This window comes from Phasianus colchicus, chromosome 1 (genome assembly GCF_987193195.1).
Source record: "Phasianus colchicus chromosome 1, bPhaCol1.hap1.1, whole genome shotgun sequence".
NCBI classification, from domain to species: domain Eukaryota; kingdom Metazoa; phylum Chordata; class Aves; order Galliformes; family Phasianidae; genus Phasianus; species Phasianus colchicus.
The window spans coordinates 156,622,710-157,199,425 of record NC_143436.1 but is presented as its reverse complement, the minus strand read 5'-3'; the positions used below and the strand labels follow the sequence as shown (position 1 = coordinate 157,199,425).

General features: G+C 41.1%; 2 protein-coding genes, 4 long non-coding RNA genes and 2 pseudogenes across 16 annotated transcripts; 3 read left to right on the top strand and 5 right to left on the bottom strand.

The window, feature by feature from the left end:
- Positions 1–119,539: 119,539 nt before the first annotated feature.
- KLF12 (KLF transcription factor 12) lies at positions 119,540–395,781 on the bottom strand. Of its 9 annotated transcripts, XM_090130815.1 has the most exons (9): positions 395,562–395,774; positions 339,238–339,332; positions 320,486–320,549; positions 291,082–291,171; positions 222,964–223,507; positions 201,374–201,509; positions 189,065–189,124; positions 147,665–147,822; positions 121,436–130,885 (listed from the first exon to the last, which is right to left on the bottom strand). In XM_090130815.1, the coding sequence occupies exons 3-9, from the start codon at positions 320,504–320,506 to the stop codon at positions 130,704–130,706; spliced, it is 1,191 nt and encodes a 396-aa protein (XP_089986941.1). In that variant the 5' UTR covers positions 320,507–320,549; positions 339,238–339,332; positions 395,562–395,774; the 3' UTR covers positions 121,436–130,703. The 9 variants fall into 9 exon arrangements, with proteins under 9 accessions (XP_089986973.1, XP_089986965.1, XP_089986956.1 ...); XM_090130847.1 differs by lacking the exons at positions 121,436–130,885; positions 339,238–339,332 and adding an exon at positions 119,540–120,739 and having other exon boundaries at positions 395,562–395,780; XM_031607033.2 differs by lacking the exon at positions 339,238–339,332.
- On the bottom strand, positions 339,350–391,578 carry LOC149920185 (E3 ubiquitin-protein ligase TRAIP pseudogene; annotated as a pseudogene).
- Positions 394,958–404,792, top strand: LOC149920184 (uncharacterized). The gene is made up of 3 exons (XR_016461503.1): positions 394,958–395,360; positions 401,754–401,895; positions 402,266–404,792. It is a non-coding gene; the product is annotated as an uncharacterized LOC149920184 (long non-coding RNA).
- Positions 404,793–423,948: 19,156 nt separating this feature from the next.
- On the bottom strand, positions 423,949–426,634 carry LOC149920183 (uncharacterized). The gene has a single exon (XM_090130788.1). It carries the CDS (start codon positions 426,623–426,625, stop codon positions 425,180–425,182), a length of 1,446 nt encoding a protein of 481 aa, XP_089986914.1. The 5' UTR covers positions 426,626–426,634; the 3' UTR covers positions 423,949–425,179.
- Positions 426,635–450,120: 23,486 nt separating this feature from the next.
- Positions 450,121–459,654, top strand: LOC149920182 (uncharacterized). 2 transcript variants are annotated; one of them, XR_016461491.1, is made up of 4 exons: positions 450,121–450,937; positions 454,972–455,040; positions 458,438–458,522; positions 458,747–459,654. It is a non-coding gene; the product is annotated as an uncharacterized LOC149920182 (long non-coding RNA). The 2 variants fall into 2 exon arrangements; XR_016461490.1 differs by having other exon boundaries at positions 458,685–459,654.
- Positions 459,655–460,796: 1,142 nt separating this feature from the next.
- Positions 460,797–469,731, top strand: LOC149920181 (uncharacterized). Its single transcript, XR_016461488.1, has 3 exons — positions 460,797–461,081; positions 465,941–465,992; positions 467,383–469,731. It is a non-coding gene; the product is annotated as an uncharacterized LOC149920181 (long non-coding RNA).
- A 21,853-nt stretch (positions 469,732–491,584) lies between these two features.
- On the bottom strand, positions 491,585–552,472 carry LOC149920179 (uncharacterized). Of its 2 annotated transcripts, XR_016461485.1 has the most exons (4): positions 552,294–552,472; positions 495,095–495,144; positions 493,959–494,112; positions 491,585–492,093 (listed from the first exon to the last, which is right to left on the bottom strand). It is a non-coding gene; the product is annotated as an uncharacterized LOC149920179 (long non-coding RNA). The 2 variants fall into 2 exon arrangements; XR_016461486.1 differs by lacking the exon at positions 491,585–492,093 and having other exon boundaries at positions 493,672–494,112.
- Positions 500,176–501,157, bottom strand: LOC149920180 (uncharacterized; annotated as a pseudogene).
- Positions 552,473–576,716: the final 24,244 nt, after the last annotated feature.

Sequence of the window (576,716 nt, the reverse complement as noted above, 5' to 3'; positions counted from 1 at the left end):
TCATCTTGATATGTCAAAAGGCTCTACTTTGTTCCTTCTGCTTATTCAGGTTATTAGCCACTGATGGAAAAAGTAATTAGGATCAAATAAACTCAGAAAGATGCTTGTTGAGTTCAGAGTTAATATCATGCCCTTTCTTTTGCTTCTCTATTTCCACCTCTCCTAACGTGGATGTCGCGCTCTGTGGGACATGGCGCCTGTGAAGAACCTGAATCCTTCCAGCAAATGGTGACAGCACTCAGTGAGCAAGAAGAAATCTCAGACCCTACTAGGAGGCTGGAAAGTAAGTAGCCAAGAGAACAATGCTGCTTCTTCAGCTGCTGCCACCATCGAAGTGGTGGTAGGTTTGCAGCTATCTCAGCAGCACTGGCTAAAAAGAGTGTTTAAAGGGATCAGAGGGAGAGCTACATATGATGAACATATCTGATGGTGGGGAGGGGTGTGTGTGTAGAATGAGTGGGAAGATACAGCATGCACTGTAGGAAAGGAATAAATCTATTCTTTCATAATTACATGTGACTAGACGATCAGGGTGGGATTCATTTGACAAAAAGTAGGTGTCCCCATCTGAGCTACTCATACTCTGTACCCTTTACAGGCAGTGGAAAGAGATAAGCATTTTTGAAAATATTAGTTTGGGTTTTTGTGGCTTTATTGCTTAAGAAAGAAGAGTTAGTTTTCTACAGCATGCAAAGCTTTTGTCTAATCCCTGAAGAAAGGATTTATTACTACTTTGGCAGGGAGCTGTGCTGGAAACTCTTCCCAATGCAGTTCCCTGGACAATGTCCTCCCCTGTAATATTGTTTAACTTTTCTGAACAGTCTTGCATTGCAAATTCACACACAGCAATATTGACATCTGGTTTTAGCATATGGGATACAGATAGTCCTTGATTGCTGAACAGCTGTGCTGCTTTGAAAAGAAACAATTGCATTTGAAGAATATGGGACATAGAGTAGGCCTTGTCCTATCCCACACATCTTGCTGACATTTCTTTTCTAAATTACTAGTCTGTTTATTAAATTTCCACAGTATAAAAACACCAGAATTTATAAACGGCTGAAGTAGATGGTAATATTGTCAGATATGCCAGCAAACAATCCATTGACAACACATGTTAGGAATCAGTCCATTACAATTAGTCAAGAACAATGCCAGAGGATGATGAGACTGAGTAAGAACAAACAAACAAGAACAAAAGAAGGGACAAGGGAAATACTGAAGGCTCAGAAAATGTTCCCATCCATTTTATATGTAAAAAAATGCTTTGATGAAGAAACCAAGATTTTTTGCAACAACCTCAGCCAACTGTAAGATAAGTTCATTTACAGAGTAACAAAGGTACCAACTGAACATCAGTTGTTAGTTGATCAGAAAATGATCTTCCATAGCAAAAAAAAACCCCAAACTATTATAGAGAAGGAAAGCAAATTTTTGGAACTCATATTTATCTCATGAAAGGCAACTGTGATCGATCTGCCTATCCTGTTGTGAATTATACGCTACATGGAACACTGCATATTGGTCACTCAAACTTTGCTTCGTTTTGCAATCCACTAGTATATGTTTCAGCAATATACTCATTTTCCTGATTTTTCACTGCAGGGCTGTATAGCACATTGATATACATGTAATAGACTTTTCACTTAGTAGAAGTTTTTATAGCCAGACTAATAGTTGATGCTTTCCCTCAGCCCTGTACCTTATACCATGGGTGCATAGATATAAAGGTCACCAATGCCGTTATGTCATTAAAGGAATACCTGGGGAACTACAGGCTGGTGAGCCTTACCTCTGTGAGGTCTGGGAAGATCATGGAGCAGATCCTCCTAGAAGCTGTGTCAAGGCCCACGCAACACAAGGAGGTAATCCGAGACAGCCAGCTTGGCATCACCAATCTGCTTGCCTGACCAATCTGGTGGCCTTCTATGATGGAATGACAGCTTCAGTGGATGGGGGAAGGACACAGATGTCATCTTCCCAGACATGGTCCCTTACCACATCCTTCTCTCCAAATTGGAGAGATACGAATTTGAAAGAGGGACTGTTTGGTGACTTAAGAATTGGTTGGCTGTACACAACCAAAGGGTTGTGATCAATGGTTCTATGTCAGGGTGGAGGCTGGTCACAAGTGGGGTCCCTCAGAGGTCTGTCTTGGGACCAGTGCTCTTCAATATCTTCATCAATGACACAGACAATGGCATTGAGTCCACCATCAGCAGGTTTGCAGACGCCACCAAGCTGATCAGTGCAGTTGATACACTGGAGGGAAGGGAAACCATCCAGAGGGACCTGGACAGGCTGGAGAAGTGGGCCCATGTGAACCTAGTGAGGTTCAATAAGGCCAAGTGCAAGTGCTGCACCTGGGTTGGGGCAATACCAGGTATTTATACAGATTGGGTGAAGAACCCCTTGAAAGCAGCCCTGCGGAGAAGGACTTGGGGGTCCTGGTTGACAGAAGCTGGACATGAGCCAGCAGTGTACGCTTGCAGCCCAGAAAGCCAACTGTGTTCTGGGCTGCATTAAAAAGGGGTGGCCAGCAGGGAGAAGGAGGTGATTGTCCCCCTCTACTCAGCTCTTGTGAGGCCCCATCTGGAGTACTGCGTCTAGGCCTGGGGCCCCCAGTAAAAGGAAAATTCAGAGCTCATGGAATGGGTCCAGAGGAAGGCCATTAAGATGGCCTCTCCTATGAAGAAAGGTTGAGGGAACTGGGCTTGTTTGCGTTGGAGAGGAGAAGGCTCTGGGGGGACCTTGTGGCCTTCCAGTACTTGAAGGGAGCTTATAAACAGGAGGGGGAATGGCTGTTTGCAAGGGTGGATAGTGATAGGACAAAAGGCAATGGTTTTAAACAAAGACAGAGGAGGTTTAGATTAGATATAAAGTAGAAGTTTTTCACTCATAGGGTGGTGATGCACTGGAACAGGTTGCCCAAGGAGGTTGTGGATGCCCCATCCTATGATTATGAACCTCAAATCGGCCCAGCATTTACCAGTTTCACCAGTAAATTTTCTGTATGTATCTGTATGAAAGTTAACTCATTTTCAAAAGTAAACATTCAGTACTGATTTAAAGAAATATGGATCTGAATTAATCCCTGTTAAGGTACCTGTGTCTGAGCTGTCATTCAAGGCTTTCTCAGGACTCAGTAAAGTGAGAATATGCAGCATTGGGGTGCATCAACATGAATTTATGTCTTGAAGGTGCGTATAACATATTCAGGAAGCCTCAAGTTGTTAATTTTCTATGTCAGTTATAAGCTTGAATGTTGGATGGGACAAATCAAGAATTAACTGGACCAAAATTATTGTAGGCAAAGTTATAGCAAAAAGAAAATCAAGTGAAATGTTGCAGAATAATACGCTGGCTATACAACAAAATCTCCTGCCAGTATAACGCTATGATTCACCAGAATAACTAAAAATGTCTTGCAGTACAGGAAAGTAAGGGGACTTAAAATAGGGGAATAATAGTGATTTTTTCAAAATAAAGAAAATGATTGATATTTGTTCAGTTCAGGATAATGTGTAAGACTGCATCTGTACAACTGTAGCAAGTCAGTTCATGATAGGAGCCTTTTAATGGAACAGATCCCTTCACAGAATTTATTTGTATTAAAAAAGCTAATGTGCTGAAACCTCTAATACCAAGTAGCCAAACAAGCCAAAGACATAATTCCAAAGATTTTTATATTCTATATTCCCTTCCTCAGTGATTACCAATTTTCTCTTACCTCTACCATGTTCATATGAGCAGCATTCTTTTATTTCATCATCACTTGTTACTAAAATCACCTGAAGTTTCAGGTTGCTTTGACAATAATGCCTCCTATTTATTTACATGGAAACTACAACAGATACAAAAAAGACAATGACAATAACACTATTTGATGCATTTTCACCAGAGATGAAGAACAGGTGTGTGTTGTGCTTGTAAAAATCTGTGCCAGTAGAGGTTACCCACTGCTGCTGTCATCAGTGTTGAAACTCATCACCCACCCACTGCCTCTCTGTGCTCATCTCCATTATTTGGTCTCCATAAATGTTCAGCAAGCATCAGTGGATGTCAATGGATGCCACTTTTTCCATGGAAAAATTCAGTGACATGCCTTTGTTCCATACGTACTTCCATATCAGATGCCATTTTGTCAGACTGCCCTTCTGCCACCATCTGTCACAAAACAGCAATATGTAACATAATGTAGGTGAAAAGGTTCAGCCTCTGCTTCCATAACATCAACATCCACCTCTGACATTGTGTGTCAACATAATAAATGGGAGGCACTATTTTTGGAGCAGCCCTTGTATATACTTTGCAGGTATGGAACACACCTTTTTCAATTCTCTCCCTGCTCCAGGCAGTGAGGCAGAAAGTCTGCAGCGAAGACATAAAATGTCTCTTTCATATCATCTCCTGGGAAGAAATGCCACCAATAGCTCAGCCTACACAAAGGGTCTTTCATTGATGGGCCAGATAACTCCTCAGGAATGCCAGTTCTAATTGTTGCCAGAATTGGTGTCGTGAAATTTTAAAATCTTCTGTGCATTCTTCCAAATTCAGTACTGCACTATGGTACAGTAAACAATTGTTGCCCAAAATGCATTGCAGATTTTTACAGATTGGAAATCTGTAAAACAAACAAACAAGTGATATTATCTAGCCCAGACTCCAGTTTTCAGAGTGTTGGCGTACTTTTTACTCAAAAACCTATTTAAAGCCCAAATACAAATGTGTACAGAAGCTGTTTATGTTCAAGCCAAATCAGGAATCTCAAATTTGGGTATCTTGGGCCTAATCCTCTAAACATGCCAAAGTACAGCAAAATACATAGCCAAGTATGCTTTTGTAGTGAACACTAAAAATGAAACAATTCTACAAGGTGAGAGTTATACAAATTCTCATCTGTGTAGTGCAGAGTTTGGACCCAAGTCACCCCCATGCCTAGCTAAAATTCCTTTCCTGCTGAGTTCATCTGTTTCAGCTCCTCTTACCAGAGCTAGAAAAAATACTTTATTTGGTATGAAAGTATTTTGAAATAGGAAATTTGTACCTGCGAGCCTCATCTTACTGAATCCTCTCATCACTGGCCTTCCAGTACTTGAAGGGAGCACATCAACAGGAGGGGGAATGACTGTATACAAGGGTGAGTATTGATAAGTCAAGGGGGAATGCTTTAAACTGAGACAGGGAAGGTTTAGGTTAGATATTAGGAGGAATTTTTCCACTCATAGGGTGGTGACACACTGGAACAGGTTGCCAAGGAGGTTGTGGATGCCCCATCCCTGGAGGCATTCAAGGCCAGGCTGGATGTGGCTCTGGGCAGCCTGGTCTGGTGGTTGGCAATCCTGCACACAGCAGGGGGGTTGAAACTAGATGATCATTGTGGTCCTTTTCAATGCAGGCCGTTCTATGATTCTATGATCAGTTGCTTGGAAAACAAGTTTCAGTTATAGTCTTCAGCAGGCAGTAAAACTTCAAATTGCTTCCAGAATCTCTGTCTCTCAGCTGACAAGAGAACTACGCTAGCCCTATTCTTTATTATGGAATGACAGGGAAAAAACAGATCCCAGAAACATGCGTACCTCTCTATTTCCCCAGGCTGGCTTTTTTTTGACACTTCTGGAATCAGTGAATGCATATTTAGTGATCTTCTTGGTAGGAACTGGCATTAATGAGGCATACAGCAATTTATTTCCAATACATTCTGGTTTCAACGGATGCCGCCTGCTACTTCACTTGGGACATCTTCAAAGTTTGGATTCTATTTTTGTCACTGAAGTAGACAACATTTTAGAGGATATTTAAGGAAGGCATTAGGGTTAATTTATTATAACATTGTCTATTTTGCAAGGTCAAAGCATAAGTTATTAAAAATAGGAATTTTATTTAAGGAGTGAATGGCATATATTTTTAAGTGATAAGCCCATAGGATGCTAAATATGTCCTCCTGGAAATTTAAAAAATTTAAACTATCATTACTCTGATCTGTTCTGCGGTTGCAAGCAGTGGTGCCAGAATTTTTTGTGCCTGTGGTAACAAAATCTCTCTCCCTCTCCCTTTGCCCTTAGCCAGTCTTCCCAGGCCAAGAGCTACAACTGATTTTAGGAGGAGGCCTTTTCCACTTGGTGTATACACACATGAATACACATACATTAATCCACCTACAGCAAAGATTAGATTAACTCAGTGAGCTTGGTCTTTAAGGTCTTGTCTTTAGAGAATTCTCTTACAAAATAATGTCCTCCATGAAAAGATGACTTTTTAAAAATCTTCACGCTTGGCAGTTTGAGGAGAATTTGGATTATACCTATTTGAAGCGAGCTATTTCTGCTCTATGCAGTACTTCTGCATGCATTCTATGCAACAAAATGTCATTGTCATCAAGAAAAACACCATATGAGGAATGCATCTGGTAAATGTTTCACATATGTAGGTTTTATTGCTATATTTTAACCATATAAAATTTCAAAACCCTGTTTCAGTGCTGACTAGCCAATGGAAGGAGAGTTGCATACCTTAGTGGGCTTTAGATCAAGATATACTGTTGAGAAATGGATGTAATAAAGCCCATTAACACAAAACTGGTTTTTTGGTCTTAGGATTTTTAAATCCCTTCTTCTTTGTTTTTTGAGCTACATAGTCCTTCCTCAGTAATAAAAAAAAAAGACGTTATACTGTTGTACGTGATGTAACAGGGCCAACAACTTAAGTTGCACTATAACTAAATCGCAACCTTTGGACAAGTCACAAGGAAAATGTATTTGTTTTATTGATTTTTACTCACGTCTGTACTGATTGATCATTTACTCTAAATGCAAAGGCTGAAGCAAGGATCTAAAAATGTATAGTTTTTTAGTCTGACTAATTGTCATGAAGCAAAATGATCTTTTGTGAATTTATGCAATAAATGATTTAATTTATTCTTTCGTTATCAATTTTGGCAAATATTTCAAAATAGAAGAAATCTGTATAGTTTATGTATTTACTATGGCAACAGACAAGGCCATGCTCTCAGTTTTGTGATTTTTTTTTTCCTAACAAACATATCCTGTATATTTAGTAGAAGCCAGAAGTCTGAGCCATATTCAGCAAAAAGATTACTGACTTATTAGAAAAGGGGCACTTGTCCTGATAGCATTGTAGTCTGAATTAGGACAATTGCATTGACTGTGTCTTTGTTCTTTTTTTCCATACAAAATTATTCTCTAATTTTATTGAGATTAAACATATGGTGCTGTTTCTGATGTTTTATTAAATGCAACGTTTTTGAAGAAAAGTGAAATCAAAGAGATTTCAAATTAGCTGTGAAAATGCTTGCCCTGCAATTCTTTAATAAATATTTGAAAAACTTTTATAAGGAATTTGAAGGAAATGATATCATGTGTTTCTTTAGGCACCGTCATCAGTCCAAAACAATTATCTTAGGAAAATCTGTAGGATCATAGATTGTTCTTTAACATCAGAGTCTAACTCCACAGCAGAGAGAGTTAATTACACAAGGAAAGACATTTTAGCTTTGGAGCACTTCCTACTAATAGGGCCATAAAGCTTTCAGGCAGAGCTGGTATGTGCTCACCCTTCTCATGGTATGGGCTTTTGCACGTGTCCATATAAGCATGCACATGTGTACCAAATGTGGCACATTTTCTGAGAAGAATTGCTAGTCAGCTTGGATTGGAAGTTGTTCTACATTCTGCTCTTATGTCCAACCCCACCATTAGGAGATCACATAAATAGATGATTTAGAGAAAAGTTGAAGTCAGATGATAAGTTGCACGAAGGAGCTCAGGCACGGTATTTTTTTGAACCCATAACTCACCTATCTTCTGTGGTGTAGTTAAAGCATCCATTAAAAACAAAAACAAAAACAAAATGAACAAAGAAACCAAAACCAAAACAAACAACAACAAAAGAGCAGAGCTTAAGCTTCTCTGTGCACTGATACTCTCATGCACTCTTTGCCCATTGTAATCATAAAATGTAGAGAGACTGTTTTTCTGATATCAGGTTTACAATTCTGTCTGGTAGCAGTTTATTCAAATGCGTGATCCTCATGTCAAAAGTGGTGCATTTTGGGCCCATGTGAACTTGGGCAAGAACATCAGAGACATCAGAGGGAAAAAATGCATTACTCTCATCTTCCCAGCATATCACTGTGTGAAAACCCTCTTCGTTATTCCTCTGTCTTCTCTTATTAACCAAGACAAATATTTGGATGTTCTGTTTCCTTCAGGAAATTATACATATCTCCTGTTGAAGGGAAAAACAAATGCAAGTAATAAGACTACAAATCAACAGTGGACTGGATTTTGAGGGTATGGTTAAAAACGGTTTGGAAAAAAGAAGTTTAAGGCATTGGAATGACACTGTAGTTTAGGAAAGAAAAGCAGAAAGAGAAAAAAGATGTGGTAAATATGTCAGAAATTGAGGACAAGTGTTTTTGTGGACGTTTTTGTGGGCATTTCGTGGACATGAAGTTCACACAGTAATTCACAACCACAGCTTTTGTTTCATTTGGAAATTCTGACAGTCACCTGCCTTGTGAGTGTATGGTATTTGAGACAACAGTTTCTATGGATAAAAAATTATGGATTTTGATATATATAGCACAAGAGATTCTAGCCAATTCTCATTTGCATGTTATAACTATTTCTCCGTATATGAAAAAGCTTATATTATTATTTTTATCTTATTACGAAGAGAACTTTTCAAACTAAGCAGGCAGCTTAGCCCTTTCCGTATTGACTCATGCATGAACTTCCCCTCTTTCTCTTCAGAACTATCATAATCTGTAAACGAGAAGAAAAGAAAAAAACAGGGAGTGGTGGAAAACTTTAATTTCAGATTCCGTGTTGTTCATGAACTGTTTGTTTAACTCTGTTTGTATTGGTTGGGCTGATATCTGTGTCACATGATAACTTTTTTCTTCATCATTGGAAGTTAAAGCTGAATCACAAAACTATTACAATTGACTAAATCCCTCTCTTTTCTGTTATCAAGTCACAATAGCAGTTGAGAAACTTTTTAGTCCCAAATATTTTCAGAATAACCTGGTGATTGTCAACATTTTCAGGCAAAGGAATGTGATTGAGAATGACCTAAAAGCTGCCCAAGTCCATTCACACGTGCAGATAGTCACGGTTTCGTAGGCCTGCCTCAGCAATATTCAAGTGATAGCTTTCCTGCTTTGCCTCTTTCACCCCCAGTAACTTAACAGTACAACTTGATGATGTTAGTATCTAGAGAAGTGACGTAATTTATAGGTGCAAATCCTGTTTGTACAAGCAAATCCTCCAGGAAACAATCTACACTAATGACAGAATGCCTATGCTTTTGAAAGGGGAAACCCTGGGAAGCTGGTCCTGAATGATTTTCTGTTAATTACCTGTTAATTAACCTTTCTACCTACAGTCACTCAGTGATTATAGTTTCTCTCTAGTAAACATTCCAATAGAAGCTCTTAATGAGTACCTAAAGATGCCGTGTCCAGGAAAGAAATCATAACCAGGGTGAGCGAGAGCCTCTGCTCTGCAGGCAGGATAGATCTTTAGGAAAGCTGTTTAAAATTTGATTGTCAGCAGTGTAAGCTGCATTTTTTTAAATATATATTTGTGGCTCTGTCCTCACAAATCTATGATTCATGACAGGAATGCAGCTTGGATCTCCTGCAATGTAAGCAGCTGCAGATACTTCAAATACTTGGGTACATGTGATCCAGCAGCTTGCTATAAATTTGTCCCTAAAAATAAAGTAACAAGTGATTGAACAGTGATAGGAATTAAACGTGGCAGTGAGTGAATGGCATGCACAAGTCCTTACCTCAGAACATTTTATTAAGGCAATTGCTATAATTATAACTCAAATTAAAAAAGAAACACTCTAGAATAGTATCTTTGAACAAATATGCTGCAAAATTCCTTTAAAGGTTATTTATACTGTTGGACACTGAAAAAAGGTATTTGCTGGTATGCAATGTCACAGAGCGTGATATTTATGTTGTTACATCATCTGAGAGTCAATTGCATTTCCACTTTCCACAACTTACTGAATTAGTTTAGTTTCCAATCTCCCCTAAGTTTTTACAATGTGTAGAAAATAGTCAAGAAACAGACATAAGCTTTTGAAACTGAAACAATATTTTGCTATATGATTAGTTTGGAGACTGACAGAAAGATCACAGGGTAAACAGAATTCCTACAGAGAACAAGTGGCTTTGGATCTGTTTCTTACGACTGAAAGTCCTAATTTTTTTGGCCTCTTATATCTGTTTGTTTGTTTGTTTGTTTCTGAAGATGTAGAAAATATCAGAAGAGAAATGTCATGGTCAGATAATGTAACTCACTTCCATTAGCAAATCTCATAATTGCTAACTGAAGACTTGTTGGGAATTTCAACCTGGAGGACAAAGAGAAAATGAGAATTGGATTTAGCTACACTCTGAGTCCTATTTCTGAAAGCAATATTTTCATGAAGAGAATAATCATAGAAGTATCCTGCCTATATACTTCCTCTTCTCCAGACCTTTTGCTTCTGTTGTTGTCAGGTTCAAGTCTTACCCAAGCAGAGCAAGAAGAAACATGAAGAATTGGACATATTAGACCCACACTTTTCAATTACATCCAAATGCCTCTCTCTGTAGTGTTAGTTAGAAGTAGAACTTATGTTCTTTGTTTAAAGGCTGGGCATTTGCTCTGAGCTGGTCTCCCAGCCTCCCCCCCATCAACAGAAAGTTGAGGGCATCTGCAGAAGGTGCACTAGAATAGTAGATGTTGAATCAGGGAGAAATGTCAAAGGAAAAACCAATTGAATGTTTAAAAGCAGTCCTAAATCCTGAAATCTTTTTAGAATTAACACTTTTGCTTACAAAACTAATTCTGGGGTTGGTTTGTTTAAAAACATATTATCTGCCTTGATATTGCACATCCAATTTTGTGATTTTTCCCTGAAGCTTTTCTTTTATCTCAGTATAATCTATGTATTACAGTACAGTAGCACTATTGCTAATGTCATTTTAGACTGTTCTTGTGTCTCCATCAAGTATGCTTTGCATCTTCCTCTTTAAATATAAAAGGACAGAGGAAAAATAGCAGTGTTTATTTTGCTCTTGAATTCTGCACTAACTGTTTAGTAAGTTTCTTATGAATTACCATTATGAAAGGATTCCACGTTTAAAAGGAAGCTTATGAGGATATAGGTAAGTGTGAGTGTGGTCTTTTTAGAAGAATGTTTGATTGAACACCTGTTTTTGGACAGAAGGTAAGGAGAAAGATCACTTAACCTCTCTTGAATAAGTGGAGATTAAAGGTTAAAAGCTTTAAAGCTTTAAAATGCATTAGCAAAAGAACAGTAAATACAGTCCTTGGAGACATGGAGGAATTAGCAAACCAAATGTTAAACTAAGAAATGCACTCTAAGATTCACTGGAATCTCCACGCTAAGTCTGATTGCCGAGCACATTTAAATGTTTCACTGGTTGTTTTTAAATTGTCTTTGTATTCCTTATATTAGCTCTAATGGAGATGATACTAAACCCTGCCATGAATTATGCAAGCAAGATTTATGTAGATCTTTCCATGTTTTAGCCTCCCTGGAGTTTTGCTGTTTTAAAAGGTGATTTTTATGATATGCCTCACTTAACCTATTGCACATTGGTTGGAGTTGTACTGCTGATGGTTCAATAATGTAGTCATCATTCAGTTCAAAAAATTCCTGTACAGTACTAGGTGAAACAAAGTTACCATCATTGGTGATGCAATCTTACTATATTGTAGGCATAATATCGTTTTATGAGTACAACATCTGTTTAATACCAGTATTTGATGTTGATATCTGTATTTTAAGTTGTATCATGGATACCCTCAACAAACAGATTGTGGAAATCAATAAACTGATTCTTGCAGCTCAGGAAAACCCACAACATGCTGAACACTGTGAAGGAAGAGGAGTGATCCTAGGCAGAGCATACTGCACCTGTCTAATTTTAAAATAAGGAAGCCATGTATCAACAGGAAGCATCTACTTGAGAGAAGGCCAAACAAAATTTTAAAATGGAGTGGTTAACTATTTCACTACTGAAATATACTGAAGCACCTGAAGTTCTAGCAGGACTCCCAAACCAAAACGCAGCCCAAACCCAAACCCAAACCATGGCAACCAAAATCAGTGCCTATATTAGATCTATTGCACACTGGATAAAATCTTACTGAAAGGGGAGGATGGATGCCTTAGCTGTGGCCAAAGTCTTTTGCTTGTAGATGCAACAGATTTAACATTGTCCACATAGTGGATGAAATACTATCCCCACAGAAGTCAATCGTGAAATTTTTATCTGCCTCTTTCAAGTGTAAACACTGCATATAGATGAGAACACAGAGATGAGGACACTCAAAGTTTTAAAAACAGATTATATTCAATATCCTGTGAGAGTAATTCTAACACACAATATTAAAATGTGTGGGATATTAGCAATATGTGGTAAATTTTTCCTAGTATGAACAACACCTTTCAAAGATTTGGCTTTCCAGTTAATGTATAACAAATTACTCTCATTGCAGAAAGTTCAGATATGAGAGCTTCTTAAGAGTGACTGAACTCATTTTGAACTTTTATTTTCATTTAAAATCTCGATTAAGGAATTTGGGAGGGTGAGCAGAGGAGAAAGGCATTTGTTTAGATTCTGCTTTTAATAAAGTTTTAACACTTTGATATCAGTCTGTGATTAGATTCTGCATCCCACATTCCAAAGTGAAAAGAGGCTATTTTCTCCTCCTCTTCTCTGTCCAGTGTTTGTGTTTTTTTTTATGCAGAGCCTCCAAATCAGCCTAATTATTGTCATTAACAGCAGAGTTTTCTGTGGAACAATATTCCTAGGTTTGGCTTTCCTTCTTCACTCAATAGTGGATTATCCTAAAAACCAGTCTAATAATCCAAATTCTAGTTTTAAGGAGGTGGGGAGGGCTACCATATTCCCTGCATCCTCCATAAGACCATCGCATGTTAGAGGCCTACCTGAAAAGAATGGATTCTCCTGGTATTTATCAAGTTACTTTGTAAAATGCCTAAGGACAGGATTCATCTGCAATGTAGATTTCTCCATTTAAGCAAGTTCTGGTTCCTTTTATAGTCAACAGATGTCAATAGATACTTTGAGTGTGTGATTCATCCCATCTCAAGATAGACGTCTAAATTAGGTCAGGTGACTCACTCTCTGGAAGTATTTATTGACTATAAAGGGAATCTGAATGACTAACTCAAAGATTTTTGAAGAGATTTTTGAAGGTGAGACAAAACTTACTCTTCACGCTTCGTATCTTCTGACACATAGTCATGATCTTTCTGCTCCTTTAACAGCTACTCTCACTGTATTTACACACAGATACTTCACAGAGCTTACTACCATTTTTGCATGTCTCTCTACCGTGAAACCCAGACTCCAGTTTTCATTTCAGTTTTTCCCATGTAGGAGGATAGCCCTCAAACCTCACTGATCTTTCCTCTGAACACCTTAGTAACTACACTGTCCTTCCTTACTTGTCTATTATCATGCAGGACTTCAGCCTTGGTGACAAATTTTATTTCATCTTTTCATGCTCTCTCCTAGAGGCATGTTCTTCATAAATTATCTTCAATTCAGACATAGAAAACTGGGCACGAACTTCTGGCTCTTCACGTAATATTTTGAAATGTTATAGAAATTAAAAGTTCTATGAAATCAAAACATAATTAATAACTAATACGAGTTTTAATTAATAACTAATATGAGCCCTGCTCACGGCTGTTCCACACATATGTGGCTGTCTAGCTCTGTTAATTTGATCCTACCTCCCTCTCTGGCTATGCTGTTATTCATCAGGGAAATCCCAATGGAATTTGTATTTGTGTTTTCAAAAATAAATAATAGGTTTGAATTTTGGCCAAAGTCTTCTTCCAGTAGTGAGTGAGAGAGTTGCTGACTGAGATTCTCTATCTCTCATGTGGTCACATAAATTAGAGTCCTGATCAAAGATGACAAGCATTCTGCTAGCTATACAAACATTAATCTGGTTAACTCCCCTTCTTCCCACTCCTTCCTGACACAGAGGAAGAAGTGCCTTTGGAGAAAATTTGAGTTGTGTAGGTTGATCTTGTTGTACCTATCCCACGGCAAAGAGGCTCCAAACACCTCTGGGAGTTCATGGAATTAAGAAGCAGAAAACAAACAACCTACATAAAGTATAAAAGGCTACCTTTCTTTCTTTCTTTCTTTTACAAGAGACAACTAATAAATTTTACTGTTTATGATCTCTTGCAAAAATGTTTTTCACATGGTCACACAAATATTTAAAACTCTGAGATTCTTGTTTGCTGTTCAGTGAAACTACCATTAAAATGATTTTGGCTTCACCTATATGAATAAAATGAGCAACAGTGTCAGGTCTGCACTGATAGCACCATGTTGTTTTCAGGTCCTGATCTAGCACTGCCTCTGAGTGCTCCGCTGTGTCGTTGGACATACATGCTCCTCTTTGTGCTGTTTACCACCTTGCAGATCAATGTACCACATCCCAGAGTTTTAATGCAAAATCCACCTGGAAGGAATTGGTCTTCAGAAAAGGAGCTTGTTTTATCTTCATGATCCAAACCACTAAAATCCCAAAGAATCTTTTTTTTTTTCTTCTGTAGAAAATAAACTTATTTGAGTAACAAATTTAATTGTCAAATTTAGGATTAGATTCCTACCCTTTTGTTTGTATTGGTAGCTCTTTGCTCAGCTACTTAGCTGATGTTATTCAGGATGCATTTCTCATGCTAAATTGTTTGTTGCAGCTTACAAGGCAGAGATCACCTGGAGATGAAGACTCCTGAAGTCCTTTATTAGTCAAGCACGAGTTTTTATTGCTTCACTCCCTCTAAGGGTCCCATGAAATCTTTATCAGGGTCTCCATATAGCAGCTGTTTTCACTGCCCATTTAAATCGTGAAGTGATGCCGGTGCTTTGTAAAAGACTGAAACTCAAACGGTTGTATTCTGCATCCTACCCTATTTGTCACATAGTTCTATTTGACCTGAATTTATACGTACCTTTTAACTGAGGAGAAATTTTAGATTAGATTTTATTTTTTTTATGGTAAGGGAATGTTTTGAAGATTCCGTATACAGTTGACTTCAGAAATGAAAAACTATTGTTTTTGATCTGGAAAGAGTTTATATAAGGGATAAGGAAGAGAAAATATTCTTAAAAACACAACCCCCTCCTCAAAGTTGTGTATCTTGGACCAGAGGAAACACAATCAGAATTGTCTGTTTTGATTAACCAAAAAAATAAAAGCAAGACAAAGCTCGAAGGAGTTGTCTAATTTTCATAACTCATTAGAGATGTTATGCAAAACTGAGAGATGCCAACAAATACTGTTTTTACGCAGAAATTTTATAGGCATTATATTTTTAAGATGTAAGGTATAATGCTTTTTACATTTCAAAGTGATTTAGGTTTCAATTAGGTTGTGCAAAGTAAAAACAAAACAACAAACTCCAAACTCACAGCTTTCCATTCTTTCACTCAGAAATATTGCTGTGATTAACTATATTTTCTTTGTTCCATTTTACACATCCCTTTACAGGGCTTGGAAGGGACCTCAAGAGATCATCAACTCCAACCCCCCTGCCAAAGCAGGTTCTCTACAACAGGTCACACAGGTAGGTGTCCAGACAGGTAGTGAATATCTCCACAGAAGGAAACTCCACAACTTCTATGGGAAGCCTGTTCCAGTGCTCCATTATCTTCCATAAAGAAGTTCTTCTGCATCATCACATTCTTATAAAAATGAGTAACTGCACTACCAACATCACTGCTGCCACTAGCTGCTCTCTTGTCTCAATAGGAAGTGGTATCTTTTTATTTCAACCCTGAAAATTGCTATCTAAAAGCCCACACTCATTATCTTCTCATTTACAAGTGTAACAAAACTTCACAGATCCCTTTTGTGAGGATCTGCAGATTTCTGCTTCAAAGTTCTGCTGTTATTTTGAAACCAGGAAAGTGCTTCAGTGCTGATGGAATAGAGAAGCTTGCTGTGTTGTTCATTCAGGTTTCAGTCACATATCAGTCACATACACATCTTCAGGTATGTTGGGTGGTATAATGTTCCTTTATGGATACTATATGGTTTGCTGCTTTCTTCTCCATCCTTAATAGAGAAGACAGATGCTACTCTACGGCCGATTCCTCACCTCTTCCTATTTTTTGGAGAGATGTAAAATAGTAGGATAATTTTGGCAGGATGTGATAGCTGGATGCCCTCTTGTCCAATACACTGCTCAAAACAGAACTGGCTTTGAATTTATACTATAGTGCTCAGGGACTTGTTCAGTCAGTGACAATAGATCACTTGTAAATTCTCCTACCAGGGCATCCTTTACCTCCTTCCCCATATTCAGAATTAATTTCCACTTAATTTTATCCTAATATATGTATATTTCCATTGTTGTCTCTTTATCAGTAATCAAATAAGAGGTCCTTGCAGTCTTTTATTTTATGTAGAATTCTTATTACTTCAATTTCTTTTAAGTAATGAACATACACTTTTAATCTTCATTTATCAAATGAAATTGCTGTCAATTTCTGATATATATTGGGCTCCAAAGTATGTTTGTTATTAGATGGTAAACACAATTAACTTATTTATATTAATAGATAGGATGAGTTATTTAGAAAGCTCAACTTTCAAAATTGACTATCACTTACTTTAATATAAAAGTAAATAAATCAGTTTTACCAGCACCATGGACTGTCATACCCAGTTTGTCACTTTCATACTTGTGACATACAACTTTACTTGGAAAAAAGTGTATGAAGAATCTGTGTGTCTCTCCTAAGAACATACTATAAGGACAGCCAAACTACATGTGAACATAGGTCCTTCTATCACATTAACCTATCACAGACAATTGCCAATTAAAAAAAAAATGCTGGAGGAAAACTGTAAAGAGCAGATAGTCATTCATGTTGACAGACAGCAGAAAGATCTCTTGGAAAGTGCTGGAAAGTACCACAGTTTTTCATTTGGTAAGTACAGACATTGTGAAATTTATTGGGTAAGAAGGCAGCAAAATATAAGCAGAGAAGAAGTGAAAAGAAAGAATACTTTATTCATTTTGCAATTGGGAATGGCCACGTTTGTCATAACAGGGCAAAACCAAGTCAGAGGATAGACTGCTCTGGTAAGTCCCACCCTCCTTCTGAAAAACACCTCCCTCATTTAAGCCCTTCCCCACTTAGTATATAGTGTCCTCTACTGCTGCATAATGCTCAGCTTATTTCTTGTGTAGAAGGTACGTTTTCTGAGTTGTTTTTTAATTTGGCTGTTGTTTTTTCTTTCTTTCTTTCTTTTTTTTCATCTCTCCTCAAGGACCTACATCAGTTACTGATAAAGTCAATGAGATACACTGTTCCAGAAATACTAATAACTAAAATTTTTTCACAGTCATTCAAAATGCTTCAAGAGTGACTGAAGTGCACACTTTTTTCTCAGTGACATTTTAATTGGCCCTTGCTTTATTTATTATTTAAATAGTTTATGATTATATGCTAAAACAAATGCATTTTTCCTGTTCCATGGAATCAATGTCTACTTCAAAAAGCAAGCCAACTAAAATGTCTACCTGCAGCTTTCTATGCCACAAGTGTACTTGTTTATGAGGTAAAATTCTAAATGCCATTGGTATACCATTAGGTTAATGGTAAGTAAGTACTACTTTGTTTAGAAAAAAACTATTTTGAACTATTTCGAATTCTTAATTAGAGAAAGAATCCAGCTTTTGTATTTCTTCTGACATTTGCTTTTCATGGATTCTTTCCCAGTAGCTTGGTTATAATTTATGGGATACTTAATGTCTTTGCTTTACATTCCAGAAACAGAAACTTGATATAAACCAGATTAAGTTATCAAAAATTTTTTTTTCTACTTTTTTGCATAAACACAAATAGTCAAGAATTGAGCATAAATTGCAAATGATTGCAGTAGATTTTTAGAGTATTTTTTTTAATTGCTTTGAAGTCTAGAGATTTATAAATGATACCTAGATTGAGCCAGAGACTCTATCACTGAACTCCAATAAATTCACATTTATTAAGCTAACCCTCACTGACATTATTTAGTATGAGAGTTCTTTTCAACTCAGGATAATTCTAAGGAATTGAGCTTTTTAATGTAAGGGACAGCTGAAACAGCAAGACTGTTAAGCCAAAATAAGGCCATTACCAAGTCACTAGCATATGCTGGAAGGCTTGGCTGTGCTCTCAGTGTGTCTGCAGAGCACAACAAGCTGTGCAGTATAGATACCAAGTCTTAAGCATTGTAGCCATGCTAACATCCTGCTGCTGCTCGTAGCAGCTCAGAGTGAGCATGGATATTGCTTGCTTTTGCTGTCTTGTATCATGAAGATATGTCTATGAGGCAGAGGGACTACAGTAATATGTCTGTATATGACAGTGTGAGAAATACCTCAAGGAGAAAAACGAGATAGAGAAAACCATAAAAATTGCCAGAAGTGTGGGCCTGCACTGAACTTCCCAGGAAATGGCAAAAGTGGCTTAGAATGGAAGGGGTACAAACACTGTCTTTTCCAAGTGTAGGAAACATCAGCCTGTGCATTTGCCGAAAAAAATGGAGTGAAGCAGGCGGCTGTGCCAATCACCAATTCCTCATCAAATACAACAAAGTGACAAAATTTCCAAAATTGCCAAATCAAATATTTGGAAACAGAAATGAGAGGGTGCCATCGAAGAGAAGCTAGTCTGTTAGTTCAGCTTATTATACATCATGCTAGCTGCATTTGGGAGAATTTTGACAAAGAAAATGTTTCCACCTACTCCTCACTGGACTACTTATATTATTTAATTTTTTAGCTAGTAATCACAGTGGAGCTACCCTTTTCACATCCATTTTGACAGCTGTGTTATAAGGAATTCATTCAGTGGAGGATAGTAGAATAAAACATGCACACTGTGCTGATTAGACCAGAACTCAGCCCTGGTCAGTGATCTCTGAATTCCTTGGCTACCTGTGCAAAGAACCATCTACACCAAATGCTCACTCACCTACACACAAGTTGCTTCCAATCAGCATCAGTTGGCAGTTCAAATGGTGCAGGAGCACACTTTGCATATGGGACCAAACGTACACATTAATAAACTATTGATAATTACTGTATGTTTCCTTCCCACACAATCCAGCTTTTATACTGTCCAGAAGAGCAGTGTCTCACATAGAAACTGCTTTTGGGAACAGATCTGTGATGCCTATGAGTTAGCAACATTGTAGAACTTACTGTTACGTCTTTTAAAAAGAAAAGGCAAATCCTTTGAAAAGCCACTTTTTGCTATTAAAAACAGAAGGTAGTGATGGCATGGGAAATCTGAATCTTTCTTCCAAATTATGGCAGAGAGGGAAGCCTTTCATTTCCTTCCCTCCAGACTCGATTCAGTTTAAGGAAGTGATATTTAGCCTCCAAGTCCTTTATTGCCTCATTCCTTCTGCTGCCCTCACAGAGAGAGATTTGTCTCTTCCTCCATGGGAGGCAGGTCTCAATAACCATTAATCACCTAAAAATTAAAAACAAAATATAAATAATTTATTTTGGTTCTCTGCAGTCGATGGAAAGAATGAGATTTCTATAGAGGGCAGCTCACGCTACCTATCATAGACAATTATAGTAGAATAAGATGAATTGTCACTTCCCTATTGACTTCCCCAGAGAGAAATAAGGTGACAAGTTTATCTAAGACAGTTCTCTTTAAGATGACACAAGTAAGGAGAGGAATCTTACCTCACCAAAATGTCTCTTCACTGCCAGTGACATTATTTGTTTCTTTTCCTCATGCAAGTCAAATACTTTCAGAATCACTGGTATCCCTAACTGTATGCTACTTCAGTAGTGCAGGATGAACATTCATTGGAATTTCATGATCAGCATCCAGGACTGTCTTCATATTAATATATTTTTAGTATGACTTTATTGTCTTCTGTGTATAATGCTATTTAGCAATTTAGAAATACAGGCTTTGAACATCTCTTTTATGCCCAGTATTTCCCTCACAGATCTGTTATAACTCAAGTGTGCATGTGCCTATATATGTGTGTATAAAAATATACGTGTATGAAAGTATAGATGATACGTGAATGATTGCCTTCCGCAAATGCCTTCCTATGTTCCCAGTAGGAGAGATCACTGCCTCATCTTGCGCAAGCAGTAATATAAGCTGAAACTATAAAGGTTAATGATTTCTTGCCATAAAAAGTTCAGGTAGTAAAAGCTGCTTTTCTTGCAGCAATATATATTAGTAAGAACTGGCACAATTCTTGAGAATGGAATAGAAATTGTACTGATAGATAAGGAACTGTTTTGTTTCTGAGTAGTCAGAAATATAGGCAGGCAGAGGAAAAGCTATTGCATGGAAAATGCTGGCTTGGTTTTCTGATGTTAAAATTGCCAGTAATTCCCCATTTCAAGATTTGCAGTGTCAAAAGGGAAGAGCTTCCTAGAAGTGAATATCTAACAGCACAGCTAATAAACATTGCTTTGCTCTTTGTGATGTCTGCCAGGTTTTCAACAGTACTTGAGAGGCCAAGCAGGTTTTTTAGATTAAGCAGGGCCAATATAAGGTTTGGAAATTCCATCATTTTCTTCAAATGCCTTTTTTTTTTTTTAATTAAATCTGCCTAAGTAGATAAGTTGAGTCTAGTGTACTTTTCTAGCATGAGATTTTCTTAGAGGCAACCACATGCAATTGGGATTTGAGAAGCTTTCATGAACATTACAGCAAAAGATAGATCGGAGAGAAATTCCCTCTGCTATTTCCCTGGGCAGCACATGATATATGATTGGATGACTTGTGCTTTCTAAACAGGATTATGGTTAATTGTAATTAATCAGCTTCCATCACCTTTGGGTAAGAGCTCTGTAAGTTTGCAGAACCGTATCTTGTGAATATGCATTCAGGGACATTTCAAATGCTTGTTATTGATCCAGGGGCCGTTAAGAGCTAATCTTTACATATTTTGACACAATAATGGCTTGTGATGTAATCCACACTCAGGAATTTTTGCATGATGGCTTGTGTTGTCCAGAAACTCCTCACAGTATGGATTTTTATAATATATTTTAAAAGCTAACTTACAGTTATTTCCATTTCAGTGAACACACATGCCATAGGTTACATTTCTGGGGAAGGAAAACAAAGAGAATACACATCTTTTCCATAAGAGACCGAGAGGTCAGTGACTCATCTTGGAATATTCTGCAGTTGAATTAAAATTCCTCTCCTTTAAAATACGTAAAACAGCATCTCCTTCCAGTTACATAGCTATGCACAGAATAGATTGGTTTTCTTGTTTCAACTGCCAAATGTTGCACAGCACAGCATAGCAGCATTCTCCATTACTAATAAACAGAATTTAATCTACACACTGTAGGAACTCTGGGAGATATCCTATATTTAGGCTGTATACCACTTTCCATTATAAAAAAGTCTTGTGACCTTTTTATGAGAAGTTATAATGCCTCCTTTGTATATAGTAGACTTTGACTTTTGGCAAGGAAAAGAAACGCCTTTTCTGGGGAACCGTACATGCTACTGACATTTCTCACTTTTCAACCAGTTGAGCTCCTCAGGAATATACTGTCTGCCTGGCAAAACAATAACAACCTGAATAGCTGACCTAAAGCTGGGATGATGCCACCAGTGATGCAGCATCAGCCGGAGCTGCACTGAGAATGCCTGGGAGCTGCTATTGGGAAGGGAGCCAGGCTGCAGCCCTACCAGCTAAGCACAGCACACTTACCCTTCCCATAGCCTGTCCTCCTTCCAGGAATCCCACACAGGCAGGCATGCCTGCAGCCCCGAAATGGGAGAAGGGATATACCGAACACTCCAGGTTATTCATTTCCATGATTTTTTCCCTGGTTTAGAACATTGTGTAATTGCCGATGGCAGTGATTAAAACCCAACCTAACAAAAATTCAGAAGTCAAATTCTCAAATGTGTAAAACCACAGCCACTGATTTATATGAAGGAGTAAATGACCCAAGTTATTTAAAGATATTCAGGCAGGCTTTGTCACTTGACTGAGCAATTCAGTAACTCCAGAAAGAACATTATTAAGACTAATGCCACAATAATCCTCAATTAGTTCACTTGTTACATAATGAACCAATAAAATTATATGATTGCGTGTGTATTTATATGTCTAAGTTCTCTGCAGGTAGAGTCAAAAATAACTGTACCATTTACCTTACAGCTTCCCAATCAACAATCTCACGGTCCTTTATGTGTCAGAATTGGAGGAATCTAACAGTAGCCCTGGGATGTAGGCCAGCTTTGTTATCCTAAAATTACAGGTGAGAAAACAGAAGCACCAACAGTTCAAGTGACTTACACAGGGTCCAAGCCAGGAATGGGAGCCAGGAAGCAAATGTACCATTGATTTAAGGTGGGTGTGCCTCCAACAGATTACAATTCCTGTTGCACCTGCCTACGCCTGGGGTGCTTGGCTCCATGTTTTCTGATCCTGATTCTGTGGGGCTAAACCACAAGATCATTCTTCAACATTTGAATGATAAAGAACAGCAAGAGGAAGGATTTTCTGGTGGTTAGGGCACTAGCCAAAGTCTTTACAAGACCTGAGTCCAACACTTTTTTGCAACATGATTCCTGGCAGAAATCCTTAAGAGGATGTTGGTGCCTCAGCTGGGAGTGGGCCTATGTGGCAAGCTTGCACTGAGCCCTAGGTACCTAAACAGCATGGAAAATGATGCTAGAAAAACCTTCTATGTAAATGCCTGTGGCTGGTTATTTTTCAGTACGTTCCAGAGTCACTAGAGAGAGGATCTGCTTTCCCCCTTCTCTTGGGTTCCCCTGTCCCTCTGGATGTTGTGGCTCCTGTGTCACTCGTGTCTGTCAGTGCATGGAATATATGTTCAGTATGGGCACTATGTAATTCCAGACGTTGCATGGCTTGAATGACAGGCAGCAATTTGCTAGAAGGCAAAGATGTGTATGTGGAAGAAAAAGGGAGGAGACATTCCATTTACTCTCATTATTTTTTTAGTTGCTGAGGAAAGTGTTATTAGCTAATTAGCAGCACAGTTCTGTGCTGTATTTCACAACATCCCTGTATTTACTTTCATGATAACTTTCTTGAATCACATCCTACTTTACTACACACTAACAAAATACTGTGGTTCTGTTCTGTGCTTCCCCTTAGTAAAACAGATGAGGGGAAAAAAAAGACAGAACACTATTCTCAAATCCATATGAGATAGATTAGTTTCTTAATCCAACAATTATGTTGAAGTTACAAGCTTAGGCATCACGGAAAAGCTAATGAGAATTTTGGCTGTATTCACTGTTCCAATGAGACTTGATCTCCTTCTGAATGGGAGCTTGGCTTTTGATCCCAGTTTGGTTATGGAATCCACTGAAGTTCCTGCAAATTTCAAATAAACACAGATTTGAATCTCTGAGTTTGACCCACCCTGAGCAGTGAAACTAATTTCATGCGTCAGGTGTCCTTTCAATTCAGTATAGAAAAATGGAATGTTTGTGACTTACAAAGAGAAAATTGTGATATCAAAGGGCACTTAAATTTTTAAATTTTTAAATTTAAATTTTTTTAAATTTTTAAATTTTTAAAAGAACAGTCACGGATGTAAATGTTCAAAAATGCATTCTCACACAGAAATGAGCCATTGTGAAAATGTGTTCTTTACTGTTTGTAGCACCTTGATCTCCTTTGGCACAAAGAGATAAATTACTGGTTTATTTTCTCTTTTGAAAAATAAAACAAAAAAAAAAATGTGCTTGTGCTTTGGTTTGAGAGTCTGTGTGTTTGAGAATTTGTTGTAAACATTTATGTTTATTCAGATCTGAACATACTAAGATTCTTATGACTTATTTTGACTAACAATCATTTAAGAGCATTGGTATCGTACAGTAGAGGCAAATCTCCTTTGGCTCTGTGTGGGGTGAAATGTGTGGTGGAGTCTGGCTATACTGTGTGTAATGTCTCTGGTGTACAGAGTAACCAAATGGTAACTGGAGATGATTATTATATTGGATTTATGTAAATATGTAATACATAAATGCACCAGAACAGAGTTCTTCCAAAATAGGTGCTGAAGTAATGGAAGTAGATCCCGAATGTACTTTGCTGCAGGATGAATATAAATAGATCAAAACATCCGTGCAATGAAATTCTTTGGAAAGGGTGAACTGCATATTCAAGGTGCTATAAGATGCTGAAATATGACTGTTTCTGCATGCATGTATATTTGCAGTATAAATCCATGAAGGACATAAGAAGTGCCAGGTTTTTTTTAAGACTTCAAAACATTTTATATAACGTGTTTACACTGTAATTTCAGCAAACTCATAGTCAGAAAAATGACATCATGAACTTTACACATAAATCATATTTCAAATGCACTTATTTGATAAGCTGTACATGTATGGAAGTTTCACAGAGCTGCAATTGTTTGTGCTTGCCTCCCAGCCCAATGAGTGAGTACTTTGCTATCCCACTTTTATCTCTTTGTGCTGATTATCACACTGTTACAGCACAGAAGGGGAAAGACATACTGATACCACGACTTTTACTGAGGAAGTATAGTGCTGTGGAAAAGTATTTCTTGAGAAGGCCTAGGATTCTTCACAGATGTGCACTTTGAGGTGCATGCCCTGACAAACAGTGTTGGCGATGCTCCCTGCCACGTAGCAGTGGGGGAAGCATGCCAAGCAGCCCTTGGTTTGGGTAACAATGGCTGGTTGGTGCACATGGGCATGTATATGGAGAGTGAGAGGGCTGAACTGTTGGGCTTTGCAGGGGCAATTTAGGAAACTCTAAGTGAGTCCTGAGCCCCCTCAACAATATATGATATAAATGATTAAAAAGTACACTGTTTGTTATATTTAACTTCTCATCTTTATGGGATGGAACTAGTTGACCTTTAAAGTTCAGTCTAGCCTGGAAGAAAAAATAGTGGTATGTGATCTCAAATACAGAAAGCGTAGCATCATAGAATCAGTAGGGCTGGAAAACACCTCCAAGATCATCTAGTCCAACTGTCCACCTATCACCAATATTTCCCACTAAACCATGTCCCTCAGTACAACATCTAAATGTTTCTTGAACACCTCCAGGAACAGTGACTCCACCACTTCCCTGAGCAGCCCGTCCCAGCGCCTGACCTCTCTTTTGGAGAAGTTGTTCTTCCTAACATTCAAACTGAACCTCCTCCGGCCAATCCCTCCAATCCTAGTGCTAGGAGAAGACCCCTACCTCATCACAACGTCCCTTCAGGCAGTTGTAGAGAGCGATAAGGTCACTCCTGAGCCTCCTCTTCTCCAGACTAAACAATCACAGCTCCCTCAGCCCCTCCCCATTGGACTTGTATTCCAGATCCCTCACCAGCTTTGCTGACGTTCTCTGGACATGCTCCAAAGGGTGCAGATTTAAGACATGAAGAACAACTGAAAATAGCTTGTATTTAGCTGATCACAAAATTTTGGAAGATTTCTTTTCCCTAAATATTTAATGTACTCTGAGAAATTCCAAGTTGTGTTTTAGTGTAATACTAACAACATAATTTTTGTTAATGAGCTGCTGCATATAATTCCTTCATGGAGTTTACATTTATTTTATATGCCAGATTATGACTAAAGAATACTTGTTTTATTTCTCTGTCATATAGGTCTGATGGAAGCCATATATACCCTATAGTTCATACAGCTAGGGAATATTTAAGATAGTCTGTGGCACTTTTTATTTATCTGAAACAATTTTACAACTCAACATATCTCAGTAATATAGATTAATTCTTAAAAAATCTGAAGACCTTCTTCTGGAGACCCTGAAACTGAGATAGATGATAGGAGAACAAATTAAATAAATGAGAGGAAAATGACTAGATCCTTCTCTAGAAGTGGCTGATGTTCAATGGTCAAAGTTTGACCCAGATGTGTAGACCTTCTCTATAATGACAATTTTGTTACTATTTAAATGGGAAAAAAAGCTATAACAATTACATTTGACATTGTGGCTGGCAAAAGATTAGAAAGTTTGTGTTCCACACTCCTCTATGTGTCTAACTGATGTTCTGACTCAGAGGAGTATTTATAGAGTGATAAAGAGGTAGACAGCAGAGAAAAAAACTAAAGTGAAAATCATCTGTAGTAACTAGTAGAACTCCTAATGCCTTCTGTCTGTCCCCTTGCTTGGGAATCTTCCTTTGGAAAGCTGCTGCATCAGGTCGTGCACATGTCCAGCTATTTTTAGTTTCGCAACAGGCTGTTTACTGGGGATTTGAAGTCTGGCAGTCCAGATACTCTAGACACAGTTGGAATGCCATTGCTCACACACTCATGCTTCCCTGCAGGCTACACTTGGAATTGAAACTGCGATGTGGCTCTGTCATTCAAACTTTACTGTGTCTGGCATTGGATATAAAAAAAATCGTGATGAAATAGAGCACTATGGTTTTAATTTAAACTAGTTAATACCAGGAATATTCATGGACAACTTATTGGTCAATGGGCAAGCAAAAAGTTTTAGTTCAGACTGGAATCAAGATTTTTCTTTTTTTTTCTTTCTGATTTTATAACATCTCTTCCTTTTAAAATAATATTTCAGCCATCTATATTCCATATTTAGCAAACTCTTCATGAAAGCTGGTATTCCCTCCCTCCTCACATGGATTTCAGTGAATTTCTCATCCTCCATTACATGTAATGTTATACTCATCTGCATGATCTGTACATATGAACTGACAAGATCGGCATAACAAGACATTCTAAGTTCAGAGGTACTTATCACCATTATAGCTTTACTACCTTAAAAAAATAATTATATCAAATTATTCCAAAATTCCTTTAAAAATAAAGTGCAAGGCATTTGTAACATTAAATATATGAAACTTGTTCACAGCATTTTTACTTTTTAGTTTTATAAATAAATTCTATTTATTGTGTACTTTTTCAAGTTATCAAAATAGATGTTTTTAAAGACTTTTTCTTTCCTTCCTTCCTTCCTTGCTTCTTTCCTCCCTCCCTCTTTCTTTCTTCTTTTCTTTCTTTCTTTCTTTCTTTCTTTCTTTCTTTCTTTCTTTCTTTCTTTCTTTCTTTCTTTCTTTCTTTCTTTCTTTCTTTCTTTCTTTCTTCTTTCTTTCTTTCTTTTTCTTTCTTTCTTTCTTTCTTTCTTTCTTTCTTTCTTTCTTTCTTTCTTTCTTTCTTTCTTTCTTTCTTTCTTTCCTTCCTTCCTTCCTTCCTTCCTTCCTTCCTTCCTTCCTTCCTTCCTTCCTTCCTTCCTTTCTTCCTTCCTTCCTTCCTTCCTTCTTTCTTTCCTTCTTTCTTTCTTTCTTCCTTCCTTCCTTCCTTCCTTCCTTCCTTCCTTCCTTCCTTCCTTCCTTCCTTCCTTCCTTCCTTCCTTCCTTCTTTCCTTCCTTCCTTCTTTCTTTCTTTCTTTCCTTCTTTCTTTCTTTCTTTCTTTCTTTCTTTCTTTCTTTCTTTCTTTCTTTCTTTCTTTCTTTCTTTCTTTCTTTCTTTCTTTCTTTCCTTCTTTCTTTCCTTCTTTCCTTCTTTCTTTCTTTCTTTCTTTCTTTCCTTCTTTCTTTCTTTCTTTCTTTCTTTCTTTCTTTCTTTCTTTCTTTCTTTCTTTCTTTCTTTCTTTCTTTCTTTCTTTCTTTCTTTCTTTCTTTCTTTCTTTCTTTCTTTCTTTCTTTCTTTCTTTCTTTCTTAAAACTTTTCTACATTTCCCTGGCATGGAAGTGTGATTTCTAGAGCATCCTGAATCCAATGTATGGAGGAAAGCAATTAATCTCACTCAATTAGAAACTACATAGAAAAGCAGGTATAGACAAACACTTTTTTTCATTCTCTATCTATATATAGGTATTCTGTATCTATTTCTATCAGTGTGTTACTATAAATTCATTTCCAAACTAAATTTGCTTCCAAAGTGCATTCTATATACAGCTTTAACATTTGTAAGTGTGATTTGGTTCAGCAAAAACTACAGTGAAGGAAAAATATTTTATTCTCTTAGTTCCTTTTGGATTTTCACCCAGAAATGCAAAGCAATTGCAATTTATTATTATTACCTGTCAAATACTCTGCCTTAAATTCTGTCATCACTGTGTAATATAAGCTGGAAGCAAAAGGAAGGTTAATCTTGGTTTTAGAGAGACTTGAGGAGCATACTGGTGTACCTGGTTCCAAAACACAGAAATTTTAAACCTGAAACCTTACAGAGAGGTCAATGGGAATTTAGCTTCTGAATATCTTTGAGTATCTGGGCTTTGGGGAAGTAAAAATGGAGCTCTTTATCTCAAAGTTAGGCCTGAGGCCACTCTTGATTCGCAGATAGCCGTCACCTAATGCCAGTCTCTTAACAGGGCCTGTGACTCCTCACCAGTTCTGATATTAAAAATAATTCTACCCTGTGGATGCCTGAATATAAGCTTAAGGTCCAATTGCCCTTACTGCTGCCCAAAAATTTTGGTATTTTTTCTGTTTCTGCACTATCATCTCTGCCAGAGACAATGGGCAGGATGGGATCACATGTACTTTGGTTTGTTTCCCCTCCAACTTGAACTCTGTGTTATGAAACACAATCAGCCTGGCCATGGTCTACACAGCTGAGCTTTCCTTCGATGCAGGAGCATTCCTCTGAAAGCAGTAAGCATTTAAGATGATGTAAAGGGGTTTCTGACCCTCTGTGGGTAACACTGGCTGACAAAATGAGGACTGAGAAGAACCTTACCATTTCTGACCTTCCACAAAGCCAAGAGAAAAAAATATGCAGGAGAAAAGTCTACTAGGTGGACACAAATAGATTTAGCATGCTAGCACTTGCACAATATTGCTATCTCTTAGATACTCATTTGCTGAGTATAGAGGATCTCTATGCGTACAGTGTAAAGGTGAAGTATCACTTTGTCGTAATGGAATTTCTTCTCCTCACCACACATCTCACACTGGAAACCCATTGCCTTGTGTTACTTCATCCAATGACTTCAGCTTGTTCACTTTCAATCTGTGCCTCCTTCCCCACGTACTGATAGCAACCATGACCTTATAGCACATTGCACAGCATGAGCTAACTACCCAAGTATTTTGTCGTATTTTTGATCAGCACCTTGCCCCAAGTTCTCTGTCGTCACTACTACACTGATACCTTGCCTGAGGAAATGAGCAGCTCTGGTATGTTTACCTAAGCTTTAGCCCCCAACAGATACCTTCTGTGCGTTCCCCAGTGCTTCCTTCCTCACTTCATGTGTATCATGCAGAGTCCCTGGCAGGCAGGCAGCTCAGCAAGGTGGTGATAGAAAGAGGAAGAGTGACAATTCTCTCTGTTCTATGGTGATGGGACTACACCTGTTATAAACATCTACCCTGTAAAATTATTCTGGCCTGTACTGGTTCCTGGTTTGTTTCCCAGTGTGGACTTCAGGAGGACAGTCTCAGTCCCAGTCATCTGCTTTTGTAGATAAAGCAGAGCAGGTGTCTCACTCAGTGCTCTGCACCAGTGCTGGAGGGGTGATGAACCTCATTTGAATAAATTAGCCTATCTGTGTAGTGCTTTTACAACCCCCATGCAACAAGTCCTATCTAGATACCGTCAGAGCTTTTCCAGGAGTAGTCCTTTACTATACACTGTTGCTCTTGACAGTCTCATTATGTGTGCTCAGAAGGAGTGAACACAGCTTGGACATGAAAGTGTGTTCTTATCAATTAATCCTTTAACAATTTCAAATGGCTACACAAACAGAGCTATGGCTATCATATATCTAAATGAGGGAAGGTACTATCTCAACATGACAGGGCCCATAGGATCTTACATGTGCATAGACTAGTGAGTATAGGGATGCTTGAAATACCAGTGAGATACTCCACACACGACTGTAAATGCCACTGCAATTGCCACAACACCTGTTTCAAATTTTTCTGGGGAAAGGATGTATACTGTCCACAGCAGACAGGAGCAACAACTAAATTGTGTCCCACAGAAAGGCTAAAACTATCAACCTGGATATGTGTAAGTGTGATCCTGCTGCTGTACCTGCCACACTATGCTGGCCATCATGATTTCATGTGCCAGATATCCAGAGAGGAAAAGGGGAGCAGCCAAGGCAAAAAGGAAAGACTTAGAGTTTTAGTAGTGCTTTCTTCCAGGCACAGTTGAGCTGCACCAGGGCTGTTCAACTGCTACAGATATAAGAGGCCCTTGTAAATATATGTGGGCCAGAAAGAAACTCTGTTAGCAAGCAGTTGGAAATCCCTAGCTGCACAAAAGAGGATTGCACATTGTTCCTGGGAAAGAGCAGGAGCAGAGACTAAGTGCTGTATAGATCCTACCAGAAGGCTCTGTATATATATAAGGAGAATATATATACATATATATATAAGGAGAATATAAGGAGAATACCAGCTGTTCTCCTCAGGCATTAACAATGTATGGGATCCATATTATTTTGCTTGTCACATTCTGTGTTCTGCATTCAACGTTGCACTGGAGTTTCTGAGTCCAGTGGTGGCTTGATAATTCTACTGTTTCATTGTAACATGATATATCTATCTATCATTTAATTATAACAGGATTTAACTACCCTATACAGATCCTTAAAAGCGCAGTCCAGTTCACATTAACATCAAAGTATTAACCTTTATCCTCTAGGTATCCAATCAAATTCATTCCATCTCCATGCTATGCCAACAGTGTCTTCTCTTCTGGGAGTATTATTTCAGCTGCAGCAGCACAGAGCAGGGAAAGAGGTAATTCTCCAGGTAAACGCTTGTCAAGCCTTTTAGGAGTGTGTAGGTCAGAAACAACACTGTCAGGCTGAAACAAGGAAGTTGTGATCACAGGTCTATATGGAGGAAATGCCAGAATTAATAAGCTGTCTGCTCCACCTTCTAAAAATCACCACGCTTGGTTCTGGGAGGTCATAGGAGCAGTTGTTTCAAGTTGTACAAGGCTTCTGTGAGGAATGTGCTGCTGTCTCTTTCTTGCCTTGAGGACACAGAGCAATGGTGATTCTCATAATTAGCCAGAGAAGGACAAGAACTTGAGATAACTTTTACATCTTTGGAAAGTCACTGATTCCTATAGAAGATACTCAGGGAATTCTGATCAATGTGTATAAATACCTGAAGGGAGAATACAAAGAGGACAGAGCCAGATTTTTTTCAGTGTCTCCCAGTGCCAGGATAAGAGGTGGTTGGCACAAACGGGAACACAGGAGGTTCCCCTTGAACACTTCTGTGCTGGAGCAGTGGCACAGGCTGCCTGGAGAGAAAGTGGAGCCTCCTTGGAGATCTTCAGAAGCCATCTGGACCTGGCCCTGGGCACCCTGCTCTGGGTGGCTCTGCTGGAGCAGCTGTTTGACAAGACAACATGGCTTCCAGAGACCCCTTTCAAGCTCAACCATTCTATGCTTCTGCCATTCTTCCCCGCATCTATGGGAATGAAAGTTGCATAAATATAGGATTCAGGACCTGTATGTCCCATGTTAATCCAAAACAGGTACACTCTTGGCTGGGTAAGGAACTGACTGGAGGGCCAAACCCAGAGAGTGGTGGTGAATGGATTAAAATCCAGCTGGCGACCAGTCACAAGTGGTGTTCTCTAGGGGTCAGTGCTGAGGCCTGTCCTCTTCAATATCTTTACTGATGACCTGGAAGAGGGCACTGAGTGCACCCTTACTAAGTTTGTCAATAACACCAAGTTGGCAGGAAATGTTGATCAGCCTAGGGGTAGCGAGGCCCTACAGAGGGATCTGGACAGGCTGGATCACTGGGCTGAAGCCAATGGGATGACGTTCAGCAAGACCAAGTGTTGGGTCCTGCATTTGGCCACAACAACCCCGGGCAATGTTAAAGGCTTGGGGCAGAGTGGCTGGAAGACTGCATAGAGGAAATGGACCTGGGGATGTTGGTTGATGCTCGGCTGAACATGAGCCAGCAGTGTGCCTGGTGGCCAAGAAAGCCAATGGCATCTTGGCTTGCATCAGAAACAGTGCTGCCAGCAGGGAAGTGATTGTCCCACTGCACTCAGCATTGGTGAGGCTGCACCTCAAGTATTGTGTGCAGTTTTGGGCCCCTCAGTGCAAGAAAGACATTGAGGCCCTCGAGCATGTTCAGAGAAGGGCAACAAAGCTGGTGAGGGGTCTGGAGCACAAATCTTATGAGGAGCAGCTGAGGAAGCTGGGATTGTTCAGTCCGGAGAAGAGGAGGCTCAGAGGAGACCTTATTGTTCTCTATAATTACCTGAAGGGAGGTTGTTGTGAGCCTGGGGTCGGCCTCTTCTCTTGTGTATCTAGTAATAGGACTAGAGGGAGTGGCTTCCAGCTGTGCCATGGGAAATTCAGGCTGGACGTTAAGATACTACTTTTCTGAAAGAGTGGTCAAGCATTGGAATGGGCTGCCCAGGGAGGTGGTGGAGACACCAAGCCTGGAGGTGTTCAAGGAATGTTTGGACGTTGTACGGAGGGACATGGTCTAGTGAGAACTATTGGTGATAGGTTGGACTGGGTGATCTTTTGGGTCTTTTCCAACCTTGGTGATTCTATGATTCTGTGATGTGTGAAACCACAATGCTCCCTAGAGCTGAGAGGGAAGTTACATGCCTTTGTTTCTTGCAAAATGTAATCTATGTACTCCTATATGTCATCAAGTAATGTTCACTCTGAACAGCATCCCGCTGCAGGTGCTAACGAGCTGTTCCACTTGTCCGTTGTGCTTTTCCAGCCAGCCAGGACCACGTCAGAGCTATTCAGGATAAAAAGTGCCTTTTTCTGTCTGAGTAACTCAGACTCATCAACACATGTTCTGAATGTGCTGAATAAACACTGCCCAGACCTTAGTAAATAGGCTCTGGCCTTTCTGAGTTATTATAAGCTGGTAGAAAGAAAGTCAGAGTGTTGTTAATGAGTACTATTAATATCTTCTTTTGTGAGAACATGTCATCTAATACCCTGAAGCTAAAGGCAGATAGGTTCTTGCTAGAGAGACCATATCATCTTATTATCATTTTCATCTGGCAAGTGAATACAAAGGGATAGAATGAAAATGGTGAATTAATTATACATTTTCATTGCAGAACTTAATCTCATTAAAACTTTTGCAGATGGGACTGAACTATATGGCAACCTCAGTTATTTGTTTCTCATTAACAGAGATCAGCCCTTTGAATCCAAAACTCTCTGAAGGGTGGCACAGGATGACTAAGGGTGCCCAGGCTGCTGTGCAAGGGATGCTGCTCACAGGAGAAGGTGATCATGGTCATGCAGCCACTGTGGATCTGTTCCACCTCCTGGTCTTGTTTTGGGTTTGGTGAACTGCTGTCTAAGTCTCCTGTATTTATCCCACAACAACAATGTTTTGTGAGCAAAATCTGGTTGTGACAATTTGCGAAAAATGACTAAATGGATGGCAGGAGTTTGCTGTTCTTAAAGAAGCTTCTTAAACAACAAGTTTTGAAAGAGTGGAATCTGCATGCTTTTATGTAGCTTAAGGTTTCTTTTCCTTGTTTTTTAGCCTTGATTTGAATATGTTGCATATGTAGTAGTCCCATGAGCTTCACAAGCAAGATTTCCCAGTATTAATTATAACAGCTTCATTATTTCCCAGATATTAATGTTAAATTCTTAAAATGTCATCTGGATGCCAAACACTTAAAATTCAAGATGTAGTCAATTTAAGAAAGAGCTCTCTTATCTTGCATTACAGAATTCGTGCCTTTTCTCTAAGGCAAGGAGTTATCACTGTAGTCATTTACAAGTCATTTTTTTTTCAGCTGCCTTAATCAAGCTTTTTAATATACATGCAAATTGTGGCAGTAAAACATTTGGATACACAAGGGCAAGAATAAGTGTAAGTACCGTATTTCTTCAGATACTGAGTGAGCACACAGAGAAAGATTTTGTAAATACAAACATGAATACACAGAAAAAACCAAACACATTCAGAGCAATTAAAAACTTTGCTAAGCTTTAAAACCTCTTTCAAAGACAAGGTAAAAGTGAAGACTAAAACCACTGAAGAATGGGGCATTGAACAGTGGTATTAAACATCTATAAAGAAAGGACATTCTGTAATTTCTTGTTTTGAATCTTACTGTGGGTGTAATCCTGGCTCTGCTGCAGTCAATGGGAATTTTGGCATTGACTTCAATAGGCCTGTGTTTCATCCTGTATTTTTAGGATAATTCTTCAAGGGATTTATGAGATATAATTTTAAATCATAACAGAAAACACCCACTAAGGAAGCTACTAAATATTTTTTCGGGAACAACAAATAGTTTTAAGATTGGAGAAATTTCAAATACTCTTCCAACTAATTCTCAATTGTTCTTCTTGTTTAATGCTGCCTAAGTTTTATACCACGATGGGACAAAAAAGCCACGTGACTGTGCATAATACAGTATTTGCCCTTGTGAGACTTCTAGAAAACTTGTAGCATCTAATTTTTTTGTGTTATACTCAATGAACCTTAATGAACTTGGTATCCTTGTCTAGTAGATAAGAACCACATTACATCTCATCATTAGTCAGTCAGATAATTAATGGTTGAAACTGCAGTAATAAAAACCTGATATTAATCAAACCTGCCATGGTCTGCTTATTATTGTGAAGCAACTCCTGTATGGCAGGTTGACAGCAAAATATGGAAGAAACAGAAAAGCTATTCATGCACATTGTTTGTTTCGGTGAGTGACATTCTGCATTGGTTAACACCACCTGACACAAGGCAGGTAGCCTTATGTTTTCAAAGGCCTGCTTCAACATCTATGGCAGACAAATAAGAGCCTTTATGTTGACTTCCGTGTGCTTTGAAGTCACTAATGAGTATGTTTTTGAATAACATATAGTGGTGAAGTCTCAGCTGATCATTAGCATTAGCATTTTCCATTCTTCCTCCTTCCCTCTACTTCATATTTTTGTGGTTTTCTAGTGTTACGTCTTGTCTGTGATTACAGTATCAACTTTTTGAGGCAGGAATACTGCTTATGTATACCCCTATGTATGTTTGTCTGTGTGCCTGTATTTCTGTACATAATGTCTTCCCTATTCTGTGCCCTTTGCATACTTCTGTGCAAGAGTTTCTTGAAGCACAACTATGATGCTGTCTTACAATTCCTCCATTATAAAAACACATTTTTTCTTATTGCTCATGGATGATATTTTGGTTTAATGGCAGTTGTGTTAAGATGTGAATTCTGTGCGCGAGCTAAGATCATGATAATTTTCAAGAAAGAATTTGCTTAAGGGCTACAGAATGTACCAGTAGATTAATGCAATGAAGAGTTCAAATCATCCTCTTTGACTATTTAATAATACTTTGGCTTTTGCCAGAGAGGTCTGCTCATTGAGGTAAACATTTTCAACCTAAGAATTAGATTCTTCAGTCTATATTTATGTACCTAAATATAAACAGTTTCTTTTCAAAGGTGCAGATTACTCCTGGATGGTGCTGACAGCATCTATTCCCATCTTCCCTGGTAGAATTATTAAGAGACACGTTCATGTTGTGCTGTGCCAAGCAGGGATTCCTGACATGCAAGCACAAGTAAATATCATGAGTGCCATCTGCAAGCGTAAAAGGACCAGGATGAGGAAAGTTATATGGACTCACTTCAGGGAGACTGAGTGAGCACAGAAGTTGGGAAGATCAGAGAGAAGACTGATTGTTAGACTTGATTTTTTTTATGGCACTGAAGGTCTGGTTAGACTACAAGTAAAAATGAGTCAAACAAAATGTTGAATAATGAGGTACATAATTACTGAAGCATCTTTTTAAGGAAACGTTTGTTCATGTCAGAGAGAGCTGCAAAATGCAGTAGAGTCTGTTGACTTCAGCCTAGGACACATCTTAATACGGAAGACCAAAGACATGACTGTGTGTGTCGAATTTTATTGATGCAATTGCATAAGGATGCTTACAAAACACTTGATCTCATCAGAACTACTATTCTTTTCCTTCTGACCTGTGGGTTGGTGATACCTTGAGAACAAGCTATCAAAAATAGTGTGTAAAAAGGCCACTGAAGGTAGAGAAAGCACCTGATAAGCTAAATATTCTCACTGATTTTAAAAAGAATAAACAACATTTATGCTGCTCATCACGAGACACCATAAATATATGTGTCACTATATCCATAGCACTGCCAGGGTTTTCTGTTCACGTACACAGTAACCATCAACAAACAACTTAAGTAATACATGAATTCTCAGAAGTTGGAAAAGTCAGGTAAAAACACTTCAAGCTTCAGACTTCTGTACCTTAATATTAGTGCTCAGATTCCCAGGTATTTGTTACCAGGCATCTTTGTATCATGGTAGGTCTCCCTTTTTCTGCCACCACCTAGTTTACGTTGCTTTGTAAAGGCAGACTATTATGTTATTTTTTCTACTTCTCTATTATTAAAAAAGGAGTGCACATTAATATTTCAGATGAGAAGTTGTTACCCAAAAAATGCTAGAGGTCTTGTAATCTTTGAGGGTATTTGGAACAAACCATTGCTGTTTGCAGGTTAATTGTTTGGTGAGAATAAGGCAAGCTACCTTAATGACAGCTTGTGAAATAACAATCTGTGATATAGTACTTGGATGTAGCAACAACTGTGTTTCAAGCCAAGTAAAAAAACTGTCAGTATCTTGTGCGTGAGAAGCTTGTAGATACCCTGAGGTGACTTCATATAATTCTAAACCAGCAGGTAGCTTCTTGCATAGCTAATCATAGCATCAGTGCCTGGAGCAAGTGGAGGTGGTTGACAATGTACTTTAGTTTTAGATGAATTCAGCTCCTTTTGAATATCATTTTAATTCACTGTTCCAATTTCTGAAGTAGGTATTTACATGTTTAATTTTTGCAAAATACAGAAGGTAACCTTGGGAAGGGGAAAACGTGGTGTGTTTAAAAAACAAAACAAAACAAAACAAAAAAATCTCAGATGTTGGGAACTCTAATTACACTTTTGTTTAGAGCTGGAAGAGCTACTCCTAGAAAACAGGCCAAAAAATATCTTCTCTCTCTGTGAAAGATATCTAAAATATTTCTGAGAAAGCTTCTGTAAGTCTTTTGAGCATATAGGCCATCCATGGACTACTTAAACTGTACACACTCCAAAGTATTGGCTAGAAACTGTTTGTGGAGTTTGACTGGTTCTGTGGTACAGTCATAGTTACCTCATAAAATAACTGACATTTTTATAAAACAAGAGAAGTAAAAGTGATTTCAAAAGAACCATACAAAACTCTTTCTTTAAAAACAGGGGGTCAGATTTTTGAACATCATTGAAGAAATGGTAGGAACAAATAGCTTTTATTGGGATTAAAGATGGGTAAGAACTTGTATGGTTAAGTAATTAAACAGTTACTTTTGAAAAATCCATTAAGGTCTTCTAACACCTTAACATCTAGGTCCTATTTATGCACTGGCTTGAGATTTTTGTTTATTGGCAATATCCTTTTTAGTCCAAATGACAACAAATCAATACTACTTGCCACTTCATAGTAAGAATTAAGAGAAAATAATTCTTTGTTTTCATGTCTGTGAGAAATAGTTTAAAACATGGATCAAAGTGAATGCTTTACTTTCATTTGGTGAATGCTGGTGGATATTTTCCTTTCTTCTGTCTCAATTCTCATGTTCTCTTTATCTAGGCTATGTCTCAATCTAAAGTCTAAAATGGTGTGTATGTATCATAGATTACACACCTATATAAAAATCTGCAGCTTGCTAAAAATGTGTTTCAGCACTTGATCTGACACTGTTGAGCTACTTGGTTGGTGTCCTGCTGCTCCACATCATGCCAGAGGAGAAAATACTGAAAAGGATCATTTTATGGTCACATAATATCTGTATGAATGTCAGTCTCACAAGACAAATTGTGCAGTTGAGTTGTTCACCAACACTATATGACTTTCCTTACTGCAGAAATGTAAAAAATTCTCCACTATTCTTGCAGAGTTTTCCAGAGCTCTACTTTCTTTTCAATTAGACTAGCTTTACATCTACTGAGAGCTATTTTTTTCTCATCTGTCCACTCGGAGCAGAGCCTACTATGCAAAGGTTATCTGCTTTTAAACTTGCTCTGCAGACAGACCCATAGGGTGGTTTGTGACAAAGAGCAGCTCATCATTCGTACTCATTACACTGGCACGTAAATCTGTCCATGGTGACCAGAGAAGTCAGGGCCCAGATGAAGCTTTCAGAAACTTTCCAGAGGCCTACATGATCTCCTATGTCTCTGTGTCCTTAATGATTTCTGATACAATGTCACTGAAGTAAATAAGTGTTTGGAACAAGGAGTGGGTGGGAAGGGATCTTTCCTTATAAATATAGTGAAAATTGCATACATGAAATGCTTAGGAAATCTGATGAGAGCAAAACTTTTATATCATGGAAGCAAATTTATCTTGCTTGGAAGCTGTCTGTGCTCGTGAAATAAGCCTTTTTTAAAGCAGAGGAGTCTTGTGCTATCCATCCCAGGTGCTGTGAAGAAATACAAACCTATTTTAAAAGACTGAAATGCTAATTACAATTTATTGCCATTTTTCTTAAGGAAAGGCCAATTTTATATTAAAAATATAAAAAAAGAAAAAAAAAAGAAAAAGAAAAACTGTGAAAAAATTAGTTTAATCAAATGTTTTATTTTCTGAGGATGGCAAAACTAAAAACATAACTATGTCCTTCAGTAATGAGATTTCACTCATTTTTTCTCTTGCCCTTTGTTTTCTTCCACTGAAAAAATGGGTTGTGTGAGGAGTAAGGGACTATACACATGAAAGCTGTTCTTGTACTAAGACTTTCTAATATTTAGAAAAATTTAGAGGATTAAAAAGTTGAGAAATAGGTTTTCCAATCATTGAAAAAAAAAGTGCTGATTTTTTCAGCTGAAGAATAACAACAAAAAGTACCCCCAAACAACACAGAGACAGAAACATTAAGCTGCAGAAAATTCTAAGTAAAGCAGAAGTAAATCATTTCTTCCCGTCAGAAAAGAAACCCAATTTTAGAATTAAATTAAAACTGTTTAACTGGTTTTGGAAGCATAACAGTTTAATCAGAAATACTAAGAAATTGAGTCATTTGGCTCACTACATCACAATCAGTCATCATTGTGAAGGAGAAGAATGGTCTGAGAAACAGTCAGGGAGTCACAGAGGATGGATCATCTGCAGATAATCTACAGGTCATGGCTGAGGTCATTTAGCACAGAACAACGACTATTTTTGCTGGTATTATGAGATCAACTATTATAATGTGCTTTCTACTTGGGCATAAGTGTGCACTTGTATGTTTGTATGTGTCAAAATGAATGGTTCAGAACTTGTGTGATCAGAAAATTGTTATGTCTATAAGAAAAAAATATGAAGCCGATTGTGCACAAATATCTTCCTCATAAATAAATAAACAAAAATTAAGTAGGCAAAACAACAGCTTTTAGGATCAGGTGTAATGTTATGTCATAAGAGTAAGAAAGCGTGGGGTATATATTCCATCTGTAGATATCTACACGCGTTCTATAGAATAGGTGTTTACTTCTGAGACCTCCTTAATAGGCACTGGAGAGAAAAATATCTTTTCATGTGTGATGCGCCTCTACCATAATAGAAACATCTAAGCCAGTTCAGACAAAATGTACCCTGCATGCTGATTTCTTTCATCAACAGAAACTAGCAAGACTAGATCAGATGTAGATGTCTGCATGGTACAAGTGCAAAATAAGATGAGAAGACTCCTCCAAAATGCTTGCTAGATCTTTAGCCAACTCTGTGAAATTTGCTTAGGTGCTGTAATGAAAGAGTTAGCTGAGTATTGCAACTTGTCTGAGAAATCAGGTCTTTTACTCTCTTTGTATTTTTGTAAAATTTCCTAATAGTAGTAATGTTTATCTCTCCTTCTGAGGGAGAAAATAACAGTGTAAAGGCCACTGGTCTGATTATTCATGAATTACTAGGGATAAAATCTATGGACTCCATAGCTCAGTGTTAATCTGACCTGTGCCTAAATTCCAGGGTTCAGTGTGCCTGTGAATGGTTGAAAAGGTCAGTCATTTATAATGTGTTTCTGAGCTAATTCCAGCATTCATATTGGAATGATTGCTGCCTCTTCATTCTCTATTAGGATGTGTTCTTCTACCTCTGCTTTTCTAATGTTAATGTAGCCAAATAGCTTAATCCTCTCATTATTTTTTACAAACCAAAACCAACTCTTGATACTGTGCCTCTGATTCTGCAATATGATATTGAATGAGACTAATCTTTAGCATTCAGCTTTGTTTACTATCACTGAAATGAGAGTGAAATGTCCGCTTCTGGCTGTACTCATCTTTAATTTGTAGAAAGTTAACTTCTTCTGTTTTCTTCAAGATGTAACAATTTCTATTTACGTATTGATACAAAGCACTGATTAAAGTTGATCTCCATCTATGACCTCATCCACTACTATCTCCCTTTTCCTTTTCTGCACTGCTCATATAGGTACACATTAAATTTTCTTTATTATCTTCCTTGGTATTCTCAGGGACGATGATATCCAGTACGGTGGAGAAGGAAGAGACAGGCATGAAAGGTCATACCTAAACAGCAAAAGTTGATGGGAAACATGCAGGCTTCTATTGGAGATGTGTGTTACCAGAGAATTCTTGTGCGGTAGGAGGATTCTGCTAGGAAAGGATGTACCAGCTTTGGAGTTGCAGTTCACTGACTGTTAACAGCAGCCAGCTATTGAGTGTTTCCAAGCCCTTGTCTGAAGTAAAAGGAAGGTCAAATCGAAAGATGTCTACTGTGTTTTCTAAGCAAACAAATAATCCCTCAAACAGAAAATCCAATCATCCTTTAGAAATGTAATTTAAAAAGATAATTCAAAGATAGTTTAAAATTACCGTGTCAGCTGATAGAGACAAGCCCACTGTGCTCAATAAATCAAATATAGCTGAAACACTCTGTGGGTTTGGCTCCCTTGCCTCACATGAAGCAATTCTCAATTAAATGTGAGTTTTCTTCTTTAAACAATTTCCATGGTTTGATTTTCTTTTTTGTGGTTATTTGTTCCCTTGGAAGGTGTGCTAGTCATGTTGCTTTTGAACTAAACTTCAGCATACCATATACTTTTTATTGGCATCAATGCAATTGCTTCTCTTTGGCCTCCAGAAGCCTCAGACCTCCAGACTAGAACTGGTGTAGAGTGCTGCAGGCACCTTTTCACAAGTACAAAGAAGTGCAGACACATCACCCCCACACTGAAGCAACTGTAAAAGTTTCTTCATGATTTCAAGATCTAAACAGCTCTCCTTATTTTATGGACTTTTCAGGCACTTGCTCCAACCTATTGTTCCTCATATACTTTGGGCTAGATTCACTTTTGGCAACACAAAGAGGCTGGCAAATTGCCTAAATTGTGCAGCTGACCACTCTCCTAGCTGGAAGGGTTGTGACTAGAGCGAGCTGTTTTCCAGTGATCTCTGCTGTGTAATTCCCATTTGATAAAGGCTACTATCCAGAACATTATTTTTTAAGCAGCCACAAGATTAAGCAGCTCCAACTATGCAGAAGTTGGGATATTAAGGAGCTAAAAGCCTCTTTCCTCACCCAGAACAACAATAGGTGATGCACTAAGCGATTCTTCATAGGAAGGGATCACCTTCACATCAATTCTCAAAAGTGTAATCAGAACACTCTTAGAACTTTCAAGTCTTCCTAATAATACCGCTGTTTTTTTTTCCAAAGATTGTTCTGCAGCCTTCCAGATAATCCATTGACAGCAGTGATACTTGTTTTGTTCCCTTGGCTCCTACCACCTACATGTTTCTATTTCTATAATTCAGCATTACGGACTCTTAAGACGTTATGACAAGTCTCATAATACATAGATCACTCCAAAAGTAATGCCTTCCATTTATTTCCATGGACATTACAACAGACTCAAAGAGTACAATAACACTATTTGACAGAGAAAATTCTCAGCTGCAAAGGACCATTTTCAACACAGTCAGCACCATTATCTCTGCATTTTCACCAGTGATGAACGAGAAGCTGCATGCCACGCTTGCAACAATCTGCATTGCTGTCCAGAATGTGGCTTGTCTTTCACATTGCTGTTGCCACTGCTGAAACACACCATCCACCATCCCAGTGCTCTTGTCCACTCTTTAGTCTCCATAAACGTTCAGCAAGTATCAATAAATGTCAAGGGATGCCATTTTGTCTCCATGGAGGAATTCAGTGACACACCTTTGCTCCATATGTGCTTCCATGTCAGATGCCACGTTGTCAGACTGCTCCTCTGCTGCTATCTGTCACACAGCAACAAGATGTAATGAAATATTGGTGGGAAGGTTCAGACTCTGCTGTCAAATCACCAACAACCACCTCTGACATCGTGTGCCAACATAATAAAATGGGAGGTAATACTTTCGGAGCAGCCCTCATAAATACTAGAAAATTTTATAGCAGAATGTCATGTATTCTACATATTCTGAGTATGTAAGAGCAGAATCTTTTAAATATTTCTAACCAGAGGACATTGAAAAATGTTAGCAGAGATCAGAGGGGAGATGCAATCTTTTGCTATAAATATATTAGGAAGGTAAATACAGGGAGGTTGAAAAGCTATTAAAAATAAAGGATAAGGCTGGCACAAGAACAAATGGTATAAACTCACCATGAATAAATTGGAGCTAGAAATTAGAAGGAGGTTTGTAACCATCAATGAGGGAGTGTTGCCTGTTATGTTACGTAGCCTTGAAAAGCCACATGCCCTATTTACCATGAATCCTACCTTTCATGGGTCAAGAAAAATCATAAAAAACCTTCACAAATCTCTATTCCTAAACATAAAAGTGTTACAATTCTGAGGGTTAATATTTATTGTAGGACCTTTTCAGCTCTTGCTTCTAGCACTGCAGGACTGAATGTTTTTTTAAAAAACAGTTATTGAACACATATTTTGCATAAGCTACCTTTTAAATCCACCCCCCAGTATGTCTGAATATCACTTATTCTGAACCCCATTTTTGGTCTGCCATCACTTTGAGGGGAAATTCCAGTATGAAGGAAAAGAGGCGATGTTTTCCACTTTCTTTACATGGAGACTGCTATGCTTTTAGATTAGTGAAATTCAAAAGTCAAAAACATACATTTGCTACTTTATGGAGGAAAATCTGTCCTGAACTATACGTGAGGTCAAGAAGACAAAGAATACCATAAATCTAACATAAATATCAAGAAGAATGACATAAATTGAAGTGTGGTTAAAAAACAAAATGAAATTAGAAACTTCTCAATACAAACAAGAATTGCAGTTTTGATATAGGAGACATGGCCTGATCCTATTTTTAATAAGTTACATGAAAACAACATGGAGTTTGAGCAGCAAAGCAATAACTTTGGGATGATGCTTACCAACTTTTATGAACCAACCCAAACCTACCTCACTTCACTAAACTAGTCAGTTCAAGCCTTGCATCTGTAAGATCAGCATAATTCGCAGCATTTCACAGGTTGCTTCTTGAAAATAATATTTATATATAATTTGTGTCACATAGCTGTGAAATTAGTCTGCACTTAAATAATTCTCAGAATAAATGATTTCAAAGGTTATTTCTTACTATGTGGTTTGTTTGCTTTATTTGTACGTTGTTTCATCCCTGACCTAAATTAACTCTTCTGCCTGTTTGGAGGCGCTGGTGGAATTTGTATTTCTGTGTTACAAAGCTGCCTTAATTCCACCTTAAAATTAACTTGCTTTTGTCTTTCTCACCTTAATTTTTGCAGCCACATAACAGTGACTGCTGTTGCACCTGAGTGTGCCTAATTACCTCTGGAAAGCAATGTAAGTAACAAGCATTACTATGAAACTCTTTCTTGTTTTCTTGCTGACTCCTTTGTTCACATTGTATTCATTTGCTAGTTCTGAAAATTCGTGTTCAGACTTAGCCTCACATGCAACCCACCTTGTTTTTATTTATCACCTACCTAGCAACATTTTCTTCATACAGGATCCACAAGGACTGTGTCATTCAAACATGTTGCGCTGTGCTAGTATGTGTAAATACGCAACAGTCTCTTCTTTTTCAGGAGCTGTTCATCTCACAGGACTCAATATGAAAAACAGGATCTGATTTTTAATCTTTTAAGAGAAGCCACTTAATACTGAAGAACACAGCGATTTTGTTTGGAATAGTGCTTCAGTGCAATGAGCCTGCACACACTTCCGGACAGACAACTGTGTCCAGCAACAACAGACAGCACTGAGATAGCCCCCATTTTACCAGCTCTGCCTGAATGGTATATCCACCTAAAACATAAGGAAGAAAACAAAGTCCACAGAAGTCCACTTGTCACATTAAAATATCATTTCTCCATCTTTTTGATGTATAGATACTCAAGCGTAAGTGGTTTTGATAATACAGTTTTTACTCCTTTTAAGTCTAGAAGGAAAAACAAGAAAAAACTCCTGCAACAGGCATTATATTTTTGTAGAAAATACCTCTCCAATTCTTACATTGTAAACAAATAATTACTTTTAATTCTCTTACTTCTAACAAAGGTAAGAGGAATATTAAAGCTCCACATTCCAGAGTCATTGGGTTACATGAGACTTTTAGCCTTCATTCTAAGGGAGAGCTTAAATATGTGACCAAACTGTGCCTTGAAGGTTGAACTTCCCCCCACAACATAGAAGGTAAATAAAAAAGTCTAAAATACTTTTCATCTCTAAATATCTTTGATATTAGGGCCAAGTTCATAATTATTAGCAGGTATGAAAGAAGAGATTTGTGCATTTATGGTAGTGGCACAAAGACATCCTAATCCAGAAGTAAATATTTTGTTTACATCTAACTTCAAACATCTATAATGTAGACATCTGCATTGCTCTAAACTGCCTTTATTGTCTGGGTAAAGAAACAAACACTTACAGGGAACCTGTTAATCTTGCCTCTTTCATGTACGCACTGCAATGAGATGAGTAACTTCCTGCCTTCTGCTTATTCTACTGCACTGAGCATAAGGAAATTTCTAGTGAGCATATGTATGTGACATTTTGTAAAATTATCTTCCCTGTCTTTACGGGGATGGTATATTTGCGGAAACAATGGCACAAGGATGGCAGGACTTCAGAATTCAAATATTTTTCTCCTAAGATCAAATCTTCTGTTGTTGCTGTTTTTTGTTTTTTTTTTTGTTTTGTTTTGTTTTGTTTTTCATAATCATAGAATCATGGAACCTTTTGAGTTGAAAGAGACCCTCAAAGGTCATGTAGTCCAACTCCTCTGCAATGAACAGGGATACCTACAGCTATATCAGGCTGCTCAGAGCCTTGTCCAGCCTCACCTTGAATGTCTCCAGGGATGGAACATCTACTACCTCTCTGGACAGTCTGTTCCAGTGATTCACTACCCATCCTCTTGGCTGTTAAAGCTCTTTGAGGAGCAAAAGAGACCCATCCTTTCTTTTTGGTTGTTTTATATATAGTAGAGTCAGTGCACAAATGCATATCTTTACACGTTGACTTACAAAACCAATTAGAGGAAGCAAGCAGGGACACGGAGAGCATATAACTTTCAGTAGAAAAAACTAAGACAAAATAAGAATGCACTTTCATTTTTGAACCATTTACATATTTTCTCTGCTTAGTCTCATGATTTGTGTCCTAAAACTTGAAGATGTCACCAGTATTGAGGCCCAGTGATCTGCACAATCACTTCAGATTTTCAGCATAAAGAAGGAGATGAAAAAGAGTCCCTCAGACACAGAGGGGTAAATATTTTTTTAGGGGAGAGGAAAAAAATGGAAGTAAAAATAGATTGTTTAACTCTTCAGAGACAAGAGGATGGGAGGGTCTTCTTGTCATCAGGCTCATTTTGTCTGGCAAGGAGCAGGACTTGGCAGCAGCTATAGCTACTCCACCAAAGAGCTCTGTTCCCATCACTCTACACCAGGGAGTATGTCACACTCACTCTTAGCTTCATGTATAGAAACACTACCTTAGTGAGCTACAGCACTGCCTTCAAATGGAGCTATGGGAGCAGCTTAAGTGAGAGCCAGAGCCATGCATTTTATACAGTGGACTCTCTTTGGTCTACATAGGACAAGCATTTTGCATTTTGTGGGGTCAAGGACTGCAAATCTTGAATTCTGCAGTGTAGATGGAAATGCCATTGTCACATTAGTCTAATTTTATTGTACTGTTTTCCAGAGTTGATACCAGTCTCAGAGCAGGCGTTGGGCTCTTTGCATCTCCTTTCACATTGGTTGTAAGCATGTCCTTGGTCGTGGTCAGCCGTATGCCCTATAAATATTTCATTGATTCACACAGGGATTCCACTGCTACTCAGTATAAATAAAGCTAACAAACTCCAGCCCAAATTAAATAAGTGTGCAGAGAGCTTCTATGCTCCAGCCTTGGCAACATAGCTGCATTAACACTCAGCCAAACTGAAAACTGTTTATGTTTGCATTACAGCATGTTATGGTGATTTTTATAAAACCTTTTACAAACTTGTTTTCCATGTACCTGTATGCATTACGCTAACGCCCTGTCTAGGCTTGGGGACTAGATGTTATTTCAATATAAAACAAAAACACTATAACAATCATATATGAAGCACTGTTGCTAGTAAATCTAAGGGGTCTGAGTTTTCCAAGATGCAGAGAGCCTTCTAATTCCATCAAACTGGATGAAATAGATGGTACCATTTTAAAAATCATAATTTTAAGGTATATTGTGTATGCCTAAAAATAATGATTGTTCAGTTTACAAGCATCCTTTAACAAAGTCATCGATTGCACATAATAGTAAGCACTTCTAACTACATATTAGAACACAGAGACATTGTGTCACTGGCATTTTTAAATTGAGAAGAGTTTTTTGACCACAATAAGAGTTTTTAGAGCACAGCTGTTCTGACTGACATTTCATATTCTCTTTCTTTTCTTTTTAATAGGAAATGAACAAACTAAAGCTTTTCCTAGTGACCTTCAAGGACTTTCAAAAGAAAACAAGCTATTTTTTTTCTTAATTTTTTTTGAAAATATTTTTCAACAGCAGTGTTCCTTGAAGAAAGAAATAAATGAAAAATAAATGAAAAATAAATTAAAATATTGAAGAGAAAAAAAAAAAAAGCTCAGAAATCAGGGTTTTCTAGTGCTCTCCAGTGTTCCACACTTTGAAATGAACCCGGTTCCTGGTTCCAGTACACATGTAAATTTAGTATTCTAGCCAATTACTAAACATCCATTCTCAAGAGTTTTCTAGTGCAACATATGAAAGCACAGGTCTAGATTTAGCTTACCTAAATTTAAGCAATTAGCCATTGAGGGAGCTCAGAGTCCAGCTGCCCAGTAGTCTCCATTTAGTGGAGAGAGAGGTCTCTCTAGAGGGCAATTCAGATATTAGGTGGGTGCAGTATTTGCTTCTTTCATCCCCTGTCGAGGGGTTATGGAATCTGTGGTGCATCTGACTTCTTAAGAATTTCAGTTAAGTATCTAAATTTAGAAGAGTTGTTGCATGTGTAGCTCTTATAGTGTGGCTGAAAAGTCACCAAACCCAGGAGAAGATAACAGCTTTTGCAGTGGTCAGACCAATGTTCTTCTCTCCATGTCTTGTTTCCACCAGCGGCCCGCAGTGCTGAAGGACTGATCCTACCCGCCACATACCAGAGGATGTGTTTCCTGTGCCAGAGATGATGGCATTGTGCTTAATTGCCCCCAGTATTTTTTTCTATATCATGTAGTTGGTCAATCTTGTGTGAACAAATTAAACATCCCACATCTGCAGCATCTTGTGGAAAGAACATCCACAACTTAATTGCAGTGTTGTTCAACTGAAAGAAATGGAAGGGAGTCTCCTGACCTGCTAGAAAACTGAAGGAAGATGGGAAATATGATATAAATTATGGTAGCTCAGAAAGCAGTGCAATTAAGCAACGAGTACTCCAATGAACCACGTATGTCTCTATAAACATATAGTACAGAAAAGATATATGCGTCTTCTTTTTTCCTACATTGATTCTTGGCAACAAATCAATTCTTAAATCATTACAAAGCATGTGCAGTACATAATCCCAGGAAGTATGCAACTCATTTAATTCTTTTGCTTGTTTCTCTATCTGTAAACTAGTTTGATGTCAGTGTAGTCTGCCAAGTTTGGGCTGGGGAGGGGGAGAAATTGTTCAGGTTCTTTATTAAGACCTTTTCATGTAGTATTACTCCCGGACACAGGCTGTGGTTACTCTTTCTATTGTTATGAAATATCTTCCACAGACAATGAAGCTTAGGAGGATCAGAGTCTGTGCAGAACACGTTATGTCCTTTCTCTATTGGAACGTCATTCTTCCTTGTAGAGAAATGTATTTTTATATTGTATCCATGGGAACAACCATCAACAAGGGTGGATGTCCAAACAGACAGTTCAGCTCTACCCCTACTTTCTCCCCCTTCCTCTGAATGAATTCCTATCTAAATAATTCCTGTCTCTACAGGTATTGAGAAAAGCAGTTCTCACAGGGAAAAAAAAAAAAAAAAGAAAAAAGAAAAAAAAAGGAAGCAAAATAATGACAAACGAGTTTACCTCGTTACCACCTGGAAACACTACCTTCAACCTCCATCTGACCATAAAAGGAAATACATGTTTACTCCTTTAATAGCAAGGTTAAGGCAAATATACAATAACTGAACATTTAGGTCCATTCATCATCACCGAGTACTGAGATTTAGAATATGCTTGTGCTTGAATATCTTAGCCATAGAAACTTCAGAAATGCCTGATAAAGTGCAAAACCTCTTTCCTCAGTATGCGCAGGCATAACATACCTAATCCTTTATCTCTGGCAAAGCTGTTGGCTTTTTGCCAGGGGCATGCTTGGTGGTGTGTGGAATCTGGAGCTGCTGCCTGACATTGCTAGTGAAGGTGCACAGATACCATGGTGATGGAAAAGATATAGGTGCCTCGAGAGATGGATGGATGGCCGAATGGATGGATGGATGTTTTCTTTACCCACTTGCCAGCTCTTAGATTCAACCTGTCTAACTTGATTTTCCAGGTTATTTAAGTAAGGAGGCCCAAATCCTATTTTAGAAATGCTGGCAAGCAATCAAGCCCCCTGAAATTCTCCCTCTATGCCATCTCAAAATTAAAGGTAAACACTAAGCAACTCTCATTTAAATATAAAGCATCTGATACAGCCTTGATTTTTCTTTCTCTTTTTTTTTTTCTTTCTTTTCTCTCCTTTTCAGTTGCTGGAGAATAAAAACAACAGTTGAAGGAACTGCAGTCAGTAAAAAGGTTTCTCTGGTGAGGATGCCAAACTAAATAATGACACCCAAAGCAAAAACATGCTTCACTGAAACTAAACTTTAGTCAATTCACTATCCGAAACAAAGGATTTTTTGTAATTTCAAAAGTGAACATTGTACTTTACTCTGGCAGCCATTTGTATGTTTTTCAATGATCTGATTATGTATAAATCCCAATTTAGCATGCCTTTCAGCACCTAAATCCTATGAGTGATTTAAAAACATTAATGAACTCTTCTATAGACTACAGCTGACCTTCTCTTCCTCCTAACTTTTTGACAGGCAAGCTTTAGTGACAGTGTTTAGATGTACCTCATTTGTTGATGTGTATGTTCTTTCCTTTTGATTTTTTTTTCTTTCTAATCACTTTGTAAATATTTATAAATGATACAGGATCTGTTTCATATTCTTAAAGCAAGTCAATGCTTTTTCTTCATTCCTGCCCTCAGTAGTTGCTGTGCTTTCATGTGCTCTCTGTCAGTTTGATGGGACATGTACTCCTTAGAAATGCAGCCATCAATATAATCTGAAGTTTAGCATAAGATCAATTCAAAGGTTGCTCACAGGGATGAAGTCTCAGCTCCTGCTCAGAGGCTGAATAATCAAGTCGTTTGCAAGACTGGATAGATTTCACTCCTGGCTTTGCTCTGTGTCTTTGTCTCCACATCTTTACAATTTGTAAAACATCTCCAGTCTCTGTTTGCAGCATTGTATATCCCCTTCACACTGGCCTGAAGGGATACTGTAAATCTGTCCCTCTCAGAATGATTTAAAATGCTGCAGGTGGGACTCCCTCTCTTCTGCTTTCTCCCAAGCTCTTGGTGGGGACACTGAGAGGTAAAGGCAAAACCTTTAGCGGTAACATCTCAGGACTATATCTCACAGTTTGGGATATCTGCACTTTTCATGTGTTGTGTGCTTCCCATTGTCAGCCAAGCTTTTTGTGGGGCAAAAGGGCCCTGTTGGCACTTCTGGTGCTCCAAAAGTCTCTCAGAACATGTGTCTATATCTGGATAAAAATTCAGAAAGCAGTACACGTGGTTAGCAAGACACACACAATTGTATTCAGTTCTTAACCAATGTCCTATAGAGCATCTGTCTTCTGGAAATTGTTGAGAATTCATTTTTTTTCTTCTTTTATGGAGAAATTTAAACTTACCTTTCCTATCAATTCAAATGCCATTAGCAACAGAAAACAAATTTTGGAAATAATTCCTAAAAGAATGTAGGTAGAAAAAAAACCCCACAACTGTGAGATCTAAATCTTTCCCTTGAAAAACCTCTTGACTGAATCATTACTTTCTGCTGAAAGTCTGAATTGATGAAAATTCCTACACTGCTCTATCCCTATGGAGTCTTTTCCTGTAGGAGGAAAACCAAAACCTGACTTACTGGGAATTATTTTCCTAAAAGTTGTGTTTTCTTTTACTCAACTGAGAAAGCAATTGAAATGCACCAAGTCCTCTTATTTCTTCAAAATAATCCCAAACTGTAGACACATGAAGTAGTGTAACCACATTCCAACAGCCGTATTTATTAAAAGTTCAGTGTCCCATGTATTTTAAGCAGAAGATGTTTTGGTTTAAGAAATTGTGGAAAAATGTTAAAATAAATATTGTTCCAATCATTGCCCAACCAGTGCACTTAATTAATTTTACAACCAGGTGGTGAAAATGAACTCACGTCTAATTTTAGGGTTATTTGGCCCTGCTGTATTAGGGCACAGTTTGATCAGTACTACTGTGATCAAGTCCTACTGCTCTGGCGCACCACGGCACGAGACAAATCCAGCTCAAATGATGGACATTTTCAGCCTAACTGCAACTTAGTGACTTATATTAAATGCCCCTAATTTTCTGCCTGCTGACCGCAGATATTTGAAAAGCAGCATATGCATTTTTTTGCTACCACAGGTAAGCACGTCATTCTCTTTTATCTGAGCTATAAATACATAGGCCATTTTTCACTAATGATCTCTTTATGATGCCCTGGTAGCCTACAGCAAATTGCTTATGGTTGTTTTAGCCTCTCTTCCAGACATAAGTCATCATTCTATACTCACAGATAAAATAGTATAAACTTGGGGAAATTCCATATTAAAATCCAGATTGAATTCCTGGATTCAAAAGAATTAACTTGGAGGAGTCATTTCAGAATAGCACCAGTGCAATTGACATGCAAATGTGGCATTAATAAATGATTAATTAATAATCAACATAACCAATTTATGTGTAGTTAGACATAAACTTACAAATAAATAAATTACAGTGTAAATGCCCTCTTTCTGACTGAGATTTCCTCAGGGTTACTCTTCTGTTGGTGATAAATATTTTTATTATTCTTCATTTGTGGGTTACTGAGTTTGAAAACACTTTCCAGAGACGCATACAAATGTCATGTGATTTAAGAGGATATTTACACAAGTGCTACAAAGGAGAGTAAGTGCATGTTATCTGTCATCCCAACAGTAAAAAGCAAGCAGGGCTCAGTGGCCTACACTGACACAGTTTGATGCAAGGGACAAACCAGTGCTGTGCTTCTTTAAGGACTTTCTTGCATCACTCGTGCATTGCCTATGCCCATCAGTGACTCAAAGGCAGAGTACTCTGACTGAACAGATTTGATTAAACCTTTCTGGGTGTAGATCTATCAGAATCCTGCTTCTTCATGTTGCGTGATAACATCCAGCCTCAGGCAGGTTTTTGATTAAAAGTTCTCCTGAAGATTTGTGGAGAAATTCTGTTTATTCCCACAACTCTAAGAGCACTGAAGTTACGTGCCCACATTTTGAAGTGCAAATTACATAAATTGCAATTTGGCAAAGATGTTTCAGGAGCTGGGAAACTGACTGGGGAGGCCCATAGAAGTTTTGCATTGGTCTATGGTCAGGAAAAAAAAAGCCCATTTTTAATTTTTTTTTTTTTTTTTTTTTTTTTTTTTTGAGCGTAGCCCACATGATCTTTAAAACTGGAAGTGATGAATAAAGAGAAGGATAGAGCTTGGAGTGCACGATGGGAGCTGGAAAAACTTTAGAGAAACCTTTTTCAAAGGAGAACCACACACTGAGGTCACAACAGACCTCTATAATGTGATTTATTTTCTATTCAGCATTTGCTGTATTCTTGCCCCCTTTTTTTCTACCTTTGTTTTAGAGACAGAAAAGGAGTAAACATTTTTTCCTTGACTTTGGAAAGCTTGTTGCTTAGTTTTAGAAGAGTTTGGAAAATATTAGCCAAGTCAGTTTTAAAGTACACACCAGAAAATTCCTTATTTATTATGCTTCTCGCTGTTGTAAATACAACTCACTTTGGCCTAGTTGTGATGCAAAAGCAGCTTGATTGTACAAGTTCAAATTCCTTTTCACTGGCTTCTTCCAACCAGTTTAGGTATGGAATGAGGAGACCTGGCCAATGAGAAATAAGAAAAGAATTTGGGCTGATAGCTCCTAAGAAGTTAAGCACCAGAAGCACAGACTGAAACATTTAATTGATGATTTGACAGCTAACACTGCAAAGGCTGACTCAGGACTTCTTGTTTGCTCTTAGCTCAGACTGAACTAGGATGATTTTTATCAAATTGAGGAGTTAATACAAAATGCTGACTGTATCCCTTTGATGTCAGTGTCAGGCTTGATTTGGAGTTTCTCTGAATCTGGTATCCGGTGGAAAGTACTTGAAACAACTCAGAAAAATCTAGGTCACTGTGGTGTGATTTTCTGTGGTGTGATTTTCAGTGGGATTTTCTAATCCTATATGGGTAGCGCACCACAGGGCCATTAAAGATCAGTCTGGGTGCGAGGCATTGTGCAGACTTGCTGGAATACTGAGAGTTCCTGATGCCAGCATCATGGTAAAGCAATAATATCCTCATTAATACAGACTTGCCGCTGAACATGGTGATTCCAAAGTGATGTGTGAATTTCAGAAGTTTCTGCCCTCAAACCATCTGGAAATTCCTCTAAATTGAAAAACTTTTGCTGTACATAGAGCAGCACCAAGCAGCAGTCCAGGACAGAAGGAGGAAGGACAGAGCTTTCCATCACTGAAATCAGTGAATGCAAGCGAGTGGCATGTGATTACACAACTTTTAATTTTTCCTGCAGTTCACAAAATCTTGGCATTCAGAATACCTCCGTGTGCTGTGCTCTGGGAATAGAGCAGAGCTGACTGTTCCCATTATAGGTCATTTGATTCACCAGGCTTTACAGATCAGGGATTATTTTTTATCAGTTGCAAAAGCAAAAGAGATAAAGACACAGAGATAAGGGAAGAACATTTCTACTCCCATATTCCTGGGTAATTTGCCTATCCCCACAACTCACTTAGGATAAAAGAGATCAATAATAGTACACCAGTATGAGCAGGAATTGTTATAAGCATCTTCATTCACATAATTATAAAACTGTCTATTCCAGGTATATATTTCAACTTTCATCTTAAATATAAAACTATATTTAGATATGCTGTGTTCACTATCTGTAGTATTTTGAATGTGTGATTCTTATCTATGTGTAGCGATTAAGCAGATGAATACATAGTAGTCTTGCAATTATTTCCTTTTAAATATCTTTCTCAGAAAAACTTTGGGAAAAGGTGTCAGAGAACAATTTCCAGTTAAACAATATCCTAGAAACTCTGAAACAAATGGACCATTTCTAATAACTTGGGCACTGAACTAATGAAAAAACATGGAACCACTTCAATGCAACAATTCTGTAAGTAAACAGTAGAAAACAAACATTTATGGGATACAGACCATGCTCTTGTATTGAAAATAAAGAAATAAAGATAACATATCTCATGTGGAAATAAACTGAAGTTGGCTGAAACTTGTTCTAATGGAGTTACTAAAAAAACTAGTGAACTTATGCATCCAGATGAAGATGCTTTACTCTACTGGAACAATTTACAAGATCTTAACAATTCCAAAACAGCACTTAAAGTCTTCAAAATCATGAGTTGAAAGAAAGAACAATCCAACAATTTTAACTACTAAAACCAGTATTAAAAAAGAATAATATATATATTTTTAAATTGCTTTTTACTACCATTTTCTTATTTGAAAATGCATTTCAACTGATCAGATCCTTCTGAAATATTATCAGTGTTTTATAAGGAGAAATAACAAAATATTTATTCTTTTTAGCAGTTGACAGAAAAACAGGTGTTTCACTACATTTTTTATTTTAACAATAAAAAATGGATGTTTTAAAAACAGTTAATTTCAGTATACTAAATTATGTAAAACAGCTCAATTTGTGAGGTGCACTTATTGTAAAATCTCTTTTGAAAAAAAAAATCCAAGTATGGTCTCCTGTCTTGAAATCCAGGAATTGTATTTTGCAGTGTTAGATCAATAATTTTTTTCTTACGATTAAATCAGTATTAGACTAAATGTCTGCAGATATTTCCTTGATTTTTTCACGCTGTGAAATAAACACAGGATAACTGGGTCATAGGATAACACAGGTGGGAGGACCTCTCTGGCACAAGCTTCTCAAAAGCCAGACTCAGGTTTCTCAGGACGTGTCTGGTCAGATCTTGAAAACCTCCAAGCACAAACTCTCTGGACGGGCTGCACTACTGTCTGGTTGTCCTCATGGGGGAAAAGGCTTTCAATCAATAGCTTGCGCATGTGGGAAAGTGTGTATATATCAGTTGTTGTTGTTGTTTTCAATTTCTTGATAAATGTTTCATGAGCCATCTGCCAGTGACTGCAGAATGAGTAACGCTGGTCTAGAGCATATGGGAAAGATTTCTCAAAATGCTCTCTTGGTCATTTTGCTGCATAATATTAAACTTGGATTTTTTCAAAGGATTCTAAAATATTAAAAAGAAATTACAATTAATACAGAGATGTATACAGACAAAGTAGTAATTAAAACACATTAAATTATCCAAAAAAGAAAAAAGAAGGGGGGAAGGTGGCTTTCAGGTATCTCTCTTCACTAGAGTGGTTAAAATTTCCAGGTGGAAGCAGCACGCAAAAGCGCGATGTTGCAATGACCATTCACTGTCTGAATTAGACTAACAATCTGTAACTGGTAACTGAAGGGTGGATGGGAAGGCTTGATAGGTATTTTGCTAAAGAACCTGAAGCATAAATCCCTTTTGTTGGAATATCCATCTTCGACAGAGAATGGATGCATAATAAATTGTTATTTATTATACTTCTCTGGAATGTAAATACAAGTGTACAGAATAATAATAAGACAGGAGAAGTCAGCCAGGGCCAAGGAGCAAGTTTGAGCACTGAAGGTTCACACAGTTTAATTGCTGCCAGTCTCTGCTTGGGATGCTCCAACTGCATCTGCCTGAGGGAAATTTACTCTAGAGGGAGCAAATCCAAAGCAGTGGTGAGAGGCAATTAGCATCACTTGCCCTGGGACCAGGCCTCAGACCTCTATTTGCTGTAGAGACCATGTAGCCAAGGCCCCCATGGGCCTCCATGGGAAAGCTGATTGAGGGAATGCAGTCTGGCCTGTTCTGTGCTTTTCTGCCAGAGATCATGTAGGCCCGAATTCCTCCCCTAACACTTTAACTGAAGCGTGCAAGCCAGAAAATTCATTCCTCTGGGCCCCTGAGGAGTCAACAGGGAAAGAAAGACACGTTTGGAAAGTGATTCAGCACCCTCAGAAGTGACTAGTTTTCTCTATTGATTATTAAAGCATTTAGATCACCTGCACATCTAAAATAGTAATCTTAGATATTTTTAAATTACTCAGATTTAGTCTGTGCTATAATCAGTCAAAGAACATTGAGAAGGACATCTTATGATAACTTCAACTGAGAATTCACTGGTCTACTTGAAAGATATTGGTTGGACACCTGGGTGCCAAAAACGCAACTACAGTTTCAGGATGTGAACAAGAAACACAGTTTGTCATAGCTACTAAACTATGCATAGTGTGCATCCAAAACTAGTGTAATGTGCATGCTGAACCCAGCATTTCTGGTTTACATTAAATGAATAACTGAATGAAACTATGCTGAATGTTTATACACAAAACAGTGCATGCTATTCATTTATGTAAGTGAGCTGTATAAGACATTCATTGCCTTCTGTTGCTCCCAGGTTCAATAGGTTAGCTAATTATGCAGTGCTCATCTTCCCAGAAGTTATTTCTTATGATGGAGCAATTGAGCTTGGTTTCAAGCTTCCAAATGTGCACCTAAACAGAAATGCTAGACCTTTTTTCCTATTCATATTTGGATAATTTTACAGTCTGATGATTACAAGTTTGTTTCATATTATTTATTTATTTAGGTATTCATTGGGGATATCTCATAGTGTGCACATACTGAAGAAATTGTGAACTGAAATCTGGAAACAGTGGATTGAATTGTACTAAATCATTCAAACCATACACTTTCTGCATATAATAACTAGTGAGCTATCTACTAATACTGAGCATCTAAACAATCTTCTACCACACGTCTGTCCAAAAAGCCATTATTCACTCCGTTTTCCCACTCTTCTGCTCATTCAAAGCCTGGGAAAGCAGGTGCGTCTTCCAGTTAACACTAAAGTCATATATCTTAGCTATGAAAAGCAAGAAACATAGAAGTCATTTGTGAAGTCTGATGATAGTCCATTCATCTTTAAAACTGCCAGGGACATTACTGTCATAAACATGGCTTACAATTAGTATCTATTGTCATGTATAAAGAGCCATAAACTGAAGTGAAAGAATAAAGGTCTGTTATGCATGTTGTAAAACTTGGTGCTATGAAGGAAACCTGCTGTGACCATTTGAACCCCTAGGCAAAACATGCCTGGAAATTGCAGATATTTCTTTGTCATTGGTTTCACATTTTTTCAGGAAGATAGACGCATGGTGGAATTTCTATCACCTGTGGCTATTCCTAGTGCAAAGGTCAGGGCAGATAAAGAAATTCAATTTCTTGGGAGATATCTTTCTAGTTTTCCTCATGTAGTCATCACATCTTCCCAGTACTTTACAGCAATTCTGCCACTATTGCTCAAGGTTTGCTGCAGGTAAGTAAAAAATTCTCTCTTCTCTGAGGGAATACCCTCAGATAACTTCTCACAGGTATGCCTATACTGGCTTTTGAAGACAGGCACTGAGTGGGCTCTGCCCAGTCTCTGAGAAAACCAAAAGCCACGTGCATCCCATTGGCACAACTGGCCTTATTACTCAGGTTCTCAAACACTGCCTTCAGATGGCTTCCAGAAGTCTGTAAATCGGACATTTAAATCTGAGCTAGTCAACCAAGGGTTCTTTTATAGTCAGTACAGGAGAACATAAACATCACCAGAGGCAATTCGTATGACCTATCCTAGATACCTATCTTGGGATGAGATGAATCACTTTCTAAAGGTGACTCTTCCTCTACATCTACTATGTATGCAGAGGCCAACATATCTCACTTAGACTTAAATTCCCATTAAAAAAAAAAAAAAAAAAAACACAACAAAAAACACCTGAGATTTATAGATAAATGCTTGTCTTGTGAACTTGGACTTCAGCAAAAAATGAAATAATGTGAGACTTGCCTTGTAAAATATTACACTGTCATCCTAGCATTAGGTCTATGAACCCTGGTTTCAAAGTCAACAGCTTCTTCTAAGAATCTTCTTTATATTTGTTTACAACAAGGTGTCTGTTCTCATACAGTCATCCTGAAAGTCAGATAGAAATGAAGCAGCATCTTGAGGCTTGTAGCAGCCTTGACCTCTTAGATCTACCAGGGAAAATATGTTTCCCTATGCCCAGAATGTTGACTTCACTTCTTCCCTCTCACCCTGGCTCCTCCACATTAGGAAATCAGGCAGGGCCTGTTCAGTCAGTCCTTGAGGGAACAATATAAATGGAATGATCTCAAATCCTGGCTTTAAAAAATTCCTTTTAATTACTAAATAGACTTACCACTACTGCTTTCTTTGAGTTGGCTCTATCAGAAATTTTGACTTCTTCATTAAATGTTTCATTCTGAATTCTTTTATGGTTTTGAAGAATTTAGCCTATTTACCTCTCCTTCTGTGTTAACTACCTGAAGTACTTGGATTTGTTGATGGTCTAAGAGCTTAGTCTAAATGAACTACAAAGTTTGTTCAGAAAGTCTGGATAATAGAGCAGTAAAAAATCAAAGAGATACTGGAGTAGGTATTTATTAATTTAAACATTTGAGACTATGAATTGCACTCTCTTCAGAATCATAGATCATGTCCCATTCACAATTTGCACGTTATGTCAATAAACCTAGGTCTTCCATGTCACTAGATTTTCATAGAGGCTAATAAAAGTGGCAAGAACTGCCATTTCATTCTCGGTACATGTATTTTTATAACCTGTGTAATTCAAATCATGAGTTCCATTTTTCTTGGTAGTTATACTTTCCGAAGCAAATAAGATTCATCACGTACATTTGCATTTTGTACCTGTACACACATGTGTACATACTGTGTATAGAGAGCAACAAAGAAACGTAAACACAGATCACTTGAGCCAAAGGTAACCATTAAGAAGAGTTTGTCAAAAGCATGCAACAACACAGAAGCTCCAGACTGGAAAGGCTGGTTTCTTACTACTTAAGTTAGGCGCCTGTTCACCATAGCTTCCCTCCTTGTCAAAGAAGACATATCTCCGGAGGGTGATTTGGATCACCCAAGATTTGAGCTGTGCTCTGTCATTGTCTTTTCACTGAAGACAGGCCTAGATATTTAAAGCTTTACATATTCATAAACAACAACAAGAAGACAAAGAAATCTTATACGGTTAGAATGATTGACGTTTTGGTTTCAGTCAATATTGAAGTTAAATTACTTAATCACTCAGAAAGACTTAGGTTCAGGTCTCCCCACTGACATTTAATTCACTTTGACCTCCCAAAAGAGTATCTTAGTGCTTAGCTGATTTTCTGACAGAACAGTTAGAATTATAGCATCATAGCTCTTCCATTATTTTCCATTTAGGTTGTTTCTCTGAAATAATTAACTAATGGCATATAGGAAAATGTTTTGCCTTGGTCTGACAATAGCACCTTGAAAATGGTAGGGCACAAGTCAGCAGAGCTGGTTGCTATACTGTGCCGATCAGTCAGAACTAGGACAATGACAGAACTCTATGAACATCCGGGCTCCAGCTGATTTCTAAACAATGCATTATTCTCAGAACAAACTCCTATTGATTTCAGTAATTATTTTCTGCTGGCTGCTCAATGTTTTAAAAACCAAAGTTCCCTGATGACTGTATCTAAATAATTAACTGTCTAGCTAGTTTTAAAAATCTGTCTCTTTGAATTACAAGCATTGGGATCCTAAGTCACTTAGAAATCTTCATGATTTCTTTTCCTTGACAAAAATTGGAACATGACAGGATGAAGTCTGGATACTTGTTTGTTCTTCCTTGTTTTCTACTTCTCTTCTCCTCCGTCCTCTGCTGTGATTGAATTTGTTAATTCCTTGATTCCAATGAGAAAAAATAAATGCATTAGAGTATTATTGGAGTATTTTTAGCCAGTGCACAGTAAAATTACTTCAGAAGATTCATCATAAAATATTGAGTAATAATAGTGGTAAGGGTGTAGAGATATATGAGATAGTTGGATATGGAAGTACATGAAAGCTAAGTAATATAACAACTAAGAGTAGCCTTTTTGAAAGCAGGGCTTTCTCATTTTTTTGTATATTAACAGTGAAAGTCTTCTGTTTTATTCCTATATAAAATTAGTGCACTTTCTTAAATCTTTCTTAAATCTTTATTTTTTGCAGTCATCAGAGCTTAGCCACAAAAGACAGACTGCTGTGTGAAGCTCTTTCACAAAACCTTTGCATCCTATCTACATGACAAGAATGTCAAAACCACGCTGTATTTTATTTTTTCACCAGCAAACAAAACATGGATGAAAGCAGACTCACACACACGTGATCTCCTTCCTCCCTGCTCCAAAACACTTAATATAGGTACTCTTGTTTTATGGCAGACAAACATTTAATACCTCTTAGGCTTCTTTGTATTATCTGCTACATGGAGTCTCTGGCCAAGACTCTATTCATTATAACATGATGGTTGGGGTTCCCCTATCTCTCAGCTGGTAATAATAGAGTAGAGTTTTATATGTACTTCCTTAGATCCAGCATATTTCTCTATCTCTTTACATGTCAGAGTAGTTCTGTTGTACTTTAAAGTTAGTTTTACAATGGTAATTATGGATGCAGAGTTCACATAGTGCTGTTCTTGATGTTAACAAGCAGATAAATATATAATTGCTCAGTATTATGAAAAGTTCTGACTGAAGGACCAAAAGACACTGTCACTTTACTCCACCCTTTATGAGTCAGTAAAATGGATTGAATTATAGATCAGAACCAGCACTTTTCTGTGATGAAACTCATTTAAAAAAAAAAAAAAACAAACAGAAAATGTCACTACATGTTGGCAGTTTATAAAAGATTAACTAGTTTATCCATTGGTATTAACATGTCTTTAATGCTGGTAGCATTCTTTGTAAATTAAATAGCTATTAATCAAAAAGCCTGTCCAGATGTGCTTATGTGGCGACGTGAAACAAAAGTATCTACCTACATTATTTAAAAGATCTGTAGAGAAATACCTAAGCTCATTTCTGTTTTCATCAGGTAGCACATAGAATTTAAGACGATACACTTTCCCTCTATTATTTCATAACACATTTAGATAGCTGCTGTCCACCAATCATAGATTTCATGACAGTGGATTATCTTTATCCCTTTAGGAAGGATTCCAGAGAGCTTTTTACGTCTACTACACATTCTTATGCATGAAGGAAGGACACTGCATTGGAAATAAGTAGGATACACTGCTCTGCATAGCTGCAAGAACAATTTGGAATGCAAAACAGTCAACAAATCTTCAAAAGATGAATTGTGTATTTGCATACACTGGATAGTCACAGCCCCTGTTTATGACTTTTGTAGCACCACTGAAAAGTTTTAGAGGTCAAAATATATCTGGCTGAAGCTGGAGTGCCTGGTGTTAGTCTAAAGCACAATGGAATCTAGATGAGCTCTTCCTCTATTTCTGCTTTCTATTTCAGATGAAACTTAAAGAAAAGGTAAGAAAGGCTTCAAATCTGTAGGAGGAAACAAAACTTAAAAAGACTGTACAGTGTGAATCAAAGAGTCTCAAGATGTGGATCCTAGATATTTACTGTCTCTGCACTGTTTATTTCCTGATGGGTCCCAGTACCCACTATCTCTAAAATCCAAAGTGACAGCTGATGTCCAGTAGAATAGTTGTGTTACCATTCTCTCTTTGTTTTTGATAAAAGAAGATAAGAACTTGTTTAAATTATGTCATGTTTTTAACCTTAGATGGATTTTGACAGGATTAAAGAGAATGGTTTAAGAACTTATCTTTTTTAAGAGGTACAGACCAAAGCTCATGAAATCGCTATCTTAAATCAAGGCTTTGTCTCTGCATCTCCTGGTACATTGGACAGTCTTATAATACCATATTATGAATTGATAGGTCTAGCAAAACAGATAGGCTGGCAAGCCTTTTCTTAACTTATTCAGAGCTCTTGATTTACTGAATTTAAACTGACAGGCTTTAAACTCCCGAGAACTAAAAAACAGCTGCTCCACACCCATTCAGATTGTGCCTAAAAGTCAGTACCACAAAGTAATAAAAGAAAACTATTTGTTTTGCATTCTTCAATCTACACAGAAGGAAGCTCTCACAATGTGGATTCCCAGTGTCTTTTTTTTTTCCTTTGCAAACATACACCAAGACAGTTTTATGCTAAGATTGTGTGTTCTTTTGAAAGTATCCTTCTTTCATCCATTGACTAGCTGAAAATAAATTAAATATTTGACAAAAACTTCATACATCATCAACCTTATGACATAGCAGAAAATCAGAAATCAATAATCCTTGTTGATACTGATAATATCTGAGATACAAAATCTTATCAATTTGTTCCCTAAATTGTGACTTCCAACTGAATCTTAAGTTTTAAATTATTGTCACTTACCCCAATAACATGTTTTATTGCTTTTATCTTTTTGGATATTTAAAGATTCTACACACATTCTGCTATCTGTAGGTCTCATGTAAGTCATTACCTCACCTATGTTCTTTTGCACCATCCTCACTGTCCCTTGTCAATATACAAAGGAATATGAGAGAATTAGCCACTTCCTTCTCACTATATCCAACATTAGGAATGCCTGAACTTCCTGCTGAAGGGGCCTGTTATTGTTTGTTGGTTCAGGAGAGGTACTTGGCTTGGCTAATTTTGTTTACATGTGAGATAGATGCGAGATTCTCTTTACTGTCAATGGTAACGCAGGATTTGATTTGCATGTCTTCACTGAGATGCTGAGGAGACATTTTAGATGCCTGTGTTATCTGTTTGCGTGTACAAGACAGCCAAGACCACCAGTTCTGGCAGCTAGATATTAGTCAGAGTATCCTAGAACAGCTTGTGTGGAACTAAATTTCTACATTTAATCAGCTAACCTACTCTTATAAGAGCCATTATAATCTAGAGAGATGTTCAACTCTCTCCACATTAGACAACTTCATTTGGTCAGTTCAAGACTTCCATACTCCAAAAACTGTATTAATTAGCCTTCAAATTAAATTCATTGCTTAGAAACTTTGTTGACATGTAAACACCTCTATGCTGATACATAAAACTCACTCCAAAAGATGAGTTAAACACCTGGAAATTCAAGCCAGCTGTCTAAATATAGGCATATAATGTTTCTTATAATATCTTTCGTGGTATAAAAAAAATCTCAGTGGGGATGATATTGGATATTAGACAAGATCCAAAGATGTTGTATCCATCTGGAGAGATAGTAGAAAACATTGCAAAGTAACATAGGGAATCTAAGATGTTGGTAGTCTTGTATACTGAGCTTGAGCACCTGAAAGCAGGTGAGATGAACACGGACATTAAAAAAAAAAATAAAAAATCTTAGATAACTACTGAGGGATTCATTCCATTTTCAGTGATACTTGCATTTACTTTGACCCAATTAAACCAATGCGATCTCTACTGATCCATGTCATTGCTACCTGGACATTCATAGATATTAAATGGATCTTTGTGATGTAGAGAAATTATTTTCTACTTAATTACCCATCTTCTTAATGGGCACACTGAAAAAAAAAACAAACATACTAATTTAATTTGCTAGTAACTTAAGCTCTTAAATTTGGTATCTGTGTGCTCATGAATGTTTAGCTCACTGAAACAAACTATTTCACCAGAACACCTAATGTAATTGCCACTATCACCTGTTGACTGATACATTTCTGGTAACTATAGAAAATTTGCCCATGGGGATGTTTGACTGGAATGTTGCTATGTAACCAAACTCCAAAAAAGTGTCTTTTAAACAGTGATGAATGAGTGAAATGCACAAATAGTTTTTTTTTTTTTTTTTTGGTCAGAAATGTAATACTTACACAGAGCCTTTTAATTGCATCAGTAGCTGAACTGACAAGCAAATAAATCTGACGAAGAATGTGAAAAACTTGATATATCTTACACTGATGGGTGGAGAGGATTTCAGGGAGGCTTTAACTAGTTATTATAGTTAACATTATATTTGCTCTTACAATTATGATTTCATGGAGTTTCAAATTTGGGATGACAGTAGTCTTCATATTTTTTGCAAAAGGTTAAATATATCCTCCCAATAACCTATAGAAATATGACTGAGACTGAAATATAAATATTTAGGAGAAGGTGAAAGATTTACTACTGTAATAGATTAACAAATGATTATTGAGAATACCTTGTCTGTATGAAACCAAACTTTTCTAATAAGAAAATACTTCCTTTTTTATATCACTTTTGGTCTATTTTATTTTTGTACACTTTTTTCTTAATGCATTGATGCTCTTGCAACATGAAATTTATGCCTGTGAAAATTCTGCTTTTTGTATGAATACATTGAAATTTCTTTTTTCTTATTCAATTGAAATAGTGCAGTGCTATTAAAATAATGAGACATTAATGGTGTTAGCCCAGAATAAAATTTTGCATATTTGGATTTGATGATTTTAAAATTTTAGATTTTATGTATGTTGCTCTGAAAATAATGACTCTTATTTATTTCCACTGAAACTATAACGGATATAAAGAACACAATAACACAATTTGATAGAGCAAATTCTCAGTTACAAAACACTATTTTTCAACAGTAACCACAATTAGTTATGCATTTTCATCAGCAATGAACAAGAGCCTGCATGTTGTGCTCACAGATTTCTGCACCAGTTGAACAACTGTTGCTGTCGCCAATGCTGAAACACACCACCCACTGCCTCACTATGCTCATATCCACTATTTGGTCACCATAAACATTCATCAGGTGTCAGTGAATGTCAATGGGTGCCATTTTTTCGACATGCAGGAAGGAATTCAGTGACATATCTTTGCTTCATATGCACTTTCATGTGCTTCACAGCATGCATTCCATATGCAGACCGCTGCCATTTTGTCAGACTGCCCCTCTGCTGCCATGTGTTGCACAGCAACAAAATGGAACTGAATGTTGGTGGGAAGGTTCTACCTCTACTGCCATACCTTCAACATCCATCTCTGAAGTTATAGGCCAATGTAATAGAACAGGAGGCATTACTTTCAGAGCAACTCTCATAGATATCAATATTCCAGCATATCCCACAATAATCTTCAGCCATTTTGATAAGTTTCAGGGATGACTCTACCAGACATATCAATCTATATTTACTATTTCAGGTCTGAACTTCTGTTAAATGCACAGAGATTCCAGCATAATTCATGCCTAGTTAGAATCATAGAATCATAGAATCACAAGGTTGGAAACGACCTAGAAGATCATCTAGTCCAACCATCTTCACATTACCACTGCTACCACAAACTACTAAATCATATCTCGTAGCTTCTCATCTAGACCCCTCTTGAACACTGCCAGGGATGGCGACTCCACCACCTCCCTGGGCAGGCCATTCCAGTGTCTGACCACTCTGAGAGAAAAAGTTCTTCCTTAAGTCTAACCTAAACCTCCTCTGGTACAACTTGTGGCCATTTCCCCAGGTCCTGTTTGTTGCCTGGGAGAAGAGGCCAAGCCCCTCTTCACCACAACCTCCCTTCAGGAAGTTGTAGAGTGTGATGAGGTCTCCTCTGAGCCTCCTCTTCTCCAGACTGAACAATCCCAGCTTCCTCAGCCGCTCCTCGTAAGATTTGTGCTCCAGACCCCTCACTGGTTTCGTTGCCCTTTTCTGGACACCCTCCAGGGCCTCAATGTCTTTCCTGTAGTGGGGGCCCAAAACTGAACACAGTACTCGAGGTGCAGCCTCACCAGTGCTGAGTACAGGGGGATGATCACCTCCCTGCTCCTGCTGGCCACACTATTTCTAATGCAGGCCAGGATGCCATTGGCCCTCTTGGCCACCTGGGCACACTGCTGACTCATGTTCAGCCAAGCATCAACCAACACCCCCAGGTCCCTTTCCTCTTCACAATCATCCAACCACTCATCCCCAAGCCTATAGCGCTGCATGGGGTTTTTGTGGCCAAAGTGTAGGACCTGGCACTTGGCCTTGTTGAATCTCATTCCATTCACCCCAGCCCAGCGATCCAGCTTATCTAAGTCCCTCTGAAGGGCCTCCCTACCCTCAGGCAGATCAACACCACCTCCCAACTTGGTGTCATCTGCAAACTTACTGAGGGTACACTCAATCCCCTCGTCTAGGTCATCAATAAAGATATTAAACAAAATAGGCCGCAGTACTGGCCCCTGGGGGACACCACTTGGAACAGGTCGCCAGCTGGACTTCACTCCATTAACCACCACCTGTTGAGCACGGCCCTCTAGCCAGTTTCTTACACAAAGGAGTGTGTATCTGTCCAGGCCACGGGCAGCCAGTTTCTGCAGAAGGATGCTGTGAGAGACCATGTCAAAGGCTTTGGTGAAGTCTAGATAGACTACATCAACAGCCTTTCCCTCATCTACCAGTCTGGTCATCTAGCTTGTGTATTAAACTAGGAACATAAGTCTCCAGAGGCAACAGATCAGTAGTATGCTATTCTTAGGACACCTCAGACGAGATATTTAAGTAGAAAAAATACAGAAGTACAAATATAATGGTAGAGACCATGGCTAGAATCTCAGACATTTTCTTCTCTCTGGCGTTTCCTATGGAGTTAGTTCAGGTGTCGACATATTGGTTCTTGTGAGTGAATTCTATTCACAAGAACTGGGCTGTACCAAATCCTTGTATGAAAAGTTTAAATATATTATTTGGGCTTCTAATTCCCACTCTTGAGTCCAAAACCCAAAAATGTGTGTAATTTCACTGCATTAAGTCCCCTGCTGTGGTCTTTGATTCCTTCATTAGCCAAATTGAAGTCTGCTGGTCTTTCTTTAAATTGAGGAGGTAAACATAAGAAAGTAAAAGAATTATTCTAAGTTAAAGTATTGTGTTGAATAGATTAAATAGTTAAAAACTAGCAACTAATACTGTTCAGGATAGAAAATAAAAGAAGGATTCTAAAAAGTAAAATAGTGAATATTAGAATAGTAATGAACGGAATAAACCTAGACATTTTCAAATGGCTTTAATCACTGTATGAAAGGTATTCTACAGTCCAATTGCCTATTAATAAAGGAACTGCATGTGATGTTGTGTTCTGCTTCTCATATGATCTTCATACATAGTAATGCCAATATATAACAGAGACTTTGAAGTCACATGAATCTGTTAATCTTCTATCTTAATTTAAGGTATTTATCGTGATTTATGATAATGAGACTGAGTACCTCTCATTTTCTGTGTGGATTTTACCTAATAAAATTCCAAATCCACTTTGAGTACCCTTATCTTCCTGAACTGAAACTGAAGAAGCTGAGAATATTCAGTAGTTCTTCAAATGTTTTCCTTACTTTACAAAAGCAAATCTGTTTAAGTAAGTCAGGTAAACATACATGTGAATAATAAGTATAATACAGTGAAAAATAAGACAGTCTAACATGACAGTTGTAAACACCATGGGTATGAAAACTAACTAGCAAGTTGCAAAATGCAGCTAGCAAGGATATACAAGAAGAACTCATGATGGATCCAAGACCATGTCCAGGTGTCTTTTGAAGATCTCCAAAGAGGAGACTCCACAGCCTCTCTGGGCAAAGTATCTATCACAGGAGGTTGCTTTCATTATGAATCAGGATGATTCCTAATTTAAAGGATAGTCCAACATTTTCCTGAAGTCTTTACCATAAATATCACCATTGCAAACAGTGGGAATAATGTGTCTGAATTTCAATGCCTGCACTCTGTTGGTACCTGCTTCTGAGATAATTACCCTTGGTTATAATCAGTGAAGACAATAAACATTCCTATCATGCAGTTTATGGTTGCTTGAGGAAGATCTCTGAAAAGGATCAAATGTAGATATTTACATTGCAGATATTTAACCACAAGTCACATTAATTCCATTAATAGGGATTGTGTCTGTCTAGTTCAGGAATCTAAGTTTTAGGAATCTAGGGAAGCATTACCATGAGCAACAAAATCCTTTGTGCTGTTAACTGAGAAAAATCGATGCCTAACTTAGATACCCTAAACATAATGGGTATTAATTCTGTATGGATGCCTTTGAAAGCACCTTCCATTCTTCTTTGGATAAGCATCTGTGTATAGAATGAGTTAACTCGGAACCTAAAATTAGAAGGAAGTTAGATATGTGAGCTAGACAAGCTGGACCATTTTTTACATTGACATCTGTTTTTGATGGTGATACACAATAGCTTTGTGTCATTGGTGATGACACAGTAGAAGAAAAGAGTGACTGGAGATAACGCATCTTGGAGAAAATTAATCATATACTGATTTCTGCATGCATGTCCATATACTACAGTAAGACTTGTTCTAGACACAAGTTGGTAAATATGCAGTAGGCAGAGAAAGAAAGGAGAGAAGATGATAGACATGATACCAGGCACCAAACACTCCAAAAATATGTAGATGAGAACAAAGTGAAAAGTTCTAAATAATTATTTAAAAAAATGTATTGAAATCTTTTTTCATTGTGTCTATGAATAGAGTGGAATAGAACACAAAATATCAATAAAAGTTTTCTGACTCCAGAAAGCAAATACAATCTCAGAATGGAATCTCTAGATGGATAAAACAATTATTCACATCCAGTACATGCTTCCTAATGGTCCTTAATATGACAGCAGTCTCCAAAGCAATACAATTGGACCTGCATGATAATCTGGAGCATTGGAGCTATGGCAGAGACGTTCTGCAATTGGACTGCTTCCTCTGTGCTTCTACATCAATGTTCCCTCAACTACTTTCTGCTTTCTCAGTGATATAAAGTGTGTTGATTGTCTTACGACCTGTTTAAGATCTTTGACACGGTCCTCTGTAACATTTTTCTCTCCAAACTGGAAAGATACGGATTTGATAGATTTTCAATGGACGAGGAACCAGTTGCAAGATCATACCAGAAAGTGATGGTCAGTAGCTCCTATGTCTGGAGATTGGTGACGAGTGATGTCTCTCAGGGGTCAGTACTGGGACTGGTGCTCTTTAACATCTTCATCAAGGATACTGACAGCGTGATCGAGTGTACGCTCAGCAAGTTTGCAGATGACATCAAATTGTGTGGTGGGTTGACATGCTCAAGGGACAGGATGTCATCCAGAGAGACCTAGACAGGCTTGAAGAGTGAGTACAGGGAACCTCATGTGGTTCATTAAATTCAAGTGCAAGATCTTGCACCTGGGTTGTGGCAGCCTCCACTATCAGTACAAGCTGAGAGATGTAATGATAGAGCACAGCCCTGCTGAAAAGGATTTAGGAGTATTGGTGGATTGAAAGCTGGACATGAGCCAGCAATGTGCCCTTGCAGCCCAGAAAGCCAACTATATTCTGGGCTGTATCAAAAGAAGAGTGGCCAGCAGGTCGAGGGAGGTGCTGGCCCTCTACTCTGAGGTGAGGCCTCAGCTGGAGTACTGCATCCAGATGTGGAGTCTTCAGTACAGCAGAGACATAGACCTGCTGGATTGTGTCCAGAGGAGGGCCACAAAAATGACCTAAGGGATGGAACACCTTCCCTGTGAGAACAGGCTCTGGGGCTGTTCAGCCTGGAGAAGAGACGGTTCCAGGGAGACCTTATGGGGCCTTTTGGTATCTAAAAGGGGGCTAAAAGGGGAAATAAGGGGACAGACACTTTAGCAAAGTCTGTTGTGAAATGACAAGGAGAAATGGTTTCAAATTAAATGAGAGGAGATTTAGGTTGGATATAAAGAAAAAGGTTTTTACAATAAGGGTGCTGAGACACTGGAACAGGTTGCCCAGACAGGTGGTAGATGCCCAGTTCCTAGTGAGATTCAAGGTCAGGATGGATTGCACTCCAAGCAACCTGATCTAGCTACAGATGTTCCTGTTCACTGCAGAGGAGCTGGACTAGATGACCTTTAATGGTCCCTTCCAACTAAAACAATTCTATGATTTTATGAATCTGTTTGCTTAAAATGGCGTTTCTGCCTCAGCTGAGTATGGCTGTCAAAGAGACAATACCTAACAAGGCTATTTCTTTTGGAGGAACTTTTCTCCTTGTCACAGACTACATTAGCAATATCACACAGTACTGTAATTCCTGACTTGCATCTTTATATCAACAGTGCATTACCTTCAGGGTGTATATTTGAAGACAAAATATAAAGCTGTATTTATAGATAGGTAGTTCAGAATTAAATTTTGTACTTCTAAGTAGATTTACAGCAGTAACCTCAGGTTTCAGAAATATCATTAGTGTTACTCATCCAATTAAGTGATAACAATGCAGGAGGAATGTGGGAAATTTGTGTTTTCAAAATTTACTTGATTAAGTGAATGATTTCCATTTGCTAGGAGATGCAACCAACTAATGATAGACAGCCTAATGGTAAGAGATCTGCCTCCAAAGTTAATTCATCTTTACCTAATCTCTAGTGGAAAAAAAAGAAATTATACTCAGAAGCAAAGCATGCAATTTTTAAAAATGCAAATGTGCCAGCTTTAAAACCATATGTTTAAGCATTTTTCTTTGCAAATTTCACTACCAGGCACTTTCAATATGCTTAATTTGTTAAAGTATACAAGTATGCTTTTTAAAAAGTAGCACTCATATGTTATTGTGCTTACTTGCACTATAAAAATAGAACTCCCAGCATTCAGATAAAGAGAGTTTTGAAAATAAGTATTTTAATTGGTGCCATAGACACCTCCAAATCTGCCTTGCACTTGGAGAAGTCTGTTTGTGGAAAGGAGAGCGCTTGCTATTGTGAGAAGTTGGTTTTATGGAACTTGGCTTTTTTTCAGTGCAATTAGAGCCTAATGGTCTTAAAAAAAAAAAAAAATGTAGTCTCACATATTAATTATATCTCAATGGGTGTAGCTCCTGTATTCTACATTTTTTCTTTCACACTCAGGGTAAGAAAGAGGGCATTTTTTGAAATCATCCTGTTATCTTTTCTTATTGATTTTTTTTCCCCTACTGTGACCTCAGCAGACCTGCATAGGTGCAACAGAAAGCAGCAAATGGGCTCTTAGTTCTCTTTTTCCAAAGCCATGACTTAGCCAGGCAGGTGCAGGCAGACCTGAGCTCATTTTACCTCTCTACAGAGCTAGCTGACTGAGCAGCAGTGTGGACATGAGGAAGTCAGGGCTGTCTGTACACACCCGTGCAGGCATGCTATGTAAATCATTAGTCACAACCATAGGATTAACTTCCCTAACACCATCTGTGTTAAAGCTGGATGCGGAAGGCATGCAAAGTTGAAGAGATTTCTCTGTAAGTCATGGAAAGGTAGGCAGCTCAAGCAGCAATTTGTTGTACCAGAACATAGGTCAAAGAACCTCCTTTTGGAAGTACACATTCTTTTCATTCTCTCAGGGACTGCAGCAATTACCTTCAACCTCTGTCTAACTGTGAGAAGTTGGAATTATGTAAGAGGGATCTCATCTCCAAGGGCTGGATTGTGAGCGAGCTTCCACTGAGCGAGCACAACAGAGGGGTGCCAGCCGACATGACTGCAGCTGCCTGGGTCAGATGTCTCAGACAGGAAAAGCCAAAGGGTTAATGACTTTGTTTTCAAAGTTTTGAGAACTGGAGCACGTAAAACTGGAGCTTGGAAAACGTGATGTCCTGATACAATTTTAAATTGTTGGCAGGTCTAAACAGATTTATGTAGCAGTCATGGGCATTTACAATTAGAAATCACAGTCTATTTAAATCCTAATAAATATCTTCTGCTGAACTGTGTCAAAACAAAGTGCAAGATACCTTCGCTGGATTTCTTAAACAAATAATATTAAACTTACTTAAATAATGCCCTCCAGGTATTATACTGAAACACCTGTTTTCTTGAGCAACATTTACTCCCATGGGAAATAAGTTCAAAGCCAGTATAGTAGCATACAAAATGTTTTTGCCAGATACAAATGCTGCCTACGTTCAGTATTGCAAATGGAATTTTTTTTTTTTTCCCATTTGCAGTCATCCTTCTTTAATAACCCAAGGTAATTTATACAACATGACTATTTTCTTCTGTATGAAAGAGATTATTATTGGAAACGTTAAACTGCAATTCTGTTTTTGAAAGACTTTGTTGAGTTTATATGAAAGAAAAAGTAAGTCTTTTACCCACATAAGGTTTAAATATTCATTCAGAAAGTGGGAGAAAGTTTTGTGCTTGAGCAACAGTTTTCTTCCAGTCCTCAACAAGAATCTGAAGTGAAACCCATCCATGTGAATGAAAAGATCCCGGTTTTCTTAAGTTTTCATTATAGCTAACTCCTGTTCTCACTGATTTCAGCAGAACTTTCAGAATATCTAATTGAGTTGAAATGACTCAATTCTTATCTCTCTATATATCATGAATAATTGCACAAAATCAATAGTAAATATAAAGTGAGATGATAATCAGGCCTTGCTAATGCTGAATTATTATTTAGAGTTAAAATTTAATTTGTAATGCACATTAGTTTTGGGAAAAAATGACAGTTAGTAGAGAAGAATAAATGGAAAAAAGTAAAGCCTATACGGTCATGATCATTTCTGCCTTTTTGTTGATACTCTGGTTTTGTTATAGTCGAAGGCAAATATGTCACTGATTTCAGACAGGACAGGATTTTATCTGTACTTCTTGTCTGAATTTCGTTTAAGAATCATAGGAGTTAAGACCTCTGAGAAAGTAGAGGATACATTTGATCATATTTAGAGACTTTTCCACTACTCAGATTTTTCCATTTACTTCAGTAGTTTGACTGAGACCTTTGCAAACACTGAAATCCACTGAGGACCGGGCATGAGCATTTCCAGAATTAATGGCAAATGAGCATTTTCAAAACTAATGTTCTAGCTAAAACAATTTCCTAGTAAATTGCTCACAAGCAGCAATTTTCCTTCAGTTCTCAACTATGCAAAGCAATTTAATCATAAATTAAAGACAACTGGAAAAAAGTTGTCTAATTTTCAGCCTCTCCTAGAAACACAGCCTTAAACATTTCCAGTGATGTTTCCTAATTCCTATTGGAATGAACTTTTATTCTGGTACCTATCAGTTCAGTTTGCATTCTCTGGAAATCATCTTCAATTAGATGATTACTCTAGAGCAATTAAACAGAAATTAAGAAATAAACACAACCAAATCAATAGAGACATGTGAGATATGAAGTTCAGAGGAAATGCAGCTTAGACCCTCCTCCTGTTCTAGGAAGACACATACTGAAGCCAGACCTCACCTCACAAGGCACTGTGATAACATATTTCTTTCTGGAAGTGGGAGACATTAGGAAAGACCTACAATCCTCCAGGTAACCAGCATTATCACAGGATCAGCTGGTGTGTTAGCACAGCAAGCTGCCTTGTCTAACTCACAAGATAATATAAATCTGATTATTGGATGCATTTTTGCAAAGTAAAAATATATACACATAAATCTTGCAAGCTCAACTATATTCATCTGCTTAAGCTCAACTATATTATTACTCAACCGTAGTCTTACATCTGTTCGTAGCTTAACATGATGAGTGTGTTTTTCACAAGTCCAAGGAAAGGCTGAAAATTTGATATCATCCAGATTCAAAAGAAAATGATGGAAAAAGAATATCTCATTGGTGAAAATGAGGGCTCAGCCAGCCCTACAGCAGTTTGACCTGAAGATAGCCTCCAGCAGCCACCAATGCAGCTGTCAGTAGAGTTTTCAATAGCCAGATGTTTTTACTGGAAAATACATTCCACAATTCATTGGAGCTACTTATAGTCCTGACCTTGTTTGACCATGGCAGCTGATTCTGTAGCTAAAAAAAGGTACTGCAGATTAAGTTGAACGTGAAGCTTCAGCTATAGAATTATACAGTATTTTACTTGCAAAACTTCAATGACTAGAACATGTGCCTCTTAACTGTGCCAATACATCAATTTCTGAAAAAAAATTAACTATTTCTATGTATCTCATGAGATCAGCTTATTGTTCAAGAAATGGGTGAAGGTGGTGTATTTTCTTGCCTTCTGAGTACTTGGTTGATTTACCTTCAGGTCCCTTTAAAATTTCTCTTGTCCTGTTGTAGCTTTGTTGTTCTGCAGGGTAAATACTGTGAGATAACTGGGAAAAAAAAAGTTTTTGTGAAAAAATATGCTCTCTTTTTGCAAAACAAGAAGGATTTTCAAGGTCCTGGAATGTGCTTCTTCCTCAGCCACCCACAGAATGCGTGGCAAAATTAAATACATCTGACATGTACAGTACATCATGTCATGTCTCCTGATGTGATCCAATAGACTTCTAAGCATTACTCAATGCAAAGCTTATAGAAATAAAAAGGAGATACTGATTGCTTAATGTTTACTTACAGTTTGCGAAACAGGAGGAATAATTATACCTTCATTTCAGAGGCAATTTTTCTAATTCCCATATGGAAAAAAAATTCAATTAGACAGACTTATTTTCCCTAACATCATGTAATGTTTGCTAAAACATGTGGTTGGGGGCTTGAATTTATAATGAGTTGTCCCTCTTCAACAGTGAGACAGTAGAGGGAGTGGAGTAGTGGTTATTCAAAACTAGACCCTGTAAAGGAGGACTATTTAGATTCTTTTACATGGTTCTGAATCTGCACCTGAAATGCCATTGGAGTTGCTGTGCTACCATTGTCTGCATGAGCTGTAGGATGAGCAACTTCTATGAATCTGCAGTTCATTTTAAAACTTACAATGTTAATGTCAAGTTGCCAAATTTCAATACTATATAGAAAAATAACTGCTTGGTTTCAAGAGGATGAGAAAGAGTACTTATCATTTCCAGATTTCACCAACTGGATAGGTGTCCTGTGATATTAAAGTTTCATCATACCCACATTAGGCATGCCCTGTGGGTTCAGATAAAAGCATTGTTAAGCTTTAACCTCCTTTCTTTTTCACCTTATCCATTAAGCAGAAGGCAGATGGCAGCAGTCACTCCTATCACAGCCTCACTTTTCCAGGTCTCTTATTTTCTATTTTAAAAGTGCCACTTCAGCTGTGGGTTCTTTTAGTACAGAGTATACTTTTGGCTTGCTCCATTTTTTTGCAATTGCAAAGCAGAGAAGAAATAATTTCTGAGATAACCTCATTTTGGTCTGCTTATGGGGCCTATCAAAAGTGATCAGATCCTCATCAGTACTGCAATTCTTGTGCTACTGCAGGCAGTCTTGTACATGTTATAGTATATATATTGCTTCTTCCTTTATCACATTCTGTAAATAATCCAGAATTTTTGACATATGTTTCGTCAACCTTGCAGTTTTCTCCAGAATTTGCAGTCGTTTTTTTCTTCTCTGAGCTGTATGGGAGGATGACTCAAATATGGTACCCAAAGACCTCTAACATTTCTGATCTTCTGGGATGCATGAGGTGTCTGTACTATTTTGCTTCTCTAATACACACAGGTTCTTAGATCCACTCTGACAATTTTTAGATTTCTTATCAAATATATCTGTATCATTTATCACTCTGTATCATGTTCAAGTTTGTTAATACTTGTATACATGAGTGTTACATTTAAGAAGACAAAGAACATGAGCTTATATAGCTATGACTAGGAATGTATATCTTAGGGCAGATACTAAATGGAACTGTTGAGAAAAATAAGAAAAATGTGAAAGTTAGAGATAATTGTCTTATATACTGGATTTTTTTCCTCTTTCATTGCATAAAGACTCTCAATCCAAGAACCATCTTTTTTGGCAGACTGTACCTAGTTACTATTAGCAGTAAACATTTCATCAGTTGTTCACAGAAAAGAAAAAGAAAAAAGAAAGAAATAAAGGAAGAAAGAAAGAAACCAACAAATCAACGAATCATCAAAACTAAGGTAAATTTTGAACCAACTCTGGAGTTAACCCAAGATCAAAATCCCTTTGAATATCAGTGACAATTTTTACTCTTTTATATTTATAAATGATAAAGCATTTGAACATTTGAAACACTTCAGAATCTAACATTATTGTGAAAGGAAGATTTTTGGCAATATCACGGTAAAAAACAAACAACAACCACAAAACAAAAAAAGAGCATTAAAAGTTTGTCCTTTTCTTTTTAATGTGTGTGGGTTTTTTTTTTTTTTTTTTTTAATTTCCTTCATTTTTTTTTAATAGATACTGCTTACCTCACAAATTCCTAAGTGAAAATTAGAGGCTGGGTTTACAGAATTACCAGCTCTACCATTGTCAGATCTTCTTTACGTATTTCATCTGGAAAAATTAGAGAGTGGACATTATGCTTTATAGAAACCCGCAATTACAGAGGAACAAACATGTTCAGAACCATTAGAGATTCATTTGAAGATAAATCTGTGAAAAAATGTTTATTACTGAATGGAAAAGCAATTGTGGAATTGCAAAGCAGTGGAAGATTTTATTCTGCAGAGTTCCAATCATTGGGAAGATCATTTGGTGAACATAGCATATTGGTCTGTCTGGGGTACACAGACGTTGATGCCATCTAGACTAAATGACTATTACACAAATAAGTCTCTATGGAACTGAGTTTTTATGGCACATCTATGCAGCTGAAACAAGAAGCTCAGGGACAGAGTTCTAGCATGGGGCTCTTGATGACTCAGCCCCTTATGAGAGTAGGTTATTCCCTAGTTTTGCTCCAGCCAGCTCCTCTTAAGTGCTCTTGAGAGCCAACGCTAAGCAGCACACAGAGGATCTAAGCTATGACACACAACCAGAGTTTGTCTAGGGACTTCTATTTATAAGTGTAGGCACAGCCCCACAGATTTACACCTTGGTACCCCGTTCCTGAGATGTGCTCAGCCTCACTATTGGCAGGACCTGAAGGAACAACAAGGAGACAACACTTGGCAGGCATGTATCTGCAGATTAGTGACTGCTCCTGTAGAAGTATAATGGGACTGTAGCAGCACTGAGGAACTACACACTTACATTGGTGGGAAGAGAGAAAATTAGAAACAAAAGGATAATCAAGGAAAAAATTTAAGAACACATGGACAGTACAACTGAGAGGGAAGCCATGAAGCCAAGAACATTAAGGAAGAAGAAAAAGGTAGGTGTGAAATTCATATCTCACTTTGGAAGCACACTGAAGTCACAGCTTGCTCCTCCTTTCTCTTTCCTCTTTCTTTCAGTATCACTGACACAGACTTTTCAGGATTTTTTTTTGAATGGAGTGTCTCTAGACTATATCAATGGACAGAAGCAACAGAAATAATTTAGCATCTCTAGAGAACAGCCCATCCAATCTTCTAACTGCCTATTTTAGGATGAAAATAAAACAGAAATGGAAATTTAAAAAAGACTTGCATGTACAGAGAGAACAAAAACATGCAGAGGAGAATTATTCTTTCTCTGAGTTAATGTACATTTCTAGGATGGTAACTTAACGTGATGTTATGTATCTTTAAGTAGGAGTTCATGCCTGCCCTCATCTTGGCTTTCCCTCATCTTCACAGCCTAGAGTTTGCAGCCCTCCTGCATGTGTCCATTTTCTTGTTTTTAATCAAGTATTAAAATATATGGGAAATAGACCCCAGGAACAACCAATTATTAGTGTGGTCTGGAAGAACTTCCAGTAGAGATGAAATTTCTTCTCTTTCTCACATGGATGACTTGATCTGTTTCTCTTCTCTTGTCAGCCTGTGATGACAGAACTAGAAGCAATACCTATTTTAAAATGTAGAGTATTTTTGGTTTGCTCTTGTTATTGTTTCCAATTTCCTCTTAAAAGCAAAGCTTCATTTTATTCCAGTATCAATATCAGCTTTTTTTTTTTTCTAAATGGAAAAATCTCAGCCATAGCATATCGTTCACACTGACACTACAGAATAGAGTGGACAAAAAACTTGATATCTCAAGTTAAATGATATGAAATGAAATATCTCATTAAGAGTAAAAACCATATCTATGGGGATGTTATTCTCAAAATCTGTGCAAGATTTATATGTGATGTTAATATACTATCAGTCTTCTGAAAGGAGATGAAACGAGTAACTGTCTTTGACTATCAAGTAACTTTGAAAAATAAATTCCTGGTTTAAATTTTCAAATACAAATAGGGAATTTTAACTATTTCAGGTTATTTGAATTGCTACCATAAAAGATCTTGGTGTTAAAAGCACTCCTTGAAAACCACAATCCTTTTAAGTTGTCTCTGATTGAGTGCTGAGAAATGAGGAGGGCAGAAGTCAAGCTTGTCACAATTTTCTGCAGTAACACTTTATTTAGAATTCTGAAGCATGTCAGCAGCTCCTACTAAACACTTGCACCTCTCGTCTTTTTTCTCAAGACAGCTTGTACAACGTGACATATATGTCAAAAAATGCAAAGACATTTACATATGTATTTAATACACGTGGAGTAAATCCGAGGGTATGTATTAGACCAAATTATGAGTCCTTTTGAGCTGGCTGAAACATTTTCCCACTGTCAAACAGCACTGTTACTCAGGCTCCAGGTTGACACAGGAAGGACCCTCCCAGGTCTGGTGATGTGGAAATGTGACAATCTAAATTAAAGGCTTTCTATACTTTTGGAGGAAGAGGAAAAATTTTATTTGGATGAACCACATTACAATGAAAAGTGTTAGCTAAAGTTAGATGCTATGGTCATTGCCTCCTGCCGTAGCTGCATAGCTTGTAGGAAGAGGAGCTCAAAGACCAAGACAGAGCCTACAAGAGCTCATGGTTCTTGTCTGGGCCGTGGGCATGCAGACTTCAAGTCTCTGATCTGCAGTGCCTTACAGCTTAACTTCAACAGAAGATGCCCTCACTGTGCTGCCAGCAGTCTCTGACAGTTTTGCTTATTGTTTGTTTCCTCCTACACAAAAAATACACCAGAGGTCTCATTTTTGTTCTCCATCAGAACTAAGCCTCAGAGTGTCAAAAGCTCTTTGAAGTGCAGGCATCACCTTCTGGCCACTGTTGAGGTGCAGGACTGCCCTTGGCACTTGGCTTGTTCCCCACAACACATCCGTTGTTTTGGCGTAACTCCACCCTCTCCCTTTGCTACTATTTGCATACTCTCCAAACGGAGCCTTCCTGGCAAGATGTCTGAGCAGTGAATAAATAGAGGAATAAATAAGAGTGTTCAGGGAGCTGCCGCTTCCTTTGTCTTTCCAATTTGATCCTGCTTTGGCCTTAAATATTCTTTCTTTTAACTTCACTTACATTTTTTTACAAATGTAAAAAAAAAAAAATTTTTCAGAAATAATAACAATGGAAGAAAGTCATCCCATTTAAATTATAAAATGAAGTAATGTAGGTATGGCTGCATTAGGAAGAAAGAAAATAATTCAGAGTAATTGAAAAGTGGCAATGAAAGTGCTACCTAACAGCTGGGGAAAGAAACAAAAAACAGTTGACATAATGTAGAGAAATGGAAATTGTTGTAAAGACCATTGAGAGATTAAATTTCAGTAATGTAAGAAAGCAATCCAGGCAATCTGGAATTCTGTAGGACTCTTTGAAGGAAGTCTTACAATGCTTTCAAAAATAAATGCATGTTATTATTTGTGACAGTGTTAAAATATTATAACAATATGATGCTCTAATGCTTCTATGCATGTTAAGCAATTCCAAAGACAGCTGAAAGCAATGTGGGATAAGAAGAACCTTTTCTGCACATCAGAAAGTGGCAGGAATCAGGCTGTTTATCCTAGATGTTTTAACCAGACAGACCCTGGATCTTTTACTAAGTCTTTAATGCTTTGTTATGAAAGGCATCTATCAACTGAAAAACTCCAGGCCTATTGCCCACCTTCCTGCTACCAGGATCTGCCATCAGTTAGGATCCAGTATTTAAAAAACAAAAAGTCCAATATTTAGAACAGAAATTCCCTAGAACCCTTGGAGAAGCTTTCCCTTCCCTATTTTATTGTGTCATTTTTAGCCGCTTTTGCTGCAAATGTTGCTGGGAGCTGCCACCCACCACAAAGATAACACTGAAGTGATGAGTTGCCCAGTCAGGAGACTAGCTGGTGCTGGTTTTACAGATATGGGATATGGTTCAGAGAGGTTGTGGATTTTACCAGAGGGCATGTTGAAGAAGCAGCACAGAAATAGGCAGTGAACATCCTCCCCTGAGAGAACCAACAGCCTATCTGGGGACTGTAGGGGAAACCCAAAAGGAGCAGTTTCATCTGGCAGACATTGAGGCCTCGTGTGTGTACCACCCAGAGCGTCCATAGCTACAGACAGATTCAGCTGAGGTTGCAGGTCAAGGCTGCCATCCCAAAAGTGACTGGGCTAGGTTTGTGTTTGTATGAACAAAATCTCCATGTGAGATCTCATGTCTGCAATCTGCCAGAGATGTGTGCGCTTTTTATATTATGATATGCACAAAACAACATCTCAAAATATCTACCTGGATATCTACTGAATTCTGGAGGTGAAAACCTTGTTAGCCTAGATCACTTGGAACACCATCATGTAGAGCAAGCTTAATAAAACAGAACCATTTGCCAAAGCCTTCAATACAATGACAAACTGTGTCAATTATAGTACTGCATCCCTGTTCCATGTGCACTAGTTAGCTTGCCAGAAGTTGAATCTCTGATGGCAAAGAGTAGCTGCTGTTTCACCTTTCTCAGGCTAGAAGAGCACCTCTCACCTTTTTCTTCTTTCCCTTCTGAGAACTATCTGTACTCTTCAAAAAAATGATGAGCAACCCCATGCACTGAAAATTCTCTTATAATGTTGAAATGCTAAACAAGAGAAGTGTTTTTTTTTTTTCCTCAGCAAATATAAACACATTCCACTTGAAGGTACAGTTATAAAATAACAGAGATATGATTAAAGAATTCCATGTGGATTCATTACAAGCTTTCATTTCTGGTAAACTAATAAAGCTTTCCAGCTCATTTAAAAAAAATAATCTCCCAACATTACACAGGAAGAAAAAATTATTACTCTTTGGGTCTCTGATAGGATATTAGCAGAAAAGCAAAATATTATCTATGCCAGATACACAAGCCAATATCGCAGAAAAACTCATAAAGTATATCAAGTCCAGGCAAAAACATAACAAGCAAAAAGCAGAAAATCACTTGAACTGCAGCAAACTGACGGTAGACCCATAAATATAACTACTATGTTTCTAGCCAAAGCGAAAACCTCGGAAACACATTTTCAGAGGTATACAATTAAGAAACTGGGGAAAAAAAGAGAGAGAAAGAAAATTAACAAAAAGACCAAATGCTTTTTACTGAACTCTAATGAAGAAGGAAAATAATACAAGGTACAATAATAAGCCAGATGAGGTAATAAAATATATATTTTTAAAAACTTTCAAGAGCACTGCCAAGATTCCTAGTGGTGTTATTTCTGTGTGTACAGATACTCTTCCACAAATGCATCCGAGTAGGCACATGATGCAGGACATTAAGTACAGCACACAAGTCTTGCTTCCATTCATGGCACTTGAATTGCTTTGATATTGCCTTTCAGAATGTGACTGGATGTGAAAGATATTGCTCCCTCCTGATGATATTCCATAATGACTTAGAGGAGGAAAAAAAAAAAAAACAAACCAGCCATACTGCAAGAATGTTAATGAACACCTCAGTGTAGGTTTTACGTACCGGTAGCCCAATACATAGATTAACAAAATCTTAAACAACAAAAAACAATAAAACAGACAAAAAAAACCCCACCCACAACAGTGTGTTCTTCAGTGTACACAATTAACTGACATATTTTGCAAGAGACTAGTAAGTTGAGTTTGAAACATATGTCTGAGAGACTATTCTCAAATCAGATTTAAAATTTCATGTAGATCTTATTTTTCTGGCCCTAGTATTGCTTACAATGCAGATCTATCCAGAAGGGACACCTTTTGATTGTATTTTAAAGAAAAGAAAATCAGAAGGTGGAACTGTAACAGGAGATGCTAAACAGGTTGTTCCCATACATTCGTGGCCAAATAAGAGGAGCATAAAGAGCTCACTGGAGAGCTGCAGCTACAGTTGTCATTGTGTCGTGATCTGCTGTGCTGCCTTTTGTTTTATAGACCTCAGAGGCAAATTATGCAAGGTTCTCCAGGGGGGAACACACACTCATCCAGCTGCAGATTCAATCCACCTTGCTCCAGGTCCCTAAGCAGAAGCCTATGGTAGGAGCAGACCTCTCATGCCCTTCCTGTATAGCCAACAGAGAGGAAGGGATTTCCAGAAGATGACACAAAGCAGGGTCTGAATCTTGCTTAGAAGGGTTTTATGTGTCTCACATAATATGTTCCTAGAAGAGCTCCTGGAGCACTGATGAAAAGCTGTTTTCATTCTTTTTTTCTATTGTTAAGTTTGTTTGACTTACAAAACTTTTGAAGGGCACTATGCTAGATGTTCTTAATTTATATTGGAAAAAAAATATCAACTTTCATGCTTTCCTTCGTGCTATTGTCCTTGTTCCCTTCCTTCTGATTCCTCCCAAGTCTTTCTTGCTTCCTACAGTGGAGCATAAAGGAAGAAGCTCCACTTCATGAGATGCTGAATTATAAAATGTGAAGAAACACATTCATTCTGTGGGGGAGCTACTGGGGATAAGACACTTAATGCTAGCAGCACTGAAAGACTCAACCTTGGAAAAGGGAGTTTGCAGGCTTTGTAATCTCTGAGCACCATGTTGTCAGCCCTCTGAAGCTTTCTGCTGTCCCGTTCCTTCATGACTGATTTTTGCTTTGTTGATTTTTCCTGCAGAGATAGAGAGGCAGTACATTCTGGTATGCTCTGCCACTACTGCAGATAATGCTTGTGTTGTTTTAAAATCCCATTTAATCCACAGCTCCATCTGAGTTGTAGTGTGTTTCATTTCGTTCCCTCAAGTGCCTCCTTCCTGCTCCAGAACATGTGCTAAAGCAAAGCTCATTCGCTGCGTTACACAACCCCAAATTACTCTAGGAATTAGGGCATTTCTGATCCCCGTGCTAATACCGGTGTTACACAATTGAGGCTCCCTCCAGATCTGCTCCTTCCTAAGAGAGGATAATAGGGGCTGCTTAGAGCGACTGGCACACTGTGGGGCCTGGGCCTGCCTTCTTCAGCTGCTGGGGCCTGATGCTGAGGTTTGCTGCTAAAGGCCATCCTCTGGAGCAGCCTGCTGCATAGGAACCAGTGCTCATAATTGATGTTCTTTAACCCAGCATCTAGCACACAGACACACAGGCTTGGAGCAATGCTGATTAACTTCAGACCTCAGAGTCTGGAGGCTTTTATGCTGATGAATAAGCAATGAAGGTGTTGGCAGCACACTATTCATGGGCACCTGCACGTGTTCACATAACAAAAATGTAAAAGAGGCCATCACTGTATTTCAACAATATCTTATTTGTGTATTGGAAAGCAAAATAGACTTCAGCATTTGTATTCTTTAAGCTAATTTCAGGGTTAAATCTTAATTTACTCATACCTCAGGAATTAAGAAACAAACACTCCATACACTGCAGATTATACAACACATACTTATGGCCATCTGGAAAAGCATACTGATTGATTAAAGTTCAATCTATCTACTTTAAGACCAGCTCACAGTAACTGCAATGATTGCAATTCCAGCTATGAACTTCTTCTTCTTAAAACATTCCTCACTCTTATCAGACCAATCACTCAACAGAACTCTCACTTATTTCACTTATTTCTGTGCCAGGGATCTGATAGTCTGGAGCACAGTTATGCAGAACATAGAAGATGTGCTTGATGACTCAGAATTTCTAAAGAATACAAAAGATCAGGCTCAATGATGTAAATAGATACACTTGCATATTCCACAATCCTTACAACAGCTGAGAACATGATTCTAAAGAGTGAGCAGAGTTCAATTAACTACTGATATGTTCTGTCCAAGTTTATAAATATGCTGTTAATAATTTAATGATTAGACAATTACCTCTAATAATCAGGCAATTAGAGAAAAAAACAGCAAAAACAGCATATCAACATCTAAAACTTTTGCAAAAATTCCACCTGCCTATGTCAAAATACCAGTAAGTGCTTTGAGTGCAGAAAGAGCATAAAATAATGTATTTTTAGAATTTAATTAAAAAAATATGAAATCCAGATTTATTTGTGGACTTTTTTTTAAAATTATTTTTATTTTTTGGCTCGATAATCAACAATGAGAAATTTATTCTGTCTTTATTGTTAAGGGAAATTTACCAACTAACCAATTGTTTTTTACATACTTTGTATGATATAACCATTTGTTTTTTTACATACTTTGTGATGAGATGCATACACCTTGTTTAGAAAGCTTCACGTGGGTAAACGTTTCCCTGCAATTTGCAGTTATCTTCTCAATCATGTGTGAAATACTTTTGATGAAATCATGTAATTTTAAATTTTCTAATGGCTCAGAGATAGTTTGAAAAGGGAAGCATGAAACACAAGCTCACTGAATATTATTCATTGTGCTTTCTCCAATTATTCCTGCAGTGCAGTTGGTTTATAATAGCAAATTTGCTATAATAATTTTTTCTATCAGCTCTCTTTTATATATTCACCTTGCCACTACCATATCTGAGCTCCTCCCATCTGGATTCTTTTGCTGCTGGCAGGATGCAAATGTTTCTCTGTTGCCTTCTCAGAATTTGCTTCATATAATGCCTACCCTTTTTTATTCAGTCTGCTAATGACCCGGTCAAAGTACTTCCAAGGCCCTATTCATGTAATATAGATATTGCATAAAAAGCAACTCACTCATACCATGGACCTGATGTGTATAGGAAAACCTGATAACAGATGGTAACTACAACTATGACTCATTAAAATTCTGATATTGAACTGAATTGTGCCCTGTTCAAAAGGAAATCCAGAGCTCAGGCAGGTGAACCACCCTGAAAAGTTCTCACCTTTCTTTTCACAATGAGGTGAACTCTTTTTTTGTTACAGTTAAAAAAAAAAACAAAAACAAAACAATCCTAATGCCTTGCAAGAGACAAGGGACAGAGGGATTTAAGATGTGACAGTATAAGGGATAAAAAAAGAAAACAGACTTTGAACTGCTGTGTGGAAGATCCACTGTAACAGCAGGTTATCAGTATCTGGTTTTAGTAAAGGATGGGGGAAATTTTTAAAAAATGTAAATAAGTGCATGTACAATGAGTAACAAACAAGTAAATCACAAGAGGTACAGGAAGACTCTGGTCTGTCCTTACATTAATGTCTGTTTAATTTGTTTTAATTTCTTGTCCTTTGATTTGCTTGCAAGTTTTCTTTTAGATCACAATGATGCCTAAAGACCAATGATTTAGAAATATAAAACTCTTATCAATATGTTTATATGGGTTTTTATCTGGACCAGGGATCTTTCCCTGCAAACTTTTCAATCTCTGTTGAGTCTCATTGCAAGGCAGTTGAGGGGAAGGCAAAACTGAAATCCAAAGGAAATTAAGCCAGAAGCATTTTGACTACAAATCATAGAATCGTAGAATTACCAAGGTTGGGAAAGACCTCCAAGATCATCCAGTCCAACCATCCACCTATCACCAATATTTCCCACTAAACAATGTCTAGATGTTCCTTGAACACCTCCAGGGACAGTGACTTCACCACCTCCCTGAGCAGCCCATTTCTAGCACCTGACCCTGACCAGTCCCTCAAAGAGGAATTATTTCCTAACATTCAATCTGAATCTTCCCTGATGCAACTTCAGGCCTTTCCCTCTTGTCTTATTGTTTGTTATGTGGAAGAAGAGGCCGACCCCCACCTCACCACACCTCCCTTCAGGAAGTTGTAGAGTTCAATGAGGTCTCCCCTGAGCCTCCTCTTCTCCAGACTGAACAATCCCAGCTCCCTCAGTGGCTCCCCATAAGACCTGTGCTCCAGACCCCTCACCAGCTTTGTTGCCCTTCTCCAAACACGCTCCAGGGCCTCGATGTCTTTCTTGCACTGAGGCACTGCCATGGCTTTATGATTTTTTGTTACTGGTGTTCCACATCATAACATCATGTAAAGCACTGAGAGTTAAAGAGTTAATGCTCTGGTTCCGTGGACTGCCAATTTTCCAGGTACCTTGTTCTCAGAAGAGAAGAACTACATATGCCAGAGGACTTTGTGTTCAGAGGAAAAGTTAAAACTGCTCATGAGTTGTGAGACTGTTTTTTTGCTCTTCACCTGGAAATGCATGTTTCCCTGCTGTTTCACCTTCAACTTCAGAGTAAGGCCTTTGGTTTTGGACACTCTCTCTCTCTTTTATTTGATTTATCAGCCTCAATTCCAATTACATTGTATTATATTGTGTTAACTTGCATTCCAGTATCATATTTAGTAAATTAACTTTCCTCCTCAGATCATTGCCTCTGCTCTGTTTTTAGACCTATCGCCTACCTCCCTACCCTTCCCTCTTTTCCCATTTCTCCTTTCCTGGGGCGTGGGTCTGTGGGACCACTGCGCCAGAAGTCACAGAACTGGGCTGAACCGGCCCATGAACTGCTGACAGCCTTCCCACCCTGCTTTTCAGTGGCCTGTGTGCCTGCTGTCATGGATACAGATCTAGAGATCACTCCATGACAGGGACCCAAAACACAGTATTTGAGGTGCAGCCTCACCAGTGCTGAGTATAGAGGAATCATTACTTCCTGCTCCTGCTGACAACACTATTTCTGATGCAAGCCTTGGCCACCTGGGCACACTACTGGCTCATGTTCAGCTTATTGTCAACCAATACCTTCAGGTCTGTTTCCTCTACATAGCCTTCAGCCACCCTGCCCCAAGCCCATAGCGTTGCCTGGGGTTATTGTGGCCCAATGTAGGACCCAGCACTTGGTCTTGTTGAACCTTATCCTATTGGCCTCATCCCAGCAATGCAGACTGTCCAGTTCCCTCTGTAGGGCCTTCCTACCCCAGACAGTTGGCACATCCTGCCACCTTGGTGTCATTGGCATACTTACCAAGGGTGCACTCAATGCCTTCATCCAGGTCATCAATAAAGATACTGAATTGGACAAGTCCCAGTACTGACCCCTGGGGAACACCACTCATGACTGGTTGACAACTGGATTGGACCCCGTTTACCACCAATGTCTGGGCCTGTGCATCCAGACAGTTCTTTACACAGCAAAGAGCATACCTGTCCAAGCCATGGGGTGCCAGCTACTTCAAGATAATACTGTAGGAGACAGTGTTGAAGGCTTTGCTGAACACTAGGTAGACTACGTCAATAGCCTCACCTTCATTCACGAAGCGGGTCACTCATTCATAGAAGGAGATGAGGCTGGTCAAGCAGGACCTGCCTTTCATGAAACTGTGCTGGCTGGGCCTGACTCCCTGGTTATCCTGCACATGCTGTGTGATCTCCGCCATGGGGACATAAAGGTTGAAACCAACAGCCAGCCCTTTAAAAGGCTTTGAACCAGCAGGGGGGATGTTTAGTCCACAGCACAAGGCTTAAGCATGCAAAATTGTAAGGTCCTTACTGTGAAGCACTGACCTGATCCTGTTGGAGTGAATTACTTGCTAGCATAAACCTAGTCTCACATATCCTCAATGAAATTTGGACAAGATTTAATGCTATTACTTTTAGTTGTGAAAACTTGTGCATCTCATCCAAGTTAGGTGGCCACTATTCTCTCTGTAATCACAAAGTCAGGGCTTTAAATTCATTGCATTTAAAGATTGAGATTGGATATATGATGATGACCTCTGGGATCTTCTCCTTCTCAGTGCACTATCAAGGTAGGTATATTATACTATCTAACTTACTTTTAGACAGTTAAAATCAATGATCAATCACTGTTTGAAATACAAGATAGAGTTTTGTGAACAAAGTGTAATAAAACAACTGATAGGATCTTCAATAGTGAGATGCAAATTGATGTTGGGGACATTTAAATTCAAGCTCATGCTTAAGGAAATATACTTTAAAAAGCAAAACCACCTATCCGCCACCCATATAGCTGTCTGTATTTAAAACTCAAAGAATGTTAATTTGTTTTATGCCTTTGATTTCTGTATGAAAATAACTATCGTTATATATGCTTATCTACTAGTCGATTTCATGTTCTGGCAGTGAACATCTTCTGAGCATATTTGGGTAGAAATTTATAGTTACATTGGAAAAAAAACACAGGGACAATATCACTTCCCAAAATATGCCATAACACTTTCATTCAAAACACTTCAAAGAAATGTACATAAAAAAAAGGAAAAGAGAAAAAAGAAAATTACCCCAAAGAAGTCAGCTAAAGGCTTTTCAACTGTGAGACTCTGCAAGTTAAGATTTTTACAGTCTGTTTTTATATGGCTTTGAGGACCTGGTAATTCTTCTTGCTGTCAAAATTCCAGAGTTGGGGCATGCTCCAAACAAAGATCTTCCACAAATGGCTCCCTCCTATGTGAAGCTGCAAGTTTCTGCCTGTCCTTTTGCTCTTTAAGTTGTGGTTTATATTTTTAACACAGTATGTAACAGCAGTAAGAACATCAATCTGAAGATTATCTCAAATGTGATTTTGTAAAAATTGCACCATCAGCTCCTCGTTATCTGGGCTACTGAGGATGAAAGCACTTGGAAAATCCAGTGCCTGAGTTACTGAATACACAGTGCTAACATCATCCCCATTCAGTCAACTTGGTTTCATCAGGATATTCAAGCATTGGCCAAAGTGCTATCTCAACTCAAAGTGGCTCCTGGAGAATCTCTCTTGTGCCTGTGTATCCACATTTTCCATCCTCCAGAGGGCCAGGAGAGGTTTTAAACTGGATAGAGAATAATGTGAATATACAGAAGTAGCTCAGATCAAACAAGAGTAATAAACCCTGTTGGTTTTGAGCTGGTTCTGTATCATGTGCCATATTTCATGTCTCCTTGGATCCCAAGAATATGAACAAGGGGCAGCTGAGCTGGTTCTATCCTGAATTACTACATGTTTAGCAGGGTTTGGTAGCTTGAACTGCAGGACATGCTGAAGTAGGTATGATGCTTCTGAATATGAGTTCTTCCTAAGAAACAGCATATTCATGCTCAGGGACTGTTGTTTCTGAGGTATTAAATCAGACCCAGCCTTGAAGCAGTTTATATGACCCCGCAGTTCTGATCCATATAATCCTCTATCTGAATATAAGTGCAGGTAACTGAGAGTTGCCTGAAATTTATTACTCAAACTTGAATATTCAGAGCATCTTGCCTTCTTTATTGACTTCAAAGTCTTGCTGCTGTGATTTCTTCCTAAAGCTTGAGGAAGAAAGACGTTATCAGCAGCAGCAGCACAATGATGTCATGACCAGTGGTGAATCCAGGTATCCCTGGACAGGGTGCTTGTGCTGTACAGTGGCTCTTTGCATCTGGAAGAAACACATGTTCTTCAGAGCTGGAGATTCACACCAAGTCCCTTGGATGAGTGTGTTAGTTGCATAAGACACTGGATGAAGAATAAAGTCTTGTTTGGAAAGGAACAAGAACCAGAAACAAGAAAAACTTCCAGGAGCTTCAGCTGAGGAACTGTGTTCCCTAATCCTGAAGTAGGCTCTAGTTTAACTATTTATACAGCTCCAAGACTCTTTTTTTTTTTTTTTTTTTGCATTGGCCTGGATTTAATGCAGAGTTGAAAAAACCAGCAAGGATATCTGATTGCAAGCTTAGGGAACTTAGTCAGTAAACATAAATGCTATTTAAAGTTTAAAAATGTAATGTCTCCGTTCTTGGAAAGAATGGGAAAAAGGTCTTGGAAAAAGGTGAATCTACCTGACTGTTATAGAAAACAGTGAATGAATGTTTCTAGTGATACTGCAATCTTTACCATATGTCTGTTTACCTAAACAATTCCTAAACCAGGAACAGATGCTCCCACACGTGGGTGACTAAACCTAAATGCCTGGGTTCTTTCACATTAATTAGGGAAGAATCTAGCAAATTTCGGTCATGCCACATCTATCAGCAGATATTGACAATCCACTTGAAAGTGAAGCAAAGAATCTATTTATCTGTGCTAGCAATGGCAGGGCATGAAGGAACTGTCAAGGCTGGGTGTATGGATGGAGTGGCTGGAGGAAAAATGCCACTGACAATCTGATGAGAAACAGGTAGGGTCTGTAAAAGATAAGGAAAAAAAGTGAAGTTTCAGGTACTACAAAAATGATCAAGATAGCAAGATAGTCCAGTCTGATAGCACCCCATGCAGGGCCTGAGGAGGGGAAGTGGGAAATGAGATTTTTTGATGACAGCCTTGGATGAAGAAGGAGTGAAATAAAAATTGTCATTGTTCTAAAAGAAAAAATAAAAGAAAACACTGAAACCCAATGAAAACTAGAATTCCATGTCAGGATGATGGTATGGTCATTCTGTAACCTCTTCAGTCAAAGTTTTTACTAATCTGTATATTGTCATTATATTTGAGAGCTATAGCAAAGGGAACATTTGGGAAGAAATGAGTACAAGCTCCGTTTTGACTATGGGAAATATGAAGAGGTGTGCTTCCAGGTGGATGCAGACAAAACAGTTGTACTCTGAGCTAAACTGGTAAGAAACAGCTTCCATGTTCCTACATTATAGGAGCCATATTAGCACTCTGCTGGCTCATAGCTGATATAAGCTTATAATATGATGCCCAGAGCTATGCTGAGAGGTCTGTAGATCTTCTGGATTGGCTCAGAGTCATATCTGGTCATTAGCAGAATGACTATATTTAACGGCCCCTCAAGCAGATACACTCCAAGATGCCAGTTTTCTGATGTCCTGTTCACTGCACTCTATTCATGCTACTGAATATTTCTGGAGAACTACCAAAACCTTAATTACTAGTACAAACAAGAGAGAATAATAGTGTCTCTGGTGAGCCCAAAAGGCAAAGAAATTCAGTGATTCATCCTAGTAATATTTCTGAAAATGTTTTGAAAGGAAATATATTCAACACTTCAGAAATAAGTATATTGTATGCTTTTTCATTTTTAAGCTGCCATGGAATGTTAATGGTGATAAAATATTTGTGTTATATGGCCAGTATATGAACATAAATATTTTGTTACTGAATTTTTACAGTATTATAGTGTTTGAGTAAAATAATTTTACATGTAAGTCTGAGCATCAGAAATTGCAGTAAAAACTGTTTTCTGCAAAGGGCAAAAAATCAGAGCAGACTACTTCTAGTAGATCATCGAGTTATTAAAAGATTCCTGAAGAAGTATGATTGGTTATGATAAAAAATGGAAGCATGATAAGGCAAGGTGTAGCCTCATTCACGTGTTTAATTCCATACAGTTAATGGGAGCAAGCATGTTGATGCAGTTGATTGCACATGCAGCTGTTGTCAGGACCAGGTTCTAAGCAGAAACTCAAGAATTTGCATAGCAGAAAATGACTGGGAACTGGGACCTTGACTGGGTGAGAACATGCTAATCACCACATCCTGAATTAGTCTTTATAGTACCTGTTCTGCCTGCTCACCTGCAAAACATTCTGAATATCTCATCCAGATGTGATAAAGCACCTTGGTCTGTATTTTCCTGCAAAATTATCCATGATTTATACAGATGGCAGCTGCTTGCACCTCAAAGGAACATTGCTTACCCAAATGGAGCAAGAACCAAAGAAACTGTAGTCTGTCCAAGTAAAACTGCAGGTGATAATTTATTTCATAAACATAATTAGTGGGAATGGAATCTGTCCAGAAGCCTCAGGTAAACGTTCCTTTTAAAAATAGGAATTGAATATTATTCTAATGAGCTTTTAAAACTAGTCTTAGGTATATACTTTCTCAATGCTTGTTCTGTTTTGTATACAATAAAGTGCAGGCATGATGCTGAGCACACCAATAATGCCTGGTGCAAAAGAGAGCTTGGGGTGACCTCAAAGCTTTCCAGAAAGGTGAAATTTCAGTGTCATTAGTCACACTCATCATGGCTGGGGCAAGCCAAATGAAAAGTACAGTACTGGCTCATCTGCAAGTACAAATGTAATAATCAGAGTGGCAAGAATCGACAGGTGGGTTATCCCCCCCCCCCACTGGATGTGAAAACCAATGTGAAATCATTAGTGACTTTCTTTAGACAATTTTTTTCCCCAAAAAAGTTCATGTTCTACACAGTCCAGAAGTTTTCTCATGGTCAGTTCTTCCTATCCCTAAGGACATCTTTTTTAAAATGATAGGTTTGAATTTACCGCCCAAAATGGATAATAGTTGTAGAAGTTCATGCTAGTATTTTAAACAGAAAATAAGCACTCCTTTTGCAGGTGTTTTTGAAAGATTTGCAAGTCTCAAGCAATTTCACATGTCACTAACATCCTTGCATGATTATATAGCAGCCATGGAAAATGACTACTTCCTGGGCTTTTGGGGATTTGCAGTCCCATCTGTTACATTTCACAGTTCATCACTAAGAGTATGAGTTATATGATAAGTTGTGGAAAGTAATTATGAAAATACATAGTAAAGTCCTCTGACAGAAGTAAATGGAGTAAGGATGAGGGTCAGGTGGGGGATATGACAGCTTCAGTAAGAGTCTGTCAGAAAGGTCTTCTGGAAAAAGTCTTGCCCATCTGCCAAACATATGAGATAATTGACATCTTGGATGTTCTTGCCAGCTGTCTCAACAGTTCAGGATTGAACAGGGGCAATTCACAGTCATTGGGAAGCAGAAATGCACGTCATAATGCGGGAACTGGAAAACATGACAGGTGACATTTGCTAATGACTGGTAATGATACACAAGAGAAGTTAATTATTGTAGCTATAACCCAGCTATTCTGGAAGACTGAAGTTGAAATACAAATTAATTTTAACACCTTCTAAAGAAACCCTGAGATGATCTGCCATTGCCCCAGTGTATTCTTGGAGCATCCTCACTCTTCTAACATCTAATGCTGACATGTTATCTTCTGAAATGTTGATATCCCCACATTTTAGGCAACCACTGAGATTTACACAGAATAAACATAATGGGGAAGTAAATTTTAAGACTTCAGGCTTTCTAGTAGGTCTAGTGGAACTATAGACTTCTTGTTAGAAGTCTTGTTAGAATGTCTTACTTATCTACAGTGCAAAAGAAACCCCAACCAGAATAAGTCATTAATTCTTCTTCTTCCATTTATCATCATACCATGCTTGGGTTTCCTACCACATTAGTAATTAGGAAAGATAAGAAATGTTATTTCTTAATTTAAAGGAGTAGATCCCTTGAACAATAAAATAGAAAAATGAAAAGTTGAGGAGCAATCTGAAATACCTGTTGCATTTTAACAGCAACATAAATAGCAACACCCTTCCCCCCCAACCCAAGCATTTTGCCAATAGTTCAAAAAGGTAACTGAAATGACTTGGATAATTACAGATATGTCATCATGATGTCAATACTAGGCAAAATAATCCAGCAAGTGACATGAATCAGTGAGCAAATAATTACAGAAAGCAAATCTAATTGAAAGGGGTTGATACAGTTTATGAAAAATAACAAATTACCTTTAGAAAAAGACGTTTCACACTTGTGGAACATATTCACTTTACAGTAAAATCTGTACCAGTTATACTTTCATGCTCAGAGCACCTCTCAGCTGAGGGACTTGTTACCTGAGCAGCAACCAGTGGTTCCCAGAAGGACTATCGTCCTTTGGCCAGCTTCCCCCAAGACACAGCCTGCAAGAGCTCAGCTGGTTTCAGCAGAGCTGTGCTCTTTCACATCACCAAAGTTTGCTATCCTTCCTAATAATTCCTACCTTTTGTCCTTCTGAAAGTCATACTGGATCCATCCTAAGCCGAAATTTTCACCAAAAACAAAAAACAAAAGCAACCAACCTCCCTCACCCTCCCCATCCCCCCCAAGAGTAATTTAATCCCGAGTGCATCAGATTGGTTAATGTTGAATTAACGTTCAGCTATAGACTGCAGGCAATGTAAGATGATGAATTAAGTGCTATCCCTTATCACAACTATTAACGAGTAACCACTACACAGTGCATTACCTCACAAAACACTTGTGAGCCAAAAATCACTCATAATGACATTACATGTTTACTAAACTGACATTCAGAAGATTCAAACAGTACATTGAAGACTTTCCCTCTAAAACAAGACATGAATTAATTCAGCACTCACCCACTGGTCCTTATTCAGTTTTGCATGAATGAGACAGTATAACAGTCCTGTATCAGAGTTCAAGTGCAGCTGTGTATTTTCTGGAGACTTCCAGTTTGACATCATTTGTTGACTATGAATATACTTAAATAGAAAGAGATGGCAGAAAAAATGGCAAATGACTGTAGAATTGTGGTATTAATTTCTTGTATTTTTGTTCAAGTCGTTCCTATTAAAGATCCTAGCCTTCATTCCCTTTCAGATGAGGGGAAAATACCAGTTGTAGTATCACCACAGAATGGCTTGAGTTAGAAAGGAGATTAAAGATCACTGAACTCCAATCCCCTGCTGCCACCTGTCAGCTCAGGTTGCCCAGGCCCTAGACAATCTGGCCTTAAAGTCTCCAGGGATGTGCTAGGGCTAGACCAAAAAGGGACATAAATGTCACAAGCACAGAACAATAAAGCTCTGCTGGTGACTGCACTGAATTTTTTGGTAATCAGTAGACTCCTGAGCATGCTAGCATGCTAAATTGATATCCACTTCCCTTGAGAACATTGCTGTGATGGCCTTCATCCAGTTGAGACAAGTCTGAAATGGCTGGGAGGTAGGAAAAAGGAAATAAGTAAACATATGTATCTGGAAAAAATAAAGATGCGGAAATCTTCTTCAGCAACTTACTGGAGATGTGAAGTATGAGAAACATTACAAATCTATGACAAAATGTAGATGGTATAAGTGTGTTGAGCTACATGCCTACTCTCCTGTTTTCACTGTGGCTCATAAAGGAGAGAGATAAAAAACATAGTTTGTGGTTCTGCTGGCTCCCGGGCCTAAAAAAGTTACCAGAGTAATCCTCATACTTGAATCCAGTTTCTGGTTTAGAGTGTCAAACTTCTATTTCTTTATGTAAGAGACTGTAAAACCACTACCATCCTAGTTATGTGTTTCTAGTGCTTAACCATCCTTACCACTAGGAAAATGCATCTGACTTCACGGCCAAGTTGTTTAAGTCAAATTTCAAGCCATTAGCTCTTTTTTAGCTTCTGCAGTCAAGAATGGAAAACATGCCACTATCAGGTCTTATCATACACACTAGAATATGGGATGAATGACCTCTCTTATTCTCTTCAGTGAGTTTAGAAAGTTGTATATCTTAATCCTTAAAAAAGTTTTGCCTCCCAAACCTTAGGTCCCATTTATAGTTGAACTGGTCTTTCCACATTCTTTTGAACTGTGCACATAAGAGTGGGCTTAGTACTCCATTAAAGTCTAGTCAAAGCTGTGTAGACATGGTATTTCTTAGTGTCAGTGAAATGTTTTCTTTCTTATAGGCCAGGATCACACTATTCTGAGTTCAAAATTTTGAAGATAATGAATAAATTTTTATTTCAGCCACTTTTTCCATTGGAATGTTTAAGATAATCTCATCTAACTTTAGACCCTCAAACACAACTCCTGATGACATCTAATTTGATAGTATAATACTAAAAAGTTAAATAAAATTTTATAGATGGCTTATAATCAAAGAGTTAATGAACACTGGTCAGAGCACATCTTGATTCTGTTTGAAAGACCGTCAGGAGCTGCATATCTCTCCCCAGTGATCGTGGAAAGTATCCATGACAGTAAAACTCTGGTAAGAGTCTAACACAAGCCAGAGCAAATCCAGGGCACAGCTCACTTTTCTATGGAAAGAAATGTTTCTTGCATCTTTATTTCTAGAGATATTGTCTTCTATTGACACACATTTTATAGGACTGTGTGTGACTGTTTAAGGAGGCAATTATATCAATGCTGCCTGTATTGTGTTTCCTTCTCTTTTAACTCCACATATTTTGTGTTGACTAAATATCTTACTGGAAAACACTTCTGTATGTTCATCTTTGTTGTTAGTGAAAATGCTGAACAATGTCTGCTTAATATTTAGTGCTGGATACAGATGTACTTCTTACCACTTTCTTTGTAGCAACTGCTTGAGATCTGTCCAGGACCTACTTTATGACAGTCTCACTATGTGTTGTGCTGTGTTAATTTTATATAATTCATGTTTCTTAGTAAAAAAGTTATGGATAAAAAGTCAAATGCCTTGGAAAAATCCAAACATGTGACATCAGTGTAGTAACCACTGCCTGCCAGCTTCTGAACAAAAGAAAGCAAACAAAACCTACCTTCTGATCAAAATACTTGCAGCTTCTAATTCTTTGCTCTGTAGTCCAAAACCCATGGTCCTGTAATTTTTTTACCCAGTTCTACCAGTATAATAATCTGGTAGCTATCTCTGTCATTCCTTCCATTTTCAAACACCAGACCACTATCAAGATATTGTCAGTCCTCTCGAAGGACTTCAGTTTTTCACTTTTCCATGCTTTGACAAAAATTTACCATGGGCCTTCAAAGACCTCAGTTAAGTTCCTTAAGATGTTTAGATGCAAGTTATCTGGCAGATGTTGCATTCCTTCTTCTTCAGATACAGACACTATCTTCTCTATTCAGTCCTATTACTTCTCCCATGTCACATCTGGTAAGTATCTATCCACAGTCAAAAGATCTAAAGTGTACTTACCAGAGCTCTACAAAGCAAGTTGCACTGCCGCTAGAATGGGGCATCACGTACCTACTACAATATTTATGGCAGTCCTTCCTGCCCTCTTATCAAATTGCCAGCTGAGAAATCTAGGATCATTTGCATGGTTTCAAAATGGCATTCTTTTGTCCTTAACTCAGCGTAACAAGACTCCAGTCAGAAAACCTGTATCAGAGGAAACTTCAATAACGCTTCTGCATTTGTCCATACATGATATGATGAAGAAAAAAAAAAATAGAGTAAATGAAATCCAAGCTTCCCACTAGCTTTATTTATTTATTTATTTACTTCAATTTTGAGTCTGCAGAATTTTTCCAACAATTGGAAATTGAAGTGAGATATGATTAAAATTCAGTATGTTGAAAACAAAGAAACTGAACCTTCTGCGTAGCACATACTCTGCATTATGAGAAGATGTCAAATTTTGAAATAAATTGGACTTGCAATTCGTGTGCTGTTTCCCATTCAAATCATTGCAGAACTTTGGGATTGAGTCTTGAGCAATTTCTCACCAAGTTTAAAATAGGAACTGCTGGAAATTTCAAGGAGGAACTGCAAAATACACTGCAGCAAAAAGTATTTATTGAAATATGCAATTATTGTAATTAATAATACTCCGATTAACAAAACTCAATTCTCTGCCAAAGCTTGAGGCACTTTTTGGGTCATTAGATGAAATCACAATAATTACCAAAGAAAATACATGGCCTAGCAGAACTTTGAGACTGAAAATAGTTATTACATCACCTAATTCATTCCTTCATTGCCAGTGGAGGATTGTAATATTAAGTACAAACTCATTTTCGGTATTTGGGAGCAGGTTTCCAGCTTTTTTGGTAAAGCAGCAACTCTTTCAGCATAACAGTAATGAAACCTTGGCACTCTAGCCCTCAAGCTTGAGAATTTTTTTGAGAGCCAAAGCTTGTCCAGACTTTTCTATGTGTTTGCAGAGATAAACATAGTTAAATTGAACTGTTTTGATTGCTGTTTTTCCTGTTGCATTTGTTCCCCAGCCAAAAGACCTATATAAGAAAGTGTTTTGCGTTCAGTGTTGCAAAATGGGACTTGTCCATTGAGCCCAGCTAGCTCATTTTAATAGAAAGTTAGTCTTGACATTTTCCTTTTTTGATTTGCTTGCAGCTGATTAAATAAAGTGCCAGTACAAAAGTCACCTAAAACTGACATTTTCTATATGCACATTCCTATTGTAAATATAATACCTTACAAATTTACAGTGACACAACAGGACAGAGCCAGCTGGGCTTATACTTTTAAAGTGTAGCTCTTGAATGCCTCAGTTATAGGCACCAGCATCTAGAATTCGTTCCAGCAGCTGTGCAAATGCTCATCTAGGGTGTGTGAAAGTGAGTGCCTTCTCTCTGCAGTCCCAACCTGAGATGCATACACGGCAGTGCCCTGTGAAACTTCAGGATCAGATCATTCTGCTCCATCAACCTCTGAGTCTCAGCACACTATAGACTAAGCCCCAGAAGTGCTCAGATCAGTGTTCTGAGGCATGCTCAGGCATGTGGGCACCAAGACAACTCTCAGGTCAAACAGTAAATAAGTTCAACAGGTGTAATCAGCTCAGCACAGGCAGAAAAAGTGTGGGTTTTTTGTTTGTTTGCTGGATCACATGCACCTGAAGTTCACCTCTGTCCTGTTTCAGACTCCTCATCCTTTTCATCCTTTTTGTTTACGACTGTGTGTGTGTATGTGTGTGTGTGTGTGTGGATCAAAGTCTTTTATATGAATAGGATGTTAAATTGATCCTGGGAGAACCTGGTCTTTCAGTTAAATACCCTTAATATTCAGGAACATGCCAAATAATGGGACAAAGGGGAGGCAGACACTGAAACATCTTTCAGACGGTTCCATTTTTTCCTATTGGCTTGCTCCTTACACTGGCAAGCAACACCTATTTTAGGAAAGCAGGTCTGGGTTGTCACAACCAGATCCCTGCTGCTTAGATAGATAATTCTTATAGGAACTTAATTATTCCTTGATTGCAATTATGAGTCACTTCCAGTTTGCTCAGTCAGGGAAAGCCCACTCTGCAGGTGGAAACAAGTCACAGATTCATTTAATCAGGTCTTATTTTTTGTTGTCCCGTCAAAAAAATATACATTGCAAATCTCTTACTGAAAGTAATACTGGAGGGAAGAGCATACATGTCAATTACAACTGGCATTAAGCTTTTACCTGCCAATCCCTTAAAATCTTTTCTCCATTCCAGTACCTGTACAGACACGCGATGTCCTTCCTCAAAGATAACAAAAAGAGAGAAGGAAAGAAGGAAGGAAAGAAAAAAAAGGAGGAAGAAAGGAAGGAAGGAAGGGAGGAAGGAAGGATAATAGGATTCAAATAAAATGGAGAAGTAGATATTGACCTTAGCTGGCTACAGAGGATAGTAATTAAGAGTGATTACTGCTCCTATGATGCACTTTTGAGCATCAGCAGAACACATTCTCTACCTTGTTTACTCTGCTATGCTCAAATAAATAAAATCCAGCTTTTAAAATTATTTAGCTCCCTCTTTCATTTAGCAGAGCCCTCTGGGATTACCTTGTGTATGTACGTGGGACTTATTTATTTCTTTAGCTTTTCCTCTTACTTATGAGCTTGAATTACGAGTGAATTGAATTCAAGACCAGTGATGAAGTGCACTACTAATTATCGGTCACTTCCTATTCTAACTGTTTACAGAGGGAAAACAAAGACATATCTGAAGGTCTTTTGTGTTTGCTATACAGCATGACACAATTATTTAATTTGGTTTAGGGTGAGCTGGTGTAATGCTGATCTTACAGATGTCAGTGGTAGAAATTCCATCTGGCTCTAATAAAAGGACTTTGAGCATTGGTGAGAACTGCTGGAAATGTCACCTTCAATTGCTGGAGCAGCAGCTTTAATGAGAGGAAAGGTTTCCCCTCCTTGAGCATTTGCCATCTCCACAACCTCTCAGAGAAGTTTGTCACAAGGACCGCAGGAATTTCCCCATAACATTTCAGTGATTCTGAATGCTCAGGCACTCTGCTCCAGGAAATCCTTGCCCCAGGCACTGCTGTGCTTCCTTGTCACCAGCTCATTCTTGTGCAGAAGAGTCTGTGCACTTGGAATTGACTATGGGCTGACAGACCCCTAAATTAATTTTAGATAGCGGTTTAGGGAAAGTAGTAAGAAATCTTAGCTGAGGCTTTTAAATTTGGAGGGAAATATCACTGTGTGCACAATCTATCCACCTTCTCTTCTGTAGCCACAGCTAAAAAGAAAACTGCTGATGGCCATGAGGGTTGTTCAGGATGGCCATACCTGGTTCTTCACCGAGTTGTTTATAAATCTGTTTACTTTCCAGCCTTTTTGCAAGACAGTGTCATTGCTCTTCCCTTTAAAGAACTTCCAAATGTTCAATTGCACCATTAGCAAATAATACTATGGGACTTCTAAAGCTACTGCTGAACCATACTGGCATGTTTCCACAGCACATTACTGCTTTGGTTATGCTTGTGACGAAATGATTTGTTAGACTCCTTCACTGTAATTTGTCTGTCCTAAGATATGCATCCAACATACAGGTAGACATCTTTCCCAGTTAGATGCTTGCACTGAGCAACAGTACTGCAGGAGGCTGTAATTCTTCTGTACACCCACAATGAACCACCTAGATGTCAAAGTCTTCATCCCCATCAGTTTTCCGAGTCAGGACAGCAGACTTTCCAACTATTCTACATAAAGACTCCTACCTACACAGACAAGCTAATATGTAGAGTCAACAGGCTACAGGCTTGGGTCAGAGTAGTGGGAAGGCTGTGTGGAGGGTGTTGGTCAGCACTTGCCTGAACATGAGCCAGCAGTGTGCCCAGGTGGCCAAGAAGGCCAGTGGCATCCTGGCTTTATCAGAAACAGTGCAGCCAGCAGGAGCAGGGAGGTGATCATCCCTCTGTACTCAGCTCTGGCGAAGCTGCATCTTCAGTACTGTGTTCATTTTTGGGCCCCTCACTACAACAAAGGCATGGAGGCCCTGAAGCGTGTCTGGAGAAGGGCAGCAAAGCTGATGAGGGGCCTGGACCACAGGTCTTATGAGGAGCAGCTGAGGGAGCTGGGATTCTTCTGGAGACCTTATCACTTTTTACAACTACTTGAAGGGAGACTGTGGCAAAGTGAGGTTTGGCCTCTTTTCCCATATAACTGGTGACAGGACAAGTGGGAATGGCCTGAAGCTGTCCCAGGGGAGGATCAGGTTGGATATTAGGAAGAATTTCTTCTCAGAAAGATTGGTCAGGCATTGGTTGCCTAGGGAAGTGATGGAGTCGCCGTTCCTGGAAGTGTTTAAGGAAAATGTAGAAGTTATACTGATGGACATGGTTTAGTAGAGCAATATTGATGGTAGGTGGACAGTTGGACTAGATGATCTTGGAGGTCTTTTCCAACCTTAATTATTCAATTATTCTATGACTCTGTGACAGCTGTTAAGCCCAGCTTCCTGGTGATCCTTGTCCTTGTGCAGAGGCAGCTGAAGCATGGGAGGTTACTCTAGGATGTCTCTAATTATGGTATATACACACGTGCAGAAAAACAAATGGAGTCCTAAGCAACTCTCCTACCCACAGCCCCTTGCTTACAAGATGTGCCTCACTCAGCCTGCATATAGCTGTGAACATCTCTCTGTTCACTAAAGGTAGCTAATGAGTTTTATTCTGAACTGCACAGGAAAAGAAAGCAAAACTGCTCCACTCCTGTGGTCTCCTTTTAAAACTGTATTAGGACTTTCATACATGTCTTAATATGTCCAAAATCACTGACTACACGGCCTGTAGCCTTCAATAAAGTAGGATAAGCCAGAAGGTGTTTGAAGTTCTTAAGAAACGTGTCAGCAATTCAGATGTTGAAGACTGCAGCCACCAAGCAGCAAGAACAGAAATGCTGCTCTACTACCTAATGGCTGGTACATTAAAAAAACAAAACAAAACAAACAAACAAACAAAAAAACCTCAAATCAACAACCTGAAATCATTTTCTGGCACTGATGCCAGCTGGCATGGATCACATAATGTCTACAATCTTCAGTTCTCAGTCTCTGAAATAGGATAGCAGCATCCAGTTACCTTTTGGGAATGGCACCTGGGCCACGCTGGCTCCTGAATGATGCTTAGGTGTTGTCTGGAAGCATGCTAATTCAGACCAGAGGCCACTCTAACAATATGATAGTAGAGGCAGCTGCACAGCAGTGTTCATGAATGCTTCCCACCACTGCACCATCTACAGGTATGACTGTAGTCACAGTAGCCTTCCCTGCTTAATGCTCAGGTTTATATCTCTGTGAAGATTCAGTAAGCCAAACTGCTGCACTGCCCGGCCATAATGCTGAAAGTCAGATTTCTTGCTGTGCAGTGGTCAGCTCTCTTGACCAAAAAAGAGGCATAGGCAATACTTGACAGCTTTCAGTAGTGCTCTCACACACCAAGGGTTTACTGGGGAAGTAGGTATCTATTGTCTTTCCTGAGGAGGTGTTTAGACCCTTCATTTCTGCTCAGGAGAAACAGTGTCCCAAGCCAAATGAGGGTTCTGAGCAGGCAGAAGAGTTTCCTCCAATGGTGACTTGGTCAATGTTACTGTTGGGCACACAGTAAACAGAATATATCCATTTTTCATATAAGTATTCACACCACACTTCTGTTGTGTGGTGTGAATTCCATTTTCTGTCTTAGTAAATCCTACGTTTTTAAAATTAATACAATGTGATCTGTGTGTGGTCACTTGTCCTCCCCTTAGAGATCAACCATGTTTGAGTAACGATGTGGTTGAAAACAGTTTACCACATTCATAGTACCTAGGGACACTTCTGGCACTGGGAGCTGCAGCCATCCTACTTTCCTACGCAGTTTACTGGAGCTCACTTTTCTTCTGCTTTTCCAAGTCCCTTGAGCCTCCATGAAGCCTTTTCTTAACTACCACCCCCACAATGGCTGCTGTTTGTCATGCTCCTTAGAGGTAGGGGAGTAGGCAGGGCATTGTTTCATCTCTCTCCAGGGTGTACTGAAATGCACTGCCAGTCCAGAAGTGGTATCTCACTGACAGGATTTTAATGAAGGTTGAGTCTATTACCGTGGAAATAATCATGCTATTTCTGAAAATGGATTTAAGCATGCTTTGAAGGAGATCTGGAAGATAAGCATTAGCTTCTGCTGGAAAAGTACAAAACCAAAAAACAACGGATAATTTTGAAATAGAGTCCAATGTACATGGCAGTAGTCGAGATCTAACCAAGCATTAGGTGAGATATATATACCCAAAGAGCAGTAGGGTCTGTGTTACAGCATTAGTGGAAAGACATCTGTCCTTCACAATTTACTCATCCTGGCTGTGGCTTTGAAAACTGTGTTTCACCAGACATTTGCACTGAGCTAAAGCTACAACTACCCTTATTTCCAATAATCATAGAATCATAGAAACATTTAGTTTGGAGAAGGCTTCTAAGATAGTTCCTCCTGGCTTGTCTGTACTCATGAAACCTCAAGGATCTATAAAAAGGTCCCTGTTCTCAATGGAAATAATATCTCACTCCTATCTAGCAACCTAAGGGTCAGGGACACTGTGTATGGCCATGATGCTTTTCTGACTTTCTTGCTGCTTTTGTTTCAGGCTGCCCATGATACCTTGTTTGCCCACAAATAATGTAATGGCTTTCCACTAGTAACAGGTTTTACCTTGGTTTAGAGACATACATAGTTATAGATATGTGTGCTGCAATTGCTGCCATGGATGTATGAGTATCTCAGAGCACCTGAATTTAGTCACTTACTAGACACAAATCCAGGAGAGTTGATGGCAGTGTTAGGATTAGATAATCTAGCACCAAACATTTGGGTGCCTGAAGTAGCCCAGCTACCTGAAGTACGGCAGGTGGACCCCACTCTAATGCAGCACCTCCTCATAAAGAGATGCTGCACAGCAGTGGAACAGTATGATAGTATGTTAGATATGCAGTGGCAGAAGAATTAAGTTGCTTTTTGAATAAAAGAAATATGTAATTATTGCCAACATTTCACATTATTTTTGTTTATCACTGTATTCTCACTTTTATAGTGACAAAAAGGTAGCTATCCCTTCTCCTTTATTGTGGTTATCTTTCATCTTTCCTCCTCTCTACTTAAAGTTCACCTCTTCACATCAATAATCCCACAAACTCAATTATTTTTTTGAAGAAACAACATGACAACAAGCACTGGTAGCATCTTATAATGTATTTCTTATAGCGATTTCCTCTTGAGTTCACATTCCAGTTTGCCATGACACTATTATTCAAGACTGTATGGAAATCAATATATATAAAATGTAAATAAATAAATAAAGTTCTTGACTGTCAACTGCTTTTGCTATTTCAGTTTGGGTAATCTTTTTGAAAAGTACTTGTGAATAACTCGCTTTCTGGATTTCTTCCTGGAACGTTTCTCATTTCTATTTTACTGCATTCTTAAGAGCATCTTCTTTCTCACACACGGTCCCTGTCAACAGCACAATCTCTAATTTAGCAGTTCCTGTGTCAGTGAAGAGTATTGCTTTAACACATGCTTCTATTTGTGGAGAAAAGAGCCAGTTGCAAGCAACTGTCTTAATGATTTTACACTTAACTTCTACTAAAATCTGCATAATTCTCTAAAGGTTAATCAGCATCAATTAATTTTCTAGTTAACAAGTGGCAGTTGTTTTTAAGAGCAGTGAATAAAAGGGTCTTTAGAACGATGTACTTAGGCATAGATAAGGGCAATCTGGATTTTATTTACATCCCTAAAACTTGTGTCAGCTTTTGGGCTTTCCTGTGTCTCCAGAGACATGGGGCACAATAAGCACAGGAACTTTAGGTCAGGTGTTCACTATCTGATCCCGTACTTCAGCATCTGGCTGTAACACTGCTCAGTGCTTCTTACGTCATTTAGTTACTTGTCAGTAAGTGATTTACTTGAGGACTTTTTTTTGCATGGTTGTTTGGTTGGTTTTGTCTTGATGTTTTCTGCTGCCCATTGCTATACATCAGAGTATAGTACACCCAAAGTCCCCCATATGCAGCCCAATATACACTTTTTTTCTGAGCATTTAAATGAGACTGTGGGTGATGGTAGCAGAATTAGGACTTCACTGATAAGATCTCAAGTTTTAATCTGGACTTACTTCAAGTCTTTCTACTTCTGAAAGCTGATTCCACTCAGCACAACTTAAATGCCTATGTGGTTATGTGAGCTGAGATATGACCTAGATCTGATGCTAAACATATTATTCCCTTTTGTTCTGCTGGCTACAGAAGCATTGTATCTTAACCAGTCTAGGTGCAGAACTACTTTATCTTCGTCTTTGAACAGGTACTTGGTCTTGGATAACCATGTGTTAGGGTTGATTCAGATAACACTGACTTTGGAGGTGTTGCAAGCAGCTACTGTCATTGCCCTCTGCCCAGCTTTCAGTCAAATACTGGTTGGGTAAAAGACTTCCTATGGAAGAAAATGCTATTATGTTGTTCTTGACCAGATTTTTGATAAGACTGCTTTATAGCTTTGGGAAAACTGTTATTCTAGAAAATAAAACTGCAGATTGTCCATCACTGATTTCATATAAAAAGGAAGATCACTTTTGTGGTCAATTTCATACTACTGAGTAGGGAGCAACTAACAGGCACTTACGAGTAAGGTGGTATCAGCTATTTTAGCATGAAAAAAAGGGAAAAAAAAAAAAACAAAACAACTGTACTATAATATATACAGCAATGCAGAAAGCTTTATAGTTAAAACTTTGAAATCATGAGTATTTAGGCCTTGATGTTCTCATAAAATTCCCCACACTAATTTCATCACAAACACATCTACTCTTTCATAACTTTACATTAAATCATGTACAAAGACCATCAAATAGAAGTGAAGAGTCTTCTGGCAAAAGAAATCCTCAAAATGTTTAACTAGTCATAACTAATAGCTTTTGATTGTTTCTTAGTAAGCTTGGAACCCATTATAAAAAGTGCAATTAAGAGTCTTGACATTTACTGTTTGTTCCAGTTCAAATTTACTAATGGGTACAATTCCATTCCTTTTTGCATGACACAATGCCACGAATTCAGTTCAGAGTAATGCAGACTTCCAGGGGTGAGCTGGGAATAATTACACAGAAGGTCAAAAGCCTCTTGCTCTGCAGTAAGTACCATTTCTGACAGCCTTGCTAGTTTGTTTAAATAGAATGTTATAATCAAGCAGATATTGGAAACGATCTCAAGGAGATTACTTTCAAACAATACAGAGCCTCCCTTATAAAGAAAGATATACCTCATTTTCAGTTATGCAGAGGTTACCAATAAGGAAGGACCTTTTAATATTAAAGAGCAACTAGAGTTCTGCTCATTGTGAGCTGCAATTCCTTATTCAAAGTAGACTTTTACTGTCAAACTTGAAACTGAAAGTAGGCCGAACATCTGGCTCTGTGCAAAGAGACTGCATAACTGTCTTTAAAGTGACCTCTCCGTGTGAAAGAAATGATACTTTTGTGAATGAAATTGGACACTGAAGTATTAGAAATTCAAATACTCCTCTGGTCATTTTGGAGAGAAGGACTGGAGGAGGAAGAATGGAGTAAATGCTGACTACAACATGCTGTCTACATTAACCAAATATGTGGAGGTGTGGGAACATGCATATAAACCTTTCTCCAGAGTTTGTTGTTTTATTAAGATGAAGGAAATTTTAAAAAGTTGTTCTTTCTCTCCATATAACAATTCTTGCTGTTCAGTGCTAGTCCTGAGGAGACATGTTTGTCACCATTTCCACTGTGAAGTTATTGTAAGCAAATTACACAACTAATTTGCATTTGGGAATGAAGACTTGCAAACTCTGCTCCACGGTGTTACAGAAGCTCTTTGGGTTCTTTAGGGAAACCCTTAGAGTTGCCTAGACTTGCTGTGGGATATGGCTGAACTGAAAGAGGCATAGGAGCAGGCAACAGGCAGACACTACTGAGTCCAGAGTATTAGTGGTGTTTCTCACCATGATGAGTGTCCTTACGCTGTCTTCTTTTATTTATTTTTGTTTATTCCAAGAATCTGAGGTACTCAGAAATTTTCAAGTAAAAAGGAACGCCATCCCCTGATTTGAGAAACAAATGCCTTGTGAACAGCTGAAGTACTTCAGCTTTGAAAGAAGAACAAGTAGAAACTTCTGCCAGTTTGCTGCACAACTGCCAAGAACTCCACATTTGCCATTAGTTATTTTTATCAGAGAGGGAAGTTGGCTGCAGGCTTAAGCAAAGAGGTGGGCCTTCAGTCCCTCGCTGAACACGGGAAAGCTCAGGTTTAGATGTGTCTCAAAGAGAAAGAAAAGCTAAGATAGTAATTGCCTGTCCTCCACAACACCACACCCAGATCTCCTTCTACCGGTCTCCAAGGCTCACTGAAAGAGTGTTGATAACAGAGAACAGACAGTCTTGATCAGCTGGTCTCTGGCTCATGTGGTGATCATCACCTTGTAAGTCCATTCGGATATCGAGTTTCAGACTTTCTCATCACCCTGCTTTACTCAACAGACTTGCTGTTCCCTTGACTCATGGCCCTAAACAGAGTGTACAGCCCTTCTAGTCCATATAGGACTAGGAAGAGATCTATATGGAGACAAAGCAGCCCATCTGCTCAGTGATCATGAGATCATAGCTGTTCTGCTGCAGTAATCTCTCTGTGCAGCATGTGTCATGACTCTGAACCGTTTGGCCTGTATATCAACAGGTTTGATCTTGCCTCTGGATGATTCCTGAACAGATTGCTGAAAAGCTCTCCAAAGCACCTCCACCTTTTACATGGACTCCACCCTCTTTATTCACAGTGGGTTATGAGGAAGTTGCTGCCTTTTTTGTTTGTTGCTTCAACTGACCTGCTATAGACCGCAACTGTATTTTATGCACTACATAAATTGTGAGGCTTCTTGCAAATCTCATAACAGAAGAGTGCTTTAGGCTTGAATGCATTATCTTTGAAACATGGGAAAGGGAGTAGATTGGATTCAAAATGTGCACACAAATAAGATGACTCAGTTAGATTTAGCCATGTTGATGGATGGTCCTTCAGAAATTGTACTTCCAACTGCAGTAATCATCCCTTACATTTCTGACCACATCTGAACCAAATCCAAATAACAGGCTCTTGACAGTTTTGGATCCAAGACAGTCTTAACAATGGGTTGATTGACACAAGCCAGATTTTTGGGGAAGGTTATTTGTAAGCACATTTTCACACAGTAGGTTAAATGAGTAACAAGTCACGCTCAGCACTAGCCTGCAAATTTAAATAAAAGTGCCATGCTTTTTTTTTTTTTTTTAGTCATAGGTATGTGCTCAGCATTCTTTGGCCAAGGGATGCTGTTGATGCATCTGTAGCTACAATCCCATCTCCCGCCCACCTGGGCTCCCTCTATGCAACCTGCCAGAAGTCTGTCCAGGTATGCTTGGCCCGACCTCCCTCCACCCTGACCTCCTAATGATATATCTATAGCATACGAACCTGCTGGACATACCTGAACTCATAAAGCACTAAAATTCTCTGAAGAGAAGTCTTCACTTGCTCAAGCATTTGTTTGACGGCCTTCCAGCCCATCAGTACGAGATTTGGCTGTAGGATGGTCTCAGGTAACCCTTGGGATACAGTGCAGATATACCATACTTCACCTGCACCAGTACACCTACATGTTCTCACCATGCAGAATTATATCTTGGCCTGTGCAATGGAAATTAGAATGAGGTGTGCCAACATGTATCAGTAGAGAAATGCACCCTTAATCCATGAATGTTTGCTTTATGAAGACTGAAGTACTGTAAAAGCCATTCCTTTATGCAACACAGCCTATAGATTATAAAACTCAAGAGACAAAGCATGGATTAAGTGCATTACCGCACAATGGACACATGTCAGTTTGGTTTTTATCACTGTCAAACAAGAACTGGTAAAGAGTCATAAGAAAAATATTTATAGTAATAAATCCCTGTAGCAACATCTTAACATGATAACATTCAGCCTGAGCACTAAAAGAACTGGAAGTATGCAGAGTACAAAGTGACTCAGGTATTCCAGATAACACATGACATGTTGTAGAGTAATTGTGCTAATATTTCTGGCTGGCTAATAGAAGTTGCAGAAGAAAATGCACTTCACAAGTTTTGGATAAGAAACTAAAAGCGTCTGGACTGGCTACACATTACCTTTAATGCAGTAAATATAGATAGCTTTTCTTACCACTTACGGCATGATCTATGCCAGTAAACATCTTCCATAAGGTAAGGATAATAACAAATATAGCTGCTTTCAAAAGTCACACAACAAGGTGTGCACTGTTCCTCAGTCTCACATAATCATGGAAATGTCATCATGCCAGTAGTCTGCCTCTCTCTGGATTTTTCCCCTTTATGTGCTTACATTGACAGTTTGCTTTGCTTTACTTTCCTCACTAATGTGGTTAAGATTTGTAACCCTCTTGATGAGTGCCACGGTTACAGAGCACATCTCTTTCAACAGGTTCCTTTTTCCTGGCGGCAATACAATGTCTCTGATTCATGGGCTGCATGACAGTGGTGGTGAAATCACTGGAGCTCACTGTCCTTTGGCATTACCAGAGAGCTGCTCTAAGCAGAGGAATTACCTTTGAGTGGAGAATGCCATCACTGACTTTGGCTTTTGCGGTTTAGTTTCTTTGCCACTATTTTCCTCTTTTAGTACATTTCAGAAACTAAAAGGAATGCAAGCGTTTCCATATCACACTGTATAATTTAACAGAAGACTAATATTTTTTCTGGCAGCCTTTGTAGCTTGTATAGATGATTTCTTACATCAAACTTCTCCATCCCTTCTCTCCTTCCTTTCCCCTTTCCTCTAAGTGTGTGATTTTTTGAAAAGCAAGGCTGTTTGACTGCAGAGTTCCTTCTGTCGTTTAGTAAATGAGGGATGGGTTAATGTGGCAAATGTCTTTGGTTAATGTTCCTTCTCCATAGTTTTCTTTGCAAACATTCAATTTATCAAAAACACATTCATTTGAATTGACTGGAAACATTCCACTGAGACTGACTTTTAGTGATAAGTGGTTTTGATCGTTTGTTCGCTTGTTCATTTTAAAGGAGGTTTTCAGGGCAGAGACCAGAGAAAGAGGGGAAAAGCCTTTTGGCGGGCTGGAGATTTTGGTGAAGTAACAGGTACTTCAAAATATTCAGTATACCAAATGACTGCTTCTGTATTTCTGTAATTCTCCTCTGCAGGCCAGGTGCGTTATGTGAAATACATTTCCTGTCATTCGCAGCAGCCACCAGGTCCATGAAACAGTTTGGCAGAAAGGAAACAGAGGTGTGTGAGTGACATTCTCCACCATGTTCAGCTCACAGAAACACTCCAGTAACAGATGCCACAAGGTGCCTTGACACTTTTCCATACAGAAAATGATAATTTCCGGGTAAATAAATTGCATTGTTGAAACAAAAAACTGCTTTTGCAAACATACTCATAACAGCAGTGATGATAATTATGATATTTTCATGGGAAAAGAAATCCCATTTTCTGGATAGTTTCAGTACTTGCGTTTTTGCAGATCATCTATCACTGAGAAAAGCTTAAAGGAAAAGCAAGTCTGATGCGAGCAGTGTAGAATCTGGAAATCTGCAGTGGGGGCCTGTTTGTACCTCTTCCTTTAACATTGATTTTGTTTATCTTCCTTCTGGTATAAAATTAGGCTTCTGAAAGATCCTCTTAATATCTTTTTCTTGGGCATATTCAGTAAAATTTGCATTAAAAGTGTGGAATGATTGCAACTTGCTGCCTGTACACTTTTTTCCTGCCCTACAGTACTGCCATTCTTTTGGTTATTACATTAAATTCAAATAATGATGCTGTGCTCCCCTTGACTGACTGAAATGTAAATATTGATTAAAGCTTCAACCAGCTTAAAATATCAGAAACTGAAAATGGTGCTGCCAAAAAGATGGATATTTAATATACTGCTGAGTACTTCCCAGCTTTTCTCCTTTGTGTTTATCAGAGTGTTAATTTTTCCTTGTCGCACCGGTATATTTTTATTATTTAAGCAAATCATTGTGGCTGAGGTAATAAAATTATTCTTTGTTAGCTGGCGCATGGCCATCCCTTTCATGTGTACAAGAGTCATCCATGAATTATAAGGATGTAATGTCCCTGATGGAGTTAGTGTTGACACCATAAATCCTTGCTCTGATGAAGACGCTGATACGTGTTGTTGCCAGTAGTTTGCTGACACCACCGGTAGAAAGGGCACAAATAAAGACGTCTTTCTTGGCACAGTACCATGAAAGTCAAAGCTACTCTGAAAGGAAATAGCAGCCAGGTGAATTTCAACTCCTTTGAAAATTCATCACTTAAACAGGGAACCATACAGCTACCTACCTAATTATGTTCTTCTGTGCAAATAATGTGCTTTGAAGAGTGTGGTCAGTTGAGTGTAAAACAAACTGAAAAAAACCTGTGTATCTGATGCATTCAGTAATAGTTAATTGTTTCAGAATAGCTAAAGCAGTCCTAGAGCAGTGGGACACCATGGTATAAGCGTATGACTGCAATGGACCTAGCAGAAGGAACAACCCAGACCCAGCTGCCTGTATTAGCCTGCTACCCGTTCTCCAAAAAGGACACATACACGGCCTCCTCTGGTCTCAGGCCCTGATTTGGTACTGCTGCCACACTCTGTAGCTGCATCCAGGTGAGGTCAGCATGTTCATGTGGATTTTGGGAGCTAATGTTAGCACTCCCATGTGAAATGGTGACTGATATTCCTACTAAACCAACAGCAGCAGTCATGGAATGTAGTGGTGCTTGGCTGAGGTGAGTTTCTGAATATCAAGAAATTCAAGTCGCATCACAGCACACATCCGTAAGACACTGATTGGTCTCTAAACAAAAACAGGGTCCTCTGTGCTGCCTTCCACACCACCATTGCTATGTAGACCTATGTTCTATGACTTTAAAATGTGGAGCATTAACTCTTTAACTCCCAGTGCACTATGTGATGTTATGATGTGGAATACTGATAACTAAAAATCATAAAACCATGACAATCTTTTAATCTCTTATTAGGTAGTTTAACAGGTCTCACTGCTAAGTTTCTCCTCATCTATTTCTGGCACCCAGCTCTTTCTTTTCTCTAATAAAATTCCATCACGATTCCTTAAAGTTGCACATATGGAATCTCATACCACACCACCAGTGCAAAGCTGAAGATTCCAGATTCTGCTTCAGAAAAACTACATGTAGCTCCTGGATAGTGACATGAAAATCTTTTCTGTAACAGAGTACGTTATGATATCAATTATCAGCTTGGTCCAAAATGTCAGGTATCATTATCAAAATGATTCTAAAAATCTTCATGTTAGTGTTCCAACTTCAGACTTGGCTTAAAAATAACAATATTGTAAAAATGTGTTCCTTCTCTTTGCTTTCTCCCTTCTTGGACAATTCCAACTTTAAATTTTCTCTGCTGCTCTGAGAACGATAAGCCCTTTCCTCTGTTTAAGACTGAGTCTCGCAGTGTCGTGTGACTGGCAGCTGTGGCTTTGAAAGAAGGCCAAAATATTTGCCTTTTTAACGTGCAAAAAGTAGATGTTATTCAGGCGCCACATACAAAATACACTGCCTGTTATCTTGACAATGAATATGTGTATTCCATCTGCAGTGCTTGGCTTCCTTATGCCGATGGTGTAGTTTTATTAATAGCACTGGATTTCATATCATTTACCTGAAAGCTTTCAAACCTCCTGCTTGTGTAAAGTACCTGACATGCCAACCTACAGCTCAAACCAGATCGTACCTGTTTTAAGCACTCTGCATGGATTTCTATCCAACTTATACCTATTTGAGGCTTGCTGGGACCTGTCAGCATTTTCACTTTGTTCTTAGCTGGCAAAGTATTGATATGACATTTGTAAACGTTGCCAGATGAATTGGTGGCAAGGGTTTGGTACATAATTCAAGAACTTCAGGTTTTCAAATGCTCTGAAGCAGCAGCCAGCCTTGGAGCCAAGATTTAATATCATTAGTGTATTAATATATGTCAGTGGTTGAGTCCATTTTTTGTACCACATTTCACAGAAAATCTCCTACCAATGGCAAATGATCAAAGATGACAAGCTCTCTTTTGGCTATTGCCTGTAATACAGGCTACTTAACTCCTCTTTTTCTCCCCAGAATGGAAACTGTGGCTTTTGGTGAAATAATGAAGCTTCTGTTTCTCCACTTCTGTCAGAAATGGAAATTCAGCACAGTCTTTTCATCAGCTTGAAATGCCACATCAGATTAAAAGCCCTGATGCCAAGCAGAGGGCATCTGATACGTTGCTTTGAGCTGTGGTTCTTAATGCTCTTCAGTCCACCACTTTGTAAAAGCACCTCAACCTTCCTGTTTCTCCCCTCATTAGAGCAGTGCAAACGTGAACAAATTAACAGAGGTTAAGATCTTCTGGAAATAGCTCTGCTTGAGCAATCTCAAGTCTGCTATAGGGCTGCCAGTGCAAAAGGGTCACCTCAAGGAGGGAAGCACTCCAGCGGGGATGTAAACTGGAACTCGTTGGTGCATGCAGCCTGCTCCATGGCCTCATATATCAGACACTGAGACCTCTCTGTGGGAGAGTGAGCAGTGTTCAGTTTGTTTCCTGCTTCCCTTGGTTGCCAGAGTTGGGCATTTGAGTGGAGGGGAGTGTCATACCAGATATATTTGGTGTACCAGCCCAGCTAATTAACACTAGCATTGCTCTCCACAAGCTGTAGAAGCAGCCAGGAAGCACCAGAGAGTAGTGCATATGAATCACTGATCTCTTGATCTTAGACTTCTCAAAAGTTGCAGCAACAAAGCTGGGTGTGAATAACATGCCCATTGTGGCCAGCAGTCCAAGGGAGCCATTGCCATCCTGCTTAGACATCATCTCATTACAAAATCTTTACATTTCACGCACATGTGGAGTGCCTGCTATGAAGTGAGCTGTCGTAATGAAATAATGGAGAATCAGATGGAAAAATGTGTGTTTGAGCACTGAAAGCTAGACTTGTAGACCACAGAACAGACTTCACAAGTAGAGGTCAAGGTGGTACTAATTAGGACAAGATTATATTTAATGGAGAGTCACCTGGATTGAATTAAGTGTATTTTCTTGGACCTAGCAGGCTGGAATCGGGATAAACAAACTGCTCCAGAATTCCTAGGTGACCTTCCAATAATTATGACCAAATTTGAGTTTGTAGTCTTCTCAGCCCCCAAATTATCTTTTACATAAGAATGCACATTGCTACTCGGGAGGTCTGTTTGTTGTGATTAACACAGCATGAAACAAATCTCTCACACACAATACTGCAGGTGGAGGCTGCAAAGCAGTTTCTCCAACCAAAAGAGCTAATGGGCCTCCAGTGTAAAACACATTTTTCTAACTCCTTTTCTTCGGACTTTCTTTTTTGTTGTGAGAAACGCAATGCCAAAAGAACTTAATCGCTCTGTTTTCCAGTCCGTAAACTGCTGACATTTCACTGGTGTTGTGGTTAAGCACACAGGTCCACCAAGTAAAAGCTCATGCTACAATCAAGTGCTGGGGCCACTGCTTTTACTTTTGTCACAAATTCTATTGTTGCATATCTGAAATATGAAACTGTACCTCTTCATGGGAATACAGAATAAAATGTGATGCAGATACTGCTCAGTCTTGCAGGTTCAATCTGTGGTATCTTTGCCCCTTCTGTAGAGAGAATGTCTATGAGAGGAAGAGGTCATACAGTTAGGTTGAACCTAATCCCACTTTTTTGCACGTCTTGCACTGTATAAGCTACTCATTCACATTAAGAGGAACATTGGTCAACAGGTTTTCACCACAAAAGAGAGTTTCTCTTGAAGAATACATTTGTGGAATGAGCTCTGCTTATCCATCCAGGACATTTCAATGCATAATTAATAAACCCGTGAACATTTTCAGATCCCAAATGAGTCTGCATCAGTTATTTGGACCCTATGAATTTTCACAGCTTCTTAATGAATACACACATGTCAACTTCCTCCATTTCTGCTGGCAGTGAAAACAAAAAAAGCTTGGTATTTTTAGTCAGATGCACAGTGGCTTTCCTTGAAGTTGACTTGAACTATCTGAGATGTATGGTCTGACTTAAAACCAGACTGGCACATAGTCACCTCTGCTCCCTCAATAAAAAATAACAAATGAATAACCAGATTAGAACAAATCCAATCAACCAAATAAAAAAAACTACCACACCTTTCTTTGTTGACTTTTAAGTCATTTCATACAGGCTTTTCAAGAGTTAGCCAAACTCCCAAATTCTAGAGAAACTTAAAACACCTGTTACAAACAGGAATGAGTATCACTACCAGGATTTCTTTCACGTTTACTTGAACCTTCAAGCCTGTGACTCATGATCTTGCCTGCCAAAATTAAAAACACTGCTTTTACATTACAAAAGAATGGGAAGACCTAGATATCCACATGGGATGCAAAACACTTGCTTTTTCTGTAACAAAGTTAGATATAAACTTGCTACAGTTGACGCTTCAGATAAAATTACACAGTTTTTTAGATTTGTCTCTCAGCATTTCTTTAATTTCAATCATGGGGCCAGAAAACCACATTTCAGAAGAGGAAAAATATATCAGAATCAATAATTCCTACAAAGCTTGCAAAGGTATTCCTGTAAACCTTTATGTAGCACATACAAATGAAGGTGTGAAGAAGCACAGATGTCTACATTTGGCATCATCTGATTCAGTGGTTCACAACCTAATTAATTATATTTGCATCTCAGCACTGCCATGATCCTCTTTCCTCTAACCCTGACTCATAGGATTGCTATCTAATCATACTTCACTCTCATCGCAGCTTCAGGGTTATTGATACTGCTTTATATCCCTTCAGCCCTTTTCCTGTCATCCTGTCTCCCTCCTATCTTAGTTCTTGCTTCATGCTACAAATGCTTTACCAATTCTCCATTCTGCTGTTACCTCTTTCTTCTTCCCCAGATGCTTATTCTCCTGTCCCACCCTGCGCCAGGTGGGACCTAAAGGTGACAACCCCAAATAGACCCACCAGAATCTGTCACATTGTGCTTCACAAGGGCTGGAGCATTTGTCAGCTAGGCTAACAGGCAGTGGGAGCCTTGCTTCCTCAGGCAGGAACTGGTGACTTGCATTATCCGGTTGTGCTGTTTGTGGTTGTGAGTAATGCAGCTGTTTGCAAAATGATGCTGAGAAACCCTGAGTTCTGCATCCTGTGCTCCTCCTATGTGTAAAAGCACCAAGCAGTATATTATTATCGTCACAACTAAATATATTACATGACAATGATTAAGTACTTCCCATTCAGGTCCTTTGTGAACTAAGGTGTCGGTGCGTCATGCAGAAGCCCCTGGAGTTAGCATGGTATGTGTACTACTAAGACATGTGGCATAGGTTACGCTGGAGTAACAAGGTACATTTGGTGGCCTTTGGCTCTGACATGAAGTCAGACAAACAACTCTAAATCCAGTATGTTAAGTCATTGGATGTTGAGGAAAAATAAATAAATAAAATAAAACTCCAAATTAGATTTGGGGCAAGGGTATGCCTTCAGTCACCACTGACAAGAGAGTCCCTAGAGACATCAGAAACATTTATTTTCTGTGCAAGTGGCAGAGCACCAGCACAAGTTGTCCAGAGAGGCTGTGGTGTCTCTTCCTTGGAGAACTTCAAGAACTGCCTGGACATGGGGCTGGGCACCCTGATCTGGGTGGCCCTGCTGAAGCACATGCAGGACTAGGTGAACCCAGAGGTCTCTTCCAACTTCAGCCATGCTGTGATTTGCAATTGTGTGTTAAGTCTGATTGCAGAAGTCAGGAAGAAGGGTTAGCTCCCTCTCTTGTCTGCTCCAGACTTCCCCAGTGGGCTGTCTTTCCAGGAAGGCATGATCCTGGCCCTGGGAGAGCCCTTCCAGCTGAGATGGCTCATGCAAAGAAGCACTTCTGGTAGAACATGGAGCTTGGCTCTTTCATCACCCACCCATGCTATTCCTACAGGCTCTGCACCCTCAGACACCCCTCATGTCCTGGTGCCACACCTCAGAGCATACACAGCCTTCCTTCCCCTGCAGCTGGAAATCCAGGACCCCAACAGCCCACAGCATAACTCCGCCTCTGTCCCAGACCCCCTGAGAACAGGAAAACACGCAGAAAATAATCATTACCTCTTTGACTATGACAGTACTGCATAGCAAGTGGGGCTCTTCTGGATCCCAGATGAGTGCACTCCTGCTTCAGTCTGCTCTAATGGGGGCTGGCACCAAGCATATGAATATGAGTCAACCTTCCTGTCATGCCTTTGAGAACAGGGATGGCACCCCAGTCCTGCTGCGCTGAAGGTGCAGTCTTTCAATCTACAAGCAGCAGCCTATGTAAGAAATGGAATACAAAATATTTTGAGCCCCAAAGCCTCCATTAAGTTTATGGGTACATGGCTATCAAAGTGAATCAGACTAAAGCTGATGGTCTCAAAGGGCCACATTAGTTTTTCCCACATAAAGAAACCCATGAATGTAGCACTTCTGTCCCACACTTGGCAAGTTACTCATTTATTTTAATTTGCAGTAACCAAGACTGAGTTACATTCATCTTCCCAGCTGCTGTTAGTGATGAAAGCCTGAGGAATAAGCCTTTTCTGGTGTTGATGTACTGTGTGCCAAACCTCGTCTTGAGCCCCTGGCTCCCGCTGTACTTTTCTTGTGTCTGTACTGCTGCTTTGTGATAAACGAAACTTGCAGAAGCACACGTACTGTGGTACAGGAACAAGCATCTTGTCTGGGAGTGGTCAGTGCCGGAGGCTAAAAACTCGTGTTGTGTGTTCATCTGCAAAGCCTCATGTAATAACCAAAGCAAAGTTATTATAACTGAAGCAAGGGTGCTGAGGCTTTGATTATAGATGTCAAACAAAATGGGAAACAAAGCAGCTCCAAGGAAGGAGAACGGCATGGGCTCTGTGTTCTCCTCCCTCTGCTTGTCACGATGAATTGCTTTTCTTTCTGTTTTATTTGCTCTAAAGCCTCTACAGCATTCCCTTCTTGGCATGCCTGTAGCATCCGAGAAAGCTCAGTTTACTCTCAGTTAAGCTGAAAAGCTCCAGCTGGTACAAATGATCCCTTGTAAGTAAATAAATATACCAAAAAGCCTTGCAGAAATGCTGACTTTTTCCCAATTTCTGGGGGAACACACCTCATAAACAGATTGTATACTTCACTATCTGACTCAAACAGCCATGTTGCCAGTTCGCATGTGTGGAGATCAATTTCACATTGGATAATTACAGGTTTGATGTTACCATGATAGCTGAAGCTCCTAACCCCTCTCTGGTGGGAGAAACCTCTGCTTCGTGCCCCTGCTGACCCCCAGGGCTGTGTCTCCCTCATCCACTTCCACTCATAGCATGTGTGATGGTGGCAGCATGGTGTGGATAACACTAGGTTGTCCCGGTGGCCTGGGGACCCTCCTCAGGTGGCCAGGCAGTCCTGTCAGAAGGATTTTGTAGTCCAGGCTCAGGCTGGGCTCATGGTGACTGCATGGAAAATAACAACAGGTCAGGTATGGAAAGTGCCTTCAGGGCATCCCTTGAAAAATCAGCTCAGCTGTGGCATTAGGCATAAGAAGAGGCTGGGCATTCATGTCCTTCTCTGGGCCTTTTGGATCTAGTATCTTAAAGATCTCCAAAATGGCTCTGTGGGTTTGACTTCGATGTGATCAGCTAACTCCAAAGATACTGTCATTAGTTCTCCTTGTTCTTTGAGATATTTGCTCAGTGAGGTGACTAAATCACTCAGTGCCTATATGCTTGGGCATGACTGTATGCTTGTGCATGTATGTGTGAACCTATGTACAAATATTTATACTTGCATGCTTGTATGTGCTACCAGCCAGACCTCTGATGTCAGTGTGGGCACAGCCTGTACTTAAGAACAAATGGGAATTACAGGAGCTCTGTGTGCTGGAGAAAGCTGTGGAGCAGTAGCAGATAGTGTCCTGCAGCAGATGGCCCTTCCATTGGGTGGTTCTGACATACTTCTACTAGACTTTTGGAGGCAGAAGCTGCATCCCATGACATCTGTTGCTGTTCCTGCCTCAGCCACACAGAGACTGGCTCCGTCCCATCGCATCAATGGAGAAGTTTTGGAGCACTCTTCTCCCAAGCTTGCTGGTTTCTCAGACACGGCAATGCATGGTTGTATCTATCAACAAAGGCTGGATTCATCTCTGTTAAAATGAAATCATATGGCATGGAAGAGTGACCACGCCAGTGCTGGTGGAAAGGGTTATGGAGCTGCTAGAGCTGCTAATTCCCTTGCTCTCACTCGGTATTCAGAGCAGGGAGCGATGTCAGAGTTCCCCATTTGTGGTGCTGCCTATCTTACACTGTGCATGTCACATTTACGATCCCATTGGTCAGTTGGTCACAGGAGGGGGAAATTTAGCAACTCCTTATAGACTGCATACCAGCATTCCTTGACGACACGGCATGAGTAAGAAACACAGAGGGGAGCCCATAATAAATGTTACAAGGGGAAATACCTTCGGCTGATAAGGAGTTGAGTGGATGACAAATCACAAAAGCCTCCAGTGAACCCCACAGGAGCAGATAACCTTGAGACGTACCTGTATATAAAGATTAAACAGCAACCTGATCTTGCTGGAGATTTATAGAGCTTTGCGAATGTCTTGGTTTCAGTGTTTGCTTTTGCAGTCATTTCTGGGCTTTATTGTTAGTTTCTGTCTGTTGATATTCTGTACGGCCCCAAAAATACATGCGTAGAGAAGTCACCCCAGAAAAAAAAAAAATCACTGGAGATATTTTACAAGGAGATTTTATAGATCAATATCCCCAATGAATGAGAAAGATAACCAGGAAAGGGCACAGTGCATCTGTGAGAGAGGTTGTGCAAAGATATAAACAAAAACACGAGGGATAAAATATATTGACATATTTGAGCTTACTGGCTAAATCTGGTTATTCATTCCTCCCTAAGTGGCAGCCCCAGTTATTATGGGCTATATATTTTTGCTAAGACAAATATGTGAGGCAGTAAATGCCTTCGTTAGTATGCTCCAACAGGAAGGGTAGTGGCTACTGCTGCTATTCAGGGCCTCTCAGAGAAAATACCCCTGAATGAAAAAAAAAATGTGGCCAGTTACAGTCTGGGTCAAAACCTCAGTGAGGAAAAAAAGTTCTGCCTAATGGCTGAAGCAGGCAGGTAGAGATGTGAAGTGGTTAGTACTGTCCTGAACATCAGGAAGCACTTCTGTGCTGTGCAGAGGGCTAAGCACTGGCACATGCTGCCCTGAGAGGTTGTCAGTTCTCCTCCTTGGTGATCTTCTGCCTGCACACAGAGATGGGCACACCGCTTGAGGTGGTTCTGCTGGAGCTGGGCTGGGCCAGGTGGGCCCAGAGGTCCTTTCCATCCTCAGCCATTCTGCAGTTCTGTGGTTCTGTTGTTTCTCACCCAACTACTGAGTCGCGCCAGCTTTGTTGATCACCTTTAGGTCTTTGCGTGTAGAAAGGTTGCAACTTTGTCCAGTTTGCAAGGAGGGGAGGGTTAACAAGGGGCATGATTCCACAGCATGCACCACAACCATTGCACTGAAGAGACTGTTTTTGTCCAAGAGCAGTCTGACCCCCAAGGGCGGCTCTTTGGAAAAGGCAAAATTCCCACCGACCACCAAAATTTGGCTCCCATAGCCTCACCCTTTCAACTTGCAGCCAAAACCTAATGCTTCGGTCACAGTGCAGCAGACTGGAGTACAGCAAACAGGTTTTTGAGCCAAATCTCCTACATTGGTGTGCTTCCTGACTGCAGGTTGGCAAGGTGGAATGGCATCATATGTGTAGGTGAAAGTCTGCATTGTCAGAGCTCGGTTCAGGAGGCGGGCGGGTTCCCAAGGTTCAAGGATGCTGCTGTTGTGATTGTTTCCACACATAGAGAGAAATCCCTACTTATCTGAGCAGCAGCTCAACGTGCAAAGCTGAAGGTGGTTACCAGCAGCCACTCTTCATCATGCACACAGAGGGCTGAGTATGCTGCATAATGGTGAATAAAAACACAGACACCGACTTTTCACTCCAAATGGACCATTCAATAGCAAAAAAAAAGGGGGGAGGATGGATTAGCTGACAACTGAGTTGTTGCTTGTGCAAGTGGAAGAAATAACTTTTCAGGAACAGACCACGGGTCAGGGCAGTGGACGGTGTGGGCGTTCATTGGAGACGTCAGACTAAACAGGCAGTGATTTGCTTTACACTTATGGCACTGTGGGGAGAAAAATGATATTAAGCACAGTCAGGACACCAAGGAATAACAAACAACGCATTGTGTGGAGAGCAGAAGTACCTTGGAAGGACTAGCAGGACGAGCTGATGTTCATATTCAGACGTCCAAGATCTGTTCTAGCACGGTTTTGGTTTAGACACATCTCGTTAAGGCTCAGAGGTTTCCAAATCTGTTTGTTTACTTGTTTTTCTGCCTATAACCATGCAGAGACTTTTATTAGATAAATTATCATACTGCTTAAAAGCAAATAACTGGTGTTGCAAGGAGAACCCCATTTAAGAACACCTAAGGAGAAGTTTCACCATTAAGGGTGAAGCGTAGCTCACAGCCTCTGGCTTGATATCCACAGTTGTCCTAAATTCTGGCTCAAAAAAAAAAGGAAACTTTGTGGAAAAGACATGAGGGAGCAGCCCATGGATCTCAAATGTCCCTAGAAGCAATCACAAATGCCACTGAACTTTATCTAAGTACAAAACTGAATGCTCCAGCTCACCAAAGCCCACCTCCAACAGCTATTCCTTCACTTGACATGCACACAATAAGCAAATCCTCTCTCAGCATTGTGGGCATCTTAAGACCATTATAAGTTAATTGCATCCCTACAAATGGGGGATGAAGAGGGAAAAAAAGAAAATAGGCAGATGCAGAATTCCATTTTAAAATATGTAACGAAGTCAGATTATATAGTAATGCAAAATATTTTTATATCATCTCAGGACATTTTTGTTTATACTGCTGAGTGCTATTTTATTTGTTCCAGCCTTGCCACAGATGCACAAACACTGAGAAAGGAGAAAGAATGTGCACTCTATACGATGGCTTTTAAAAAATCAGAAAAGCAAGTAAAATCCATTTCTTAAGAAAACATTCCATTTAAAAAATCACTATATGTTTATAGAAAAGATTTTTTTTTAACAAAGGTTTAATTTAAAAAGTTAATAACTGGGTATTCCAGAAAGGCTTGAGTCATTCACAGTAATAATTAGGGGGTTTGTTCCATACAAAATGCTTTATTTAACCTTCATGCCTCCATTCAGATAATTATACAAATGCATACATTTAAAGGTTTAAACTCTATTTCAATTCACAGCTCAATTCATAGGAAAGTTGAATACAGAAAAGCAATGCACCAACAAAATATGTCTGAGACACCATTAAAAACGATAACACTTGTTCATTTAAATCTTTGAGAATAGACTGGAATAATCATCCTCTGACAGAATTTCATTAGGGGATTCCCTTTACATTATTATAGGGCAAAAAAATCACCATCTTACAGGAAGAGGAAAAAAAGCTCTGAGTATATTTACAATACATACACTATACATAAATACAAGAACAACACTTACATAATATTAATAAACTTATAACATAGGTGTTGCCTAAACACTACATACTATATAAATGCAGAGGAAACTATTGGGAAATTAGATCTTCAGATAATTACTTTTATTATTTTTGAAGAAATTTTTGCATTTAAAATCTTTTGAAAAGAAGGCGAAAGAAAAGACTTAAGAAACTATGATGTTTGCTTGCTAGCACTGCTGTTCTTATTCCTTTGAAGTATAGGACTGACACTATTATCTCTATGGGGTTACTGATAATGACCCTCCTTTTTGCATCTTATCGTAGGAAAAAAGAGTGAGGTGCTGAACACACTAATTCCATTGTTGTGAAGCTTCGGTCCCAAATTAATCACTTTAAAAACTAAGGGATGTTTTTGTATTTTTACACAGGAGGATCAAATGAACACTCACTGGAATATACAACTTTAGCAATCTGATTAATAAGGAAGAGTTTGGGGCCAAATGCAACTCCATTCTTAGGATTTCATTCAACTAACGCCATAGGGGAATTTGCTTCATCCATAAATGTCTTGGCCAAGAATGGTATTTTTTCATTATTCTGCCGTTTCTTCCTAAACACAGCTGAAAGAACTTTCCAAATTAATGATATTTTTGACCCCACATGTTGATAGCAGTGTCCAAATCTCCCTTTCATTTGAAGCGTATGCATGTGTGTGTCTGTGTGTGTGGGTTGAAGGGTTTAAGGCTGGCGGTGCGTGAAGCTTAAGTCATTCATTCCTATCTCTGTGTATGTTCTATTGTAAGTGCAAATGGGATATTGTAACTTCTTAGCGACAGAGAGCAGGTCAAGGGAGCACACTGTGTAGGTGTAAAATGAAGATCTTATATTGCAAAGGAGGCAATATATAGGACTATAGGGAAAAATAAACTTTTTTTTTTTTCTTTTTTTGTTTCATGACAAAATAAGATATAAATCTAGCAGTGAAAAATACTGAAATCAGAAAACCAGAGACAAGAACATCAAATCTGAATTTTGAAAAAGTTTAGTTCTCCTGCAAAGATTATGGGTCAAACTGCCTTTCCAAAGAAGCTCTTTACATCTAGAAAGATGGGAACAAGGAGAAAGGCAGCATCCAAACCACCAATGTTTGCATTTTATGGTTCATGTTTATAACAATCCATCAAAGCCATCAGCTACTTGAGCGTGTCTCCTGGCAGACAATGATTTTTCCAAATGCAGCCAGGTGCATGAACTACATTTAGGAAGTCAAAGTATGAACCTCCATTTACATTCTCTTTTATAAATAGTGAGAGCACCCTGAAAATGAGCTGGGGAAAGGTGACTTGTAAGTCACACAGACAGCCAAGAGGATCCCAAATAACTTGTACTGTTCTTATTTTCATAACAGTTAAAACTTGCATTCAGTTTTGCTAGTCCAAAGGACTGAATGGTTGTTTACTGGATAGTCTACAAATTGCTTCAAAAGCACCTCATTAATTTCATCATTTGAAATCAGTAAGCACAAGGTGCTGGCAAGTCAATAAGAAAAAAATAAATCTCGTTTTTCAAAAAGACACGAAAAAAGCCCAACTCATTTCATGGTGTAGAAGCCTTCATGCCCTTTCCTATGCAAGAACCAACACATGCAGAGCTGGAGTTGACTGAACACTGGGTTTCTATAGGTGCCTCCTTGGGGCACCGCTGCTTCAGAGCAGTGAACTGAGACCTCCTCTCTAACAGCGGCTCAGATATAAGAAACTCACATTTCCTTTCTCCTAACACATTCCCTGGTGCTCTCTTAACATCTCCAGCATGAAATGAGATCTTTTATTTGCTTAATATTTGGAAATTCAGTTCAGGATGGGAAAATAAGCGTATGCATGTTGTGATGGGACTATCTCCACTGATGCCCAACAGGTATAAGTTGTTACTAAACCAGTGGTCATCACGTGATTAACCTACATGCATTGGTGTCATAGTTTTCACAAGCAGGTTCACATGCTTTGCACCTCCACTTTCTTCTGCATTGAGTGTCTTTGTGCACACACAGTTCCTTCCTTGGTGAATAAAAACCTGTTCTCTCAAACAGCAACCCACTGATGGGAGCACAGCTCTGCATGGATAAATGCTGGATACAAGCTTAGGGAATGGAAAGCAATTTTTCTTGGCATTAGGAAAACCAGTTACATTATGATCTCCAATAAATTCATTTTTAGAAGCACACGTATGAGGGATGGCATTACACTGCTATTTTAATAATCCATTAGCAACAGTAATTTTTTTTTTCTTTTTGACAGAAACCTGCCAGATTAAAAATAATTGAAAAACAGAGTGGAAGAAACACAGCCGGTCATTTTCTAGTGAGATCCACCAGCCTACTGATGCAATTGTTTAGGCCACTTAATATTAAAAAAAAAAAAATCCTTTCTCCATTCTAAGAATATCAGCTTCTTGTTTGTAACTCAAAGAGTCTCTAATCTCCACTTCTTTTTTTTCATTTATTTAAAAAGGGATATATTTCGACCTCTCCAATTTGAAGACGGTATTAAACATTAGTATTACAAAAAAGAATGGAAAAGAGAAATATGGTGAACTCCACAATTCAATGCAGTGGATTTTTCAAGAGAATATGCTCTGGTGTGTAACCTGAAGAAACTCCATTGCTGGTTTTGTGGTTATTTTACTACAGAACACCATGGACACATGGGCAAATCAGACATAAATTAGGAAGCAATGCCACAAAACACAGTGATCTCCACTTGCACCTACTTGGAATCCATATGGATATTAGGAATTTGTAAACGAGGATCCATTTTCATCTTACATATCTGACAGACGTTATCTGAGAAACTAACTAAAACTCTTAACAAAATACGTCAACATGAAAATACAAATGGCACTTTGTGTTTGCTTCTGTGCTGCATTATTGTTCTCAGAGTTTAATTTTATTTTCATCTTATTGTTGACAGAATCCCGTAAGTTATTTATTGCTGTGTAAAAGTATAGGAACATCCCATCAGTTCTCATAACAGGCACTTTCAGTTTCTGTTTCATCTTAAACGGATTTTAGACTACCGTGCTGGAGTGTATGAGCATTCTAAATGTCGCAACTGCCCCGCTACCATTGGATTGTTGACATACTACTGTACCTCGAAGACTGAACACCCCTGGAGTCAGCAAAGAACAGCTGCCTATTTCAGCTCTGCAACCTGTTTTTTGAGACGCAATGTAGTCAGGGAAATACAAGCACAAATAAAATCAAATAAAATCAGAGAGCTTGCTGTTACTGTACTTGCAGTTCACTGTAAATTGCCAGAAGGAAAACAAAACAAAACAAAACCTTTTCATATGGTTTTCATTTTCATTGGTTTTTTTTTTTTGTTTTTCCTCTATTCGGTCAAAGGCATTCTGAATGTTGACTTATTTGATGCTAAAGGACTCAATATGATTTCATTATATCACACGCTATCTGCAAAACAGCAAAGAAGTGGCGACTCCATTTTGCAGAGAAAACGTTTCTGCCAAAACAGAATAATTTACTTCTCAGCATTTTCTGTGTAAGCTTTGCAAGGCATTATTTAACAATTTTTTCTTTATGAAAGCGGAAGGATTTTTAAAAATGTACTTCATTTAACCTATTTACACCCCATGAAAAACCGTGAGTTTGAAAATACTTTTTCACTATCACATATATTACAGAATATTTAAACTGTTACAAGTATAGTAAAATACTTTCAATGCATTTTGATTTCTAAAGATGCAGTATCCTTATAGCTACTTGTTTTTTCTACTAAAACCTGCTTTGCTGCTGCAGTTGATCAGAAATCAAGCATTTTTAAGGTACCAACGGATATGACTTTGTAAGCATATTACACAGCAACTATAATGCTATCATGAAAATGTGAAAATATAACAATTATCTTTAAATCTGTGTGCTTCTCCAGTTATAAATCACAGGCAAAAGCATAATACAGTAATATGAGCTGGTTTCTTAAGAAGGTAGCACTTCCTTTTATTTCCAATTTATTTTCAATTCTTCATCTTCTGCTTTGTTTTTACAAACGTGTTTGTTTTTATCTGCTGATGGGAGGAGGGATGGGGAAGTGCTGGCATTTATATGCATGGGTGTTTGGGTGAGCATGTAGCAGGGCAGATTTACTTTAGACGCATTTGCTGCAGAAAATGTGGTTCCTCACACTGACCTTTCCAAACCAATGTTCAAGCTAAAAAATAAGCAGGGTATTAACAGTGAATCTTACTCTGACTTGAGGTACCCAACTTCAATAAAGGAGAAAGAGATTTTTTCCATTAAACATCATTTATTATCAGAAGATAAATTTATAAATGGTAACTAGAATACATTTTCAGTGTAGCTAATGGAAAACGAGATTTATGATCACTGCTATTCCATTATTAAAGGGGAGAAAGGTTGTCCAACTATTTGTCCATGCTCTGCACTGTAAGTTTATCCCAAACATCAACATCACTGATGTCATTTTTAACACTGTTAATTTTGTTATACATTACTCCAGCAAATAATCATATATACAAATCAGTCTAAATCTATTTCATTAATTGAAAGCACGATAGAGAATAAGGAATACTGCATCTTCATCCCCAGTAAAAACTGCTGTTGCAATGAGCCAATTTTACAGTGCTGAATAAAACAGATGCTCAAAAAATAATGGCAATTTAAAATTTAAAAAGTTCTGTATCAAAGTTGTTTGCTCATTATGTTTTCATGTAATGCTGACTACTGAGATTTCCTGACAAATCCACTGAATCTTTTTGAAAACACCTGAAATCTGACACTTCATGGCAGAGATCACTGTGTAAGCCATAATGCTCACAGTGGGTATTACCCATCCTCTATTCACACTGAAAAGCATAAATCTGTCTGTCTGAAAGGATGGGGACACTGTATATTTGTATTTCTCAACTGCTCAGTTAATTAAGACGGACTTACTGTGCTGTGCCAAGACAAGATCTGGTATTTCTGCATGCCGCATGTGATGTCAGCCTTCACCACGGTTATGCAATGCGACGGCACTGCAGTGAGTTACTGTGATTTTTGAGGAAACCATTCTGGGGCAGCTGCCCTTGGTCTCTGCACAAGCACAGGAACTTGGTGGAACACAGGTGGAAGAGCACCCTGAGATCTGGGGGACATCCACTCCATGTCCCAACACCCTCCTTCCACAAAGTAACCTCTCTTAAAATGCTCCCAAAGAGGAAAGCAAAATAAAAAATATTCTCACAGAATATTTGGGGCCAAAGCCTGACGGCTCTGAACAAATGAGAAATTTGCCAAGGATTGTACTGCCTATTTGAGACCCCATGGTAGATGACTGCTGGTTGTGTAAGCAGTCCAGAGGTAACAGCAGCATAAAAAGCTCTTAAGTGTCTGCTGGAAAGGCTGAGCATACATTTCCTGCTGCTAATTAAGAAAATTTAGGGTACACCTCTCAATCTTTTGGCTTCATTCTATTCTCACTGACACATTCTGTGACTGTTTCCCTTGATGTGAGTGCTGCCCTTTATCACTCTGGGGTTCTTTGAATAAAACCAGACCTTCTTTCCACTACAGAGTTTCACATGTATAAAGTAGCTAGCTGAAAGACAAGGGGTTCACAAAGAGTGATTTCTGCCCTGGGAAATGAGCTTCCTACGGGATCTCTGTGCAGTCAGCACAGGACAGTTCAAAGCTGCGTACTGAAATTTAAAGCTCTCAATTGCTCTTGGAGATTTTTAATTCCCATTCACTACACAGAAGCCTGAAGAAGACATTGGTCCCTCTGAGTTATATTAAGCCCTTGTGAAAGCATCAGAGAAGATCTCTTATTGTTTCTCTTGAATGCTAACAGAATGTCTTTATTTGTTGCTGGTCAAATAAATTTCATTTTCTATGGGGGAAAAATAAAATCACAGATTCTGCTGCTATTTAGGTAATTAATTGGTAAAACATTCTTGGGCAGCAAAATAATTTTATAAATTGCCTTCTACCTGACCTGACTTCTTTCCCAAAACACTGATGTTGTCTGATCCGTTTAAAGGGGATGACCTTAAAGTACATAAAAGATAGACCTCAGATGCAATCCAAGAACCACCTCAGGTACTGCACTGACTACTGTTTTTGAAAATGAAAGAAGTAATGCTGTTGGCAGAAACCCAGTTCTGTTGCTCCACAATGGCTTATGGGCTATCAAGAAGCCTTGATCTGTTTCAGTCGCTTTAAACTGCATCAACACTTGGCAGTGCTGCTTAATGCCCAGTTCTAAGTTGGATGCTTAAATGCTACAAAATTTCACAGAAGTTGATCACCAGTGCAGACAGTGGGAATGGAGAGACATTTTTTTTCACTATCACAGAATCAGAGAATCTTTACACTTGGAAGGGTCTTCTGAAGGCCATCTAGTCCAACTCCCCTACGATGAACAGGGACACCACAGTTAGATCAGGTTGCCCAGGGCCTTATATAGCCTTGCCTTGAAAATCTTTAGGGACGGGGCATCAACCTATGGCTGCTAATAATTTGTCTGCAGTTTCTATGTTGACCACTCACCAGAGGGAATATTGAATAGTAACAGTACTTCTTTTAGGGGTCTGACAGACTGTCCGGTATCGGGGAACATGAACAATGTATTTAAAGACAATCAAACTCTGGAGCCTCTAAGTGCTGTTATGATGTATTATCCCAGTCTTATTAATCCTCAATTAACTGCAATTACTTTCAGTGTGTGTAAGGGTTCTCTGTTCTGCTTCTTCTTACAGATTATCTTGACTTCAGAACCTGTTCCCAACATTACAGCTAATACTTCAGGAATCAGAACTGACTTCAGGCTGATCTAACCTTTAAAAATGAACAAGTGGCATCACAAGTTTAATCTGTGCAATTCCTGGAACCAAATATTTGTAATTAAATGCACTGCAAAAGACCTTTATGTATACATCTTTTATCTCTAAGCTATAAAAATCTCAACACTTAAAAAATCTTGCCAAGCCTTCTCTTTGTCTCATTTAGCTGAATAGGCAGATCCTTGTGAAGAAGGAAAACAGAAAAACACTATTCTGTTTTCATGAACAACTGATGACTAAGAGTTTCTCTCTCTCCTACATAATTTAATTAATACAAATTGATTCACAATTACAGGGCTGTATGGGAATGATCAAGAATTTCCTTTTATTTAATCTGAAAAGGCTTGGATTGAAAATCCCAGCAGAGGCAGCCACTGATACCCATATAAAGGAGCACTTGTATCATAATAGACAGCTGGCAATGTCTTGTTATTCTCTAACTCCCAGGGAGAAACCTAATGTCTTGCAGAGCACCACTGCACAACTGTTTCTTCTTTCCTACTTACAGTTCATCCACTGACTCCTCAACACTCAGCTCTTTCCTTTATATGTTTTGCTTTCCCGACACAAGAAAGCATTATGTTTAAGGAAATGAAAGTACTTAATTGTGGTAACTAACAGGTCAGTGAAACCATCAGGAAGATTAACTTAAATTATCTTACGTGCAATTTCTGCATACCTCCCTTCTGTTGGTGTGGAGTAAATTATTGTCTCGAGAGCCATTTTACTCATTATTGCTTTTTCTCTGCAAAGAGACGCAGCTGTTTCATCTCTATTTTGCACTGTTGGTACATTCAATTCCATGTCATGGATGGCTACACCACTAACCTTCGTAGTAGAAAGTATAAGATCTGACTATTTCCTCATTTTCAAACACTGTCATGGGGAAGAGGATACCTGCATGAAAGAAAACTGCACTTTGAGAATGGGGTAGTAGTTTTTGGATTGGCTTTCTCTATACTAATCAGAAAATGGTTCTAAGTAAGTCCATGGTAAAATACAGATAATTGATGCTGTACTTCCAGCAGAAATGCTGCTGCCTCTTTTTTTTTTATTTTACAGACTTCAAGAACAACAACAAAAGAAAAGAAAGGAAAGAAAAGGATAAAAGAAAAGAGTTAAATGGCTGGTCTTCTAGGGCATAATGACAACTTGTGATACAACATTAAAATGCCACCATTGTTATTGCGAAAGTCAGCTCAAGCAACCCTTCAACTCTGACGGTGGAACCTCTCCAGCAGGATGTTCTCGCCTACTCCTATGCAGCTTGTTTGTAGTACTGCTCAGGCGTGATGCTGACACTGGCCAGGTAGTATTCAAAACAAAGGGAAAAGAAGGGATAATAAAGGTCTACCGTTCTTGCTCTCATCATCATCATCATCGGTTTGTGGCATCTAATCCTCCAATCAGCAGTGATTTTTCAGGAACAAAATGTCCAACAGCTGAAAAAACATACAAGCTATAAACATTTTTTTCTCAAAGGATGCAGCATGTAAAATAATGCCCATTCCTGTAGCATTTTGACTGCTATTTCCCAGGTGACTGTGATGACACTTTTGGGGTAACCATGCTGAGGGGCAGATGGGGTTAGCTTCAGATGGCGAGGAGAAGAGTGGCACTTCTTTTCCTGCTTTTTTTTTTTTTTGTTATTATTTTTTCTTACAGACAGCAGAGACAGCCCTGCCTGCTAACACTGTAGAAGGGGATTCAGCCCTGCTGAATTCACTCCGGGTAGTTAAGAGACCCAGCTCTTAAGCTTGGCTGGAATAGGTAGCGTTTCTCAAACCAGCATGTGCCTGCGGCGGTGGAGCGCCAAGTGATCTGAGCGGGAAAAGCTGCGGTCACAGTCTGCACACTTGAATGGCTTCACTCCTGTGTGCTTGCGGTAATGCCTCGTCAGTTCGTCGGAGCGAGCAAACTTCCAGGTGCAGCCTTCCCAGGTACATTTGTAGGGTTTTTCTCCTGGGAGAGACAAAAGAAAGAGAGAGGGGGGTGGGAAACAGGTGGTGACTTTTCCCTCATTACTCTTAATCCTCACAACCTCCTCTGTAGGCTTCCCATGAACACCCACTGCCTAGGGGTTTCTTTAGGCCAAATTACACAATTACTATGTACCGAATCTGCTGAATATAAGGAAAGGGCCTTGTGATTTATCATTCCTGTGGCATTCACATGACTAAGAAAATCAACAGGATTAAGGCTCCGGTATAGATCCTACCTTGCAGGAGTGATGCGGGGATTAGCATAAGGACAAAGGGCTGTGTAATTATTCTCATGATTACTGTACAACTTTGCTAACCTCATTCCATCAGGCTACACCTTCTCCCAAAACAGACAGCCTGCCCTGTTTTTCAGCAAGTTATCAAAGGGTGCCACAGACTTCCAACTATTTTTAGGAAGTTTATGAAGGTTTCTAATTATTTGGATAAACAACACTGCAGGCCATTTCTTAGCAAGCTGATAAAAATGACTGATCATTTCCCAAGGAAACATAAAAATTCAATCAGCAAAGTGTTCTCTTTATTTACTGCTCTCACTCACTTTCAGTAAAATTAATTCCATGTGCAAGATGTTACCAGGAATGGCGTATCATTTTTAAAAGTACTCAGTCACAGGACTTGCACAAAGTTGTTGATAAAATCCAATTTACTTCAATGACATCAGACTTGGGCTAAGAACAGATTTTTGGAAAATCCCACCCTGTGCTTTTTATTTGAAGTTAAGCATCATGTTCTGCCTCAGCTTCTGTGTTGCACAATGCCACAGCAGAAGATTAATGTGGCTGATCCAGACCTTGTGTTTTGATGAAGAAACTGTTATAAAATCCCATTTTTGTCTTCTTTGAAGGCCCTTCTTGTTTGGGATTTTTATCACTGCTCATTAGCGTCTACAAGCTAAACGCTCTTGGGAATTACCTTTGTCCCACAGTTGAGCATGCTTCAAAACTGAGGAGGAGAAACTGTGTGAGGTCCACATGTGTGTTCCCTTGTTGTGTCAAAAGTGATTTCTTACCTCCCCTTCCTACACCAGCTAACCACAAGCAGGACAACATAAGAGCATCCCTGCAACAACTGTTTCCTTCGTCAGTTATTTATTATCGTTTATGAATCATAAGCAGCTTGCAAGATGCTATTTCAATTTTACAAACCAGTGATGCAACACTTGCTGTGTCGTAGGCAGCACCTCCCTCCAAGTATTTCTGAAAGTCAATAAATGTTTTGCTGAGAGCCCAAAGTTTCAAAATCACTGCAAAGTTCAAACAGGTCTGAGAAGCCCAGCTGAAATGGATGTTGCTGCTTTTGTCAGGAAGTCAGATGCTGTACAGGCCTTGGCCACCCGTACAGTTGTCAGCAGCACTTGAGCTCACTGGGGTGGTACCTTCTGGGTTCCATCTGGGCTGCACTGCAGTTTTGGTATTGAATAGGGTAAGAAACTGTTGCTGTGAGGAGAAACCAGTGATCCAGGCTTCAAGGTGACAGAATCACAGAATATGCAGGGCTGGAAGAATCAAGTCCAATTCCTGGCACCACACAGGACGACCTAAAACCCAAACCCTGTGTCTGAGAGTGCTATCCAAACACTCTTTGGTCTCTTGCAGATCAGTGCCAGACCACAGGCCCTGGGAAGCCTGTTCAGTGCTTGACCACCTGGTGAAGAACCTTTTCTTGACACTCACCCTGGCCTTCCCTGACACAGCTCCATGCCATTCTGCAGGCTGCCATGAGGCTCCCCTCAGCTCCTCTGCTCTGGGCTGAACAAATCAAGGGACTTCAGCTGCTTCTCACTCATCTTCCCCTCCAGACCCTTCACCATCTTCATTGCCGCCACTGGACACTCTCTAATAGTTTTATGTCCTTCTTTACACTGTGGCACCCAGCCCTGCTCCCAGTGCTGGAGGTGCACTGCACAGACCAGAGTGGGACAGCCCCTCCCCTCACCCAGTGGCAGCACTGGGCCAGGATACGGTCGGCCCTTTGGGCTTCCAGGGCACACTGCTGGCTCACATTCAGCTTGTTGTCAACCCAAACTCCCAGACCTCTTTCCATAGGCCTGCTTTTCACTCTCTAATCCCCTAGTATCTAAGTATACTCAATGCTGGCTGGATTTGCAAAACCCACAATGCATAGTCAGAGTGGTCTGCCAGCAGTCATGTCACCGACCTGACCTTAAGGGTCTCAACAGAGCACAAAGCACAGAAAAGCATTCACTGTCCTCCTGTGAGTAGGACAGGCAGGAGCTGTGTGGCAGACAGCAGATCACACACTCTTGCCAGTGACAAAGTGCTATAACATGTGCCCCAATCTGCCACTGAACTATCTTGCATATGTGTCCTTGCCACAAACAGTTGGTGCGAAGCGCTGTGCAATATAAGTCTCCCTATGTGACCTGGCAAGTCTACCCAAATAGCCTCGTCACACCGCATGAACAATTTATAAGTGCTTGCTGCTTCCAGCTTTACTGTAAACATTCTTCTCTTGAAACTGTGATCTTGCTTCCCATTGGTTTCTTTGACTACAGAAGCTTCCAGAACAAAGTAGGGAGGTATTTCCTATGCTCTGGATCCTCACTGAAAAAGATCTGAAAATCTGTCTCTCTGTTGATCCCAAGACCCTTCACTGCAATAGCCACTTTGGTAGAATTAGTCCCAAATTGTTTTCTATGGTAGAAAAGCAGTGGGAAAACCTGATGCGGGAAGGGATGGAAGATGACAGAAAAATGCCAGAACTAGTTTGTTTGTCCTTTAAAAGGGTATCTCTGCGGATAGGAAATGAAAGCCAGCCAATAGGAAGATGTGAGCATGGGTCACCCAGCTGAAGTTCCCAGGTGCTGCTTTAAGCCCTTCTCCTCAATGAGTCTGGTGTACCCAGCCCTACAGAGCTACGTGCAAGAGACAGGACTAACTGCATTCTTCTCACGCTATTTACACCACTGACAGAAAATATCTCTTACAAGTTCAACCCAAGGAGACCTTTCATTATTTTCAATTAAATATAGATGTATAGTGTAAGGAAGAAAAAAACAAGACAATGCAGTGTTATCCTAAAGACATTCAGTAATATACACCTTAAAAAAGCCACTGTCAAAGAAACTTTGAAATTCAGATACATTTTTCCCTAAAGAACAACATTTTACACAAACCTAATTTTTAAGGGAAAAATTATACCGTTACTTTTCTATTAAACTCCTACATTATCTGTGGACGGTTATGCGCTAGAAAAAAGAAGTTCCTATTCATAGGCAATACTACATTAACTGTGAACCATCTGCTTGGTAACATCCCAAGTCAAAGTCAAATACTCAACCATTTCAACTCAGGCATTTCTGCCTTGTGTGAGCACTTTAGTTGAAATATCTAAGACACTCTCAGGTTCAATATACCTCTTGTTCTTGGGCTCCTTCAATAGCTCAGGAGATGGCAGAGCATGGGCCTCAGAGTTACTGCCATGCACCGAGGCACCCAAATGCTCATTCAGCTTTGAGGAGCAAAGGCAGGCTCCTTGCCCGAAGTTGTGGAAACATGGGAATGGAGAAGACAAAATAGTGGACAAGTTCTGGAAAACAGCAGGAAAGATAGCGTGGAAAGAAACTAAGAACCTGCAGTAATTAGGGACAAAACGAAAACTGGAAAAAGAAAAAACACCATTAGCTAGTTTAATCTTCTGAATCTGTAAGGTTTTAGACTCGTAGAAGGAGCCTGTTTAAAAATAAAAGCCTGAAGCTGTGATCATTTTCATGGGAGCTAGCCTTCTACTTCTCCACCAGCCTTTGCAAACTCTATTACTTGGACCTGAAACCTGACAAAATGATCCTGAAACATAGAGAAATCACATTCTGGTGGTACCCTACAGCTTTGCAACAAATGGACAGCAAACAGTATATCCTAACAGTCATTTACACAAATAAAGTGAGACTGAGGAGCATGAGAAGATTCTTCTAGATTGTTTGCTGTAGAAAATGAATGTTTTCTATTGTCTGGAGGGGAAAAGTTAATTAGAAAGTTTTAAACATATGACTCAATGCCCTGGATGGAACTACTCATTTTTTAATCTTCTATAAACAAAATATCTGTTTCTGAGAGCCCTCCAAAACATTGCCTTTTCTAATCCAGATGCCACAATTCAAATTAGTTTAATTAGTACTACTATATTAATTTTCCTATGCTACCATGACGCCTCTCACTTAAGCACATAAGAACACAGTTACAATAGTCATTCACACAATCTCTCTAAACTCAGGCAAATAATGAATTAATAATGCTGAATAATGACCATTTTTTAGTCAATCCTTCAAAAATTTTCTGCCCTCCCTACAGCATTCACGTACTCTTAACTTCTAGAAGATCATTCATCCAAGGAAATAAAATCTCCCCCAAACTTCTACTTTACCATTCAATGACATTCACACACTCCAAAGAAAAGGTGCCATACGTTGATACCAGCAAGACATCAATCACATCGTGTAACAGATGAAGGAACCACAACTTGCTCTCCACGAGAATTTCCCACGTAGTACACTCCTCAACAATTTTCTTCTGCCCACCAACTAGCTGCAATCACAGTATTTGAGGCTGATCAGAAAAAAAGGAAGGTGCAACAAAAGTCCTATGTAAAGAGTAATGGGGTGTGCTGCCAGCATGGAAACTGCTCAGGAACTCCATAGAACAGAGCTGGGCTTGCATTCTCTGAAAATGTATTGACTGAAACTGCAGATACTCTATTGAACACCTGTAGTCCCTTTTGTTTGTGTATTTTTAAGCTTCATTTATTCATCTGTTTGGCAGGCTTTTGGCAATTATGCTGTTGAGTAACGATGAGGTAATTGTCTACTACCAGGACAGAAAACATCCCAGTGATCTAGAAGTGACCAATTTTTCTCTGACATAAACTCCTTTCTTTCTCTGTTATTACAGGTGATGTCATGACCCTTCCCAACTATGTCCCATCTATCTGCTTTCTCTCCATGTAACTCTCAGCATGAATCTGAGTTCTTACTTCTCCTCTCTATGGCCCCTTCTGCAATGGTATTCATCATTTTGAAACAGTGATAACATTTTTACATCGAGTAAGATTCACCAACAAAGTATACTCAGGGGAATGTTGAGGATTACAGGCTTAGCCATCTAGTCAGATTTGTCTGCATTTAAGCTTTCATTATCTTGTGAAAGAGCCACGTGTTAAAATTCAATTTTTATTTAGAAGGAAAAAGTTTGCAAAACACTTGAAATGAAACTCTGTTTACAGTTTTGGGCAGTGTTTCCAAACAAGGAGCGTGGGAGTGTAAGGGAGATACTGTCCCTCACTCCATTCACAAAGCACAATGGCTTAAGCCAAACTTGCATGGTTTAATGGGTGGCTCCTGCCCAGCTCTGCAACTTACAGCCACATCTTTATACATTCCTTATTCAGTTTCTGTTGTCATTAGTCTTGGAGGAGTATTCCCCACAAAACAAAACAAAACACAACAGAATGAGGTCCTAAAGAGTTAGCCCATAACAAGTTGAAAGAGAACAAATAAGCAACCATGCCTCTCTGTCTATGTCTGATGATATTACATATTCTAGTTGAAGTCAACAGGTCTGCAATTCTGCAGGGTCAGGACATCTCAGAGCTATTCCTGGTTTGGTTTCTGCTACGGAAGTACTATGCAATATATGTGGAGCACTATATATGTAAGTATATGACCTGCAGTTCAAAGCACTTTTGTGGAGGTGGAAAAAGTAATCAAATACCAGGTGAATCTGGAGCTGCCATTCTTCACCCCTGTGCACCCTCTTTCCCCCTCTGCACCCTCTTTCCCCCTGCACAAAATATATAGTGCAAAATATATAGCATGTAGTATTTATGTCAACTGGGTTTCAGCTCTCACGTAAACACCAGAACCATTCTAAAACACAAACTGTGAGACTGCGAGAGGGAAAATCAGAAACTGAAAACCACAAATAATGGGTAATTAGATTTTGCATTTCTACTAAAAGTAAGTGATTTCAGGCAGAAATCTTTTTACAGCAAAAGCACCATCTTATAAAGAGCATCCTCAGGCACTCCTGGCAGGAAGAGGGCAGCTCAGCTTTTAGACACAAGGAAAAGGGAAAAATGACAACCCTTATGTTTTGTGTGACATTTTTATTAGTATAATTTTTTAATGAAAAAACATTTGAGCACTTACAAAGCACTTTCCAACTTCAAAGTGCTTTGCGAAGATATCTTTTTACAAAAGTATATTAATACTTAATATAAGTCTAGCTTCATAATAGCACCATGTAACAAACACTGTGTCTTCTGCAGGTAGGAAAACCAATGCAGTGAGCATAAGCAGACTTCCCAAAACTGCACAGAAAGTAAATAGCAGTGTATTAGGAACAACTTTCTTTCTGTACGAAGACCATTAGATCTCAGTTCCACCCCTCTGAATGTTTGAAATATTTTGAATCATCTTGATTCAAAAGCCTAATTCAATTATTCTGATGTCTTTCAAAAGGTGATTTTGGATCTCTGTTTCCAAATTATCTTTTCAGTGAATTTGAATTTTGTTTCAGTATTGTTGAAATATGCAAATTAAAGATCTTTCTGGGAAGAGATTAAAGTTTTGTATCAGTTTAGCAAGTCTGGGAAAATAATTTATACGAGCAGAACAGGATGTACAGTGCTAATTGTGACATGTCTTGAAATTCAGGTTTTTTACTCCTTGTTCTCAGGCAAAGCAAAGGGACATGGTTACTTCAGATGAACAAAATGACTTCTTCAATTCAAAAGCACAGTGACAATCTGCACTCTTAAACAACAGACAGAACTTCAACTCATTTTTGACAGTTTTAAAAGCAATTATGTTGAAGCTCTGATTCTGATAATTCAGATCCAAGTCATTTTCTCACATCACAACACACAAGTATCTTTCATTTCACTGTATTGTTGACTATGAGTGCTATTTGTCACCCTTGTCACTCCCTCTGCAAGACCAGTACTAGTTCAGGACCATTATCTATTTCCTTCTCTTGCATATTGTTCAAACATTCCTTTAGGTTCAGCTTCAGTTTATCGCTATTCTATACAAATAAGAAAAATTCTTTGTTTCTAGACTCACAAGAACTAGATTCTCCATAACTCCATCTCTCCAAATTCATCTCATCAGTCTCAGCCCTGTTCTGTCACTGTACACTCAGAAGAGAAACAGTTCACACATAAAGCCTCTCTTCCGCATTTTCTCTCCTTATGGTTATGCAGAGACTTTGTCCTTTGACTGAACATACCTAGCACTATGTGAGAAACAAATGAATTAACACTCTGTGACAAGGATTGGTTATTTACCTTACCAAAGATGTATCTGAAATAAAATGATAAACACAATGCTTATTACAACAGTAAAAATAACATTTTTGGAATTGTAAAAGGCCTCTTCCCATGCACCTGAATTCAGGAGTCAGATCAAACCCCAACAACAGATGTCGAACAGCATTTATTACACTTCCTGATTATTTTTTCCCCTGTGTCACGGCGCATGTATGTATACATGCACACTAAGGTATATGTACATGCTTACATATATATGTATATCCACTTGGAATAGAAGAGGGAATGGAAATTTCCTTCTGCTCTCCAGCCACAATATGGGACCATCAAAACTTCAGTTCCCTGGTAACGATGAGATTTTTCTTTTTATGGCAACATCCACTCACAAAGAAATTTGGGAAAGGTGATGCAGCAGGCCTCTGCTTACATCAGCAGCCAACTGCACAAAGGGTGACAGCACACACTCTCTTTTTCTAGGGTGCTGCTGATCTGGGGTTTAGTCTGGATTCATCAAATAAAACATCATTTTTTATTTGTGGGCAATAACTGCAAGGGAGATGCCAATTAAGTGAGACTTCCTTTTCCATCTACAAGAACTGTGCCTTTGATTCTGCTCCTGCCACTCCTCCTGGATGCTCCAGGACTCGCTTCACCATGTTCAGCAAGAGCAATACTGATGTTTCATGGAATGAAAACTAAAACCAAAACAACAACAAACAAACAAACAAAGTCCCATAGAAATAATAATAATAATAATAAACCAACAACCAAAGGCTCCAGAGGATGAGCTTTGCTTCATTCAAAGGGCAGGACCCTGGTGTGCCACTCTGTTCACAGAATCAAAGCATTAAAAAACCCTAAAAACTTTGCTAGATAAAAAAATGAATTGTGAATAGCACTGAGCTTTTCAAATGTAGAGATACCAATTTTATCACCATAAAATATAGAATAAGCACATACAATACAAAAGCAAAATATTAATCGACAAAATACACAAGATGAGGGAAGAGTCTGGGAGATCATTAGAGTTAATGTAACCAAGATACCACAAAACTTCATATCCTGAGTAGAGAAAATACTGAAGTATAGAAAAAACCACCTGTCCTACACATCTGATCTCTCCCTTTTCACAGGAAAGGAGAAGTTTTGCAGAATTTTCCCAATTTTCTGCTTACTCATTTACAAAAAATGAAGATTGAAAACACTAGCTTTCAGGCTGTGCTTTCTTTTTTTCCTTCTAGGCATGGGAAAAAGCAAAGAAGAAAACAAGAAATAACAACAAAAAAGGAAATTTGAGTAAAATATTAAAGCAAAGGCTTTTGTGAAACTTACTTGTAGTTACTCTCAAGGACTTTGTTTCTGATTGACAGGCTGCCCTGCAAAGGATGGGCACGAGCAACTCCGCACACGCTTTGCAAAGGACATGTGGGGATCACCAGTAATGGATGTTTCAGCAGCAAGTTGCTATCCTGTTCTCTGCCTGGGATTGGAAGTGCTGGCTGCAAGAGTTAACGTCTCTGGAAGCTCTGTGATGTGTATTTACTTCTCTAGGTCTGGGTGCATCTGGGTGCAACATCTGGGAAAGCACTTTGGAGGGAATGGGATGAGAGAGGTCTTTCTTGCCTTCATGCCACTGCAGGGTTACATAGAAATGGTAGACCACAATCATGCCTGAGACCTCAGATGAACTACAGTTCTTTGGAGGTAGAATATTAAGAACTAAATGGTTCACTTAGAGAAAATTCTATTCTGCATAATGAAATCATCATTATTCCCTTGTGCCACACACAGACAAAACACATATGCACCCCATATTTACAAAGTCAGGGGGCATGGTTGCAAATATTTTTCATAACCTGGAGACTGAAAGCAATCACAGACACAATTAGACTTGCTTTCCCATCAAAGTGCCTTGGAATAACCATGTGGGCACCCTTCCATATCGGCACAGCATCAGACCTACAATGCAGAGAAACGACTCCCTGTGTGTAAGGTGAGTTCAGAGTTTGCAAAATGCGCCAGAAATGAAATCATCTAACTTTCCACAGAGCAGCTTTTGGAAGAGAACTGGATGTACAAGCTCCCTGTGGTATGGACACCTGCCCGTAAGTAGCTGGATTCGGACAACTATCTCAGTACATTCAGGCAGCTAGTTGAGGTTTGTATTTCTGAACATCACCTTACCAGGATATGGTGGCATGGGTGAGTCTGCCTTTATACCCCCGTACATAGTCAACCAGCAGAATAATTTGTGTTTCTTCTAAATAGAAACTGCATGAAGAGAAAAAAACTAGACGTGAAGACTTCCATTAAATAGACTGGTTTCCACATTGGAAAGCTCTACTGTTTATTGAATCTGGCAGTAAATTTTAAACACTACAAGAAAATTGTTTCTTAAAAAATAAAAGCGTTACCCAATACAAATAGAACCTCCTATCTTACTTAAAGCAAATTGCTTTTAAAATTGGCTTTGTTTGTTTGAATTCCTAAGTTCTGGAACAGCACAGGAACCTGCTGCTGCAGCTTTGTTCACCCACCAGGTTTACGTGCAGGAGGAAGAATTCTGGGAAAAGAGCCTATGGAGCATGTAGGACATGAGAAAGGAAAGCTGGGCTTTTGAAGAGAGAGTCTGGAGGGCAGGTGACAAAGAGACGTTAATTTTAAAGGAGGCCAAAAATCTACACTGTTCAAATCAAATCCAAGAGGATTATTTTAGAAATGTTGCTTCCTCCCAGTACTTGTCTAAGAAAGGATTACAAACCTGTAAATATCTCCCTGGAACATATAGCTAGCAAAGGGCATTAAACAGACCTTAAGAAAACAACAGGTAATGAATGGAGTTTTAAAACCTAAAGTGCAAAAATAACTTTTTTGGTGCCTCCGACTTCTTAAGTCTGCTCTGAAATTGCTGAAAGGAAAAAGTGAACAAAGACTAATGACAGGGGCCCTTTCATATTAAAATAATATATGGAGCAACAGTGAGCGAGAGGAATGCAATGTTTGAAAAAGCACAGACTAAATAAAACACCCATGTACTCACTAGCCCTCTCTCCTCTAGGGTGGTGTCTCAACCCAGTGAAAAAGGAACTTCTTGGGGAGGAAATGTCATTTTCTCAGGTACAAAATCACATTTCTGAGATGCTTAGTGTCTCCATGTAATGCTGGGGAGAACACCTTGACACTGACAAGTAGGTTTCATTACGTCTGCTGCAAAGGTATTTGCTCTCATATCTCAGGAATGATATAGGCGTTGATCAAGGACAAAACTCTGAACACTGAAAAAAATTATTTGGCCCAGGGGCTGCATTCAGCATGATTCTGCGAGTGCAGCCCCAACTTCTGCAGCAGGGGCACCAAGAAGGGTGATTCAGACTCAGTGTTGGTTGGGGCTCATGGATGAAAAGCAGCAGTCAGCCCTGTGTCTCACAGGAGGTGCTTCAGACAGGGAGGAAACTTCCATGCCTTCCACAACCCCTCAGAGGCAGGAGCAAAGCCACAGTTGTGCCTATAAGACTCCCACCCTGCCCTACAGTCATGGATTGAATCCATTCTCACTTCTCGCCTACTGAAACATCCCAGGCCATTGACCCCAGGAAGTAACTCTGCCACATTCCTCTAGGAATCAGTAACTAATGATTGAAAATACAGTTTCAAGGAAAAAGAAATTGCCAATTACTCCTACAATGCTGGCTATAAGAAAAACACCACAGAAATGAGAAGACAGAAAACAATCTCTTCTATCAGATCACAATCTCATTCTATCAGATGTTGAAAAATCACGTTCCATGTAACCTTAAAGCAGGCATCCTATTTCTTTATTCAATTCTTCAGGATGATTCACACATTTTAAACTCCTTGGGCATTTTCATATGGTAAAAGGGTGGCCACATGAAGCTAGAAATGGATTTAGCTGTGAGCAAGTTTAGATGTGAAATCCAACATAAATCAAAATCCCTTTAAATAACTATGTAGTTAGTGGGTTAGATTTCTCAGGTCATACTGCCTGTGCTCGGCACCACTTTGGCTGTGACGCATTCACACCACACTGTACTCCACACACTTAGAAGAAAGGGAAGAGCTTTAAATATACTCCACATGTACTACCCATTATACATTTCAAATCTGTGATCTTTAACAAGCCCCCTAGCAGACAGGATAATTTGCCTCTTCAATTTACATAACATGGCTCAAATTTACATGTTCTCTTCATTTACGAGGTGACAGATAATGTCTATGAAAACAGGGTCACAATATGCAAAGGTTAGTTTTGGTACCAATTGGCCTGTCATTCAGGTTGAAGTAGGACTAGGATTTGTAGATCAGATAGCCTCTGGATCAGGAGAGAAGATGTGGCCAGTGCGACAGCTTGCCCCTGTTGTGTGGAAGAACTTAGGAGTGCACACAGTGCATGCTCTGGGAAATCACCGACAGCCAGCAGTATGGAGATGGGCTTCCTCCAGTATCTCTGCAGGAAGCTAGAAACTGTCATTTTTTTATATTCACACTTTCTATTATTTAGTGCATTTTACACCAAGACAACTGAAATCACTACACATAGAAATGGCTCTGTGTGTTTTTCTTGTGATAACTGTCATCTGTCCAAAAGGTATTTTCACTTTTTCAGGCCTCGTTTGTAATGTTGTGGCAATTAGCCTAGGGGGTCCTGGGTGTCTGTTCTTGAACTCCTCTTTCTTAAAGCTCACTTCCTTGATCGCTCATCTTTCCATATACAACTTTTATCCAACACTACTATGCTGACTGAAACTATTATAGCAATATGAGAGCTGTTCTGACAGTAACACCTCCTATTTTACTCTGAGGTTGGCTCACAATCTCAGAGGCAGATGTTGGTGGTATGGCAGCAAAGGTTGAACCTTTCCACCAGCATTCCGTTACGTGCTGTTGCTGTGTGACAGATGGCAGCAGAGGGTCAGTCTGACAACATGGCATCTTCCATAGAAGTGCATCTGAAGCAATGGTGTGTCACTGAATTCCTCTGTGTGGAAAAAAATGCACTCACTGATATTCCTTGAGGCTTGCTGAACTTTTGTGTAGACCAAACAGTGTATGTGAGCACAGTGAGGTGGTGGGCAGTACATTTCAGCAGTAGAGACAGTGATGTAAAAGACAAATTACATTCCAAATGGCCATGCAGATTTTTATAAGTCTATCACACAGACTCTTATTCATCACTGGCAAAAATGCACAGCTAATGGTGGTGACTATGTTGCAAAATGGTTTTTTGTAGCTGAGAGTTTTCTCTATCAAATAATGTAATTGTGCTCTTCGTATCTGTTGTAGTTTCCACGGAAATAAATAGAAAGTGTTATTTTCCAAGTGACCTGCATATACACTTGAGATGTATTATGTCACCTGAGATGTTACTGCCTTGTACTAACCTAACTGGATGGCTTTGTCCATCCACCTTCACCATCTCCAGCTCACTTAGTTTCATTATAGTTACAGATAATTAAAAAATAATCATACATGAAATATTGCAGGGAAACTGCAAATATTTTTGAGCACTTTGCAACTTTTCATTGCCATTTCAGAAATCTGCAGCCAATTAGAGAGAAGGTTGAGATACGTCTTTGAATTTATGGCATGAAAATATCTGCATACTTTTTGCCAAAATAATGAAATCTTTGACAGTTACTGCCAATTTTACAGCTGCAAAGTCCCATGATTTCCAGTTGCATCAACATCACAGATCAGATATTAAAATCTAGTTTTTATAACCCATATCAGTTTCTCAATAGAAGGTACGATTTGCCTCTTCAATTTATATAAAACATAGCAGATTTTCATAACCTCTGTTTGAAAGGAAGAGAGTCAGTAGATCTTTCACAAACTAGATCTAGTAGAAAAGGAAATATCATTTCTTTAAGATAAATATAAATGTTTTTAGAAGTAAATTTTGATGGTTCAAAACCAAAACAAACCAAACAAAAAGTAAATACAGTGGTAAGAATGAGTATTGCTTTTGTCTGAAATGTTCAGCTGCCCTACTAGAACCATCAACAGCAATTTTAATACCTCCTAAATGACCTGAAATAGCAGTTACATATCATAAAATAATGCTATAGTTTTTTTCCCTGTTTGTCTTCAAAGCAAAAGATGTGAACTAAAGAAGATGAGTTACAAGTCAGTACACAGGGCTGTATTGAGCTTGCAGGGAATGGAAGTTTTAGCTCTCCACCACCATTAACTCCCTGGGCTGACAGGAATGTCTGTGTTGAACAGCACGGACACACACAGACCAGGAATGCAACCCAAGGCTGCTAACTTTCTGATTTTTCACATTATTCCTTTATAGAAACACATTAATATTTTTCTTTATGATCACTGAAGAAGAAACCAACTCAACACAACCTCGATAAGCCATTTTCTCACCTTTTTCTCTTTGCAGAAAGAGTTGATATATCTGAGCTACAAGATTGACGGCGAGCCCAGGCGGCTCTCCATCACACCCGATACCTCCTGATAGCTTTATCTGATGATTTGGCAAAGCAACACCAAGAACCTGATACTAGAAAGAGAAATTTAATAGCAAGTGTTTGTGATTTATGAAACGCTCCAACGATTCCAAGTTTCACTTGCACGTTTCCGAGTTTCAGAGCTGATGCACAATTCAAGGCCGCCCCCCAGTGGATTCCGTGCCCACACACTGCACTAAGCTTGGAGAAGAAGTTGAGAAGTACTCGAAGCCACATGATAGCATCCTGAAAATGAAGGGAGACTCCAAGAGAACTGAATGCAACGGGTACTGCATATAACATTTTGCTTCCATTTTTAATTACATTCAAAAGAAATTTACTTTCCAATCAATAATACTGTCCTGTCAAAAAAAAAATCACATATTTTTTCTTCTGATATCCAAACGAATGCTACTGTGAGTGAATTTACTATGCACATATAGTAAATGAAAATTAGTTTTCAAACACATTCTGCATAGTTAAAAAGTTGTTAGCACAACCAGCCTGTATAAAAAAAAAGTCAAGATTATGCAATGCTGAGTTTCTGTGATCCTTCTTCTGAAAGTTTCCTATTCAAACGTGCTCACCCTTGCGTGCCTAGCTGTCATAATTCATTTATACCTATCCAAAACTGCACACTAATTACTGTGGGTCATACGTGAATAATTAACTTATTTTGCCTGAAGCAACAGTGCAAGCCAAGATAAAAAATGTAAGATGAGATTACTACATAGAGTATGTTCATGGCCAATGCTATATGTGAAGTCAAAATACATCAGCTTCTTACCATGACCAGAGAAGTATCTGAAAACAAATTTATCAGCAGAATATAGATTTTCTCACTGGATCTCTGGCAAAGTTCAGTGCTCACCCTCTCTATAGACTACAGTTTACTTCTTATATTGCAGCATGCGTTAATAGATGATAAAACAGTTAACAGCTAATCAACCATTTAATGAAGGTTTTTGATTTGATGTTATTTTTCCTAATGTTTTCTCCTTGAAGGAATGAACCAATATCCAAAATACTTCAGGCAGTTGCCTTTTGGGATGGGTACTCAGTTCAGCCAGCTAACAGGCAAGTATCTGAGCTTCCTCTGCACTCAACAGTGAACGAGAAGTACCTTCAAATGCCAATTCATGGGTCAACCTGAAGAGGGAATAATGTGCCCCAGAGGTACCAATCCCTCTTTTATGACTACCTAGAGATTCCAGACAGATAGCATAGCCTAGACATCCAACTGCTGATGAGCCAAAGCTGGATAGATGAATTCTGTGATTACTTTTGGTACAGAAACTCTCTTCATGCTACTGCATAGTTATAGCTGCAGAAGTTGGAATTATCAACTACATTTTAGCTTTCGGTGCCTAGTTTTGAGCACTCAGTGCATTCAGTAGTGCAGAATACCTGACACTGATTTTGGGTGCTTTATATGCAAGACTTATCAGCCAGGAGATCATTAATGAAGCACAGAATCATTAGAGAATAGGGAAACAGTTTAGGAAACAAGAGAATGAAAAAGAAGAGAGAGGAATAGAGCTATAGTGGGATGAAAAAGTAAAGCAAAGGACAGAGTGCAAGGCAAAGGACAGGGGTACATAAAACACATTAGAAGACAAAATATACAGGAAAAAAATAAGGAAGAAGAAAAAAGAATTAAGACAAAACATATGACATTAAGATAGAATGCACAAACATTAATGGGAAGACATGAAGAAATCAGAATAATTGGCCTGGAGGGGAACCTAATGAAATACCCAGAACATTCCTGCTGTTATAGGAAAGGATTTTCTATTTACAGGAATGAGATAAGTGATAAATATCAAGACAAAATCTTGCTCAATATTCCTCTCAGTGAAAGCCCTTCTAATCAAAAGATGTACTGAGAAGAGTGATGAAGAAGTGGCTTCATTTGAAATGGAGAAGCCATCACTTGTTTTTTAAAGTAGTATCTCATAACATTTAAATTATGCAACAACACAGAAAATACCAGCAGGTTCTCAACAAAAACCAACACTGCGCTAGATTCTGGACAAACACCATCTTGTCTCCAAGGAGTTACAAGAATGTTGAAGTACATTAAGAACAGATTAATCAATACATTTAATTTAAGATCAGCAACATTCTGTTCACTGCCTTTTTAGCCATTTCAGCAGTAACCTTTTAAATTATTCTAGATGACCTCAAAGAGTTGTTCTTGAGTTTATCCAAAATAAAATCACAATGATTACACATCAGTGCTTCAGCTACTCTCACATGCCTGTCATGCAGAGTAGTAGCAAGCAGCCCTTAAGGTCAATAAGAAAAGCAGGTATCGATTACGTATTGTATCACTGAATGGCATCCAGCTCACGCAAACGCATCTCTCTTGCTTCTAAGTCAGAGGATCCAGTGCAATCTATTCTCATAAAATGACTGACTTCCATTTGCAGTAGGTGGTAGGTGCATGAGAAAGCATCCAGAAAGAAATTCTGAGTTCTTGCAATTACAATTCAATTGTATTTAGCAACACATCACCAAAAGGCTTCATTTGCAAAAGCAAATAATAGCACAATAGGAGCATGGCTGCTGAGTGAAAAAGTTGGTGCTGAAGATTTATGTCCAGACTTCTTGAGGTTTTTTTATTTTGAATAGGTTTGGTTGGTCCAAAACAATGATCATCCATTGTTGGTTGAAACACATTAGATGTATCCATGCAGGCTACTTTTCTGTTACCTTTCAACTGAAAAGAGTCCAGTTTTTGCTAAGAGAGCTTGTACTGAGCAGCAAAACATGGGAAGTGAGAATGATAGGGAAGTTCAATTCCAAAGCAAGCTTTTGATCTGCACCACTATGCCAAAGCAGATGCACCTGCAGACATCCCTATTATTTATATTCAGACTTCTGTCTCCTGGCGTAGGATGGCAAATTCAATAGGTCCTAAATTAGGCAGAAAGGCTTCACAGAACCACGCAATGCCAGTGCCAGCAAAGCCTTACCTGTGTGCGTCCTCCGGTGAGCTTTCAGGTGGGAGCTTTTTGTGTATACTTTGTTGCATCCCTCGAAGTCACACCGATGGATGCGTCGCTTCCTGGAGTCTGGAGACTCAGACCTTCTCTGACGTCTTGTGCTCTCAATACTGAATGGCGAAATTGAACTAAAGAACAAAATAGAGGGAAAAAGGAAAAATGAAGCAAGCGCACAACATATATCTTGGACCTGATGAATAGTAGCAAAGATGAATAGTAGCAAAGCACTGTGCCAAAGGCAACCTGATCTTAAATGTTAAATATTTCCTTTTCAGCATAATAGTCAGCAGCACCTCTTTGAAACTATTTATGTTTGAATGAGAGTATATTTTGCAGTACTACATAATTCAAGTCTTGATTTAGAAGTGCTTATTGCCAGAGAAAACATCTTGAAATAATGCCTCAATAACAAACCAGCCTGACTTTATCTGAGTTTTATTTCTATTTTACATGTCCAGTTCCAAGTACAGCGAACCTTGATTTCTAAACAATCTTCTAGAAAGACTCAGTAATTTCTCCTTGATATGTTTAAATTGGTAAAAATTCTGACAACTTTTATCCAGAAGTGTTTCTAGTACCCAGATCTTGGCTACGAATCCTCACGTTTGGCCAAATATCTATTGTGTCCTCATATACAGATTGCCAAGAGATTCTCATCACCTGGCAGCAGTCATTTTTCAATTTCCTTATATAACAGTTCTCAATCACCTGAAAGAAATAGAAGCTCAGAATGGTTTGGGTTGGAAGGGACCTTTAAGATCACCTAGTTCCAACCCCCCTGCTATTGGTAGGGACACCTCTCTCTAGACTAAGCTGCTCAAAGCCCCAATGAATTCCTTTCAGACCACTGAATTTAGCAGTAGCACAGGGCCACAAACCATCCACAAAAAAATGCATATGCTCACAGAAGATTTACTCCATTCATTCCAATGTTCTATCAGTTATCTCAATTTTAAGCAACTAAAATGTTGTATTAAAAGTCACATTATTTTAGTTTATAAATGAAGTACACATTGAGTCAAATTCTTGAAGAAATTCTGCTACAATGCACTTGCCTTGAGCTAGACAAACTGGTGCCAAAAATATTATCAAGTTGGTACATGAACCAAACCCTTATTGATCTCTGTTAACTATATTACCTGCCTATAAATCATTATCCATTGATTTCCTTATCAGCTCCATTACAGTTATACTGCACAGCAGCTGTGCTCACCTACAGTTATAGTAGCTTGCTCAGCTATTTTGAGTGTGTGAACAACATTAGCCTTCCTCAACTTTCTGGGATTTCCACCACATTCCCAGGTTTATTGACATCAGCGAGCTCTTTTAAACTCTCAAGATGAAAGTTCTCAGCTCCTGAAATAACTTGTGACTGTCAAATGAAAATGAATCATAGGGAAGGAAATGGAATGTGCTCCCAAAAAGAAGCATGAACCTCCAGGGAAGCTAAGATACTAAGAATGGCACTGGAAATACTGGTACTGATGTATTCACTGAGAAACTCCCATGTCAACACCAAGATTCAATCCGTGACAATAGCCACTGTTGTTGCAGCTATAGCTGATCTGGCATAAACTTCACTTCTAGGGATTTATGAAGTTTGCTGATGATTGTTTTGGGTTAAAATTTTAGGCATCTCATGCAACTAGCATGTGATTACACTGATGTTTCAATTTACTGCATTTCAAATCTTTAAGTCTCAAACTGTGGCAGTCCAAATTGCGTTTTCTTTCTTTTTGTCTGAATGTTTTTACAATACAATCCCAACTTAAAGCACTACTGAAAAAAGAAGAATTCTCTGACAACTTTATTTTTCTCTTAACACCTGATATACAGTTATACTTCACCTTCAGGCAAAGAGATTTTTCAGATTAATTATTATTGCCTGAAGTACAATATGTGTAAATGGGCATACAGGGGATTTCTGAAGTAGAGGATGAAATGGGCAGAGGGCCGTAATATCAACATTAACTAGCAAAAAGGAGTCCCCTAGAGAGTGAGACACATCAGCACTTTAACTATGTGACAAGAATACAGATATGTTTAGCTGCTGCAGAAATGGCTAAGGAATTGTACTGAAGCATCTGCATCTCAGGGCAAATAAAAGTCTTGAGTTAGATGAATCACTGAGATCAGTCAGACTACTCCAGATTCTCTTTTTAACATCCCACCAGCTAAAATAAAAGGCAAATGTGTAAATCAAATCTTAAAGCTCAGCGCTGAAGGTACACAGTGCAGCACACAAGACCAGAAAATCTTTAACTTCAAAAATAAATATTTGTGCATCATTTTTTTTTGCTGCATGATTTATGAGCTGTCTTAAGAGCCTGTTTTGTAACTGAGTGTTCAGATCCTGAATAATACAGCTTGTTCAAATGGGAGGAGGATCGAGCTTTACAATGCTGCCAGCACTGAGAAAAAAAACGAACCTTGAGAACAGTCGGCACCTCATAAAAAGCTACTTGTCACGTACAGAAGGTGACCTCACTGCATGCTGCTCTCACTTTCCCGGGGATTTATACAGGAGAGGGTGGAATACAGTGGTGCCACACAATCCATGCTGCCATTTCTCAGTTTTCTTTCTCTCTCTTTCTAAAAAGCGAAGCATCAGGGCTACCTGGTTACAGGTGAGAGGGGAATAGCCAAATAAGGCACAGAAAGTGTTGAGCATTACCATTGTCCATCATGAGCTCCACAGCCTTGACGAGCTGTGCACACAAGGAAAAAGGTTACTGCCAGCAAGGAACAGCAAACATAAACTCATGCCTTCCTTCAGCACTGCAGGCTAAGTGACACCCTGGTCAGCAGAAGGCACAAAGGAGACAGCTGAGCGCATACCACAAGGGGATCTCCTCCAGCCTCTTTGCTGCAGGGGCATCCTATAGTGCAGGTCCCACAGGTGGAGAAAGAACCAGGTCCTACCTGACACTGCCAGCTCTGCTAGAGCCCTGCACGTACCCTATGACTGCGCAACTGCAGATACTACAGGAAGCCTTAAAAAGAACATAACGATGGGTTCCTGATGGGTTGAGCTTCCTGAGGTTTGTGACTCTCACAGTGACTTTCAGTTCAGTCCTTCTTGTTGGTCATGGAGAAGTAAAGGGAAATCACAGAATCACAGAATAGCCTAGGTTGAAAAGAACCACAAAGATGATCCAGTTTCAACCCCCCTGCTGTGTGCAGGGTCGCCAACCACCAGACCAGGCTGCCCAGAGCCACATCCAGCCTGGCCTTGAATGCCTCCAGGGATGGGGCATCCACAACCTCCTTGGGCAACTTGTTCCAGTGCATTACCACCCTCTGAAATGCTCCACTTTCTTGAGTATTTTCTACAAAATAACTTAACTGATTGCACAGACAGAAAAAAACCCTGAATTCCTCAAAACCAAGTTCTGTGCCTGCTGAAGGCCACTGAGCTTGGCCAGGTGGCTCTGGACATCACAGAGCTTCAGAATTACTGTTCAGTGGCATCACAAAGAATGAACACTTTGAGAATGAAAATGATTGGGAACTCAAAGATATTTGCTTTTTGTAATGATTCTTTTCTTTTTTTTCTGTTTACAATATGCTGAAGGCAATGTAAAAATTTTTGAAAATGTCTTTAAAGAAAAAAACATCTTTAGCAGTAGCCTCTCTTTACTGCAGACATCTCTTGCAGTCTGCTCAGAAGGAAGACCTGGAAGAGCATCAGCAGCTGTGAGCTGCCAGGGTGCCCTGAGGAGCTGTCAGCTCTCCTGCTGACATCGAAGATCTCAGGAAGCCTTCAAAGCTCAAGGTGGGGTTTAGCAATAGAATCAACATGATGTGTAACATCTCAGGGAAATTGCACGTAATATCCAATTACTGCTGATACATCAAGTTTGAAAGGTAAAATAACAAAGAAGAAAATTGTGTTCTGGCTCTGGCTCATCAGTTTGACATTTATTTATTTGCAACTCATCATTACCAAAAACAGTGTAATTTCTATATTGTTATTTAAAGTATTGCACTAACATAAATCCTGAGAGATAGCTGGTTGCTTCCAAAAGCAGCTGCAACACCGATTGTCATTACTGTTCATAGGGTGGAATGAATGAAATCAGACATTTTTGGATGGGAGCATTTAAGGTAATTTATAAAACTTGTTATTTCCAGCTAGAAGTGAAAACGTGTTTTTACAATTCAAGTACATGCAAGTGCTTTTCTCTGACACAAAAGTCTGCATGCTAAAACAAAGACTCAGGTTTCACCAGTAGATGGCCATCGAGATCTCCATTCTTATCTTTTCTGCATTCAGTGGGAATTAGAACAAGCCTGGTAATGCTAAATTATTTTCCCTTTTTATGAATGCTGCCTTAGGTGTTTTGCCTTTGCTCCTCATACAGACTGCAGTAATGCTGCTAAAAGCACACAGTGCTTCTACACTAACCCTGTGTTTTCTGAGCAATACGCAGAGCAGAGCTGCTCAGTGACAGTGGTATGTCTACTACTGAGGCCTTGAACTGTGTTCAGTGATACAATAAAATGTGCCACATGGTGACAAGTGCTTTACAGAAACTGCCTGCTCAACGTTGCAAATGCAGTGTTATCTTCTGCCACCAAACCATGTGGCCTTGCCAGTGTCCCAGCAACCTGGACAAGAGCTTGGACAAACTGTACCATATAGCATCCTTCGCAGTGTTATGGCTGCTTTACCCTCTCCTCTAGTTGGTCCTATAGCTGATGTGAGACTTACCACTGCTTTACAAGTTGGTCTGTGGCTGCGAAAAACATGCTGACTTCACTCTGGGACAAAACACTGGCATTTATCAACACTGCCCCCTCTGCTCTTCTGTGAGGAGCACCAGAGAAGCTGGCACCTCACAGCTGCTGAGTCTGGATAACAGACTTGGCAAGCCAGAGCATGCTCTGCAAAGTAGACATAATGCAAGCTGTGGTCCTCATGTGTTTTTCAAGCTGTTGAAGGATGTGATTTGGTTAAGCTGACATAACAGGACAGTCCTGCTCCAGTTGCTTCCTCTTTGCCAGCACAGGCACTTGTCTGATCCTGCAGTGAGCCAGCTTAGGGACACACGATGACGAAAAGTAAATTCTGAAAGAAACAAACTGAGCAGCTTGTTTGCTTTTGTTCGTTTAGTTTCCTAAATAGTGGAGTCTGTCAAGTGCCTGCCCTGATACAATGGAGAAGATAGCCAAGGATAAGAGGAGTGTAACCCCCCTCCACACTGACAATCAGCTGTTACACCATAAATGTAGCAATGTGAATCCTTCATTTATGATACACGCATAACTTCTCGGCCAGCCTTTCATTCACAGTAACTAGAAGTGCAGTCACATGAAATAAAAGCAGAAAATTCAGTATTATATATCTGCAGATGGTAATTCAGTGAGCAGTTGAAGAACATCTTCAGGTCTCTAGCATTAGCTTGCAATTCAGAGGGTACTGGGCTGCAGAAACATGGTGAGTTCCAGCTCCTTTTAGCATTTACAGAATCAGAGCTCTTAAATGAATAACTCTGGATTTCAGGCAGCTCACTGCAAAAGACTATGCCAAGGCTCACAGAGCTGACAGACAGACAAACAGAGACAAAAGTGATCCCAACACATTTGCTTTGATTCCTTCAGGACATTTAAGTTAACCCACGCACAGCAGCACGCAGCTCAATCAGGGAGCTAATCTCTCTGAAGACTAAGTGCCCTTTTCTCAGTTTAAGACCTTCAAGTTTCAGATGTTAACAGGCAAGATCTGGGTAGTCTGTGTGTATTTGAAAGAGGGAACTGAAATACATTCCCTAGTTTCCAGCTCTCAATTCCTAGCAGCTTTTCACATCATGTAATCTCATTTTCTGATAGCTCTCACAATGTAATGCTACTGCTCAGGATATCAGTGAAAATAACTTCACAAACACTGTGTATTTGACCATGATGAAATGTAATACGCATTATTTTTCATTACAGTTTATATTACCGTCTCTACTATAGCTAAAGTCATCCCCTCAAATATTTGCTTGCCTTTCTTTTTTTTTAATACAAAGTTTCTATTGTGTCCTGTTCACAGGCAAACAGATGCACATGCATAAATACATATGTATTTTTTTTTCCCTGTTTCAAACCCTAATTAATGTTTCATGAATGGTAAGCATCTGCCTTAGGAATGTTTGACATTAAAACATATCAAGCAGTACTTAAGATGATCATTAAAGGGGAACATATACTATTCTTTTCATCAGTGCTAGCTACCTCTATCAGTGTATTGCAAAGGTGATTTTATACTAGAAATTACACTTTTTGTCAAGAAAGAAAAGACAAATTTGGCAGCATACACAAACAGTTACACATATTACATAGGCAAATCACATGGATAAGCGAGACAAAGATAAGAGGCAATCTGAATAACCAGCAGAGTCCAGGCAAGAAGATCCTATGATCTGGCCCCATACGGCCATTCCTGTGCTCCTAAATTGGACTTGATGATTGTTATAGTTCCCTATCAACTTGGGATATTCTATGATTCTAAGCTCCTGTCCAGAGTGGTCACAAAACAAAACATCCCCGTATCTTTGACCACAACTTCATCCATAGCATTTATTTCCACTGAGATCAGCTGAAGCCACTTGAACTGTTGAGCTGCCTTGCAGCACTACAGGATGTTACATCCCTCCAGCTGCAGTGGAACTGAAAGTCTGTAAGTGGAACAAACTTCTGCAAGTGGGAAAGAGCCTGGGGGCCTACTGGGAAAAGTGCCAATGTCAACTGTAGCATGTCTTACCAGAAAGATCCATTAGCAGCTGTGCTAAACTGAGACATGAGAATGAGATGGCTGCTTGATCCTCCTGAGCTGTGGTGATGCTGTGGGAGTGCTTTCCAGCTCCCATAGCAGTGCTGTATTCCAGCTCCATGCTAAGCACACACATTTCACCCTGTTCCTTTGTGATGGATTATTGAGGAAAGGGAGCTAGGCCAGAAAACGTGTGACATGTTCCAGCATCTCCCCCAGATCTGATTGGAGGACCAGGACTGCAAAACACACTGACTGCGAGATAGAGAAATGCTATAAATCAAGCTTGTGATGAACTTTGAAATGACATGCCAAAAAAGCCTCCACCAGAGCCTCCCATTTATTTTATGCTGTTTAATAGCTAACAAAGTGGTACCCCAGAGACTTACTGTGTAAAAGAGCACAGGACTTACACGTTAACTAACTTGTACTTAGGCACTGTGTGCATTATTTAAACATTTACTTCCAGTTTCGGAAACAGAAAGTTCACTCCAGTATGACAACTTGTTCTACCTGCAGATCCCACTGTAAAAATCAGAATCTGGGCAAGCTCATACAAAGAAATAAAATGATTCCTGCAAAACTACATTCAGCCACAGTCAAGCATAGGCAACTTCAGCTCCTGAAACTCCTTCTAAACTGCAGAAAATTGGGTAACCGAGCACTTCCAACTCAGCTTTGACAGCACAGGGTTCTGCTTTTTACCCTTCCTGTTCCTTTCTGATCCATACATATCTTTCATGTTGGAGACACGAGCTGAGCTGAAATTTTCAGTGTGGAAATTAGATGAGAATGTACATGCTCATGTCTGTCACTTTTGTTCTGGTTGCTTGCAGGACTAGTGCTGTTTCTCCACTTTTTAGTGCAGCACTCCCTGCACGTTTTAACTTGCTCACCATTTTTTCTCTTTATTCTTGTACCTCTGATTCTGATTTCTTGTACCTGTGTAGCACAGCAGTCATTCCCAATGTCTGTACAATGATGACTCTTGCCTATGTATACACCTCTTCTTAATGCTCACACCAAGAAATGTGGAACCAATCACCTTACTGATAATTAAAAACTCTCTTGTATATCCTTAGCGGACAAAACTGTCACATAATATCTCACCCAGTCAGTGACATTAAATTAGGACACCACATCCACTGGGACTGGAGCTCACGTGAGTGACCTTTTCTTCTTTCCTTCCTGCTCAGAAGGCTCATTATCAATATGTTAAAGATTTTATTACCCTGGATACCTCTGTATAATGCAATTCAGGGTGGTCAACTGTAACACTGCCATCAACCAGATTCTGGTAACTACTAAATAGTTGACTCCGTTGACATGTACACTTCAGCTATAATATGAAAAGATAAACTGCTACACTCAAGAGAACGTTATCTCAAAAAACAATTTCATATGCTCCATAGCCCTTCACAATGCTCCTGTCTCTGAGAGTATCTACAGCAAAGAATGCATCTATTGCAGAGATAAAGTGTCATACCTATTTAATCTGTATAAGAAAAAGAGATGAAGTAATTTAATTATTTGGGGACAAAAAAATTATTGAATGCAAGGTCATACTTCAGCGAGTACAATTTTTTCTTCTAAAACTCCCATCTAAACAATAAAGCCTGAGATTTTCATTTTTCTTCCACAGCTCCCTCTCTTAATGCAAGTAAGTTTTTTTAAAAGAATATGATGAAATACTGTAGAAATCAAAATAGTTACTACACCCCAGAGGCCATACAAACTGTGCCACTATACATTTTCATTAACAATGAGGAATACTGGTGTATTTATGAAGTACAAGATGCTAAGTATATCCAAAATGCTAACATGAACCTGGATTTATAGTCACGCATATCTGTACAGATCTTCATTTAGATTACAATCTACTTGCTACATCTTTTTCACTATTTTACTTGTGCAAATAAGTACAGTGGGGCTCAAATCCATGAGGGATGTAAAAACACATTACTTCAGCATGAAGAAACTCCAATATCTCTCCTTGCATTTCATTTGTGGTTTACTCCTATGGAAAAAGAAAGACCACATCAAGGTTCTGGGCATCACGGCCACCTCCTTTGTATGGGCTAAATTTTGTCCCCCATGAAAATATTTACATGGCAGATTACTCACATATTCACAGTTTCATTATTTCTGCTAGAATTGGAAAGATTTCTAGTGGTTTCAACTACATGCTCGGATAGAAGGCAACCCTCAAAATTGTAGAAATCTCTCTGCCATAGAATTCCTGAGAAGGAAAAATCCATGACCACCATCTACATGCTGGAATACTTACAGTATTCTTTTACTGTCCTTGTATGGATTGGTTGCACAATGAGGGTAGCCATTCCTTTTCTTCTCTGCATCACTGAAATATACCTAATTTCTACCCAATAAATTCTCACACTGCACTTTGAGTTCATAGAATCATAGAATCATAAGGTTGGAAATGATCGACAAGATCATCTAGTCAAGCCGTCCTCCCATCACCACTGATACCACAGAATCACAGAATCACAGAATTGGCAGGGTTGGAAGGGACCTCAAGGATCATGAATCTCCAACCCCCCTGCCACATGCTGCTAAACCGTATCTCGTAGCTCCTCATCAGGACTGCACTTGAACACTGCCAGGGACAGTGAGTCCACCACCTCCCTGGGCAGGGCATTCCAGTGCCTGACCACTCTCTGAGAGAAAAAGTTTCTCCTTATGTCTAACCTAAATCTCCTCTGGTACAACTTGCGGCCATTTCCTTGGGTCTTGTTTGTTGCCTGGGAGAAGAGGCCAAACTCCTCATCATTACAACCTCCCTTCAGGAAGTTGTAGAGTGCAATAAGATCTCCCCTGAGCCTCCTCTTCTCCAGACTGAACAATCCCAGCTCCCTCAGCCACTCCCCATAAGACCTGGCTCCAAACCCCTCACCAGTTTCATTGCCCTTCTCTGGACACCTTCCAGGGCCTCAATGTCTTTCTTGTAGTGAGGGGCCCAAAACTGAACACAATACTCGAGGTGTGGCCTCACAGTGCTGACTACAGGGGGATGATTACCTCCCTGCTCCTGCTGGCCACACTATTTCTAATGCAGGCCAGGATGCCATTGGCCCTCTTGGCCACCTGGGTACACTGCTGACTCATGTTCAGCCGAGCATCAACCAACACCCCCAGGTCCCTTTCCTCTTCACAGTCATCCAGCCACTCAGCCCCAAGCCTATAATGCTGCATGGGGTTGTTGTGGCCAAAGTGCAGGACCCGGCACTTGGCCTTGTTGAACCTCATCCCATTCACCTCAGCCCAGCAATCCAGCTTATCCAGATCCCTCTGAAGGGCCTCCCTACCCTCAGGAAGATCGAAACTACCTCCCAACTTGGTGTCATCTGCAAACTTACTGAGGGTAAAGATATTAAACAAGATGGGCCCCAGTACTGACCCCTAGGGGACACCACTTGTAACGGGTCACCAGCTCCATTAACTACCACCTGCTGGGCACAGCCCTCTAGTCAGTTCCTTACCCAAAGAAAGGTATCCCTGTCCAGGCCACGGGCAGCCAGTTTCCCCAGGAGAATACTGTGAGAGAATGTGTCAAAGGCTTTGGTGAAGTCTAGGTAGACTACATCAACAGCCTTTCCCTCGTCTACCAGTCTGGTCACCCAGTCATAGAAGGAGATGAGGTTGGTCAAACATGACCTGCCTTTCATGAACCCTTACTGGCACATGCCGTGTGATCTCAACACAAGATGATTTGCTCCATAACTTTCTCTGGTACTGTGGTCAGGCTGACAGGCCTGTAGTTCCCTGGATCCTCCTTACAGCCCTTCTTGTAGATGGGAGTCACATCAGCAAGCCTCCAATCCTCTGGGACCTCTCCAGACAACCAGGAATGCAGGTAGATGGCAGAGAGGGGCTCAGCAATCACTCCCACCAGCTCCCTCTGCTCCTGAGGGTGGAGCCTGTCCGATCCCACGGTCCTGTGACAGTCCAGATGGAGGACGAGCTCTCTGCCTCCACCTGACTCACTGGGGATGTATTCTGCATAGCATCCCAGACTTCCAGATCAGATGTAAAGAAGGCATTGAGGACCTCAGTCTTCTCCTTATCCTCTGTCCTCACATTCCCCACTGCATCAAGTAAAGGATGGAAATTCTCCTTGGTTCTTCTCTTACCACTGATATTTTGTAAAAGGATTTCTTGTTCTCTTGTCCTGCAGTGGCCAATCTGAGTTCAAGTTGGGCTTTTGCCTTCCTTCCTGCACACCTTAGCAACTTCCTTTTAATCTTCCCAAGTGGCCTGTCCCTTCGTCCAGAGGACATAGACTCTCTTTTTCTTCCGGAGTCTCGACAATAGTTCCTGGTTCATCCACATCGGTCTTCTTCCCCTACCGCTCACCATACGGCACTCAGGAACAGCCTGTTCTGTGGACATCTCCATCTTGAGGAGCTTCCAGGCTTCCTGGACCTCTTTACCCTTAAGGAGCGACTCCCAAGGGACTTCTTCACTGTTAGTGAAGAGCAGGTCTAGCAGGGCATCACCCCTGGTAGACTCTCATACCAGCTGTGTAAGGAAGCTTTCTTCCACGCACTTTAGAAACCTCTTGGACTGCTTTGTGTGCACTGTATTATATTTCCAACTTGTATCAGTGAAGTTGAAGTCCGCCATGAGAACGAGTGCTGGTGATCATGCAACTTCTGCAAGCTGCTCATAGAATGCCTTGTCCTTCTCTTCATCCTGATTAGGTGGTCTATAACAGACCCTCACCAAGATGTCTCCCCTACAGGCCTTCACCCTGATCCTTATCCATTGACACTCAACTTTATCACTCCCAACCCCAAGCTCTTCAACATCAAAACACTCTTTAATATAAAGAGCCAAACCACCACGCTTCCTTCCTTGTCTATCCCTTCTGGAGAGCTTGTAGCCATCTATCATAGCACTCCAGTCATGAGAGTGGTCCCACCATATTTCGGTAATAGCAGCTGGGTCATAGCCTGGCGCACAATCGCTTCCAGCTCCTCCTGCTTGTTGCCCATGATGTGTGCACTGGTTTAGATGCACTTCAGCTGAGACATCTGCCTCACTCCCAGCTCAAGCATCGTTCCCCTAGGTTCATGTCTGGTGAGCCCTGTTTTGTCCCCTTCCCCCATCGTAGCTAGTTTAAAGCTCTTTTGATAAGCCCTGCTAGCTCCTGCACTAGGATTTGTTTCCCCTTTTGAGATAGGTGGGTTCCATTCATGGACAACAAGCCAGGGGCTGCGTAAACTGCTCTATGATCAATGAACCCAAAGTTTCTGCCTCAACACCAGCCTCCGAGCCAATTACTCATTACTTGTGCTTTCAAAGCCCGTTCTGTGTACTTCGCTGGCCCTGACGGTATAGAACAAAAGATCACTTGCGCTCCCCTCCTTGAACTAAACGCCCTAAACCCCTTAAATCTCTTTTCATAGTTTGTAGGCTTCTCTGAGCGATTTCATCACTGCCCACCTTAACTATAAGCAATGCAAAGTAATCAGTGGACCTAAACAGCTCTGGGAATTTTCTAGTTATGTCCCTGACCCAGGCCCCAGGTCGCCCACCACGATCACCGTTCTTTTGTTCCTGATGGAGGCAGTTTCAAGGCACGGGGGTGACTGCCTTGCCTTAGGCTCCCTCCTAGACAGATCCTTCACTGCTCCCCACTCACCTCCCCTTCAATTTCTAGTGTCTCAAAGCTGTTGCTTAGTGGGAGCTGGGGAAGTGGGGTAGGCAGGCACTGGGGGCTCCCGTGACGCTGAGTCGGGACTCTCTTCACAGTTAACTGTGAGTAGGCAGTCTTTGCACTTGTAATTAATTAGGCTACACTTACCAACCATTCAAATGTACCAAAAAGGTGAATTTCAACAATTCCTTGGTTATCACTACATCAGTTCAAAAATGAAAAAGAAATCTTGTTTGGATGCAGGCCCACAGAAAGTCTGGCAAAACTGCCAGTGTCTTCAGTGGAGTCAAACACATACTCTCCCAGCAGGAAGAGGAAACTTCAGGTTCCATGAATTGGTTTTTTTAATGCTTTCTTACAAGGCAGCACTGCTTTAACTATCTGAAGAGATAACGGGAAGCACAAGGTTTGATTGAGAGCAAAATTACATTGGTAGACAATCTGCATAATGCCATATGGTACATTTTGTACTAAGAAATATAAAGAAATATATCTTCTCCAGATCTTTTTGCAGCTTTAGAAATTGTTCAACTTGCACTCAGAGACAGATTATAAAATCTCTGTTCTCCACACAAATTATCCACAACCCTTTTTGAAAAGCATGGATCAGGCTGGTAGCCAAGCAGCTCCACTCCTCTGGGCTTCCGTGAGTCCAGCTGGCTGCATGGGCTGCATGTTCTCATGCTCCTGCACTCAGACAACTGTGTGGATAGGGATCAGGATAGCTAGTCCCTGGCTGGGAAAAACTACAGAAGCCTTTAGGATGGGAACAGACCTCTATAAAAAGGCAAGAACAAAATCCTGATGACATTTCACTGTCAAAAGACAGGGTCAAGATTTCACTTTATGCGTGCTTCAGCTCTGCCAAAGTAAAATTTGAGCAAGGGCTTGGCTGGTTATATTAACTATGCCTTCCCAACTATGACTTTGTATGTGGGTTTACAAGATAGTTCTCATGCAAAGATTTAAACTGGGTAAGATTTACATGATGTTGCCTCTTCAGTTTTTTTGAAATGTAACACAATGCGCTTGCCTGATAAGAAATGTTCTCCCACTGGCTGAAGGGCGTGTGTCTCCCTCTGGGACATCAAGTATTCAATTACTTGAGGGGAATTATTCTGCTGTTTCCAACAGGCATTGAATGTTTTGTTCAGAAAAGAACAAAAGTATGTAAAGTTGAACATGCCTTGCAAATGAAAGATTTTTGACCCAGCCCTTCCTTAAGCACTAGCAAACAGAAAGAACTGCACACTTGCAGCTTTATGAAATTTTATTTAGTTATTCCACAAGTATTATTTATAATATATATAATTATAATATACTGTAAATATTGAGAAAAAATGCTGCTGAAACAGAGAGAGAACTGGTAATCTTTGAATACTACTGTAGTCAAATGAGCCCTGTTTGACGAGAGATTGAATAGTCACCATTTTCAGACACCACATTTTTTTCTTTAATTTGTAACTGTCTCAAGGAAGAAGGTAGGAACTCACTTCCCGTATGATTAGAAGCATCATCCAGTCACCAACTGAATTGCTTGCACGGATTTCTTGCAGATGACTTAGAAACACGTATCAGACCTCTTTCATCCACAAGACACTACTTGTCCTATTTAGTGCTAAAGCATATTTCTACAGCCTTGTTATCACTTGCTGTATTTATTTTTGACACGACTATCACCATCATTTATTTTCACACTTTGAAGCACAAGCAGTTACAAAGGGAAACTCGCACAGAAGCGAAGCGCATCTGTCTGGCTGCTGCTGTCTCTGAAGTGGGCACATCAGCCCCTCCCGCATCTCCTACAATGGTGAAAATCAAGGGACTGTAATAATGGGCCACTCCGTTAACCTTGCTAATTTATGCATGTTGCTCATTAGTGCTCTGCCAACTGCAGTTTTCAAGTCCCAAAGGTAGGTCAACAGATCTGAGCATCTAGAAGAGTGTGTTCTGAATTTCAAGTATCTTGTGGTCAGAAGCACCGGTCTAGGATCCAGCAGCCTCTTGTTTTGCTACAAGTTTCCTGTGCATTAATCTAGACTCAAAACCAGTTGTGCTGACACAGCATGCAGTTCAATGGTCTCTGGAATTTCTGTTGCTCCCCTGAAAGCACCAATCTCCTACACCTTCAGTAACATGATCTTTGGTTTAAGAGCTTCAACTCTTTATCAATAACCACCATTTCTTGCCCTCATATAAGATACAACTACAGATGTTTCCAGTGGAAAACAAAGTGAGAAAACACAATAAAATGAATGACAACAGAGCTTCCCTGAAGAGGTTTTACTGATAAATTTGCTCTGCAGAAGAAACAGTGAGTGAACCTCAACAGAATTAACATTTGATTAAAAAAAAAGCTTTAAAAACACATTGTGACTACTTTAAAGTAGAACTAAATAGAATTTTTTTAGAATATCCTCTTAAAATCAATCAGTCAATCAATCCCCACCACCACTTCTGGATATCTTCCCACCTCTTATCTATTAAAGTCTCTGCTTGCTTACCAGTTGAGATCTTACAAACAGTTTCACTTATCAGATAAAGCACCAACTATTACTGTCAGTTTAGTAATTAAGAACAACCAATGTGCACACAATCAAGCATTTACTAGAGAAATCAGAGTCTGTTAAAATCTAGCAAAACTCAACCCTGAACATATGTTGTTTTGTTTTGTTTTGTTTTGTTTTGTTAAATGGGATGGAACGTACCAGAACTTTCATGATCAAAAACCTCCATAATTTCCTAGAACATTTGCAGCCTTAGCTTGCAGTAAGAAGGGATCATTATCAAAGCATTTTGCAGTTTCAATTGTTCATTTTGGATGAGGCACATATAGAAGAAAAAGAAGAAAAATGAAACTCCCTCTCAGCATGTCAGAATGATATTGCTGTAACTACGGTGAGACAGAGTGTTGGGCAGGTAGAGAAATCAGACAGGTATTCAGCTTAAGGTCAAACAAGATGACTGCAATTATTAAGAGTGATGGTGTGAATGAGACATGCTACACATCTGACCCTGTAGACTGGAAATGGGGTCCCTGCTGACACTGGCTGGAACCCTGAGGTATGGGCAGTTGTTCAAAATACTTCATGACACCCACACAGTAAGCAGAAAACACATTTCAGGGGGAATAGAGAGGTAGGCTCACCCTTCCCATTGCAGCTTTTGTTTCTTTGCTCTTGTATTCCTTTACATCATGTGGGATGGACAGAGTGGAGGACTATTATCATATGAACTGGGGGCCACAGCTATGAGTTGCTCAGAGATGGCTCACTAGGAAAATTCATGATCAGTTTGAATCTAGGTAACAGAACTACATCATAGATAGGTTTGGCTTGGAAGTGATCATCCATCACAATCCCCAGCCATAGGCTAGGATACCTTCCACTAGGTCAGGCTGCTCAAAGCCCCATCTAACCCAACTCTCGAGTATTCACAATGATGAGGCTACCACAACTTTTCTGGGCAACCTGATCCAGTGTCACATTGGATACATACACCTAAATTTGTGTTTGCACACATTTTTCTTTTTTTTCTTCCCAGAAATACTGCTGTAGGAAATCCGTCTACTTCAATTACGCTCCTTAATCCTCTCTGGACATTCCCATTTCCAAGACCACATTTTCCTTCTTTGCTTGAATAAATGGATGTCCATTTGGAATTCTTTTTATTCGCTGTAACATCAGCCATAAAAACCCACTTCTCGCTGAAGTCTCATACTGTGCTACTGAAATGCAACCCAGCCCATTATACAAATGGAGGCAATACTGACAGCATGGATTTTTTTAAAAAGCAAAAATATGAATGAAATACATTGTAGAAGTACCTGTGCCAAAGGAAGTCCTCTCCTGCCATATAGAGGGCAGGTACACAGAGCACAAGGACAGGAACATGCAGCCCAGAATAAAGCTGCAAAGCTTCTGCCAATGCGTTACTTATCAGCATTATGAGGCTGTGCTCGCTGGCCTACAAAATTGAGATGTCAGGATTTCAATGTGTTTTGTGTTCAACAAATTATAGTCATTTTCAGAACATCTTTAACCTTTTCAGTGGCCCGTGGTCAGGCTGGCAGACCACTCATGGCTCTTCATATTAGAAGTCTGACAGACATCTAGAAAGTCAGGGCAGGCAGGGAATTGGTATGTAAAATTACAGAGTATCAGCCAAACTGCTACTGCATGCTGCACTATTCTGAATTTAACACTGGGATGCTAAATTCTACTATCTCATTTTTGTGACAAAGAATTGAGCAACAACAAAAAATACCCACTATTGATCTGTGTTTGTGACATGCTGTTTTCAGTTCTGTCACTGGAGTTTAGAGGAGAGATGTGGTTTAGATACATGTGCTGTGGGTGAGGGTTTTCTTCCTGAAGTGTTGAAGCCTAACTACCCATCTAAAACCACTGTATTTAAAACCTCTATGAAGCACATCACTACTACAAAGTCTACATTATTTCAGCGTCTGTATTACTCAACAGTGTCATTCAAATTAAATGAATTCAAATTAAACACACAGCCTCTCATTAAAGAAATGTGTTACACTGTAACAGCAGAGATGATCAAGAGGACAACACAGGACTCCATGCTGCAACTTATCTCTTGGATAACCTCAGTTCTGTCCCTTATTCATTCTGTGTTATTTCTCAGTTTGAAAATATTGGGGACGCTACCATATATAATTCCTCCTTCCTTCTTCCTCATCTCACCACCTTAGACTTATCATTTTGGGTAGTGGCTGAATCTAACCACACGCTTGTACAACCACAGTAACAAGGGTCTCCAACTTACCTATGATTTTCAGGTAGAACAGCAAATACTAGTACTAAATAGAATTAATACAATATCAAAGCATACAGTACAAAAAATTCAAAACATAATATCCTCTGATGTCTGACTCTGCTAGCAGTCAGTGAATGCTACTTACTGTCTGCAATGATGTTTAGAGTTCCTTAGTCTAGATGCATGCTTGGGGTGAACATGGTAAGGAACAGGTTATGTTGCATCACGGTTAATCCTACAGTCCTAAAGCATTACACACACATTACTGGACAAAACACCAAATGGTACGTAATTTATAAAAGATTTGTTAGAAAATGTTAAATTTTCTTTTCCTAAAGTCACGATTAAAAAATCCTTGAGTAAAACAGCTTGCTATCAGACTGTTTCTCCTCTGCTGGCAAACTGCAAGAGAGTCATTATTGGCCAAAGCCTAACAGGAGCGCAAAGCCTCCCCTTCATATCCTGGCAAATGTCCCTGTGAAAGGTGGTGCGGTGATTTATGTGCCATTCAATGTTGTTTTCAAGACATTCACTGAACTGAAGAAGCCCCATTATAATACGTCAAGCTCACGTCAAAACCCATCTAAATCAACGGAGGCTGAAAATACATCAAGTGCTTGACATACAATAATTGACATGTCATATTATATTTGACATTTCAAGGACAGTAGTGCCTATTTAAATGGAGACATAGTAATATAAATATTTATTTGCTCGAGCTAATAGGGCATCTAATAGGGCATCTTGGTGAAGAGCTGTTCAGTAAATATCTGAAGAGAACTTTTTGAACTTTTAAAAGAAGAAAATTTCTAATGGCTCAAGTCACGAAATGCAGAAGAGCCAACTTCTTGAATGAAAGTAGCTCTACTAACAGATTGCTATCTCAAGGGCTAATTCTGGGTCACATCAGATAGGTAGCTGCTACTGATTTGCAATGAGATGTAATTTCACCCAACTCTCCCTATTTCCTTTGCAGTTCTGAACAGGTTTAGGCCTCCAAATAACACTGTGCAGATTATCAGTGTGACAACTGATATAGAAATATAGACTAACAGGATCACAAGGAGGCATGAGCACAGCATGGGTCACACTTTTTTGGCCTTCACAGACAAGAGAAATTGCAATGTAGCAGAATTTTGAATACACTCCACCTGACACCTCATCTTCTTTCCTGGAGGCAACTGTAAGCAGACTTTGTCAGTGGTAACAAAGGTCCTATAGAACATGACGACAGGAGAAAGGAGGAGGTAGTATAAATCATCCAAAAAAGGAAAAGACAACTCACTGCATTTGGATTAGGAGATCCCCAAAACTTACACCCAAAAAACTGAGTACTCATAATGTACCTTTTTAAAATTATTTTTCTTTCATTTAGATACCAGAAAGGTGGTGGTGGTTTTTTTTTTTCTTTTCTTTTTTTTTTTCCCACCACATGTTGTGATACAAACTAAAACTGCTGGCAGAAATTTTTTAAAATGAAGGAGATGAAATTCATCTGCTGCTGCCACTTTTACCTAATACATTCCTGTAGTCTTTAATGACTCCTTTTTGTTCCATCTTCTCACCTCTGCATTTCTGAGACATGATGCTACACACTCCCGACTGTTATTTAGCCAAGCAGTACGTATTCAACTCTTTTACTCTGTCCTCTTAGCTATCCCCTCCAGCAATCTAAGCAGTTTGTTACTCCTCTCAGGTCTTGTTCAGATCTGTAAATGTACTGAATGCAGCACAGTTCCCTGAAATAACATTATGCTCTCAGCCAAGAAGCATGGCAATGGCATAACATAACGACATTACACTGTATGGATATCATACACAAAAAACCATTGTATGTGAGGGTTGGTAAATCCACCATCATAAAGAATGAAGAAAGCATCCAGAAATCTAAAAACAAAGCAAAATCTCCTGTGCAGAATATTCTTCCACCCTGTGTTTTCTTTCATTTAAAATCATACCTAAAGAATGCAATGCATTTATTAATGAATAAATGATAATTCTATAAATCTGTCAGAGAATACAAGCAAACTGCTTATAAATTCTGAGATGCATGTGCCCAAATACAAAAATAAACAGAACCATTGTGTTGATTTAAAACTCTATTAGCATATAAGAGAGAAAAAAGAGATTAGAGCAGTAATCATGTTAGACCAATAAGCAAAGAATTTTAATCCAGAAGAATCCTTAAAACCAACCTACAAACCCCAGATCCTCAGAAAGTTTTTGGTGAATCTTCTTAATTGCAGCAACTATAAAGCAAAATACTATGAGTAAGCTGTCTTAAGTCTCATTCTCCTTTTAGAACTGTGGAAAATAGAGCAAGGTAGAAAGAAAGATACAGTGCCAGGGTTTCATTTTAGCCCTGAGAATTAAACACGGAGATGAAGAAGTTCAAAGGAGGTGAATATAAAAAGAGTTCAAGTATTTTGTGAATTTAAGTTCTTCTTAATGTTTCCGTCTAGGCTGCAATAACAAGACAAAAGCATACCGGGGAAAAACTGATAAAGACAAAACTACTAAAGAGTGTGCAGTTATTTTCAAGACTCAGAACAGGAAAATTCAAAGAACTGAGGAAAAGAAAACTATAAAGCACTTTCTGACAGCCTTCTTTTTAAAAAGTGGCTGAGCAGATTTATCAAAGGGCGTGAAATGTTTGATCCTAAACTGAACTTCCACGAAAACAGAATCAGATTCCTTTCTTTTCTGAGGTCAGAGAAACACAGACAGAGCCCAAGAAAAGGAAGAGCACTTTTTGATTTTAAATTAGGTAGTGCTGCATGTGTAGACACAAATGTCAATATATACATAGCTAAATGGCAGTTCCTTAATAGAAAGCATTTTTACGTATTTAATTCAGTAAAAGACAAAAATTGGAATAGCTGAGAATTAAGAGTAGCAAATGACACGAGTGAAAGGGAGGCTAATTAAAACACTGACTTTTATACAGAGAAGGGAAATATGTAAACTAATTCACTGTTTTTGCTAATTAACAAGCAGGTGTGCCTCAAAGCTCTGGAAGTACAGTGCACCAGGGATGTAAAGACAGCACAGTACTGCAGTGACGAACGGTACCTATCCTAACAGTATTCAGCACCAAACAATACAGCACAACTTGAGCTGCAGCCCCATGCCCTTGTGTGCCAGCTGGGAGCTGAACACAGCCCTGCTCTGTGCCAGCTCTGGGCTGTCCTCCTTCCCTTGCCACATCCAGCACCCCTGCACTGAGATGGTGTGACCCACTGAGAGGAATGAGGCCGTTCCACCACTCCGCAAACTATGTTAGGAATGGGACATTCATAATTGAGATGGGAAGAGTCTGTTATCCTATAGGCATCAAATGCCACATCTCGTATCTCAGGTGGCACACTGCCATGCTGGGACTGAGGGGAGCGGCCTTCTGCACAAGAGAATCTCATCCCCGAAGGACTCACTGCCAACTCTTCTCTTGGGGCTGTGAAACTGGGCAGCCAGAGGGAGCAGCAGTGGGGACAAGGAGAGTGAGGGCACTGCATGTGACATAGGACAAACAGTGTCTGCTGCTGCCCCACTGTAAGGTGCAATAAACCTCCATGTTGTCCAGATTAAGGTAATCCATTTTGATTTCTAATTGTAATTAGAAAGAAAAAGACTGTAATAAGCAAACAAACAGTTCCTGTGATTCATAAGCCTTACTCCAAACAACTCTGCACTGTATCTTCTTTACCTGCTGCCCTTCTCCCAGTCCCATCCAGTATGCTACCACCTGGGGTGCATTCTAACTTCCCAGTGCTGTTACACATGGGCTGAGGGGCTGGAGCTGTAGGAACATCTGAGGAAGGAGACAAAGGAGATGACCAAAATCCTGCAGCACCACAGAGGGAACAGGCCCTCTGCATATACCCTCAGAACACACATATACTCCCAGAACACTCTGTAAACACTTGCAAAGTAGAATGAAATCACCTTGCAAAAAAAAAAAACAACAAAAAACAACAAAACAAAAACAAAACACAACAACTGGGCAGACTTTTTAGCTCAAGCAAAACCAAACATGAGGATGGCTGTCAGTGAATGACTCCTAACAAAGACCACAAGTCTAAGTATCTTTGCATATATATATATATATTAAATTCAATTTGATTTCAGTGTTTGCAGGAATATAGTCCTCAGTAGAGAAGGGTTTAAAATTCAGGTCAAATTTTAAGTTGGTCAGAAAGGACAGGACATGTTACTCAATTAGCTGTTTATTGTTTCTCCAAGGTTTGAACTCAGGAAAACTGAGCAATCTGCTTTCTCTTTCTCTATGGAGGAAAGGCCTAGCTTCTAACCAGCTTGGTTTGCTTTTAAACACGCATTTCTTCAGATTAATCTTCATGCAATTTGACCACCAGGTGAAATTTGGGACTTAACGACACTATGATAACATTTACAGATTCTAAAAGAAAGTAAAGCCTACATGGTGGTGTTTAAAATTACAGCAAATCCTAGAAGTATCATAAATACAAACAGAAATTGTATCTTTATTGACTGAGGTATTGAAGGAAATGCTTTCCGTCTTAGTGATCAGTATTCAGCTTGGCTGCAAGTGTTTGTTGCTGCAACTCCTGTGCACATTTACTTATTTGTAAGTCATCATTTTCCTGGCCATGCACCATCCATGGCATTTCTAAATTTTTACATGCAATTAGAAAATCTGAATCAGAATTAATATACCTGGACTATCTGTACACTAAAAAGCACACAAAAAGGTTTCAAAATATGTTTATAAGCTCCAACTATTCTCAATGAAAGGCAAAGAAAGCAATTCTATTGCTCTGACAGGTTTTTCTCTACATTTGTTAGACAAATGCAATAATTGAATGCTACTCTTGAAAACATACTTCTTGAAAACATGAAGTCTCAACTCTAGATGGCAGTAGCCTCCTTTAATTCTTAAGTTTTCTTCTTCCTCAGTCTCCAGGTCTTTGTTCCTTAACTCTCCACAATTCTATACTTCCTTCTCTTCCCTCAAAATAAAGACTTCAGTGCTCCAAGCAGTTTGGGGAAGATCACTGCAAGGCATTTTTATGAAAGAAATCAGGCCATTCCTGCAGTTAAGCTACATGGTTCTTCAAAGCATATAGAACAATTGAGCCCTGAAGTGGGGGAGAAAAGAAAGGAAGATTTTTTCCCCTCCTCCTTTCTTTATCAGTCACCTGGAGAAGTGCTTCTTTTCTTCTAATGACAGCCCCTCAAATAAAAAGGGAGGGAGCAAAGGACAGAGAAAAATAAAGAAACACAGAAAAAGAAACGGAACAAAAAGATGCCTTTTCATAATGACTTTGAACAAGGAAAAAAGTCTACCTAAAGAATATGGCTTTAAAGCACCAAACGATTTTACAAATCTATTTGGGCATAGTACACTAACACTACACTGGTAGAGTTTATCAAATAAGCCAAGGCCGCTTTAAGTGTTTTAAAAACTAACACATAAGGAAACCTATCATTGAAGCTAGAACTCATTTGATCTCATTTTCCTTCCCCCAGTACTGGCATTTAATTTTGCCAATCAAACACCATTCTTGGTATTCTATGCTGAACGCTCTTCCTTGTAATGGGCATTTGGTAGAGAGCTATACCTCCTCCAGCTCCACATGCTCTTGGACATAATCATTTCTCCGTCATCCACGTGAATCAAATGGAAACAGAAATATCTTAAACAGACTTCTAGAAGTCTGTGCTTACTTAATTCCTTAACATCTGTCAACTGTCACAATTAGAGTCGATTCTGTGAACCTTCAAGCACTTAAGCAATTTCATTGAGATGAACTATTCCAGTACATCTTTATCAGTCCCCTCTGTGCAGTTTTCTACATATGTGTTTTCAAAACCAAGCTATAACACTTCTGAATTCATATTTACTGTCAGCATTCTGGGGATTCCTGCACACATGTTCTGATATTTTGTTCTACTGGTAAGGAAATGGAGGGACAGAAAAGAGAAGGGAAAGGAAGGAAAGGGAAGGGGAAGTGGAAAGGAGGGGAGGAGATGTGAGGGCAGGGGAGGTGAGGGTAAGGAGAGGAGAGGAGAGGAGAGGAGAGGAGAGGAGAGGAGAGGAGAGGAGAGGAGAGGAGAGGAGAGGAGAGGAGAGGAGAGGAGAGGAGAGGAGAGGAGAGGAGAGGAGAGGAGAGGAGAGGAGAGGAGAGGAGAGGAGAGGAGAGGAGAGGAGAGGAGAAGGGAGAGAAGACAAATTTCAGCCCCCTAGATGCTATTTTCAGACCTCAGAAATTGTAAGACTGGTAAAATTAAGGTTTAGAAGGATCAACCTTGCTGTGATACATAACACAACATCTTCTGGACTTAGGAAGCCTACAGAAAAATGGAAAACTATATTTTCATCTTCCACTCCTTGCAGTCATTGAATACGCTCTTCTATGAGGAGTATTTTCCAAGAGACAAGAATTTAAGAGTAAAAGACCAACATAAAGTACTCTAAGAAATACAAAAACACTGAAGAAAATAAAAGTTTTAACTTCTGAATTCATCTCTGAGTTGCTCTACAGCAAGATCAGATAACTTTATTGTGTCTGAATAAAGAGTAGGTCTGTTCCTAAACTCTGCTTGATTCCCAATACTAATTACCTGGTCGTTACATAACATGTTTCACAGCATGGGATTTTTTTGTTTTTTTATTTTTTTTTGATATAGCAGAAATGAGCCAACTTTGTAATTAAGTCAGTATTATGCTTTTTTCCCCCTCCACCCCATGCCATACATGTCTGACCTGCTAGCATTCCTCTAACCCTAGACAGAGGCAGGTTAGGGAGCTAACGTGTGCTACTGCCATCTCCATGTGTTTTACCAACAGTAGGCTGAACACCGGTACCCACTGAAGAGAAGAGACCAAAATCCATGGCCAGACTGCCCTTTAGATCTGCCCATTCACCTGTGTAATTATGGCATACCTGCTACTTTTTGAAAAGTAATCAATGTCACCCACTTGCTAAAGAACTCAAGTATGAATGCTTAAAATAAAAGAAATTTAAGAGTGTATGTAGGTGAAAATCCTTTTCACATTACAAGTGAAGCAACCCAGATGTAACACCACACCAGTACTACCTCAACATCCACACAGGACCTCAGTGAAGTTAAAGATGTTCCCTTGAGGTACAAAGAGGAGCTTATATGAATGCACTTGCAGTTCCTGGATAAAAATATTTGGTTTTGGGCCTAACACAAAACTCAGAAATCACATGTGAAGTATGGCCACTTTAAAGGCTGTATTTCAAAGATCCAACACAATTCATGACAACATTAGAAATCACCCATGGTCTCACCCTCTCACCCTTAGGACTACAGTCATGAACAATTCATTTTGGCGTTAGTAGAGGGAGCAAAAAGAGAGCAAACAAAGTAGTAAAACTTCCTACTCTCATTCTTCACAACTATCAGGTTCATCTATAATTCACATCTATGATTCACTATGAGAATCAACATAACTGAATTGAGTTTAGATTTCTGAGTTGATTCTCTCAATATCCAAATGAGGTTGATGGACAATGTTATTAACATTTCTCAGACAAAGGAATGGTGTGACTGAGTAATTATCTGTGTTTTGTTTTTTTTTTTAATTTAAATTATTATTTTTTACAAGAGGTATGATCTACTGTGGAAAATAAGAGATCCTTAAAAGATTTTATATTTGTTTCATAGCATTTAAGATTAGAACTCACATACTAATTTTCCAAAGAGGATGTTTTTCTCCAGAATGGTATTTTTACTTCACATTTCCTCTACATTTGTTATGTCATCTTCAAAACTTTCACTCTACCTTCGTAGTTTGCCTAGATTCCTTTGATGGCCAATGGACAGAGAGATAGAAGGGACTGGCATTACTTGGGATAATTCACCTCATGTTTCTCACACATACGTTTCTTAAAATGGGATGGAGATGTCCATGTCACTCCATTAAAGGCAGAAAAACTCTGCATTCCTTCTCAACAAGCCAAAGGAGTCATACTGAGAGAAACATTGAATATTTATTGATGGTAATGTCTGAGGCTGTTATACTGAAAGCACTGAAGACAAAAGCTGACACTGAGAAATCAAGGCAACTATTTCCACGTGGCTGATAAACCAGGTGGTGGTGTGGGAAATGTATTTGAGAAGGAAAAAGAAAGAAAAAACTCATTTCTTTAACAAGCTGTTTGCTAACTCAACAAATCGCTTAGTTGTTTGTCTTCTCACATTTGCCACACATAGCACATTTATCAAAATGCAGTCTGAGTGAGGGGCCACAGAGGGTGTCTGGAGGCAACACAGGTCATGCTGATACACCCTTGACTTCAACGCATTGGGCTTGTAATGAGGGACTAATTTGGTTCTAAGCACTAGCTTGGCAGAAACAAAATACTTGAAGACTATTAATAGAGAAACTTTTCACAGAAGCTGTGACCTTTATGACTTAGCATGGTTTACAGCCTTCCCTCCGCTACAATTAAGCAAATCCCTGCTGCAAAGCAACATGTTTGTGTTTTCTTCTGCCTATTACAAGGGGCAGACTGCTATGCAGAGCAATGCTTCATTACGTATACTGATGTAAATCTCTTTTGCAGGACAGTTGTACTACTGAAACCAGAGAGGGAAACACAGGGTCTACAGTTCACTCAGCAATAGCATCGTCTCATGTCCTACAAAAATCTGTCCTCAGTATTGACAACCACTCAGCTGATGGCCTATGTACCTTTGAAGACAGTGATCTCTGTTGAGACAATAAACTAACAGGAGAAAACATTATCAAAAGCATAGGTGTTGTGGAATTTAGGGGAAAAAGAAGAGTGTACCAAAGCGGTTACTTCTCTCCCTTCAAAGCTGGACAAAAGCGGTTGAAAAATGTGTTCTGAATATACTGAGTATAATTATACAGCTAAAAACAGTATTGCAAATGCCTGGTGGAAAACAGTTATGAAAAAGACCAAAGAAAAAATCATAGAACCATAGAATCATAGAATGGCCTGGGTTAAAAAGGACCTCAAAAATCATCTAGTTTCATGCTCCCTGCTATGCGCAGGGTCGCCAACCACCAGACCAGGCTGCCCAGAGCCACATCCAGCCTGGCCTTCAATGCCTTCAGGGATGGGGCATCCACAACCTCCTTGGGCAATCTGTTCCAGTGTGTCACCACCCTCAAATATTCATTTACTATGTCAGCACTTATTTGCCAAACCGTGTGCCAACGAAAATTCTAGCTGTTAAGGTCACTGAGACTAGAAGGGACAGAGAAATAACAATATTGGGCTCATTTTTTAACACAAGCAGCTAAAGTCTGTAATTCAGGAACTGAAATTAAAACCTGCAAAATACATACTTGCATTTATAGACACAGTAAAACAACTTTTAAAAATTATTATTATAAAAAATACTTTGTCTGACTCCATCTGCTCACTGCTGTAACTCACTGCAACAGAGAACATTAGAGGAAGGGTATGTAGTGTGAAAGCACAGGTGTATGGGATTAAACCAAAGAAGACATAAAACAATATACAAACATAACAAATTAATTCCAGAGACACGGGCTACAAACAGAAATTTAGAATTAATTAGAGCAACTGGTACTGTAACCCTAGATCTTCCTGGCATTGCAAAAATTACTTCTACAGGGATATACCTCTATCTCAAGCAGCAACACATATCATTTTATCATACTTAAAAAATAAAGGGCTGGACAAGTTACTGACTCATTGCAAGCAAATGGTGAGAGCAGCTAAACAACTCTCACTGCAGCAGTTTCATGCTTGGCAACTATTTGTGCCACAAGAAATGATTTGTAGTGATGCTCTGAACACACAAAGTGATAGAAAACTCTGTGTGAATAATGGGAAGCATGTTTCCCTAATTTATCCTATTCTTAGTAACAGGTTGAAACGCTGTCAGATCTAGGATTAGTTTGCTCTCGTGGAGGAGTGCAGAGTGAAAACTCCCCGTGAAAATTCTTTCAGCCACATCTTTGACAGCTGGCCCACAACCACGCCAAATCTGTGAGATAACTGAGGAGAGATCACAAAGCAGTGACTATTCAATATTTTTTCTAAGAACTGGTGGCTTGAACTGAACAGAGGGAAGAACTTTTTTTCACATGCAACACATACTTGGAACTCATTGCCTCTGCACACTGTTGAGGCCAAAAGAATAAATGGGTTTGAGGAAGGATCATAAAGGGTGGGATCACCTATAAATACTAGACACTAAGGCCCACAAACAGCCTAAGAATCTGAAGCTGCATAAAATACTGATTCTTTTAAGATGTGAAGTGGAAGACGGACGGGTGGAAGAAAAGTAGGTAATACAGAGAAAGAATCACATACCACGCTTGCTCTGCTCTTTCATTACACACTAAATAGGCTACCAGCTTTGCTTGGGTTGACTTGGTATGAAGGATTTTAAGTTTACACAGAATCATAGAATCCTTAGAGTTGGTAAGGACCTCTAAAGGTCAGCTAGTCCAAATCCCTGCATCGAGCATGCACATACATAGGTAGATCAGGTTGTCCAGGGCCTTATCCAGCCTCACCTTGAAAGTCTCCAGGGATGGGGCATCTACCACATTACCGGGCTATCTGTTCCAGTGCCTCAACACTGACCATTTCTTTCTACACACAGTCATGAAACACACACTTTTGAAACCAAATGCCAATTTTAGTAAGTGCCCCCTTGCCATATCTCATACTGCTGGAGGTACTTATTAATATATGTCATATGCAACAAAGGACAGCTTTAAAAATGATAAATCCTCAGAAAGGAAAAAGTTCAGTTTCACAGAATCATAGAATTCCTCACTTTGAAAAAGACCTTAAAGATCATCAAGTCCAACTACAACCTAACCATACTGCCCTAACTCTAACAACCTTCCGCTAAATCATGTGCCTGAGCACCACATCCAAACATCCAGGGATGGTGACTCAACCACCTCCCTGGGGAGCTTATTCCAGTGCTTCACAACCCCTTCTGCAAATAAGTGTTTCCAGATATCCAACCTAAACTTACTCTGGCACAACTTGAGGCCATTTCTCCTCATCCTGTCACCTGTCACCAGTGGGAAGAGATGAGCTCTCACTGTAAGCACCTTTCAGATACTGGAAGAGAGCAATAAGGTCTCCCCTCAGCCTCCTTTCCTCCAGACTAAACAGCCACAGTTCCTTCAGTCTCTCCTCATAGGGCATATTCTCCAAGCCCTTCACAAGCCTTGTTGCCCTTCTTTGCCCAAAACCTAACACAGTACTCGAGGTGAGGCCTCTCCAATGTCGAGTACAGAGGTAGGATGACCTCCCTAGTCCTGCTCACCACACCATTCCTGATAGAAGCCAGGATGCCACTGGCCTTGGCCATATGGGCACACTGCTGGCTCATATTCAGCCAACTGTCCATCAGTACACCAAGTTCCCTTTTCCATCAGGCAGCTTTCCAGCCACTCTTCCCCAAACTTGTAGGGTTGCCTGGGGTTGCTGTGACCAAAATGCAGGACCTGACACTTGGCTCTATTAAAACTCGTACAGTTTGCCTTGGCTCATTAATTCAGTCTATGCAGGTCCCTCTGTAGTGCCTTTCTTTCCTCTGTCAGATCAACAGCCTCTTCCACCTTGTTTGCAACATCTTGACTATCCATCTGTCCAACAAGGCAGGCTTCTTGCTGCACTTCGTCCACTCATTTGCTCAGGCCTAATCCAAGCCAGAGACTGAGGAGCATAGTACCATTTCTTATGTATGAATATTTTATAGTTCCATAAGGACATGCCATCTTTTCAAGTATCATCTTGCCTACGAAGCAACTGTAGGGAGCAGCAAGAAATTGCTAAGAGCTTGGAAGGGTGGTGGGTAGGTTGCCAATGGTTTACGGGCTGGTTCGGCCCGGTTCCGTGAGCAGCGGGGCGGAGGGATTTCGCAAAATCTGCGCCTCCAGAAAAAGGAAACAGGGAACCCCAAAATAATTAAAAACAGCAGCAACGATCTGAGAAGAAACAAAACTAATTTACTAGATATCGTAATGGAATGCAAGATAACACACTATAATACAATATAATTAGAATTAAAGCTAATAAATCAAATATAATGAGAGAGATTATGTCCAAAACTTGGAAAGGCCTCACTATAATAGTGAGGTGAGATGTGCAGTCCGGTTGAGCAGCAGGGAGGAGCCTGACGAAGAAGAGCACATCAGGTGACCTTGCCAGCAGCTATATCTCCTCTCTGACCGCAAAGCCCCCTGGCGTATGTAGTTCTTCTTCTCATCCGGGCAGGTGCCTGGAACTTGAGCATTAACACTTTAAGTCCCAGTGCACTACATGATGTTATCATGTGGAATACTGATAACCAAAAATCATAAAACCATGACAGTAGGCTTCTTGATTTCAATGCAAGATGCTGGAACAGAGACACTGCCAAGGTATGCGAGTTTAGGCTTGAGAAAGGAGCAACAGCAAAAATCAATAGAACATGCACACTACAAAGGTGACTGAAGCAGTAATGGGCAATCTGAAAAGTTGAGAAGAAGCAGAGATTTCATCAGCTGACTGTAATGAATGAGTCTCCTTCACCTTGGTGTTGAGACCATTTTCCCTAAGAACATTTCCACTTGAAGAGAGTACGATGTCTTAGCAGCTTCTACTCAGCAGTTCTGGTGGTAGAAGTGACAATACCATGGAAACTACTTTAATTTTCTCCACTGAAATTACTGTATGGCTTAGCGCTCGCACCAAGATTATGCACAACAGTACTTAATGATCTCTTACCATGACACAGTGATGAAGAAGGGGGCTGGAAAGGGGAATTTAAAAAAACAAATAAATAAACACCAGCACCAACAAAAACCCTTCTGTGAAATGGCCATACCAGTCATTTTTGTGAAATGAAAAGTAATTTACACAGCAGTTTTACAGAGAAGAGAATTATGCAGTTAATCAGTGCTGCTGGATAATTACACTGTACACGAGGCCTTGCTTTTAGGAGAAAATACAAGCTAATAAAGAGAGCCAGGAGATCAGTAATGGCAGGGCTTTGGGGAGACACTGGAGACACTAAGCTAAATAATTTAAAGTGAACAAGTATAATGACTATGAAACTAAATTATTTTAAGCTTACATTAATTCTCCACCCAATTACATATCTAATGTTAAGTGCAAAAGCTAGAGAATTCCCGTCTGCTGCCTCGGCTGCAAGCACACACGGTGAAAACAAGGAAGCCAAGGGAATGTGATCTGAACATGAGCAGACTCTGAACGCTTTCTGTGAACTACTATGGATGTCTTTAATATTCAGAGGTCTGCTGGAGAATTCAGTTACTTTTCACCTCCCTCTGGTTACTTCTGGTTCAAGTGAGGTCTCTCGCTAATACAGCCAATGCAGTCAATTGATTTCCTTGGCCGTGCCCTTTTGTGCTTTTCAAGAACCAGTGGCAGCTGTCTGCTGCCACAGTTGTCATGGAGGAAGCAGTGAGAAGCTGAACAATGTGGGATTAAGAATGAAAATGATGACTGGTGTAATGAGATCATTGCATTACCTTTGTGTTGGAAGCAATTTAACCTTGATGATTACCAACCCTTGGTGATGCTGCAGCTGAGTAAAATGCGCTGTCCTAGAAAAGTGTGGGTACACTGGAAGGCAGACAGAGTTTCTGGGGGAAACCATAAATAAACTAGACTTTTTCCCTTCCTGCGTTAGAGGTTATCTAGCAGCTGAGTTACCACCATTCAGCAGTTACCCTTCATTTGTACAACAAACAATGCAGGAAAAACCTGACACAGTGCACCTAGCAAATTATTATTACTTCTATGGCACTCAAAAAAGCACTTGCTACTTCATGAAGTAGTTAAAAAGACTAACTGTGAGCACAGTGATCTAATATTTGGTGAAACAGTGAAACTGCAGGAGGGGAAAGTATGTGAAGAGGTGGTGGAACAGGTGAGTTACAGGAACAACACCGAACAGTTACTGAAGGATCAAACAGATATCACCAATAATAACACCAAACTGATCTGTAATACACCAGGTTCAATGAACATCGCCAATTCTTACTCCTTGTGTTCAGAAGAATCCCTATGAGAAAATGTTTGGTGAACTTCCCTAGTCCACATTTTCTTCCAAAAGCATGCTAATCCAGAATAAAATATACGTATCTTATGCTGGTTAGTTTCTGCGGTCCCAGAATAGATCTACTTGAAAGTCTTGTCAGTTCCAATGTAAATATGACCATGAAGGATTTTCAGTTTAGCAAACAGCAGCCCCATATTTTGAAGCTTTCATCGATTTCACAGTGATGGCATGATAATGCCTGTGACTCTGTGCCAAGTCACACCATGCCAAACACACAGGAGCAGCTTACAACCCTGCACACAACATAACGCACTGACAAATCACACAGCAGGACTCTGCACACTTGCAGACAAAGCCACAAGAGCTTGTCACAGATGTATTTTTCTAACCAATTCTTCATTTAACTTTTAGGACTCACTGTTTTGGTACTGGACAGCCTGTTGGTGTAGCTGATGAAGCTGAAGCAATATGATGCTACATAAACATGCTGCTCCCACACTTCTGCAGCCTGACAGCACTTCCCTGTCCTCTGCTGGAGGCACTGCAACATGCTTTGTCTGCTGAGGGCACTGAGAACCGCCCAGGGAGGAGGCAAAACAGAGGAAGGTGAATTAAAAAGAATGAGCAGGAAGAACAAGAGTGCTCATTTCCAAATATATCTACCAGTAAATAAACAACTGTCATACAGCTCCCTGCTCTTTCGGCAACTGCATACCACTCAGAACAAAGCATTCTGCTGGTGCCTCCAAATTATTAATAGTAAGGTATGAGCTGCAGAAGGAGGGAGAACTGAGAGGGGTGGTGCTCCACAAGGCTGGCATAAGGGATGGATCTGCTCCGGGCTGCCTGCCAAATCCATTGGAAAACTTGATTTTTCCAGGGGCTCCCAAGGATGCTTTTCTCCAGACCACAGTATTTCTGTGAGAACCTATGTCTGGACTGGGCTACACGGAGACAAATGCAGGCTCTGAGCTCGTGACCCTGCCTGCCCCAGCTGTATCAGTTTCTACTCCACACCCAGGGGTGTATGAAGAGGTCACAAGCCAGCAAGTGAATGTCTGATAAAGAAAGTATTCCAACTAGCCCCTTAACTCAAAGGGATGCAAGAGTGATGGCAGAGCCTGCTGCAGGGACTATTCAGGTTTGTTCACAACCAACTGCAAACAAAAAGAATAGAATATCTCACCAGATGCAGAGAACAGAAAAAATCAGTGTGTTCTGATGGAAACAGCTCAGTTCCTGCTATCAGACTCCTGAGATTTCAGAAAGGCACAAAGGCAGTGAACTGAGAAAAGCAGCAGAGAGAGGGGCAAAAAAATTAAGATGCTGGTATTCATCAGTGCTCATTTTAGCAGGGAGGAAACATGTCTGGGGGAAGTAAGAAGTATATTCATGAACAAACCACTGCATTCACAGTCTTGGATCGCCTTCAGGTTTCCACACTCACAAACTACCCCTGGGATACAATGCGTCCCTGCTAGGGCCCTTCTCACTTCAGATGCTTGACAAAGGGCAGAGAAATGCACCCTCCTCATAGAATGAAATCCTAGATTCCTGGCTTTGTTAAAAGGCTTGCAGACAACTAGGTCCTGGAAGCATTACTAAATATGTTGATGTTTCACTCCTGAGCTTGCTCTCACTACTGGCTGTGTTTCTGGTTTCTGTACTGCCAGAAGAGTAGGGCACTGTGAAGGCTTGCTGCTGTGCAGAGCTAAAGCAATGCCTCACCTTCAATGGCAGAGTGATGAAGGCTTCCCAGCTTGTTTCTCCCAGCAGCCTTCCCCTGCTGATGAGATGCACTGAAAGAGCCTAGCTCTTTGCAAATGTGCAGACAGAAAATGATACGTCATCTATACACAGCCTTCAGCTTTCAAACTACTAACACTGAATCCACAGGTGGGAGAGGCAATTTAGTTTCTGTGTGCACAGAGCAGAAAGAATATGAGATATCATCTTTTTGCAGAGGATTAAGGCTACCAAACGTCTACCTTAAGACATCAGCCTGCCTCACAAATACAAACATGCAGTTCGACTATCCAGGGATGTTATCTCACATGATGGGATAGGCCAAGGGGTTACCTAAGCCTCAGAGATAATGTTTTACTGTGGGTTTTGTTATGGTACCGTCATCTCTCAAATACAATTTTGTTACTATTCTTCAAAAAAAATCTCCCAAAATCTTTTGGGAGTTTCCTCCAATAAATAAACAATTAAAGATCTCTGAGATTTATCTTGAGCATTCCTGGAAGTTTCTTTTTCCATGTACCAGAAAGGGCTCTTTGAAGCTCCAGCCCAGAGATGGCAGAGCCTGCGCTGCTACTGCCCATAGCTCTCTGCCTGGGGATGGCCCCTCCCAACTACAGCCTCCTTCCCTGCCCAAATAATTTCCATGTGACGTCACAAGCTGCTGCTTTTAGAAAAAAAAACCCTCAATATAATTAGTAGCTCACTCCAAACTGGCTGCACACAAATAAGAAAGCCTGTGAGCGCTGCACTCCCCAGCAGGGAGGTCCAGCCGCAGCCTCTCCTCAAAGCTTAGCTCACCTCTGCCCTTGCAGAGCCGCTATTCTTCCAGCGCACTTTATTAACATTTTCCCTGCAATGGCTGCAGCAGCTGAGCTGCTCTGCACAGATTTTCTGCTGGGTATAAGGAGGGCGGGAGAGGAGGGGCGTTAATTATACAGCAAGATGGAGCGGGGCCAGACACCCCCTCCAGTGAGCAGCCTCCTCCGTGCGGGCTCCTTCCTGCTGCTTCTGCAGCTCCGAGGATCACCTGTTGGCCCTGGCACCCGCCCAAGCTGGGGCCTAACGGAAATGACAGAATCAGCGAGAAATGAGAGCCAGCTCGTATTCCTGCTACTCAAATGAGGGAAATACAAAAACAGATGATGGCAACGTGACCTGGCTGCTGCAGGCAGGAGCTGGGAGAAGGTGGGGGGATGGAAGGAGGAGGAATATGTGTGGAGAAAAGAAAGAAAAAACAACAAACACAACACAACACAAAAAAGCAGCTAAAAAAACACTTTTTTTTTCTTTTTTTTTTCCTGCTGTGTCTTTCTGCTTTCTCTTTCCACGTTCAACATAGCAAGAACATGAAGAGTAGTTCTCCCTCCACACAGGCACCTGTCCGTGTGGAGAACCACCTACTTTGCTGCTGCGCCTGCTGAGGAGGTCACATCCTTCTACCTCCTAAAGGAGAGATTTCGAATGGACGTTCAGATAGGCAGCAGAAACAACCTCTCTGTCCTATGTAGTGACACACAGATGCGTCACAGATCGCTGGCAGCTTTGTGTCTGGGTTTCTCCCCTCCCATAAAAACGGTGTTCAGCAATATATTGTAACTGATAGGGTTTGCATAAACTGCAACATCACACAGCAGGAGAAAGCGCCACTTGCCTCCCATTCCACACTCCCAAACAAAAAAACAGCTAAGAATCCAAAGAGAAGCTAACTCTTAAAAACAATTCCAAAGGTTTGCTTCTTGACTGACAAAAATTGATTACTGATTACACACCTAAAACTCAGATACTGCTAGCTTAATACAAATCCTTGGAAACCACATTTACTCCAAGCAGAAACCATCCTGATGCCTGAAATTTCGAGTGAAATTTCTCCAGACCTCCAAGTTCAGACACATTTTGACATAAGAAATGCATAGTCTATCAAACAGCGTAACAGGCTTTAAACAGGCTTCTAAGAGATTATTTTTTCTCCCAACAATAATTCTTAGCAACAGTTACAATGAAAGTAGGAAAAACTTTATTCTTTAAATGAAACTCTCCTCCAGAAGTGATGGAATGGATACTTAGAGCTCATTGCTTCGTAAGGAAACCTTTCATGAATAATGAATAGTGCAGATTCCAGCCCCCCAACAAGCACCAACCATTCAAACACCCCCAGCACAGAGCTGTTTCTGCAACTTTGGCCCTTAAACTGCAGCACCTTTTCCCTCTCCAGTTTCACCAGCACCCTCTATTTCTGTTCTTTCTAGCAACTAGGTAGGTAAGCAGAAGAAAAATTTAAGCAGTGAGAGCAAGCCGGAGCTAATGTGCACATTATGAATTATTCAGACGCTCCTGATTCCTGCACCTGCAGAGGCAGGAAGTTCCAAGGAACAGTCAATACTTTTCTCTTGGGTTTGCACAAGTTCAGTTACTGCTCAGACACTTTGTTCTGTAACTAAGGATTTCAGGACCCATAGTAAGCAGTGGAAGTGAAGAAGAAAATAAATCTCACATTGTCAACCCCCCGCCCCCTCCCTGCTGCCCTGAACCCTGGATAATCATGCTACCCCTTCTAGAACAAACGGCAGTTTGTATCATAGTGCTGAATTCATCTCACATATGCTAATTCAGACCAGAGCATCAGCAGAGAAAAAACAATGTGCACGAACTGGCCCTGCCAGATATTTACTCAGCTGTATAAGTCTTTGTTTGAACTTTTCTCTAGCTCAGGGCATCAAGTATTTCACGTGCTAACTTGATTGTTAAGGCATCCTTCTCCACAGATGATACAGCAGAAATGCATTTTCTCCTTGGCTTTCTGGCAAGCACCATGGAAACCGACAATTTAATACTGCTGGAAGAGTCAATACTATGCTTTCAGCAGGATGGATTTAATGAGCACATAGGTCTTTTCCATCTTCGTCTACCATTATTTTGGTAAACAAAATGTCATACACCTAACTGCAAGTCCAGATATGAGCCATGAAACTAGACCATTAAGCACATTTGCAGAGAGCAGATGAAAACCAAATACCACTACAAATATTTCAAGATAACTATGAGACAGTTGTGAGTTAATATGCTAGGGCAAAGAGATGTAGAGGTATTACACACATTCAAGGTAGCAAATCCTGTTCTCGTCCTTACTGTATCTCATGTCCATAGTTGCAGTGAATATCCTTAGGTCTTGTCCTTTATTAAGATGCCATCACCAACAAGTCCTCAAGTTAAAAGTTTGTCTCATTAATCACAGCTAAACATCATGCTTGGATTGATAAAAGAGATCTGCAGCAACCAATAATGAAACCTTTTTAATGCCCTGTTTCAAAACAACAAGTCAAACACAAGCACTCAGAAAGGTACGGTAAATCCTTATCGCATCTTCATTCTTCTCTTTATGCCCAAAGAAGTTAATTCAGCTTCCCTTCAATGCTGAATGCATGAATGGTCCTGCTCCTATCTCATTCCTACCCAAAAAAAGTTTCTCTGGTTCTTCTTTAAGGTATTTTAATCAGGCATGTAAACACATTTTATTCTTTGATGCTCTTTCATTCAGCATCATTAATCCCCAGCATTAAATCAATAGACTTACAACATTTAATCACGTCAAAATGGAACATACAAATCCACAAATGGCTTAAGCTCATCACACAGAGAATAGCTTGCAAGAAGCTGTGCCTTCTTTTTGCCTTGGGATTCAGCAAACCCTATATAAGCCTTTCATAGAAGTAAACAGGTTCTCTCTCCAAGCATCAGCCACTAAGCAAAAAAAAAAACGTTGTTGATAAACAAAACATGGAATTTTGTTTCTGCTCTGTCATCATTTTTGTCCCTTGTGGTCACTTTGGCCTTAAGAGAAATAGTTCTACTTGTTTTACAATGTTTTACAGCAACCTCTTGGCAGCATGAATATTTTAAAGTTTTTTTTAAGAATTGTTGGATTACAAGCTGTACAAGAAGTGCAAGGCAGAGAAAACCATCTCTGCAGCTGTTTATTTTCTTTTTTTTAATGATTAGCATACATTGTTTTTCCACTTGACAAGAATGTATATGGAGTTATTAACCTGTATCATTTTGGCTTTTTGTTGTTGTTGTTGTTGTTGTTGTTGTGTGTGTTGTTTTTTTAAAAAAGAATTTGCTCTACCTTATATATTATTTCCAAAGTGATTTAGATATGTAGAATGACAAGAATCTCTTTAATAGGGTGGTGCCTCTTTTCCTGAACTTTGCGTGCGTTTTGTGAAGAACCCCCATTCAGCTCCAAGCAGGAAATGGTGGAAGCTCTGTCTCACTATCCAGTTTCTGTTCTAATGCTGCTTCAGGGAACTAAACCCATAGCTACTGTCCTGTCTATATTCAGCTAGGATTCAGGCTCTGCTTACTCACTCTCCATCTCATCCAGCGCTCTTGTCTATACAGTGCTCTATATTCAGTAAGAAGGGAGATAAGACCTGTGCTTAAGATCCTAATGATTAAAATGTATCTGTGATGCTTGTGCTGAGAATCTAAAATTCAGGCCTCATTAGACAAGCTGTTAACAAACTTCTGCAAAAGGTGGATGTACTGCCATTGCTGCTACCAGCTTTCTCTCAAAAGAACCACCTCTTCTCTGTTATCATCCAGAAAAAAGGCTGTAACGATCTTCTGTAAGAGGAAAAGATGCTCTTAGTTCCTGCCAGTCCCCTCTGAAGTCCCTAACAACTCACCCAATGTAACACGGCTGTACTCTGAAGCACTTAAGTTCTGTAGACAGTCACGAAAGATAAGTATACAACTAAATCAGATGGAGAGGATCTGCCCTTTCTTTGGTCACTCCTGAGGTGTGAGTCTGTAATGACTATAATGAGGAATTCTGGTGCTTTGCTTCCAAGGTCAGATCATTCTCCAGAAATTATAAGCAATGAAGAGAAAGTTTGTATGTAAGCTAGGCACAAGTGCTTTTTACTATACGGTTAACAAGTTTTATCAGTGTGAAACAGAGGTACTGCTGCCTCCAGTGTGGCTCAACATGTTCTCAGTACAGCTGAGAGAAGGAATGAAAATTTTATATTAAGTCTGACTAATCCATACTTTACTGCGTGTATCTGGAATCTCAGTGACCTCCTGATTTTGAAGTTTTTCCCACTGAAAGCGATGTTTATGCACTGAGCTGCATGGAGGGAAAGATATAGTGATATATTAGGGAATTACTTCAAATGCTGTGGCTATCCTAGATGCATTAATTTTTCATTACCTCATTAAAAAAAAAACACCAACAAAATGACAACAAAAACATCTAAGGTAAAATTGAAGTATGTAATGAGGACATTCCAAATCAGGCAAAGAGAAGAGCAAGCATCTTCTTCTTCAGCTATATTTTATTTATTATCAACTTTATTTTTTATTCTTTTTCCTTAAAAATGATGCAGATTGTCTCCCAAATACGCCGTTTTTTTCCATTCAACAGAGGCAACATTCACTCATGGCTGAAAGCAATCAAAGTTTAGACACAAACATTTATTTTTTTTAAATCCTGTGCTCTGCAGTTAATATTTGGTGTGGGAGATAAATTGCAAATACCGGACTGGATTTTAAATTGCTACTGACTTAATGGGAATCCCAACAAGTGAAACAGTGTACTTTGCCATGCTTACTTTCTTTTTAAACTGGTGACAAATGAGATCTACTTTGAATTAGTCTCACAAATGGCAGCAATAAAACACAACAGTAGAAACGTTTGTCTTTTAATAGCGGAGACTCAAAGCAAACTAAGGTGAAACTAAAGCAGGGTGATTCAGATCAGGAAAGTCATCCAACTCCATAGCAGCTTGACCCTAACATAGCCCCAGAGGCAGTGCTGCAGCTGCCAGCTAGACAGCTAGCCAAGAAGCTAGCTGAGGTACAAGCCAAGAAGCCAGCAACAAATCTATGTGCCAATGCAAGGAAACTGTATTCCAGAATTTGGCATCTGGGTCCTCCAGCTGCCAAACATCTTCCATCTGGCCAAATCTGTGGAATGAGGTGCTAAAAAGTAGAATGGGGTGAATTGCAAGGATCAAAATCAGAACTGTCTGCAAGACACCAAGGGTGAAGAGGCATGTTGTGCATACCAGTATCTGAGATTCACATATAGAATCACTTTGTGAATGGTGAAATGGTGGATGGGGCAACTTCTACATCAGGAGAGAAAATACAGACAAAATGCCCAGCAAATTACAGGAAAAGAGCAGTTGGTATCTCTGAACTGGAACAACAGCCTCAGCCTGCAGCCATCCATGGAGGTCAGCAGATGCTGAATGTGGGAGGGATCAGTTCTGAGTAAAACAGATTTGGTGAGCACAATAAAGAGTGGAAATCAACCTATAAAAATGTTATTTCAGGATTTGATGATGCACTCCACTCTCCAGTTGCCATGAAGAAAACATTTGCAAATATTTTAGTACTTTCATAACTAAAATACCATAATTGTGTTATTTTGTGGAAAAAATAGCTTTTTTGAAATTTGGTGGAAAAATATAATTAAATAGGAAGAAATGAAAAAAGAACAGAGCTAAGGATGCATACAATTTCACTCAAATGAAACACATATCCTCAGATAGCTGTCTTTAGTTGCAACAGAGCTCATTTCTGACATGTAATTACTATTCCTAAAAGGTAATAGCTCCATACTCCAAGAAGCAAGACCAGCTGTGAGAAATACTCCCAGCAATACAAGAAATTTTAAGTGGGCCGTAGGATTTCATAATTTCAAGTGATACACTGACTTAAATATTCATCTCATTGGCCTCACTTCTCCCATATCACTCTGCAGATAGTCCACATGGTCTAAATGAGGTTTGACAGATGTGACCTTCTTGAACAATTTGCTCCATTATTTAAAAAAGACAGAGAAGTCCCTGTATTTCTCTTCCAAGTTTATGGCTTTATTTGCCTCACAAAAATATTGAATTTCAGACTCATCTCATGCCTGTCAAGCCAACAAATCTGCAGTGGCAGAGATGGTATATGAGATGTTTCACACCATCTCCATCTACTAACTAAGCATCCTGTTCAGGGGACTTATTATTAGGATCTCATTAGGATCTCATGTTCTCTGTTATGGTATGTGTAAATTCACAACTGTTTGAGCAAATTATTGACAAATAACAGACTTGGACAAAAAATAAATTAAAAAAAAAGGGTAAAACTTCCTGTGAAATAGCAACTAACAGAAAAGCTTAGACCTCTGTACTGGACTTCACAAAGAAATACTTTGAAAATGTTTGAGTAATAAGATCTTGCATTTTTTTAATATAAATATACAAGTTGTAATGCAATTAACTGCAAATTGGTGACATGAGTAGATTTGAGGAACGATTTCTGTATTTTACTACTCATTAGCAATTTGAAAGCGTAATTGCTCTTAAACATGCCATCTTCTTAATTTTCTTATGAAGATTAGATCTACTTGTAAATGTGAAGAATCACTTTTCTGCTGCAACTTACTTGCCTACAGTGAATGAACGAAGTTGTTTCTCCTTTGGTAGTCCACAGATAGGTGGTCTATGGATTTATATTAAGAGTAACTAAAGCAGTGAGTTGATGGGTTTATACTTGTCACACAATAAATACAACTCCAAAGAAATCTTTTCAGAGGCCCATAAAACAAAAGGGAGAAGGACAAGCAAACAAACAAGCACACTATTTTAGAACTCAATAAAGCCAGAGCAATGAAACCAACAAAACCAATAACCCTATCAGCATTCATATCCTTGTTCTGCCATATTTGTGCAGGTAAGGTGAACATGAGACATTTTGTAGTGTGAAAAAGTGTTACAGACTTGCTGGAACCTCCCACTAGATTAGGTTCTCTTCACCAGGGTATCTACTGGACATATCACATAATAAAGTTTTACATTTTTGGCATCCTCAAAAAAAACAAACAACAAACAACAACAACAAAAACCACCAAACAAACAAGAGGTTGTTTCCAAATACCTCCTCTTGCATTTTACAGCTTTGCTTGTCTACTATTTTGTGGCAACTGACAATGATCCATTAGAACCTAAGTTATCTAGATCCACACTGACCATCTATAAAGCAAGGTATTACTCAGTTTCAGTAAGCTATTTTGGACATTTTCAGCTGCATTACCAAACCTGAGGTAGGATTCTTTTTAGCTATTCCCGTTTGTTTTATTTACTAGGATAAGGAAAAAAAACCCTGCAGTTTCTCACAGTGCACAGCACCATCCTCCCAGCCCCAAAGAATAAAAACCAAAACCAAAGATCAACTTTGGACCTTGCCCAACCCCACATATTCCCCAGCCATGGCATAAAGAGGGAAATAAAGTTGAAAAGTACTGCTACTAGACTTTTGTCAATACAACAGAACATTATATAATACACAATAAAATGCTTCATACCTGGAGTTGAAAAAACGAAAAGGGTTAGCAGCTGACCTGGCACAGCCCCACATGCTCTCTCTGGAAATTGAACACAGACAATTAGGAATTTTAAGTTATCCCAAACAATTGCAGGGAACTTAGACAAACTTGGGGAACACTTACTGCAAAGTAAGCAAAGAGCCTCACCACAGATGGGACTCAGGATTTTCCCACTGAAAACTCCTCCTTAAACTAAAATTGCTCTGTAGAGGTCCCAGCTCATACCTAAGCAAGTCATTAAGAGCTCTGCCATTAATTTGCATGGGAGCAGAGTTAAGGCTTAAGGGCCCAGGTGTCATTTGGTCGTCATTCCAGATCACGGTGAAACACGTTTTCTCATTAAAAAATAATCAGTGACCAAGAAGAAAATGCTAATGAGAATTTAGAGCAGGCAGATATTATATGAAGAGGAAATAGAGGCTGGAACAAGCATCCTCTCTAAAAATCTGCTGCTTCATTATTCCCAAGGTATCATAGAAAAGAACTAGCCAGAAATGCTCTTTACCTAAAACTGAGACAGATAATGTGCTAAAATACTATCTGGAATACTGAACAATACAAATATACTACATAATAGCTATGTAAGCCCTTACACTGTGATTTGGACACAAGCAGTCCTTTTTTCCTACAAATTCTGATCTATTGTATATGCTCAAACAAGAAGCATCAGACAGCTGGCTTTCTGAAACAGTTTCATAATATTAGGGAGAAAAAAGAGACCCGCATAAAGCCAAATCCATGAATAACCACCTTCAATCCTTTCCTCTGTAGTTTAGATCTCAAATGTACTGTGAGGCCAACACCCAAGAAGCCAACTAAAATATCAGAATAATAACCTAAACTATAAAAAATGTTTCAGCACACTAGCAGTTGAATGCGTGTGCACTGCAAATATTTTGGATCCTTTACAGCAATCACTTAGAATGGCCAGGTTGGCATAGCAGTTGTTGAGAGTGAAAAGAAAACTTTCAAAGTGACTTCTGCTGACTTATGCCCTTTCCTGTGGTCTAACCTGACATCTCCATGTTTAGAAAGAATCTATTTTCCCCCAAGATTTTGCACTGCATCTTTCAAACCTCTTATGCTTCCATGTTTTGAAGTGTACAGTAAATATCTGTCTTCTCTACTGTTTGATTTTGCAATTTCTTAAACAATTCACTGCTGATAATGACAGAAATCTGCTACTGAAATGACAAAATGATGCGAAGAATCTTCACAGCATAATCAGCTCTATCACAGTGTGACATTTTTCCCCACTCTTTTTCCAACCACAGTTTCTGCATTCTTCAGAAGCATATCTGAGGTACGTGTCCCATCAAATCACCAGGTACAGATTTTACTTTACAATTGCACCAGTTCACAATCAAAGTCACCAGACAATATCTTTCCCACTCCATTAGCCTTCAACTGAAATGAATATGTACTGGAGAAATGGTAACTGGAAGCTATGATGTTGACCATTCTTTCCCATGTCAATTTATAATAATCTTTCAGTTCTCTTCAGGTCTTAGTGGAAAAATACCTATTCCCACAGCTAATACACACAGCAATACGTTACCCAGAATCATGATTCAATTTTGCACAATTCTTTTCATAACACTCCATTTTTAACACATAAGCAACAGGGTAAACAAAATTACTGCTGATGAGGATGAGAAGTATTTGCATGCTGAATTTCTGGCAATGGGAAATTCTGGTAAGAACAACCAGAAAAATCTATCTTCCCAACAACCAAACCCTCATGTTCCTCTTTGTTTGGCCTCAAAGCCAAGTGGCTCACAAGTGAGCACAACTCACTCTGAGATGGCAAATGAGTTTCCTGCCCCAGCTGTTTATCATACACTCACTCCACCAATATCTGAATGGGACAAACAGTGATTGTAAGTCAATTCTTCAGAGTAAACTGTACCTTAAAATAACATTTAGAAAATTGTGGAGGAGTTTGGTAGGGCAAAGACCAACATTAAACTGCTTGCCTGTGCAGGGAAGCATCCTGTGTGGGAAGCTGAGTACTCACCTCCCACTGCTCTGACCCTGAAGAAATGCCCAACTCTTAATTCTGGGGCTTGAAGCTTTTCTTTGCTTTGTAAATGACTAAAACAGACTTGACAACATGGAATCAGCATAAAACAGAATCTGTAATAGTCACTTTCCAATCCAAAATACCAGTGTAGGAGGAAAAAGAAGAGGAAAAGGATGTTGTGAAGCCACTCCTATATAATTTTCATATCCTAGCTTTGCATTCGTTAATTCACTTCCTAAGTTAGTGTGCTAACTGCTATGACTGTATGCCAGATGTGTGTGCTCACCACCACAGCCACTGGCCATCACAGTACTAAAATGAATGGATCCCTTCTTGGGAGATATAGGATGGGTTTTAAAACAAGTAGAAGCAGATCAGCTCTGAACAAAACGCTTGGTCTCTCATGGGAAGATGGCACTGTAGACCTTTCTTCTCCAAACTGTGCCTTAATGAACAGCTATGGGTCAAAAGCTCAATGGAGAGTAGAGATGACAATAGCCACATACCTAGCAAAGAACTAGAGCATTTAATACTTCACTGATGATGTTAAGAGAGTGCTGATGCATTTGTGTAGATGCTCTAAAACACTCCTGGAGCCAAAAATCTATTTTATAACTTTACAATGCCTTCACCAAGCCCCCTTAAAGCAGATAAAGCACATCTAATCTCAAATGCCTGTGCTGTTATGGCTCATCCTACTTCTGAGTATCTGAGTACATGCAGTGTTTCATGCATGTTGCAGGCATACAGGACTAGTAGTACCTCTATGCCACACAGTATATTAACAAGCATGCTCCCATTATAGAGCTGTACTTGGTAGTGTTCCCTACTTGGTGGGGAAAGCTATGAAGATTCAAATACATTCTCAAGCAAGAGGAAGAACATTTAGTTTGACTTTACCTTACTAATGGCTAAGAAACTCAGAAATGATGTGATGATACCAAGTCAGGAAGGGGAAGTGCTGAGTGCAAAGGGAATCAAACTCTTCAGCTGAGTAAATCATCATTAACAAACGAATTACTAAGAAACATTATCCTACTCCTCTGCTTTTGAAACCTTTTTGATTGAGGTTTGTGTAAATTCAGTCATTATTCTAGTTCCTCCTGTGAACTTACTGTGTGAAGCAATTTACCTGACAGCATTCTGGCTTATGTTGCAGTATCCCAATCCTATGCTAAACATTGAATCTTTGACACAAATACTTGAGAAAAATATTTTGAAAAGATTGAAATTCCTACTAACTTTTAACAAGGGAATAAATGCAACCATTTCTTTTTGTGCCTGCTGGCAGGTCCTATTCCTATCCAGTTTATTTCATTTTTAGGCTCTGTTTGCAACACTGAAAGTTTCCACGTGCAGCAGATTGTGTAGACAAGCCTCAGGACGAGCATTTTTCAGGTCTGCCTCTGATCTCAGTGCCTGCCAGCCCACTCCACTCTGCTTGAGTTTAGATACAGACTAAGCAAGAGTGGTTTTGTCACTTCATTCTTGATGCATCTTTTGTTTGCCATGGTTGTAACAAAGAAGGTGCCCACCTCGACCCTGTCATTTGTGATTACTGCTACTTCTGACACACTTCAGGACCAGATGTTACCTCAGCCGTGGGTTTGCTTCACTTCTTATTTCAGCCTTCAGTTCCTTTCATTTTGGGTAGAACAACTCCATATGCTTAGTGGCATGAAGCTCCAATTAGCCCTGCCTTGAAGTGCCCAAAACAGTAATGGTCATGTCCTCAGCCACATGCACATGAAGAATGACACTTCTTAGGCACAGGGGCTCAGCACAAAAATTTCTTCCATATCCATTATCCAGGAATCTCCTTTCACTCCTCTTTACCTGAAGCCTAAAAACAATTTGCTGTGAGAAATGAGGTGGTGGTGGAGTCAATCTTAGAAAAACAGGACTAATAAAGGGGAAAACTTGGACATTGTGAAGAAGGAAAACAGCAGAAAAAAAATGCATGGTACTTCTTTAGGATTCCTGTACTTACACACCTACTCAGTCATGCCTGGCTAAACAGTGTTCCCCTCTTAAGAGTGCCCTCTTTGCTAGCAGTTCATATACCTGGGATCCACACACCTTTCATGTTTTTGCACGTATTGATCTCAACACTCAGGAAACATTTTTCCATACATCAGCACTGCTATTTCAAATTAATTGCACACCATGTTTGTCTGTCACAAAATCACAGGAACAGGATCACGAAATAGGAAAGATAAAAAGTTATCTGATCTAGATAATGAAAAAGAAGTGATTTTGGCTCAAATGACAGCAGAGGACAATGCTCTTTCTTTTTCTTATCAGTATAGCAGTTCACTGAAGTAGTTTCATTGAGGCTTCTGCTGGCAGAATTGTGCTGTCTAACCCACACTGATGAATATTTGCTGCAGCTCTAAACTTCTTAATACACACAGCTCTGCCTCCACTTTCGGTGTTGATTTAGAAGGAAAATACAGAAAAAGCTGAATAATGAATCACTGAGGAAACTCCTGTCAAATAGGTGCATAAACTGCTAACTGCATAGCAGTAATACATATTGTTATTTATAATTCATATTCAGTGTCACGCTCTTGAAGCAATTACACAATGCCTGCCTCTATCAATACAATGCATTTCACATCTCTAACCACTAATGACTTCAGCTTCACTCTGAAGCAATAGTAGTGGATTCAGCACAAGACTAGAAGGCACATGCTTCTGATCTCAGCTCACCCTTTGCTTTGCTGTGTGGCCTTGAGCAAGTCACTAACCTGAGGATAAATTATAATATCTGAACACACAAGGGAACCTTACAATTTAATTAGTTAATATTTGCAAAACTCTCAAAAGATAAAAAAACACTGTTTGAATTATAATTGTACTACATTGTTTTGAGGCATTTTATTACAAGGCACACTTGTGTAAACATGCTTATCAAAGTAAAATCCTAACAATGGAAAAGTTTGAAAACTACCTTTAAATGACTGGCACTTCTTGGACAAAAATTAATCACAGAATCAGAGAATGGGTTGAAAAGGGCCACAACGATCATGTAGTTTCAACTCCCCTGCTATGTGCAGGGTCACCAACCACCAGACCAGGCTGCCCAGAGCCACATCCAACCTGGCCTGGAATGCCTCCAGGGATGGGGCATCCACAGCCTCCTTGGGCAACCTGTTCCAGTGTGTCATCACCCAGATTAACAAATTAATTAATTAATTTACAAATCAAATCTATTTTTTTAGATGACAATTATATGAAACAATCAAATATAGATACTGAACTAAAGCTAGAAAACAAGATCTTTGAAAGTTTGTTTGCGATGAATAATGATAAAGACTTACAGAAAGGTATCTATGAACCCACACGTTACAAATAAGTGTCCTGCTGCACCAGTCTGGTCCCCAAACACCCTAAGTGCCACTTTCTTCCTTTTTAGCAATCCAGACCTCTGTTATGGTTTCAAGATTAATCATTAGATGCAACACAGTTAATGATAAAACTCCTTTGAGATTTAACAGAGACAGGATTCCTTGGTTCTTCCAGCTTATTATGCACTTAATTTAAATCTTCCTCTTAAAAAGAAAATATTAGTCCTAGTAATTATATAGTAAAATATCTAGAGAAGCTCAATCCCTGGCACTTCAAAGTGATTCAAAAGAGAGGACAGATTTCCTAATGGCAATGTTTCCTTGCTCTAGATTCATCTGTGCAACAGTCACTTGTAATTCACTGTTAGAGAGTGGGCAGGAAGAAACCGATATTGTGTAGATCAAGCTAGAAGCATTTTTATTTTTAAACAAGCTTTCTTCAGAAAATAAATATTCCCACCTCCTAATACACTGTCATTTAAGGAATACCATCCCTCCAAAGCAGGCGGCTATGGTAATTTCTTTGTAGAAACTGCTTTTGATTTACAGTTGCTGTCCACCTGGCACTTGTTCCTAATGATCGCTGGCTGATGGGAAATCTGTTTTCTTGGCAAAAGGCTCTGAGACATGCACAAGTAGATTTCCACACCAAGAATCCCAGTGCTTCTATGCATGCACGTTATGGTATCCTCTGGTTTTATTGTCCAACCCATCAAGTTATTAACCTTTTTTTTTTTTTTTTTTTTTGTAGGATGTTGCATATGCAAAAAGAAACAAAACACCTTTTTAGATTAATATAGATCTAGTGATACTTTTGTAAAGTGCAGAATAAATACAATGCAGAAGAAATCAGCACTTCTTTAGTGAGTTATACAAACTGCATGTAAGAAGAGATCATATCCTGTAGTAGTGGCATAGGCCCAAAGTTTAGATGTGCTGGTTCAGTTTCTTCATAACTCACAAACTTTTGTCGTGACCTTAGACAGTCCCATGGAACAGGATTCCTCACATAACTGCAGCAGTCTTAAGGTTAATTGTTCTCTCTAAGCCATTTCCGCAGGCTTTCGATAACCATTGGTGAAGTCAGGCATCTCCAAAAGGCAAGTGATCACAACTGATGAGATGAGCGGACCTACAAGTATGCACATCTCCACTCCGAGAAAATCCAAAACACTCAAGCATAATTTTTAGGTAGTTTAACCCAGCAGACATGAATCTTAAGTACAAACTGCACAGTCCAGTACTGCTCAGAGGTTCCCTGGTCCAGCTGAGACACAGCATTCTTCTGCCAGCACCATTTCATTGAAGCACAATCCCTTTCTTTTCTGCCACAGTATACACATGTGAGACTGCTGACAAAAAGTAAAACTAGAACAGAAAACATCCTTGAAATAACACAAAGTGAGGGCATCAACCATAATATATGCCCAATATGAGATGATTGGGCTCTACATCACCAGTGCATCCCATTTATGTCAATATCTGTGCAGTCAGTTCAGTACAGTGACTTGAGGGCTGAGGAGAAGCCCTATGAGGAGATGGGGGATCCTTTGGGGCACCTGACACTCCTCTGTGATCTTCTGCTCTACGGTCTTACTGAGATGGAAAAAATTTACTGCAATGGACAAATGCATTCCAGACTTGGGAAATCTTCATGAGAAGTCAAACTGAAGCTGATATATTCCCACAGTATTACTTTAGACAAACTAGCATTTTCTAGTGAAAAAAAAACACCACCTTTATTGAGAAATTCTGGAGCAGCACTACTCAATTCTTCATGTGCAAAATCACCTCTCAGCTGTGTGCCAGTTTTAATTTGAGCATTTGTTCACAGAGGGTGGATGTACCAGAGTAGAGAGAAACAAGGTTCACACAAGTACTGCCAAAACACCCTTACTTAGGTTTCCTGGGAGACTCAGGATAAAGTATCTTGTTTGTAACTAGAGGAAAAAACTGAGGTGAAAGTTCCCTATAATGAATAGCGCAACAGTAGTAATGATTGCAGCTGAAACAGGAAAACAGACATTATCAGTCTAGAAAATGAATGGTTGATGGGAACAGCACTTATAAAACCTGTGAGAGATAAAAAAAAATCAACCACAGGACTGTGGGAAGAAGAAATATGAGGAGAAACAAATCAGAAGTGAAAACTACATACCATCTTAAGAGTACACTGGTACCATGGCTGTGCTATCTACCTGCTGGGGACTTAGCTTTTCACTACTGCAGTATCCAAAACTATCTTCCAACAGGATTTAAAAATAAAGATGATCACATAAGCATTAATATATCAATCTCATAACATAGCCAAAGAGAAGGGGCAGCAGGACCAAAGCCCCCAGTCTCATTTTCAAACAAGCACTTAGCAGCATCCAGCAGCACAAAAAGAGTTCACATGGTCACATCCAGATAACAAATAACATTCCTATGAGGTAACTGCAGCTATAACTACCAGTATTCAGGACTTCCTTTCTGAATTTTCTGTCTCTCAGTCACTCTAGAGAAACAGGAAGCTACCTTAAGCAGCAACATCAGTTTACATGCACAGTACATTTTCTCTCTGATATTATCTAAAGGAACAAAAAAAAGGTTTTATCCACCTACATCTCACAGTGAGGAAAGAAAGTAAATAGAGACAGAAAGGAATGTCTAGATTTTTTTTTGTTTTTAACCAATACACTTATCGTAAGTTCACATTACAACTCGCCCTCTGTCCCTCCAACTCCTGCCCTTGGTCTCTGCATGCAGGGGGAGATGATTTGGCACGTGTTTTTTGCAGGGAGAGAGCTGCATGTTTTAAGATACTGGAGTTATGTGGTGCAAGCATGCAGGACAAGAAAGAGATGAAAGCCCTGATCAAGTTTAGCACTGCTATGCGCCACGGGGTGGCTCCTGAGACCCACTGCATCACAGCTACCCAGGGGTGGGAGGGCTCCTGGGCTGAGGTAACAACCTCTAAGGTGCACCTTACAACAATTTACTGGTCTTCTAGGGCTTGACTAATGCTTTCTCTTTCCTTGCCTTCATAAAGATTTCTGGAGTGTGTCTGAGATTTGACCCTGAATATACGATGCTGCTGCTGTGTAATAAGCACCCAGTGGTGTCAGGCATATAGAAGCAAATCTGCCCTTTGTTAGAGAGCTACATATCAGAATGAGTTTGTAAAACATGCTAGAAAAAGGATGAAACGCTGCTTACAGTGGAAAGCTCACTGAAATCTACATATTGAGGCAATATTTATTACCAGACAGAACAGATTATCTAAGATTAATAAATTATTCTTAATCTAAGATATGGTAAGGCACAGGAACTGCCATGAAGCAGCACTCTCACATAAAGAAATTTCACCCAAGTGCTTTGCTTGAAATAATGACTTTGTTTCTCTGTAACTTTACATTATTGATTGGGTTTGCTGAGCTGAAGTAGGATACAAAGTCATTCCAAACCAACTAATGAGAAGCCTGCAAGCTCTGCCAATACAATGCTAGCAGCAAGAGGGCAATTTCCCTGAGAAAAAATAGTCATACTTGGTTATTTTATAAATATGCAACCAAATTACATTTCTGTTTAAGTAAATAAGAACACGTGGTTCTTAGCATCTAACTGTCAGAATTTTTCTGGTAATAAATTTTTCCTACTTAGACTATAATGGACCTGAAACAAAGCAGAAACACAGGAGGATGCCTTCAGTTTTACATTATATGAAAAGCAAAGCTGTCATACAGGCATTCCAAGCTATCCTGTGAACTACCCACATAAGGGGAATTTCCAAGGCAACAAGCTTAAAAATGGTTATATTAATATCATTCCTCCTCAGACACAGACTGATTTTCTCCAGCTCATGGCTAATCCTTGGTGTTACTCATCCAACTTAGCTGGTTTAGACCCAAGGGAAGATGTTGATACACGCAGCACCAACTCCCACTTGGTGGCATACTGACCCTCAGGTCCAGCCATGGGTTGACTTACCCTCACCTGGTATGGAGTCCTGCAGGGCCAATGTGCACGCTCTAGACAGCTGTGTGTATGGCCTCCCTAAATTACATGGTTCTCTTTCTCCCTAAATTAGACAACTAGCATTGGTCAAAAGAATTACCAGCTGGGCACATCTCCTGCTATCTGCTCCATATGCTGGGAGGCCAGATAATGAGCCTGGATGCAGATGTCTGTGTTGCAGATGTCTAATTAGGCAATTGGAGGATAAGGGCCAACAGGCAAACATATATTACATAGACGTGTATTTATAATCCTTATGAAGGATAATTTAAAAAATGTATGAAACCCAATCAGAAAAAGGTCAAATGCTGTCTGGCACCTGCCACTAGCATACACAAACTAGGCTTGGCATTTTGTTAAACAAGGACAACAGCAACCAATGCTGAAGAACAGGATACTGACATCCCTTTGGAGGCAGCCATGCTGCATTTGCCAGTATCGTCCATGAAGAGAATACTCTCACCAGTAAATTATTTGTTGTCAGCCATATAACTATTCACAAGAAAGCATTTAAATACACCTTAAGTTCGCTTGCTATAGGAGAATCTTCTAGACTCTGAGGTGAATCTACTACAACTCAACACTTAGCTTAGATTCACCTGAAACACTCGTTTTTTGCATGCACCTACGCTGCCCAGTTACTCAGGGGACAGGAGGTGCCTGTCCACGTCTTCAGAGGAAATTCCTGTCTGCTAAGTTTAGATACTAAATTGAGTGCAGAGGATCTCCCTTTGAAAGGCTTCAAAGGCACTTTCCTCTCTGCAACAATGGGACACAGAATGCAGGCTTTTAATTTCAGTGAATTGCTTTGCTAGACATCTAAAATTAAGGTACAGGCTAGATGACAAAATTACAGAATAGAGCCTGCCCGTGAGGCAATGTATTATAGACCCAGGAAGAAATGAATGGAATGTAGTCAGTATAATGTGCTAACATCTTTTTCTTCAGCTTAGCAGCTGTATGTATAGTGTCTGCAACTGAGAATGAAGTAAAAAATAAGATAAATTGCAGATCACAGTCAAATTAAATTTTCCTAATGGAGCTTTTGAAATAAACTAACAGATTATTGTTTAAATAAAACCTGGAACAAGGATGAGTTGATGTTGTATTATTAAATTTCTTAATTTAATTCTTAAGCTCCAGAGCCAGCCAAGTAATATTCAACACATTTTCCTTCATAAATTGTGGAATGAATTATTCTAAAAAAGCTTTTCATGGTTTGACCGATTCTCTAAGTGTTCCAGCAATATCAAGCACATAAAACAGCATCTTCCTGCCACTCATATATTAAAAGTATTCACTAGCTCTCCATGCCTTCTTCTCTTTTCTTTAATTAGGCAAAACTATTTAAAGCAAAATCATGATGGGTCATATTATTTTTCTGGCTTATTATGTGTGCTATAAACTGAGAAAAAAAATACTTGGCACTTCAGGATTGGGTGCTGTAACTAGCAAATTTAAAATATGTGTGAGGCCTGTCAGTCAACCAGCAGCAGCACTTGTGAAGAACCGTTTCCTTCCCTTATCACTGTCATGCTAATTACAGTGAGAGCCAGCACCCTGCCTTGGCCAGAACATACACCCTGCCTGCTCAGGGGGAATACAGATTTGAGGATCACAATTTCAGTGCTTGACCCAAAGATGAGTTAGCAGGTGTCTGATCAAAGTCTTCCCAAGTCGGGACAGGTAGACTGTTTCTGAGAGGCAGCATGGCTGGATGCTCTTACAAGCTCCCAGTACCTGCTAAGTCTGCACTGGAGAATCATTACTGCCAGCCCTCTCCTGCACAACACATCTTCCTTCCTGCACCTCAGCGCGGAATGTTGAGTTACGGTGGGAAGGGGGTGATGTAAGGAACACCTCAGGAAGAAAATTCATGTCCCAACTGCCTTAACAGTGCAAAAAAAGCAGTCCTCCCCCAAACACAACAGTTTTCTCTCAGCATATAGATTACTACTTTGGGAACATCAGCATTTTTGGCTACTGATAGCCAGGAAAGAAAAGAGAATGCAAGTACTTTTATATATTAACACATTTAAAATATATTTATAATTAATTATATAACAGCAATGTCTCGCAGCCTTTATTATATCCCTTCCTATTTAATAATGTCCAGAATGCCCATAGTTTGAACCTCTTGGATGGAGTAACATGTTGTGTAGGGCCAGCACAAGGCTTCAGTGCCTGGAGGCTCTAGTTCTATTTCCAGCTCTGCTTCAGACTTACAGGGTGACCTTTACACATAGCCTCATTTTCCTCACCTATAAAATGGGGATATTAATACTTATTTACCTCACAGTTGGTTCCCTTCCAGCTGCTACAGTGACTGAGCAAGCTTATGTGCCTGCAGAATCACTAATGCTTGTGATAAACTTTCTCTTTTTTTTGAAAAAGCAATAAAGAAATTAAATTGGGAATATATTTTGTCCATCCAGAAAGTAAAAGTACAAAGAAAAAGAGCAGTTGCAGAAAAAATGTTCAAAGCCCATCACTAATTTCCTTTCAATTATTCCATTCTTCATGAGAAATGTGGGTGATTTCTGTTTGACAGCAACTAGAAGAAACTTCCTGATGCTGCTTTCAATCAGTAAAAACTGTCTTTTTTTTTCAATGGAAGTCTAAACTGCTATCCCTTTGGAGTAAATATAAATACAAGTTCTGTAAGCAAATAATGGAGAATAATCTTGATCTGAAACTTTACCTAGTAATTAGGGAGGAAAGAAATGAAAATGAATCAGAAAGAGCAGAGAGAGGTAGCTATCTCTTCCTACAGGGAATGAAGCTAAACAGCAAAGCTGCTAGCAGGTAGGCCGGTTCAAAGCTGAGGGACACCTCCGCAGGGCTGCTGATGACCGGTGCCTCCATCAGCCAGGGCACACCTTGGCAATACTTGTCTCACTCTGAGAAGGTGATACTTACTCTTGTACTGCTCTGGCTATGGAGAGCGCTGTAGATCCAGTTTCATTAACGCTATCTAAGGTCACATTTGGCAGGTCGTCATCATCACTGTCACTTTTAATTTGTCTGGGAGATAGGCCTCGGGGGTCCATTTGTGCTGGAAAGAGACATATAATGGATTAATATGAGCATGCTGAAATTAATCTTGTCCCAGAACAACATTAGGGTGTACAACACATCCATCCACTTAGGCTGCATGGCACATTTTGCTTGAAGCTTCACAAATCAGATGACAAATTTGCAAAATAATCCAGCAGTACTACAGATAAACACAAACGTTTCCGATGGCATGCAAATGTCTGAACGCATACAAGCTATAGGAATGCATTCTGTGGACCTGATCCACTGAAAACAGATGATTATACATACACAGTGTTTGTCAAAAACTCAGTTCATCCTCAGTTCTGGATGTCTTCAAAAAGTGAAGAGAACGCAGCGCATTTGTTTGTGCTCTGTACATCACACATGAGAGCAAACTTCACAGCTAAATTTCAAGAGTTATCCTTTGTTTTTGACTGCCTGTTCTGAGACACCGGGTGGAGATCCGTGTCACTCCAGTCAGTTCACAGCTAGGCATCTAAAATAGGCCAGGCATCCTGTTTTCTGACTTGATTCAATGCCAGTGTCAACTTCTGAAGGTGCCTTCCCTACATGTAATGTGTCAAAGCATCTACAAATAACCTTGCACAGACGACTAACTTTCAGGTGACTAATGCTGGGTAACTGAGCTTCTTCCTTCCAGTAAGACTTTTTGGAAAGGTCATGTGCTCTCAAGTCTTAAGAACATCCAAACACTCACTGCAGGACTATTTTGTCCATCCACAGTTTACAGCATTCATACTGTATGGTAATGCAGTAATGCAGTGGGTGTTAAGGTGCAGGCAGTGAGGAGCTGTGTTTGTGAGGCAAGACCAGGGCTGCCCCATGCTGGCCTCACTGCAGCACGCGGTTGAGCCTGGCAGCCAAGATGGTGGTGCCTCAGGGCAAGGCTATTTGTGAAAGGGAAAAACACAGCACAGGCAGTGAAGAATAAAGCGAGTAACAGCCCTGTGAACATCAGAGCCAGGCAAGAAGGAAGGGAAGGAGGTGCTCCACATGTCAGAGTGGAGATTCCCCTGCAGCCTGTGGGAAGAACCCCTGTGGAGCAGATACCCATACTGCAGTCTGTGGAGGGAGTATTTCCTAAATGGAGAAGCTCAGGAAGAGCCTATGCTGGAGCAAGCTCTTATGACAAGAACTACAAGCCACATTAAGCAGGCTCATCCTAAAGGACTGCAGCCCAAGGAAGAGGCATGCCGGAGCCAGAGGAAAGTGTGAGTCAGAAGGAGCAGCACAGACAAACTGCTGTGTTCTGATCATAAGCTTCATTCCTCATCCTCCTGCGTGGCTGTGGAGAAAGAGGTGGAGGGGCTGGAAATGAAGAAGTGAAGCAAAGCCTGGGGCAAGGGAGCGCTCATCCATTTAACTGAAAATAAATGACATGACTTTCCCAAGTCTGGTTTGTGCATGACAGTAATTGGTAAGCAATCTCCCTGTCTTTATCTCGATCCATGAGCTCTTCCATCTTATTTTCTCACTACATTTTCAAGGTCAGGCTGGACGAGGCTCTGAGCAACCTGATCTAGCTGTCAGTGTCCCTGTTCATTGCAGAGGAGATGGACTAGATGACCTCTAAGTGTCCCTTTCAACTCGAGAGATTCTGTGATTCCAAGTTCTGTTGAAGCAGGGAAGAGTGGCTGGATGGAGTCTGGCAGACAGTCAAGAGTCAGCCCTCCAGAGATACCTTCTGTAAAAACAGAGACAGCAAAGGAGACCAAAACCGTAGGCTATATGTGTCCTCTCTTCATTCTTGCTACTGCCCTCTAAAGGGAAGCATGGACAACAATATGCTGAGAGAGGAAACCAAGAGATCGATTGAGAGGAAACTTGGGGCACAATCACAGAATCACAGAATGGCCTGGGTTGGAAGGGACCTCAAGGATCATGAATCTCCAACCCCCCTGCCACAGACAGAGCCACCAACCTCCTCATTTAATTCTAGACCAGGCTGCCCAGGGCCTCATCCAATCTGGCCTTGAACACCTCTAGGGATAGGGCATCCACAGCCTCTCTGGGCAGCCTGTTCCAGCACCTCACCACTCTCATAGTAAAGAACTTTCCCCTGACATCCAACCTAAATCTTCCCTCCCTCAACTTAAAACCATTTCTCCTTGTCCTGCAGTTATCTACCCTTTCAAAGAGTTGATTCCCCTCCTGCTTGTAGGCTCCCTTTAGGTACTGAAAGGCTGCAATGAGGTCACCCCACAGCCTTCTTTCCTCCAGGTTGAACAAGCTCAGCTCCCTCAGCCTGTCTTCACAGGGGAAGTGCTCCAGTCCCCTACAGTCTCCCACAAGTGTGAACTGGGATACTGACAAGAAATACTGGAGTTGCTTGCATCAAGGGACAGATGCAGAGATAAACTTCAGAGGTGATGTAAACAAACACTCCTTGTCACCTGTGAATTACCATGCACAATCATTAAGCTCTGAGAGATACCGAAAGCATGTGGAGCAGAGAGCAAAACCAGAGAGATGCTTGATACTGCAAGGGAGGAGCAGGAGGGGAAGGCAGGCAAGAAATTTGTTTATAAATGTACATATTTTGTTTGGCCAGGTGAAACAGAAGAAAAGACAACTTATTTAATGAGCTTATTGTTCCAGTTTGCTAGCTTGTACTCTCCTGTAACACACTGTGAGAAAGAGGATGCTTTCTGGGTCTTGCTTACATGTGTTTCAAGAAAGACAGCTTTTATCCTCCCTCAAGCTCTGGCTAAGGAGAGCCATACAAAGCAGGTTTCCTTTACAGATCACAAACAGTTCATAAGGTGTCTCATAAGATGTTCATGAGGTGTCTGTGGCTACACAACAACTTTGAAAATCACGGTTAAATTTCCGTTTCACCACATTTCTTCAGTTGCTGTGTTCACATGACTCTAGAAAAGACAGAGTTACACTGAAGAATTGGAGGGATATAATACTCCAAGAGCTGTGAGGCCATAAAAGTAGCACTGATGGATAGCTGGGCTGTTGAAAAGAAAGCACTTCCTAAATGAGTGATGACTCTAGGGAAAGTTGGTCTTAAATTTTAATTTATATCCTGGCGGCGAACCACTTCTGAATGAAAGAACAGTGACTGATTATAAGTACCCTTCAGCTGCATTTATATTTATGTTAAAGAACTTCACAAAGAAATTGTTATTAAAATATGTTCAGTAAGCCAATGTAGCAATCCCCTCCTGAAGCACAGCCCATTGTGCAGATGTACAGGATTACTTCTATTAGCACAGTTAAAGTGCCTCAGTACTACTGGCTGCATTCTGCTTGCTTGTCATTTCTGCATGTAGACCCAAGAAAGCAGCTTATCAAATCAAAGACTGTTGACAATGAAAAATAACTTGCACTGAGACAAGCACGCAGCATCTCAAAAATTATTCAACATGTAATTATTTTGGGTAGAAAAATCACCATTCTGACCATGCTTCTGAAAATTATAACTTATTCATGATAATATTCAATGTGTTTCCGATCATCAAGGATAATTTAGTATTTAAGAGTGACAGAACACTCCAATCAGCTGATTTGGCCCCAGAAAACTATTTGGAAAGAAGGTGCTACTTCTGAGCTTACTTATTCAGTAACAAGGCTACTTTGTTAAATGTAACTTTAAGATGATTATTACTTACTCCATTACTTTTCCAATTTTTATTAAAGTGAATCTCATTGCAGGAAGTTATGCTTTTATATACACCCAGTTTTAAATGTTTTATAGGTGATGAATTTGTAAAATAAAATTAAGTAAAAAAAATGTGTTTGTTACTTTGCATTTTTTACTGTGGCTTAACCCAACTTGCACTATGGAAAACACTTCAAGAAGCTAACTCAGAAACTTTCTTGATGTTTACATCTAGGCTTAACCTAAAATTACAGAAGTTATTTAGTAATTTAGTCCACAATATAGTTATTATACAACAATTTTGAACACTTTACTATGAATACACCTACAGGGTTGATATAAATGCATACAATAAATATCTTACATACCTGTGTTCCCTGTAAGACATACTGTTTCATTATTATTATTATAGATTGCCTGCTCTTAAGATATTATTGGGATTTCTACATCTTTTGCGGTTGTTTTTAAATAACCTGAGGAATGTGTTAAGGTGAAAATTCAATTATACTAAATTAATACCTTCTGTTTGTGTGTGCTCAATGAGGTACACAGTACTCCATATACTCCTCATGTACCCATGAAGCTGCCAGTGGAACTGTGCTTTTGCAGCTAAGGATAATACAGCCCCACGGACACTATTTCCTTCACCAGCAGCCAACATCTGAGAACATCACAAGGTGTTGTGACACATCAGTATGGTGAGAGTGAAATGCTAGGAATGGAAATGTATTACTTGGCAAATTCAAGGATATTTTTGTTATATTTTCACAGTAAACCTAATTCAAAATGAACATTAAGTTAGAGAACGATGCAGGGATTATTCCCTTATTTTTTAATGTCAGCCATATACATACACACTTTTTTTTCCTCCCACTTTCCATTTGTGACCTTTTCTCCTGCTTAGTCTCCCCACAGCCCTCTCATTGTTTGCTCTCCTTCTCCTGGAAGGCCAGTGGTATCCTAGGCTCCGTAAGAGAAGGAGTGACCAGTAGGCTGAGGGAGGTGATTGCCACCCTCTGTTCTGCCCTCATGAGGCTCCATCTTGAGTACTGCATAAAAGTCTGGGGCCACAATACAGGAAAGATGTGGAGGTTGTGGAGAGGGTCCAGGGGAGGGCCACAAAGATGATCCAAGGGCTAGAGCACCACTCCTATGATGACAGGCTGAAGGAACTGGACTTGATCAGCCTGAGGTTGTGGATGCCTCATCCCTAGAGGTGTTTACGGCTAGATTGGATGGGCAATCTGATCTAATATATGATCTAGCAGCTGGCAACCTTGCCTGTGGCATGGGAGTTGGGACGTGATGGTCCCTTCCAGCCCAAGCCATTCTCTGATTCTATTATTCAATTTATGTCTATTAGATTCTTTGATAGCACTGGGGAAGAGCAAGTGTTGAAAGCCCTACAGGTGTTCCTTGCCCCAAAGACTCTCCACGGAGGACCAGTGGAACAAAAAGCAAAATAGGTTCAACTTCCTTCCTTCTCCTGCTTCATATCTGTACAGCCATGATGCTGATGAGCCAAGGTGACTATCCAGGAGGTTGAGCTTTGCCTCAGACACGTGGGGCAAACTGCCCTGTTTTCTCCACAGCATGGCTGCAGCTCCTGTAAGGAGAAGCAGCTTTTAAAGCTGTTTTCCTCCCTCAAAAGAGTCATGTGAAAAACCAACTTGCTGAAAGCCTAACAGATCTCTCCTCACTACTCACTGCAGTGCATGAACAGATTTTTATACATACATAGTTCACAATTCCTACTTACGTCAACACCTTTCACTTTCTCTTGGACATCTAAGAACAACTGTTGAATGGCTGGTATCAATGTTTATAAATACAAGAAGCAGTTCATAAATGCTGAATTAAGAGCAAATATAGGCCTAATGAACATCAAACTGGAAAGAAGGAAAAGATGCAGGCAAGAGATAATTTAGCAAAATTAGATGAAAAAGGTGGAGGACAAGTGAGTAATGGAAAACAACTAGCAAGCAAGAGAGTCCACAAGACATGCCAGTGCATTTTAACCTTCCCTTTCTATGAGGACCAAGATTTTTCTTGAACTTAGTACCATGGGTCTTAAAGAAATCTGGCTGCACCACTCAATCAAGTCTTCCCTAGTACAGGCAGACATATTTAATCAATAAAGCTTAGGCTCTGAAAATGATCTAGTTTTCTTCCCCTTACTATTCCTCTCAAAAGGCAAGATTGGTCCAGCACAGCTATCCAGTGATTCTTAGAAGTGTGAAGGAGGCTAAGGTGAGGCAAGCAGAAAGAAACAAGTTAGAAATAGGTTGCATGAGACAAAGGTATCATTGAAAGACTGCACAGGAGCTCCAGAAGCAAGCTTTTAGCACAACACACTGGCAAGACTGGCAAGCCTGGCGACTTATTTAAGAATGTCTTTAGACATAAATGGCTGCAAGCAGTCATATCGCTTTCTTCCCCTGTTAGCTTCAAGAAACAATGATATTTTCTACTAAAAACAATGCAGAGAATTGCTTTTGACACAAACATATCTGCAGCCTCTCCTTGATGTCCACATTGTCAAACTGTACCAAAAAGGGGTTTCCTTCTAGGCAATACAAATGAACTCATACTGAACTTGTTTTAAGGTAGAATCTGCAAACGCATCTGACAAAAGATGCATGCCAACCTGTAAATACTACTGAGCTTGGTCTACCACCATTAATACGGAATCTGCCAACTGCTAGCTGCCAGCAGGAGAAAGTCTGATCTGGATCAGATATAACAGCATTTCTATTTCTGTCAAACTAAACACAGTTTCTGGCAGTAAAATTTATGTTGGTTTTTGAGGCCAGACAATAGAATCATAGAATCACAGAATCACAAGGTTGGAAAAAACCTACAAGATCATCTAGTCCAACCACCCTCCCATCACCATTGCTACCACAAGCTACTAAACCGTATCTTCATCCAAACACCTCTTGAACACTGCTAGGGACAGCGATTCCACCACCTCCCTGGGCAGGCCATTCCAGTGCCTGACCACTCTCTGAGAGAAGCAGCTTTTCCTTATGTCTAATCTAAACGTCCTCTGGTACAACTTGTGGTCATTTCCTCGGGTCCTGTTTGTTGTCTGGGAGAAGAGGCCAATCTTCCTCACCACAGCCTCCCTTCAGGAAACTGTAGAGTGCAATGAGGTCTCCCCTGAGCCTCCTCTTCTCCAAACTCAACAATCCCAGCTCCCTCAGCCGCTCTCGATAAGACCTGTGCTCCAAGGCAAGAAGGCTTCACAGTGACTGAGAATAAGAGGGGTGAAAGGGAATGGTCAGATATAGTTTATAGAAGCAAGAACATAGAGCTTGTTAGAAAAATAAGGGATGACAGACACTGGGTCTGGGATAGAGAGGGAATGAAGGCCATAAAGATAAGGGTTTGAGAACCCTATTTTTCTCCTTCCCCACTCTCTAAACTTACACTGCATTGGAGCACTTCCTAGGAAGAGGAAATTATGAATTTCACTTTCCAGGCTGACAAGAGCCCAGCACACCACTTCACAGAATCAATGAATCACAAAATCACAGAATTAAAGAATCACAGAATGGCCAGGGTTGGAAGGGACTGCAAGGATCACGAATCTCCAACCCCCCTGCCACATGCAGGGCCACCAACCTCCACATTTAATACTAGACCAGGCTGCCCAGGCCCCCATCCAACCTGGCCTTGAACACCTCTAGGGATAGGGCATCCAGAACCTCTCTGGGCAGCCTGTTTCAGCACCTCACCACTCTCATAGTGAAGAACTTCCCCCTGAAATCCACACTGCTCGTTATCAGCCTCCACCTGGACATAGAGCCATTAATTTCCACCCTCTGTCTGCAGCCCTTCAACCAATTCCTTATCCGTTGGGTGGTGCACCCATCAAACCCACATCCCTCCAATTTGGAGATAAGGATGTGGTGGGGAACCATGTCAAAGGCTTTGCTCAAGTCCAGGTAAATGACTTTGGTCACCTTCCCTTTGTCCACCAATGCTGTCACTCCATCATAGAAGGCCACCAGATTGGTCAAGCATGACTTTCCCCTGGTGAAACTGTGCTGGCTGTCACCGATCACACGCTCATTCATCATGTGATCAAGCATGTCATCCAGGATGATCTATCTGTTCAATGATCTTCCCAGGAACAGAAGTGAGACTCACCGGCCTGTAGTTCCTGGGGTCCTCCTTGCTCCCTTTCTTGTAAATGGAAGTGATGTGACCCTTCCTCCAGGCATCTGGGACCTCACCTGACAGCCACAACTTTTCAAATATGATGGAGAACGGCTCAGCAGCCACCTCAGCAAGCTCCTTCAGAACCCTGGGATGCACACCATCCAGCCCCATAGACTTGTACACATTCACTCTTATGAGATGGTCTCGGTCTTGCCCTGCATTTACAGTGGGGGGGGATTTACTGCCATGGTCCCCTCCCAGAGGTTTAGGGGTGCAGGGCTCAGGGATGGGAGAAATATTAGAATCCTGTCCGCCAGTGAAGACCAAGGCAAAGAACTCATTCAGTACTTCAGCCTTCTCTTCGTCCATTGAAGCCAGTTCTCCTTTTACAATTACCAAAGGTGGTACACTCATTTTGGCCTGTCTCTTCTGGCCAATGTACTTGTTGAATGTCTTCATATTGTTTTTCACATCCCACAGCCAAGTTCAGTTCTGCCTGCATCCTGGCTTTCCAGATCCCACGTCTGCAAGTCTGGACGGCATCCCTGTACTGGGATTTGCACTTGCAAACACTCAGCCTAATAGGCTGCTGGCTAAAGAGCATCCCTGTTTCCTCTGAGGAAAACTTTGTGTTCTCATCACAAATTGACACGCACACTACACATGAAATTTTGATTTGAATCACTCCAGCCACTCTTGGGCATCTTTTGTTTCCCATCAGCTACTCCAACTTTTGGGGGCAATGAACAGACCTGAGCTCCCTCAAGAGAGAATAAAGAAGTTTATTCCACCCTAACATGTCCCGCCCCATCACCTGACTTCTTCCCAGAAATTATTTAGAGACACACAGCCCAAGTGCTCTGACATAGTTGGGAAGGCCATGCACCATCAAAAATCCTGGGTCTGGATGCCTGTAGGAGGTGCTATGAATCTGTCCCCTCTCAGGAGTGAAACAGGACATACACAAACATACTTCTGCAACTGCTGACAGATTTCAGTGACCACAACTGGATTTGACTTCCTCAAATGAAATCTCCTGCAAATGAAAGGATTCATCCCATCAGTAGGCCTGCTAAGATCTACTAGATAATTTCACATCTACACACCATCTTTAATTTAAAAGATGACACATTATTAGATGATGCTTGCTGGTGTGAAAATAGAGAAAATTTCAGCATCCAGAAACACTGAAGCCTCTGGCTCATTTTATTTTAATACCTCAGTTTTCTGAAATAAGTTAACTTTTCTGCTAATAGCTTTGTAAACATATGTATGTGTAGGCATGGTGACATACTACAGCAAAATATAAACTGCATCATGCTTAGTTTCCCTCTTAAAATAATTAAAAATCTGTTTCTGCTTTGTGAATTGATTTCCAAATTCAGACCTAGCTTGTTTTTGCTTCAAACACTGAACTTCTCACTGTGCTTTCTCTGAAGAACGCCTAGTATCCAACATTCTGATCAAAGTGATTGCTCATGATGGGATTCCTAAGTGACCTGACATCCCATCATGAGATCTGCAGAAATTAAATTCTGCAGAAATGAGTAGTCCTGAGGTATCTCAAATATACCTGCAAAAGTCGTGTTTTCTATTTTCTTAGAAACTTTTCTGTTCCATTTGCTTCCAGTGCCTGATGGCATAGAGTAGCTAAGAGATCGTAACTAGTTTTAAGTGACAGTCACTTTGCACTAACTTCCACTAAGAATGAAAAATGCACTACTCAGTGCTGCAAAATTCATATTTACAAGAACCTCATCAGTATGATTGAGACACATGTGCACGCTTGTATGGGCACATAGAGGGAAGGAGTGAGGTAAGAAGGAATTCACGACTGGAATGTAGAAATAGACAGGTATAAACTCTATTGGAAAGACAGGCAGGGAAGGAGGAGAGGGGGTGTTGCACTCTACAACTATGATGAGCGGAGTCCATGGAGCTCCACTTGGGGATAGATGAAGAGCTGACAGAGAGCTTATGAGTTAGGGTTAAAGGGAATGCAGGGGAAAGAAACGCTGTAGTGAGAGTCTGTTAAAGGGTGCCTGATTGAGAAGACAGAGTGGATGAGGCCCTCTATAAACAGATTGGAGCAGCACATTCACAAAATATGGTCCTCATGGGAGACTTTAACCGCTCTGATATCTGTTGGAGGGACAACACAGCAGGGCATCAGAAACTGAAGAGGTTCCTGGAATGTGCTGATAACTTCCTGTTCCATACAGTACAGGAACCCATGAGAAAAGGGGCTATGCTGGACCTTGTCCTCACCAACAAGAGGGGCTGCTGAGTAATGTAAAGCTCAAGGACGGCCTTGGCTGCAGTGACCACAGAATGGTGGAGTTCAAGATTCTTAGGGCATCAAAGAGGGTGCACATCAGGGTTGCTAGTCTGGACTTCAGGAGAGCAGACTTCAAACTCTTCAGGGAACTGCTTGACAGGGTGACATGGAAGAAAACCCTGGAGGGAAGAGGGGCCCAAGAAAGCCGATCAGTATTCAAGGACCATCTCCTCCAAGCCCAGAAGCAGTGCATCCCGAGAAAAAAGGAAGGCAGGCAGAATGCTGGGAGGCCTCCAAGGATCAACAAGGAGCTCCTGGACTTACTTAAGCTCAAAAAGAAAATCGATAGGAAGTGGAAGCAGGAAAAGGATACTTGAGAGGACTACAAAGAAGTCATCTGAGCAGTCAGGGATCAGGTTAGGAAAGCTGAAACTCAGATAGTATTAAGTCTAGCCAGGGAGTAAAGGGGAACAAGAAGAAATTGATATATCAGTAATAAAAGGAAGACCAGGGAAGATGCATGCTCCCCCCATAAGGAAACTGGAGACCTGGTCACGAGGGATATGGAAAAAGCTGAGGTGCTCAATGGCTTAATTGCCTCAGCCTTCACTGGCAAGTGCTCCACCCTCACCACCCAAGCTGCAGAAGGCAAAGGTAAGAACTTGGAGGAGGAGGATCTACCTGTAAGTGAAGATCAGGTTCGAGACCATTTAAGAACCTGAAGGAGCACAGGTCTGGGTGGGGACCCGGCAAGATCCATCCATGGGTTCGGAGGAAACTGGCAGACAAAGCTGCCAAGCCACTATCCATCATATTAGAAAAATCATGGCAGTCTGCTGAAGTTCCCACTGAATGGAAAAGGGGAAACATAACCCAAATTTTCAAGAAGAGAAAAAAAGAGGATCCTGGGATCTACAGGCCAGTCATTCTCACCTCTGTGCCGATCATGGAGAAGATCCTCCTGAAGGCCCTACTAAGGCACACAGAAAATAAAGATGAGGTGATTGATGGCAGCCAATATGGCTTCACCAAGGACAAGTCATGCCTGATGAACTTGGTGGCATTTTATGATGGGGTTACAGCGTCAGTGGATAAAGGAAGAGCAACTGATGTCATCTACCTGGACCTGTACGAAGTGTTTGACACTGTTCCACATGACATCCTGGTCACCAAATTGGAGAAAAGGATTTGGTTGATGAACCATTCCCTGGAAAAGGAATTGGCTAGATGGTTGTACTAAGAGAAATGTGATCAACAGCTCAGTGTCCAAGTGGAGACTGGTGATGAGTGGTGTTCCTCAGTGATCAGTGCTGGGACCAATGCTTAACATCTTTGTAGGAGACATGGACAGTGGGATTGAGGCACCCTTAGCAAGTCTGCCAACACCACAAAGCTGAGCGGTACAGCTGACATGCTAAAGGGAAGGAAGAGAATCCAGAGAGACCTGTCCAGAGTTCAGAGATGGGTACGTGCCAATCTCATGAACTCAACAAGGACAAGTACAAGGTCCTGCACCTGGGCTGGGGCAATCCCAAGTACAGATACAGGCTGGACAGAGAATGGGTTAAGAGCAGCTCTGAGGAGTAGAACTTGGGAGTTTTAGTTGATGAAAGACTCAATATGAGCCAGCAATGTGCGCCTGCAGCACAGAAGCCCAACTGTATCCTAGGTTGCATCAACATAAGTGGGACCAGCAGGGAGAGGGAGGTGATTCTGCTCCTCTACTCTGCTCTTGTAAAACCTCACTTGAAGTACGGCATCCAGTTCTGGGGCCCCCAACATATGAACACGGAGTTCTTGGAGCGGGTCCAGAGAAGGGCCACAAAGATTATCAGAGGGATGAAGCACCTCCCCTACAAGGACAGGCTGAGAGAGCTGGGGCTCTTCAGCTTGCAGAAGGGAAGGCTCTGAGGAGACCTTACAGCAGCCTTCCGGTACCTGAAGGGGGCCTGTAGGAAAGCTGGGGAGGGGTTTTTTATAAGGGCAGGTAGTGACAGGACAAGGGAAAATGATTTTAAAAAGGAAGAGGGTAGATTTAGACTAGGTATCAGAAAGACATTCTTTACTGTGAGGATTGTAAGACACTGGAAGAGGTTGCCCAGTGAGGTTGTGGATGCCTCCTCCCCTCCCTGGAAGCATTCAAAGGTGGGCTGGATGGGACTTTGAGCAACTTGGTCCAGAGGAAGGTGTCTCTGCTTATAGCAGGGGGTTGGAACTAGAAGAGCTTAAAGGTCCCTTCCAACCCAAACCATTCTATGATTCTGTGATCCTGAGAAGGTGACATTTCCTGCCAGAAGGAAAATAGAGGTAATACAATTACAGCTCCACTCCTTGATGGGAAGAGGAAAGGAGCCTTCAACAAGTCTTAGTATCCTCAGAAAAGAGCAAAACTTTCTGAGGCATCTCACTAAGTTCCTAAAGATGGGACAATGACAAGAGTATTGCTCCCTCTCTCTCCCTCTTTTGACCACTGATGCCAAAATGATGTCTTGGTCACCAGCAGCAACACTGAAGAAAACCATTTTTGGCCACGTGGCCCCAACAGACAAATGTGGAGAATGAGTAATTCACAGGGGGCCACAGTAATCGTCATTAAAACCAATCATCTGCCAAGGGTTATGAATACTGTAGTGTCTCAAACGTAACTTTGCTCTCTGCATTTGGCATGTGGCACAGTTCAGTACCTGAAATAACTGCCTGTGCAACTCTGCAGCCAGCGAGTCCCAATCATTTCTGAAAATCCTCCTTCCTGGCAAGCTTCCACAGAGCAGGAGCCCAATGCCAAGTCCTCCCGCAGAAAAACACTGAAGGAGAACATCACAGAGGCTGCATTTTGTTTTGAGCGGCAGAAACAGCACTTTCAGATACAGATGTACATGAGATTTGAAACAAAGTCTTCTGAAATTAGGTGTTATACTCAGGTTTACTTAGCGTCTTTCAGACAGGTGCCATAGAAAACCAAATCCTGGCTCTCGAGACCTAGCAAATGCACTCACAGTGGGAATGAAGGCATTTACGATTTTCTCCTCATAATCTGGTACGTACTATATGAAGCACATATAGAGCGTTTTTCTTCCTATTTAAAGTTCATTATAAACACTTTATGTGCTGAGAAATGCTCTGAGCACACCTATCAGATTTTCAGTCAAAACAGCTTGGTGTCTGGTAGGGGCTGTAGAACTGGTCGATTTATTTCATAAAATTTTATGTGTAAAGCAGCAGTATCCATGAACTTAATGGTCAGAATATAGAGTCTACAGGGGTAATTTTTATTACAATTTATAGCAAGATTACCCATACTCCACAGTTTTCAGATTTTATTGAGATTTTATGGGACTATATGGCTAGAACAGTTAACTGCACCCAGCATAGCTATGGTTCACAGAGAATGGGAATTGGCACTGAACACAGTGTAACTAATCTACCATAGAATATTAATTGCTATGATCCCATCAAAGGTAATATTTGAAATCATTTCACCAATCACATAATTTGCCATAAACCTGTGAAAGAATGGTTGTATGTAGAAATGTGAAGGTGAGAACGATTGCATGAATGGAATTCATGCACATATTTAAGAATCTCTGTCATTGGGTTGTATACAGAAACATACAACACCATTTTATTTAAACAAAGGACTTTTCTTATTTCAAGCTATTTGAATGTTGTGATTCTTATCTACAGAAACACCAAACTACTGAAACTACTGAGAATTAAATCGCAGCATAAAATACACAAATACTGTATCACTAAAAGTTAACAAGGAAGATGAACTAAAATATCACAAAGCCCCAGCAAAAATAGTAGCAGATCACAACTAATGCATTTCAACAGTCTCAAGATATTTTAGACACCAGAAAGTTTCCAGTAGGTTGGTCCAAGTCACAATAAAACCCAAGGCAGGGATAAAATAAATGAGAAGTTTTATGCATGTTTCAGCTGGATCCAAATTTGTGGGATAAAAGCAATTAGATCAAAGCTCAATGCCGGTGAGACCACAAAACTGAAGGACCAGAGGCATTCCTGGCGCTGAAGGCAAAGAATTAACAGCTTCTAATAGGTGTAAGGACTCAGGACATGTTGAAATGGCCTTCCTAATCCTCCTTATGCTTGGCTTCACAAACAAAGCTGGAATACATACCTACCTTGCTCCCTTCCCCAAACCTGCTGCTAACAAGAAACACATGAGGCTAAGTCCATTGCTGATAAATGTTAGAAGAGTGTGCTTCCGTGGTGAAAACATCTATACATGAAGCTAGTGAGTCAATAGATCTGACCTTCTGTAGAAGACTGTCACTCAACCTACTCTGTCTAAAGCTTCTTTCTCAATTTAAACAGCAAAGTATATCTCGCAACCTGTATTTTAACTCTCTGTTCTGGTGAGAATTACTGTTTACTCTAGTTCTTAAATATACACACCATCTCCAGTGACACGGACTCCACCCTGAAGCCAAGCCTGTTTCTCTCCCAGCCTAGCCTCTGCCAACCGGCTTCTCCTTTCCAAGAACAACTAATATTTCTTCCAGACAAACTGCAGGAACAGAAGGAGAGATTCAAGCTGCAAACATTTTGGGGGGTAGGAAGGCGGGGGCAGACAGGTTGGAATACATACAGACCCAAAATATTTTCGTGTCCAACAACAAAAAATTACAGCTCAACTAGGTCCACCCTGATGCAACTCAAATCCAAAATCCACTGAAATGCAAAAAGAATTGTTTCCCATGAAACAAAAAAAAGGCAGTGTTACCAGTTTTAATCAGGAGTCTTTTTCACAGCAAAAATGATACAAGCAGACCATATAATCTGATCTGTAAACATATGGATGGTTCTCAAATTCCTAGTGCTGTACTACAAGTTGCATTTAATTTTGTGGAATAGACTTTAAAGTGGGTGGAAATATAGCATGTATATTTATATAAATAGAGTAGATGGTACTTTAAAAAACAGGTTGTAGACAACATACTCCAGTTTTAAGCCACAGCAAAATCTGTAGCAACATGTACTGCATTTCCTACTTATAAGTTAGGAATATGGTATATGTAAGCTGTGAAGATATGCAATCCAGGTATTCCTCCAGGTCTATACGCAAATGTAATAACATACAAACAGGTCATGCCAATGTCATTATGGATGCGTAAGCACGAGAGGTTGAAGTGGAAAATTAAAGTTTATAATATTTTGAATGCTGGATTTTGTAATTGGTTCTGTCTTTTGGCAAACTTACAGTTCGTAAGAGTGAAAAAACACCTGAATCTGAAAAAAACGAAACACCAAAGTTGTGCAGGTCCTTGGTGCACCACCACCAGGAGGAGATTCTGAAATGCCCTTCAGTGAATGGAGTAACTTTTCTAAACTATGGAGAACAATTTTTAGGGATACTATCTTTCACAAAATCTGCCACTAGAGGGACATGATTTGCTGGTAGTACTCATGGATATCATCTGAAAGGAAAGCAGTGGAAAGACTCAGAATAATGGGACTATAGTTTGCAAGGGAATGTGTTGCTACCTGGCCAGGCTATGTTGCTCTTCTCTGAGTCTCTCCTTGTTCCCTTTCACACTACAAATTCTGCCTGGATCCCATTGCTACCCTCCTTATGCTTTTGTCTCCTTCCTCTGTCTCTCATATACTATCCTACTTTTCCTCTTGAACATATTCACACATCCATAGTCATCTCACCACCACTCCTTTTCTCCCTTGTTCCCTTTCATCCTGTGTTTTATCCATCCTTTCCAGCTTCCTAGTAAAGTTTCTCCTTGCCTTTCCTCAAGCATTCTTTTTTCTTGCTTTACCCCTTAAGGAGACTCTGATTTATTTTTTTTTCAGAGCTCTGAATCTGGCTCGCTCTCTGCAAATGCTTATGAATACTAAAGAATGGTCAACAGTCCAAACCAAACTTGAGGCTCATGGCTCAATACCACAGATGTTCTAGAGTTTTGCACAAAAAAAAAAAAAAAAAAAAAAAAAAGAATAAATTTTTCAACATAGAAAATGCTATGTTTTTTCCCTGCTCTCAGTCTCAGAAAGAACAGACTAGTTTTCTTGAAATCAAAGAAATAAAAAGAAGGAAAAAAAGGAATGGCCTGAGGCAAGAATATGGCATGAAAAATGTGAGCTTAAATGGTTAACATATAGACAAACTTCACACAGATGAAGACAAGGCTTTAATGGGAACTCTCAGGTAACCTTATCCATAGGTGTTGCTACCTGCTGTGCCTCTAATTACACATTTTAGCAATACACACTATTGCTGAACAGGGAAAAAAAGAAGGTGAGAAAAGAATTTCTCCTGGGATTTTAACAAGCTGGAATACTTTAGTATGTAATAATACCTAGTGGTCATCACGCACAAAAAAATCTTGAAATCTTTTCCAAAATTTTTGATGACAGAGAATAATAGTGACCACCGAAGGAAGAAATCTTCATCCCGTCATCACATTATAGGGACTGAGGGACTTGGGGCGCCCAGGAACAACTGCATAGCTTCCATCCCCCCTGTGTCCTGACGGCCTTAACATATTGCCTCACTTTGTGTATATGCAATAACCTAAGGATTGGGTTGTGGGTGAGCTGGCAGTGCAGGGGCAGCATGTAGGGATGTCTGCAGCAGTGAGAGTATCAGGAGAGGAAGTCTCAAAGATGGTAGGAAAGTGTGCATCTATCTGCGTGTGCGTGTGACTAGAGTGTTTTGGGATCACATAGAGGTGTTAGAAATGTGTAGGTATTTATGGAGACTTCACACATGCCTGCTGTTACATTTCCAGCATATATCCTGAACGCATAATCCCTCATTACCTTTTTACTATATATTTTTAATAAATTCCCAAAATACAGATTCTGATTTTGGTTTAAACCAGGTGAACTGAGAGGCTTTTATCCTGAAACAAGAATCAGTCTGACAGAAGGGTGATTTTGTAGCAAAGCCAGGGTTCCTGTTGCTCCTCCTGAAACACAGTATGTGACACAGTACCTGACGGGACACTCATTTCTGTGCCTGGTCACCTAATGGAGTAGATCCTCCTCGAAAACATGTTATGGCATGTGGAAGACAAGGAAGTGATTAGGGACAAAGAATGAACAACTGACATATCCACCTGGACTCTGATATGTTCTCAAACAACATCCTTTCCTCTAAACTGGAGAGACGTAGATTTGATGGACTGTTCAGTGTGATAAGGAATTGTCTAGATGTCTATTTCCAAAGAGCAGCAGTCAATGCCTCTATGTCCAGGCAATGAACAGTGACAAGAGGTGTCCCGCAGGGGACCCCTGCTGTTTAGTATCTTCACTGGTGAGACGGACAGTGGGAATATAGTGCATACTCAGCAAACTTCCAGATGACAGTAAGCTGAGCAGTACAGATGACACTTTGTAGGGATGGGATGCCAAGCAGAGAGATCTTGATGGCCTTGAAAACTGGGCCCATGTGAACCTCATAAAGTTCAAAGGCCAAGTGAAAGGTCCTCCAGCTGAGTCAGGGCAATCCCAAACATGTATACGCTGAGTGACAAATGAATTGAGAGTAGCCCTGCAGAGGTGGCCTTCATGCTACTGGTGGATGAAAAACTCAACATGAGCTAGCAGTGTGCACTTTCAGCCCAGAAGGCTAACTGTACTCTGGCCTGCATCAGAAGAGGCGTGGCTGCCAGGATGAGGAAGGTGACTGTCCCCCTCTACTATGCCCTCATGAAGCCCCATCTGGAGTACTGTGCCAAGGGTTGGGGCTCCCAGAGCAAGAAAGACGTGGAGCTCTTAGAGGCCATGAAGCTGCTCAGAGGGCTGGATAATCTCTCCTATGAAGAAACACTGAGGAAACTTGGCTTGTTCAGCCTGGAGGCTCTGGGAAGACCTCACTGATGACTTCCAACACTTAAAAGGAGGCTACAGGAAAGATGAGGAGAGACTCTCTATCAGAACGTGTAGTGTTAGGACAAGGGCTAATGGCTTTAAACTAAAAGAAGGTAGACTTTGATTAGACATACAAGTAAGACATTCTTTACTCCTAAGGGTGGCTAGATACTGGAAAACGTATTCCAGAAAGGCTGTAGATGCTCCATCTCTCAAAGCATTCAAGGAATGTTCAAGGCCAGGTTAAATGGGCCCTTGAGCAGCCTGGTCTAGTAGAAGGTGACTGCCCATGGCAGGAGTATGGTACTAGATTATCTTTAAGGTCTCTTCCAATACAAGCCTTTCTGTGATTTTATGAATCTGTGCTGCTAGCATCTCAGGTATATGGGAGCTATTTCTCTGCAAACAATCTAGTTTTCAGTGCTGCAGAAAAGGTTGTATTTTAACAGGGAATCTTGCAAGTGAAAAATAGGACAGAGGAGGCAAGACAGAACAGAAATGAGCAGCACACATGGAGGCGGAAAAGTAGATCTGAGACTCTACTGGAGGAAGGTGTGACTGAAAGTGCATGGATCAGTGATGCCATGGATAAGAAAGCAGAGCAGCAGAGACAGTATGGGACAGAAATATTAACAGATAAGGAGGAATAGATGAAGCAGAGCTGCTAACTCAAAGAATAATAAGGAAGGATAAAAATAAGTAAAGTAGAAAGAAAGGTGAAAAGAGAGGAAGATAAAGGATACAAAGAAACAGATTCCTTTTGCTGAAATAACGAGAGTATTCAAACAGAATGTGAAGAAGAGTAGATTTTACTTGAACTGTCTACAAAGCAGTTGTTGGAAGGATAGTTTTCTTGGAGAGAGAGGTGGACTTCACGGTTCCCATAAAGCACTAGGAGAAGCAGTAAGCCACCTGAGTAAAATATCTGGAGGCAGTGTTAAGCTAATAAAGGAAGTTTGGGAGGTTAAAAATGAAAAGGTTGGGAGGAACAGGACAATTCAGCAGAAGGAAAACTGGGTCTGAGAGGGAATAACAATTGAAAGTATTTCTCTGTATTTCCCATCTCTTGCATTTTTCCCTGCTCTGAACCAGGTAACACTTAATTTTGGATAGTTTTACCACTGGAAGTATATCTGCTCAGGAAAATGCCTAAGTTTTATTCCAATGAAAAGAACACTAATACAAGCTCATGTAAAATCTAACATTAAGTGCTACCCAAACACGCTCTTGTATAATGGTTTAGAACTGAATCAACAAGAATACATAAATTATGGGACCAATGTTGCTGATGCTATCAAACAGATAACATCAGCAGATGACTTTGTTTCAGTGTGCACGTTTTTTGTTTCAGAAAATGATTAACGTTCATGTAAATGACAGAAGTAGTGACTTCAGATGTTTCTGAACCTGCATTTCTCCCTCAGCTGGTATAGAGGATTAGCAGTCAGCAGTCAATTCAGCTTGTCAAAGATGTCTTGTTAGCCTCAGTCCATTTACTTCTTATTTAAAGCTAACTAAGACAAGTTAGTCTGTTATTTATGAAATTAGTTTGATCAGTTATTTCATGCAACATCACTGTTACATTTATATTGTTTTACATTAAAAAAGAGAAAAATACTCTCCAGCAAAAGCTGACAAAAGATGACTACCTAGAGTGAATTGCTGCCCATTATGCCCATTATTCTTCTACTTTATTCAAATTCACCTGAACATTTCTATCAAAATAATTAGTGAAAGCAAAATGGGTACAACTGATGAGAAAAAAAAACAAACAACCTTAATCCCTTCTTTTCCTTTAGCTTTAATAGGTGCTGCAGGGCTGGTTAATGGACTCTGCCAATAATAGTACAAAAGAGAGATTGTCAGGGCAGCTCAAGAGGCCTGGAGCTCGTGGGCTGAAATCCCTACAGCATATTAAATTGTGGAATTTCGTTGATGAAGCCAGGGTAGTGAATTTCCAACTTTTACAAGATCAAGAGGTCCTTCACATGGAGGAGACTACTACCAGAGCCAAGCAGCACCTCAGAAAAGAAAACACATGGCAGAAATTCCGAATGAGCTCAAGGTCAGGTGCTGCTCAAAGCTCCAAAACCAAAATACACGATAAAACTGATTTTTTTTTTTTTTTTTCAGACAACATGGTGAAACATTCTGCTTTCATTTATCACTTCTTGACAAAATGCCAGAAGGTCCTAAAACTGCATAATTGTATGAAATGTACTAAAATTTCTTAAACTGTTATTTTGAGGCTTAAAACGAAACACGGATCTGCTCTGAGTTTGGTTTCTATGGTTTAAGCCTGTAAAAGGACACACCTCGTACTTGAGTACTGACGGAATGGGAGGAGAACCACAGACTTATGGACAACAGAACAGTACTAAACATCAGAATGACCAATCACTGTTGTATATACACTAATAGACAGACATGAGAGTTAAAAGAAAACATCTTTCAGTTGTGGGTATCTGTTCATTATGCAATTAGGTACCCAAGAGACATAATGCGTTACTAAATGTCCCATAGCTTCATAAGCCCTAAAGTGAGGTTATCTGTCAGTAGCCTTCCTTTCCGCTTCAAGCAATACCTCATTTCAGAGGAGAATTAGCCATATTTTATACGCCCATACACAATGAACCCTGAAATAAGTCTCTCTCATTCCCTACCTCATGTTCCCATTTCTGTCACTAATGTCCTTCTTTACAGCGTTAGCTGTACTTTTCAAGGCATCTGGGCACATCTGTTTTCTCTTTTCAACCTCTATCCATTATATCATCATTTCTAACAATTTTTTTGCTGCATTGATAACTGTTACTTTCTCGTTTTTTCTTGCTCTCCATCTCCCCTTTCTGTGTTCTTTGGACTCCTCTCTACAACTGTATCTATCCTTCTGGCATGCGCTTTCCTCCTCCCCTCACACCTCCATGAGCCTCTTATATCCTGTGTCTGCAAAATTCATTCCCAGCACTCTGTGTGGTTTCCTTTCCTCCTGCTGTTTAATCTGGAAGAGGCAACTTCATTCAAAATATGCCACTCCTCGAGCCTAATAAAACCTACTTCTCTGTATGTGCTACTGCTCTTTATTCCAAAAGCCTTCCCTTCTCACGTTCCAAGAGAACAAGTGCTTTCTCTTTGATGGGAACAATCTCTCCTTCCCGCCAGACTCTCCTTCCCGCTCTCATTTTTTGAGCTCTGTATCACCTGGTGAGTTTTTCATGTCCTTCAATGATATTCTATACACTGTCATTACTCCGTTGTCCTATTTCTTCAGTTCCTAGGAATGATCTATTTCTCACAGGACAAAACTTGACATGAGCTGTCTAAGCACCTAACATCACAGCTGACCTCAACTATTTTTTTGGAATTTATTTTAAAGATCACTGAGGATAAGACTTCTAAAGGTCCTCTGTGAGTAGCTAAAGTTTTATGTCACTTTGGCAAATGACACAGCAAGCTTGCAAACTAACAGTTTTGTAAGGCTATTCTGTTTTCTTCATACAAGAATGATTTTACGGATGCCACAGTCACACAAAAACAGTTCTACCTTACCTTTGACGTGGCTTCTCCCATCCTCCAACAGTGGCACTACTATAGTGTTGTTCATATTCCCAGGTGATCTCACAGCTGTATAGACAACAGGTACCGACTGTACCACAACAGGTATACGGTGCACGTGACTCATTTTATTGGATTGCAAGTTCATGGGGCTTGAAGGTGGAACTGGATGGATAATGTGCAAAAATTGCTGACCTCCGACACCAGATGCAGAGGCCACAAGAGGACCTGGACTTAATACTGATGGTACAGATGCTGCTGAGGATACCGATGTTATTACTGTGGGTGATGAAGCTGGTCGACTCGAAGAAGAAGAAGTAGAAGTAGAAGAAGGGGAGGAGGCTGATGCTGTCATGGAAACTGGTGAAGATGAAGCTGCTGTAGGGGATGACCTGGCTTTGTTTATTGATAAGTCCACTGGTTCAGTCTGTGTTTGGAAATGATCTGTAGATAATGAATCCTCCGGGGGATCTGCCTTCATGTTGTTTAGTAACAAGGGTACAGCTTCCATATCTGGGTAGTTGTGGACGTTTGGAGACTGTTGGGGAAGGATAGAAGGACATATTTTTAGTTACATATGTGGCTAAAGGCAACATAAACACCCAATGTGTCATCTCCAACAGAGATGGTCCCCAGTATTTTTTAAACAACTTTTCAAATGCTTGAAGACTGTAAGCTCTCCTGCTTGCCTACTTTCTTCTACACCAGGCAGACCTTGCTTCATCTTTCTGTCATAAGTGACCTTTAAAAGAACAAGTCTAATCACTTGTTCACTCTTTGCAGCAGCAATTCTTATTTGAGTTAGAACATCATATATACTTTTTTTCATTATTATACTTTCCCTTTTTTGAAAATTTATTTTATAAACTAATTAAGAAAAAAAAATCCTGATTTTGCAAAACAACTTTGTGGTGTAGGCTAACTCATTCAAAGCTAGTTGGTATAAGTTTCTTCTAGAATGGTGACACCTGTGATTTTTTATAGCTTTATTCTTTATTTTCATCATCAATGTGGTTAACAGAATTTTTGGATAATAATACGGGGCCAAAGATAGATCCCTGGAGAAGCCCATTTGATATATCTTCTTTTCATGACAGCACATCATTAATAACTACCCTACAGAAATGTTTTTTTTCAAGCAATTTGCAATAGGAAGAGCAAGAAAGGAAATGCCCATTGATAACCTGGTAGTAAGAAAACGCTTAATATTTACCTGGCACAACACCGCAGCCGTGCTTCTCTGCGGGCACACTGCCACAGGTGCACACAATCCACTCCCTATTGCAGTATGGAACTCAACACAGATCAAAAAGCTTGCCAAGCTACTTCATACCCTGATCCAAAACAATTCTTCCATACACAGATCTAATAAGCCATCTTTTTATGGCCTAAGCAGCTCCAAATGCATTCCCTCATTCTCCAGACCACAGTATCTATGCAATTTCTAAAAATATTAAGGCAGACGCATGTAGCCCAGAAGTACTTCAGATCACCCACTCTAGGTAGGCTAACAATCAAGCAAACTATAAATTTGACTTGGGATTTTTATAATCTACTATGGTAAATATTTTCATTGAGAATCAACATTTTTGAGTCAGAGCCAAATTTCATCACAGAATGAACTTCAATTACAAACGGAAAACAGAAGCATTAATATTAAAAACCATAAAAACAACAGCCTAAGTGGGTATTACCCCTAGCAATATGAAAGATGAGATGTTTAGTAGACCTCATCCATTCAGTTGATTTAGATTTGTTCTTGGACCAAACACTTCCCCCCCATTTGAAAGCAAGAACATCTCTGGAACAGCATGTCTCCTGCTCTATTCACATACAAATCAACTTAAAACAAAGAAATCCCAATTCATCCGGCCACAGACCCTGCTGTTCTGCGGTAATACAAATAAAAACAAAAATTCATTTATAAAGACAATGGGGATTTCTGCTTAAAAAAGAACACAGCATAAAGAACAGGTCACTTTTCAAGGAGTGTAACAAATGCAAGTGGCAAGGTATTGAAAATTTCTTCTTCTTCAAAAAGGTAGACTCTGTAATTGCTCAGCGACGATTGCTTACCCTGAAACACCATACTGCCAGTAATGAAATTCAGCCTTAGGTACATTGGATGTGCAATGATAAAGACAAAACCATAAACATACATAGCACCAAGTGGGTCGTTTTTCAAATCTTGACAACAGCTGACAGAAGTCTTACACATGCAATGGGTAAGCAGCCTGGGTCTGCTTAGCTAAAGAGACCAGTGGCAGAGGGAAGGCAAGGTGGAAAGGGATACCCTGCACACCGTATGGCAAAACCTTTAGAAGATGTTGCTTTCAATCATATATCCTAAAGGCTTAAGTAAAAGGGGATAGCTCGGATTAACCCATGTACAGGAGAGATGCAAGATCCTCATGCATCCCCTTGTGCACAGGGCTGGGCAAGGGTATGGTACAGCATTTAGAAGCAGAACGAATTGCCAGACCCTGGTTGAAGAAGGGCAGATAAATGGACAGTGAAGGAACCCATGCATGTTGATCCAGGCTTCCCCTGGGTGCGTGAGGCAGATTTCAGTGACAGTGCTGTCTGCCTCAGTAGGATCTGGACCCCAGACTTGTACAAAGCCACTGCCAGCACTGCCAGTGCAAACAGGACTGACAGAAGTCATATTAAGCATTCTTTCCAAGGATAATAAGTCAACTGCCTTTGAGATAGAACACACTTCATGTATCACAACAGTCTTAAAGCTCTTTCTTCATTTGTTGTATGGAACAAAAAAAAAAAAAAGAGAAAAGTACCATGTAACAACAGGCTACCATGTAAATCACTTTCTTTTTTAGCAGTCTGTATATATTTTTCCTATCACACAGTCCTTATACTATATCCCCTTTTCATTAGCACACTCTTTCCATCTGGTTTCTGGATCAGCCCTTGTACGTGATTGGGGCTGCTATGTACTATGGTAATACACTTACTATTATTACCATTTCAGCCTTCATTAGTGTCATGGCTTTATGGTTTTTGGTTATCGGTATTCCACATCATAACATCATGTAGTGCACTGGGACTTAAAACGTTAATGCTCAAGTTCTGGGTACCTGTCCAGAAGAGAAGAACAACTACATTCCCCAGGAGGCTTTGCAGTAAGAGAGGAGATATAACCCCTGGCAACACCACCAGATGCCCTCTTCTTCGTCCGCTCTTTTTCATCTCCCTGCTGCTCAACTGGACTGCGCATCTCACCTCAGCATTATGGTGAGGCCTATCCACCTTTTGGACATTCTCTCTCTCATTATATTTGATTTATTAGCTCCAATTCTAATTATATTGTATTCTAGTGTGTTATCTTGCATTCCAATACCATATTTAGTAAATTAGTTTGTTTCTCCTCAGATTGTTGCCACTGTTTTTAATTATTTTGGGATCCCCTGTTTCCCTTTTCCAGAAGCGCGGATTCTGTGAAATCCCTCTGCCCCACTAGTCACGGAACTGGGCCGAACCAGCCCATAAACCATTGACATTCTTGGTGGAGAATGCAGGCAAGAGCTGCTTTTTAGTTTTTTAGAACGAATCTCTATCTCTGCTCTTGGGAGTTTCACTGGGAAAGTTTATCTTTTTCACAAGTGCTCACTGAAAATTTGACCTTGAAAGTTCAGGTGGACTGCCAATAGTCTGGGATATTTGTAAACTTTGAGCACTGCTATCTTGCTTCTGTAAAGAGAGAAAAAAAAATGATTCTGCTTTCTCTTTTAAACCTGTTTGCAGAGGGAGCTGCTAATTTTACAGAACTTGGGATTTTTAAGCAGGTCTCTCCTTTGAATCCTTTATGCATTTTTTAAATGTTGATCATGTTGTTAATCTCCCTGAATGTACTTCTCATCATTTCACTCAGTATTTGTATTTATCATATTTTGAGGAAGTCTTATCCAAAATCAGAGAATACTGAGTGGCAGGGAGTGTGGAGAGGCTTGGGAGAGACTTTAGAGACATGGACATCTTCGGTGTCATGGAACTTCACTCCTGAACACCTGAAAGACCCTGAGAGCTTAAACAGATATTTGAGACAGGAATGTCGTGGCTCAGGCAGATCTGAGGAGGCACAAATGATTTGGGGCCTGGCTAATGCTTATCGGGCCTTATTCAATACTATCCCAGAGAGGGAGAGAGTTTGTGAAATTGAGAGAGAGTGTCTGAGAGCTGAAAGGGAGAGTCTCAGGGAGGCAGTACAAAATGAGCAAGACAGTCTCCAAGCTGAAAAGGAGAGTTTCCAGGAGAGACTCCGACCCGAGAGGGAGAACCTCCAGGCTGAGTGAGAGAGTCTTCTGGTCGAGAGAAAAGACCTGCAATGGGAGAGAGATGCCTTCTGAATCGAGAGAGACTCCCTGCAATCCCAAAGAGAGAGTCTCCAAGGCAAGACAGAATCTCCGGATTGAGAGTCTCCTAGCCAGGAGAGAGAATCTCAAAACCTGGCAAGAGTGACTCTGAGCTGAGAAAGAAAGTCTCCAAACTGAAGGGGAAAATCTCCGAGCTGAGAGAAAGAATCTCCAATCTTGACGACATGCCTTCAAATCCGAGCGAGACTCCCTTCAATCCAAACTCAACACCCTCCAATCTGAACGGGACACCCTCCAATCTGAACTAAATACTCTCATTATTGAACGAGACAGACTCCAAGCAGAGCTAGAGGGTGAGAGCATCGGAACTTACCAACCTGATCAACCACAGGAGGCACCACAATTGATGTCAGTTGCCCCTGTGAGGGGATGGAAAATGAAACAAATCTTGACTCAGAACAGGAAAGAGGAAGAAGGGTAAAGTAGAGGAAACAGTCACTCTAAGAGAAGAGGAGGAAAGAGGTCCAGAGGAGTGGCTCTGAGATCCAGGCGAAGCGTGCCTGAGTCCAGGGGAGGTTCCATCAATAAGACCGCGGTCACCAACGCCTATGAGGGCAGCAAGAAGTCCTGAAAGAGTATGAGGTTAACAAGACATCACCATTACAGATTGATCTCTGAAAATGAATGAAATTTGAAGTCTGAGAAAAGACTTTTTACACCACCCAAAAGAGCCTATTGTCACTCGCTGACTTGGAAGTTGGGACAACGGGGCCAACAGTGTGGCCAGATAGTAGAGAAGCTCGCCAACTGGGTGGGACTGTTAGAGACTATGCCATTGACAGAGCTATTAGTACATGCCAGAATGGGTCCTTCACCCTCTGGAATGAGTGGTTATAGTTAGCCGTAAAAGAAAGATACCCCTTCAAAGATCTGATTCCTGAGAAAAAGAAATGGGCTGATATAGAAGAAGGCATCCACTATATGAGAGAATATGCTGTGGTGGAAACGCTACATAGCCCCGATTTGCCACTGTTTTTAATTATTTTGGGGTCCCCTGTTTCCCTTTTCCAGAGGTGCGGATTTTGTGAAATCCCTCCACCCCACTAGTCACAGAACTGGGCCAAACCAGCCTGTAAACCGTTGACAATTAGCAAGTTGAAACTTGAAAAATTCACACTGCCTTCACGAATGTCTACACAGAATAAAACTGGTTTGTGCTCCTATACCCTCCTTTCACTGGCAAAACTCTAAAAGTAAGACTGTCTGTGCTTTCATACACTCCATCTGTAACTGAATTCAGCTGACATTACAAAACACAGCAGGATCCTTACTAGTAACAGTTTGTGCCTCCTTTGGCTTAAGATAAAAACTGTAAACAAATGAGTTATATTTTGTACTGACAGTAGTCAATATAGACACTACTACAACAACTTGCACCCTGACAGTGACCTACACATAACGGAGATGTGTGGGAGCGGGACTGTGGAACTCAGTGATGACTCAATATGAGTTAACGGCTAAGTCCAACTTTAACGAGTTAACGCAGCAATAACCAGTAAGTATTCTTGGCCGCGTACGATTGGTTATACGAGTCTGCACATAACCTATCACCGTGTGTATCCTATCACCGGGTGAAACCTGTCACCAGGATAACGCAGAGTTCCCTGGAACTGCCTATTTTTTCCCGCCAACCTCCTCATTGGGTACAAGTCAGCAACCACTTGTTTATCTTGAATCCTCACAAAGTCACCATGTCCCCAACATTCCTGAGGTAGCCTCGCTCTTCAAGCCACCCCTCCACAGAAATGTTTTCCAAGATCTTGGATTTTAAACTAAGGTGCCTGAGCTCTATTTAGTATCACAGAATCATAGAATCACAAAGGTTGGAAAAGGCCTCCAGGATCATCCAGTCCAACTGTCCACCTATCACCAGTAGTTCTCACTAAACCATGTCCCTCAGTACAACATATAAAGGTTCCTTGAACACCTCCAGAGCCAGTGACTCCATTGCCTCCCTGGGCGGCCCATTACACTGCCTGACCATTCTTTCAGAAAAGCAGCATTTCCTGACACGCAGCCTGAATCTCCCCTGGCAGAACTCAAGACCATTCCCACCAGTCCTATCACTGTTACACAAGAGAAGAGGCTGACCCCCACCTCACCACAATCTCCTTTCAGGTAGTTATAGAGTGCAATGAGGTCTCCTCTGAGCCTCCTCTTCTCCAGACTGAACAATCCCAGCTTCCTCAGCTGCTCCCCATAAGACCTGTGCTCCAGACCACTCACAGCTCTGCAGCCCTTCTCTGGACACATTCCTGGGCCTCAATGTCTTTCTTGTAGTGAGGGGCCCAAAACTGAATACAGTACTCAAGGTGCAGCCTCACCAGAGCTGAGTACAGGGGGTGATTACCTCCCTGCTCCTGCTAGCAACACAATTTCTGATACAAGCCAGAATGGCATTGGCCCTCTTAGCCACCTGGGCACACTGTTGGCTCATGTTCAGCCAAGCAATAACCAACATTCCCAGGTCCCTTTCCTCTACAGAGTCATCTAGCCACTCTGCCCCTAGCCTGTGACACTGCCTGAGGTTATTGTGGCCAAAGTGCAGGACCCAGCACCTGGTCTTCATACAATCACAGAATGGCCTGGATTGAAAAGGACCACAATAATCACCTATTTTCAGCCCCCCTGCTATGTGCAGGGTCACCAACAACCAGACCAGGCTGCCCAAAGCCACATCCAGCCTGACCTTGAATGGCATCAGGGATGGGGCATCCACAACCTCCTTGGGCAACCTCCTTGGGCAAACCAGTGTGTCACCACCCTCTGAGTGAAAAACTTCCTCCTAATATCTAACTCAAACCTCCCCTGTCTCAGTTTAAAACCACTCCCTCTTTGTTCCATCACTATCCACCCTCATAAATAGTTGTTCCCCCTCCTGTTTATATGCTTGTGGGCAGGCTGCTGAGCCAGCAGGGGTGGAGGTAGCACAATTGCAGTAGAGTTTAAACACCCTCTTACCATGTGAAATAGTCACTGCTGTGGAGACCAGCTTCAGGGCAGGTAAGACTGCAACACTGGGTAAGGGACCTGAAGCAAAAAGATCAACCAAAAGGCTCTTTTTAGGGCTTTTCTGAAGCCAGCAAAAGCACTGTGCCAATGCCAGGGGGCTGGCAGCTTGTGGACGGGCTGCTGAGCCAGCAGGGGTGGAGCTGGCATTGCCCATTCTTATCTCTGAACTTGATCTTGACCCTTTTCTGCGAGGCTGAACGCAGTCCTCAGGGGGACAGAAGCTAGCCTCCGCTCACCTAGCATATAAGGTAAGAAAAGGTGAGAAAAGGGTGTTACTGCCCACCAGTAACAGGGAGGGAAGTCAGAGTGTGTGCACAGCCTACACTGCCTATTACTGCAGCAGTAGGTGTGGGAGGTGGGTTTTGTGGCAGGGCACAACAGTGTTTCTGTCTTTGCTCAGGAGACCCCTCTCCTACTGCTAGACCCTGAGACTGCAGGTTCAAACATGGTCTCTACCAGATGGAGGGCTTGCCCCAAGAAGACTGTAGCGACCCAGATGGAGGGCATGCCCAGAAATGTGGTGTTCAGGTCTCTGGCTGTAGGGAATGCCTGAGCCTGCTCCTGCTGGGGGAGATGGGAAGGATGCCACCTGTGTGAGGTGCGAGGAGGTGGATGAGCTGCTCAGCCTGGTGGTGGAGCTTAGGGAGAAAGTAGAGAGTTAAGAACCATCAGAGAGTGCGAGAGGGAGGCTGACTCGTGACCCTCTGCAAAAAAGATGCAGAGATTACACCCCCCAAACTGTAGTGGACCCTCTCCCTTGCCATGGTCAAACCAAGAGAGCCAACTTGAGAAGAGAGGAAGAATGGCAGCAGGTCCCAGCTTGGAGATACAGGCAATGCCCATCCCGACCTACCTTGGTTCCCTAGGTACCTCTATGTAATAGGTTTGAAGCCTTGAAACTGGAGGGTGAGGTGGCTGAGAATGAGGTAGGAGGACTGCCTCCAAGCTTTTCTAAGCTAAGCTAAGAAGTGGTCGGCTCCATGCTTGAAGACTGCCTCCTCCAGTAAAGAAAAGAGGGTGACAGTCATAGGGACTCCCTTCTAAGAGGAACTGAGGGCCCAATATATCGGCCTGCCCCTACCTGTAGGGAGGTGTGCTGCCTCCCTGGGGCCCAGATCAGGGATATTTCTATAAAACTTCCTAGTCTGATCCGCTCTTCTGATTATTATCCTCTATTGCTAGTCCAGGCTGGCAGTGATGAGGTCACTAACAGAAGCCTGAAGGCTATAAAAAATTATTTTAGGAGACTGGGGAGGTTAGTTCATGGAGCAGGCATACAAGTAGTATTTGCCTGTATTCCTACGGAGGAAGGAAAGACACTGAGAGGAGCAGGAAAACCCACCTTATAAACACATGACTGAGAGGCTGGTGCAAATGCAAAAATTTTGGGTTCTTTGATCATGGGGCGGTCTACTTGGCACCTGGCATGAGGTCTGCCAACGGGTGTCACCAAAAGGGGAAATGGATCCTTGCTCAGGAGCTGGCGGGACTTGTAGAGAGGACTTTAAACTAGATATGAAGGGGGAAGGGGATAAAATCAGGCCCACTGGAAATGAGCCTGGGGGAGCGTTAATGCGATTAGGGGTGAGGCGAGGGGCTCAGCTGAAGTGCATCTACACCAGTGCATGCAGCATGGGCATCAAGCAGGAGGAGCTGGAAGCAATTGTGCGCCAGGCTATGACCTAGCTGCTATTACTAAAACATGGTGGGACCACTCTCATGACTGGAGTGCTGTGATAGATGGCTACAAGCTCTTCAGAAGGAACAGACGAGAAAGGGAGGGTGGTAGAGTGGCCCTTTATATTAAAGACAGTTCTGATGTTGAAGAGCTTGGGGTTGGGAACGATAAAGTTGAGTATCTGTGGGTAAAGATCAGGGGGAAGGCCTGTAGGGGAGACATCTTGGTAGGCATCTGTTATAGACCACCTAATCAGGATAAAGAGATGGATGAGGCATTCTATGAGCAGTTTGAGGAAGTCGCACAATCTTCAACTTCCCTGATATATGTTGGAAATATAATACAGCGCAGAGGAAGCAGTTGAAGAAGTTTCTAGAGTGTATGGAAGATAGCTTCCTTACACAGCTGGTACGAGAGCCTACCAAGGGTGATGCCCTGCTAGACCTGTTCTTCACTAACAGAGAAGGACTGGTGGGAGCTGTGAAGGCTGGGGACTGTCTTGGGCAGAGCGACAATGAAATTGTAGAATTCTCTATTCTTGGAGATGTCAGAAGGGTGACTGGCAAAACTGCTATCTTGAGCTTCCAGAGGGTGGACTTGGACCTGTTCAGGATGCTTGTAGCATGGGTCCCTTGGGAGTCGCTCCTGAAAGGTTAAGGGGTCCAGGAAGCCTGGACGCTTCTCAAGATGGAAATCTTAAAGGCACAAGAACAGGCTGTTCCTGAGTGCTGTAAGGTGAGCCGTAGGGGAAGAAGACCGGTGTGGATGAACCAGGAGCTACTGTTGAGACTCTGGAAGAAAAAGTCTATATCCTCTGGAAGAAGGGACAGGCTACTTGGGAAGATTACAAGAAAATTGCTAAGGTATGCAGGGAGGAAGTTAGGAAGGCAAAAGCCCAACTTGAACTCAGACTGGCCACTATAGTAAAAGAGAACAAGAAATCCTTTTACAAATATATCAACAGTAAGAGAAGAACCAAAGAGAAATTCCACCTTTACTTGATGCAGCGGAGAATGTGAGCACTGAGAATAAGGAGAAAACTGAGGTCCTCAATGCCTTCTTTACATATGCCTTTAATAGGCAGATCAGTTATCCTCAGGGCACTTTATGCCCTGATCTGGAAGACTGGGATGTTATGCAGAACACACCCCAGGTAATTCAAGTGGAGACAGAGAGCTCCTCCTCCATCTGGACTGTCACAAGTCCATGAGACCGGATGGGCTCTACCCTTGGGTGCTGAGGGAGCTGGCGGAGGTGATTGCTGAGTGCCTCTCTGCCATCTACCCGGGCTCCTGGTTATCTGGAGAGGTCCCAAAGGATTGGAGGCTTTCCGATGTGACTCCCATCTACTAGAAGGGCCGTAAGGAGGATCCGGGGAACTACAGGCCTGTTAGCCTGACCAGGGAAATTTATGGAAAAAATCACCTTGGGTGAGATCACACAGCACATGCGTGGCATCCAGAGGATCAGGCCCAGCCAGCATGGGTTCATGAAAGGCAGGTCGTGTTTGACCAACCTCATCTCCTTCTATGACTTGGTGACCAGACTGGCAGATGAGAGAAAGGCTGTTGATGTAGTCTACCTAGACTTCACCAAAGCCTTTGACGTGGTCTCTCACAGTATTCTTCTGGGGAGAATACTGGTTGCCCATGGTGTGGACAGGTATACCCTTCTTTGGGTAAGGAACTGGCTAGATGGCCGTTCCCAACAGGTAGTGGTTAATGGAGTGAAGTCCAGCTGGTGACCCATTACAAGTGGTGTCCCCCAGGGGTCGGTACTGGGGCCCATCTTGTTTAATATCTATACTAATGACCTAGATGAGGGGATTGAGTGTACGCTCATTAAATTTGCAGATGACACCAAGTTGGGAGGTGGTGTCAATCTGCCTCAGGGTAGGGAGGCCCTTCAGAGGGATCTGAATAAGCTGGATCGCTGGGCTGAGTTGAATGGGATGAGGTTCAACAAGGCCAAGTGCTGGGTCCTGCACTTTGGCCACAATAACTCCATGCAGAGCTATAGGTTTGGGGCTGAGTGACTGGATGACTGTGAAGAGGAAAGGGACCTGGGGGTGTTGGTTGATGCTTGGCTGAACATGAGCCGATGGTGTGCCCAGGTGGCCAAGAGGGCCAATGGCATCCTGGCCTGCATTAGAAATAGTGTGGCCAGCAGGAGCAGAGAGGTAATCATCCCCCTGTACTCAGCACTGGTGAGGCTACACCTTGAGTACTGTATTCAGTTTTGGGCCCCTCACTACAAGAAAGACATTGAGGCCCTGGAATGTATCCAGAGAAGGGCAACGAAACTGATGAGGGGTCTGGAGCACAGGTCTTATGGGGAGTAGCTGAGGAAGCTGGGATTGTTCAGTCTGGAGAAGAGGAGTTTCAGAGGAGACCTCATTGCACTCTACAACTTCCTGAAGGGAGGTTGTGGTGAGAAAGGGTTTGACCTCTTCTCCCAGGGAACAAACAGGACCCGAGGAAATGGCCACAAGTTGTGCCAGAGGAGGTTTGGATTAGACATAAGGAAAAACTTTTTCTCTCAGAGAGTGGTCAGGCACTGGAATGGCCTGCCCAGGAGGTGGTGGAGTCACCCTCCCTGGCAGTATTCAAGAGGGGTCTAGATGAGGAGCTACGAGATATGGTTTAGTAGCTTGGTAATGGGAGGACGGTTGGACTAGATGATCTTATAGGTTGTTTCCAATCTTGTGATTCTATGATTCTATGATCTCTCCATAATGTCAACTCATAGCACTGCTCAATAGTGTCATCCCTTAGCATCAACCCATAATACGACTTCATACCGCTGGCTTCTGGCCCACAGAGTTACTTCATACTGTTACCCCATAGGGTTGCACCAAACTTCTGCTCCATTGCCTCACCCCATATTGCCTTCTGATAGCTCTGCCCTATATCGCTACCTCACAGCATCACTCCATAGCGTCACCCCTTAGCACTGCCCCACAGAGTCACCAGATACAGTCAACACATACTGCTGCCCAATAGAGTCACCGCATAGAATCACACCCTAGCTCTGCTTCATAGCACTGTCCCATAATGTCACCCATAACGCTGCCTCCACAGTGTTGCCCCAGAGCATCACTCCATAGCACTGCCCCGTAGCACTGTCCCATAGAGTCTCCCAACAGTGCCATTCCATAGTTCCACGCCATAGTGCTGCCCCATAGTGTTGTCCCAATGCACCGTCCCACGGCTCAGCCACAAAATGTCTCCAATGGCACTGCTCCATAGCAACACTGCATATCAACACCTCACAGTGCTGCCCAATAGCATCACCCCATAGCGCTGCCCCATGCTGTTTAGACTGTATTAGAATAAAACCTCTAAACACGAAATTAGCTGTATTTGCTGGAAAGGCATAGTATAAGAAAACCTTTTCTAATGACCTTTTCCAACAGCATTAGGAGCTCTGTAACCAAGAGTGGGACCTCAGTGAAAAGGGATGGCTTATCTCTCAGCACTTTATTACCTGCAGTCTTCCAAGAACATTATTAACCAAGATCTGACTGTTCATTTCCATAGACAGTGAGTGTGGCCACTGGCTTTATTCAGTGAGCCTGCACGTCCATCAGTATATCAAGGTCCCTTTCCATCAGACAGCTTTCCAGCCATTCAGCCCCAAGCCTGTAGGGTTGCCTGGGGTTGTTGGGACCAAAATGGAGGACCTGACACTTGGCCCTATTGAAACTCATACAGTTTACCTTGGCCCATTGATTCAGTCTATCCAGGTCCCTCTGTAGTGCCTTTCTCCCCTCAGGCTGATCAGCACTCTCTCCCAACTTGGTGTCGTCTGCAAACTTACTGAGGGTGCATTCAATCCCCTCATCAAGATCATTAATAAAGATGTTAAATAAAAGCAGCCTCAGTACCGAGCCCTGGGGGACTTGGCAACAACATCTGCCAACTCCCTCAGCACTCTAGGGTGCAATCCATCCAGCCCCATGGACTTGTGAGCATCCATCTCATTGTGGATCATGGAGGGCCTATTCTGTTCCCCATGTCTATCAACTAGCACAGGGGGCTGTGTTACCAGGGAGTTAAAGACTGAGGCAAAGAAGGCATTAAGTACCTCAGCCTTATCCTGATCCTTGGTAACCAGGTTGCTCTCTGTGTCCAACAAGGGATGGTGATTCTCCCTAGCCCTCCTCTTACTCCTGGTGTATTTATAGAAATATTAATTGAACATATTTTCCCCAGCCATCTCCCAGAAACATCTGTTTTGTTCTTGGGAGTTTGGCAGCTCCACAGCACTTGGTGGGTCAGGAGGGGTTCAGCTGGAGGTCCCTGTGACCCAGCGGGCTGCCCTGGCCTCCAGCCCAGCTCATGGAAGCAGAACATGAGGGCATGTGTCCCCATGCAGCTCCCTCCTCCCAGTGCTCTTTGCCTCTGGTGTCAGGAAGAGAAGCAGCCTCTGCCCCTGCCCTCACATCTGCACAATGAGGCCACCAGCATCAGCCAAAATCACAGAATCACAGAATGGCCTGGGTTGAAAAGGACCTCAAAGATCATCTAGTTTCAACACCCCTGCTGTTCCCCCTCCTGTTTATATGCTTCCTTCAAGTACTCAAAGGCCACAAAGAGGTCTCCCCAGAGCCTTCTCTTCTCCAAGCTAAACAAGCCCAGTTCTCTCAGCCTTTCCTCATAGGAGAGGTCCTCCAACCCTCTGATCATCTCAGTGGCCATCCTCTGGACCTGCTCCAAGAGCTCCACGTCCTTCCTGTAGTGGGGGCCCCAGACCTGGACGCAGTACTACAGATGGGGCCTCACAAGAGCCGAGCAGAGGAAGACAATCACCTCCCTCTCTCTGCTGGCCACCCCTTTTTTAATGCAGTCCAGGATATAGTTTCCAGGCAGAAACAGAAGCACAAGGCAGATTAGTATGGCTCCCTGCTAGAAAGGGTTCTGAACAATGCTGCAGCCTCCGCTGGTCACTGGTCTTGGCTTGTGCTTTTTGTGCCAGCCCTTCAGAGCTGTACCCAGTACCCTTGCAGTGCTCCCTTTCATTAGCTGGCTGCTAATAAATGCTGCCAGGCACACACAGCATGTGATCTCCCTATTCACAAAGCATTTTTTGGCTGTGTGAAAAAGCATTCCTTACTGCCTGTCTTCCCATCTCTCATGGAAAACCAAGCAGCCAGCCACAGACCACGCCTTGAGTGGAACACATTACAGCCAGGGCTGATAATGAATTATCTGCTGGATGGCCACCCTTTCCTGCACAGCTACACATCATCTTCTTTCTAGTGCCCTGAACATAGCTTACTGTGGGCCGCATTTTGTAATAGCCCCTTTTCACGCCTTCACCCAACTCACGGAATGACAGAATCATAGAATTGCTCAGAAAAGACCTTAAAGATCATCCAGTACAACCACAACCTAACCATACTACTCTGACAACCCTCTGCTAAATCATGTCCCTGAGCACCACATCCAAATTGTTTTTAAACACATCCAGGGATGGTGACTCAACCACCTTCCTGGGGAGCCTATTCCAGTACTTCACAACCCCTTCTGTAAAGAAGCGTTTCCTGGTATCCAACCTAAACTTTCCCTGGCACAACTTGAGGCCATTTCTCCTCGTCCTGTCACCTGTCACCATTGAGAAGAGACCAGCCCCACTCTTGCTCTCTCATGGCAATCTCCTCTCAGCACCAGCATTTGTCCACACAGCAGAGCTTAAAGGCAGCACAAAATCAGAGATCATTTTGTTTCTAGCAGTCCATCCTGGCACCTTTACGCTCATGAAGTTCACAGGGTACTGGGTTTCAGTGAGGCTTCATGCTTTTGTGGAGTGCTATTGCTCTCCACAGCACAGTTTACAACCCTTCAACAATCAACTGTCAGCTTTCAAACTGCTCGTCTTTTCTAGCGGCACTCTCTCAAGGTCAGCTTGTAAGAAAGCAGACCAAAAAAGCTGCCCTTGATGACGGAAGCTGAACAGACTAAATTTAGCCTTTATAAAATAAGCCGGCTTTGAGGACAGGAAGTTAAAAAATAAATTGCTGAATATTTAACTCTTCAAACATCACCAAAAAAGCACACACCCTTCTCAGTTGTCATCGTGCTGCCCCACCTCGTCTGCTCTGGCAGCAGGAATTTGAAGCAGGATGATGCTGTTTTGTCAAAGAGTTACAGGAGGGTGAGATGAGCAAATTCTGCTATGCCCGCCACAGCAGCACCCAAAGAAGGAGGTTGGATGCTGCGAGCACATAACTGTGTCCATCTGAAACAGCTTTCAGCTCTGGCTGCCATGTGTTCAGGGTGAAATCCAGACAGCCAGAAATATTCCAGCACCTACATTAAAAGAAACTCAGGCTAGGTTCGAAATAACAAATGGATATACAAATGAATAACAAAAGGATGGTGGTGACAGACTACTACGTAGAATCGGAAGGGGAAATATGCAGACAGCTGAAAATTAAAGCCAAGTAAAAGATGTTAACATTGTGTATCTGAGTGGAAAAGCTCCAAGAGAGTATGCATTTGTGCCTTTTGCTCAAGGCTGCTGCTCTGAGCCTTCCTTTGCTGATAAGACTGAAAGGAGCATATAAACAGGAGGGGGTACATCTGTTTATGAGGATGGATAGTGAAAGAACAAGGTGAAATGCTTCTAAACTGAGACAGGGAAGGTTTAGGTTAGATATTAGGAGGAAGTTTTTCCACACAGAGTGGTGACACACTGGAAGAGGCTGCCCAAGGAGGTTGTGGATGCCCCATCCCTGGAGGCATTCAAGGCCAGGCTGGATGTGGCTCTGGGCAGCCTGCTCTGGTGGCCGGCAATGCTGCACATAGCAGGGGAGTTGAATCTAGGTGATCTTTGAGGTCCTTTTCAACCCAGGCTGTTTTGTGATTCTATGACTGTACAGTCTGGATTCATTAGACAAATCCAAGAGGTCATGCTGAAGAAGACAGCTAGATCTTCCTGTTTTTCATAGGGAGCATGAGTTTAAAAGCAGCTTACCATCAGTTTTTGAGAAATGATTGCTTAGGGTCAAAGGGAACTTTGTGTTCAGAGTGAAAATGAGATCCCAAGAGACTGCACTCCCGAGTTAGGCTGAGCCAGACTTTATTCCCATAATTCCCATTGCTCCTTTTCTAAACAGCACCAGTTGGTACCATTAAAAAGAGAGGCAGGGTCTATGGATGACTGAAATAAAAATAGGTTCAGTGAAAATGCATTTGAACAAATTGTGCCAATTCAACAGGAATGACTGAATGATGACTTCTTTATGGATCACTATCTCAGCATAGCAGTTGGATGTTTGATTTCAAAGTAGATGGTTCCAACTCCCAATGCCTAACAGTAGAATTTCTATTCTCTTTATGACTCTGAAAAGGCAAAACAAACTCAGTGCAATCTATGAGGTGCAGGTGCCCTTTGTAAGCAGACCGCTGCTAGATGTGTAGAACCTACAGAACATGATCCAAAATAAGAGAATAACTTTGAGCTGGGGAAATAGAAGTCAAACTAACCATTAATAAACAGACAAGTAAAAATCAGGCTTTGTGGTTATAAGAATATTTTCTTAAGTTTTCCCGAACAGCCACACTAAGGTACTACTGCACTTGTGTGGAGGTATTCAACAACTACTGCAATAATAAAAACTCAAACCTTTTGCAATGGCTCGAACTAGGTGCAGGGAAATGTGCTTAAAAAGAGATCCCTATACAAACAGCATTAATTTTTAAACACTTTTAACAGTGAACACAAATACACTTAGTGTAAAATGACTTATTTTTAAATAATGCATTTCCAAAGAGGGGGTAAACATTACGGTTACTTGGTGTTTAACTCTCTCATCACCAAATGGACAGGTTTATCTAGGCCTATCTCCCATGGCATACATGGAGAAAAAGTGATTAACACCTTCTACAGCCCAAAAAACTAATCAGCCCCTGTACTATCTGATAACCTGAATGTCAAAATAATACCTTTCAAAAATATGAGCCAACACTCACAGAATTTCAATCTCTACATATGACTACCACAACTTTTTTTAAGACTACGCCTTCCATTCCTACATCATTAACACATTCAGAAAACAAGATATTTGGCATGGATTGATTGTCTATATTTGACCACTGTGACTAGAATACTCTACCAAAGGAACAATCTGTTGAAATAAACCAATAGATGTCTACTGGTATAACACAATACCAGTAACCAAGACAAGAGAAACTTAAGTCTAACACAGGCGTTGAACAACAGCAGTATAAGAAGTTCTTGCAGTAACACTTGCTGCAAGCATATAAGGAATACTAATATACTTGTATTTCTTGTACTAATCCATTTTAGATTTGAGAATCATTTCTGGAGAAACAGTAGTCCCCTAAATAAAGGCTAAACGGGAATAAAATACTACTTTTAATACTACTTAATGTATCTCACTACCCCCAATTCATAATCATTCTTGGTATCAAACAAATAGTTTATAAAATCCCAAGCAATATCACATGTCCAGAAGTAATACTTCTTATAAGATTTTCTCTCAAGTTTTTGGAGTAATTCTTCCTCTCTTTAATTTCAATTAGTTCTCTATTTTCCCTAGTCCAATCTTAGTTTGGAATCTTTCCACTTAGTTTATTGAAAAACTATGCACTGAACAGTACTGAGCCAAAGAAGATTGAGTTAATAAATTTGAGTCCTTGATGCTTACATTAAATAATAGTAAGAAAAAAAAAGTATTAAGCATACATAGCCATTTTTTAATGAATTTGGAGTTGTCAGTAGGGTTGGTTATTTACCATGAAATGGAACACATCAGGAACTTTCTGCAATTATCTACCAAACAGATTTGTGATAGAAAGGTCTATCAAACTAGCAAGGTTTAGCGAAAGTCATTTTTGAAAAGAAGTGCTGAGCAGCATTTATACTTCTAGGTGAACATATTCAGACTATAGTCTAAAATTTATTTCTATCTAACATGGAAGTATTCAGTGCTCACAGGTAAACCAGCTTGCTTTGATAAATGACAACCTGAAGAATAATTTGCCACCAATAGTTTGCTGAAGACATAGAAGTTAAAGTTTTACACAAAGAGTTGGCCATAGAACATTCATCAATGCAAAAGCAATAAAGGACTATGACAAATAATTCATGAATATTTTACATATATACAAGTTGTTGCACAGCTCCAGGTGACACTCAGCCATTCCCCTTCCCCCTCCCCCAATCTTGGAGTTCAGCTCTCTCGAATTGATCTTGCACATCTAAGTCACTCCTCCTTACATCAGATACCACAACAGGACTCTACATACCAGCTAATGTGAAAAAGGCATAAAAGATTCGGCAATTAGTTCTTTTTAGTTTTTCCTCCTTAATCAGTCTTCCTCACATTACACATGAAGTGGCAACAACTCTACAGCTAGCTGACAGACACAGCAGGAGCAGTGGAGCTGCCTTGCCCCAGACTGACATATGTTTGTCATACACTGCAGCTGAGTTTCTTTGCCTCTCTCTGCACATCTCTGTTTATCTTAATTTTCATCAGCAGAATTCATTTTCCCAAATCAACCTCCTTTTTCTGCTTACTGTCCTTCATTCTGGAGTTTATGATGATTCTGTTCTTCTGACCTCTGAAATGAGATTGCATCTCTATTTCAACTCTATTTCTTTTCCTTACTACAGTAAGTACACTGAATACTACTAGCTACAATTAGATCTGACTGAAACTAATGTTTTTAGTAGTTCAGGGAGAAAAAAAGAAGATTCACTTCAGAAAGAAAAGAATTCAAATAAACTTTAAAAAAAATAGTGAATTGCAGCATGTTCCTTGGGAAGATATCCAGGGACACCTGCCCCAAACTGGACACTGGGCCTGGTGAAACAAATATGTCCTATACATTTGATGGCAATGAGGGTCCACAGTGTGAATTCACACAGCCCAAAGCTTTCATTCTCCAAGATGAGAGCTCAGTTCTAATGAGCACTACTCCCTGCTCCTTAGAACTTGGGTCTAAGGAGCACATCTCTAATCTTCCAAACTCCTCTTCCTTCCCACTGCGGCCCTTCCCCTGGGACCAGGCAGCACCAAGGAGGGCACCAGCTGACTTTTGAGAAGGAAGAACAGCCAGGCTTGGAAGGAGAAGAGTAACGCTGGCTGGAAAAAAAGCCCTACAGACACAAAATGCAAAGACTGGGTCTGGTGTTCTCTGAGAAGGGAAACAGGTAGCAGGTTGTGTTTGCAAAGGCTGAGATAAGACCAGCGTAGAGACCAGGGGTCATGCTAGGTGAGCTGTGATTTAAGGGATTCCACCATTTTAAATCCTAAGAGAGCTGTCCTACAAACCCTAAAGAGCTACCTAATGTCACCTTAAAAGCAACTGAGTGTACTATGAGTAAACCCCTCTGAAGAAGATGAGTGTGAGAAGGAAACGGTGCTCATTCCCCAGGGTTGTGGGGCTGATGGCGAGGCTGTAGGCCTTGGCTCATGGTCAGGAACAGCGTGCATGACCTCGCCCAGAGGGGAGGAGATGGTCATGATGGGAGTGAAAGAGTTTCTGCCAAGTAAAGCAAAATGCCCTGCCAGTGGCTGACATGGGACCTAGAGCTGCTGAGATCCATCATTCCTCCACTGTCAGCAGATATCCCTGAAACCCGATGTTGAAATATCCTGTCCCTCTGTTAATACTAGGCCACAAAAAATGAAGACAAGAAGTACATGTTGAAGTAATTGCCCACTACAGGATCTGGACAAGAAGACAGTTTTCTTCCTAACATTCCCAAAAGGCCGATTGCTTAATCATTCAGGCTTAGTAATGTTACTTTAACAAAGCTTTTGGGAGGCAATGATGGGAATGGCTATTCTTGTCTTTTTTCCTAAAAGTGAATGTGCTCTTATATAATCTATGAATATGTAGATTTGGAAAATTAGTCTTTAATGCAATGGACTTTGTTTCAACTCACTGACCTAGTACATCACAGTACTTACTGCTAGAGAAAACTAAGAATAAAAGTCTAACCCTATAGGTGTACCTCAGTCTCTGGTATACATATCAAAATTACAGTTAAAAGATAAAAAAAGATAGGATATGGATTATGAGATCAGCAATCTATTGACACTATACCCAGAACTGCAGTGTGTATCTGAGTGTTAACTCAGATACAGACCATTTAGAACAACACGATGGAGGTGACTTGTTTCAGTCTTCATCCCATGGCAACAATAACTACCTGACAATTTTACTGCAAACTGGTTATTCTTCAGGAGTCTCTTGTAGGTGGAAATAATACAGACTACTTTTGCTTTACAGAAAGAAAATGTAGGGGGAGAATTTGGAATTTTTTCAGCACTACAGAATCGGAATTTAATATTACAACATCAGAGCTAAAACATTACAGTACAAAATTTTAAAAAATTAAACATATTTTAACCATAAGGCCATAATATTTTTTTTATTCCTTCTATTTAAAGGTTACTAAATATAAATAGTATACAATAAAATCTATTACTATTCATAGTGATTTCCGCTCTATAAAGTAAAGCTTACATTGCATACCTACAACTTTTATTATTTTAAACTACCACTATTGAAATCTAAGACAACTATACACAATCATATTCTTATTTCCTTGTATCTTTAAGCCTACAAACAATACCATCTCAACAGATGAACCAAAATAAATTCAAACAGATATTTTTTAATTGTTACTATCCCAGTGTCTTTTATTTCACGGGAGGTAAAAATTGATTTTACTTGCTTTTCTCAAAACAGAGTTCTCAAGTCCCCTTGAGAGATGGATTTCAATTTAATGGAAGCTTGTTACGTGATCTCTGTGGTAACGGGGACTATTTCTTCCCCTTGCCCATAGGAAAAGTAAAAGAAATGGATAGCAGTCATTCAGCTTAGCCCACCAATTATCTTTCAATGGAATGAAAAGTCCAATTTTATTTTCTAACTCTTTGGATGTATTTGTTTATTGTAAGTAATAAATAAGATGAAACATCATTACAGATGCAGACTGACCCATTTAATATTTTAGCATCATGGAAGTCCAGAAAAGGTGGTGGAAAGGACCTGGCATCCTCATGGAGATGCACTGGCAGTGATCACGCTACACCAACGTAACTCCAAAGGCACAAAGTGGTGAAGCTGGCAACCATTAAATTTGCTACATTTGCAGACCCCAGCAAAAGATACAGAGTTGTAATTCCCTGTTGTGGACAGGGACACCTTCTATGAAATCAGGCTGCCCAGGGCCCCCTCCAACCTGGCCTTTAATGCCCCCAGGGATGGGCCGTCCACAGTGTCTCTGGGCAGCCTGTGCCACTGCCTTCACCCTCATAGTGAGTAACTTCTTTCTTAGATCTAATCTCAATCTCCCCTCTTCTAGTTTAAAGCCATTACTCTTTGTCCTGTTGTTACACACCCTGTTCAAGGAGCACCAAGGTTTAAGGTGCAAGAGTTGATCCGCTCCTGCATGTTTGCTGCTTTGCTTCCCTGACTCAGAAAGGAGACCAGTTACATGAAAAACCCACATTCTTTTTTACTTCAGAAGAGGTGCATGACGTAATTCTAAAAGAAAAGATTTAATTGTTCTGTTTTTTCACTAACCACCGTCACCACACAGCAAAAAAAAACCAAATACCAGCACCAAACTACATCTCTGAGTAGCCATTCTCAGGTATCTGTTTCTTTTGAGACAATCTTTTCAGAAACTACTGTCCTCATTGATGCATGGGTCCTGCATTTAAGCTGTTTTACAGTGCTGAATAGCACTGACAATTCTTAACGTATTCCAAATGAAACTGGAGAATTAACACTTAGATGTTTTTTTCCCACTGAAAAAAGATTCTCTCTTCAATATAAATGCGATTGCATGTTGTAGCCTTGAAAATCTAATACAAGGAAGGTAAAAACTCTAAACTGCAACTGTTTTATATCATGAGTTCTCCTCAATAATTCAAGACTTTTGCATTTGAGCCATCCGGAGGATTGTTTCTGACAAACAACAACACATGGGCAGGCAGCAATGCTACCCAGGGCAGAGCTGCAGCGCAAATGACTCTCGTGTGGCATAAACTGTACTTTTCTCACTACATCAAAAGCATGTTCACGGCTGCAGACTTCTAAGGAGGGGTGAGTTGGCCAGATGCCACTTTTCTGAGCAGATGTGTTGGCCACGATAAGAAGCTCATCTTGGGTGTGCTTACCAAGCAACAAGTTTCACAATTAACGCCATACCCACAGTGACCAATAGGTAAGTACTAGCATTTCCAACTGTGAACTAGACAGTTTTACAGAGGAAGGTTGAAAGAACTACAGCAACACGCAATTATAGAACATTTTGAAAAGGAAAACTTCTTGGTATCCTCATTAGAAACACATCAGAGGGGGTCAAGCACTTCAGATGAACTCTGGAACAAAAAAAATCCCTAACAAATAAAGACCAGTGGAAAGAAACACACCAGAATTAGTCAGCCAGTGCCAGCCCTGAGTTACTCAGACAATCAAGAAATAAATTAAAGGTATTGTGTAAGCATCACTTGAGACACTGAAATACAGGAAAGACAGGGAGCTGTTGGAGAGGGTCCAGGAGAGGGCGACGAAAATGATCATAGGGCTGGAGCACCTCCCCTATGAGGACAGGCTGAGGGAGCTGGGCTTGTTCAGCCTGGAGAAGAGAGGGATGCAGGGTGACCTCATTGCAGCCTTTCAGTACCTAACGGGAGCCTACAAACAGAAGGGGAATCAACTCTTTGAAAGGGTGAGTGACAGCAGGACAAGGGGAAATGGTTTTAAGTTGAGGGAGAGAAGATTTAGGTTGGATGTCAGGGGGAAGTTCTTTATAGAGAGAGTGGTGAGGTGCTGGAACAGGCTGCCCAGAGAGGTTGTGGATGCCCCATCCCTGGAGGTGTTCAGGGCCAGGCTGGATGGAGGGCTGGGCAGCACAGGTCTAGTACTAAATGTGGAGGTTGGCAACCCTGCATGTGGCAGGGGGGTTGGAGATTCATGATCTTTGAGGTCCCTTCCAATCCAGGCCATTCTATGATTCTATGATTGAGACACTGTGTTCCTGCCTTCTTGTGGCAAGCCATCAGCACCTGTGGCTTGTGCCTCAAAGATGGCACTCGGCAGACTGTAGAAAGGGGTGCCCAAATTTCCCGCCTCTCACAGAAGCAAGATACCACCAGCTACCTGTCCGGTAGTGTTCCTCCCGTTAAAAGAGGTAAGTGCTGTTGAGAACATCCCTCCTGAAAATTTGCCTCGCCACAGCCTGGCAAGTAAATTGCCATAAAAATATTCTGTCTCTCTCGTGTTCAGTAAATCTTACAACCTGTAAATTGGACCAGTTTCAAAAGGATGCATCAGAAGGATCCCATCTCAGAACAGCCTCGTAACTGCACCTCGTAAACCATAAAGAGCCTCATAAATAGAGTTCTCCTTGAGAGTACTGGAGATGGATTTGAATCTCTTCAGGCACCAGTGAAAACTAAAGCCAGGTCTTCCACATCATTAGTGCCTAAGTGATCCATGTTTCTGGGTAAAAGGAGGGCATGAACATTGCTTGCTATTTCTGTATTATAAGTACAAGGTTTATGGGCGCTTAAGCAGAGTCTGGGCCAGAGCAGCAGAAGCTGTAATATCTCAGTGCCAGGTCAGATATCCTCGACAGGAGATATATAGATTACCTGTTTTCCTAGGCCTGATTAGACACAGACATCGCTGAGCTGTTTCACTTTTAAAAACACCACATACACATAAACAAGATTTCAGGCCTTCAGAACTGTAATATATTATAAACAATTAAATAAAAATCACATACCTCCAATTTCTCTGGTCAAAAAGAAGATCTAAGGATTTAAGTTCTGAATTCTGGCACTGAAATCCTTACTGATATTCCATTTCAGGAACATAACAGGCTAACAGCCATTTACTTTGCTGTGCAGAGGATCTGGCCCTTTCCAGCTGTCATGGTTTTGTGATTTTTTGGTTTTTGGTATTCTACATCACAACATCATGTAGCACGCTGGGAGTTAAAGTGTTAGTGCTCCAATTCCAGGTACCTGTCCCTGTACATCGCAGAAGTCATGGAATCTGGCCCTTCCTGGTTGGGCAGTCTCTTACTGCCTTGCAGGGGTTGTTGGAGTGTGCTTTCCTAGCCGTACCAAGCTTTTCAGGTTTGATCGGTCTCAGGAACTCATTTTCTCTCTTTCCTATTTTATTTGACTTATTAGTCCCAATTTCAATTAGATTGTATTATATTGCTTTATCTTGCATTCCAATATCATAGCTAGTAAAATAAGTTTTTCTCCATAGATCGTTGCCGCTGTTCTTTCTTTTTTCCCTTCCTTGAGCCCAGCTCCCATCTCCCTATCCCTTTTCCTTCCCATTTTGTGGGGCTGGGGGGACCAGAGGCCTACTGCTCCCCTGTCATGGACATAGATTGATCTAGTTAACTCTGTGACACCAGGAAAGAAGAAGAAACTCAGATGCTCAGTCACACATGACCAGGTGTCCAAATGACACAGAGATAATTTAGAGCGACAGTAACGCTGTGAAAAGACTGTTTATAATGCCATTACAAGATTTTAATAGAGTGACTCGCAGTTAATACAAACCCAGGTGGTCTTCACAGACAGATGAGGTACTTCATCACACTACATGGTAACAAGAACTTTGATATACAAGAGCCTATTCTTCAAATGCAGAAAGCATTTCTGAGGAATCTGTTTAACTTCAAACCCAATGATTCTACTGCTCAGACAGCAGTTTATATTCAGCTAATAACTAATCCAGTGCCTGCATACGACATAATTGATAACCTTATTGCTTTATTATCCTCAAATGTAATGACAAGCTTTATCACCATTTTTTTTCCTTCCTTCCCTTTTAAAAACCAAATTCTTCTTATGTGGATAGAAAATAACAGTTACATTTTACTGTCAGTCACAGATATTTCAATTTTATTAAATGAAAAGTCAATTAACAATCATGCTGAAAGGTCTTTGCTTGGACAGCACAAAGTGAACTGCATTAGCCTGAAGACTAAGTGCAGCAGCTGTGCTATGTGAAAGAGCACAACAAAATTACTGCCAATATACCCGTGCACTACAGGAAGGGGGGATTCTACTTGCCAACTTGCTTTTTTTTTTTTTTTTTTTTAATTTTGGAATGCAACATCCTGTAAAAATTTCTTGACAATTTTTACGAACGCATACTAGTATTCAATATCACGAGTGTGGGAGTGTGGATCAGCCCAGCTCAAGTCCTGGGGGATGCAGCCATTGCTGAGAGCCACTGAACAGCTTCTCAAATGGCCAGGAAAGCCAGCTTATCAACTGATCAGCTCCAACTGTTAAAAATATGTCACAACAGAGCTGATAGTTAAAACAGTAGGACCAGCTGACCGCCAAAAAGATTACTGAATGTGAGACTTTATCCAGGGAATTCTCAGGTTATTAATTCATACTCAGCACCTCAGGAGAGAAAGCACATTTGTTTAAGCCAGAATTTGCAGACTGTGTCCTAGTTCAGACACCAGTGCTATTTCAAAATGCTGGCCTTGATGCACTTAAAAATGAAAGACTAAGGAAGAGAATAATGTAAGAGAAAACAACCAAACTTTTTGTAGGGCTGTTTAAGATATGAACCTAAGAAAAATGAGAAATTTGGTAAGTAAAATGTATTTCATGTTTTGCTTTCATCTTACCTATTCCCAAGATTTCACAGTCTACAGAACAGTATCAATGTACACAATACAGTTGATCTTGGAAATATTGATTACACACCAAACGCATGACATTTGAAATCACATCTTCATTACATTCAGAAGTAACTGCATACTGTCATAGATGGATATGTTTATCACTGTGAGACTAAGTCAGTTATCTCTGGAAAATGTGTTTACTCTGTAGCTCTTCTGAGATAACAGAAATACATCTTATGAAGAGAATGTAGCTCTTGGAAAGGCAATTGGGCACAACAATGACAACAAATAAGATAACTGGATCTTGGAAGGAAGGGTGACCTAAGTTCATGCTGAGTTCAGTAAACCTCTCCTGCATGAAAGGTGGTGAACTTCCCTTACAAATTAGCTTTATCTAATAAAAGATCTCAGCCTGCTATTCTCAGCCAAACCCTTTGGAAAAGAGACTATCTTTGAGGCTTGCTTTCACCCTTTCAGATCTGGCAGGAAGGCCAAATCTTTGGTACATAAACAGTACAAGTGCCAATCATTTCCCCACCACATACATTTTCAGAAAGACACAGAATGCTGTAAAACTTAATGAAGATGAAATGTAAATTAAAAAAGATGATAGGAAACAGAGTGAAATTTGAACCAATTCACCCATTTAGTTCATCTAAGTCATTCCTAAAGGACTGACTTTTTCATGACTGAAAAACAGGCAGAGCAAGCCTTCTGTGATCATGTTTAAATTCACAGATTCAATCTTGCATTTCCATTGTACAGATATGTACACATACAAAGAGGCAGAGAGAACATCTGTGTGTGAGATGAACTCAAAGCTATAGCAAACGTTGCAGTGTCCTTCTACAAATAGATGTATACATGCAAGTAAAACTCCTAAACTAGAATGTAGTGGCTTAAAAATCAGAATGCATAATTTGTTTAAAATATCATAGCATTATATTTTTATATGCTACTGCTATAGAACCTTAACCTAGAGCAAAAAACCACCTTCCTTTAATAGATAGGTAACTTACGAAATTTGAGAGGTACTTAACTGTCAAATATTACTCTGCTTATGGTACTCATGGGTCAACATGCCTCTTGCCATACTGCAAATCTTAATTAACTTAACAAGCAAATAAAGTGGATAAAAAAGTACAGCTGAAACAAATAAACTAGAAACATGACAGGTCAAAAAATAATAAAATCCAGAAAAATTACTGATGAAGAAAGGAGTGTAGCTGTTGAAATGTTTTTATTATGACAATAAAACCACAGAACTTGTACACTGAATATTGTAAAAAGAAAAAAAAAAGAAAAAATGATGGAGAGTTGTTGTCATAAAGGTGTGCCAAAAGCAATTGCCCGCTTCTGTAATTTAAGTGTCTACAAAGAAAGTATCAGCACATGAGCTATGAATTCAGTGTTTGGTTAAAGTCAATACTAGGAATAGAGGGAGGCTCTCCAAAATCCAGACATCCATGAAGAAAGCCTCTACCACCAACCAGATTCTACTACCAGCCTATGTACACATTTTTGTATGAAAGCTAATGTTGACAAAACACAGCCTTAATTTTTTTTCCTAATTTTCCATCTGTTTAATGGAAGAAGGCAACGTACAAGGTGATAATAAGGAATTTAGCCCTTTTGATTTCCTAACTGGAGACTCCAAGCTGCAAAAAATGGTTATTAATGAAAGAGGGTAGCGAAGTAACTCAGTAAAAGGGATATTCTTGTTAAGATATTTTGGTTTATTTTCTCAGTCTACCAGTACCCTCTTTGTTCTGTTCAGATTAGCCTATGGCCAAAAGTATGGGAAGTTAGAGCATGACTGAAGTAAGAATACAAAGAGCCTAGTAGGAAGTAGAAATAGGATGACATGAATTATCTACACTAAAACACAAAAACACAGCCAGCAATTAGATGATCCAGTAATATTTTTTTCCTCTCCTTTAAAAAGGCACCATTTGGAGGCTTGTTGAGAGCACTAGAATTAGAGGATGTCAATCACCTTGGTTTTCCCAGTAAGGATATTATTGAAGCCAAGAGAAGTACAGTATTTCAAACCTTTGTTACCAGAAACCAGAGGAGTTGTTTGATTAACTCTCAAAATAAAACTCTGAAGTGACCAACGCAATAAAACTATGTAGTCATGAATGACTTTGATAAAAAGTAGTAAAATGTGGTGTTTGCATTAATTACAGAAATATTTTTGAACAGGAAAATTAAGAGGTGTAAAAGAAATGGACCTGCAGGTGTTAGTCAACACCCAGTGTGCCCAGGTAGCCAAGTAGGCCAATGACATCCTGGCTTGTATGAGAAATAGTGTTGCCAGATCACCCCCCTGTACTCAGCACTGGTGAGGCCACACCTTGAATGCTGTGTGCAGTTTTGGGCCCCTCACTACAAGAAAGGCATTGAGACCCTGGAACTTGTCCAGAGAAGAGCAATGAAGCTGTGAGGGGTCTGGAGCACAGGTCTTACAGGGAGCAGCAGAGGGAGCTGGGATTGTTCAGTCTGGAGAAGAGGAGGCTCAGGGGAGACCTTATTGCTCTCTGTAACTGCCTGAAAGGAGGTTGTGGTGAGCTGGGGGTCAGCCTCACCTCCCACATAACTAGCAACAGGACTAAGAGGGAGCAGCCTCAAGTTGCACCAGGGGAGGTTCAGGTTGGATATTAGGAACAACTTCTCTGAAAGAGTGGTTAGGTGCTGGAAAGGGCTGCCCAGGGAAGTGATGGAGTCACCGCCCTGGAGGTGATTAAGAAACGTTTAGATTTTGTACTGAGGGACATGGTTTAGTGGGGAAATAATGGTGTTACGTGGACAGTTGGACTGAATGATCTTGGAAGTCTTTTTCAGTCTTGGTGATTCTGTGACTCTAACATGTGGACTATCATAAACCTGTCACTGAGATCCAGCAATAACTGACTTCATCAATGGTTAACTCTCTCTACCATCACTCGCTTACAACACAGTTGGTGTGCTGGTAAATGCTTAACAGGGAGGAAATTGATGACTGAGTATTTGGCAGCTACAATCAGTATGGCACTTATTTTGGGGTGATGAATCACTGCCATCATTCCAGCCACATGATGCTGCTTTATTCACTCTTTGCAGAAAACGTCTTTTCTGGACGGCACAAGCCACCAACACCTCTCTTGGTAGAGCTGTGTCAATAGGTCATTTTTGACAAACCTGAGAATCCTATGATCCAAGGTGGCTATGTGTAATCCACAGCCCCTGGTCATTTGCTGATCACCCACCAAGATGTGGGAATGTTTGTAGATCTCAAAGACCTTTCTTTTAGTAGGAACAATAATCTTTATTTTCACCAGTTCCAAACAACAAATGATGGAGGATTCTGTGAAGTCATGAAAGGTGTCAATGATAGTGCCCATTTCCATTAAACTAATGCTACACTACCACAGTAACATTTCAAGTTCTGTCAAAATCTTGAATGAACTTGCAAAAATTGGAAAAAAAAAAAAAAAAACCACACAGAAACACCCAACTGAACATTTTGATACATTTAGTTCAAGTGTGTTTCTGAAATCCTGCTCTCCACAAAGACCTTGGCAGCCTCACCACAGGCTGCTGGGAGCAGGGCCAACTGACATCCCCGATGTCATCACCAGCTAGAAATTTCACTCCCACTACCTTCAAAGCCCAAGATGACAGTGAGGAGAAGCAGCTTTATTTGGAAATACAATGCAAGTGATCTTTAATGGCAATACAGGTTGTCATGATTTATTTGCCCTTTCCCTTTGCCTCTTATTCGGAAATTGAGAATAGTTCAAAGTCTGACCCAGTTTCTGGTACTTTCTCATCATCACTTGAACACAGATTTCCACAACAGCAGTGCTCACCATTACAGAATACTTATATATAGGTGATCAACTACTTTCACAGCAAAACAGCTATTTCACAAATGGTATTCCAATAAATCAACAACAAATAGTTGTTAATTTATTATTGACAGATAGTGACAGTTTCTCACAATATTAAGAACTGTGACAAAGCCAATGAATGCACACCACATGCTTCAAGGTAGTTTGAGGATCAGAATAGTGTTTTGTAATTTCTTTTGCCGCCCCAGAACAGGCATCTCATAACACAAAAACCTGCCTTACCTCACAGTATCAACTGAATTGTTATATTCTCTTCATTCTGCCTTTACACTGACACTAACAAGTGCCAAGCTCAGTCCCAAGAATGCATCTGTCTGTAACAACCATCCACCACAAATTCTTTCATTTTGAGATGCATCAAGAATACTGGAATAATAATAATTCATACACAGATACACATGCATGAATACAAAGTATAAAACAAATATTTAGGTTATAAAAATTCTACATAACATTTGGTATATTCTATGTAGTTATACTCAGTCTGATTGTATATGTAATTATATTATATACTAATTTATTCATATACATATTAAAAAATGTGTACCTAGAAAGACATTTATAATAAGCACTTCATACATTTTTGAGACCAGGGCAATTCTTTGCACCCTATGTTTCTTCTTAGTGACACTCAGTGTAAAAATCAGCATAAGAGAGTGGCATCACTTCAGTATCTTTTTCTCTTTATTTTTCTTTGCAAACTCTCTCTTAAAAATAAATAAATAAATAAATAAAAGAGAGAACATCAACGAGTTCTTCCCTTTTAGCCATGCAGTTCTTCCTGAGATACCCTCAATATAGGAGGATCAATATTGGAGGCTCAGGGGAGATCTTACTGCACTCTACAACTTCCTGAAGGGAGGCTGTGATGAGGAAGAGATTGGCCTCTTCTCCCAGTCAACAAACAGGACCTGAGGAAATGGCTACAAGTTGTGCCAGAGGAGATTTAGTTTAGACATAAGGAGAAACTTTCTCTCTCAGAGAGTGGTCAGGCCTGCCCAGGGAGGTGGTGAAGTCTCCGTCCCCGGCAGTGTTCAAGAGGCAGCTGGACATGGTGCTGTGAGATATGGTTTAGAAGCTAGTGGCAGCAATGGTGATGGGAAGACGGTTGGATGAGATGATCTTGTAGGTGCTTTCCAACCTTGTGATTCTATGATTCTATGAATATCCTAACGAACTCTTCATACTGAGAATTTCTGCTTATTACAGTTGGTTTTCCACCAGCATAACCTTACTGCTGTCCCTTAAAAGATCAAAGGCAAAGAGGAAGAATTCTAATGAAATCAACTTTAATTCTATTAGGTCATTAGATTTCAGGCTGTGCTTATGAATCTATGCTTTGGGGCTATCACTAAAATGCCTCTTTCAGCTTTTTGCTTCTTTTTCTTTTTTTTAAGTATCTTTTTAATTATCTTATTAGAAATGCACTAGCTGCTCCTGACATCCAGCAATGAATATTTCTGTGAGTATATGCAATATATTGTGGTTACCAGGGCACAGAAACAGATGCCTAATATACCCTGCACACAGACTTGTTGCTTCCAGCTTGCAACCCCACAGTATGCAGCAGATTCAAAACAACAAAACTATTTCTATCCCTCTTTTTCATTGTCACCTCTAGAGCAGAACTGATCACTTTTAATTAATGTATTATTGAAAGGATATCACAGCAATGTGCCATATATCACTCTGTAAAGCCATAATATCCATCTAGAAATCTTTTCCAATTGCAACAAATCTACATTTAAGCTCTTGTCTTATTTTTCAATTCTTATACCCAACAGTACTAAGCTCCTCTTTTTCAGAAAACAGAACACTACTACCCCCATATGCTAACAGAAGCATACATGTTTTTAGAGTGACTAATATAAAATCTTTACGTAATACTAAACTCAGATGTTTCACATTGCAAAGAAACATTTCAGTAACATAATACCACTTTACAAACTAAGAGTTTAAGCAATCAGCATATTAGTTAGTTCAAGACAATTGCAGTTAATATTTCAGTACAATTCTCTACCAAAAGCCCACCGTTTGACAGCAGCATTGTGTACAGATTTATTTAGTTAGGAGGTTTCAGCAGCACAAGGAACTGAAACTCGCAGAAACTGTTCTGTACATTTACACGTTAGGATAATCTTTTTAACAAGACACATAGACCAAGATGGGGGACCTCAGAAAAGACTCTACCCCTGTTGTAAAATATATTATCCCAAAATTTCCGTAGAAACTTTAAAACCTCTTTTAAATGCTATCGGGCTACCACACTGGTATTGCTTGAAACACCAGAGCCCGTTGCCTCTGAAACTCCTTCAAACCCTTTGATGCCATATCTGAGAGCACCTGACACCTTGCATCTCCAGCTGCTAAGCCTCTGGAACAGAAGAGAGCAGGGCCAAGGCTACCGATGAAATATATATACATAAAATGAATTAGCTGCATTTATGACTATATGTACAAACCTAAAAGATCAATAGCATTAAAGATCTGATCTGCAATACCTAGGTGGGCACCTAAATCCTCTCTGCTGAATTGGAAATGAGGGACATGAATGCTCTGATGGATCTGGAACATAGGCTGCTTACTATAAAGCAGAGATTTACCTTCTAGTTCTGCCCATCTGTCTTTCTGCTACTTCCCTCTGTTCTTTTACACCTCTGCTGCTGTTGTAAAACCAAAGGTGATCATTTCTCAAAACAACTTGTCAAACAACTGCTGCTATACTGTGGCTGGTTAATCAAATGCATCCCTTTTCAAATGTACATGCTGTTACTTCATCTGCCACTTCAACTTAGCAGCTCTGAAAATTCAGCTCCATTTGTAAACCACAGCCTGTCCCAATCCATTACCACATGACACTTGGTCAGCAAGCAGACTGTAAATTAACATTTCCATCTTCTGCTGTAGCCTTTTAGTCATAGTAATTACAATAAAATCTCTTTAATCAGCAGGCTCATAAAATAACCAATGACTTTTATTTGAGGAAGACCTTGTGATGCAAGTTACGTCACTAGCTGCAAAGGAAGAAGATCCAAATTTGCTAAGATAGCAAAGAGGAGGCTTTCTCACTTTCTAGCCATGACTAGCTACTAGATACACAGATGTAATATTTGCTGCTGCTATTGGCTGAAACAAGCATCAGATAATCTGTTTTCTTGTGCATTCTCAATATATATTTCAAGTTATTTTAATAAAATTATCCTATAAATGTGTGCAGATCACCTACACTAAGAAAGACATGCTCCTGTAGTATTATTTCTGTAGTATTCAAGGCAGCCTTTTCAATAGAGCTTATAATTAAAATAGCTTTTGATGGTGAAATTGGGCCTCTGTTGCTAATCAAAGGACCAAAGACACCCCTCAGCATGCATAATTCTGCACCTCTTTGTTTCAGGGAAATCTTGACAGGAAAATAATGGTTCCTTCCATTTCTTTCTTCTGCATCAGTTAACCAGGGAAGGTTATTCTGCACAAGTCTCCCAACTGCTACAGCATAAATTACTTGGGAAATGGAGTCAGAGGCACAGATTTCCCAGGAAACATTCTGCATGCCATTTGCACTGGGGATGAGTGAACTGACTAGCAAAACAACAAAAGAGCAAACAAAACAACAAAACAAAACAGCAAAACCTATGTGTATGACACAGGCCAAATTCAGCAACTGTGTTAAGTTTGGGAAAACTTTAGTCAGAGGAAACTGCTGGACTTCCATGCCATGCCCATTTCTCACCCTTCAGGTTTCCCCAAATATGGTTTCAGATCCAGCTAACCACAAGCACAGTACTGCAAAGACTCTTCAAGGGCTTGAAAGACATGAAAACAAGTTCTTTTGCAACTTTCCGTATTGAAATGGTGTCCATCACAGATGAATCTTCAAATTCTTAGGTTTATAGGACACAACTTGGTTTTGAACCTACAGATCTAGTCACAGGAACATGAAAATTGCTCGGGTTGGAAAAGACCTTAAAGATCATCAAGTCCAACTACAACCTAACCATACTACCCTAACTCTAACAACCTCTGCTAAATCATGTCCCTGAGCACCACATCCAAACAATTTTTAAACACATCCAGGGATGGTGATTCAACCACCTCTCTGGGGAGCCTATTCCAGTGCTTAACAACTAGAAGTAAAAGTAAAGAAGTATTTCCTGATACTGGGGCAAAGAATATATGACCACAGTGAGAGGTGACAAAAAATAACAGGGAATAAATGTGAAAATGGAAAAACTATAAGTACTTCTTTCAGTCTCAGTCTCCAAGATTGTCAAACAGATGCTGATCCCACTTTGCAATGTTTTGATCCAGTCATTGATTTATTTCCCCCAAAAAAGTGAAGAAGCTTAATCTTCAGACAAATATTGAAATCACTGCAGCTAAAGAGCTCTCAAAAATAAGCCTTTTTGGTTTGGAAAAGCTTCTTATACTTGTAAATTTCATTCATCATTCTTCTTCAAACCTACAAGTCCAAGACAATAAATCCAAACCTTTCCTTAAAACTAGCAAAATAGTGATGACAGATGTCCTAGGGCAAACTTGACCATGACTTAACTACTCCTGTGCTCCCTCCTCGAGGTTACTGGCCAGGCAGGTTTTTAAAAGATACAAATATCCTCTTATCTTGACTACAACCCCCTCTATGCCTGGCTTCTGCAGAACATTCCTAATTCAATGAATTTCCAGTCTTACTATGAAAATAAGACAATTTAGATAAACACCAGCATGAATTTCACATCACTTTGCTCCTTTGTGAATTCCAATAGAGAATGTGTCCAACAGGATATGGCCCTCTGCAACAGCCTTAGAAGCAGTGGGGATACAGCTCCCTAATGAACTATCATTTTTAGAGGTCCTTATGAAAGTACTGTCTTTATTATATGAATATCTCATTTCATGACATAGCTTATTTTTACTGGCTTTATATGTCCTCTGTATTGCCTAATTTCATATTAAAAAGCCAAGCAAAAAAGTTCCAGAAGTAACTCAAATATTTGTTTTGATGAAGTGTAACTAAGTTTCTGGAGAGAGCATCATCAATATCTTCCTTACCCGGACCAGTGTGAGTAGCAGCCATTTCTTTCCCACATGCACTTACAGAGGGACTGGAGCTACACCCATACGAGATGTCACAGGAAGCCATTTGGGGACACCATGAACAAAAAAGAACCTGAGATAAATAGCAAGTGTGACATTACCAGCAGCTAATCCTTTCTATCAAACATCATCATGTTGCTCTTAGAGTAGATTCAAGGACACAAGCTATCTTACAGGGTTGCATCTCATCTTATTTTTAGCTTTAAATTAGACAGTCTGATAAAGACAATGTCCCTAGAGGCCATTCCCACACACTACCTCCTACCACCCACGGAGATCATGGGGCACAGCCTTTCCATGCTCTACTTTGCATACCATACTGAAAAAACACCATTCTAAAAGTATCTGCTTTTCCCCACCCCTCCTCCTCAAACCTTTTCTCTTCCAGAAGTAGTGATTTATGCTGTTATACAACCTCTTCCAAAACTTACTTTGACTTTATTCTCAGACATGCCAGTCCAACTACTGGAGCAGCAGGAGAGAGACTGAATTTGATACCAAAACGTCTTCTCCTTCATGGAGATGCCATTTTAAAAAAAAAAAATTAGGAGCTGTTTTTAATCATTACCAGCACTCTCTGGGCAAAAGGGTTTTATTCTGATTTCAGCTGCAGTCACAGCGACGCAAATGAACTCTTACTTTGAAACTGAAAGCCTTACAAAAAGTTGAAGGACACATTTGTGTTATTTTTTTTAATGCACAATCAAACGTTCTATCTGCTGTCATGGTCAAGAGGTGAAGACAAATTTCCATAATTCAGCCAGAAAGTATACAATGTAAACACTGAAGATTTAATGGCAATTATCTTCAGATATGCTGAATCCTGGTTGAAGGATCCAAGAATTCAAAAGCTTGTCTGAAAGGTCAATCCAAATCCAAAAAAATGTAAAGGACTGCCCTTGTTGTTTGGTTTCCCACAACTTTCTTAGGTCAAAGGTGCTGTATAAAAAAGGGGCAGGGAAAGTGTCCAGTAAGTGTTCTGGAGTACAGAAGAGTCTGGAAAGAAGCCGTCCAAGCAGAATTTCTTTCAAAAAGAAAACGTCTTTATAAGTGAAACATATTGATTCAGTAATTTAATACCCCCCACTCAGCAATATTTTTCTTGCTAGTGTTAAACTCAATGTTCAGCAGCATACAGCCACAGTCTTGCCAACAGATAATTCCAGTTTTCATACTCAGACCCCATGCTTTATAAAAGTTGGCACCTTTACGAAAATTAGATCTTGTACAGAAGGCTGCTTCTGACAGCAAAGCCTGGTGATGTGTTATCATCCTCTTCTCATCTCCCTATAGCTTATTAAAAACTGCATTATCGCAGAGCACTAGTCACTACTGAGACACTTTCAACTCTGATCCTTTGCCTGTATTTTTGCCTGCCGACTAAGCCTGCGTTTTCATTTCAAAGTCCTTTTCACTACTACTTTCCAGTGGTAATAAACAGAGTTTTTTTTTCAGGTAAAAGCTGTCTTGCTGCTTGACACTGTTCAGAAATGTTTTACAATGACTGCTACAGGAAAATATCTTAACTTCTGGCTAGTCTCCAATGGCCTTTGAAACTATCCAAGCTTTTAAACCTGAGTGTATGAAGTTTATTTTCTTTGTAGCACGTGAAGCCTAGCAGTTACCTTAATTGACCCAGCAGAAAGGAAAACGTTGAGCAGCGTTGCTCTGCACAGCCAGAGCAGGGAGTGCACAATGCAGGGACAGGATGAGGCACTTCAGAGAAGCTTTGTTTTTTCTCTGAGTTACAAGCAGTGAGCACATTGCTTTAACAAACTAAAACAAAACAGCAGACCAGAGTTTGGTTATAGAGGATGCCATTCAACATTTTTGCTTTTAAAGTCTGTTCCAGGAGACACTTGGTGTATCTGCAGACACTGAGGTTCGACCAGGAACACTGCAAAATGTTCAAAACTTCTAGAGAACTGAAAATGCAAACTCCACACTGACATTAATAAGTACACCGTGTATGTCAAGGCCCGTTTTTAGAATTAGAATTCTGACTGTTATCAGGAAAGATCTCTTACCTACCAACAGGACATTACGAATAATTGTATTTCTCTACTGCCCATAAAATAGAACTGAGCAAGTAATACAACATGTAGTATCACACTGACATGTCTTGATTTGGTCATACATAGTTTTTGGCCATCACAGTCCTTCAAAAAGCTTTCCTCTTCTCTACCTGACAGTGTGTACGTATGATGAGTCTAAATAAATATGGATTCAGTCATTCTGAAGAGTAATTATAAGATAAACCATCATATTCTCAAATACAGTTGTACTGATTAAACCACAGGAAAACAATTCAGGGTTCCTTTTTTTTAGAGGGGTCAACAACTCAAATTTGGAAATATGAACAACTCCTACAACAGTGGGGTCTTGACTTGAAACAGGATTTTCCACCTCACAATGTAATACAAATCCAAGCCCCTATTGTGGATGCAGCTGGGGGAGGAAGGGCTGTATGTATGCATGGCTTTACTCACCTCACCTAGAGATGCCAGGGATTATAGCAACATTGGTCATTTACTCATGCTTGCATAAGGCATAGAGAATGAGACATGTGCCTACTTCTCTCTATGTTGAGTTTATAGAGAAAAGTTACAGTGGAAAAATTATACTATGACTCTACTCCTACACAGCACAAGACACAGTTAAAGAGTAAGTACCTCAGCTTATCATATAACTTGGAGACTCACCAGCCTACAACAGGGATCTCAGGATATTTCTCATTTCTACAATAAAACAACTACTACTGTCTAATTCAAATAAAGCAGGCTCCCATTTTCATGTGGTTATGGTAAACTGCCTGTATGCACAAAATATTTGTAAGTCTGTATGGGAAAGGTTGAATCCTGGACTGAAACACTGATTGATCACCTGAGGCAAGGACTGAGTCAGTTATGGGAACATGGGTAAAGGCAATTCAGCTGTGTGACCAAAGGGGTGGAGCCTGGCTGCACCTCAGACCTCATTTAAGGGCTGACTGCCACTAGGGAAGGATCTCTTCTTGGAGATCCCTCCTTTTTGGAGTTTTCCACTGTGAACCTAGATCCTCAGATGGGTAAGTATTTCTTCCTTGATTGTTTCTTTTCCACCATGATAATCTTTCCAACAATAATATCTGTAAAGTACCATCCTAACCATGCTCTTCCAATTGTACTAAAGGCTCAAAGTACGTGAAATAAGAGGCATAGGTTCAAAGGACTCAAGGAACAGTCCTAGCTACTACCTTGTTCTTCCTGACAGCTTATTTTCTCTTCTCCCCACAGATGCTAACCCAGATACAGTTAGGGATTAACTTTATAAACAGTGTCTGCTATCAGTGGCACTTTTCCATGTGTTATTTATAGTCTTCGCTGTGTGAATCAATGAGTCCAAAACCTCACTGTCTGCTGTTTTGGATTTTGGAGGGCTCACAATGAACACAAATACGCTGTGTATCATAACCAGAGTTTATTGCTACCAGCCTTACATGCACTGAGCAGCATCTCACTCTCCAAACTCACTGCTAAAATTTTATATCACTACTTATCTCACTGTATTACCTGAACACTTTCCATATAAAACTGATAGCAATAGGGAATTCCTTAGCAGGTTCCATCAACTGCCCTCACATTTTGGGAAATGCCTGCATAAGGCAATGGACTGCGAGAAAATAGTTTGTTAGAGAATGTGGGAAATGTTTAGCGTGGTGAAGTTGTTTAAATAAGTCTAAAGTCAACATTAAGCCATGTCTTCCCCAGTAAAAAGATCTTCTCAAGGAGACAGTAAAATGATGACCAAACAAAAAGAAAGCAAAAGTATTCACTCAACTGCATCCATCTCTTATCTGCCGTCTCTGTCTTTCTGATTTACTTAAAATATTGCAGTCAACAGTGCTTAATTTTTGCCAAGTTTCAGATGCGAACAAAGATTGCAGAGATGGAGTAGCAATAAATTAAAATTATTTACTCTCGTCTTGATGTATACAGAGATAATCCTCTGATTTTATCAGACTCTCCATTGTTTGGCCATTCATGATCTCATGTACCATGCAGTAACACACTAAACACCTCACTATCATATTAACAGAAGAACACTGTTCCACATTATCAATGCAAGATATTATAAAATATATTTTACAAATCTGTTTCCCCCATCTCTCCTCCACTCTTACTTGCTGTGCATTTAGCTGCCAAAAACACTAAATTTCAAATGCAGAAGTGAACCTTACAATGAACATCAACTAACGTCTTCTGACTGAACTGCAATTTAAAATGTCAGATTCAGGCAAATAAGTGAGCAAAACTCATGAGGGCATAATTTGCTAATGCTGTAAAATGGACTAATGCTGAATCTTTTTCCTCTAGTAATGACAGAGTTGGCCCCTAACAAGATATGCACGCACTATGAGGAGTAACAGGATCACCCCAATTCCGCCAGATGACTCTGGTTTTTACTTCTGTCTCAGTTCTTAACCAAAAACCCCACAAGCCATTAAAGAAACATATTCTACGGTAATGATGACAGACTATGTCCTAAAACGTATTCAAAGAACGCTGAGTACCCCAAAACAAAGAAAATCACCTTTGTAGAAGATTACAGTATTACAGAAATGTGCGACTGCAAGGCAGAAACTAATTAATGTTGTCATCCTAAAAACTGAAGCGCACAGATTTGGAAAGGTTTGTTCAGTCAGTGTTAAACCTTTCAGAACTCAGGTTTTACAACTTCAGGAGGCAGCCCATTACAATGTTTTGCTATCATTAATACTATTAAGATTTCCTATGAAAGCTGAACTTTTTTATTAAATTCAAGATGGAAATTCCTTGTCATCACAGCCTCAGAGAAAACAAAGAACTAATTTTGTCAGGTTGTCCTTATACAGTCTTTTCGATAATTTGAAAAAGACTTATTTAAAAAAAAATAAAAATCATTCTTTTCTCCTTTCTAGTCAAAGCAAGCATTTATCTGTCAACGTTTCCTCTACCCATTGCTTCTTAATTAGTTGTCTGGGTAGCCCAGAATAAATTCCAGCCTAAGCCTATTAACCTGAATGCTTTTAACACGAAAAAGTTATTTAACCTGTTCTTTCCTTTTTTTTTCCCGGTGTTCCTATGATGTTGCTGTTATTTCAATCATGCCAAGCATTCAAACCCAAATAACCTTCTTTGCGAAGACAGGAAGCAAGAAAGGTAAATTCCTATCCAAACGTCCCTGGAGGTGTTCAAGGCCAGGCTGGATGGGGCCCTGGGCAGCCTGGTTTAGTAATACATTGGAAGTTGGTGGCCCTGCCTGTGGTGGGGGGACTGGAACTTCGTGATCCTTGAGTTCCCTTCCAACTCAAGCCGTTCTGTGATTCTATTCCAACATTTGTGTCGTCCATTATTTTTCTCCTTTAGATAAACCTTATAGTTTCTTTTGTCTCCCTCTACTTACAGAAGGCTTTTGTTATTAACAAAACTTTATTTTAATGTCACCTCCCTTACTCAGCATCTTTTAATTCGCCCAGTAAGCTTCTGATGCTCTTTTATCTTCATAGTTACCATGCTGCCAGAGTTTAAAAACATTTCTCCTTACTGCCCCCATACTGTTGTTCAGACACTTCACTCTTATTAGACAACAGTCTCAAATTAAGTCTCAGCTTACCTGCAGAGAGAAATAGCTAAAAGATCTCAGGTTTTTAATATTCCTTTGTAACTGAATTTCAAAGCAATGCTAAACAAATCAGTCAGAGAGCATCAGCCAAGCAGTCCACCCACGTTCACAACCTTTCTTTACCTAATAATAATTACAGATTGTACTACCGACAGCCTTTAATAAACAGCATCAAGTTTAGAAGGAAGACATCTGTAGGGACCCTTCTGTTGCCATGGAAATATCTTCAGGCCGAGCTGTCTGTAGCTCTACACATTAACTCCGCATTAACCTATTATTATGTTTTTCTATGGGTATTAGTTCAAATTACGGACTAACTCACCACAATTGGATTATTACAAATGATATTACGTCTGACTCTGAGGGATTCCAAATAACAAGGAGTCACAAACGCTACATAAACAGGTAACTGCCTTTCCTTTCAGACAAACTGGATGCTTGCCTGATGTTGTACAGCTTTTATTTTTGTAAGGTCTTGAACATTTTCAGCTTCCACTGGCAACTGGATGTCAGGGCAAATCAGCAAGGAGAGAAGCTCTACTAGCAGCTCTCCAATAGGTCATGACTAGATTTTTTTCATGTATTTTAGTTTGGATACAACTTAAGTCATGTCAGTTAAACACATGAAACAGATTATTGCTTTTTGAGACACATAATTAACGCAGAAACAGTCAGGAGCACAATGAACAACACCAAAATGACCTTGAACTTACACACTACAGTGACAGGCACTGTAGAAGTGTACAAAAGAGAAACTCTCTCACACAGAGAATCCCCAAATATTTTGCGACTACACACACAAAGCATCAATGAAGTGTAGCCACTCAAAGGGTACAGGGTATTAAGAGACTTGCCCACAGCATACAGCACAACAGTGAGATCTTTAACACCCACACAGTATAAACAAGATCTCAGTTTTTAAGCTCTCATCCAAAAGACACCCACACAGGCAAGTGCACAAGATTCAATTTACTTATTTCATATAACTGAAGAAAGAAACTAACCTCTGTTGAGACATGAACCATTGGTCTCAAGCAGGGTGAAAGTTCCAAGCTCAGAAATTACATTTTTCTTAATTACCTATGACATTTTGACCACTTTTATGAAATTAAATAGGGCATAATTGAAGATGTTCCTTACTCTGACAATATTTCATATTGTCAATAACTTTTAAACAGAAAATCAATCAGAAGAGTTTTCCCTTGGCTTGAATTGTGACACTTAATTTTTTTTCAACAAATATTTGATCAGAGACTTTTCATGACAAATGTCCACTGAAATACAGGCAGCGTCTTAAGCAGGAACTGAGTGATATCACAAAAACCCATGAAAATTAGATATGAGAAGTATGCCAGGAAATACAAAGCTGTGTTTTCTGGTACAAATTCTATCTGCTAGTGAAAATACTGTTAGTGAAGTTTCTCAGGTAATGAAAACTATAATAAAACCATATTCTACAGGCTTGTTTCTTTTCTAATACGTTATGTGTCTGCAAAATGAAAAAAAAAAAAAGGAAAAAAAAAAAAAGATTTTATGGGACTGCCCGGAGTCTGACAAGTGATTTAGGACCTATTTTTGAACTGCTGACTCAAGCAAAGTTCACAGAAATTGTCCTTCAGACCCTAAAAGTCTGCAATTATTGCTCAGAAGTAACATTAAGCTCAGTTGACAGCTTAAAAACACCTATTTTCATAATAAAAACTGAGCTTTCCCTCTTTTTTCTTACACCTTTCCTTCAATCTCTATTTTATTTCTTCTTGATCTTATCCCCTCCAATTTGCTTCTTCAAATAAGCATATGGACGTTTTCTGTAAAATTAGAAATGCTTGATAACAGGTTTCCAAGATGGAAATTTTCAATGATAACAAGCAGACTAGCTATAATCAGTGCCAGACACGCAGCCCCACAACCAAAGAATTAATCTATCACTCCAGTGACTCTAACCATGACATTATGATCCCAGGGTGAGTGCAAACTTACTTCAAGTTTCACTGCTGTTGGGTGAAGCAGCAGTCCCACCTCCCTGGTGCCCCCAGCTTGCCTCCTCCTCCTGCTGCCACAGGGACACTGGCACTAGGGAACCAGCAGGTTGAGAACAGCCTTACTGCCCCCAAAAGAGTATTCATTTTTATTCCCTTTCAGTGCCTCTGATGCCACAGCAAGACTGTGGCTGGGTGATGGGGGTTGAACCCATGCGGCCAAGATGAGGTAACAGGATGGATGCTGTGCATTGACAGTGAAGGTGACAATCACAGAATCATAATCATAGAATAACAGAATGGCCTGGGTTAAAAAGGACCACAGTGATCATCTAGTTTAAAACCCCCTGCTATGTGCAGGGTTACCAACCACCAGACCAGGCTGCCCAGAGCCACATCCAGCCTGCCACTGAATGCCTCCAGGGATGGGGCATCCGCAACCTCCTTGGGCAACCTGTTCCAGTGTGTCACCACTCTCTGGGTGAAAAACTTCCTCCTAATATCTAACCTAAACCTCCCTGTCTCAGTTTAAAACCATTCCCCCTTGTCCTATCACTATCCACCTTGCAAACAGCCATTCCCCCCCTGTTTATACGCTCCCTTGAAGTACTGGAAGGCCACAATGAGGTGTCCCCGGAGCCTTCTCTTCTCCAAGCTAAACAAGCCCAGTTCCCTCAACCTTTCTTCACAGGAGAGGTGCTCCAGCCCTCTGATCATCTTAGTGGCCAATGAAGTGGAGGTGTGAGGGTGACACAAAAGAACAAGGCCAATGACATATGCCTGAATGGCTGGATTCCAGTGCAATCAAGTCATGTTCTGTACTGTCTTCTTTTGTAAGCCCACTGAGATCTGTGAGTATGGATCATTCTATCTTCACACTCACTGAAAAATGTTTTCTTGTGAATTTAAATTACACAATTGTCTACTAACATTTGTGCAAAACTCCCCATTCATTCAGCACTCATGATAAATGGCAATCAGTGAACGAGACAACAGGTCCTATTTGTTATTCCACTATCACTGATGGCTGCTAGATGCTCTGTTTCATTTGGAATACGCCACTCAGCCACCTTATGTAAAACTTTCTCATTAATGTCCCATAAGACACCATCAGAATTCAAGGTTTACAGAATTCCCCATAGTTGTACAGAACCCTATGCTTCACTATCTGAGACCTTGTAGTACAGAGAATGTGCTGCCTTTGGGACTCCACAAGTGACACTTCTGTTCCGTGCAAGACACAAGATATCAGTACCTTTTATCCTTGCAGCCTCTGCCACTGGAAATCCTCCTTCAGATAGAAGTGCCACAGGGATGAGTCTTCATGAGTACAAAGGCTCCACCAAACTGACTGGGCCCAAAGTTAGCAATCTGATTAAGGCACATCAGATAATACTGCCTGCGACAAAGCATGGATGGAAGTAAAGGAGGACGATGGACACAAACTGCACACCCTCCCCTCCATGCTGTGTAAGCTGCAGAAGTTAAACAACTGAATAACAGTGGAAAGCCAAATTTAAGCTGCGTTAAATATGAACTATGCCAGATGAACAGCAGGAATAATATGCAGGTCAGTAATTTTTTTTTTTTTTTTTTAATTAAAAAGGCAAATTAAAGATCTCTGTAGATTCTAAACTCAATCCAGTTCCAATTAAGACCAGTGAGATAATGACAAACAATCTAGCTGCATTTAGCTATACAACAAATGATCTCTGGTAGCATTACTGGCTTCACAAACAATATATTTGGAATATATTTCCACTGGACAAAACAATATATTTCTCTCACTGCCAAGAACAATGCACATATTAGCAGAAATAACCAAAGATCCCACCAGCAATTTCCACACACAAAAAAGACATTCCTATGATTTCTGATACAGTTTTAAATTTCAAGGTAGGAAAAGAATAGTGAAGAATTTTTTAAACAATATACTTTTCAACTAATCAAACCCCAAAGCAATTTAAAAATGGAAGTAGTTAAGAGCCAAGGCAAGACTTGCACTAAGAGAATGCCACTTCCTAAGCAAGAGAGTTCACGTTCAACAGCTTGGTGCTTTAGAAGAACTTGCCACTTGACACACAGCAGTTGCGTAAGTGAGAAGACTGATGCTAATTAAATCAAGAGACTGCCACAAAAGGTCACGTTATTTAATATATTATATTCTTGGGCCTTTAAAGAACACTTAACATATGGCACTTCCATTTTTTATGTCAAGTTTCACAGACTTTTCTTACATTCTTTATATGAGATCTCTGTTTATGAAGACAAGTTCTTCTTATGAAAGAACTTGAAATACTGAGTGACAAAGCAACAACACATAATACATGTGGGAACTAACCCATGTTGGGCGTACACAACCATGACATGTAAACTGGTCACATGTACATACATAGCTGTTCTGGTGATAATGGGTTATATTACAGTAGTTCTGCTGAGAAACAAGACTATTTTTAAAAAAAAAGAAGATACCAGGTTATGGAATAAGATGTGTAACACATTCCTTCAAGTGCAGCATGGGAGATAGACTAAGCAGTAAAAGACTTCCCATTTTTCAGGAATTCATTTCACTTACACTGAAGACTTAATTATATTGTCTTACCATTTTGGGCAGATGGCTGGGGGAGTCCTAAGTAACACCTCTGTTTTAAGCCAACCACAACAAAAAACATAAAAACTCATTATAAATCTGTATAATACATATATAATGAATGACAACGCTGTTGTTTTGAGAGACCTTGAAGCTACAGTGGATACTTGTCTGAGAGCATCAGCCCAACAGTGTTCAGATGTTCCCACATTCCCACATGCAAACAGTGAGCAGGGAGTGAGCAAAACAGAAAATATCACTGTACAACTGAATAAATCCAAGAGGCACCATGTAACCCTAGTTTCCCATGTGGGAGTCAACTCCTCCAATGCATCTTGATACTCCTAATTTGCGTTGGTCATCCAAGCACCCATTTGCACAGCAGAGAAAAATCAGGGTGCTAGAGAATGATTTGTCCTCTCTGCCTTAGCAATGCAAGCTGATTCACTCAGACACTGCTTTCTAAGAGTTAAAACAGCAGCTTACTGAAGAATCCCACATTTCTTATTTGAAACTGGTATGGTAGTTCCAAAACAATGTGCAAAAAAGCTATAAGGATGATCTGAGAAGTGAACATTCAGGGATATATAAAGCAGATAATACATTTTTCAGAATGCATTTCAGAATAGCTCAGAAAAAGATGAATAAAGTTCAATGACAAACATGAAAATCCTGATTGACAGAGTTACACAAGTGCAATTAGTAGACAATAGCTATAGAGGAAGTGAAGAGTGCTCTTCCACATAACAAATACAACTACCACATTGCCACAATTGCTATGGAGACCAAAAAGCATAAATGAGTTTTAAAAATGAATTAAACAATTTAACAAGGGAGAGTTCATTAGTAGCTATTAAACACGGATAACAAGCAGCGTCCCCCAGGGGTCTGTCTTGGGACCGGTGCTCTTTAACATCTTTATCAATGGCATCGATGACGGAATCGAGTGCACCCTCAGCAAGTTTGCTGACAACACCAAGCTGAGTGGTGCGGTTGACACAGTTGAAGGACGGGATGCCATTCAGAGGGACCTCGAGAGGCTAGAAAGGTGGGCCCGGGTGAAGCTGATAAGGTTCAACACAGCAAAGTGCAGAGTTTTGCACTTGGGCCGGAGGAATCCCAGGCATCCATACAGACTGGAAGGAGTGGTCTTTGAGAGCAGCCCCACAGAGAAGGACCTGGGGGTCTTGATAGCTGAAAAACTTAACATGAGCCAGCAGTGTGCCCTTGCAGCTCAGAAGGCAAATGGCATCCTGGGCTCCATCAAAAGAGGGGTGGCCAACAGGAACAGGGAGGTGATTGTCCCCCTCTACTCTGCTCTTGTGAGGCCCCATCTGGAGTACTGTGTCCAGATCTGGAGGCCCCAGTACAAAAAAGACAGGGAGCTGTTGGAGAGGGTCCAGAGGAGGGCCACGAAGATGATCAGGGGACTGGAGCACCTCCCCTGTGGAGAAAAGAAGGCTGCAGGGTGACCTCATTGCAGCATTTCAATATCTAAAGGGAACCTCCAGGCAGGAGGGGAATCAACTCTTCACAAGATAACAGCAGGGCAAGGAGAAATGGTTTTAAGTTGAGGGAGGAAAGACTGAGGTTGGATGTCAGGGGGAAATTCTTTACAGAGAGAGTGGTGAGGTGCTGGAACAGGCTGCCCAGAAAGGTTATGGATGCCCTGTCCCTGGAGGTGTTCAAGGCCAGGTTGGATGGGGGCCTGGGCAGCCTGGTCTAGTACTAAATGTGGAGATTAGCAGCCCTGCATGTGGCAGAGGGGGTGGAGATTCGTGATCCTTGAGGCCCTTTCCAACCCAGACCATTCTGTGATTCTGTGAAATACAGAAGTTTAAGTATAGCAATGTGCTTAAAATCCCCTGAAAACAGCTGACTGACAGCAGTTCTGTCCAAGGAAGAACTGCTCGACATAGACCTTTTTCATCTTTCCTGTTTTCCTCACCCACTGCAGACCATATTGGAGCATGTGGCCAAATATGCCTTCGGCTTGCCTCACCATGGTGGTTACAGTACTCCTGAAGAGCCAACTCTTCCACTCCACACAGGCAGATTTAAACCACAAACTGTTCTAATGCACAATATGTTTTACCACAGACTCATATAATAAAGGGTCTATTTGCTAACAGTCAGTTTAAGTCCTATTGTGGATTTTATCACTCAAAATGTCATGCCTGGTACACAGCCAGATGCCATTTGGATACAAATCTAACCGGGAAGTTATAAAGCTTTGTCATGTTCCCCAGTAAGAAAACTATGCAGGAGACAATTTGATCAAAGTATAAAATGAAGAAGCAGCTTATTCCTTTAATACAGCTTTACATTTCTTTCCTGTCATAATGAACAGCACTGTGACAGCAGAGTTCACACCATACAGCTTCCACAGGTTGAAGATGAGGCTTTTCCAATGGCTTCACGCAGCAATAACAAATTTGCAGGCGCAGGTGTTCCCTCGAGCTTACCTATTGGCACCACTGCATCTCAATGAGGCTATCTGATCACCCACTCTTGAAGTCACCCAGAGCATCGAACAGGGTAACAGATCTACAGAACACTTATTCAGGGGCTGAAGTATTAGAAGGCAAGAACTGTACTCATATTTAGTGAAATACACAGTGCTGGTATTTAGATTTTCAACACATTTCTATTTTTAGAATGCAGAAACTTGACACAGGGTCAATACAACACAGTAAAGATGAGATTACACATACTGGGCATTGAGCTAATTCTTCCTATTAGACCCACAAAATTCATTTGAACCTAAAAGAGCAACAAAACAAATACCTGTATTCTGTAAAAGGCACAAGCTTCTTGTTCTTATCAGGGTGCAGAGGAAGCGGTTGTTTTCCATCTGTGAATTTTTTACTGACTTACAGGCTGGTTAGTCCAGATAAACTCTCATCCATACATCCTCCCCTGACAACTGGATTCAGATAAGGTTCTCCAGCTCAAACCTGACCACATTAAGATGTTCAGGGCATTGTAACAAGAGTGCCTTCCTTGGCCCAGCAAAGCCCAACCTTATTTTTCCTGCTCCTGCTGAGCTTATGAGTGATGAAAAGTTCTTTTACTTCCTCAAGGTCAGGCTTGAAGTGGTGAGTTAACAGTGAGCTAAATGATTTACTTGAGAGAAGACACACTCTGAATTCAAAATTAGACCAAGTCTTCAACTGAAGCTGGACCACAACGAATATATTTATCTCTAGCTCATAAAAAGAGGTTTTTTTCCAAGCTTCAGTTTAGGCTCTTTAGTGCCTACAGCAAATTGGTAAGTGAATTTCAAGAAATGTCTATAGAAATATACCAACATGCTAAAGATAAACAAAATACTGAAAAGAAATGCATAATGGGAACAGTCTTATCCACGCTGAAGCTCATACTGAAAAACCAAGGATGTTTGGATTCAACAAATGCAGATGTTCAAAACCTTTGTGCTGTAAGAAAAAGTAACACTGCACTACTGATACCTGTTTTATTCATACTGCTGATTTCTAAAACACGATTTGATCAAGTACCCCTCCTATTAGCTGATGGCCTCCATTTTTAAGTCATTCTACACACCCAGGACTATCCAGTGTAAAACACTGCAATTTTTTGTTCAGCACATAACTTCCAGATTCTGTCTGTGAACCTGCTGCAGGGAGCCTGCTTTGCAGGGGGTGTGGACTCGATGAGATCCCTTCCAACCCCTACAGTTCTGTGAGTCTGTGACTCTGTAATTATTAAGCTTCTTATACAAAACTGGGGAGTTTCTTCATTACAAGTTCCTTTCGTGAAATACATACCAAGATCACATTAATGCTGTAATATTATTTATTAATAATGCAGAAGAACAGAAATAATGGAAGATCATACACCTAACAAAACTATGTCAACGGCTGTAACTTGAGCTTGAGCTACTGAGTCTCCTGTTGTTCCTGCAGGCAGCAGGAACAGTTGGCTTGTTAGAAAGAGAGAATATACTGTGTGGAGTTTGTTTTTTCTTCAAGTCTGCAAGGAAAGGGATCAGACTTTGTGTTTCTTTGGTGTAAACTCGCAAGTCATCTGCCTAGGGGCTTTGCTGTCAGTTTTTATATGAGCAGACACAAGTCATGAGGAGAAACTATTCCCACTACAGCATCTCACTAACTCGTAGATGAACACAAACTACCTATGGAATATATGAGAGAAGGAAACATGATATAGATCAGGTTTCCCTCCTTGAAATTGTTATGTTTGAAACTATGTGAAAGAAAATAATACACTCTACAGAGTGCCTTGGCTCCCAGGAATGTCTAGTTGTAATCAGCAGGGCATCAAAATAAATAATAATACCCTCACACCATTGTTTCTGCTCAGTCATGCCAGGATCATCCTACTGTTTCATGTGAAGATAATGATGCAATAAATCTTAACAGATCTGTACCACTGCACTTTGTTTTTTCACGACACGCTCCAAGATTTGTAGCCTGCAGATGCACCACCTCCATAAAGAAAGGCCTTGATCCTGTAGTCCGTCTGCAACTCAAAAGTTTGATGAACTCCATTACCAGAAACAGATACACACAGGCACTATTAGGGACAGGCCTTGGACGTAGTTTGCCACAATGCTTGAAAACTGCCATTCCTTTGCACACGCATTTCCTCAGACTCAGAAGAACAGCCTTAACAAATAAAAAATGCAGCAGTACACTCTGCATGGAAAATCTACCTTGATTTCAGCAAGGCATTTGATACTGTCTCCCACAACATCCTTATAACAAAGCTGAGGAAGTGTGGGATAGATGAGTGGACAGTGAGGTGGGTTGAGAATTGGCTGACTGACAGAGCACAGAGGGTTGTCATTGGCGGTGCAGAGTCTGGTTGGAGACCTGTAACTAGCAGTGTTCCTCAGAGGTTGGTGCTGGGTCCGGTCTTGTTCAACATCTTTATCAATGACCTTGATGAGAAGATAGTGGCCACCCTCAGCAAGTTTGCTGATGATACAAGTTGGGAGGATTGGCTGACACACCTGAAGGCTGTGCTGCCATTCAGCAAGACCTGGACAGGCTGGAGAGTTGGGCAGAAAGAAACCAGATGAGGTTTAACAAAAGCAAGTGTAGAGTCTTGCACCTAGGGAGGAATAATTGCATGCACCTGTACAGGTTGGGGGATGACCTGCTGGAGAGGAGCTCTGCAGAAAGGGACCTGGGTGTCCTGGTGGACGACAGGTTGGCCATGAGCCAGCAGTGTGCCTTTATGGCCAAAAAGGCCAACAGCATTCTGGGGTGCATTAAAAAGAGCGTGGCCAGCAGGTCGAGGGAGGTGACCCTCCCCCTCTACTCTGCCCTGGTAAGGCCTCATCTGGAGTACTGTGTCCAGTTCTGGGCTCCCCAGTACAAAAAAGACAGGGATCTCTTGGAAAGAGTCCAGCGGAGGGCTACAAAGATGGTGAAGGGCCTGGAGCGTCTCTCCTATGAGGCAAGGCTGAGTGAGCTGGGTCTGTTTAGCCTTGAGAAAAGAAGACTGAGAGGGGACCTGATCCAGGTCTATAAATATCTAAGGTGTGGGGGGCAGAGTGGCGAGGCCAGACTCTTTTCAGCAGTGTGTGGAGACAGGACAAGGGGAAATGGACAGAAACTGGAGCATAGGAAGTTCCGCACCAATGTGTGCAAGAACGTCTTTACGGTGAGGGTGACGGAGCACTGGAACAGGCTGCCCAGGGAGGTTGTGGAGTCTCCTTCTCTGGAGATATTCAAGACTTGCCCGGACACCTACTTGTGCGACCTGGTGTAGGGATCCTGCTTTGGCAGGGGGGTTGGACTTGACGATCTCTGGAGGTCCCTTCCAACCCCTACAATTCTGTGATTCTGTGATTCTGTGACAGCCTTGTATCAGCCTAAAAAGGCCAGGCTGTGCTGTCCTGCAGTTCCATTGTTCCTCACAATGTAACTTAGCAGTCTGTCACTCACCTGCCTCCTCACCTGCCTCGTCCGTTCAGCACCTGCAAACCACACAGTGAAGCCTAGCTTGCATGTTCCATTTTTGTGGCATGACTGCAAGCATGACCCATGAGTTAGAGTAGCACAGATCCAACCCAACAGCTTATTGTCACTCGTCCCCTTCTGTGCACATCCCTTCATGTCTGACTCCTCAGAAAGTCATAATTCTTGTCATTCCTTTCCACCAAGCTGCTCTTATGCCAGATAGGCAAGCTGAACCAGCTTACAGAGGGGTCCCACAAGTGCCAGCATCAGTCCAAGGATAGCAGGAGTCAAGGCAGGTGGAGGATGAGGATAACAAATAGGACAGCCTTTTCTAAACCATGGTGTTCTATGACAGACTGGGTTTCCACTACAACTAACAGTAAGATTGTTACTACAAGGAATACTAAATCTTGCTAAGATTGGTGAGCAGTCAATTCCCATTCCTCCAGCACAATCCTCAAGAAGGCACTCTGCTCTTTTATTACGACAGTTTGCTAACACTGCCAAAAAAACTAAAGATCATCATTTAGAACAGTAGCAAAGACAGATAGAAATATATTGTAAGCTACTGTCCTGAGGTTTTGCATGTCTGTAAGAGAAAAAACAGAAGAACTGGGACTGTTGAGAGAAAGCAGCAGAGGAGTACAAACCAAATGCATATACCTCAGAGGGAGCTCATCTCTCCAGAGGTACTCTCAATTCCCACAGACTGAGTGCTTCTAGTTCCAGAGGTAGCAGGGTAAGGGCATGTACAGCTGGGAGTGCTGCCCTAAAAACAACACACAATTCACACTGAACTTTGGTTTAAGGGCGTTAGAGGTAAAGCAGTGCAACTGCCTTGCACCACTTGTTGCACCTGTAGTGCAAAGCAAAAATCCAGCATTTCAGATAACGTGGACTACAATGACTTTTTTTTCCTCCCCTTATAACTGAATATTTTTAGAGAGCTGCAGAGAATATCCAAATAGCACATGTTAGACTTACAGGCCACCTGGCTAATCAGGGTTTAAAAGTAAGTATTTGTAAGAAACACCAGTATTAAAGTCCTCCTCCTCACAGTTCTCACTTCGTGTTAGAAGAGCCAAGAAAGACAAAAAGCAAATATGGTCAAGTTATTTAAAAGGTAGAGTCAGAACTGTTAGTGAGACTGACTTGTGAAATGCTCATCTGGCTTTCTCAGCTGCTCCACAAATAATCTACACAGGGCTCATGCCAGCCTGCGGCGGTGGGTTCAGTATTGGCACCCATGGGCACGATGTGCATGGACACTTCCCAGGCTGGCAGATGGCACGGCAGGGCCTGGTAAAGGACTGCAGAAATCTCCAGCAGAGATATTCCCAGCACACGGAGCAGAGTCAAGGTCAATTATTAAAGACGTAACCTCCCTTGTTTTTCTCAAGGTATATTTTTCCCTTAAAATTCCCATTCAGCAGTTATTCATTACCTGTTTTCTCCTGTTAAAGAAATACCTCTGTTGGCATGGTAACATTCCCACCCTGAATTTCTATCCCTATTCCTCCTTTCAGCTCCTGAGGATGGTGAATATCAACCAATTCATTTCTAGACCTCCATGCCATTACAGTCCATACTTTATTCCGTTTCATGGACTTTTAATTAAATTGCTTCTGACATCCATAGGTGCACGTGGTCATCTTGTTTTCTGGAAAACACTGGAGCTGGGGACTGAGTGCAGTTTCAGGAACACGTGCTCAATTTAAGGAGATACATCTAAACATACAGTGAAAGTAGTCACTAATCGGTTACTGACCTATGTTATGCAAATTTTGAGATAAAAAAATTACAGTTCAGGACAAAAATACAGTGTGCCGTGGCAGCCTGAAGGGCCAACCGTACCCCGGGGAGCAGCAGGCCCAGCACTGACAGCGGGTGAGGGGAGGGCTGTCCTGCTCTGCTCTGTGCGGCCTCACCTCCTGCACTGGGGGCAGGGCTGTGTGCCACAACATTAGAAGGAGGAAAGGAGGGCAACAAAGAAGATAGAGGATCAGGAGGGGAAGACATTTGAGGAGTGGCTGAGGCCCCTCGGTGTGCTCAGCCCTGAGCAGAGGAGCTGAGGGGAGACCCGATGGCGGCTGCAGCTCCTCACAGGGAGCAGAGGGGCAGCGCTGAGCTCTGCTCTGTGTGACAGCGACAGAGCCTGAGGGAACGGCACAGAGCTGTGTCAGGGGAGGGCAGCTGGGGGTTAGAGACAGGTGCTGCCAGAGGGTATTTGGGTCCTGGAACAGGCTGCCCAGGGCAGTGGGCATGGCACCGAGCTGTGTGAGTCCAAAAAGTGTCTGGACAACGCTGATGTAGGGTTTGGATTTTGGATGGTCCTGTGTGGAGCCATGAGTTGATGATCCATGAGGGTCCCTTCCAACTCAGAATACTCTATAATTCTGCGATATTTTTCCTTAAAATGAAAAGGGCAAGTCCATCTACTGATACTACAGACACCATTTTTCAATAGCGAATTATTTTATCCTAAGACGCACTCAAAGTATATTTGCTGATGCAATTTGCACTCACCATTAACTACTGGATAACAAGAAATAACATGCATCTCTTTAGAGATTATAAAGCTTTATATATCGCTTGAGTGGAATCAAGAAACATACTAATAATCAGGGTACACAATCAACAAAAAGCCTATCTCAGATTTCACAACATTATTCCATTTAGTATTAGTACATAAGGAATATTTAACATTCACTACTTCCAAAAAAAAATTTGGTTTGATTATTTCATAGTAGATTTTAAACAAATTTAAGAAAAAAACATTGTTTCTGACATGTAATATATTATTCTGCTTTAAAAAGCCAGGAAATTTAACCTGGTTGATTTCTTCCAATTATTTTAAAGACTTTTATACACACCTCAGTGGCTCTAGAGATTATAGCAGCACTTTGTATAGATCTCAGGTTTAGTCCTGCATGCTACTCTAGTCAGATAGTTTTGGCTTCTATTCTGTCCACTGTTTTCAGAGTTTTCTACTATGAAAATTAATAGCACTTTTCATGCCACAGCTACACAGCATGCTTTAACTTGCAAACTATACAGAACTGAGGATATTGCAGATTCACCATATCTGTTTATATCTATATTTGAACCTGGGTCCATGAAACAATCTGAATTTAGAAAGAAAAACTTCAAGGAGTTTTAGAAGGTTTTTTGTTGTTGCTGCTTTTTTTCCCAAGGAATCCTTTTCCAGCCCTAGTTTAGAGCTCAGCCATGTGTATGACTTCAGAAGAGTTAACTGTAGACAAGAGCTTCTCAACTAATGGTCTACCATAAAAGCCACAGCCTAGAAAACTACTTCTTCCACAGGGGGTATTTTTTCAGAAAGAAAAAGCTGTTAGTGACATTAGCTCTTTAGGTGCTTTAGATTCAACAATACAAAGACGCATTTAGTATACAAGCTGTATGTATCCTATTAAGAGTGAGGTTTATAGTCACATGAAGTTGTTACACTGCACTGCTCCACACTGCACAGTAGCCACAGGAAAAAAAATTCTTTGCATTTCAGTATGTTCTGAATGGCATAGCTTCTGTTCTCTCCAGAAACCTGAAGACAAGGACACTTTCTGCAGTGATCTCTAAAAATCCCAAGTCTGCTCTCCTGTGACTAATGGGGAAGTAAACCGAAAATCTAGCACACAAAACAGACTTTGCCACCAACACCTTTATCTTAAACTTTCATTAGTATCAGGATAGCAGTAGGCAGGCACAAGACAACTTAAGGTTTTACAAGTTATAACTAATACCACAGAGTCCAGTAGTCATAAATTTCTCCATGTCAAGAGCAGTGATGATTTACAATTTTAAAGGTTCATCTTTGCATGGTCTCTAGTATACACGCTGACAGACACTGGAGGGTGTATCACAAGTACAATCACTTTATACTTGATTTTCAAGCGAAAATGGAATCACAGAATGGCCTTGGTTGAGCAGAACTGCAAAGATCACCTAGTTTTAAACCCCCTGCTATGTGCAGGGTCGCCAACCACCAGACCAGGCTGCCCAGAGCCACATCCAGCCTAGCCTCCAGTGATGGGGCATCCACAACTCCTTGGGCAACCTGTTCCAGTGTGTCACCACTCTCTGTGTGAAAAACTTCCTCCTAATATCTAACCTAAATCTCCCCTGTCTCAGTTTAAAACTATTTCCCCTTGTTCTGTCACTATCCACCCTTACAAACAGCCGTTTCCCCTCAAGTACTGGAAGGCCACAATGAGGTCTCCCTGGTGCCTTCTCTTCTCTAAGCTAAACAAACCCAGTTTCCTCAACCTTTCTTCACAGGAGAGGTGCTCCAGCCCTCTGATCATCTCAGTGGCTGTCCTCTGGACCTATTCCAGGAGCTCTGTGTCCTTCCTGGACTGGGGGCCCTAGGTCTGGACGCAGTACTCCAGATCGGGCCTCACAAGAGCTGAGTAGAAGGGGACAATCACCTCCCTCTCCCTGCTGGCCACCCCTTTTTTAATGCAGCCCAGTATACAGTTGGCCTTCCTGGCTGCAAGTGCATACACTATGATTTGCTATTGCATAGGAGAAAAAAACTTTTCCGTAAGAACCGACGTGGTCACTCTTGTGTTCTCATAAAGCCTCATATGGGACTTAAAAAGAACAAATACTATTGTGTGGAGCAGTGGCAATCACTAGTAGCACCACTGAAATGACCTTTAAGTAATGGAATTCAATACTCTTAACTGAGTGCGGAAAGGAAGACAATAATAGAGGACTGTTCAGATCCGTCTAGACCCTGGACTATGGTAGAAGAGAGGTTTTCAGGGAACTACGTAGGATCCCACACGAGGCAGCAATAAAAGAGTCAGGTGGTACAGGAAAACTTGCAGATCTTCAAGGACAATATCAAAGTACAAGACTAGTGCATTCTGCTACCCAGAAAAGCAGGAGACTAGTTTGACAAATGTGGAACCAATGCTGAAGCTCCAGTGCAAAGAGGCAATAAATATGACAGGAGGTGGAAGCAAGGACAGGCTAAAAAGAATGAGCAGGAAACATCATGCAGGAACTGCACCAGGAAAGCCAAAGTTCAGACTTGCAGGGGATGTCAAAAGCAACAAGAAGAGATTCTGCCACAATATCAGCAGTGAAAGGCTGGACAAGAAAAATATGGGTCCGTACTGAATGGGGTGTGAATTACTGACAGTGAACATTGGTGAGGTTGAGGTATTTGACGCCTTCTCTGCTTGACTCATCACCAGCATGGCCTACTCACAGGTCTCTGTGCTTGGAGGCAGGGTTCAAGGAGTAATACCCCTTGCTGTAACTAAGAACCAAGCTGGGGATTACCTGAGAGAACTGAACTGAAATAAGCTTGTGGTTGATGGTTGCTGAGGCAGTTGGCTGAAGTTCTTTTAGAGCCCTTGTCTACAGTGTTTGAAAGGTCATGAAGACAGTGGAAGATCCCTGGTGTCTAGAAGAAAAACTGCTCCTGTTCTCTGTGAGCACATTTCTGGGCACTTCGAAGGTTAGGAAGGTAACAGGAAAGACTCTGCACGAATTCACTCAGGGTAAAGGATTTGTTATTGCTAATGTTACCCAATCTTGCCTTTCTTTCCTCAGTCAACAGTTGTCCGAACTCTCACTGAGAAGTCCCTGTACCACAGTACAACACATAAGTTCGCAATTAAGCTTTTACCATTTTACATTCACAAACAGATGTTCAGTATTGATAGAGCAAAACAAGAACAGAAATCTAGTATAAGGAACATGTAAACATATGGAGCTACCAGGCACCCAATACCTGAGAACTATGAAACCAATCTATAACCAGACTGTAACTAAGCCATCTTTTTAACAGAAAATAATCAGAGGAAGAGGCAAATGATGTGGAAGGACACATACAGAATCAGAAACATAACTGAGTGTATCTGTAATTCAGAGAGGAGAGAGTGATGCTGCTGTTTTTCAAGGACAATCTGATGTGACTACTAGGAAATCTCCAGTAACTCACCAGCAGCCATGTCAGGAGCTCTACAAACAACAGCATCACCGATGATGATCAAAGCTGAAATCTGTTATAATACTGATCTCTAGTGCAGATTCTGAAAGTAGGAGACTACAAATGGCAAAGCTGCCTAAGAAGGTGGAATGCAGGCGGCAGCAGTTTGCCTCTACACCCATGTGACTGATATAATAGAATCATAGATTTGCTCAGGTAGGAAAAGACCTTAAAGATCATCAAGTCCAACCACAACCTAACCATACTACCCTAACTCTAACAACCTCTGCTAAATCATGTCCCTGAGCACCACATCCAAACGGTTTTTAAACACATCCAGGGATGGTGACTCAACCACCTCCCAGGGGAGCCTATTCCAGTGCTTCACAACCCTTTCTGTAAAGAAGTGTTTCCTGATATCCAACCTAAACTTACCTTGGCACAACTTGAGGCCATTTCCCCTCATCCTGTCACAAGTCACCAGTGGGAAGAGATGAGCCCCACTCTCGCTGTCAGCACCTTTCAGGTATTGGAAGAGAGCAATACGGTCTCCCCTCAGTCTCCTCTTCCCCAGACTAAACAGCCCCAGTTCCTTCAGTTGCTCCTCGTAGGGCATATTCTCCAAGCCCTTAACAAGCCTTGTTGCCCTTCTTTGGACCTGCTCCAACACCACAATGTCCTTTCTGTACTGAGGTGCTCAAAACTGAACACAGTACTCGTGATGAGGCCTCAACAATGCCAAGTACAGGGACAGGATGACTTCACTAGTCCTGCTCATCACACCATTCCTGATACAAGCCAGGATGCCATTGGCCTTCTTGGCCACCTGGGCACACTGCTGGCTCATATTCAGCTGACTGTCCATCAATACACCAAGGTCCCTTTCCATCAGGCAGCTTTCCAGCCACTCCTCCCCAAGCCTGTAGGGCTGCCTGGGAATGTTGTGTCCAAAATGCAGGACCTGACATTTGGCCCTACTGAAACTCATACAGCGTACCTTGGCCCACTGATCCAGTCTATCCAGGTCCCTCTGCCTTTTTCTCCTCTGGCAGATCAACACTCCCTCCCAACCTGGTGTTATCCGCATATCTACTCTAGTAAAGTGGAGCAGAGGCAGCTGAAAGAGGCAGGGCTGGAAAGGCTTTCCATGAGCAACCCTGTATGAAGGTCCTGCTGTCCTCCATCCACTGCACCAACTCTACCAGAAGCCCCTCATTCCCTGCCAACCCAAAAGAGCTCTGGCTTCATTGCAAGAGCCAGGTGCAGGGCCCAGCCCAGGTGTACATGGAGTGTGCCCACATGGGGCTCTCATAGGCCTCCCCATGATCATAGTTTGGGCTCCATGCTTGGTCAATGGCCTTGCCAGACAGCAAACACACACACACACCTGGAGGAGAAGATGAACGTCACGTGTCACTGCTGTTGTTTTTAGGTGTTCTTTTTTTTTTTTTTTGGCCTGTCATTCTTGTGATATTGTGACACATTTAGGCAATGCAACCAAAAAATAATATTTGTAAAACAACGTCTGTGAAAGAAGATGCTCCTAAATAACAGTTTATTAGATACTCATCCTCTCAGCATGACAGGGAAGGAAAAATCACAAAAACAGGATCCTTAAAGTAATTTATGTAAGAGTTCATCTCCACAGAGAGAAATAGGGAAAAAGCCAATAATGCTAAAAAATATATAGCTCTTTCAGTATTTCCCAGCAGGATATGGAGCAAGAGTAAAATACAGATTAAAAGGACTATTTATAAGGCAACTTCCAATAGAAAAAAAAAAAAAAGTTGAAAGAATATCAAAAAACAAGTGTAAACTAGAAGTTATCCAATCTCTTAACAAAAAAACAAAGATTAAAATAATGTTGGCAATATCATAGTGTAGTGGCTCATACTGATGAAGTGTTCTGTCATACTGTAAATTACTGAATTATGCTTATTTTTCTTATGCTAACGAGTATATAATAAAGATGTAATAATAATGTACACTTTCACAATAGTTGTCACTTGAAGAATCTCAGTGTTCTTAAAGAAATAAAGTATAGCAATTACGCAAGTGAGAATGAGGGATACAGAGAGATTTCACTTCACACTGAGCCAACACAAAGGAAAAGAACTACAGCCCAGTCATTTCAATTCCTCTCCCACTCTCAACATACAAATATGCTCTGCTCAAAATACAGACCACTAGAATGAGGTGACTCTAATGAACATTAAAAAAAATCAAATTCTCTGCAGAGTAGAACAAGATGAAATGTGTTAACTACTTCTTTTTTCATTTCAAAATGATTATTAGATTTTGTATTCACAGTTATTTCTCTGATACGTTTGAATGGAAAACAACATAAAGAACTCTGAAACATGAAGACCATCCATCCATCAGCAGATGCCAGAAGCAGATGTTCATTACCTACGTGCATACATAACACACAGAGGTAAACAGGAAGCAATATAAGGTAACTTTCTAGTTAATAAAGGAGAGATTACTTACCTCACCTTGACCATTTTCTATGTAAGAACATATTAACCATATTTTGAAATGTACTACATTTCAGTACAGTAGCAACCTGCAACATAGAGATGCCAAACCAAGCATGTCACAAGACTAGAAAAGTAACTACTTTTTAGATTTTTTTTGTGATTGTTTTGCATGAAGTCTAAAAATCATATTACTGTATCTTAGAACTGTTTCGCACTGCTACACAAAGTAGAGAGGTCTGTGTTTAGTCTTAGTTTAATATGTAACAAGTATAACAGGATTTTAGACTATAGCTGGCTTACAGAATACCTCGTACTCCTTTGAGTACAGCATTAATACCTTTCTGTCAGGATACAAAGAACAAAAATCTGTACCTCACTGGTTTCCTAGTTAAGATTCCAAACAAGACAAAAGTGGGAGCTAAGTTGTGGATGCCGAATTCCCAGAAGAAACATAACATGGAGTACACACAACCATCATTAGAATTGGAGTTATCAGGGGAATGACATAAGGGTACGTACCATCCAAATATGTACTCTTATGTCACATATATATATATATTACATTTTAAGCTATTGTCTAATGCACTTAAGGTAACACTGATCTTTCACAACTCTATAAAACCAACTCTTTTCAATCCAAAAAGAAGATTTAAAAATTCACAGTAATAGACTGACAACTGGTATGTTCCATGGTCGTTCTTCTTTACAGCTAGTGTTTCTCAGCTGAATAAATCTTCTCTGAGATTCCCATCATAAACTCTGGTAGTAGAGCAGGCTGAGATGTCATACATTATCAAAAGAAGCAGATTTCAAGGTGAGTTCACAAAATAATTGACTGTGGATAGAAGGCAATCAGACTATAATGTCATGATGGACTTCAGGACTACACTCAAATCAAAGGGCTGACTTCATTTTTCCCAAATACAATGTGTTTTTTAGGTGCACTGTTTTTTAGTTGTTGCTGTTTTCTTTACAGTCAATACATGAAACTGTTAACAATCTTATATATTTAAGGAATAATGTACTGCATAACAATTTTACTATGTGACTGTAACAACATTCAATTATGCTCGTTTCTGAGTAATATCACACATTCTGCTTGACATTATTTCCATCTTTCTATGCTTCATTCCTTTTAGACTTGCTACTACACTCCTAATTTGCATGATCACTGTTATCTGAAAATATCCATTGAAATGAAGTCTAAACACATCTTTTGATCGATTAAACCAGAGATAATCAGAGGCTATCCATTTATTATTTATTCATGCAGTGTCTAGTGCAATGAAATCCTCTTCTACAGCTGAAAATCTACACATTACTACCACACATATAACAAACAATACTAGGTAGAACAAGGAATGTATTCCCCGCAGTGCTCTGTAACAGCCAGTTACCTGCCTTGGAAAGTAAAGCAACGGCAGACAGTGGTCAGTAAATTAAGTCTCATAGGATCTAAGATCCTTCTCTTAGTGAGAATTTTAGACAGCACGATACATCTTGCAATCCCACCTGCATTTTACATTTGTAAACTTGGTTAAGTTGGCTAAAGGCTGTCAGGCAAGTGTGAAAGTGGGTGTGCTGACTGAACTGTTTAAGCTATCGTATCCTATTAGTCTTAGACTGATCACCTTTCCACAGTACTGTTGCATCTGATCCTGGAGGGAAAAATTCCCAGACAAATAAACCACAGTTGGTGCAACCACAGTGTAAAATAGTTCTCCATTCTATATACGTGGAAGGGCTGATCTCAGAAGGAATAAGAAATGAGCTACACCATAAACATGCAGTATTTGGCAAGGTTGCAGAGAAGTCCATTTGTATCTGAGAAGCAGTGAAGGTGTCTAACAGTGTTGTTTCAGATACAGTTAGCTGTCACCAATCACATGAATTTCAACAAGACTATGTGCTGGATTCTGCACATAGGATGGGGAAGCCCTGGTTGTACGTACAGACTGGGGGATGAGAAGCTGCAGAACAGAAAGGGATCTGAGAGTTCTGGTTAACAGCAAGTTGAATATGAGTTAGCAGCGTGCCCTGGCAGCTGATAGGGTCAACACCACCCTGGGGAGCAGCAGGACCAGCACTGACAGCCAGGTGAGGGAAGGGGTTGTCTTTTTCTGCTCTGTGCTGCACAGCTTCACCTCCTGCACTGGGTACAAGTTTGGGTGCCACAGTGTAAGAAGGACTTAAATTAGTTAAGAGCATACAAAGGGGGACAAAGAAGATGGTGAAGGGTCTGCAGAGGGAGACGTATGAGGAGTGGCTGAGGCCCCTTGGTGTGCTCAGCCCTGAGCAGAGGAGCTGAGGGGAGACCTGATGGCGGCTGCAGCTCCTCACAGGGAGCGGAGGGCAGCGCTGAGCTCTGCTCTGTGTGACAGCGACAGGGCCAGAGGGAACGGCATGGAGCTGTGTCAGGGGAGGGCAGCTGGGGGTTAGGGACAGGTGCTGCACCAGTGAGTGTAGGGCAACGAACAGGCTGCTCAGGGCAGTGGTCAAAGCATGAAGCTGAGGGAATTCAAGGAGCATCTGGATTACATATGGTTTGGATTCTGTGTAGATCCCTTCCAACTCAGGATATTCTATGATTCTGGGTTGTGATCATATTGCCTGAGCACAACAGTGACGGAAGATATAACTGTATTTTCTTGTCAGGAACCACTTTAGGTGTGTCTCATGCAGCACTGCATTGTGCCCCATCCTTACGTCCTTACTTTTTGCTAGAATTAGATCTTGATCTCTTTCTAAATAACATCAAATTTATGGCTCTGTAGGGCAATTAATGAATCATACCAGCTGTATTTCTAACACCGCAATGACACTCCTTGAGTATGGTCTCCTCCAAGATGAAGAAAAACAACAAAAGATGGCAGGTTTCCTTACAGAATATACTGATATGCATGCACTGCCCTCACGCTGCTTGATTCCCCAAAACAGTAGTGCTAAATGTGAAGTATCATTTCATCAAGAAAAATAAGATAAAATTATGCAGAAGAATCAAGGATTCATAAATTACAGCACTAAATACTACAAGTATGGTTTCTTCTAACAATACAAAGATGTTTGTAAGGAAAAGGAATCAATACAAACAGTTTCCCTATACAGTCAAGGAGCAAGCTTTGCTATTGACACTCTTCTCAGCAGAATTTCAATAGGTAATTTCAGATGACTTTGAAAATAAAAGAGATTTCTGTCACCACCACCCAAGCAGAACACATTTCTGTATACAACCTAAGCATTCATGGCTTTCTTCAGACCTGATAGGATAATTTGGCAAGAGGCACGGAACGATACTGGCCTGTTAAAGGGTTTTGCCATTTCAGTCATTCTTTTCATAATTCAGCCATGATAAGACACTGGAATGCAGATTTAGAAGATGAATTCAGAATAATGTTCTAACAGAGATCTGAGAGGAGACAATGCAGTCACAGGAATGGATGAAACTGAAGATCCAGAAACAAAAAGACTGACGAAAATTATGTTATTCTCCGTATTTGAGGATTAATTCATGGACTTACTCCACAAGGGCTTATGGTCTGAATCTCTAAATGCTGAAGAAAGTGTAACTTTATGTGTCTGCGTGAGACACAACAGTTTCAAAAAAACTGGTCTACATCTGCAGCAATGGCCATCAAAACATCAAATTCAAGGCAGACAACATTCATCCTAACTTCTTGACAGTAGACATCAGTTAATGAATCCACTGTCTTGTTTGTATTATCATTTAAATTAATGAAGCCTCCATGCATTTTTACAGTGAGGACCATTACTTTCTAAATTAGTTTTTGGCATAGCCAAATAACGAGTATTTATTTCTGCCTACACCAATATAGGCCAAGACAGTTTTCTTTGTGTCTTTCTTTGAAGGCAGTTACTGACATGCAAAGATGTTACTGCAGACCAAAAGATCTAAAGCTGCAGGTCGTGGGAGGATATTAAATGATAAGCAAATTCACATTTCTAAAGTAATTTTACCAATTTATTAGCAATGCCAGCTCCCGTTCCACAGTAGGGGAGGTAATAACGAAGACTTGTTAAAGGGCAATGTGATATCTTTTATGTAATGTCTTTTTTAATTTGTGATGAAGTCATTAAAGCAGCACTGTATCTTCTCGAAGCTTCAAACAATAGTCGGCATTAAATCTCCTGTGCAAAATTAAGGACAGTAGTTCACTGGGAAAAATAAGCATCTGTTCTTGCTAATGCTAATGGCCTTCTAAAAATCATTAAACTACTCTAAATTGGTGATGATAAAACAAAACAAAACTGCTTTAACTTTTTCCAAAGCAAAGAGAAAATCCATTTTCCTTGTAAATACTTTGTTCCGAATTTGCTCAGTAACCTGATAACCTGTACCTCGTAAGACATTTCTCTCTTATGAAGTTGCCTAAATCTCATTCACCCACAATTGTTTGACTTCTATTTATTATCTTTTAAATCTGCATTAGTAAAAGCTTCTCTTTACTTCATTTACACAGTCTGTAGACCCTGAGTCACGACCATCTCTCTCTAGTCACAGGCTTGAAGGAACTGGTGCTTCAGGCATAGCTGAAATACAGGTTTTAGCTCCCCAGTTTCTTACAGCTTAACAAGAAACTTGTCTATTCTGCTGTGGAACCAGCTCACGTAGCTTTATTCTAAGCTTACCCTGAAATCTCAGTTGGCCTCTACTTTCTTCTCTGTTGTGTCCCTTCTGCTGTGTTGCCTTTTAAATACAAATTTAATTGCTCTACATACGTAACATTTCTGCTGTATAAGAATACTTTCTTAACATCTCTGTGCAGAGATGTCAGCTCAGGTGTGGATATAGAACACCCTAACACAATGCAAGAAACAGACATATCATAAAAAAAAGTAAAATCAAAGATCTCATAGCAAGACGGACAGAGATCTTGGAGTTCGATGCACAGACGGTAAAGAACTACCTCGTACTTAACCTACCCTGCAAAAAGATCAAGGAGTCCAAAATGAAAACAATGGATTGACTCCAAACACGTCAGAAAATGCTCAGTCTCAGGTTTAATTAATTGCTCTGTTCTGGTTCACAACTGGGATCTCTGTAACCACCACACGCTGTCAAGGGACAATATCAGGTGAATACCAAGTTACCCAGAGCAGAAGATGGAAGACAAATTTCTAATGGAAGTGCATGTGGACAAGTGGTGCCTCCTTCACCATAGCCATAACTGGGGCCTGTTAAGCCTAAGAAGACTGAGAGGTATCTGATAAATGTTTATAAATACCTCAAGGGAGGTGGGTAGCAAATGGATGAGGCCAGGCTCTTCTTGGTGGTGTGTAGTGACAGGACAAGGAATAATGGCCTAAAACTTACACAGGAAGTTCTGTAGTAGCATGCAGAAGAACTTTATGGTAAAGGTGACAGCACACTGGAACAAGTTGCCCAGAAAAGCTGCGGAGTCTCCTATGGAGATATTTAAGATCCATCTGGACATCTACCTGTGTGACCACCTGCTTTAGCAGGGGGGTTGGACTCGATGATCTCTTGAGGTCCTTTCCAACCTCTGTGATTCTGTGATTCTCTGATTTGACCCAAATAGGAAGTATGAGCCAACTTCAGGTTCGTACCAGTTTTTGTCTGTATAAGGAATGTTTTTTTCCCTTCTGTCGTGCTTCTGCTTTGCTAGAGTGGGAGTAAAAGGAAATGGAATGTTACTGCTATTTGAGCTTTTTTTTCCTACCTTGTCACATTACTGCAGTGACCACTATATACTTCAGCTATGTTGCTACACAGCAGTATTTTTTACTGCTTCTGTCAATAGGTTGGGAGATTACTACTTCACAAACATTGAGGACAAGCATGATTTTTTTTAAAACAGGCTTTTAAGTCCAATGTTAAACACATATTGTTTAATCATTACACACATCAAATTACAAAATAAACTGAAACTTTGGAGTGCACCCTCAAATGCTATGATTATGTCATCTCCTGAAGTCATCTGCCTAGCTGGCATTTTACATTTACACTTGCAATTCCCACTTGAAGCAGTGATGAAGGCATTTAGCTTACTCTCCTTGTGGCCTTGGAGATGTACCCAAAAACACAGGGGCATCTTCTGGCTCCTGCTCTTTGCTAGTAATTCAGCACTGGCACTGAATGACTCTTGAGAAAATCCCAGTACCTTTCCTTCGCCTGCATAGTGCACTGCACTCCACAGGAGCACGAAGGCAACAGGGCATGCTGGCACAGAAGCAGAACTTTACACAGTTCCCACCTGCCATCATTCCAAATACGTCCACTTGCATCCATGCAACAGCTGCCCAGTATGCAATTGAACTCTCCTCTACCAGTTGCTCTCTCACCAGGCAAACATTTCAAAAGCCAGGACAGCAGAGGACTGGCTGGGGTCTCAAACAGCACTGCATGCATGGCCAACTAATATCCATACCTATAGAAAAGCCCTTTCTGTGAATCCTACCATGGAGGTTAAGAACCAGAAGCGACAGATAACCAAGGCATAACTAATACAAAAACACCTTTTCTGGCTGATGGATTCATAAGCCCTCCAAGGAAGTTTCCAGTATGCCAGATAAGAAACAGTCATGTATCCTTGGAAACACAATTAATTTAATGTTAATTTCAACCTATAACCAATAATGAAATAACCAAGCAGTAACAGCAAAAATCCAGCTGTCTTCCTAGACAGGTTTTGGAGCAGTTTGCACCCAAGATGATGAAGCTTTGGCTTCTACCTTTAAGAAGACTCAAAAATGCTATCCTGATTTGCCAAGTTTTCAAAGTAGAAATGCCTCCCTGCACTCCACCACACTGCAATGAGGTGCAACTGCATGAACTTCAGGCACTGAAACAACACAAGAGGAGCTATTTCAAATTCATACTGCACAGATCACACTTCAGATCCCACCCCACTCTTCCCAGTTATGATATTCACCTTCCCAAACAGTTTCACAGCACACGTCTTTGATAATCACAGCCTTCAAACACTTGTTCCTGTTATGTCTACAAACATCTACATATTCAAAACAGTCTCTGAAGCACATGCTAAACATCTGTTTCAACCATCTTTCTCTTTAGAGTTTGAGCTGTTTCCTGGAAAATTGCCATCCTAATGGCCAGTTCCTCAGTTAGCAAACTGGAGAATTCATTTTGTATTTATTGATTATCCCCTAATGAAGAGTCATAAAGGTGCTGGAAAATCCTGACCAGACACTTCTTAATTAGTATCAAAGCACATAAAATCTCAAATCAAACTGAACTCTTTGTCCAAAGTCTCAGTCACTGGAAAAGAAAGAGATGACATCATTTTCTGCTTATACAGAAGTCTGTACATTTATATTAAAAAAATAAAACCTAAGGAAATTAATAAAACTATATAAATTACTCATTTCCTTCCAGTTTCTAAGATGCCAAATAGGTCTTCCAGAATGAAATCACACTTTACTGAACTAAGTATTCTTCCTGAGGGGACCGGCTACATCTATCAGATATAGAACTTACTGTAAATTAAAAACAAAACAAAACAATATAGCATTTGCCTTCTGGAGAATATGCAGATTTGTATTACATATAAGACACATTACAAAGCATCCAAAGGATTTAAAATTACCTCTAATGGATCTGTCTTTTCATCACCATGTTTATAAGACAAACTTCAGTGTTCCCTCAGCCTATGCCGGGCTGGTATATTTTCTGATGCTACTCTTGAGAAGACGGAAAGATGAGCAAAAGCGCCCTTAAATGTCAAGGTTTTTTTGCTCAAAACAAGCCTCAAGAACATTCAGAATAACTGATCTCTCCTTGCAAGTCTTTCAGATTAAACCATCCTGAAAATTAATTCCTTGTCTTCCATAACATTTAAGTTCTCAATTAAATAACTGAGAAAATAGCAGGAAGGAAAAAAAGCTAACAGAAGGAGGCAAAAGCCCATCCTCACATGGCAACAACTGCTTCTTCTGCTATACTCTCTGCTTGTTGAATCCAGAGTGGGAAAGTGGCTTGAATTCTTCAGCACAGCATAAAATGCACACAAGGGAATAAAGACGCCATGACAGAACAAAAGCTCATCTTGTTAGTATCTATAAACATCCCCATTAAATTTAGATCTTCTCATGACAATCTGCAGTTTCTAATGTAATTATTATCACACGTGTAAGAAAATGCCATGAACAAATCCAAAACCTCAGTCACCCATTTGCCTAAAATCTAGCACTCTAACACCAAATGTTTCCTCCGCAAAAATTCAGAACTGTATTCATAGGTCAGTTCAGTATTCAGCAGACTCCACAACACTAACTTCAACCATATGAAGCTTCCAGCTCCCTTATCACAATGATAAACAAATATATTCCACCCCAAAGAGCAGTTCTACATAGTTTTGCAAAAATAGTAAATGAAATAGGACAAGCTTATAAAGGACAAATCAACCGTGCTAAGGCAAAGAATGCAAGAAGGTAGAATAGCATGAACCTATGGGCCTTATTGGACATATGAATTTGGCTTCTTTGCTGCAATCTATTACTCTTCTCCGTTCTTCAATCTGCATGGTTTTTGGTAGTCTTAAAATTACACTGTAGAAAATATCTTTGCTAAGCCAGATAATTTCACCATATCTTCCACAGAGTATTGTGTTCCCAGTAGATAAGATCAGATCACCACATTTTCCAAAAAAATGAGCTCCAAAATGGTAACAGAGAAAAGGGCAATACAACAGGAGGGCCAGCTAACCACAGAGTTGCTTGGCCAGGGTCACCAGCCTCTAAAAAATGAAGCCACATACATAGAAACCTCTGCTTACCCCTTGCTCAGATTCCAGCAGCTCTGTTTTAACTCTGACTGCCGGCATCCCATCCAGCATTAACATTCTGTTTTCAAAGGCGCTGACGTCCTAGAGCAAAAAAAGACAAGAGTAATTAAAAAAAACATGAAAAACATTTGACAAAAGTTGTAATTCTATAATAGTATAGAAGTAAGTTTCTTCTAACTGAAGTTCATAAACATGTAATAATAATCACAGAATCACAAAATCACAGAAACACCAAGGTTGGAAAAGACCTACAAGATCATCACCAATAGTTCTCACTAAACCATGTCCCTCAACACAAAATCCAACCGTTCCTTGAACACCTCCAGGGTCGGTGACTCCACCACCTCCCTGGGCAGCCCATTCCAATGCCTGACCACTCTTTCAGAAAAGTAGTCTTTCCTACTGTTCAGCCTGAATCTCCCCTGGAGCAGCTTGAAGCCATTCCATCTAGTCCTATCACCAGTTACACGAGAGAAGAGGCCGACCCCCAGCTCACTACAACCTCCCTTCAGGTAGTTATAGAGAGCAATAAGGTCTCCCCTGAGCCTCCTCTTCTCCAGACTGAACAATCCCAGCTCCCTCAGCCACTCCTCATAAGGCCTGTGCTCCAGACCCCTCACCAGCTTTGTCGCCCTTCTTTGAACACGCTCCAGGGCCTCAATGTCTTTCTTGCAGCGAGGGGCCCAAAACTGGACACAGTACTCAAGGTGAGGCCTCACCAGAGCTGAGTACAGGGGGACAATTACTTCCCTGTTCCTGCTGGCAACACCATTCCTGATGCAAGCCAAGACGCCATTGGCCTTCTTGGCCACCTGGGCACGCTGCTGGCTCATGTTCAGTCGAGCATCAATCAATACCCCCAGGTCCATGTCCAGGTCCATGTTAATAACGTGTAATAATAATGTTAATAACATGTAATAATAATGTTAAACCACTTTTTTAGTAACAGACAATACGTGCTGAGAACTTCTGTTAGAAGTGAGAGCTGCAAAGCTGAAATTGTCTGAATCTCATTTATGAATGCCCCATTCCACTGTTTCCTGAGTTTTCTTATGAACTATGCAGAACAACTTCCTGTGCCTTCAGTTCAGACCCACCCCAAGCTGAGTTAATTTTCTAATGCAGCCAGGGTTCAAGGCTGGTACTTGAAAGCGAGTCCCTTCAGCTGCCTTTTGGATTGGGCAAGATGCTGAGAGTAAAGATATTTTATCACTCTAATGACAATATGACCTGATGAATCAACGCACTTTGGTCAGTTGTATGGGAATGTGAAAGCCTCACAGCTATTTATCAAATATGAAACTATGACACATATACAAGCTTTTAAGTGACTCTTTCACAGCTACTTACTTATTTGTGGCCCCCTCTGGAAAGCAGTACTTGAGAATGGAAACTCACTTTCACTCTGTTACCTCACAGACCTCAATAAATGCACTGCAATGGAAAAAAACTCTTTTTGCGTGTTTCACTGGCAGCAGATCTGCTCAGCACTGTCTGGTGCCGTTATCCATAAGGAGTTCCTGTGTTCATTGCCCTGTTTCTTATCATGACTCCTTCAGAAGAATTTTTAAGAAAAATGGTATGCCCTAATGCTTCCTAAAAGCTTCTGAAATACGCTTACTTTTCAGCAATAAGTTCTGTACCCACTGATTATTATTCAGTGTTTAAGGTGCAGGGTGGGAAAAGCAAGGGGAGGAGTATGATGCCAGAGAATAGCTCTCGGAAATCACTCCAGGCTGTACATCCTTCTTCCGAGCAAGGGCTGCTGCACTGTGTTTACTTATCAGAACCGAATCTCATGCCTTTGGGCATTACAGTGCCTCAGTGGCTTGGATGTGTTTTGGGGTGGAGCAGCAGCAGGAGCGAGGCTGGCATTCTGGGCTCTCCCAGCACCTGTTCTGCAAGCAGGGAAGTCCCCCTACATTCCTGATTTATAAGCAGCATAGTTGAGTTTTACAGAAAGATCAGGAATATACCATAATAAAGGACCCCTTAGGCTGTTTAGCTTGTAGACAAAGAAGGATGAGCAGATATTGCTTTGTGTCCCTGAGGAGGTCTTACCCAAATGAAAAAAAGGGACGTGGCTGCTTGCTGCAGAAGGCACAAGCAGGAGGAGGGGGGAAGACAAAGCACAATTGAGGAAAGGCATGTTTAATGAACTGTTAGAATCTGATTAGAGACTAATGTCCCTTTTAGTGCTTTGTACCAATTTATAGCTGATATACTTGAACCATTTTTTCCCACTGGCTGTGATAAACTCATTAGCTCTAAAAATGCAAGCTAACCAGAGCCTTTGAAGTTCAAAACTGATAAATCATGAAAACCCGACTAGTTCATGTACCATTTAACACATTCACATTTAACTAAATTTTCCCAGCACCTGTTTCCCTTTTGTTGTCTGAAATCGTATTTCTTAAAAGCAATGCTATGCCTTTTGAGCATTGGTCTGAAGAATGAATACAGTGAACAGTGCTGGCTTTTGGGTCATTCATAATTCAAGAGTAGCAACAATCACAGGAGTAGATTCTTTACAAACTATTTGATCCTTCTGCATTTGTAACTGAAAAGACATTGTGTGACATATCCGGGCAGACCTGAGCAGATCTAATCTGTGCTTTACACACACAGATGAAATATTTAGCCCAGCATTCACTCAGAGAGCTGATCTTTCCGAACTCCGCTCTCCTGCTGCAACAAGGCTTTGCTCTACAGTATCCTCAAGGCCATTCTGCAAATACAATATAATTGCTGAGGCTTGTGTATGGTGGGCAGCCATCTAAGGAGAACGGACTCAAGTGAGATGGGTGGTGAGGTGAATTCAGCTTCCCTTGGAACCCCTTGGTCAGCTGGGCCAGATGGAGCGTTCACACCTGAGCGAGGCCAGACTGCTCCAGTGCCCCATGATAATTTATTACACTCAGGAGACCCACCAACCGGGATTGCCGATATGATGTATTAAGTCAAAACGTTTTTCACACCACAGTTCCCTCCTGGTTCACTAAACTCTACTGTGGCAGCTAAATTGCAGCCCTCTCACATGTGAAGGTGATACGAAGCCTTGTGCCAGCCTCTGATGCGTACCCTCCCACCTTCCAGCCCTGCCCACCTGCTGGACCCCACTCACCCCCCAGGCACAACACAGCAAATGCATAGTCTAAACCAGGCATATCACCAAGCCTAGCTCTGCATGACTTTATGGAAACATCTGCTCTCTTGGATCAATAAACTAACTGACCCTAAAGACAGAAACCTCTGTTTCTCACTGCTATCTATTTCAGCCTTTCACTGATCAGGTTTGGACATTTACTGTCTTGAAAAACGAACATAAAACACCAAGTATGTGCAATTACAGTTATTACAGCACAATGACTACTATTACAGTAACTGTCACAGGAATCAAATGCATTCTTTAAGGTTTACATCTTCTGAGAAGACGTCTAGTAAGAAGTCACTGTTTTTGAGAAATGCAGCATCAGTCAGTGGAAGAACAGTTCCAAACTCAACTTTAGATTTACAATAAACAAATTTCAGTCTTAATGAGAGCATGCTCAAAGAGCTAAGAGAAGAAGACAGCCCCTAAAAGCCTTCCTATCTCAAAGCTATGGCTGATAATTTGTCTTGCTTCTTCATCTTTTAGTCGTTTTCACACAAGTTTTCTGCACATGCAGGAATTTCAGAATTCATCATTAGATTCTCATCGCATGTTTCTCAAATTTTGAGTTATTTTTGCAGGACTCCCAAATTCATTGTTTGTTTATTTGTTTGTTTGTTTTAAAGACAGATGACTTAAATGTATTGCAGAACTGAAAAACAGCCCACATCCCTTCTACGCTCTGGCAATAAGATGACTGCTATTTTTTTCTGAAAATGAATACCTGAATTCATATTATTCTCAGTACTTACATTACTATACTGAAAATATAGTATCCATTAATCAGAGCAATAGACAACTCAGGACAAAATATCTGAAGTTATACATTCAAGGTAAAGCTTCTGAAAATATAATTGAACATTTTAATGATATAACAATATGATTTTGAAAGTTTGAAATGCTTTTTCTTCTCTGGTTCAAGGGAAACTAGAATGAAAGATCATACACCACTACCACCTCGAAGGGGAGAAGGAGAAACCTTCTTGAATTCTCACAGGAAGAAAGCATGAAACTGCCTTCTATCTTAATCTCCTATGCTTGCTTAAGACCTTCATTTCCAAAGAAGTAATTTATACACCAATACAATGAGATGTTAGTTGTAGAAATGATGCTTTTTTTTAGGGTAAAGCACACAAATTAACATTGTCACAGTACGTACACTAGCAGTTCATTCCAATAAGCGAAGGAAACAACCATCCAATAGAAAATAAAAGAAAATTTATGTGGCTAGAAGGTAATCACTCAACTGGGAATTCTGCCAGGGAATCAGGGTTAACAGTCCATGTCTTGCCATAGGATCTTCATCATATGTAATTATGTATATTGCCGTGTGAAATGCTCAGAATGAAAGCAGAAACTCTGGTAGTCCTGCATTTTACTCTGAACTTGAATTTCATGTCAAATGCACCAGAAAAGAAAGGGACCATTTGCATTTATTGATGCTTCAAGGAAAAAGAAAAAAAAAAAAACATAATAATAAATGGTTGAACATTAAATTTTCATACTATTTTCAAGTGAAACCGGGTGTGGTTTATCTCATTCCACTCCAATTCAAAGTTAATTTCCATAAGTGAGAACAGAACGTAGAGTTTGCAGAAGCCTGTGTGAACAACATGGACAAAAGTGCTCTGTTTTACATCTTATTTAAATGACAATTTTAAATAGAACAGCAAAGGATGTCTGTGAATACCCCAGGACATCAGCTCAGCATGGGACTGTAAAGAATAATTAACTACGGCTAACCCTGCTAGCCTCATAAAGAGCTGGGGGTGAACCCAAATGTAGTTCATAAAATTCCAAACATTACATCATACCAGAGGAGGCTGTAAGGCTTCATACAGATGTACATATCACGCACACTTATCTACATGATATCCAGTGATCATATAGTGTCATGGTTTTATGATTTTTGGTTATCAGTATTCCACATCATAACATCATGTAGTGCACTGGGACTTAAAGTGTTAATGCTCAAGTTCCAGGCACCTGTCCTGAAGAGAAGAAGAACTACATACCCCAGGGGTCAGAGAGGAGAAATAACCCCTGGCAAGGTCCCCTGATGCGCCCTTCTCCGTCAGGCTCGTCCCTGCTGCTTAACCAGACTGCGCATCTCACCTCAGTATTATAGTCAGGCCTTTCCACCTTTCGGACACTCTCTCTCATTATATTTGATTTATTAGCTTTAATTTTAATTATATTGTATTATTGTGTGTTATCTTGCATTCCGTTACGATATCTAGTAAATTAGTTTTGTTTCTTCTCAGATCGTTGCTGCTGTTTTTAATTATTTTGGGGTTCCCTGTTTCCCTTTTCCGGAGGCGCGGATTTTGCGAAATCCCTCCGCCTTGCTAGACACAGAACTGGGCCGAACCAGCTGATACAGAGACATCATCACCCTACATCTAGAAAATACATCTTCCAAGATGGCTTCTGAGTGTGGTCTCACTCAGAATGATGTATGCCCAGTACAGTCCTGACCTCAATGCTATCAACAACTGAGGAGCACACACATGTGAGAAGAACACTCATGGTGTCCATGTCCTACAGCTACATTTTGCTGCTGTAAGTACAAGGACATGCACATGCAGCACAAGCTTCTAGAATTCCTACTCTGGTTCCTACATACTTTTAAAAAAAAGTACTTATTTTGCAGACAGCGGTTTCCAAAAGTAGTTAAGTAGACAGGGCCCTAAGGATGAAGCTATGTTTCCATCTGCTACATATTTTTATAGATCTGTCTCCGGGGAACAAGCTCAAAACCAGATATGATTCAGGGATTGATAGAACCAGGAAGAAAACCAAGATCTCAAGTTTCACTTTTGAAATCTTTTTGGTTTGATTGGGTTTAAATTAGTTTTAGCAAATATAAAAATAGAAACAAAGAAATGTGGTCAGTTTCCAGGAGTCAGAGAAGTGTCGAGTGCAACTAGAAGCCAGTCTGCTGTTTCTCTGACTCAGCAGGCAACTCTATCAGCTTAGACAGCTCAGGACCGCATCAGCTCACTTTCTGAACAAAGTTAAATGAAGAAAACAGGTACAAAAATGTGACAATAAAAATATCCATATGAATACGCCAAGAGGAGCTGTGCTTCAGTACCAATCACTTCCAAAGCAGCCTGGAACCCTTCATATGCTGCAAATATCTCTTTTTGAGTTGAAGTACAGCAGGCCTGGGATCCTTTGTATCGCTGACTCCAAAACCCTAGGGGTCAACCTTGAGTCTCCCCTGGGGCTCAAAGCCTCCCAAAGGCTCCAAAGTGGGACCATCCTCCCTGGCTCCAGTGTAGAGCACATTTTTTATGCATTGTTTTGCCCAGATTGGCCCAAGGACTACTGCAGGAACTATCTCATTTAATTTGTTCAAAGGCCTGCTGTTGCTCCAATGTGAAATCAGTCTTCTTCCAGGTAGCCTGACAAAGAGGATTACAATCAGACTGTAATTTGGTATATGCATTCTCCAGAAACCCACAACTCAAGCTTCTGTTTCCCTTTTACTAGTTGTTGGGGATACAGTAGTTATTTTACTGTTCCATCTGACAATGCCATTTTGTTCCTAAGAACTGGAATCTGCTGTGATGGTCCTTCCACTTTACTTTGCTTTATGACAAAACTAGCTTTCAGAAGGATTGGGATTACTTCCTCTGCTGCGTTGTCCTACACTGTAACATGTTTTTGCCACTAAAGTGCCACTTAGGACTCCAAAACAGTTAGCTTTTGGGATCCCTCTGTCCTTCCAGAAATACAGATAGGTTCTGCCCCTTTATAACTTGATGGCATTAGACTATGAGATGTTATACAGTAGAGCCTTATACTCCCATGGTTATGATGTGCCAGGCCAACGAATCCACACAGTCCAAGAAACCCAACTGCCTCTTTCCTCCACCTGACTGGATGCAGGGCCCTCTCCAGTTCTGGTTATCATATTCACTACTCGCTTCTCATGAATGCATATCAAAAGGAAAAAATATCATCAGACCAACTTCTCTGTCTGTGATACTGTCCACTGGAAACTGGAGCAGACATTTTCCTAGAAGAACATCTTTTTCAACTGTTCTTCCTTGCAACTCATGTACCCATGTTTTAGTGTCAAGGTAGATTTTCCATCACACTTCCTCATATTCTCTTCACTGTCACACAGGTAAAACCACACAGTGGCATGCAGTGTGTACACAACTATGTCCCTCTCTCAAACACAAGAATGCTTATTTCTAATAGCAGAGATACTGATCTGTACAGGTAGGGAGGAGGACATACGGTCTTTGAATTGCTGGAACTCTCAGGACACTATCTCTTTAACTGTGCCCACAGGGAGAATGAGAATTTTTCTTCATATTGTCAAAGTAGGCTAGACATTTAATTTTCATTGTATTTTCTTCAACTTTCCTGGCCACTGCTACCTGTGCATTGTCATATGATGATTGTGCCTATTTTCACCACCACACAGCTCACAGGCACATGATATCACCTGGATTTTGGGATAACTGATCATCACCATCCAAGTCAACATATACATCACCTCCAGCACAGCAATTCTTGCAGGTAGTGGATACGTTTCTCCATGGTGTTCCACTTGACTGAGTAACATACCACATCTTCTTTGAAGATCCTGACTGTTTGTCAAAAGTCTCCTTCATAAAGTGAAGGCTCATTCCCTTTTTTAATTGCTTTGTCAATGCCCCTCTCCATAGAAAAGGATCTCAGCTGTCTGGTTTCACTGCCCACTATGTGTAGGCTACTGGCACCATTATCCAAGCATCGGAGCAGCAGGGTGACAATATGTTCATCTGATGATGGCTGAAGTCTTTTTGCGTATCTCATAGCTCACTCATAGTTAGAATAGTTAGGGTAGGATGGTTATTGCCTAATTTATGAGTTCTACCTCTTCCTATTGTGATGGCCATGCTTCCTCCTTATTTTCTTCTTCCTTCCTCATCTTAGCAGGAGTTTGTCCTTACTAAACAAGATTACTTTCACAGTCATTCTTTTTGTCTTGTGGGCATATATAGGGGCAACTGATACTGGCACAGGTTGGTTCTCTGGTTGAACTGGTTTGTCCTGGGGTCTAAGGCAGCAGCAGGGCCTGTTGTGGGGGTTGGAGCAAGCACAGGGCTTGTAGCATTGTCATCAGATCCAGAGATCTCTTTCCCTTTGGAGTGTTGAACAGTGTTGAACAGAGCTCGTTAGGAACAGGCTAGGCCCCAACACACTGCAGTCATGTGTGTCTCCTTAGGATTGCTTTGGTGACAACACATCTTTTTTATACATTTTACTAGATTTTCAGGATTCTGCAGTTGCTCAGGGGTGAAGTTCCAGAACACTTGGGGTGCCAGCCCATGCCATCCTACATTCTCTGTCACTCATAACTATCCAGTCTTGAGGCAGATCTTGACTGATGTTCTTAAGCAGTTGTTTAACCTTACACAAAACCTGAAACACATTCAGTAGGCAAAGCAATAACAACATGTTCGTTTGAACATTTCCACTTGTCTCCCCCCATAGCCTGACTCCTTGAAGAGACAAAGTAAAGAGTGTAATCATTAATAATCTCTAAGATAAGGTTCTCAAAGTAAGATGATGACTGCAATATCAAATACCACACTAGTTTCCTGGCTGGTGTTACACCATACAGAAAAATGATAACCTTAATCCAGCATCCCGAGATGGTAAACAGCCAAAAGGGATGACAAGTAACAAGTAAGGTACTAAACAATACAGTTTAATGAAAAAAAAAAACCTCTGAAAGACCTCAGAAAATAAAAATAATATTGTGACCAGCAACTATCAACCTACTTTCACACTTAAAACAATTTTAACACACTCTGGTCAGATTTGGTGTTATCTCAACCCTTTGAGCCCCATTGGGTGCCAAAAGGACTCTTGTGGTTTAACCTGGCAGCAGCTCAGCACCACGCAGCTGCTCACTCACTCCTTCCCAAGTGGGATGAGAGAAAGGACTGAATACAAAATAGATAAAAACCATTTACTACTACATAAAAGGAAAACAGGAACAAAAAAGCAAGGATGACCATATGTATTTATATGCAACACAGTTACGTGCCACCCACTGACTGACACACTGCAACAACACAACTGTTCACCAGCAGCAAGAGGTCTCACCACCTACCAATGGACCACCAGCCAACCACCAAGCAGTGGCCTGCCCCCAACCAGCTACACACTTTATGCACAAGCAATAAGCTTTATGTCCTTCCACACGATGTCACATAGTATGGGATAACCTGTTTTCTGATCAGGCTATTAAGCTGAAACCAAGACAATAATTCTGACACTATGTTACAAGTAACATTAATTACATCAGAGTCATACCTTTTACTATATACCAAAAATAACTACTTCAATTTCCTTCCAGCACAATATTTACAGAACAACCGGATAAGATTTTTTGAACACCAAATAAATATTGCAGATTTTAGGGGTTTTTTACACTTGAAAGCTTTGCTCAAACACACACACACACAAAGAAATAAAAATGAGCCATCTATTCAGAACTGAAATGTATTTTAAAAAGGGTATGTTTCAAAGAAACATGCAATGCATTTGTCTTTACACAGGAAAGCTAAAAAGATCTTTTTGTAATACTTCATGATACAGAACAATATGAAATTTTGATATTCTCCTGGTTTTCTTTCAAGCACAGACAATTAGTGAAGGGTACTTTCAATTAGAAATGTACAATTTTTCATCAAAAAAATAGTAATTGAGCTAAATTGCCACTCTTCCTTGACCACACTTACAAGTGAAGTGGTTTTAAAAAACTACTACTCAATCTCCGAAGTAGCTTTGTGCTCTTGTATCAATTGCCCTTGAGTCTGGAGAAGAGTTTGAAGAATATGATGCTTAAAATTAAAAACAAACAGGAAAAATAAAATAGGTCAAGATAAAGTGGAAGATTTTTCAGTCCTACAAAAATAATATTGATCCAATTTACAAAATAAACATTACTTAAAGGTTACCCTTACTATTAGTTGGGCTGTTGCTTCATTATTCAACTTGACAAAAATGATTGCATAAAACATAAACATAGAATCACAGAATGGCCTGGGTTGAAAAGGACCACAAAAATCTTCTAGTTTCAGCCTCCCTGCTATGTGCAGACGAGGCTGCCCAGAGCGACATCCAGCCTGGCCTTGAATGCCTCCAGGGATGGGGCATCCACAACCTCCTTGGGCAACTTGTCACCACAGTTTGTATGAGCTCAGGTTTCTATTTAATTCCCCTTATCTTTTGCCTTTACTGAAAACTAAAATCAAAGTTTGTAAAATCAAAAATAAGTCTCAAGTCACAACATGCTTTTAATTAACGTCTCCCAGTGCTAGAAAGAGTACATGACATCAATTGTGCCATGAGAATAGTCTGGCCATCTGACACAAATTTTCCTGTACCTTTTGTAGCACAAATTGTGGCTTTCTAGTAATTGACGGCCAAATAAGTATTAAAGAGAATCACCCAGGCGCCTACCTGGAAACACACAATGGCTAGAATTCTACTCTGAATTCCACCCTGAGCTGCTCTGGTAGCAGAATGAGCTGCTTGAAACTGTGGGGAGCCATTGGCATACTTTTCTACCCACCTGCCTATGTGCAGTCTGCTGCCATGAAGACAGATACAACAGGGGCACTGCACACTGGAGAATAGAGAGCATTTAGCACATAACAGAAGCCATGGTTTAGACCAGCATTTCTGTCTGAGCTCCTGGTGAGAAGTGAAATGGTTGAATGTTGTTCCCCATTGCAGCCTGCGGAATGTGCTTGGCTGTGCCACATCCTGCAGCCCAAAGGGACCACAGATCCTCAGCTCTGCCACAACAAAGATCCAGAGAGGTGGTAAAACAGCCATGGAAGTGGGTTTGGAGGCCTGGACATCAGTACTTGCTCCTTACATCACACTGCCCTTTGCCAATCCAGTTTTCCAGGGAATCAAATGACCTACACTGGCTGGTGGATCATGCCCTTCAGTTTGGGGAGAAAAGTATTGCTCCTGCATATATCACAGTCCCTCCCCTAGGACAGACAATAATTACAAATTGATTGTCAGTGACCAAAGCTGACATGTTATAAATCACAGACATTACAAACATCCTTTTAACAAGAGTAATATAAGTTGATGTAGTCCTTAAGTACACCTAGTTCTCTTCTAGCAGCTGGGCCCTAAAAATTTTTTGACTTGATATTACTCTAAGCCAATGGAAGTGTTTCTCATTTATCTGAGAGCTACAACATATAAGCAGAAATAAAAGTATACCAAGAAGTCAGCCTTCACCCTTTGGGTTAAAAATGTAACCACTAAACTTTAGAAAAATGAATTAAGCACATCTTATTTTCATTTCAGATTTTCCTTTATTCATAGGCAGTTTTTAGAAACATTTTTTTTTTCACAGAATGGCTTAGGTTGGAATAAAGATTATCTATTTTCAACCCCCATGCCATGGACAAGGCTGCCATCCACCAGATCTGCATGCCCAGGTACCCGTCCAGCCTGGCCCTGAATGCTTCCAGAGATGGTTCATCCACAGCTTTTCTAGGCAGCCTGTGCCAGTGCCTCACCACCCTCTTCCCAACATTCTTTATCCACCAAATAGCCCACTCTTCAAATCCATTTATCTCCAATTTAAGATAAGGATGTGGTGTGAGATTATGTCAAAGGCCTTGCAGAAGTCCAGGTAGATGACATCAATTGCCCTTCCTTTGCCGTCTGATGCTGTCACTCCATCACAGAAAGCCATCGGATTGGTCAGGCATGATCTATCCTTGGTGAAGCCATGCTGGCTGTCTCAGATCACCTCCACATTTCTCACGTGCCTTAATATCTCTTCCAGGAAGATCTGCTCCATAGCCTTCCCAGGCACAGAGATGAGGCTCACCACCCTGTACTTCCCCAGATCTTCCTTTCTCCCTTTCTTGAATATAGGAGTGATGTTTCCCTTTTTCCAATCACCAGGGACTTTGCCTGATGATCACTATTTTTCAAATATGATAAAGAGCGGCTCGGCAACCACCTCAGCCAGCTCCTTCAGCACCCTGGGATGCATGCCATCCGGCCCCATAGACTTGTATACATTCAGCCTCAATTTAGATTCAGCCCTTTTTTTATTAATGAAAAAAACAGTATATGGCAGCCTTTGCTTCCAGAAGTCAGATGCTATTTTCCAGCTCAGCTTGTTGCACTGCCCAGTAGAGGGACAGAAGATAAAGCATATTTACTGTAGGCTTACAAAGAGGAGATGCCTGAATGCAGCTGCACCCCTTAAGACCAAAAACTGTAGGACACACCTGCAAGCAGCATAGCTGGCTCTCACAGGACCTCAGAAACCATCTGCCACAGCTCAAGTACAAAGCTGTAGAGACGATAGGCAGCAAGTAATGAAACCAAAAATACTCTTTCAGTGGCCTCATCCCACCTGTTAGGAAGAGCTGTAACCACAGCCCTCGCCCCAGCAGCTCCACCAGAGCAGCAACAACAAGAGAGCACAGACTTTTTCTGCTGCTGCTATTTGCAAATCTGTGTAAAGCATCTGATTCACGTACATACCAAAATAACACAAGAATAATGAAATTAAGCTGAATGATTGTATGCTCAGGAGAGGAAGTCAGAGTGTTTGCCAGAAGCAAAACATTATTTTATCAACTTTCTCTTTTGCACAGTGCACGTGTATGGAAGCATAGTAAGAGCTGTAGATGCTTCTTGCTGTGGAGCAAACAATCTGCTTATTCTGATGCTTCAAAAGGAAAGACATACACTGTGATGAAACTCCCAAGATGCAAATGTTAAACATTCTGTCACAACCTCATCTCTGTCCTACTTAACATCAGTTTGAGGCCTTCCCACTCTCCACAGGCTTCAGCATGAAGTTCTGAGAGCATGTTAATATTGAAGCTGGCAAGTATCACTCATTAGTGTGTTTTTTTTTAAAAAGGCAAACACTGACTTTTTTAACTGACTTGTGCAGTCAGCAAATGAATTATAAAGGAGCTCAATTTATGAATGAGAATTTTTAAGTATCTATTAAATACAAGGAAAAAAAATGCCTGAAATAATGCATCACCCGCAAACTGCTCACATCAATTCCTACACAGTCAATATTATGGGTATTCAATTGCTCACAATGTATCTTCTTACCCAAGGCAGGGTGACCAAAATGCTTATACATAATAGGAAACAGTCACATTTAACTCCACAAGCAATAAATTATGGTGGAATTAGGGTCCACTTCAAAGGCAATTCTAATTAAGTGTTAAGAATTTCTAATTAACGAGTTTCAAATGTCAACAGCATGCATTTCTCAGATTCTAAGTGAAGTTGCAATTCCTCAAACACATTTGATGGAAAGTGTACTGCATATGAACAGTTATGCCAATAATTAAAATATCTGCCTAACATTAAGATTAAAGAACATTTTAAGTAACTACAGGTATAGCCATGAAAATGACAGGAAAAAAAAAAAATCAGAAAAAGAGATACTCAGCTTGCATATAAAGCTCCAAAATAACAGATGTTTGCACTTTGATTATAGCACCCTTAAAATTCAGAGATACCAAATTTGTTGGAGTCAATCAAACTGGGTACATAAAATAAATAAATGTGTGTCTCTAGGGGAAAAATAGATGCATAACTTCTAACATATCAGTTAGCACGAAACTTTGTGATACCCTGTAAAAATTCAACAAATGCTACAGCTAATGTTTTCTGTGACAGGTTAAGTCTGCTGGGAAGGAGCCTCAGGAGGTCTCCAGTCCAACCTCTGGCCTTAAGCAGGAGCAGCTGGGAGCTCTGACCAGGTTGCTCAGGGTTATGCCCAGTCAGGACTCAAAACTTGCAAGGATGGACATGGAACAAACCCTCTGGGCAAGCTGCACCACTGACAGAAAATAATGTTTCCTCATAGTCTGAACCTACCTCCTTCCACCATTCCCTTTCCCCTGCAGTCCATGCCCTCCAGCTGGAATGCAACCAACTGACCGCAGCCCTCTGAGCTGATACATTCAGCTCAGCTTTGCACATCTGACTTTGCCCCATCCCTGCTGCACTTACTGTAACTTGGATACAAGAACACTGCTGGAGACAGCTGGAAGCCTTGCAGAAGTTGAGATGAACAGTCCTCACTTCCCTTGCCCACTACTCCAGTCACTTTATATCACAGAAACCAAGGCAGCAGCTCAGGCATGCATCACCCTCGGGTGATTCCATGCTGACTATTTCCAGTCATCTCTTCATTCACGGTGCCCAGAAGCATGGTCCCAGAGGACTGGCTCCATGATTTTTTCTGTGGACTGAAGGAAGGTCAACTGTCACATAGCTCTTATTGTTTTTGACACTCCCTTCAAGCCTGAACTCATGCTGAGCTTTGGCTTTCCTGGTGCTGCCCCTGCATGCCTGCACGACGTTAGTGTTCATTCCTTGCAGCCTATCCATGCTTCTCCTTCCTGTGATACTACTATTTTTGAACTGTAACTCAGCCATTAGAAGTCCACTTGTCTTATGACTTGCAAAGGGATTAAAAAACAATTGGACTTTTATTCTACAAACTTGTTTTTCCAAGACACATTAAGCACAAAAATAAATAAGCAAATTCTGGCTACAAATGTATTTGTGCCCTAGATTTTTTGCAGCTCTAAATTATGGGTTTCCAGTCCCCATACTCAAGACAGAATTTCCATTTTTCTGGTAGTACCTGGTACAGGTCACTATCAAGAAAAGGACCTCAAACCAGGTGGGCCACTGTCTGAAATGTATCAATGTTTTGCAGCACTTTACTCCCAATGATTCACTGCAGAGGCAAATGAGACCATCACCAAAGCTTGGCATGGACTTCAAATGATACCTTCAGAGCCCACTTCCTTTGTTTTCCTCCATCATCACAGAATCACAAAATGGCTTGGGCTGGAAGGGACCTCAAGGATCATCAAGCTCCAGCCTCTTGCCACAGGCAGGGCCACCAACCTCCACATTTAATACTAGACCAGGCTACCCAGTGCACGAACCAGAATGCTGACTTACTGTTATTTTCACGAAGTACAACACGCTATACAATAAACCATACATCTCTACTATAGCTGTTCAACACTAGCTTGCAACAGAGGTGCTCTATGTAAATGCGTTTGACGGAATTGTGTGTGACTGTTAAATGTGCCCCTGCTGTGTCTTTAAATCCTCATTAGTGTTCTTTAAGTCAGTGCACCTGATTATACATCGCACAGCAGGAAGATCTAACAAAGTATTGTTATTTGAATTATCTTTTTATAACCTAGTATCTCATTCCCATTAAAAATGTATAGTGACCTTACCCATGTCAAGGCTTTCAAGAAATAAATAATGCACTGAGATAATTGGTTGTTTGCCATCATACATAGTCTTTATTGCGTGTCAAGCCCTGAGTCATACTAATATATTTAACGTTTCTCATTAGAACATAATAGGAAATTGTGCCTGTATAAATCACATATTTATTCCCAACACGTGGCTCAGTTACAGTGTGTAGAACAGTGGAAATGATTTCCTACCTACAACAGCTATGTCTTGTGTAGAATAAAGTGTTTCTATTAGATTTACTTTGTGCCACCAGGACTGGATGGGTTAAGCTGCTCATATTTTAAAGCAATGATTTCTACACAGGCATAGAGTGTTATATGCACTGAAATATGTACTGCATCCTTCTGAAGAGACCTGGACCACCAACGTTAGTTAATATTGTGACAGACTGCCAACATCATCATTCTGGATGCTGAAATTCAATAAACATTATTAAATTATTCTAACCACTAAAATCACAACTGTAGTGGTTTCACCAGCAGCGCTATCAGACTGAATGATGCAGGACACAAATCTAAACAGTGATTCCCTCAATCAACACAGACGATTAACAACAGTGCTTTCTAGGTTAACAGTTCATGCCAAGTCACCGGGTTATACATATGCGTAAAATAGATCTTTAAGAGAAATATGGCTTTTCTTAAAATCACTCCTCATAAGGCTTAAAGAGTTAAAAATGAATTAAAGTAGGCTAGAAGAATGTATGTCAGGTACCCGACTCATGTTTTGTGATGGAAAGAATCGAAGTTGTGTTACTGCTGGGGACACTCTGGCACAAAGCAATCACAGGGTCTCCCTCAATCTTTTCATAGAACCATAGAATGGCCTGGGTTGAAAAGGACCACAATGATCATCAAGTTTCAAACCCCCTGCTATGTGCACGGTTGCCAACCACCAGACCAGGCTGCCCAGAGCCACATCCAGCCTGGCTTTGAATGCCTCCAGGGATGGGGCATCCACAACCTCCTTGGGCAACCTGTTCCAGTGCGTCACTCTGTGTGAAAAACTTCCTCCTAATATCAGACTTAAATCTCCCCTGTCTTAGTTTAAAACCATTCCCCCTTGTCCTATCACTATCAACCCTCGTAAACAGTCATTAAACTGTTGAACTCCCTGTGCGCATGTGTGCACATTATGTATGTGGTGTTATACTTCATATCGTCTGAAGACACTGATAAATTCTGCATTTCAGGAATTACAGAAAAAAAGCACAGTAATTATAGCTCCAGTTTGGTGCCAGGAACAATAATAAATTATCCACTATTAAGAGCAAATTGCGCAAATCTGACTATCATCATTTATCCTCGAGTTTAAAATAGTCTCTGCACTGTAATTCAGACTTTTTTTTTGTTTTGTTTTAAATAATGACTACACATTGTGAGCAGCCATTTGTCTGAGAAAAGGTAGGGAGAGAAATTTGTTTCCAACCTGAAAGTCTATTCACTGATTCAGTAGATTACATTTATTATTCTAACTATTTTGTTATTCTAAAACAGTTCTAAAAAGTTAATTAGGTATTAACCTGACTACACTGAAACTAGCTAAATAAAAAAATCACTTTGCTGATCTGAGGAGTAGTTCTGAGCAACTACTAAATTAATTCAAAAGATACTAAATTAAATCAGAAGATTAACACTGCTGTGGCTATATACAATTATCAAGCTTGGTAACATCCTATCCAGGCAAAGCAAACCTTTTAGAATAGGTTAGCAAATAATCCTTTACATTTTGGGCATCAGCAGCAGCCATACAGTCTAAGACAAAGGTTTATACCTGAACTGCAGAATTTATACTGTAATTCTGCAACTTGGATAGTAGTTAAGTATTTTATGTGCCAATCATCTTGAAGAGCCTACAGAGAGGTCAATAACTACTATCTGTGAAGGTCTAAATCTCGGCTGGCTACATGAATCATCCCACAGTGTTCTAAGCCATCCAAGTCAATTTGGTCTGGAGAATGCCAAGCTTCAGATCTCACTGGCGAGAATTATGGGCCCATCTCGTTAAGAGTAATAAGTGATCCTGAGCTGCAATCTCAGAAAAAAGTAAGAGACACAGGCACTTCTATGTTACATCACAATGAGCAGTAGATGTTTTATCTTTACAACTCTTCAACATTTTTTAAACTTGTGAAATTTTCAAAGTGAAAGTCTTGGGAATTTTACCTAAAAGAGCATCAGTTTAAATAGCAACCATATCTTGTCAGCACTTAAGTTCCTTAGAAAATGCAGTGTTATCTCAACCACACGTGAAAAACATATTTTTATCTACATCACCTACGATGTAGGCAAATACCTTTAGGCCTATGTTTGGAATAGAAAAAGGAGATATATCCCTGAGTCTAACGTATTATTTTGCACATCAATCCTTCATACAACATATTTATCAGGAACAACTGAAAAATCATACTTTACAATGTACATGTATCTCAAGGAAGGTTGTTCAACATGGCAAAGTGCAAAGTTTTGCACTTGGGCCAGAGGAATCCCAGGCATCCATACAGACTGGAAGGAGAGGTCCTTGAGAGCAGCCCCACAGAGAAGGACCTGGGGGTCTTGATAGACGAAAAACTTAACATGAGCCAGCAGTGTGCTCTTGCAGCTTGGAAAGCAAATGGTATCCTGGGCTCCATCAGAAGACGGGTGGCCAGCAGGGACAGGGAGGTGATTGTCCCCCTCTACTCTGCTCTTGTGAGGCCCCATCTGGAGTACTGTGTTCAGGTCTGGAGCCCCCAGTACAAGAAAGACAGGGAGCTGTTGGAGCGGGTCCAGAGGAGGGCCACGAAGATGATCAGGGGACTGGAGCACCTCCCCTATGAGGACAGGCTGAGGGAGCTGGGCTTGTTCAGCCTAGAGAAAAGAAGGCTGCAGGGTGACCTCACTGCAGCATTTAAATACCTAAAGGGAGCCTACAGAGGGGAAGGGAATCAACTCTTTGAAAGGCTAGATAACAGCAGGACAAGGAGAAATGGTTTTAAGTTGAGGGAGGGAAGATTTAGGCTGGATGTCAGGGGGAAGTTCTTTACAGAGAGAGTGGTGAGGTGCTGGAATAGGCTGCCCAGAGAGGTTGCGGATGTCCCATCCCTAGAGATGTTCAAGGCTACATTGGATGGGGCCTGATACCATCAGGCCACCACATGGGTGGACCCCAGCAAATATAAACAAGCGCCCTCCCTTGCAGTAACTGTCACTGGTAAGAACTTGTGACTAGACAAAAATAACCAGTTTACTAGAAACCCAGACAGGAAAAGAAAATCTAACTTTGTATTTGAATTGATAAATAATAGTTGCTATCCAGCATCCAAAGTAAAGTTAACAGAACTAATTTCAGTGTGCACTGCAGAATTAAGAATGGAGTACAGCATAATTAGTAGATGGACTAGGGATCGTCAGTCACTTTTGATATCAACAAAAACAGAAACTAATCCTGCTGTCAGAACACTACATTCAAGATTTTTTTTTTTTTCCCAATGGCCTTCCTACTGACAGGAAGTGGTATAATATTAAGCAAATAAATGTGTGTTTCTATACAACACGGTATGATGAATTATTTGCCCAGACTTTTCAAAAAGTAGCAGCAGTTGATGCCAGATTAACACAAGAGGAATCTTAAAGCTGCATATAGCTCATAGAAACCAGAAAGTAAGGACATAATTCATTGTTTTGGAAACTTGCTACGCCCAACAGTAAATCTCTTCCTTCTGGCAAATGGTGGTAAGTAACCTTGATACATAACTTGCTACAGATCAAAGAGTGATGGCACACACATATTCTGAGTAAAACAGAAGGCAAACTCTTGCCTGAAGCCAAATACATAGTTGAGAAGCACACAATGGGAGCTGAGTGCAATTATTACCATCTACATTTAACTGATGTACCTTTTCAGAATTTCCTTCATTCATATTCTGAATGCTGAAAAGATATTTTCAACTGAGGTATGGTGAAAAATAAAAAAATAAAAAAAAAGAACAAACAAAAAAAAATCACAATAATCAAAATGGGTGAATAAAATGGGTGAAATTGAAGTCTGAAACCTGTTGATATTAATGATGCCAACTGTATCCTGGGCTGCATTAAAGAAGGAGTGGCCAGCAGGGAGAGGGAGGTGATTGTCCCCCTCTACTCAGCTCTTGTGAGGCCCCATCTGCAGTACTGTGTCCAGACCTGGGGCCCCTATTACAGGAAGGACATGGAGCTCTTGGAGCAGGTCCAGAGGAGGGCCACTAAGATGATCAGAGGGCTGGAGCACCTCTCCTATGAGGAAAGGCTGAGAGAACTGGGCTGGTTCAGCTTGGAGAAGGCTCCTGGGAGACCTCATTGTGGCCTTCCAGTACTTGAGGGGAGCGTATAAAAAGAAGGGGAACGGCTGTTTACGAGGGTGAATAGTGACAGGACAAGGGGGAATGGTACTAAACTGAGACAGATTTAGGTTAGATATTAGGAGGAAGTTCTTCACTCAGAGGGTGGTGACACACTGGAACAGGTTGCCCAAGGAGGTTGTGGATGCCCCATCCCTGGAGGCATTCAAGGCCAGGCTGGATGTGGCTCTGGGCAGCCTGGTCTGGTGGTTGGTGACCCTGCACATAGCAGGGGGTTGAAACTAGATGATCATTGTGGTCCTTTTCAACCCAGGCCATTCTATAGTTCTATGATTCAATGATTCTATGATTAATATTAAAACGTCTTCCCAACATAAACCACTCCAAAATTTTTTGAGATTACTGTTATTGCCACTACAGGAGTAAATAGTAGGTGAGCTTGATTTATAAATGCTTTCCATATACTTAAATACGTAGCTGTTGAGATAATTACACAACCTCTTCCAAGCCTCTTTTATCGAGCCATGACTTATCATTAGATAGCATATTTTTACTGTGTAAAAGCCATATTTTCACAGAGAGATGTACATTCACTTGTCATTCCTACAGAACTTTACATGAACTGAGTAAGACAGTATGTTAAAAGGATCCAGATTATTCTAAAGAAAAGTTTGGCTCCTTGTACACCAATAGCCAGGATCACAAAATCTCTGACTCTTTCTGCATATAAAAAAGATTATCCTTGCTCTCTGCAGAGATTATTAAGGCAATTCACTTGTTTTACATTCAGTGATAGAATAAACTCCACTGTCACGCAGCCTGGAGCTCCCGTATCTCATCCATTATGTAAATCTCCACAGAGTAGTTCAGCAAACATCATCTCAGTATCACTGCACTTAATAAGACTACCTACACATCTAAGTTAATTTTCATTTTCTTAAGACCAACAGAAGCTCTTTATTTCTTAATTTGCAAGACACAGTCTTATCATCGTCTGTCCTCAAAGAATAACCACCAAAGCCCAAGCCCACACAGTTTTAAACACAACTCAGACTTAAATCCAAACACGAGTGTACTGGGGGGGAGCATCATCTCCCTAAAAGACAGGAAAATAAAACAGAGGCAGAAGCAGTGGGATTGCTTTGAATCTCACTATTTCTAGGACAACATCTTTTTTGTTGTTTTTCTTCCTCTGGATTTTTTTTTGAGTTTTTTTTATGTTTTTTGATAATACTTAAGTTTCTTGTCTGCTTTTTAATAACACTGAAATGTTCTTATATGACTTAGGAATTCAGGCAGAGAGCCAGCACATCTTTACATATGTTCAAAAGCTAAGGCTTTTCTTTTCAGTTGAGCTATGCCTACACATCCCTTACATCTGACTGTAGAAATCACAGCTGTAGAGGACTGCTATCAAACTGAACTGAAGCAATAACAAAAAATGTAGGTAAATAGCAAAGTTCAAAAGAAGGTGATAACCTCAAAAGCAGAAAACTTGCCCTTTCATGACTCATCACTACACCCATGAACAAGAAAGGCTTAATGAATCACCAAGACTACATCTGACATGTCATGTGGGAAGCATACAAGCAGGTCAACACTTAGATTAATACCAGGGGCTTATTTTCTCCTTTAGACACATGTCCTTGGGTACATGAAATACCGTATTCCTTACAATCATTATTCAGGTCTGTGAGCAGTGGATATCAGTATTGAAATAACTGCCTTCTCCTTACGTGCTAGCTACTGAACTGTAACGCATTACTCTATGCCTTCCTGTGAGAAGTGACGAATTGCATTGTTTGATATTATTCTCCCCATGACATGCCAAAAATAAACATTTATTTCTAGCATTCAGCATTTATTGTCAGGTAGGTAGGAAAGGGAAAGCAGTAAAGTACCTGTAGTATTTCCATTTCTGTTTCAATGTTTCTTAATCAGTATGTGCAGACCAAGAGCCATATTTTTTCCCTTCTCATTGGGAACTAAAGATTAACTTCAAATTGCAGTTAGCTGTGCTGCTTCATGGCACTGAAAAAAAATCCCTCAATAAAAGTATTCTTATTTTCCAGGTAAGCACTTAAACTCTGATAACTAATGACTGGAAACGGGCAATTAAGAAACAAGGAAGAATTAAGTTCTGTAAATCTCTGGTTTCAACTTGTTTTATTTGATGGACAATGCCCAACTGAATGGTATTCAGCTTCTTAGAAACAAAGAACATGAGAGTATGAATTTAAACATTTTTCTCCCCACTTTGGTAATTTGTGTCGTACTTTTGAAAATACATCAAAATGGTCTTGTCAAACTGCTTGGAAATTAAACGCCTTGTGCTTCTCTCTCTGGAGTACTATAAATTTAGTCATTATTAGAATTAGTATAATTGTTCTTTAAGTGCTCTAGGAATAAAAGGTGAAATGAGCTAAGTGGCTGCTTTTTCATTCCCATGAGGACGTGTTACAGCAGAAAAGTCAGAATGCAAGAGCAGGGATGCTCAGTGACATTCTGAAAACCCATAGACTGGAGACAAAGTCTTGCAAAGCAGAGCCCCGTATGCTCATGATGTCTGGGCCAGAATATTTTTCAGGCAGAATACGTCTTTTCTTACAGGGAGAAAAAGGAATCCAGTGGGAAGAACTGCCCTCTGGAGATGCCGACAGCTCATTGATGACAAGAACCTTCAGCAAAATCACTGAGTTGAAAGTGAAAGGATCGAGGCATTTGCAATCCAGCTCCCTGTGGACTCTGTCCCATCACTTAGGACTAGTCTTCATCAGGAGCAAGGATAAAAGAACCAAAGTAGCTAGTTTGAAAACAGCATGAAATACAGATAGAAACAGAGTGCCACCCCAGCTAGTAGGCTTCTGTGGCACTCACCCAGCAGCACCACCAGCCTGCCTCCATCAGCAAGCACCACCATGCAACAGGAAAGGACCTTCTCAGTGAGACATATTTTCCTAAAGACGCCCATAGGCCATATCTTTTGGGGGATTTACTTTGGTTTCGACCATGAGAAATCAGAGCATGTGAGATAAGCTTTTAGAGCGCATCTCTCAGTTTAGCTCTTGTCAAAAGCAAGCCAGCATGCGCAGCCCACAGCCAAGCTAGCACTCATGAAATCACAAAGAGACTAGATTCATGGATGCTCTTCCTGATCTAAACTATAACAGTAATACACTCAGTTCACTTTCCAGCTCCTGTTTGAACTAGCTTTCACCAAAACCCAAACTAGCCTATGGTTTGGGTGATGGATCATTCCAGGCATATTTGGCAACCATGGGGACAAACCTGTACCAGTATAGTCCTACCAAACACTCTAAATTTGTCCCCTTGAGCCACTGCACACAGCCTCCTAGCAGAGCCCACCACTTGCAGCAGACACCCTCTGCTTTCACACAGCAACCAGAACTGAGGAAATGTTCAAGTCAAGATTTCTGAACTTGATTTTCATGCTACTTCCATCATAATACAGTCTTTAAGATGTATTTCACAGAACACATGAGGTTATAGCATCTGTTTCAGTTTCTCCCAAGAGGCAGGGACTCTGTAGTACGTTTCCTCTCCCTCTCCCAGTATCATTAACACAGCCAAGCATTTCAAAGTCCCAGAAACCGCTGTTAAAGTTGTCTGCATTATAAAGCAATCTGTCATTTTATATTCACTAGTTAGTTTTTTCTAACTGTTCTCAGCTCTGGTTAGACTTTTCAAAGTGAAGGGTTTCTTTGGCTTTTACTCCTAAATGAATTTCAAAAGAAAACACTGAAAAAGCAAAGTAATGGTTACAGAAAGACATTCATTACAAGAAGAACTTAAGCTCAAAAGGTCAAGTAATCATAAAGCAAGCTTTACAATCAACAGTAATTAGTAATGTGATAGATGTCAACGCGTTTACTAACTAAAATAGTAAGGAGACACCTACTAACTTTCAAAAGTAGTTTAACAGGCACTCTACTATACTGAGTTATGTGAAATAAATCAGACCCTTAAACACAGCTTTCCTGTACATCCACAATTTACTAGCTGGCTCATTATTGTCGGATAGCATTTTGTGGAGCAATGATCTAGGTGACAACAGCAAGATTTACCTTTACAGTATGCTGTGATTTAGTAATCTCAGCAACACGCACTGTGAAAATAACTTGGTTATTAGAAATATTCCATAGTTTGGTTACACTCTGTCAATTCTAGACTAATCGCTCTCCTGCAAGCTACACTGCACTACAACATGGAACTGCTGCTTCACCCCATGCCATCTTACACAAATATTGCTGCCTTGCTTTTTTAGTGCAATTCTCCACTTCTCCAGTTTATAAAACATATTTAATAAATAGGATTGTAACTCAAGAACCATTGCAAAGTTGATGCATCTGAATCATCCCACAGCAGTTCCAAGCAGAACAGAAACCTGTGCAGCACCAGGATGCAAGCCCCACAGCACCATCACTGAGCAGCTGCTAAGCCAAAGACATTTCTCTGATTCTTAGCAAAGCCTCCTGGACAGCTCTGCACTGGCAACTTGAAAACACAACCTTATTTATTATATATAAGAACCTCTTTATTTATTGATTTTACACTGAAGTTTGAGGCTTTTGTAGTAGACGAGGCTTTGACATGGAAGCCCTAATCCCCCCGTCCTTCCACAGCCCTTCTGAAGTTTGAGGGTACAGAAAAACCACAGCTACCTTTAACCACTACTTTGTATTCTTCTGAAGTAACACTTCTGCAAATACATTTTTGTTTTGTGATATGAGTTTTAAAGCAATGGTTATGATCTTTCATAGACCTCTGTCCCCAGTCCACATTGGCAGGAATAAAATAAAAGCACAAAAGCCTCAAAATTAAAATCCTTGGTTTAAACAAGGTCAGGTCACAAGTCAAACACCAAGCACGATTAGTCCCTAAGTCTGATGAACTGGTTTTATGGGGTGTGTTTTGGATACTTGCCCCAAGCCAGCTGCTGAAGAGCACTGTAAACATAGCAGAACAGTGAGGAAATGAATAGAAGAGAGCCAAGACCCAGTGTGCTGTACATGATCATTTTAAGGGACAGAAGAAGACAGAGCATCTCTGCTGCATCTCCCTTTTCTGAATATAAGGTTTTGGAAAAAGTAAAATTTTCCTCCCATGTTACCATTTCAGAGTCCTTTATATCTTTAAATGATTAAAAGTAAAAGCAGCTCTATTCAGTGTATATCAGTGGATGTCAGACAAAACACTCTGCTATCTGTTTTAGCTGTAAAGCATCCATTAAATAGTAACCACCAATGGATTGCTAAGGGACAGATACCAACAAATGCTACCCAGCAGATGAAACCCAAAGAACTTTCCAGGCTTTGTACCCTGCTCAATCTGGCCAATGGTCATTTTTAAGTGGTTGCTTGCTATACTGTTTTACCCAAGGTATTTATAACCATAATGAATTGAAACAAAACATCAAACTGCAGCCTCTTTACCCTAGAGTAATCTACATTGAAAAGAACATAACAGGAAGGATTGATGGCCAGTGCAAGATAACTCTCCTGAGACGAATGCATTTTATCCTGTTGATACTTCTATCTGCAATCATACTGCAGTAATCCATTGAACACTGTTAGATGTGAAAGACCACTTAAGAGCAGTCACTTCCTTTCTAGGACAAGTACTTGCAACAGACACAGAGGAGAAAGCAGATGACAAAAACCAAACATACTGCCACACTGCTACCAGTACTGTGACAGCAGGATACACTATGCAAACAACAACATAAAAACTCCTCAAATATACATTATTAATAAAAACAATCACCTTTATCATTATCAGACTCTAAAATCAAAGTAAAATACAGAATGAAGTCCAACAAGACCAAACTCCATTCAAAAGGGCAGTTTCAGGGATACATCAGACAGCTCAGGGACTTGCCCAGTCTACTGTGTGGAGTTGTTTCTCCCCATGAGCAGCACTTTACATTTTCTTCTGCTGACCCTGATGAGCCTCCTGCCAGCCCATTCACCCAACCTGAACAGCAGCCCTGCTCTCACCACGTCAGCAACATGCCCTCACTCTCACACATCCTGCTCTGCACCGGAGTTGAGGAAGGTGATGCTGAACTGAAATAGCTGGACAAAAGTTTCCTCTTTCTTATTAAGAGATGACACACTGGTTACATTCTCACTTTTCAGGTTCGTCACACAGACATGTTCAAGAAAATAAGCAGTCAGCTCCTACCACCAATGAATTCAGTACGATTCTGTGTGTCGCGTTACATTTTTTGAGCATGACCTTAATTAATTTACAATATCGTTGTTTTATCAATAAAGGAGCTGTCCAGAAGTAGGCTGTCCATAAAACCACAGCGTGACTGAGAGACTGCACCCAAGACCACACACTGAAAAGGCAGGTCTGTTAATCTAAGCAACTTCTTCTCCCCTCTTCTGTCCTTAAGTTAAGCTTTCTGACCACCTTTCAAGCCTACCCACTTCTTTTGGCCTGCAGCCTTAATATTGCTGTCTAGGACTTTCGGAGCTCTAGCTCCTCCTTGCCAGTTATCAAATTCCTCATCAGCTTCTACACCTGACTCTCTTCTTTATGAATTCACATTCAATCAATGTAGACTGAAAAATGTAAATCTTAAATGCTATATTCAACAAAGAACTGAATTTCTGGATTCAGACACTGTTACAGACAACACAGAACCATTCCAATATGCACGCATGCTATCAAGTTTGTCATGCATGTTTCTTACTTTGCTGTGAAGGATTCATCTGACATTATTTTATGAAAAATAAAACATTAAGTTAAAATAAAACATATTTCATCCAAAATTACATATATGGCTAGATGTCAGTTATTTACATAAAAGTAAATTTACACACATCGTGATACGGTTTGAGGGAGACCATCAAAGAGTTTAAAAATACCAATACAGCATACAGATGATGCAATCCAAGATCTTTATACTACCAATGATATATCAACATACTCATTCCATATTACTAGAAAAATCTTGGTTTTCAAAACTTATTTAGCCAAGCAGCATTTTCACAGCTGTACAAAAAACTGAAAACCAGGGTGCTGATTGAAATCCTCCAGTCTCCTCCCCACTGGAGTCAGAATTTTATCAACTGATCTTAAAAGCAATCACTGAGAATGCCCCTCCACCTCTGTTGCTTAATTTTTCTGCAATCAGTCTTCACAGACAAGGATTTTTGTCTCAGACCTTGAGTTATTCCACAAAAAATCATTCGTTTTTCACTGTTCAGCTATATGATTTAATCATGGTATTTTCTTAATCTAAAAGATTAACAGCTGGATTCAGAGCCCCATGTTTGCAAAGACTGCCAAACTGAAAAAACACAATGAAATAATGCAGCATTCTCTTCCTTATCTGCACATATTCTGCACAGCTTCCCCATGATTACTGAGGAATATCAGAGGAACATGAGAGTAGAACTATGCTACGAAAAGAACGAGGTCATCCCATTTCTCCTCTTCTTCCTGCCATCACTCCACACTGAATCAAATAAATAAAAAAGGATCAGAGATACAGAGCTAGAAGTGCTGCATTTCTCACACAACTACAGTCTTTTCCAAGAGATTTGGAAAATGGCCATATGAACTCAAGGAACATTCAGACTTTCTCCTGGTTACAACAACCAATCTTGTGGATCTGACAGATCTTTAATTTTTTCTGCCCTAGTGTCACATCCCAGGCCAAATACATAGCATGGCCCTCTAGTCTGAACATGTTTCTCCTCCAACACAAATGTTATTACACCATGATTGTGTTGTCTTATCCTGTTTTCTGGACAGTATGTGGAGTCCACCCCAATTCCAAAATCCAGAAATAACTTACAGATAGTAAGAGGGTACTGACAACCTCTCATTAACTTTCTGCCAGTGAAGCGTCGTCACCATCCCCCCCCTTTTAGTCTGTATGTACAGAATTTTGTCACTGTCATTCTGTAAGATGCAAGCAAAGTCTCAATGGTATCAGTTTTTCACACTACTATTTATACGCCAAGAGCTCTGAGCAGGGAAGTGTTTGCTCCTCCACGATGTCATCCTATCCCAAGCTATCATACATATTTGTATAGAGACCAGTCATGGACGTGTCAGCAATTAAATCAGAGAAATTCCTTAAGACTTTCCATGCTGGCTTTCACAGACAGCAACTGCTGGTTCGTATCTGGGAATACAGGCCCCGATCCTGGAAAGGAATTATGCCACAGAGCCAGTAATACCACTCGTCAACTCTATTAAGGTTTAAATTTGGCTCCTGGAGGTTTTCAGGAACCTGTGGTATAAAACACAGATGTTCTACAGATGTTTCTAAACTAAACATTATTTCAGTGGCTGTTATATCAGGAGGTTGGGTTCAAGGACACAGGTACTTCACTCAAGGCTTGTGCTCCTTGTGAAACTTCAGATAGTTAGGAACAACACATCTTTTACCTGTTGCAAAAACTAAAAAGACTAATCCAGGAATTTAAGTCTTCCATAACTAAGTCAGCTGTCAGTAAACTGTAGAACATCTGAGACACTCAAGTACTGATATAACCAAATTATCTTTGCGATAAATGACAATCTTAGCTCTACTAAAATACTTTGCTCAAATAGAGCTATATATTTCTGGTAGTCAACTGCACTTTTGGAGAACCTTAATTGCTTCGATTCGACTGTTTCTTCGATTGTTCCTGCCCCTGTCCAAGGTTCAGGGGATGAAGAAAACTTTCTGGGAAAGAGCTTTTCTACTATGACACATCCCTTCTCGACAAATAGTTTCCAGAATGCCTTACTTAACTGAGCTGTTCCACTGCATTTCACTGCTCTGTGCATTGCATCTGCCACTGCAATTCATTTCATCTGGTGCAAACCCAGGTACGGTCAGCTTTGTCTAAACATCCTTGGCTGGTACTGGTTAACACAGCATCCCAGTCAAAGTCCATAGTTCACCAACAGGTCAGACTGACAAATGTCAAGTCCTACTGAATTCTATCATCTTATGAAACATAACAATAAATTCAGTAATGCACTAATAGTTTCTCCTTTCCATCTACCATAGAAAACACAGGTGGTATGACATATCTCTGCATGGTAAGAAAGCAAAGCACCAAGGTATTTACTAAAACATCGTATCCTATTTGACTTACACGGCATTTGTCAGCGTGGTACCTGACTGCCACACAACAATATATTAAGCTTCACAGTCGTCATACGCAATGGAAGATAACACCTAACCCATTCACCCTACACCTTTGTGCAGAAGAATAACACACCCCATTGTGTGTCTGACCATTCAAACACCTGATCTCTATGGCATGGCACTACTCATTTGCTTAAGGCACTACTACATTTTCACTTGAATGTTCAGGTCTGCGGTTTTTGTTTGTTTGCTTTCTTCTGTTGTGCTTTTTTTGTTTGTTTGTTTGTTTGTTTTTAACTCAGAAACTGTTGCATTAAGCTACAGTTAAATCAAGCTAAAGTTGTCCCCTGCAGGAAAGACAATATGGCACTTGAAACTCTGACTGGTTGCTTCATCTATTCTGTTTCATAATATATTGTAATTTTTTGTAATAGCAGTAATATGTATAATGCATATGGCTGTAAAAATGTCAACCAACTTTTATGGCTTTCCTCTTCATATGAATATTCAGTCATCCATTCGTCCCTAGATCCACCTCAATCCTGAAAAGAAAAAAAGGAATAACTTAGTTGGCATACGATTGATTTATTTTCTTATTGGCTTATTAATTAAATTCTCAAATATTACTACACACACATATATATAGGTAATAAGGTAACCACAGACTTCTGCTTTGCAGTGAAATAGCTTAGAAGAACAGTACGATCATAAGCATTTTAAATAAAACTGGATTATTATGATACAACTATATTAACTATATTGGAGAAAGCTCTGTATATTTCCTGTTAACAAATTATTTTATTCAGTGTTCTCAGATTGTTCATTTCTAAGCTTTTTGCAGTTATTCTTCAAGGCCCATTATGTTTGCATCAAGTTTGTAGAGGCAAACTTTGTAATGCAACTTAGCTTCACGAAAACAAACAAATGCTGGCATGTTCTTAGGTTACTGTGGCTATGGCAATTGAAAAAAGCATAGATACATGTTTCAAAACTGCTAAAACGCAGTTATGTAGCTAATTACAATCGTGACCATATTTGCATTATTAAATCATGTACAATTGCTCTTTCATAAAAAACATACTTCTTTAGCAATAACTGCCTTTGCTTATTCATTTTCTTCAAGTTTGCATGATTTACCAAGCAAAGAATTGCCCATTTCCCATTTCCTTCCACACACCACATCACTGCAGTCTCTCTCCCTAATGCACTCCAAGCTCATTGAAGTACTACTTCATAGACTCTTTGATAAGCACAAGCAGCTCCAGCATTGCAACCATCCCACAGCCCAAAACACAATCCAGGACACCCAAAATACAGAACACATAATTTGACGATAGAACAGGAATCAGCCTCCTAGAACTGAGATGGCCAGCAAGGGTGGCAAAGAGCACTGATGGTGATGGGCAATGAACACTGGCCACAAATTCCACACATATAGGCCAAATAACTTAACCGTGACTTTTTTAGGCTGTTTACGGGTGAAGAGAATCACAGAATCATTAAGATTGGAAAAGACAACTAAGATCATCTAGTCCAACTGTCCTCCTATCACCAATATTGCCCACTAAACTATGCTCCTTAGTATCACAAAGGTACTGAGAGTTAAACCTCTATCTGAAAATACCTGCTCAACGAGCAGCCTCATTTTCAGAAGCATTGTACAGCTTTGGTTTGAGATGAGATGACATGGAAATGTACATGAAAAACAGGGCCGTCTGTCCTTACAGATCTAATGCACTGATTCTGTCCTGTGTCATACCACCGAACATTAGATTCCTTCTCCTATGTCAAGAAAAAAAAGCAAATGGAAATTTAAAAAGCCCAGTTTGGAATCAACTCTTTTTCATCTGGTCAACATCCCCAGTGCTTGGCAGAGAGGGCTAGAGTAAGGAACATGGGAAGACTTTTAGGACAATCATGCTAGATATTCATAGACAAATGGAAGCTACTTTTATTTGTAGAGAAGTATTTTAATGAATTGGAACGTTTTTATATGTTTGTCTCAGTTTCTAGACAATATCAAGTTCATACAAGTGTCATTTCATTATCTCTTTTATGTACTACTAATTTTTAAGTAAATTCCTTATAAGTACTCCTTATGTCATACACCTCCTTTTTCTAATTTGCTTATATAAGGTAGAACACACACATACACAGAAAATATCAACTACGTTACAAAGTAGTAATTTGCTGAACTTTTCTCTCTACAAAGCAAAATCCGTATTTGGATATAACCATACCTCTGAATCACTGTCTTGAATCATTTATTTTACTTTAAAAAATATATGCACTTTTATTCTTCAAAGCTCTCAAATCTGAACTTGCAATCCCTCTCAATAAATCCCCTTATAATCCCTTTCAAACGCCTCAAGTCACATCCAGATTCATGAAGACTAAGAGTGACTACTTCCAAACTCACAAAGGCCATCCTAATCACCAGATGCAGAAGAATAATTGGAAGTACACATTTAGCAGTGTACAGAGCATAAAGAAAAGTGGTTGCCATCAATGCAGTACTGAGAATGGCTACCTGTATGCTAATAGTAGCCACATACTTATCATAATCATAGACTGGCCTGAGTTGAAAAGACCACAAAGATCATCTATTTTCAATCCCTCTGCTATGTGCAGGGTCGTCAACCACTAGACCAGGCTTCCCAGAGCCTGGGATCCAGCCTGGTCTTGAATGCCTCCAGGGATGGGGAATCCGCAACCTCCTTGGGCAACCTGTTCCAGTGTGTCACCACCCTTTGTGTGAAAAACTTTCTCCTAATATCTAACCTAAACCTCCCCTGTCTCAGCTTAAAACCATCCCCCTTGTCCTATCAACTTGCCTCCTTTGTTTCCTACATTTCTGGTTCTTGCAGAGAAATCTGTGAACTCTGTAAACCAAACATTCTGCAGAATCTACAAATAATATATTCCTATTTATGTAAAGCTACAGATCTGCAACAGGCTTTCCCATTCAGAAGCAATAAGGGACAGAAGACAAAAGTCAATGCATCACTGTACTGTATCTGCCTACCCAAAATTTCACCTACACCTGCACTCAATTATCTACATTTCTTGCCTTGGATCTGGCCCCAAAGATCTTCATAAACTGGATTCAGCACCGCTATAATTTAGACTAGGCAAAATACTTTGCCACCTGTTTTTTCTGTAGAGAAGAAGAAATTGCAATGTGAGCCGGTGTCCCATCAGCAGGCATCGCAACCTGCAAGTGGAGCCAAGTAACCGGACCACAAGAGCACTTCTATGCATTTTTTCACTGACAACCCAACTGCGAACATAAAGTTTATTCTGTTCTCAGCTGAAGTTTTTGCTTGTCTTTGACAATTTCTCTTAAGATGAGGCAAACTGAATTACTTGCTCTAAGACCACCGGCACCTCCCAATATCTTTGTTACTCTGACATGGTGTCAGTAACAAAAATATCTCAGGTTGCTCTAATATTTCAAAAATATTTCCGAAAATTAACTTAAATTTTGAACTTCTGGTATTTTAATAAAAGTAAAGAGACTGACTGGCATTTTAATAAAACTAAAGAGAAGCAGGAGGCAGAGAGTGGGATGCTTGTTGCTAGGTGATACCTAGGCTCTCCTGAACTCCTACAGACTGAAATATTTATCCAGGCTCCCACAAAGAATGACATCCAGCATAGAGAAAGAAGAGACATGCTGCCTGAAATGCATCATGATTCAAAGTGAGAAGCGGCAGCTCTGCCACCAGTTCAGTCCCTGGGGTGCACCACGACAGGGATGCTGATGGGGAGGCTGACGAAGCTCCTCCTCGGTGTCTGCCTTGACTTTAGTTGGAGCCCTGGCAGCGAGACACCTCCAAAACCAGCTTTCCTTTTACAACAAACCAGGACTACCTCAGTTCCACTAGGGTCTTGGCAGCAGGAGAAACTGCCCCCTTCACCCATCTGACTGTAAAAGCTGTTGTGTTTTAAATTGTTGAATTTCAACAGTGGGTTTGCAGCTGGCCAGGTGTGGACGAAGCTGTCACCAACAAAACATACAGCCTTGGCAAGAAGGCTGCAAGCCACACATCTCCTCCTCCTCCCTTTAAAAGGTTTATTCAATGGCTAAACTTCCAAGGAGTGCTTATGAACACTTCCAGTAGATTATTAGAGGCATAAACACTGTTCTTTAAAGATCTCATATATGACATTAATTAACTATTTAGAATCGAACAGCTTCAAGGATCAGTCTCAGACCTCCTGGGACTTACAGATGCATTTCAACCTCCCTACAAATCAAGGGTATGGTTTGACAAAAATAATATACAGAAACATACTAGAATTCTGGTGCTATAATTTTAGAGAATCGTTATTCTGAGAAAGGTGTATTTCAGTAAAGAAAAAATCTGTATGCATGTCCACAAAGAATTCTTGTGTGGCAAAGCAGATGAGAAACATTGCGAAGGTTAAACAACTCTAGTAGTTAAAATATACAGAAGGAACAGAGTCCTCAAACATCTGAATTTAGGTAATATTCACTGGTCAATCCACAATAGTGCTGTAAATTGCAGGGAGCAGAGAAAATCACAGCAAAACAACGTAACCCCTTGAATCGTTACTGTAAAAGCACTGATTATCCTCCATGCTTTTTGTTGATTGAATGGATAGCTCTGAAATCTCACTATTCCCTTTGCACCTCTAGCCTAAGTAGAATGACATTGGTTTCTGTTAGATCTAAATAAAATAAAGTTCTGATAAACACAGCCACACATCACTTTGGACAGCTTGCTGACATAAGGAAATGTCTGTGTTACACAGCACACACACTCAGCACAAGGTCTCTCAGATCACCATCTACCCTCACACACAGTTCAAACTGCACATTAAAGTTAAAATCCTATTTACCATCCTGCACACATGAAGTCAAAGGACTTAGCGGGCCCTTTCTTGGTAGAAGAATTATTTGCAACTTTATATATATATATATATACACACACATTTATATGATTATATACATATAAAACATATGACATATGAAAATACGTGCACACAGCCACAGAATTCTGATGAATTGATAAACTACTGATTTGTGAATAACTGACTTAAGGAACCTGCAGAAAGCACACTCTCAATTACATCACCAAAACAACATAGGACCTTTCAGCCAAACTCTGAAAACATTTCTGAACCCTCAAAGAAACAGAATTAAGAAAAGTCATTTTATCCTCTTATTTTAGACTTTCTTCAGCAAAACTATGTAACTGTACGTATCACTCTAAAAATGATAATGACTCTCTGAGATCACTGTTCCATGTGAAAGTAATTACAAAACAGTAATACCAAAGCAAGTGCCGCCTCAGTTTCAAGTTGAAGCTGTGCTTCTGCACTTCGTTTGCACTCCAGCTCATGCCCCACACAGAACAACAGAGTAAAGACTTGCCAATGATTCTTCCTTACCATCATGGTGGGGAAGAGGACAAATCCCAAAGCTCTCCAACAGACTCCTAAATGAAGTGACTGGATTGACTACAGAGATTGCACAGGAAAGCATTTCATTGTTTGGGCAGGTTTCATGTTGTCATATCTTCCTGCTAATAACAAGTAGCATTACCAAATGTTATTACCCATCCCACCCCTTCTGGTTTAGTATCATTACTGAAACCAGCTTTATGTTCAGAACAGAACCTAGCCGGCTCTACTTGTGGTGCAGGCAGTACTCACACTCTCTGCTCAAAGTTGCAAGATAATCTACATTTATATCCTAACCCAGTTAAAAATAAAACAAGGATTTTCCTTATTTCCTTATTTAGAGGGTGGTGATGCACTGGAACAGGTTGGCCAGAGAGGTTGTGGATGCCCCATCCCTGATGCCATTCAAGGCCAGGCTGGATGTGGCTCTGGGCAGCCTGGTCTGGTGGTTGGCGACCCTGCACATAGCAGGGAGCATGAAACTAGATGATCATTGTGGCCCTTCTCAATCTAGGCCATTCTGTGATTCTATGATTTCCTGTTAAGAGGCTGTTGAATCCCAGAACATTAGAAGAATAAACAATTCTTGCACTCATATGCAGTTGTAAGTGAAATATTAAGAGGTTAAGGAGGAGGCCATCATTTCTCAGCAATGCGTTGCTTTCTGAATGTACTGTGCACCTAACATTTCTCATGCTGGCAGCTGTCACCCAACTACCTGAACACACAGAGTGGCTGAACAAATAAGGCTCCTCACCACAAGCCCAAAAAAGGAACAAGCACAACTGAGCTGCAGTCTTGTGTCAAAAACCACTCTCCAGCTGCAGTGAGCATCCTGCCATTTGGTAACACAGCAATGTGTTCAAGACATAACCTGCTAGAGAATTTGAACATCAGTAATCCTGCATCAGGATGCCAAATGCTAAATTTACATGGCTCAAAAGTTATTACGGAGTTTTTTCACAGCTTGCCTTACAGGAAATTCCTGGACAATGGAAAAATTACAGCAGAAAGAAAAAAAATGAATGCTGCTAATATAATAGAATCACAGAATAACCTGGGTTGAAAAAGACCTCAAAGATCATATAGTTTCAAACCCCCTGCTATGTGCAGGGTTGCCAACCACTATACCAGGCTGCCCAGAGCCACATCCAGCCTTGTATATATGTAATACAATATATATGTAGCAGCTTACATAAATCCTGTCATCTCTTTTCCTTCTACGCTCTGAAAGAAGTTGTAAAGAAGTTAAAGATTGGCACTACCCATCATCAGTGTGCATGAAACAGCACATGGTTCCCCCTAATCACAGTACCAAGCATGCTTTGCTAGTTTAAGCAAAACCACTTAATAAGCAACAACAGAATGAGCTGCACCTAGTAAATTCATTTTAAAAGAGAAAAAAACATTTCCATAGGCAGAAAAGATGGCTACAGAGGCTGTTTGTTTCTGTATAACCAAAAGAAGTTTGTAAGATCCACACGGACTCCCCTGCAGATGGCAGATGGCCATCTCCTCAGAGTTCCATCCACAAGGCCCACCTCACCACATTGATCATGGTAAGGTGAATTAGCAAGAACCTGGCAAACTGTTCAAGCAAGCCCGTTCTGTTGCTCCAAAACACAAATGACAAAAGCCCAACGTGCCATCTGGCACAGCTGCAGCTAGGAGAGGACACACTGTCAAAATTTACTACAAAGTTGGGAAAAATGAACAAAGAAAAACAAGCAAAGACGACTACAGAGCTCCAAATTACGATATATGCCAAAGAAGCCCAGTCACCTTGCTTCCAGGCTCAGTTATGCTTCCAAAAGAAAAGGAAGCCACAGCTGAATGCATGCTGCTCTACCTATTGGGTGGTTGTGCTCAGCTCCTATTCTTGCCTTCCCTCAGCTCCCAACAAGTTTTCTCACTGCATTCATTACAATTTCTTGTTTTCAGTTAGAAGTGTCCCAACCACTTTTTTTTTTTTTTTTTTTTCATGAAAACAGCATGATGGTTTTACACATATCAAGGCTCTAAAACCCTGTACACTATGTGATAACAGCAATGCCATTAATCAGTTTTACGAGTCCATTTGGCTGGCATGATACAAACGTGGCTGATGAGTGTCTGGTTTAATAGGAAGGTAAGCTCTCTAAAATTGATCAATTGACCAGTAGTCTTCATTAATCATTTTTAATGGCTCTTCTCCCATCATGGCCTTTACTGAAAGTGCAGACTAGCATTATTACTAATAATTATCCCTCAAGATACTGTAGGCAAAAAGCTCAGAAAAAAAGGAGAAATCACACAGCTGAATATATAATATTCCCATTCAGCAGCACCCACAGCTTGAAACAGCTTCACTAGCAGATTCAGCAGCTACAAATCTTTAAATAATAATTTGAAACCCAAAGCAAGTCAATGAATCACACTCATCCTCTTGATGTCTTTGGGAGGACTGAAAAGAATAAAATTGACTCCAATAATGTTCATCGAGAATTTCGACTGGAAACTCTGTCCTAACAGTTCAACCTTTACAATATACTGTAGAGCTCAGTGCAAGCTATGATTAATCTCATGAAAAAGTGTACTGTTAGGAGACAGGTTCTACCAGCTACATACCAGGTCATGTATTTCCTCAACCTTCCTACCCCAATCACTTCTCTGCTTGTTTTAACAGTCCACATATTTCTGACAGGAGACACAGTTGTTATGCTTATCTTTCCTTTTTTTTTTAAAAAAAGAAAAGTATATTCACTCCTCGTATCAGATAGTTCCACATCTAACCAGACAGAAATTCTGGGGAGTGGGGAAGGGATAACTAGAAGAGGCAGCAGCAATTACCATCTACATGCAGTAGGAGCCATTGCATTCTGCAGGCACCAGGAATCAACAACCCCCTTTAAGAGTGGGCTCAACCTGAACAGTAACCTTAGTGGCTGAAGTTCTCACAAGCAGAGGGTCATCTTTCAACTGGGGTGATCCCAACTACCTACAGACAGCAATATCTGCATTCGCTGCTCTTCGTGCCTCTGGAGCTAAAGAAGAGAAAGATGTAGTGCAAGGCCCTGAGTCACTATTCTGTAACATCACACACACTCCAGCAATCACTCTTAATTGAAAAAGAAGACCAAGCTGATACATAAAAGCTAGCAGAACTTAACAGAAGTACAGATAAAACTGTAAAAAATCATTACAAAATCAGAAGCTAACAATGATAAGGAAATTGCATTGCTTAGTTAATTAAAGCAGACTGGAAAGTGCTTCAGAGAAATAATGTTATATTGCATAGAGGAAAGCTCAGTGTAAAAAGCAAGGGTTTTCATCCTGTACTTACTGGATCTCAGTCAGATTGGCTGTTTCTGTACTCCGTGCCATAGAAGTGTATCTATCCCAACTTATGCTCCTGTCACTCTCACTAATAGCTAGCAAGTGGGCTCATCATGCTTAATTATCTTGCAGGAAAAAGAGGGTACAACAACTAACTAAATAATAACTTAGTAGTTAATAATTTAATAATAATACAAGGCATGGATACTAGAAAAGGCTTCTGCTGAAGAGCATAGGACTTTTATTTTTTTCAGTATTCTATGTGTAACAGAAAACCAATGCAGATGTGATGTTATGAACACTGCTCTGCTTGAACAGTGTCTTGTTAAGCATCACAGTTCTGTCAAAGACAAATGAAACAATTTCTGGTCAACCACTGAAATCTGTAATCAGTACAAACCATCCTTGGGAAGAAGAAACAGGAATGACTAAGAACTACATTCACCAATTCTCTGAGGTTCAAGATCAGTAATTTTTTGACAATCAAAGCTTTTGTATTTATATCAGTTCCCTTTGATTACTTTTTAATGTGCAGGTAACACCTGACATAGTACAATACATAAACTGCTTCACAAAGCAGTATAAACTGGCAGCAGCAGCTACAGATGCACCCGGGGCTAAACCCAACCCTGGTTTAATTCCAGGAACACACCTATCTCATGTTTTGAAATTATGAGGAAGCTCCTAAACCACATTACTTATTGAAAAATATTCTGTAATTTAATTCAGTATCAAACAGTAACTACATCTGTTGGTGTTAAAATTATACTGATTTCAAGTTGTGACCCCTCATCAACAGTCTCAGTCACAGAGCTGGTTCATCTGGCCTTACCTCTTGGATATTTCCTTTGTTACATCACCTTTGCTTTCTGCATTACCCACTGCAGAAACGTCCATTCTCCAGATCTCAAGCCTCAAGTTTCCCCTATCTTTATCAGGTTCGGGGCTCTTAAGGCCACCCTTGAGACTCAACCACCATCAGCCCCAGATCACCATAACACTGAGCCAGGCAGCAACATCCTCCCATCCTGACTGCTGTGTTTCTGTTCCCCTTCCCACCTCACTGCTGCTAGGATGGACTTCTGGTGCCTGAGTCAATCTCACAGATGCCCACTTTTACACCCAAGTACCAGTGCTGGCAACTGAGAGCTCCAGCTATAAACTTCAGGGGCCAAGGTTCAGTAACCACATCACCCTACTCCAGAGACAGCACTCTTAAACCACACCTCACACCCTTCAGTGGGTTCAAAGAAAACTAACATTATAATCCAAAACTAGACAGTGAAGATTTGTGAACCTAACACCCTTCTGTAACTCGTCCCACCTACTCTCGTTGTGCTTTTCAACACAGTTCTCCTTTTATTCTTCTCCCTGAATTTCTGCCTTTTATAGGCTACACATTCACTAGTGTTAGTCCATCAATAAGCTGCTCAGAGCTTCACTGAGATTGGCATCACTCCCATTACAAAGGCAAATTCTGACTTAAATTTGTAATCCACCCACGAACTATGAATGATGACAGAGCTGGTTGGGTTTTTCACATTTTTAATATACAAAAGATAATAAGTTTTTCTATATCGTAAGTTGTATTCCTAATTATTCACTAGAAATATATATTTTCTCTTCTCCATTTTTCAAGTGTTCGGTCTCTGAATTCATTGTTAGTAGTTGATGTGGCAGTTGCTAGCTACTCCCATAGTAGCCAAACTGAACGTGTCTCACACACTGTGCTACTGAAGAGGTTATGCTGAAAGAGCTGCTCCAAAAGTAATGCCTCCTATATTATTATGTTGGCCTTCAACAGGGGCATCTTCAGAGGCAGATGGAGGTGGTACAGCAGTAGAACTGAAACTTCCCACCAATATTCCACTGCATGTTGTTGCTGTGTGACAGATGGCAAAAATTGCATCCCTTGACACTGATCAAAACGTAGTGAACATTTATAGAGACCAAACAGTGGATGTGAACTCAGTGAGGTACTGACTTCTGTGTTTCAGCAGTGGTGACAGCGACATGCAAGGCAACGCACATTCCAAATGGCTGTGCACAGCTGTCACACCATGAAATGAAGAGCATTTCAATCAGCTCATCCGTGCAAATTGTCATATTATGGCCAGGAAGCTGTGTATTTAGCTAAATATCGGCTTCAATGCATTGGAAATGATGATTGCAACGTTGGAATAACACAAAGTTTGCACCAGGTTAGTCTCATGAGTGCTCACACAGGAAGAGAAAGAACATCTTATGCAAATATGTAATAATCTACTGAACCATTATGTGGCTGAAGGTGACAGTTTTCTGGATCTCATCATTACGAGTGATGAATTGCACTCCAGGGAGTGGTGACAAGTGAATTCCCCATCCAACAAAGAGTTTAAGATACAGCACTCTGTGGGTAGAAGTAATATGCACTATCTTTTGGGTTAAGAATGGAGGGATTCTTCTGAATTTCCGAACACAAACTATGGCAACTATACCGAAAAGTAGTGTTTTGTAGCTGAGAATTTGCTGTATCAAAGAATGTTGTGCTCTCTATATGAATTGTATTTTCCATGGAAATGCAGAGGAGGCATTACTTTCAGAGTAACCCAAGTATCAAGGATGGATGTGGCTCTGGGCAGCATGATCTAGTGGTTGGCAACCCTGCACACAGCAGGGGGTTTTAAACTAGGTGATCATTGTGGTCCCTTTCAACCCAGGCCATTCTATGATTCTATGATGATGAAAAAAAATAAGTAATGGGAAAGGCATTGATAGAACAGCAAACTTCATTTAATAACTTATGGTCTTAAACTGAGACAGGGGAGGATTAGGTTAGATATTAGGAGGAAGTTTTCCACACAGAGAGTGGTGACACACTGGAACAGGTTGCCCAAGGAGGTTGTGGATGCCCCATCCCTGGAGGCATTCAAGGCCAGGCTGGATGTGGCTCTGGGCAGCCTGGTCTGGTGGCTGGCAACCATTCACATAGCAGGGGGGTTGAAACTAAGTGATCATTGTGGTCCTTTTCAACTAAGGCCACTCTATGATTCTATGATAACAAGAACACACACAGTCAAAGTACAGACAGCAGTCCAGAGGCAAACAAATACAGCTGTATGCTGTACAGCAGAGGTAGCTGCAATATTCTTTCTGATAAGCATAAGGAATATTGCAAATAACTAACACTCTCACAAGTGGCAAATGTCATCATTCTAATGATAACCCGTATTAAGTTGCATCCTCTTATCACCATTACCATTCTGTTAAGACGACCATTGAAAAATATCTAATTTTAATTAACTGTAATTTAGACTTATAATCTGAAACAGGTTATAACTTGCTGGTTTTATAAGACAGTGAATTACTGACTAGAAAACAAAACGTTTGTCTCCCTTGGGGGAAGCAGGAAATCAAACATTTTAATATACAAGGGAGAAATAATATAAATCAATAAACAATGAAAATAATATACTGAGAGTTAAAATAGGAAAAAAAGGCACAAGGGTACTACGTGCTTGAAGTTAGTACTGGAAGCAACGCAGAAGTTAAAATGTGTAGGTGCAGCATCAGGCTGCTCTGCATCGCTGAAGAGTTAGCTGCAGTAAGCGAACACTACACGCATAAGACACAAGGACGTACGCGTACACAGGCACAAACCCGCACATATCAGAGCAAACTGCTGCACCAGAGCTGTACTCAGCAGAGGCCTGCTGTCACCCTGCTGCAGCCTACTGGAACTTGGCATCAGGGCAGGCCTTGAGCTGGGATGTCAAACAGGAAGGTTTCCTGTCTTTACGGGTCATTCTGCCCACTAAATCACATCTACTCTCTGCCCCACTGATGCATTACTATCAGCTTATTTTGCTCTCCAGCTCAATTTCTAATCGAGTGTATAAGGGAGCCCACTTGTCTCATCTCCCTCTCCCTTATCAACAGACTGAGTGACAACAGCACAAGATCAGCCCAGCGATTCACCTGCCTTCATGTCCCACTGCTCACAGCAGGCATCACTGCGAGTGTCGGGCAGTCAAGAAGTATCAACAGTTTCCTAATCTTTAGAGTATCAAGCATGTAAGTCATCCTCTCATAGGGAAGATGTCCTGGACCCGGCCCAGCGGTTTAAAGGGCTTTGACACACTGAGCAGGATTACAACAGGCGGCACCGTTTCAAAATGAAATAGCAGCAAGGTTTGGCTTCCTAACAAACCCACTAAAAATACACAAGCTTAGCTGGAAACATATTAACCTGCAGTCTGTCAGCAAATACAAAATACCCTCTTTTCAACACATACTCAAAGAAATAACGTTGTATTCTTTTGTGTTCTATTTCTTATCACTGTTTGAAAAAAGCCCACAAAGAAGCATTACACTGGATGAGTTCAGAAGGAGTGTATTACATAAATACAGAAGCACAGTTGCATTAATATCCAAGAATGACATTCACAAACATCTTGCTAGAACCCTATTAAGGCCATAAACAGCATTACCCTAGCATGTATCAGGGAAACTTCATAGAAGCATGTCTGCAGAAGTTTCCCAAAGATCAGCACACTAACAAAGACAAGAGCAGTGCCAGGTTTGTCAGCACTGTCCGTCTCCTCCCCACCCACCCCTATAACTAGACCAAGGCAAAACACCACCTCCGTAAGAGAGAACGCTGTTAATACTGAATTAAAGTAATATCAAGCAGTATTCAAGCATACAATCAATATCAGCTGGAGCTTAAGGTACGACTACCCAGAGGCAAGAAGCATCAGACCATGGAGTCTATAGAGCACTGACAAACTGGAAGAATTTAGCAAAAGGAGGGTGATTTAAAAAAAGCATCAACCCTCCCCCCATCCTCCGGTCTGGTATATGCCAAGGCAGAATCCCTATCACCTGGCACCTCTTTTCTTCCAAAGCTTCATCTTCTTTGTCACCAGCTGAAGAGCCACTAAGACAGAACTCTGAAATTCTAAAAGCTTGTCCACTGAGAACCTCAAGAAATTTCCTCATCTATCCCTGGTAATTCCCACTGCTGTGATCACCTCAAAATCATTACAGCCTCATTATATCTATTATATACAAGCTTTAAGAACAAATCACCAGACCTGCAAAAGAACAGCTTGCGGCATCCGGATTCATCCCAACTCAGTCTAGAGACAAAATTTCTGCTTTAACTTACAATCAGGAATAGAAATTAGGAGGAAGTTTTTCACTCAGAGGGTGGTGACACACTGGAACAGGTTGCCCAGAGAGGTTGTGGATGCCCCATCCCTGGAGGCATTCCAGGCCAGGCCTGGTCTGGTGGTTGGCGACCCTGCACATAGCAGGGGGTTTGAAACTAGGTGATCACTGTGGTCCTTTTCAACCCAGGCCATTCTATGATTCTATCAAAAACAGTCAGTGTTCATGGGCTGAGAGTTTTTTCAAGAGTTGTGGCATTTACTTCAATTATTCCTATTGACATCTATCTATAAAGTAAACACTTTTAAATGAAAATTAGGGCTTTACTCCACACCGACTGTGATTAATTCCAATTACTTGTATGCCTTTTGCGACTGTTCTGCAGATTATATTTGACAGATTATGTCTGCAGTGTTATAAAGATAAAAATAAAGACAAAAAGCAATATCGCAGAAGCATAGGGGTTGAAAGGGACCTCTGGAGATCACCTCGTCAAACTCTCCAACAGGTGTTGTTGCTACAAAGTTGTAGCTATCAGGAGCAAGAGGGAACATAAGAAAAATATATTTTCATTCCTCAGTACCACAGTAAACAACATGATAGTATTATAAACACCAAATATATATACATACAACCACAATAGCAATCACTTCACCAGTTTCTCGAAATTGATTTTGAACACGAGCTTTCTGACACATGGTCCCCCCAGAACAACACAACCAGCAAAAGACAGCTCCTTTATGCAGAAGTCCATGTTCCCCAGCTAAATCTATTTTCTGAGAGAGGCGAGTCTGGTGCTAATCCCAGTCAGATTAAGTTTCTGGATACTGCTGAACTCTGTGATAATGGCACATCTAGGTCATTGCAAAGGTCCTTGGAGCTGATGATCTAATTGGTGGTGATCCCTACTGAATACAGAAGTCAGCACTTGGTTTTTTGGTGGTGATGGTAGGTTTTTGCTTTCTTTTTTCCCCCCACAATTTCAATACATCTCAACTCAAGACATGTAAAGATATAGTGTAAATCTGCAGCATCTAACAGCTATATAGTAGCAACAAACAGTTGTGCATACACTCAAAATAACACTGTTTTCACTATTAAAATAAAAATCTTTGTAGTACAGCAAAAGGACACGCAGAAATGCAGATGCTCTCAAAGTAACCACATATCAAAGGTGTTATTTCTATGTACAGATACTTCTAAATGCCTCTGATCTCTTGGGATTTGGTTACACCAGCTTAGTCACACTCAGAAAGCCATCACAAGTAATACTTAGGTTTTATTATATTCCACACAGAAAGCTTTGCAAACTATTTTTTTCATGTTATAATTCGATCATAAAATAGTTTTTAGCTATTAAGGTTCCTGGATCTGTAGATGTACTGTAATGAGCAACTGTCAGACAGAGTGCTTCATTTCTGGACTGTGCTATGGGGATGTACTGCCTAAAAACAAGATTAATAAAGCCATTAGAAATTACATATCTTTTAATTATCTTCCCTTATGTTTTATAGTCACATAGCACACTGCTTTTAAAAGTGGGAAGAAACATCAATACATACTTATGAAAAACAAGGGGAGGCTAACAGTAATGGAAAGGTAATAGCAGGAAGAGAGCAAGAAGAATCAAAATACTACTGAAAATTAGAGAAGGGCAATGAATACATATTTAATGTAACTCTCTCTATTGCATTTGTATTTCCTCTGCTACTCAGAAATGAAAACAGGGGAGTATTAACTTACTGCTTACTGCAACCATGCAAGACACAATCGATCCCTAGAGTATAAAGCTGGGGTTATATCCAGCCTTGCTCTGAAAAGACTAAATGACTGCAAGATACAGCAAATGGTAAACTGTGCTTTAAATGTGTTCTGCTGAGCACGTGTTTTCACGTAAGTCTAATACTTCTACACAAGACTCTACTCACAGAATAGGCAGGTAAGTCCAGCATCTGACTGCTATTTTGTGACTGTCCATTCCGACTTACTTTGAAAAGGGTATATTCATTAATTTTTGCTTGAAAAGCTCTCACAGTCCAGTGCCCCAGCTTTGCCATTTGTAGTGATTCCTTCCCGTGAGAACAAGCTCGAGAAGCAGGTTTTCTTTCACACACAGACAGGAAGCCCTGTCACCAAAGTCACACACAGACCACTGGGGAGACACACAAGGAAGCAGCATGACAAAGACAGAAAATTTCTTCATGTTTTATATTTTAAAAGAAAGAAAATAAAAAAACAGAAAGCCAAGTCTCAAAGAGCAAGGATTAACATTGAGAAGAAGAGAGAATGAGAAACAAGGAGAAATATTAGCATATGGTAGAACAAGAAAAGGACAGGAGAAAGCATTAGTTAAAGGAAGCAAAATACCACGACCTTCAAAAATAAGGACTGCCACCTGTAACTACCAGACGTGCAGGTTTTCTCCTGAAAATACAGGGCAGGAAGGTCTGTGGGGATATATGAAAATGTGAATTGAACAAGAACACTGCAGATGGTTGACAGAGGCAGAGTGATTGAAATAAAACCCTTAAGACCAAGGGAACCAGAGGATGAAGGGATGAAATCATTCTTCTGACTTACGATCTAAAAAAATCCACAGGATTTACAAGAGAGAAATATTACTCCTGTGAAATACATATGATTCATTGAGCAGGTCAGATAAACCGTCCTTCACCTCTCGTTACTGCAGTGCAACACAGGTGGGAAACCAGCTGGATCAATGGGCTCAGAACACCTCAGCTACTCCAAGTCCTCAGCTACTCCAAGTCCTACTAGTGGCTGACTTCTAGGCACCAGCTCCGTTAACAACCTGTATAGGCCATCAATCTGTTTGGGGACTGCAGCATATGGTGCACATGGACAGGCTCTGAGAGCTGGGACTGTTCCACCTGGAGAAGGGAAAGTGGGAAGGAGATCCTACTGCTGCCTGCAGCTACCTAATGGGGTACAAAAACATCAGAGCCAGGCTCCTCACAGAAGCACGTGGCAGGAACCTAAGGATACAAGCTGTAGCAAGCAAAATTAACTCTGGTTAGCTATGAGGAAGAGTTTTATGATACGGGTGGATAGAGTACCTAGAAAGGTCACAAAACATTCATCCTTGAAGATAATCAAAACTTGACTAAAAAATAGCAGAGCAACCTATCTTAAAATTCTATTTTCCTATGAGGAATAGCTATAGGTATGGCAATAAAGATGCTAGAAAAATAACAGTGTGTGACATGACTGCAAAATCACACCATCATTAACACATACTTTTAGACTATATTTAGGGGAATTCAGTAGCTCAAGTTCACTGCTCAAAAGAAGACCATGCAAACTTTCAAAAAGTAAAAAAGCAAAGTAATAATAATTGCACTGGTAACTTTTCTTGTCTTCCAGGCACGTGTGAAATGTTTATGTAAGCATATTGGAATCAATCTGAGATATAAAATATCTTCCAAACAGAAATTTCAACTTTCAGATCTTTATGTACAAACCAAGAATATGAGTCACATGATGAAACAGAAGGATGAGCAGATTTCTGCAGTTTCTTATCATCTGTGAACAAAGCACTGAGAAACATACATGATACTAATCAGCCAGGACTCCACAGATCGCATCAGCAGAATTGCATATGGAATACAGAGTTATTATTATACTGCTATGCTAAAGTTAGACTGAGGTCTCCGAGGACAAGTTCAGTCACCCCTCATCTTCAAAATTTATGCAACCTTAGATTATACAGTTCCTCAGATTCAGAACAATAACGCAGTGCCCAGGTCGTGCCTCAGTTCCAGAATACTTCACATTGCATTACAACATTCTTCAGCAACGTCCATAATCATTTTTCACAATGGTGTAACAAATTTTGTACAGAAGTAGGAACAAAAAGCACACTGGAAAATCCTGTCTATTTCAGCATCATGATGGTCACGCTTGGCTTGGTGTCATGGGACATGTCTGTCCTTGGGAAATATCTGGAACAGTGCGAGGGAGCTCTGACTGGGGCTGGGCTCCTACTTTCACAGCTTCTGGGCATCTCTCCAGAGCCCTGCCACTGACAGCAAAGATGTTCACCAGCATGTCTCTCCATGATCCACACATCAAGAGACCACAGCAAAGCCCAAGGGCAAGCAACCACAGCCCCCCTCAGTGTGCTGGGTCACACCAATACTCAGCACTTAACATTTCTGTAAAAGAGAGCAGCAGCTGAGCAACTGGCAGTGTCACAGAATGAAAAATTAGAACAAAACAACAGTTCACATCAAACCCATAACCAACCTTGCCATGGTAACTAATTTCTAAGAGAGCTACCTATTATTATCAATTCTCTTGCTACAGAGAATACACAGCTCCATTTCTGCAACATTCAGTCACAAAATTTAGACACTTTAACATTTACGATAAGGTTGTAGATCGGGAAACACTTATTTGCAGAAAGGGTTGTGAAGCACTGGAATAGGCTCCCCAGGGAGGTGGTTGAGTCACCATCCCTGGATGTGTTTAAAAACCATTTGGATGTGGTGCTCAGGGACATGATTTAGCAGAGGGTTGTTAGAGTTAGGGTAGTATGGTTAGGTTGTGGTTGGACTTGATGATCTTTTAATGGTCTTTTCCAACCTGAGCAATTCTATGATTCTGTTTAATCCGTATCCTTCAAGGGAGAGGGTGGAAGATAACAAATACATAGGTCACCCTGGAAGTAATGCCTCCTATATATTTCCATGGAAACTGCAGCTTATACAAAGAGCATAACAACACTAGTTGACAAAGCAAATTCTCAGCGATAGGCCACTACTTTTCAACACAGTTGCCACCATTAGCTATGCGTTTTCACCAGTGATGAACAAGAGCCTGCATGCTGCACTCATTACTGCTGGAGCATCCCTCATCTACTGAAGGCTTAACATTGAAGATTCACTGCCTAATACTTTTGTGGGTAAAATATAAAGCCAGTTTCACCCTCATGGATTTTGAAGTGGTAAAAGGAAGGGATTTAAATTAATTATTTTATGGCAATTCATGAAAGTACTGAGACAAGTATGGCTACTACAGTTTTACATATTGGCTTTCACTGCAAGAATGAGAAAAACTGATTTATGACACTTCCGATTAGGCTTACACTACATAAATACACCCAGAGGGAGGAGAAAAACATTGTTTCAGACAGCTCAATTTTTTAATATCATACATTTGTATCTAATCCCCCAAGAATAACCTATGCTACAGATTTAGTGTTTACTTTTTCCATACATAAATATCTGATTTGACTGCAATAGATGTCAAACACTCAGGACACCCACTGACATCAGAACTGTGGGCTGTTTCAGAGCTCTGCAAAGGCTTACTCACCATCTCCAACTGCCAGCTCTCTTTTTCATGTCACCGCTGCTATGCAAGTTGACCAAAACAGATCTGGATGGTGACAGGAACCGTTTCTAGATCATCTAATGTAGGTAAGAAAACTGTACTTACAAAACTGAAACTAATAATTAGACTCAAGCCACAGTTATTTCTTGCATTCAATTCATATTTATTTTAATGACTCAATACATTTTAAATAGAATTTAAGACAACTCTTATACTTTTGTTCAGTAGAGAGATGACAAGAATTTACCAACATGAGTTGGTAGGATTGAGTTCTGTGGTCTTATAATTGTTTTATTTTTCCTGTAATTCCGGAATCAGCTCAGGAGTTGCCCGCTGTTGACAAAGCGATACATTCCATCATTTAACATCAGCGGGATCAATCCTTAATGAAATGAATGGCACCCCTGGAACAGCAAGTGAATCAAAGAGAACTCTCCATAAAAAGGCGATGAAGAACCCACAGGAGCATTTTCAATTCTCAATATGGAGTGTTGATACACATACAGACATGGTTCAAAACAAAACTGCACTGGCCCATGAGTGACATTTAATTATCTAATACAGTGACAACGGGTGACTCAACAAAGAAGAGGCAGTCAGAGACAAGAGGCAGGATACGCTGCGGTGATTTTCAGTACTTTGCTTCTGTACAATTGAATGTGTTTGGCTGCAGTTCCAATTTCTACCTCTGTGCTGCCTCACAGTATGCAGCACAAAACGCATACTTACATTACGTGCACAATTACATACATAAAAGAACACAAAGCTACAATGAAACCTTCAAGATTTGCTTGCATGTCTAGCAAAGGGACCAAGACAGAGCTGCACCACCAACAAAGTTACTAAACAAATGGAATACACGTTCCTAGAATCACTTAGATTTTCTTTGGCATGGTCTCTAAACATTTAGAGGGAACTATTTAAGGGAACTGGTCCCTCTCAAGTAATTCAAAGCAAACACCATCACAGTGCCTCACCATAACTCCAGTCAAACGCAGACTATTACTTTTCTGGAAAACACGCCATTGCTATTATAGAGCAGGCTGTTTTGCAGAACAATACAATGTAATTTTTGCAGTCCTGTTAAATCCTTCATACAGGTAGAAGATAATTTAAACCTGAAATCACTTTAATTTTATTTTTGTTGCAATATCCTATGCTAAATTTCTGCTGACAATAAATTTTTCAAGCTGAGCATGATCAGCTTCCGGAAACATGGACTTCTAGAAGCATGAACATATTTAACAGAAGATCTTGAAAGAAATACAGGTTTTCATCTACTTAATATTAAACCTTTGCTGTAAGATTATAAAAAGAAATTGATAGTTCAAGGTAAACCACTGTCTACAGTCACTTCCATACACATCCTATCTTTAAAACTCCTGGCTGCAACCTTTTTAAAGTCCTTTCACTGATAATGCTTATCTCAGCTATGGCTTTTTTTTTTTTTTTTTTTCTTTTCAATGAAGTACCCTTCAAACTAGCTCAAACTGCTTAATTTTCACATGGTCACAATGATTTTTCACTACTAGCTATTCATAATCTCAAATTACCTCCAAGTGCCAGAACCACAAATAAAAAGATGCAATAAACTCCAATGCATAGAAGGGAAGCTACTCAGCCTGGGGACTCTGAGTTATCTGACACCTCAGAAAAGACCAGAAAAATCAGATCTAGTATGTGATACCGGGCTCTGCACATCACCATCCTGGGCTCAGAGGCAGATGGTCCACAAGCACAAGCACCCAGAAACCCGAGCTGGGACTCCATGCCTAGGGAATAAAGCTCTTTATGGTGGGATGGAAGCTTTAACCCACCTTTTGAAGATCAGAACAGAGTCAGCAAATGGTTAGCTGTTTGGACAAAAATTTCAGGAGCATCTGGGAATGCAATTATTTCCAACAGGATTTAGACAAATTAGACAATTCTTCTTGCTCAAAGCGAAGACAGGACAAGGGGGATGGTTTTAAACTGAGACAGGGAAGGTTTAGGTTAGATATTAGGAGAAAGTTTTTCACACAAAGGGTGGTGACACACTGGAATAGGTTGCCCAAGGAGGTTGCGGATTCCCCATCCCTGGAGGCATTCAAGACCAGGCTGGATCCCAGGCTCTGGGAAGCCTGGTCTAGTGGTTGACGACCCTGCACATAGCAGAGGGATTGAAAATAGATGATCATTGAGATACTTTTCAACTCAGGCCGTTATATGATTCTATGAAGGTGATGAATGGGCAAAGACTATGAGCCATGTGATGAGACATTAAACTGCAAAAAAGCAGAATAGTCTTCTCCACATATCCCACTAACAAAGGCAGACAAAGAGAGGGACATGGCAAATGGCAGCAGCCATCTTCAAGAAAAGGAAGAATGGACAAAGTGTAACCTTTCTCCTGGGGAAGGAGAAGTACAGACAAAAGAAGGAAGAACAGCACGAGAAAGATGGAACATAAGCAAGAGAAGCAAGAAAACAAGAGTACACAAAGTAGGGAAAAAATATGGACAAAAGTAGGAAGACGACAACAAGAGATGGAGAAAGAGGAAATACAGAAGAAACAGAGTAAACTTGTACAGCTCTTTCAGTACGAAAATTTGAAGTACTTTAAGAAGCTTCAGAGGTCATAGGCAAGAACATCTTTTTTTTTGGTGGTGGTTGGTTGTTTTGTTGTTTTTTTGTTCTGTTCTTCACAGAAACCACTGAATCTGCAAGCTGAGTTGGCCACTCTCAGGAAATGAAGTCAATGAAACAAAATACATGTACTGATTTTACATGTTTTAAAATTACAAGAGCATTTTTCATATGTATCCTCATTAGCAAGAGACTAGAATGGAAAGAAACACGAAAAGGTGAGAGGACGATGAACAAAGAACATCAGACAAATGTGAACAAGACACTGGTATAAAGATGAGTCAGATATGGAGAGAGGAAGAAAAAAAGCATTCAGAGAAATGAGAGGATGGAAAAAAATCACAAAGATGCAACTTCTATGCTACTCATCTGTAAAACTTGTGGCTTCTTTATTTTTTATATATATTATATAAATCTGGCCAATGTCCTATGATTATGAGGGTACTAAGAAGATAATATAGCTACTAGTAGTATTTTCACTACTTTCATATTTCTGACTATTCTGAATTTTAGTAAATCAACAGAAAGACAGAGGAAATAATGTTTAGTGCACCTATGCTCAAGCTCAGCATGAGCACAGGAACCACTCAGAGAACAGTTTCTTGAAAGCATTTTCAAATGCATGGCTACTATTGCAGCCTCTGAGGAAGGAGTAGAACTCCACAGCAAGAGCGTGTCATATCATTCTACACACTGTTCTGCTTTCTCCAATCCCGACCTGACTGCAGCCAGTTAAAGCCAGGGGATTCCTTTTAAAGCCAAGGGCTATTTCTGTTTTCTCCACCAGAACATCTTTTCACAGCCACAGTGCCACAAGGGTACCTAGCTGCTGCTGACAACCCAGCAAACCATGACCGAGTCCTTTACGAGACCAAGCAAACTCCATTCTGCAGCAGAATCACAGTAATGCTGTGCATTTTATTAAAAGGCTGAAGTGAGAAACATGGTAAGTTTGAGCTGCTGTGTCCTTTGATTTTCAAACCTTGTTCACATACTCTACAGCAAGACTGAACAGAGCAGCTAATACTATTTACCTTGTCTTCAGCAGAAGAGACATTCTACATGAGGTTGTCTGGCACACTACTGTCTTTTTCTGATCTTCAACTACTGAACGTCCCAGAGACTGTCAGTCTCTGGCTGCTTTCTCAACCAGACGTGTACACGTATATAATGAAAGAATCCCTTAACACTTCAGTTTCTGCATATCTGCAAAGAATTCTGTCTTTTTTTGTTTGTCTCCCATGCCTTCCTGCAGTATTGGCAAAAAAAAAAAAAAAAAGAAAAGAAAAAAAGTTTTAAAATAATAAGGCAACCTTTCCATGAAGTTTGAGGAAAGGATTCTTTCTGCTACAAACGTCTTCTTACTAGAAGTGCTAGCTTAATTTCATACCACATCAGAAGCTGCGATGACAGAAAACTTGCAAGGCCTTAGAAACTGCAGAGGAAGGAAAAGAAATACAAGAAATCACAATGTCTTTTTTTGACACTTCTCCATGCAATAGCGCTGCACACAGACAACTGAAGGTTTGAGCACATCATCGCCCACCACCACTGAAACCACTGATGATGATGCTACCCACAGCCCCTGGCCAGTGCTCATCCTCCCAAGAGACCCTGTGTTCCAACAGAAGTCATTTAGGGAGAAAGAATGGATTCAAGTATACAACAAATGCAAGCAAATGGTAAACTACCACCAGGTGAGGTTTGGGTAGCAGCTTTCTAGGGTAGAGGCTGGACAAGGATGCACAGTGAAACACACAGTACTCTTGCCTAGCTGCACAGTCTGGTTAACACAGGAACACAGTCTCAGAAGTTGACGGGCTTGCAGTTTATATGTATACCTGCTACTGTTTCAGTTCAAAAGTCTTTACTAATTAGCTTTAGATGCATTTTCAAAAACTACTGCACAGCAGCAGCTGGGATGGAGGCATGAGAAATGAGAAAGAAAAGCCCTGCAGCCACTCAGGTTAGCTCAGAAGGAGGGCAGAAGGTGCTCTAAGCACAGAGCAGAGGTTCCCCGCAGCGCAGGAGATGCTCATGGAGGAGCAGGCTGTCCCCCTGCAGCCCATGGGCACCACGTGAAGCAGATCTCCACATGCAGCCATGGAGGAGCCTACGGAGCAGCAGTGGATGAGGCCTGAAAGAGGCACAGCCCATGTTTACCCCTGCAGGAGCAGCCCCAGGCCAGAGCTGCAGCCTGCTGTGGGGCAGGAGGGCTGGGGGAGCTGTGTCCCTGAGGACCTTTGTGGAGCAGTGCCTGACGGGTGGGCCCTACGTACAGAGCGTTGCTTGAAGAGCTGAAGCCTGTGGGAAGACCAAGCAGGATCAGTTTGGGAAGGACAGCATCTCATGTGGAAGAGGGGTAGTGGCAAAGCATTATGGACTGACCATAGCCCCAGTTCCCCTGGACACTAGAAGAAGAAGGCAGAATAGGGTGGATGGACATAAGGTATTCACAGTTCACTTTTTCTTCTTGCCGCTCTAGTCTGTTAGCAATAGGCAATAAATTACATTGATCTCCCTACAGTGAGTCTATTTTGCCTGGGATGGTACGAGGTGAGTGACCTCCCCTGTCCTCATCTCAACCCTTGAGCCCTTTTCCATCATATTTTCTCCCCCTCTTCCTCTGAGGAGGGGGAGTGAGAGTGGTGGAGTTGTCAGGGTGAAACCATTACATCAGACTGGACTATTATTTCTCCCACTGACCTTTGCAGAACCTCTAAGCTTTAGTGGGTGCATTTCCCTACACTCCTTTGCAATGCCACAGCAGGAGTCATACACAGGAGATAAGCAAATCCAATTAAGATTAAAAAAACACTACAAAAATAATCACTAGAGATTAAACAATGATAAAGATTTTTTTGTTTTGCAGATCTTACATGAACTTGGCAGTACCTTTCTAATGACTGTTTTCACTTGCTCTTTTGAGCCAAAACCTACCAAGTGCCTGCTTGCAAACAAGCCCTCCACTTTCATGGGCCTTTAATAAGAAAAGGCTCTGCACCAACACACATTTTTGCCTACTACCTACCAGGCTGTGTCTTTGGATAATCAGATTTGCAAGGCAGCCCAGCTCTCACACAGTTAACACCACTGCAGATGTGTTTGGCGACATGGAATCTACAGAAATTGCCCAAAAAGTACTGTTTTGGTTTCTCTTTTAAACACAAGAACCTGGCACCCTGTCGTGGCATTCTGGCACACTGCACCCACAGGAGATGAGAGAGTCCTCAGCATCCCGCCTGGGTCCCCTCACAGCGTATTGGACCAGACCCCATGCAGACAGCAGTGCAAAGACAAATTCTACACTTCCACTTAAAATACTGGTAATGTTTTTGTGGGGCACTCTCACCATCAGGTAGCCAGATGGAATCACAGTCTGTTGAAAAGAAACAAACACAGATCAATAACGACAGCCTGAGTCCTGTGCTTTAAATATTGTCAAAACACGCACCAGAAAAAGGCTGGTAAGCTTCAGAGAGAAAGCTCGGTGCACACAAATATTCCTATATTGAGAACTAACATCTGCAGGAGTTAACTAAAGACGTATAAATATCTGCCAGCAGACAAGACGAGTAAATAAATAAGGATAGGGAGCATTTCACACTCTTTTAGCCATTTATATTTAATGATCTCTGTACTGCTCAGTCTAGTAGTTCTCCAATAACAGAACTCTGGAACATGTGAATGAGAATGGGAAAGCATGAACTCAGAGATCAAACCTCAGCTCCTCTGGTTTTAAATTGAAAATAACAGCCCTTTCCCTATTGATTTTTTTCTCCTTTTTCATTTGTGAAAAATTGATTTTTTCTTGCCTGTGTTTGCTGTAGTGTCCGCAACCTGCAGCTCACTGCTTGCATTAATCTCTATATTTGTTCATCCATACCTCTAAGTAAGCCGTGTAAAATAAATACCTGGGAGCCTTTGTCCCACACTCACAGGTCTTTTTATAAAGGCCTGGAAATAGTATCCTTCCCATGCTATGACCAAAAGGTGAGGCAGCTGTGCTTGCCCCTGAAGATGCTCAGAGAACCCTCAGAGAAAGACTCCTTTATAGACTTTTATGTATTTTCCACAGAACAGCACCAACTTCATGGCTGAGGCCACACAGACTCATGCCCCCCAACAGCTCCCTTGAAAGAAGGAGAGTGAAACCTCCAGGCTCGCTAACACCTGAAAGCCGTGAGGAATTTTAAAGTGAAAAAAAGGCCTGAGGTACCCCAGCAGAAGAGATAATTTTGGAAGGTCGAGATGAAAAGACAGAAAGCTCTCAAATAATGAAGCCCTCACTGCAGTTAATACTTGTTTCTCTCACCCTCTCAGTACGAGAGTAATGTATTTAACAAAGGAGCTCACACCACACTTTGCAGACCTACACAGCTCTTACCAAGGCAGCTGGGCTGGCTGGAAAACCGCCAGCCAACTCCACTCCTTAAAACCCAGCGGCTATAAAACTGGCAAAGTTTAACACAGAGCATCTTTTTAAAAGCAGCAAAAAGCTGAGGTCTGACTGAAAAATTTTCCTCAGAGAATGATTTGGGGATTAATCTGAAAAAATGTAATTGAGGGTAAATCTGCGGTGCTTATGAAATACTAATATTTTAGCACTGAATCTCTCCCACAAAATAGGAGCTCTTAATTCTCTAAGCAGGCCAGATTGTGCAGCAGTATTTATGATGTGCGCACATGGCCACTCAAAACACGTATGGCTTGCCTTGCTTTTGATCTGAACTATGAAGTGCAGATGTGGAAGGCATTAATCCACTTTGGCAATCGATCTCTTGCACACCAGAAAACAGTCACAGGGAAATGGAGAACCAACACAATGAAGTATCACTCATCTATATTGGAAATAGTCATTAAACGTATTAGTTAAATTTCAGAACTTGCTGCAGCACTGAAGACAAGCTGAGAGAGCTGGGCTTGTTCAGCTGCGGGGTGACCTCACTGCAGCCTTTCAGTACCTAAAGGGAGCCTACAAACAGGAAAGGAGTCAACTCTTTACAAGGGTAGATAACGGCAGGACAAGGAGAAATGGTATTAAGTTGAGCGAGGGAAGATTTAGATTGGATGTCAGGGGGAAGTTCTTTACAAAGAGAGTGGTAAGGTGCTGGAACAGGCTGCCCAGAGAGGTTGTGGATGCCCCATCCCTGGAGGTGTTCAAGGCCAGGTTGGATGGGGCCCTGGGCAACCTGGTCGAGTATTAAATGGGGAGGTTGGTGGCCCTGCATGTGACAGGCGAGTTGGAGAATTATGATCCTTGCGATTCCTTCCAACACGGGCCATTCTGTGATTCTGTGTGATTCAGCATGCAAAAATATTCTCTTGCATACAACAGGCCACTTAAGGTAGTTAGCCATTATGCTAACTTGTGCCTTGCAAATCTGAAATACACTCCTATTCCAAGATCTTCACAGCATTAACTATTCTGGGTTTGATTTAATTCAAATTATTTAAAGCCTTTCATGACAGCCTACTGTCATCTTTCCTTGTCCCTTTCATCCAGAGGCATCAATAACATCCATAGAGAGCACTGTAAACACGCTCTCATTACCAGTTCTAGGACCCATTTATCAGACTAGAGAAAGAAAGAGGACTGACTGATTATGATGCAAACAACAGATACACAACTGAATTACAAAATGCATTTAGAACGTATAGAACTGTCAGTTCAAGATTCACAATAAGATTCACAAATCCTGCTTGCAGGTCATGGGAAGGGAGGCTGGGTGTCAGGAAAAGCTTTTTCACCAGAGGGTGGTCGAGTCCTGGAACAGGCTCCTCAAAGCAGTGGTCATGGCAATGAGATCATGGAGTTCAAGAAGTGCTTAAAAATGCTCTCCATCATATGGTCTGATTTTGGGGTGGTTCTGTCTGGAGCCAGGAATTGGATTCTGTGACCCTCATGAGTCCCTTCCAACTCAGGATATTCTACATTTCTGTAGTAGGAAATCAGGTGATAATCCAGATGCTGCAGCACTGATGCACGCGCTCAACACAGGACACAGACACTGCCCATGAGAGGGGGGCTCAAGTGACAGTCCTCCATATGGGTACACTCTAACTGGAAATCGCCTGCATTGCACATCATGCTGAGACTCCTCCAGTGAGATGCAGCAAGCATGCAGCAAGGGTAGGTTCATCTCTTACATAACTGCATTCCATTTGGTGGATTTTCTAAGCAGCAGCAATTCCCAAGGGGAAAAGAAAAAAAAGAGAAGGCAACTTCTGCAATGTTATTCATAGGGAAAAAAAAAAGCATCTTCCTCTAGGCACAACAATGAATCATTCATCTGTTCATAGGGTAATATTCAGGCCAAATAAGAATGCCAGATATAGAAAAAAAAAAACCCAGTGCAGCGTAAAGTAAATAAAATTAGACCTCTATCCTTTCTAAGAAGTGGAAGGAGCACTTTTTTTGTGAATTTGGGTTCTAGAAGTAAATGTTCAACAAATCTTTAATTGCAGCTATTACTGAGAACAGAGAGCTACAACACAGGATCACAAATTCATAGAATCATTAAGGTCGAAAAGACCAGTAGGATCATCTTGTTCAACAATCAACCCATGCCTCTGACCACACTAGACCATGACCTTCAGTGCCACATCCACACTCTTCTTGAACACCTCCAGGGACTATGACTCCACCACCTCTCTGGGCAGCCTATTCCAACACATCACAGCTCATTCTGAGAAGTATTTCCTAACATCCAACCTGAATGTCCCGTGATGCAATGTAAGGCCATTCACTCTCAACCTATTGCTGTTAGCTGACAGAAGAGAGCGACCCCCACGTCACTACAATTTCCTTTCAGGGAGACTGATAATGGCCACCTGAACCTCCTCTTCTCCACTCTAAACAATCTCAGTTCCCTCAGCCATTTTCAATTAGACTTGTACTTCAGACCCCAATCAGCTTCACTGCCCCTTCTCTGGACATACTCCAGGGTCTTGATGTCTTTCTTGTACCAAAGAATATTATTTATTTTTACCAGTGCACAAAAGAACAACAAAAAAATGCTTACAATTACATTAAAAAACAGAAATTCATACAAAGAAGTCACACCACGTAGGCCAGGAAGAAAGCTCATCCGCACAGCAACCTCCCTGCTTCCACATGGGATAGGGCTCACCAACACCCTCCTCCCCGATCCATGATCCCAGTGCTACATACAGGCTCCACGTTCCTACCCAAGGCACATTGAGCACCCTGGCTTGGCACAAGTGCCCCAGAGCTCAGAGAGACAATGAGTGGCATGACAGCAGGCACAGCTGTGCTGCAGCATCACTGCTTGGGGCAGCCATGCCCTGCGCACAATGCAGGGACATTTGCACTATTTACAGCACTGCTCCAGGTCCCTTCTCTCCCCACTCGTGCTCCCAGCTGCTGCCCCAGCTGCAGACAGGCACCAGATTCTTCCCTGCAGCTCCAGCTTGCGGCTGTGTCCCAGAGGCGCGGTTCTACCTGCAGAGTCCAAGAACAGCAACAACTGCAGAGCTCCAAGCAAACCAGCAGATAAGAAAACCCTGTTTATTTTGCGAGAAAACGGGAAAGAAGAGGGCTGAAACGAGGGATGAACTAGTCCGTGCACTAGGTAGAGGGTTGGTCTGCTACTGGCTTGCTGCACAGCCAGGACTTTGCTCAGGGTAGGCTTTGGGAAGCACATTCAGTCTCACTGTTTCTGGGGGCATGAGACCTCACTGCAGCAAAGTATTTAGCCTGGCCCAGCTGCTGGTGGAATACAGTTCAGAGGGAGTGACAGATGCTGGCCTAGAGATGTTCCTCTTGCTATTCACAGCTAAGAGACAGAGCTCTAAAGGGTTTGTAGGCTGAACAAATTTGGTTCTGTCTCCCAAGCCATTGCACCCCAACCTCACCTTGCCCACGTTCCTGTGGGAACAAAGCAAGCTACCTAACATACGCTTCTCGGATCCTGAATTCCTGATGAATGTTGGCAGGAATCTGTTAAAAGTCTCACCCTCCAGATAACCTTCCCAGTTCTCCACTGTTTCCTTTAAAACTTTCTTTAGCAGATTCACCATTGGAAGCTGTTTTTTAATCCAGCTTCTGCCTTTTTTCCAAGGCTTAAAGGAGATCTGTAGGGCTGATTTTCAGGGGTGTCCACATCAGAAACATTATCTAGATCAATCTCATTGCTGTGGGCTTAATAATGGAGCTTTGGATGCTGAAAGACCCACTCCTATGGAATTGCAAAAGATGAGTTATCTGAGTGTCTCTGGTTATAGACATCTATCTTCCTCAAACTTGGGATCTCCCATCTGCATTTTTCAGATTTCTGGGTGCTTTTTAACTCCTCCTTTGTCTTATCCAACTCTAAAACTGTTTTCTGCAGCTTAATGTTGACAGAGAATAACTCCTTCTGATTCTCTGTCATTTCACCAGACAACTTCCAAGTCTCCTTCAAGTTCACATATTCCTTCCTCAGCGAGACACAGTAGATAGCAAGCTGTTTTACTGCTGGCTGCCCAACTCCCATCTCTCTGAACATCTTCTCCACTTCAGTGTACTATTTCTGGAGCAACAATTCAATCCACTCCATGATGCTCAGATGGTTTTGCTGGTGGTGGGCCTCTTCTTCTGATCTTCTGTTATCCTCCTGTTACTTCTCCAGGAATTTCACCTGTTTCTTGAGGGAGGAAGACAGCATCTCTCTGTCTCTCCCAGCACCTTCTAGAGCAACTCTACTGTGGCACTGCAAATGTCCAGAGTGTCCTACAGCCTATCCACAATGGCCTGGCATTCCCATTTTTTCCTTCTTTTTCACAGAGAGCTGAGTTTTCCACTTCATTCTGTAAGGTCTCTACATCCAGATCAGTCTGCTCCTTCAGGGCAACATCAAAGAAGAGCTTACCGATAACCTACCTTTTGCTGACCTGGATCCTGCACCGAGAGCAGGTGCAGCTGGGCCCCATATTGAACCACTGGAACCAGGCTGGATGTGGCTCTGGGCAGCCTGGTCTAGTGGCTGGCGATCCCACACATAGCAGGGAGGTTGAAACTAGATGATCATTACGACATTTTTCAACCCAGGCCATTCTATGATTCAATGATTCTACTATTCTATGAACAGGCAGGCACAGTGGAAGGTGCACCTGCACAGCACACCTCTGAAGAAATCAGAGCAGATAATACAGTGGGCTTAGATGGGCAAGATGGGTCTTGACAGGCTATGACTATGGCAAATAGAGCAATTTCCTAGCGCTCTTCAAGCAGCTGGGTTGAGCTTTGCTCCACACCACCTTTAAATACCAAAATGCCTTAATTAAGAGCTTGGTGGCCCTAAGTTTCAAATGCAGTCAAACAAGATGGTCCTGTGTGGAATGAGTAATTGGGCTTGATGATCTCTATGGGTCCCTTCCAACTTGGAATATTCTCTGAAGAGAGACAGGAGAGCAGAACCGTCCCTGCATGTGCTTAGAGATGCTCTTCTTTCACAGCTAGGAGACAGACCATGTGCCCCTCTCTGGAGAAAACCCACGGCAGTAAGGCCGCTGCTGGAGAAGTGCCAGCACACCCCTCTTCCCAGCAGAGCTGAGATGCACGCATACCAGGTTGCCTTTGGAGGAGGCTGAACAAGAAACCCATCTGCAGCAGCACGCCAAGCACGCTTCAACCTCCAGCGGGGTCACGAAAGCCCACAGTAATGACTGGTTTCATGATTTTCATCTACTGATCAGCTCCTGCTGCTCCAAATTACTTTCTTATGTTGAAATAGCCTCCAGCACATTGGTGTCAAAGTTAGGTGAGGTGAATCTAAATCTGGTGGGCTGCAGATTCTGTGATTGCTTCAAATCTCATTTAAAATAAACTCACACTGCCCAACGTTAGAAATATGACTTGCTAATAATACTAGATAAGTATTTGTTGGATATTTTACCATTCCCTTTACTCCTCTTGAGTCATGCTGCTTCTCTGAACCACCTTATCCAATTTTCCACATAAGCAGAACTTTTAAATATCTTTACACAAAATTACAAAATCGTGGAAAGGAGCCCAAAGGCTGAAGTACTGAAGCCAAAGAGTTGGGTGGCTTTGTCACTGGGAAATAGTACACGTCCTGGGAGCAGAAGTGAACCTGACACACAATCTCTGATCAGATACAGGCAGCTGACTAGTCAGCCCCCTTATAGCTTGAAAAAGAGAAGGCTCCAGGGAGACCTCTTTGTGGCCTTCCAGTACTTGAAGGGAGGGTATAAACAGGAGGAGGAATAGCTGTTTACATGGGTGGATAGTGATAGCAAAAGGGGGAATGGTTTCAAAATGAGACAGGGGAGGTTTAGGTTAGATATGAGGAGGAAGCTTTTCACACAGAGGGTGGTGACACACTGGAACAGGTTGCCCAAGGAGGTTGTGGATGCCCATCGTTGGAGGCATTCAAGCCAGGCTGGATGTGACTCTGGAAGCCTGGTCTAGTGGATCATGACCCTGCACATAGCAGGGGGTTTGAAACTAGATGATCAAGATGATCGTCTTCAACTCAGGCCATCCTATAGTTCTATGATACGATTCTATGACAACTTGGGCAGCTGTACACCTGAGCCCATCACCTAAGGCTCAGTTCCCTACTGTAGTTCCCTACTGCCCAAGGGAAGAAAGGCTTCTAGAGCCAATTTCTCTCACCCTAAAATAGGTAGCTAAACAAACCATACATCAGGTATTAGGCATGCATGTTTCTGTCCCTCTGATGAAGCAGCATACCCGGAGCCATTCAGCTGCAGATTTCTGCCTTCTGGACACCAGCAAACACGAGAGACTGTTTCAGTCAGTGCTTCAGGTTGACTGACCCACTGCTAAATTCATGTCTCTTGTCATGCGCTGTCAGAGTTAACATCCAAGTGTAACAAACATGTACCACCAAGGACAGTTTTCCTGTTGTTGAAAACCTTATGCTTGCTTTGGTTTGTTCGCATATGATCAGTCATGGCTTGCCTACTAAGTTCTATTCAGAGAACTGTAGAAAAGCATCATCTTTTACACATGGAAGTTAACACATAGCAAGATCATAGCACCCTTTAGGTGCTGCAAGGGAAAAAACAGCTTGGGTGAGGTAGCTGCAGGTAGGCAGCCATTCACCAAGGCATGAGCTGCTCACTCTCCCCTCCCCCACCACTGCCTTTTCTAAGCCTCCCATTCCTGAAACTTTCAAAGTCTCCCACACTCATCAAATCCGCTCTTTGGGACCCCTTCCCTCCAGAAACCACAGCCCCCACACAAGTGTGACATCTACACACAGCCCTTGTCAGCTGCAGGAGCTAGGGCATGAAGCATGCTGCCCTTGTCCGCCCATGGGGCACAGCAAGAATACGCACAAGTACCATGCTTGTAGGTAGAGGGCACGCAGCTCAGCAGGTGGCCACAACATTTTCACCTCTGACCTGTGACAGCTTTACAGTTTTGCCATGGAAACACCTTCCTGAATTGCATGCAGTTGGCTTTTTGCTGCAACAGTAATGAAAGGGATGCACCATTTTCATCAGTTCGTCTAGAAGGAGCAGAAGAAGTTACCTGGCTGATAGTAGCAGAGTTTCACAAGCACCAAACACCACCACACCAATTACTCAATGGCAGCATGCAGAGCACCAGTCCCTCTTGCAAGATTAGTGCTTAAATGCTAGTATTTACTTCACAGCTACAGCACTGAAATATACTGTCTTGCTATAGACTTATTGATTACATAGCCTTACTTAAAAGGATAAAAACCCGTACTCCTTTTATTCCTCAATTCCTTTTAATGCCTTTTCTTTATTTTACATTCACCTCCTCCTCAAGTAAGGTGCCCGTGCACCTTATATGTAGCAATATACAGAAACTCTCTCAAAATTTTTACTATCAAGTGCAAGTTTTTTATTATTATTAAGACTGAAACTGCAAAAAACATACCTGCAAGATGATTCTGGAGATGTTCTTTGCTTTAGCACATTTTATTTTGTCAAACGTGTGGAACAGAACACAGTATTGGAATGTTATGAGAAAAATTATTTATAAAAGGCCAGAAGCTTTAAAAACAGACTTCTAGTTCTCTGCTGCCTGACTAGCTCTTACCTACCATCTCCCTGTCCTGAAGTTGCACAGCATCCCCTAATAATAGCCAAGAGTGAAAACAGCAACTTACATATGTTTAATTCTGAAAGCCAAAACATAAAATATACCAAGACCAGGATGTAGGCTGGCTCTTACAAGATAGTTTTTAATCTTAAAAATGAAAAATCCTTCTCTTCTGGATAGAACCCTTCATTGCTAATACAGTTTTACAAATATGAAGCATTTAACACCATTAAAACCTATATAAAGTCTGCATCAGACCGTCTTCATGCAAGAACTTCCAAATCTAATTAATTCCCAAAGCAATAATTTCCAGAGCACTAACATTTCAAATGTCTAAAGCAGACAGCGAGGTGCAGAAGAATGATTCAGTGACTTCCTAGAGAAGGAAAGACACACCACGAGTCTTCCAGGGTGCTGTCTTCAATCAAAAAATATGGCTTCAGACTTCCTGCAGCTGAAAAGTGAGCTGCTTCAAAAACAAATGTCACTGTCTTCATCAAGAGGTAACAGCTGACTTCAGGAAATAGTTTGGCCTTAAGAAATCAAATTCTCATCCAGAGAAATTTTAGGTGAATGTTATGAGTTTCACAACTGCAAAGACCTAACATACTAAAAGGGATGCTTCCCTTACAGCAGTCTGATACCTTCTGCATGTGAGTTCGTGTTCCTAGAGAAGAAAAAATGTGAGTCCCAAAGAAGGTCACGGGAATTATTTCTTTATTTAAAACTTTTTGCCCAAGGCAAGAAAAAAGACCACACAGTTATAAAATACTCTCAAAGTCTGCCAACCATAAGGAAAGCAGAAAGTAAAAGGTAAAAGGATATTTAAACAAATGGAATTAATTCAGGTCCTTTTCTCCTTAGTTTCTGAGCATCTTCAAAAAAAAAGTGAAAAACATAACTTACATCTGTCATCTAGAGCTTACTTTCTCTCAAATTCTTCCTGGGAAAATCCACATGTGCACTGCAGCATTTGAGGGATTTGAGGTCATTTCATTCCTCTTTTTGTCTCCCACATGTATCTGCACATTTGCTATCCTTAGTCATGAGAACACGGATGAGTTGAGAATGACCTCAGGGAGGAGTGGTGGAGCAGCACGATCTAGTAAAACCTCAGTATCGTTAAGAGAGGAGATGATCTGTAGCAGTAAATCAAGAAAATAAAGAAGGAGAGGGAAGAACGCAGAATCACAGCTCCTCTTATTGATGATGTCCCACTAGATAGAAATTGAGATACACCGTACACATCTTTAGTTAGTAGTCCTTCAGAAAACTGAAAAGGAACACACTCGTGGAGAGTGTGCACCTTTTCTAAAGGTGGTCAGGTACAGCATCCTCAACCTGCTCTTTTCATTTCAGTGATCTCTCACACCATAACAGCAGTCTCCTCTAGTTTTTAATTAGTAGTTTACAGAAATCACAGCTTGAATATGCAGAAATATAGCTCACAGCTTTGAAGTATTTTTCATGTATCATACATGAAATGCTCTGCTCACTTCCCATAAAAATAAGAAATTCCCATTCTTTGGGATTTGTGAACTAACAAAATTTGCAGAATTCTCTTGCTGCAATGGCATGTGCAAATGGGAAACAACCCCTAACAGGACAATACAACTGCAACATATTTGATATTAGAAAGCATCACATCTAAAGTTGCTCATTTATGCAACTTAAGAATAATACAACTGTTAATTGGCTATTCTACTGCAAATTCAGGTACACAGATAAGAAACTTTTGTGGTCATTGAGCGATATTAAATTTAACCTCCTTTGTTCAAAAAAAAAAGGCAAAGCGTGAAATCTGATTCATGACAGGGTGCTTACATTTGACAGCCTTAACCACAGAGTCCAAGAATTGCCACTAACTCTCCTGCAGACATTTTCAGAAAGAAGCTCCTGCCACTTCTATCCTTGAGCTATCCCTGGAAAGCAGTGTTTCTGGAAAAGATTACTTTTTACCTATTTTGGAGCAAATGGAGAAGGAAAAAGGTAACCACGTCCAGAACTGAATTCCTCTTCAGCCTACAGAAAGGCTCAGGAGGGTCCAACAGAATCACAGAATTGCTCAGGTAGGAAAAGACCTGAAAGATCAAGTCCAACTGCAACCTAACCATACTACCCTAACAACCCTCTGCTAAATCATGTCCTTGAGCACCACATCCAAATGGTTTTTAAACACATCCAGGGATGGTGACTCAACCACCTCTCTGGGGAGCTTATTCCAATGTTTCACAACCCTTTCTGTAAAGAAGTTTTTTCCTGATATCCAACTTAAACCTCCCCTGGTGCAACTTGAGGCCATTTCCCCTCATCCTGTCACCTGTCACCAGTGAGAAGAGACCAACCCTGCTCTCACTGTAAGCACCTTTCAGATATTGGAAGACAGCAATAAGGTCTCCTCTCAGCCTCCTTTTCCCCAGACTAAACAGCCTCAGTTCCTTCATTTGCTCCTCGTAGGGCATATTCTCCAAGCCCTTAACAAGCCTTGTTGCTCTTCTTTGGACCTGCTCCAGCACCTCAATGTCCTTTTTGTACTGAGGTGTCCAAAACTGAACACAGTACTCAATGTGTATAAATACTTGAAGGCATGGTGCGAAGAGAATGAAGGCAGGCTATTTTCAGTCGTTCCCTGTGCCAGGAACAAAGATACTGGGCACAAACTGGAGCACAGAAGGTTCCCTCTGAACACCAGACAGCACTTCTGTGTTGTACAGGTGACATGACACTGGTGCAAGCTACCCAAAGAGGTTGTAAAGTCTCCTTCTTGCAGCTCTTCAAAAACCACCCAGAGATGGGCCTGGGCACCCTGCTCTAGGTGGCCCTGCTGGAGAAGGGGCTAGGCCACATGGGCCCAGAGGTCCCTTACAACATTAATCATTCTCCAGTTCTGTGGTAAATATAAAAATAAGTAGCACTGGAGAGCTAGGTAGTATCTGCCAAAACAGATTTTTTTTTTTCTTTCAGAGAACTTCACAAACTTTACTTAGGGGGAAACAAAAACTAAACTTTTTCTGAGTGCCTGACATTTCTGAAGCCCACTCCCTTGTGCTCTCACTCTCAGCTCCCACCCGCTCCAGCTGAATCAGCAACACACAGAGCCTGCAAACCTCTTCCTTCCAGCTGGAGGCTCTGCAAATAGGACAAGGTGCAAGAACCTGGCAGTGCAGAGGTACACGTGTGTGCAGCTGCCTTTGCCCTTCCTCTTCTGACATCCACTCGTGCCACCCATCTTTCCTTTTTATATCCCTTCTGATCTACATCAATACTATCAGGTCTCTGCACACAAATGCAGTTCACAGAATCATAGAATTGATCTTTAAAGGTCAGTTAGTCCAACCCCCCTGCAATGAACAGGGACACCTACAGCTAGATTGCATTGTTCAGAGCCCTGTCCAGCCTGATGTTGGATGTCACCATGCATGGGGCATCCCCCACCTCTCTGGGGGACCTGTTCCAGTGATTCGCTACCCTTACTGTAGAAAAATTCTCTTTATACCAACTCTAAATCTCCCTTTTTAATTTGAAACTATTTCCCCTTGTCCTATGACAAGGAACCCTGATAAAGAATCTGAAGAGTTGCTTGAATTGCATCACAGCAATAAGAAAGCAAGCCCAGCCTCCACTCACGCTGAGTGCTCAACCAGATTCCACAGAATCAGGCAGAAATGCAAGCATGGAGGGGAAAGGTGTCTGATCCTCCATGCACCACGTCCCTAGCTGGCATCTGCAAACCCCAAAAATAAAACCAAACCCAAATTGTCAGCCAGCACTTCTGAACATGGGCTGCTGTTCTCAGAACCCGGGCAACTAACCAGAGGTGACTTAAAGTGGTTTGGCTTTGTGTGTGCTATTACTCTCTTAAAGCTTGCCTTTGAGGGTGAGAAGCACATAACCAAGAAACCTACAGATTCCTGTGACTCTCTGAAGGTGTGGGTGTCAATGCAAAATGGCACTCTGCTCTTTACTTCTTCCACACCGATGTTATAACACTAATTTGTTTTAATATATTGAATAATGTCACAGCCCACTACCTATTTGCACTGCTCTGTAATATTAAAGTTTCTCAACTCAACCACTTCAGATTTGTATCACAGGAGAGCAATACATAAATGAACTCCAGGCAACTCCCTCTACCTGGTACATCCACAAGTTAATGAATGCAACTAGGAACTGTTTAGCAAACTCCCCAAAAGACAAAAGCCAATCTAGCTGTTAAAACTCATTGCTTAGCACACGGACAGAAGTCTCAGTGATCTGTTCACAAAATTGTTGGACAAGGGGCGTTTTGCTGTGCTACAGAACAAACAGATTCTAACTTAAAAAAGGAACTCCAAAGTCCAGAGCACTGCATGGAAAATGTGTTGGTAGTAACTGTCTTCTGATATGACACACACTGCAACTCAAGTAATTTGTTTATTCACAACAGCAAAGGTTTCAGAAGGGAAAAAGGTTTCTTAAGCACACTAATCTCCAGAGATTTATTACACAATATGCCACACAGAGCCATATAAAACAGCTGTACGTTCTCTAGAGGTATTGAGAGGTAAGGGACAGGTATCACCTCCATAACTCTACAAGAAAAAATTACAAGAGCAACTGCTACAATTAACCCAGTAAAGGTGCATCTAGCATGCTTGGCCCTCCAATGTGTACAAGGTAAGGTAGAATCTGCAAGGAGCTAATCTGGTTATGAAGGTACAGAATAAGGGGCAAAGCAGCCAGATCTGAGCTCTTTGTTCCTGAATCCGCAGCTGGGAATTCAAAACCTGCCCAACCCACACAGCGTGCCTGTAATTCAATCCTTGTGGTGACCAAAACAAGCTCCAGTCTGCACTTTTCTGACCTCTGAGGAAGAAGATAACCATCAGTAAAGTTCAGAATTGACTGTCTGCTCAGTTTCATCAAATTTCCCTATGATGCAGGATGCCAAGAAGCAACAAGAACCAATTTATAGCATATAGCAACTTAGTGGGTTTCCTCCTCACCCCCATGCTTTCTTCACCGATTTCACACAGGATGCTTATGCAATTCATCAGCTGAGCTCAGGCAGGTCAGCAAAGGTCAGCACGACCAGACTGCCCTCCTGCCCTCCTGGGAGGGCCCTGCAGCCTGGCACAGCACCATGAGCCACAGCACCACTGGAGGTGGGAGGATGGTACCAGGCTCCATACAGAACTCCATGGTGGGCTCAGCAAGCCCAGCTCAGAGCTGTGGAGCAACAACAGGTCACACACAACAGTTCTTGCTCTTCTATGTAGAGGAAACAACAGGTAAGGCTGAGCCTGGTGCCAGGAAAGTGCAGCACCCTTTAGGCACTCACAGTCATGCACCAGAAAATTATTATTTTAGTAGTGATTAATACAAGTTTTCATGTAAGATAACAAAGGTGAAAAGTGAAACGCATGCTTTCATCGCTGAGAGTAACAGATTTGCTATAGGAAAGTTCTTAATTCATATTTGGCAATTTTAACATTTTCATATAAATTATGTTAAGACGACAAAACTGACTGGCACTTTGTTTCACAATAATACACCAGCCAAAAATCCTGGCTTGCATGACTCATTTGTCATCATTGCCAGAGACTAGGAACTCCACATCCGAGGCTCTGTGCATAAATACAACCTACCCACAGTGGAAAATACACGTCACATCAGGTCAGAGTCAACCTTGACTGAGGTTTGTAACTTCCATGCACTTCCTATCACTAAAGACAAGAGAAATACATCCCTTTATTTTAACAAAACAAAAATGACTGTAAAAGCTTCCCTAGTCCCCAGCTATATTCCAAGTGGGACTGCGAACACGGCATATTCACATGGCATTCAGATGATTAAGACATCATTTCAACAGAGCTCGACTATCGCAGGCTATCATTTAAAAAAAAAAAAACCAACAAAAAAAGACACACTTGATTTCTGCAACAAAACCAAACCACAGGGAGGAGCAGCCTTTTAACCCAATGAAGCACAATGACAACTACACCAAGCACATCTACTCCGTGTCTCCTGAAAGCAGCCAAAATGGCACTTGCCTGTCCTCTTCCTCCAGTGCCCTCAAACATCAATTCCATATTTGGAGAAAAAAAAATCTGGTGGTTTGGAATTACTCCATCTTTGATCATTCTCTACCTTGCAAACAACTGTGGCAGACGGAACCAGCATTTTTATTGTTACTTGGAGATGTCACGGTGGAATTTATGTCTCCTTTACACAGCGTCTCTCTCTCTCTCTCTCTCTGGTATTCAGATTTTTTTACAGCCAGTTTTCAACATTCTTGCCTGCTATTCATAATGAAAGCCACAGTGGAATCTTTCAGGTTTGCCTGCAGTTGTGGTTACCCTGCTTCTCATAAACACGGCAACTTCCTGCCAAGGTTCCCACTGCTAAATCAGGTTGAAGCATGGCATCCTTCACAGCTGTGACCCCTGAATGCACTCATGCTGCAACTCTGTCTGTTTCTATTAACTACACTCAGCAGTGAGAGAGCATTTCTGCTGCTGCGTCCAGAACAGCCTCCTCTCCTCTCTGCCAGCTCTGAACCTGCCAGCATACTCCTGCGGGTAGCAGAGCAGTAGCTGTTGTCTCAGAAATAACACCATTTTCATTATTATTTTTCTTTGCAATAAGCAGTTTGTGGTACACCTTTAAATGCACTGTGGTGACAAGTACGTAATCCTCAAGGCAGGATCCCAGGATCAAACCATGCGTCAGTCGCTCCTCTAACCATGCAGACTCGAGCACGCAAAATAAAGCTCTTGATTAAGGAAGCGATAAAGGACAACCTGACTTTTCTTACGTAGGTGAAAAAGGATGAATTAAAAAACAAGCAGAGAATCTGTGCACTCTTTGGTGCTCCTGTAGAGGATACATTTATTGCACAGCAGGACATTAAATGTGTTTTCCTATATGCTGATAAATTATAAATGATGTGTGTCCTACTTCTTGTAGTACCACCTTTCTGATAATCTCCTGCAGGACAGAGTCAGCTAATAGCAGCCATAGCACTTCTGACCTTTACTTACTCACAAAATTTCAATTTCCTTCTTTAAACAAAGAGTTTTGCCTGCAGTTCCCTACAGTCACCATTTTGCTTACCCAAGGTAAGCAGGTCTGTTGAACACGTGCATCATAGCACCTTGACACCAAGCCACAAGCACATGAAACCAAGATGAGCTTCTTTTGAAGACAAATGGTGAGCTGCCTCTCTAACACTTTCGGCTGAGACATTTCCAGCCCTTTCAGCTCACTCCATGTACCAAAACCTCAGCAGCATTCAAACCGTGAAGCTGCCAATCACCAACAATTTCTGCCACAGGGACAGAAAATTGGAAGGAAAAGAAAAAAAAGCCACCCCTCTCCCCTGCTTGTTTTGTGCGTGTCCACACCTCCAGCTGACCCAGAGCATCATGGCAGTGATTAAAACACAGCAGCTGCCCTGGCTCTCAAAGAGCCCAGCTGGCAGAACCAGCCAGCTCCCAAGCAGAAAAGAACAGATACATACTTTTTTTTTTTTTGGTTCTCCTTCCACAGCTCAAGTCTGAATGCTCACTTTCATTCTGACCACAGGGGAGTGAGGGGGAAAATCTCCCTTTAGAATATAACCTGAAACATCCAGATACTCACCCACGCCTGGTGAGTAGGAAGCCTTCATGACAGTCATCAGGTGCTGCACAACCTTCTCTCCCTAACAAGAATCAAGCAAGCCTAAAACTTGTTGCTGCGGAGACAACCTTCCAAACTCAAGCGAGGCAATGAACTACAGAAACATACCCAGTGCTACTGCTGTACCTTGCTCTACTGCTTCAGAGCAAAAATACTCCTGCTCAGAAAACCTGGGGACAGTGCCCAGACCGAAAAGCCTCCATTTCGCACTGCTGCTATTCTGGCCATGGGCCATCGCACAGGAAGCCTGAGAAGCAAACCAGCAAGAGGGATGTGAAGGGCTACAGGGCGTGCTGAAATCCACCAGGACAGCAAGGAAAAGACAGAGTGACAGTGCCCAGAGCTCTTCTGATGCACTCAGAAGACCTAGGTGACAGAGACCAAACCTGATAAGAAACAAAACATTCCATTAGACAACAGCCATGCTGCTAAAATTAAGCTTTCTTAATTAAGCTTAAACACATTCCAACATGCTCCTATAAGAATGACTGCATCCATAAACCTTTCTCAGACACAGCCTTAGAACACTTGGGGACGTTTTACTATCAATTTTTAGATCTCAATGTGAATAATAGCACACAGCACCTGTACAACTGGACAAAGCCAGAGAAGAAATGCTGCCAAGGCTGCAGCCTTACCCCAACCCCAGTTTGCACAGCTGGTGTTTGGGGACTGTAGAGTGCCAGTTCTGCATGCCAGCTAGAGAGCAGCATGCTGGAATTGCAGCAATCGGGTGGCACAGTCCGTGTGCTTTCCTGCTGACACCTATTCAGGCCTGTGACCACTCTACGCCTTTGCGTGATTACATCGCTAAAGACACTTAAGACATCAAACAAGGCCCAGATGTGCCCATGCTGCAGACAGAAAGCACCACTGGCAGCAGTCATCTGTGCAAATACAAGAGATCTCCTAAGGCAAAAAGGTTTAGACTGCATTATGTCAGAATGTAAACTAACCATCTCAGTACCACGCAGGTCACTTACAAAGTCATCTCTCCACCTCAGAAGCTTCAGTCCTGTTGCTAAAGCTGCTATTTTCAGAGTCTATTTCTCATTTAAAGCCAAAATGACTGAAAGACTATCATCCAGCAGGATGTAAACTCAAAAAATATATACATGGATGGTTTGAAGGGACAACATCTATTTATGATGGCTCACCTAAAACCATCAGTACAACAGCACAAACGTTTAGCACTGAGGTCACTTCTGGACTACAGGGCACTTCTGCATGGTCATTAGAGGAATATTTGCTGTCCCCTGGATGGACAGCTGCTGGCAGCATCACAAAGCTGCTGTGCTCCTAGCATATCTCCTGAGCATCTCTCCCTGTCACGATGCAGCAACAAAGCTCATAATTCTCCTTCTGATAGTCTAAAGCTGCAAAGGACGAACCTTGAGAAGGAAGAAAATAAACTAAAAGGTGGAATGCTGATGCACACAGTAAAAAAGTGCATCAGCTCCAAATACTTTCTGTGTGTGTTGGTTTGTCCTCTGTTCATTTTTAAGACTCATAGTTATTTAAGACCCATGAAAGTTGGATACACCAGGGCACAACCAGCTTGAGACTGGGCCACTTTCCACACTTGGTGCTACAGACAGGTGAGAACCATAGCTTAAGCAATTTACAGATCTCAGACAACTGAGCAATGCTCTCAGTTTTATGACCCGATTTTTACATGGCCTTATGAGGAACCATAAGTTGGACTTGATGATCCTTGAGAGCAGTCCTGCAGAGAACGATTTGGGGGTCCTGGTAGACAAGAAGATGGACGTGAGCCAGCAGTGCACTTGCAGCCCAGAAGGCCAACTGTGTTCTGGGCCACTATAAAAAAGGGGCAGCCAGCAGGAAGAGAGAGATGATTGTCCCCCTCTACTCAGCTCTTATGAGCACCCATCTGGAGTACCTCATCCAGGCCTGGGGGCCCCAGTACAGGAAGGATGTAGAACTTTCGGAGCAGTCCAGAGGAGTGTCACTAAAATGATCAGGGGGCTGGAGCACCTCTCCTATGAAGTAAGGCTGAGAGAACTGGGCTGGTTCAGCTTGGAGAAGAGCAGACTGTGGGGAGACTTCAGACTGCGGGGAGACTTCACTATGGCCTTCCAGTACTTGAAGGAAACATATCAACAGGAGAGAGAAGAGCTGTTTTCATGGGTGGATAGTGATAGGACAAGGGGGAATGATTTCAAAATGAGACAGGAGGTTTAGGTTAGATATTAGGAGGAAGTTTTTCACACAGAGGGTGGTGACACACTGGAACAGGCTGCCCGAGGAGGTTGTGGATGCCCCATCCCTGAAGGCATTCAGGGCCAGGTTGGATGTGGCTCCGGCAGCCTGGTGTAGTGGTTGTAGCAGTGCATGTAGCAGGAAGGTAGAAATTAGATGATCTTTGTGGTCCTTTTCAACCCAGGTAATTCAGTGATTCTGTAATCCTCAAGCACCCCTTCCAACTAGGGATATTGTATGATTCAGACAAAAATAAACTCGACAAAGCTGAGTGTTTGCCATGTTGAAAGGGAAACTCAGTAGGTGAATTACAAGAACAGGAATAGGAAGATGCTCAGACATAGAGGTTAGCTTAGGTACTCAACGAGTGCTTTGCTTGATCATCACGGGTGGTCAGGCTTCCCATGTCAGCCAGGACCATGAGACTCTAGGTGAGGGTGTGAGGAGTGGTTTCTATCCCACTGTAGTGGTGGAACAAGTCAGAGTTCCCCTCGTGAAGTTGAGCATGTACTGGCACATAGGGCTGGATGATATCCATCCTAAGGTTCTGAAAGAGATGACTGATGTGATGGAGAGAGGCTCAGGGATCACATCTGAAAAATCATGGCTGTCTGGTGAAGTCCCAGGTGACTGGAAAAAGGGAAATGTTACTCCCATTTTTAAGAAATGGAGAAAAAAATGGGGAACTATAGGCCAGTGAGCCTCACCTCCGTGCCTGGGAAGATCATGAAGCAAATCCTCCTAGAAGCTATATTCGAGACAAAGAGGTGATTCGAGACAGCCAACATGGCTTCACCAAGGGCAGATCTTGCCTGACCAATCCAGTGGCATTCTATCATGGAGGGATGGCTTCAGTGGATGGGGGAAGGGCAGTGGATGTCATCTACCTGGACTTCTGCAAAGCCTTTGACATGGTCCCTTACCACATCCTTCTCTCTAAATTGGAGAGGTGTGGATTTGAAGGATGGACTGTTTGATGGATGATGAATTGGCTGGCTGGACGCAGCCAAAGGGTTGTGATCAATGGTTCTATGTCAGGTTGGAGACCGGTCACAAGCAGTATCCCTCAGGGGTCTGTCTTGGGACCGATGCTCTTCAACATCTTCATCAATGACACAGACAGTGACATGGAGTGCACCCTCAGCAAGTCTGTGGATGACACCAAGCTGAGCGGTGCAGTCAATACATTGGAGGGAAGAGAAGCCATCCAGAGGGACCTGGACAGGCTGGAGAAGTGGGCCCATGAAAACCTAATGAGGTTCAATAAGGCCAAGTTGCAGGGTGCTGCACTTGGGTTGGGGCAATCCCAGGTATTTATACAGACTGGTGGAAGATCATCTTGAGAGCAGCCCTGTGGAGAATGACTTGGGGGTCCTGGAGGATGAGAAGCTGGACATGAGCCAGCAGTGTGCGCTTGCAGCCCAGAAGGCCAACTGTGTTCTGGGCTGCATTAAAAAAGGGGTGGCCAACAGGGAGAGGGAGGTGATTGTCCCCCTCTACTCAACTCTTGTGAGCACCCATCTGGAGTAATGCGCCCAGGCCTGGGGCCCCCATTACAGGAAGGACATGGAACTTTCGGAGCAGGTCCAGAGGAGGGCCACTAAGATGATCAGAGGGCTGGAGCACCTCTCCTATGAGGAAAGGCTGAGGTTCAGCTTGGAGAACAGCAGACTGTGGGGAGACCTCACTATGGCCATCCAGTACTTGAAGGGAGCATATAAACGCAAGAGAGAACAGCTGTTTTCAGGGGTGGATAGTGATAGGACAAGGGGAAATGGTTTCAAAATGAGACAGGGGAGGTTTAGGTTAGATATTAGGAGGAAGTTTTTCACACAGAGGGTGGTGACACACTGGAACAGGTTGCCCAGGGAGGTTGTGAATGCCCCATCCCTGAAGGCATTCAAGGCCAGGCTGGATGTGGCTCTGGCAGCCTGGTGTAGTGGTTGGTGACCCTGCACGTAGCAGGGGGGCTGAAACCAGATAATCACTGTGGTCCTTTTCAACCCAGGTCATTCTATGATTCTCAAGTACAGAATGACAAACTGCAGATAGCCTAATACACAAAGCAGATAGAGCCATTCCATTCTGTACAAATCCTGCATACCTGGTAGAAGTTTTGGGACAGGTCCTCTTTTAGTTCTTAGGAGGTTCTTAGGAGATAGCCCTGCTTGTACCAAAACAAGCATTACTTACATCAATGCTGCAAGGTGACTGAGAGAACAACTTTCTGCACAGCTTTTAACTGACTTCTATTATCACTTTCACAGATTTTCTTTTCTATGAATACATATAGGAAGAGTCCTTTTGCAAGTTTTATGCTAGCCAACATACTAATCCCAAGCTGGCAGCCCAAGCATACAGATGAAAATTTCAGCAACAACTCATTCAATAGGGTATTTGCAGGTGAGTGCTACCCACAGTCAAGGTGACCACAACCCAGAACACAACTGAAAAACTCAGTACCCTTTAGCCAGGCAGACAGTCAGAGCAGCACTGTCACTGTAAAACTACAGAGATATCAGTTTTGTTCATCACATAGGAACAGATACTGAAGGAAAGCACACACAGACATCAGCAATTACATACCACATGAGCGCTGGGAACTGCACACTGAAGAGTCATTTCAGACTGGACACAGCCACACACCACTACAATGGCTCAGTGGTATAAAAAATGCCAGTGATGCAACTGCAGCCAGACATTAGGGCTGGCCACAAAGTACAGAGCTCTAGATGAGGAAGGCAAGCAAAGCCCCCTTCAGGAAGGGTGGGGGGAAAGCAGGGACAGAGACCCTGCTGGAGACGCATCAACTTTTTGACAAAGGCAATATGTCAATGGTGAAGCCTTCTCCAGGGAACAGCAGCAGCTGCAAAGCAGCACAGCTGCGAAGTCTGAAAGCACTCAGGAGAGGTTGGGGAGGGAGACAAGAGGCAAGCCTATCCAACCTACAGCCTACATACCATAATCCTCATGGAGCTTGAGGAGTATGTGACACATACCTCACACCTTGGAGGAGATGAGAAAGACAACAGCTCTCTGGAGGCTTCGCTTCTTCGGTGCTGGACACATCACCATGCAAGTGGGAGCAGCAACGTTGGCCTCAGCAGAGCCTGCTGGCTTGCCTCTTTTTACAGCTGTGTGCTCTGATCACCCAAATCCCCATGGCCAGCACAACTTTCTCCTGCTCACACACATGGCTGCCTCAAAGGACTGGCATGTGCACCATAAATACCAGCCCACTCGAATCAGAACAGTAGCCTACCTTCTCCTTGCTACCTGCAAGAGAATAGTAGTGGAAGAGTTGTGAGAGACCAAGCACCATGAACAGAGGAAAATGAGAAAGAATTGGCATGCAAAATGGAGCATGTGCTGACATAGAGGTGCAATTTCCTTTGGAGCTGCCAAAGCTACAACTCCATCAGGGAGGACAAGCCTGTGGGGAAGGACAACTCAAGTTTCAACCACGGATGATGTTCCTCTGGATTAATAACAGTATTTGTCAAAATACTGTCCTTCATGCACGACAGCCAGTCCTTTTATATTGTCTGCTTATTAAGTAACCAGAGAAAGCAACACAAAGGAATGCCTAGAGAGGCTTCAAGACCCAAACTACCTATGCCTCTTAATCAAGACTACTAATCCTCAAGGGCAATAACAGCCAAGGCCCATAAGTCAAACATCTCTGCACTTGTTCACACCAGCCATTTCCTGTCCTTTCAGTTGGCCATAATCATCTGTTAGTTCACTTTCCCCTCACTTTCTCTTGGGTTAATCTATTTCTTAGAAACAGAGGTTCAGAGATTACAACACAGCCTTACGCAAGGGAAACTTTAGGATGCCACCAGGCTGAAACAACTCAGATGAAAACTTGTGATACTGAATGGAGGAAGGGATTGGCTCAGGCTTTCCTGCACAGCCTCTGAAAAAAAAAAAAAAATTACATTTTTCATCTTAGTTTCATGATAAAAGTTTGCTGGTGCTCTGCCCAGAACATGTTTCCAGACCAACCCTACCAATGCAATTGCAGCACCAGATTACCTTACCTGGTACTTCAGGGAAGCCTAAGCACAAAACTTATAACACTTAACTGGTGTCCTAAAAATACTCAGTTGAGATTCTTTTTCCCCCTAACCACAGAGAAAAGCAAGCTTTTAAGAAGAACAGCGTTCTGCAATCTCCTCTTGCTGCCTGCATACAGAAGGAGAAATCTACCCTTTCTGAATTGCTTTTGGGACTGAAGAGCAGATAGCTTCTCAGAGGGAGAAGAGGAAAACAGCTACTTAAAACTCCTTTCTCCAAGTCTGAATATATTTACAGGCGGGCAAAGTGTAAAAGTGAGGGAATAAACTAGAAAGAAATATACACTGGAAAGTATGGTAAAGTAACCCAGAGAAGAAAGAGAAAAAAGTACGTATCTACTTGAATAACTCCACTTAGTTATGCAACAGAAGGACAGGCAATGGTAATGACAGAAAAAGGTGACAAAATACAGACATTTACACATGGTCACATCCTTCACTGACCAACTGACTGATAACCATCCCTTGCACATTACGTAAATCAAGTCTTTAGAAAATCTTTAACTTTTACAGTCTGTTGTAGAGATACGTAACCCACCACAACTACAGCAGATAGGATTTGTTAGTATGTGTTTAATTAAAAAATAAAATAAGAAAAGAATAATGCAGGAAAAAGGTTACTCCAACTGCATATCTTGCGCTACAAATTGAGACTGGATTTCAGCTCACCTACATGTTATCTATATGCTCACTTTTGACTAAAGGTAATTGCCCCTCTGTAGTGAAGAAAGAAGCCAACCACAGCTATACAACAATTTATCCTCTTTTCAGATTAGTTTCTGTGATAGGTGGGAGGAACTGGTCTGCAGAAACATCACTGTTTTTCATTGCTGACAGAGGAAATCCAGGGAAGTAGCCTAAACCAGACTTCTAACTACAGTGACTGAAATTAGGGGAAATGACTTCCACCCTAACAGGGTCTTTAACTTGTTTCCTTCCAGATGCCAAATAGTTCTGTAGTCTAATGCAAACATTATTTGCACAAAAATACTTTGGGCTTCAGTTCACTGGGGAACAAAGGGAAAAAAGTCAAGGAAGGACAGGGGCCCATTCTTTAAGTCAACATTAAGTAAAAACCAAAGAGGTCTGATGGTTCCTTGCAAAGGTTCCTGGCACTTTATAACTTCTTTTCTGATGCTTATGAGCTGAGGAGCACTGCTCTGGATCACCTGGCAATACCAACACATCTTACTGGCAACTTCACAGAAGTCAGTTTCGGGGAATTTGCTCCAACTGACACTGGCAGTCTGAAACCTTCCAAGAATATCTACTAAAGAAAAAAACACATACAGAAAAAAAATAACATTAAGAGGATCATAAAAGTTACTGGCAATGAGAGAGAGAAAAGTAAAAAAAAAAAAAAAAAAAAAGATCTACCACCTGGCTTGCAAAGTAGTTTCACTTCTCTGTGGTGTGGCAGGAACACTTCTGAGTAGAAATGGATAAAGAGGTTGGCACACAGCACTCAAACAGCTGTGACCTGCTGCAGTACCTTTAAAAAACTGTTCATCTCCTCTGGCTGGTTGTTTTCTCTGAAAACAGCACACAATGAACTACTTTTCACTTCAGACACTCTGGTGCTTGGCTCCAGCTGCTGTTGAAGACAGAGGGAAACAAAGTAGACACGCTTGGAGAAGCCTCAGCCCACTAAGGAGCTGGGAGCACCAAGTGCCAGTCCTACCTGGCCTCAAAGAAAAGATCAGCAAAGTGCACGCAGTGCTCTGGCTATGGAGCAAATCCCTAGGCAGCCAGTCCTGACTGCAGATACATATGCAATCATATAAGGCAAGGGGGAGGGAGCAAGCATTTAATCTGACAGCGTTTTCAGTCAAAGACATGAAAAGTAGTTTTCTTCAAGTCCCATTTCTTGTTCAGCTCTGCTGTTACAACACACAAGTTAAGCTCTATGCCAGTAGCTAGTGTCACTTGATAGCCTACTAAACCTTTGTTAAGCAAAAGGATTTGCATGCTATTATCAACAAAACCATAAATGTCCCAGGCTTCTGCAAAACCACCTCAGCCGTGATTAAACCATGACCACCGCCTTTTCCCCTTTTCCAATGTCAGCCGATACAGCAGCACACCTCCCCACCCCTGGCCAGCTGGTAACACAGCCCCAGCTGGCCCCGCTTGCAGCAGCACACACCCTGCAGCCAACAAAGCCCTCAACTCAGCATTGCTGGCCACCACTCCTGCTTCACTCCATAGCATGGCTTCATCCTGCTCCCGAGGGCCTGCTCAGGCCCTGCTCTGTCCCTCAGCCACACCATACCAGTGCCCCGCCCCAGTACCCATCTGTCTGCTTCTAGCCCTCACAACAAATGACCCCTCTTCACCCATCCCACAGAACCTCACAGATTTTTCTAACAGTGTGTTAGTTGACACATTATGTATTTTTAACATGGAACTCCGTATCAGGAGAGGCTCAATTTCTACAAAGTCACAGCAGAGACACACAGAAACAAAAAAACACAAACCTCACCACACAATAAGGGGAAACTACTCCCTCGTAAAACAAAATATCTGTGCAAAGGCAGTAGATTGGTATGTCCATACGGACCCTTGGGCTGGATATCAACACAAGATGAAACAGGAGGAAAGAAAAGCCATAATGAATCATAATAAACAAAATGTGAGGGGAAAGAAATCAGGGAAGTCTTTTAAAATTGTTTACAAGCTAAGGGAAGTTTAACTTGATGCACCTCAGGTAGCAGAGCAGAGACACCGTGATCCAAGGAGATGCTTCCTGTGTGAAATGCAGAGTCAGGAGTAAGTCAAAGAGCAAAGACCCCTGAGAATGGCAACCATCACTGCTGCATTTTTACTGTGCAAGCAGCAATTACACTGAAATGATGTAAACACACAGGGTACAGCACAGGGACAGTCAAATGGCAGATGAGTGGAACGCACAGAAAATATTGTATTTATATATACACAATGCTATAGTACATATTTCAGTCACTCCAGCAACAAAAGGGATTTGTCCACCTTTAAATTTTCCCATCGTTGATCCTAATTTGCTGAGACCAGCTGTTTGTCATCTAGTTTTGTTTGACTTCCTTTTTACTTTTGTGGGTTCTTCCTTATGGTTTGAGGCTGGTTTGTTATTTTCTTGTTGGGTTTTGTGTTGGTTGTTTTTTTGGTGTTTTTTTTTTTTTTTTTGGTCTGTTTTGTCCTTCATTGTTCTCCTTTGTGTTCTGTTGTAAGCCTACTTGTGTCCCTCCACTGCCAGCTTTCTTAATCCTAGACCCTCAGGAGTTCATTTCTGGACCCCTTACTAGAAGGGAATCCTAACCTCTGACCAACGCTTGTAAGCACTGCAAACAAAACAATGAAATTATTTGAAAGTAAAACATTTGTGATATACTTATGGACAATAATCTCCAGAAGAACAAGAAAAGCACAGCTCCACTCTGCAATGATGCAGAACGCTCAATTAACATAATTGAAGAGCTTTTGTGCTCTTCTAGCAGATTAAACAATTCAGAGTCACCAAGCCTTTGGATAGACCCAAATGAAGAGATCAGCTTCTCCTCAAAGGGACCACCCACATGCTCTCTCTCTGCTATTCTCCATGCCCTTCTGGTCCAGCTCCACTGTTAGTGAAACTGAAGTGTGATAGAAGTACTGAAGAGCATTCATTTGGATTCTGATTGTAGCTCAGTATCAAGGCAGAAAAAAATAGGTGTTATACTTCACTTTCCTAATTCCAGCTCACAAGAGTGCCAATGCACTAAACAGACATACTGTAAATGTTCATAAACTTTGTGTCTGAAAAGAAAGAACCGAACTGTCCTCCCTCGCTTCATTCTAGCAGAATCACAGAAAGCATATAGATCCCTAAAGTCAGCCTCCATGAGACCTGAACCCATTGTCACTGTCATGCTACCATTTGCTGCATTTAAATCTTCAGTCCCATAATGACTCTTGTATGGTACACCAAAGAACCAAGATCTAGCTAACTATTGCTGCTGTTTTCAACTGTTAGAAACCATGACTGAGGCAAAGCTCACGTTACTCTGAAGTGTTATGACATGAGGTACATCTCTTGCCACTCACAATTTGAACAGACAGTGATGAAAGGACAGTTTTTGGAAAATTACCAGCTTACCAGGATTGACATTAAACCAAGTTTTATGCCTGTGAGGAAAAAAAACAAAAAAAAAAACAAGAAAAGAAGAAAAGAAAAACCCCAAGATGTAGCTGGAGACAATTATTATTACAGAAATACTTTCATGCACAGTAACAGGATGCCCCTTGCAACTATCATATTTTTAATTAAGAATATATGCCCATAATTTCTCAATGTCTCAATATGAGGACTAGTACAAATAGCTGAGCTGTTTCAAAAGCAGACGCATTCTCAGTACCCAACTTCAAGCTCTGTGGGTAAATTTTCAGACTAATTTTGCTGTTTCAGCAGATGAGCAGAAAGAACCCTGCATCTCTAGATCACACCTCGACTGTCTCAAACCAGATTAATGCAACCTCCAGCTTTTGGCACCTTTATGAGAATGCTGCTCTCCCCCAGCTATTATCATCATTTCAGTCCAAGAAGATTTAGTGCTGAGAGAAATTTCCCAGAATCACACAGACTGTATCAGGAATGGAAACGGAAAGCCCCCAGTCTGCACTCCCACAGTCATCTTAATCTTCCTCTGCACCTTACTGCATTGTTAACTGGCACCTGCTGATGGGAAACAGGGGTTAGAAAAGAAATCAGTCCTTGTTAAGTGCATTTGGAGAAGGCTGTTGACCAATTACCCAGTTACATTTCAAAATCCAAACAAGAAAAGACAGTGTAAGAAGGACCCCAAAGAAAAGGGAGAAAGAAGTACTACAGTTGGACACTAATTAGCAAAGAACTGACAGCAAAACAGAATGGACTTCTAAGAACTAGAAGGAATGCAAGTGTAAGCTTGAAATCAGTTTCTTCTAAGTATTATACTCACATAAGATAGAACAACAGTGGAGTTCCTTTATTTTCCCAGTTTTGCAATTTTTTTTAATGATAGAAGTTATCTATTCCCTCCTACTGTGAAATGAAAGTAGACAGTCTATATTCCATTACTTCAATAACATTTCTTTAATGACAACGCAGTTACACAGGAGTAGAGGTGCTGCGCATTTATTACTGATGAAACCATCTCACAACCTCAGTTCAGATTTTTAAAGTATGTTAAAGGGAGGGAAAAAAATACTTATTTAAAAAGAAAACAAACTTGAAGTCGTACACAATGAGAAACCATAAAGATCAGGAATTTTTAAGTGTACGGTCATGTATATTACAGGTAACTTAGTACCAAGACTTTAAAGCTCTGAAAAAGACCTTTGCTTCAGGTATCTCAAAAGAATTATGCAGACAAGCCCATCCACACCCCCGAAGTGTCTGCCAACTATAGAATTTTTCTCTATTACAAATCCAAATAGCATGATGAAACCATGAAGCAATAATTTTAACTTTGGCTGCAGTGACATTCAGGACACAGCTGATTGGAAAAAATACACCACCCACACCAAATCTGCTACAAGTGGATACCCACTAGTTCTGAAAGTGAAACTTCACCATGCCGCTTCACCCTGTTGCTTTCCAAGGGAAGGACTAAAAGAATTACTAGGGGCTGTTCTAGATTTTAGCATGCAGTGGTTTATCTCCTTTAGTAGATACTCTTCAGCAAGAGCTTTCACCTTACACTTCCAGTAAATCCAGAATTAATGCACTTTATTGCTTCCATGCCATGAGTTACTGCCTGCCTTTAGAGCACTTCCACATCAGCACCTACATTGTTTTGTCCTAGGCTCTTTATTAACTTTTTAAAATTATTCTTTATTATCTGTTATTCTTCTGAATAAGCTACTGGAAAATGGGAAACGAACTAGCTCTCAGATTGAGAAGGAACACAACAGTCAGCTATGGCCACTCTATCTCCTGTTAGACAACATGTGACTTTCAGTCCTCCTTAGGTTCCCGCTGCTCACCTCCTTTTTGCTTCTCTCTTTCCAAGGACTTGCTTGCCCCCTAACTCTCCCCCATTAGTTGGATGCCCAATTACATTCAGAAATAACTTTAAGTAAGAAGCAGACATCCCTGTTCCCTCCTCTCTGCTTCTACATCTATCTCATCCTACCATACACACACAAATGCTTATAACAATGCAATGAAGATCAGACTCTGAAGTCTTGTCCCCATTATTTATCAAGGTGAAGAAAAAAAAAAACACCAAAAAACAACTGCATGCAAGTTAAAACTATCATGAGTATAAACTGTCTCCACCAAGTCTAGAGAGTGGTAGCAGTTCTTACATAAACAGAAGGTCACTGTTCTTGGAAGCAAGGACTACTGAAGTCTTGCTCATTTTTATATGGTCACTCCAACTGCACTCTTCCTAATTGTAAATTGCAAATTTGCATATACGTGTTGCAACTGATTTTCTTGATGTTAATACTCAATCACATGTTTTACAATATTTCATGTGTTTAACTTTTTAGTTCAGAAAAACTGGCCAAACAGGAAGAGAATGCCTGCTGATAATTTAACCCTTCCATGAGACTCCATTTGCCACATTAATCTTCCCCTCTTTAACCCCTCATCTCCCATTCTCCTAGTAACTGCACCATTTACTTGTGCCCAGTCTACTATATTGCTGCTCAGTTAATTTATTTTCAAGTTGCATTTGGTACGCATTTGAATCCAGATCAAGCAAGTCTGACAGAATCCTAAGAGATTTTGTCCCCTACTGTTGGAAAGAAGGACTCTGAACACCTTCCTAATTCCACTCCCATTTTCTTTCTCACCCTCCAGTGGGCATACCTGACATCTGTACTTGGGATCTTATCTCATAGGACAGCCAGCACCAATGCTGAGCTGATGAACACACATTGTAAATTATGAAAAAGTCAATTCAAACTCAAAGGATAAAACATCTCCAACTTATCTGTACCTCCTGTTTCAGCATCATATCATGGAGCTGAAAAGTCTCTGCTACTCCTGCTAAAGAAAAAAACTCCTATAATCACACTAGACTGCTGGTACTCACCCACAGATAAGTCAAGTACTCTGACTAGAAAGCTCTAACACCATGCAGCTCTCAAGTCTGGACCCAGAAGGATTTTACAGTTGGGGGTTCAAAGACACTGCAGGCTGAAGGTGGGCAAGAAAAAGGGGCTTACTTTCTATTAAAACTGATATTTCTGCGTATCTGTGATTAATGTCATTCCTGACTTCTTTAATCATCTTACTTCCAAAAGTCACAACAACCTGAAGAAAAAGCCAACATATCTGAGGACTGACATTGATGCTGTTTCTCTAAAACCATGGCAGACCTGCAAGACTCTCCAAGCCTTCGGTGTTACTCATGAAATAGCTAAATATCACCTAACTATTTTGGATATCTGTCTGTACTTAATAGAAACAACAAGAAATCCAGAGCTGCCAGCAGGAGCAAGGAGGTGATCATCTTTATGTACTCAGCTCTGGTGAGGCCACACCACAAGTGCTGTGTGCAGTTTTGGGCCACTCGCTACAGGAAAGACACTGAGGCCCTGAAAAGAAACGTGTCCAAAGAAGGGCAACAAAGCTGTGAGTGGTCTGGAGCACAGGTCTTACGGGAAGTAATTGAGGGAGCTGGGATTGTTCAGTCTGGAAAAGAAAAGGCTCAGGGGAGATCCTAACACTCTCAACTTCCTGAAGGGAGGTAGTGGTAAGCTGGGGGTCGGCCTCTTCTCCTGCACAACTAGCAATAAGACTAGAGGGAATGGCTTCAAGTTGCACCAGGGAGGTTCAGTTTGGATATTGGGAAAGATTTCTTCCCCACAAGACTGGTCAGGCATTGGAACAGGCTGCCTAGGGAGGTGGTTGAGTCACCATCTCTGGAGGCATTTAAGAAATGTTTAGATGTTGTACTAAGGAACATGGTTTACTGAAGAAATATTGGTGGCATATGAATGGTTGGACTGCACGATCTTATAGGTCTTTTCCATCCTTGGTGGCTATGATTTTATGAACATCAATATTCTGACACAAAAATACTGAACATCAGAAGCTCTCCTGATGCTTTTACACGACTGAGTTCTTGCAACCATCCATTTATTAGTGACATCCCAGTAAAACAAAACTGGGAAAGCGCAACAGGGCTAAACAGTATTCTTATTTCATGATCACTGCCTTAGGGCAGCATATCTTGGTTACATGCTACAATTCTAATGAGTAAGCAATGTTCAGAAGACAAGCATCCTGATAAAAGGATTATTCTGGATCCTTTTAAGAGTATCACACCACTATCTCTTACATTTCCATCTTTTGTTTTAATACTGCGATAACTCTCCATCAACATTCATTACATTCCTTTTAAGTTTAAATAAAGTGCAGTAAATTCTGTTTGGCTTTCATCTGAAGGCACTTAGTTTACAACTGGTCCTTCAGTATGAAATTCCATTTGTACTAGCACAATGGATTCTCATAAAAACAATTATAAATTTAGCAGAACTCTATTATGCTACAACTCCTTGTTTCTATCTTGACTTACTGTGCAATAGTCCATGCAGTTTATTTGGTTACATGAAGAACCACTGTTCTTTTAACATAATTTATCTTCTTCTGTTAGTATCTACTTGGCATCCTAAAGTGACATCCACTTGTTTTGGATCCATGTTCATTATTGCCAACAAAGACCTGATATACCTGCTGTTCTGCCTTCAGCCATACAGAATTTTACTTTCTCCAAGTCCACAAATAATGAAAGCAGACAAGCAAACAAAAAAGTACAAAAAAAGCACCTGAGACTCCTCAAGCAAACAAGCACTTTCTCACTCCTCCTTCTGTAAAGGAAAATACCAACAAATCTTTTCCTGATTTACTGACCTTCCCTTGGGTTAACATCTCTGTACACTATTTACCAACAGGAGATCCCTGATTCCCTCCTCCTATTAATTAATCTTTCTGCCATTTCACAGTCTCTGCCACCGTCATTCGCAGCCTCTACACATGGCGAGAGCAGACTGCCTTCATCGGGTAGAACTAGTCACAATACAACTGAAAACAAAAACAATATAGCTGAATCCTTCCTTATAACTGACAAACTTCCTCACAGCCTTCAGGATGTTACGCCTTATTTACAGAAGCAATAAACAAAGCCCTTCTCCTCAGTTAAACCGACGTGATGAGGAAAGCAATGATACTTATCTATGCATAGGCTTTTGTGGTCTCCTATCTTGTTCTTACTCTTAAATCCCACAAAATATATATGGTCTGTACGTATAGTTGTCTCATCTGTGACACATCAACCTACAGATTTCAGTGGTTCCTGCTTGTCAAGCCACCAGTGCCTCTAGATGTTTAAGATCCACTTCTTCAAGCATCGTTCAACTTCCCACCTTCATCTCACCACTTCCAGTATGAAATACTCCTGCAGCCAGACATGTAGGTAGACCTAGATTCATCCTGCCTTAATTAAGAAAATCATGCAAGGCTACCTTAACTCACTCACTACAGTGTCTTTATAATTACCAAGCAAGGAAAAATACTCCTTATAAATTGGATGCAAAATATTGTTAGTTATAGGGGAAAAATTTAAATGCTTGGGACACACTGGCTCTTATGCAGGTTTCAAAGAGAAGCACAGGTCTGCATGCACATATTCTTTCAACAATTTGTTCATAATAACACATCGTATCTCCTTATAAACTGTGCCTTGCCACACTCTCATGATCATGACTATGAAGCAACCAGCACTACAATAAACAGGCAAACAGGGTAGGTGGGCATTTTCCTGGAGAAACCAAAGATCTAACTTCTGTTCTGCAGGCATTCCTCTCAATAAAAAGGCAGGGGGCATAAGGCCATCACATTCCTTATTTTGGGAAGAGCCTGCGGTACCTTTGGCAGCAGTGGTGGCCACTAAACACCTCTTCCACTCTCACACAGTCACAACAGTTTCAGGGGGTCAACAGACAACTGGACTGGGAAAAAACAGCCGAAGTATAAATCAGCACAACCCAAAAAGTTAGACTGTTCATCATGCAGAATCACTGACAGTAGACCGAGTACAAGCAATGACTACAGCTGACAGAGGACAAACAGGCACTCTGTGAGATGGACGTCAACAGAGACTGCAAAAGCCACTGCTGACGCTAAGAAAAGCAGATATAAAACCATAGTACGAAATAAAATGGTTTGACCAATAGAACCAGGGTTACTTACACACTAATAAACACACAGAGGTAACCACTGTCCAACTCTACATACAGCTCAGCTCTCCTAAAACATACACAGGACTATGCTGTAGAGTTTTTCTCCCAAGGTGCTTCTTCTTCCCTAAAGATGAATATAGTATCAGCTTCAGGACGCTCCGAATAGTACACATCATGCTCCATGGATAAGGCTACTTTTATTCTGAAAATACTAACAAGTCCAGCAAGACAAAACTACAATCAGTAGCCTTTAAAAGTAAACATGCATAAGTATCCCTACACAATAAGAATAAGCCACCCAGTAAATGCAGTTCACCTATCTGATGCCCTGTCCCTGGAGGTGTTCAAGGCCAGGTTGGATGGAACCCTAGGCATCCTTGTCTAGTATTAATACGAAGGTTGGTGGCCTTGCCTGTGGCTGGGAGGTTGGAGCTTGATGATCCTTGAAGCCCCTTCCAACCCAAGCCATTCTACGATTTCTAACATATTATCCTGCATAAACATAATCAAGAGCATAAAAATCACCCTCCAAGGTGCTTGGAAACATTCAGGAAGTGTGGGAAGAGAAAAGTTGCAGTTCACCAGCTCTGCGCAAGTCACTAATGACCTGATTTTCACAAACATGTGTGATAACTTCTTCAGTGGGAGATCTTTAACACAGGTGCAAACAGAGCCAAAGATCCCAGTTCAGCACTTCTTATTCAAATCTCTCAAAGATTGTCTACAGTCCTGCATCCAGAATTAGCTATTACGTTAAGGAACATATAAATCCAGAATTATAATTTTCATGCGCACGCAGTAACTTTCAGTATGGTCAACACTCTTCAGAGATATTAATTTAAAAGCCTGAACCAACAATTCAGGATTTCCTATAAGCTGTAGCTTTCTCAAGTCAATATTTGTAAATCATGTTCCGTGTTTCTAAGGAAACCAAGTGGGTAATACCTCTTGCAAACAGCTCCTTCAATATACTTTTCACGGTTACATGGCTCACTGAAGTTTTTCCTGGTGTCACAAAAGAAAGTTGTTATACTTTTCCTTATACATTCCAGAAAAAAAAAAAAACTTGCAGAAGCAACCGAAGCAACTTCCATGATAAGAACATATAGAAAACCCTGTTGACTTCTCAATGTGAAGAATACCTATAATAACCCTAGTATTACTTTGCTTTCCTGTAGTAATTTTCCCAGTGGTCTTAAAATGTTCAGGGTAAATAGCAGTACATTCATTTTGCATACGTAAAAGTGAACTACTTCTTAAATGACTTCTACATTATCAGTCAGTATACCACCTACAGAGGTCTTAACATGTCACCACCATCCAGAAATGTATTATGCATCTCATAATAAAGTCCAAACATTAATGAAGAAAATCAAATCTAAAATAACACATCGTAATAGAACTTGTTCGTCAAGTAAGAAAAATAATAGAAGAAAACTGTTTAAATCAGTTTAAGGAACGACCAGCTTAATAGATCGTGTAAACAAAATAAAACACCAGAGCCACATGATGTATTCAAAGTCATTTTGTGGATGAGAACTTTGGAAAAGGGAAGGTTATCAGCAAAGTAACAAATCTATCTGGAGAGGAAGAAAAAGTAATGTAGAAAAAAACATTAACAAACCTATGAATTTCACTTTGATTCATACGAAGACTTCAAACTTTAAAAATAAACGAATGAAAGGCCTGCATCAGTATTTCTGAGCTCCTGCAAACTTTCCCAAAGTTGTATAAGATTTCAGTTTCCAAAAAAACTGGTAATGGTGTCTCCACAGTTACATTCCTGAAGAATGCTGCTTGCTCAAACATCCTTCCTGAAAAATAGAGTCAAGTTTTACCAAAAAATCCAGACTAAAAAACAATACACATCATACTTCCTCATCTGTTCACATCTACCTGCAAGACATTCCCACAGAACCATTTAGCGTTGAAAATAGATAATCAAAATTCATCAGGATATTGCAATTGATTCAGTCAGCATCAAACTACACATTTGGTAACAAAATGTATTCTGGTGGCTGAGAGAAACATGAGCCCTTCAAGAAAGGACCACAACCTCTTCCTGCCAGAACAGACACCACGCCAAATCCATGGAGTAAGACAGTAAGAAAGATTTACTGTTATCCACACAAATCTGCAACCTGCAGGGATCCAGATTTGAGAATACCACACAAAATCAACCTGCAGCTTCTCAAGCAAGTGTAGAAGTAACTGCAAAATTTTTCATACAGCACCAAAAAAATTGAACTAATTAAAAAAAGAATCACTTTACATAATGTGCCAGGCACTACATTAGCTATACAGACTTTCTTGGCAAGAAGTGAAAGCCAATTCCTCCTTAAAAAAGTCTCAAAAATTGTCCATAGTATGGCAAACACCATTCTACAGCTGATGATTGAGATGTTACTAATTGAAAAGATTTTCAATGGGTAACAACATGCTGTCTGCATTGCCTTAAAATTATATTCAGCATCCAATAGCTTTCAAAGGATCTTCAATCACTGCTCAGCAATGGTGGGCTACCTTTATGCCACTTCAAAATAAAACACGCATGCATGTGTTAGTTTACTTTTCTTGGGACTACTTGTGTCCACCCCTCTAGCCCAAGCCCCACAACTTGATTTCAGTTTCTCTCCCCAGCAACCTGCCTTCACTCCACTTCACTTCTTTACTATGAGAGCGGTGAGGTGCTGGAACAGGCTGCCCAGAGAGGTTGTGGATGCCCCATCCCTAGAGGTGTTCAGGGCCAGATTGGATGGGGCCCTGGGCAGCCTGGTTGAGTATTAAATGGAGAGGTTGGTGGCCCTGCATGTGGCAGGGGAGTTGGAGATTTCATGACCTTTGAGGTCCCTTCCAACCCTGTCCATGTGATTCTGTGATTCAAATCACAGAAATGGGGAATAGATGAGAAACAGCAGGAACATTCTCAAAAGATACCGGAGCCATTTCTCAACACAACATAACACCATGAAAAGACATACGAAAGGCAGCCCCTATCTAGTGTGCAAGAACAGGAAAAGGCTCAAGGGAAACTCCTAGACCACAAGCCTAGTCATTGTCACCTTGACCCTGAGATACAATCATAGGATCACTTGGGCTGAAATGGATTTCAGAGATCACCTACTTTCAACCTCTGTGCCATGAACAGGGTTGTCAACAACTAGATCAAGCTGCCCAGAAACTCATCAAGCCTGGACTTGCATGCTTCCAGTTAGAAACGAGAAGGACACGAAACGCTTGTGACAGCCACCCTTAACAGAAGAAATGGAGTTGCCTTCCACATGGTAAGCTGTGAGGTATCACAGATTTTCCCAAAGGTAATACAGTCAGCAGCGAGATGTCACGTGCAGTTCCAGCTGTCTACTGCATTAACTCAGAAAATAATGGGTTACTGCTTTACCACAGTGTTTTCAGGAACTGCTATAATAAATCTTCAGCAGAATTTCAGGACTCCAGGGACCTGTAACGTGCTATGTGATCTATAACGCAAAAATATAAATTAAGCAATGACTGGTTTTTACATTTAGAAATGCGTGCAATGGAAACTAATGCTGCATTCAAAAAATAAAAAAGCTTGAAAGTAAAAAAATAAAAAGCCTAACAGACATTGGAGAAAACAAGCAGTATCACTGGCGAAGAACAACATGCAACATCTGAAGCTTCCACTTTAATAAAAAATGATATCATTAATAGCATATTAGGATTTTAAGCTAATGGCTGTATATACTTTAGGATCACATTTCTTCCCTTGCCACGTGAAGAGCTGCATTCAGAATACAGAGTTCAAAAGCTCCATGGAGAGCTGTTCACAAGGCTGAAACACTATTCCTTGACTGTAAGAGGCTATTTCTTAATAAACTGGTGGTCCACAAAGAGCATAAAAATCATGAATAGTACTAAGTCCAATAGAGTAAAATACAAGCCCAATTCAAGCGCTCCGCTGGAAGCCTAAATAAAGTTATCACAGAGTGAAATGAAAGCCAGTTTACAAGCAGGAGGATGTGGAGCAAAAACCAGGATTGTAACAGATGATGGAAGATAAATTTGATTTTCAAAAGGTGATGTCTCCCCACAGTCCAATCAGTTCTGTAATAGTTTTGTATGAGACATGTATAGAATTTGCTTTTACAATGTATTTCTCTTTCCTTCTTTTAAAAGACAGATAAATAAACATAGATTTTAACTTCTCTCAAGAGCAGAACAAGATACTATTTTGGCAAAGAGCCTCAACCAAATGTATTTCTAGCGCTCTTCACCTGGTGAACTGTTTTTTTTTTTTTTCCCCAGACAGCTTGAAGCATTAATAATATCTTTCTTCTGAACAGTTCCTTTCAGTTTTCTGACTTGCTGCACAAGGCTATATTGCACAATGGTACTTGTTCCTAAACCTGATCCTCTGACATGATCTACAGTAGTTACAATAACCTGGAGAAAGAAAGTGACAGAACCAACAAATTTCCTTTTTATTCCTCAAGAATGAAGAAGAGACTCAACACTTCCAACTTGTACAGTTTTTGATAACACTGCATCCTACATACCTCTATCTGTCTCCAAGAGAAATACAAGCACAAACGGAGTTTTGCACTGTAGTACATTGCATACATTGGAAAAGCTGTCAAATAAAAAAAAAATTTTGCCTATTTCAAGAAAAAGCTGAGGAAAAAAACAGAAAAGCCTATCTTTGGTTTGGTTTCCTTATGAAAACAAACTTCTCCATAATCATATTTTTACAATCAGAATACAAAGAAATTAAGCTTTATTTACATATCTCCTAGAGAAGACTGGGGAAATAGAGCAGCACATACAAAAGCAAGTCTCTAAGAAGTCTGAAATAATTATAGGAAAAAGCCCCAGTTAGTTTGAGTATCAGCAGGACATCAGTGACGAAATTACTATGGAAGAGCAGAACTTCCTGAGGTTGAGGCAAACTCAGCAAACTCACCTGACACTCATACTCCCTCTTTTAGAAATGGTATGGTTAACTAGCAGCAATTACAGGGGGAAATTGAGTACCTGAATTGCATTATTACGTTTGAAATGATCCTGGGTAAACACGGAAAGAAAAAATGGTGAACAAGAGACAGAAAGGCCTCAAGTAGTACAACAGAACTAAGCACAGTAGACAATTGAGAAAAGGCACTTAAGAAATGGTGATGTCGTTATATGAGAGAAAGTGAAACCTCTATAAAAGTTACTTTCACATGCAGCTTCACAATATGCAAAGATGGGTACTTCTATCTTTTGACAAAGATTAATACTTCTAGAAAAAGCCTAACAAACAGTATTCTAAACCTCTACAGTAAAGACATAGTCTTTAGTAAAGAACTAGTCTTCTTGAATTGTTATTATAAAACTAATGAAAAAAAATCTAAAATCTAAAATTATTCTTCTCAAAAAAGTTGAAAAATAAAGTTTAAAATTGTAAAAATTATTTAAACTCCTTTTATTGTCCACATTCAAGCAGTACTTACTTGAATTTCCAACAAAATGACCGTTGCTAATCTGATAAAAGTTACAGACTAAACAGAAATGAAATGCAGTGCACTAACCAATAAGCAGGTGCACATTATCTCTTTCACAGCCTATTCTACTACTAAAGACCACTTGACAGCCCACATAGAAGTTAGAAAAAAATTTACTAGGAGCAAAAAAACACAGCAAATTTAATTTCCAATCTTTTAGTATAAATAATATGCTTAAGGATGATACATACTAGTTCTAAAACTCTCAAGTACAGCTTAAACAGAACCTGTTTCATCTATTTCTCTTTCTTTTATTACATTTTCCCATTATTTAATATAAAACTTAATTTTAACAGCAAATACTTTTAAGATTTTTATAATAACCAGGCACATTGAAAATAGACATAAATAATACAAATAATTTAAGTGATAATTCCTACAGTTTAGGAAAGTTCTAGTTTCCACCCAAGCATAGCTTGAATAAGTCAGTATTAAAACTAAACCATCCAGGAAATAATACAACTCCTGTTATAATGCAATTTTATTAACTCAAAATTTCAACAGAAAAATCAACTCCATTAATCACAGAATCATAGAATGGCCTGAGTTGAAAAGGACCACAATGATCATCTAGTTTCAACCCCCCTCCTAATACAGAAGTATACTTATAAATGTGTGTATATATATACACACACACACACAATATATATATATCTAATATACATATACACATATATAAGTATACGATATGTATATTAGATGTATTATATATACTATACACACACAGGTGTGCTCTTAGCTAAAAGTGGCTTATGCAGTATGTAAAGATTTCTCCTTCTTATCAGCATGCTGAACATCCTCTAGACAATGGACAGCTCTGGAAACAATACCTAAGTATACAGTAAAAAAAAAGTTTAAACTGATTGTTTAAACAAAAGGTTTCCTGCTTCCTACTTTGAAGTAAAAATGATTTCAATCAATTCTCTCCAACAGCTGCAAATTAAAACACTGTTCAATTATGCAAACTCCAGAAACAAAAAGAGAAGGAATCGACAGAAGACTAGCTGACCACTCACTTAACGGACAGAAATACAACGGCTGGAAGCCAAGTATACGGATGAATTCAGGGTACAAATAAGGCACAAAGTTAGGGCAATTATAAATACCTGGAACTGCTTACTGAAGAATACAGGTGATTCTTTAGAACATTTATGAATATATGATCATAATGTAATATCTCCAGCAAAGTAAGTTGGCTTAATGCAAGTCTAGGTGATGTTCTCTTGACGACTCAATTCAAATGAAATTAGCTTATTATAACAGTCTTATCTGATCTTCAAAATAACAAATCTACAACCTGACCCCACAGAATCATAGGATATCCTGAGCTGGAAGGAATCCAAAGGATCATTGAGTCCTACTCCCAGCTACACACATAGGACTACCCAAAATTCTACCTGAATGTCTGTGAGCACTGTCCAAATGCTCCTTGGACTCCAACAGCTCAGTATCACGTCCTCTGCCCTGGGCATCCTGTTCAGTGCCTGACACCCTCTGGTGCAGACTCTGTCCCAAACCCCCTGCTGCCCCTCCCCTGACACAGCTCCATGCCTTCCCTCAGGCCCCATCACTGTCACACAGAACAGCGCTCAGCACTCTCCTTCTTTTGCCTGTGAGGAGCTGCAGCCACCACAAGGCCTCCTCTCAGCCTGCTCTGCAATGAACAAGTCAAGAGTCTTCAACTGCTCCTCATACATCTTCCCCTCCACATCTTTCACCATCTTCAGAGCCTCCTTTTGGACGCTGATAACTTTATGTCCTTCTCACACTGTGGCACCCAGCCCTGCCCCCCAGTGCAGGAGGTGAGGCCTCACAGCACAGAGCAGAACAGGACAGCCGCTCCCCAGACAGGCGTGCTGCTCCCCAGGGTACCACTGACCCTTTGGGCTGCCAGGGCACACTGCTGGCTCATGTTCATCTTGTCTTCAACCTGACACCCCAGATTCCTCTCTGTAAGGCTGCTCACCACCTCTCCTCCACAGCCTGCACCCGATGTAGAACCTGGCATTTGCTCTTTTCATGCAGCTGGCAATTGTCCAGCCCTCCCATTTGTCATTCTCCTTGCAAAGTCTCTCTACTACCAAGGCAACCACAGGTATTCCCACAAATAGTGGAAATAGTAAACCTTCAAGTCCAGTCTGCAAATAATTGATTAAAATACTGAAGATAACTGTCACTACAACAGAGCCCAGTGGAATCTTACCAGTGACTGGCAGTCATTCTGGTGTAATACCATTTTATCACAACCCTTTGAGCCCAAACTGTCTTCCAGATATTCACCCACTGCATTATGTATTTGTCTAGCTTTATGTTGACATTTTGTCCAGAAGAATTCTGCAAGAAACAGCACCAAAAATTTCACTGCAATTAAAAAAAGATTACATCAATCAGCTTTCCTTGTTCCAACGTGAGTAACCTTGTGATTACGTTCACCATACAGGACTTCTCACAAATCCTGACCAATAACTGCACTCTCTTTCAAGTGTTTACTTCTTAACTCCCAGAATAACCTCCATATTCTGCCAGGCACCAACGCAAGGCTGACCAGCCTGTTTTTCCTTTCCCAACCCACCAAGTTCTTTCACCAATCAATACACCTTGACTTTACACTAAGTTCCTTCTGGATCTGCTTAAACGACAGCACATTCACCATCAACTGAAAACTGAAGAGAACCCATCGTCATCTGAAACCACCCTTCAGGATGGCAATGAACCTGAAATTCAGCTTCGCTCCTGGATAGTCAAAGAATATTAAGATGTTATAATTATGAAATAAACAAGAGAGTTAGGCAAAGCAGATTATAATAACACAAAGAGAATAGATGGGACACTTACCCATATCCTGGGCTCGCTTATGAAACTCCAGCAGAGTGGATCTCCAGAAGAGATCCTTCCCCACTGGTAGTCAGTTCTTAAATGGGTCTAGGAGAGGTGGAGCCAGACTCCACCCCTTCCTGCAGCACAGGTGAATTGCCTTCACCTGTGCTCCCCTGGCTGACTCATTGCTCACCTGAGGTGATCAATCAGAGGTTCAGGTCGTGACTCAGCAGTTCCCATACAACTCCTCAATTAACAACTTAAACAAATCTTTTTCACTAAATCATTATAGATTTAAAATACATATTTACAACACCTCTCTGTTGGGGCTATCTGACATGATCTTTAGCTTAGGACACAGGGAATTAAATTCCACTCTCAATACTGGGCTTCACATGTAGGCAGAAGAACACCATACAAAGAGAGAGGAATGCCCATGCCAGACAGAAAGAACAACAGAGGAACAAAGCCTAGAAATACACCTAAACCCCCAACTGAAGAGTTCATTTCTAAGCTCAATGCCACTAGATGTATGTCCAAAGTCAGTCAGTCAAACTATGAAGTGAAAGAATGAACCAAATTCGACATTTACAGATAAATGCAAGCCTGTTTATCCAGACAGAATTCCTTAAAAGTCTTCAGAACTTACACACTGGTCAGGTCTGGCTTCACTTTTTCTGTGGCATTCACAGTGTTAAGATGCTGTCAGAACATAACTCTTATACCTCACACAGTTGCCTCAAACTCTAGAAAAGCTTACTCATTTAACTTTGAAACCAAGAAGTCCATCATGTCTGACAGGAATTAAAGTTTTAGATTGTATCAAATGATTGCCACAGCACATGCCTCATTTCTTCAGAAATTACTTCTACAGATTTATTTATAAAGATAAAATTACTCAGCTTTGCTGAATTAATTGTAACATTGTATAACATAAGGAGAACATTTCAACAGACAGTACTTTTATATTTCTAATTTTTAGCTAATTTTAAGTTGTTATCGATAGTATTGCAGTAATATACAAAGATCTCTCAAATATCTAACGCTACCTCTAGCAACAACAACCATCACACCAAACACAGCCCAAAAGACAAGTTTTATTGGCCTGCAGGTTGGGGTATACAAAGGAGTACAAGTAGAAAGATTAAGAAAAAACAGTGGAAAAAAAGAAAATTAAAAATTAATGAAGCCTTTTCATTACAAGACTGTTCTATTCGGGTCATTAGCAGAAGGGCTACAACAGAAGAAAATAATGGCAGAAAACAGTGTTTTTCACCTAAAGCAGTACAAGACGCAGAAGCAGCAACAGATAAGTACACAGTGAGAAGAACTGATGGATGTGAAGCAGCTCATTCTGATTGTAGTCAATTTAATCACAGAAAGAAAATTTCCGCCTTTATTTGTAAGTCTTGTTTTTCTAGAAGAAGAAAAAGATGTGTTAATGAAAGCTGCAGACACAAGGAACTGTAGCCATGCTTGACAGGGATGTGAAAGTACAAGCCTTTCTCGCTTCTGCTGATGGACTTCAGGTCATGCCCACAAAATGACTTGGGTATCAAACAGTTAAGTTCCTGGTGCTTCTCCCCACTGAAGAAAACCACAGCCTGGTTAAGGGTGCCTGCTCTCACAGTGTGTGGTGTTAACGTGGAAGCCACACAAAAAACAACAGCACACAGCATGGAATCTCCCCGCCTCACCACCAGTAAAACCCACAGAGACAGGAATGTTTTCCCAAGGATTTAAGGTGACCAGGGCAGGTCACCTCTCACTTGTTTTTAAACAAGAACAGTGTGCACACCTATGTACAAGGTAATCATCTTTGACTTTCTCTGCAGTCATTCAATGAGAGGCTTTTTTTTTGTTTTACCTTAAGAACACTTCAAGTATCATGACTTTAGCACATACCTCTGAAGTAAGGATGGAACAAGACTCTTCTTTTAAGGAAAGGAATTAATTTTATTCAAGCTATCCAGCAGAACTCTCTTCAGCAAGTGCCTTCAACTACTATGCATAAGATGAGAGACTCCCACCCCTGCCCCTGCCCACATGCTTCTTTACAACCGCAATGAAAAAGAAATATTACCTTCTTAAATCCTGCAGCACACAGAAACTAAAGGAGAGTACATCTCCTGCAAGCATAAAATAAATCTATCCCAAATATGGGCTGGGATGTGAAAAAAAAAATATTGTTCTAAATCTAATATTATGTCTCAGTTTGTTCTGTGCTTGTATTTTGAAAAGATCAATAGTCACATGAAATAAATACAAGGCCTAGAACTATTGATATATATTCTTCAAATATACATTGAAGACATTTTTAGCAAAATGTTGATTTAGCTGAATACAGATCTGGAAATCACAGCAATACTTTTTGAATTAGCAGCCTCCAAATCTATGTGCCAACTAGACTGAGTTTGCATACTCTCCCTTTCAGAAAGGAAGAAAACCCAACACTACTACTCATTTTGTTTATTTTTTCCTTTCAAAACTCTGCAGGGCCCCATCTATACAAAAGATTTAATTGACTAGGTAGAAACTGTGAAAAATTAAGTTGTCTTGTAACTTACTGATTTACAGGGACTGGAAAGGAATGATTTTCCCAACTTCTGTTTTAGGGTTTTTTCTAAGAAAAATCATTTCCCACTTAACCCAAATTTTCTTGCAACTACAAGATTCCATGAAAAAGAAACTGGAATAGCTCCAACTACTGTCCAACACTTAAAAAGATTTTAAAGCATCATCAATCACAGCTCTTTACATGCTCTCCTACAGCACTGCCAACTCTTATTCCAAAACTATTCAAAACTGTCTTATGCCAGCATAGCACACTCAAAATAAAGACTGTCTACATTATTTTGATTTTAAGTTGTGTCAAGTGTTACTGCTTAATACAGTCACTTTCCTTTTTTCCTAGGAAGAACCAACAACTAATATGACTAATTCTAGTGAGGATGACCACATACTATCACATCTGCTATGAAGTGTCCTGAATTTTTAGCATATCATCTAAAAATGCCAGTCCCATGGAAAAAAAAAACAAAAAACACCACAACACTCACAGTAACTGACAACCAGATTTTTTTTAATGTAGCAAACTTCTAATGCTAGATCATTCTATTTAACAGTTACTTCAGCTGAAGTTCTCAGTGTCTGCTTCTGCAAAGTTTGATGCCAAAGTATTCAAGAATACATCAGGTATTTTGCATATATTTTACATATACTGGTAGAGGAAAAAGTCTAAAGAACAATTCAAGATGTTTTTATTTGGAATGATTCTCCCTCAGAGATCCACAGAAAGAGATTAATACTTTCCTAATAGAAACTGCTGGGGTTAGAGAATCACCTTTCCTTGTGCCACAGCCAGAGTGTTGAGAGCTGAACACCATTAACTAAGTTACAGCCTGCATACACTCAGGAAGGCTTCCAGAGACTTGCTGGCAAGACATCCAACTTTGCTAACAGGCCCCAAGCACTCCTCCCAACAGCTCTTTGCAGGCCTGTTGCAGTGACCCAGCCTGACGGCATCACTGAGCTTCCTGCACTGCAGACAGGTATCTAAGCCTCTAGGAAACAGATGCAGTGTCACCATCACGAACGGGCTTTTCGGCCAAGGCAGAGAAAAAGAAACCATTCTTCAGCAGTCAGCAGGCAGACTAGTGTTAGCATTCATAACCTTGTGCTCTTTGCAGCTCTGACCACTGGATAACGCCCACACTAATTAGAAATTGGGATCATTGCTTGTCACCTTACAGAGGGATAACAAAGCAGTTATCCTAACGCGACATCTGACAAAGCTGAGACCAGAGCTCAGGTCTCCAACATGATACGTCTGATTAATTATCCCCTTTGCTGCACTGATGTCCAAGGTCATGCATTTGATTGTTCTGTGTTTAAACAAAGGCAGCACGTTCACCCCACAGCCAGGAACAAAGCTGGGGATTTCTGAGTCCCATCATTACTCTGCTATGTAGCAAATACCGTGCCAGCCATTAGCAAAAAGCATACTTCATTCCTCTTCTGAGGGCTGGTTCACGCAGAGGACAAAAGCTTGCTACTGCTTACCAGACGTTCCTTAACTCAAGTGATGCTGGTTTGTGCTGCAAATTCAAAGCCCATCAATGTGAGCGCTACCAGCAACCCACAGAACAAAAAACACTACGAGAAAACATCTTTCTTGTGTTCCAGAGGGGAAAAAAGTATCTATGAATAAACAAACCAAGAGATTACAAAAATAAAAATCCAGACATTGTTAGGATTGCATTCAGAGAAAATGTCAAGCTACAATGGTCTACACTTTATTCATTAATCTTGAATCATGTGATTTCCCTTGAATCTTACACATGCAATTTTATTTCTGACATACCTTAGCTTTTGCATCCTTAACTGTGTGGTTTTTCATTAGAGTTAAAAACAGCAATAACTACAGTCAGCAAGCCATCACCTAGGCAAGTCCTACCCTTGCAGCTGCAGATGAACAGACTCCTCTGACAGAAGACCTGATGTGCACAGCTGAGGAGATGTGCATAGTCAGTAGGATGGATCAAGACTGGAGGGTAAGGGAGCTCCCTGAAAGGGGAGAAGAGCCAACACCTCAGGATCCAGCACTGTTTCTGTTTCACAGCATGGACTATTCAGAGGCCACAGGGGCTGCTGCAAGTACTGGTCTGATACAGCTTCAGTCACCTCTACACTGCCACAGTGCAAAGAGGCAGAAAAGCAAGAGGACAGCTCCTCTTAGATCAGCACCCAAGTTTACCCATGGGCCTGTGCTGTGCCACCTGCAGTCTTTGAAGACATTTCACACAAGATCATACATTGACTCCTGAGCCAAGTTTTACTGTGTACTTCAATTGAACAATGCTGCAATGGCTTGTGCCACAACCTCTGCCAAAAAAGGCAGGAAATGAAAGAGAAACAGCTATAGGAGCCAGGCACAGCCATAACGTCAAGATGCCTTCTCCAATTCAAATCACATTATTTTGCAATAGACACAAAAAGAAAACAAAAAAATTCTATACTATACTTTGACTGTGGTTTAGACTAAAGTCTAAATTATTCATTCTGAAAAATACCAAGAGGTATTACATTGAAAAATAAGAAAGGAAAAACCCACATTAGCTCAACATTATATACAGCACAGATCTACTCACTTCTTGGCAAAGCCACATTGATTTTCTCCTTCTGTCTGTCAGTGTTTTGTTTTTAAGGACTCCCTGCCACCAAACAATAAATAGAACTGATTAAAGAACAGTCGTCTGTATTTGCATTATAATTATTGCTTGGGACCGATGAGAAAAGCACAAATTCAAAGTCAACTTCAACCAATCACACCAAACCTCAATGAAGTATGAGAAAGTTCACACCTTTTTGGGCTCCAAATCTAAGCAGACCTACACAGGAAAGGGCTTTCTGCAACAGCACCAGCACAGTTTTATTACAAACCAAAAGAGACCGCACAACTTTCCTCATATAAGTCCAATTCTACCCACTACTGCACTTGGGCTGTGTACACAGTCAGTCTTGTCAGTGCTCTAGTCAACTTTGCCTACAGAGCTGTATGCCCTGATAGAAACTATCCCAGCAAAACATAACCTGCAAATATAAATCTTGTTGCTCATTCATTTGCATGTTTAGGACTGGCTTAAAAACAATCCATTTAGCAGATACAGGTCTGTCTGAAGTTCAAGAGAATCAGTTTACATACAGCTTTTGACTGACAAACACTGTTAAAGTATCTTCAGTGCTACACCATACATGCTATAAAATTGAAATGCTTTTATTTCATTAAAAAAATAACCTTTTCACTGCATAGGGAACGTCATCACTTCATGCTTTCATATTTGCACTTTGAAGACGTAAATATTTGTCTTAAGGCACAGCTATATCCTGCACAACAATAAAGGAAAAGCTGCACTTTGACTGCTTAATACTTTTCTTAACTCTCACATTGAACCATCATGCCTCTTCCTATGTTTTCTTCATAGCTGAGGAAAGTGAGCATGCTTGCATACGCAGCTCCTCCTCTTTCAAAGGCGCACAGCTGCAGCTGTAGTAAACAACCACTAGTCAAGAGCTGAGAAGGTCAAAGTCTCAACTGCTGCATCCATCTCAGCTTTTCCAAAATTGAAATTTCCAGTTCAAGAAATTATTTTTTCTGTCTGTTTCTCTTTGTATTTAAGTCCAGAAAGTGCCTCCATCCTTGGAGACATTCAAGGCCAGGCTGGATGTGGCTCTGGGCAGCCTAGTCTAGTGGTTGGCAACCCTGCACATAGTAGGAGGGTTGAAACTATATGGTCACTGTCATCCTTTTCAATCCAGGACATTCCATGATTCTATGAAAAGGCAAATCACAACTATGTCCCAACACAATAAATCAAGACAACTCTTCAGAAACCAAAAATGAAAAACTTAAAAAAAAAAAAAAAAAAAGAGTATTCCCCCAGCATTATTAGTATGAGATGGTGAATAAGGCATTTATATATTCAACCTGAGTGGAACAAAGACCCGGTCAAAACCAACCTTGTACTGAGCTAATCTGTTACCCAGCACAAAGAATGTTCAAGTCTTTGGAAAACGAGCAAGGAGTTGGCCATCCCAAAGAGCTCAGAGATGATGCAGCAGCTTCAAAGATGAAGGCTGCAACACCACAGCACTGGGAAGGTGGAGTCAGCAGGTGCTGCTTACAGAGCAATTAGGCACAGCACACACCCTCCCTTTAGTTGATAAAACTCTCTGGGTGGGTAGATGCGTATCCAAAACCTCAACAGCAGGATGCCTTTCTAAGTGCTAAAACGCACACACTGAATTTCACAGGGTTTCAGCAACACGTAAGCGTGGGAAAGTGTACCTCAAGCAAGGTCTCTTACCTGGAAGAGACTTCTTGCCCAAATAGTGTGGTCTGTATTTCTACTTAATTACAGGGGGGGTTCAGCTACGCACTGCATAGGTCTGCAAAACTCAAGAACAGAGGGACTATTCCTACTACTGCGGTCCTACCACTGAGCTTTGCAGCCTAAGCCCTCTCCACGGCACAAGAGCTGGTTTGATGCTGCAGTACCTAAATCTCACTTCAGAAGTGAAGCTCAGTTTGCACACACTCAGATCTGGCTAATCCCAAAAGGCAGAGGGCTCCATGGTTATTAGCCAGTCCTGCAATCACCTTAGAAGTTTATTTTTAAAAGTTGCTACAAATTTTCTTCTGGCCTCCCTTAGGCTCTCAGATGCCTTTTCAGCAAAGGCTTTTTTCAAGAGGAACAACGGGTAGGCAGCCTGGAAATACTACTACAAGTAAGTACTGCTAAAGGAAAAGAATAAAATAGAAATTAAAACAAAAACCACCCTCATCTCCCTTTCCCGTTCTTCACACATGTGACACCACTTCATTAGCAGCAGCAGCAACCAAAGAGCACCTCCCAAATCCCCAACTCCCTCCAGCACACAACGCAATCATTCCTCAAATGCCCCGCAGCGCTTCTCCCTGCAGCCAAGCACTGGCGGATGGCAGGGAAAAGATGATTTCTTCCACAGCCCCCTTTAAATGCTACGTACTGCTCCACGAATTGAGAAGCTAAAAGAAGGGGGGGAAAAAAAAAGCAAAAAACGGACCACCTCGTCCTCTGGCTACCCCCACCGCCTGGTTCCAGAGATACGGGGGGGCGGGGTGCGAGAGCAGCCCGGGCACTGCGGCCGGCGGCACGGTGATGTCATCCGCCAGGCTCAGCCCGGGGACCCGCAGCGGCCGCCACCGACCGACGGAGCCGGAGACGGTCGGAGCGGGGGGGCCGCGGCGTTCCGCTCGCAGCGCGGCCCGGGGCTCTCCCGTACCTCCCGGTGGGCGACACGGCGGCTTCCAGGCAGTGTTCGCGAGTTGATTACGTCCCGTTAGAAAGGTATTTCCGGGCACCCCCGCAGGAATACCGCGCAGGAGCCCGGCGGCGCGGTGCGCGCAGCCTGACATCATGCACAGAGCGCTGCCCGCGCCCCCCCCGCCCCGATCCCGCACGGAGCGCTCCGCCGCTCCCGCACGTTACGGAGTTGGAGCTCCAGAAAATGGAGCCCAGTGCCCGCGCTACAGAGCGGCCCTGGGAAGTTGCCGCGGTCGCTACCTGCCGGGGCTGGGCAGGATGGAGACAAATGGGAAAAAAATGAAGAGAATACCGTTTGTCGTACGACGGTGGGGGGAAAAAAAAAAAAAAAAGCAAAAAAAAAGCGGTTTACTTACTTACCCGGGGGATCGGAGGGGGGGGCTGCCGAAGGCTGACATAAGCCACGGTGGGGGGAGCGAACTTATCCCCGGCACCTCGCACGGACCGAGGCGCACTGAGCCCGGTAGGCGCACACACATCTGCTCCGATTCACAGCGCTGACAGCCGCCGGTTCAGCCCCGAGCAGAGCGGGTGCCACGGCCGCGCGAAGGGCGTGCGGAAGGCAGCGCACCTCCGCCGCACGGCTCTCCCGGGCCGGGCCGGGCACAGCCACGGGTACGCGGCGCCCCGCGCACACAACGGCAACGCAAACGGCTGACAGCGCGGCGCGGACGCACTCCGGAGGGATGAGGGATGTAGGCGGACGGGGTCGCACCGCCGCTCCCCCCGCGCTCTCGGCCGGGCGGGGGAAGCGCCCGGACCCCGCGGCCGCCCCGGACGGAGGTCAGCGGGCGGGGAGGGGAGACGCAAACGGCCCCGCGCTGCCCCTCGGCAGCCCCCTGCAGCGGCCTCAGCGGGAAAGTTGGGGAAAGTTCGGGCGCGCGGACCCCCGGCCCGGCCGCAGCCCCGGCCCCGCGCAGAGCCCCCTCTCTCCCTCCCTTCTGCTTTCTGTCGGGTTGTTTCGTTGTTTTTTTTTTTTTTCTTAATTATTTCACTTCATCTCGGCGCTGGCCGGGACAGCCGAAAGCCAAATAACGCCGACGTTACGTTTATTCCGGTAAGAAACGGAACGGGCACAGACCTGAGCGGAGCCGCAGAGCCGGAGCGCCGCTTCCTCCCCCCGGCGCGGTGTCCCCGCGCTGCCCGGCCCGGCCCCCTCCGCCGGGGCAGCGCCCCCCGCCCGCCCGCAGGCTCGCCGCCGTCCCCAGAAAATGAATGGGGGCACCCCGGGGAAGCGCGGCGCTCGCCGCCGACTTACCCGCGTCACATGATGAGCCGCGGGCAGGGTGGGCCGGGGGTGGAGGCTCCCGGCGCCGCCTCAGCCGCGCCCGCGCCACAACACCGCGCAACGCCGCGGCCGAGCCCCGCGCGGGGCAGCCGAGCCGCTCCGCTCCGCTCAGACAAAGGCGCCGCGCCGGTCCCCTCTCGCCTCGGCGGGCGCCGGTGTCCTCGCTGGCACGCCGAGCGCCCCCACCGGCCGCCGGGCGGGGAGGGAGGAGAGGGAGGGGCCGCGCCTCCGCCCCGCAGCCGCCCCGGGGCTCGGTGCGCCGCCCGCCCCCGGGGTGGAGACGGGAACGCCCGGCCCGGGGGAGGGGCCGCCGGCGGGGCCCGGGCTGGGGGCCGCGCAGGGCGCGGCGGGCGTCGTGGGGACGGGGGCGCCGAGGGGATGCCCGGGGAGGGAGCCTCGCGAGGCGGTGGGGGAGGAGAGGGGCGCGGGGCGCCGTGGGGAGCCCGGCCGTGGGCGGTGGTCCTTCCTCGCCTCCCGCAGGGTGGCCGCCGGGCCGGGGCGGGGCGGACCCGAGGAGGGAATGGTGGGCGGGGGCCCCGTCCTTGGGGTGGGAGCGCGGGCGGTCACCTGGCGGGGGTGGGGGCCGAGCTGTGCCGACCTTCCTTTGTAATTTTTTTCTTAAATAAACATACTGCAGCTTTTGAGAACTCTGTGAGGGCTGGTTGTCGATTTGTTTGGGATTTTTTTGTTGTTGGATTTTTTTTTTTTCTGTTTGCAGGGAGGTGGGTGTGTAGGGTCACGCCTCTGCAAACCGAGAACTTCCTTTATGGGAAGGTTTTCAGACGCAGGGACTGGGGGTACCGTAGTACGGGGCTCTCGTGGCAGCGCGGAGATGGAGGCAGTCCGGCAGCCTGGAATTAGCGAGAGTCGTTATTGCATGGCTGCGCTGAAGGCGTTACTTTAAAGCACTTAGGAAACAAAAACGCGAATCTTGGGATTTGGTGTCTAAACTTTGAGAAGTAAATGCCTATTTCGTCTCCAGGTCGCTCCAAAAGTAATGCCTCCCATTTATTTCCACAGAAACTCAACCAGTACAAAGAGCACAGCAACACTGTTAGATGAATTCTCAGCTACTAAACACTGTTTTTCAATAGTAACAACCATTACCTGTGCATTTTCGCCACCGATGAAGAAGATGCCGTGCCCTCCACAAGTGTAGGTGACCCACTGTCACTGCTGGAACTGCTGAGCCACACCACCTCACAGTGCTTGCATCCACTGTTTGGTCTCTATCAGTGTTCAGTAAGCATCAATGAATGTCAATGGGCACCATGTTTTCTGCATGGCAGAATTCAATTACACGCTTTTGCTTGTATGCACTTCCATGTAAGATGCCACGTTGTCAGACTGCCCCTCTGCTGCCATCTGTCACGCGGCAACAGCGTGTAATGGAATACTGTCAGGAAGGTTCAACCTTTACCACCATACCGCCAACATGTGAAGCTGTGGGCCAACATAATGAAATGGGAGGCATTACTATTGGAGTGGCCCTCGTGCATGTTTATACAGCGAGATATTTTGGTGGAAGCGTGCTGGCCCACGTGTATGTGGTGCCCGAACCCTGCAGCCGGCCCCTTGGTCTTTGCTCAGTGCAGAGCCGCTGTGGCTGTTCCCTGCCTTCTCCCTCAGGCTCCTGTTGCTTGAGGGAGGAACAACAGGGCTGGTGTGCCCATAGTCTGTGACCAGCTCTGGCTTGGTGATGATCAGGAGGCCTTCAGCATAAGGAGGCAGGGAAGCCTCCTCAGGTCCTGCTGCCACGCTGGTCCCTGGCCTGCACTCGAGTCAGAGAGTGTAGAAAGCAGAACGTTTGTGATAAGGCCTCAGCGCCTGTCCTCCTCACATTCAAATCCCAGTCTGTAACCTCTCGGGCCTTCATAGCAATCGTTTAGTGAGTAAAGCACAACAGGAATCACTCTGTGGCTGTGAGGTTGGCCTGCCACGCAACCATGTTCGTAACAGCCCGTAGGGTGTGCGTATTTACACAGAGAGCTGGGCCGAGCCCAGGTAAATAACTACTGCTGAATGCTGTGACTTTCAGTACATGAAAACGAATGCTTGCTGTTCTAACCAGTAGTTACGCAGGGAGCCTGAGGAACCAGAACCAGCATCTCTTCCTTTAACCTGAAGTACATCCATGCACAGCTTGGTGTGTTCTGCCCTTACTATGAATGGCACTCGGCCTCCTCTGGGCGTGAGTGTTCTGGGTAAAGCAAGCTTCTTGCTCTTCGTCCCGGTGTGTTATCTCACAAGGTTAAAAAAGGCAGAATAGCAAATAAGAAATGCTAAATCAGACAGAAACAGAAGTCCACCTCGTGCTGTATATAAATATGTCTCTGTGAGCCATAAAGGAGATTAGGTGTGATTTGCTATTATTTTGTCTCTGGTGTAATCTTTTCCTTTGGAGAAGAGGGAGCGCGGAGTTAAAATACAGTCTAATGACCTAAACAGCAGATTTATTGTTACTTCACACATAGTGCCAGCTCCAAAAACTCACTAGAGATTAGGAATGTGATTCCTTCCTTTACAGAAGATTTAACCCAAGTCAAAAGTTAACACTGTAGCACCATGTTTTAAAAGATAAAACCTGCAATCCTGGAAGAAGTAGGCTACTTCAAAACTCCACTGGAAATGTTACCTGGGTAAATTTATAGGTTATATTCAGATTTATCAATAAAAACGCAAGTATTAGCACTTGGAATGGGGAGCAACGATTTCCTAGCCTTGAGCATTCTGCAGAGAAAAACTAGGTTTTACCTACAGAGGTTAAAGGATTAATGAATACTTGGCACATGAAAAATGAATAGCGGTAGCAGGAAGAAGATTGCATGTAGACGGTGTGATAAGGCGCGTAGCAGGGAAACATCACGTTGCACATGTCGCTGTGCTCTGAGAGGCAGATGAAGCTCATTTCCATTCAATCCCAGATAAAATATTTAAAAACGTCAATATATATTTTATCACACTTAAGAAATATTTTATTCATTTATCTAATATATCTAAGGAAATCGTCTAGAAGAGGGGCTGGTGATAGAAGGGTATTCTCTGTGAGCTTCACTGTGTGCTATGCTGGCTGTTTACATGGTCTGCTGCCTGCTATTACCCATATGCATGAATTTGAGGGCCAGTATCTAAAGCTAAAGTGTGTGGCTACACTCATAGGAGAAATGTGTTACATGATTATATATCAATAGATTGATATAGAAACAGGGATATTACGCATTAGTATTTGATATATAACACAGATTTATAGAGAAATGTAGTTCTCAATCACATACTTTTATGGAAAAGCTGTCCTACTAAATCACCGTCTTGGCTCGCTCCGCATACCTGAACCCTCTGTTTCCATTCTTGTGCAGCTTAACAAAGCTGAGCTTACACCATCTATTTGGAAGTGTTCTGACTTTAATTTTTAACATAGAAGTGCTTTGAAGGCATGTAGTATTTCCACAAATTTCTCATTTCTCTTTTTTGTCTTTTTTTTCCTCAGAAGAATTTTAATTGTCTATTAATCAATGGGACTTATTTGGATACCTTTTTTTTTTTTTCAGAAACAAGAATCATAAATTTGGAAACAGCATCTTTTTTTTTTTTTTTTTTTTTTTTTAGATGTCTTGCCATATTCGATTCTAAAAATAGAAAAAATCAGCTGGTGGAACATTTTTGGTTATTTGCTTTTTTGCAGACCCCACAGTTGTGTAGATGAGGTTTTTTTCCATTATCCTTTTCCAGGTCTGCCATGTTGCAAACCAGTACTACACGCTTGCTGTTATTCACTCTTACAACCCCAAATGGTTATTTTCAATCTTCCTGTAGATTTTTTTCCTTTAATGGAGCTTTCTAAATCTAATCAAAAGCAAAGTCCTTTAAAATTTCCATGTCCTGTTCCTCATCCTCTCTTCTCTCCTAGATCTGTTCTCTATGGATACAGATTTCTTCACCATTTTTCCCCAGTAGCCGTTTATTTGCATTTCATTTTAGATTCTAATCCAGCAAAAAGTCAAGAAAATAATATTCTTGAACGCAGTTTAGCAACTTTTATATTTAACTTTGTCTTGGTTCCTGGTTGTTGTTTTTGTTTGTTTGTTTGTTTGTTGTTTTTGTTTTTGCTTTATTTTAATAATAATAATGAATCAATCATCTTCCAATGGGGAATGGCATCACCAGCAGAGAGCACACTGGAACCTCAGAACAAAAGAAAACAGAAAATCAATAGCATATTTTAACAATGCAAGCCTGAAGTAAATAAAGATGCATCTGAAATAAATCAGTAACGTGCTGAGGTTTGAACTATTTTGTCATTTAAATTAACTCCAGTTATAAAAATACGTATATTTTTAAGTTACCTATTGCTTATTCCATTTCAGCTTGTATTTAATTTTCTAATTCAAATATCAAGTAAAGTTAAAAGGAAAAGAACTCAACCTTATTACCCAAACCAAAAACTAAGTGCTTTTTTATTTGTGATGCATGGCTAGGAAAAAAAAAAAAAAGCGGTAACAAATTACATGATATATTTTAGAAGACAGATTGTGTTCATTTACTGAACTTGGGGGAACCTTTGGGTTGACAGATAATCAATTCAAATACCTGCAGCTGAGGGATTGTGTTGCTAATTCCTTTCACAAGCCTTCCCTTTTGAATAAAGGCACGTGAATGTTTTTTGCTGAGGAACTGACCACATCAGCAGATACAGCCTTTCTGATAAGGTTGCTGTCTTGCCATCCACCCTGTGATCTTCTGCCAAGTACATCCTCCGTTCCTTGTACACCCACATTGGTTTTAGGCTTAATGTGAATAAATTGTGCTTGCCCCTTTTCCTAAGAGCCGTGATAAAGCCTTAGACTGCAAATTCTTTGGAGTGAGGACTTCAGCTTCTGTTTCTTTCAATCTAGTTATAAAGCATGCCAATATGTATGGCACTGTGCTGCCAAGCACTGGGGTATTTTAGTCAGCTTCTAGGTGGCCACTAACCAAAGTGGTCTAGCTGAAACACAGAAGTACAAGTGACAATATGACCATATTTCACACGGCTCACTGAAAACATCAACAGTGGTATTCCTCAGGTATGAAAATCAGAGCTTTGTAGTATAGATATCAGTGTTTTCCTGTACTTTGTACAAGCCAGTTGTTCATTCTTGGACTGACAATTAGGAAGTTGTTTCCTTCAGCCCAGTCTCCTGAGTAAGCCTGAACACATGGGTCAGGGCCTAAATGGCAACCTTAGTGTACACAATATAGCCTCTCTTATATAATGAAGGGTATAATGGAGAATGGTTCAGCATCGGTACGGAACAGAAAAAATTATAATCTAATATAATAAGAATATGTTTTTCTCTGGGGACAGAGATCAAAATATTCAATTTGCCAGATTTAGATTAGCAATGTTGCCAAGGTACATATTCTAGGAAAGTGGGGCTGCATAGTGTTAGTGCTCCCTTGATCTGAAAGCTGTGTGCCCTTTATATAACCTTGGATTGCAATTGTGCACTTTTTCTTTTTTTTAAGTTGATGTCTTTCAGCAGGAGCCATTGAAGGGTTGTGATCTTATTTAAGAGAATAGCTCCAGAATCACAGGAGGGACAGTTTCTTATTTAGTGTAATCTGACACTGGCAAAAATTAATAGGGAGAAAGAAATCATCAATGAACACATTCTGTGAAAGAAAATTCGTGTTCTTTCAGCTCTCCAGTGTTTGGTTAATATTTCTGTAAGGAAATAAAAATGGAGAAAAGCACTCCCTGGCTGTGGAGAGCATATCAGTTCAAAGCCTAGGGATGGAACGGGTGGCTTTGGATTTTCCTTTCAAAACTATGTCAGCTGAATTTATGGACTTAAGATCACTCTGAGAAATCTTCTTACATCATTTTAAGCTTTGTATTTGATTCCATTGTCTGAGCTCAGTATATTGAATTATGTGTTATTTGGTTGTTCAGGAGACAACAAAAAATGATGGATCTCTTAAGCAGTGCTTTATAGAGAGGTGTATTGAATTCTTATATCAACACCAAAGTGACTACATCTCTTCTGGTAGGACAGCAACTTGTCGTGGGACCATCTTCTCTTGTAGCTCACTCTGTGCTGTGTTCTCTGTGGTTCCTGGTCATGTTGCACCCTACTGTTTCTCTGCAAAAGTGCTCATTTGTGATTTGTTCCCTTTGTGCAGGTTTCACAAGCTGCAGAGGAAGTCCTGCACAGGGAGACGCAGAAGGGCAGTTTCAGAGTGCAAAGAAATGCTGCATAAGTGCTTGGGGTTTGTTCATGGTACTGACAAGGGTTCTGCAGACAGAACGCATTCAGCTAGTTAGGTATGGCTTCAAACTCTTTGATTCTGTACTTTGTCGGCAGCTGAAACACCTGGGATGTCTTCTTTGCTCATATTATCTTAACAATCTTCTACGCTTTTCTTGTCAGATGTTGGGTATAGCAAATATTTTCAGGAACCACAGGACACCGTAGGTTTGGTTCCAGTTGTTTTTAATTCAGCAAAGTTCTTTGTTTTCTGTGGAGGTATTAAATAAATTACAAGAGAAATCCCTGAGCAAATAAGCACTTACATGCTTTTTCTTTCCTCAGACAGCATTTTTCCTTTCCTCTCCTTTATCATCTTCCATCCTGTGCTACACTTTCTTGTATAACTGAGACATTCACACTGCTAACTTTTGTTTTGATTTCTAGGCCTCACAGCTGGGCTGTTCTAGTACCAGCCTCTCTTGGATTCTGATGAGATTTGCACTGCCTCGAGACTAGAAGAGATCTGGAATCAGAATGGAATTGGGACACAGACAAAATGTTTCTTTTCAACACTTCTATTATTTCATGACTTGGGCTTGAAAGGCCCACTCTTGTACCTGGGCATAATGAACACACAGTAGTGCTTTCTGGATTAAAAGTTGCATAAGAAGCTTCATCTGGACTCACTTGTACACATCACATTTCAAATGAGTAAATTTCTTTGGGGGAATGTGTTGTAATTTTTAAAAAAGGTATTTCAGAGATTATTAACCATAGTTGTGCCACTGGGTATCAATCAATCTAACAGCTAAAATACCCAATCATTGTGTTGTAGCAATTGCTTACTTAACGTTTTGGCTTGTTTGTGTAACTTTTTTTTTTTTTTTAACTAAGAGAATGAATTCCTTTGACTGACTGCAAGCTCAGAAAATACCAGTTATCAATTCTCTTCCTAATGACAACTGATGACATGATTTTTACAAACGGTTGAGCACTTGGCAAATGCGAGCCATAGAAATCGAATGAGCTGAAAGAAACTCCAGCCTGCCCCATTGTCATGACTGAGCTGACAGATGGGAAAAAGAGAAGGAGGTTGTGATACTATCCCAGAAGCCCAGAGGCACAGCGTGAAGTGACTGCTGAAGTGCCTTGAAAGATCCCAAATGAGGGAAGAGCAGATTTTCCTGGAGCAGACATCAACTATACTTTATTTCAGAGGTTGCCCTTTCTAACACAGCCCCCCAGACGGGCCCACCAGATTCTCAGCAGTGGAGGTAAAACTGAATTTCCAGGAAAGAAGGCGGAACTGGAGCCAGGCTGCTGCTGGGAGAGCAGGAGGGCAGGGGTGCCAGTGCAGCTGCCTCAAGCAGGTGGTCCAAATGCCAGCATCTGCTGCACCGTCACCTGCCTGGGCACCAGCAGCGCGGCCAGGCTGCTGTGCTGCCCAGTGTGCTGCTGCAAGCAGCTGCCCTCCCTGCCTGCGCCTCATCAGCGGGGAAAATCCCCCGGTATGTAGAAAAGCCTCTAAGCCCCAGTGTAAGAATTCAGAAATTGCCAGTGACAGTCTGTTGCAATCAGACCGCTAGGCCTTGCCTTTCCTTACCTATTCTTCCCTCCTCTCAGTGCGTCTAATGTGTATCCTTTGGTTTTGTAAAAAGCGACTTGAGAAGTTAAAAGTACCAAACCTCAGTAGCTTCACCCATATGTGCTGCGCGCCTCAGGCTAGACAGCACATATTGGTAGCCAGACTGAGAAGAACATTTACCACGTTACCTCTTAAAAACTCACTTTATTTTTCTTGTTGAGCTGGCTCCCATCCAATGTGACACTCCAGCATAAGCCATGCAGTGACAGCAACAGCCTCCATGGAAACACACCGGAGCATGAGGCCAGCTTGGGGTAGAGAGAAAAGGCAGCTTCGTCCTTTTTCTTAGTCTGCTGCATTTCCTTTTGAACACACTCTCTTTTTTTTTTCTTTCTTTCTTTCTTTTTTTTTTTTTTTAAAGCATATTAGCAATGCCCCTCCTCTGCCAATGTTTTTTGTCTGTCTTTTGTAACAATGCAAAATTATGCTCATCCTCAGCAACCTGGAGCTGATTGCAGCACACCTTATAGTCCCAGCATCGCACACCTCTACTCTTCTTTATTCACTCCAACCAAGTGCTGGAACCAGGAGGGGACCCTGCCTGTGCGACCAAGATGATGTGAAGAAATGCAGACTCCAGTGGGAGGTTTGAAAGTGCATTGCTGAGCTAGAGACCCTTGTGTTTTGAAGGTGTTGCAGACTCAGTGTTTCTTCTCATCCATAAAGAAGCAGAAAGCAGCAAAGGAAGGCTGTATCTCAAAAATTTCTGCACCATCTTTCAGAATTGAATGTACTGCCATTTCACTCAAGAACCAGTTGACCAAGGAAAAAGTCGGTGAAGGGAAGAAATTAAGCAGGTTGCTCTCCCAGTAGTGTAACTGAGGAGACTTCGATGGTCAGGGTGCTGTGAGGAGGAAGCTTCCAGCTACTACCTTCATCATCCTCATTTCTTTAATCATGCCTGCCTCTCCTTCAGACTAAGAACTTGTCCCTGCATCTAATAGCATTATTCAACTTTGCATAACACTATTTTGATAGAATTGATTATGTGATTTTTCCCTTAATATTTCTCTGAAATTCTTTTTTTATTTTTTTCCCCAGGCTGTCATGAAGTAGATCTCTCACCCTGAATATTCACTCTTCAATATAGGTGGTGAACAAGACAGTTATTTGGCACTGCTTCAAATGCTTCAGCATTTCATGGGCTAAAACCCAGCAAAATCTGCAAGCCTACAGGCTAGCTGCTACTGTGCTTAACTTACAGACATGTGGCTTTACATTTACAAACTACACGCAAGCACTGATCTTCCCCACATAACTCATAGGCTCCTACTACCGAATTCATAACATGCAGTGTGAAATATCAATTCTGTATATATCATGGGGAGAATTAGGTGCCTCAGATTCACAACAGCCAGAGTGCTGAGCAGGAGGCCTCTTAAACTAACCAAGAAGAATGACAGAAAACAGATATACAGTAGCATTTCCTTCATCTCAAGACTTAAAGTGCCTAAGCGTGGGCTGCAAGCAAACAGCTTTACAGGATTGGAATTCACAGGCTGGTACTATGTCCCCAAGATGAGCACCTTAGCCATCATTCCCAAGGGCAGCTCACATTCTTTAAATGTGGTGTGTCAGTACCCTAACAACGATAAATGTGTGGCATGTAATATAGTGTGTATTAAGCATGTGTTAAAGTATAATACTTTAATATATTTTAGAAATAATATTAGACAGCAGGCACTTACTTGATATATACCCTAATTTTCTTATCTCCCCGCACAGTTTCCTATATTGGATACACTTGCTTGACAGACTGAGATATTTCAAATTAAATGTAGACTGCAGGTATTTACATCAGGACCAACCACTCTTGCCTCTCTCTAATGGGGAAAGACTCCTCTTTAGGGTCTTGCTCATTTCATCCTAAAACAGATGTATAGATCTAATTGGCATTGCCAGACATCTTTGTTGTGCCATACATTTTAGAGGGCATTCAGAAGTACATTTTGCTTCATTGTATACTTTGGCTCTCTCAATACCAATTTGGTCCCTCCAAATAATTTGTGTATTTGTAGGCAGCAGTGGGTCCCTAAGGCTAATTCTGCACTCAAATCTTCATGACATAAAAGCAAATCTTTATAAATCCAGCCACTGTCCCCTTAATCAAATTTCCCACAAAAAAAAAGGTTGCCCCAATGCGCCAGACCCCCAAGAAAACTAATTGCACAGTACGCATAAGGGAACAGTATTGCATAAGGAAAATCAATTGCCTGATTCCCTAAGTGGTACTCTCTGATTGAGGTTACTGAAATTACTTCTCCAAGATCACCAAGGGTTCTAGACCTTCAGTCAGCATCCTTAATATCTATTTCAGTGCACGAGACCTGGTCCTGAAATAATGGCAATTTGAACAGCTATATTGAGCTGGTTGTCCTGGCCATGTTTAGCAAGCTGGGGATGTGGCCCAAGAATTCTGTGTATCTTTCCAATACCTTTCACATCACTTCTCATCTTTTCTTCTTCTCATCTACCTCTCGTTCCAAGAAAACCTGGTTATTTTATCATCTTGTAGTATAATACACTAAAAACAAACTTTGTTGGCTACCTTCAAAGCGCTTCATATAACTTTAAGACATTTACATTACCACAGCAACACTGCAAAACATGCCATCTAATTTACATAAAGTCACCCAGAGGTTAATTAGTATATGGCGGTAAATTTCCAAAAGAGTGCACCAGGAAAAAAAGCAGCAAAAAGCAATTCTTTCCTTAATTGGCTTTGTACACACACCTCTCACTCTATGTTTTTTGAATGTACTTAGTAATTTCTGTCTTCATTTTCTGAGAAGATTGCATGTCAGGTAGAAAAGAAGTCTGTCATTGTGTATGTCTAAGTGGTTACTTGCTGACCTTTTCTTGTGGGATAGGCCATTTGGAAACATGATCATTGCATGGCATCGCAATTGCATGATAGATGCTGCATTGCTACACTTGCACGCGGACTCTGGAATAGAATAAAAAAGTATCCCTGGATATCTTTCTGTTTGAATAACTGCCGGCAAAGGTTGATAAAATCTGTACATTACAATATCATGAAATCGTGCACATTCCCAGCAGTGTGCACATTGTGAAATTTAGATTGGAGGGAAGATGTTCACTCGGCGAGCCCTTGTGCAGGGGAAAAGAGTGGGACATTTAGTACAGGCAAAAGTGATGCACTGCTGTTGGAAAAGAAGCACTCTGAGATACCATCAAAAACTGTCCCTATTTGACCAAGTAAGAAGTCTTTGCTGGATTTACCTCTGAGTCTTGACACATGGATCTGTGTATCAGCACCACATTTAGCTCTGGATCCTAAAACATCAATGGAAGTGTTCATGCTTTTACACAAGAGCTTTAATGGATACAATCCAGGTTAATTCAAAGACTATATTTATTTCAACAATGACAGCATAGACTTCCACTATCAAGACCTAAAAATGTGATAGGTTGCTTTACAGAGTTTTTAAATACAATTTTTAGTAATAGAATTTACTGCAGCCAGACTTCTGCTCCAGCCTGAATCTTGATAACCTGAAAATATTTGATAGTGCTGACCTTGGCCTTTTAAATATGAATTAAATCTACATTTTCCCAGAGGCTTTGGAGCCAGTCAAGAATTCTAACCTCAGAATGTGGCTGTCTCTGAAGTAAGTAGCAGAAATCAATGCAGTGGGGTTGCAGATTTTTTTGAAAAGAGGTTGCTCCAGCTTTATTTTTTTGTCTTCTCCATAAAACTGCTTAGATGCTTGAAACAGCAATCCCATTGGTGGAGCCAAGGATCCACTTTAGTTCCCTTTAGAAACAGAGCACCCCCTACCTCTGGATCAAAACAACAGGCATATCATCCTGTATGGCCTCTACTGCTGTCCTGATTATCCTACTCTGCCGTAGGGAAGATGGTGGATCCACCTCCAGTCCTTTGAAGGTTTGCAGTTCTCTAAATGTTATTTCTGATTAGCGTTTCCACAAAAGATGTCTAAAAGGCAAACACTTGCAGAATTTCAAACACTTTCATGATAAAGTGGATGCAAAGTCATACAAACTTTCTCTGGTAACGTGAGAGTAGTTACATTTGGCAGTGCTGCTGGGGTAATTAGAGCCCTTCCATTTTCCTCAGTCATGAATAAATCTTTGCTTGACAAGTAACATCACTGCATTTATTCAAAAGTTGTGCTGTAATAAGAACACCAGTAATCGACATTGAACATATTCTATCTTATGCATCTATTGTTCTCTATTACTCTTGGTGCCTAAACAAGTGCTTTTTTCTTCCTTTAAACAGCCCTTGTCCATTGTTGGTGTTTACAATCTTCTTATTGTTGCTGAGAATTCTCTTATTCCTTCCCCACCATTGTTTTGCAAAGCTAAATGCATTTAGTTATTTTAATCTTTCTTGAAAAGTCAATCCCTTAATTAGAATCTATGGCTGTGGAGTTCCACAGGGTGTCTGCAGGCTAAAAACCACTAAGGCTGTTTTCTTACTAATTGTGCTCACAGACAGGACATTTGTTAATGTTGTTGATGGCATTAGTTTGTTGGGGCTTTTTTGTTTATTTAGGTGAGAGGCAAAAGGCAGAATTCATTAAATCAGATTTTCAAAGGCTTGAAGGCACAGAAAGGGATGATTTTCTTGGTTGGGATTTTTAACCAAAATTTACAGCAACATGCCTAAAAGCCAGGGGGCTGGAGAATGAGCATGTAAAAATCTCTCTCTAAAACACAGAGATTTTAAGATTTTGCTTGTAAAAGAAGGCTGACAAACGTTGAATCATTCTCTTGTTTACTGATTGCTGATGAACATCCAAAAATGTGAAAACACTCCTTGATTCCTAATTTATTGAATGTGTTTTGCTAAAGACACATTTGGAGATGCAGTGAACCCACTGAACAGTCCCAAAATGATTACATTGTCCTTTTTCCCCTTTCTTGCTTTCATCTCCAGTTTTGCTCACTGAGCCTGTATGCAGGTTTTTAGGAAGAACTCAATTTTTCTAGCATGCAGAAGAAGAACCAATTATCTATTACACAGGCATTACAACAAGCTCCTGAAATAAGTTTTTATGGGCTTCTAATTTCTCTTCTGTGTATCTTTGAGGGAAGTAAGTTATCTGCTTATGCAATGGCCCTCCACAGCATCATACACACTATTCTATATAATAAATGTGGTAACAACTTGCCCAAAAGATATATTTTTACACATCTTTTGCACATGAATTGACTGTAGTTTGAATGTTTCTTATGCTGGGACATATTCCATTTGATTAATTACCCACAAGTTAGAACAAAAGTTTCATTGTTTGGGCATACACAGTAATGGTATTTCATCAAGATACGCCCAGGATGTGCTTATATCCATCTGCCCACCATTTAATAACACCAAGATTATGAAGATCAATTGTGTAGTGTGGCTTTCTTTGCACTAAAATTTGTCACTGCTGTGTCCCCCTTCACTTCCCCTGTATCCCACACTGTAATTTGCTCTTCACATCCTATTCTGAAAGTAGCCTTCTTAAGGCGCTTCTCCTTCACTTGGGAGAAGAGCCCCAGCAGTTGGGGTTCCTCATCCTTGCCATGTTGACACATACATTTTTCACATCAGCTCTAGACCTGATGTAGCCTTACCCCTGATGACAGCCAAAATGATGCTAAAGACCTCATTAATGTTTTAGTTACATTGCTAATCATATGCTAGCATTTGGGCCTATGCACCATCAGTTACTGGCATGGATATGATCTGAGAACAATCACCTGTCATGCAGGGATCTGGAATGCCTAAGTCTTTCCAAATGAGATCCTTATTAGAACTTTTTGTGCTATCTGTAGCATCTCTACCTCCCTTGAGAGCAGTCATTGCCCCATGTTCACACTGTCTCATTTCCTTCTTCTATTCCTCTATTGCAGCTGCTAAGGTGGAGGCAGACTTTCTTTTAGAATCATAGAATCATCATAGAATCACCAAAGTCGGAAAAGACCTCTGAGATCATCCAGTCCAACTGTCCACCTACCACCAGTATTTCCCCACTAAACCATGTGCCTCAGTACAACATCTAAACAACACATCTAAGCAACATCAAAAGAGGGGTGGCCAGCAGGGACAGGGAGGTGATTGTTCCCCTCTACTCTGCTCTTGTGAGGCCCCATCTGGAATACTGCGTCCAAGAGTGGAGCCCCCAGTACAAGAAAGACAGGGAGCTGTTGAAGAGGGTCCAGAGGAGGGCCACGAAGATGATCAGGGGACTGGAGCACCTCCCCTGTCAAGACAGGCTGAAGGAGCTGGGCTTGTTCACCCTAGAGAAAAGAAGGCTGCGGGGTGACCTCATTGCAGCCTTTCAGTACCTAAAGGGAGCCTACAGAGGGGAGGGGAATCAAGTCTTTGAAAGGGTAGATAACTGCAGGACGAGGGGAAATGGTTTTAAGTTGAGGAAGGGGAGATTTAGGTTGGACGTCAGGGGGAAGTTCTTTACGGAGAGAGTGGTGAGGTACTGGAACAGGCTGCCCAGAGAGGTTGTGGATGCCCCATCCCTGGAGGTGTTCAAGGCCAGACTGGATGGGGCCCTGGGCAGTCTGGTCTAGCATTAGGTGGGAAGGTTGGTGGCCCTGCCTGTGGCAGGGGGGTTGAAGATTCATGACCCTTGAGGTCCCTTCCAACCCTGGCAATTCTGTGATTCTGTAAACATTTCTTGAACGTCTCCAGAGACGGCGTCTTTATCACCTCCCTGGGCAGCCTGTTCCAGTGCCTGACCACTCTTTTGAAGAAGAATAATTTTCCTAATATCCAACGTGAACCTCCCCTGGTGCAACCTGTGGCCATTCACTCCAGTCCTATCACTGTTACACAAGAGAAGAGACCAAACCCCACCTCCCCTCAACCTCCCTTCAGGTAGTTACAGAGAGCAATAAGGTTCTCCACTGAGCCTCCTCTTCTCCAGACTGAACAATCCCAGCTCCCTCAGCCACTCCCCATAAAACCTGTGCTCCAGACCCCTCAGAGCTTTGTTGCCTTTCTCTGGACGTGTTCCAGGGCCTCAATGTTTTTCTTTTAGTGAGGGGCCCAAAACTGAACACTCGAGGTATGGCCTCACTAGAGCAGAGTACAGGAGGACAATAACCTCCCTGCTCCTACTGGCAACACTATTTCTTACAATATTTTAAAAAATATATTAAGATATAAATTTATATTCCTTGCTTTCCTCTTTTCTATGTGTCTTTTTCTGCACCACCTACACAATGTCTTAGCTTTAGCTGCAGCAGAGCTCACTCCTTCTCTGAATATCCCTTGCACAGCAATATAATCATTCTTTTGGTATCTAGGAGCTGTAGCCTAAAACCCTCTCAGTTCAAGAAGTGCCCTATTTCCAAGGTGAGATGGCTATCAACAGAGATCCTGAAAGCTGAACTCAGACTACACTAGGCTATGTGCCCTTGGGGATTTCAGAAGAAGCCAGACATCTTGTCTGGTCAGCCCAGAGCATGACAGATTTTAGGTGAGAAATGTGTGGCATTTCCTCAGCTTGGACTGCATTTGAGCCTACTCAAAATTTTGCTTTGAGGGATTTGATGGCAGCTTAGGACATTTCTGGAGAGTAAGTGTTTAGTGGATTGGACAGTGCTGGAGGGTGAGTAGGTTGGATCCCTGCGATACAAAAGGCTTTTGCATTTTGTCCAGGTCCCAGGATAATTTTGATAAGTGTGTATGTTGCTCCTACTGCCTTTTGCTCAAAAATCTGGCAAGTAATTGTGTGTGCTAAGACCTATGTACCTATACTCACAAACCTATTTGCTTTTTAATGAAATCCCTACATTTACATGATTAAATGACATGTCTGCATCAGCAGGCCCTTGACATGAAGCTCACTACTGTGCAATGTACACTGCAGTTCCATCCAGGCTGCCGTGCCAAACAGTATGAAATTCAGCCATCCTGGGACTGTAAATGGGGAGATTCATTCTCACTGCGTAAATAGGAGACAAACTAGCTTTCAGGCAGTACTGAAAATCAAAAATAAATGCTTTTCCTCTTAAAGGAGTAAAAAGCTCATCCTCTAAAAATATGAAAAATATTTCAATTTGGTAGAGAACAAAATATTTTGAAATTATGCAACGTGAAACCGTTCCTGACACCCCTACTGAAACATGACCCTGGTTCCAGGGTGTTCAGGCGCTCCTGCTGGGACAGATAATCTGCATTTAAATTACAAGGTTCAGCCATATGTCTGACTGGGAAATGAAAAGGTTGGAGTGATAGATACCACCTTGTGATTCTGCAATTGGAGCCTTTCATCCTATTCAGTCACTCTCCTGCACAGTGGCCTGTTCCAGGAAAAGCTTGCTTCCCATTAAATGGTATCTGAATGTCTCCAAGGCCCATTTCAGAAATGAGCATTCTTTTTTTTTTTTTTTTTCTCAGAAACTATCTATCAAATCTTCACTTGCAACAGTTCTTGACTAATATTCTTCTCCAGTTATTTAACGTTAAAAACTTATCAGTTTAACCCACACAACGTTTTTGACATTTAAGTTATGATATATTACTTGGGATTAATCTCCTTCATTCATAACAACACAGTACTCCCTGGCTCCCCACCCCAGTGTGTCTGCATGTTTTAAAACAAGAAAGCACTATTCTTTATAAATCAAGTTATACTTAAAAAAAAAAAAAAAATTATTTTGCACACCTGATATTAGTCAGTCAATGCTGTTGTCTTTCAGTGAGAAATATTTTTGTTGTACCTGTCAAAACAGTATCAGTGCAGCTGCTGGATACATTCTGTAATGATTTGGACTTTGCTTCTTTTGCACTGTGATGAATTACTATTATAGAATTCTTAGCATTTCAGTTGTATGTCCTGAAAAAGAAGTAAATTTACTTTGTGAGAAAATCTCATTTTTATATTATGAAGAAATGGAAATTGTATAATATTCTGAAAATATAGGTCCTTTTCCCACATTTTAGGTGTTTTACCCTTTCTGGACTTTTATTTTCACTTGTTGCACAGGGCCTAAGTTTAAGAAACACAGTCTTGTGCAGACTTGTTGATTTGACAGGGGTACCAGCAAGTGGTAAAGGCATGGCTTAGGTTTAGAAATCTAGTTGGTGTACTCCTAAAATTGGAATCTCTCCCAGAATGTACAGTCTTCACTGAAAGTCTTACACAGAGAGGACGCTATTCAAAGCATCATGGTATAGGTCTGGCCCTGTACATGCTATGTTTCAGTGGCTAGTAATTTGATCAGGACATTTTTAAGCTACACATACGAGGCACTGAGCTCAAAGTCTGCACTCTTCAGAAGAATGTACTCACAATGAATTCAGAGAATACTACCAAAGAAGCGCTGTCCCAGGGATTTTTCTGGTAAAGGCAGCTTTGCATGCGAGTGAGAAAGAGGTCAAAAGAAGCCTTGCTTTGTTGTATTTTCTGCTTGTCCAGCTGCTTGCTGCGGTTTGCCCTCGCAGCGTTGGAGGCCATGTGGCCAGGCTGAGCTGCTGACTGCCCACTGGCCACGTGGATGCTGTATGAGCAGTGTCCCCATCTCCAAGGCACTACTCCCTGTGGCTGCAGGCTGCAGCCTGCCTTTTGCTGTCTCCAGCCACTGATGCAAAGCTTTGAACTCAGCCACAGAGCTCAGTGCTTTTATCGCCACTTTGAAAAGAAAAATAAAAAGACCATTAGTGTAGACCAAGTGTGAATTGGTAAAAAGGGATATCCTTGTGAACTGCTCCCAGAATTGTAACTGGCCTCTGGCGCTCTTAGGAACAAAGAATTGCAAGAATTAGCGTAACAGAATGGTTTTCAAGGTACTTATTTTCTTATACTTTTTATTCTTGTTTTTTGTAAGGATAGTTTTAATTGAAAGTAAGCACTGGCAGTAATCATATAGCAAACAGTTCCTTTTGATAGCTTTGAAAGATCTCTTTTTCTTAAAAGCTCCTGATAGTGAGCTTGATTGAAAAATTGTCTAAGTATGCATAAAAACTTTTAATATCTAATTTGGTACAGAATTTTTCCACATGCGGCATATATTCTGTGTGTTTTATAAGATAGAGGGCTTTATGGAGTAGTGTGTTCTGTATTATATACATGCACACCACAGATGTGTATGTTTTTGTATATGTCATACACAAAATATTATAGGCATGTGTTTAAAGGAAGACAGCATGACAAACGTCTCGGAGCCACAAAGTCTACCTGATGCGTATTATGCATGTTAGCAACAATTGCTTAATGGATGTGCTGATGCCAGAAGAACCCTTTGGGTCTTTCTGACAATCATGCATAAAACTTCAGTGAAATATGTCATCCTTTTCACTCATTTATACTGAGGAAACGCAAACGACGCACTGTGTTTAAATAGCTTTAAAGGTCTGATATAAATCAACAATAGCCAGGAAATTTAAGAAAGCCAAAGTCCGACACTCCCATTTCAGCACATTACACCCTGTTTGTGCAAAGCGAGTTAGAAGCCTTGGATATTCCACCTAATTTTCAATTCATTATTTATGTCAGACCCTATGGGAAAAGGACCAGAAGGAACAGAAGCTTCCACCTCAGATCTTGTAGGCAAGAGTTCAAGTGAAAGTACAAGCACTCTACACAAAGCACCAGGAGTCCTTTGGCCTCAGACACCATTTTCCTGCAGCTAAGGCAGAGTCCCTGTTCCATCATGTAGCACCAAGGTGCCCCAAGCTGCATGCTGTTGTTAATGGAGACACAAGACTCCCAGAGCATCAAGGCCTACCCTACAGCAGCTGCCCCAGCCCCACTCTGTGAGCCCAGCCCTGAGGCCTGCTGCTGGGCTGGAGATGGAACTGGAGACAAGACTGTCTGCAGGGACCCAGGGTGGGCCTGGATGTGAGGCCTCTGCTGACACAGAGCTGAGCAGGAGGCCTGGCTCCCCTTGCTGCACTGTAGCTCTGGAGATGAGCTTAGTTCATAGGGAAACAATCTGGAGAAAGGAAAGGACTTCTATGTCTGAAGGTTTCTTTTTACTATCTACTTCCACACAGCTGGAGGAAGAAATCCCCTAGGCGGTTGGAGCTTATAACGCCATGGGCACAAGGTTTATTTTGAGAAAACAAACACGTGTCAGCAATTTTTCAGTTATTCCTTCAACATTTAGGCACACTGGAAAGGCATCGTTTCAGTGCCTTTCTTACATGAAGGCATATAGACAGGAAAGCACCATGCCAGCTGTGAGTGCAATATGCCACTGGTCTGTTAATGATCAAGAGCGACAATAGCATAGGAACTAGAAACCAAGCTGAGCAAAAGGAGGGGAGGCACGCACAGAGTAAGTGTGTGGCAGCTACCAAGTATTAGAAATTTATTTGGTAGTAATACTGAATATCATTACAGTATCTGTTAGGGACATCTGCACAGCTGTGCCAGAGGGTTTTATTATTTTTTTTTCTAGGTCCTGCTTTCCACAGAGGCAGCAGCATAAAAATAAACACACATTAAAATCAATCTATGGGGAACTGGATAAACACAGTGCAATGATGGCTGCACTCTTGTGGTTTGCACCCTGCTCCTGTTAAACACCAGCCTTGGATTTCTGTAATATACTTTAGCAAAGACGGCAGCATTTAAAAAGAACTGTAATAATTTTAAGCCTTTATCTTAAAATTATGCCCTTCCTTACAGTAAGTAGCTCTTCTGATTGTTAAGTCTGTATATTACACTAAGCTAGGCTGTACTTGTAGCACCAGTTGAAAACATGAGGTAGTTCTTATAAAAAATTCAGTCTTTCTGTACATACATTTGAATAGCATCAGATTCAGCACACATAATTATTTTCAATCAGCTTTTGTGCACTTGTGTTGAACAGGAGAAAACACCAAAACTAAAAACAGAGTGAAGAGAGGAGGAGGAGAACCAAAAGCTCTCCATGTCCTGTCCTTTCCCTCTGATTGTGCAGAACATATCTGTAACACACTGAGTCAATAATGAAGGTATTTCCCAAACTTGGACCCTGACCTTGCACCTGGACCCTGCCCCTGCACAGCCTCCCACTGTCACAGCAGGCTTTCAGCCTCCATGTTTGAGCATACAGATGTGACAATTTGACCAGTGACCTACATAGGACACGTTTCCTAACCCAGATGGCAAGCAATTTTAAGAGCACAGTGCTGCCACTCCTGCACAGGAGAAACTCCTACTTCCTCCTAAAGGATGTCTCCAGCTGCAGACAGCAGCAGCAGGGGCTGTCACACAGAGGCAGAGATTCTGTAAGGCAGCTCTATGAACATGGCAAAAGACCTGAGGGAAAATATGGAGAGAAGATGAATCTATTCAACACTAAACATGTTTATTTTAACTTCTTTGGAGCTTCTGAAAAATCACTGAGCAAAACTCCAGAGTATAAATCAAAGTGAGAGAGAGAAAGAAAAAGGGCAAGCAAAAGAAAGTCATTACTTTGATTGGCAATGAAAGATTACTCAGAATCCATAACTGTGTTTACCTAGCTCAGCTTTGTGATCTAAGTTCACCATTTCAAAACCCTTGAAAGAAGCCCATGTGAAAAAAAAAAATGAAAGAGCCTGGAGTGTTCACAGGAAAATGACTTATGTAAGTACACTACAAGTGGAAGCGTGCGCTTTGCCACCTATGCTCACACAGTGCATTTTCTTTACTATTAAACATATGCTTTAAATAAATGAGTTAATTTCAAATTAAGGATCAAGAGGATGTTGGTTTTTTTCCTTTTAGTAGTTTAAGTTACAGAATAAAGGCTAAAATAATGAACATAGTGCCATCTACTTACTTTTTTTTTCACTTTACTGTCCTGCAGTTACACCTTAGGGCAGCCAAAATTACATTATCAGGCTGAAAAGTCAGTGCTAGGCACGCAGTTACAATAAGCACTGTTCTCATTTGTTCGCTGTAAGCTCCCCATTTCCTTCTTAAAAGTTGTTTTCAAAAGGATCTGCTTGCGTAATTGTGCAGCAGCAAGCCCTGGTAGCCTCAATCCCCAAGAATGTTTTCAATGACCTCTTCCTGCCCAGTTTTTCCATGAGGGAACTGTTGGGAAAGGGGGAGCTGACAGAGTTACTAGAGGGTAAATGAGTAGACAGATGCAGAACAGAGATTAGAGTTTCAGAAAATAAAAAAACAAAGAACAACAACAACAACAAAAGAACAACAACAAAAAACAAAACGCATCCCTTAAAAAAAAAAAAAAAAAAAAGATTATTTCTCTCTCTTTTTTTTTTTCTCCCTGGTGTTATGATTGCTTTTAGAAACTCCCCCTGATTTTAACATTTAACATCCTTCTTGTAGTCACAGGCCTTCCAGCTACAAAGCAGACCATCACTTTAGAGGTAGAAATATTATTAACACAGAAGAACAGGGGCATTTCATTCACATAATGGCTGCTGGCATCAAACAGGCTGTGGACCAATCCTTGCTAGCAAGAGGCTGGGTGGCTTTGTAGTGACAGTGTGAGTCAACACTGCCATTTGCACTGCAGATAAGTGAGTGCAAACAGAGGGTGGGAGGGCACTAGACAGAATATTAGAAATGAAATGCCTGCTTCTGAAGGGAACTGAGAGCAGCAATGCAAGAACATGCCTGTACTTCATGTGTAGCAAAGCAAGAGTTGTTTATTTACAGTATCAGTTTTTTGCTTGTGGAGTACACTTCAGAAGCCTAACGGCAAAATGACCTTGAGAAGTTCAGATTATTAATAATTAATTATTACCCTCTGACAGACCCCATTTATCACCACAAACACCACATACATTAATTAGAGCACTTCTGGCATTGGAGCAAATCTGTCCCCTTCATACCAGATTTTGTTTTAGATTTTGTTCCCAGAGGGAGCACTGCAATTCTCAGTTGTACCAAAGAGCAGCTTAGAGTTTTTTCACTAGGATGGGTTTAAAAGTAATTTTTTTACTGTCCCCAAATCAAGCTCCATAATAACCTCCATAATCAAAAGAATATCTTTGCTAGGGAAATAAAAAATTAATAACCAGAGTTTCAGTTTTTAACCTCACTTGTCACCTATAGCACTGACACTGGGGACCGCAGGGTAGATTATTCAGCAATTAACATTACGTGATGTTGCTGAATGCAGCATATTTCCTGTAGCTTAAAAACATGCCACGCTGTGGCAATGCAGGGTAGGCAGCTTTTAAAATTTGGATTGAATCTAAATGAAAGTTTCCCATGAATTGTTCAACTTCTGCCATTGCTTTATACATTGTGAAAACGGTGTGATGCAGAGTAGGGCTTTGAAAGGACAAGAACAGAAATCTTTCTTTGAGACTGATGACATTTCGCTCATTCCCATGTACCAAGAAGACAGAAGGAGATTACTGTGTTGCACTTTCCCACTCTACACCTAAAAGGAGTGCAAAATGAAAGCTTCGTTGTTGTGTCAAAATCTGTATTTGTCTCCAATATAAAATTTCCCATCAGCTTAAAGTGTGCAAATTTGGTCCAGTTGAGAAGAATTCAGGAGATATATATACCAAGAATTTTATTAGCTACAGTGAACTGCAAAGTCCACAGTGTTGCACTGCTTGCATTTTTCCCTGGATGGGACCATACATGTATATTTATACATAACATGCATATATATATATGGGCAAATATGATGCGCTAGTAGTCCATGCTTTTAACTTTTCACCAGCCAAATCAGCCTGCCTCTTTAAAAGAAGCACAGGCTGAAACATGCTATCTGCTTCTCAGAAAGCTGAAGGTGGATCCTTGCCAGGGATTTGTGCAGCTTCCTGGCTCTGCTGATAAAGCAGGCCACTGCGAGGTAAAGCCCTGCTTTCCCCTCCAACACGTTTCCTCTGTGGCCACCCAGGCAAGGAACTGAGATGAGCAGGGAAACATGGGGACTGCAGCACATGGGGACCACTCTGGAGGAGTCCCCTGAGAGGTTCCTATGTGGCTACATTGAGAAAAGTGAGCTTTCAGGTCAGGGTATTCGCATCAGCACATGGAAAGTATGAGAAAGCACAGCTAATGCTGAAAGTTAATGATAGCATTTGACCATGTTAACCAGTAAATGACAAGGCAGGGTCACGGGAGTTAATTATTCGAGTAAGTGAATGCTAAAAGAAATGTTGAGAAATGCTGGTAGTTTGCACTGACTGAAATGGAAGGTGACTAATCATTTCAAAGTTTAACCTCGACAGCTCTAAGTAGACCCTCCTTGCTCTTTCTCTGGTTTTGTTTTTAAAATCAATATTGTGTACCTCGTGGGCAGAACATGAAATGTTTTGCAACACAAAGAAAGAGGGAAAAAAAAGGCTGTCTGGCTAGAAGGGTATCTGTAAGATGGAGATAAGAGCTCTGAGAGAGAAGCACTCTGATTTGGAAGACTTCAGCTTTGGGAAAGAGGTTCTGGCCTCCTGAGTGATGCAGGGCCACCCTCCCTGCCTCTTGGTACTCGTGTCTCTGGATTTCAGCCCCTGTGGGGCAAGTTCTACCTGGCTGTACGTGCCAAGCACAATCAGGCCCAGCTCTCCACTGATCTCCAGTGGCAGTGCCATGATACAAACGCTAATGAAGAGAGACTGCTCGTACCTGCCTAGCCACCAGAGAATCCACCACTTCACATTTTTCATTATTTATTTTCATGCCCTGATAATTTAGAAAACTCCAAGGCAAAATACAATTACTGCTGTGCCATGGCTGCTAACCTTCTGTGAGACATAGCTGCATAGTTTTAAGAGCAGAATTCCACTAGACCGCTTTGTTTCAGCAGGCAAATACCAGAAAGCAAGGTAATACTGGAAAACTATTTTTCTTTTTTGTATGCTGAAACTGCTTTACAACTTCTAGTATTGATACATGAGTCTCTGACATCAAGGAAAAAAGAAAAAGAATAAAAAAGGAAGCAACTATAATCTATCAACCACAGAGCATATAAACAGTGCTTTTCATCCAAAATGGATGTATAGTTCATAGAATCATAGAATGGCCTGGGTTGAAAAGGACTTCAAAGATCATGTAGTTTCAACCCCCCTGCTATGTGCAGGGTCGCCAACCACCAGACCAGGCTGCCCAGAGCCACATCCAGCCTGGCCTTGAATGCCTCCAGGGATGGGGCATCCACAACCTCCTTGGGCAACCTGTTCCTGTGTGTTACCACCCTCTGTGTGAAAAACTTCCTCCTAATTTCTAACCTAAACCTCCCCTGTCTCACTTTACTACCATTCCCCCTTGTCCTATCACTATCCACCCATGTAAACAGCCATTCCTCCTCCTGTTTATATGCTCCCTTTAAGTACAGGAAGGCCACAAAGAGGTCTCCCTGGAGCCTTCTGTTCTCCAAGTAAACAAGCCCAGTTCCCTCATAGGAGAGGTGCTCCAGCCCTGTGATCATCTCAGTGGCCCTCCTTTGGACCTGCTTCAAGAGCTCCATGTCTTTCCTGTAGTGGGAGTCCCAGGCCTGGACACAGTACTACAGATGAGGCCTCACAAGAGCCAAGTAGAGGGGCATAATCACCTCCCTCTCCCTGCTGGCCACCCCTTTTTTATTACAGCCCAGAACACAGTTGCCCTTCAGGCTGCAAGCACACACTGCTGGCTCATGTCCAGCTTCTCATCCACCAGGACCCCCAAGTCCTTCTCCATAGCGCTGCTCTCAAGGAGATTTTCCCCCAGTTTGTATAAATACCTGGGACTGCCCCGACCCAAGTGCAGCACCCTGCACTTTGCCTTATTGAACCTCATTAGGTTTTCATGGGCCCACTTCTCCAGCCTGTCCAGGTCCCTCTGGATGGCTTCCCTTCCTTCCAGTGTATCGACTGCACTGCTCAGCTTGTTGCTGTCAGTTATCACTCGACCTCTTGGGAAAGTGCAGCTGTCTCCAGACTGGGATACAGCATGTGCTAAATAAACAGAATTTGCGGTTTGGAATAATTTTTCCCGCTTACCAGTTCAGTGAGGGTAAAGCAAAAAAGAAAAGCATATTCTAAGCATATACACATATAATACTGAAACTAGAAGGAAGGCAGAACTGGAGCCTAATAAATAATAAAATAATAATTAAAAGAAAAAAAAAGAAAGAAAACAACACCAAACTTTTGAAACTTTAATCTGGGTATTTGAAAGTCTGTCCTTACTGTTATGAACAGAAACTCCAGTGCTATTTCTGTTCATTGCTGGGCCGGGTGCCACACTGGCATACATCCTTTAGGATCACCTCAAAGGAAGGCTGCAAAATCCTCAGTAGTATTGGCAGTGGGAAAAAAAATTATTTCTAAAAAATATTTGTTCCTGATGTGTAGCATGAAGTCACATAGGTTGTGAGAACTTGTTATTCTTCCCAATCACGTTGTAGGGGTGCTAGAAATGCTTACAGGATTCTCTGAGAGAAGTCCACTTGTAAGATGGGTCAATATGTGGGGTCATGGGTCAATGGTTAATTCTTCATTAAATGTTACCTTGCATGTGATGCAAGATGTCTTTTCAGCAGCAATCCACATCCCCTAGTGGCACACAAGAGTGACTGCTCTTGTCACAAGCTTGATTCCTGCTGCCCAGGCTGCCACTGTCCCTGAAACTCCTGAACAGCTTCCAAATGTCTAGTATGATTCAGAAATCGGCTTTCCTTCCTTATAGCCTACCACTGTGCACAGATGGCCACCTCTACAAGCAAGCATGCATGAGAGTGCGTGTGGACTGAGCCTTCAGGACAGCCTCAGGCAGCAGTCCTCAGTCTCCTAAGGATGGGCAGAGCAAGCCAACCTTCAGAATAAACAAGCAAGAAGAGATGTTTGCCTGGTCAGGCAGAAGATTTGTGAAGTTAAGGGTACCACTGAGGTTGCTAACAACACTTTATGAAGGAAATAATGAGCCATTCTACCAGATATGTAAGGAGACAGGACCATGCTTGTGTCAGGTGCTGCTCTCAGACTGCATGCCATTTGTCCAGACCATCGTGAGGGCCATCAGTGGCCAAGAGGAAAGAAGCCCAGCTATGGCTGGGAAAAACATACTTTGTGATCTGGGTAAGGATGTCAAGAGGAGAAGATTATAAGTATAAAAGAGAATCTTTGCTTCTGCTCATATCTGAGAATAAACATTAAAGAGCATTAAAAAAAAAAAAGTCACTGTTGCAAACAAGTCAGCTTTCACGAAGGGTACGCTTTTAAGATACTCATGTAACTTGAAGAGCAGAAGCCTGGTTTTCAAGTCCCATTGCTCAAGTTAAGAACAATTTGCTCTCCTGCAGTACTTGGACTGAGGTGGAGGGATGCGGTAAGGGCAGTGTGGGTGGTTCATAGCTTTCACTTTGCTTTGGTTTGGGAAGCTGGGAAACCACAGCAGTTCTTCTTTTTTTCTTGCCTTAAGCATGAATGTTCCTTTTGTCCTCTAACAATCCCTTTAGTGTTTTCAGGAAGACAGTCTTTTACTCTTTCCTGGGCTGCCGATAGAAGCCAACTAAAGCAGCAGGATGCTGTTCTTTATCTAAAACTATGTTGTGGTTCTTGCTGCTGATGCAACTGCTTGCATCAAGCAAATCAGGGTGATTGCAAGCTACTTTGCTAATGTTCCTTCATTAACCTATACCAGTGGTGATAATCACTGCTTATAATACTCTGTTTCAATCTTTCATGCACCATCCTTGCACTCATTCCTTAGGAATTATTTCTGCTGGTGGTTATAGATCTTCAGCTCAATACCATGTTACAGAGCAAGCAGAAGGGGTGAAGAGAAGCCCTGCACCATGCTATCTTGATGAGGCCTTCTTATTATTTTGAATATCTTTATTGGGAAACTTTTGATCTGTTCACATTTTCCCTTTGTGATGTAAACCTACCAGTTTTAGGCAGCATGGCACTGGTACACACTTTCAGTTAAATGTTGGTACTTGTGATGAAGCTCTCCTTAGAGTCATCACACATGATTTGAGGTCCAACAGTCACTTATTCAGTACATTTTATAGTTCTGAAAGATATTCACAGTTCTGCATAGAATCTACTTGTCTAGCCTCCAAGCTGCCACTGAGGAAGGGTCAGGTATGGGTCAGTTCTTGGCTATGTCTTCTCTTCCACATGGATATCCTGGATACCAAAAGAGACCTCAAATGGCCCTGGATCTTTACTAGTGGGCAAATAAATTAAGCTCCTATCTCCCATCAGTTAGGATCTATCTTTTCTTATTGGTAAGAAACAGGTAGCTGTTTATCTAATCTATCTGAGAATGGGCTAGCGTGCCCCCTGGGGATTCCTTTCTCTATTCATTGATTTAATTTAGGAATTTAGGTGAGTAGATAAGAAGAGATGACTTATTTTTGGATGGCTATAGTGAGGTGAAATGAATCCCATTCATACCAGCACACGATTAATGCTAGAACAGTAAGCACCTTGCACTCTGCTCTTAAATGTCATAATAATTTTGCTTAGATTAATGAGTTTTAAAAAGTGTTTCTGCTTTTATTAAATTGATCCTTTCTCATTTTAATCCAATAAATTTCAGAAGAGGCTTTAAAGGGTAATAATTTTTGCAACTAGGCTCAAAAATCAGAAACCTGAGACAGTAAGTCAGCAACTTCCTTCTGAATTCAGAAGATGTATATGAAAAGTGACTTTGAATCCCTATGCAAGTCTTACAGAAGGAGTAGTATATACAAGACATATCCCTGTATTGTGACAAACCATAAAGCAGCTTTCGGTTTTATAGCATCTTGACAGACTGTTCAAAATCAAGTCTTAACCTTACTCTTTACTCTGATAATTAGGTTTCCCTGTTTGATACATATGTTATGCCATATTTAACACACAAAGGAAACAGTGGTAATATTTTCTTTACTATGAACCTACTTCATTGTGTTTTAGCCCATCACTCCTTGGTCTTTTATCGCACACTATATTTGCTTGTATAGAAAAAACAGATCTTTTCTAGCAGTAGTCCTGATATCTGCAATAGGGATTTATGAGGCCAGGAAGCAAAGTGTAGTCTTTCCCCTTAAGAATAACTGCTAGTGCGCTAATCTGAGGAAAAAAAAAATAATATCATTTTTCATAAGTTCTCTCTCTCTAAAGATATGGGTTTTACTTACTTCCTCTGAGCAGTCAGTGGTCATGACAGTGACACAACCTCACTGGCCTATTAATGCTCATAAAATATAGAAGAGTACTCAAAAAGTATTTATAGAGTCAAAAATAGAAGTCAGGACGTATCCCTATCATAATCAACACCTTTTTGGCAATGCTTATTACACTCCTGGGATTATTGACTGTTCAGTCTGACCTGGCAAAGCAGCATTTCTGGATAACAGATACCTACCAGGCTCAGTGGCTTTCATGCATTATCTACAGCATCTGCCTTTCTTAGAATACCTTGTTCTGATCACTATTTACACAGCTACTGCAGTTACTGAATTCCTGCCTTGTAGAATACTCAGATGCTGTGTCTCAAAAGAATTCTGCAGGTCTGGTGAGCAGCTGCAGGGGAGATGCTAGAAGGAATGAAGAACAGTACAGGGAACTACAGAAACGTCTGTAAAAATTAAAAAAAAAAAAAGTAATTCTATCAGATAAAAGGAAAGAAAGTGCAAACTTGACTGAGTTGTTGTAGTTGTCTTGTCAACGGTTTACGGGCTAGTTCGGCCCAGTTCCGTGACTAGCAGGGCGGAGGGATCCGCAGATCCGCGCCTCTGGAAAAAGGGAACAGGGGACCCCAAAATAATTAAAAACAGCGGCAACGATCTGAGCAGAAACAAACTAATTTACTAAATATACTATCAGAATGCAAGATAACACACTATAATATAATATAATATAATTAAATTTGAAGCTAATAAATCAAATATAATGAGAGAGAGAATGTCCGAAAGGTGGGTAGGCCTCACCACAACGCGGAGAGCTGAGGTGAGATGCGCAGTCCAGTTGAGCAGCAGGGAGAAAAAAGGGAGGAGAGCCGAGGAAGAGCAGGCTAAGAAGAGTGCATCAGGTGACCTTGCCAGGAGTTGTATCTCGAGACTCTCTGTGACCGCAAAGTCCCCTGGGGAATCTTCTTCTCTTCCGGGCAGGTACCCAGAGCTTGAGCACCAACAGTTAAACTCCCACTGCCCCACATGATGTTATGATGTGGAATACTGAAAACCAAAAATCACAAAACCATGACATTCCACCCCTTATTCTACATCACTACATCATGCTTAACATATACAAACAAACAATAATTACCAAACATTAAACACACACACACACAAACCCATATATATATATATACACATGGAATTACTGACTGCACTCCCCCAACATCAAATTCCCTTGTGGTACACATTGAACATCCCCATTTTTCTGCATCACCCACCAAGTGGACCCAGATCCCTGGGCAAAAACAGTTCCGCGAAGAGGTTTGCCCTTCCCAGAAGCTGGAAGAACCCAAACTGCCTTTCCCAACATGTTCTTTACATGTACTACAGAGACCTTATCTCCCTTGACAGTATGTAGGGAGCTAGCAGGACCATCACGATTGATAGATCCTCTAGTATTGACCAACCAGGTGGCTTCTGCCAAATGCTTCTCCCAATGCTTAAATGTTCCACCACCTATTGCTTTCAACATGGTTTTTAACAACCCATTGTAGCGTTCAATTTTACCAGAGGCTGGTGCATGATAGGGGATATGATAAATCCACTCAATGCCATGATCCTTGGCCCAAGTATTTACAAGAGAATTTTTGAAATGAGTCCCATTATCTGACTCAATTCTTTCTGGAGTGGAGGACTTGTTTCTCAAGACCCAGTATGGTGTTTCAGGTGGTAGCATGGGGTACTGCATATGTTTCAAGCCCCCCAGTAGTTGCCTCTACCATAGTAAGCACGTAACGCTTACCACTGCGAGATCGTGGCAAGGTGATATAATCAACCTGCCATGCCTCCCCATATTTATACTTTTGCAATCGCCCTTCCTCCCAGAGAGCTTTCATCCTCTTGGCTCGTTTAATCGTGGCGCATGTGTCACAGTCATGAATAACCTGTGAAATAGCATCCATAGTTAAGTCCACCCCTCGATCTCTAGCCCATTTGTATGTTGCATCTCTTCCTTGGTGACCCAAGGTCTCATGGGCCCACCGAGCTAGAAATAATTCACCCTTGTTCTGCCAATCCAGGTCTACCTGAGCCACCTCAATTTTGGCAGCTTGATCTACCTGGTGGTTATTTTGCTGTTCTTCAGTAGCCCGACTCTTGGGCACATGAGCATCTACATGGCGCACCTTTACAACAATATTCTTTATTCGGGCAACAATGTCTTTCCACAGTTCAGCAGCCCAAATGGGTTTACCCCTTCTTTGCCAGTTGTTCTGTTCCCACTGCTGTAACCACCCCCATAAAGCATTTTCCACCATCCATGAGTCAGTGTAAAGATAAAGCATTGGCCATTTCTCCCGTTCAGCAACATCTAAGGCCAGTTGGACAGCCTTTACCTCTGCAAATTGGCTTGATTCTCCTTTCCCTTTGGTGGCCTCTGCAACTTGTCGTGTGGGGCTCCACACAGCAGCTTTCCATCTGCGATGCTTCCCCACAATACGACACGATCCATCAGTGAACAGGGCATATGTCTTTTCATTTTCTGGTAGTTCATTGTATGGTGGGGCCTCTTTAGCATGTGATACCTCTTCTGCTGGTGGTGTTCCAAACTTTTTGCCTTCAGGCCAGTCCATGATCACCTCTAGGATCCCTGGACAGCTGAGGTTCCCCATCCGAGCTCGTTGCGTAATCAACGCAATCCACTTACTCCAAGTGGCATCAGTAGCATGATGGGTGGAAGGAACCTTTCCCTTGAACATCCAGTTCAGCACTGGCAGTCGAGATGCCAGAAGGAGCTGTGTTTCAGTACCAACTACTTCGGAAGCAGCCCGAATCCCCTCATAAGTGGCTAAGATCTCCTTTTCAGTTGGAATGTAGCTCTCTTCTGACCCCCTGTAGGACCGACTCCAGAATCCCAGGGGTCGGCCTCGGGTCTCTCCTGAGGCTCTTTGCCACAAACTCCAAGTGGGACATTTCTCTCCAGCAGCAGTGTAGAGGATGTTCTTTACATCCTGCTCCGTCCGTACTGGCCCCAGGGCCACGGCACGGGCTATCTCTTGCTTAATCTGCTCAAAAGCCTGCTGCTGCTCAGGGCCCCATGTAAACTCATTCTTCATTCTTGTCACATGATAAAGGGGGCTTACAATGAGGCTGTAGTTTGGAACATGCATTCTCCAAAAACCCACTACGCCCAGAAACGATTGTGTCTCTTTCTTATTAGTGGGCGGAGACATGGCAGTGATTTTGTCGATCACATCTGTTGGGATGTGACGACATCCATCTTGCCACTTTATACCTAGGAACTGAATTTCCTGGGCAGGTCCTTTCACTTTGCTTCGCTTAATAGCAAAACCAGCACACAAAAGGATCTGGATTATTTGCTCTCCTTTCTCAAAAACTTCCTTTGCTGTGTTGCCCCACACAGTGATGTCATCAATATACTGTAAGTGCTCAGGAGCACTGCCCTGTTCCAGTGCAGCTTGGATCAACCCATGGCAAATGGTTGGGCTATGTTTCCACCCCTGGGGCAAACGATTCCAGGTATACTGAATGCCCCTCCAGGTGAAAGCGAACTGTGGCCTACATTCTTTGGCCAAAGGAATGGAGAAAAAGGCATTAGCAATGTCAATGGTGGCATACCATTTGGCTGCTTTTGATTCCAGTTCATATTGGAGTTCTAACATGTCAGCATGTTAGAACAGCAGTACTCAGTGGGGGTGTGACTTCATTCAGGCCACGGTAATCTACTGTCAACCTCCATTCTCCACTGGCTTTATGCACTGGCCATATGGGGCTGTTAAAAGGCGAGTGAATTTTGCTAATCACTCCCTGATTCTTTAGTTGACGAATCAGTTTCTGAATGGGGAGCAAGGAATCCCTGTTGGTGCGGTACTGCCGCCTGTGCACCGTTTTTGTAGCAATCGGTACCTGTTGCTCTTTCACTTGTAGCAACCCCACAACAGACGGATCTTCTGATAGGCCAGGCAAAACAGACAACTGCTTAACACCTTCTGTGTCTACAGCAGCTATTCCAAAGGCCCATCAATACCCTTTGGGATCCTTAAAGTATCCCCTTCTGAGGTAATCAATACCAAGTATACATGGAGCCCCTGGGCCAGTCACAATAGGGTGCTTTTGCCAGTCTTTACCAGTGAGGCTGATTTCGGCCTCCAACATAGTCAGCTCTTGGGAACCCACCGTCAACCCATGACTATAAATTGATGTTGTCCCTTGGTGACTCGAGGGCGTTAGAGTGCACTGAGCACCAGTGTCCACCAGGGCCTTATATTTCTGTGGTTCTGATGTGCCAGGCCATCTAACCCACACAGTCCAATATACTCTATTATCCCTTTCCCCCCCCTGGCTGGGGGCAGGGCCCCTCTATTTGTTACCTCCGTTGTCTGCAGCAACTGGAGCAATCACCTTTTTGGAGAAGTTCACCTTGGTGGTTGATTTGTCTTGTAATTCTTTTACCCGTGCTTGAAGTGCAGGAGTAGGTTGTTTATGCCACTTCTTCATATCTTCTCCATGGTCACGTAGGTAATGCCACAAGGCAAAACGTGACATAGTCTTACTGTTGTCACTTGCTCGAGCAGGAGGACGTCTTCTTTTGATAGCTGAGACGTTGGATGACACCGGCTGGGAGGAAACCAAGTTGATCAGCCCCTCCAGTAGGCTGTTCTGGGAATTCTGGTCCCCATTGGATGTGTCTGTTACCACCATGGATCCATCAGCATTAGGCACAGTTGACAGTTTGTCTATTATATCTTCTTGTTTGTTTTCCATTCTGTTCAGCTTTTCAGCTACTTTTGTGATGGCTGAAACACAAGCTCGCAGAGGGCTTAAATGTAACTCAAAGTCTTGAAGTTTATTAATCAGTTTGTTTATAAGGGGTCTTCTTTCCCGTCTGTCATACATTGCTGCAAATGTACTGGCGTACCTTTCTGGTGCAGTCTTTGTGAATGTACGCCACATATTTGGTGTACACCTGACTCTCTCAGGATCATGCTCTTGATCCGGCTCATCAGGAATGAAATCAGGGCTATGTAGCGTTTCCACCACAGCATATTCTCTCAAATAACGGATGCCTTTTTCTATATCAGTCCATTTCTTTTTCTCAGGCATCAGATCGTCTTTGAAGGGTTATCTTTCTTTTACAGCTAACAGCATCCTCTTCCAGAAGGTGAAGGCCTGATTCTGGCATGTACTAATACCTCGGTCAATGGCTGAGTCCCTAGCAATGCCACCCAGCTGGCGAGCTTCTCTACTATCTAGCCACACACTGTTGGCCCCATTGTCCCAGCAACGAAGTAACCAAGTGGCAATAGGCTCATTTGGGTGACGTGAAAAGTCTTTTCTCAGACTTCAAATTTCATTCATTTTTAGAGATCGATCAACAGTGGTAACGATATCTTGCTCACCTCTTACTCTTTCAGGACTCCTTGATGCACTTATAGGCGTTGGTGACTGCGGTCTTACTGAAGGTCCCTTCCCTGGACTCAGGGGTGCTTCCCCTGGATCTCGGAGCCACTCCTCTGGACCTCTTTGCTCCTCTTTCTTCTCTTCTAACTGAGTCGAGATTCATTTCATTTTCTGTCCTCTCACAGGGGCAACTGATATCAATTGTGGTGCCTCCTGTGGTTGATCAGGTTGGTCAGTTCCAATGCTCTCACCCTCCAGCTTGGCTTGGAGTCTGTCTTTTTCAATCATGAGAGCATTTAGTTCAGATTGAAGGGTGTCTCGCTCAGTTTGGACAATGTCCCGTTCAGATTGGAGAGTGTCGAGTTTGGATTGCAGGGAGTCTCTCTTGATTTGGAGGGCATCTCGTTGAGATTGGAGGTCTTTTCCCTTGACCAGGAGACTCTTTCGCTCAGCCTGGAGATTCTCCCTCTCTGCTCGTAGTCTCTCCTGGAAACTCTCCTTTTCAACTTGGAGACTCTCGCTCAGCCTGGAGATTCTCCCTCTCTGCTTGGAGTCTCTCCTGCAAACTCTCCCTTTCTGCTTGGAGACTCTCTCTCTCAATTTCACAAACTGTCTCCCTCTCTGGGATACTATTGAATAAGGCCCGATAAGCATTAGCTAGGCCCCAAATCATTTGTGCCTCCTCAGATCTGCCTGAGCCACAACATTCCTGTTTCAAGTATGCGTTTAAGCTCTCAGGGTCTTTCAGGTGTTCAGGAGTGAAGTTCCACGACACTGAAGATGTCCATCTCTCTAAAGTCTCTCCCAAGCCTCTCCACGCTCCCTGCCACTCAGTATTCTCTAGTTTTGGGGAAGGCTTCCTCAAAATATGATAAATACAAATACTGAGTGAAATGATGAGAAGAACATTCAGGGAGATTGACAACATGATCAGGTGAGCATTCAAAAACTGCATAAAGGATTCAAAGGAGAGACTGGGAGCCTGCTTAAAAATCACAAGTTCTGTAAAATTAGCAGCTCCCTCTGCAAACAGGTTTAAAAGAGAAAGGAGAATCATTTTTTTTTCCTCTTTCTTTACAAAAACAAGATAGCAGTGCTCAAAGTTTACAAATATCCCAGAATATTGGCAGTCCGCCTAGACTTTCAAGGTCAAGTTCTCAGTGAGCACCTGTGAAAAAGATAAACTTTCCCAACGAAACTCTCCGAAAGCAGAGAGAGATTCGTTCTAAAAAACTAAAAAGCAGTTTTTGCCCGCATTCTCCACCAAAAATGTCAACGGTTTACAGGCTGGTTTGGCCCAGTTCCGTGACTAGCGGGGCGGAGGGATCCGCAGATCCGCGCCTCTGGAAAAAGGGAACAGGGGACCCCAAAATAATTAAAAACAGCGGCAACGATCTGAGCAGAAACAAACTAATTTACTAAATATACTATCAGAATGCAAGATAACACACTATAATATAATATAATATAATTAAATTTGAAGCTAATAAATCAAATATAATGAGAGAGAGAATGTCCGAAAGGTGGGTAGGCCTCACCACAACGCGGAGAGCTGAGGTGAGATGCGCAGTCCAGTTGAGCAGCAGGGAGAAAAAAGGGAGGAGAGCCGAGGAAGAGCAGGCTAAGAAGAGTGCATCAGGTGACCTTGCCAGGAGTTGTATCTCGAGACTCTCTGTGACCGCAAAGTCCCCTGGGGAATCTTCTTCTCTTCCGGGCAGGTACCCAGAGCTTGAGCACCAACAGTTAAACTCCCACTGCCCCACATGATGTTATGATGTGGAATACTGAAAACCAAAAATCACAAAACCATGACAGTCTCCATCAGTATTTCCCATCCCATCACAAAAATGTCTCAGAAGGGGTGCTGCAAGGAAAAGAAGTCCGTATGTGAAGATGCACGCTGTGGGCATAGGCAGTGTGCACCGTTTGCAGCAATGTTGGTGGCTGTATGATATTGATAGAAGTTTCAACGTATAGAAAAGAACTGAGTCTAACTCTGCCTCTGTTACTGTTGCTTTTCTAAGTTTAGGAACTATAGAACCTGGGTCTACATCCACTGACTATGCCAGCAAGAATCAGGAAAAAAAAAAAAACACCCAAACTGATGATGCAATGATTAGAGTGCCCCTCTCAGAGCCAGGATTTGTTATACTACTCCTGCGTTAAAGATGTGGCCTGCAAAAGTGTGAAGAAACTGGTGAAATATTTGGGGCTATCAACATGCTGAATGTGTCAACTGCAGAAATAGAGGGACAAATTTTCAGCAAAACATTGGTTTTGATTGTACTATTCTTCAGCATTTCTCTAGATCAAATGTCCTCAAATCACTGTATTTCCTGATAAGATGCCAGTCTTTCTGTCCTGATGCAGTGACAGTGTACTCAGGTAATTTCTAATCACCAAGTTACATATGTACTCTACAATGTATATGTTCATATGGCAAAAAATCGTCTAAAAATAACCATTACTAGCAGTAGGAGTTCTGGATGAAGGGACCAGCCTGAAAATGAATGTATCCTTTCAAAGCACCTATGCTATTCAAAGGTCAGCTACATGCTGCTCTTTCCTTGCTTCTTAATAATGAAGCGGTAAGCCTGTTTCATGCTAGCAATAATAGCCACTGTACCAAATTCAATCCAGTACTCTACATACAGCGATAGTGACATCTGACAGTATTTGTGACGGATTATTATGGTCCTCCATCATCAAAGAGCAGTAAAAATTCAAGGCTGCAGTTAAAATTAATCTGGCCGTGAAACTGGCCTACAGTTATTTTTTCCCCCAACTACTGCAACATTGATGTATACAAGTCATCAAATGTGACTTTGTGAGGGTATTAGATGTACATAAAGCTTGCTGAGAGAAACACACTGTTGTTGCAATACATTCAGATACCAACTACTTAAAGTGGATCTTTTTACTTCTCCAGTAAAATGATACACAATATCAGCAATAAAGTGACTTAGTGATATCCAGAATGTTTGGAAACCTACTGCCACTGAGCTGGTTAATAATATTTCACCTTTCGTGTAGAGACTCTGGCCTGAGTCAGTCTGACAGAAATGACTCTAATTCCTGATTTGAAATAAGTTTTAGTGAAAGCCCTGAGGATAAAATTATGAAATTACAAGACCACAGCTGTCCCTAGGAGGACTCGTCTGGATTTTTAGCAAAAGCCAAGGAACTGAATGCACAGAGGAGGAAACTATCCATTGGCATCAAGCTCTACGGGAAAAGCTAGGGACTCAAGAAACTGTCCTGTTGATGGAAGACTTTTCTGAGATTTATCAGAGTGATTAGCACTGCATCCATTCAATTAATACTGATTTGGACATCAAGAAACTATGGTCTCCTGCTGTAGAAAGCAATAGAGTGGGATGTGAACTATGTCTTTGTTTTTTTTGCCTTGATTGCTTAATTTGCAGAGCATTTTTATAATCCATATGTGGCAATAATTTCAGGCACAAAGTTGCTATTCTTAATGCTGTACAAGCTGAATAAACCTTGTCAAACACGTAACACTTGGTGGTGGAAAATTTGGTGGTGGAACAGATTTTCTGCATGCTTTAATTGTAGTCAAAGAGTTCCAGCTTCCCCTAGATTTTCATGGTGTGTTGTTCAACTAGAATTTCTTTTATACATCGAAATTTGCTGCAGGTTATAGTATGTTTTGTGGTCCATCACAAGATGGCACATTACCAGTTGATACTATATAATCCACAATGAAAATATGTTCTTAATGCTCTGTGAAAAATTGAAGGAATTTGGGTATCTTACTAAAAGTGTAGAGGGGAAATGAAATACAGCCCAGCCCCATGGTTTGAATTTATCCTTTATATTAAACTACAAGGTATTTGAGACTTACATTATTTGAAGAGCTGTGTATGATCTATTTAATGCATGTGTAAGTAGATGTTTAAATATTTAACATTTGTAACTGTAATTTAACCCTTTTATTCTACTTTCAGCTGTACTGTGAACTGAATGTATAAATTAAAGGTGTTCTAGATTCAATGGCTCATTTCTGAGCTTGGTCAGGGATAATTCAGCTATTAAATGTTTCTTGGATGCACTTTACAACATCTCAAATTAAAACACTATCATTGTGGGATTACTCATATTGAGATCAACCATCCTATGATTTGGAGATTTCCTCCTGAATCAGTAACCAACTGTTATATAAAAGCCAGTGTTTGTGGCTGATATTAAACTAGTACAAAACATACATATCTCACTTTCACCAGAATTTTACTTTATTGGTGCACAAAATATTTCAATGAAAAAGTCTTAGGGAGGAGAAGTGAGATGTGGCCTGGGAACTTTTCTCCTTTCTTCCTTGCATTTCAGTGCACTTTTATTCTCTTCTGTCCTTCTGCCATGTCTGAGATAGACTGCATTGCATCAGTGCGGTGTCAGATGACCAGGAGCACACCATTTACCATGCTACGTAGTTTTGGCCTGGAGAATAGAAATTGAATAACAGATGATTCTTTGATCTCACAAAGAAATGTGCAACATGTTCTGAAGGTTCCACACTGTAGCTAAACACATTCAGACTAAAACAAGGTAAAATTTTAACATGTGAGAATCGTAAACAAATGGCATAATTGCAGATACTGGTTCAGTGTAATTTTTAGGAAAAAGGAAGCTCTAGATTTTGTGCAGTACAGTAATACAAAAAAGATTTTACAACAACTTTCTAGCACAAAAGTAACCCTACATGCTGACAAGTCCTTTGACATTGGAAATTTTAAAGAAAATGTTTTTTTTTTTTTTAAGATATGATTTAGTTAAATTGTGAGTCATGAATTTAAATTAAGGACTAATTTTCATCAGTCTTATGGCTTATATTATTCAGTTTAATGATCTGTCATAGTTTCTTAGGACAGTGTTATAAAGACACAATAGAAGGATGCTTGCAGGAGTAGTGAGAATGAGTTAACCATACAGTGCTTAGTTGTTCTGGCACAAAACTGCAATGTAGAAACTATGGATAGGGATTTCATTCAAAAAAGAGTCCCAAAGACTGTTTTCCTTCACTTCAGAATTACTTGTGAGTTTTATTTTTAGCAAAGTATTGCTATGTACATCATTCAGCATGTGTTTATGTATACTCAGCAGGATGAAGTCAGCTCTCTGACAAAATTAACTCTTTTAACTGTCTGTAGACAATGAGATGATTTAGAAAACCACCTGAGATCAGTGTGAACAGTTCAGCGGACGCTCTCCATATCAGCTCATCCAGCCATATCAACTGTAAAGAAAATTGTCAACCTACTACAATTTTGATTTGCAGTAAAACGATTAATTACTACTGCTAGCAGGAGGATTTCTGCCATTCATTGCTGCTGCTTGGAGAGCTGCTGAGGTTCAGAGGCGTCCTCTCTCTCTCTTGTGGAGAGACCTTCGGACTGTTTAGTGTTTAAAGAATTGGTGTAGGTCGTATGTGAGCAGGTGGTTGGCCATGGGCAGGGTGTGGGTGAAAGGCCCATGTGAGACTAGTAAAGGCTAGTAAGGGCCTTTGATCCTGGACAGCAGTCTCATAAGACTCAGCAATCAACATTTCTTTTTATTTGTGTCAGATGCCTTGTTAGAAAAAGTGCCCTCAGTATTTTCTGGCAAGATCTCTTACTACTTCTCTGAAAGAGTGGTCAGGCAGTGGAATGGGTTGCCCAGGGAGGTGGTGGAGTCACTGACCCTGGAGGTGTTTAAGGAATTTTTGGACATTGTGTTGAGGGATATGGTTTAGTGAGAACTATTGGTGATAGGAGGATGGTTGGACTGGATGATCTTTTAGGTCTTTTCCAACCTTGGTGATTCGGTGATTCTGTGATACTGTTTGTAAAAAGGAGACACTCATTATTTCACAGTATGTAAAAAGAGTGATATTCTCATGCAAGCATGACATTGTCTTCTGAGACCATTATTCTCTGATGTATAGCATCAGTTCATGAAGTGATGGCAGTTCTTCGGTCATGAGATCATACCAGGCTTTTTATCCTGCTCTATTTCATTCTTTATACAGCAGGCATCAGGTTTAGTTCTCAGCATCCTGTCAAAGAGAATGTCAACAGATGACTACCTAAATTTAATCATTGCCCTTCTGTAATTTAATCTAAATACAGATCAGTCTGTATGTGTATGTTATAATACTTTATTATTTTGATATTGTTTTCTAACAACACTTTAGATTTGAGATAACAAGGATTGGCAGTTACACAACTATGCTCAAAAAATTATCTACTTTTCTTTTATGCCTTATGCTTAGTTCTTTCCACATCAGAAAATAATTTGCTTTGCCTAATTGTCTACTTAGTAGTGGCATTTTCTAGAAAAGCTATCACTGGAAATTGAAAATAGCAAGGACAAATGTTTGTCTTCCTCAGCCAGCATAAACAAATGTATGTCTACCTTGCTCTAGGGGTCCAACAGTTTCTGTGGTATCAATATGACCTCTTTCATCTGACTTGGCCTATTTGTTTGGCATACACATGAAACTTAAAAATATTTCCTTTTCATCTCTAGTTTTACTGAAATCTAGGTTCCCTATTTGAACATTTTAAGTACTTTTGTGCAATATCTGTTCTGGAAGCTTTTCCATCTTGCTCTATCATCTCTTGTGTCTTATACATGCAGAAGCAGATCACAGGACTAAATATCTGGTGATGCATAACTGCATTTCAGAAATGTTTAAAATACTTTTGGGCCAGACTAAATTGCCAGTTGCAGAGCCCTACTATTAAGAACATACCAATCAATAAATAGTTTCCAAGATGTCAATTCAATCTTAAATCATATATATATAGCTTAAATATATATATATTTGTTCACCAAGGTGTAGAAGGGGTGTTTGTGAAGTGCTTCTGGCAGTGACAAGAAGTGATTTACGGTTAGCTTCCATCCACATCTTACAAATAACCTTATGACTAATAAAGACAAGAACTTTCAACATCTAATTACTAAAGCCAAAATTTCCCTCTCTCTATTCTCATCAACATTCTGTATTTGTAGCGATCTCTAATTTTGAACATACAGTTTTGAGAAACACAAAAAAACCCCAAAACATTGCTTCTGGCTTGTTAAGGCAAGCAAGTGATGGCCTCAGCTGTACTTTCATTTCCCTGTACGCATGATAGGGTTATCTTCTTAATGAGGTATGCTATTTCCATGATACAAAATTTACATTTTTCTTTCTTTACTCCAGAAGCTCTCTTTCCAAATCACCCAGGAGTCACATGACAACCTGTGTTTTCCTCGCATCAAAATCTCAGCTGCATATAATTTAATAGCCTCTAGATTGTGAGAAAGGTGTATTTCCACATGAAACATCTGTTAAAAACAACTGAAACGGTGATCTTCAGTGTTTTCCAGTAGGGAGGAGATTGTCAAAAATGTATTTTGTTTTTCCTCTGTATGAAATGCAGAAAAATATTTCCAACTCTTCTTCTCTACAGAAATGTATAATCTGGTCTGGAAGAAAATGTTCCCACTTTACAGGTTTAACTGTTTAGGACCTATACAAAAATGAAAGAAACTACTCTCTTTTCTACTATGCCTGTGCTCTAATCAGGAAACTGCACCCATGCTGTCAATCATTTCATTTGCTTTCCTTCTGCAGAGCAGTGGCTCCATCCTGTTCTAAAGCAGTTTATATTTCAGGATGAAGAGTATTCCCCCAGAAATTTGAGCTGGAGGGTGTAGGAGATTGGCCAAAGGAAGACAGTTTGATTTTCTTATCTGTGTTCTGAAACTCAGTGAAATCTTCCAAAGTTCTTGAATGATATACTTCAGTGCTCTTCTCCTTTCCAAGACAGTCTCTGTAAGAGCGTTAAGTCCTACATCTTAAGTAATTGCAGGTCTTTTACAGTTACCCCTTCACTCAGCCCTGTGATTCAGCCCCTGAACTTTCCTTCCCCAATGCACAAAAATCCCTTTTAAATGTTCAAGGCTGTCTTAGTGGATTTAAGACTTTGACAGCCAACTTTAAATCACCAGTGAAGATGGGTTTGAATAAACCCATGTACTGAAGTAGTTTGTGCATGGACATACATTTCCTGCTGTCAGTTCTGCTAAAGAGTGATAACCTCTTACAAAGAGCCCGTAGCAAACAGCTGGCCATCAGTAACATCTTGAAGCACCTGAACTGTTTGCTAAGTGAAGCTGAATGAAAGCCCTTAAATCAGTCGCAAGTGCTTATACTTCCATTTTTCGATTTTATTCTCAATTTAAAAAGATATCACTCATATTTTTCATTTCTGTATGGAGTAAAATTTTCCTCAAATTTCTATACTTTCATGGGCAGCCTCCTGTTAACTAAAAAGTATTAAAAACATGAATGCTTTGGAGCTACATCCAGTGAGAAATAAAGTTAATTTCTGACTCTTGATTCTTCCAGACACTATTTGAATCCATAGAGAAGAGCTTTTTAAATCTTTCTTAGTTGTATTTTACATTCATAGAGCTTTAACTCCAGAGGGACCTTTTACTGGTCCATTTCTCTCTATGGGAATTCTATAGTTTATTTCACTGTTGATACCACATGTAATTGAGTAGTTGCTCAGCTCCAAGTACTCTGACAGAATTCTGCTTCATTCAGTTTTTGAATTCTAACACTTCAACAGTTGCCACAATCTTCTGCACATTTTCTATGACTGGTGACCCAACCACATCATGGATAAAGTCCTTTTAAAATACACTTCCCACATTTTAAATTTTCTAACACTTGCATTCACTAACAAACTTTTTGAAATCTATCACATGGAAATAGTCAAAGTGAATCTAGGATTTTATTTACCTCTTTTCTGAGCTACCTATGATGTGTTGCAGCTCATGTTGTTTTTTTTCTTTCTCATTTTCTTCAAATTTCCAGTGGCAGAGACATGTGCTTTTGGAGGACAGAAATAAAATCTCTGTTGACAGTAACTGTAAAGATCCAACAGCTCATGAGTTGCTGTGTGGTAACAACTGAGATGCTCCTAGACAGACACTGATATATTACTATTGGTTTCTTGTCAAATGTGTTCCCCTAAGTACAATTACACTCAGAATGTGCATACATTAAACACATTTCAACCACTATGTTTGTCCTCCTCAGACATGTAAAAAAAAAAATCAACATTTTTTCCTCACTTTTAAAAAGCCCCAGTATCTTCCTATCCCACCTTTAAAGAAAATCAGTGTTTGGCAGCTGTCTTATGTTTTTGCCGCTACTGTTTTCCCTCTGTTTTTGGCATTGCCAACACATTCTGCAATATGCTGCAGTGCCCTTAATAATATTTTGGAGCAGCCTTGCTAGAATGCTAGTTCACAGAGGATGCAATTAGTACGCATCATCTACATCGTGTACAGTTATGAGTTTTGAGCCTTTATTGATACTTCTTTTCTGAGGGGTTATTACTCATGTGAGGACTATCCCAATTTTGTGACACATTTCACTTTTTTATTTAGCTCTTACATACTTTGGCTGAAACATTGCTGATGGCACAAAAAATCAGTGTTTCTTGACTGATCAGGCTTAGCATTATGGATATTATTTTAGTTCAGCTTTATGTTTCATTATTAATAAGCATATTTGCCATACACAGGTTGGCAATCTTTGCTCTTTGACTCAATATCAATCATTTTCAGAGGCTGAAGCTGGATTCTGACCTCTAGCTACCACGACAAAAATAGGATCTTTAATTTATTACAGGTGTTTGCTGGAACAATTACAGCAATAGACTCAACACTAAATATTGCAGGATGTTACATTTACAAGACATGGTGGAAACTCCCTTTACTAGAACAGTGTGTTTTTAGAATTCTATATTTTGTGACCCTGTGCAGCCATCTGTGGTGACCTCTAGAAGTCATTTGATATTGCTGTTGAAGATATACCTTCATCAACCTTAGAAAGTTTTAAAATCCAGCTTTTGAAATTTATTATTTCCTCACATTATGCATTTCATGTTGGGAGCATTAACCCAGGCAATACAGAATCATGGAGCTGCAGAACCAGGTAGGCTGGAAGTCGTCTTCAAGGTCATCTCACCCAACACTGCATTTCTCACCCAACACTGTATTTAGGGCTTGTCTGTGTCCTTTTGAGACCTGAACGTTTCAAAGAATGAATTGTGTGTCCTACAGTGTCTCTGTGTCTCTTCCAGTATTGGATCACCCTCATGGTTTAAAAAAAAAAAAAAAAAAAAAAAAAAAGTGTTCTTATATCTAAATGAAAACTCCCATGTTCCCCAGAATCACCAAAGTTAGAAAAGACCCCCAAGATCATCTAGTCCAACCATCCTCCTACCATCAGTTTTTTTCCACCAAACCATGTCCTTTAGTACAACATCAAAATGTTTCTTGAACACCTTCAGGGATGCTGACTCAGTCACTTCCTGGACAGCCCATTCCAACACCTGACCATTCTTTCATCCAATTGCTGTGCACTTTCAGGAGGAGTTTAGTTCTGTCTTCTTTGATTTCTCTGTTGCACACACCAGTAATATCTATCCTTATCTCTTTCTTCTCAGGGTTGAACAGGTCCAGCCTGTGTAGCCTTTCCTTATAGGCCGTGTGCCTCCAGTGCAGTTGAGTGGCCTCCACTGTACTCAGTCCAGTGTATCCATGTCTTTCATGCACTGTAGAGTCCCAGAATGGACACAAAACTCCAGATGCAGTGTCAAAAGTGTCATACATAGAAGAGGGACTACTTCTATGGATCTTCTGCCTACAATTTTGATAATACAGCTTAAGATTCTGTTGGCTTTCCCTGCTGCACAATCACATTGTTGGCTCATGTTCAACTCTTCCTCCAAGATCCCCAGGTCCTTTTCAGAAAAGCTGTTTCTCTGACTGCCTGCATTGTTGCATGGGTTTATTCCTCCTCAGATGCAAGACTTCATATTTTTGCCTTTCATGAAATTCCCATTGGCCCATTTCTCCAGTCTGTCGAAGTTCCTCCGTATGGCAGTCCTACCTTCCAGGGCATTGACCGCTCCTCCCAGTTTGTTGGTAAACTTCTTGAGAATGTATTTTGCTCCATCATCCAGGTCTTTAACAGGGAAACTAAACACTGCTCATCCTAGTATTGATCCTTGAGGGATACTGCTATTTACTGCAACCAGAAAAGCTACTTTACATCATTGATAACAACTTGTTGAGTCTATTCAGTCAATTGCTCAGCCAATTTTCCACTCACCTTATCATCCACTTTTCTAGCCCACATCTTACTAGATTGGTGATAAGTGGACTATTGGAAACTCTGTTAAAAGCTTGCTAAAGTAAAGATATTCAAAACATGCCACCATCCTCTTGTGCACAACATCACTGAAAATAAATGAGGCTGGTCAGGCATGGTTTGCTCTTGATAAATCCATGCTAGGTACTCACAGTCACCTTCTTGCCCTTCACGTACTTCAAAGTGGATTCCAGGAAGAGTTGCTCCATAGCCTTCTAAAAAGCTGAAGTGAGGGCAATCTGTCTGTAGTTATCTAGATTCTCCTTCCTGCCCTTCTTGAAGATGGCTACAATATTTGCCCTTTTCTAGTCATCCCACCTTTGAATCTGTCATGACCTTTCAAAGGTGCCAGAGAGCAGCCTTGTCCCTCCAGATCTCAGGTATATTCCGTATAGTCACATGTGGATGCCTAAGTGGGTTAAATGTGCCCTAATTGTATCTTCTCCTACCACAGATACTGTTTCACACCCACAGACAGTTAAGTGGTTCAAGGACCAGAGAGATCAAAGATCAGTATCTGAGCCTTTTCCATGTCCTTTGTCGTAAGATTTCCTGCTCCGCTGCACTGAGTCTGCATTCTTCTTAGCTTTCTTTTCACTACTGGTATACTTACAGAAACTGTTTTTTGTTGTGCTTTGCCTCCTTTGCTAATTTCAGCTCTAGTTGCTCTTTGGCTTTCCTGACTGTATTCCTACATGCTTGAACAGTGTCTGTTCATCCCTCCTAAGCAGTCTGTCCCTGTTTCCACCTTCTGTGTACTTACTGTGTTTGAGCTTAGGCAGGAGCTCCATGTTCATCCACATTGGCCTTCTGCCATGCTTGCTCAACTCTGAACATTGTGCACTGTTCTTGTGTTCTGGGGAGATTGTCCTTGAAGATCAGCCAGCTATCCTGAGGCCTTTTGCCCTGCCGAACAGTTTCCCATGAAAGCCTCCCTGAACAGACCTAAATTTGCTCTTCTGAAGTCCAGGGAAGGACCTCTGCTGTTTATCTTGTTCACTTCTCTCACAATCTTCAATTCCATAGTCTCAGTTGCTGCAGCCAAGAGTACCCTTAGCCTTCACATCCTCAATCAGTTCTTCCTTGGTTTTGAATAGCAGGTCCAACAGCATACTTCCTTGTTTCTTCACTGACCATCTGCATTAATAAATTAGCTTCAGTACAGTTCAGAAATCTGGATTGTTTATATCTAGCCATATTTGCCTTCCAGCAGATACTGAGGTGATTAAGATGATCTAGGAGCATCTGGGTCTCTGACTGTGAGGCTTTCTTCAGCTGCCTATAAAAGGACCCACTTACATTCTCTTCTTGTTCCAGAATCCCTACTACAGCGTTGCCTGTGTAAGTCCATCCTCCAATCATTATCACTGCAGAGATGGAAAAGGTCTGGGAGTATTGGTGTGGTCTGTCATGATCTGTAGCTCAGGTGGGAGAGCGTTAGGCTGAAGATCTAAAGGTCCCTGGTTTGATCCCAGGTTTCATTAAGCCACCTCCTCTCTCCATCATATTTGAAAAATCATGGCTGTTGGGTGAGATCCCCAGAGACTGGAAAAAAGAAAACATTATTCTCATTTTCAAGGAAGAGAGAAATGAAGACCTGGGGAACCACAGGCCAGTGAGCCTCACCTCTGTGTCTGGGAAGGTCATGGAGCAGATCCACCGGGTTACTATTATTACCATGTTAAGGCAGATACAAGATGAAGAGGTGATCTACGATAGCCAGCATGGCTTCACCAAGGGCAGATCTTGCCCGACCAATCTGGGGGCATTCTATCATGGAGGGATGGCTTCAGTGGATGGGGGAAGGGCAACGGGTGTCATCTACCTGGACTTCTGCAAAGCCTTTGACATGGTCCCTCACCACATCCTTCTCTCTAAACTGGAGAGGTATGGATTTGAAGGATGGACTGTTCAATGGATGATGAATTGGCTGGCTGGCTGCAGCCAAAGGGTTGTGATTAATTGTTCTGCATTAGGATGGAGGCTGATCACAAGCAGTGTCCCTCAGGGGTCGGTCTTGGGACCGGTGCTCTTCAACACCTTCATCAATGACACAGACAATGGCATGGAGTGCACCCTCTGATTAATCACCTGAGGCGAGCAATGAGTCAGCCCTGGGAGCACAGGTGAAAGCAATTCACCTGTGCTGCAGGAAGGGGTGGAGCCTGGTTCCACCACTCCTAGACCCATTTAAGAGCTGACTACCAGGGGGGAAGGATCTCTCTCTCCTTGGAAGATCCGTTCCACTGGAGTTTCTTAAGTGAGCCTGCAACACAGGTAAGCATCCTATTTATTCTCTTTGTCTTGCTGTGCCTGACTCTCTTGCTTATTTCATTATTATAATACCTTAATATTATTTGATTATATAATATTCCTTTATATACTTTTCATTGATTATACACTGGGGACAAAATCTCCTGGAAAGCAGCTCTGCAGAGAAGGACTTGAGAGTCCTGGTGGATGAGAAGCTGGACATGAGCCAGCAGTGTGTGCTTGCAGCCCAGAAGGCCAACTGTGTTCTGGGCTGCATTAAAAAAGGGGTGGCCAGCAGGGAGAGGGAGGTGATTACACCCCTGTACTTGGCTCTTGTGAGGCCTCATCTGTAGTACTGTGTCCAGGCCTGGGGCCCCCACTACAGGAAGGACATGGAGCTCTTGAAGCAGGTCCAGAGAAGGGCCACTAAGAAAGGAGCACCTCTCCTATGAGAAAAGGTTGAGGGAACTGCGTTTACTTGGAGTTTACTTGGAGAAGAGAAGGCTTTGGGGGGACCTCTTTATGGTCTTCTAGTACTTAAAGGGAGTATATGAACAGGAGGAGGAATGGCTGTTTACAAGGGTGGATAGTGACAGGACAAGGGGGAATGGTGCTAAACTGAGACAGTGGAGGTTTAGGTTAGATATTAGAAGAAATTTTTTACTCAGAGGGTGGTGACTCACTAGAACAGGCTGCCCAAGGAGGTTGTGGATGATCCATTCCTGGAGGCATTCAAGGCCAGGCTGCATATGACTCTGGGCAGCCTGGTCTTGTGGTTGGTGACCCTGCACATAGCAGGGGGTTTGAAACTCGATGGTCACTGTGGTCTTTTTCAACCCTGGCCATTCAAAGATTGTATGATTGTATAATTCTATGATCTCTCTTGGTATTGCTCAGCCCTTGTGAAAATGGCAGGCTACCAGCACAGTATCAGGTGCCAGAGCACTTCATTGAGAAAATTCTCACTGTAGAGCAGTAAGCATTTGAGAATACTTAAGAAACAGATACAGAGAGACTTGCTGGAAGAAGAAATCCTGTGATAGGTGAATACATCCAGAGAAGGGAGAGTTTGTACTGACCCACAGCCCCAAAAGATGCAATGGTTTTGATATCACACTTAGTACTATAGCAACATAATCAAGACCGTACAGGATGATACAAGAATTTAAATTTATACACAGATACTTGCAGAGAGATTTAAAATCTAATGGTAGAAAAAGGAAAACCTTTTCCTAGCATTAATGGATATAGATTTAAGTTTCTTTTGTGAAGCACAGTATTTATATCTATGTTCCAAGACTACAAGAAACTATATGTATTGATATATTGTACTATCCACTGTTGCAAGAGGAATGAATTCCCATGTGTTTTTCATTCTCTTTTAAAATTATTTACATTCTCTAGAATTTTAAACTGAATAATTTGTTTATTTAATATTCAGGCTATACTTCTAAGTAAGTGCCACATGCCTAAATATGGCATATTTTACTTTTGTAGGCCTCATCTCAAATTTTATATGCCAGATAAGAATTTCTTAATGTTTTCCTGTTTTTTTTTTCCCTGTGCTTCAAATCTGTGTGTGTATATATATATTATCACAAACATCTCCTTGTTACAAAGGACAGGAAAAAAAGCTTGGAAAAGCTGGTGTTCCTTCCTTGTTATCCCTCTGTTTTAGTCCCTATTCCCTCAGTGCTTGTAATCGTGTATGTGGACTCTCTTCTTTTAACTCTTGCTGAGCCTGGTCAATCTCCAATTACATGCCCATCTCCTTGGCCTTTATTTCCATTCACTGTTTGCTTCAACAAGGAGGACTGCTGCTTTCTCACAAGATTACTTCACTATCCGCCTGAAATCTACTTTCACCCTATCAAGGGTGATAGACGCTTCTCACTTTGTCTATATGTTGCTATTAAGAACAGCTACTCCCAGGCATTCTTGTAAACTTGCAGATCTTGTTCCCGCCTTCTGTCATCCTGGCAGAATTCAGGTATTTTCTCATCCTGTTCCTTGGTTATATAGGACACAACTTTGTGACAGCACTGCACTGCCCACAGTTCTCAATATTTCAACTTTCTGAGTTTGTTTGTTCAGATATTTCAGAAGTCAAAGACAGACCATATTGCTCCTACAATTTAAAATTTCTCTAGCCAGCACAAGGCAAAAGTATATGTGCATGACAGTATGCCCTTTTGAACAAAGAAAGGTATGTATGGAAATGGAAATACATTTTCAAGTGCATTACTGCATCTGTTAAAGTAACAGAAATTATTTTCATATTTGACTATAAGAAAAACTAGCAAGTGCCTTTTGCACTGGAATTCACAGTAGTATTATTTTTGAAATGCGCTTCAGCAAGATTTCATAGTCCAGTATATGACAGTAACCACAAGCAGCTGTAAAATACGGAGCTCTTTCACAAAAACCAATATGACTAAATGACATTCCATCTACTATATGTACTACAAAATCACGCTTTGTGATTGTGGATAATAGCAGGATTTTACTGTGCAGGTGGTGTACGTTGTCAACAAGAATTCATGATGAAAACACATTAAGGTCAGCCTGACATTAGGAATGAGTATAGATTGTCAAGCACAATCTGGCAGTCAACTTAAATCACAAAAACTAATTAAATCACATTTTCCTCTCCTGTCGTGAGTGTTTATATAATTGTATGTCCCTTAATCTGCCGAATCCCAGTTTAATTTCTTGTCTTGGTGTTTCAGAAATTGTTTTGACATGAATGGTTTCAGAGGAGCCTGTCCATGCTAATTCAGCAAAATCATGCCTGCTTCTGTGGGACAATGGAAAGACCATTCTGAGATCCTGACTGCCACAAAGAAAAGCACTGACACCTTCCTATTGCTGTCTGGAGTATATGTGTATATGTCTAGGAAAAGCCTGGCTAGCTCTCACAGTTGTTGGTAACTGGCCCAAATATAACTTTGCAGTGGCTTACAGAAGCAGCAGCATCCCCTTCAGTTGAATGTCAGTGTTCTGTTTTTAAATATTAACGTATACTCTTTGCTTTACTTCCATAGCTGATTATATAAATGTGTAAGCTAATATTAAATACTGCTTTCTTTTTAAAAAAAGTATATCTTAAAAATCTCTCCCAATTAGCTCATCTTGTAACATGAATATACCAGACACTTACTGTAGCATCTCCCTCCAAAAATCACAAAGGCTGGGTTTGCATGTGATGGCTTTGCTTGAAGCTCTGTGTCTTCTTACAGAAGAACAAGCCAAATTTATTTCTGTGATGACACCTCTGAATAGAGATGTACTCAATATAAATTAAGCTACCCAAAACCTGTCTCACTGACAGGGTTAATAATTCACTGCATGCTTTCAGAGCATCCTTCTCACAGATTTCAAGAGAAACTCACAAACTTGAAACTTGGGATTGCATGGAGAAATTTCCAGTATGTTCTACAAACACTTTCAGAATATCTGTAACAAATATAAGGCAATTACAGTTCTTTACTTCAAACTTAGAAAGCAAAAGTTAGTGTATGCTAACTGATGCAAGTACAGATAATTAAGTTGGCCACATTCTCAGGTATTCCAGTAAAATCATAATAACTTTGCTCACTTCAATATTCTTCTTTGACTCTTGCATATTGTAAAAGAGAATTTAAGGACTGCACGCATGTTGGAGATGCAGACTTGTTAGTGTCAGAAAATGACTTCCTCATTTTTGAAGCCTGCCTTGCCAGGAAGATATTTACTTTAAACAAAACCCAAACTTAGAGCCGAAGATTTCTCATGATCAAATCTGTGGGCTTGAAAGACACTCAAAGTTTTCTTCCTCCTACCACTTGCCACATATGTGAGTCTCACATATCAGAAAAGATTGCTCAGTACCATAAGTTTTTTTCATTAAAATTAACCTTTGCAAGCTCAATCACTTTTCTGTCAGGTTCCTGTTTGCTGTCATAATTTGATTTCTGAAGGCTGAGTTGTGCTGGGGAGATGAAAAGGCTGCAGTGGGCACTTAGTCACTGCGGCCAAAAAGCTGACATGAGTATTGGGTGAGCACCTGATGACTGCTACAAAATAATGGAACTCTTCTCTATAGATGTCCAGCCTTTCTAGCTTATAGGCTGAAGCATGGCCACTGTACTTCCTTGTCTCCAGTTCTGGTGTGACATATACATCAACTCCAGGGAAGTTTTTAAGGCTTTATGTAAGAAACACTGTTTGGAGAATATGCACACTACCGAAGAGAAGTATGCTTTCATTTCTGTGTTACACTTCTAAGCAGGCACTTCAGCAAGGTAGCCTTGAAAAAGTAATTTTGCATCTTCTTTGGAGGGAGGAGTAAATCTCTTGCTATCTGGCTCTTCAAATGCAGTTTGAATATGAGTTTGAAGACTGTTCAAGTTGCCTCCATGAGGAGCCAATAAAGCTTGTTAAGAAGAACTGGGAACTTAATGCTATGAGAAGGACAGATTTTACATGCAAGGAAGGAAGGAGCCAGTTGCCAATAGATGAAGTTTTCCAAGAAGTCCTAAAGACAGGCCTCAGCTTTCAGGGAAACATACATTTTAAATTCTCTCAACCAGTCATATTCTTGTAGGTGAGTAAAGCGGCGTTTTCTTGAAACAACAAGGTATGTTGAGGATCATTGTATAAATTAAACAAATCATGACATTCTGAGAGCTTAGAAGCTTAACTCTCAGTTACCTTAAAAGGTTACATTTAAAAATATTGCAAGGTAATCTGAAGTGATAAGAATGCTTGCCATCTGTTTGAAAACATAGTGCATGGTTTAGCAGATTGGGTTCCAAGCATTTCTATTGTTGTGAACCACAACTCTGATAATACTATTGATTTCCATAATATTCCTGAGATATTTCTGACATACTGGTCAGTGCTGTACTAAATATCCAAGGACAAAGCTTATAAAGACGACAGACACGTTTAGTGAGCCTTGCTTGTGCTCTGGCTTCTCAACTACTGCAGACACTACATGGGAGGTGTACAACCTTAGGCCTTTGCAGTCTGCCAAAACTTCAAAACACTGGAAAAGTTTCATTTGTTTAAAATCATATTGCAAACAAAATTAATGTGTGGATGACATTTATTGTAAACACACTGTTTGCAGCAGAAAGATGTTATTTTGAAAAATACTCATTCCAACCGAAAGCAAAAGGCAATATATGGATTTTGAGCTTGCTACTGAAAAGGGGATATCTGAAATGGCAAGCTTTTTCTTGTTCTATTCTCTTTATAATATTTTATCTCAACAGAAGTTACATCAATGGCTGTGCTCACCATATCTCCACTAAATTTCTTTTCAGTTCTTTAACTTTCTATCCTTATGCTTAGATTTATTTCCGATAACTTCAGCATTTTTAGATACTGCACTTGAAGATTATTTTTTAAAACTGCTGTTTTTGTCAATCAGCAGTATTGCTTCTGACTTGCAAATGTCAGACATATTTGAACTCCCACATTTTCTTTAAAAAGTTTTGAAGTATTGTTAAAAATAATTACTGTCATCTCACATTCAATAACAGATTCAACTTTACAATAAAATAGATTTTTCATACTTTTCTTAACATCCACACCAGTCATAACGAGTGTTTATCCAGGTACTGAAGGCAGAGATTCTTCTGCCCCTAGTACCAGTCGAGACGCACACTTTTGTTCAAAAAGAAGGCTAGGCAAAGTTTATGTCCATCCTTGTAATGCAAGGCTTAGTTACACATTCAGACTGAATGTGGTACAGTTCTTTAAAAGGGTAATGAATGCAAGGTTTAAAGAGCTCCTTCAAGGGAGGAGGTCCTGACAAGGGAACCTCAGCAGAAGTTTTCCCATGTGGATCACACCGAAGCAGTGCCCAGCTTCTGCTCTAGCCCTGAGGCCACACAACATCATGCAGAGGAAGATTTTCAAATGATTGATAGGAAGTGGAGTTCCAGTGCCTAACTGATGTTTATACCTATTGGGGAAAAAATCCCCATGCAGTCAGCATGTTGACAGCCCAGCTCAAATTTCTCTTCTCATAATAGCAAAAATGCTGCTGAATGGAATCCTGCCTGGCTGAACTGATGGGAAAGAAAACTGAGGCAGCCCACAGTGTGCCAGCAATGATCCAGTGTGACCTACTGGCAATCCAGACTAAAGGTGGTAATCTTCTGCTAGTGGACTGTTTCTACAAAGCACTTCCCTATACCTTGCTGCTTAGAGCTATGACTCCTTGGCTGGTCTGCAGAACTGCTGCTGTGAATCAGCGCTTGGCACCTTTGGAAGCTGTGCCTGTGGAAGTCATCCTGAGGATCAGTTACTCCCAGGAGAATTAATTCAGGATTAGATCCCACTTATCCTGCATGGCTCCCATCTTGGGACATGCTCAGAGAAATGTAGAATTAAGAGGCCTGAATATTTGCTCCTGGTCTTGAAGAAATCAGCTGCGTAACCTCAAAAGCCTTGTGTAGTGAAGGATCAAGCTCTGCCTGGGATGCAGAGGGAGGAAAGCAAATCTATGATAATCTTTGCAGTAAAGATTGTTAAGTGCTACTGTGTAATGTAATGAAAATACACCAGATTTTTTTTTCAGGCTTACATATGCAATAATTATGTATGATGAATATGATAATGATGGCTAATAGTATGTCTCCAAAATACTATGTGAAATACATAATGCTGTGGTCAACAGTGAATAAGAGCACTGAAATGACAGCCTTTCAGTTCAAACAAAGCATGGTATTAAAATTCTGGTGGGTGAGTTTGGAAACAAAAATTGTCAGCTTCTTGCTGATTTAGTCACCTCTCTGGCTGGGTGTCAAAATAGGTCAATAGAACTCTCTTTTCACAACAGCAAGAAATAAATGGAAACTTTCAGCCTAAATCAGTAGCAAAGGAGGCATTCCCACTGTCATGTTGCTTTTGTATTTGTTACGTGATACTTGGTGATTGATGTTAAGTGACGGCTGACAGGATTTCAGCAAACCAAAACACCCTTGTCCCTGAGGACGGCACCAGCCCTCGCACCTGAGATGTTTTGGCCCTGCCATGTAGAACATGGAGCACCACTGGCTGGCTCAGCAAGGCATGCTGAGGTCAGTCAGCAAGCAGAAAGGCAGGGAACAGAGGCAGAGTGGTGATGGCAGCCTGACCACAACCCTGGTGACTTGGGCTCAGTTTCTAATAGCAACAATCTCAAAAGCCTCTCTGTGCACAGCTTCATAATTGAGTGTTAAATAAAAGTGCTGTGCTGCGAGCAATGCGTCCTCCCTTACAAATTCTGACTTCGTTTTCAGACTTGGTAGCCTATTGAGTACTTCAGTTTGAAAATTTTTAACACTTAAGCAGGGACTGTGAAATTAAGCCATGGTCAGGTTTAAACACAGTGATTTCCTTTGCCAAGTATTGCTTGAGATCACTGTGTTCCTACTGCTTGGAACTGCATTTCCATGCTAATACATCGCTAAGAGATTTTCTATATGTCCCCCTAGCTTCACTGAAAAGCTATAACTAACTTAAGTAATAAATTACCACAGGCTGTATGCACATAAAGAAAAGGTGTAAATGCAATAAAGGCCAAGAAAAGAAGTGTAATACCATCTTAAAACTTGCAGCAGACTTTTCCCATAAGTGAAAAATAATCCTTTCAAAAGTACAAGGCTCTCAGTCACAGAGCAAACCTGCAACAAAGCAAAGCCATCAGGAAAACTGAATGTTTTATAGTTAAGACAGAACTCAAACTTTAGTACCTGAACAGAAAGCTTAAAAAAAAAAAAAAAAAAAAACCCCGAAAAATCTAAATGATCATATATTATTCATTGTAACATCTTCAACGATTATATTAGATATTGGGAGGAAATCTTTCACACAGAGGGTGGTGATGCACTGGAACAGGTTGCCCAAGGAGGTTGTGGATGCCCCATCCCTGGAGGCATTCAAGGCCAGGCTGGATGTGGCTCTGGGCAGCCTGGTCTGGTGGTTGGCGACCCTGCACATAGCAGGGGGGTTGAAACTAGATGATCTTTGAAGTCCTTTTCAACCCAGGCCATTCTTTGATTCTGATTCTATGACGGGGGGTTGGAGATTCATGATCCTTGAGGTCCCTTCCAACCCTGGCAATTCTGTGATTCTGTGATTACAATTAGTATAAACTTATTTTCTGTACCTACAAGTCTCAGTATGAATGCTGATGTTTATACCAATGTACCACAGATTTGTGACCTGTACAGAAATACAATAAACTATGATTTTTGAAACAGTATAGGAACAGGAAAGCAGGCAGCTTAAAAGGAGGTTGACCTACTGTCTGATTTATATCTATTGCTTCTGTGCATTTAGAGAGAATTAAATATCTAGAGATACATAGCGAGATTTTAACGTCTTTATGCACAAGCACGCGGCTTTATGAATCCCGGATCCCACTGCATTACAAATGCTACCAGCTCTGCTCTGTGCATGCTCTGGACAAACACGTTTCATTGCTGGGTGGGTCAGTGTACTAAATGAGGCGTGGTTCTGAGAGGGCTTACCGCAATGGTTACCTCTGCCACTGGAATTCCTGGGAGGAAAGCTATACCCAGGGTGCCCTCCAGCACCGTATCCAATTGCTCAGGTAATTAATTGCTCAGAAATGTTTTCCCTGCTCTCCCCTTTTCCTTTGTGTCCGTGTGCTGCCTGTATACGCGGTGCACAGAAGGGAGGAGGGAGGCAGGCAGGAGGGCTGGGCTCAACATGTCTACCGTGGCTTTTCCACAGCTAAAAGAATGGGAATATTTCTTCCTTCTCTTGTCGGGGATGGGACTAACATTAATTAAACAGGGCAGCTTCTTCCATTCTGCCAGAGGTATTCACTGAGAGAGCTCTGGCTTCTGGCCACCAGAGGAAAAAGAAAAAAACAGCACCACACAATCTCATTTTGTTTCTAAATTAAGTACTGTTAGTACTCCTTATTTATTTATTTGTTAAATCGTCCCACGGCACAGCTCCCAGCCGCCGGGGACACCTGCCGGCCAGGCCGCGCCTCATTTCCCCGTGCCGCCTTCCCAGCCGGGCCCCGCCGCCCGGCCGGCCTCACCCTACAACGGGAGGACGGAAGGGCGGGAAAGCGGGAACCGCCCGCCCCCGCCGCACATCTGCAGCCCAGCACAAGGCCGACTTGTGTGCGCGGCGCCGCCACCGGATGAAACCCGCCTTTGTCCGCCCCGGCGCCGCGCTGAGGCGCCACGCATATCAACGAGCCGCCCCCCCGCCGCCCTGCCGGCCCCGCCTCCTCCCGCCGGTCTGCCCGCCGACCCCAGGCAGCCGTTGGGCCGCTCGGCCGCCCGCGGGTTGCCATGGCAACGGCGGGGCCGGCGGCCTGCGGGGCGGCGGCCGCCCTGCCCTGCCTTGCCGTGCCCTGTCCTGCCCGGCCGCTTTGCGCTCCTCGGCCCCGCGACGCTCGGCTCCACTGCCGTTTGCCCGCTGCGATGAGAGCCGGGAGTAGCAGCTCGGGCGGCAGCAGGTCCCCGCGTTCAGCAAGGCAGGCAGAGGAGATGGCGGCGGTCCCAGCACCTGCGCGCTGCTTTCCGAGCCGTCCTCAACGTCTCCAAGCAAAAGGCTTTCCCCTCAGGCCGTGGGCACGCAGCTGCGTTTCTGCTTCCATAGCCCTGCTATGTGAACGCTAGGAAAGCATCGCTTCCCCTGTCCTGTGCTGAATTAACGCAGTGGGAGGGCTGACACAAAAATAACAGCTCTGGTGAAATTTGCGTCACCTGCGTGCTGCTCCCCCTGCTCCCCCTGCTCTTCTGGCAGATGCGCTCACATTGCAAGGGACACGGTTTTCTCCTGAAAACAGCAGGCACCTGCGCTTGGTTGTGGATGGCCCAGGCTGAGTCCTTCTCATCAATGGTGCTGGACATCTGCTCAGAGCTGCTGTGCTCTCCCTCCAGGCATCTTGGAGTGGGTATTTGTACTGAGGCCTCCACAGAATCACAGCATGTTGGAGATTGGAAGGGACCTTGAAAGATCATCCTACCCTGCACACAATGTATTCACAAATGCACATTGTTGGCTTTATGTGGTTATTTTGATATTTACTGTATTTTCTTTTTATGTAAGGTTAATCACAATAATCTGAAAATAAAATGGAAGTGAACAAAAAAATAGCTGCTTTCTGAACTGAATTGTGTACTCACAATTTTACAGTTTCACTCCTTACGAGGGTGGATAGTGATAGCAAAAGGGGGAATGGTTTTAAACTGAGGCAGGGGAGGTTTAGGTTAGATATTAGGAGGAAGTTTTTCACACAGAGGGTGGTGACGCACTGGAACAGGTTGCCCAAGGAGGTTGCGGATGCCCCATTCCTGGAGGCATTCAAGGCTAGGCTGGATGTGGCTCTGGACAACCTGGTCTAGTGGTTGGTGACCCTGCACATAGCAGGGGGATTGAAACTAGATGATCATTGTGGTCCTTTTCAACCCAGGCAATTCTATGATTCCCATGGGATTATTTGTGGGGTAAGTTTCTGGTTTAGTAAATTATGTAACACAAAACTGGACATAAGATAGTAGCTGTACATTTTAACAAGTTGAAGGTCAGCAAAAATAAGACTAGACCTCAGCAGCATAAATTAATGTATTTTGGAATTTTGCTGTCATACGAACAACAAGCAGTTTAGTTAAGAGTTGGTTATGAATCCGTTGAAAGAAGCATGTTATGCATCTGCAGTCATAAAGTGAGTCATAGAATCATAGAATCATAGAATCACTAAGGTTTGAAAAGACCCACAGGATCATCCAGTCCAACCATTCACCCATCACCAATGGTTCTCGCTAAACCATGTCCCTCAAGTCAACATCCAAACGTTCCTTGAACACCTACAGGGTCTGTGACTCCACCACCTCTCTGGGCAGCCCATTCCAGCGCCCGAACATCCTTTCAGAAAGTAGTATTTCCTAATGTCCAACCCAAATCTCCCCTGGCGCAGCTTGAAGCCATTCCCTCTAGTCCTATCACTAGTCACACGAGAGAAGAGGCTGACCCCCCAGCTCACTACAACCTCCCTTCAGGTAGTTATAGAGAGCAATAAGGTCTCCCCTGAGCCTCCTCTTCTCCAGACTGGACAGTCCCAGCTCCCGCAGCTGTTCCTCATAAGACTTGTGCTCCAGGCCCCTCACCAGCTTAGTTGCCCTTCTCTAAACATGCTCCGGGGCCTCAATGTCTTTCTTGCAGTGAGGGGCCCAAAACTGCACACAGCATTCAAGGTGCGGCCTCACCAGTGCTGAGTACAGGAGAACAATCACTTCCCTGTTCCTGCTGGTCACACTATTTCTGATTCAAGCCAGGATGCCATTGGCCTTCTTGGCCACCTGGGCACACTGCTGGCTCATCTTCAGCTGAGCATCAATCAACACCCCCAGGTCCATTTCCTCTACACAGTCTTCCAGCCAGTCTGCCCCAAGCCTGTAGTGTTGCCTGGGGTTATTGTGGCCAAAGTGCAGGACCCGGCATTTGGACTTGAAGAAACTCATCCTGTTGGCTTCAGTCCAGCTATCCAGCCTATCCAGATCCCTCTGTAGGGCCTCGCTACCCTCATGCAGATCAACACTTCCAGCCAACTTGGTGTCATCTGCAAACTTACTGAGGGTGCACTCGATGCCCTCATCCAGGTCATCAATAAAGATATTAAAAAGGACAGGCCCCAGCACCAACCCCTGGGGAACTCCACTCGTAACTGTCGCCAGCTGGATTTAACTCCATTCACCACCACTCTCTGGGCCCGGCCCTCCAGCCAGTTCCTTACCCAGCCAAGAGTGTACCTGTCCAAGTCACAGACTGCCAGCTTCTGCACGAGAATGCTCTGGGAGACAGTGTCATAGGCTTTACTGAAGTTCAGGTAGACCACATCAACAGCCTTTCCCTCATCCACCAGACAGGTCACAAGATCATAGAAGGAGATCAGGTTGGTCAAGCAGGATTTGCCCTTCGTGAACCCATGCTGGCTGAGCTTGATCCCCAGGTTGTCCCGCACATGCCGCATGATCTCCCTCAAGACAATCTGCTCCATAATCTTCTAGGTCAGGCTAACAGGCCTGTGGTTCCCTGGATCCTCCCTGCAGCCCTTCTTGTAGATGGGAGTCACATTGGCAAGCCTCCAGTCTTCTGGGACCTCACCCGTCAACAAGGAGTGCTGATAGATGATCGAAAGCGGCTCAGCTATCACCTCCGCCAGTTCCCTCAGCACTCTTGTCCTGGCACTAGAAGAGTGGCATTGCTTTTCTCTGTGCTTTTATAATATCTCATGGCTTACTCTGTCATGTAATTTACATTACATAATACTTAATGATCCCAGAATACTAATTCTATGAAGATATTGCTGTTTATTGAAGTACATGATCCAGAGTGTTACTGAGGGTGATATCAGCTAATTTCCACTGCCTGATTTTTGAAGAAAATGATTTTAGGGACCATTTGTATTAAAAAAAAAAACAACAACTACCCTCAACTGTCTTGCTAGTTGTGCCTTGCAGTGTGTCCCTATTCTATTTGGTAAGTGACTGTTTTACAGAATGAATGAAAGATGAGAGGATTGAAGAAGAGCACTGGGAGTTTAAAAAACTTTTGATTATGGACTGTCATTTCAGTCTTTCACTGTATTCCCTCCAACAGCTTAAACAACTGCTGTAGATGAACCAACGCGAGGAGATGGAACCAGTGTTAGGAAGGCACACTCCTTTGGTAAGTCACCTGTACGACAAAATGATCTTTGATTTTTTAATAAATGCAGTTGTTTTTACTGCTTTCCTGGTCAGCAGTTATCTGAAGTGTAGCTTGGAATAGCCACCTAAAATCTTAGGTACATTTGGAAAAAATACCAGTAAGGATTCAGTCAGTGCTCATGACGATACTTGGATGGTATTCCTTTGTGAGGACAGTACTTATTAAAAGCACCTTGTGTCATGCCTGAAATTCTTTTTTGTGATACTCTGGAAAAAGGGCATATTACAGTAGTGGGTAATAGGAATATGTGGGGGTGTGATATGGAGGGGGGAGCAGTGTTGGGAGAAGTTGAGAGAAACTTAGAGAAGGTCCAGCCACAATGCTGATGGGATCATAAGGAAGGCAGAAACAGAAGGGAGAAAGAATGTCAGAGTCTTATTGGAGACATACTGCTTATTCCCAGCATTTCAAAATGGGGTTTGAACTCTGAGAAATAAGTACAGAAATGAATTATCTATATTCTATGATTCCCAAGGTATTTGAGAATGTCTTTAATGTTTCCACTCTAAAAGGGGGGTAGTTCTTTTTTTCTGTACACTGCATTTCAAAGACAGTCCCCTAGAGTGAAGTTCAGCTTTGGCTTCAAGCACAGAGGTTTAGCTATGAAAATGTAACTGAGGTATCTTAACTTTCCATTACAGACAATGGATTCAGGTTCCTCCACAGGATCCATTTCAACCTTGCACTTTAATACACTGAAAGCAGGCATTCAGATGCAACATGATGCAGGGTTTCTCAGGGACTCATGATGTCTGGACAGGCCATTGAAGGCCAGGTAGGATTAGCCAGGGCACCTCAGATGGCTCAAAAAGCTACATTTAGGCAACTACATCTAACCTAGTACACTCAAATGAGTTTGCATTCTGAAGTAGATCCTTCCATTTTCTCAGCTAAGTCTCCAAGGACTGCACTGACAAGGCACCTTGCTCTCATCAGGACATTTGTGCCTAGGTTCTTTGATTCAGGTGTTGTGTCCTGCAGGCATACTTGAAGTTAAGCCCTACAGGCTTAATTTACTTGCCTAAACATTGGTGACCAGCACTGTTTAAGACTGCTGTGCAGCACTGTCACTTCTGCCTTGGACCTGAGGGAGACTCACTTCTATTGGAGTGACAGCCAGTCGTTGCATTCAGCTTATCTGAAGGTCTTTTCTTGTGAATTACTTCCACAAATGTAATTCTTCAAACATTTTCTGAGAAAAATACCTCTCTTCTAAAGTTTCATTTCTTTCTTCCCAGAAAAAAAAACAAAAAGATATACAGCCTCAACCTTTTCTAGAAACTCTGTCTATGATCTCTCTTTTCCACAATCTTTACTGCTATAGAGTACAAATGGGAAAAAAAATGTGGGGAAGATAATGTGAGTGCCATGTAAGAAACTGAAAGTGCAAGTGGCAGAAATCTTACTGTTCTCTGAACTTAAAGGTTGATCATAGAATCAAGGTAGAGGGTAAAAGCATTAAATGAGTGGTTTCATTCAGGGAAGGACTGGAAATAGAATCACAGAATCTTTAGAGAAATATAAAGAAAAAATAGAGAAGTATAAAGGAAAACCAATTTGATACATTGGAGAATAACAGTAAAAACAGATAGACAGACATTGGGAATAAATTCAGGAAAACAAACAAGAAAATGACACTTTTCTAAGAAAGCAGCACAAAGAAAGAAAATCTGATACACACTGAGGACATCTCTTAAGGCATCTCTGATACACATTAAGACATCTTGACCCAATCAGACTTAAAATTGACTGGGTACGAGCATGGGACGAGACCCATCTTCTCCCATACGCATACCCAATGAACATTGCAAAGACTTGCAGAGATTCCCCACCACCTCTTTTCTTTATGACCTTTTTTAATTTCTGTTCCATTAGAGAAACATTCTGACAGTTTCAGAATTTCTCTTATTCTTCCATCTTTTTCTCCTCTGAAAATTAAAAAGACTTCTTCTGCCTTCAGATGACTTTTATGTGACAGAAAGTCAGGTCATCTTTTTATACTTTTCAATAGTTTATGAGAATCTTGTCAGGCTTTTGAGGCTCTTTAAATTTTAGGACTTGGAGAAACAACTCAACCTTATGCTCTCATGCCAAGAGAGAATGCGCTTTTCCTAGTGAAATGTTTAAGTCAGACACTTGAATATCCTCCAAACTTTTCACCTTTTCACATCAGCATCAGCTTGAAGTCACAGCTGCTATAGATACCTTCACAAGGCTGAAGCCAGTAAAAGACTTCAAGCATCTACAAGTGGGACTTAGGTGGAATTATCTTGCCTGAGCCTGGGACAGTGATCCAAAAGCCACCTGTTTGTCTGCTGCCTAGTTTGATTAGATACTTCCCTGTTAGATGGTGAAGTTCTTGAGACACTTACAGCTAAATTAAGCAGGTTAATGCCTTCCTTTTTTCTCATGTAAGGGGAGATTTGGGAACACAGGCTATTCTCCATCTACAAAGCCTCAAGGGACTCAATCTATTAGATATTTCCAGAGCATACCTTATGAAAGCTTTCCGCTGAAATGCAGCTGAAAAGGAGGCAGTTGTGCTTCGATACCAAGCACCTACACATGCATGCACACACGTGCACACACATAGGAAGATCAAAACTCCCTCCTAGCTTAGTGTTGTCTTCAAACTTACTGAGGGTGCACTCAATCAGCTTGTCAAGATGGGTCATCCACAACATCCTTGGGCAACCTGTTCCAGTGCACCACCATGCTCTGTTGAAAAACATCCGATTGCATTTTAGCAACAACAGCAAAGAATGTGAGTTTTGCTACATTTCTTCAAATAAGAGTCAGGAAAATATCCCTTCAAAAGATAGAAGAGCTTTTCTATAGCCCTGACTAAGTTCTATAAAGGGATAGGTCTAAGATAGACTTATGATGCCGGTATTTCTTACCACCTGGCTTTCAGTGGCTTTTCACTCAACGCTTGCTTCTTGACATCATTGTTGAGGGGTAGCTTATTCTTGTGAAGAAGCTGCTTAGCATAAGTTCGGAAGGCAAAGGCCTGGAGATGTTGCATGTACGCATGATGTTGCAAAACCACATTGTATCTAATGCCCATCAAACTGTTTTTGTTAGAAGTGTTGTCCTATGTTTTGGTTTTCCAGCACATACTTATGGCTTTGAAATAAGTGAGAGATGGCATTGCTCTGATCAGGCTCAGTCCTTTCATAGATGTCCAGTTATCTTTCATTGTCACATGACTTTGTGATAAGCTTTAATCACATTACAAGGTGGTCTGCTGTTTGGTTACTGGTCCTGCTTGAGTGGGCTGGCCATGTGTCATGTGCATCCGAGTAAGAAATTATCAAGGAATAACAAAATTGTATGTTATTAACCCTATTTCCAGGCAAAACTGGAGGTAAAAACAACAGCAGGAGAGACACAGACCAGCCTTGTAATCAGAGTGTTTACAGAGAGACAGAGAACAGAAGGTAAATATCAATTGTCCAGTGCTTCCATGAATAGTGTGGTTTTTTTTTAATTAGCAACTGCCTGTAAAATCATAGTATCTCTTCTTTGTCTGAAGAATTTATCTTCCTGAAAATTTTCTGCTGCACATTCTGAAATACATTTTTCTCCTTCATTGTTCTAAGAATTTTGGTCTGAGCTTTGCCAAACAGATCCTCACTCTGTATTTTGAATTTGACACCCCAAGGACTTTGTATTTTCCCTGTATGCATCTGCTGCCAGGAGGAGTTTCAGCTAGTGTTTGCACTTGCATATTAAGGCATGTGGAGAAACAAATTAGCAGGTAAGAAATTGCCATTCTTCTGACTCATTTCTTTTTTTTTCCTTTTTTTTTTTTTTCTTTCCCAGTAAGAGGCACAAAGATAAGTGGCAGCACATGGCTTATAGCTGCCTTATTATAACTGCCTTCCCATGTGCCCGGTTGAGAAGCTAACTAATAGTTCTGATACTAGCTAATCTGGCAAAAAGATTCCAATGGGTGGAGGTGAGAATAACATCTGCCTTTTACATCCTACACTTGCCAATGTAGGCATGTGAGGTTTTTTTTTGTTCCAAGAAGCTCTGAAGCATAGCGAAGGTAAAGGTCCTATAAATTGGAACCACCTGCTTGAACTAATGTTTTGGCAAACTCCTGTTTTCCTGGAGCTGGTTCAGAGTGTTCTGGGCTATGCGGAATGGGAAAAATCCACAAAAAAATTACTTACACCCCATAACTGTTCTCTATGCTATTGTGTTCAGACTGAAAATGTTTAGTGAACAAATGTAATAAGCATGAAGCACATAGTGGGCTTGTATGACCATATCTCTTACTCTATGGTCTGTTGTATAGTCTGACAGTAAATACAGAGCTTAGAGATCTAGATGCAAACAGCTTTCAAAACTGATGCTGCATATAGCACAGAAGATTCAGTCGCTGCTTTCTTGAACCCTCAATTTGACAGTATTAGAACTTTCAATATCTGTTTTGGAGTAGCTGGACTGAAAAACACTGAAAGATTCTGAGAGCCCCTATTGTACTTCTGTTTGTATATACAGATTGTATGTCCCTCACACTGTACCACTTTAGTGTAAGGGGCTTCTTTTTAAGCCCAAGGCTTGTAATGACCTTTGTGAAATAGCTCTTGCTGAAGGGTTGATTGCTTATCCTTCAGAGGGAAGACAGCAATGGGATGTTCACAGATATTTGTCAATTCATGTTAAAAATGGCAAATCTATGACAACTGCACATTTTATATACATGTTTTTTCCAAACTGGATAAAAAAATTAGATATGTACCAGCCACAAAATCGAGAAGTTGCACTTCATCCCTTAGATAACTCTGTTATTTGTTGTTTTTCTTTTTTTTTTTTTTTAACAGTATTTCAATATGCTAGAAGGCTTATAAAATAAACATGTAGTCTACCTGATCTGAGGATTTGCGAGTCCTAACCTTTCTGAGTTCTCACACACCACTGAACATGTAATTTATGCAAAATAAAATGTTCAACACAGAGAAGTAGCAAAGTCTAAGCCAGAATGCCACTGAATCAAACCAGTTAGGACATTTTCTCAGGATGTTCAGATGATTGCTTTGAATCAGGCATGAAAGGTGCTAAACCCCACGTCCCTACAGTTCTTAGACTGGATATGCAGTATAAGGGTGTCATTATCTTTATGAATTCTGTAAATTATGCATACAGCCTCATTTGGGATCATTCTGCTCCGCCATTTTTAGTTGGTCAGATTTTGGCTGAGCTATTTCATAGCTGTAAAGGAACTGCAGCTCAAATAAGTTTCAAGTTAAGATGTTCAGACATGATATATATATATATGTATAACATATATATATATGTATAACATGATATACATATAACATGAACGTGAGCTTTTGAGAGCATTGCACTTCATTTTATTAGAAATACTTGTAACTACAGTGATAAATATAGGTCAATGAAAAAGTTTAATGTGATCCTGAAGTGTTTATTTTTTTAATTATGCAATCACTGAACATTTTTAAACAGTTACTTTAATCTCAACTCACATGTTTTTCATCTTCCTAAGTCTGAATAGACCCCAGCGCTGACATTTTCCTTTGTCCCTCCTGGTGCGTTTGCTGGATTCAGAATGTGTTATTCCTTCTTTAAACTGGATACCTATGAATTGTCTTTCCTTGCCGTTAGCAGCAGTGTCCTTTCTCTGAACTTTGATCCAGAGGGCACAATTCACCTCTCCGAGGAAGAATTAAGCTTGTAAAACAATTAACAACAACAAAAAAACACTTTGAGAGTCTATTTATATTGAGTGCCACATTGAGAGTCCTTAATCTGAAAGCACAAGGAGTACAGGGACTCGGACAAAGGAGTAAGACTTGTGTACACCATTTTGACTCAAATTCATTATCATTTTTAGTTATCATTCAGTTAGAGATTTGATCAACATCCTCCACGGTATGCTAGATTTCCATCCATTAGATGTCTACCTACCTAATAATGGAATAACTCTCTGCATCTGCTGCTAATTTGGATCCTTTACCATTCATGCAGTAAGTTTATTCAGTCACTTATAAAAATTATCAGATATCCTTTTCCTTTTTGTCATGAATTCTTGTATAACATTTTCTTATGAGATGATTGAAGTCTATCATCTGTTTGTAAATTTTCAGTATCTGGGAGTTCAAACTGAAAAAAAAAGCTATTTGCCTGAATGATAGGAAACTTAGAATTTTTTCTCATGGTTTTCAGTTACTGATTTGATAGCTCAGCATACTTGAAAATTAAAGTAATGTGGTTTAAGAGTTGAGATTGTGAAGAGTCTGTCAGAAAAGTCATCTCAACCATTCAACCCACTGCAATAACACTCATTGTTGTGGTATTTTAAGTTCCTAAGTCATTGCATGATTACTAAGATATTTTGGGATACTTTAAAGGTTTGCTGAAAACTGGTTCCATCACTGCAGAGGTCAGGTTGCTGAAGTTCTTAATCCAACTGCAGGTGCTTCATGCATTTTATTTTCATAAAGCCATTTTCTTAACCAAGAAAGAAATACACATACAAGTGTTGCTGTAGTCAGTGTTGCTAGCTCTTTCTACTTCATAATCACTTTTTACAATACCATAAAACAAACCACTACTGTGTTGTTTTTTTTTCTTACAGAAAAGAATTCTCAAGCACTATGCCTACCCAGTATACTTACTCTTTATAACCATGTATGCTGACTCTTTCTTTCATGAAAAGATTTATTTATTTATTTGTTTATTTTACTGTAGACAGCTATTACTTGCAGTGAGAGAGTGATGGCAAATTACTAGAACTAGAGCATGCTTCAGAAATACTGAAGATGATGGTCCTTCAGGGATGGAACAAGCAGATTTACAGAGATAAAAATTACAGTAAGAACACACAAATGTTGTCTTGGATTAGATCAGAATACTGAATCATTCAGCATCTTGTCTCTAGCAGTGGTCAATACTGGATGTCTAAGGGAAAATTAAAGAGAGGGCAAACACATGGCAGAGATCATTAATGCTTTGTTGGTATCCAGCACTTTTCAGATCAAGGACTCCCTGAACCAGAAGTCTTGTAGTTAGTAGACCTCAACAGATAGCTAATGACTTAACAGGAGCTGCAGGAAGGAGACTGGCTTTTACATGGGCAGATAGTGATACAATCATAGAATCACCAAGATTGGAAACCATCCAGACCAACTATCTACCTACCACCAATATTTCCCCATTAAACCATGTCCTTTAGTACAACATCTAAATGTTTCTTGAATGCCTCAAGGGATGGTGTCTCCACCACCTCCCTGGGCAGCTCATTACAGTGCCTGACCACTCTTACGGAGAACAAACTTTTCCTGATGTCCAACCTGACTCTTCCCTGGCACAACTTGAGGCCATTCCCTCTAATCCTATCACTAATTATGCAGGAGAAGAGGCTGACCCCCACCTTACCACAAACTCCTTTCAGGAAGTTATAGAAAGCAGTAAGATCTCCCCTGAGCTTCTTCTTCTCCAGACTAAGCAATTCTTGTTCTCTTAGATGCTCTTCATAAGACTTGTTTTCCAGACCTCTCACCAGTTTTGTTGCCTTTCTTTGGATGCACTCCAGGTTCTCAATATCTTTCTTATACCGAGGAGCCCAGGACAGCGGGTAGTGCTTTTAATCTAAAAGAGGAGAGATTTAGATTAAATATTGGGAGGAATTTTGTTTTACTCAGAGAGTTTTGAGGCACAGTTTGCCCAGAGAAGCTGTGGATGTGCCATCCCTGGTGTTCAAGGCCAGGGTGGATGGGGCCTTGGGCAGCCTGATATCTAGTGGATGGCAGCCCTGCTCACATCAGGGAGGTTGGAACTAGATGAACTTTAAGGTCCCTTCAATCCCAAATCATTCCATAATTCTATTATTCTAACATTCTATCATTGTTTTATGAGCTACGTTCTACATCAACATCTCAGATTGTCATCCAATCTCTCACCAGAGCTAGTGGCAAGAAAAAAATAATTCCACAACATGATTCCCCTAATTTATTTTAGTTAGTGACCTAGGGATGAGGAAATAGTTGTCCAAAAAAGTACCAGTTTGTTTTCAGAAGAAAAAAAAGGTAACTCAGTGAAGCTAAGGAAGAAATTGATTATGACTCACATTACAGATCTTAAAGTGGTATATCTTCATGTGAACTATTCTTTGGTTGAGTCATATGAGCACAGGCATTTACAGTCATTTGAGATTGCATATCTTGCCTTCAGTGTCTTCCAAAAGTGTGTAGGCCTTGTCCCATAGGACTGGTTCCATACTTGCCAGCCCTGTGAAGATGCCTCAAGTATCCCAGATATCCCTATCTCAAAAAGCGCTAGATGTTTAAGAGACTGAATTGAGCCCAGAGTATCTAAGCAATAATTGAAAAAGATGAATTCAATGCAGGGAATAAAGCCTGAAGGTGATGAGTTGAGCTTGACTCAACTGGTCCAAACACTAGTGATTACTGAGATACATTAGCATGCCTAAGATATTTGCAGAGGCTTGGTAGACATGACATAGGACCTTCAAGAGGTGAGCAGTCGATTGAATGGCAGCTGGGAGCCAGGTAGAATAACAAAAGGCAAATAATAGTAAACAACGGCGGGAGACTGAAGTGACCTTCCCAAACCAGAAAGTCTGAACTGTACCGTAAGGTTCATTGAGTGTAGGGATTTATAACCTGGTGCCAAACACTGCCAATTTAAGCTATTTGAGATTCCTTATATTTTCTGAGCCATTCATGTGGGAGAGGTGTGCATGAGACAGAACATAGAAAAGATCTCTACCCCTCCTAGTGCAGAAGCTGAAGGCTAGATGTGGTACATAGTGCATCTCAAATAATGCTAATTATCCACATGGGGAACAGAATAGGCTGCTTTTGTGTGAGAAAAAAAAAGCTCGAACTTGCAGAAGGGAAGAACTGAAAATGAGGATCGCTTGAAGAAACTAAACATTTGATGAAGTTTGTTTGTTTGTTTTTCCATTAAAATAAAAGCATAGGCAAATTAAGTTAGTCTTAAATAGGAAAGTCTTGAATATGTTTAGGAGAAGGTATTGCAATAAGCAAATACTTTCTGTATTTTATATTTGCACAATGCAAAGTTACTGATACTGGGTCCTAAGGAGAATTGTGGCAACAGACAGGTAAAACAATTAAAGAATTTTTAATTAAGAGACAATTCATTAGCTGAAGGAATGTTTTATATTTTAAGTTTTACACTGTTTTTTTTTTTAGCATTTAAGGATCCCTGTAAATAATGATCTTGGAGTCTGTTGCAATATCTGTTAATGAAAGCTACAGAAAAATACTGAAGAGACTCAAAGCTTGATACAAAACCAAAACCAGACTTAACTTACAGTTTGTTCAGTTGAAAAAAATATCCTACCTTTTAACTCAGAGTTTTTCTCCGTATCTTCCTTCAATATTCACAAAAGTGGTATAGAAGAAACCATACACATACAGAGGACAAAGGCTGGGATTGTCAGAAAAAATATCCTGTCATTTCCAATCAGATTTAGTTTGTGTATTATGGTAGAGTTTTGCAAGAAAAACAAAGAAGCTGTCCTCACATCTAATGGCTTGCTGATGTTCAGAATCCCCTTTGGAATAATAATTACATCCCTATATGTATACTGATGTATCTCTGCTCTGTCTGCTCTTACTCTTGTGCCTGCATCATTAAATGTTATCTGTGGTTAATGCCAAACACCTTTATTTCTCTGTGCTGTATTGGTGGTTGCACATTGCGCATTGCATGGTTTCTGGCTCTGCTCCTGGGCCCTGCTGAATTCCAGGCCATTTTCATGCAAGATTGTAAGGTATATTCAGGAGACCAGGGGAGTTGTGGGGGCAGGGATCAATTGCTTGTAATTGAGTTGTGCTCTGTCTCAGGACGCACTTGGCTGATCAAAGAGTGTGCCCACAGTTTATTTATATCCAGGCACATACCCTTGGGTGAATTCTCCCTACAAGCTTTGTGTGTGTACATGAATATTGCAACTGTATACCTGAAAACACTTTGGCTATTAATAAAAGTCTTTCGGGCTCTTATAAAATACTATAAAGCAAGCTCCTTCATTTAGAATGGGAATATCAATGGAACCAGTAATGTCTGTTATATTGAAATTACATTCGAATCTACTTGAATGCTTTTGATTTTTATATGTAGACTAGCTTTGGGCTACACATGGCATTCAATTCTTAATTATAATCAGCTCTTACTGCTCCTGTATTTGCTTTGTTTGTTTGTTTGCTTTGTAATATTATCTAGAAATCTTTCTAACATGTTTAAATGGCCATCTCCCTCATGTCATTTCACTTTTTTACCATTATAGTATTAACTGGTTCTGAGCATGTAAATTCCAAGAATGTAAATTCCAAGGAGACAACAGCAATGCATAGGATTAGAATCAACATAAACATGAGGTTTTGTTTCCTTTAGCTAAATGAATTGGCCTTTAGAAAGCCACACTGATACTTTCCTGAATTTATTTCTGGTGGGAGGATGGAAGTCCTAAAATAGATGCTAAGCATTTATAACACTTCAAGGATTCATGAAAAATACGAAGGAAGTGGGCATATGAGGAATCAGCTAGAAATTGTTCTTGGCATTTCTTAACATTTTTCTCCACAATAGTGGTGTATCAAAATAACAGTCAACTGTGCTGTACCAGGAATTGTGTGTAACTTGGTAACAAGACCTCTGGTCAGAAAACGTCATATGGTGAATTTTGTCTTTGGTCAGATATGCTACAGAGTACATGTTCTAAATAAACACCTCCAGCAAGAGTAAGAAACTTATATGTCGCATTTCCTTTGATTTGGCCTTTATGTCTCTCAGCCTGTAATTGCTTTCTGCTTTTGGTTTGGTGATGATCCAGGTTACATAAGGAATGACTGGAAACCTTTGGACAATCTCCCAGTGACTGAAAGGTAATCTATGTGAAATGACAAGAAACTTTTTTTCTTCTTTCCCCCTGCCTTCTTCAGCAAACTAAGTAAACGTCTAGCTTCATTAGTTCCCTTTCTCATTGTGCCTGTCAGTTACAACTGATGCAGAGTGACTAATCATAACGACCAGATAGCTTCCCAATGCCTTTGTGACACTTGGCAATTAAACATCCACAACCATGCTGTGAAAACTTTTATCAGTTTTCAGATTCACAGTAGAACTTTCTTAAGTAGTGGAAAGAGACATTTAATACATCTGGGGATTCAGCTAGTTCATTTAGTGTAGTATTCACAGTAACTTCCATTGCAAAGCACATTTATCTTTACAGCATCTAACAAGGCACTTTTTTTTCCCACTAGTTGCCTCTGGGACAGTATTTTGCCCTCACCTTCAATGCCTGAGCTCAGTACACTTCAGCAGAAGTTTTGAATGTATGTGACTAAAACTGGGCGTGACTTATGTTGATAGATGAACAGTTTCAAACCAGCAATCGCTAATCACTTTAGCAGACAGCAGTGCTTATCCAAGAGTAAAACACAGCTACATAAAGTAATCTATGAAGCAATCAGTAGAACTGTTTCATAATCAAAAAATTTCAAAAATCCATTTGCAAGCAATATACTCCTCGTTCACTGGTGCCATGACTTCATGTTAACATTTGTCCTTGTTGGGTAGTCATTGTTTATGTCTTATGGGAGGGACCAATTGCTCATTTTGTCATCTCCCTTAAACTGCAGCATTCAAATGAAACTAAGTGTTATGTGAATATTAACAAATTTCTGTTAAAGTGCTGTTGAAAGGCTACTGGAAGGCTTAAGAAACCAGTTGTGCAGCTTGAAGGTGTGTAGCACCGCAGACAGGCTATGGAGTGGAAAAGCTCTAGGTCTGACAAAGCTCTTCAGTAGATGTAATAGTAATGTCACGTTCCTCATACTTCACAATTCAGTTGCAAACATTGCAGCACAATGCATAGAAAGATAAGTTTATTTATTTCATAGCAAAAGAAGACTGATAAAGAGCTTGATCCAGTTCATATTTCACTTTGTTCTTCAAACTGGTTTTAATGAGTAGTAATATCTCTGTTACCATTTTGATTCTGCAGGAGGACCACGACTGTTTTGCTGTGATCTAATGCAGAAATACTACCTCATATTTTTCTACACTATTTCATTTCTTAATGATGGCTTAATTTATGGAGGGAGTGAGGGGAATAATAAGTTCTGTTTCCAACTGGATCTCGCTTCATTGGCTTTCACTGTAGCTGGTGTGTGAAAAATGGTTTTAGTTAGGAAGATGTTCATGTTGATTGTTATGAGGTCATTTAAAATAGTCTTCATGTTTACAAGTTTCTTTTTTTTCCTACACATTCAGGTTACAGCAGCATGTGACATAACTGCATCAGTGGTGGTGTAACTTTTAGTAGACAAGGGAGGAGCCACTGATGTCATCCATCTGGACTTCAGTTAAGACTTTTGACACAGTCCCCTGTAAAATCTTTCTCTCCAAATTGGAAAGACATGGATTTGACAAGTGGACTGTTCAGTGGATGAAGAACTGGTTATGAGATTGTACCCAGAGAGTTGTGTTCAGTGACTCAGTGTCTGGATGGAGACCAGTGATGAGTGGTGTCCCTCAGGGGTCAGTACTGGGATCTGTGCTCTTTAACATCGTCATCAATGGCATCAACAGTGGGATTGAGTGTACACTCAGCAAGTTTGTAGGTGACACCAAGCTGTATGATGCAGGGACAGGATGCCACCCAGAGACCCTCTATCTTTGAGAGACGCCCAGGTGAGCCTCATGAGGTTCAATAAATTCAAGTGCCAGGTCTTGCACCTGCATTGTAGCAAACTCTGCCATGAGGACAAGCTAGGGGATATAAGGATGGTGCACAACCCTGCCAAAAAGGACTTGAGGTGGATGGGAAGCTGGACATGAGCCAGCAGTGTGCCCTTGCAGCCCAGAAAGCCAACCGTATCCTGAGCTGCATCAAAAGAAGCGTGGCCAGCAGGTTGAGGGAGGTGATCCTGTTCCTTTACTCTGCACTGGAGAGACCTCACATGGAGTACTGCATCCAGATGTGGAGTCCTCAGTACAGGACAGACATAGACCTGTCAGAGCGCACCCAGAGGAGGGCCACAAAAATCATTCAAGAGGTGGGACACCTTCCCTGTGAGAATGAGCTGAGAGAGCAGTGGCTGTTCAGCCTGGAGAAGAGAAGGCTCTGAGGAGACTTGATAATGGCCTTTCAGTATCTAAAAAGGTTCTATAAGAAAGAAAAGGGCAACCTCTTTAGCAGGATCTGTTGAGACAGGACAAAGGAAAATGGTTTCAAAGTAAAGAAGAGAAAATTTAGATTGGAAATAAGGAAAAACTTTTTTACAGTAAGACTGTTGAGGCAGTCTGAACAGATTGCTCAGAGAGGTAGTAGAAGTTCTGTCCCCGGAGACATTCAAAGTCGGGCTGGACCAGGCTCTGAGCAACCTGATCTAGTTGTGGGTGTCCATGTTCATTGCAGGGAAGTTGGACTAGATGGCTTTTAAATCTCCCTCAAAAGATTAAATGATTCTACGAATCCCTCCTTACCTTCATTGACTTGTAAAGTAAGTTTCAAAAATCAAGGTGTTTTGTAGAATCACTGTAATTAATAGTGTGAGACATTCAGAGATCTATGGCAATGAGCATCATAAAAATACAAAATAGCATTCCATAGGAAATGCAGGGGAAAAAAAATGTAAATTTGAAGCTAGCTTCACCCTGCAACAATTTAGAACATAATTGAATATAAAAAAAAATAAAATGTTTAGACTACTACTCTAATTCTAACAACCCTCCACCAAATCATGTCCCTGAGCACCACATCCAAAAGGTTTTTAAACACACAACCACCCCCCTGGGGAGCCTATTCCGGTGCTTAACAACCCTTTCTGTAAAGAAGTTCTTCTGATATCCAACCTAAACTTACCATGGCACAATCCAGTCCTCAGTACAGAGAGACATGGACCTATTGGAGGACGTCCAGAGGAGTCACCCATAGCAGTCACTGCTTCTTCCTGCATGACACAGGGTCCATCAGCTCTGTTGTTTTGCTTGAAGCCTTGCCCAGCTCCTCAGCTTGGAGAGCACTATATCCAGAATGATCAGTTTCCAGCCTTCATCTTCTGCAGAATTTTGACTTACTGCTTGTCATGGTTTTATGATTTTTAGTTATTGGTATTCCACATCATAACATCATGTAGTGCACTGGGAGTTAAAGAGTTAATGCTCCAGGTCCAGGTACTTGTACCGGGAGAAGAAGAGAAGAAGAACTACGTACCCCAGAAGGCTGTTCTGTTCTGTTGTCATTCGTGCTCAGGAGGAACAGATATAAGGCCTTGCTAGGTTATCTGATTCCTTTTTCCTTTGGCTCTCCTCCTTGCTTCTCAACCTGACTGCATGTCTCACCTCAGCGATATAGTGAGGCTTTTCCACATTTTGGACACTCTCTCATTATATTTGATTTATTAGCTTCAATTCTAATTATATTGTATTCTAGTGTGTTATCTTGCATTCCAGTACCATATTTAGTAAATTAGTTTGTTTCTCCTCAGATTGTTGCCGCTGTTTTTAATTATTCGAGGTCCCCCGCTTCCCCTTTCCGGAGGCGTGGATTTGCGAATCCCTCCGCCCCGCTAGTCACAGAACCAGGCTGAACCAGCCCATAAGCCACTGACATTCTTGGTGGAGAATGCCGGAAAAGCTGCTTTTTAACTTTTAGAATGAATCCCTCTCTGCTTTGGAGAGCTTCCCTAGGAGAGTTTTATCTCTTCTGCAGGTGCTCACTGAAAACTTAACCTTGAAGTCCAGGCGGACTGCCAGTATTCTGGGATATTTGTAAACTCTGAGCACTGCTATCTTGCTTCTGTAAGGAGCAAAAAAAAAAAAATGATTCTGCTTTCTCTTTTACACCTGTATGTAGAGGGAGCTGCTAATTTTACAGAACTTGTGATTTTTTAGCAGGCTCCCAGTCTCTCTTTTGAATCCTTTATGCATTTTTTGAATGCACATCTGATCACATTGTTAATCTCCCTGAATGTACTGTTCATCATTTTAATTATTTCACTCCGTATCTGTATTTACCATTTTTTGAAGAAGCCTTCTCCAGAACCAGAGAATACTGAGTGGCAGGGAGTACGGAGAGACTTGGGAGAGACTTTAGACAGGTGGACATTTCAGTGTCATGGAACTTTACTCCTGAACACCCGAAAGACCCTTAGAGCCTAAACAGATATTTGAGACAGGGATGTTGCGCCTCAGGCAAATTTGAGGAGGCACAAATGATTTGGGGCTTGGCTAATGCTTATCAGGCTTTATTCCATACTATCCCAGAGAGGGAGAGGGTTTCTGAAATTGAAAGAGTCTCTGTGCTGAAAGGGAGCGTCTCAGACTCGAGAGAGAATTTCTGGGCTGAGTGGTGGAGTCTCCTACTCAAGAGAAAAGACCTCCAATCCGAGTGAGGCACCCTCCAGTCCGAGAGAGACACCCTTCAATCTGAGCGGGACTCCTCTGATCCGAGAGAGATGCCCTCCGAAACGAGAGAGACTCCCTTCAATCCAAACCTGACAACCTTCAATTTCAACAAGACACCCTCCAGTCTGAGCGAGACATCCTTCAGTCCAAATGAGACGCCCTCCACTCCAAGACGGACATCCTCAAGTCCAAACAGGACATACTCTGAACTGAGAGAGATGGTTTTCAGTTCACAAAATTCAGTCTCCAAACTGAACTAAACAACATTCAGGCTCATCAAGTCATGCTTGAATCTGAACTAAATACCCTCATAATAGAACCGGACAGACTCTGGGCTGAGCTGAGAGTGAGAGCATCAAAACTGATCAACGTGATCAACCACAGAAGGCACCAGAATTTATATCAGTTGCCCCTGTAAGAAGACAGAAAATGAAACAATCTCCTCAGATTGTTGCTGTTTTTAATTATTTGGGGTCCCCTGTTTCTGCTTTCTGGAGGTGTGGATTTGCAAATTCCTCCGCTCTGCTTGTTATACAACCAAGCCAAACCAACCAGTGTGCTGTTGACACTGCTTCACATGGCACACAGCTGACCTCTGTCTTCACTGCAATAGGGAGTTAAGACCCCCGAAGCTGTAGGGCTTCTGATAGTATCCTAATCCATCTCCTGCTCACCTACTTGAGTGCTCTGCAGACTGCTTACTTCCTCCTGTAACTTGTTTACCTGGCGCCACAACTCATCAACAGCAGTAACACATCTTCTGTAGAAGAGATGGCTCTAAGCCTCTACGTAGTGGCCCCAGGTGCTCCCTGCAACCTGAGAGTTTCTGCCACAGCTGACACAGCAACTCCAACAGCTCCTGGAGAATGAGCTCCGCAGTGTGTCAAAACTATTCCTGAGGGACTGTGTGCCAGTAAGACTGAATGGGACCTTCTTGTGCCCTTCTGCACAAACTGCTACACAAAATGTCGAGTCTGTTCACTGCATTCGGGCTGCCTCAGAATGGTCCCCAGTTGGTGAGTTAAGTGTACCTCAAGTCTTTCAAGTCTTTCCTCAAGTCTTAGCCTACAAACAGGAGGGGAATCAACTCTTTGAAAGGGTGAGGGACAGCAGGACAAGGGGAAATGGTTTTAAGCTGAGGGAAGGGAGATTTAGGCTGGACGTCAGGGGGAAATTCTTTACGGAGAGAGTGGTGAGGTGCTGGAACAGGCTGCCCAGGGAGGTTGTGGATGCCCCGTCCCTGGAGGTGTTCAAAGCCAGATTGGATGGGGCCCTGTGCAGTCTGGTTAGCATTAGGTGGAATGGTTGGTGGCCCTGCGTGTGGCAGGGGGGTTGGAAATTCATGATCCTTGAGGTCCCTTCCAACCCTGGCAATTCTGTGATTCTGTGATTCACCAGACCAGTGGAAGGGCCTCCTTCAAAGATGTGGCCTCCCCATGAATTCTTCCATGTGTAATGGAGACATGGGACGCAAATCCACAGGAAACCAGGCTTTGTTAGCTCTGGTACTTTTGGAACATTGTGTTGCCTGTCTACTTAAGGCCATTGTACAGCCAAAGATGTATGGGAAAGGAAACTGGAATTTTATTCCTCAATATACCATATTTATTTGCCTTCCTTCTATTCTGTTATTTATAATCGCTTTTTACCAGTTTTCTGAACTTAATAGTACTCATCTTGAGTTCCCAAGATCACCCTTACACTTCTCTGAAATAAATATTATCCCACATAAGCAAAGACATTTCCTGTCTCAGTTGGAAACAGATGTCTACCATTCATTTCTAGAATGAAGGACGATATAAGTGCATATATTGAGAAGTGTTATTTAAATTTTGATATCATTTACAAATCCGTGTTTACAATCAACACAGCAAAAGCAGATCCATTAAAAACAAATAAACAAAAACCCAACATGACTGTATGTGGCATGGCAAGAAGAAGAGTATGGATTTGGATATTTACCACATAAATGTGTAATCGCAAAGCACATTGTGATGAAGGATACCTTTCTGTATGTTGCTTCTAAGAGGCATTGTGGAGGAATAAGTTAATAAAAAATTCAATTAAAGCGTTGCACAGCAGTAATAGTCTCAAAACAATGTATTTGGAGGAGTCCCATATGAGTATTTTACGTATAATTCACCTATTGGTGGCCATATCTTTTCATAAAGTGGTTTCATAAAGTCTTGTATGTGTTTTACTTGTTTTTTATATATGGTTAGTATGCTTAGCTAGTTCTTATGCCTCATTATTCTGATAATTATAATAAATTTAGGAGTGATAAAATTCTTTCCTTCCATTTAAACTGGTTTTTTTTTTTTAAGCAGAAAAACAGCTCCTTTACTTTTTTTCTAGTAGACTTTTATGTAAAAAAGGAGAACTATTCCCAAATTCTTATTGAATTATTTGCTCTCTAATACTTTGACACTGAGCTTAAGCTCAAGCCTGTTTCTCTGTGCTAAGCAAATCCTCTGTCTGCCACATTTTTGTCATGAATAAAATAACATTGATGTTAGTTGTTAACACACTGACTGATCTCAAGATGGCATGTAAAAAGTGGGAAATTTCTTTTTACAAAAATGATGACAGCCATATATTGATTTAATCAGACTACCTTTGGTCTCTGTAATTGTCATGCCATGTGAGAAACTGGATCCATTAACGATCCAGGAGCTCTCAGAAAAAGAAGAATTTGATAAAGATTTTATGTCGTTATGTCATATGATTTTTGAACAGGATCAGTTTCTCCAGTGTAAATAAGAGAAGGTTGAATCAGCAAAAGATTTTCCATATGGCAAGATGTATGAAGAATTAATAGAGGCAGCTCATCATAGCCAACTATCTGAAAGAGTGCATATTTTATGCTAACTTCTAACTTTCAGTAAATTGCACAGAATCTGCATGGAATCCCAGTTGAAATCAGGGATGACAGTTCTACTTATCCCCATACATCTCAAACCTAACTGCTGAGTTTTAGGAGATCAGATGGTGTCCCAGGACAAGGGCACAATAATGATGTAATATGTTAATTATGTCTGTATGGTCTGGATAAATCATATTTTAGAGAGTGATGCTGAGATTGGCTTTTTAGCTCTAACATTAATGAGAGTAGCAAATGGCAGCTAGTGAGGAAATACCAGCTGTAGGTCTTGATCTGCATACAGATCAAGATCCTGAGACTTTTGTTAAACTAAGTCTGAAGAGAAATATTACATTTTTGTTACTGCATATATGGCATACTTATATTCATCTGAAGTATAGGTAGATTTTTAAGTTTGTCCTCATTAATTACATACTTATAGTTGCTCCTCCAAGGAGCCCATTGCAAAGTCTGTACAGAAAAAGTTGCCTAGATATTTTTAATGCACCTTGTGCCTACACTTGGTATTCATATTCATCTGGCACAGCTATTTGCAGTTTAAGTAAAAAAAAATGGTTGAAGCCTTATTTATTTGTTTATTTGTTTACTTTTGTAGACATGGAAGTCTTTAGTTGATAGGACAGTGAACTGGCCAGGAGACTGGAGTTAAATCTTGTCTTTTTTATAGTCTTGTCTGACTTCTAGAAAGTTACTCAGAGAACACACACACACACACACGAATAAATGGTACATCATGTCAGTATGTCTAGTGTAATATTTAGAATATTTAGCCATCAAAGATGTTTTTCCCAGGGAAAGAAACTGTTGCATGGAGACTACCAATGCGGGTAATGGGATTTCTCAACAGGATGCTCAAATCACTAACCTATTGAAGCTAAAAACACAATTATTTGTCTTATTCTTGGAGATTACAGTGTGTTTAGAACTGCTGTCTCTCACTCTAATTTTTTAGAGCAGTTGGATTACAAGTGAGGGGGCCTCCTGCAACAGTTGCAATGAAAATAAACAAAATGCAGCTAATTATACATTAGCAGCATCCTGACATCTGCTTCCATTTACTTTAGCCTCAGAGTTTTAACATTAGATGAAGAAAATGAAATATTTATTACACATTGATCACAAAATCACAGAAGGCTTGAGGTTGAAATGGACCACTTGGGATCATCTAGTCCAATACTCCTGCTTCAAACAGGGACACTTAAAACACATTCCCCAGGATCATATCTGGTTGCATTTGAATCTCCACAACCTCTCTGGGCAGCCTGTTCCAGTGCTCTGTCACCCTCACAGTTAAGAAGTTATTTCTCATGTGCAGATGGAACTTCCTTTGTTTCAATTTGGTCCCATTGCCTCTTGTCCTGTTTCCAGACACCTCTGCAAACAGCCTGGCCCCATCCTTTTGATACCCTCCCTTAAGATACTTGTATGCATTAATAAGATTCACACTCAGCCTTCTCTTCTCCAGGCTAAAAGCCTTCTCACCCTTTCCTTATAGGAGAGATGCTCCAGCCCCTTAATCATCTTTGATATGGAATACAATGCCACTTTCTTCACATCTCGTGTCAAATATATGTCACAAGCTCCCCATATATTGGCTTTCCATATTAGAGAGTGCTTTGATGTTATTGAGCTTGAGGCTGGGGATGATAAGTTTGAATCCCTATGGGTAAAGATCAGGGGAAGGGCTGACAAGACAGACATCCTGGTGGGCATCTGCTATAGACCGCCGAACCAGGATGGAGAGACAGATGAGGTGTTCTATGAGCAGCTGGTGGAAGCTGTGCGGTCGCCAGCCCTTATCCTCATGGGGGACTTCAACTTCCCCGTCATATGCTGGGAAGACAACATAGTGCAGAAGAAGCAGTCTAGAAGGCTTCTGGAGTGTATGGAAGATAACTTTCTGATGCAGCTGGTGAGAGAGCCGACAAGAGGAGCTGTCCCTTTAGACCTGCTGTTCACAAACAGAGAAGTTCAGGTGGGAGATGTGGAGTTGGGGGCTGCCTTGGACAGAGTGACCATGAAATGGTAGATTTCTTGATTCTTGGTGGAGCCAGGAGGGGGAACAGCAAAACTGCTACCTTGGACTTCCGGAGGGTGGACTTCGAATTATTCAGAAGACTAGTAGGGGGAATCCCCTGGGTTTCAGTCTTAGAGAGTAAAGGGATCCAAGATGACTGGTTGCTCTTCAAGAAGGAAGTCTTAAAGGCACAGGAGCTGGCTGTCCCCCTGAGCCACAAAATGAGCCAGCAGGGAAGAAGACTGGTGTGGATGGATAGGGAGCTATTCTTGAGGCTCTGGGAGAAAAAGAGAATTTACCTCCTGTGGAAGAAGGGACGGGCAACTCAGAAAGAGTACAGAGAAGTTGTTAAGATGTGTAGAGAGAAAATCAGAAAGGCAAAAGCCCAGCTTGAACTCAATCTGGCTGCTGGGGTAAAAAGGAACAAGAAACTTTTACAAATACATCAACAGTAAGAGGAGAACTAAGGACAATTTCCATTCTTTACTGAATGAGGCTGGGAATGTGACCACTGAGGATAAGGAAAAGGCAGACGTTCTGAATGCCTTCTTTATGTCTGTCTCTAGAGGTCAGACTAGGTATCCTCAGGGAACTCCACTCTCTGACCTGATAGTCTCAGCTGGGATGCAGACTGAACCCCCTGCGATTCAGGAGGATGTAGTCAGAGATCTACTACTCCAGCTGGACTGTCACAAGTCCATGGGGCTGGATGAGATTCGCCCAAGAGTGCTGAGGGAACTGGCAGAGGTGATAGTCGAGCCGCTCGCCATTATCTATCAGTGCTCCTTGTTGACTAGTGAGAAGAAGACTCCCAGAAGTCTCCCAGAAGACTGGAGGCTTGCCAATGTGACTCCCATCTACAAGAACGGCTGCAGAGAGGATCCAGGGAACCACAGGCCTGTTAACCTGACCTTGGTGCCAGGGAAGGTTATGGAGCAGATTGTCTTGAGGGAGATCATGCGGCATGTGCTGGACAACCTGGGGATCAAGCTCAGCCAGCATGGGTTCACAAAGGGCAAATCCTGCTTGACCAACCTGATCTCCTTCTATGATCTTGTGACCCGTCTGGTGGATGAGGGAAAGGCTGTTGATGTGGTCTACCTGGACTTCAGTAAAGCCTTTGACACTGTCTCCCAGAGCATTCTCGTGCAGAAGCTGGCAGTCTGTGACTTGGACAGGTACACTCTTGGCTGGGTAAGGAACTGGCTGGAGGGCCGGGCCCAGAGAGTGGTGGTGAATGGAGTTAAATCCAGCTGGCGACTGTGTAAGAGATTATTATTTTGCATCATCATTGTCTCAAAGCTTGCTGAGGACACAGACGAACAAGTTCAGGCAAGTCCTGGGCAAGGGTTGTGAAATCCTTTGTCTGAAGGACACAGATGAACAAGTTCAGGCAAGTCCTGGTCAGGGGTTGAGAGATCTTTTGTCTGGAGAAGTTTAATGGACAAGGCCTGGGCAAGGATTGCGAAATCTTTTGTCCGAGGGTCACAGATGGACTGGGCCGGGGGCAACAAGAGAGAGATAAGCTGCAGCTTAATAGCTGTGAAGTGGTCTTTTGTGTGGACTTATCTCGAGGAAGATGGCCATCTCGGGAAGTACTCGCAGGACTCATGCTAAAACGCCCAGGGATGTCACGTAGGCAGGAGAAGAAGTAGGATAAAACAGACTGGTCATGTGTGGTGTTCCCCATGGGTTGGTGCTGAGGCCTGTCCTCTTCAATATCTTTACTGATGACCTGGATGGAACTGAACTTGGAGAGGGACATGAAAAACAATAGGAAGACTATCTACAGGTACACTGGCCAGAAGAGACAGGCCAAAGCGAGTGTACTTCCTTTGGTAAATGTAAAAGGAGAACTGCTTTCAATGGACGAAGAGAAGGCTGAGGTACTGAATGAGTTCTTTGCCTAGATCTTCACTGGTGGCCAGGATTCTAGTACTTCTCATGTCCCTAAGTCCTGCATCCCTAAACCTCTAGATGGGAACCGGGGTGGTACATCACCCTCCGCTGTGAGGACAGAGCAGGTCCGAGACCGCTTCATGAGACTCAATGTGTACAAGTCTATGGGACTGGATGACGTGCATCCCAGGGTTCTGAAGGAGCTGGCTGAAGTGGTTGCTGAGCCACTCTCCATCATATCTGAAAAGTCGTGGCTGTCAGGTGAGGTCCTGGATGACTGGAGGAAGGGTCACGTCACTCCCAGTTACAAGAAAATGAGCAAGGAAGACTCCGGCAACTACAGGCCGGTGAATCTCACCTCTGTGCCTGGGAAGATCATGGAACAGATCATCCTGGATGACATGCTTGATCACATGAGGAAAGGGTGTGTGATCCGTGACAGCCAGCACGGCTTCACCAGAGGAGGGTCATGCTTGACCAATCTGGTGACCTTTTATGATGGAGCGATGGCATCGGTGGACAAGGGAAAGGCGACCGATGTCATTTACCTGGACTTGAGCAAGGTCTTTGACATGGTCCCCCACCACATCCTTATCTCCAAACTGGAGGGATGTGGATTTGATGGGTGGACCACTCGATGGATAAGAAACTGGTTGAAAGGCCGCAGACAGAGGCTGGTCATCAATGGCTCTATGTCCAGGTGGAGGCTGGTAACGAGTGGCGTCCCCCAGGGATCTGTCTTGGGACTGGTGCTCTTTAACATCTTTATCAATGACATCGATGACGGAACCGAGTGCACCCTCAGCAAGTTTGCTGACGACACCAAGCTGAGTGGTGCAGTCGACACGGTAGAAGGAAGGGTTGCCATTCAGAGGGACCTCGAGAGACTAGAAAGGTGGGCCCGGGTGAACCTGATGCGGTTCAACACGGCAAAGTGCAGAGTTTTGCACTTGGGCCGGAGGAATCCCAGGCATCCATACAGTCTGGAAGGAGCGGTCCTTGAGAGCAGCCCTGCAGAGAAGGACCTGGGGGTCTTGATAGATGAAAAGCTTAACATGAGCCAGCAGTGTGCCCTTGTGGCTTGGAAGGCAAATGGTATCCTGGGCTCCATCAAAAGAGGGGTGGCCAGCAGAGACAGAGAGGTGATTGTTCCCCTCTACTCTGCTCTTGTGAGGCCCTATCTGGAATACTGCATCCAAGTGTGGAGCCCTCAGTACAAAAAAGACAGGGAGTTGTTGGAGAGGGTCCAGAGGAGGGCCACGAAGATGATCAGGGGACTGGAGCACCTTTCCTATGAGGACAGGCTGAGGGAGCTGGGCTTGTTCAGCCTAGAGAAAAGAAGGCTGCGGTGCGACCTCATTGCAGCCTTTCAGTACCTAAAGGGAGCCTACAGAGGGGAGGGGAATCAAGTCTTTGAAAGGGTAGATAACTGCAGGACGAGGGGAAATGGTTTTAAGTTGAGGGAGGGGATATTGAGGTTGGACGTCAGGGGGAAGTTCTTTACAGAGAGAGTGGTGAGGTACTGGAACAGGCTGCCCAGAGAGGTTGTGGATGCCCCGTCCCTGGAAGTGTTCAAGGACAGATTGGATGGGGCCCTGGGCAGCCTGGTCTAGCATTAAATGAGGAGGTTGGTGTCCCTGCATGTGGCAAGGGGGTTGGAGATAAAAGATCTTTGAGGTCCCTTCCAATGCTGGCCATTCTGTGATTCTTTGATTCTGTGATGAGGGTACTGAGTGCACCCTCAGTAAGTATGTGGATGACACCAAGATGGCTGGAAGTGTTGATCTGCATGAGGGTAGCGAGGCCCTACAGAGGGATCTGGATAGGCTGGATAGCTGGACTGAAGCCAACAGGATGAGTTTCTTCAAGTCCAAATGCCGGGTCCTGCACTTTGGCTACAATAACCCCAGGCAACACTATAGGCTTGGGGCAGACTGGCTGGAAGACTGTGTAGAGGAAATGGACCTGGGGGTGTTGATTGATGCTCAGCTGAAGATGAGCCAGCAGTGTGCCCAGGTGGCCAAGAAGGCCAATGGCATCCTGGCTTGAATCAGAAATAGTGTGACCAGCAGGAACAGGGAAGTGATTGTTCTCCTGTACTCAGCACTGGTGAGGCCGCACCTTGAGTACTGTGTCCAGTTTTGGGCCCCTCACTGCAAGAAAGACATTGAGGCCCTGGAGCATGTTCAGAGAAGGGCAACTAAGCTGGTGATGGGTCTGGAGCACAAGTCTTACGAGGAACAGCTGCGGGAGCTGGGACTGTCCAGTCTGGAGAAGAGGAGGCTCAGGGGAGACTTTATTGCTCTCTATAACTACCTGAAGGGAGGCTGTAGTGAGCTGGGGGTCAGCCTCTTCTCTCGTGTGACTAGTGATAGGACTAGAGGGAATGGCTTCAAGCTGTGCCAGGGGAGATTTGGGTTGGACATTATGAAATACTACTTTTCTGAAAGAGTGGTCAGGCACTGGAATGGGCTACCCTGGGAGGTGGTGGAGTCACAGACCCTGGAGGCGTTCAAGGAATGTTTGGACACTGTGTTGAGGGATATGGTTTAGTGAGAACTATTGGTGATAGGTGGATGGTTGGACTGGATGATCTTGTAGGTCTTTTCCAACCTTGTTGTTTCTGTGATTCTGTGATTCTGTGATTCTGTGATTCATACACTGGCTGTAAATTGAAAATGGCTTATAAAGGAGAGAAGAGAGTCAAAACTTCCACCCACAGAAAAATACGCAAAGGAGCCTGTGCAAAATATCTGCTGTTTCAGGTAGCTGTGGGGTTAGATTATGCTACTGGCAGAAAAAATAGAAATACAGTCCATTCAATTCTCCTCCTAATTATTTTTAACTTAATAACTGATAATGCAAAAATAATTACGCAACAGTATTAATAATATCAAGAATACATGGCTGAGTGAAAATAAGCAGTTTGCATATGAGCAGTTTGGGTAATTTGATTTCATCATCACAGCTCTTATTCAGCAAGGTGCCAGGCACTCTCTCGTCTCACCTGGCCCATCTTGCAGCCTAAAGACTTATCAAAAGAGACATATTTCAGATGATCCATTCTGCTCTAAAGTACTCAAAGAACTTGAAGGAAACAAATTATGTAAGCTGCTTAAAGATAAACTCCATAGGAGGTGTCTTAACATGTTGGGGCATTTTTCCTTTCTCGATTTCCTTTTTTTCCTCTTAATTATTTGAGAAAAGAGGAGGATTTTACAATGTGCAGTAAATTGATAAAGGGATGGAGGGGATTGCGATTCATTGCAGGGCATTAAGCAAAGCAGGGAGCTGTAAAGTTTAGAAGCATTTTGGTGCATATATCTGGCTCTTTTAAAATGAAATAAAAATGAAGTAAACCAATAGAAGTTATTAAGAATTTTCTTTTTTCTAAACACGAATACCTTGGTTTTCTCTTACAGTAGCTGGGGTCATGGATTCACTGCACAATATAACATTATTCATGTGAGAAAATGGTAGGGATATTAATTTGAATGTTGCCATGCAAACAAATACATATCGTATGCAGCATGGCTTGTATGTTTTTTTTCATGTTATTTAGTTGTGGTTTATTGAGTCGTGGTGTTTTCAGTGGTGCTCAGGGACCTGATTTAGTGGATGGTTGTTAGGGTTGGTATGGTTTAGGTTGTGGTTGGATTTGATGATCTTGGAGGTCTTTTCCAATCTGAGCAATTCTATGATTCTATTATTATAATTTTTGCTTACAAAATACAGGGAAACCTTATGAGTAATAGCAAGGAGATAAAGTATGTGACTTCAGGTATAAGCTGGAATATCGATTGATCCTGTGGAATAGAGTTCATGCTCTAGAGAATATCAGAACTAACAGTTACATTGAGAAAAGAAGTACTGCAAAAAAAAAAAAAAAATCTTTTTTTTTGTGATACCTAATTAAAAAGAGCCATTAAATCAAAGGGATTTGGACAACACAGCTAGAGAAGAAACAAGCAAACAATCTTTTTTTTTTCCTTCTTCTTCTCTTACATAGAAAAGCAGACCAAGTCATGAACATTTCAGTTTTCAAATAAGAAGCTTATTTATCTGAAAAAAATTGGTTCAGTAATTTTACATTGTTGTTCCAGTCAATGAATTTAAAATTTTAAAGCAAAACAATGGCTTAAATAAAAAAGAACCTTTTCTTTCATCACATTATTTATACCACTTTGAGAATTTCCTTCCAGCATTTTCATAAAGTGGAAAATTTGAAACCAGTTCTTTACTGTGAACATTGAGGTTTCCTTTCCATGACTCAACATCTACATATAAAAAAATATTTATTTGACAACTGTCAAGCTAACTAGAGCACACAGAACAGTCTCAGAAAGATTCTTTTGTCCTCATGAGGGGAAAGGACCAAGTTCTTCTCTTGCCGTAACCTAATACCTGGCCTACTGCACAGTAGTAGCCAACAAACTGGTTTTACTGGCCAACTCTTAACAGATTTTTTTTCTCCCTGTATATATTAGGAGTATATACCATAGGTTAAATTTTCTGTAGGCATCCCACAGATAGTATCATAGAATCACAGAATCGCTAAGGTTGGAAAAGACCTTAAAGATCATCAAGTCCAACCACAACCTAACCACACTACTCTAACAACCCTCTGCTAAATCATGTCCTTGAGCACCACATCCAAACAGTTTTTAAACACGTCCAGGGATGGTGACTCAACTACCTCCCTGGGGAGCCTATTCCGGTGCTTCACAACCCTTTCTGTAAAGAAGTGTTTCCTGATATCCAGCCTAAACTTACCTTGGCACAACTTGAGGCCATTTCCCCTCATTCTGTTACCTGTCACCAGTGAGAAGAGACCAACCCCATTCTCACTGTAAGCACCTTTCAGATATTGGAAGAGAGCAATAAGGTCTCTTCTCAGCCTCCTTTTCCCCAGACTAAACAGCCCCAGTTCCTTCAGTTGCTCCTCGTAGGGCATATTCTCCAAGGCCTTCACAAGCCTTGTTGCCCTTCTTTGGACCTGCTCCAGCACCTCAGTGTCCCTTCTGTACTGAGGTGCCCAAAACTGAACACAGTACTTGAGATCTCTGAAGGAGCTGGCTGAGGTGGTTGCTGAGCCGCTCTCCATCATATTTGAGAAGTCGTGGCTGTCTGGTATGGTCCCGGATGACTGAAGGAAGGGTCACGTCACTCCCAGTTACAAGAAAGGGAGCAAGGAGGATCCTGGGAACTACAGGCCGGTGAGTCTCACCTCTGTGATTGGGAAGATCATGGAACAGATCATCCTGGATGACATGCTTGATCACATGAGGAAAGGGTGTGTGATCCGTGACAGCCAGCACGGCTTCACCAGAGGAGGGTCATGCTTGACCAATCTGGTGACCTTTTATGATGGAGTGACGGCATCGGTGAACAAGGGAAAGGCGACCGATGCCATTTACCTGGACTTGAGCAAGGCCTTTGACATGGTCCCCCACCACATCCTTATCTCCAAACTGGAGGGATGTGGATTTGATGGGTGGACCACTCGATGGATAAGAAACTGGTTGAAAGGCCGCAGACAGAGGCTGGTCATCAATGGCTCTATGTCCAGGTGGAGGCTGGTAACGAGCGGCGTCCCCCAGGGGTCTGTCTTGGGACTGGTGCTCTTTAACATCTTTATCAATGACATCGATGACGGAACCGAGTGCACCCTCAGCAAGTTTGCTGACGACACCAAGCTGAGTGGTGTGGTTGACACGGTTGAAGGACGGGATGCCATTCAGAGGGACCTCGAGAGACTAGAAAGGTGAGCCCGGGTGAACCTGATGTGGTTCAACACGGCAAAGTGCAGAGTTTTGCACTTGGGCTGGAGGAATCCCAGGCATCCATACAGACTGGAAGGAGCGGTCCTTGAGAGCAGCCCTGCGGAGAAGGACCTGGAGGTCTTGACAGATGAAGAACTTAATACGAGCCAGCAGTGTGCCCTTGTGGCTTGGAGGGCAAATGGTATCCTGGGCTCCATCAAAAGAGGGGTGGCCAGCAGAGACAGAGAGGTGATTGTTCTCCTCTACTCTGCTCTTGTGAGGCCCCATCTGGAATACTGCGTCCAGGTCTGGAGCCCCCAGTACAAGAAAGACAGGGAGCTGTTGGAGAGGGTCCAGAGGAGGGCCACGAAGATGATCAGGGGACTGGAGCACCTCTCCTATGAGGACAGGCTGAGGGAGCTGGGCTTGTTCAGCCTGGAGAAAAAGAAGGCTGCGGGGTGACCTCATTGCAGCCTTTCAGTACCTAAAGGGAGCCTACAGAGGGGAGGGGAATCAAGTCTTTGAAAGGGTGAGTGACAGCAGGACAAGGGGAAATGGTTTTAAGCTGAGGGAAGGGAGATTTAGGTTGGACGTCAGGGGGAAATTCTTTACGGAGAGAGTGGTGAGGTACTGGAACAGGCTGCCCAGGGAGGTTGTGGATGCCCCGTCCCTGGAGGTGTTCAAGGACAGATTGGATGGGGCCCTGGGCAGTCTGGTCTAGCATTAGGTGGAATGGTTGGTGGCCCTGCGTGTGGCAGGGGGGTTGGAGATTCATGATCCTTGAGGTCCCTTCCAACCCTGGCAATTCTGTGATTCTGTGATTCAACCGAGGGCTGCAAAAAGTACTTTTGGTACTTGTTTGGGATCACAAAGTGATGAGACAGTGTAACATCACTACACCCCATCCTCTTCTTGACTTATCTCCTGCTTGACATGATGCAGAGTCAATATCCCTACATTGCTCAGAGTCCTACAAAACACGTGCGTGGAGTACTGGATAGAAAATCAGCATGGTATTATACAATCAGGTAATACTTAACATGAGCAAAGAAAGAACTTTTTGGAAATTGGCATTTTAGAGTTGGAAATTCCAATTTGGAATTTGGCAATCCAAATGGAAATGTGGCATTTTTTTGTTTGTCATGAAATTCTTCATCTTATTGCTGTTCTTTGCAAGTAATTACAGAATATAATCACAGTGAGACATTTGCTGAATTGGTCTGAACCAGGAAATAAGTTGTTCTATTTTATCAAAAATAAGAAAATAAACCTGTCGTTAAAACACCCCATATAGCAATCAATCCATGTGTAAAACTTAATAAAAAGTTTGGACTATTAGCTTCTATGGTGTCATAAACAATTCTATTGTACAGAATCCAAAACTAGAGTTTTAAGTTAAGCATTGGCTTTAATGGATATTAATCTCTTCGTTGCCATTTAGAAAGCTCAGGGGTGGAAGACAAGAACACAAGAGCATGCATTGCATATCCACAGGGCAAACCACCACTGTACTTATTAGACTTATACTCTCTGACCTTGCGCATAAAGATGTGAAATGAGGCTTGAAATATAAGGGAATGAAATATGATTTATACAAGTCAAATATGATTTATATAAGTCAAATGAGAAAGAAAGGCCTAAAGCAAAAATAAATAAATAAATAAACAAATAAATTCCCCACACCCAACAATCCCCAACCAAATCCTTTTCTGATTAAAAATGAACAACTGCATTGGTAAGTTGCCATTTGTTTCTGTAGTTCCAAAGGGCAGAAGTGCTTTTTTTTAAAATACAGTGGAACAGTTTTGGGTACAGGATTGTACCCAGCAGATAAAGGCCACAGCAGTCTTAAGTTTTTTCAAGCTCTTTTACTGTTGCAAAGAATTTCATTTTCCAGTCCCAGATCCTTTTTGCCCAATGTTACAAATGTCATACTGAGAGAACATCTTGCTTTCAAGTTAGTAAGATATTAAGCAGAATTAAGCAGGATGAAACAGAATTTTTCTCTCACTGACCTGCCAAGAGCTCAGCAACTGAGCTGCAGTAGGATCCCAATTTTAAATTCCAATGTTTAAATAACATCAGGTCCCACAGAATTACTTTATAAAAATGTTAGCTCTTTTTAGATAAACTCAGGTAGCGCTTTAAAAATACCTCAGCAGTAGTTTTCTTTAGGTCTTCCTAATCCACTTCGAATACAGTTATAGATCTAAACACAAACACTATCTGAAAAATTTCATTCAACTGAACATGCAAATGTTGATAAGTAAATTTCTTATCAAGCAGAGCTATTGCCAGAAAATCTTATCATTCCATCAAATCTTCACAAATCTGTACATTTCTGGATTGTGATTGAAAAAGTTGAACCTCAAATATTTTTACTGAAATGTAAAAATTATCTCTGGAATCTCACTGTCATCTCTCAATGAATTTGATAAATGACATAGCAGAACAAGGAGACAATACCACTCAGTCTCTCTGCCTCAAGGATGTATATATAATACATTCTCCATGGCTCCATTTGGCTCCATTTCAAATGAGAGTATTTGCACTGCTGAACAGAACAGTGGAAACTCAACCACTGAGCTCTGATCCTAACTATGAGGCCATAGTTAGTCATAAATATGGGTCCAGGTAGTGCTGCAGACTGACTCATCTCAAAGCAAATCTTTCAAATATATCTTGGGAGCGAGTTGGTTGTATCATTTCTCCCAAGACATGGAATCTGCTCCTATCACCCCCTCATTTCATGGTGTTGACCTACTCAAAGTGTATAGAGCCAGAATCATCAGCACCTCAACACAACCATGGTAGAAGAAGGCTGCTGTGGGGAGGGACTTGGTGGTAGTGTGAAACCAACATGGAATGAGAGAAAAGTTGATGAGAAGATTCACACTCCTCCACTTCATTAGGCCATCTGTCCTGGCTCAGGAAGAACTCAGTGTCTCTGAAGGTTCATAGAATCACAGAATCATAGAATGGTCTGGGTTGAAAAGGACCACAATGATCATCTAGTTTCAACCTTTTGCTATGTGCAGGGTCACCAACCACTAAACCAGGCTGCTCAGAGCAGTATCCAGCCTGGCCTTGAATGGGGCATCCACAACCTCCTTGGGCAAACTGTTCCTGTGCATCACCACCCTGCTAATATCTAACCTAAATGTTCCCTGTATTAGTTTAAATCTGTTCCCCCTTGTCCTATCACTATCCACCCATGTAAACAGCCATTCCCCCTCCTGTTTATATGCTCCCTTCAAGTACTGGAAGGCCGCAACGAGGTCTCATCGGAGTCTGCTTGCTCTTCTCCAAACTAAACAAGCCCAGTACCCTCAACCTTTCTTCACAGGAGTGGTGCTCCATCTTAGTGGCCCTCCTCTGGACCTGCTCCAAGAGCTCCACATCTTTCCTTCAGTGCAGGCCCCAGGCCTGGACGCAGTACTCCATATGGGGCCTCACAAGAGCTGAGTAGAGGGGAACACTCATCTCCCTCTCCCCCTGCTGGCCACTCCTTTTTAAATGCAGCCCACAACATTGTTGGCAGTGTGGGCTGCAAGCCACACTGCTGGCTCATGACCAGCTTCTCATCCATGAGCCAGCAGTGTGCGCTTGCAGCCTGGAAGATCAACTGTGTTCTGGGCTGCATTGAAGTTGTCCTGAGCCACCAAATGGCATTTTTACTCTAGCAAGGAGGAAACTCCTCATCTGGTGTAAAAGGTTTTTTTTGGAGTCACCCATTTTTTTTTAATTCAGTTGGTTATATTTCCCCACAAGAATGGGGAAAAGCATTTGCTCTCAAAAAAGGTTAGTCTACACTCTTCTAATTTCAACTTACTGAATTTATATTTTCTTTCTCTGTACTTAATCCTGAGTAGTAAAGAATAAGAAGAATGAAGAAATAGTAAATTAAAAAAAAAAAAAAGGATAAATAAAGCTTCTAATGGAAAATAACAGCAAAATGTTCTTCATGTCAAGACAGTAAGAACTGTTGGAAAGCTCTTACATGCCAGCCTGAGAGCTGAGCTTAGACAATAAAAACTGAGTATCAGAAAGCAAATTCTCAAGAGGAGTTAATGGCTTTTTAAAGCAAAGCAAAACAAGACAAACAAACAAACAAACAACAACAAAGCAGTGATCTTGAACAATGCCTGATGAATTAAGCCGTGCAGGAACTTCTTTAAGAAGATCTCTGATTTATGAGCAATTCAGTCAGAAGGCTAGAAGAAAGAAAAAAACAACCTAAACCTACACATCAATTGATGTGATGTACAGAAGCTGAGAGAGAACCAATCTGCTGATGTTGTTTTCCAGCTCAGCTAATGTTTTGGATTATATCCATTGCCTATCATTTCTGATGACTGAAAAGCTGTTTGGATCTAATGAAGGAAAATGTTGTCATTAGAGGAGACACAAAGAAATTTTAAGTGTTAAAAAATTACTTTTATGACATGTTTGACGTCCAGTAAGCAGCATTTGCAGAATTGTTATTAAATATTTTCACATCAACATTTACTATGATATTGATATAAGTGTAGATGGGAGAGAGACATTTTTGTTTAACATCTTCATCAATGACCTTCACGGATGGACAGAGTCCACCCTCAGCATGTTTGCTGATAATACAAAGCAGGGAGGAGTGGCTGATGCACCACTGTGCTGTGGTGGCTGTGCTGCCATTCAGTGAGACCTGAACAGACTGGAGAGTTGAGTAAAGAGGAACCTGATGAGGTTCAACAAAAGCAAGTGTAGAGTTCTACACCTAAGAAGGAATAACATGCATCAGTACAGGGCATGGGCTGACCTGCTGGAAAGGAGCTATGCAGAGAAGGACCTGGGTGTCCTGGTTAACAGCAGGGTCAGCCATGACAAGTAGCATGCTCTTGTGGCCAAGAAGGCCAAAGGTATCATGGGGTGCACTAAAAAGGGCTTGGATCTTATTAACATCTAATCTTAAGAGAGGGTATCAACAGAATGGGGCCAGGCTGTTTTCAGTGGTGCCTGGCAAAAGGACAAGAGGCAATTGTCCCAGACTGAAACATGGGAAGTTCCATCTGGATATGTCAAAGAAATTCTTTACTGTGCGGGCTACAGAGCATTGGAACTGACTGTCCAGAGATATTGTAGAGTCTCCTTCTCTGGAAATACTAAAAATCCACCCGGGCTCTTTCCTGTTTAACCTACTGTAGGGAACCTGCTTTGGGATTGGATTAGATGATCTTCAGAGGTCCCTTCCAACCCCAGTGATTCTGTGGTTCTTTGATCCCCATGTTTTTATGTAGACTTTGAAGGATGTGAGGGAATTTTACTTCTTTCTGCAGAAATATAAGCAATACACTCTCATTTGATCATTCCTTTATGCATGGACTGTCCATTCTTAAGACATTTCCAGAACACTGGGAGGATTAATCTTTCTGTCTGTAGCTCTTATACCTCTCATCATACTAATATTTGGATCTGAAGATTAGTATGATCCATTTGAGGAGACACTTAAGTATTGCTAGATGGCTAAGTGGAACATCTTATATGTCCTAATGCACTGATGTGTACATAAACCTTTATTCTTATGCTTCTTGCTTGTTACTTTTTATAGCTACTCACATGATTATATAATTAGTTGGCCTCCTTTATTATGTTTGTTTCATCATTTGTTTCTGGATCAAAGTAAGACGGTAACAGCATTGAAAGAAAAGAAGCAGGTTTTTTTCCACATGCAGTGACTCAGAATTTTACCTCTGACAGATTTCTGTGAAAGTATAACATAAAAAAAATAAATTCTGTGAGGATATTTAAGCACAAAATATCCTTTAATTGAATGAGAGTGGATATTTCCTGTCTTTCCTGGTGACTGTAACTTAAAAAGGAGAAAGTGATATTTTATTCAAAAATAATTCAAACATTATTTGAGGTGCTGAGATAATCTGGTTTAATAAGCTTTTAAAAACTGATGTGATGAAGGCTCTATTACAGCAGCTAATGAAAAGCTATGGAGAATTCTACTGTTTACTAACAGTCACTTAACTGACTCCATTCATATTTTACAACAAAAAGAACTGTCATAGAAATTAGACTATAGATTTGATTTTTTTTCTTGCCATTCAGGATAACCTGTTATTTTAATTACTTGTTTTTTTTGCCACTAGTTATTTCCTGTGTGTCTGCTCAGCATGTAGTAGTAGTTCAATCTGTAGGCACTAGTATGACATAAATGCCAACTGTAAAGAAGAAGAGCCTTTAAAATAGACAATTAGGAAATAATCTGTCCTTGAGGAAATTTGCTCCCTAATTCTCTATTAGTGGCAGATGATACCAACTGATCTAGAAATGTTTTCTTCTACCTAAGCAAATCACTTTCCTGTTTTACAGGCTTTCCACTGTGTTGGAAGTTAACACTACAAAATAAGGCTGAATTATAAATTTGCTATAATTTTTGTGTACTATTCTGTAACATTACATTGGTGCATCCGCTGTAATGCATTCCATATCACTGAACTTTCTTCCCACAGAAAGGAAATCCCATTTTATACTGTGCAGGTTTTTAGAATCATTGTTATGGAAGTGAACTGTTGAACTCTGACTAAAAATCTTCAGGAAGTTTATCTAAAGACCTTTTAATGGAGCACTTAAAGAGCTGGAAATATTATTTCTGAATTAAGTGCTAAATATTTACTTTAGAAATCTTTTCTATGCAGAAGAAGTTCATTCGCCAGTCTTCTCAAAGGAGGATTAACTTGAAACAGAGAAGAGTTATCCTTCTTCTGATAATTGAACTAAGGACTGAATCATTTTCCAGCCCAACAGTTTGTTTTAAAGTACATACATTTTTCAGGCTTGAGTTTTAAAGTGTGATTTTGCTATGCACCTATAAATGCTGTCCATAGGTAGGCAAGTTTCATAGCCAGACATCTGACTCCTGAAAACAGCAAATGAGGTGAAATCCATTATGGAGCTACACAGAACAAACTAATGTTCTTTATTATTATTTAAAGTGCTTAAAAAAAGCCACATCAACACAACAGAAAACCTTCAATAACAACAATAAAAAAAAACAAACCACAGAAGTAATCCACCACAATGAATCATAGAATGAATCATAGAATCATAGAATGGCTTGGGTTGGAAGGGACCTCAAGGATCATGAATTTCCAACCCGCCTGCCACAGGCAAGGCCACCAACCTCCATATTAATACTAGACCAGGCTGCCCAGGGCCCCATCCAATCTGCCCTTGAACCTCCAGGGATGGGGTATCCACACCCTCTCTGGGCAGCCTGTTCCAGCACCTCACCACTCTCTCTGTAAAGAACTTCCCCCTGACATCCAACCTAAATATTCCCTCCTTCAACTTAAAACCATTTCCCCTTGTCCTGCCATTATCTACCCTTGTGAAGAGTTGACTCCCCTCCTGTTTGTAGGCTCCCTTTAGGTACTGGGAGGCTGCAATGAGGTCACGCTTCAGCCTTCTGTTCTCCAGGCTGAACAATGAATGACTTCTTCATCCATTGGCAATACTAACTCAGGCCATTCCCTGTGTGCAGTTGGTTCCCCTGTCACTGTAACCTCACGCTACAGGAAGAAAGCAGCACTTGGAGCAAAGCAAAACCCACATTTTAAAACTAAGCTGAGTAATCAGGAAGAACAACCAAACAACCAAAGAAGACAAAACAAAAAAATCCCTTAGTCACATGCTTTATACATTATATTATACTTTAAAGCCTTTATTTTAAAAGACTGTAATATTATGAGAGAAAAAGAATAGCTGGATTTAAAGTTTCATGAGGGATGATGAGATCCTACATGTTTAAATAGAAACTGTATATGATAGGAATACTGTAGGAATATTAAGAGACTAAGAGGGAAACCTTAAGAAATACACAAACTGGCAGAGATGCAGGAATAAATCGTTGACCCTTGCTGACAGCACAACACTGCTGAAAGAGCTACTACAGCTGCAGTGTCAGTCTGTCTCAACAAACTGTTTGAAACCTACATAATTAAGTTGTATTTCCTTTTTAACACCCTGGTGTCATGTACCAACCTATTATCCTCTAAGTTTGCAATAAAGTATGCAAACCTATTATGCATAATGTGAAGCAGAAACCAGGAACATAATATCACTGCCTTTTTCTGTTTGCTACTTATTTAGATGCTAAAGTCTTCTGACAGGCATTTATCTCACTGTGTTGGTAAAGTATCTACTGTCTCTGAGTATTAAATCCATAGAAGACTAATGAATAAATAATAGTAATATAAAGGCTTCACTTTCTTTTGCCATGAACTTATAAGCTTATTCATGGAAAATAAGAAGCATTGATGCAGCTTAAGAAGTATACTGGCGATGAGACACAGAAGAATACCATTTCCATCACTATGTATGAGCAATTTGTTACAGAGCACATTAAGTTGCATTTGCAGTGAAGATGCATTCAGAAAGCTTGTCTTATCCACTATATCTTACATGCCAATGGCAGCCCTACCAAAATTTATTAATTAATGTAGGAGCTTTCAAATTTGAAAAAAAATAGACTTCTTCACAGTTTTAATTGAAGTGGATTTTCAAGGACAAGGGAAATGTAAATAAAATTATAGGCTAAATACAGAGATCATTGTGTCCTGCCAATGCTTTGTAAGGCTACAGACTTTTTCTCTGATCTCTTCTGAAGCTGTCTTTATCATAACTCATCTAAGCAATCTTTGGAGACTGCAGCAGCTCAACTCTTCTTTAGGGACAGATACTGAGATCTTGTTGGAGGTGCTCCTTCTGTGAGTATAGCACCAAACAGCAGTTGCAAGCAGTTAGCAACTATCCTGCTTTGTCCAGTAGTTACAGCATCTTCTCCATGTCCTCATAACCCTTAGGAAGTTTTTGATATGCCTTGCTTCTTCCAATACTTGGCAGCCTCCAAAGGAGATGTAAACACAATCTGAGGATTATTCCTAATGGAACTAAATGGCTTTAAATTCGATGACTATAAGTCATGATATAGCTGAAGTCTTCCTGTGATCCTTCCTGTGTGTATACTGAAAGGCAGAAGTGATTCATGTCCAACTCAGGAATTTACAGGAATCTGGTAATACTCTTAAAATAAACAATCTTTCAAGATTTAAAATAAATAAATAAATAAATATATATATATTAAATTTCAGGCATCTAGTACCTTATCTGCTTCTACTGGGCAATAAACATTTCAACACTTTCAAAGAAAATCCTTCTACCTACGTCTGTTTCAAAGAACAATATTGTAGTCATTTTTTTTGTCTGGACATTTTTCTTATAGGTGAGCATAATGTGTCCACTAGCTGTTGGAAGTCATACAATAGGAGATGTGGAGGTCTTTTCCACCTCTTTTTTATTTATGCCTACCCACAGCAGTAGAAGATAACAATGAGGTGCAAATCATCAAACTGTGATAAGCCTCATAAGAAAGACTTGTGGGTCAGTTTCCTCCAACAACAACCTCAGGCAACCCCACAGGCGTGGGAAGGAACAGCTAGAAGGCTGCCTGATGGAAAGTGACCTTGCTGTACTGATGGACAGTCGGCTGAATATGAGCCAGCAGTGTGCCCAGGTGGCCAAGAAGGCCAATCATCCTGGCTTGTATCAGGAATGGTGTGGTGAGCAGGACTAGGGAAGTCATCCTGCCCCTGTACTTGGCATTGGTGAGGCCTCACCTTGAGTTATGTGTTCAGTTTTGAGCACCTCAATACAGAAAGGACACTGAGGTACTGGAGCATGTCCAAAGAAGGGCAACAAGGCTTGTGAAGGCCTTGGAGAATATGCCCTACGAGGAGCAACTGAAGGAACTGGGGCTGTTTAGTCTGGGGAAAAGGAGGCTGAGACCGTATTGCTCTCTTCCAATATCTGAAAGGTGCTTACAGTGAGAGCGGGATTGGTCTCTTCTCTGGTGACAGGTGACAGAATGAGGGGAAATGGCCTCAAGTTGTGCCAAGGTAAGTTTAGGCTGGATATCAGGAAACACTTCTTTACAGAAAGGGTTGTGAAGCACCGGAATAGGCTCCCCAGGGAGGTAGTTGAGTCACCATCCCTGGATGTGTTTAAAAACCGTTTGGATGTGGTGCTCAGGGACATGATTTAGCAGAGGGTTGTTAGAGTTAGAGTAGTGTGGTTGGACTTGATGATCTTTAAGGTCTTTTCCTACCTTAGCGATTCTATGATTCTGTGATTCAAATTGTTCTTGCTTTCAAGTATTTACTCAAAGTTGTGTCTGATAGAAGTCACGAAACCCCAGAGTGCAAAGCAGTTATCTATGGCTGTCCTGATGTAGCACGCTATTGGAATAGACCTCCAGAGATCCTTTTCCTCCAAAATTTCTGTATTTCCACTTTGCCTATTTATGTCCTGTATATTTTTCATGTATGGATTGATATAGTTCATTTGTATAGTGAAAGGCAGTTTCTCTCTGAAATGTGCCAAGTAGATATGAATCATAGAATCATAGAATCACAAGGTTGGAAAGGACCTACCAGATCATCTTGTCCAACTGTCCTCCCATTACCACTGCTACCACAAGCCACTAAACCATATCTCGTAGCTCCTCATCCAGACACTTCTTGAACACTGCCAGGGATGGTGACACCACCACCTCCCTGGGCAGGCTATTCCAGTGCCTGAGAAGAAAGGGTAAGGTTTTCAGTCTTGTAAAAAAAGTGGTTCATTAAGTGCAAGAGATGGCATTTACTCTAACAAAGAGACATTTGTGTGCTAAAAGAAGGGAAACAGTCTTTATCTTAATGGAGAAAATGGCCAGTTATGAAGGAAATAGGAGTTTCAAGAAAAATATTAAACCTGTTCTTTTACAACAGAACATTGGCATATAGGCTATTGTATATCGTCCATCTAGGAAGAATCAGGAGAGAGGAGTTACCTAATTCTAGCTGAGAATGCTTTTTTGGATGTGTTGTTTCCTAGCAGCAAGTTCTCTTGGTGCAGTCTTCTGAACAGACTCAACGAGGGCAAAAGGCACAGGCAAAGCTCGAAATCCAGATTATTAACATTTCAGAAAAGAGTGAGTAAGTGATCTGAAAAAGGAAAAGCAGCAGAGATTTTTTAGTTATAAACTTAGCACAACTATGGGTAAAACATATTTTTTCTTTCATTTATTTACCTACATCTTTTATAAATATTTTAATTTTTGCTATTTTGAATGAATAATGGATATAAAGTTTGATGTAATTAAATGAGTGCTGAAAATACAGGTTTGTATTTGCATTTTATTTTAGTTTGGCTTAAACCTGACTTAAGGTCACATAATATCAAAGCATTCCCCCTCTTAGATTGAGCATATCTGTATATCAGTCTTCAGACACTTCATAGAATCACAGAATTATGTGAGTTGGAAGGGACTTTTAAAGGCCATCCAGTCCAACTCCCTGCAATGAATAGGGGCATCCGCAGCTAGATCAGGTTGCCCAGAGTCTGCTCCAGCCTGACCTTGAATGCCTTCAGGGATGGGGCATCCACCATCTCTCTTCACAACTTGTTCCAGTGCATCACTGTACTAAAAGCTCTCTCTCCCAGTGACTTTTCCCAGAGAGTAATAGAGCTATATGAGCTCGATGAGCATTGTATAGGATGGTCCATGGGCAGCACAACAATATGGGGAGACAGAACTCTCTTCAAGGGACTGCTGTTTTGTTGCACAAACTAGAGTTTGTCCAACCTGCAGTAGGATATAGGGGTATTCACCATAAAGGCCAAAGGGAGGGTATCACAGTATTCTTTCAAGCTATTTGAATAACGCTTTAACTTTAGCCAACTGTCCAGGCTAGTGTGCTTCAGAAGTTCTCCTGTATATTTTTTTTTCTCAGAACAATTTTATTGTCACAATTTTAGGTGGCTGATAACTCCAGCTGGTCTCAAGTTTAATCTTTCAGAACATTTCTTAAAGAGAGGGGCTTATGGAGGTACTACTTTCACATCTACCAGTAAAAATGGACAAAAATGGAAAAGATTGAAAAAAATGTAAAAAAAAAAAAAAGTGCACCTTGTTTCAACTCTTACCGTGTGAGTCTACTGTCAGATCATCTTTCATGCTGTAGTGCGGTCAATACCTAGTAAAACTTCTTAAGGAAAGCAAATTAACGGAATCAAAAGGAATTGAGCAAATACATCTAAAGGGTTGTGATTTTTCTTAATTGCACAACATCTTCTCTTTCAGGGAGTACTGTTACTGACAGATTGGCTAGTGGTTCCCTTAGCTGTATGTCAGAAAGAGCTTTGCAAACCTAAAGCGTAACTGCATTGATTGCTGAGCTAACTATAATTTGGGCTGAATATAAGGGGAAAGAGAGGAATACTGGATAGAGAGTGCTGGGCAGTACTTTCCAGCAAAAGCAGTGTAGCAGCATAGCTGCTAAGCACAGAACAAGTTTCCATAAATGAAGTGATGTCTTTATCTCCACAGTGATTAACAGATTTAGTGTGTAGATAGCATTTTTTTTTACACTACAAGCATTTTTGAAACTTTCCCAATAATTGCTAACAATGGATAAAAATTAAAACCCCTTTTTGATTCTTTGACTGCTTTCATCATTATCACAGTGTACAATTAATGAATATACAGGTGTTATAGTATACCCACGAGCTTGGCTATGTAGTATACTGGAGCAAGAAAGGAGGACACACCCTTATCCTGGGCTCGTGTTAGAAACTCCAGTGGAGTGAATCTCCAGAAGAGATTCATCCCCACCGGCAGTCAGCTCCCAAAATGGATCCAGGAGAGGCGGAGCCATGCCCACCCCCTTCAGCAGCACAGGCGAACCACCTACCACAGCTGGCCCCACATCGTCCTGGGCCGCCCACTCCTAGCTGCGCCCTGGGCAGTCGACCAGAGGTTCAGGCTGTGATTCAGCAGTTCCCATACACTCCACCCCTTCACGGCATGAACCAATGATCAGGTTGACTAAAGGGTAAGCTTCTCCTAATACAGAGATCCACTATATCGCGACGCTTACACAATTTCTATTGCGATGCATGTTGGTACAATTCAAGATGAGTGATGATCGGAGAATGTTGATATTCTTTTATGGGCCAGTGCTCGATGATGTTACTGGAGGCATGCAGTCATGAGGTGCAGGTCCGTCCTATGTTCCATCAGTCCCATGTAGACCATCATCAGGTGTTGCACGTGATCTGACAGTAACACTGGAACACTTTTGATGACATTCCATTCCTTCTGGTGATCCTGAAGGCTCAAAGACTCACAGGGAGTAATACAGATGTTTCAGAAGTACCAGGAGGGGAAGGTCTGCTCTCCAGGGCAAGATACAGGCTGTATTTCTATCCTGGGTCAACACTTCTGCTTGTACTGGGACACGTCTTGGCTGCCTGTATCACACCTTCTGGCCGGATGTCTGCGGCTGCATAATAATATCAGGCACCAAAGGAGGTGTCCTGATCTGCCATAGGGATATGATGGGAGTCCCTTTAGCAGTGAAGACTGGAGTGTTGACCACAATATCAGTAGGCCATGTACCTATTACTGGAGGGACTACTGAGCCTCTCACCTCCAATAATCTCCCCCAAGGTGCGAGTAGGCCACACCACTTGGGTTCTACCTGCACCTTCCAGGGCCATTTTATTCTATGAGTACCTGGATCTAAGTTCTCAGGGGCAGGGAGCAGAAGATTATTTTCATTTCCAATCTGGGGTCTTACCTGATTATCAGTGCCCCTAAGTGGGGTGGCCCATATTGTCTGCAACATTCTCAGGGCCCTGGGTCTGCTGCCTCGGGGTCTTTCATTCAGGTCCCGAAAGCTTTCATAGAGTCTTTCTGTCCACCCCTGCAGGGACTGGGAGTCTGTCTTCAGGGCGGCCTTAAGAATACTGTTATAACGTTCAATAAGGCTTGCCCCCATCAGATTATATGGCAGGTGGAATTGCCATTCAATGTTATTGTTGCACCAGTAAAATGAGTCCCCTGGTCACTCTCAATGACTTGAGGTATCTCATAGGCAGACATCAATTTAGTGAGTGCCTTGATCATATATGCTTGGTTTGCTTTTGGTACAGGATAGGCCTGCAGTAGCCCACTTGCAGTGTCAATGCAGTTCAGAGCATATCTCATCCCCTGAGACTGAGGAAGGGGCCCAATGTAATTGACCTGCCATCGCTGGAGAGGACTGTGTCCTCTAGCAAGATGAGCTGCCATTTCCGGCAATGATCTCGGTCTCATTTTAGAGCAAGCGTCACAATCCTGGCATGCCTGGACATTGCCAGGTAGTTGTATGGGCAGTCCCCATGCTTTAGCAGCTGCCCACATTGTCTTTTGTCCAGCATGCCATAGCTTCTGATGTAACCAACAGACGATGTTCTCAGACGGTGAATTCTCAATCCACTGAACTCAGGCCACTGTGTCAGCTTCATCGTTTCCCAGTGACTGAGGGGCTGATGATCAGAAACATGGTAGACACGTACAGTCCTGTGTTTGACTGTGATCCATATGTCTAACCACATATCCTTGCCCCAGATTGGTCAGGCATGGATAGTCCATTCCTGGGTGGCCCACTGTGCAATCCAAAGAGTGAGCCCTGGTACACAGCCCAGCTATCTGTACAAATATTCAGAATACCATCACCGGGTTCCTTGGTTATAATCATCCACATGGTTCACAGTTCTGCCCATTGGCTGCTCTGAGCATCCCCTTCGTCAAACCAAATTGTCTCAGTGGAGGGATGGTATGCTATTGCTCTCCACTTGCTTGGGTTGCCCTTGCTGGACCCATCTGTGTACCAGGCATCTTCAGGGATAGGAGATTTTCCCTCCTGAACAGGACTCTTCTCTGGTGGAGCAACCAATATTTCTTTTGGTGCATCACTGTGATATGTCACTGGGCCTAGAATCTTCTGGAGTTCTTCTTTCAAGGGTGATGAAGACAGACTACTCCTTTGGCTGAGATAGGTGACCCATCATGCCACTGTTTGTGCTTGGGCCACCCCTGTCTTAGGAAGGTGGGTCAGATCTTTCACACACTCCTGAATCGGCAGAGTGGTCTTAACTATAACTTCAGCCATTTGAGTTATATACAGGCCTGCCTGTAATGCCAAATAGGCAGCCAGTAACTGTTTTTCAATCATACTGTATCTTTCTTCTGCTCCATGCCAGACCTGAGACCAGAAACGAATGGGGGTCCGAACAGAACTCTGGCGTTGCCACAGGCTCCAACCAAAGCTGTCTTGAGTGATGTGAATGTCCAACTCGGCTGGAAGGGTAGGATCAAATATACCCAATGCCTGGGCTTGTTTAACTGCCAGTTTTGCCTGTTGGAAAGCGTCCTATTCTGTTTTACCCCAATCCCATAGCTGCCCCTTTTTTGTGAGTCTGTACAGTGGCCTTAGCAGCTGCGCTAGGTGAGGTATAAAGGAACACCAGTAACCCAATATACCTAGAAACTCTTGCAGCTGCTTCGATATTGTAGGGACTGGGAATGCCTGAACCTTAGCAATGACAGCACTGGGTAGTACTTTGGTCTTTCCTGATCGAACCACCCCCACGAATTTTACAGACAGGCCTGGACCTTGCACCTTTTGGGGATTATAGCCAATCCCCCTAAATAGGCGGTTAATGAATCCACCGCCTGTCCTACTGCCTCCAGTGAGTTGGATGTCAGCAGGAGATCATCAACATAATTATATAAGTTAACATCATCAGGTTTTTTCCAATTAGCCAGGTCACACGCCACTAGATTATGACAATACGTTGGTGAATGCACGTACCCCTGTGGCAGGACCTGAAAGGTCCAATGCCTGCCTCCCCACGTAAATGCAAACTGATCTTGCGATTCTTCAGCAATTGGGATACTGAAGAACACATTTGCTAAATCTAGGACGCAATGATAGGTTTTTCTTTCCCTACTTAATGTGTCCATTAGGGAGGCAATATTGGGTACGGCCGCGTGAATAGGCAGCATGACCTTATTTAATTCTCTGTAATCCACTGTCACTCTCCACGTGCCATCCAACTTCCCCACTGGCCATATGGGGGAATTATATGGGCTGTGTGCAGGTCTTATAATGCCCACTTTTTCTAATTCCTGCACCATTTTCGATATTTCATCCTGCCCACCCGGGAGTCTATACTGTCTTACATTAGTAATCTGGTGCAGTTTCGGCAGGCAAATAGGCCCATGTTTCGCATGGCCTCTTAATATTGCCTGCATCGCCCAGATTCTAATACATCTCTGTCAAAGTCTGAACTCTCCCATGGTTGTCTGGAGAGCCAGACCCCATAGAATATCTATGCCCAAGATGTATTCCTGGACTGGGGCCATAGACACTTTGTACTCCTGGGGTGGGAGACGGCCAACTCCCAGTTTCAACCATGTTTGGGTGACAGGAATAGTCTATCCCCCAGAGTCACCAATCATCACTCTGTCTCCATCAAATTTAGTCGGATCTCCATAGATAATTGATGTTTCTGCTCCAGTGTCCACTAACGCCATAACTCTCTGAATATTTTTTCGGGACCAATAAATCATTAATTCCACATAGGGCCTCTGCTCCCGTCTGGAGGCCCTAGGGGGGACTAACATCCCATGTCATGCCATGAATTGTGCTATGGCCAATTCTTTTGCTTCCAGTGCCTCAGGCATCATGGCCCGAGACACCTGAGGTGGCTTTTTCTTTCTATTAGGAACAATGAAATCTTCTAGGTTCCATGTTGTTGTTGGTATTTTCTCTATAACTCTTACCCTAGGTTTCTTAGGGTAGTTCTGAAATTTTTGATTGTCCTTTAGTTGTCTCCAAAGCTGGAGAAGGACATGGTTGGGCTGACGGTCAATCTTAGCAAATTGGGCCCCAGGCTGAATTAAATCATTAAACATTTGTTTTCAGGAGATCCTTATGGGTCCCGATTGAGGAGCTCGAGTAGCCGGCATTTTGGTTTTAGTCACCTTGGCTTCTTCTAATGTCTGACTATTGCGCCTCGTCCACAGGTGTTCTGTTTCTCCTATATCAGCCACTAACTGGGCAGCCTGCTGGACTACCACTTCTGAAGCCACCAGGGGATTTAATATAGAAACCAAAGTACCATATAGATGAGAGGGAGCTTGCTATAGAATTAACTCTCTCATCCCTGCTGAGAATTTGACCATATCAGGGCCATCAAATGTAACTTAATAAATTCCTTTCCTTATGCCTAGTTCATGGATATAGTTTTGAAGGTCCTCCATGGAGAACCACATCCCTGTATGTAGAGGTATATCAGATTTATTTGGCCATACATTACGGTAGGCTGCCATTAACCATTCTATTATAGAATGGTTTTCATCATGATATTGATTACCCACATATAACCTCTGCCTGAGAGCAGGATGGACAGTCATGGTGGCCAACTTGGATATTTACGGGCGATTCACCATAACACTTTCTGCCCCAGAATCCCACAGTCTTAATAACCAGGCTGGCACACTTTCTCTAGGCTTCTGCCGAAATCGCTGTACTAAATCCATCAATTCTGTTGCCATGTATGGCCAGGCTGTTAAGTGCCAATGAGTCCTGCCAGTCTGTCCTGTACTTTTTTTGTTTTCTGAGTTATGACAGGACGGACTTCTAGTGGATTTGTCAAAATTGATGATTCGAGATCTAATTTAGATTTTTTATTTTCCTGATCAACGTAGTCTGTTGATTCAAGAGTCTGGTCATGGTCTATTGAAATGTTATGAATTTGACCAATTGGAAGATGCAGAATTGGTTTCTTCCCTGTAATTATGCCAAGTTCTTGCTCTAACTTTTCAGTACGGTCTTTCAAAAGTTGGTTTTCATTCTCTAAAGTATTATTCCTCATTTCCGCATGATTTAAAGTGTTTAATAGAGGCCATGCCACCGTGGAAGCAGCTAATTGTCTTTCTTTTGTAATCAGTATATCTTTGCTAAGTCCCTGGAAATAATCTGCCATGCGATATGTGGAAGTATTTCCCGTAACACGTAGGGAACCCCATTTTTCAATGATAACTGCTAGTTCATAATAGGGAGATCCCACAGATCCTGGGATCTGCCCAGGAATCATTTTATCTAAGTGGGTGTTCTCCCCCTTGACCCATTTATAGAAATTCCACAGAAAGCGCATGATATAAAGTATATTTGGCCTGCCTGGCTCGCCAAGTGTACAATTGAATATACAGATGTTATAGTATATCCACGAGCTTGGCTATGTAGTATACTGGAGCAAGAAAGAAGGACACACCCTTATCCTGGGCTCGTGTGAGAAACTCCGGTGGAGTGAATCTCCAGAAGAGATTCCCCCCCACTGGCAGTCAGCTCCCAAAATGGATCCAAGGAAAGGCGGAGCCAGGCCCCACCCCCTCCGGCCGCACAGGCGAACCGCCTACCGCGGCCAGCCCCGCATCATCCCATGCTACCCGCTCCTAACCGCGCCCCTGCAGCTGCCTCACCGCTCGGCCCAGGCGGGCGGCCAGAGGTTCAGGCTGTGATTCAGCAGTTGCCATACACATGGATGCTTTCCCTGATAAATACCAGAAGGCATATTGGTATCACATCCTGTGGGGGTTTTTCTACACTAAGATTTCTAAAATCTGAAAGATGTTAGTTCTACCAGGATGGATTTCTTTTTCTCCTGACTACAGCTATTGCCACATGTTTTCTTAAAGACCTTTTGAGCTTCTTAAAATGAAAAAATATTAAATATGAACTTCAAGGATTAGTTTAACTGGAGGTCTGAAATTCTTGGAAAGTATTCAAAAAAGTCAGTGTTTTAGATAAGTTCATGGTACCTCCCAAAAAGTGAGTATGTACTGTCAAACTGATTTTCACTAATTGAATCATACAGAATCACAGAATAGTAGAATCACAGAGTGGCTTGGGTTGGAAGGGACTTCAAGGATCATGAATCTCCAAACCCCCTGCCACAGACAGGGTCACCAACCTCCCCATTTAATACTAGACCAGGTTGCCCAGGGTTTAGAAGGAAACCGGAAGCATATGATACTTCAGTCTTTTCTCGAGTTGTGAGCTCCATATCAATTTGTCAGTTCCTGGGAGCTACCTAGCTTGTCCAAAGATAGATATACCCCCAGCATCACCAATGAAAGGTTCCTGCATTAACTTGTTAGGATGACTTCTTGTTGGCTATTAGTGACTTTAGACAAGAGATACATTACAAGAAGCAGCACCAACTACTTGCAGAGGAAGAACTTCAGATCTTCTAGGGGGTAGTTCCATCTCTTTTATCCCATCTTATTTATGAGCAGGGAACTGATTCTCTAAGCTTTTCTCTTTAAAATCTGTTTGATATATAATACTTTCAACATACTGTATTCCAGATTTTTTTAGAGGAAAGCTTCATGAATGTCTGATGCATTATTTGGCTGTCATACATTTTATTAACATTATTGATATAGCAGTTTAAGAACCAAGGATTCATAGGAAATTCCCTATCAACTACTTTTCAAAGGAAATAAAGATAAGCTAATTGTAGGAGGTAAAGAGAGATAAAATATGTCAAATCTGGGACACCGTGTCAAGGGCAGAATACAGTAAATATGTTTTTACTGAAGGGCAGCCAAGGAATAGGAAGACTACAAGTGTAGAAAAAAACACACCATTTAATTGTATTGAACTTCCTTGATAGTCTCTCATATGTATATAAGAGACTGTATTTTTCCCACTGTAGAGGGGAAAATAATGTTTAATTAGGTATATTTTTGAACCTTCTGTTGTGTTTGATCAAATACACATTCTCCTGCTTTTTCACTATTCCTGGGCATCTTGCTTGCAGCTTTCATCTGTACTTGGCTTGTTGACCAGGGATTATGAGTTCAAGGTGAAGTTACACCACCATGCAGTCAGTTTTTGGCGGCACTGTGTTGCTCAAGTGATGTTTAACAACCTAAATAATCTGATTCAAGGAATTAACCTGCATGTAGATACCTTAAGCTAGGACTGTGCAGAAGACAAGTGCTAAGCAGACTTTTTGAAATGAGATTTGCTACTCATTATTGAGTGTGAACAAAGAGGCTGTTTGAGGTTGGTCAAAGGAAACAAAATTACCTGCAAAAGTTGTGGGTGGGTCAGAAGTCATGGCACTAAAAGAATTTCATTTTGAAGACACTCTTTCACACAAACTAGCCAAAAAGAATGCAGTGACAAGTGCTTTGCAAGAATCAAAATGTTAATACAGTTAATAGAATGGGTAGAATCAGCATTTGGTGGAAATAAGTTGTATGTGTGTCCATGAGTGCATGTATGTGAACAAAGACACCTAATCAACAAACACGCTGATAATGTATTTTCTGTCTAGTCATCTCCATCTGATGAATTTACTTTTTCTCACTTTGATAACACTCTGAATTGACACAGTATGTAGGTGTTTTGTTTCACGAGGATGGTAAGTCCTATCTGTTACACAGTTGGACTTCAAAAGGGCTTATGACAGTGAGTAGGGAGAAGAGTTATTTAGGAAAGATGCCATGTAGGGCAAGCAGTGTGCAATGTAGGGTTTTTGGATAGTGAAAATCTTTCATCTGATTCAACTGATGTCCAGTCACAAGTGGTGCTCCCCAAGGATTGGTACTGGGGACCATCCTGTTTCATATGTTTATTGATGAACTGGATGAAGGGATTGAGTGCACCCTCAGTAAATCTGCAGATGACACTAAGATGGGAAGAAGTGTTGACGTGCCTGAGGGTAGGAAGGCCCTACAGAGGGATATATACATGTTAGATAGCTGGGCTGAGGGTGATGAGATGAAGTTCAGTAAGACCAAGTGTCGGGTCCTGCACTTTGGTCACACCAACCCCAGGCAACACTAGAGGCTCAAGACAGAGTGGCTGGAAGACTGTGCAGAAGGAAAGGATCTGGGGGTACTGATCAGTGCTTGGCTGAATGTGAGCCAGCAGTGTGCCCAAAAAGGCCAACAGCATCCTGGATTGTATCAGAAATAGTGTTGCCAGCAGGTTAGGGAGGTGATTGTCCCCCTGTACTTAGCCCTGGTGAAGCTGCACCTCGAGTATTGTGTTCAGTTTTGGGCCTCTACAAGAAAGACTGTGGGACTCTGGAGTGTGTCCAGAGAAGGGCAACAAAGCTGTGGGGGGTCTGGAGCACAAGTCTTATGAGGAGCTGCTGAGGGAACTGAGAATGTTCAGTCTGGTGGAGACTCAAGGAAGACCCTATTGTTCTCTACAAATGCCTGAAAGGAGGTTGTATTGATGTGGGGACTGGCCTCTTCTCCCGCATAACTATTTATAGGACAAGAGAGAACAGCCTCAAGTTGCATCAGGGGAGTTTCATGTTGGATATTAGGAATAATTCCTTCTCAAAAAAAGTGGTCAGGCACTGGAATGGGCTGCCCATGGAGGTGGTTGAGGCACCATCCTTAGAGGTTCATGAAACATGTAGATGTGCTGCTAAGGGACATGATTTAATGAGGAAATATTGGTGGAAGGTGGACAATCGGACTAGATGATGTTAGAGTCTTTTCCAACCTTAATGATTCTATGATTCTATGATTCTATCCTGTGATCTCTTTCAGGAAATATAGCCAATACTGTAAGAGTCCCTAGATGCTCATTAGTTCCAGGCTCTGATGCTTGATGCTGGAACTACTTCCCTTGGCAGTCTATTTTATTCACTAAAAACTCTGAATTGAAAGGGCTCTTCCTAATCCTCAGTACATAATAGGCATGGGCAAACTATCTCAGTTAAGTAAGAACAGGCCAGAAACCTTGTTCATCTTTACATGCCAGGGCAGAAGCTTTGGGCTTTAAAAAAGATTTAGGGAGCTCTCATTTATTTTATGCTATCTTTTCTTTGTGCCATTGCTGCTGGGTTGGGCACATGGATAAGCCCTTTTTGTTCATGGAATACACAAGATCTATCATAAGATCAATATATGTTTCTGATATAAATAGCATTAGAAGAAACTCCCAGTTCCTTGGCTCTGCCTCTGCAGTCTGTTAACTTTCAGAAAACTGTGGTGATGGGGGTGACACGAACCTTAGGATCTAACTCTGCAGAGGATGTCAACAATACAGATCCACGTATGGAAGTTCTAAGAAGACTAAGAAGACTACTAATATTAAATAGCTGCATTGCATCTCCCTTCCTAAAATTGATTTAATACACATATAAAAAATATGATTATCTTTCCTCCCATTATTTCAAAGTGAATTGCTTAAAAGGCTAATAAAATCAGTATTTGCACATTTTTTATTTTGTAGTTCAAAACTTCAAGCTTGGCATACAAAACATTACCTCTAGGGAGTGAAAATAGCTTTACCCAGCAGCTTTGAATGCAATTATCTGAGTCATTCTTTCTTTCACTCCGTGCAAAGTATCAAACTGAGGTAAAACTCCTGATGGCTAATAGACAAAAGGAAATTACAGCTGTCTGGAGTTCAAAGAGTTGCAATAAAACTTGAATTATGGTGTAAATATACTGTTTATTTTGAAAGACTTAACAGTTCACAGATTAAACAACTATATGTTTCTCTACATGCTCAGTGCTGTTTATGTTCTCCTGGGCATGTGTATTTTTGCAATATTATATGCACTGGCCTATCTCTGCATAAGAAATTGCTTTACTCACATCTTCTCTTGCACTTACTTTATGATTTTTTTGTAAGACTGAGCCAATTTAGAGTACGTGAGGATTGTGTCCATTGAAATGATTCACTTGGGCAATGGGCAATGTGAAATACTTACAACCATTCATGAGTAGGCACATTGTTAATTTGCTGCTGTCACTATATTGTGGGAAGAAGTTGCTCCACAGGCAGAACATACTGTATTGACTACTGTAGGTCAAACATAGGCCAAGAACAATTAAGACACTGCATACAATTTTATGAGAAGAATGAAGCAAGAATTTGCCAACGGCACTGCAGTATTTATTTTTAATTGAACAAGTGCACTAGAGTTTCACTTTCAAAAAGGATCTTAAGATTAATGAGTTGTTCACATCTTATGTAGAGATGAGTTGGCAACTGTGTTCATTCCAAAAATTTCTTTCATGTTTAAAGAGATTCATTATGGCCTATAAGACAGGTGGATTAAGGGGAACTAGTTCCCTGTACTTTGAATTTAGTTCTTGATCACATTTTCAGCAGTACTTAAATGGTGGATGCTGCCCAGGCCCCTGGCTGTTGTGCAGCTACTCCAGCAGTTCCTGTGCCATTGTGGGGCAGAAGGCTGTGGGTACAGCTCTATCAGGCGAGCCCAGCAACCCAGCAAGCTCAAGGTGCATTCCCTCACCTGCCATTACTAGATTTTACAGCAGTATTTTCAAATCAGTCAACAGCAGCTATTTAATCATCTGCCCAGAGGCTAAAAAGCTTTCTCTTGCCACACAGATATTTGTACGTACCTCAACATGTGGGGGATATCATACCTAAAAATTTGAACTTAGAGCTCAGTATATTTTAATTATTCATATGAACACCCTCTGTGCTCTGGATTCAAATACATGTTGTGCTAATTGTCTGCTCACAGTTTGGCAAACAATATTTACCTTAAAATATGTCTATTCAGTGTAGCTATCTTTTGATTTTATTGAAATTCCCCTTATTTTTATATACTTGCATAAAAATATTGGATTGTGTTCTCATGAATAATAGTGTAGTCTGTATGTTACTTATATATGTCCTCTTCTGTAAGCCTGTCTTTTTTTTTCTGACTTTATCTTTCCTCTGAAGTATCAGTCCAAGATTTTTGGAGTACTTCTTGAGAGAAATATCTTTTCCTGCAGCATGCATCTATAGTCATACTGATCACACATCTTGAGCCTCAAATTGCCACTGCATACTGCTAGGTAGAGATTGACCAGAACCAACTGCTGTGTTCAAGTGTTCACACTATTGATTTGTGACCTTTCTCCTTCCCATTTCTGTAATCACTTACATCCTTTTCACTTTAATGGGAATTAAATAATAATGAATACCAGTATGAACTTTCATTTTTAAAATGCTTAAACATTTTCTTCAGGAATTCATCCTACCACTGGTCTTATCACATCTATCACTCTACTACACACCCACAGTAGTAAAAATATATATTTATTATTACTCCTACAATTCATCTATGATTTTGATTAGAAATCAAACAATTCAATGTTTGGAAACAAACTGATGCATGCAAAACGCTCAGTACTGCAGGCACTGATTTCGATATAACTGTCTTACTATTTTATTCATGGGCCAGAATAGAGATATCAATACCCAAGAAGTCTGTTTACCTCTAGTAAAAGCCTATGTCTTGCCTCAGTGTATATGACTACAGTCTATAGAAAGATAAAATTGTCTCTAATTCATCTGACCACACTTTTTACGATTAAAAGTATACAATCATATTTCATTTTTTGATCCTGGCAGCAATACGTTAATTTTACAAAGCCCATGTGATTACCTTACATACTATGTGACAGTACTATTATTAGACAAAACAGAACACAACTTCTTAACAAAAACATTGCAGGATGGCTGCTTTCACTGAGTTGCAGCCTTAAGCCATAGCGTCTCAGCTCATCCCTTTAATAATTCCTAGTAAGCTGATAGATTGTCTCTTACTCCAGTAGTAGCACTTGAACAAGTTCTGCATGAATAAATGTATTACTCTTCTCAAGACCATTGACTCTGCTTTGGTCAAGATTTTTAAAGATGTCTCAGTTAGTCCAAGGCCTTGAGGGTCAGTTCTAGACTCAGAGACCCAATGTGAGATATATGCCTCAATCCTGTTAAAGCCAGTGAAACTCGCCCAACTGTTTTGACCACATCTCCACTGATTATAAGAAATGCTTATATATTAGGATAACGTGGAGATGAGTGCTACATTTCAACTGAAGTTTGAGTCTGAATCCTGTCTTGGTTTCCCTTTGTCACAGCTGTGGGTAATGATGCAATAATCAGCTGAGAAACAGAAGCCTAACCTGAAATAGAATCACAGAATCATAGAATGGTTTGGGTTGGAAGGGACCACAAGGATCATGAAGCTCCAACCCCCTTGCTGCATGCAAGGCGATCAACCTCCACATTTAATACTAGACCAGGCTGCCCAGGGCCCCATCCAACCTGGCCTTGGACGCCTCCAGGGATGGGGCATCTACCACATCTCTGGGCAGGCTGTTCCAGCATGTCACTACTCTCAATATACTGCAAGAACATGGTTGAACATCTCAGTTCTCTCGGCTTTTTTTTTTAACAGAGACAAGCTACATAGAGCCACTTGCTCTTCCTCAGCATCTTCCATGTTCATTTTCTGATGCTCAGGCTGATCTCTGCCCCCGGGACCAGGATCGCTGGTTTTATGTCCTAGTGTTCCCAAAAGTGGGAAGGCCTGGCCTGGAGATAGCAGCCTGCTGTAGTGGTTGGCAGGACCACAGTGCAGCTCTGACACCTTCAACAGAGTGGGCCCAACAGATTCAGACCTCTTCACTTGAGCTTCACTGATTTAATGAGGCATTCAAAGATAAAAGTCCAGCTCATATGAGACAATACTAAGTGGTATGCAAGGCACTATGTTTGGCTGCCTATATCTTCTCCATCCAAATGCCCAGAAAGCTACTTTAACTGCTGTGGCACTAGGCCCCTGCAGAACTATGTGGCTTTAGTAGAAATAAAAAGATGGTAGAGCACAATGGGGAGTATTTCTTTCAAAATTCATCGCCTTAATTGTTCTTGGATATAATAAATAACAGTAGGATTAATAAAAAAGAACGACTGTGGCAAGGATTCAAAATGCTGGAAACATAAATTTTCCATGAATGCAACTTGTCAGGAAATAGACAAAATTGTAAAGTTTTCCTACCAAAATTATGAAAACAGCAGTATAGAGACAGCGCACTCAGTACTGCCTGACAGAAATACTATTTCAATGGTCATGTTTCTAATTAAGATTAAATATAACAGTTTTAAAGCATCATTAAATGCTAAGTTCTTTTTCACTTTTAATGAGCCTGTTCTAGCCTCAAAGCTGAGAGAGTGCATTCTTGCTTGATGTCCTCATTACATTTTCAGTAATAACTGATATTCCCTATGCAATTTCCCAACCGAAAACTCCTCCCAAGTCACTTTGTTCATGATGCTGTTGTAAAAGGAAGGCAGTAGAATGCATAAATCGGTGTCTAATCATGTCTAAACCTAACTTTAGCACAGCTGGGCTGGCAGCCACAACAGAAATGGCTAGATTTGAATTAAATATTATAGGGAGGGTTATTTGGAACGTATTCCATGAGAGACACATCCAGGCCAAGCAGCCAAAGAGGTGGGGAGGAGCCATGGTTACATTTGCTTCCCTGACTCAGATATGGCCATTTTATAGACGCATAAAAATGAGGAAATCTGTTTAAGTGTTGTTTTTCTAGAATTGACAATTTTGAAACTGAATCTTTGCCTAACATCTGTTTATTTCCAAAGCACAGTAACTCACCAGGAACTCTGAAGTTAATTGGAAAAATAACTTGGTAGCCTATGATAGCAATAGTGAAACTACTTAGGAGTCAAATGATATTTAAGTATTTGAACCTAAATGTGATTTTAGCTACAGGAAGATTTTTGCTTTGTACTATTATTAATAGGCTGTATTAATAGTTTAGCTCATTTAAAAAAGAAATAATACCTTGACTATTACAAAAGGGAAAACAAAATATGCCTTTAATATAAAAAGTCCCAAACGTGATGATGAGAAAAGCTTTGTGCTATTAAGTAGAGAGGAAACATGGGAAAATTAGGAACACTTTTTGGTAAAAACAGAAAGCCTTTATTAGCTTAAGGGAGTTTCCTGCTTTGGTTTAATGGCTGAATGCTCTTAGGGGAATACATGCATTGATCCTTCTTCCAGTCTCTGCAATGTCCTCTACCATAATTAGTTCCCGTTCTGTATAATAGAGCATGAAAGACGGGACCAAAGTGGAGGGCAAGAATCACTGGCTCTTGTGCCTTAGCCACGTTATGTGATCTTGGAAAGCAAAACAAAATAGCCCCAAAACATGACCATGTTTTATTTAAATGAACAGCTCTCCTGTTATTATTATTGAAAGCCCTTGTCATTGCATAAATCTTTATTTTGTTTAATATAATGTAATTTGTTACACATAAGTGAAAAACTTGGAATGGTGTTGCTTTTTAGTGGAAAAAAAGACACTGATAATGAGGCAGAAAATTATGTGAAAGCCCAAAACACTGAGCGATTCATTGCTAAAGCTATCTTTTAAATTTGCTAATGAAAGTGGTGAGTAGGTAGTAGCCAAATGCCTCACATACCCCTCATCTTACCCCCATAAGAATATAAGGAAGGCATTTTCCTTTGGCTCTGAATTCCAAAAAATTATAAAGTGCTTCCTAAGAAAATGCCAAGTGCCTGACATGATTCCCACAGGAGTATCTGTGTGATGAGTTGGAAAAGCTGTCTATTTACACTCTAGGGATTCTGGCTGATATTACTTATTAATGTGAAAAAAACAGAGTTAACTGCCTTAATGAAAGTGAGTTCACCATTCTTTATCATAGAATTGTAGAATCGTAGAATGGCAGGGGTTGAAAAGAACCACGATGATCATCTAGTTTCAACCCCCCTACTGTGTGCAGGGTCACCAACCACTAGACCAGGCTGCCTAGAGCCACATCCAGGCTGGCCTTGAATGCCTCCAGGGATGGGACGTCCACAGTCTCCTTGGGCAACCTATTCCACTGTGTCTGGATGAAAAACTTCCTCCTACTAACTTAAACCTTTCCTGTCTCAGTTTAAAACCATTCCCTCTTGTCCTATCACAGGGTAAGTTTATGTTGGACATTAGGAAACACTTCTTTACAGAAAGGGTGGTTAAACATTGGAATAGGCTCCCCAGGGAGGTGGTTGAGTCACCGTCCCTGGACGTGTTTAAGAGCCGTTTGGATGTGGTGCTCGGAGATATGATTTAGCAGAGGGTTGTTAGAGTTAGGGTACTATGGTTAGGTTGTGGTTGGACTTGATGATCCTTGAGGTCCCTTCCACCCTGAGTAATTCTATGATTCTATTACTTTAACAACTTTGGTGTTAAAAATCAATTGTAAAACCTTGATGACTGAACAAAAGCACATCAGGCAAGTTGAAGCCTATGGAAAGTTTACTTGAAAGATCTTTCTGCAGGGTGTGGTGGTTTGGGAGTGGCAAATTCCCAGACACAGCAAAACGAATCCATATGTGAGTTAGGTGAAATATAAACCTAGAAAGATACACAGCCAGCTCTGAGGTGAAGAAAGAATGAGGTGGGGATGCTTTCACAGGGAAATCTGAAACTTGGAATTTCATCTGGGGTGAAGTAAAGTTGGGCTAAATAGCTGATCTAATAAGTTCTTCAGTTTCGAGCAGAAGCCCTGAGCCTCAAGAGAAAGGCCCTGGAGCAACAGGAAGGCTTCTAGGAAATCGTGCAGTGGAGCAAGCACCGTGACCTGTGTTTGTGGAGCAGCATACCCCAGCTAACTCTGCAAGAAGCTCATGCATTTGCTTTCACTCTTGTGTGCCAGTTAAAACATTGAATAGGAGGTTCTGAAAATCCAGGCGTGGTATCCTGGCTAGTTCCTTTAACATAAAGGAAAAGACAATCTGTGAGTCTTGTGCCATCAATGGCTGAGCAGAGGGATGTCTGAGAGAAACTGTGCTGGTCAGTAGGGCAGCCCCGGGTCAGGCACAGCCAGGAGGCTGAGCCCTGGGAAGGCTGCTCAAATGCATAGCTGAGAGGGCAGCCACAGTGTAATACAGCAACAGGTAAATGTAGGTCCAACCATTTGGCAAATGCCTCTATGCAAGTCACATTTTCTGCACTGCTAGAGATTTTAGCTTCAAGACTCCCACTGATTCTTAAAGAGAAATAAATGGAACCTGTTTTGCTTTTCTGCAAACACTGCATTTTCCATAGCCATTTCATTAGTCAGACCAATGAATTCTTTCAGATATATCTAACACAGAAAGGTGATTTTCCTCAAAGGGAGATGTGAGAAGTGAATGGATGTAAGGCAGTCCCTGATCTTTTGCAGTTACAGATGTAACCTCAAAGGTCTAATTGATGCTCCCTTGTTAGGTCCTCAAGCGATTGCAATAAGAATGATTAGATCCTGCAATTTATGAGATTTTATGGGAGTTGCTGGATTGCATGCGGCCAAATCAACAAGAACCACTGAGCACCTGGTTGGATTCTGGGGTGTTTGTACTGACAGGTCTCCTAAGGAAACAATCTTTCAAGTAATTTGCAGGTCAGGCTCTACTGTACTTAGAAAAGGACATGTTGGAGCACCTCTCCTACGGAGAAAGGTTGAGGGAACTGCTTCCAGTACTTGAAGGGAAAATATAAACAGGAGGGGGAATGGCTGTTTATGAGGGTGGATAGTGATAGGACAAGGGCGAATGGTTTTAAACTGAGACAGGGGAGGTTTAGGTTAGATATTAGGAGGAAGTTTTTCACCCAGACAATGGTGACGCACTGGAACAGGTTGTCCAAAGAGGTTGTGGATGCCCCATCCCTGGAGGCATTCAAGGCCAGGCTGGATGTGGCTCTGGGCAGCCTGGCCTAGTGGTTGGCAACCCTGCACATAGCAGGGGGTTTGAAACTAGATGATCATCGTGGTCCTTTTCAACCCAGGCCATTTGATGATTCTGTGATTGTATGAGGTAGTGAATATTCCTGGAGTGGAGAAATGAGGAATATTAACCATTATGGTAGACTTACAAAGGAGCAGACATGTGGGCAGACAGCATTTTAAGACTGCTATAATAATTTAGAGCAGAGTTTTCTCTAAGTTGTTTATTCTTCTAGCGTCTTTCTAGTCACTATGCTGATAGTGAGAATGCTCAAAGCTATCAAGCAAAAATCTTATCCTACAAGTTATATCCCCACATAGAGACCCATTCACTGCCGTGGGAATCTGCCTGTGTGCTGGAATCCTCTTGCAGCTTGAATGACAGCATATCTGGTATATAATGCACACATATTAAGTTAAGCTGATTGAATATTCCACACCCTGCAACCTATCCAGCAAATTTGACATCTTTTTCTGCTCACCTAATATTTGTGGAAAGACTGTCATTTCTCAGATTATGTTTTATTCAGGTGATCACGTACAATTTCTGCATGCAGCTCAGCAAATGTAGCTGGAGCTGTGGTGATCAATTGCGTATGGCTGGGGGAGAGATGCAGCTTATATAATTGCTGCTCCCTGAGGCTCACATCCAAATCCCAGCAGCTCCTGCGGGGAACCTTCCCAGTTTATTGAGCTAAGACAAAAGGGGATGCTAATCTTGTAGGGACTGCTCATGGGAGAATCTTCGTTTTAAAAATAGGGATGGCGATGAATTTGTTAGAATGAATGGGCATAGAAAGAAACACAAACGTGCTGGCAGCCTGGCAGAGGCACCACAGTAATGTGGGTGTGTTCTTGCTAATTCTTCCCGTTGCATCCACACAGTCAAGAGGCTTTTAGCTGACAACAAGGATTTATATTTAGCACCTCAGGGGGAGAGCTGCCCTTCCCTAAAATACCTTTCTCATTTAGCTGATTTTTATTTCAGAAAGCAGCCCCTCCTTTCCTGGCTGAATGGCAGGAATCTGTTCTAGCATAGAACTGTAAGCACGCAGAGAGAGCTTGTGACTGCACTAATCCTTGAGAAAGCACCAACTTGATAAAGCTATAACATTTTTTTATTAAAAAAAATTGGATTTAAATATGTTAGAATTCCCATAAGAACAAAAAGGTGTGTTTTTTTTCCTTCAGGAATTCAGAAAGGAAATTCAATGGGCAGAGTACTTAATAACATCCCGTTAAGCAAAATGCCTCCGAGTGTTGACAGATTGTCAGCATTGAGTTTTGCAACATTTGACTGAATTCTGCAGTGGGTTTATTAAAGTGATTTAGTGCCGTGCGAGCAAATGCAATATGTGTTCCACCCATTTTGATTAAAACAAGGCAGGCCACTGGAAAGATGCCAGAAGAATAAAATTAAGTAATCCATTCATATCAGTTTAGAAAGTTTCTATGAATTCATGCAACTTCATAAATGATGGGGCATGTTGAGAACAAGCAAGAAATTAGTAACCAAGCAGGCGGCATAAAACCCTTTCCACATTTGTGTTTGGGAGTCACAGTGTGAGTATGTGGCAATGGCAGCTGACAAATAGATCCTCAAGGGGCTGCGTACCATGTTGTTATATTAGGCCAGCTACACAGGGAGACAGTTTTTTGGCCACATAGGGGTCTAGCAGGGCAAGCAAAGGCAGCAATCTTCTGTGCCAAAATTACCTGCCCAACTTCAGCAAAGACTGCAACTTAATGGCATGAAAACCCCCCTTAAGCTTTACTAGTAAATAACAAAGTAGAAAATGAAAACCTGCTAACAGGAATCAGACTCTGTTTCAGCTAACTGGGTGATTTGCTGTTCAGAGGTTAGAGGTGCCGTCAGTAGTGCAGCTAACAGACCCAATGCACGAATGTCCACTCCACTCACTTGGCTGAAGTGGGCCTGTTGCACTCATTGGGGAGCAATGGGGCAATGTTGAGGCTGCAGCTCTATGACAAGTGGCTTCTTAGAGATAAACCACACACTGTTAGTGCTGACCTGCAACCTTTTGCCTTGTCAGCTACTGGCAGAGTGTCTTGATCTCATTCTACCTATCTCTGAGAAACACCCTCGCTTCTTACTCCTATTTTCCTTTAGCAACCCATATCAACTTTGATATGTCAATACAATATTTTTGCATTGAGTGCTTATGAGAGATGAAAGTGGGTTTGTAGCTGAGCAAACAGTGTCCCACTTGGCTCTGAAGATCTCTCAGTATTGATGTTACTGCCATTCTGACAAGAAGAAATATCATCCAGTAAGGATTTTGACACATATTGCAGACTTCTGGATGTTATCCAGATAGAATGTACAGAAGTCCATTGACAGGATGTTTTTATTAAGTGTAGAAAATATGGTCTTGCTGCAGCATTACTCTAGGCTGCAATACAATCAGTGCTTGGATTTGTTTTTATTATTGTTGTACAGCACTGCTGATTGGAAGGAAGATTTTGTGAAACTGTCAGCATCTAAGATTGTCAAGGGAGACAGATTAGGATATAGTAACACCTGTACATTCAACAGGATGCTCCAAAGGCAGGATAGCTGCTTTATGCAATATAGACAGAACCTAGCTGCTAGACCTTGTTTTGACAGCCTGGAGAAGTCTGTGTCAATGCTGGGGAAATGTAAAGTGGCAAATATTGAGCACTGGTGACAATGTGGCACTCGTACAGACCAGAGCTGCAACTGGGCACCCCAAATAGAAAGCCTGATGGGAGCAGACCTAGTCATCTTGAAATCAGCACTGTTTAAATGGCTTATATAGTTCTGTAGTACCATTACATCAAGAACTGTTACGACAAAAACTTGCCAGGGAATGCATAGAGCTATGTTTGGTACGTTTACGTAGTGTACATCTACCAGAGTGGCTTCTGAATGTAACTCTTCAAGGCTTATTCCAGTGCCTCTTTCTGTATACATAACCTGTAAGGTGCTGATCCTCTTCAGCACACATTGTTTTGTCTGGGATCTGTCTCCCATAGCTCTTCTCATCCTTTTCTAACACTTGCCTGTAACATAAGTGACACAGCAGTGTGAGTGTTTTACAGAAGGTATTTCACACAAGCTTACTGCACATGAGAGTTTGACTTGCTCATTTATCAAACTGCATCAAACCATGAAGTTTATCCAATATTCTTCCTTTGACACCACTTTGCTGCCTGACTTTAGGCAAATTGCCAAATCCTCAGCTGATGGGTTTCCACAACACTTTTAGACTCATGAGATTCAGTGAAGAGCTCTTCAGAAGTGGAAGCACTTCTGTTATTAACTTACATGTATACATCAATGAGAAATGCATGTAGACTTAGTTATGGCCAGGTTCCATAATCTGTATTCATCCTAATTAGTTTCTACATTTGAATAGTCTACTGATTAAAGTGCTCCCTAAGACTGACAGAACATGCTCATTTGTGCTGGAAATATGCTTTTTAAGAAAGCTAAGTTTTGTTCTGAAAAAGAAGGAAGTTCATATCCCACGTCACTTATTACAGGCCTCTAAATGCTTATAAAATAATATGTAAATACAAGAGAACTGTTTCTTGAGGTGAAAAATAGCACACACCTCTAAAAAGCAAGCACAGCATAGGTTTGGTTTAGGTCTTCAGTTTTACCTGAGATTTGGAGGTCATATGGCACATTTTAATCTACATAGTGACTTTCCTTGCCTTTTGTCATCTCATAATATTCAGTATATTTTTCTAAACGTAGATTGTTGGACTCCAGACACTATAAAAATCTGTCAGCTCAGTTCAAGTCAGACAGTGCCCTCAGCTACTTTTATTTTCCAGCATGTCATAAATGACCACTATTTCTTGACAGGGGTGTCTAGGTCGGAATACGCCCTGCTTCCTGCTGGTAGCAATTAAAATTATCCACCACCCATGGGTAGATTTGAATTAAAGTATCAGCAGAAAAATGACTCTTTTAGCCAGCTAGGTCATGCATCAATTGCAAGGTATAAGTAAAGGTGGCATTAGAAGGAGAACTGCATGTTACAAAAGAATGAAAAAGAAAAAGGAAACAAATTCTAACCTCAGTGTCATCAGAATAATAGAGAAATATTACCACTGACATAAGAATGGGTTACTGCAGTGCTGGAGGAGAAGAGGCACGAGTAGCAGTAACAGCTGTAACATCTGGAGAATAGATGGAAGAGCCAAGTGCTGAGGATGTTGGCAGGGTAATTCCTAAAATTGAGAATCATGGAATCACAGAATCGCTTAGGTTGGAAAGGACCTCAAGGATCATGAATCTCCAACCCCTCTGTTGCAAGCCAGGCCACCAACCTCCACATTTAATACTAGACCTGGCTGCCCAGGGCCCCATCCAACCTGGCCTTGAACACCTCCAGGGACGGGGCATCCACGATCTCTTTGGGCAGCTTCATCCAGCTCCTCAACATTTTCACAGTAAAGAACTTAATGGGGAATGGGAAGGGTTGCTTTATGCTGAAAGGAGTAGTGAAGATATCAACTAGAGCTGACACAAATTTCAAGCAAGGCTATATGTAAATACCTTTTTCTGCCTTCAGTTGATTTTGGTAAGTTTCATATGTGAACATGGTGGGAAAATGCAACCATAAAATTACCTTTTTTTGGAGAGTTATAAAAAAGTAGAAGGCAGAAACAGAAAATAAGGAAACTCTGTTGGTCCAGCTCCCAAGGTTTCCGGGCTGAGTTGTGGTCCCTCAGTTGATCATGCATCACAGAATCACACAGAATCACTAAGGTTGGAAACGACCTATAAGATCATCCAGTCCAACCATCCACCTGTCACCAATGGTTCTCATTAAACCATATCCCTCAACACAACATCCAAACGTTCTTTGAACACCTCCAGGGTCGGTGACTCCACCACCTCCCTGGGCAGCCCATTCCAGTGCCTGACCACCCTTTCAGAGAAGTAGTATTTCCTAATATCCAGCCTGAATCTTCCCTGGCGAAGCTTGAAACCATTCCCTCTAGTCCTATCACCAGTTACATGAGAGAAGAGGCCGACCCCCAGCTCGCTACAACCTCCCTTCAGGTAGTTATAGAGAGCAATAAGGTCTCCCCTGAGCCTCCTCTTCTCCAGACTGAACAATCCCAGCTCCCTCAGCCGCTCCTCATAAGGCCTGTGCTCCAGACCCCTCACCAGCTTTGTTGCCCTTCTTTGAACACGCTCCAGGGCCTCAATGTCTTTCTTGCAGTGAGGGGCCCAGAACTGGACACAATACTCAAGGTGCGGCCTCACCAGAGCTGAGTACAGGGGAACAATTACTTCCCTACTCCTTCTGGTCACACTGCTTCTGATACAAGCCAGAATGCCATTGGCCTTCTTGGCCACCCGGGCACACTGCTGGCTCATGTTTAGCCGAGCGTCAACCAACACCCCCAGGTCCATTTCCTCTACACAGTCTTCAAGCCATTCCACCCCAAGCCTGTAGCGTTGCTTGGGGTTGCTGTGGCCAAAGTGTAGGACCCGGCATTTGGTCTTATTAAACTTCATCCCATTGGCTTCAGCCCAGCTCTCCAGCCTGTCCAGATCTCTCTGTAGGGCCTCGCTACCCCCAGGCAGATCGACACTTCCAGCCAACTTGGTGTCATCTGCAAACTTACTGAGGGTGCACTCAATGCCCTCATCCAGGTCATCAATAAAAATATTGAAAAGGACAGGCCCGAGCACCGACCCCTGGGGAACACCACTCGTGACCGGTCGCCAGCTGGATTTAGCTCCATTGACCACCACTCTCTGGGCTCGACCCTCCAGCCAGTTCCTTACCCAGCCAAGAGTGTACCTGTCCAAGCCACGGGCTGCCAGCTTCTGCAGGAGAATACTGTGGGAGACAGTGTCAAAGGCCTTGCTGAAGTCTAGGTAGACTACATCAACAGCCTTTCCCTCATCCACCAGGCGGGTCACTAGATCATAGAAGGAGATCAGGTTGGTCAAGCAGGACCTACCCTTCGTGAACCCATGCTGGCTAGACCTGATGCTCCAGTTGTCCCGCACTTGCCGCGTGATCTCCCTCAAGACAATCTGCTCCATAACCTTCCCTGGCACCGAGGTCAGGCTAACAGGCCTGTAGTTCCCCGGGTCCTCCTTACAGCCCTTCTTGTAGATGGGAGTCACATTGGCAAGCCTCCAGTCTTCTGGTACCTCACCAGTCAACAAGGAGCACTGATAGATGATGGAAAGCGGCTCGGCTATCACCTCCGCCAGTTCCCTCAGCACTCTCGGGTGAATCTCATCCGGCCCCATGGACTTGTGACAGTCCAGTTGAAGTAGAAGGTCTCTGACCGTTTCCTTCTGAATCATGGGTGGTTTAGTCTGGTCTCCAGCCGAGACCACCTGGTCGAAAAGTGGAATATCCTGAGGATAACTGGTCTGACCTTTAAAGACAGACGTAAAGAAGGCATTCAGGACCTCTGCCTTTTCTTTATCCTCAGTAGTCACATTCCCGGCTTCATCCAGTAAAGAATGGAGATTCTCCTTAGTCCTCCTCTTACTGTTGATATATTTGTAAAAGGATTTCTTGTTTCTTTTTATTCCAGTGGCCAGGTCGAGCTCGAGCTGGGCTTTCGCCTTTCTGATTTTCTCCCTGCATATCTTAACAACTTCTCTGTATTCTTTCTGAGTTGCCCGTCCCTTCTTCCACAGGAGGTAGATTCTCTTTTTCTCCCGGAGCTTCAAGAATAGTTGCTTATTCATCCACGCCGGTCTCCTTCCCCGCCGGCTCATTTTGCAGCTCAGGGGGACAGCCCGCTCCTGCGCCTGTAAGACTACCTTCTTGAAGAGCAACCAGTTGTCTTGGACCCCTTTACCCTCTAAGACTGAATCCCAGGGGACTCCCCCTACTAGTCTTCTAAACAGTTCAAAGTCCGCCCTCCGGAAGTCCAAGGTAACAGTTTTGCTGTTCTTCCTCCTGGCTCCACCAAGAATCGAGAACTCTACCATCTCATGGTCACTCTGTCCAAGACAGCCCCCAACCTCCACATCTTCCACCAGACCTTCTCTGTTTGTGAACAGCAGGTCTAGCGGGGCAGCTCCTCTCGTAGGCTCTCTCACCAGCTGCATCAGAAAGTTATCCTCTATACACTCCAGAAACCTCCTAGACACTTTCTGTCTGCAAAAGATTTGGGTTGTATGTTGCTGGCTCTACCTCGTTTCAAGTTACCCTAAATCCAAATTTAGCATATGGACTATTTTAGCTTTACTTTCCAATAGGTGGCATCACATAGGCTTACTATACAGTTGCAAATGAGTCAAAGAAGTTGCAAGCACAGCTATGTGTTTGTGTTATAGTGGGGGCTCTTTGTAAGGAAAAGAACAAAGACTGTGCTCTTGGCAGTTGAAGTTATCCCTAATTTTACACATCCTTTGCTGACTTCAAAACAACTACCAAGTTAGGTCCAATAATAGAATCACAGAATCATAGAATGGCCTGGGTTGAAAAGGACCACAATGATCATCTAGTTTCAACCCTACAGCTATGTGCAGGGTCACCAACCACTAGACCAGGCTGCCCAGAGCCACATCTAGCCTGGCCTTGAATGCCTCCAGGGATGGGGCATCCACAACCTCTTTGGGAAACCTGTTCCAGTGCATCACTACCCTCTGAGTGAAAAACTTCCTCTTAATATCTAACCTAAACCTCCCCTGTCTCAGTTTAAAATCATTCACCCTTATCCTATCACTATCCACCCTCATCCACCCTCGTCTCCCTTCCTGTTCATATTCTCCCTTCAAGTATTGGAAGGCCACAAAGAGGTCTCCCCAGAGCCTTCTCTTCTCCAAGCTAAACAAGCCCAGTTCCCTCAACTTTTCTTCATAGGAGAGGTGCTCCAGCCCTCTGATCATCTTAGTGGCCCTCCTCTGGACCTTAGGTTTGCTAATGTACTCTTCCACAGGGCTTCTGCCATGCTTGGACTTCAGGAACATAATTTTGGGACTCATTTTCATATTTGGAGAACTCCTATAATAGTAGAACAGCAAGGAGTAAACATATTTATGCACACATCTCTAAAAATATTTAGTTGTTTATGAACTTAGCTGCTCCTGTATTTCATCATCCAGTTTCCATACCTAGACTTTGCATGGCTGATAAAGAAATTAATTACATAATGATGTCATAAGGATCTGCATCAAAAATTATAGTTGTAATATTACCATTTTATAGTTATTTATTAATGCCACTTGGAGTTGTAAGCATAAAGAAATGTTTAGGTCCTCTATAATCTATCTTTCAAATTGTTCTCAGCAGCACAGTGATCAAAAAGGCATGCACAGCATGCCAATGACTTCTATGATGTGCCAGGAGAAATCACAAGGCAGTTTGGATAATTGGTGTGACTGAATTAACCTCCAGTGAAAAGCGGGAAATAACCACAGCAAAACAAATCTAGAGGAGAACATGACATTCCTATGGCTTACCTGCTCTGAACTTTCTACCTGTAATGTGTGAATGTGCTGCACAACTGTAGTTAACATGCAACAGACAAAGTGTAAGTAAACTCTGGGAAGGTTTGCTTACTCAGTCCATTGGGTATGCATCAAATCACAGGTAGTTTAGTGACACTAGGACTAATAGAACCTTGTTTTCTGTGGCTTTATCCCCCATGGATGCCTTCCTGTGCATACTTTATAACAGACAGGACACAGGACATGACTGAGGCTGAGAGAATGAGGACTGAGCTCAGCCTGGGAATAAATGGGTCTCTCTCAATCATAACATCTCACAGGTTTGAGAGTCAGGAAGATGTGCTCTCCCTGTACAGAAGGTACATTTTATATAGGCCTTACATTATTGGAAAACTGGCTACAAAGGTCTAAGCATCAGCTGTACTGCATTGTTTGAATTCAGTTTGATACAAGCAGTTCTTAGTAGTACTTGCATACAAAGAATAACAAAGCTAATGACAGCTTAAAACTGGGCTTATTTTGACAAAGAGATGCTGAAAGTAGAGCTTTTTTTTGCCTGGATCTGAAGGAGACAATTGCTTGTGGAAGACCAGAAGGTGATCAGGAGTAGTCAGTATGGGTTCACCAAAGCAAAATCATTCCTGACCAACCTGACTGCCTTCTATGATGGGACAGATGGCTGTATAGATAAGGGGAGAGCAGTGGATGTTTTCTACCTGGACTTCAAGCAAGCCTTTTGATGCTGTCTTCCATGATATCCTCATAGACAAGTGTGGGAAGTGTAGGGTAGATGAGTGGATGGTAAGGTAGATTTAGGACTGGGTGAATGGTAGGTCTCAGAGTGCTGATCAGTGGCACAGAGTCTAGCTGGAGGCCTGTAGCTGGCGTTGTTCCCCATGAGTCAACACTGGCTTCAGTGGTGGTTAACTTATTCATCAGTGACTTGAATGAAGGGACAATGCCTCTTCAGCAGGTTTGTTGATGATATAAAACTGGGATGGGGAGCTGATAGCTCAGAGTGCTGTGCTGCTATTCATAAGGTTCTTGACAGGCTGAAGAGATGGGCAGAGAGGAACCTCTTGACATTCAGCAAGGACAAGCACGGGGTCCTGCACCTGGGGAGAAGTAACTCCATGCATCAGTAAAGACTGGCAGCTTGTCATAGGTCTGTTACAATTCCTATAAATGACGCACTGCAATCAGCAGATCTCAGCTTGTTCTACCTATGGTAGATGGTGCTCTGACTTAAAAGGCGACAGGCTGTGAGCCAGCTGTAACCAGCTACAGTAGCTCAACTCTAATGGTTTCAATGAGGCTTGACAGGTGTAAATGAGGACAGGCTTGCCCCTACCTGAGACTTCATAATTTCTGATAAAAAAAGAATGAAAAATCCTTGCAACTTTCTTTCATTTTCTCTTAGTACACTAAAAAACAAACAAACAAACAAAAAGTATATTATTTATTATGAATAGAAATATATCATAATAGGACAGGCTGTAGTTAAAGGTAGAAAAGAGGCTACTGTTGTGAGATCTTCACAATATGTCAATAGAGTGAATTTTTGTGAGGATGACTTGCTGGAAAAGAGAAGGCTGCAGCCCTCCAGTACCTAAAAGGAGCCTACAAACAGGACGGGAGTCAACTCTTCACAAGGGTAGATAATAGCAGGACAGGGGGAAATGGTTTTAAGTTGAAGGAGGGAATATTTAGGTTGGATGTCAGGGGGAAGTTCTTTACAGAAAGAGTGGTGAGATGCTGGAACAGGCTGCCCAGAGAGGTTGTAGATGCCCCATCCCAGGGGTGCCAGATTGGATTTTCAAGGCTAGATTGGATGGGGCCCTGGGCAGCCTGGTCTAGTATTATATGTGGAGGTTGGCAGCCCTGCCTGCAGCAGAGGAGTTGGAGCTTGATGATCCTTGAGGTCCTTTCCGACCAAAGCCATTCTACGATTCTATGATTCTGTGTGCTGCAATTTGGGGTTAAATGTCAAAATCACTGTTGACGGCTGTGTAACTGGATGATGAAACCAGGAAAATTGGACTGTGCTCCTATTTTGCCTGTTCAATTTATCATAAACTTGAAAAAAAATCTCTATCACAAAAATACACAAATTTAAATAAGAAGGAAATAAATAGAAATTTGTCTCCCTAAGGTCTCCAATTTCCCCACGAGAGAACATATTTCTTGATTTTTCCAAGGAAACAACTTCTGTGCTTTGTGAAGACAAAGCTTCTGCCTCCAAGTGGGGAGTGGAAGCTGAATGTCAAAGGGTAAATTCCATGAGAGATGACAAGTGCTGATGGACTTCAATTTGCACAATCAGCGGCATTCAGCCTCTCCAGGGGAAGGAACAAGGGAAACCGGGGGATGGAGGGAGAGAAAACGAGTTCAGGCCATCATCTCAGGAAGAACACTAGGTAAAAATATGTACAGCATTTGGAGTTGGCCAATGAAATTAGCTGGAATGTCTTTAAATATTAATTTGGTGGTTTTCTTTCATGATAATGAGGAATGGAACAACCTCCTCAAGTTCTTGTTTTGCAGAAAAAGGAGCTGGGTGTGGTGGGTGATAATGCAGGGAGAGCTTCCTGTTTGTACTTTTGTCTTCTTTTGTTGCTTTGGAAAACAGTCCGTGAAGAATGATAGAAAAAAATGGCTAAAAATGAAAAAGAGCCATTTTTTCTAGGGCTGAGCACCTACGTGAAAGTTCAGAAGGACACAGCTGAGTGTCGTGTCTCCTGTGTTATATGCATTATATGGGTTACATGATAGGAGGAACTGCTAAGAGCTGGTATCACACAATCATAGAATCATGGAGTTGGAAGGGTCCTCAAGAGACCATGGAGTCCAACACCCTGCTAAAGCAGGTGCCATACAGTAGGTTGCACAGGTGGGTGTCCAGATGAGTCTTCAATATCTCCATAGAAGAAAACTCCACAACCTCTCAGGGCAACCTGTGCCAGTGCTCCATCACACTCACCTTAAAGAATCACAGAATCATAGAATTACCAAGGTTGGAAAAGGACTCCAAGATCATCCCATCCAATGTCCACCTATCACCAATAGTTCTAACTAAACCATGTCCCTCAGTAAAACATCTAAATGTCTCTTGAACACCTCCAGAGTTGGTGACTCCATCACCTCTCTGTGCAGCCCATTACAGCACCTGATCACTCTTTCAGAAAAGCAGCGTTTCCTGACATCCAGCCTTAATCTCCCTTGGCACAACTTGAGGCCATTCCCTGCAGTCCTATCACTGTTACATGAGAGAAGAGGCCGACCCAGTCCTCATCACAAACTCCTTTCAGGTAGCAGTAGAGAGTGATGAGGTCTCCCCTGAGCTTCCTCTTCTCCAGACTGAACAATCCCAGCTCCTTCAGGTGCTCCTCACAGCTTTGTTGCCTTTCTCTGGACACGTTCCAGGGCCTCAATGTCTTTCGGATAGTGACGGGCCCAAAACTGAGCACAATACTCAAGGTGAGGCCTCACCAGAGCTGACTACAAAGGGACAATTCCCTGCTCCTGCTGGCAACACAATTTCTGATACAAGCCAGGACGTCATTGGCCTTCTTGGCCACCTGGGCACACTGCTGGATCATATCCAGCTGAGCACTGGCCAATACCCTCAGGTCAGTTTTCTCTACGCAGTCTTCCAGCCACTCTGCCCCAAGCCTGTAGTGTTGCCTGGGGTTGCTGTGGGCAAGTGCAGGACCCAGCATTTGGCCTTGTTGAAACTCATCCTATTGGCTTCAGCCCACCTATCCAGCCTGTCCAGATCCTCTGCAGGGCCTTGCTACCCCCAGGCAGATTGACACTTCGAGCCAACTTGGTGTCATCTGCAAACTTATTGGGAGTACACTCGATGCCCTCATCCAGGTCATCTATAAAGATACTGAAGAGGACAGACCCCAATACCACCCCCTGGGGAACACCACTTGTGACTGGTTGCCAGCAGGATTTAACTCCATTTATCACCACTCTCTGAGCCCAGCCCTCCAGCCAGTTCCTTACCCAGCACACAGTGCAGCTCTGCAGGCCACGGCTGCACACTGTGGCACACAGTGTGGAAGGCTCTTCTGCAGTTAAGGCAGAGCACATCAGCAGCCTTTTCCTAACTACCAGGCGGTTCCTCCATCACAGAAGGAGATCAGGTTCATCAGGCAGGCCCTGACCTTCACCAACCCATGCTGGCTGTTACTGATCCCCTGGCTCTCCCACACACGCTGTGTGATCTCCTCCATAACCTTCCCTGACACCGAGCTCAGGCTGACAGCCTGCAGTTCCTGGATGGGATCTGGATGCAACACTCTGCCTTCTGGGACCTCTCCAGCTGACCAGGAGTGCCGACAGATGATGGAGAGCAGTTTGGCCATCACCTCTGCCACTTCCCTCATCACTCCCAGGTGGATTTCATGACACTGCCTCAAAGCCTTACCCCATAGTGTCACCTGATAACATCACCCCATAGCATCACTCCATAGCATCACCCCATAACGTTGCCCCATGACATCACCCCATAGCGCTGCCCCATGTTGTCACACCATAACATTGACCCATAATGTCTCCCCAGTGTGCTGCTCCATAGTATCACCCTAAAACATCACCACACAGCACTGCCCCATAGGGTCAAAGCACAGCATCATCCCATAACACTGCCCCACAGCATCATCTTATAACTGCATCATTTCATAGCACTGCCCGATAGTGCTGCCCCATAGCAACACCCATAGTGTCACCCCATAGCATCACCCTATAGCACCATCCCTGTCCCATACTGATGCCCCTTAGCATCACCCAGGAACAAATTCCCATAATGCTGCTGCACAGCACTGTCCCATATCATCACCCTATAGCAGCACTCCATAGCATTTACCCATAGCATCACCCCATAGAACTTCCCCATAGGATCACCCTGTATCATCACGCTATAGTGCAGCCCCATAGCATCACCCCATAGTGCTGCTCCATTGCGTCATCCCATAGCATCACCCCATAATGTAACCTCATAGCACTGGCCTGTGGAGTCACTCCATAGCATCACCCCATAGGGTCACACCAAACTGCTGCCCCATAGCATCACTCCTTAGCACTGCCCATAATGTCATCCCATTGTTCTGACCCATAGTGTCACCCCATATCATCTTTCGTAGCGTCACCCCATAGCAGTGCCCCAGTGTCACCGTATAACACTGCCTCACCCCATAGCATCACCCCATAGCACTGCCCCATAGAGCCACCAGATAGCATCAACATATAGCACTGCCTAGCAGCGTCACCCCATAGAATTACCCCCTAGCACTGCTTCATAGCACTGTCCCATAATGTCACCCCATAACACTGCCTGTACAGTGTCACCCCAAACTGTTGCTCCATAGAATCACCCAACGTTGCTATCCCATATACCATGCCACAGTGCTGCTTCATAGTGTTGCCCCAATGCACTGCCCCATAACAGCCACAAAATGTCCCCCATAGTGCTACTCCATTGCATCACAGAGATACCCCATGGTGCTGACCCATAGCTTCACTCTATAGCACTGTCACATAGTACTGCCCCACAGCACTGCCCTATAATGTAATTCCATAAAACTGCCCAATAGTGCTGCCCCAAAGAGTCACCCCATAGTATCACTCCGTAGAACTGTCCCATAGTGTCACCCCATAGCATCACCGCATAGTGACACCCCATAGCGTCACCCCATAGCACTGCCCCATTGCGTCATCCCATAGTGCTGTTCTGTAGCATCACCCCAATACTGCTGGCTCATAGTTCTGGCTCATAGTGTTGCCCCATAGTGTCATACCATAGTACTTCACCATGTCACTGCCACATCCCACTGCCCGTAGCTTCATCCCATAGAATCACCCCCTAGTGCTGCTTCATGATACTGCTGCATAGCATCACTCCACAGCACTGCCCCATAGTGTTACCATCTAACACTGCCTCATAGCATTATACCATAGCACTGCCCGCTCTCCATCGTATCTGAAAAATCATGGCTGTCTGGTGAAGTCCTGGGTGACTGGAAAAAGGGAAATGTTACTTCCATTTTTAAGAAAGGGAGAAAGGAAGACCCGGGGAACTACAGGCCAGTGAGTCTCACCTCTGTGCCTGGGAAGATCATGGAGCAGATCCTCCTAGAAGCTATGTTAAGGCACATATGAGATAAAGAGGTGATTTGAGACAGCCAGCATGGCTTCACCAAGTGCAGATCTTGCCTGACCAATCTGGTGGCTTCTATGATGGAGTGACAGCTTCCGTGGACGGGGAAAGGTGATGGACGTCATCTACCTGGACTTCTGCAAAGCCTTTTACATGGTTCCTCCCCACATCCTTCTCTCTAAACTGGAGAGGTGTGGATTTGAAGGATGGACTGCTCGATGGATGAGAAATTAGCTGACTGGTCGCAGCCAAAGGGTTGTAATCAATGGTTTTGCATCAGGGTGGATGCCGGTGACAAGTGGTGTCCCTCAGGGGTCAGTCTTGGGACCGGTGCTCTTCATCAGTGACACAGATGATGGCATGGAGTGCACCCTCAGCAGGTTTGTGGATGACACCAAGCTAAATGATGAAGTCAATACATTGGAGGGAAGGGAAGCCATCCAGAGGGACCTGGACAGGCTGGAGAAGTGGGCCCATGAAAACCTAATGAGGTTCAATAAGGCCAAGTGCAGGGTGCTGCACTTGGGTCAGGGCCATCCCAAGTATTTATACAAACTGGAGGAAGATCTCCCTGAGAGCAGCTCTGTGGAGAAGGACTTGGGGGTCCTGCTGGATGTGAGCCAGCAGTGTGCGCTTGCAGCCCAGAAGGCCAACTGTGTTCTGGACTGCATTAAAAAAGGGGTGGCTAGCAGGGAGAGGGAGGTGAGTGTCCTGCTCTACTCAGCTCTTGTGAGACCCCATCTGGAGTACTGCATCCAGGCCTGGGGCCCCCAGTACAAGTAGGACGTGGAACTCTTGGAGCAGGTCCAGAGGAGGGCCACTAAGATGATCAGAGGGCTGGAGCACCTCTTCTGTGAAGAAAGGTTGAGGAAACTGGGCTTGTTTAGCTTGGAGAAGAGAAGGCTCCAGGGACAACTCATTGTGGCCTTCCAGTATTTGAAGGAAGTGTATCAACAGGAGGGGGAATGGCTGTTTATGAGGGTGGATAGTGATAGGACAAGGGAGAATGGTTTTAAACTGAGACAGGGAGGTTTAGGTTAGATATTAGGAGGAAGTTTTTCACCCAGACAATGGTGACACACTGGAACAGGTTGTCCAAAGAGGTTGTGGATGCCCCATCCCTGGAGCCATTCAATGGCTGGCTGGATGTGGCTCTAGGCAGCCTGGTTTAGTGGTTGGCGACCCTGCACATAGCAGGGGGGTTGAAACTAGATGATCATTGTGGTCCTTTTCATCCCAGGCCTTTCTATGATTCTACAACTCTATGATTCTATGACAAATGTATAATCTATACAATAATTTAGAGGAAACCTTGTGAAATTCAAATGAATGAAATACCTAAATAATGAGCTTTGTGTCATGTCTTTGTTTGACTTGGCAGTGCCTCTTCCTTCAGCTTTAAATAGGTGGTTAATTTGATGCTGCACAGAAAGCAGGTTAGGGGCAGGGGAAGTAGACGGTCAGTGGGCAGGAGGTACGAGCTGTCCTTTTACTCAATGGCCATTGGGGCCTACACGTGTACTTACTGAAACTTCCAGGAGAAACCTGGGCTGGTATCAAGTTCCCACTCCAAGAGAGAGGGAAAGTGTAGTGCATAAAATGAAAGAGTTTCTTCATATGTTCCAAGGCAGAGGCCAAAAGTCAGTCATTTTGAATAAGCAGGCTATTGGGAATTCTGCATTTCCACGTGACACTTGTGGTGTTGGTCCTTGCTGGATGTGAACGTTCTTGAACAAAGACTTGTGTGTCTGCACCAACATACCAAGGGCCGGTCTGAAAAACACGATTTTGAAGGATCTGCTTCAGCACAGAAGGCCATGATTTCACTGCGTACCTTCACTAACAGCAGTAGGTGAATAAAGGCACGTCTGCTCCCTGTTTTCCCAGGCAGCTCATGAAGTGATATTTTCCGGGATCAGCAACTCTGAGACCAGTGAGGAGGTAAAAGGTCTGCAAGATTTAGCTGAGGCAAAGTAGGTTTCCTCAGGCTTTCTTCAGAAACAGGGAGGAAGCCAGAGGAACTGAAAAATTAGGCTCTGAAGCTGGAATTTGAACCAGCAGGGCAGAACATCTGAATTTAATGAGGCTCTGCTTGACATCAGCAGGAGCATTGGAAGGCCAAAGTACATAGGATTAGGCCTCAAATTAATGATGCAATGAAAAGGAAAAATGCATAATTTTAGGGAAGATCATTTTGATGATTGATTTTATAATTATTCATGGCACCTCATGTGAATTATCAAGATATTTTTATTGATGGCATTTATTAATGCATTAAATTTTAAACTGTGTTCTGGAAGACAGTATAGTACAGGCAGGAAACAGAATGTGAAGTTGAGATATTTCAGAAAAGGCTGAGAAATAGGGATGTTTTGTGTAATTAAATGATATATAGAGCACCCAACTACTGCTATGATGCTGCTTTAGGTCTACACCCTTAGTACAGAGCTGCTGCAACAATTTAGGATTAAACTGTTATATCAGATCATCTTTTTTTTTTTTTTTTTTTTTTCTGGTATAATCATAGAATCATAGAATGGCCTAGGTTGAAAAGGACCACAGTGATCATTTCGTTTCAAACCCCCTGCTATGTGCAGGGTTGCCAACCACTAGGCCAGGCTGCCCAGAGCCACATCCAGCCTGGCCTTGAATGCCTCCAGGGATGGGGCATCTACAACCTCCTTGGACAACCTGTTCCACTGCGTCATCACCCACTAAGTGAAAAACTTCCTCCTAATATCTAACCTAAACCTCCCCTGTCTCAGTTTAAAACCATTCCCCGTTGTTCTATCACTCTCCACCCATGTAAACAGTCTCAGACAATGAAACATTAAAGAAGTCATCATCAAATGCATATTCGTAAAAAGGACTGATTAGTAATGTCAGCTTAAAATCCCCTTGTACTCTTGTCAGGGCTCTACTTACAAGATGCTTCTGTGGGAGCAGACCCATGAAAGCCTCCCTGTCACCATTCCACCAACTCAGACTTGGTTCTTTCCAACCTCAGTATGGAGTCCATTGCTTCTGAAGCTGTAGTGCTTAGAATCTGATTTTACTGTGGTCACAGCAGGAATGTGCTCCTGAAACAAAAATGTGGTAATTTCCCCGCAGTGAAGCAGAGTTTGTTATTCATTACATTACAGGAGATCAAAAGTCTTTGCAGTGCAAATGGACTTACTTGCAGATTTTTGCATGGTAGGAACATTGTGCCAACTGTCCGTTTTCATGTAGATGGGTTCCAAAGCTGTTTGAGACCATACAGTATCTCTGCCAAAAGATGAGGAGTAACCTTAGGACCTAAGGCAATCAGAGTTGCTTTTCTTCACTGAGAGTGGGAAACACAGTCTATTGGATAACTGAAGTAGCAGAAAGAATTGTCCATATTTTAATGAACATCCAGGTTTACTGCCCAGCAGCACTTTATCTTCAGGAATTACAGGAACAGGGAAGTGCTGAACACTGAAAACACGATGATTCATGCTAACAGGTTTTCATTTCCATCATGTTTTGTGTAACAGTGGATCAATATACTTTGCATCAGATGAAACACATGCCATGATTTGTAAGCTCTCCCACATTTTGCCTGCTGTAGGGAGCTGCTTTGCAGGGGAGCTGGACTCCATGATCTCTGCAGGTCTTTTCCAGCCCCTACAATTCAGTGATTCTGTGATCCTGTGAAGTCATTACGACAAATCCCACTTAGCCATCTAGATGTTCCCAGAGCAGAGCTTTGCTAAATGTAAGGTGTTCTCTTCAATCCTTATGATTCATGGAGCTTCCAAAAACACAAGGTTTTCAGCAGTAAAACATGTGACATTCTTCAGCATTTCCCTGACATTAAACACAGCACTGTTCATTTCATGGGAGCAGCACTGGCAGGACAGCTTCTTCTGGAGCAGTATCTGATTATTTCAGATTCTTTCCAAACTCAGGGTTGGCTGAGTTTTGTGTTCAGAAAACTCTGGTCCAGCAGCAGCCAGGTTCTTGCTAACTTTATTTTCACTGTCTGACTAGCTGAGATCAGGCAAACTAATTTGCTCTTGTTCCTACCTGTGTAAAGGGATACAAGGAGTAAAGCACTGAAAATTTCCTAAAAATTTCAAGACTCTTGCAAAAATGACTAAAGAACTGGGATTACTTCTTTTCACTAGCAGATAGCTGATCCCCTCTACCAATAACAGTAATTAATGAGAAATTTGGGTAGATGTTTGGACCATTATTTGGGAAAAGAGGAAACTGGCAGGACAACTACACAGTTGCAGAGTATTAAGCCAAGGATATAAATTCAAACGAGCACTTTTTTCCAATTCCATCTCAGCAGCTGCCACCTGCCTGCGTTAAATATTTTGCTTCCAGTATTTGAAGGGAGCATATAAACAGGAGGGGGCTCAACTGTTTACGAGGGTGGATAGTGAAAAGACAAGGGGGAATGGTTTTAAACTGAGACAGGGGAGGTCTAAGTTAGATATTAGGAGGAAGTTTTTCACCCAGTGGGTGATGACGCAGTGGAACAGGTTGTCCAAGGAGGTTGTGGATGCCCCATCCCTGGAGGCATTCAAGGCCAGCCTGGATGTGGCTCTAGGTAGCCTGGTCTAGTGGTTGGCGATCCTGCACGTAGCAGGGGGGTTGAAACTAGATGATCACTGTGGTCCTTTTCAACTCAGGCCATTCTGTGATTCTATGATTCTATGAAATGCACAAGTCTCCAGTAAAGTCTGAGTAACAACATATCATCTTTCTCTTTGCTCTGTTCTTCAGGTGTATATGACAATACTGCTGCACAGGCTGACATTATACAAGCTTACCTTTGAAGTCCCCATGGAAGAAAGGATGTACTGCTGTTTATATGCTCACAGCTTCCCCAGGTTCTTATTACCCACTCTCCAGTCCAATCCTGCAGACAGGACAGGTGGTGCTATCCAGGGCCAGACCAAGCTGTTTTTTTGTGCGCTCCTCAAAGGGCTGGAGGTGGAGCACTGGCTCTCCCTAACAGCTGCCAAAGGCTTTGTGGTGCAGCTGCACGCACCCAGCTCTTTGGGAGGCAGGAGGAGGGCCCAATGATGATCTCATGGTAGCACTGTCGGAAAGCCACGCATTGTGTTCCTGCATATGTCAGCAGAGATGTGTCAGCCCTGGCACCCATCTTGTGACAGCACAAAGATGGGAGCATTCTGCTTTCTGCAACTATGTAGTCACAAGCAGAATATGTAGAGGGAAAGGCCCCCCCAAGAAGGGTATCAGATGACATCTATGTCCCATGAGGCATCTGTTCTCACATCCTCACCTGCAGAGAAATTTGTGCTAGTGCATGAATACTTTCCAAAATGCTCTTCCAGTCACCTCTGCCTATGAAGGATTTCCTACAGAGCACTCAGGCTTCAGAGTCTGTTTTTACTAACAACCTGCCTACCACTTGAAGCGGCCTTGAACTGGCCAGATTGTCAGCACTGAACAAACATGATTTTCAGTCTCCTGAGCTGCATTTCTCGTGTTGTTATTCTTACTTCCAAACACGCTGAAAAGGAGCACTGTTTTAAAGACTCTCACCCCAGCTGAGTTTATCAGCTGAGTTAACAGAAACACTTCATTCTGACCACTTGAGTAAAGTTTATGGTTTCCTGTCCTGGGTAACTGATCTGAAACCTCTCTAACAACACTCTTAAGGAGAAGCATAGGAATATTCTTCTTAAATCAATTTCACATAGATAATAACAATCAGAATCAGTATAGCAATAGAAACTGAGATACAAACCTAATTATAGCACTTCATAGTTGTGGCTTCTATGTGTTTAATGCTATACTGTATGGTTGGCTTAGAACTGATATCTCCTTAGATACTGCTATTGAAATGGCATGTAGCATACAGAGATGAATTAATCTTGCCTGCATTACAACCTTTGCAGACCTAAAAGTTAGAGCTTAAATTCTGATCAGATCATAGAATCATAGAATCAAAGAATCACAGAATCATAGAATCATAGAATCGTAGAATCACAGAATCATAGAATGGGCTGGGTTCAAAATGACCACAGTGATCATCTAGTTTCAACACCCCTGCTATGTGCAGGGTTGCCAACCACTAGACCAGGCTGCCTAGAGCCACATCCAGCCAGCCATTGAATGGCTCCAGGGATGGGGCATCCACAACCTCTTTGGACAACCTGTTCCAGTGTGTCACCACCCTCTGAGTGAAAAACTTCCTCCCAGTATCTAACCTAAACCTCCCCTGTCTCAGTTTAAAACCATTCCCCCTTGTCCTATCACTATCCACCCTCATAAACAGCCATTCCCCCTCCTGTTGATACACTCCCTTCAAGTACTGGAAAGGCCGCATTGAGGGTCCCCGGAGCCTTCTCTTCTCCAAGCTAAACAAGCCCAGTTCCCTCAACCTTTCTTCATAGGATAGGTGCTCCAGTCCTCTGATCATCTTAGTGGCCCTCCTCTGGACCCATTCCAAGAGCTCTGCATCTTTCTTGTGCTGAAGGCCCCAGGCCTGGATCTGTTTTGCAAGGTAGAACAGTGTTAGTAGGACAAAGGACTGAGCTCTGTACTATGTAGATGCTCATCCTTGTAAGACAGATGTTAAAATCATGCTTCATGGGAATCTAAAATATATTCCAGTTACGAAGAATATAAACAATGCTTTCTGTTCCCTCTTTTCTTTCCTATTACTTCCTTTAGCAGTCAGATCTAGTCCTGTGGCCTAGAAGGTCTGATAAATGTTTGAAATTTTGGTCATGTGTACCAAGCATAAATCAGTATAATTACAGCATGTTTCAAGTAGACAGTACAGTCAGTTTTTCAGTGCTCAGAAGCCATCAGAATGGCCTAACTCACACATTTTATGCCAGGTTTTATAAGTCATTCACTGAATACAGAGTTTCTTCCCAGAAGAAAACTCCAATTTGTTTCCAGTTTGTTTTGTTTTATGATTTCTTGATGGGTTAAGCGAAGCAGAAGTCTGTGTTACAGATTTGAAGTCATCTGCAGCCCAAGTATGTTGTGATTAAAATGATGATACTTATACTCTGAACTAGATTTTAATAGATACTGTGTTAAGACAGGAAGTGTTGCTGGATTACCAGCCTTGCATTTATTTTCACTATATTTCTTTGTCTTAAAGAATTCCCTCTCTTCTTGCATTGAGAGTCCAGTAAGATATAGCGGGCACTGGAGAAGTGGGGAAATGAGAGAATAAATGGCAGATAAGGTTGTAAAAGCAACAATTTTCTTAAATAACTGAGGTTATGTGAAAGAAAGAATTCATCTTTTAAATTAATTAGACACATTAGGAGAAAAAGATTAAAAAGACTGGAGAGTGCCTTTTGTAATCAGCATAGAGTTATGAATCTTTCAAATTATATCTGGCATTATTCACTCTCTTCAGAATGAAACACATTTTGACATGCTACACAGACTTCCAGAATGTAATGCAGAAATTATGTTTTTAGGTATGGTGGTAGTTGTTTCAGAAAAAAATGTGAGAGGAATGAGAAGGAAGTATGAAAGCTTTTCTCATGTATGTCTTAGAAATGAAAGTTAATGGAGATCACTAGACTGATTCTGATACTCTCTTTTATTCCAAAAAGCATCATGACTCACCTAGATTGCATGAAACACTGGAATTTTAGGTCATACTTCAGCCCTCTGAGAAACTTCAGCTATGTAGTGTGGTTAGAGACCAGGTCGTTACTGACTTCTTAGGCCTTAGAAATGGAAAGAACTCATGAGCTAAAATATATTTTGAGAAACCTTACGGCCAACCATGTCTATGTTACAAATATCATCAATGTCATAACTTAGTACAAGACCCCATCTTCATCGAGAGCCAATAAAGACTCTTTAGCCATGTTGACAAAGACACTTCCCAGGCACCAAGGAGTGTTTTAACAAAGCAATGGGCTAATACTCTCCCTTCATCCAGATCCAAGCCTCAGTGCTGTAGGAGAGCAAACTTCCCAAATCATGCAGTGCAAGCCATGAAAAAGCCTCTTTGATCTCCGCTGGCAAAAGGTTAAGTCTTGAGCATAATGTGTAATTATTTCCACTGTCTTCAATTAACTACAGAACTAAGAACATGTTCAGAACCTGAAAAGCTTCTGTATAGAATCACAGAATCACAGAATGGCCTGGGTTGGAAGGGACCTCAAGGATCTTCGGCCCCCCTGTCACAGGCAGGGCCACCAAACTCTACATTTAATAGATCTGAGGAAGATTCAGAGCCCCATGCTCCAAAGGTTCTTTGGTGTCTTCCAACATTATTTCAGTGTTATCCAGGACCACCGCTGTTCTCCAGTTTCAATAGTTGCACTTCTCAAGAGCTGTATTTCTCCAAAACATTGGCAGTATGGGGGTTCTGAACAAAAAACTTATCTCAAAGATCCTTTTACAGTATGAAGATGAATGTCTGAGTAAATATGCAACAGAAATTTCTGGATGTAACCAACAGGGAAAACATATTTCTGCCTTGAAGAATACATGATCAAAAAAAGCAAGTTCAGTTTTGTGCCCGCAAATGTTTCGTATTTTGCAGAAGAAAGCCAGAAATCTAATAATTTTACATGCTACATTATTGATGAGGAACTCTAATCAAATAAGAAGACTGGGTCACTGTGAAGGGAAGAAAGAACAACATCCTTGCTGTGACAGTCAATGGATAACATCTTAGCAAATTAGAAGCAGTAGAACAATTTCTGATCACTTCAGTAGAGCCAGGATTTCACAGCCAGTATCAATCATGATTCAGCAAGTGGGAAAAAATTGAGACGCTGAGATGGAGGACAGCATAATAAGTGCCTAATAGGAAAACAGAAATAACTGTTTGACACTTGCCTAATTAATATCATGGGAGTGCTGATCTGCATTCCACTCCGGCTTCTCTGAGTTTAAAACAGTATGTGCCAAAATGGCACTTCTGATTAAAATGACTCAATCCAAACAAATTCTACACGGAACACTTCTGAACTCTGGAAGATTTGAAGCCAGTAGTAGATTCTTAATCTCAATGGTAAGTTTAAAGTTATAAGCACTACATCTAAACCACCATTTGAAGTAAGATCTATGGTCTGCATTTTGTACAAGGTCTAGCTACCTGGTTAGGAATTTTCATTGTGCAGGGAAACTATTTGTTGCTTTCTTTCAGGATATTTCAAAATGCTACAAACTCCTATGTATTCCCATATACTCACTGAAAAGAAAATACTATCTGCCTCATAAAATATGTGCAATCAAATTACTCTGGTATAGGAGTTAGGGCAGCTACCTCTGAAATCCTGAACTGCTCATTGTGTACAAGCAAAGGGAGATGCAGTGCTCATTCTGCAGTGATTAGCTTTCTCCATGTAGTTCTACCATAAAGCAGAAGTAGATGCCTTTCTCCCTGTCACATGGACAACTTTCTCATAAACAGTGAATCCAATTGGCATCATTCAGTATTACAGTAGTTAATGAGAAAATAAAGGTACGAATGACGACCAAACAAGCTTTTTCCATCTCTGATACATGAAACGTGTCCTGACACAAGCCTTGTATTAATGCACAATCATTTATTGATAAAGCTTCAAAACCATGCAAAAAAAAATCATGAATGAGAAAACAGTCAGGTATTTGTTTGTTTCTCTTTCCCAAACAGAAGTAAGCTCAGTAAGTATTTCAATGAAATGTTCAAATTGCTTATTATCAGGAAATAGAGTGGTGAATCAGAGTGTAATGGACAGAACTTTCCCCAGGACAGAAAGGAGCAGTCTTGTGGCTATGCTGTTATTCACCTAAATAAAATATAAGTCTAAATTACAATATTGACTCAAAAGAAACTAAGTGAAACACGGGCTGGAAAACACCTGTGTGTTTGTTGTTCTCCAGCAGCTGAAATACGGAGATGGGTCAACATGTCTCTTATAGACTAAGACAGGGATGTCTAGGTTTTCATTTGCCACAGAACCAAGAAGTTGGACAAGAAGTTATCTGATTTTGTCAAATACCTCCCTAGTCTGAGGAGCAATAGTGATACCTCCATACATTTCACCTTCATAGATTTGCATCCAATTTCACATTTTTTGAACTATCCAAAACCATTAGCTGGCTAATGTAACTAATGGCTAATCTTCCAAAAAGAAGGTATATTTATATATAGATAATATATACAGTATATAAACACTAACAAAACTTGATAAAGCATAAATACCAAACTGAAAATGTTCTCAGATCATTACAAAACACTTTGGATAAGCAATAAGAATGTGGGGACTCTGATAAGACCTTACCAGACAGCAGACTGCCTGAGCAGCCAGAGCGCTAGATGAATCTCTTCTCAGAACACATAACTCTGCTCAATGGATAAACCTTAATATCATCAGTGGTTTAACCTAGCTAAGTAAACTATATGTTGTCTGATTGTTCAAAGCTTATCTGAACCACCGGGGATTGCAGAAGAGGGGAATGAAGTCTCATGGCAGGCTTTCTTCTGAGATTTCCGGTATTTCCTAATGTCAAAGCAAAAAATAATGCCTTATTTATCAAAAGCTGACTGGGCAACTTATTTTTATTCATAGAATCATAGACTGGCTTGGGTTGGATGGGCCTCAAGGATCATCAAGCTCTAATCCCTCCACCGCATGCAGGGCCACCATTATTATCATTTACTTCTATTATATAACATATTTTGGCTGATGCCAAATATTTTGCAATGTTAGGAACGCAGAAAATAAAGCCTGTATTTGTTAGTTTGTGATGAGCATTTCTACCTCAGGAAAGGTTTCATTTGCTCTTTCTGCTTGAATGATCCTCTGTGATGTTGTTCAACAGAAGACAAGCATCAAGACGTTGAAAACACCAAACTGAGTAATTTAGATAGATGGTCATACTGGAGGGAAACAGCAGTGGGAGCATCTTTGTGTAGAACTGTTTCATTAGTGTGTCTGATGTTTGGGTCATGCTCTGCAAAGAAGTGTGAATTTTCTCAACTCCATCACAAGGAAGTGAGCACATAGTTCAGTTGTGCTGAAAGGCATTTGACTTCTTTCTACATTGGGTCTTGCCTTCTGAATAATAAGGAGGAAGGAGTGAGGGAAAGCCTTGTAAGTGAGTGTGAGTGCAAGACAGAACAAATTTCTCTAAATAAACTGGTTGCCTTCTGTGGAAAGCCAGCTTTTATCTTCGGATGCAGTGTGTTATCCTAGGAATAGCCCTGGTTATAACAGAACCACGGCACTTCTAAACTATAAATCCTCCATGCCTTCTCCCCGCCCTTGCTTTCCCCTTTGTCTGTACCATAAAGCCAGGGAGAGAGTAGATGAAAACAGAAAATCACCTCTGCCACAATGGCAGAAAGGCTGTGAAGAATGAAGGGATTCTTGTGCTTTTTGCATGAATGCAGAAACAATGAAGTGCTCAAACTTTTAAACATTTGATTAGGCCAAATTAGACTTTCTGCTAGTGAAGGAAGTTTCTTTCTCTTTCTCTCATTTTTTTTTAAAGGTTTCTTCTTTTATTTTTGAGATACTAGTGCGTCTGCAGAGCAAATGGAAGAAATACACCACCTTTCACTCTCCACTGTACATAGGAAGTATTACATCACATTCTGAGGGACTGCCTATGCTTGTTGGATGCGTCCTTTATACAAACAGTCACATTAATAAGGAATGTCTCCCCTTTTAACCACCCTGAAGCTGATTTCTCATCTGGGAGGTTATAAATTATGTTTAGAGGTTAATTGTTATGCAAATCTGCTCATCATGGGGTTCCAGCATCCAGAGAAATGAGAAAATGTTCCCTTCCCCAGTGGCAGAGGCTCACAGAGGACACCTTTTCATTTCTAAAACCGTTTGGAGAGGATTATGTGCCATATGTTTTCTCAAACACATTGCACACTAAACGTAAGAAGCCTATATAAACACAGTTTTAAGGTTGCACAGTTGAAACATAATTGTATATTAATGTGTCTCTTTTGTGAATCCATATATCTCATAGTATGCATTCCAAAACACAGTGCCCAATTCTGTAAACTCTGCTCAGATTAACACTTCTCATATAGGCAAGTAACCCCACTGACATCTGCAAGTAAGCTTTGCAGAGCCAGACTACAGACAATTCACAGATTTTAAGTACATGTTTAATAAGAAAAATGGGGATAGCAAACACTGTAGGCCAGATGATGGAGACACAAAGATTTTACAATTTTTTTAGCATTGGATTAAACTTTAAAAAATATGTTAATTTATTAATAATTTTTTTTTTTAAATATTGTAAAATTCAGCAGATTTTGTAGCATCTCCAGGTGCCTTCAGTTACCAGGTGTGCTGCTCTTAAGATCCCCTTAGGTTGGAGGTTGTGTGAATGGAATGTATAAGTAGCTGTTGGTGTGGAAGGAGAAACAGTTCTCAGGAAACAGCAGGGCAAAGGGTGAAGCAAAGTGTACTGAGAGTTAGAATGTGAAATTCCCCCTAAAAAAGTAACATTTCAGAGCTGACAATCCTGTTGAAGCCACAGGAGTTGATGTGGCACTAGCATCAACAACAGTCTATAATACTACGGACAACGTTCTATTAATAATAAGCGATAGAACAGTAAAAGATATTCTAATAAATATTTATTGTGGCTAACTTGGCCTCCTGTCAGGAGGATCTAGAACACTATCTTTTGGGACAGTGGCAAGATAAACACACAGGTCTGATGATTGCCTCAGCTGTTCATCTTAGGCGCTTTTGGGGATATGGTCTGATCTTACCATTCAAGAACCATGAGGATCCTTTGTAGGTAGGTCCACTTCCCTGAGGTCTTTGTATAGTTCTATGAAATTGAAACTTATGGAATCTTTCCAGTTGGGAAAAATGAGAAGTATAAGGTTCACTGTGGATGCTAGGTCTTTAATGAGATGAGAAAAGTCAGGTAGGGGACAAGACAAAGAGTGATGAGATGAAGGAAAATTAGATTATAGCAATTACCAATACCAAGAATGAATGTCTCTACATTGGAAATTAGAGTTCAGTCAAGTTTCCAGAGAGGCTCAAGAACAATATTTCTTTATATAGGAAAAAAAAACAGCTAAATTCAGAGAACAGACAAAAGGATTTCAGCCAAAGTCATAAACAAAATCATCTGAGGCAAATGTGTAGTATTAATTTAGACTTATCGTAGTACCTTGGAAATAAGGATGATACATTTCACCAAATACAACATTTGAAGTAGTATCTTTTTTTCTTCAGCATCAGATAATTATTATCTTCCAAATTTTTGTCAGTAAAATATTGAAACCAGCAAGAAGTTTCAAGTAACACTGAATATAACTTTTTGCAAAAATTTACTGCATTTTAATGTTGATGATTACACTGTGTTTTTTGTTTTGTTTTGTTTTGTTTTGTTTTTCCCAAAGGCATCTACAAGATGGCTTTAAGTACTCAATTTATTCCCATTCCATCCTGCCTCCAAAATCCAGTGTTTGGTAGGGAATAAGTATCTTTTTTCTTGTCGATGATGTGGGAGAATATCTTTTAAGAACTTCTCTTATCAAATCCTCTTATCAGTCCTGCTTCCAGGGTACTCTTTGAATCACAGAATCACAGAATCACTAAGGTTGGAAAAGACCTATAAGATCATCCAGTCCAAACATCCACCTATCACCAATGGTTCTTGCTAAACCATATCCCTCAACACAACATCCGAATGTTCCTTGAACACCTCCAGGGTCAGTGACTCCACCACCTCCCTGGGCAGCCCATTCCAGTGCCTGACCACCCTTTCAGAGAAGTAGTATTTCCTAATATCCAGCCTGAATCTTCCCTGGCGCAGCTTGAAACCATTCCCTCTAGTCCTATCACCAGTTACACGAGAGAAGAGGCCGACCCCCAGCTCGCTACAACCTCCCTTCAGGTAGTTATAGAGAGCAATAAGGTCTCCCCTGAGCCTCCTCTTCTCCAGACTGAACAATCCCAGCTCCCTCAGCCGCTCCTCATAAGGCCTGTGCTCCAGACCCCTCACCAGCTTTGTTGCCCTTCTTTGAACACACTCCAGGGCCTCAATGTCTTTTTTGCAATGTGGGGCCCAGAACTGGACACAGTACTCAAGGTGCGGCCTCACCAGAGCTGAGTACAGGGGAACAATCACTTCCCTGTTCCTGCTGGTCACAGTATTTCTGATACAAGCCAGGATGCCATTGGCCTTCTTGGCCACCCAGGCACACTGCTGGCTCATGTTTAGCCAAGCGTCAACCAACACCCCCAGGATCCATTTCCTCTACACAGTCTTCTAGCCACTCCGCCCCAAACCTATAGCGTTGCTTGGGGTTGCTGTGGCCAAAGTGTAGGACCCAGCATTTGGTCTTATTAAACCTCATCCCATTGGCTTCAGCCCAGCTATCCAGCCTGTCCAGATCCCTCTGTAGGGCCTTGCTACCCCCAGGCAGATCGACACTTCCAGCCAACTTGGTGTCATCTGCAAACTTACTGAGGGTGCACTCAATGCCCTCATCCAGGTCATCAATAAAGATATTGAAAAGGACAGGTCCCAGCACCGACCCCTGGGGAACACCACTTGTGACCGGTCGCCAGCTGAACCTTCTCTCTTACACTCCTCTGTCTCCCCTGTCAGTGTGGGCGTTGGTTCTGAGCAACTGAATTACTGTTAAGGGAATGGACAATATAGTATTTCATGATCTGCAAAAAAGAATTTCCCTAAAAGAGAATCATCTTAGAAATAACAAGCAGTAGCTTTTCAAAATGTGGCCCAGAATTAACACTTTTTTAAATGTGTGTTTTAAACCTGCAATTTATTTAACACAAGATTGAGATAGTTGCTTCTTTTTAAATTTGAAGATAGTGCTTCATTCAGAGATATTAAGCATTAAAGTGAATCATTTTTTATTTTAAAATAAATTTACTTATATTATTTATGCAATTTGATATTTACTTAGTGTTTGAGCGCAGTATGGGCTAGACAAAACAGTCACTGGCTCTTCCCAATTACTTTGAGAAAGATTAGGTGTCCTTTGAATCATACTGAAAGATTCTGACTCAATAAAGATGTCATTTTAGTACAACTTAATATGACATCCTGAAAACAACATGGATTTGAACTAGAAGAAATGACAAGTAAGGCAGTACTTCAGAGGTGATCACAGATGAAAAGCCTTTAGAAGCAGTCTCATTCTCTAGCAAGAAGAAAGAAAAGTACTCAAACTCCACATCTGGATCTCATTCCACATATTTCTCAGGAGGAAAGATTGAACAAAAGCAAAAATTACTGCCCTACCAAAAGTGGGTCAACAGAAGATGACTGTATGGGCTAGTTTCAATTTTTTTAATATATAAAACTTCACTGAAATGAACAAATGTTTTAGAGGGATATAAATTTGAAGGAAACTAAAGAGCTGTACGGTAACCCCTATGAAAATGATTGCAATGCATTTACTTCTATGAACTCCCTTTTCTATACCCAAGTGGAAATCTAGACTCCAGAGTTGCCAGAGATCCATACAGCTGTGAATATCACACCCTACAGACCACACTGAAGGGCTCCCGACCCATACAGAAAGTTGTTTCTGCTAAAGCCACAGCTGCCTAAAGCTAATGGGGCAGACAGTGAATTCCTTAATGTGTGTTCTGCTAATTTCAATGCTACATTCTTGTTCTGTCTGTGCTGAATTTGCAGTACGGTAGATAATGGCTTTTTGTTGCACAGGACTTGGGAAATTTTCATAAAATTCTCACACCATTGGTAGGTTTCTTCTTACATAATTGAGGGCATCATCCTGTGACACACAAAGTAATTCTATACATTCTGAAACTGAACTCTATACATTACAAAAAGCAAAAAATGGCTGTGAGGCATTTTTCATAATTTTTTCTATTTTGTAAATTGCATACTACATCCTTGATGTCCTTCTCTGTTCAGAATTGCATATATTAACCTTTAGGCACGATGTAAATTTCCACAAAATTGAATTTCCACAAAACTGACTGTTGATTTATGAGGGATAGGGACCACTGTACTGCACAGGTAGATTTTTGGGTGAAAAAGTTCTAGTTGTTACTTGTATGCTATTGTATTTGGAACATGTAGAATTCCCAGAATTGTCATATGAGGGCCTTGACATCATTATCATTATTTAAGATTAAGCCTGGAGTGTCTTCAGCAACCAACTATCTTCTAATTTTCAACAGATTGAGGTAAATAATTTAAAAATTAATAGAATGTTTTGGAGATGTACTTTGAGAATGACTTTCAGTTGATGTAGGAACATGAAATGTAGATTTTCTAACTTTGTGCATGTACAATATCAATTTAAACACTGCTTGGTGCAATCTTACATCAAATGGAATGTGTATAACTCTAAAAATAGAAGATGAGAAAGAACAGTTATTAAAAATCTAGGAGAAACAAATTAAAATAAAATTCTGAGTGAATTGGGTCCATTAGAAGTTAGTTTTCCCTTAGGCAAAAACTTTTTGCCAGGTAATTTCTTTATCTGAACAATTTTTATGTCTTTCTACTTAAAATTCTAATATTCAATCAGTGAAGTTGACAAGTACAAATATTTCCCTTCATTGCCAATTTAGCACTTTTCTCCAGCATTCTACATGCCAAGTAGAGTCATACATTTACCTTCTGAAACTACTTTAGATTTCACAAGTTAGGGAGAGCAAAAGAAAATATATAAAAAGAACAATGCCTTGTTTAAGTAACGAGTAGAGGGGCAGGATCACTTCCTTCAACCTGCTGGCCACACTTCCTTTGATACAGCCCAGGGTACAGTTGGATTTCTGGGCTGCAAGGGCACATTGCTGGCTCATGCCCAGCACCCCATCCACCAGTACACCTAGGTCCTTTTCAGCAGCACTACACTCAATCCTTTCATCCCCCAGTTTGTATTGGTAGTGGGGGTTACCTCAACCCAGGTGCAAGATCTTGCATTTGGATTTGCTGAACCTCATGAGATTCACCTGGGTCCACTGCCCAGGCTCGTCTAGGTCCTTCTGGATAGTATCCCATCCCTCTGGTGTGTTGACTGCACTCCACAGCTTGGTGTCATCAGCAAACTTGCTGAGGGTGCACTCGACCCCGCTGTCATTGTAATTGATGAAGATATTAAAGAGTATTGTCCCCAGCATTGGCCTCTAGGGGACAACTCTCAGCCCTGATCTCCATGTGGACACTGTCCCATTGACTACCACTCTCTGAAATTGATCCTGCAGTCAGTTCTTCATTCATTGAACAATCCACCCATCCAATCCATATCTTTCCAATTTGAAGAGAAGGATGTTGTGGAGAACAGTGTCGAAGACCTCTCTAAAGTCAAGATAGATAATATCAATGGCTCTTCCTTTTTCCACTGATGCAGTGACACTATCATAAAAGGCCGCCAGGTTGATCAAGTAGGATTTGCCCTTGATGAAGCCATGCTGGTTCTCCCATATCATCTTCTTGTCTTCCATGTGCCTAAGCATACCTTCCAGGAGGATCTGCTCCATGATCTTTCCCAACCACAGAGGTGAGACTGTCAGGTTGGTAGTTCCCAGGGTCATCCTTTTTACCTTTCTTAAAAATGGGTGTGACTTTGCCTTTTTCCCAGTCATCAGGGACTTCACCTGATTGTCAGGACTTCTCAAATAGCATTGAGAGTGATCTGGCAACTACATCAGCTAATTCCCTCAGGACTCTGGGATGCATCTCATTAGGACCCATAAACTTGTGGATGTTCAGGTTTCACAGCTGATCACAAACCTGGTTGTCAATGTCCCTGGGAGGGACACTACTTCCCCAATCCCCTCCTACCAAACCAAATGTTTGAGGGCTGTGTGATGAGCATTTATCAGAGAAGACTGAGGCAAAAAAAGTTGTTAAGTACCTCAGCCTTCTCCTTATCTGTTGTTACCAGCTTGCTTGTGTTATACCCTCCTGGACTTTCCTTTTTTGGTTGAGGTACCTGTAGAAGCCTTTTTTGTTCTTCTTGGAATCCCTTGACAAGTTTAGTTCAAGCTGGACCTTGGCTTTCCTGACGCCATCCTTACACAAAGTTGGATGTTGGTTAAAAATTAGGGCTTAGATCCAGCAGAGCACTTAAGCAAGGTCTTAACTCATCAGTGCTGTTAATTTCATATTTAAAGCATATGCTTGGTTTGGTGCCGGCCTCCACAACTTTTGGTCAGAAAGATTTCTATTAGCTGGCAGTACCCTGACTTCAGAAAATTTGTAACTTCCACACTATTTCAAGAGCCTATTTGCCTAACACCACTATCATAAAACCCATCAACATACTCACAGGAGGCTTCAGACTTAGGCATTCACATCTATCTGCCTGTCTGGGCTCTCCTTATGGTCAGTGGAGATCAATTCATTTCAGAAAAGTATCAAAGTAATCATTATGATTCATATGAGTACTTGCTTCTCTCCCTCTTCTAAAAGCAAGATGAAAGGATTAAAAGGGAGTATCCAAAGGGAGTATCCACATTGCAGACAGAATGTAAGAGCAGCTGAGAGAATCTCTCACTCCTGTATTGAATATCTCAACCACTATTCCAGGTCTTTACATACGCAATCTATTAAAGAAGAAAAACTCACAAAGTTAGATTCACATTTTTAAAAACTTTTGGGTGTGGTGCTGACAACTTTTTGCATTTTCATTTGTGTTCTCCCTGGCAGTGGCAAGTAGTTTTAATTTGTATGAAATTCGTGTTAGCATTAATCTGCTGCCTGTCACATTTATTTTCAGAGTGCTTCTAAATACTTTTCTGCAAAAAGTAAGAGCTGTGATCCCATCTGGTAAAAATTAAGAATCCATGCTTACTTTCGCCATGACAAGTCCTCAAAACAATGATCACAATTTCCCCATCTGTAGCTACGCACCTGAGGGTTGTTTGGTCAGCACTTCCAAAACAATGGCTGTGGCTGTGTGAACTCAGCAAGAGGCTGCTCTGCTTTCCCTCATCCTCTGACAAGGACTTGTTGAAAATCTTGTAAAGGCAGAAATCAGTAAGATGAAGCATATCTCTGTAGGTTTCTTTTTCTACCTTATCAAAAGGTACCCATTTGCTTTGTCATATCTTCAATGGAAATACAGCTTCTCTCTCCTCTTTCTTTTTCTGATCTTCCCTATTTGTTGTTGATTTACCAGTTTAAGCATCTTTGTTGCATTGTAAACTACTGCATATTTAGTAAAACTTGAATAAACATCATGAATGTTTTGGGAAAAGAAGAACACCTCTCACAAACATTTGAAAATGCTTATTTACTCTGATATTTTTTTCAGACTTGTGAGAGATTACAGAAGAACACTGAGCACAATGCTGACAAAACACTTAGAGTTGACATTAAACACAAGGCAAAATGCCATTATGAAAAACAAAAGTCAGCTAAAATAGAGTATCCTGGACTGTAAAAATTCTTGAGCTGAGATTCACTGAGCAATGAGACACATTGACTGTAATGAGGCGAGCGAGTCCATGTTGCCTATGAAAAAGTAACAGCTTTGATTGATCACCTGAGGCAAGCAATGAGTCAGCTGCAGGAGCACAGATGAAGGCAATTCACCTGTGCTACCGGAAGGGGTGGAGCCTGGCTCCAGCTCTCCTAGATCCCATTTAAGTACTGAATGCGACTGAGAAAGGGTCTCTTTTTGGAGATTGCTCTTTGTGGAGTTTACTCTGAGCCTATGATATCAGTGAGCGTTTCCATTTATTTTTTATCTTTCCACTGTGATAATCTCACTAAACCTAACCTCTATATTCCTATTGGTTGTACGCTCTCCAAAAAAAATCACTGAATTTTCTACTGGTAGGTTTTATATCATATCACCTAAATCAACCTTACTGCAACTTGAAGTTTCATTACTTTTCCAAGTCCCACTGGATGTATACTAGAGATGTTGAGGACTCAATCCCAAAGATGTGAATCCCTGCCACTATCTTTAAATGCTTAATTCTGTTTCATTATTTGAGTAACCCACTTCAATGGAAAGAGACAAACACTATCAGAACTTAGTTAATTTCATTTATTTCAACTCTGTTTCAGGGTGAGATGAATTATACCCCTTCTATTCACTGAGCTTTTAATGGGAGTTAAAATGTAGATATCTACCTTGGAGATATCTGTTTGGTCAAACAAACTCTATCCTGTTCATGGTGGGATAATGGGAATATTTAATTTTGGCTCATTATCCTAAGAACCTCTCTATCTTGGGCACTATGGGGCTGACTGTGAGATGAGACCTGCACAAATGTCACTTCAATATGGAGAACTTTCTCTTTCATTCTGTTAGTCATTTTTAGTATGTCAGATTACCACCAATGGAAATAAAACAGCATCTGATATTAAGGAGTACTTCTGTCTACAATTTTATGAGGCAAGAGGTCCTGCAGTTTTTTTCACCCCATCTAAGGAATAGTATTAGTGTAAAAGAGATAAAGTAAAAGTGCCTAGAAGACCGTGTGGAAGAAATGGACCTCAGAATCCTGATTGATGCTCTGCCAAACATGATCCAGCAGTGTGCCCAAGTGGCAAAGAAGGCCAATGGCGTCCTGGCTTGTATCAGAGTAGTGTTGCCACCAGGAGCAAGGAGGTGATTGTCCCCCTGTACTCAGCTCAGGTGAGACCACGCCTTGAGTACTGTGTTCAGTTTTGGGCCCCTCACTACAAGAAAAAGGCATTGAGGCCCGGAAGCATGTCCAGAGAAGGGCAACAAAACTGGTGGGGGGTTTGGAGCACAGGTCTTAAAAGGAGTGGCTGAGGGAACTGGGATTGTTTAGCCTGGAGAAGAGGAGGCTCAGGGGAGATTTTTTAGTGATCTACATCTTCCTGAAAGGAGATTGTGGTGATGTGGATTTCAACTTTTTCTCCTGAGTAACTAGTGATAGGACAAGAGGGAATGGCCTCAAGGTTCATGTTGGATGTAAGGAACAATTTCTTCTCAGAAAGAGTGGTCAGGCACTGGAATGGACTGCCTAGGGAGATGGCTGAGTCAGAGTCCCTGGAGGTGTTCATGAAACATTTAAGGGACTAAGGGACATGGTTTCATGGCGAAATATTGGTGGCAGGTGGATGGTTGGACTTGGAGGTCTTTTCCAACCTTGGTGATTCTATGATTCTGATATTCTACATGTAAAAAGGAAGCGCTATTCCCACTGATGTTAATAAAACTTCCAGTTCTGTCCTCTGGAAGATTATTTGAACTGTTCTGCTTTAGGTATTCAGGTAAGTCAGCAGGCACAAAAATTGAAAGAGATGTTTATTCAAGTAGCACCAAATTAACATCGAAATATTCTGGAAAATGTTTTATTAGCATGTAATTAATCACAAGTTGTGCTTCATAGGTGAGGTATTTCTTTCAAAGCAAAAAATCCACAAATGAAGAACAAACTTGAATTTTGCTTGCCAGCTCTAAGAACAGATGCTGATAATTATATATAATTTCCCACTTCCCCACTCCCTCTTTCAATATTTATCCTAAATGACTGTCACAAAATCTCTAAGTTTGTGAAAAAAATCGTAAAGGTCACAGGACAGAAAATTTCAGAGTTGCTTAAGAAAATATGATGTTAGCTATTCCAGATCCTACGATCTCCACTTAATTTAGATTAGATAGCTTGACAAGCATGAAAATGAAAATACATGTCTAGTTACTGCTACTCATTGAGATCCAGATCTTAAGTATCAGCCTCTTTTCCTTAGAACAGAATAGAAGGGATCTGCAAAGATTATCTAGTCCAACAGCATACCACTTCATAACAGAAAAGTTTATTACGCAAGAGTCTGCAGACAACAATGAGGTCACCTCTTGGCTTCCTTTTCTCCAGACCAGACAACTCAATGTCCTCAGTCTCTGCTCATAGGACAGAGCTTACAGCCTGTTTATCAGCCTTATCAGCTTGTTTATCTTAGCATGCTAGAAGAGAATATTACTTGAATTTTAAAATAGATATGCAGTATCTTGATAATGACACCAAATTATTGGGAAACAAAAAAAATCTACTTTTGAAATGACTCAGAATGGAAACAGTCTCTTTTGACAGATACAGACAGTAATGCTTCCCCAGCAATAAGCAGAACAAATGACCTATGGCATGAAAAACCTATGGCAGTCCATTCATTGTCATTCATCCTGTTCAGGCGTGAGATGTTTTGCAGATACACTTTTTTCTTCAGCTGCAAGTGTCTCATTTTCATTCCAAAACATTTTGTTCCCATCAGTAACATGTAGAATAGGTTGATTAAGAATAAAACTTAATGTTCACTGGTTTTGTTAAGTCATTATTATCATCTAGGAAGAATAATAGAATCATGGATTGGCCTAGGTTGAAAAGGACCACAAAGTTTCAACACCCCTGCTATGTGCAGGGTTGCCAACCACTAGACCAGGCTGCCCAGAGCCACATCCAGCCTGGCCTTGAATGCCTCCAGGGATGGGGCATCCACAACCTCTTTGGACAACCTGTTCCAGTGTATCACCATTGTCTGGGTGAAAAACTTCCTCCAAATATCTAACCTAAACTTCCCCTGGCTCAGTTTAAAACCATTCCCCCTTGTCCTATCACTATCCACCCTCATAAACAGCCATTCCCCCTCCTGTTGATACACTTCCTTCAAGTACTGAAAGGCCACAAAGAGGTCTCCCTGGAGCCTTCTCTTCTCCAAGCTAAACAAGCCCGGTTCCCTCAACCTTTCTTCAAAGGAAAGGTGCTCCAGCCCTCTGATCATCTTAGTGGCCCTCCTCTGGACCCACTCCAAGAGCTCCACGTCCTACTTGTACTGGGGGCCCCAGGCCTGGATGCAGTACTCCAGATGGGGTCTCACAAGAGTTGAGTAGAGGGGGACAATCACCTCCCTCTCCCTGCTAGCCACCCCTTTTTTAATGCAGTCCAGAACACAGTTGGCCTTCTGGGCTGCAAGCGCACACTGCTGGCTCACATCCAGCAGGACCCCCAAGTCCTTCTCCACAGAGCTGCTCTCAGGGAGATCTTCCTCCAGTTTGTATAAATACTTGGGATGGCCCTGACCCAAGTGCAGCACCCTGCACTTGGCCTTACTGAACCTGATTAGGTTTTCATGAGCTCACTTCTTCAGCCTGTCCAGGTTCCCCTGGATGGCTTCCCTTCCCTCCAATGCATCAACTGCACTGCTCAGCTTGGTGTCGTCAGAGGTTATTTTCTGAGTATTTACAGTCTGATAGGTACACAGGAAACCAAATGAGCTGTTGATTCTCCAAACACTTGCACGTGCCATCACTTATGAAAGGAACATGGGTAGCTGCCCAGAAATGTGAACCCTTCTGAAGAAAAGCTTGTGCAGAAGGATGCTGATAAAATAGTAGTGAGATAAGTACTGGTAACTTCACAGCATTAACAAAAAGAAATAGAATGGTTTTAGAAGTAAGTGTTGGGTGAAATAGGCTTTGAAATACATGCAAAGATATAATCTCTTGCTGTTTAAGAATTGTTTCTGGAGATGCTATCTTGAGCTTTTAAGATTGCTGTGCATGCCAAGTCTGGTTACACTTACTACATTGCTAGTACTGGATTGAATGGTGTTCTTGCACACCCAGTTGGGTCATGTCTGTGTGAGGTGTAAGCTAGAGCAAAACATCCTGTACTTGCTGCATTTTCAAGATCGTTCTTTTCTGGCTGTAAGAGACCTGGTAAACTGTGGTAGGGAAGTTAGTCAAAAACACAGGTGAACTCAGGTTCATGTCATGCAAGTACATGTCCTGTGCACATTCCACTTGGTAACTTGGATGCATTTAAAGACTTACCCAACATCATCTGTGAAACTCTATAGCACAAAAGACATAGTCTTCAATACCATAAAAGGGAATTTAATGCCTGAGTTGTAGAAGTGCTTTATAGGACTCCAAATATTCTTTCTTTCAGTATTTTATCCAAGAACAGCCATTCCTTTTTCAGGGATTAGCCTGTCCCTAATCCTGAGGATCATTGCCTAGGGCAGTGTTTGGCTTCTGTGGAGTCAGCTGGACATCAGCAAAGACTGTAAACTGGCCCTGGTGCTGGCAGATGCCTTCCTTCTTTTGCTTTGTGAAGTAGCACACCAAGGGCACTACAAGAAAAGCAACCCCAAAAAAGGTATCTGCCAATAGTTCCCCCTCTCGCAATCCATCCTGCTAGCATTTAAAGATCAAGGGTTTATTTCTTAAATTGTTCCTGGCACAATTAGTTGTGTTCATAAAAATTAACAGGAAGGCATTAGCTATTAGAAAATGTTGAGAAAACAGTTTTTTCAACAATATCTTATCCTTTGCCTCTGATGCAGAGTATACCAGCATTAAAAATTAAGAATTTTTATGTGTTTAAGTCCTTTTTTTCCTTCTCATTTTAAACTAACTTCTTAAGTTAGTTTGCTTGAAAAATCAACTGCATTTCTCAGCATTCCAGTCCTTCTGGGATTCTCTTTTCCTCTTTCCATTGTGGCAGTCTGAGGTTTCATTTAAAAATCAAGAATCTTTAAAAAAAAAAAGAAAAAAAAAAAAAAAGAACATTCCTGACATTTGTGATGATGATGAACTGGTATCATTTGCAGCAGTGTTGACACGAGTCTCTCCAAAATCCTGACTGTCTTACGCAATAGCAATCTTTTTAGCTTATATGTTGTTCACACCCTATTTATACACATGTGCACCTATGCTCACAACAACAAATAAGCTGGCAACAGAAAGAACAGGACAGCCTCAATCTTTTACAGCTTGCTTCTTCACCATCACCACCAGGTTCCCACAGGGGCAAAGCATTACTGCTGCAGTTCTACCCTTAAATTAAATTAACGTGTGCTTCCAAATGCAGAACTCTCCCTGAGGAGGAAGCATGTACAAAGACGAAACAACACAAATATACATTACTGTAGAATTCTCAAAGGCAGATGTGTGTAAAAAAATCTCCTTGTTCTAACAACATTGGACAGCTTTGGAATCTTTCCAAACACAACACTTAGCCAAAGAGAATGTTCTAAAATAGAGTTCTAAAACAATTAAAGAGGAATAGATACTTTGGAAAGGTACTATTTGCTTTGCACTCCATACTCCTTGCCTTCTCTACTAAACACACAATACAGATGTTAAAGGCACTGTCCAGTAGGGACATCTAACTTCTTCCTATAGTCTGTAAAGGATACTTTCAGAGACTTTGGAAATGTCTTTTTGATTGTAGCATGAATATGTTGTTGCAGTGATGATGTCACAATAATGTATGTCCTTTGTTGAACTGTGCTTCTTTCAGTCCAGTTGATATGTATATACATGTATTTCTGAACTTCAGCTGCAGAGCAATACTTTGAGTCATGAATTTGCAAAACTGCCTAGTTTGGAATGGAAAAAAATAAAGAAAAAAGAAGAAGAAGAAATATGCTATTCTGGAGATTATCAAAGCAAAGAATATGGTGGAAAAAAAAGGCATATGTACTCAAGTAAAGACTTAAGTTTCAGAATCTTGTCACTTTCAACAAATGTGGAAATGCAGCAAGTGACAGCCTGAGCCCTACCAACCCAGATCCTCAATTATAATTAGAGTTCATAGAATCACAGAATTCTTAGAGTTGGAAGAGACCTTTAAAGGTCACGTAGTCCAACTCCCCTGCAATGAACAGGGACAGCTACAGCTAGATCAGCTTGCTCAGAGCCCTGTCCCCTTGCTCTATCACCACAGACCCCACTGAAAAGTCTGTCCCCTTCTTTCCTGTAGCTCCCCTTTAGAGACTGAAAGACCACTCTCAGGTCACCTTCTCTTCTCCAGGCTGAGCAGCAGAAATCCATTCAGGACTCTCCAGCCTAACCTTTTCTCAGATGCAGAACTTGCCATGCTCTTAACACAGCTCCCTCCAGCACTATTTAGATCAGAACCATGCAAATATTCATCTTGGTTTGCCCGATCGTCATAGAAATATTTTTTGCCGTCAGTACAACCAAGTATTCATCACTGTGATGCAGGGTGTTTTCACTAGGAATAAGTTTGTTTTCCATAAATACTCTTCCTAGGCCTTCTCAGGAAGTTACTACAGCCCAACTAATGGAGAAGCTGAAGGTTATTCATGTCTGAATGAGTGAAACAAAACAAAAAAATTAGACCCATCTCTGGCACCAACCTTTTCCCATTGTTTACTTCATTTGACCCAAGATTCATTGTCAAGTTTCATTTATTTTCTGCACCTTTATAACCATCTCTTGCTGAGGTCCAGGTGCTCTTCCTTAGACAGTAAAGACAATCAATTCTCATACTCAGTGTCAAAACATAAACTTCAAAAAACATGAATACTGAGCAATACAAGGTGAAAAACAGAGTTTTCAGTGGTGGCTCTTGGGTAACCCTGCTTATCTTTCACTTTTATGAGCCAAGGAAAGTTCCTGAAATTCTTGGAGGCCTTCTACAGCAGGATGCTGCCAGTCACCTCTGCACAGTAGCAAAGAAATTTTGATCCTGTCCATACTCAAATAAACTGAAATGCTTCCATTGATTTGGAAGATGCATACTCGATCCAGTCACAGCTGTGTGTCACTTAGGCTGGCTGACTGCTTGTACTAAGACAGCATCCCCTGGACAGGCAGGGTAGGGCTCTTGCATCTCTACTCATCTCATTCATTTCACAGGCAGCCTGCAGAAACACCTGCAAGCCATTTGCAAATAGTTTGTCCAAGAAGGTCCAGCTCAAATGATGTAACATCTCATTAGCAAGTAGTACAACAAGAGGAATGGTGTGCAGAGCCCTTGTTCTCTAGCCATAGCCTCTGCTCAGAGCCAACCTTCTCTTCCATTTTCCTCTGCTTAGGAGCGAATCATGGGCAGCTCATGTATGTTCCACCTAAGCAAAGCACAGACTACTCAGGTTATTTTGGAAATTGCACACAGCAGACCATGGTGTAGAAGGACCACATCTTTGTCTCTTCTACAGGAAGAAAAAAGATTAAAAATGTAAGTTCTACAATCTTCTTCTTTTTTTTTTTTTTTTTTTTTTTAACTACATTGTCTGTGCATGCAGTGATGCTGATAATAAAACACATTAAAGGTGGTGGCTTATGAAGTGTTTTGTTTGTGGACTTCTTGGAATCTGTGCAAAGACAAGTTGAATCCCCCTGTGTAACTTTTTCCCTTCTTACAGTGTCATTGCAGAAATTCTTGTTGATGTAGATATAAAGGCACAGTATCTAGTTCTCTCAATGCTGTTATTTGAAATCATAGTAGCCTTCACAGAATCACAGAATCACAGAATTGCCAGGGTTGGAAGGGACCTCAAGGATCATGAATCTCCAACCCCCCTGCCACATGCAGGGCCACCACCATTCCACCTAATGCTAGACCAGACTGCCCAGGGCCCCATCCAATCTGGCTTTGAACACCTCCAGGGACGGGGCATCCACAACCTCCCTGGGCAGCCTGTTCCAGTACCTCACCATTCTCTCCGTAAAGAATTTCCCCCTGACATCCAACCTATATCTCCCTTCCCTCAGCTTAAAACCATTTCCCCTTGTCCTGCTGTCACTCACCCTTTCAAAGAGTTGATTCCCCTCCTCTTTGTAGGCTCCCTTTATGTACTGAAAGGCTGCAATGAGGTCACCCCGCAGCCTTCTTTTCTCCAGGCTGAACAAGCCCAGCTCCCTCAGCCTGTCCTCATAGGGGAGGTGCTCCAGTCCCCTGATCATCTTTGTAGCCTTATCTACCTATATAGCCTTATCTCATATTTATTCCAAAGAATACTTTAAAAAGCCATTTAATGAGGTTATTTAATTATAGAGTCCAACTCCTGACCTTGCTCAAAATAGACAAGAGGTACAATACTTGTTCTGTTGAGCATCAACAACATAGCACAAGAGTGAGAAAAAAGACAGATTTCTATCTGATAAGTAATTGTTTAAGTACGCATTTCTGGAAGCTTTGTTCCAAAAAACTCTCAAAACAGACAAAATATCACTTAAAGATTGTAACACAGTCTTGCAAGGATGCTATATAATACAATATTAAATATTAATATAATTAATTATTATTTTATTTATTATTATTTATTAATTACAAAATAAATATAATGTTAAATACACCACAGTTTTAAATTATAATGCTAAGTAGCAATGCCCCAAAAACGGATTTAAAAACTCTGAATGAAGACCCAACAAATAGCTTCACACTCATCAGTAGGTGAGCAGATTGGTTCATCTGGCACCATTTTCTCCACCAGTGGTGTACAAAAGCAAAATGGCACTCCCTTCAGTCAGTGGTTGATATATCCTAGGAGTTCAGATTAATCTCTGTGTCATAATCTGCATTCAAAAAAAAAGTGCTTCTATGGTGTGAAACAGTTGAGAGTAAAGCCATATTTTATGGCCCTACAAGGAGCTGACATTAATTCTGTCCTTTCCAGAAGCACTCAGTGAGACACAGAATCACAGAATGGCCTGAGATGGAAGGGACCTCAAGGATCACCTTGAGGTCCAACCCCCCTGCCACAGGCAGGGCCACCAACTTCCCCATTTAATACTAAACCAGGCTGCCCAGGGCCCCATCCAACCTGACCTTGATCACTGAGGTTCGCCGCTTCGGAGCTGTCCCGGCCAGAACCGCAGCGACTGACCGCGAGGTACAGGGGGGTTTCGGTCGGTTCCTTCATCCAGGGAGCCCCGAGACAACAGAGCAGCCCGGCAGCTCTCGCGAGAGCGGCTGAGGTGAAGTGGGCATTGCCAGGGCAACGGCTCTGCATCCACGCGCCCTGCCTAGAAAAAGCTTCAGGGATGGAGAGGAGCCGTCAGGGTGCGTGAATCACGTGGCCGTTCAGAGGAGGAGAAACCGTAAGCCACCCATTCATGGACTACACAATGAGGAGGGTTATCACTATGAAGAAAGTGATAAGTGCAGGGGAACCTGTTAACGGGGTGGTAACGGGGCAAGGGTGGTGCCAGCACTACTGTTAGCAGGGCAGAGCTGATCAGTCACACTCCATTAAGGCTACCCGAGTAGTGCTGGTGAGTCTGCTGGTTTGCCACGGCTGCACCCCTGCAGAAGGCTACTGCCATGAAAAATGTGGAGACCCAGACTGAGGTCCTGTGCACCCATGAAAGGAAGGCTGCTGCTAAGAAAGCGTTCACACACAGACTGAGGTCCCAAAACAAGATGCCAGTGTGCAGGTCTCTGGCAGTAGTGAGTGCCAGAGCCTGGCCTTTGCAGTGCTAGGTGAGGGAGACAGCACTTGTGTGAGATGCAACCAGCTAAATGACTTACTCAGCCTTGTGGTTGACCTGAAGGAGGAGGTGGAGAGGCTGAGGAGCATAAAGGAATGTGAGAGGGAGATTGATTGGTGGAGCCAAACCCTCTCAGCCCCAAGATCTTGGCAGCCAACTGAGGCTCCACATGGAACACATCACCCCCTGCTGCCTTGCAAGCAGGGGGTGATATGTGACAGAGGGGAACCAGCATGCAGACAATGATTCTGCTGCAGTGAGCCCCTTGTCCTCTCCTCTCCCTAGCAACAACAGTGAAGAATCAGGGATGTGGGGCAGTGGCAAAAGGCCCCTGCTCGGCAATGCAGGCGCACCCTCCCAGAGATTCCCCTGCCTTTCCAGCTGCCCCTGTGGAACAGGTACAGTGCTCTGCAGGGACAGCTGGACAGTGGTGGTGATGATGGTTCTCTTGACTTGGTACAGCGGCGTAACTCTTTCCCTGAAAGGCGTCAAGGTGATATTCACCAGACCGTGGTGGACCCCTGCCCTGCCACCGCAGAGCAGAGCAAGACAATTTGAGAGAGGAGGAGTGGAAACGAGTACTGGCTCGGTGAAGTGGGCATCCCCCATCTTGATCCTCTTGGTTCCCCAAGGTGCCTCTGCAAAACAGGTTTGAGGCCCTGGAACTCAAGGGAGAGGTGAGTGAGGGTGTGGAAGAGGTCCACCCATGAGGTTGCATTCGATGAAGCAGTCTCACACCTCAAGTCTGCCTCAACCTGGAAGGACAGAAGAGTGGTTGTCATAGGCGGCTCTTTGCTGAGAGGAATGGAGGGTCCTGCATGTCTGCCTGACCGTAACTTTAGGGAAGTGTGCTGCCTCCCTGTGGAATGGGTCAGGGATATTTCTAGGAATCTTCCCAGTCTGACTCACCCTTCTAACTATTACCCATTATTGATAGTTCAGGCTGGCAGTGATGAAGTTGCTGAGAAAAGCCTGAGGATGATCAAAAAAAGTCTTCAGGGGACTTGGGCGGGTAGTTGGTGGAACAGATGTGCAGGTGTTTTTTTTTCTTCTACACCTTCAGTGGCAGAGAAGGATACTGAGAGACACCACATAAGCAGAAATGGGATTTTCTTACTGATTGTAAGGACTCCTTATTACTATCATATTTTTCAGTAGCAGCATGAGAACATGTCACAGCAGCACTACATCAGTATTCAGTTCTATGTGTTGGTACTCTGAAATCATAAAGTTTAAAACCTCTGTCCCCCAGAGTCACATGGAAGCAGTGGTGGGATCTGGGAAATAAGTCACATAAGATGCAACACAAAGATTTGCAGAAAACTATTAAGAAGTCCTCCCCCTCCGTCCTCCGTGGCCTGCTGTACTCTGGGCATCTGGGACAACTGACTGCTGCTTCTCTTCCTGAGCAAGGCTTTTTGCCAAGGACAAGGTGGACAGGCAGGGTCTCTCCCATCTGCCCATCTGTAATATACAACGAAAAAATAAGCAGTGAAAGGCAAACAATGAAAAATGAAACAAGCTGACCTGGTGTTATCAGCCATGCGACATCACTGCTATTTCCAGAGGGTGGACATATCAGAGCTCATCTGGAGACTCTTCAGCTGCAAAGCCAATGACCTCATTTGTCACCTCTCAATGCCTCCCTCCTGTGGACCTTGTGGATGATGTACATCTTCATTTAACAAGGCATTCAGCTTTGAATAAGGAGGAAAGGATTACTGATAGTGGTGTGAACTCAGAACTCACATAAGTCACCTTTACAGGAGAGCTCAGCTCTGATTAAAGCACAGTGAAAAAATGTGCCTCTCCAAGGAGATCTCATTGTAACCATCCCTGTTAGGCTTTCCAGGCTAGATCCGCCACAAAAGAAATATGACTACATTGTTGAGTGTAGGAACAACTGAAAAAAATGGCAGTGTTTGGGCTTCAATGGGAAAGCGATAAGCCTTTGCTGCTTACTTTGAAGGGATACAAATTCATTTGGTGAGAGTAAAAGTTCTACACTCTGTGTGACGCAGGACGTCAAAAGAAATGGCACAGCAAGTCTCTGCAGTCTTAAAATCCCATCATTAATAGTAGTGAAGTAGACCAAGGACAAATAGTGCAGCAATAGAGTATAAAAAGTGATAGGGGGGTTCTGATTTTAGTTTTAAAAAATTAATTTATTTTAAGATATGGGATTTCTTCTTATTAAAAAACAATAGTAATTTAAAAAAAAAAAAACAAAACACGTGGGTTTCTCTAAGTTCCAATGCAAGCAGAAAAGTGAAGCTGAAATCACTATTTTGAGAATATTGCAGTACTTCTCAGATATCATTATCTTCAACAGGAGGCCAGCAAAAATGGGAGTTTGCAAGATTGGGATCAGACCCTGATTTGTTCTATTTTGAAAGAAAATAGTTTCAAAGAAGAGAAACTTGCCTTTAGCTTTGGTGATAAGGAGTCAAAGGAGATTCTCCAAACAAGTCTCACTGCAGTCTTTTAAAGTTTCTGTACCTGTAATAGGAATGTCACACCTGAAGGAACATTGTCCTATTTTGTAACCTGCCACACGAGTCCTGGTGCCCAGCTGCAGGTTAAATGCATACAATGAGATTCTCTTTCCTCCCACTGCTGGTTCTGTCACTTAGTACACTGAAGTCTGCAAAAATACAATATGACTCAGAATATGTAGGCTGTGGCTAAGCAGAGAAAGTTCATTCAAAATTGATTTCCTTTCAGGCATCCCTGATATTCCCTGTTTCAATTGCTCACCTACTGTACAGCTGAGTGAACACTTAAGGAAGTTGCAGAGCAATGCAGCCTGTCTGAGACATGAAGGAATGTAGAGCAGGATAATCACAACATCATCAACCCAATTCTCCAAGGTAGCTGGCCAATAATGCTGTTCTAATTGAATAACTTATCCACAGCAATTTCCCTCGGGAGAGCCTACGGCTTAGGCTCTCTGTGTAGGCAGATGGTGCAGCATACACAATGAAACCTGTAATTTTCTCTCACTACCGGACATGTTAACAGCGAGCTGGTTTTGCAGTTCTGTGAGCCTGTTAATATTTTATTTTAACTGTTTTCTTCAAGTTATTATGCGCCATGCAGTAGGGAAGGAAGAAATCTCTATTACATTCCCTGTTTATTTTACAGGCAGCCCACTAAGCCACTCCATGTTCATTAAGTCTTCTGCTTTGCTGATCAGTGATTGTGTATGTCATCATCAGCTATATGCTGAAACGAAGGTGTCATAATTAAAAACAAAGGTGCATCAGTCACCGGAGCGCTGCCTTACCAACTAGCAGCAAAGCATAGCAAGTAGTCTTCAAGTTGGTTCCAGGTCTGCAGGGCTGTTTTTTAAATCATGCACAAATGTGCACGTGCCAAAAATATTTCTGATGCTGAGCATGCTGTCCTGGTCTTGCACTCTGAACCACACATCTTTGCCATCCCCTCGTCTTTCAGCACTGAGCGGCAGCACACACAGCTGAAAGGCAAATGCAGCCTGGGAGAGCCAGGCAGCAGAGACAGCCCATCAGCAGCAGAACAGCATGACAGATGACAGACCCAGAGGCAAACCCAGGCCTGCCAGCAGATTAGCCTGTGGAGCCTGCCAAAGAGCCAGATGCAGCTACTGAAAAGATATCGTCCTTAGCTCAGCAGCTGGGTCTCGCCATGGCCAACCATGCTTCGTGCTCTCTGCATCCTTACTGCTGACCCCAACTGCCTGGAGACAATGGAGCAAGGGGGGGAAGCTTGATTACATCAACACCATGGCATTTAAATTTCACTAGGACAAACATCGAGACTATAAAAGATGTCAATTTGTGCACAGTGTAATTATCAATACACATTTATTGCAGGTTTTCTGGTTGTATGAGTGCATTGTGTCCCTTCCCCCGCTGTCTCTGAGAAAATACAGCTCAGGGACTGAGTCTTTGTTTGCCATTCCTACTCAGAAACACATTTAGCTACCACACACCAACTACTAGAAGCAGCAGTACACTGTAAATCTAACTAATTAAGCATTGCTGTAGAGATCCTGTCGTCCTCATCTCTGGAAAGGTGCAATTCTTTCAGAATGTGGAGATGTCTAATTCGTGAGTATATCCCAGGGCTTGGCTTGTAGTACTACACATCAAATGAATCTTTGTCAAGTGACTGGTGTGACAATTAGGATGACAACTAATGATATGGCATCACGGCAAAGATAATTGCACCCATTGTGAGACACTTACCAGCTCAGGATACATGCACAGCCATTCGAAAGTGGCATTCATTTATTCACCCCAGCTTCCTATTCTGACAGCAGTAGTGTATTAATAAAGTCATCATTTCTCCTTCTACAGAAGTTGGAGGATATTCTTTTTGGACAATCTTGCCCCTCTTGAAGTTCAGCACTGCTTTTCTGCATATTGGTAATTGGCTTAGTCAGGCAAGTGAAATGTTAATGCAGGTACTCAAAGGCATCCCATTGAGGACAAAATAGGAGAGGGAAAGGTCCTGTTCTTTCATTTTCTCATCTATAATAGCTACCAAGAAATATCTTAAGCAAACATTTATAAATGTGTACTTCATAAAATAGGAAGTATAGGACACTATTGATCTGAAATGGAAATTTCCTTAGTTTTGTTGAACTTTAGAGAAGCCAAACCATATTGTCCCTTTAGGTTCAAGGTAAGATTAATCTCACTTACCTTGGGCATCTAAGTCACACTGGGATCCCTTTTAAATCAATGGCAAAAGATAGGCACTTTCATAAGGCTATTCATCTCATTCTAATGTAGGCATCAGAACAAGTCATCTGAAATGAATCCTTCTGTGTCTTTCCATTTATTATAAAGGAAGCTTATGGTGACTGGCTTTGAATTAAGTACCTATTTTTTGCTCTTATAAGATTGGGTGAGATTTTATATTCCACTCTTGTTTCTGTGGCAAAAGAGGAATGTATACATGGAAAGTTTTCTTTCTTTTTTTTAATTTTCTTTTGAGCATAGCCTTTCATTTTAGATTCATATGTATTCCCATAATTAAGAAAGGATTACCAAATAAGCTGAGCCATAAAGCTACTTTTCTGTGTTAAACACTACAAAGCTTGAAATAGCACAATTCCCAGTATACAGCCTTTGAGCCATTTGCAGTGGGAATATATAGTTCTCGGTGAATCATGTAAAGCTAGAAGATCACTCAACACTGATTCCTTCCTCTTTCCATTCATTTATTCAAAGAGATAAGAAGATCCCAGATATATAAAGGCAGCATGCACTAGGGATCCAGTCTGTTCTGATGCTGGCAATTCTTTTAGTGACTCCAGTGACTCCAGGGATGCTGAGCAAATGACATACTGAAAAAGATACGAGACGTGGTGCAAACCGTGCAGTCACAGGGGACACTTGCACAATAGTTCAGATGAAGATACAGTCCTCCAACTAATACTGCTTGATGGCTCTGTGAATAGTATTAATAGGATCAACATTTTTATAGTAATCTCATTGTTTATTCAACAAACATGTTATCAACTTTTTTTCTGGATTGTTTCCAGAATCTTAAGAAAAATGAATAAAAACTATTTCAAATGTCCTGCTTTAAATATTTTTAAATAAAATTTCATTTCACAAATTAGATTATCCTTTTAAAATATATTTAAGCTATGCAAAGAAAGAAAAAAATTGAAGACATACATAATTCATTGCTACAAATATTTTGTCTTTTGCTTTTGGGTAGCTTAATACTCTATCACAAATTACCTTACAGATGAACTTAAGTGAAACAAGTTCAGAATTGCCAGAAAATAGAAAAAGTGGCTATTCACTTATCAGTACTGCTGTGCTATTATTTCATAGAATCATAGAATCATAGAATTGCTCAGGTTGGAAAAGACCTTAAAGATCATCAAGTCCAACCAAAACCTAACCATACTACCCTAACTCCCTAACAACCCTCTACTAATCATGATTTTGTCGTGTAATAGAGAGAGCCTTGAGAACATTTCTTCCCAGATGAGGTAGAATAAGGCAGTGCACGTTTTCTCACAGCAACCTGTTCGTTTTTTGAGGTCACCACTATGAAGGAAACAGGGTCACCAGCACGCATCTGTACTCATAGGTTTCTGGAGAGAAACAAGTGTGTGAGTTAATCTCACTAATGTTGCTGTTGGTATTTTCTGTGCTGTTTGTACCTCACTGAGCTCATTACAGAAAAGCTGTTAATGGTCATAGTTTCTTCCAATCTGATGCAAGCTGCAAAGAAAAGTCATTTTTTATCTAAAAAATGGTCACTTAGAGCAAACAAAACTTTTGTTGGCACCTATTACACAAGTGTTATTTTGCTACATGAGCAAATGAATTATACTTCAGCAGCTATTTAAATTAATTCTCACACAAAGGAGAAAATGGATCTTTAAAACTATATACATAGGTATTTTGAATGTATAAGTATGCCTTTAATAAGAGAAGAAAGAAACTAAGCCAGCTCGTATCTCAAAGTATGGAGGGGATGAGGAACTGAGTGGAAAATAAATGTTCTCAAACAGAAAATACTTAAAATTACAACTGCTTCTATGGGTCAGTTTCATTTTCTTTAATGTAGAACCAGATGTATATGGTGGGAAGATTGCCAGGTTATTTTTTGAAAGCTAGCATTCTACATTACTGGTATGAAATAAAGTTGCTTGCATGGATGTTTTCATCAATACATTAGGTCTGCAGAAAAGCATTTTGATTGTAGCAAATCTTGAAGGGTCTTGAATTGCTACAAACTGGGTGGGAAAAAACACCTTGAAATTCTTTAGCTTATTCAAGGGCACGGAGAGGTGTATGAGACCTGATGCATTTCCCAGTGAGATTAATGGGAGGCCTTTTATAGATTTAGTTGGGATTGAGGGCAATAATAAAGATATCTGGCTCACAATTCTGTACTCAAGCGGGCTCTAGTAAAACATGCTTTTAAAATCAAGTTGTTCTCGTGCTGATCATCTGGGTACAAATCAGGAGTGGTATCTCCATCCGTTCTTGGAATACTATCAATATCAGAATGGTAAAACCATTCTTTTTTGTAGAAAACCAGCGGAACTATCTGAGTCACACAGAATCACAGAATGGCCCTGGTTGGAAGGGACCTCAAGGATCATCAAGCTCCAACCCTCCCGCCACAGGCAAGGCCACTGACCTCCACATTTAATACTAGAACAGGCTGCCCAGGGCCCCATCCAACATGCCCTTGAACACCTCCAGGGATGGGGCATCCTCTCTGGGCAGCCTGTTCCAGCACCTCACCAGCCTCTTGGTAAAGAACTTCCCCCTGATATCCAACCTAAATCTTCCCTCCTTCAACTTAAAGCCATTTTCCCTTGCCCTGCTATTATTTACCCTTTCGAAGAGTTGACTCCCCTCCTGTTTGTAGGTTCTGCAAAAAGTGTAATGACTTAAAGCTGGGTGGTTCAACAAAGTCCTGATAATTTCTTGTAAATCTGTAGGATTTATTCAGGTGAGCCAATGGAGAAAAGTTGAGGTTCAAATACTTCCTAATTTTCCATCAGTACAAAGCAACAGTTGGATTTCCTGAGCCGTCAGCCCTTTCCTCTGATTTGTGTTTTTCTCTGCAGTAAAGAAGTTCAGGCTGCAGTTGGCATCTCCACTCTTTCAGGCATAGAAAGAAAGAAGAACACCATTTATATACAGAAAATTGATTAACTATCTTATTTTGATGTAGCAACATGTTTAGATATAGCTGTGGAGAGAGTATTTGAAGCTATAGTGTTTGTCTACTGGACCGGTTCCTGCAGTAGTGTAACGTGAAGTAATAGAGAGGTTTCCCTGATTTATGAGGGATTGTCCCAGATCCATGATGAGAACCAGGGAATCATAATCAAGAAAAAAGCATAAGAAAATGCTCCCTTCCATCATTTTCCTCCTTATTAAATTAAAAGATTTTGAAAGAAGAATAAATCTGTCTCTGACCTCTGCATTTTTGGATTTTATCTCTCCAGATTTGTAACATATGAATGGGATAAATATTACATATTCTGATTTCAACTGTAGTCATGTCTCTTTGGTCACAATATAGTGTAATATTAACACTGATGTCCCCATGACAGAATGCAATTAGATCAGCTAAAAATTAGTCTCTATTTTTTATCTATATAGTATAAAACAAGAAAAAGAGCATGTTTATGTTCATGGGAAAGCATAAGTTTTTGGGAGAGAACATTTGTGTTTATTTATATAGAGGAATATACATATTTATATAAACAAATCAGGGGATAAGTAGAAGGAAGAAAATACTAACAGGAAACAGAGCAAATGAGTTCTAAACTCTAAGCATAGGAAAAATAAATAACACAAGTGAATGTTGCAGTAAAGCCCTGTTTTATAAGCAATTGTGACCTGTTTGAGAGAGAAATGAGATAGGCTGCCAAAAGCATATCTTATCCATCTGTCCAGTTTAGAATATTAGTTGGGCTGGTTACTTGGACAGTTATCAGCCCAATCCTATTAATACTTACCCATATTAATAGCCTTGTTCCTAAATGTATTCCAAAATTGTGAATTCAGTAAGACTAAAATGAACAGTGAGTAAGATGTCATAGCTAAATGGTACATAGAGCCAAATTTGTGGATAGAAGCATGCAGGATTAAAACAAAGAAATGTAATATATGGTCATCATTAGAGTGATAGTCCTCACTGGAGACATGGCTTAAGTTCCTTTGTTTGATCTAGTCTTCCATGACCTTAAGAGCATCATTAGGGTGAAGATTTCCATGTTTTTATTCAGCACTGTAGTTCTGCAGCTCTACAGGACAGGTGCTTGCATTTCTCTTTCCTCCTGTGTGCAAAAATGTCTTTCAGATGGATGTGTAACTTACTCTAATGAAGTACTTATTGTATGAAACAAAGAATCTGAATAAGAGTTGGAAGCTCACTGTGGCAAAGTGATTCCTCTGACCACCTAATTACGTATTGCTCTCCAACCCTTAGCAAACTAACAGGGACATTTATGCTGGGAGATGAACTAAATGCAGTTGCCAGCACCTGCATGTTTTGAATAGTGTTGAATGAAAGAAGCGCTACATCATCTTAGAAAAAGAAAACTTACATTCCTACGGTCTTAAGTAGAATTTGTAATCCTCGATGTTTATGTGCTTTTGGTACACCTTTTTCCTTGACATCCTAGGGGCTATCTCCTCTGACCAGGGCAGCCTGGCCTAGTGGTTGGCAACCCTGCACATAGCAGGGGGGTTGAAACTAGGTGATCATTGTGGTCCTTTTCAACCCACGCCATTCTATGATTCTGTGATTCTATGATCTGGCAGATGCCTTATGAATGCTTTGGTTCTGATGTCTGCAGTTCTCCCTCAACCCTCTGGTGTAAAGCTAAGCATATGGCACTCCCATGCATTGATATTATTGATAGTGCAGTACTAGGGCCTGTTACAGTGAAGTACTTTTTTTTGGCTCTCTAGTGCGGCTTTGTCTTGTATCTCTATGTATATACCCGAACAAACACTACTTTCCCAACTCATAGAGATAGTAGAGTTCAATCACTATCCATACAGGAGTATGATAAAGCTATATAAATACTAAAGAAAAAAATCTACCAAGTTATTAGGTCATTTGGAGTCGTGCCCAAAGGCTATTCCATGGAAAAGCAGTATTTTCTTACAGTGACCAACTCATCAGGTAAAAAAAGAAAAGGGATTTTTTAGTCTCTAGTGTTCTGATACTGAATTATTGACATTCAAGCAAGGGCCTTTTAGATATTCTCCGCAATGTTCCTATCCATTGAGAACAGCATAGGTCATCTTTATAAGACTCCAGGAAAACTCTGTATGCATGGCTTTACATAAGAGACTTCTGATTTTCCTGGCAAGCACTGTATGTATAAAATGTGGATACTTGTCCATACTGCTGTGTGATCAAGTTTTCTCAGCAGTCTTCCAGCCCATGACAGAACTAGAGGTATGATTTTTTATGAAAATCCTTATCAGAAACCATTCATTTTCCTTCATGGCTATTCTGCATGCTCAGGATACTGTTCTAGTTCTCAAGCCTTCTGGGTCAGTAGAGCTTAGGATTTCGAGCAAAAGGCAGGGATTTGCTGTTCTAATTGGAAACTAAGCAAAATTTCACAGCTTTAGTTTGATTTCACAGCTTTATTCAGGTGTGGAAAGGGATGAAGAACAGAACCTCAGTGAGCTGAAATGCAGAACCATGCCACCTTGTTACAATTCTAGCAGTAATCTACTGACTCCCACTAAACTACCGTTTAGGTTAGCTGTTCACAGAGTTCTTACCATAGCTGATGCCAGAGAATGAGATTTGATAATCCAAATAAGACAATTTGTATTTTCATCTTTATTTTGTCATCTGTAAGACTCCACATTGTCACTACTTGTCTAATTTATTACACACATATGGAGGAAACGTCATCACCATTGTTGGCTGCATTTACAAAAGAAACTACTGACTTAGAATATATTTGTGGCTGCTGGGTGAGACTTATACAGAAATGCTGCTGTAGGGAAATGTCTGCACATTCATATGGTGAAAAATGTGACCACTTAGGAATTTGGATGTGTTGGAGTCCAACAACATGATATCAAATATTGAACAGGTGTTCATGCCTTTTGCCCACTCTTAGTGAGATATTTCACTATGCAACTGTCATCTAATATAACAAAGAAATTCTGAGAATTCATGAGGGTTTTTCTTTGGTTTGGTAGTTTTCCATCTGTTATTTACATGCGCTCAGTGTGTACATGGGGAGGAAAACGATGATGTGGAGAGGAGAATGGGCGTGAATATCCTCAGATAATAATTACATTAGGAAGAAACTGGTTTTGTTTTTCTTGCTTTTTTTTCAGCAAGATTGAAAATCACACATTGGAGAGGCTCGACATTAAGGACTGAGTAATGCTTCCTTGCCTATACACCACCTCCAGGAGGCTTAAGGAGAGCAGGCATCTTGAGTTGTGATGAATCACCTTGGTTGTATTTTTACATGAGCCTAATGTTCAGTTCAGTGAAGCAGCAATTGTCTTGCCCCAGGCAAGATGGCCTCTTCTTTGTGTTCCAGATCAAGAGGCTGCTGAAAATGATGGAAAGTAGAGGGAGGAACATGGAGAAAGTACCAAAAACTTAATTACTGAAAGGTCAAATGAGTTGCTCTATTTTTTAACTATATGAGAGATCAAATTTGACTGTGGAAAAAAAAAAAATAAGTGGCAGGAGACCGAGCTGTGCTGATGACAAACACATTCTAGTCTGTAAGGCACTTAGCAGCAGCTATGATAACAACTATAGAAAATAGACAGATAGATAAGCTTCTTAATCATTAAATTGTTCATTTCCTTCAGTGTCTCAGTTCTATACCTCAGTAAAATGCAGGACACCACTGGAAAGCACATGTATGCCCCTTAACTTCAGTGCTATCTAGTGAAGAATATTTTTTCCCATCTGCATATTCCTCCTTTTTAAACACCTCCCTGCTATAACAGTCAGGTGATTCCGGGACATTTTGAAGTTTCTGATAGGACACAAGCTGTGAGATACAGGGAGCACTGTGTTTATACACAAAAAGAAGATAAGCCTTTTCTTCAGAGTCTTCAGCATCTGAAAAGACTAGATCTGAATGGACTGAACTGAGGTATACCTATTACACAGACAGACACACATCTTCTCTGCCTGGGCTGGGATATGGCTAGATTGGGCAAAGGTGAGTCTGGAATACATCTAGATGCATTACTATAGCTCAAGAAACAAGAGAACGATGAGCAGATCTGCAGGTGCACCCTTAGAGACCAGGGGAAGACAGAGTGCGATGGCAAAGTAGGGAGAGAGAAAGGTTTATTGGCCACATCTTGATAACTCGAAGTTTTAATGGCACTTTTCCCCACCCTTTTCTCCTGCCACATTTAGAGTAGTTGGTAATACATGAAAAAATGGTGTTTAAAATACACTGAGAGCTCTCTGCTGTATTTTGCAGAAGATGAATGCAGTTTTAAACTGCAGCTTTATTGTCTGTTGGCAAAGTGACTGCCGTGAAGAGATTTAAAACTGCATATTCTTTAGTGCAGTTAGACATACTTTTGAAAAATCAAGTTCTCTCCTGCTCAAGAGATTAGTTTAACTTTTTATAACACACATATTTGTAATTCTTTACCACACTCTCTTCTACTTCATCATCTTGTGTTTTCTTTATGAGGTTATTATTTTTATACATAGTTTAGTAGAGTCTTAAGAAGGCTCAGAGGGACAGGTGTTTGAAATTCTAGGTGCAATAAGGAGACATATTTATTAGAAAAGAAGATATATGGTAGGAATGGGAGTTGCCTTTGTTTCTTCAGTACCCAGCTGAATTCCCTTTGCAGCAGCTGCAAATAATATTTGAAATGGAGTTGCTTTCAGTCCTTAGGTAAGAAAACATTGGCAATAACAGTAAAGCTAAGATACAGTGGATCACGGATAAGAAATTGCACTTTGGGGTATAGTGGTCCCAGCTCTACCTGCTCCATCATGGGCTGGATCAGCCTCTTGGGGTCACCCATGTTCATTGTGCTTACTTAGGCTGAGAAGCCAACTCATTTAACAGAGGCATAGACAGTTTTCATGGTTTTAAAATATTGCACAGGATATTTTGTCAATATTCAGTTCTTAGGATTTTCATCATACTATCTCCTATTTCAGACCTAACAGTCAAAATGGAATGAGAGAGCATGTGTTTTAGAAAACAATCATATACTGACTGAAAAATCTCCATAGCTAGAAAGATTACCCATCGCCCTTGGTAAAGTGTTCCATGTGTGGCTTGTCCTACCATTAGCTATTTTCATCACAGAATCATTAAGACTGGAAAAGACCTCTAAGTTTATCTAGCCCAACCGTTCATCTACCACTAATAATGCCCATAAACCATGTCCCCAAGTACTACATCTGCCCTTTTCCTGAATATCTCCAGGGACAGCGTCTTCTGGACAGCCTGTTCCAATACCGAACTATTTCTTCTGAGGAAAAATTCTTCCCAACATCCAACCTGAACCTCCATTGGAGCAACTTGAGGCCATTTCCTCTTGTCCTATTGCTGGTTACCTGGGAGAAGAGGCTGACCCCCACCTCGCCACCCTGCCCTCCTTCAGGCAGTTATAGAAAGCAATGAGGTCTCCCCTGAGCCTCCTCTTCTCCAGACTGAACAATCCCAGCTGTCTCAGCTGCTCCTCATAAGACTTGTTATTTTGACAGTTCTGGATAATAAAAAATAGTGTTGGTAATTTACAAAAGCCAAATCACGACTTCTGGAAGTTAAACTATACAAAGTCCTTCGGTTTTCCTGATAAGGCTTGCTTTCCAATCCTTACATTATTATCCTGAGTCTTTTTAATTTCTCTGAGCAGTCTTTCTGAGTTCACAACAGAGATGTAAGAACCAAGGAAATATTAACTACTGTGTCTAATCACTTTCAGTCTACTGATTCACAAAGATTTCTGTGAAAATAAAAGAGATCTTTAGCATTTCGATGAGCTGTTATGTACAAAAAAAAAAAAAAAAAAAAAAAAAAAACCCAACAACAACAAAAACCTAAACTTTGAATATGTTTTCCATATTTTCCTCATTTTGTTGATTTTTTTGCTTTCTTTTTTTTGGGAGGGGGGATTGTGTGTGTATGAATTCTTAAATGCATTTTTGAAATCACTGCAAATCATCCGTGGATCTTCTATGAACCACTACTGAGCCTTAAACTGTTCTTACCTGAGTACCTTTTCTCTGTAGACCACAGAGTAGCCCATCTCCAAACGTTTCTTGTACCATCTGCTGGGAACAATCACTGTCTTTGTAATTGTATGCCATCACAATCATATAAATTTAAAACAGAATGCTTTCAATTGCACCTAATTTACCAGAGAGCTGACATAACTCAATCTCATTTATCCTTTTCTTTTGTTATTAGCTGCCCCTCTAATCTTCAGATCAGCTATAAGTGTAACCACAAAGGTTCTAATGTCTATTTTGGAACTGTGACGGTATTGCTCTACTGATAAAAGGTACAGCAAAGCCCAAGAACAGAACCACTCAAGACCTTGTAGATGACACTTTCTTAGTGATGACTTCTCACTTACATGTTTTGAATAATCAATTAGATCACAGTTGCTTTACTAAACACCCATTGTGCTGATTTTCTGCTGCTTTCGTTTTTAATTATAAGGTTATAGACCATCAAGTCAAATGCTTCGTAGAAGCCAATGCAAATATAATTATCAGCCCAAGTTCTAAATTCATAAAAAAGTGTGACAGTAATCCTTTACCATCAATCTGTATGGATCTGCGTGAATTGTATTACTTCCATTTAAAACTTGATTTACTGGGCACAGTACTATAACATTACTTTTGCTTTGGACTGAGGCCCTGAGCTTGCATAAGATCATAGAATAATAGAATCAAAGAATCATAGAATGGCCTGGGTTGAGCAGAACCGCAAAGATCACCTAGTTTCAACCTCCCTGCTATGTGCAGGGTTGCCAACCACTAGACCAGGCTGCCCAGAGCCACATCCAGTCTGGCCTTGAATGCCTCCAGGGATGGGGCATCCACAACCTCCTTGGGCAACCTGTTCCAGTGCGTCACCACCCTCTGAGTGAAAAACTTCCTCCTAATATCTAACCTAAACCTCCCCTGTCTCAGTTTAAAACCATTTCTCCTTGTCCTATCACTCTCCACCCTCTTAAACAGCCATTCCACCTCCTGTTTTTATGCTCCCTTCAAGCACTGGAAGGCCACAATGAGGTCTCACCATCTTCATCCATCTTTCTTCCTTCTTTTTTCTCCTCTTCACGCCTCCCCCTTCTTCTCCTTCTCCTTCCTTCTTCTCTTTTTTCCTTCCATTCCGTCTCTCTCACACACTTTCTCTTCCTGGTTTTCCTGCTCTTAAAACAGCTTTAATGAGCAGAAGTGAGATGAAAAGGTATTATCCAGTCTGTTTTGCAGTTCTTTGACCTGCACAATGAGGATACTGACATTACCTATTCTTTGAAGACATTTAAACTCCATAGATGGAAAACACTGTAGAAATGCAAAATGCTGAGTGTTGCAGTTGTTGCTGGTCATAACATCACCCATTCCCGCTTCAGCAGTGCACTTTAGGAAAGCAATGCCAACGAATAACCACAAACTAACAAACAAAGGACAGAGAGATGTAGAGCTCCGACTTGTAGAGCGCGCTCCTCTCAGCATTATGTCTCAGCCGCTGGCCCAGCAGTCAGGCCGGATGCGTGTGGCATGCTTCCAGGTCTGGAGGGCTTCAGCTGATGGGCTGCTCTTTGGAGTGTTTTCTCCCCAGGGCAGGAAAAATTGGAAGATAAACAATTAGATGGCTGCCATGCACAGTCCTGTGTGTGCTGATTACTTGATTCCGCCTGACACAGAGGGATGTCAGTGCCTGCAGTGGTATCTGCTCCTGTCACTATCAGCATGCAGCAGGTGACACTACAGAGGGTGAAGCTCAGCTGAGCTGCCTAAGGATCTAAAGAGGGGGGTGAGGGGGAAGTAAGATAATAGGTGACAGCACTAACAAATCTGCGAGTACGTGAATGAGGAAGGGAGAGGTGGGGCAGCTGGATGGAAACTCAGTGTGTCACTGCACAGCTGCTGCAGCTGGATCAATTTTAACACAAAAATAGCTGCTTCTGTCCTCTGCTGCTGCAGCTACAGCACAAAGGTCTCCATCAGTTAAATGATGCAACCAGGTCTTTGCTTTTGCTTTGTAGCAGAAATAGCACCCCAGAGTAATCAGAGCTAAAAGGCTGCTTATGAAAATGTCAATCCTCTTCCACACCCCTCAGCTACCTACTGCCATCGGCAGCCTCTCAGAGGGAGGCAGGCACAAAATAGGGAGCTTGAGCTACACAAAGCATGGGAGCTCTTAAAGCTTTTTTAATGATTTCTTTCCAATGTGCCCAGCACAAAGCAATATATATTGGTGGCCACCTGTCTGCTGATTGGTACTGATGGTGCTTTGGGCAGGCAGGAGGTGCAGTACATTTCAGACACAGTCAATGAACCAGTGAGCTAGGCAAGCACTTAGTGAAGCTATAGGGCACATCAGAGGATGGCTATATCCCTTGGGGATCCAGTGTGTTGAGCCTATCTTCCCTGTAGTTTGTCTCAGGAGACTGCTCCTCCTTTCTTTTCCTGCTGTCTTTGGGATTGATCAGGCACACCTTATGGATGTTCACTGATAGTAATAGGGTGCCTGAAATGCACAACAAAGATGCACAGGAGTGACTGTTCACTTCCTCCCAATGAGGTGGATGACTACATTTTTCCATGTTTTTTTTTCTTCCTCTCTTGAAATATTCTCAAAATTTAATGATAAAATTTTTTAACAAAATCTGATCGCCAGGAAGATTTCACAATTCTGTGAAGACATCTATTAAAATCTGTAGGAATCTTTGGTCAAAAAAGAGAGTAGTGGACCAATAGTTCTTAAATTTCCATTGACTTATTTTTCCCAGATTATGTCACACAATACATAACCCTTTCAGGAATATAAACGTTTCTGGATTCTCACTGCAAGAATCTCAAAACAACAATGACAGCACAAATTCTTTTAGCCCACTATTAAAATGTTTTGTCAAAATTATACTGGGATTGTGAAAAAAAAAAAAAAAAAAGGAAGAAAGAAATCTGTTAAAAAAATAAAAGGAGATGTTTCTTGATAGCTGAAGATGTATAAGCAGGAGTCCCCAGCACAGGGATGAGGCACAGAGACAGTGTGATATGACCATCCTTCAGACTTGCATATTCTGTAGAAATGTAATCTACTGGCATGGTTTTATTCCACGACTAAGCTATATTTCTGCTTTTCTGAGAGTCTGAGATTGTAAAAGTGTGATTATTGAATGATCATGTTGAACTGGCATGTTTGTAACTCCTTATGAGCTGAGATTCAATGGTGCAGGTGTAAGGTTCTGTTACCAAGATACAGGGCCCTCCAAATGTGAATAGCAAAATATATTATTTACCTGAGGGCCTTCCAAGGTTTTTCTATTCAGAACTGAACCAGATCATAATACATTTTCAGTATCATATCAAACTCGGAGCACCATCAGTACATTGCAGATATCCATACCTTTGGTTAAAAATATCTGCATCTTGAAAGGGTTTTTTCACTCTTTAAAATGCTGCATAAAAAAATTAAATTAATCAGCATGCTAACCTTATTGATAATTTAGCTCTGTCCCATGGACTAGGAAAGTGACATGAAGAAAACATTAAAAATATTCTGCTCCTTTCTTTGTTCTTTATTGTTGTACTATGAGACACTGAAAGGTAGTTTGATATCATGACATCAGGCACTGAAAGAAGAGTGGTAAAAGTACATACAAAAACACAACAACAAAATTATTTTTGCTGCTTGCTGCTTGTCTTAATCATCCTAGCTGTATGGAGCTGTGGGGCGACAGGGAAAGCTGGTATCATTCAGGAGAAGCACAAATCCCCACCGTGTTTACATAAACTTTGGAAACCATGTTAGTATAAGGGAGAATTTCTTACAACAGTGTGTGCAAATCATTAGCTGATAATCTATGACCTGTAGGCTGCTAACCGCTAGCTTTTTCTCAGCAGTCTTTGAGGGGGCTTTGAATTTATGAGAAATGTGAAGTTCTTCAGATTATTGTAACTGGAGAAATGGAGGGCTTAAAAGACACTCATGTAATTTACTTTGTATGTAAAACATTGTTTGGAAGCAACTTACCAAATAAAGTAAATAAAAGCAAATCCCGGTAGTGTTCATAATACTGGAGCACTGTCTTCAAAGAATAGTGGTATAGAGCTCAGGTTAAATGCTGTAATACACATCCAATTGCTGTTGCAGGATCTTCTTCCATGGATTTCAGTGAGTTTTCACTTAGAAAGCTGAACCAATTTACAATGTATTCTTCAGTATCTGATCCTGACAATTATTTGATAAACTCAGGAAGGAGAAATTCTAAACTCTACAGGCTGGAGTTGGACACTCAAGACCTAAGGTGTGCTACTGATCAGGGTCTGTTATGATAGGATGAGAGGAAATGATTTCAAGCTGAAAGAGGGTAGATTCAGGTTATACATAAGGAAGAAACCTCTTACAGTGAGGGTAGTGAGGCACTGGAACAGGTTGCCCAGAGATGTAGTTGATGCCCTGTCCCTGAAGACTTTCAAGGTGAGGGGTTGGTTGCTGTGGGCAACCTGATTTATCTGTGCATGTCCCTGTTCACTGCAGGGCAGTTGGACTGGATGACCTTTGGAGGTCTCTTCCAACTCTAAGGATTCTATGGTTCTATAATCTTGCCAGGTTGTCTGAAAAAGAAAGCTGGAAATAAATGATCATCCCTTTCTCTCTCCATGGAGAAACTTTGTACTATGAAACTCAATGGCAGAAACATTTTATTATCATTTAGAGAAGGTAAAGTGATGGAAACATCCAGCAGAGAGCAAAGGATCCCAAAACATCTTTCGTTAGTAAGATCTTTTCATGTATCAGTGATTGATCTATTCCCTCTAACATCAGCTTACCAGAAATGTTTTCAGTACTCGTATCTGGAAGTTTCTTCCACCTCGGTTTTGCAGAATGTCAAATCAATTCTTTAATTCCTTGAGCAGAAATTCATGGCTGGCTATGTTTAGGTAAGCTCCAAGTAACTCTTTTTTTTTTTTTTTTTTTTTTTTCTTTTTTCTTTTAAAGAATCCTGATCACCCTTGTGCAAATTGATAAAAAAGTGACTTGTTAATGGCTCTGTTGTAGCAGAGTTTGGTAACTCATTAACAAGTCAAAGCCACTGGAAATGAGTCCTTATCAAAAAGAGATCAAGTTTACCTCAAAGTGTTTTTAAACTTGTTTCTCTTATTGGCTAAGAAGAGAATGAGTTTACCATCTATTAACATCTACTTTATTACTTCTCTTTTCTCTCAGTTTCTATATTTCACTAATCACAATGATATCCAAGTCGGGGTTTACGTTCCTATTTGAAGCATTTATAAGTCTAACATTTAGGTCTTTAGCCAGTCATTGTAGGATCCTTTTATAATAAAAAAGAGAAAAAGAGGTATCTCTGGGTAGTGACTCATTTCATCCTAGAATAGGCCAGATGAATCACCCTCTGGAGGTGCCTATTTCTCTGCTAGGTGTCTTAGGGTGACTAGTTCAAATTGGCACATTGAACTGCTGGATATCTAAAATTAAGACCAATGTGTCCCACCCTAAGGGGCTAATCTTCAAATTAGGCCAGCTTGAGAACTGCTGTTAAACAGAATGGTCCAACAGGATACTCTGAGATAAACGTGCTACTCATGAAGTGCTAATTATGACAAGTGAAGCTTTTGGCCCTCATTAAACGGACAGAAAAATGTTCATAAGCATTTCCTCTAATATTTTGAAAGCTCAAGTATGCACTATAGTTCAGGAGCAATTCAAAATTTCACAAACCTCAACAAAGATCTGGATTGATTTATCTGAGGCACTGAGCACACTATGGCTCTCTAACCTTCAGGTGTTAGGGAAGTGAGCATGCATTACAGTGTATGTGTACAGAGCATGTGTAATAGTGTTTTGCTATGCTGACTGTATAATATTCCACATTTTTTTTTCTTTTAGAAGAAGTAATGTTTTTCTCTCTCAATTCACCTTCCTTAATGCTACATAGGATTTTCTAAGGAAAGGAAATTCTCTTCAGAAACCTGACCAGAAACTAAGAGAGCAGTATCTAAGAGGAACCTTGAAACATGATTAGTTTCAAGATGTTGATTAGATGAGTTATACTTTATGCCTTCTCAAGAAAATACGAACCCTCCACTGGCAAAATATAGTGAAATATATAAAATCAAGAAAATAAGCAGAACGTTAGGTAGGGAACAGAACTAATAACTGCCAGCTCTTTCTAAAACTACGCCTAAGTATGCCAGCTAAGGAACAGCTTCAGTCTTTAATGCTGCTACCCACCTTGTCTTTCTATTGCCTCATTTCAGAAGTGAGAGGTTTTATGATACCAAAGGTATGTGGACAGACCCTTAGAACAGTTCAATAACATATATTCCAGAAATAAAGTGGAAGAACGTCTGCTACATGAGTAAAGCATGAAGTGCAAGTGCAACAGAGACCGAACAAAACAATCATGGAACAAAAAGAGTCAGTGTTACAACAAAAGGTTGTCTTAGTCATTGGCATGTTGACTGAATCATACCTGTGAAAGGCCGTGTGTAAACATAAAGCAAAGCAATGCTCCTCTGGTCTTTGAAGTTTCTGTAAGATTCTTGAGGCTTGTACTGAAACTGGTTGATCCTGGTCTTCAGCAAAGTCTCACTGAGCCCTTTCTCTGATTCTTTCCGTTTTCGTCAAAGCTTTCACACAGTGCAGGATT

Coding starts and splice junctions, on each gene's coding strand:
- KLF12 (XM_090130815.1), bottom strand. CDS start 320,506: ATGAAGAGGAAAGCCATAAAA. Junction 147,823..189,064: donor TTTCGTTTTTTCAACTCCAG/GTATGAAGCATT, acceptor TTTGTTCTTTAG/TTCAATTTCGCCATTCAGTA. Junction 130,886..147,664: donor TCACCGGAGGACGCACACAG/GTAAGGCTTTGC, acceptor TGTCTCTCCCAG/GAGAAAAACCCTACAAATGT.
- LOC149920183 (XM_090130788.1), bottom strand. CDS start 426,625: ATGCATGTTCCAAACTACAGCCTCATTGTAAGCCCCCTTTATCATGTG.